Source organism: Macrosteles quadrilineatus, unplaced genomic scaffold (assembly GCF_028750875.1).
Source record: "Macrosteles quadrilineatus isolate MER2022 unplaced genomic scaffold, UCM_ALF_1.0 Scaffold_6__1_contigs__length_79288215, whole genome shotgun sequence".
In the NCBI taxonomy this organism is placed as follows: Eukaryota; Metazoa; Arthropoda; class Insecta; order Hemiptera; family Cicadellidae; genus Macrosteles; species Macrosteles quadrilineatus.
This window is the reverse complement of record NW_026542599.1, coordinates 39,114,737-39,560,584: the sequence shown is the minus strand read 5'-3', so window position 1 is coordinate 39,560,584 and position 445,848 is coordinate 39,114,737. Positions and strand designations below refer to the sequence as shown.

The following is a 445,848-nucleotide window of genomic DNA, read 5'->3' as shown; positions in this document are numbered from 1 at the left end:
ATAATTTTTATATTAGAGCATTTTAAAATATATCCATACCTTTCACATCATGTGATTTCCTAACCAAAATAATTATGAAACAGTCCTATGACAATTGTTACTCTACATTTTAATTTAACAGTTTCTCAAGGTGAAGTACTGTAGATATAAAATAATCACACAATCATTAATTAAAACATATTAACATCAATTAGCATAGCTTGAATCATACTAATTAAATTTCAATATTTGTGAAAACATGCGCTTTTTATACAATCTGAAACATTAAATTGACTTTGCATTTACATTACAATATTACACTTTGTGATGACTTGCAAAATATAAATTAATATTTTTGACGATATAAGAGTATGATACCTAAAATACAATACATATATACAGTTGTTCAACTTAATAATACAATTAAATAATGTTTAACTTACATGACAACATGTGTGTGTTTGCTATGGGCCCAGATATGAACTACAACTAAACTATTGACTTTACCATTAATTTCATCTTTGACCAAGGATGATAACAGCTGATTTGCAGGATTGCCAACAGGTTAGAGTGATTTGCTTTTCTTAACCAAACAACAAATTATTTCATACACTGTATTTGATACTAAGTGGTAATTTAATTTATTCTGTTTTAAAATAATGAAAATTAAAAATATTACATAGTAGTATAATATGAAAGTATGAATGTTGGAATAGTCAATGAATTATCAAACGACTAACAACACATAAACACGTTTACAAATATACAAAAGCTGCGTAAAGAGAATATTTTCCGTTGGATTATTTACCATATAATGGACAACGATAGTAATTAGTCAAGGTTCATTGTAAATTTAAACTATCTTAACATCTTGTGATGATGTGGTGTAGTATGAGTGTAAATGAAGATACCTGGGCCCTATATATCTTCCTCTAACCACTGCCAAATCACGCACATTTCCTGTCGAAACCCAACTCTATTGCAAGGAATTAATTTAGCTCGTCAAAGTGCACAATATTACCTTAGCTGCCTATCACAGCCAGCTTTTATGTTCTTAATGTATCTAATTATAATATAGTGAACAGAGAAATATATATATATGGACTTATTCTAATTCGTGAAAAAGGTTACTAGACTTGAAAAAGGTTACTAGACTTAGCAAATGTGAATTCTAATTTATGATATTAATTGCCAGACCACGACCCTTCGAGAACCTAATAAACTACATGATTGAATTACTTTTTGCCCCAACCTACACCCTTTCCCCAACCCCTACTTCTATTAGCTAGACATCTTAGGCTACAGTTACTTATCCAGTTAGATGTACAGCTCCAGGCGCTCGACACTACACTGTACTGCTCTTGGTTCGCTGCGCGTGCCTACCCGGGTGACTGCGCGCGCATCGTAGTCATGTGACTTGCGCTATTGTAGCGATCCGCTACATCCTCCACCCGGTGGGGTTGTTTTTTTTTTTTCTTTTCCTAGTTTTGGGTGATTTTGGGGTTTGGGAAAGATGAAGGACGAAGAATTTTTTTTTTTTTTTTTTTTTTTTTTTTTTTTTTTTTTTTTTTTTTTTTAATTGTGCTCGCCGTGAGATTGTGTCGTTGTGACATCGATGTCGGTGTGGAAATGTTCCAACAGTTTTCTGCACTCCTTTTGGTTTGACTCATTTGAGGTTATAATGTGTGTCGGTCTTGCTTATAAACTATTAACTATTTTTTTTTTTTTTTTATAAACTAAAGGTAACTATGGTTTTGAATGAATTTCTTATAACTATGTTTGGTGGGATTGCTTAATCTAAACCTGCTCTAAGAAATGTGGGCGGGCGTATATCAGTGATAGATTTAATTAAGTTGGGTTGAGAAGATCTGTTGGCTGATGAAGTTGGATATATGATTGATGATGAATTTGGGAATGTTGTTGAAATACTGAAGGTTGATGAAATTAGATGGATGTATTGAAGTCTGGTTATTGCTGGTAATTGCTGGTAAATATGGAAGGTTGCTGAAGTTTGATGAGTTTCTTGAAGTTGAGTAGTTGGAAGAATGAAGAATGAAGAATGAAGTTGTGTAAACTGATGAATGAAGCTGGAGTAGTGTTCTGAAGTTCTTGAAGGTATACTGTTGTGATGTGATGTGACGTAATTTCGTAATTAGCTCTTGAGCCCTTACTAAATTCGGGGCGCTAATTATATCGCTGGACGCCTCTTAATGATGGATGAAATGCGTTGGGTTTTAAAGTTGATATGAGGTTGATGATACGTTTACTCAGATGTGAATTTGGAGATTGTTCTGATTGATGATTAATTATTTTGATGTTAGTTATCACTGATATATTCCCTGGATATTCGGTAAAAATTGATCGCGACTACTCTACTTAAGTTTAGTATTGATACTTATGATCTAAATGAATTTACTAATAATAAGAAATTGTTCTACTTAATTTAAAAAAAAGAATTTAATTTACTGAGTATAAAAGGGAAAAAATCTAATGTTTATCTACTTAAATGTTATGGATTTGATTGACTGGGAGATATATTACTAAATTTCTGTTGATTTACTAATAATTAATTAATTAACTAGTGTGACACACATTATACACTCTTTCAGCTTGGATGCTATTCATGGTTGAATGGAGTTTCGAAAGTCTGTTGGTTGATGTAAGGAATGATAGTGTTATTGTAAGTGTAAATTCATTCGAAGCTCCTCTAGTGCCAATTACCAAGAATTATGCACAGAGGTATTAAATAATAATTTTATTTATTCCACCGACGGCTTAGCACAACTTAATTTTTTAAATAAATATTGTTTTTAATATGTTCCTTCAATGTGAAGGATTGATCAGTGCTTGGTTTGATTATTTAAATAGGGCGGAAGTAGAGGTTTGAATGGAACAGATGTTTGTACTGATAACGGCAGTGTTATCTCGTGGCTGGCGCTTGCTATTGTCTGTTTCCTACTAGTCCATTTCTTCTCTGTCGCTCAGCAACATAAATATATTTATATATTTTTGTATTTTATTTTAACGCATGCAAGTGTATAACACATAATAAACATTTAAATTACCCTTTACAAATATATAGTACATAACTCTTCTTCTACGCTCAGAATTCTGCCTTTTATTTACAAACATATGGATTGTATTGTGCGCTGTTATCTACTTTGATAACGATTGTATTACGCCTAAATACCATATATCTTATTTTAATATACGTGGATGACTTTACTTACTTAATACTTTTTATGAAATGTTGTATTTACCTTTGCGATTAAATTGCTTATATTAACACAGAAATACTTAATTTTACTTAATTCTACTTAGTTCTACTTAGCCTAATTACCATAGTTTAAAGTCTAGCTTGTTCTGTAGTCAGTTGTCTCGTTCATGTGTTGTCATTTTTCAGTCCAGTACTGTTAGTGAGTGTTTGTTGTCATAAGTAAGCTGTCGGCTGCACTATTCATATGACAGTTGCAATCTGTCATAAGAATGTGTTATGGCGAACGATTCCCGTCATAGCCAATTTGAGCAAATTAAAAATAAAAAATTTCTTAAAAAAAAATTAGTCTTTTGCTCAGATTGTAGGTTTTAAGGGGATTGAAAAGGTTGTTGATTACTGGGGTATTGAAATGCATATATTAATTACAAACACTATGACGTGTTTCGCTGCCAACTTGCCATGTATTGTTGTTGTTGGTTTCCCGGTTCCGGCCAAGTAGTGCGCCTAGAACTGTAAGCGTGCCCTCGGTAAAGACACGCCTTAGACTCAACTCTCGACACTCATATTAGCCGGTGCCGGGGTTGTATTGTGTACCGTATTGTTGAGAAGTATTGTTGCTAAGTATTGTTGTAGTCAGTCAAGTTACTCGAGATTTCTTGCTAGATGTTTACTTATAACTAATTAAACTAGGCTAAGGTTCTATTGTGCACTCTGACGACGTTTATTTAATAAATTGGTTGAAAAAATCGTTTCAATTGTGAAATGTGGGCTTTTGTCACAATCTTACCTGTTGAGGGGTTTACCAGCTTTACTGACACTGGTGATGAGAAACTGTCAATCACGCACGGTTTTGACCAGGCGTATTGGAGTTTATAATTGACGTTGTCTATTGCTTTGGACTGTGGGTGCATTTTATACATTACCCAATCGCCTACTTTGTAAGGATTGGGTTGACGACCGCTGTTATAATATTGTGTGCGTTTTTCTCTTGCCTTCCGTAGGTTATCAAGTGCATGTTGCCAGCGATTGTCTGTGGTTGGTTGAGGTTCTTCCCCAATTAATTTATTTAAATCCCAGGCTAATTGTAGTGGATGGTTAATTTCTCTCCCCAAAAATAAGCTTGCAGGTGTCGAACCGGTGCTTTCGTGTTGAGCGGAGTTAAATGCTATTTGAAACCAATGAATGTTTTGATCCCATGTTTGGTGGTCGGAATTGTGGTATATCCTCATAGCAACTTTAAGATTTTTGTTGACTCTCTCTACGTTGTTTGCGCTTGGGTTGTACGGTGACGTAAATATGTGTTTGATTCCGAAGTTTAAACACATTTCCTTCATTTGTTTTGATTTGAAAGATGGTGCGTTGTCTGATACTAAGTATTGCGGGAAACCGTAGTGTGAGAATATGTGTTTTGTGAGAAGTGTAGTTGTGGTGGCAGCTGTCGCGTTTCTAGCTGGTAAAAGAATTACAAACTTTGAAAATGCGTCCACCACAGATAGTAGGTATGAGTTGCCTGACTTTGTCCTAGGAAGTTTGCCTACGTAGTCAATGTACACTTTTTGGAATGGTTTTGTTGCTAGATCGGATGATAATTCGCCTACCCTGGTGTTCGGAGCTTGTTTGGATCTTTGGCAAGAGAGACATGTTCTGACTTTGTCGGCTATTATTTTGTTTAAATTTGGTGACCAAAAAAATTGATTTGTTTTATGTATAGTTTTCTTGATTCCTAGGTGTGCTGATGTAGGTGCTAAATGGTAGTATGTGAAAATCATGTCAATTAGTTTCGTGGGGAGTACTATTCGTGGTGTCTTTTGGCCGGGTGCTAAATGCATTAACACTCCGTCCTTTACTGTATATGCCTGGTTTCTATGTGGGTCCCTAATAATTTTGATCAACGTGGGGTCGTCTCTTTGATGTTCGTCGATGTTTTTGAAAGCTTCTGGAATTTTCATCAAAATGTTTACTGAATGTGTATTAGTGTCATCGTTTAGTGTTACTACTGTTGGTTGTGTGTCGGCGTCCTCGTATAACCTAGATAGACAGTCGGCGACTGGATTATCACTGCCTTTTATGTGCTCAGAATGAAATTGGAAAGAGTTAATGAATGTTATCCATCGCGCAATTTTACCTACTTGTCGTGGATGATTTAGAAGCCAAGTTAATGCTGAACAATCTGTTTGAAGTGTAAACTCCCTGTGTTCGAGGTATTGTTGGAATTTTGTCAATCCGAACACGACTGCTAAGCATTCTAATTCAACTGTGGATTTGTTTACTTCGTGTTTGCTTAGTGGTCTCGACGCGTAGGCTACTGGTAATAAACTACCTTCGTGTTCCTGTGCTAATTGCGCTCCTAGTCCTGTGCCTGAACCATCTGTTTGTAGGATGAATTTTTTATTGAAATCTGGGAGTCTTAAAACTGGTTGCGACGTTAGAGCTTTTTTAATACTTTGCAAGGCGGCTTCCTGTTCAGAGCCCCATTCAAATGGTGTATCTTTGCGTTTGAGTTTGTTTAATGGTGCCGAAATGTGTGAAAAATTCGGTATGAACCTAGCATAATACGCTGTCATCCCAATTAGCCTAGAAATCTGTTTGACATTTTTGGGGGTTGGGAAGTTAAGAATTGGTTGAATTTTTTGTGTGTCAAATGTAACTGTGCCGTTGCGAAAAATGTGGCCTAGGAATTCGATGTGATTAGATGCTACAGTCATTTTTTCTGGGTTGATCGTAAGACCTGCGTTTTGTAATCTAGTTATTACTTCCTTTATTTGATTGAGATGGTCTGAAAATGATCCATTTGAATAAATTACCAAGTCGTCGAAAAAATTGAAAATGTATTTGTATTTTATGTCTCCAAATATTTTATCTATTAACCTTGTCAAAACCTGTGATCCTGTGGCTAATCCAAATGGTACCACGTTGAACTCAAATTCCCCAAATGGGACGACGAATGCTGTGTATTTTTTGCTTTGTTCTGTCAACGGTATTTGCATGTATGCGCTGTTCAAATCCAATAATGTATACCACTTCGCTTGACCTAGATATTGAAATGCTGATTCGACGGTTGGCATTGGCGTAGACTCTAAATTAATCAAGTCGTTGAGCTTTTTGTAATTGACTACAAATCGCGTTTTGTTTCCTTTTTTGGGGACTACAAATCCTGGACTACTGTATTCGGAGGATGATGGTCTTATCACGCCCTTTTGTAATAGGTCGTCGATTTGTTTACGTAATGCTTCGAGTTTTGGCGGTGCGAATTGGTACGGCCTACTCCTTACAACCTGCTGAGATTTTAATTTTATGTCGTAGTGTATCAATTTTGTTTGCCCTAATCGTTTCGATACTGTGTTTGGAAATGACTGTAATAGTTTGTGTATTTGTTGTATCTGGTTTGGTGTCAAATTATCGCCCAAGGTGTAAGTTTTGTCTTCTTGTAGATTACTATCGTGTTGGTCTGTGTGTAATATGGCCATGACCGGTCTTGTCCCGTATGGAAATGTTACATTGTGATTCGCCACGTCTATGATTGCTTTTGTTTTGGTGAGGAAATCTAACCCTAATACAATGTTTATTGGCAATTTAGGTGCTATTAGGAAACTGAATGTCCAAGAGAAGTGTCTAATTTTAAAGTGTAGCTTTGCCATGTGTGAGAAAATTACCTTGTCGCCTGAGGCTGAAATAGCGAATTGATTGATCGGAGTGATTGATTTTGTAATTAAGTGATTATTTTTGATTGTATCAAAAAAGGATCGTGAGCAAATTGACGTCGTAGAACCTGTATCTATGAGTGCATTTGTTTCAATGTCGCCGAAAAAAATTGGTATTGTACATGTTTTTAATTTAGGAAAGTTTGGAGCATTTTTGTTTTTATGGCTATGTGTGTGTGTGTCTTGGTTGATTGTTGTGTGTGAATAGGCGCTATGACGTGTCGGAGGTGCGAGAGCGCCAATTATCGGCCTCCTCTGGAGTTTAACTGTGTATTGTGTGTAGGTGTGTGTTGGTTCGTAGTGTCGGTGGGCGGGCGGTAGTGTGTGGGGTCATTGACCTGCCTCGGTGCGCCGTGATATGCACTGTTATGCACTGGTGTCCTATAGTATGTACTTGGCTGCATGTGTGGTCGATGTGGGAATCTTGGTTGCCCATGTGGCTGTTGCATGTATTGTGGTGTGTATTGCCTATGTTGAGGTGTGAATTGCCTATTTTGAGGTGTGAATTGTCTATTTTGAGGTGTGAATTGCCTATTATTTTCTGTTCTGGTTTCCCATCGGCGTGATTGCGAGTTGTTACCCTCCTCTAACTGTCTCACAACTTCTAATTTTGGGATAAGCGCTATTAAATCATCAAGTTTGGTCGGCGGCGGGAATCCCGCAAGACGTGCCCTATTTGTCGCGTTTATACCTGTCAATATTACCTCCAGTAAGTCGTATTCTGTTGGTATTAGGATTTCTGCTGATTCTTTCACCTGGATAATGAAATCTGAAAGTGACTCGAATTGACCCTGTACCCTATAGACTGTTTGAGTCAGGAGCTGTTGTTTTGCCCTTTCTGGCAGAAAGGTACTAATTATAGTAGGAATTGTTTTACCCTTGACCTCCCAGTTCTCCTGTAATGCCATGGTCCAAATATCCCTTAATTGCCCTGCTGTTTTGTGTAACAATGCTATTGTGATTGATTTGTCGTCGGCTAACTTTAATTTCTCAATTTGAATGGCCGTTTTCAAGAAGGCTAACAATTTGCTTGTGTCAGTGCCGTCGCAATTGGGAGCTTTCGACGCTAGGTCGTCAACTAATTTCGGGTTTGTGTGGGCGTGTGTTGATTGTGTTACAGGTTTGTTTTGTGATAAAGCTTGAGCGATTGAATTGCCTATGGCTTGGGCTGTGATTCTGATCATTTCCGCCGTCTGATCCGCTAAGATGGGTGCGTTTTGTTCCGTGGGCTTTGGTGTGTTTGGTACCGTTGGCACCTGCGCTGTCACCGCGTTCTTTAAGATGACCCTATTTTCTTCCAGTGTCTTGGCTGCTACTAAGCCCCACTTCTCACACTGCTGAATTGCGCTTTGCGCGTTTAATTCCTGTATCCATGATACTCCTGTGGGTTTTGTTTCCCACTCGTAAATCTTGGACATCTTGCCTTGATCTACTATTATTTGAATAGTAAAAAAAAATCAATACCTAACAACTTCTTTAATATCAACTATTTTACCAAACAGGTGGGAAGAGTTTGGGCCGGGCAAATTGTAATTTAATAAGAAAAAGAGAGGAATTATTTAAAAAAAAGGTGTGAATTTTGCCTAATGATTGTATTTTACTGCAATTGGTGTGTCAAATGTTTGACTAAGATCTGATTCCCTATATTGTTCAAATGTATGTCATCCCTACGATTTGAGTGCCTATATGTGTGTAAATAATACTTATTTGAATTTAATACATGTGTTAGAAAAATTGGTTGGGTATTTTGATTTGACAATGTGTGTAAAAATGTGTTGAATTGAGTAATTTTATCTATTGTGTGTGGTGTATATTCTGACCTAGGGAAATATGGTAATCCTAACAGTATCAACCTGCTGCCTAGATAACGTTTCCTGATTACCCTGAGCAATGATACATATTGCTGTGTCACCATTGTTATTGATGTATTGCTGAATATGTCATTGGTTCCTATCCACAACAATAATGGTATTTCACTGTTGAAATATGGATTTGTGATTTTAATTTGTTTCTTTAATTGTCCAATTGTTGCGCCTGAAATCCCCATACTGTATTCTAATTTTAATTTACTACCTTCTCGGTTAACAAAATATTCCAGACGTTTAGTCAGTGAATCGCCGAGTATTCGAATTTGTATCATATTACGGTATCAAGGTGGTCGAAAGAGTGTAGCAGGGTAATGGCATGTCGGTATGTCGGAATTCTTTTGTTTGGTTGTAGTGTCGGGCCTGCATGTTCAAGGTCGCTGCGAGTGAATGAAATTTTGTGGACTGCAAAATATAAACCTGTAATGCATTTTATGTCTGACATCTATTGCTGTACTGATTGTTGTGTTATTGTTGTACTAAATTACATGAAATTTTATGTAAGATAATAATTTGTTAATGTGAACAATGAATTGACTCTGTGGTTTTGGCTCGATTCAGAAGGAATCAACACTGTCAATTAACGGCCTAAATTGACTGAAATGTTGCGAAGTGACGATTTACTCAAGCAAATGTTGTTAACAGGCTCTTGGCTTTCTTTTGATTATGTAGTACATTTTTTTTTACATTTATTATTATTATATATTTTTTTTTTTTACGTTTTAAATGTTTTTCTGTTTTTATATTTATTTTATATATTTATTTGTATTTTTGTTTAAGATGATCCTGTAATAACTGTGTGTAATGTATATTTAAATCGTGTATGTTTGCTTAGAAATAACAAATCTGGCCTTAAATCGTCGCTTTATCTGTGAACTTCTGTTATCTAACATTCCAGTTATCTTCTAAGTCTGTCTGGCCTATTAATGACATGGACTCTCAACTTTCACTAGCCCACCTCAAATATCAAAACTTTGCTGTACAACTTAAATTCTAAACACAACTTAAATTAAGGTGATGAGTTACAACTAAAATATGTCAGACTACGCCTTAAATTCACAAATTCATTCACTGCTGTACCCTTACCAATTAGCTGTAAAATTGTGAAATAAAAATTTTGGGATATTTATGACTTTTTGGGGTTGGGGAGGTGACATACAAATGAATTTAAAATTCCCCCCAATTTTGAATTTTGATTTTTTTGGTCGTGGCCTGTAAACTACACTGATGTGCACTTTGACTCTTAATTTTTTGCTTTCCGTAATAAAAATATTCATCAAACACTCATTCGGCCTGTCGTCGAGGTATATTTAGTTTAATTACTGCCTTTCAGACTTGATGTCGAACTCGTGAGTGATTACATAAATGCATTTAAATATATTCATCAACTTGGTTTAGTAAAATATTAATAAAAAACACCAAAGTTCTCCTAATTCTACTTTGAAATTAAAACATCCTCATTAAAATTGATTTTTAAATTTTCCTTGGAAATAAAATAAACTGAATGATATTGATTCACATTTCATGACGTGCCTAGCTATGCATGCTCGTGCATTCCAGGTCGCCACGTGGTGCCGACCTGCAGCCTGTCGATTTCCTGTCTGAACAAAGCACTTGGCTGGTCTGAGACACGTTTTAATCTATTCTATTTCTGTTAAAATTGCATTTTTGGCCGGATCTTGACGCTCTGCTACCAATATGTGATGATGTGGTGTAGTATGAGTGTAAATGAAGATACCTGGGCCCTATATATCTTCCTCTAACCACTGCCAAATCACGCACATTTCCTGTCGAAACCCAACTCTATTGCAAGGAATTAATTTAGCTCGTCAAAGTGCACAATATTACCTTAGCTGCCTATCACAGCCAGCTTTTATGTTCTTAATGTATCTAATTATAATATAGTGAACAGAGAAATATATATATATGGACTTATTCTAATTCGTGAAAAAGGTTACTAGACTTGAAAAAGGTTACTAGACTTAGCAAATGTGAATTCTAATTTATGATATTAATTGCCAGACCACGACCCTTCGAGAACCTAATAAACTACATGATTGAATTACTTTTTGCCCCAACCTACACCCTTTCCCCAACCCCTACTTCTATTAGCTAGACATCTTAGGCTACAGTTACTTATCCAGTTAGATGTACAGCTCCAGGCGCTCGACACTACACTGTACTGCTCTTGGTTCGCTGCGCGTGCCTACCCGGGTGACTGCGCGCGCATCGTAGTCATGTGACTTGCGCTATTGTAGCGATCCGCTACAATCTGTATATTATGAGGTTTGAAAATGGTCTGAAATAGTTTTTGGCTGTTTTGTTATTTTCTTAGACATCAATATTTTTTACTTCACTACAAATATTTCCCGTTAAGATTTTGTTAGTATAAAAAATATATGTATATAAATTAAAACAAAAAAAGTTTTTTCTAAACTATGTGAAGCATCAAATAAATTGTCAAAACGAAGAAAGTTTATACTCCCGAAAAATGTGATAAAAGTAATGCATCTTCGTAACAAGGCTATTTGAGTTTGGTCGAGCAAAGTTAATTATACCCAGGGGCTTCAAACACTGCCGCAAACAACAGTGCCATTTGTAAATTAATTTCTCGCCAAATTGGCTTTCATAAGTTTATTATTTTGATATTGCCATTGAGACTTAAGCGTTAAATTTAGCTCAAACTACAAAATACTACAAACACAGCGTAAATGTGTGACGAATTAATTAATTATTATGTAAATAAACCATATTCAATATTAATTTTAAAATTGGTAATTCTTTTTCAGATTATATTGCATGGTGACGAGTGTAAAGTACCTACCTTATATATATTGTTATCTGTTTAGATTTTCACTCGCTGATCTCTCAATGTGTACAGAATATTTTATTTCCTTCATATTGTTTAATGATCTGTATTTAACCTGGTAAAAAACAGTACTATGCAATTTAAGCAAAAAAAAAAAACATTTTACATAGTTGATGTAGAACACTTATAAAACATTCGTTAAATGTTGCAACCAATAATGGATTGCGCAGATACAAAAATTATAAAATAAAAGGTTTATCTAGTAAATAGGAAACACAAATAATAAAAATATAAAATGTAGGTACCTTCATTAAGCACTTGTAAGCATAAACAAATTTGGGGTTTTCATTCAAACCAAATAAGGTTTAATAAATACGTCTGCCTAATAAATGTTCGCCTCCAGACGAACAACTAATGGAAACATGTCCCCCGTAGTGACAGTGCGAGTGGTCACCCCATATCTCTAAATAAAATGTGAAAGGCCGTTTGTGAACTACAAGAAAAACAACGTGTGAAAAAATCCTATACCGGTAATCTTTCAAGAAAATCTACAAATAACAACAAAATTTCAGCCATCCAAAGAATTTCTTAAATCAATCTTTTCGCTTTTAGCTTATATTCAAAAAATTTACCCTCCTGAACTTACAAAATGGTAACTGGAAAAAGTTAGGCCTAACTAATTAAATAGATGGTACGGTAACTGGAAAACGTTAAACTTTAAATAAATTAACATTAAATAATTTATAATTAATATAAAATTAAATAACTGATAATAAATAATTTTGGGACCCTTTAAATATAAAATCTTCCAAAAAATGTTTATAATTTCAAAAAACAGCTTACGGTATAGGTGGTACTTGTCATATCACACTAGTGGTGGGAAACGGTGGTCCATCTTGATGGTGATGGTGGAGGGCGGCTCAATGGTCCCCGGGGCAACAGGATGGTTGGCAGCCCGAAGAAGGAGGACCACCTCGGACGACTCTCTCCAAGGACAGCAGCTGATGAGAGCCTCCCATCCGGGACCTCATCTGACGTCTGGGCAAAACACCTAATCCATATTACTGAATGAATGAAATGAAATGAAAGAAGTGCTTTATTGACCAAAAGATTTTCCTTACAAACCTAGGCTCCTCGCAGGAAGCCACAATGACTTACACTAAAACCGTAATGGTTCATAGAACCGTCTACATGGTTGGCATACACTATTTTTACACTTTTAATTTAAAACTATAAATTAAATTCTGGACTAAAATCAAAAGTAAAAAGTCTGAAATACAAATTTTTAATTAAAGCGAATGAAACTAAAAGTAAAATAGCTGGCTCACAACCCAATATATGTTATAGATCCATATATACACACACAAATACATACACATATTAAAACCAATACCCCCACCATAAAAAAAAAAAAAAAAAAAAAAACTTGTCTTAAAGTCAGTGAATTTTACCTTGAATCTAATTCTGGAGTATGGCAATTTCAAATAATTTGTATACGTTAAATTCGATTATCAATCCACACCTAAAATGCCAAGCTTCTTTTAAATAACCACCCAACGAATCCCGCCAATCACTCCCATTCATAAAACTCAAAAAAATCTTCCCACTCCAATACGTGATTAGAAAAATACTTCTTTCTTATATGAGACAAAACCGGGCATCCACCTACAAAATGGAAAATGTTTTCGTCCTCTTGAAAATTACAAAGAGAGCAATGGAAATTTTGTTCTAAAATCCAAGGCTTATAATTCAGATGTATTGACTCAGCTCTTGCCTTGAAAATCCAACGTTGTAAATTCATACTAATATTATCTGAAAGATAAGACCGATGGCAGAGATTTAAGTCAAGTGGTCAAACTAATAATAGAATAATAGATTATTTCACATTAATTATATGAAACATTATAAATGTGGTGATAACGACATTCCAGCGCGGCTTGATTCCAGGCCTGTTTGGTCGCCGTCCTAACTGACTCTACAACTCTTATCAGCTGATCATGCATTGATCCTAAACATTCAATATTAAAGTCTATGTTAATACCATGCATTTGACCTAAATTCCTCCATTCTCTACCCCAGGCTACGTTTTTAAAAATAACTTGCTTGGCAAAAAAGTTTGTAAGTCTGTTCGCTGGGAGCGACAAAGATTGTATTAAATAACTGACATTTGACATTAAGGTATAACATTACATATTTTCTATTCCTGTCTCTAAATGCAAAATATAATTTGGCACATTCTTTGGAAGGCAAAATATTTTCTTAATAAATAATTTCAAAATTCCCTCAACCTATTGACTCTCTTTAAAACCCCAAACTTGGCTTCCGTAACACATTATTGATCTAATCAATGAATTAAAAGCGAAAACCTTGCAGCTCAACGGGACATTTCCATTGTTAAAAAAATTTCTCCACAACGAATTCATTGCAAATTTTGCAGCTACAGATTTTTCTCGCAAATGACTTTCCCACGACAGTTTTGTAGTTAATAATATTCCCAAATACTTATATTGATTTACAACCTCTATTCGTTTCCCTTTATAAAACCACTTATCTCTGCCACGTAACCTCCCTCCTTTTCTGAATACCATAATTTTAGATTTATTCAAATTCACTCTTAGGTTCCAAAGATCACAATAACGCTCTAGATTTGCGATCATTTTTTGTAGGACTGTTGCGGTAGGAGCTAACAATACAAGGTCATCTGCATACAACAATACATTTACATTCAAACCTCCAAACTTACAACCCCCCTCTAACTCGTCTGGTATGTCTTTAATAAAAAGTGAGAATAACAAAGGAGATCCAACACATCCCCGTTTCAAACCTATATTAGTATCAAAAAATCCTGTAACTCCGTGTTCACATTTAATTCCAGCTGAAGTACCTGTATACAAATCTTTAATTACACTTAAACATTTAGTCGAAATACCAAAACAAGATAACTTGTAGAATAAAGCAGTCCTGTCAATTGTATCAAATGCTGACTCAAAATCTACAAAAAATGCAAACAGTTTTTCTTTTCGCGCTTCAGTTTGTAGAGACACAATGTTTATTAGATAAAAAATATTGTCCACTGTCGAGTAACCTTTCCGAAACCCTGCTTGACACTCAGTCAGAGTTTGCCGTTCATTGACCCAACTATTTATTCTATTAAAAACAATACCTGCGTATATTTTTGCTACACAATCAATAAAAGAAAGTCCTCTATAATTCTGAACATTATTTAAATCGCCCTTTTTATGCAGTGGAAAGATAATAGATTTTTTGAAACTGTTTGGAACACTTTTTGAGCTAAACATTAAGTTATAAACTTTACACAATTTTTGTAAAAAAGTATCTGAACTGTTTTTATAAAATTCGTACGGAATACCATCGCTTCCGGGTGCTTTGCATTTTTTCGCTGTTTTCAGAACTGCTTTAATTTCACACACACTTATATCGCTATCTAGATAAGGATCTTCAATGTACGGTTCAGCATAAACTACGCTCAATATACATATTTTTGGATTCAACAAATTCCGGAAATGCCTCTCCCATTCATCAGCTCCAATTAAACCTACTACTACGTCCTTCTTTCTCTTAAACCGGTTAATAGCTTCCCATGTCTATTTTGTATTTTTATGGTTGCCGAGATTGTTTATTAAATCGTTTTGAGATTGTGCCTTTTTCTGTTTGCAAAGTAATTTAAACTCTTTGTTTTTCTCCAAATACAAACTTTTTGCCCCTACGGAGTTCGTTTATCTAAAAATATTTAAAAATTTAAATACTTTTTTCCTCATTAAAAAACATTCCCAATCAAACCATGATTGTTTGCCTTGAAATCCATACTTGTCATAGTTTGTTTTACTGCTAAGCTTACTGTGTTTCACATGTGCCGATACCTTAATACAATTGATTAAATTGTTAACATCTTCTTGACAATCGCCTACAATATTTAAATTATTAACCACAGAACTTAACTTATTTTTATAATTTATCTCATCGCTATCAGTCCATTTAAGCCTTGGTAATATTGGAAGCACAGTGCCAGCATTATTTAAATTTACAGTGAAATTCATTTTAAGATGCAATGTTATCGGCATGTGATCAGAACCTATTTGTTTCATTACACTAAAATCCCTTATCACATCCAGACAATCTAATGAGACCAAAGCGTAATCTATAACAGATGTCCCTTTTGCACTAATAAAAGTATACTCCCCTTGACTGTCATTTTTTGTCCTACCATTAATTATAACAAACCCATAATTTTCGCAAATTTCTAAAATCAGTTTACCTTTACTGTTTACTACAAAATCCTTTGACTTTCTGACCTTTAGAACAGTATTCTTCAATATATCTAACTGATTAGGAATTTGTTGTAAACTAGCTGTTCTTCCATTTAGATCACCCATAATAACAAAACTTTTTTGTTAATCCATATTACTGAAGATTTGGTTGGGACGAAAAAACTTAGAAATACGAAACGATGGTGACGGAAACAAATATAACATTACAAATGCAAATCTTGACATGTATGGATGACAGACACAAACCTTCAGTCCAACATGTGACACACAGCGTACATTGACTCCGGGTCTGCAGGTCTGCTGCCAAACCCAAACAAAATAAGTTGCGGCGAAAACCAGCACTCACACTATAACAAAAACTGAGGCGTGACATCGTTGGAACGTGTGGAAGTGTCAACCTGGATTATAATACCCATCATTAAATTTGGTAATGGTATCAATGTCTATAGCTTAGCCACAATGTTTGATTAAACTGTAATTAATATTGATGTTTGCTTCGTACCAGATTATCCTTAGCCCACATCGATACACTACCCTGTAGGGTTAAATTATGTATTTGTCATTCATAATGGAAAAATATATTGACATTTTGTAACATTTTGACCAACACTGAAATTATGATTAAAGATAATCCGTGCAATAAAGCTGCAGTATTAATAATAATAAACAGTGCATCTCTTTACTTGATATACTAACAATTTTAATAAAAAATTAATCAATGAAAGCACCAAAACTAACTATCTAGTTTTTACGCTTACTTGAAAGTGTTAATATGTTATAATAAAGTGTTAATATGTTTACTTTTATATTGGGAACCTTCTTACTGCATAGATGTACAGTACTAATGTGCTACAGTTGCAATACGGAACAGTACTATAATATGGCACAGTACACAGTACCACACGTACATTACTGTGCAGTTGTACAGTATAATATGGTGTAATATCAAATAAAACGTTGACTGCAGGGAAAAGAGTTAACGCAGTCACCATTTTACTTACAAAGTAACTAAGACGTTACTTTGAAGAAAAAAACGATACACTAAAACGTACATAAACAGGTCAGTAATAATGTTCATTTTGAACGTTTTAAAACATTTGACTTGTACGCGAATTAATTACAAAGAAATAAAAAAGTAAAATCTTAGTAAGTTATACTATTTTTCCATTTTATTTGCAACAATATTTTTCTGTATCAAATGTAAATGTATATATTAAAACAAACTGCGTACAAAATATTTATGAATCCGGTAATAAGTAATGATATTGTAGCATATTCGCATATTTTGGTTTCTTATTTTTAAAACATGACATGGTGTATTAGGGATTAGGACTAAACAAAACAAATCAGCCAACAAATTAAACATAATGTCACAATAACATATATTAATCGATGGTGGTTATTTTTAAAACATTCATTAATAAATGAGAGTACATTATAATTATATTTAGAAAGTTAATAACAATGGTAAACATTTGTTGCACGTATTCGGAAAATTATTATTTGACGATCCTATAGGCTAAAGAATTATAGTAAAGCAAATAACATTGGAGTTTTGCATATGTAGCCAAATTGTGTTTTGAATGCTGACCTCAAATGCACTCTAGACACCTATTGTGGCAGGCTCTATCTGACATAGAGCCAAACGATGAAACTCGCATTGGGTTTTTAAAATGAGAATTTCTCATAGACATGTTTTGCATTATTGTAAATATAATAAACAAGAAAACTAATTGGTAATAAAAAATGTTATGACTTAAGAGATTTCATTGGGATATAATTAGCCTCCGTATTGCGAATAAAAACTAATAATAATGGTTTAAATACTTGATTCTGGCATTCAGTACTCCATATTTAGTTTCAACCTGCTAAGAGGTCTTCGTCAGGTGAGTAGAAGGAGAAATTAATAAAGGAAGCTATGTTTTAATACTGACGACCTTCATGTTCAGTTATTATAACATATTTTTTGGCTATAAAAAGTTACCCCCTACCCAAAACCCTGATAGGGGGTGCTAATAAATATTATTGATCTACAAGATTGCGAAACCTAGGATATTTTAAACTATTTCAAAAAAAAAAAAATATGGATTGGGGTCCATACTTAATTTACACACTGTATGAAAATGAAATGAAATGAAATAATATTTTATTTCCCATAAATTATATACATATGATTACATTGTATTTTTTTACTTAAATATAATACAGCAAACATTACTAACTTGATAACAAAACAAAAATTACATTCTGTAGAAATATAATATTTGTTTTAATATATTCATAACATTGTGAAATATATTCATAGTTAGAGCCACCTTTTATGGCACAATGGATTAACCCTCAGCTTAGCTTTAAATAAATAACCTGTCTTAGGAAATTCTCAAAGTTATTTCCAGAGTTTTCAACGCAGTAACGTAGGTTGTGAAATGTTCACCAAAGGAATGTCAAGAGGAATTTATGTTCACACCTGACAATTAATGTCTCAGAAACGTATTTTAAGGGAAATATGATATATAATATTGTTATATGCTACAATACACCTTTCATCTATCATAAGCTTTGTCAAAAAAGTTGACTACAATTAATTAAGTGTATATACTTCGATAATTGGTACTATTTATTTCCCTTAATAGGCTACTTACTTATGTCTGTTTTCAATGATATTGTGTGCTAATAAATAACCTAAACCAGTTTTAATCAGTCTTTTTTATAATTTATACATTCAACTGTCATTTCAATTACCTTATTTTATTAAAATAATCCTCTTAATATTTGTCATAAACGCTTATAATAAACACCCAATTAATTGCAATAAAAACGTAGGAAAAATTTGATTTTATATTGTACATCACAAGACACGGAAATATTTTAAGATTCCATCGCTACTTTCGTTTTCATCATGAAAATATTCTAGGATGTTCCAATACGGACTCGTTTAGTAAGAAGACGGCTCTTCTACGAAAAACAATAAGAGAAAATGACACTTGTCAAGTAAACAAGCTATTGTAATACGGGTAAGGGTTATAACATTCCCCTTGGATTATTACAATGTTAGGATAATAAGGTTTATAGTCACTTTTGAGTTTAAGGAAACTCTGCTACTATTATTTCTTATATAAACAGGTTGAGTAATTATTATGTAAGAAATTTTGATTATTTTACGCAATGAATACAATTTAATTCCAGTTTTCTCATTTATTTTATTTTATTGTGACACAAAAAGTATATTCTAAAAGAACAGTTAAGGGTCAATCTTTTTTTAATTACCTCAAATTTTTATCTAAATGAAATTATTTAAATGTATTTAAATGCATTAAAAACTCGTAGTATAATAATTCTACTTTATTTGTTTTTTGTTTCTTAACACACATGTTTTCATTAAATAATTTTCACTTTTTTTAACTAACTAAGAATATTGTTTATACATTCTTTAGTTTAATCTTTTTATTTTGTATTTTTAATTAGATTTTCTACGAAAGCTTGTCGTATTTATCCTTAAACATTGAAACACGTAATCAATGACTACATACTAATTTTAATTACATGGCTGGTATGAGCGAATCTCTCTACGGGAAGGTAGCTATTACCGTATGGGGCAAGTTGAGCCCTAGACACAGGAACGATACTCATTGTTTTCTTTTTAGTGTCCTTAGAGGTCAAAACACTATTTATGAAATGTCAAAAAATCCTATCTTATTATTATTATTATTATTATTATTATTATTATTGGGAGAAAACGATAACTGTTATAGTTTACTTATTTGTTGATGTGTGTTAGCCAATTTTGGAAAATGTATTCCTATACTTTTAAAAATAAACCTCTACCTTTCTTGTAGGGTATACCTAATTACTCGATAACTCTCATGTTACTGGATTAATATGACTTTTTAAGGAAATAATTTTGTAAAAATCCACTCAAACAAATTACAATTTTCTTATTGATATTCTATAATTGGTTTTGCTGCGGCGGGGTTATAACTGTCAGACTTGTGGGTTTCAAAACAACATTTATAAGAGAAATCTGTGTATACATATATTGTTTATCTGTTATGATTAATTTTATAGGACATAACATCAGATGTGACAACCTGATATACACAGAATGGTGATCGAAAGGCCAGTAAACCAGAGTTATGTTTACCTGTTACTGACGTCACAGAGAATGTATCAACGTGAATTATGACGTCATGAGTGATATCCTGGTGGGCTGATTACGTAGTTTATGTAACTGAGTGTCTATGACGTCACACAGGGAATGATAAATGTGAATGATGACGTTACTAAACCCGGTGGGCTTTTACGGGGATTAAGTAACTAAGTGTGAGTGTCGTCTCTCAGGAAATTTATCATATTAGATTGATGACGTCATGAGTGAAATCTCAAATGCTATTATACGTAGTTTAAGTAACTGAGTGTCAATGACGCCACACAAGGAACGATAAGTGAGAGTGATGACGTAATAAGTGATACCCTGGTGGGATAATTACGTAGCTTAGGTAACTAAATGTGAGTGACGTCTACTGAAAATCGCTTGCAGTCAATCCTTCCTGAATTTAGCATGTTTTTGTCAATTATTGTATACTAACGTATTTGAAAATATGATACAGACTTATTCAGAGGAATTATAAACTTAGAAATATATCTTTATTAGTCGCCAACGTGACCCAGGAAACCTATCATAAAAAACGATTACATCATGTTTAATACATATTTATTATATAAATATTTGTTATTATTCGTCAATCTAGATTCATACGATTTATAAAATCTAAGCCATTACACAACTTATTATTTTCATCATGACGATACACTGTGGAATCAAAACCATTGAAGAGATAATTTTGTATGTAAATGTAACGAATGATTTTTTTATTAAGGTGCTTGATTATAGTTTACATGAACAAATTAGCAGGTTTAACATTGTACTTTTAAACAGTAAAGGTAAAGGGAATCTGTTGAAAATAAACTTTAAAACAACAGCTTGATTATCAAATTAATGGCTCACATATAAATTTACAGTTATCTAATCTGTTTAGTTAAGTCATAATAGAAACACTGTTTCATTGAATTTAATACATATTTTTTATAAGGTATATCTAGCAAGGTAAACGCTACCAGAAATTGACTAAGTGTAAAGTGCAATATGAGAAAATATTGTAGATAAAGTAATAAGGAGGATATGAGGAAAGTAGAATGACACATCACAGCGCGAGTCTGCACAATATAAGGTGTAAACACAATAGTGTTAGAACACAGCTGTCTTATGTAAAGGAACTGGTTTAGTGTAAAATTGTAAAACGAGACAGACAGTTTGTGTATTTATTTTTACAATAGGGTATGTTTTTTTTCTTAACACAGATAGGCAAAATACATCCTAAGCAACATCATCACAGTGACGTGGCTATAAATCTATATTGTAGTTAAAACAAAAAAATATACATTTGTCAATGCATTACAATATAATTTGTATCGTGTTGTATTATTAACTAAATACAAGCTTAAAACAATTTATGATTATATAATATAGTTAACAATTTGCGAAGAAGTGTGAAACTGTTGATGACAAAATTTTTAAATATGTTTATTAATTATCATATTATTTACCAATGAGGCGATTTCAAGTAAAAGTAGAAGTTTTAGATAGTACAAACAAGTCATTGTACTATGGAGCTATGGAGTTGAGAACTTAGCTAAGTAGTGTAAAATGAATTTGTCCTCAATTCTCTAAAGGTAAACTTCATCAGTGGTAACAGTATTTAGGTCTGGCGTTCCCTTTCAATGCTTTAATGATACTAAGCAGTATATCCTTATACAATCAGGCCTACACCTCACCTGTTTAACAAGTAATTTGTACGAAGTGTATTTGCAGAATTAATTTTACGTAGCCACTTATTTTTTTTATTAAATAACAACAAGAGTTAACTTAAATTTGTAATTAGATGTACCCGTACATGATTATGCTATACAATGTCCACATTAAAGTATTTATGACATTTTAAAGTAAACAGAAATAATTTCAAAGGTTTAATCATATTTAAATTATTATGAATTATCTTTTTACCTGGTCTACAAAATCGCGTTTTAAATTAAATATTTTTTGTTGTGGATGTGGTTTTTACCAACTGTCTTGAAAACCACAGCCTTTTGTTTATATTTTTATGATACTTTACATCATTTATTTGCTGGTTCTCACTATTAGATAAGTTTTACTCAACATATTTATTATAAAATAGTTTTAATTGTTAATGTTTTTTTACCTAAAATATTTAGGTAACAAATTTAGCTTTTGTATTAGAAGTGTAAATGGAATATTGTTTATTATATACAGGGTGATCAACTCAAGGAGGCCACCATTAGGATATCGGGAACGGTATTAATTAGAAAAAAAACTTTAAATAGGGGACATTCCTATTTTTGTGGCAGTTAAGAATATGAAACTCAGCCATCAGTTTCCAATATGGCGGCCAACTTTGAAGTTTCTTATAGAAAACCCTATATTTTATCATGTTTTCAGATAGAACATGCAATTAAAAAACTTTGTATTCTTAACATTTGTTCTATTAGGCTACTCGTTTAGGAGTTACAGCCTATGAAAACATTACTTCCGGTGTACATTCTGCATAGTGTAGCTCCTAAACTTCATTTATTTATTTATAAGGATATTTAGAGCAAATATGCGAAAAGTAAATAAGTCTTAAAATTGCGAAAAGTAAATAAGTCTTAAAATTGCATCTACAATCCAAAAATACTGTAAAATAAACACTTTTCCACTTTTCAAGTTTGCTGCAATTTTGGAAAATGGCCGCAATTTTTTTAATAATAGAATCAATATTTTTACGTAGGCTATTTTATGGTCTACTAGCAGAGTACCCGTCCTTCGTACGGGGTTGGCATATAAGTATCAAATGCTTATAGCAGTTATGAGTGAGGACATGGTTTAAGAAATTTCGGTTCTTTTTGAAGTTCGTTCGCTACGCTCACTCACCTTTAGGTTGGAGCTCGTTCGCTGCGCTCACTTTCCTTCAGGTTAGCTCGTTCGCTACGCTCACTTGCCTTCAGGTTAGCTCGTTCGCTACGCTCACTCGCCTCCAGGTTGAAGTTCGTTCGCTACGCTCACTCACCTTTTGCTGTTGTCATAAATGTAAAAGAAATAATAGTGCTAGTGCTGCACCCTGTTGGTAATCCTTGTAACTTTTAATGCTATTGAACATCATAGAACATAACCAACTTGTTTAATTGAAACAGCTGTTAAGATTCATTAATTCCATTTCTCATAAGGTTAACATGGGAAACTCCAGAGCCACTGGGGCGGAGCCCCGAAGGATTTTTTGGGATAAAAATATGCCTATATGTTAATCAGGAATGTGAGCTATCATCATGCCAAATTTCAGCCCGATCCGACCAGTAGTTTTTGAGATTAGCTCATACAAACACACACACAGACACCACCTCTTCTTTATAATAGTATATAGATATAGATTTAAAGTGTGGATGCATTTTTAAGACTTATTTACTTTCGCATTTTTGCTCTAAATATAGTTATAAATAAATAAATAAAGTTCAGGAGCTACATTATGCAGAATGAACACCGTACGTAATTCTTTCATAGACTGTCTCTCCTAAATGAGTGTAGAACAAAATGTCAGGTTAAAAAAAGGTTTTTGATTGCATGTCCTAACCGAAAACATTATAAAATATTGAGTGTTCTATAAGAAATTTTAAACTTGGCTGCCTCGTTGGAAAATGGCAGGTGATTTTGGAGTAAAATAAATTTATGGGTTTAACTGCCACAAAAAATTATTGAATGTCCCCCATTTAAAGTTTTCTCTAATTCTTACCGTTCTCGATATCCAATTGGTGGCCTCCTTGAGTTGATTACCCTGTATATTCAAATTTATTAAAGTATATGAAATATTTTAAAATACATAATCAAAGTTATAATGAATTCGTGTAATTTTTGAAGAGCTACCACATTTCAAAAGCTTACGATGCATTGGAAATCACTAGACACACACAAAAAAGCCAAGGGCAAACTGGGATTCTTTCAACATTAAATCACAACTTCTTCTACATTATTCAACGGTTAAACTGAACTCGGTTTTTACAACCACCATTACACTTCTCTGGCCCAAGAACACATGTACATTTTCACCTCTTATACTTCTACAATGATTGAATAAAACAGCTGTAATCACTTGCATTAATACATTGAACTTTTTATACAACAAAAAACTAATTATACTTTAAGATTACAATTAGTCATTATAAATCAATTTAACTCTTTGTGTTTGCGTGATATTAGAATAGTAACAATGTCTCAAAGATTCTGCATCTTTGTATAAACTTTTTGCTTTCTTCAAGTGAGCCTTTTTGGATTATATGTATGAATAAATCATTTACTTAAATCATTTAATATTGATAGAAAAACATTCTATCAATATTTTGGAAGAAATACACCCATATTAATACCGATATTTACCAAACCACATACTTATATTAGTATATTATATATTTTTTTCCCTATAATTTTTTAAGGAGAGTAGTCTGATTAATATTTTACGTCACATAATAAGAGTTCCGACATAAAAGTTTATACATTGAATAAATTCAAATACGAGAATCAAATGAAAAAATGCGCAATTTTATTTACACATTAATGACAAACCCTTTCTGTGTATGACGCATGAAACATAAAACATAAGTTATCGATTGAAAATAATTCAAATATAGACGAATGCAATAATTCAGATTCAACTATTAAACATAAAGTAGATTTCATAACTCAGTTGAAGAAGGTGGAAACATAATTGCGTTCAAAGCTTCAGAGAGGCGGGATTATTGAGTTCTTCAGTAATTTGGTACATCGTATCCCATGAATGGATGTTTGCTTCAATGTTAATTTAAACATAACAAAACAGTTATTTGAAATTTCATTTGAAACTATAGGAATGACGTGACACCATATTATGCGTATCAATTAATGTGTTTTACCATTGAGTATAAACCTAATGGGGCATAGCATTACCCGTGCAGCGCCAGGCTGAGCAGCGTCGGCGGCCCGAACTACGCGACCTTCGGTAATGCAGTACATCAAGTTGCTAGTGCGCTCTACCGGTAACCATGCAAGACGCAACAATGACGCAAGTCATCCCGCTGCTGCGAGCTCGCTGTCGGCTTTGCTAATAATTCAAGCGTGCTCCTTGCGAAACCAATATGGTTTAAAAAAATATTTCTATATATGATGGTAAACATTTTATTCTGAACTACTCGTATAGAGTAATTTATTTTATAATGCGTATGATTTTTACACTTTACATGAATGTACCTATGTTGTAAGATTGGACATTACTTATTTACGCCTCTGAGAAAGTCTGTAAGCATGCTATTGCTGTAAAATTCCATAATAAACCTTTTTGAAAATACATGAACATTTTTGAACATTTTGAACATTTCCCTTAGAGTTAGCGAATCAAACCAATTAAAATATAATATATAGTTAATATTTCTATTTGATTGATATATGTTATGAAATTATTTATTTCCGCCATGTTTCAAAGTTCAAATAAAGCTTTCACACTTTTCATGTGTCATTTCAAATTCGAATATCTGTATTCTGCTTAGAAACAAATTTAGATAGTTACAATATCCTAACTTTACTCTTTTACCCTTTTACTATAATCGACGACAATGTATTAATTTACTGAAAATATTTATTGTCAATGTCATGTAAAATAGAATCAACAAACGTAGGCATAATAAAAAAAATACCCCTCAATAATAACTAACCAACAGTGTATTTAATCCATGTCGTAAATTTTCCTTTATACTGTTCATACACATGTATGTATTTTTAAACTACTAATTTAAAATGTGTATGGACCAATGACATTTTTCCAACATGTACTTTTTGTTACCGTGCTACTTTTTGATACACACTTAATACTTAAACTACACTTTCTCCAAACGTCACAGGTCGCAGGCAGTGTGGCACTACTTGACAACTTAACACACCCTCTTGGATGGTTTTTGTGTCATAAAATGGTTTTTCTGCCTATGGGTGCGCCTTTTATAACCCTAAGCCCTCCCTCCGAACTAGGAACTAGTCAACTAGTCAGTATTTTGAGAAGTGGCATTGAGAACAGTCGTTGTCTTTAATCAGTGTATACGTTAACTGTGATATAGGTGAACGTTATTATTTATTTATTAGCTCTTTAAGTTAGTTCCCGTTATTAGTGACTTCCTGAGTACTATTTGTTATCGAAAATGAAATTTTTATAACGGTCTGTAAGATTTTCTACAATGACCTCGCAAAAAAAACAGGGTGATAAGTGTTTTTTTCTAGATGCAATGCTACTAAAAGAGACAACCCAGACCGAGTATTTTTTAAGTTTCCAGTAGGTAATCCGGAAGTGTGCAGTCAATGGATTTTAAACTGCGGAAATGAGAGTTTGTCTGAGTTACCGGAATCTCTGTTAAGACGCCGAACAGTGTGCGATCGTCACTTCGAACGTTCGTGTTTCACTAGTGACATGAGAACACGCCTGGAAAAACACGCGATTCCGACGTTAAGTGGCGATGGGAATACCAGCGATGTCTCAGCACCCGTGTCGTCCACACCGACGCCAGCAGCAGCCCTCCAAGACACAATGGACATATCGACGACGTCGTCTCCACCTCCACCAGAAACTTCAACAACAGGTAGGCAGGCATATATGAATATGTAATTTTATAGTTAGTTGGGGAAGCCTCTGATAAATAGTTAACATTGTTATGCTCCTTACCCGGCGAAAATGAATCGTAACGTATGATTAGAAACTTATACAGTGAAACCTCAACGAGACCTCCGAAACAAGTCGCCATTGACAAGTGTCATTTTCAAAGCTTCTAATATTTATTTGACCCCTAATCACATGTTACTGCAAACCTCGATAAGAACCTCCATAATAAGATTTATTTAACAATCCGTATGAGAGTCTTGTTATTGAGTTTTTACTGTAATACTATAACATACTTTGCTGAAATGCCGAAGTGGGTTTATACATAGGTACCTGTATAATGTATCCACTACAGTAGGCCACTAGAGTAGAGTTATAATTACATTAGTGTACCTGTTGCTCGAAATCGAGCAATAGCAAAGAAGTACATGAGTTATTTATAAACAAATAACTTGTTTAAAAACTAATAACAGTAATAATTTCCGATGATTTTAAAAGAGTCAATTAAAAGATTATTAACTAATTGAAATACTCACAATTTACACAACAGTCCTATTCCAGTTTAAAGGGTAAATTTATAACAATCAAACTGCCCATGGATGGGAAAAGGTAAGATTACAATATAAGTCAACGTAAAAAGGCTGTCAGCTTTTATAAAGTGCCGTACCTAAATTATTTAGCCAATTTGTAGACAATAAAGTGTAGAATACTTTAAACTCTACAGAATAGAGTTAGGCAAAAACTGGCAGAACTCTGAAATGGTGTTATTTATCATAGGCTTACTCATATGCCAAATCCTTAAAATAAAAATTCTATAATTATATAACATCATTAAATACGAACCAACATCCAAAACTATACACATTTTTAATACAACATAGATAATTTACACATTGACTGTTTACAATTAACATATGTTCTTCTTCTTTTTACTTTGAATGTTTGCTTCGGAACGGGAAAAATCTGTTTCATAATCATTGAAATAGATTTGTAATAAATAATCTATCATAAAGTCTAAGATTAAATAACCCTACCACATTGTTGTTTTATTTTTTTGGATCAGCTGTCTGAAATTGTGAAATAGACATTTGACAGTTCTGGTTGTTTACATTTAAATGTTAAAGCAACAGCTGGAGTTTCAAAACAATGTTTGTTTCCCATGTTAATCTTATGGAGGAATACGAAACTTTAAAGGGCCCCAGGGCCTCACTCTCTTATTATTTACCTAAAAAGAAAGTTTCCTGCACAACTTCACGTTACGCTCTTTCCAATGACACCAAAAACATGTCAATCGGTTAAGTAGTTTCGGAGGAGTAATTGTCACAAAAATACCAAGAATTGAATTTTTTAATGCCAAATTTCATGAAAACCCGTACCTAAATCAAAATTTTGTATGACACAAGAGTTTTAGTATTTATTATGACAAATCCAACAAAACAAAAATGAATAAAATCGGTTCATAAATAAAGAAGCTGTGTTTATTTTAGTAATTTAGACTGAAATTACTTAATACGTTACATAAATTATTACATTACATTTAATACATTTTAATATTAATAATTTCAGTAAAATTAGTATATTTTAATATGCAACCTAAATACGCAATTATAAAATAGTTTCTTTAACGTTTACCTATTAATAATGTAAATGTAAACAAAGACTCTTTGCGTAGTAAGTGTATACAGTAAACCATCTAATATATAACCTAAATACAGTATAAAGTAAAACACTCTAGAATTATGATTAAAAACTATGTGTAAACAATTTCTTTGAACGAGCAAACTGTAAGGTTAACGTTTATCAAAATCAGATATAAAACATACAGATATCACTTATAAAATTAAGTATTGTCTGTGGAATACACGGACTAACGAAATATTATATGCTGTAGATATGCTACCAAGGGTGTAATATCAAATTCTATTTTTTATTGTGTATTTTCAGGACCTGTGGCTGGGACGTCATCGAGTGGCCAAGAACTACCCCTGCTATCTACAACTTCTCACACATCTCTTCATTACACCGGTCCTTCTTGTTCCTCCACTCCCTATGCTAGTTACTCTGTTCAACATACGCGGACATCTGAACAAAGTAAACCAATGGATCAGTCGCCTAAGTACGTTAAACACGTTGGAAGAGCAATAACCAAAAGGAAATTAATGATGGGCGAAGATACCCCGAGAAAAGTAAAACTACGTAAGCGTCTTACCAAAGTAAAAACAACCCTTCGTCAACGATCTGCGCAGCTCAAACGGATTAAATCCAGACATACGACCATAAGTAAACATACTGTTTACAAGGCTGCATGTAAGGAGATTAAAAGCAATGCATTTAAAACACTTTTGAAGATGCAAATGATGCACACGAAACGAAGCAACTGGTCAGATGATGAAAAACAATTGGCCATGGAAATGTTTTACAGATCGCCGACCTTATACAACAACATGCGTGACCAAAAAAACTTCAACTTGCCATCACGCTCAACCATTTCAAGGTGGCTTAATGTAATGGAATTGAAACCAGGGATTAGTGAAGAACTACTTAAGTTATTGAAGATCAAAGTAAATAACATGTCTCCTCTGGAAAAACAAGTGACATTGATGTTCGACGAAATGGCTATTAAAAAAAATTTACAGTTCAATGAAAAAAGAGATGTCATCGAAGGTTTTGAAGACTTGGGCGCCTATGGAAGGACGCCAAGAGTAGGAGACCACGTTTTAATGTTCTTGATCAGGGGCCTGGCGTATAAATGGAAGATGCCAGTAGCCTATTATGTCACTAGCCGTACAATGTCAGGAGACATGATTGCCACTGTGTTGAAAGACTGCATAACGTCACTGAGCAACATTGGTCTCAACATACGAACAGTTACTTGTGATCAGGGGACCAACAACCAAAAGGCTGCAGCCATTCTAAAGGTTACCGAATCATCACCATATTTCACCGTACAGGAAAAGAAGATTTTTTTTATTTTTGATGCTCCACACTTGTTCAAGTCGATAAGAAATGCTCTTCTGAAAACAAACATCCAACATGGTGATGGAGTTTGGGCCAAATGGGACCACTTTGTGACCTTGTACAACTTAGACAGCAAATCAGATTTATTATGCCAGATCATTATGCAAAATTACTGAAAAACATGTCGCGCCAAACGCTTTTGACAGAATGAAAGTGAAATTGGCGACACAGGTATTCAGCCATTCTGTCACTGCCGCCATGCAAACCGCTGTGGGCACTGGCCAGCTACCAGCTGATTCAGTAAACACGGCAACCTTCATCGGGAGACTTAACGACATTTTTGATTGCTTGAATAGCAAAGTTCAGTTTGACGCTAATCCACTGAAATGTGCAATCTCTTCTACCGACGCTGGCCTTCGTGTAGGAGAAACATTAAAAAATGCATTACCGTGGATACAGACCTGGCAGTGCGATAAAAAAACAAGCAGATCACTCAGCCGACCTCCTTGTTTTTCAGGGTTGTACCAAACAGTGTCGTCAGTCCTTCAACTTTGGAATGACATCAAGGAAGAGGACACCAAGTATCTCCTGACGAATCGTTTGACACAAGACGCCTTGGAGAATGAGTTTGGAATTGCAAGGCAAAGGTGTGGTTATGAAAAAAACCCATCTGCCATGCAGTTCCGTCAAAATCTGCGTCACAGAATCCAAGTGACACTAATGAAACCACCGGAGTCTGCTAATTGTGAAATAGACGATGACGTCATCCTCACTGCGTCCGATCTGGATAAAATCAGCGACACCGAAGATGAAGAAGGAGATGGTGATGGTGATGGCGAAGACCAAGTGAGAAACGTCGATGTGTCTATGTCAACTACAGAAGGAAGTGGACTTGAAGACATGGAAGTTGACGACCCAGACGACATAGTCCAATCTGACGACTCGGATATTGACCTTGACGCCGAACATATACAGCCACCTCAAATTGCCCCAGATCAACAACCAACGCTGGAAAGCTGTTCTGTTCAGTAAGTAAATATCAGCTCAAGTACGCCTTTAAATTTCTCACTTTATTAGGTAACTAACGTAAAGTAATGTCATAAACACTCAATTCATAACAAATTTTCACAACTAAAGAATTATTTTTTATGGAATTTTTAAACTCTAACAGTTTTTTCACTAAAATAAACAATGCAATTATTATAAAATCAGTAAATTCAACGTATCACCATAGTTTGCTTCCTACTGGTAATACAGTTCACAGGCATATTAAATACGGAAAAAGAGCAAGAGTTGAAAATACTTTTTTGCTCGTTTAGTTAACTATATTGTTCGTCATATTGCGCAATTGCTTAAGCAAACTAAGTTATAAAACGGCAACACTTTTAAGATAAAGATAACCTCTCAAAATGATTAATGCTGTTAGTATAGGATTCAGACAAACTACGTCATTTGTTTAGGTTTATGATCCATACCAGCCTTTCTAATATTCGTGGTGTAGGCCTACATTATACTATCGGCATGTCGAACTGTTAACAAGAATGCAACAATAAGCTAAATCAGATTAAAACCAGCGAAACATACTTTAGATACGTGCGATTGCTTATTATCGAAGCTTACACCAACTGTGTTTACAGTTTACAACAACTGATTTTAACTATCTAGGGACTAAAAATGGTATTTACTCCCTAGGGAGTGAATGAGCTACTTAAGACTAGCATGAAAAAGTTGAATATAGGTTTGAAGGGAATACCCCTAAAAACGGTTCTATAAAACAAAAACAAATCAAAATCAAATGTCTTGTGTTACAATTTCAATGTATTTCAGGTATGTTGCTGGATATTTAGCGAAGATTTGCTTGAAGAAATTCTCATGTGAAGAATGCAGCCGAGAGCTTACAACAGGTGCCCAGCTCAGTGACGAAAATGAGCTGCTGATTCTTCACAGGAGTTATTCCACAAAAGATGGAACGAGCCATCTGACTGCTCCATCCAAGGAAATGGCATCCGTAACAGACGTCATGCTTTTTTCTTTTAAAGAAAACTTTCAAAAAATGAAGCATATAGTAGGGGTCAAGTCATCCTTGATGTCTTCAATCAAAAAGGACATTATGAAGAAACATAGAGAATGGCTAAAACTAGAGTCTACTTGCAGGGAGCATCGCGACTTCGTAGTCAACTTCCTTGTGCGTTTGAAAATTATAAAAACTGTGCTGTGGACGTCCCGTAGCTTAAGAATGGCCCGCTACGGAAAATCTACTACAAAATCAGTACCACATCAACGTAAACTAAAAAATTTGCAACACTTGTAAACTTTGTTCAAGAGCTTCTTGTCATACACGCATATCTCAAAACTACGTAACCATAGATCAATGAATGAAGGCCAATAACTATTTTGTATTATTTATTACTTGAGTATCTTTTGCACATTGGTGCATCTTGTAAACTATTTTTAATTCACGACATTCGTTTATTTAATCATTCAGCTGGTTTCATTATTTCTTTAATATCGCGATTATTCTATGGTGTAAATTGTAGTATTTTTCCCATGACATATGTTTAGTAAGCTGTTTCGTTTTCCTTATTTAGTTTACTGTATACCTTATAAACTCTAGTATTTTAACATTACATACGTTTCGTAAGCAGGTTCGTTGCGTTTTAATATCGTGGTTATTGTATAGTGTAATTTGTTTTATTAAGTTCATGAAAAACGTTTAGTGAGTCTTTTCGTGGATTGTTTAGTATCGTGATTATCCTATGGTGTAAATTTTAGTATTTTGTGCATAACTTGTGCTTAGTTAGCTGTTTGTATTTTTTTTGTTTTTTTTTGTTACTGTTTCTCTAGTAAACTGTAAGTTGTTGTATATATATATATATATACACGTTTCGTTATTAGCTTTTTCTTTGAGATTCGGTATCACGGTTAATCTATTGTGTAAATTGTAGTATTTTTTACAAGATATACGTTTAGTTAGCAATTTCGTTGTTTTGCTATATTTTTTCGTTTAATGTATGACTTGTAAATTCTTTGTAGAATAATTGTAGTTTTTGGTCCATGACGTACGTTTAGTAAGCGGATATGTTTCTTTTTTTGGTATTTCGTTTACTGTATAAGTTACCCTGTAAACTGTATTTTTTGTACAATACGTATTCCTTTGGTTACCCGTTGTTCTTTAAATACGTATTCAGATTATTCAGGAGTGTATTTTTTTTCAATGGCATACGTAGAGTTACCGGTTTGATTTATATTGCCTTTTTTTTACATTACTATTTCCATATGATTAGTCAGCTGTTCGTTTTTGTGCATTACCATTTCCATATGTTTAGTCTGCTGTTCCGTTGTTTTTTAAAGCGATTATTCTAGGCCTAGGGTGTAAACTGTAGTATTTTGTTCATGTAATACTTTGAGTTAGATATTTGATTTTTTCATTGCGTTGTGCTAGGTTAAAAACGTCGTATTTGTTGATGAATTTGTTTGTTTAGCCGTAGTTTCCTTCTTCCTTGTTTCATAACGCATTTTAATACTAAATTATTAATAGTAAGTAATTATTTGATGTAATAGGAAAATTGTTTTTACAAGATTTGTTCGTATTTTTCTTTTCGTCATTATTCTATTATGCCTTTAAAGTATTTATGGTAAAATTCTTATTGCAATATGTATTTTTCAATTCATAACTTTGTATTGAGCCTCGATTTTGTTTGATTTATAATGTATTTATTTATTGGTATACTTGATTAGCAAATTTATTATATCAAGCCAATTTTACAAAGATTTTTAAAGATAAGGCTCTGTAAATACCTTTGTAGTTGTACACTCGTACTGTCAACCAGTTCATATGAAGTAATGGTATAAAGATTTTTAAAAATTAAAGTGTCTGTCGATACCCTTGTACTTGTACTCTTCTAGTTACAACCAGTTTATATGAAGTTAATGGTATAAAGATAAAAAAAAATAAACTGCCTGTACATACTCTTTTACTTGTACTCTTGTAGGCCTAGTGTAAAGCCGAATCATAACTATTCATATTTTTAAAACGTTCTTCTCTCGTAGAATAAAGTGAAAGTAGCGCGTGTTATGTCACCGAGGAAGAATATGTAGCCTACAGTGGTTTGGGAATCAGGGGTGTACGACTTAACCGATGGTACCAGACAAATAATAAGGCGTAAAAATAAACACTGAAATAATTTTATAACACTTACCATATTAAAATTCTAGTAAATATTTTCAGTTAAAACTTAAAGTAATAAAGAAATTTAGGATTTATGTTATAGAATTTTGTTAAATAAGCAGTGCATATGCATTATCGTACGTGTTCTTAGTTTTAAGTTTATTATATTATGTAGAGAATATGTAAACCCACAACAGAAATAAAACAAACTTAGTTGTAATATCAATATAATAAACTATCGGTTAAACGATAAAAATGGTTTGCTATAAAGTCGATCAGTATTGAACGTAAAAAGAAAGGCAAAATTTTTTTACAAACCTTTGTAATTTGATGTGAGTTTAAAATTATGATAGACCTTCAAGTAAGTGAATCATATACAGAAAAAATAAATAAAATTGGGATTCCTGTATAGCCTACAATTAATTGTAGCATTACAATATTGACAAATAACTTTTTAATTGAGTAATGTATGGATAAAATTATGTTATATGTGTTAGAGGCAGTTGATGCAGTTCGTGTTCATTGCATTCGCTTTGTAGAGACAGCTCGAACTGTGAGGGAGAGGCAGGTTGCTGTGGGAAGTGACGATGAGTAGGGGGGGGGGGGAGACTGACGCGCGAGCGCGGTGCAGGCTACCTTAACGCAGCGTGTCTCAACGCAGACTGAGCTCAGCGGCGTACTGCATTACCATTGACTACCACGACCCAAGCGTCAGCGGCCCGAACTACGTCGTCAAAAGCGGTACCGACTAACAGTATAGCGGTGGGCTCTCTAGGTTAGGTTTATACTCAATGGTTTTACGTTGTTAAAATGTCTACAGTGACAATAGCAGTTTGTTATTAATTTAAAACAAATTAAGTGTTACCAGAAATAATCAAATGTAAAATAAATATAAAAAAAGTATATTACAAATCATTGCAGCAAATTCTGTATACATCTTAAAAAAATTTAGTCGGGCCCTTTAAAGCTAAGCCATCCCGTAGCAATGTAATTATAGAAAACATATGGTTTTATTTACCTAAAGTTGTATGTCGCTTAACTATAACATTGTTTCATACTATACAATATCAAAACGGAATATCAAATTCATACAGTTTCCGATGTTTTAACATCATATTAGTCTAAACGTTTCATGTAGAAAACACTTAGACTACTTGATACGTGAGACAAAAAGTGTATTTATATTTTTTTTTTCATCATGGTATTTTCTTTTTATAATGAAATTATAATTTATATTCACTAATTAAGGGTGTTTATATTTTTTTATTTAACTGGCGTTTAAAATACTTTAAAAATATTATTTATAAAGAGGCACTTTCCTCACAAATGAATAGAGAGAGAAATGACGCTTAAAATTAACAAAGAATGATTGATGGCTTTCCGATATTGCTTCATAAACTTTTACTTTCACCGATAACTTTGAGTAATACACTTTTGCAATACACGCGTTTATATGTTTTTTTTTTCATTCTCAAACCAATCAGTAATTATCTCTTTTACCTTTTTATTATTTAAGTGCTGAAAAAAAATAATTTACATAATAAAGTGTATATGTAAGTAATTTTGTAAAAGGTTAATATAACCATTAAGTGTACGGAATTGAAAAAAAAACTTGTTTTACCTTGAGACTATATTGAAAATTAGGTTAATTATGTTGATACCTGTTATAACATTTACAACGCTATTGTATCTCCTATGTCTTTTAAATCATATGATTTTAACTTTTATGAGTATAAAGCAAGTTGCGTGGACACAGCTTTTGTACAAAGCCACTAAGATATAATAGGCTATCCCTTATACTCTCAAAGCTAAGTTCAAACAAGAGAATTACTAAGTAGAGCAAGAATTTAAACATGTTAGACCATCAAGAACTAACAAAAGACCAACCTATGCTACTATAGATATTTAAATTAATAACTTTAAAAAATCCTTGATACTTGTTTAATGAAGTCTCGTTTTTCATTCTCGTTCATAATATGTACCTTACAAAGGAATCATGCATTAATCATTACTTTCCTTTAAACTTATCTCTCTAATAAACCATTCAGCCGGCACAATGATTTAGAAAAATACTAAAACTAAACTATGAAATTTATAAAATAAAAAAAATATGTTTGTAAACTTCCTATATGATTAAGTTTTCAAAATAAAATCTTTTCAGGAGCAAGTCCTTATGGACGCTAGAATGCAACTAGTACATGGTATATTTATCTTTTTTTTATTTTGTAGTATAATAGTTTTTCTGTCTGTGTGTATTAGATAATCTAAAAGATAAAGACTTCAGTGATTGTTAATAAACAAATTACAGTATTGCTACCAAATAGTGATGCCATTTCCGACATGGGCGTAATGCACTAGTAACTGCGGATTAAGATATCTCCTAGATTTGACTGCAATCTGTCCTGCCAACTACAAAGTGGAGGTTAATTACAAACAATCTGCACAGAACTATATATGCGTTAAGTTATATACGTTATATAAAATAATACATTTATCAATTTAAAAGTACGAACGTATTTCTGCCAAATTGTTTATATGGAAACCTCTATCTTGAAAGCGTATGCATATTTCAAAGGGAATAAAAGCTGCTACTTAAGGTACCGGTAACAAACGACCACTTTTGAGTTTAATATTTTACAATTTATTGGATCAGGGGTTTTTACCTGTGAACTGCTTAAAATAAGTGGTCAACTCAAATAAAAATATGTATTTATATCATAACAGCACCTCGGCCTTCTCTAGTTTACAAGCCTTGTCAGTGGGGTCCAATATATCCTCAAAAAACTAGTATTTTTTAAATTTTAGAATAACTACATGTTATTTCACGTCTGTAGCAGTTAAAGAAGAATATAAGAAAATGTTTATTAAAAGAAAAGACATTAAACTAAAACTCTTAGAGAATTAAATTAGTATATAATTATTCAACATCTAAAGTAAACTACTAAAGTAATCTGATATCTCACAATTCCTTTAAAAATGCCAAGTTTTAACAATGGGCAACTGTTTACCTTTTCTATTTTAGTAAGGACCATGACTTTAAAAACCATACCTCACTTGTCAAAACATCGAATTTATTTTTAATTTTTAATTTTTTATATTAAAATTACTTCAATAAACATAATAGATTTTTAGTTCTGCTTTCGCCAACAACTTGTAACAATTGTAATCTCCATAAAATTACTCAAACATACCTTTGGGATATTTTGTTGTTGTATGAAGGAGATGTTACAGGTAGTAATATTGCTTATTGTGATGTAACTATATCCTTAAGAAATTATGATTTTAAAACAATTTTGAAACATTGATACATTTAAAACTTAACTTTAATGGTAAATGAAAGTCTATTTTATCACAAATGTATTTATAATATTTTACAACTGTAAGAAAAACATTAATTCCTTATAAATTCACAATAAATATCTGTTTGGTTATTGTTGAGTGTTTCAATGGTGTCTTGAAATACGTGGTTAATGGTAACGTATTTCTGAAGTAGTGATATTGGTTTGGACAGGACATCAATTATAAATTGGGGATACTGACGTAAATAGATTTATTTATAATGCTATTTATTATATGATATATTTTGTATTGAGAAAATAACTATAAGGACGTTTAATTTTTGGGAATATAAATAGCCTATTTCCAATATCGTGACAAAATGAAGTTTAGTGCGTGGGCATCAAGACAATATGTTTGATCTATGTGAGGCATGCGGCATCACATCCGTGACTGGTGGAGTTATTGACTAAACTCCTTTCATCTGGGTTGTGGTATTTCTTAGGTCCTTTAAATCAAATGTATGTCTAAGTACAGTTTTAAGTTCCCTACTTAAAGTCAAGCATGAGCGTTTAAGCTATGGCATTATATATGATATATCGATGCCAAGTTACTATCACTGAAGTCTACAATGTATCTAGGTTTTAAACCAATTGTTTTGTTTTATTAAATTAACTATATATTTTCTTATTACACTGTGTACATATATGGATATATTACTTTGTCAATGAACAAACAGACTGCAGATTTGTAGTTTGTACTAATGCTATTTCGAAGTGTCTTGAGTCTTGGTTACCTTGATTAGTTTGACTTAGTTTGGAAGTGAACTGTCACTCAAATGCATCTAACCCTAACTCTGGTTGTTTCGTTTTAGCTAACTCTAAGTTCCTAAAATAGCTGAATATAGTGCATATTACACTAAGGTTTCAACTGTGGGGATAATCGTATGCTACAAACTTGTAACACGGACAACATGTTTTATAAACTGTATTGAGCTATACATTTCAGTAGGTACTACTACTATGTTCCATGCATTATAACCAGATATGAGCTTAACATTATAAATTCATGTATTGAATCCAAGCAAGCTATTTACCATTAAGCTTAGAGTAACTATTCTTGGAGAAAAACACTGAATACAGCTGAATCAGATTGGTTCCGTCGTAAAGCAAGGGCGTGGTCCGGACGGTAAGGACTCCTTTGACTGCGTTCTTCTGTTCTCAGTGAAAATGCCCAATATTTTTTTTGTTTCTTTGGTCTTTTGTTAGTTTTGTGATGTGTCTGATGATGCCAGCACAGCTGGCAAAAGGTCTCATAAAATAAAAAATTCATAAAATATTGGTAATGTTTTTATTATAAATTATAATGCCCAGTATTATTTTAGCCTATATTAAAAAATAGCTAAACTAAATTATCTTGATTAAAAATTGAAAAATTTATTTTTTACCGTAACCTGTAATGTGGACTCATAAAATACAATTGATATACCGATTCTATACTGTTGAATCGGTAAATCCCTTCAGCAGCTTTTGTCTACCATAAAATGAACTTATTTGTTAAAGATATAATCGCCTTTCATAAAATAATAACAAAAAGTTAAATATATAAAATTTTACTTGTTTTATATTTTATCTGAAATTGTACATGCATAATTATGCATGAATCATTCGCAACATAATTGACACAATTATGGCGATGTTTGATGGTGCAAATATCCTTCAAAACGTCATATAAATAATCAGAGACATTGTGTAAATTAATTCATCTTATCGTGAGTATGGTTTATGACGGATAAAACATGTTACTCACTGTGTAAGAATAATTTATTAACGAAACCTAACAATAAGTTTATAATGGTGATCAAGGCAAGGATGATCAAGCTTAGATCATGTGACGATTCAAGATATATAGTTATAACACCAATGTCTAAAGCTTTTCCACTATCTTAGATTAAACTGTAATTTATATGGATGTCTAGTTAATTCCATATCATCTCCTCATGACATTACTGTTCTATTTTTTAAAGCATAGTGAAAAATGCTGCACGTTGATAGTAGGTGAAACGAATTAAGGCCGTTAATGAACTTTAGTCCATTATCATATTTTTTTAGTTGGTGTTTGTGATGTTCAATGAACTGTGGGAACTTGGATTGCAAAAAGGTGAGTGACGCCCAATTTTTTTTCTAACAGGATTGCTGTATTACTCACGTGGCTTAGTAATATAATTTTAAAAAATATATAATATCACACCTAAATAAAAATAAAAATTTTATTAATTCATGATTTTACAAAAAACAAATATTTCATGTTGGATACTTATATTTTTTCGTACTTATGTTTGTAAATTTTTTTTGCAAAATAATTTGTTAACGCAAAGCTACATTTGGTTAAGAATTTGCAATTTAAAAGCGAAAAATGTTTGAACTTTCCCAGCAGACCGTTTGCAGTGAATAAAACATCAACAACAAACGTTTCTAAAATGGAAGATGTTTCTTGTGTTCGACGTGTAAGACATACTATATTATTAGTACAAATCTTTATCTCAATTATAGGCATAAAGATTACGATACAAATAAATTGTAATGTAATAATTTTATAGAAAAATAACATAAATATTTAATGTCTATCCTTTTTCAAAATCAACCTAGACAAATCAGTACTGTCATAAATACAACAAACGGGTTTGAGGTAAAATAATTGTAAACATGTTTACAAATATTTACATATTTTATTGACTATAACAATATAATTTTTACACTTTATACATAAAATCAAAATACTCAACAACCGTATAGGGGTTTCTATTTTCATATAAATTCGTTTTACATATTTCATTTAGAATAACTCTCTAGTATAATATATATATATATATATATATATATATATATATATATATATATATAATGCATTCTTTAGAAACATATCAGAGCTATATACAATATGAATATAATTAAAGCGAAATAAACATAAAAATTAAACAATTTAATGTGTAACATTTTTTACTACATTCACATATTAACATGAATAATTGTTTTTGCAACTTGTATGGACAGTGTACAAAAGTGGAAGATACATGAACCTCACATACTAAACTTTCTTTAACGTCACGAAAATGAGTTAACTTTTTTTGAAAATCAATAATACAACAGCAACTTTGTAATAAATATCATATCTTGCAGTAAAAGAAAATATATTTCTTGTATTAAGACGTAATTTTCTTAGTTAAACTTGATCAATTTATTTACAATTAGCTCTACTTAAGTCTTTATCACTATAATATTTTGTTCACTATTTTTGTTCCACTTTGTTTCCTCAGTTCTTTACATCATGTACTGCACACTTAGAGCTGCATTGGTCAGATGATTTATCTGAAATCATATACAAAAATAATAATTATTAATCTTTCACTTGAATAAATATTAATTTTAGGCGAGGACATCTGATTACATAAATAGTATACATTTTATAGAGACAATATACATTTAAAATATGAAAAATACGATTAAAATGTATAAAACCTTGCCTAATAATAACATAATTAAGCGGGACTAGTGAAGCTCCTTGAGCTCGGACTTTATGCAAACTTTTAGTTGAATAACTCAATAACGGCTGATCATACTCAAGCCAAGTTTACCAGGGTAACTGTAAGAAACTGTGAACGTATAATTTAACAAACAAATGTGTGTTTATGCATATTAAAAATTTTTTATTAGCATAGCAAATAATATTGATATAAATGGGAGTTATAAAGAGAGTTTTGATTCAGTTGTTTAAACTAAATAGCAATTAATTGTGAAATCAAAATTATATATTTAAAGCTATTAGTAACATGAGGTTTCGTTATTGACTTTAATCAGTGCATAAATAGACTTTTTCTCCCTACTGTAAAGTCTAAATCTGAAGATGCGTGTGTGGAAACAATTGAGTGTATCGATGTTGAGTAAATTCAATTAATACTTTGTTAGGTAAAATAGTAATTATCTTATGCAACTAGAAATTAAAAATGCAATTTAAATCAATAGTTGTATAACTAATTACCCACATTGTCAATTCAATGTTTATCATGAACGGCTATTAGAATCATAAGGTTTACAATTGAATCTAAACAGTCTAATAAAGGGTTTAATCTAATACAGGGTTGCATTCTCAGCAAGTAGAACCGTTATATATATATATCTAACGGTATATATATATGCCTAAATATATATATGCCTTTAAAGAAATAATAGAAGCAATAATGCTAGTATAATGGATGTTTGTCCTGATTATCGTATATGTACTTCTGCATCATCTGCTTAACAAATCAATTTGGTATACAATGATATGTGTATACAAAGCCTGAACAATTTTTGTAACCTTGAATATATCCGTACATATGTTTCTATTTGCGTAAAACGTATTAATCATACCAAGAATGAACAACACTTGTAAATTTTACTCCGACATGCCAATCAAAGTTTTTTTACATTTCACAATTTTCCTTACTAACTTAAAAATTTCCGACCAACCGAAAATAAATTGTATCGGTAAAATAACACTGTAATAGACCTATGACTATGATTAACTTTTTTGGTACTTGTATCAATTATTGAGATGTTTTGTATAGTATGCCACTTAAATTTTGCAGTCCTTACCATAGAACTCGGACACGATGTCACCTACATGTGACGAAGACACAACACAACGTCAACAGCCACAAGGACCAGCATGACGTCACTGTGCCAGAACTGCCGTCATGGACCGCCGCAGGGAGCTCTCCTACAATGTAATGACATGTAGTTATAAAATATATATTTCGTAAAGTATCTAGAAAATGCATAAAGTGATTTTGGCTAACTTCTTTGGTAATACTACAACCATATTGATTTGTAATAAAATAAGTTAAACAATTGTTTAGCTATACGTATTAGTAAAGTAGGAGTATTATAAATCAATTACATTACTTTTTTTGTAATTTTACGATTGTCTATATTATTGTTTATGTGGAGATAGTTTAAACTTGGACTTGTTTTCTTTTTTACGTTTACCTTTTGTTTGATAACATAATTAATTGACAACTCAATGATAAATGTAATCTTGGTTTGGATTATTCAGTAAATAATAATATATATTTAGATTATTTATATTATTTGGTGATTTTAGGCTTATTTCAATCACGTCCTCAATATGCTCTACTATTACTCTTTTTAAATATAAGTAAAGGAAAAGTGTTATATCACTCCATCTTATTCGGTAATAAAAGCCAAGTTAATAACAAGAGCAATGGTATTTTAACCAAATGTAATTTATGTTGGCATAACCCACTTGTACTATTGAAATACTTACCATTAAGTATATGCACCGACACAGAAGCGGCCGCTAAGTTGCCCACACTACAAGTGTAGTTGCCCGAGTGTCTCTTCTGTGCATGCCTCAAGACTAGAGTCGCTGCCACGCTGCCAGCGCCCACAGAGTTGTTGAAGCTACAAACAACACAATGATATACAACACAAGTTAAGAATAAATATGGGTTTTGTTATACAGAGTGTCCATAAAAACGTTTCAGGACTTTAGGAAATGAATCCCCATACTAGAAGGAAGAAAAAGGTTTATGGGAAGGTATGTCCGAAAATGCATATTTACCCAGATATCCGCCATTTTGTTTTTTATACAAAAATATTTTTATCTGTGAAGTTTTTTATTCGATGATTATGCAATTTGGTTAACATATACACATATACACATACACAATACCTATAATAGAAAAAATAATAAAGTTGTTCCGATTGTAAATTTCAAAATGGCGGCCGCTTGAATTTTTCTAACTTGAATAACTCAAAAAAATTCAAGAATAATTTTGTTAGCATTTTTTATTCCCTATCAAACAATTACAAACAAAACATTTAGGTTTCCCCATGCAAACTTTGCCTTATTTTTACAGAAAACCCGTTAGTCTATATTTCAGTTATCTTTTGTCCGATCTTTTTGATCTTGGTATTGTTTGATAGGACATTAAAAATTTAAAAAAAAGTATTCTTGACATTTATTTGTCATAGAATTAGGCGTTTTTGAATTATTTAATTTAGACAGATTCAAACGGACGCCATTTTGAAATTTACAATCGGAACAACTTTATTATTTTTTCTATTATAGGTATTGTGTATGATAACATGTTTACCAAAAGCCATAATCATCGAATAAAAAACTTCACAGATAAAAATATTTTTGTATAAAAAATAAAATGGCGGAAATCTGGTTAAATATGCATTTTCGGACATACCGTCCCATAAACTTTTTTTCTTCCTTTTAGAATGGGGATTTATTTCCTTAAGTCCTGAAACGTTTTTATGGACACCCTGTATGTCATAGCGTAGTGTTATTTTTCGAAGTATTTACAACAATAATACATGCAGTTTATACTTTATAAATGTTTTATTAAATATTTATAAAAACTAATTTGTTCATTCATACCGCTCTATTGGTTAGTGAATGTGTAGGTGTAATGCACATCACTTCACAGTATTCCGTATTTAATTTCTTTAACCAGTATAAAAACGAGTCTAGTGATAGAAAGCGATGGTTCGTTCCTTGAGGTCCAAAGTTCAAATCCTGACAAACACCAATAGATTTTAGCCACGCGATAATGAAAGAACCTTAGGAATAGAATGAATTAATTTTTAAAACTACCCCAGGCTATATTCTATCGTCTTAGGCTGTAAAATGGAACACAAAACAAACAGCTGCAAACAAAAAACTGAAGAGAACTATGGATTTCACTTTTCACTCCCTTTTATCCAGAAGATGAACATTGTTCTTGTATCGCCAGAAAGCTTTGATATTCCTATGAAGATGTAATCTTACTGACCTAACTCCCTTATCCACGGGTCGATCTTCCCTTCTCCACGTGACGTTGTCCCCTGGAGTCTCCACATGGCTGGCCAGACAAGTCAGTTCTACAGCACTGCCAGCCTTGTAGTAACGTTCTGTGACAGCGTGCTGCTTGTCGTCTGTTATGGTCACCTCTGGAGCTGACATAGTATAATATTAACTATGTTTTGTGCGACACTTCATAAGATACATTGATTGATCAAAAGTAACATGTGATATTCTTGATATTTCAAAATCCACAATAACATTTTTTAAGGATGTATATATAACATGTTTGATGTATAAGGTGGGTCACGTTTATGCATTGTAAAACCATCCCTTGAGAAAAATGTAAAAAGCTTATTAATACAATTTGGTTTTAGCCTACATACACGAATCATATGTAGAGGGAAAGGCCTGCCACAAGAAACGTCTTCAAAAAACTTGTTGGTTAATGTAAATTCCAAATTAATCAATTCTCCTCGTTTATAAAGATTAAATATTTTATTATGTACTGTATATTTGACAAGATACTCAAACTGAATGAAAGATGTAACTTTTTTACTTGAAGATTGTTTAATTTTTGGAAACCAATGTATACATCAATGGGAAGAGCCAGGTAAAAATACAGGTCAGTAGATAAGTCAATATTACAGTTCTGTTTTACAATAGTTTTATGGTGTATTCTTAATCCAATGTCAAATAAAATTATATTTTTTATAATTCTGGATCCAATATCCGTTTCAAACCAGTCTGTTCTTCCCTAACCTATATTTTAGATCCAAGTTAAAACCAAATGAAAAGGAAACAACGTAAAACCATTTTAAAGCTACAATGTAATCAAACTTACCGGTAACTTTGAGGTAGACCTGTCTAACTTTGAGCGGGAACGTCGCCACCTGACACTCGTAGAGTCCCTCGTCTCTGCGCGTGACAAACACTATCTCCAACCTCCAGTTGTTGGGGTAGCGAAAACTAAGAGTAACTCTTTGGTCGTTGCTGTAGGCCTGACGTCCAACAGTCAGTAAATGGATGGACTCTGTCTTGCGATGCAGCCAAGTCACCTAGAAAGGGAAAGTGAAATACAATGTTAGGGAAGAGGTAAGAGTATGGACCAGCTTTTGGGGCGTGCACAGTAAAAATGTCTGTGTTTAATCGAAGCAGTTTGATAGGGTACGAGTATACGTTAATTGGCAAAATTTAAAAGACTCAAAATAGGTTAACATTAAGAAACACTGGATACTCCAAAGCACTAAATAGTAGTTTTAAAAAGTACTTGTTTTAGTTATTTATCACTTTTCAATGTCTACCTCTCGTCTACTTCTAAAGTTATATTTCCTAAAACCAAACTCCCTCCTTGATTCTAATATTAACATGAATCTAAATTTGTAAACAAGTTGATCCTAGTAAAGTTATTGCATTAAAACATATCTGGTTTATAAGTTCTAGTATAGTAATAATATTAGTTTGAGAAGGGGAAGTACAATTTTTGTTACCAAAAGGGATTATAATAACTCGTCGTCCTGTAATCCAGCTACTAGGAGGTCACAAATTGTGCATATTTATAGGCATACACTGTGGATGCGATACTCCCTAGTGTGGATTCAAGTTCACACTAGTGAGTACTACGACTATTCACAGTACTGTCTTGATAATTAGACCAATTTGTTAATACCAAGGCAAAAATGTGGTTCGGATTCCACTATAAACTGTAGGTCCCTTAGCTGCCATTAGCTGTATGGGCTATTAATTAACAGCTGTGTCTAAGGAATATACGTCGGCCTTAGTCAATGGATCACAGACAGAAACAGGTAATCTTATACCATTTTAATATTTCGATGCTAGGTTTTTTTCAATGCCGCTTTAATTGTAAAACAAATTTCTTTTTGCATGATAAATCTATTATCAAAACTTATTGATAAGGAAGTAGCATATTGTGTGCCATTAAAATAAATAACTTCCGGAGCTATAAAATGATCGTGCCACTCATCCTACACTTATCTACACTTATTTCCACTTAAACTAAAATACCTACTTTGTATGGTCACCATTTCAATGCAAAGTATTAAAAGTACTAAAATTACATAATTTTAACTAGCTTGATCGTCAAAAAATTGAATGTCTCAATCTCTTACAAAAAATCTAAACTTTACCTACAGGACTTATTTGAGATGTCAACATGTAGTGTGTAAAGTCAATGGTACATTTAGATTACATAAATGGGGTGTCTATTTGCAGCATTCAAAGTCAATGATGCATAGGCTCAAATTGGTTACTCTAGTATACTCTAGAGCTCTGTTGGCTCATTATATTCTAGTATATTATGCTCAACAGCTTACTGCATACAGCTACTTAACAGTATCAATCCGATTGATCTTTCCTTTATATCTGCATTTGGAATATGCGTCTAATGTCACACAACTCTTTGTAAAGCTTTTACTGTTATTTTCCAATCGGTAATCATGGAATTTGGGTTTTGTGGCTAATCAACACCCCCCCCCCAACCCCACATAGCCCATGTTAAATTTTTAAAAGTTTATATATTCACTTAGGAAATTATCCCTGTATTACAATCTTTATATTTCAGATTACCATAATATAGCTGGATACTAGGTATGCTGAATTTTGCGCAGACCCTAGAAAAGGATAACAAAAGCAGAAGTGTAGTAGCTTCAATTAATTCTACTAATAGTGAATACAAAGTACGCAATATCCATTTGGTAACACGTACACGAATGTACACAAAATCTTCGTTCAACAAATAATAATTCTTACAAACGCACCTATTCAAATAATTTTTTTATGAAACCAAATCAATTTAAAAAGGTCCTAATGTTTTGTTTTGAAACACCGGAGTCACGATGTTCGCAATTTGTAAAAGGTTTCCCGCAAAACATGCAGTGTGAAGCAATCAGCCTGGGCTTGAGTAGTGAATGAATAATGCAGCAGACGCTGATGGGCGGTGAACCATCTGATGACGTCACCAACTACGATATTGGAAACTCGAGTTTGGGGATTGTGGGACTTCCGCAACTTAGGTGATGGGAAACCTGTGCTGATTGATGAATAGTATTGTACTAGCTGGCAAAAATACACATTGTGGTTTAAGGATGTGTTGGAAACATACTCTACCCTATTGCTTTTTAATTTGTAGGTCATCAAGAAGAATTTCCTTCGGTTTGAAAGCAGAGTATTTCGTATTACTCAAAATTCAACCTAATAATATAGACAAAAATAATTTTTCTACACTAAGAGCTTTTGAGATTAGCAAGAGTATTGTAGCATGAGAATTTGTCTTGAAAGAGTATTGTAATATAAACATTATTTTGGAAAAGCAAAAATGATTTCGATGCTAGGGTTTTTTATTCAATGGGCAGTTAAATTGTATCTTATACAATTTAAACCACGTTTCTTTTAAATGTATAAGATACCTATTATCCAAACGGATTAATAGAGAAGTATTGTGGGCCATTAGCCTAGATACCTTACATTTTTGTTTTGTTAAAAAGTCAGTAAGTTATAAACATGCCGGAAAGGAATAGGGGCTAATGAGAATCCCTTATACAGGGTGTCACACATGAAGTGAACCAATATCTAACTTTTCCATTATAAGAAATACAGTTAATTTCTAATGGGGATGTTTCCCCTTCATTTTTAAGATGAATTTTGGTAAGGTATTGCATTTAAAAAATTCCACCATTTTAGCAGCCAACACATTGGGTCCAATATCGTAAAACCACATCTTGCTTACTGTTTTGTCATGCAGCATGCCTATCTTGCAGTCCAGTTGCACTGTGGACCCGACCCTAGCAGTGACATTGACTGGCCCTGGGCCATCCTCAAAGTACGGACCCCATCTAGACCCCTGGTGATTGTGGGGCAGCGGAGGTAAGAAGAAGGTTGGTCTGGGAGGCGCTGTAGTGACTGGCCACTCCTCTGAGGTCGAGTCAGAGTAGAGAGGCGTAGAGTCGTTGCCGCCGTAGAACCAGAGAGTGTCGTTGTTCTCTGAATACCAATTCAGAAAAGAGTTAAATAAAATAGAATATATGTCAGTTGTATTTTGATATAATCGGAAGGGTTGCCAAATAATGTCATTATGGAATGACTTCTTAACGGTCTATAAGAACTTAATATATTTAGATTAACTGTTTTGCTGACAAAACGATCCTTGGTTGATGCAGCTATTTTTCTGAATGCAGGACACAGCTGTTCCTTGTACTAACAAGAATCTTGTTGACAGCAAACAGGTAATCTAAACCTATATTAGTCAGCCTAGCACAGCTTGGTTTCACGTAAACTGGTTCACCCATGATAGTATATTCAGTGTGATTAACGAATGTAATTGTATTTTAGTGGAAGTCTAAATAATATAAGCATATTTCATTATTCGAACTAAATCTACAAATAATTATCCTAACTTAATTTTAAATTAAAAATCAATGTTAGTATTATCGCATAATACCATAATTTGCGTAACATCCATACAATACACTTTACCAATCGTGTGTTTGGTGGCATATACCTTCAAACCGAACACAAGTTATTAATATGTATTACAAAAATGCGAAGAGCAATACAGAGTGGCCGACAGGAAATCGTTTTTTTTTTACGGATAGTATATGCGTCGGAGTTACTGTCGCGAGGGCTAACCGTATGTTGGCATATGATACGTATGTGTAATGGCCCGTAAAGACAGCACAGCGATTTTGCTTTACTAACTTTCATTTTGGACGGCACGATATCATTTCGAGCCATTAAAACTAAATTAATCCCCGGGTTGTAAGAGAAAATCATCTTAATAAAAATTAAGCCACTGTGTGAAAAAAAATTGATGACGCATCAGATGTTAAAATGCTTAAGCAAGCTTTAATTCGTAAGTGTTGATATGGTCAAGATCTTTTTTGAGGTCACATGAGATAAAGCAACGTTTTAAAAACACATCTTATGTTAATTTTTTACAATATTAACCGTGGTGTTTATAATATTGCTAGAATGGAGTGTTTAACCTTTTGATACAATTTTTTGGGAAAAAAATTACCATACTTGTGTTTGTGTCATTTTTTGAGGGTTTTTTAAATTCCGCATCCACACCTACAAACCCCGATCCCTGGAGGATTTAGACCTATGTTAACGAGTAAGTAGTTACAAATTAATGGTTACCATGAAATTCTGGGACGCGTAATGGAAAATGATTTAATCATGCATAAGTGAAAGTAAACACCACCTAAATTGGATTGCTTTCCATAAGTAAAGAGCATCTCACAAATTAATCCAACTATGTTCAGTAAATGGTGAATGTAATAAATAATGAGAGTTAGCTAATATTTAAATTTAGGCCTAATAAAAGTTATGGTTTTAGCAAAAACGATTAAGTAAATTAAGTAATGCATATTTTAAAATGTTCAGTTTATTCGGCCACCCTTAATAACATCCTTTTCGAATACGAAACCACGATTACTAAAGCATTTATATAATAAAGACAATTTTTCTCAATCCTTTTATAACATAAAAACCGTGTTCAAATTTACAAGCGTATCAAAAATATTACATTTGTTTGAAATATATGTTTATTAATCTATAGCTGTTTAAGGGTAAAAAAGGATGTATACTGACCAGCGGAAACGAGCGAAATAGTGATGAGCCACAGAGTGGCCGCCATTTTGTCCGACGTCATCATCCCGCTTCACTAGACTTCATTGTATATCTGAAACAAAAAATATTATTTCAACACATGGAGCATCCCATTTTGTTGTATAACATTTTCAATATGGCAGGGACAAAGTCGATTCCTGGCCTATCGACAATGCTTTTAGACGGTTATTGGTAGAAATTGTAGCTCCTTAGAACAACTTTAAATAATCATGGTAATGCACTTTCTGTGACGGGGTTTTCCTAAACTGGTATATTTTTGCCTGTGAAATTTAAAGGAAGTATAATTCTGAATCCTTGTGTAAACTGACTTTTGTAAATAGTTTAAGGAGTCGTGCTAATCTAATCCCAAAGGACTGGAAAGACGAGCGATTTATAAGTTTGATGAGTTGTTGGACTTAAATTGAACAGTGGACAACTTTATATCTCTTGTTAAGCAAGTTGTTCATTTAAATACCTCATTTTACCTGTCCATCTGTAAAAATACTGTCGCCTATGGTGACCGGTTTCAAGCCTAAAATCTCATCATAAGACAGATACATAATAAAATCATATTGAGGTTGTCGGTGGGAACAGAACAAGTACATAAAACATAACACATAAGACGGAAGGATAATGCACGAATATTTTCAATTGACCAGTACACGACCACGGCCGCCTTAAACTACAGGCCGCGGCCTGGTAGAATTGGCATCATCGCAAGTGGTGTTGTTCAGTGACAGACTTCCCATAAGATAAAATGGCAGACAGGTGACATCAGCTCATTAATTCGCACTTTGTTGATTTAGTTTTTAATTTATGAACATAAATTTATTAAAATATTAAAAATAAAATATACATAATTGAAAATTGAAACAATATGAATTAAAATCTATATCTGTCCCTTTTTAAGCGGAGTCAATATTGTCATAGTCCAGTAACCAATCTTTCGTAAATACACATATACCATTAGTTGCTTCCAAACAAAAACAGCTGTTACAACACCACTTGCGACGTTGCCAGTTCGAAGGCCGAGGCCTGGAGTTTTTTAAGGCGGCCGTGACATGACACTACGACGCGGCACTGGTAGATGCTTGGTCGTGATATCCTAATTGTAGTCATTACATCATAACATGACGTAAACTATTAATCATTCAAAATGGAACGTAAAAGTTAATCCGTCTGGAATGATGAGTTAATTATAGTGGTAGGAAAATCTGGATTGTGTTATGAACACAAACAGTCATTCCCGCTCTCGAAATTTATGGCCGCACTCAGACTAAGCTTCGTGCGGCCATCTACAGTTCTGGAGTGGCAATAACCTACTTTGCGCTCTTAATACACAAAAGTGGCTATTAACCCCCCTCGTAGTATCAAACCGAAGTACTAAGAAAGTCTAATGTTATTTCAATAAGGAATAACAATTACTTATTTATGGAAATTTTTAGTAAAAATCCAATCGGACTGATTTCAAATTTCTGAGTATGCAGGTTTGTTGTGACGAAAGTGTTTGTTTTAGTTTATGTAATCTTTGAGTTTACTATTGAAAGCATAGAAAACAAATAACCTCACTTTCATGGTAAATAATAATTACAAAATGTGAATCCCTAATGTAGATGAAATTATGTAATATTTGGGCTTCACATTACCTACTTTACGTAAACTTTGAAACTTAAATGACGTACCTATTATACGTTATTTTCAATTATAACCCAATTTAGTTGCCTTCAATCACATGATAAAATAATAATAATAATAAAAAAAAACTAGTCCAAGTAAATTTACTGTCAGCGCTTATTAAGGCTTGTCTACTATTATAGCCTTTTTAAGAACTGTATGCCGAATAAATTATATTCATTTTACATATTAAATCAAGTCCATACCTAAGATATAAATGTGCTTTGTAACAGTTGCGTCTAAAAACATAAATATCTATGTTTAATACCTTTTGATAGTGTATTCCTTTTAATTTTGCAATGGATCACTATAAAATATTCACTAATTCCTTTGGAAACGCAGTTTTAACCTGTCAGTTATGATTTATTCATCGGCTTTCACAAGCTATTGACTGACAAGTAGACATTCAAAACTTGATTTCGTCATTTTAGCATATTTCAGTTTTATATAATTGAATTTATTTTCTTAATGCATATATAGGATAATTATAACATTTCGTTCTAAAGAACTAGGTACGATACTTTTAAAACTAAGCTTTTATATTGAGTTAAACACATTCCATCTATATTTATCTCTTATTTTTTGGCTAGGTAAAAATTATAATTCATAAACAATAATGTGTAAAGAAAAAAAATACAAAATCCGATGTGACGATAATTACATAGTTTCCACATCGTTTACATAGTTTACATAGTTAATTAGGTAATTAGTTGAGTTATTTTTATGCATTTTCATTCCTTTACACGATTATTAAATTTGTCAATGCTTTAGTTTGGGTCAACAGTTGTTGGTAAAAAAATATATCTAAACAAACATATACTATAATGGGAAACAACCCATTATAATCGTTTCTTTTCCCGAGTATTCGTTAATAAATAACAACATTTGTTATCTATGTTATTGTAAAAAATGTGTAATGTTTTGTAAGTTATATTTTTGTCATACATTTCTTAAATAAAATAAACGAAAGAAACTATGCTTAATATTAAATTTTAAGTATTTTACTACCTAAACTTTTATATATTTTATACACAAATTGTGAGTTCCTTCACCTAAAGACAATTATCAGAATAATATATTTTGACCCTTACTTATTAAAGGACATTTGACACGGGCTCTATAATGTGTTTTGTTTATAAATGGGAATAAATACAAATTAAACAAATGTGCTATGTTTGTTTGGTAATAATGTAAAATATATTTTTTCCTGAATCTAGTTAACCTGTATTTTTCGTATATGTTATTTATCATGCAAATCCACACTATTGCTTGGTGCTCATAATGACAAGCAAAAGTTTTAGAGAGTTAAAATTTATCCTTATAATATGATTTGTAAAATAAAAGATATTTGCAGTTGAGATGTTTCTTCTCCCATAATCAGCTATTGAGGTCCTAATGAAGTAAATATAAACATAAAAGACTTTGCTTATAAAAGATTCTTTAAAATTGCAAGCTAAAACTCTTCACTACTTAAACCACTCATGTCTTCCCGCTCCTTCAAACTTCAACCTGAACTGAAGTCTCTTGACTCCATTAAAGTTTAACTGCTTGTAAATAGGATGTTAAACAGCTCAGGATTCGTTCCAGTTTGTCTTGAGTTGTTAGCTCAAGAAGTTATTACGATTTCATTCATTTGACTACAAACTGGATTGAAATGTAAAAATGCATTTAAAAGCTGTAATACGAAAGTAGAAATACTTTTTAAAGGTTACTTAATAATGTTATGGTTACAAATTAAAATATTATTTGTAATATATTTTTAATGTAAAACTTTAATAAATATATTAATTTCTGTTATCAAATAAAATAAAAAAATCTGGTATGAATAAAATTGTTTGGATTAAAAGCAATATCATCCACAAAATAAAATCAACAACCCTATAAAAATAATATTTAGCCAGTAACATAGTTGGTGCCGGTTATGTAGCCTGTACGTGTATTGCAGGCACCACTAAAAGTACTCTAGACACCTATTGTGGCACGTATTAACTGACGTAAGGCAAAACTACCCTAATACTGTTCTCTATTGTTTTCTATATTTTATTTTATCCTTCATGCTAACTAAGCATCCAAATTTTAAGTTTACAACACAATATATTGATGCTAGACAAGTTTACAAATTTCAAAAGAAACAATGAAAAAGCAGACCCAAATCTTGGAATTATATTAGGCGGAATAAATATTACAATTAAACATTGTCCGGAGATTTGTAAACAAGAATGTAGATTGTAATACGTGTGAACCATTGGAATGCCTAGAGGAATGCACCCTCGTATCTGACACGGTTTATAATTAATGTATTCTGAAGGGAAAATAAGGAAGTGCACAATTAATTAGTATACAACTATCTTGTACGAGTATATTAAATTAATTTTATCAATACAATTTCAAAATGTTTCACCACCACATAAAAATATAATTTCGTATTAAATTCCTTTCATTTAACAAGTTTCAGTTATAGTTCATGTTGTAATAATATTGTCAAAATTTTAATAAAACAACAATTTCAGTAAGAAGATGATTGTTTTACGAAAAAAGTATGGGAAAATGACATTTTCCAAGTAAACAAGATATTGTAATGCGGGAAAGCGCTCCTTGGATTATAACATTGTTTAATATAAAAGATTGCGTTCCTTGAGACTATAAAAACACAGTATATGTTTCTTTATATTATTTTTTTTTTTATTTAAGGTATTCATTAATTGTCTGTATTTAAACTCTAATGAAATTAACAAACGGTTACCTTATAATCATACTTCGTATTATAAATGGTAACATTGTTTCAATTACGTAATTTACGAAAGTTTATGACGGAGTATTGCATGGAAAAGTTGTATGTTTACCATGTGAATAAATAAATTAAAAGCAAAATTTAATTTTTATCGATTTGATTTAATTAGGTAATGATACATTTTTATTTTTACACTTATATTCTACAATAGTATCTTCCGTAAGGTTAAATAAAAAGGAATTAGAGCCATATATATTAGTTACAGTGAATGTGCTTTGAGGTGTTGAACGCAAGGTTTATGATATTGTCAGTAATCTTAGTGCGAACGTTGTCAGCGCCAGCCTCGTTCATATCTCCATAATAAATTTCTCTCTGCAATGTATGCATGATGTAACGATTGAGCCTACACTATGTTTTATATAATGTTCTTGGAAATGCGCAGTTTTCTAAAAGTTGTTGTAAAATTAATGAAATTTTAATAGTTTTATGTGTTAAAGTCGCGCATTGATCAACAACATATATATTTTTTTTTTCAGTTTCTATATCAAAATTTCAACTTATGCATTTAAATCGCATAAGATAAGGAGTGTAGCTAATTTTAACTCACACACATATTGATTCATATTAATATAATTAATGAATTATCCACCTTGGGTGCTCTGCTATATGCACGAGTATCCAGTAGATGTAGTTATAGCAAACAAGATAATAATTAATTCTATCATCCATGGATTTAGGTAGTTATCTACGAGGTATATCTAGATAAATTCAATTATAACTTCAAACAAGGTAACAAGATTTAGTTCTGGTGTTTCCCTTGCAGACATCTTAAGACTAATTAGGCGTTGAACACTCGGTACAAGTTTGCATCTAGGTTCTCATGTAGGTCTGACTCTATTATATTATATTATGTTAAAAATGTATTTTACACATCACAACTAGAATTGCTTTTTAGTTTTAAAATACTAATATTTCTTTGCAAATAGAATACAAAGCTTGATCAATGACATTGATTTAAATGTTATATCCAAAACTTATTTTATAATAAAATAGTTTATATAGTGATTATACATATACTTAAAATGTTTTTGCTTTGAACGATTTTAAGAGTCCATGTAGCTTAACTGTGCCAAACTGATTATACAATTAAAAAACATTTTTTTTTTTATACCGTCTCAGTGCCCTAATATTTCAATTGAAATCTTTACGGCGTGTGAAAAATATATTGTGATGTTAAATAACCCTTCATCGGCTGTTTGAATTAACATTGATCTTATTGCAGGCAAATCAAAGATGGTCATTTGCCTCTAAGGACTCCCTTGGAAATTATTACAAAATCAAAAAAACATTTATAATCTCATGATGGGCTATATATTATGATTATAATCACTTTGTTATTAGAAGAAATATTTTGGGATGGCAAATAACTCTTTAGCAACTGTTTGGAATTAATCTAAGAGAGTTCTAAGTCTTTAAGGACTATTTACAGCCTAAATTCCCAGATTACTTTACAAATAGTCTCTGTTATTCTTACCTATATACGGGTAAATTATTTTATTTATTATTATTTCAGATTACATAAAAAGAATTCTCATCGTACATCTTAACAGTCGATTTATCAACATAATTGTAGGTCTTTTGTATTTAGGGTTTAAAAGAAGCTGACTTCAAGTCAATATCTATTTTTGAATCTATAATCAATCATTTTTATTAAAAATACAGTGGAATATTTTATTAATAACCTGTTGGGTACCGAACGATACAGTTTCTATCAATCCCCCCCCCCCCAAGTTGTAAACAATCAACTGTCAACAAAATCAATCAAATGTATCAATCATAATCACTCACAAGTTATTTAACGAAAATATGGATGGTTTTGAATAAAAAAAAAAAATGTTAGTGGATAAAAAATTACTAGCAAAAAGATTTGTTGACCAAAACCTGAAATAGTCTTTTGGGAAACTTCAATAAGTATACTTTAAAACGATATTTTGATGACCATTTACTATTTATCTTTATTTAAACAAATTTACGTCATGACACAAAAGACAAAAAAAGTCAGAGCAGTCTGGGATTCTTCCAACATTAAATCACAACTTCTTCTACATTATTCAACGGTTAAACTGAACTCGGTTTTTACAACCCCCTTAACAATAGCCTGGTCCAACGAAAAGTCTTCCTTTCTTCATGTTTTACACATACATTTATAAATATATACCTAATATAAAATATATATGTTCAAAGAATATTATTTTAAAACTTAATACTATTATAAGGATTAATCTTCAATTAAAGCGTAATTGCATTAAATTGAGCGATAACCTTTGTAAAACACCTATAGTTTTCAGACTTACAATATCAATCATGTATGTATCTCATCAATCATGCAAGAAAAATGCTCCTCCAGCATTGGTAAAAAGCACTTTCCTTTATTACTTAAATAACTTGAATGTAACGCAGATGCCGTTTTTTAGATGCATTATTTACGAATAGTTTATACACAATCAATAAATACATATATGCTGCCAGACCAAATGGTTTTACAGTAATTCTCTAAATAGGACCCTGAAAAGGGGTTTTATTTAAAAGTTTCGTAGCCGACTATTTTATATATACACATATTTACAATAGCAACACTGTTATATGAAATGTATTAATACAGGGTGTTTCACGAGAGGTGTCTCAAATTGATTACGGAAAAACGGCTTAACGTACAGGGATGATATAAAACTATTTCCCGCTAAATCGACCCCAAGGAATAACGTAAAAATATTTTTAACTTTTTCCCAATACAGGGTGTGCCAAAAACTGAGGGTTACTAGTTCGAATCTCGGAATTTTCTAATGTAAACATATGTCATGTTATACATCAATTTAAAGGTATTTGATATTCAAACATTTTGGCGGAAACAGAAATTAGTTATCTCTTTCCGTTTCAAAATGGCGGCAGTTATTTTTGGAAAAAATCTATATCTTTTTAATACTCTGTGTTTCCTATACCAATGCCTTTATCCCTTCTCCAGTTATATTTTATTACTCGTTATGAAATTAGCTTTACTTTGATATGCTACGAGTAACGGTTTTTTTAAATTATAAAAATAAAAAAAAATTATTTTTGAAAATTTTCAAATGGTCATTTTTCAAAAATTTCAAATAGCAACATATGTCAAGTGGCACATCATTTTATAGGTTTTTTAATTCCTAACAACTTTGTATTTTACACTTACTTCGTATCTATTTTAGTTTTTGCGTAAATAACAAAAAAAACTAATTTTCCTATATCAAATGCATGTTATTTGGATTTAACACTAAAGGCCCAATTTGATGAAGTGTTAAACCACGTCAATCCCAAATTACATGAATTTGATATAGGAAAATTAGGTTTTTTGTTATTTACGCAAAAACTAAAAGAGATACGAAGTAAGTGTAAATTATAAAGTTGTTAGGAATTTAAAACCCTATAAAATGATGTGCCACTTGACATATGTTGTTAATTAAAATTTTTGAAAAATGAGCATTTGCAAATTTTCAAAAATAATTTTTTGGGGAATTTTTATAATTTCAAAAAACAATTACTTGTAGCATATTAAAGTAAAGCTAATTTCATAACGAGTAAGAAACTTCAACCGGAGAAGGGATAAAGGCATTGGTATAGGAAACACAGAGTATTAAAAAAATATAGATTTTTTCCAAAAAAACTGCCGCCATTTTGAAACGGAAAGAGATAACTAATTTCTGTTTCACCAAAATGTTTGTCTATCAAATACCTTTAAATTGATGTATAACATGACATATGTTTACTTTTGAAAATTCCGAGAATCGAACTAGCGACCCTCAGTTTTTGGCACACCCTGTATTGGGAAAAAGTTAAAAATATTTTTACATTATTCCTTGGCGTCGCTTTAGCGGGAAATAGTTTTATTTCATCCTTGTACGTTAAGCCGTTTTTCCATAATCAAGTTGAGACACCTCTCGTGAAACACCCTGTATAGTCTCGTGCAAATGTTTCACAGTGATTACTGGTTACCCTTCCTTGGGTTTAACAATATTTATTCCTGTTTATGAAAAAAATCGAAAGGAAATATAATATCTATTTTACTTCTCGGGAAACAGGATGGATTTAAAAATACTACTGCTTTTTAAGTTTTAAACATGAAGAAGTTTTATCAACAGAGAAATTAAGGTAAAGTTATGAAATAAAAAAAAAACAATTTTTATGTTTTTAAAATTACATCACTCAAATTACGGCCATTGAACCTGACAAATATTTTCAAGCCTTGCTCGAAAATTGTCCACGTTGTTCATTTACTATGCATTGATTAGTTCAATTTGGCTCCTGATTGCGGCATCCAACTCTTCGAGAGTACGTGGTTTTTCTTTATAAACACGTTTCTCCAGACTCCACAGGTCACATATTGAATTGAAAAGTCCGGTGAACGCGGTATCCACACATCATTACCAACACGCGAGAACACACGCTAAGGAAATAACACTCAAACTGTTGCCGTAAAGGCATTGGCCGTTTAAGCAGTAGTCCCATCTTGTTGAAACCATTGTTTGATAACAATTCTCCACCCTTTAGGTTCTGGAATGAAAAAGTATCTTATCATAGTCACGTATTGTGCAGAGTAATTAAATTTGACAGGAACTCCGTTTCTTCAAAGAAAGATGGTCCAAAAATCCCACATTTTCCTACAGCACACTTAACCGTGTTCCAGGTGTTTTTGTTTTCATAACTGATCCTTTAGTTCTATATAATGCCACGATTAGATTTGTGGTGACCAGGGGCGTAACCGAAATCGAGTTAAATAATAAAAATACTTTGGTGAGAGGTAAAACAACTTTTAATCATTATTCAAATACCTATTGGCTATGTTAACGAATTGAGTAACCCAAACATTATACATACAAAGAATAATAAATTGAGATATAAAATGGATAATAAAATGATTACAGGCTCCCTTCGCATAAGTAAGCAAATTAAATTTATGAAAAGCTCTAATAATTATAATTCTTGCTGACACGTTCTAATATCAAACCAGGAACTTAATAGTAACTATTTTTATTCAAATAACAATGATAAACGAAATAAATTATGTCAAAAATTATTAGGATTAACATCAATCAATCACACACTTGAAAACGTTAGCTAACCTGGACAGTAAAAAAATTGTAAATTTGAATATTAATATAGCAGTCGTTTTACCAAAAAACATTGACATGTGAACAGTCCCCCTGGAACAGTCCGGGGCCAAGTCTTTCTTTCGGTAACTCCAACCTCAGTCTCTCCAAGGTTAAATTTCTGAATCTGCGGGTATAATGGATCGATTGAATGAGTAGGGTATATGTCATCAAGAATTCTGTCTAATAGATGTCATTGTTCTGATACATGAATTGTGAAATCCATTTACCAGGTCTTTTACTTTTGAAATTCTATGCCAAAATTAAAAAATAATTTTTGGTGACTACTCGTCACAATGAGAAGCCCACCTTAAAACTGTTTTCTTACACAGAGGTTTACCATGATGACCAATACGTCTAAAACATCGCTGAGTTTCCTCTCTTGGCCCACCACGTTTCACAATTGACTCACCCTATTTTACAAAATCATCGTATGCCAATATGCAATGATCTTTCGTCCACAGGGGCATGATAGCAACTCAATGAAATTATGTGGAGAGCTGAATGACCGTAATCCCGAATTTCTTTCACTATCATTCACCGAGAAATATGCGATTTAAAGTGTCCGTTTGAAAAATAACCTATTTCCGTTTTAAATGTGACTCGACCCCATTTTACCACGGCCTCTCAAATATTATAAACACAATATACCAGGTGATTTAATAATAGATTAATTGAACGAGGAATATCACAGAAAATTACCAAAGCATGATTGATTGCCTTCTGATGTTGATTTATAAACTGTTATCTTTATCGATAAGTTTTATAATAGACCGTACCGTCAAGCCGCTATTAAAAGATAACTTTTCCATTGATGTTTTACTTCTATAAACTTTTTTTAACGAAATTTCATTACATATACAAACGAGTTTAACGTTAGTATAAGTAAGTATAATGTATATAAATTATAATGAAACTGGTGTCAGTTTATGTACTTTGTGTGTTAAATAAGTAACAAAACCATAAGTGCTAGCATATTGAAGGTTTTTTACTGTGCCTCTTGTTAGAACAGTTTTCAAAGTGCTATAACAAAGTGGTTTATATTTACAGGTTAAATAAAAAAGGAGATATTTTAAATATAATTACAGTTTTTTACTAAATTGAATCTTTAATTTCCTTTTTGGTTTTGGGGTTTATGATTATAATTTTTATGTAACATGATAATAATAGTACTATAAAATCTAGAAGGCTTGCACTGTTTGTATAAAAAGTATCTACTTGGTTACTGCCTTGGAAAATATATATTTATATTTCCAATATCGAAACAATATAAAGTTTAGTGCGTGTACAACGAGCAATATCCTTGATATATGAGAGACATGCGGCATCTCATCCATGCCTGGCAAAGTTATTGACCCAACTCCTTTCATCTAGATTGTGGTATTTGTTGGCATATGTAAATATTCCTTTTGTCTCAGTTCAGTGGTTTGCTATCTGCAAAGATGTTTTTGTAGATAATTATATACTCTTAAAACTATAATAAAGTTCTTATAGTGGAAGCAATAATTGTTATACTCATCGATTTAGTATTTTGGTTCAACTTCAGCCAGAGAATAATATTAAATGTAAATATTCATATGACCTTCATCGGAAGTAGTATAAAAGAATCACACTGAGTATTTTATTTAAAATGTTTCATAACAAGTATTTGAGAGTGCATGAGAGTGCCTTGAGTGGTAATAGTCTGAAATATAACAGTGACGCCACGTGCTGCCTATAGCTTTTGTTGATACGAAAGGGTTTTCCTTTCATGTTCAAACCAGCTGTTTAATGAATCCGTAATTTACTCTATGTAGGTATTTATGCTTTCGAATGTCCTGTCCATAAATTCAACAACTCCAACTAAAACTAGATATGAAAATAAAAATCATCTGTTTCAAGAATTGTGTTAGTCATCAAAATGTTTCCCAGTAATAATATTGTGCTATGTTTTTGATTCTCTAAAATCCTTTTAGTTTAAGCCTTACATCAAACCGAATCTACAATAACTTTGCTTTATTAATATTACAAGTTTTAATATGCAGCTATTCTGCTTCTACTTATTTAAGATGTTGCCAAGGCCATTTAATATATTACAACTTACATACATTAAGGCAGTGTTTTATTTATGAAGCTCAGTAACATAACGACAATAATTATAATCAGACACATTGTGCAAAACATGACCTAATCTGTAATCTCTCTGATCAAGACTACTTAAGGATCGTTATTAAGGCTAATACTTTGGAAGTGTCCTGAGTCTTGTAGTTAACTCAGATTAGTTTGACTTAGTTTGGAAGCGAACTGTCAAACCACTAAATCTAACTCTTGTTACCTCGTTTTAGCAAACTGAGTTCCTGAATTAATCGAATACACGAGATCTTAGGAAAATGATTAACTTTACCGATAAGCAACGCATTCCCTTACGACGGCAAAAGCTCATCTACACTCTGATGAACTTCTTACACAAGTGGTTGTAGTTCATGAAACATTTCTGTTATAACATTTCTTAATACAATGATTCAGTATAATTATTTTATGCAGTGTACGTATTTTGAAGAACAAATTTTCAAACAATATGTTTCATAATTTTTTATCGTATATTGTATTATTGTTACATCAATATAAATTATTAACGAGTGGGTAATATTTTTTAATTATAATTCTTTGTAGGCTACACGTATGATTAGGGTGATAAATGATAATTTGTGTAAATAAACAATCCGTTAATCGTTTTTATGATGTGAACATACACACTTGCCAATAGTTTGTATTAGTGACACAACCTTATACGATAGTAATCATGTCTACCCAAAGGATAAATATTTATTAACCCTTAGGCTACAGCGATAAAAAATAATTGTACACAAAAAGCCACTTCATGTTAATTGAAATGTAAAACTTTTCTATTAAATACATTCGTTGAATATTCTTCCAAACATAAATGAAACAATTCAATAAATTGCGCTAGTAGGTTTAACTCTTAACTATAATTAAAATAAAACATAGGCATAGTTCGTTATTTTAATATACTAAAGAGTCTTTCAACGACCAAAATAATCGTCGTAAGCATATTTGACGATAATGGAACCAATAAGACAGAGATGTTTATTTTACGTTCAATTGAACAAACGGTTGCTAATAAAATTACTCCTTTTATCTCCCTAATGGATTTTAAGTTTTAAAAGTATTTGTTTTAAAAAAAATATATACGTCTAATAATACAAGTAATAATATATTTAAATTCATGCTGTTGACTCACAAGACGGTAAATACATATGAAAGATGGTAAGTGATGATCAATTTCGATTGGACACTCCAATCATCATCAGACCCAATAAGTGATTGACATGAATCAAAATTGAATGTGTGGAGAATTTGAAAATTTGTATTTAAATCTGAATAGTTATGGCTCAAATTGATCAATGATTGGTACAGGCTGAGGGAGACTGTTTTTCCGGAAAATTTTCTTTAAAACGTTTTGCAAATCATCTTGAAGCCTATGTAGAAGTAGGAACAATCCATACACGTGTTTTTTTTTTTTTTTTTTTTATACCAGTCTTACCGGCTTTAACAATAATACGGTCATTGTTGCGGCTACCTAATAAATTAGAAAGTTTTTTAGAGGTTTGTATGAAACTTTTACATTGTTTTTTGACATCTCTGAATGCACAACATTGTTTAGTGAAACAACATATTTGGTAAAGATATATTTCTTATCCCTTACTGGATCTTTTAAAGTTTCATTTTTTTGTCAATAAATGAGTAATTGTATCCATTTGGGACTGCAATGAATTTGAAGATTTTCATTTCGTTTTCATAGTTATCTTGGTTTAGTGGAATGGAAAGTAATCCATTGTATGTGGCAAGTCTTTGGCTGTAAAGATTATGAGTCATTTTCTCGCATACGTAAGTTATCCCACATACCTTCACACATGTAAAGGTCTTGTGTGTCTGGTTAATTTAAAATTATATAAGATGACATTCACGTTGGAAATGATGGCAAGGACATTGGGATTATCGACTTCATACACGTTTTCATCACACACACACAAACAAACACAAGGTCAATATTGACATGTCAACAGTCGAGATCATTGATTCTCTCTGGTAAGCGTATTGACACTAGATCCTAGTTATTATCCTTGTCACTCTAAGCCTATAAACCCATTGTACAATAGAGTTTACCAAACCATTAGTTACAATAAAAATAAAATAAATAAAAATAAAAAAATAATAACACCTTTAGTCCTATTCACAAAGAAATATGCTTTGTTTATAATAATGTTAATAATGTTTTGCTATATAAGAGACTATATGGAAATAAACCCATTATAATCGTTCCTTTTCCCGAGTATTCGTTAATAAATAACAACATTCGTTATCCATGTTATTGTAAAAAATGCGTAATGTTTTGTAAGTTATATTTTTATCATAAATTTCTTAAATATAATAAACGAAAAAAACTATGCTTAATATTAGGTTTTAAGTATTTTACTACGTAAACTATTATATATTTTATACACAAATTGTGAGTGGTGTCTTCATCTGAAGAAAATTATCAGAATAATATATTTTGACCCTTACTTATTTAAAGGACATTGGACACGGACTCTCTTATGTGTTTTGTTTATAAATGGGAATAAATACAAATAAAACAAATGCGCTATGTTTGTTTAGTAATCATATAAAATATATTTTTTTCTGAATCTAGTCAACCTGTATTTTTCGTGTATGTTATTTATCATGCAAATCCTGACTATAGCTTGGTGCTCATAATGTCAAGAAAAAGTTCTATAGAATTAAAATTTATCCATAAAACATGATAAAATATATCCTTATAATATGATTTATAAAATAAAATATATTTGCAGTTGAGATCTTTTTTCTCCCATAATCAGCTATTGAGTTCCTAATGAAGGAAATATAAACATAAAAGACTTTGCTTATAAAAGATTCTTTAAAATTGCAAGCTAAAACTCTTCACTTAAACCACTCATGTCTTCCCGCTCCTTCAAACTTCAACCAGAACTGAAGTCTCTTGACTCCATTAAAGTTAAACTGCTTGTAAATAGGATGTTAAACAGCTCAGGATTCGTTCCAGTTTGTCTTGAGTTGTTAGCTCAAGAAGTCATTACGATTTCATTCATTTGACTACGAACTGAATTGAAATGTAAATATGTATTTAAAAGTTGTAATATTTTCTACTTTTTAAAGGTTACTTAATAACGTTATGGTTCAAAATTAAAATATTTTTTTTAATGTAAAACTTAAAAATATTACAGTTTTTGGATTAAAAGCAATATCATCTAAAAAATAAAATCAACAATACTATAAAAATAATATTTAGCCAGTGACATAGTTGTTGCCGGTTATGTATTCTGTATGTGTATTAGAGGCACCATCAAAAGTACTCTAGACGCCTATTGTGGCAGGTATTAACTGACGAAAGGCAAAACTACCCTCATACTGATCTCTATTGTTTTCTATATTTTATTTTCTCCTTCATGCTAACAAAGCATCCGAATTTTTAATTTACTACACAATATATTAATGCTAGACAAGTTTACAAAAGAAACAATGAATAAGTAGACCCAAATCTTATAATAATATTAGGCGGAATAAATATTACAATTAAACATTGTCCGGAGATTTATAAACAAGAATGTAGATTGTAATACGTGTGTACCATTGGAATGTCTAGAGGAATGCACCCTCGTATCTGACACGGTTTATAGTTAACGTATTCTGAAGGGAAAATAAGGAAGTACACAATTAATAGTTATAAAACTATCTTGTACGAGTATATTAAATTAATTTTAACAATACAATAACAATTTTTTAATGTTGCACTACCACATAAAAATATCACTTTGAATAAACTTCCTTTTATTTAAAAAGTTTCGATTATAGTTTATGTTGTAATAATATTGTCAAAATTTTAATAAAACAACAATTTCAGTAAGAAGATGATTGTTCTACAAAAACAATATGAGAAAATGACACTTTGCAGGTAAACCAGATATTGTAATGCGGGAAAGCGCTCCTTGGATTATAACATTGTTTAATATAAATCATTGCGTTCCTTCAAGACTATAAAAACACAGTATGCTTCTTTATTGTAATATTTTCTTCATGTAAAGCATTCAATAATTTCCTGTATATAAACTGTAATAATATTAACAAATAACTTATTTTGTTAAAAACGAATTTTATATCGTACTAAAAGATTATGTTTTGGAAAAACCCCTTAACCAGAATATAATTTAATTTAAAGTTTAAATTGAAAATCTACTTGGTTATTTATTTATTTAATCTTAAAGTTCTGTCCATAATTTAGGACCACCCTGTATCATTTACTTGACCTGTATCTATTGTAAAACTCAGTCGTACAACTACAAATGGTTGAAGTATAAACGTTAAAATTGTATTTGTTCTTAACGTTAATTTAATTAATCAAACTTTGCCATACACTGATATATAAACAATTAAGCTTAAAATATAAGAAATGTTGTTTACATTGTGTTACCTTCTTATCAATTTGAGCAATTTAACATTTGATGTACCTTTAGTGTATTTGTTTAGTATTTCAACACATAAACATTTTACAATTCGTCTTGATAATAGGAGACTCTTTTATTCGAATCAGCTATATTTCTACAGTTAAAATATACTGTTTATATAGGTAAAGACAACTATTGATATCAATTTGTACTTACAATATTATATCTTTTAAATATGGATCTTTCAATTTGACGTGTAAAGCTTATCTCAAATGCAGTCAAGGAATATATATCGAATTCAATTACGATATTATATTGATATTCCAAAGGTTGATATCTTGTCAAAGCTGTATAACATTGCTTATCATATAAACCAACGTTGTTTTAATATTATATTAGTCTCATCCATAAATACACATATTCTTGGTGTTGCCTTGTTGAACAAGGAATTTCAAAATGGTTGAGTAAGAATTTTAAAAATTCGATCCTTAGAAGATCACAATTAAAAAACCTGGGAAATTGTTTAATTTGGTATTTAGAATTGTTGGTACTAAGAAGGAGCTGATATAAATGAAATTCGGCATTTGCGTCCACCTCTACCTTATACTTCGTACTTTAGGAACCTTGTTTCAATTATGCAATCTATGAAAGTTTAATACGGAGTATTGCATGTAAAAGTTGTGTGTTTACCGGGTGAATACAGTACATAAATCAAAATTTAAATTTTTATTTTATCGGTTGGATTTAATTAAGTAATGATACGTTTTTATTTTTACACTTATATTCTACAATTGTATCTTCCGTAAGGTAAAACAAAAAGGAATTAGAGCAATGTATATTAGTTACAGTGAATGTGCTTTGAGGTGTTGAACGCAAGGTTCAAGATATTGTCAGTAAACTTAGTGTGAACGTTGTCAGCTCCAGCCTCGTTCATATCTCCATAATACATTTCTCTCTGCAATGTATGTATGATGTAACAAACGAGCCTACACTATGTTTTATATAATGTTCTTGAAAATGTGCAGTTTTCTAAAACGTTTTTGTAAAATTAATGAAATTTTAAAAGTTTAATGTCTTCAAGTCGCGCATTGTTCAACAACATATTTATTTTTGTTTGTCAGTTTCTATATTAAAATTTCTACTTATGCATTTAAATCGCTTAAGATAAGGAGTGTACCTAATTTTTACTCACACACATAATGATTCATATTTATATATTTAATAATTTATCCACCTTGGGTGCTCTGCTGTATGTACGAGTATACAGTGGATGTAATTATAGCAAACAAGGGAATAATTAATTCTATCATCCATGGATTTAGGTAGTTATCTACGAGGTATATCCTAGATAAATTCAATTATAACTTCAAACAAGGTAACAAGATTTAGTTCTGGTGTTTCCCTTGCAGACATCTTAAGACTAATTAAGCGTTGAACACTCGGTGCAAGTTTGCATCTAGGTTCTCATGTAGGTCTGACTCTATCATAGTATATTATGTTAAAAATGTATTTTACACATCACAACTAGAATTGCTTTTTAGTTTTAAATGAGTGATGTTTCTTTTTTAATGGTATACAAAGCTTGTTCAATGACATTGATTTTATTGTAATATCCAAAACTTATTTTATAATAAAATCGTTTTTTATGGTGATTATACGTAAAATGTTTTTGATTTAAACGATTTTAAGAGTCCATGGAGCCTAACTGTGTTTTGTTTTATTAATACCGTCTCAGTGCCCTAATATTTCAATTAAAATCCTTTCGGCGTGTGAAAAAAATTTAGTGATGTCAAATAACCCATCATCAGCTGTTTGAATTAACATTGATCTTATTGCAGGCAAATCCAAGATGGTCATTTGCCTCCTAGGACTCCCTTGGAAATAATTACAAAACCACAAAAACATTAATAATCTCATAATGGCCTAAATTCTAACACTATTTGATTTTTCGAAAGCTTTCGACTGCGTAAATCATAATCTTCTTCTGGAAAAGTTAAGGGCCATAGGGTTTTCAAATGGTGTATTGGACTGGCTGGGATCTTATCTGTCAGGCAGGCGGCAATGTGTTGAGGTTGATGACGTACGATCTGACTGGGAGACAGTTACTTGTGGTGTGCCTCAGGGGTCAACCCTTGGCCCTCTACTGTTTGTACTATACATAAATGACCTGAGCTCAGTCCTCACACACTGTAAATACCATATGTATGCCGACGACTTACAGATTTATACGCATTTCTCAGCAAAATATATCAATGACAGTGTTCTAAAAATCAACGAAGACATCGAGAAAATCATTACCTGGACTGAAAAACATGGACTTAGACTAAACCATACAAAAACAAGACCAATAATAATTTGTCATTCACGTTTACGAAACTCAATTGACTTTGACACAGTGAACTCAGTAACTATAAATGGGACAGCTTTACTTTACTATGACAAAGTGAAAAATCTAGGACTTACTATAAACTCGACGCTTACCTGGGGAGATGCAGTAGTAGACATACGTAAAAAGGTGTTTGCATCAATCCACTCACTGAAGAAGTTACAGAATTTTTTACCTTTACACATAAAGTTACACCTAGTAAAATCACTTGTCTTCCCTCACTTCACTTACTGTAACTCTGTGATCAATGACATGACTGTAAATCTTGCTGATGCTCTCCAACGCACTCAGAACTACTGTATAAGATTTGTTTATGATCTGAGACGTAATGAGCGCATCACTCCTTTTTATGTTGATTCTAAATTACTAAAACTATGTGACCTAAGATCAATAAAAATTCTTATGATAACCTATTCAATATTAAAAACAAAATTTCCAAAATATTTTTTAAACGACTTCAAATTTGTAGCTGAAGAAAGTGTAAGAAACTCACGTTCTGCTTCAGTAACTTTGCATATGCCTCATCATAGAACAGCAGTTTATGACAGAGCGTTTGTTGTTTCTGCTTGTCGCCTTTGGAATGATCTCCCTCTAGCCATAAAAACCCTTGATAGCCGTCCTCGGTTTGTGACAGCACTAAAAAATCTGTTTTCTGGACGTATGGCCATGGTTGGTATATCCTAGGCGTGCGCTTGGTTGATCACTGACAGGTGTGCGTGTGTGTGTGCTAGTTCTTGCGAGTGTGTGTTGTGTGTGTGCGTGTACGTGTGTAGGTGTGTGTGTGTGTGTGTGTGTGGGTGTTTATGTAAGGTGGTATGTTTTAAAAGTGTATTGTTTCTTTTTACATTATATATTGTAAATAGATTATAGTATTTTATTTGTATTGTACATTGTTTTGTTTTATTTGTATGTTTAGATTTGTATAAACAGGTTAAGTGTAAGAGAGGGCCATGTGGCCCTAACTTTGCCTGACTAAATAAATCATTTTCATTTCATTTCATTTTAAATTCACTTGATATTTTAATTACAATCACTTTGGTATCCGTACAAATGGCAAGTAACTCTTTAGCAGCTGTTTAAAACTCATCTAAAATAGCTGCTAGCCCCTAAGGACTCTTATCAGCCTAAATTCCCAGATTACTGTACAAATAGTCCCTGTTCTGCTTACTTATATAAAAGCAAATTTTAATTTTATTTATTGTTATTTTACACAAAATTTAAAAAACCTTTTCATCGTACTTCTTAAAAATAAAAATATCTAAATAACTTTATGTCTTTTGTATCCTGGGTTCAAAAGAATCTGACCTAAATTCAATATTAGTTTTTTTATCTATTAATAAATTAATACTATTTAAAATACGGTGGATTATTTTATTTATAACCTGTTGATTTCAAAACGGTAAAATTGTTCAAAGTTCTATACGAGTAATTTTTGTAATCATTCCCAAAATTGAAAAAAATCAACCGTCAATCAAACGTATCAATCAACCACTCACAAGTTTGCAACGAAAATATGAAAGGTTATGAATTTCATCAAAAATAAATGTTTTGGTCCTTTAGGAAAACGGTTTTTGCTTCGTTGATTAAAATTGATACCGACAAAGATTTTTTTTTGGGGGGGGGATTCAATAAATTATGTTTTGAAACAATATTTTTACGACCATTTACAATTAATTTTTATTTAAATAGATTTACGTCATGACACAAAAGACGAAAAAAGTCAGAGCAGACTGAGATTCTTCCAACATTAAATCACAACTTCTTCTACACTATTCAACAGTTAAACTGAACTTGGTTCTTACAACCCCCTTAACAATAGCCTGGTCCAACGAAAAGTTTTCCTTTCGTTCTATTATATACATATATATATATATATACATTCATAAATATATACCTTATATGAAATATATATGTTCAAAGCATTTTATTTGGAACCTTTATACTATTATAAGGATTAATTTTCAATAAAAGCGTACTTGCATTAAATTGAGCAATAACCTTTTTAAAACACATCTAGTTTTCAGCCTTACAATATCAATCATGTATGTATTTCATCAATCACGCGAAAAATGCTCCTCAGCATTGGTAAAAAGCACTTTCCTTTATTACTTAAATAACTTGAATGTAACACAGATGCCATATTTTAGAGGCATTATTTACAAGTATTTAATCCACAATCAATAAATACACATATCCTGCCAGACCAAATGGTTTTATTTCCTAAAAAAATACCACAAAAGCAGGTTATATGTAAAACTACGTTAGTCTACTATTATATGTATATACACAGGGTGAAAAACGTAACCGTGCCACCATTGGTGTCTAAGAAACAATTAGATATAGCGAGAACAGTAAATGGGGAACTTTAATATTTGTTACTGTCATTCAATTAATTATTAGATCAATTTGGCTCCTGATTGCGGCCTCCAATTCTTCGAGAGTACGTGGTGACCTGAGTTTCTTCCATTCGACCTATAACCTATTTTCTTTTTAAATGTGACTCGACGCCATATTACCAAAGCCCCTCAAATATTAAAAACACAAGGTGATTTCATAATGCATTAATAGAGCGAGGAACGTCACAGAAAATTAACAAAGCATTATTAATTGCCTTCTGATGTTGCTTTATAAACTGTCATCTTTATCGATAAGTTGTATAATAGACTGTACCGTCAAGCCGCTATTAAAAGAAACATTTTCTATGGATGTTTTACTTTTATAACAAATCTTGTTACGAATTTATATTACATGTACAAAAGAGTTTAACGTAAGTATAAGTATAAAGTATATAAATTATAATAAAAAAAGGTTTCAGTTTATGTACTTTGTGTGTTAAATAAGTAATAATACCATAAGTGCTAGCATATTGTTAAGTTTTTTTACAGTGCCTCTTGTAAGAACAGTTTTGAAAGTGCAATTAATAAGTGGTTTATATTTACACGTTAAATAAAACATGAAATATTTTAATATAATTACAGTGTTTTACCAAATTGAATCTTTAATTGCCTTTTTGGTTTGCTGGTTTATGATTATTATTTTTTATGTAACATAATAATAATATGTAGTACTATAAAATCTAGAAGGCTTGCACTGTTTGTATAAAAAGTATCTACTTGGTTACTGCCTTGGAAAATATATATTTATATTTCCAATATCGAAACAATATAAAGTTTAGTGCGTGTACGACGAGCAATATCCTTGATATGAGAGACATGCGGCATCTCATCCGTGCCTGGCAAAGTTATTGACCCAACTCCTTTCATCTAGCTTGTGGTATTTGTTGGCATATGTAAATATTCCTTTTGTCTAAGCTCAGTGGTTTGTTATCTGCAAAGACTTTTTAGTTAGATAATTGTTTTTTCATTCAACTATAATCAAGTTCTTATAGTGGAAGCAATAATTATTATACTCATTAATTGAGTATTTCGGTTCAACTTCAGCCAGAGAATAATATTAAATGTAAATCTTCATATGACCTTCATCGGAAGTAGTATAAAAGAATCACACTGAGTATTATATTAAAAATTGTTCATAACAAGTATTTGAACTCTCATGCACTCTCATGCGCCTTAAAAGGTAATAGTCTGAAATATAACAGTGACGCCACGTGCTGCCTATAGCTTTTATTGATACGAATGACTTTTCCTTTCATGTTCATACCAGCTGTTTTATAAATTCGTAATTTACTCTATGAACACATGTATCGATGAACATTTTCGAATATCCTTACCAAATCTCCAGAAACTCCTCCTAAAACTACATGTGAAAATAAAAATTATCTGTTTCCAGAATTGTGTTAGTTATCAAATTTTTTCAAAGTAATATTATTGTGCTATTTTGTTGATTCTCTAAAATCCTTTTAGTTTAAGCCTTACATCAAACCGAATCTACAATAAATTTGCTTTATTAATTTTACAAGTTTTAATATGCAGCTATTCTTCTATTTCATTTAATATATTACAACTTACATTTATTAAGGCAGTTTTTTGTTTATAATGCTCAGTAAAATAACGAAAAATTGTAATCAAAAACATTATGCAAAACATGACCTAAACTGTAATATCTCTGATCAAGATTACTTAAGGATCGTTATTAAGGCTAATACTCTGGAAGGGTCCTGAGTTTTGTAGTTAACTCAGATTAGTTTGACTTAGTTTAGAAGCGAACTGTCAAACCACTAAATCTAACTCTTGTTACCTCGTTTTAGCAAACTGAGTTCCTGAATTTATCGAATACACAAGATCTTAGGAAAATGATTAACTTTACCGATTAGCAACGCATTCTCTTACGACGGCAAATGCTCATCTTCACTCTGATGAACTTCTTACAAAAGTGGTTGTAGTTCATGAAACATTTCTGTTATAACATTTCTTAATACAATAATTAAGTATAATTATTTTATGCAATGTAAATATTTTGAAGAACAAATTTTCAAACAATATGTTTCATAATTTTGTATCGTATATTGTATTATTGTTACATCCATATAAATTATTAACGAGTGGGTAATATTTTTTATTTAATAATTCTTTGTAGGCTGCACGTATGATTAGGGTGATAAATGATAATTTGTGTAAATAAACACTCCGTTAATCGTTTTATAATGTGAAAATACACAGTTTAATTACCAATAGTTTCTATTAGTGACACAACCTTATACGGTAATAATCATGTCCACCCAAAGGATAAACATTTAATTACCCTAAGGCTACAACGATAAAAAATAATTGTACACACAAGGAGCCACTTCATGTTTATAATTCAAATCTAAACCCTTCTATTAAAGAAAATCGTTGAATATTCTTCCAAACATAAAGGAAACGATTTAAGAAATTGCGATAGTTGGTTATTGTTAATTATAATTAAAATAAAAATTTGCATAATATATTATTCTAGTATATTAAAGAGGCTGTCAACAACCAAAATAATCGTCGTAAGCAAATTTGACGATAATGGAACCAATAAGACAGAGATGTTTATTTTACGTTCAATTGAACAAACGGTTGCTAATAAAATTACTCCTTTTATCTCCTTAATGGATTTTCACTGAGTGTCGTTACGGAATGATCGAGGTCAAGGTTTTATAAGTATTTGTTTTAAGCTTTGAAACTGAAAATATGGTACTTAATGATTTATTTTATTTGGTGTTGTATCCGATTACCAAATAAACAGCCAGTTGGTTAATCTTTAAAATATTTCGTATGCGTATTTTCTTAAAATGTATATACTATAAAGTCAGTATACCGTTTTTTGGCAGTTAATTCGTCCAGCTGGAAGGTTCAACGCAAAAAAGAAAGTTCTGATTTTTTTCTGCGTTTTAACGAGTTTCTCAAAGCATTTTACGACAGGTGAGCTTATTTCTAGTAGCTCTTTTAACTTTTTTTATGAATTGTAGGATAAAGACATGAAACATACAAGCAGTTTCTGAGATGGCATTGTACGACACTCTAAATTAGAATTATTACTATAATTTACTGGTAAGGTAGCCTCTGGATCACTACATTAAAACTAAATGGTTAATGTAATCTGGAATCGTTAAGTAATTATGTTTTTAGTAGTTCACTGCGGTGAAACAAAAACATCGTTTAAATCATCTAAACTATTTGGTTAAATCCGTCGTTGACACGAAGAAAACATACACAAACACGAACACAACTGGCTCTAGTAATCACGGCGGCGACGCCAGAAGATGAGTCATGACCGCATGCCAAAGCCCGGTGGATGTTGTCATGTCACTCTACTGACCTTCCTTAACCTTGGTCCGTGTTGTCGCTATTGTCTCCGTCTGCTGATAGCTTCAAAGCATTATTCTCGATTATATTTGACACGAATTATTTTAACTTCTCATTAAATAAAAATGTGGGATTTGGTTTGGTCAATTTGTATATTTCATGATCTTCGATTGTGTTCATGACACTTATTGCACGTGTGGAGAATTTTGCCATTTGTATATAAATCTGCATGGCTCAAATCGATCAAATGATTGGCACAGGCTGAGAGAGACTGTTTTTCATGCACATTTCCCTTAAAACTTTTTGGAAATGATCTTGAAGTTTGGCCAATGTAGAAAGAGGGACAATCATTGCACGTGATTTTTTTATACCAATCTTATCGGCCTTAACAATACGGTCATTGTTGCGGCTACATAATAAATTAGACAGATTATTTAGAGGTTTGAATAAAACTTTTTACATTGTTTTTTTGACATCTCTGAATGCACAACATTGTTTAATGAAACACCGTATTTGGCATAGATGTATTTCTTATCACTTACTGGATCTTTTAACGTTTTATTTGCCTTTTGTCAATAAATGAGTAATGGTATACATTTGAGAGTACAATGATTTTTAAGATTTTTATTTTGTTGTCGTAGTTATCTTGGCTTAGTGGAATAGAAAGTAATCCACTGTATGTATAAAACTAGTGTATGCGGTAAGTCTTTGGCTGTGAGGATTATGAGTCATTAACAGCATACGTAAGTCATCAGACATACCTTCATACATGTAAAGGTCTTGTGTGTTTCGGTAATTTAAAATTATATAAGATTACATTCACGGAGGAAATGTTGGCAAGGAAATTGGGATTATCGACTTCATACACGTTTTCATCACACACACACAAACAAACACAAGGTCAATATTGACATGTCAACAGTCGAGATCATTGATTCTCTCTGGTAAGCGTATTGACCCTAGATCCTAGTTATTATCCTTGTCACTCTAAGCCTATAAACCCATTGTACAATAGAGTTTACCAAACCGTTATGTATAATAAAAATAGAATAAATAAAAATAAATAAAAATTAAAACACCTTTAGTCCTATCCACAAAGAAATATGCTTTGTAACCAATGTTTTGCTATATGAGAGACTATATGGAAACAACCCGTTATAATCGTTTCTTTTCCCGAGTATTCGTTAATAAATAACAACATTTGTTATCCATGTTATTGTAACAAATGTGTAATGTTTTTAAGTAATATTTTTTTAATAAATTTCTTAAATATATTAAACGAAATAAACTATGCTTAATATTAGGTTTTAAGTATGTTACTACGTAAACTATTATATATTTAATACACAAATTGTGAGTGGTTTCTTCATATGAAGACAATTATCAGAATAATATATTTTGACCCTTGCTTATTAAAGGACATTTGACGCGGGTTCTCTTATGTGTTTGGTTTGTAAATGGGAATAAATACAAATGAAAAAAATGTAATATGTTTGTTTGGTAATAATGTAAAATATATTTTCTTCTGAATCTAGTCAACATGTATTTTTTGTGTATATTATTTATCATGCAAATCCTGACTATTGCTTGGTGCTCATAATATCAAGCAAAAGTTTTAGAGAGTTAAAAAATATCCTTATAATATGATTTGTAAAATAAAATATACTTTGCAGTTGCGATGTTTCTTCTTCCATAATCAGCTATTGAGGTCCTAATGAAGGAAATATAATCATAAAAGACTTTGCTTAAAAAAGATTCTTTAAAATTGCAAGCTAAAACTCTTCACTACTTAAACCACTCATGTCTTCCCGCTCCTTCAAACTTCAACCAGAACTGAAGTCTCTTGACTCCATTAAAGTTAAACTGCCTGTAAATAGGATGTTAAACAGCTCAGGATTCGTTCCAGTTTGTCTTGAGTTGTTAGCTCAAGAAGTCATTACGATTCCATTCATTTGACTACAAACTGGTTTGAAATGTGAAAATGTATTTAAAGGTTGTAATATTTTCTACTTTTTAAAGGTTAATTAATAATGTTATGGCTCAAAATTAAAATATTATTTTTAATGTAAAACTTTAATAAAAATATAAATTTCTGGTATCAAATATATTGTATGAATAAAAATTTTTGGATTAAAACCAATATAATCTAGAAAATAAAATCAACAATACTATAAAAAATAATATTTTACCAGTAACAAAGTTGTTGCCGGTTATGTAGCCTGTATGTGTATTGGAGGCACCACCAAAAGTACTCTAAACACCTATTGTGGCACGCATTTACTGACGTAAGGAAAAACTACCCTCATACTGATCTCTATTGTTTTATTTATTTTATTTTCTACTTCATGCTAACAAAGTATCTAAATTTTTAATTTACTACACAATATATTAATGCTAGGCAAGTTTACAAAAAAAAAAAAAAAAACAATAAAAAAACAGACCCAAATCTTGAAATAATATTAGGCTGAATAAATATTACAATTCAACATTGTCCAGAAATTTGTAAACAAGAATGTAGATTGTAATACGTGTGTACCATTGGAATGTCTAGAGGAATGCACCCTCGTATCCGACACGGTTTATTATTAACGTATTCTGAAGGGAAAATAGCGTATCTGACACGGTTTATAATTAACGTATTCTGAAGGGAAAATAGCGTATCTGACACGGTTTATAATTAACGTATTCTGAAGGGACAATAGCGTATCTGACACGGTTTATAATTAACGTATTCTGAAGGGAAAATAGCGTATCTGACACGGTTTATAATTAACGTATTCTGAAGGGACAATAGCGTATCTGACACGGTTTATAATTAACGTATTCTGAAGGGAAAATAAGGAAGTACACAACTAATTGGTATAAAACTATCTTGTACGAGTTAATTAAATTAATTTTAACAATACAATAAAATTTTTAAAATGTTTCACTACCACATAAAAATATCACTTCGAATAACATTCATTTAATTTAAAAAGTTCTAGTTCATAATGTAATAATATTGTCAAAAGTTTAATAAAACAACAATTTCAGTAAGAAGATGATTGTTCTACAAAAACAATATGAGAAAATGACACTTTCCAGGTAAACAAGATATTGTAATGCGGGAAAGTGCTCCTTGGATTATAACATTGTTTAATATAAAACATTGCGTTCCTTGAGACTATAAAAACGCAGAATATGTTTCTTTATTTGATTTTTTTATTTAAGGTATTCATTAATTGCCTGTATATAAACTCTAATGAAATTAACAAATAACCAGTTTTGTTAAAAACGCATGTTATATTCTACTAAAAGATTATGTTTTGGAAAAGCCCCTTAACCAGAATATAATTAAACTTAAAGTTTAAAAATTGAAAATCCACTTGGTTATTTATTTACTTAATCTTAAAGTTCTGTCCAATTATTTAGGACCACCATGTATCATTTACTTGACCTGTATCTATTATAAAACTCAGTCGTACAACTACAAATGGATGAAGTATAAACGTTAAAATTTTATTTGTTCTTAACTTTAATTTAGTTAATCAAACTTTGCCATACTCTGATATATAAACAATTAATGATTAAAATATAAGAAATGTAGTTTACATTGTGTTACTTTTCATCAACTTGAGTAATTTAACATTTTATGTACCTTTAGTGTATTCGTACGGTATTTCAACACGTTGACATTTCACAATTCGTCTTGATAATATCAAAGACTCTTTTATTCCTATCGAATCAGCTAGATTTCTACAGTTAAAACGTACAAAGTTATATAGGCAAAGACAACTATTGATATCAATTTGTACTTATAATATTATATCGTTTTAAATATGGATCTTTCAATTTGACGTGTAAAGCTTATCTCAAATGCAGTCAAGGGATATATATCGAATTCAATTACGATATTATATTGATATTCCAAAGGTTGATATCTTGTCAAAGCTGTATAACATTGCTTATCATATAAACCAACGTCGTTTTAATATTATATTAGTCTCATCCATAAATCCACATATTCTTGGTGTTGCCTTGTTGAACAAGGAATTTCAAAATGGTTGAGTAAGAATTTGAAAAATTCGATCCTTAGAAGATCACAATAAAAAAACCTGAGAAATTGTTTGATTTGGTATTTCGAATTGTTGGTACTAAGAAGGAGCTGATAAAAATGAAATTCTACATTTGCGTCTACCTTATAATCATACTTCGTATTTTAAATAGTAATCTTGTTTTAATTACGTAATTTACGAAAGGTTATGACGGAGTATTGCATGGAAAAGTTGTGTGTTTTCCGTGTGAATAAATAAATTACAAGTAAAATTTGTATTTTACTGGTTGGATTTAATTAAGTAATGATACGTTTTTTTACACTTATATCATACAATAATATCTTCCGTAAGGTTAAACAAAACTGAATTAGAGCCATGTATATAAGTTACAGTGAATGTGCTTTGAGGTGTTGAACGCAAGGTTTATGATATTGTCAGTAATCTTAGTGCGAACGTTGTCAACTCCAGCCTCGTTCATATCTCCATAATACATTTCTCTCTGCAATGTATGTATGATGTAACAAACGAGCCTACACTATGTTTTATATCATGTTCTTGGAAATGCACAGTTTTCTGTTAAAGTTATTGTAAAATTAATGAAATTTTAAAAGTTTTATGTCTTTACAATGCGCATTGTTTAACAACATATTAATTTTTGTTTTGCAAGTTTATATATTAAAATTTTAACTTATAAATTTAAATCGCATAAGTTAAGGAGTGGTTTTTACTCACACACGTAATGATTCATATTAATATATTTAATAATTTGTCCACCTTGGGTGCTCTGCTATATGTACGAGTATACAGTGGATGTAGTTATAGCAAACAATGGAATAATTAATTCTATCATCTATGGATTTAGGTAGTTATCTACGAGGTATATCTAGATAAATTTAATTATAACTTCAAACAAGGTAACAAGATTTAGTTCTGGTGTTTCCCTTGCAGACATCTTAAGACTAATTGAGCGTTGAACACTAGCTGGTACAAGTTTGCATCTAGGTTCTCATGTATATCTGACTCTATTATATTATATTATGTTAAAAATGTATTTTACACATCACAACTAGAATTGCTTTTTAGTTTTAAAATACTTATATAACCTTATAGTAACCTTTTGGTTTCAAAACGATACCATTTTCACAGTTTCTATACGAATTATTTTTTCTATTATTCCTAAAATTGTAAACAATAAACTGTCGATCAAATGAATCAATTGTATCAATCATAACCACTCACAAGTTATTAAACGAAAATTTGGATGGTTTTAAATTTTATTAAAAATAAATGTTTTGGTCCTTTAGTAAAACTCGTTTTTGCTTAGTTGATTAAAAATTACTAAAGACAAAGATTTTTTCGACCAAAACCTGAAATAGTCTTTTGGGAAACTTCAATAAGTTTACTTTATTACGATACTTTTATGACCGTTTACAATTTATTTTTATTTTAACAAATTTACGTCATGACACAAAAAACAAAAAGAAGTCAGAGCAGTCTGGAATTCGTCTAACATTAAATCACAACTTCTCCTACATTATTCAACAGTTAAACTGAACTCGGTTTTTACAAGCGCCTTAACAATAGCCTGGTCCAACGAAAAGTGTTCCTTTCTTCCTGTTTTACATATATATTCATGAATATATACCTAATATGAAATACATATGTTCAAGGAATATTATTTTAAACCTTTATACTATTATAAGGATTAATCTTCAATAAAAGCGTACTTGTATAAAATTGAGCAATAAACTTTTTAAAAAAACATCTAGTTTTCAGACTTACGATATCAATCATGTATGTATCTCATCAATCATGCAAGAAAAATGCTCCCCAGCATTGGTAAAAAGCACTTTCCTTTATTACTTAAGTAACTTGAATGTGACGCAGATGCCGTGTTTTAGATGCATTATTTACAAATAGTTTATACACAATCAATAAATACACATATGCTGCCAGGACCAAATGGTTTAAATTCTCTAAATAGGACCCTGAAAATAGGAAATAGGACCCTGTCACAAATTTCTTAAATATAATAAACGAAAGAAACTATGCTTAATATTAGGTTTTAAGTATTTTACTACGCAAACTATTATATATTTTACACACAAATTGTGAGTGGTTTCTTAATCTGAAGACAATTATCAGAATAATATATTTTGATTCTTACTTATTAAAGGACATTGGACACGGGCTCGCTTATGTGTTTTGTGTATAAATGGGAATAAATACAAATGAAACAAAAGTACTATGTTTGTTTTTGGTAATCATGTAAAATATATTTTTTTCTGAATCTAGTCAACCTGTTTTTTTTTGTGTATGTTATTTATCACGCTAATCCACACTATAGCTTGGTGCTCATAATGTCAAGCAAAAGTTTTAGAGAGTTAAAATATATCCTTATAATATGATTTGTAAAAAAAATATATATTTGCAGTTGGAGATGTTTCTTCCCCTATAATCAGCTATTGAGGTATAATGAAGGAAATATAAACATAAAAGGCTTTGCTTATAAAAGATTCTTTAAAATTGCAAGCTAAAACTCTTCACTACTTAAACCACTCATGTCTTCCCGCTCCTTCAAACTTCAACCAGAACTGAAGTCTCTTGACTCCATTAAAGTTAAACTGCTTGTAAATAGGATGTTACAGCTCAGGATTCGTTCCAGTTTATCTTGAGTTGTTAGCTCAAGTAGTCATTACGATTTCATTCATTTGACTACGAACTGGATTGAAATGTAAAAATGTTTTAAAAGCTGTAATACTTTCTACTTTTTAAAGGTTACTGAATAATGTTATAGCTCAAAATTAAAATATTATTTTTAATGTAAAACTTTAATAAAATATTAATTTCTGGTATCAAATATATTGTATGAATAACAATTTTTGGATTAAAAGCAATATCATCTACAAAATAAAATCAACAATACTATGAAAAATAATATTTAGCCAGTAACATAGTTGTTTCCGGTTATGTAGCCTGTATGTGTATTGGAGGCACCACCAAAAGTACTCTAGACACCTATTATGGCACGTATTAACTGACGTAAGGCAAAACTACCCTCATACTGATCTCTTTATTTTTTTATATTTTATTTTCTCCTTCATGCTAACAAAGCATCTAAATTTTAAGTTTACTACACAATATATTAATGCTAGACAAGTTTACAAAATAAACGATGAAAAAGCAGACCCAAATCTTGAAATTATATTAGGCGGAATAAATATTACAATTCAACATTGTCCGGAGATTTGTAAACAAGAATGTAGATTGTAATACGTGTTTATCATTGGAATGCCTAGAGGAATGCACCCTCGTATCTGACACGGTTTATAATTAACGTATTCTGAAGGGAATATAAGGAATTACACAATTAATTGGTATAAAAACATCTTGTACGAGTATATTAAATTAATTTTAACAATACAATAACAATTTTAAAATGTTTCACTACCACATAAAAATATCACATTGTATGTAATTGCTTTTATTTAAAATGTGTTTCGATTATATTTTATGTTGTAATAATATTGTCAAAATTTTAATAAAACGACAATTTCAGTAAGAAGATGATTGTTCTACAAAAACAATATGAGAAAATTACACTTTCCAGGTAAACAAGATATTGTAATGCGGGAAAGCGCTCCTTGGATTAAAACATTGTTCAATATAAAACATTGCGTTCCTTCGAGACTATAAAAACACAGTATGCTTCTTTATTGTAATATTTTCTTCATGTAAGGCATTCAATAATTGTCTGTATATAAACTGTAATAATATTAACAAATAAATTATTTTGTTAAAAACGAATTTTATATCCTACTAAAAGATTATGTTTTGGAAAAACCCCTTAACCAGAATATAATTTAATTTAATGTTTAAATTGAAAATCTACTTGGTTATTTATTTATTTAATCTTAAAGTTCTGTCCATAGTTTAGGACCCCCCTGTATTATTTACTTGACCTGTATCTATTATAAAACTCAGTCGTACAACTACAAATGGTTGAAGTATAAACGTTAAAATTGTATTTGTTCTTAACGTTAATTTAATTAATCAAACTTTGCCATACACTGATATATAAACAATTAATGATTAGAATATAAGACATGTTGTTTACATTGTGTTACCTTTTTATCAATTTGAGCAATTTAACATTTGATGTACCTTTAGTGTATTTGTTTGGTATTTCAACACATAAACATTTTACAATTCGTCTTGATAATATCAAACTCTTTTATTTCTATCAAATCAGCTAGATTTCTACAGTTAAAACATACAAAGTTATATAGGCAAAGACAACTATTGATATCAATTTGTACTTACAATATTATATCGTTTTAAATATGGATCTTTCAATTTGGTGTGTAAAGCTTATCTCAAAATGCAGTCAAGGGATATATGTAAGTGATTGATTTAAATTACAACATTATATTAATATTCCAAAGGTTGATATCTTGTCAAAGCTGTCTAACATTGCATATCATATAAACCAACGTTGTTCTTCCTCTGTGATGTGATACAGATACGTTTTAGAGAATTTCCCCATAGAGAAGTAGCTATTACCGTAGGTGGCACGGTAAGACCTAGACCCGGGGCCGATTAACTTTTTCATTTTGATGTCCCCAGAGGCCAAAAACACCATTCGTTCAAATTTTTATATATGTATATATATATATATATATATATATATATATATATATATACGTCCGTGAACGCGATAACTTGAGTAATTTTGGTCCGATTTTGATGAAATTTGGTTTAAAGGTGTAAAGCGAGATAAACTTGAATGAGTTCGCGAACCAGCATGATCGGACCATGGGAACGGGGCTTTAGGGGGGGTTTTATGGGGTAAAAATTTGTTTTTCTCACTTTTGACCCTCAAAACACAAAATTTCCCAATTTCTCTTTAGACCTTTTTAAAGACCTTAAAAAACTAATAATTTAGTATATAAAAGTATTTTTGTTCGATTATTAGTAGGTCTAACGGAGAAAATTTAAAAAATTGTAAATTTAAAATTCCAATGTTATTCTTATGGAGAATATTGTCAAATGTTGTAATTTGCTTGTATATGGATATATTTTGATCAAACTTGGCAAATTTATTTATTTTGTACTAAGCTATCAATATTTTACTCAAAAACACACTTTATTAGGTTCCTTGTAGCAGCAAACCTAGGTACTCATTAAACCTAATGTTATTAAAATATATTTGATTGAAAATCAATTCAGACAAATGGAAATTCGCTTAGTCGGCAGGTTTGCTGCGGCGGGAGTATTTAAGTAAGTGTAGATTTGAGCTATGTACTCACATTATTTTTAGAGCAATGATAAATGTATATAGCTTAGAGTAATCACTGGTGGAAAGGGTGAAATTTGTATTTTATGAGGAGATAAGTCAAAACCGTTTATGGGATTTAAATGAATCAATAATAATAGTTGACTTACGAACTATACGTGTAACTTAAAATTAAATATAAGTGTTTGCACGAGTTCTTTACAAAATTGATATTGTGAGAAAAAACATGTGTATTTGGATACCTTTGGTAATATTTTAAATAAAATTACCTAAATCTCATATACAGGAAAATTGATAGGAACATATCTAACTACTTTTGTCTGGTTATATATTTAACAATATTCGTTCTACGTGAAAAAAAATTTAATCGTTAAAATTACTTTTTACAAACTAATGACTTAAGTTCCTTAAATTTATATTCATATATAAGTATAATGATTTATATATTGAGTAGAACAGGTTTCAATATTATATTAGTCTTATCCATAAGTCCACATAGTCTTGGTGTTGCCTTGTTGAACAAGGAATTTCAAAATGGTTGAGTAAGAATTTGAACATTTCGATCCTTAGAAGATCACAATTAAAACCTGAGAAATTGTTTGATTTGGTATTTAGAATTGTTGGTACTAAAAAAGGAGCTGATAACAATGAAATTCGACATTTGCGTCCACCTTATAATCATACTTCGTACTTTATATAGGAACCTTGTTAAATTCTGCAATAATTTTCGAAAGGTTAATACGAAGTATTGCATATAAAAGTTGTGTGTTTACCGTGTGATTACAGTACATAAATAAAAAGTAAAATTTTATTTTTATCGATTGGATTTAATTAGGTAATGATACGTTTTGATTTTTACACTTATATTCTACAATAATATCTTCCGTAAGGTTAATTAAAACTGAATTAGAGCCATGTATATTAGTTACAGTGAATGTGCTTTGAGGTGTTGAACGCAAGGTTTATGATATTGTCAGTAAACTTAGTGCGAACGTTGTCAGCTCCAGCCTCGTTCATATCTCCATAATACATTTCTCTCTGCAATGTATGTATGATGTAACAAACGAGCCTACACTATGTTTTATATAATGCTCTTGGAAATGTGCAGTTTTCTGTTAACGTGTTCATACAATTAATCAAATTTTAATAGTTTTATGTGTTAAAATCGCGCATTGTTGAACAACATATTTATTTTTGTTTGTCAGTTTCTATATTAAAATTTCAACTTATGCATTTAAATTGCATAAGATAAGGAGTGTAGCTAATTTTTACTCACACACATATTGATTCATATTAATATGTTTAATAATTTATCCACCTAGGGTGATCTGCTATATGTACGAGTATACAGTGGATGTAATTATAGCAAACAAGGGAATAATTAATTCTATTATCTATGGATTTAGGTAGTTATCAACGAGGTATACCTAATAAATTAAATTATAACTTCAAACAAGGTATAACAAGATTTAGTTCTGGTGTTTCCCTTGCAGACATCTTAAGAGTAATTAAGCGTTGAACACTAGGTACAAGTTTGCATCTAGGTTCTCATGTAGGTCTGCCTCTATTATAATATATTATGTTAAAAATGTATTTTACACATCACACCTAGAATTGCTTTTTAGTTTTAAAATACTTATATTTATTTGAAAATATAATACAAAGCATATTCGATGACATTGATTTCAATGCTATATCCAAAACTTATTTTATAGTAAAATAGTTTTCTATGGTGATTATACTTAAAATGTTAATTACTTAAAATGTTTTTGCTTTGAACGAAAAGTCCATGGAGCCTAACTGTGCCAAACTAATTACAAAAAATATTTTTTTTATACCGTCTCAGTGCCCCAATATTTCAATTAAAATCCTTTCGGCGTGTGAAATATATATTGTGATGTTGAATAACCCTTCATCGGCTGTCTGAATTAACATCGATCTTATTGCAGGCAAATCCAAGATGGTCATTTGCCTCTAAGGACTCCCTTGGAAATAATTACAAAACCACAAAACATTTATGATTTCATAATGGCCTAAATTGCCTTGATATTTTAATTACAATAACTTTGGTATCCATACAAATATCTTAGGATGGCAAGTAACTCTTTGGCAGCTGTTTAAAATTCATCTAAAATAGCTGCTAGCCCCTAAGGACTCTTAACAGCCTAAATTCCAAGATTACTTTGCAAATAGTCCCTGTTCTGCTTACTTATATAAAAGGTAATTTTAATTTTATTTATTGTTATTTTAGATAACCTTTTAAAAAAAAAACTTCTCATCGTACTTCTTAACAATCAATATATCTAAATATCTGTACAGTATGTATTTTGTATCCTGGGTTTGAAAGAATCTGACCTAAAGTCAATGTTAGTTTTTTTTTTATTAATAAATCATTAGTATTTAAAATACAATGGATTATTTTATTTAAAACCTGTTGATTTCAAAACTATACAATTTTTAGAAGTTATATACGAGTATTTTTTTTTATCATACCCAAAATTAAAAACAATCAACTGTCGATCAAATGTATCAATCATAACCACTCACAAGTTTTTAACGAAAATATGAAAGGTTTAGAATTTCATCAAAAATAAAAGTTTTTCCTTTAGGAAATCTGTTTTTGCTTCGTTGATAAAAATTACCACCGACAAGGGTTTTTTTTTTTTTTTTTGGGGGGGGGGAATTCAATAAAGTATGTTTTGAAACAATATTTTTACTACCATTTACAATTTATTTTTATTTCAACAAATTTACGTCATGACAAAAAAGTCAGAGCAGTCTTAGATTCTTCCAACATTAAATCACAACTTCTTCTACATTATTCAACAGTTAAACTGAACTCGGTTTTTACAACCCCCTTAACAATAGCCTGGTCCAACGAAAAGTCTTCCTTTCTTCCTGTTTTACACATACATTTATAAATATATAACTAATATAAAATATATATGTTTAAAGAATTTTATTGTAAACCTTAATACTATTATAAGGATTAATGTACAATATAAGCGTACTTGCAGAAAATTGAGCAATAACCTTTTTAAAACTCATCTATATATATATTAATTTCTGTAGGAAATTGAGAAATATTATAAAAAATGACGTCAGTTGAACATTAACAGTGAGCAACATGTTGACGTGCGCCATTCTCGCATTGCTCGAGACAACGAAATTGATGAAAGATTAACTATACGTTGGCATGTAAACCAGAAACCTACATATATTAAAACGAGTTCGCGAAGCATGATCAGGCAATGGGAACGGTTGCTTTATAGGGTCTTGTGTTAAGAACGGGTTTTAATAAATAGTGGTTTCATCAACACACACCATTCAATATAAATGATATGCTGATTATTAGCAAATTTCCCTTATAGGGAATACGCCATTACAGTAGGTCTCATGGTAAGACCTAGACCCGGGACTGATTTACTTTTTCATTTTGGTATTCCTAGAGACCAAAAATACTGTTGGTTCTAATTGTTCTAACATATATAAATATATATGTATATATATGTATATAGGCCTATACCGGGTGTCCGAAAAAGACTCCATAGTTTTAAAAATACCTCACGATACTATTTTTCAAATGGATGAGTATTGATCATTTCGTGCTGTGTAGAGTATACTTACTTCAAAGTTTTAGTTTTGTATGTTGGCAATAAGTTGCGTTCACCTATTTGACCTTGAACATAGTTTCGGTAATAAATTATAATACAAATAATATAATATTAATGATCAAAATGAGTAAAAATAGCTTGCATGTCTCCATGGCTACAAATGGTTCGCATATTGAGGTTTGATAGTGTTAAAATAACTTTTATTTTATTACCTTTCATTTAATGTATCAGCATAGCCTTCTCTATGGTATCAGTCGTTGAACAGTAGTTTGTATCTAGTACAATAAATAAATAAATTTTCAAACTAGGTAGGTGAGTTTTTAGAGACCCTGTACCCCAAAAAAAAAAAAAAAAAAAAAAAAAAAAAAAAAACTTAAGATTTTACTAAACTGTATTCAAAAAAGTTATTATCGTCCGTTAGCACGATGATTCCCAAAAATCCTCCGATTTAGTGGAATTTGGTACAAACATTACTTTTATTTTTGAATCAAGAGATGGACTATTTATCATTTACTTTGTATTGTATGTGACTTAGCCTATTGCTTTTGCTTAATGGCCTGAATAAATTATTGAATCATTGAATCATGTAAACGTACATTTATTTATTAAAACGAGTTCGCAAAGCATGATCGGCATGATACGGCCATAGGAACGGTTGCATTATAGGTATTTTGCCGGTAAGAATATTTTTTTTTATTTTTAACCCTCAAAAACTGCAATTTTACAATTGTATCATTAAAGAATTTTGTAGAGCTACTAAAAACAAATAATTTAGTACATTAAAATGGTTTTTTACTGTTATTGGTTACGGAGAAAATTAAAAAATGTAAATTAAAAAACCTCAAGTTATTCCAATAGCAAAGATTTTTAATTATTGTTTTTTCATTGTAGTTGTTAGCCTCCGGATTGCCAAATAATATTAGAAAGGGTTTAAATACCTGCTATAAAGCAATCCAATTTTGTTGTTATCACAACTAGTTTCGGTGTCTGTGTGACACCATCATCAGGCTGCACAAGGACAGTTTTCTTTCTTCATACGAAGAGCGTCATATTTACACGAAAATAAATAAACATTTAAACACGACACAAACACGAATACGAGACATTTATGTTTATTTATTTACGTGTAAATATGACGCTCTTCGTATGAAGGAAGAAAACTGTCCTTGTGCAGCCTGATGATGGTGTCACACAGACACCGAAACTAGTTGTGATAACAACAAAATTGGATTGCTTTATAGCAGGTATTTAAACCTTTTCTAATATTGTTTTTTCCTTATTCATAGACACATTTTTATAAAATTGGGTAAATTTATTTGTTTCTTATCATACTATTATTATTTTATATACTATATAACCCTCCCTGTAGCAGCAAATGTAGGTACCAGTTAAACCTAATGGTATTTAAATAGGTTTGTGAAAATCAAATCAAGCAAATGGAAATTCGCTTAGTCTGCAGATTTGCTGAGGTGGGAGTATTTTTATTCATACTTTCATTTATTTTCTATTAATAGGAAATAAACTGACATACACTCTAAATCAATACGGTGTTTGCTTCAAACAACTATATTGTGGAAATATTGAAAAAACCACAATTTTTATACGTTTTTGGAAAATTTATTTATTTTGATGGTCTGTATTTAGACTATTATTTACGCTACATACTTGCTGTTGAGCTTAAACTGTCACAAATTTATTCTTCTTTAATGTAATAGTATAAAATTTTCGGTAAAATCAACGGTTCGCGAGATTGAGTGAAAAACAATAGGAATTGCCATATTTTTATATTTCGATAACAAGTGGCGCGCCCCGCGGCGAGCGGCAGCATCTCGAGGTGGATAACTTGGATTTTATGTTATGGGCCCAATACTAACAACATATCCAAAAATCAGAACTACCCGACCTTTTGCATACCAAAATGTCTTATTTTACTGGACTAATATGCTGCCAGACCAAATGGTTTTATTTATCTAAAAAAAAGACCACAAAAGCAGGCTATATGTAAAATTACGTTAGTCTACTATTTTATGTATATACACAGGGTGAAAAACGTAACCGTGTCACAATTGGTGGCTAAGAAACAATTAGATATAACGAGAACAGTAAATGGGGAACTTCAATATTTTTTACTGTCATTCAATGATTAGTTCAATTTGGCTCCTGATTGCGGTCTCCAATTCTTCGAGAGTACGTGGTTTTTCTTTGTGAACACGTTTCTTCAGACTCCACAGGTCACACATTGAATTAAAAAGTCCGGTGAACATGGTATCCACACAACATCGCTAAAGCGTGAGAACACACGCTAAGGAAGTAACATTTAAACTGTTGCCATAAATGTATTGGCCGTTTAAGCAGTAGTCCTATCTTGTTGAAACCATTGCTTGATATCAATTTTCCACCCTTTAGGTTCTGGAATGAAAAAGTCTCTTATCATTGTCACGTATCGTGCAGAATAATTTAATTTGACAGGAGCTCCTTTTCTTCAAAGACAGATGGTCCAAAAATCCCACATTTTCCTACAGCACACGAAACCGTGTTCCAGGTGTTTTTGTTTTCATAACTGATCCTTTAGTTCTAAATAATGCCACGATTATATTTGTGGTGACCAGGGGCGAAACCGAAATCGAGTTAAAAAATAAATATACTTTGGTGAGAAGTAAAAAAAACTTTTAATCGTTATTCAAATACCTATTGGCTATGTTAACGAATTGAGTAACACAAACATTATACATACAAAGAATAATAAATTGAGATACAAAATGGATAATAAAATGATTACAGGCTCCTTTAGCATAAGTAAGCAAATAAAAATTATGAAAAGCTCTAGTAATTATAATTCTTGCTGACACGTTCTAATATCAAAACAGGAATTTAATAGTAACTATTTTTATTCAAATAACAAGGATAAACGAAATAAATTATATTAAAAATTATTAGGATTAACATCAAATCAATCACACACTTGAAAACGTTAGTTAACCTGGACAATAAAAAATTTGTAAGTTTGAATATTAATATAGCAGTCGTTTTACAAAAAAAAGGTGTGCATTGTTTGTATAAAAAGTATCTACTTGGTTACTGCCTTGGAAAATATATATTTATATTTCCAATATCGAAACAATATAAAGTTTAGTGCGTGTACGACGAGCAATATCCTTGATGTATGAGAGTCATGCGGCATCTCATCCGTGCCTGGCAAAGTTATTGACCCAACTCCTTTCATCTAGATTGTGGTATTTGTTGGCATATGTAAATAATCCTTTTGTCTAAGCTCAGTGGTTTGTTATTTGCAAAGATTTTTTTGGTAGATAATTATATACTCTTACAACAATAATAAAGTTATTATAGTGGAAGCAATAATTATTATACTCATCAATTGAGTATTTCGGTTTAACTTCAGCCAGAGAATAATATTAAATGTAAATCTTCATATGACCTTCATCGGAAGTAGTATAAAAGAATCACACTGAGTATTTTATTAAAAATTGTTCATAACAAGCATGAGAGTGCCTTGAGTGGTGATAGTCTGAAATATAACAGTGACGCCACGTGCTGCCTATATCTTTTGTTGATACGAATGGCTTTTCCTTTCATGTTCATACCAGCTGTTTAATAAATTCGTAATTTACTCTATCTACACATGTATCGATTAACACTTTCAAATATCCTTACCAAATATCCAGCAACTCCTACTAAAACTGGATGTAAAAAAAATCATCTGTTTCCAGAATTGTGTTAGTCATTAAAATTTTTCTCAGTAATATTATTGTGCTATATTGTTGATTCTCTAAAAACCTTTTAGTTTAAACCTTACATCAAACCGAATCTACAATAACTTTGCTTTATTTTACAAGTTTTAATATGCAGCTATTCTGCTTCCACCTTTTTAAGTTAATCTACAATAACATTTAATATATTACAACTTACATACATTAAGGCAGTTTTTTGTTTATAAAGCTCAGTAAAATAACGAATAATTGTAATCATACACATTATGCAAAAAAGGACCTAAACTGTAATCTATCTGATCGAGATTACTTAAGGATCGTTATTAAGGTTAATACTTTGGAAGTGTCCTGAGTCTTGTAGTTAACTCAGATTAGTTTGACTTAGTTTGGAAGCGAACTGTCAAACCACTAAATCTAACTCTTGTTACCTCGTTTTAGCAAACTCAGTTCCTGAATTAATCGAATACACAAGATCTTAGGAAAATGATTAACTTCACCGATAAGCAACGCATTCCCTTACGACGGCAAATGCTCATCTACACTCTGATGAACTTCTTACACAAGTGGTTGTAGTGCATGAAACATTTCTGTTATAACATTTCTTAATACAATAATTAAGTATAATTATTTTATGCAGTGTACGTATTTTGAAGAACAAATTTTCAAACAATATGTTTCATAATGTTTTATCGCATTTTGAATTATTGTTACGTCCACATAAATTATTAACGAGTGGGTAATATTTTTTAAATATAATTCCTTGTAGGCTGCACGTATGATTAGGGTGATAAATGATGATTTGTGTAAATAAACAATCAGATAATCGTTTTTATGATGTGAACATACACACTTGCCAATAGTTTCTATTAGTGACACAACCTTATACGATAGTAATCATGTCTACCCAAAGGATAAACATTTATTAACCCTTAGGCTACAACGATAAAAAATAATTGTACACACAAGGAGCCACTTCATGTTCATAATTAAAATGTAAAACTCTTCTATTAAATAAATTCGTATTCTTCGAAACATAAATGAAACGATTTAATAAATTGCACTAGTAAGTATTACTGATAATTATAATTAAAATAAAACCTCGCATTGTTTATTATTCTAGTATATTAAAGAGGCTGTCAACGACCAAAATAATCGTCGTAAGCAAATTTGACGATAATGGAACCAATAAGACAGAGATGTTTATTTTACGTTCAATTGAACAAACGGTTGCTAATAAAATTACTCCTTTTATCTCCCTAATGGATTCTCACTGAGGTTCGTTACGGTTTGATCGAGGTCAAGGTTTTAAAAGTATTTGTTTTAAGCCTTGAAACTGAAAATATGGTACTTAATGATTTACTTTATTTGGCGTTGTATCCGATTACCAAATAAACAGCCAGTTGGTTAATCTTTAAAATAGTTTGTATCAGTAATTTCAATTTCTTAAAATGTATATACTATAAAGTCAGTATACGGTTTTTGGCATTTAATTCATCCAGCTGGAAGGTTCAAAGCAAAAAAGAATGTTCTGAATTTCATTCCGGCGTTTTAACTAGTTTCTCAAAGCATTTTACGACAGGTGAGCTTATTTCTAGTAGCTCTTGTAGCTTTTTTCTATGAATTGTAGGATAAAGACATGAAACATGCAAACAGTTTCTGAGATGGCATTGTATGACACTCCAAATTAGAATTATTACTATAATTTACTGGTAAGGTATCACTACATTGGTTATAACACTAAATGGTTTATGTAATCTGAAATCGTCAAGTAATTCTTTTTTTAGTAGTTCACTGCGGTGAAACAAAAACATCGTTAAAGTCATCTAAACTATTTGGTTGAATCCGTCATTGACACCAAGAAAACATACACAAACACGAACACAACTGGCTAGTGTAATCACGGGATACAAGTGCGGCAACGCCGGAAGATGAGTCATGACCGCATGTCAAAGCCCGGTGGATGACGTCATGTCACTCTACTGACCTTCCTTGACCTTGGTCTGTGTTGTCGCTATTGTCTCCGTCAGCTGATAGCTTCAAAGCATTATTCTCGATTATATTTGACACGAATTATTTTAACTTCTCATTAAATGAAAATGTGGGATTTGGTTTGGTCAATTTGTATATTTCATGATCTTCGATTGTGTTCATGACACTTATTGCACGTGTGGAGAATTTTACCATTTTTATATAAATCTGCATGGCTCAAATCGATCAAATGATTGGCACAGGCTGAGAGAGACTTTTTCATGCACATTTTCCTTAAGACTTTTTGGAAATGATCTTGAAGTTTGGCCAATGTAGAAAGGGGGACAATCACTGCACATGATTTTTTATGCCAATCTTATCGGCCTTAACAATACGGTCATTGTTGCGGCTACTTAATAAATTAGACAGATTTTTAGAGGTTTGTATGAAACTTTTTACATTGTTTTTTTGACATCTCTGAATGCACAACATTGTTTAGTGAAACACCATATTTGTCATAGACGTATATCTTAGCACGTACTGGATCTTTTCTTTATTTTTCTTTTGTCAATAAATGAGTAAATGTATCCATTTAAGACTGCAATGAATTTGAAGATTTTCATTTCTTTTTCGTAGTTATCTTGGTTTAGTGGAATGGAAAGTAATCCACTGTATGTATTAAACTAGTGTATGCAGCAAGCCCCTGCAAGTCTTTGGCTGTAAGGATTATGAGTCATTAACTAGCATACATAAGTCATCCCTCATACCTTCACACATGTAAAGGTCTTGTGTGTTTGGGTAGTTTAAAATTTTATGAGATGACATTCACGGAGGAAATGATGGCAAGGAAATTGGGATTATCGACTTCATACACGTTTTCATCACACACACACACAAACAAACACAAGGTCAATATTGACATGTCAACAGTCGAGATCATTGATTCTCTCTGGTAAGCGTATTGACACTAGATCCTAGTTATTATCCTTGTCACTATAAGGCTAGAAATCCACTGTACAATAGAGTTTACCAAACAATTATATATAATACACATATAATAAATATAAATAAAACAAATAAAACACCTTTAGTCCTATCCACACATAAATATGCTTTGTAACCAATGTTTTGCTATATGAGAGACTATATGGAAACGACCCATTATAATCGTTTCTTTTCCCCAGTATTTGTTAATATATAACAACATTTGTTATCCATGCTATTTAAAAAAAAATGTTTTGTAACTTATATTTTTGTCATAAATTTCTTAAATATTATAAACGAAAGAAACTATGCTTAATATTAGGTTTTAAGTATTTTACTACGTAAACTGTTATATGTTTTATACACAAATTGTGAGTGGTTTCTTCATCTGAAGACAGTTATCATAAATATATTTTGACCCTTACTTATTTAAGGACATTTGACACGGGCTCTCTTATGTGTTTTGTTTATAAATGGGATTAAATACAAATGAAACAAACGTGCTATGTTTGTTTGGTAATCATATAAAATATTTTTTTTCTGAACCTAGTCAACCTGTATTTTTCGTGTATGTTATTTATCATGCAAATCCACACTATTGCTTGGTGCTCATAATGTCAAGCAAAAGTTTTAAAGAGTTAAAATATATCCTTATAATATGATTTGTAAAATTAAAATATATTTGCATTTGAAATGTTTCTTCTCCTATAATCAGCTATTGAGGTCCTAATGAAGGAAATATAAACATAAAAGACTTTGCTTATAAAAGATTCTTTAAAATTGCAAGCTAAAACTCTTCACTATTTAAACCACTCGTGCCTTCCCGCTCCTTCAAACTTCAACCAGAACTGAAGTCTCTTGACTCCATTAAAGTTAAACTGCTTGTAAATAGGATGTTAAACAGCTCAGGACTCATTCCAGTTTGTCTTGAGTTGTTAGCTCAAGAAGTCATTACGATTTCATTCATTTGACTACGAACTGGATTGAAATGTGAAAATGTATTTAAAAGCTGTAATATTTTCTACTTTTAAAATGTTACTTATAATGTTACGGTTAAAAATAAAAATATTATTTTAAATATATTTTTAATGTACAACTTTAATAAAAATATTAATTTCTAGTATCAAATAAAATAAAAAAATCTGGTATGAATAAACATTTTTTAAATAAAAGCAATATCATCCAAAAAATAAAATCAACAATACTATAAAAAATATTATTTAGCCAGTAACATAGTTGTTGCCGGTTATGTAGCATGTATGTGTATTGCAGGCACCACTAAAAGTACTCTAGACACCCTATTGTGGCACGTAATAACTGACGTAAGGCAAAACTACCCTAATACTGATCTCTATTGTTTTCTATATATTATTTTCTCCTTCAAGCTAACAAAGGATCCAAGTTTTAAGTTTACTACACAATATATTAATGATAGACATGTTTACAAAAGAAACAATGAAAAAGCAGACCAAAATCTTGAAATAATATGAGGCGGAATAAATATTATAATTCAACTCTGTCCGGATATTTATAAACAAGAATGTAGATTGTAATACGTGTTTACCATTGGAATGCCTAGAGGAATGCACCCTCGTATCTGACACGGTTTATAATTAACGTATTCTGAGGGGAAAATAAGGAAGTACGCAATCAATTGGTATAAACCCATCTTGTACGAGTATTTTAAATTAATTTTAACAATACAATAAAAATTTCAAAATGTTTCACTACCACATAAAAATATCACTTCGTATAAAATTCCTTTTATTTAAAAAGTTTCGTATTATAGTTCATGTTGTAATAATATTGTAAAATTTTTAATAAAACAACAATTTCAGTAAGAAGATGATTGTTCGACAAAAACAATATGAGAAAACGACACTTTCTAAGTAAACAAGATATTGTAATGCGGGTAAGCGCTCCTTGGATTATAACATTGTTTAATATAAAACATTGCGTTCCTTGGTACTATAAAAACACAGTATATGTTTCATTATTAAAATTTTTGTTATTTATGGTATTCATTAATTGTCTGTATGTGATACAGATACGTTTTTAAGTAAGTGTAGATTTGAACTATGTACTCACATTATTTTTAGTGCAATGATAAATTTTTATAGCTTAGGGGAATCACTGGTGGAAAGGAAGAAATTTGTATTTTATGAGGAGAAAAGTCAAAACCGTTTATGGGGTTTTAAATGAATCAATAATATTAGTTGACTTACGAATTATAGGTCTAACTTAAAATTAAATTAAATTGTTTGCAGGAATTCTTTACAAAATTGATATTGTGATAAGGCACACGTGTATTTGGATATTTTTGGTAACATTTTAAATAAAATTACCTAAATCTCATATACAGGAAAATTCATAGGAGCATCTCCAACAAATTTTGTCTGGTTATATATTTAACAATATTCGTTCCACGTGAAAAATAAATTTAATTGTTAAAATAACTTTTTACAAACTAATGACTTAAGATCCTTACATGTATATTCACGTATAAGCATAATGATTTATGTATTTAGTAGAACAGGTTTCAATATTATATTAGTCTTATCCATAAGTCCAATGAAAAAGAATTAAACAAAACAATCAGATAGTTAGGTTAGTCTTGGTTTTGCCTTGTTGAACAAGGAATTTCAAAATGATTGAGTAAGAATTTGAAAACTTCGATCCTTAGAAGACAACAATTAAGAAACCGGAGAAATTATTTAATTTGGTATTTGGAATGGTTGGTACTAAGAAGGAGCTGATAAAAATGAAATTCGACATTTGCGTCTACCTTATAATCATACTTCGTACTTTAGGGACCTTGTTTCAATTATGCAATTTACGAAAGGTTATTACGGAGTATTGCATGTAAAACTTGTGTGATTACCGTGTGAAAAAATAAATTAAAAGTAAAATTTTTATTTTATCAAATAGTTTCAATTAGGTAATAATACTTTTTATATTTTTGCACTTATATTCTACAATAACATTCTCCGTAAGGGTAAATAAAACTGAATTAGAGCCATGTATATTAGTTACAGTGAATGTGCTTTGAGGTGTTGAACGCAAGGTTTATGATATTGTCAGTAATCTTAGTGCGAACGTTGTCAGCGCCAGCCTCGTTCTTATCTCCATAATACATTTCTCTCTGCAATGTATGCATGATGTAACAAACGAGCCTACACTATGTTTATATAAAGTTCTTGGAAATGCACAGTTTTCTGTTAACGTTTTCATAAAAATTATAAAATTTTAATAGTTTTATGTGTTAAAGTCGCGCATTGTTCAACAACATATTTATTTTTGTTTTGTCAGTTTATATATTAAAATTTCAACTTATACATTTAAATCGCATAAGATAAGGAGTGTAGCAAATTTTTACTCACACAAATATTGATTCATATTCATATATTTAATAATTTATCCACCTTGGGTGCTCTGCTATATGTACGAGTATACAGTGGATGTAATTATAGCAAACAAGGGAATAATTAATTCTATTATCTATGGATTTAGGTAGTTATCTACGAGGTATATCTAGATAAATTCAATTATAACTTCAAACAAGGTAACAAGATTTAGTTGTGGTGTTTCCCTTGCAGACATCTTAAGACAATTAGGCGTTGAACTCTCAGTACAAGTTTGCATCTAGGTTCTCATGTATATCTGACTCTTTTATATTATATTATGTTAAAAATGTATTTAAAACATCACAACTAGAATTGCTTTTTAGTTTTAAAAACTGATATTTCTTTGCAAATGGAATACAAAGCTTGATCAATGAAATTGATTTTAATGTTATATCCAAAACTTATTTTATAATAAAATTATTTTCTATGGTACATACATTTACATAAATTTTTTTGCTTTGAACGAGCTTAAGAGTCCATGGAGCATAACTGTGCCAAACTGATTACACAATTTCAAAACATTTTTTTATTTATACCATCTCAGTGCCCAAATATTTCAATTAAAATCTTTTCGGCGTGTGAAAAATATATTGTGATGTTGAATAACCCTTCATCGCCTGTTTGAATTAACATTGATATTATTACAGGCAAATCAAAGATGGCCATTTGCCTCTAAGGACTCCCTTGGAAATAATTACAAAACCACAAAAACATTTATAATCTCATAATGACCTAAATTGCTTTAATATTTTAATTACAATCACTTTGGTATCCGTACAAATATCTTAGGATGGCAAGTAACTCTTTAGCAGCTATTTAAAATTCTTCTAAAATAGCTGCTAGCCCCTAAGGACTCTTAACAGCCTAAATTCCCAGATTACTTTACAAATAGTCCCTGTTCTGCTTACTTATATAAAAGAAAATTTTACTTTTTGTTTTTTGTTATTTTAGATAACCTTAAAAAAACCTTCTCATCGTCCTTCTTGACAATCAATATATCAAAATAAATGTATGTCTTTTGTATCCTGGGTTCGAAATAATCTGACCTAAAGTCAATATTATTTTTTTTTATCTATTAATAAATCATTAGTATTTAAAATACGGTGTGTTATTTTATTTTTAACCTGTTGATTTCAAATTTATACCATTTTTCAAAGCTATATACGAGTATTTTTTTTTATCATTCCCAAAATAGAAAACAATCAACTGTCTATTAAATGTATCAATCATAACCACTCACAAGTTTGCAACGAAGATATGAAAGTTTTGAATTTCATCAAAAATAAATGTTTTGGTCCTTTAGGAAAACTGTTTTCGCTTCGTAGATTAAAATTACTACAGAAAAAGTTTTTTTTGGGGGGGGGGGAATTCAATAAAATATGTTTTAAAAACAATTTATTTTTATTTCAACAAATTTACGTCATGACATAAAAGACAAAAAAAGTCAGAGCAGACTGGGATCCTTCCAACATTAAATCACAACTTCTTCTACATTATTCAACAGTTAAACTGAACTCGGTTCTTACAACCACCTTAACAATAGCCTGGTCCAACGAAAAGTTTTCCTTTCTTCCTGCTTTACATATACATTTATAACTATATACCTAATATGAAATATATATGTTTAAAGAATTTTATTTCGAACCTTTATACTATTATAAGGATTAATCTTCAATAAAAGCGTACTTGCATTAAATTGAGCAATAACCTTTTAAAAACACATTTAGTTTACAGACTTGCAATATCAATCATATATGTATCTCATCAATCATGCGAGAAAAATGCTCCTCAGCATTGGTAAAAATCACTTTCCTTTATTACTTAAATAACTCGATTGTAACGCAGATGCCTTGTTTTAGAAGCATTATTTACAAATAGTTTATGCACAATCAATAAATACAAATATGCTGCAAGACGAAATGGTTTTATTTCTCTAAAAAAAGACCCTAAAAGCAGGCTATATGTAAAATTACGTTAGTCTACTATTATATGTATGTACACAGGTGAAAAACGTAACCGTGTCACCATTGGTGTCTAAGAAACAATTAGATATAGCGAGAACAGTAAATGGGAAACTTTAAATTTTTACTGTCATTCAAAGATTAGTTCAATTTGGCTCCTGATTGCGGTATCCAATTCTTCGAGGGTATGTGGTTTTTCTTTGTAAACACGTTTCTTCTGACTCCACAGGTCACACATTGAATTGAAAAGTCCGTTGAACGCTGTAGCCACACATTACCAAAGCGTGAGAACACACGCTAATGAAGTAACACTCAAACTGCTGCCATAGAGGCATTGGCCGTTTAAGTAGTAGTCCCATCTTGTTGAAACTATTGTTTGTTAACAATTTTCCACCCTTTAGGTTCTGGAATAAAAAAGTATCTTATCACGGTCACGTATCGTGCAGAATAATTAAATTTGACAGGAGCTCCTTTTCTTCAAAGAAAGATGGTCCAAAATCCCACATTTTCCTGCAGCACACTGAACCATGTTCCAGGTGTTTTTGTTTTTTTATAACTGATTCTTTAGTTCTAAATGAGATGCCCACCTTAAACTTTTATTCTTACACGGAGGATTACCATGATGACCAACACGAAAGTGACGTCTAACACATCGCTGAGCTTCCACTCTTGGCCCACCACGTTGAGGCTCAAAAAACGTTTTACAAAATCATCGTATGCCAACATGCAATGATCTTTCGTCCACGGGGGCATGATGATGACTAAATGACATTGGATGGGGAGCTGAATGACCTTAAACCTGAATTTCTTCCACTATCATTCACCGAGAAATATGCCATTCAAAAATGTCCGTTTGAAATATAACCTATTTTCGTTTTAAATATTACTCGACCCCATTTTTTCACGGCCTCTCAAATATTATAAACACAATATACCAGTTGATTTAATAGTAGATTAATAGAACGAGGAATATCACAGAAAATTACCAAAGCATGATTGATTACCTTCCGATCTTGCTTTCTGAACTGTTATCTTTATCGACAAGTTTTATAATAGACCGTACCGTCAAGCCACTATTAACACGTTGGGTGCTGATGACGGGAATTCCCGCAATTGCTTAACATTGAAATAAATGCAACTTTTATGTTCAAACATGTCGACAGCACGAATAGTGTTAAAAGATAAATTTCTTATTGATGTTTTACTTCTATAACCATTTTTTTTTTACGAATTTACATTACATGTACAAACTAGTTTAACGTAAGTATAAGTAAGTATAATGCATATAAATTATAATGAAACTGGTTTCAGTTTATGTACTTTGTGTGTTAAATAAGTAAAATACCATAAGTGCTAGCATATTTGAGGTTTTTTACTGTGCCTCTTGTTAAAACAGTTTACCAAGTGCAATTACTAAGTGGTTTATATTTACACGTTCAATAAAACATGAAATATTTTACTATAATTACAGTTTTTTACCTAATTGAATCTGTAAGTGTCTTTTTATGGTTCGGGGGTTTATGATTATCATTTTTATGTAACATAATAATAATATGTAGTACTATAAAATCTATAAGGCTTGCACTGTTTGTATAGAAAGTATCTACTTGGTGACTGCATTGGAAAATATATATTTATATTTCCAATATCGAAACAATATAAAGTTTAGTGCGTGTACAACGAGCAATATCCTTGATATGAGAGACATGCGGCATCTTATCCGTGCCTGGCAAAGTTATTGACCCAACTCCTTTCATCTAGATTGTGGTATTTGTTGGCATGTGTAAATATTCCTTTTGTCTCAGCTCAGTGGTTTGTTATCTGCAAAGATTTTTTTTTGTAGATAATTTTATACTCTTACAACTATAAAGTTCTTTTAGTAGAAGCAATAATATTATTATACTCATCAATTTGGTATTTCGGTTTAACTTCAGCCAGAGAATAATATTAAATGTAAATCTTCATATGACCTTCATCGGAAGTAGAATAAAAGAATCACACTGAGTATATTATTAAAAATTGTTCATAACAAGTATTTAAAAGTGCCTTGAGTGTTAATAGACTGAAATATAACAGTGACGCCACGTGCTGCCTATATCTTTTGTTGATACGAATGGCTTTTCCTTTCATGTTCAAACCAGCTGTTTAATAAATTCGTAATTTACTCTATGAACATATGTATGCTTTCGAATGTCCTTACCATAAATCCCACAACTCCAACTAAAACTAGATGTGAAAATAAAAATCATCTGTTTCCAGAATTGTGTTAGTTATCAAAATTTTCCCCAGTAATATTATTTGCTATATTGTTGATTCTCTAAAATCCTATTAGTTTAAACCTTACATCAAACCGAATCTACAATAACTTTGCTTTATTAATTTTACAAGTTTTAATATGCAGGCTATTCCGCTTCCACCTATGATGTTCCTAAAGCCATTTAATATATTACAACTTACATACATTAAAGCAGTTTTTTTGTTTATAAAATTCAGTAAAATAACGAAAAATTGTAATCAGACACATTATGCTAAACAGTACCTAAACTGTAATCTCACTAATCGAAATTACTTAAGGATCGTTATTAAGGCTAATACTTTGGAAGTGTCCTGAGTCTTGTAGTTAACTAAGATTAGTTTGACTTAGTTTGGAAGCGAACTGTCAAACCACTAAATCTAACTCTTGTTACCTCGTTTTAGCAAATTGAGTTCCTGAATTAATCGAATACACAAGATCTTAGGAAATGATTAACTTTACCGATAAGCAACGCATTGCCTTACGACGGCAAAAGCTCATCTACACTCTGATGAACTTCTTACACAAGTGGTTGTAGTTTATGAAGCATTTCTGTTATAACATTTCTTAAAAAATATTTAAGTATAATTATTTTATGCAGTGTACGTATTTTGAAAAACAAATTTTCAAACAATATGTTCCATAATTTTTTTATCGTATATTGTATTATTGTTACATCCATATAAATTATTAACGAGTGGGTAATATTTTTTAATTATAATTTTTGTAGGCTGCACGTATGATTAGGGTGATAAATGATGATTTGTGTAAATAAACAATCAGATAATCGTTTTTATGATGTGAACATACACACTTGCAAATAGTTTCTATTAGTGACACAACCTTATATGATAGTAATCATGTCTACCCAAAGGATAAACATTTATTAACCCTTAGGCTACAGCGATAAAAATAATTGTACACACAAAGCCACTTCATGTTCATAATTTAAATGTAAAACTCTTCTATTAAATACATTCGTATTCTTCCAAACATAAATGAAACTACTTAAGAAATTGCGATAGTGGGTTATTGTTAATTATAATTAAAATAAAACCTTGCATTGTTTATTATTATAGTATATTAAAGAGGCTGTCAACAACCAAAATAATCGTCGTAAGCAAATTTGACGATAGTGGAACCAATAAGACAGAGATGTTTATTTTACGTTCAATTGAACAAACGGTTGCTAATAAAATTACTCCTTTTATCTCCCTAATGGATGTTCACTGAGTGTCGTTACGGAATGATCGAGGTCAAGTTTTTAAAGTATTTGTTTTAAGCCTTGAAACTGAAAATATGGTACTTAATGATTTAATTTATTTGGCGTTGAATCCGATTACCAAATAAACAGCCAGTTGGTTAATCTTTAAAATAGTTTGTATTAGTAATTTCTTAAACTGTATATACTATAAAGTCAGTATACCGTTTTTGGCAGTTAATTCGTCCAGCTGAAAGGTTCAACGCAAAAAAGAATGTTCTGAATTTCATTCCGGCGTTTTAACTAGTTTCTCAAAGCATTTTACGACAGGTGAGCTTATTTCTAGTTGCTCTCTTAATTTTTTCTATGAATTGTAGGATAAAGACATGAAACATACAAGCAGTTTCTGAGATGGCATTGTATGACACTCTAAATTAGAATTATTACTATAATTTACTGGTGAGGTAGCCTCTGGATCACTACATTTAAGCTAAATAGTTTATGTAATCTGAAATCGTCAAGTAATTCTGTTTTCAGTAGTTCACTGCTATAGTTCCAGACTTAATTAAAATTGTTGTAAGATTAAGAGATTTTAAGATCAAAGACACACACACAAAAGTCCATCAACAGGTGAAATAAAACATCGTTAAAATCATCTAAACTATTTGGTTAAATCCGTCGTTGACACCAAGAAAACATACACAAACACGAACACAACTGGCTAGTGTAATCACGGGATACAAGTGCGGCGACGCCGGAAGATGAGTCATGACCGCATGTCAAAGCCCGGTGGATGACGTCATGTCCCTCTCCTGACCTTCCTTAACCTCGGTCCGTGTTGTCGCTATTGGCTCCGTCTGCTGATAGCTTCAAAGCATTATTCTCGATTATATTTGACACGAATTATTTTAACTTCTCATTAATAAAAATGTGGGATTTGGTTTGGTCAATTTGTATATTTCATGATCTTCGATTGTGTTCATGACACTTATTGCACGTGTGGAGAATTTTACCATTTTTATATAAATCTGCATGGCTCAAATCGATCAAATGATTGGCACAGGCTGAGAGAGACTTTTTCATGCACATTTTCCTTAAGACTTTTTGGAAATGATCTTGAAGTTTGGCCAATGTAGAAACGGGGACAATCATTGCACGTGATTTTTTATACCAATCTTATCGGCCTTAACGATACGGTCATTGTTGCGGCTACATAATAAATTAGACAGATTTTTTAGAGGTTTGAATGAAACTTTTTACATTGTTTTTTTGACATCTCTGAATGCACAACATTGTTTAGTGAAACACCATATTTGGCATAGACGTATTTCTTATCACTTACTGGATCTTTTGACGTTTTATTTGCCTTTTGTCAATAAACGAGTAATTGTATACATTTGAGAGTACAATGATTTTTAAGATTTTTATTTCGTTGTCGTAGTTATCTTGGCTTAGTGGAATGGAAAGTAATCCATTGTAGGTATAAAACTAGTGTATGTGGCAAGTCTTTGGCTGTGAAGATTATGAGTCATTAACTAGCATACGTAAGTTATCCCACATACCTTCACACATGTAAAGGTCTTGTGTGTTTGGGAATTTAAAAATTATATAAGATTACATTCATGGAGGAAATGTTGGCAAGGAAATTGGGATTATCGACTTCATACACGTTTTCATAACACACACACACAAACAAACACAAGGTCAATATTGACATGTCAACAGTCGAGATCATTGATTCTCTCTGGTAAGCATATTGACACTAGATCCTAGTTATTATCCTTGTCACTCTAAGCCTATAAACCCATTGTACAATAGAGTTTACCAAACCATTAGTTGCAATAAAAATAAAAACACCTTTAGTCCTATCTACAAAGAAATATGCTTTGTAACCAATGTTTTGCTATATGAGAGAACAGTATAAGTGAGATAGTACATGATGTAAAAAATAATAAAAAAATCTGTATAAATAAACGGTGTACAGTTCTTTTATAGTTTAATTGTAATTACTAAATCAAAAGTAATACATGTATGAAAAATAAATATGAATATTATTACATAGTACGATAAAAGGACAGGTATGGAAATATTTGTTAGATAAGATATCGCAACATATGAAATATTTTTAAGTAGTTTTTAGTTTTTCTAATCTTTTTGAATTTAAACTTGGAATTATTTTACTTATATCGCTAGTACTAAATTTACAAAACATAAAAACCCTTTTAAACTCTATTATGCAAAGGTAAAATTTAAAATAGTCTAAAATATACTCAAAGTAACGAAATTAAAACATATATTTTACTACAATCTCTAAACATCTTCTAACATATCTAACATTATTGTCGTTTATTTGGGGAACTTCTCTTAAAAAAAATATATGGGGCATTTTTGTACACTTAAGAAATGCTTTCATCCAATCTTATGTAAATAATGTGAATAATTATAAATACAAACAAATTTTGTTATACTATAACACTATACGATATTTTTCACCAATAACAATTATAAGAAGTAGAGTATGTATCAGAGATACGTTTAAAATGGCAATAAATCTTGAAATCGGGTCACAGGTACAAGAGGCGGTGAAATATTAGGCTTTGCAGCCTTTAGATCCAACTTTTTTATACTTCACAAAGGAAAATATAGTAGGTTTCCTGGTTTTTCTCTGTAATAATAATATATATATATATATATATATATATTCAAACACTTTCATAAATATGATATACAGTATATGTTTATATCTCTCTAGAGATTAAACTCGTTTGTTATATTTATCTAATATTTAAAATTGTATATTTTAAATAAAAAATAAGAGATTGGTTTAGAAATTCTTTTAAAGTTGTCGCATCTTTCAATCATGTTTACATAACAGTTGAAAGTGTTCACTAATATATTGCGTTTTTGTTTCTGAATTATCAAAAATTAATTCAAGAATTAAGTAATTTGTGTGAATTTATTCTTTGCTGAATTATAGTTGCATTTAACTTTTTCTTAAGACATATTTCTTAAGAAATACAAAATCATAGTTCAATACAAAATCCAGTTTCATGTAAAATATAAATTTGACAAACTAGTAAATGTGAGATTATGTTTTTAATGTGTAAAAAGCTAGACTTGTATTAGTGAGCAAAGGGATGGGAGACACAGTCATGCTGACCTATTAAATACCTCTCGACACGATTCGGAAAGCGCTCGATAAAATGTGCACAACCAAAACATTCGATGTGCGAAACCTATTTTACTCCATGAGGTGGTGTGATATGGTGATTAGGGAATGCTAACAACATCTAAGTCCTGACATATCTCATATGAATCATTAAGGACAATCTCAGGTTCGATCTCCTCATTTGTGACACTAGGGAAGTCCCGTTGACGATAAGTGTCACTAGTGCTGCTTAAAGATCAATAATTGGCCAGGATTTCTAAAACGTCACCATAGACAGCTGCATGCAGTCTAAAATTCCTAATAAAAACTTTTTTTTTAAGAGGTTGGCGGCCTCTTTTAACCTTGCATTTGCCCGTCCACATAGACTACAGATCTGTGCGTAGAACGTATCCAGCAAAGCAAGGGGTGAGCCAGTACAGTACAAAGGTGAACTGTACTGATAAAATTTTATCGGCAGTGACCAGGATCCGAACCCACGACACTACTGCCTTGGGCCCGAAGTCCGCGACGCTACCGACTGAGCCACTGACTCACCAATAATAGTTAGTTTGTTTAGTTGGGTATGTATATTACGTTGTTGTTTTATAAGCTGCACGTAGCGTTAAGCTGGCCCAGCTGAAACTGAATCAAACCGTGTGCATTATCAACACATGGATAGCAGACCACGTCTGCTCACTCTTTCTGAGCAAAATAGGGATGGTTATTCTGAACTAAAAGCGGATTGACACGAAAATGCCGTTTAGGGCGAAGAACATGGAAGCTTAAACCATCTGTGCCACTTTTAATAGTCCTTTTTATGAGGAATAGGAAGGTGATAGGGTAGGACCAGATTTTTATATGGCTAACAGGGCTACTATGATTACCTTAACTGCGATGGGTTCTAGGTCGTGAAATAACTCAATGACAGAAACGCCCAAGCCCGGCGGGCTTAGGTCACTCTTTGACCTGACCTGAAGTAATGTGACAAACAATCCCAGGGCTGTGTCCGAATGAGTAGAGGAGGATTAGACGTATTGAGTAGTCTGGTCAATTCAGAAGTATCACACAACATTCCACAACATCAGATATTACGTGATTATGACAAACAATGTGGTAACTGTATTACTGTAGTGACGAAAGTGCCTCACCACAGACAGTTTATCTGATCAATATCAACGGATGAATGTTGTCACACATTTGCTTACATGTGAATAAAACGCCGACAACACCTGTTAGTGACAAAATTGACTTTGAACTATATGTTAAAGGACATTATGGATGTTCTTTGCCATTGCAACCCAAATATAACCTCTATAATATCGTATATTTTGTTCTCGTGCTCCCAACTATTGCACACTAGAATCTAGATTGCTGATAAATTAACAAATTTTAAAGTTTAAAGTTACGGTAATTATTGATCCTAACAGTTCAATTTGTTTTATAAAGTAAACCAAATAACGAACAAAAGGTTTAGTGGTAATTATTTTCCATCAATAATTTTGCTAACATTAATACTATGCATCGAATACAGTTAAATTCAATGTGTATATACTGCAGTTGTTATTTTCCATTTATTATTAATTTGTGAAGGTACGATTTCAAGGACTTAATCAGGTATGTGAAAAAATTGTATATACTTTTTTGGAACTGTTATAGTATTTATTATTTTTACATGTAACTATGAATAACGCGTTTTCTTTAAATAAACAGATACACATGGTCGAGGTTACTGTTTTTTTCTTCATCAAATTGTATGCACATATACCGGGTGTTTCAAAATGAATGACCCGGTTTTAACGCTTTATAACTTTTATATTATTAAAGCTACCGCTATAAAATACACATCAGACAAAAAAGCAACTCAAAGAGTTTATGCCTTCCAAAGAAACATTACTTAACAAAATCGATCCAGCAGAACTAAAGATTTAATTGTACAAAGTTAAAAAGTAATATCCAACTTTTTTTACCACTATAAATTTGGAGGTTTCTTTACGTTTTTGCAAATAACATTTAAATGGTGAGGAAATCGAGTAAAGCCGAAGGTAATATCCCGAAAGAGAATACAATTTCCTACAATATACGATTGTGCATTTCTTAAAAATACTCAAGACAGGCACCATAAATTGCCTCAAAATGGAAAAAAATTGAAAATCCCCGTCTTCAATGTAGACAATAGACAAAGCAAACATTAAATTTCACACTTTTTTATTTTAAGTCAAATTTAGGCTACATTTATTGAGTATTTTAAAGAAATGTACAATAGTATAATGTAGGACATTTTCTTTTCTTTCGGAATATTACCTTCCACTTTGGTCGATTTCCTCGCCATTTATTTATAAATGTTATTTGCAAAAACGTCAAGCAACCTCCAAATTTATAGTGGTATAAACAAGTTGGATATTACTTTTTAACTTTGTACAATTAAATCTACAGTTCTGCTGGATCAATTTTGTTAAATAATGTGACTTTGGAAGGCATAAACTCGTTGAGTTGCTTTTTCGTTTGATGTGTATTTTATAGCAGTAAGTTTAATAGTATAAGAGTTATAATGGGTAAATCTGGGTCATTAATTTTGAAACACCCGGTATAATGTAAGATTGTTAAATTAGTGATTGTTTCCTCTTTCATCTAAACATTTTTCTTTTAAGCGGAAATTTGTTATTTTTTTATATATAACGCCCCTATTTAAGAACTGATACACTCTGAACCTCATGCATGAGCAAGCAGAGAAGATAGTATTAGCCAGCCATGTTGTTTTTTAAAGTGACACCTTAAAAGCTTTCCACTGCTGAAGGATTAATTCCCAGCTTTGAGTAAGAAATCAATGTTTCTGATATCTTCCAGGTTATACTAACAGGATTTTAAGCATAAGTTGTTAATAAAAAGGGTTATTTATACAAGGAAAGTCTACGAAAGCCAATACAAATGTAATACGAATCTAAATTTTACTTCAATTAAACTGTATCTTCTGACACACCCAAATTCGTATATGACAGCTAATAACTCCTCGATATAAAGAATGTTTAGAATAATATCTGAATTGATGTTCTGGTATTTAGAATTATTAATAAATTATATATTGTTTCGTAATTTAACGTTCATTTTATTAATTATAATTACTGTTGAGTTACTCGCATATGTGTTTGTTATTTATAAAATTTAAAACAAACGATTGTATTAAAAATACGAAAAAGACTTTGAGATTTAAAATTCCAAAATATATATGATTCAGAATATGAATACATCGGTTTGTGTTTTCATCTAATTGTATGACGATTTTACTAAAACGTATAATTTTGTTTTTTATACTAAACTATATTTGTAAAATCTATTGAAACAGAGTAACTATATGAAACACATAACACTGTATATAGTTCGTACAAAATTACGTTTTGAAAATGTATACAGAAGATCATTGTACCTACTAATGGTTTATACTTCGTTACAAGAACAATATTGATCCGGAAAACTTTGGTTCGACAGCTTCATCGGAAAACCAACTTTACCCATCAGTCAGGTTTATGTGAAATCCTACTGTAATAGTTTTAGAAGTTAATCGTCCCTAACATTATAACCTATTCGTTATCTTGAGCTGATAACGACTTCCGAATCATCATCATTATCGGTAGTCTGAATAATTGACTTCAAATAAAATAAAAATCGTTATAATGTATGTTTAAGATGTATGTGTATGATCTTCCTAGATATATGTTTCTGTAAACCATAGAATGCCTTTATTACACTCTATCATAATAATAATTATTTTAATATATTCTAAATTTAACTATAGTATAATTGAAACTTAATTAGATTTTTCATCATATTCTCCGGAAAGCAGCAGATTTTAATTCCCTAAATTGTCCGTAAATTAATAGTTTTTGGGTAACATGAAATTGAGAACAGAAAAAAAAACGTAGGGTAAATTTTTCGGTTCGCTAACGTCATAATGTTATCAGTGCATTATTAAATCTCTGCTAATCACACGATGTTTAAATTTATGTTTGTAAACAACAGAAATCTAAACGTTGATGAGTACTTTGTATAACCTCCGATTATAAGGTCTAATTTTGTAACGACTAGAAAGTAATGTCCTTAGTATGATGAAAACAGTTGTTCATCACAGGGAGAAAAGGTGTATTTGTAGTACTCAAAAGTATTTCCAAGCTCGGCCACTTTTACATCGAATTATGAAAACTACTATTTCATAATACATACAAACCAGTCTTATTAAAATATGTAGAGAGGCTCTAAGCGAAGTTAAGATTTTGCACAAAATGCAATATGACTAATTGTAATAGACAATCAATTAGGTTTGTATGTTACTTAATTTTTTTCTTTTTCGAATATTCGTTAGCAACATATCAGTTATTAACACGAAATATTTTCTGCTGCATTACGACGGATAATATTAAGCCACAAAGGTTTTAATGTTTAAAATTTACAAGCTGTTATCAAATGTCCCTCACATCCCTCAAATATCAAATGTCTTCAAAAGGTATTTAAGATTTGTGTTGTAAAACAGTTTCTTTTCAATACAGAAAACCCAGGACTTCATTACGATTTGTGTAGTTGGAGCTCAGCTTTGATCTAACTACCGAAATGCGTGACAGTTTAGTCCAGATGTTAGGTTCCCACATTGCTGATATTGATTAAGGTTAGATTATACAGATATAAAACCTAAGTCATTATATGCAAATAATCAATTATTTACGTGCGTAGCATATTGATATTAAAAAAATGGAACTACTGATTCTTAACTAAGTTACAGAAAGGTATTTTAAGTCACTTAAAATTAAATCTTATTCAACGGTTGGTAGAAACTGGAATAATTAGTTTCTACGAATACTTTTAAAGGAATAATCGAAGCATTTAAAACTTTTATCAATTTTTACATAATAATTTCAGGAGTTCTATTCAGTTGCTCTCAAATGTATCGTGCGAGTCATAAAATGCCTCAAAGATGATTATTTAGTTCTACCTTAACTATGATTGTATTTGATTTTAATGCATAATTAAAGTCATTCATCTAGAAGCTTGAATGAGTATTTCAGTATTAAATCAATAATGTTTTATGAAAAAGCAGCTTATACCTACCTTATGTTTTAACTACTCCTAAATATTAGTGTCATAGTTTGGGAATCTTAATACTAACGCATGTTTATGATTGTCTGCGTATAATTACATTTAAAAACAAATTATACATATATGAGTCCGTTCAATGTTACCTAAGCCTTAAGTAGCTGTTGAAACTGGGTCTACATTTTAGAATATTTTCTAAAATTAAAATATAATGTTATGCAAAGTATAGTAAAGATGTAACGGACAATCAAAGAACATAAATCATCTTACAATATTTGATTGAAACAGTGCCATGGCTGTTAATCGTATTATTTGGTCTTAAGAAAATGCTTAAGAAGCTTGTGAAAGCAAATAGTCGTCGTAATCAAATTACAGATTAATGAAATTAACGACAGAATGAAGTAAATTTGTCTCTCAATTGGACAAACAATTGCTAATAGACTTATTTCTTTTTCCTACAGTTACCTAACAATGTACATGTTCTCTCACTGATTTGAGAAAGCAAATGGGCAATTCGCTCATCAGTGAGACAATGTTAACATTGTCTCACCCTAATTACTTTGTCTCACTCCAGATTTGCAACGTGAAGGCACGAAATAGTGAGCGCGTAACATGCAGGCAACGTCGTATGCGCGCGAAATACGTTGGCAGCACTGGCTGTAAATCAGCTGGTCAGCTGTTGTACTGTTGTATTTGTCACTTCACATTAAATGTTATATTAAAAGTTCACTTCTGTGTAAAAGTAGGTTATGTTTCTTCACAAATTTATTTGTTTTATGGTAACTGTAGGAAAGTATAATGTGCAACTCGAGTTCAAAGTACAATTGCCTCACTCGAGAAACCATTCCTCACTCGCCTACGGCTCGTGAGTAAGGATTTCTCTCGGGTGAGTCAATTGCTCACTTTTCTCACTAGTTGCACAAATAACTATTGTCACTTGATATATTTTTATTAATTTTTCCCTTCGATTATTTTGTTAGCTTATTTTGTATATCTCAGAAAGGTATTTGTTATAATTAACACAAATTATATTGATGTTTTGTTATTCTATTTTAATTAACACTTTTTTCTTTTTTCTTTCTTCTTCTTGTTATAATTAACACAAGGCTAAAGTTTTATTATTAGAGAAGATTCTAGGAACATGGGTATGTCCAGTGTCCTACCCTGCTTTGAACGTAATCTTTTTTAGAAAACATTCAGTAAACATAGTTACATTAACGTCAAAAAGGATGATGCGGCCGTCTAAGTTTAAGTGTTTTGGTATAAAAAGTTGTGAGAATAGAATTAGCAATATATCGTTGTATCTCACCACAAAGTGGATAAAATAAAATAATTGATTTATAGATTTATTGATAGCCTAATATTTTAACAAGATATGTTTAACAAGACACTACATAAGAAACCCCAAGCTTTTCTTTGGACGATACTGTGACCATTTTGCTGAAAAACAAATCTTTTGAAGAAGTAATTGCAATATCTTTAATTGCCCTATTTTATGGGTTTATAGAAAATATATACCATAAAATACTTTAATATATTTTCTTAATGATCCCTTTACTTTTGCAATAAATTTTAATCTTCACTTGAGAATGAAAGAAGTGGAAAGCTTACCAGTATTGTAATAAAAAAAATTTAAAACCAATTGTTTCTGGTACGTAAAGTATAATATAAGGTGACTGAATACACTAAAGACATAATATTCCATGAGGATAACTATATAATAACGTGTGCTCCTGCTATCTCCCTGTCCCGCCACCTCCGAACCCAAATCTGTCCCGCCACCTCCGAACCCAAATCGGTCTCACCACCTCCGAACCCAAATCTGTCCCGCCACCTCCGAACCCAAATCTGTCCCACCACCTCCGAACCCAAATCTGTCCCGCCACCTCCGAATTTTTGAGTGACACTTGTCCTGTATCTGCCTTGGTTGATAAATATCGTTGCATCCACGGCTGCGAAGCCCCACCTACTTATTACTTCCCCTCCCTAGTATAAATAAATCAACCCTAGTATGTCATTTAATTTTTATCAAAATGCTAAATTTTTGTCACAAACGCTGGATGTTTACAGCTGTTACGTTAAGCAAATGAAATTCTAGCAAAAGCTTTAGTCTAGAATGTTAGCGTCAGCTGCTAGACTTAAAAAAATAAAACTTAATTTCTAAAAAACCTGAATCCTAAACTAAAAATATGGCTTTGACAAATATAAATAAATAAATATTAAATATAAATATAAATAAATAATAAATAAGGTCTTTATTCATGAGCGAATTTCAGTTGTCTTTCTTTCAACACAAAAATCGTGAAAATCCGTTAAGTGGTTGATTTAGAATCGTAAATAAAAAAACCCTGTCACGTTTTAATATATACCAGCTGTTGGCCCGTCTTAGGTACGAGAATCAAGTGGTCAGTTAAAATTGTGTTTAATTCAGAACAGCTAGTTATGTATTTTAAATCCGATAATTTTAAACCCCTGAAACAGTTCTCGGGAGCAGAGCATTCGATTTGTATATACAGCAATGGTCCTACTTAGCTCTGTGGTCTACTAATATTTACTAATCTTTCCTATTATCTATGACAAAATCATAGACTAAATCAAATAACCTCATAGTTCTATAGAATATTTTACCATACAAATATTTTTTTAATAAAGAAATGATACCCACTGGATATTTTACTATCAATTCTTAAACAAAATATTCAATATTGATTTTGAATTGAGTTTTGAAGATAAAAATTATTACAGTAATTTGTTATGCATCTTTAAAAAAAATCATTCAGAATCCCTGACATGGGTACCTACCTTTAAAACGGTTCCAGGTCTAAGTGAAGTTATCACGAAATCAATGGTGTATAAACCTACTCCATACACGAAAATACAGTGATCAAACTTTTCTGGTATATGATACCATAGTTAAGTAATTGTAATCAAACCAATTACTCAATAACTCAAGTATTTAAACAAATTGGCAATATGCATTACATTTTTGAGTAAAAATCTGATAACCAATTGTTGACACACATTGATTAAACATTAAATAAGAAATTAGTAAGTTTGTTCTGTTAGCGAAAAATGAACGGGCACTCTTTTAAAATTCACCCTCGAGAAATGACTTAAAGTATCTCTTGAATAGTTTCGGGGCTGATGTTGGCTTGATTTGGATGGTTGACTTTTCGGGAATAGTTTAATAAGCTAGATGGCATTATAAGCGAGATTGATTTCAAAGACAGTATTTTCAAAGGTATTTATAGATCAGAGTTATTACAAAGCACATATGCGTTATCGGTATAAAAGTTAGAATAATTTGTATTTAGAAAAGTGAGTTCTCTAAAATATTAATTAAATTGAATTTAAAATTTGCCGGTGCTTTGAATTACGCCTCTACAAGTGAGTTTTTAGGAAGGCCGTGGATGGTTCTAATAGCTAGTCTGCGAATGCCCAACTTTTGTACCATAGTACAATTATTTTGATACCAAATTGACACTTTTTATTCATTTCAAATTTTTTTGTGGCTGCAGGTATATAGCCTGAAACAAAAAAAAATAAAATAAATAATTGGTTTGTATTTTGAGATACGACACAACTCAAAAAGATATTAATTATTAATTATAGTTCAGACGAATGGTCGTATCTTGAGATACGACACTTGGCCTGACTGGGTCTCCGTTTGAATGTATCAGGCAAAGAGTCGTATCATTTGATACGACCATTCGTCTGATTCAAATTTACAATTTGTTGAAATATGACTCATATGACATAGCCTGTATCTTCTAAACTAGGAGGGATAGAGATACGACGATTCGTGTGATGTGTAGAGGCTGTCTGGGAGATTCAGAAACTGTCGTAACCTAAAAATCGATTTTTTTTAGATACGACCATATGCCTGGAAGGCGACGAATTGCATATCATGTGTGGGTAAATAGAAACTAAATAAGCAGAAAGGAGTAGGCCTACTTCTTGTTTGAATAATTTGCTAATTGACGCAAAAGAAAAATTCCTGAACCGATATTTCTGTAGTATATTTATTGCTGAATTTGAAACGTAAGTTATTGTCCAATAGCAAACTTAATATTTTAAATCAAGCAGTGCTGTCAGTTTTATAATCGTTTTAGATAAATATTCTTTGTTTTTGGTTTTGTTATTAAAAAATCTACAAGCTGTGTTATATTTATAAACTTATAGCATCGAAAACGGACTAGACATGAAGGAATGGCAACTTTGGAAGGTTTCAAAAAAATTGTTTAGAATGATCAAGATATATTAATTACATCATATACTGTACATATTTACTTATGTGTACTGTATTATACACATATATTTTCGTTTGTTTTTGTCTTTGGGTTTCACCAACATAATCTATGATGCAATCACTTTTCGGCCTTTAGTCATAAGAAATGGAACAATAATGCATTCTTTGTACAAGTATTGAACTTTTACTTTCGTGTGCTGCCAATTCCGAGTTAGGAGTTTTTGAATCAAACAGCTACTATTTAGGGATTTTTTAATTAAACTTCTCACCAAGAAAGAAGTCTTATTGTGTGTTTTCCACCTATATTTTATTTCATTTTATTTCTTATAGCTTCAGATTTTATTATTTGCCTGATTTATTTTACATGGCCAGTATATAAAGATATGTTTAAATATTCCTACAAAAATGGATTTTATTCCTTGATCGTATGTTTATGGCCTCATTTAATTATGGAAAATGATTTGATAATTGGCATTGGTTAATTATATCCTATTTTTTATTATTTTTATCAGCTTGTCAAATATCGCTTGACCTGTGTTTTTATTTCCACTTGAGTACTGATAGGAGGGATTTATCATTTAGATTAAAGTCCCTTGGGCATGTAAAGGATTATACAGTACGGGCAGTCGATCTCACATCAGCAATATCTTGCTTATCGACCTAAGACACTATAGAGGTATCATGTATCATGCTTAGGGGTACATTATATTATTCATGCCGAAACTATACCAACACAATATCAATAATCCATTATTGCTTTAACACATATAACTACTACATTGGGCCTTGATATTATTGTAATAATTAGCAAATATAGCAAATAACTTACATTGCCAAAAAATGTACGAAATGATCATCGAAAGCTTCCTATGCGTAGCCATTTTTTTTTTGTTTTTTTCAGATACTGTTCTATTGAGTAAAAAAGTGATACCAGGGACATATTTAGAAAAAAAAATAGCATTTTATAAAACCTTTATTTATAATTTTAACTAAATTTTTTTACATGACGTTTTTGTGTTACTTCAGTCACTACTTCAAATTTATAATAATACATTTGAGTTATATCTCGTATTATCCAGAATAGTAAATGATCATAATTACATTTTAGTCAGTAGTTTATATTTTTAAATCACTTCACTATAAGTAAGTAATGCCCCCTTACCTTGCAACTGTGTTTCAGACGCAGAGAAAAATAGCTCCGGAGATAAATCCAGACACTCGATTCATCTTACAATACAGTTACAGGGTCCAGGTAAGGTGGCAAAGGATTAGCTGTTGTAGTGCCATACCTTACCATGTCTACGGAAAGATAGGTGAATTTACTGTGCCAATCAGTTTATTAATAAAAGTACTAATAAATATACGATTACGTTAACTAAATTGTTATTTGTCAAATTAGAAACTCGTTAAAATGCAAAAGGATTTTACTCTCAGGCCTATGGTGTTAACAATACCAATATGAATATGAATGTTAACAATAAATAAATAAATGAATAAATAAAATAAAATACCAACTAAATATTATAAATGGAATAATTATAATAAATATACAGATTTAGAAATTCTTTACCTTAAAAATATTATAGCTGTCACATAGAAACTTAATTAGATTTACTAATTTACTAAATTTAATAAAAAAAGTATTTTACTAAGTTATATTGCATACTATTCATAATAAATATGACTGTGAAATATTATTTCTAGTTGACAGTTCAACTAGATGCGTAAAATGATTGTAATAAATAAAATAGAACTAACTCAACAGATATGTATAAAACAACAAGAAGTGATTAAACGTATAAAACATATCATAGATGAGGCTTCTGAACTGGTGTTGGTGAGACGGTTTGTCAACAAACGTTAAAGATTTATTCTACCACCCTGGTATATTCTTTTCGGTGTTTTCTTTTTATTTGATACAGTTTTTATATTAAAGTGCATTTTAAAAGTTTTCGATACACTCTTATTACAATCAACTTAAATCGTTTAATGAAGTTGGTTTCAATCGAAAATTCCTATAAAATGATTATCAAACTTTATTTAAAATTTAAAAATGTCGAAAGAGTTTTAAACTTCAAGCAGCAGATATGTGACATACTTTTGATGTACTTCCCATGTATACTTATGACCTACATGCCATAAAACACATGTGAGTTGTGTGGGTTTAGTTATATATGAGAGTTTTTACTGAGATGGAGTTTCCTTGTTATAATTCATAGCGATAATGACAAGGACTTGCTTCGTTTTATAATAGAATAGATTCTTACCTTTTATGTTTCCCATTATTTGCAACTACTAATATTCAAAGTTTTTTTTATAAACTAATCACACTTAACTCGTTTTTTACAACCCCCTTAAAAACCTTGGTTTCAAAAAAATGTTTCCCTTTCACTCATCTCATTTTGGATGTTTAATTTGCACGATTGTTTTTTCTCTGTTTTCCTCGTTAATATGATGATAAATATTGACTATACACATTTCATTATCATGGTGAATTTAATCTGCTCGTTTTTAAATATTTATACAATATCGAATTAAAATAATTTTTATTGCGTACACGGAGGCAATATCCTTGATATATGAGAGACATCCGGCATCTTATCCGTGCCTGGTGGAGTTATTGTACCAACTCTTTAATCTAAAATGTGCTAGGCTATTTACTAATCGTTTATAGCCTATGAATAATAATCTGGCAATACTAGCACTTGCTATTATTGACCTTTACATATGTATTCAATTGATTAACATACAGATTGTTCATTTATGCCCGTCAGATAAAACGAAACGTGAAATGGGCATTGGTGGGATGGCTCACCAATAAATCATGTTAGACTGGGGGAAGTGACGTCATTTCCGGGAATAAAGATAATCTGGTCTGGTAACGACACTAGGGCGGTTACATCATCGATAAGGGAAAAGAGTAATATTTTGTGATACAAGTCAACTGCCAAAATCGGCCTAAGCGTCTATTATAATTATATTCTATGCATTGGGTACTAAAATTATTATTTAGAATCTGTTAAAATAGCATACCTCAACAACTACAGTATAACACCATAGATTAATGGTAGATTACCTTAATGCATCATATGATATGCTAGACATTTGTGTAATTTTACCTACCATTCCAATAATGTTTTCAAGGGGTTTTGTGTTTGTATGTAACACTTCATCACAAGTCAAGATTTTCTTTCATTTACGCTGGTAACAGTCAAAATAATTCTGACATCAAGAGCTGTGGAGTTGCCCCTGAATTGGTAAGGAGCTAATATATTGATTTAAATTCCTTCAATATTTTGAATTGGAGACTGGAGGTATTTAAACCATTATATTAGAAAAACATTTCTATGGTTTTCCTTCATCTATACTCAAGAACTCATAAGGGTTTTCAACAAAAGTGATGATAGGTTTTGTGGTTTTGTTTGAATACTCCAAAAATTTATTTTACATATTATTTTTAAATTCCATTAGTTTTCAACTATAAACGGTAAATATTTTTTCTTGATATTAAATAATTTTAAATAATATAAATAGTGTTATGTATTACAGCAAATTCTGAACAATTCTAGTTTTACTTTAAAGCTCCCCGACATCCAGTTTGTATAATTTATGATTATGGATCTCCATTATCTACAGCTGAGAGAGGAATTGAGCTAACGTCACTTTCAAGTGTCTTGGGTCTTGTAGTTAGCCCAGATTGGTCTGACAGAGTTTGGAAGGGAAATGTCAAACCTAAATCTAACTCTTGTTACCTCGTTTAGGCTATTTCTGATGTATAAAAGTATAACGGATCTTTAAGAATTACCTTTGAGAAATGATAGTATTATTATGATTTTAAAAGTTAAAAGAAATCATATATGTATATAAGCTAAATAAAATTCAATTATATTTGATTTTCAATATAAGTTTGAATAAATATGAAGTTTTGAGGTAAGACGACTGATCATAACAACATTTTTGCTAAAGATACGTAAATTGTGACTTGAAATAACAACCCTAGAAAATTTAATTTGTCGATCTATTTTTTGACTTTCTAGAAACTATTTTATTAAATTATCATTAACTTTATTATTTCAATTGAATATATAAATTATACTCATTAATTATTTAGTATTATTTTACCATAGAATACATCGAATTATGGTGTTAAAATAATTTAAATAACATAAAGAAATATTATTTTCATATAAACTCATAAATTTGTGTTATTTGTTATGTATTTTAAAATTATTATTCCTATTCAATCGTGATTGCCCTATTGGTTGCACCCGAACATGCAGCCTATCATCAATATTTCATTTTATACTTTTTTTACAAAAGTAAACGAATATAAAATAAATGTAGATAGGTATATTAAGTGTATCAAGGTGAGCCATTTTAAGTAAATATGTGACTGGAATTGTGATGTTTCATTCTACAGGAGGAGCTGAGAGCATAAGGTATATTGAATAATAAATGTGTATTCGTAAACATAAACACTCTGTCATCGTATAAAGTTTGTCAGTTTACTTCAACATTTAAGTACTCTCACGAGAATGTGAGTGCAGCTCTGCCTGTTCTATTACTCAAAGTAAATTATAATAAATTTAGCTTGATGAATCCGTAATTATAAAAAAATTCCATTGATAATTAAATTTTGAATAAGACTCAAGGTTTAAGAATTGTTGGTTGTATTTATGAATTGAAATATCACATTTTATTTATGTAGTAATTGAAAAAAAAAATAAGAATACGACAAAGGAAAACATCCATTTGAGCTTTAAAATCCTGTAAACTTTGTCAAACGCAATGAAATAGCTTAAGTAAAGGATACAGGATTAATAACGAAGTGTAGTTTTGAATATTTCATTTCTCAAGCTCTTAAAAGAACTTATCAACTTTTCACATTTACCGAAAGGGTTAAAATCATAATTATGAATTTAAAAAATAGGAATTTGAAGGCTGATAAAAGGTGCTTAATTCTGTAGGGTGCTTTATTATATTTGTTTAAGGGAAATAACTTAAATTAAATGTGTATACACTTTGCAATTAGTAATAATATGTTTATGCAGATTGACCTTAATGAAAATCAACAGCAAAAATGCGTGACAGTTTTGTCCAGATATTAGTTTCCCAATAATAATGACAACATGTAAAATCTTAGGTGAAATGATTGTCCATCAGGATATTTTATAAGTCATTTGCAAGTATGATGCCTACCGAAACTAAATATGAAAAATTATGAAACGGCTTGTGTTAACAAGAGGAGCGGCTGGAAACAAACTCAAAGATAATGAAATCAATAGCTAAATGTGTTTATTTTACATTCCATTTAACAAAGCTGATCAGATTACTTTTTCATTTCCTAATGGACTTTCACTGGTTCTAATCACTTGTTGATCAGAAAGTGGTTTCAATTTACTAACTTTATAATTTACACTTTGGAAATATTTCAGTTTTATCTAGCCTCCTTATAAACACAATTAGCTTCTTAATGATACATCTTTTATTTAGTACAGTACTATTTATAACTAGGCCTACTACGCTTGATTATGAAAATAATAATTTAGTTCCAAAAACCCTCAGTGAACTCAATCTTCTTTACCATACTCTGGGTTTATACTACAATGAAAAATTAGACACCTCATGGTTGACAAAGTTTTAAAATTTAACACCAACTATCACATGTAGCCCAGTCACTTTAGGTAAGAACCTAGACATGAAAGATGTAAAGCTGATTTTTTGCATGGTGATAGTATATAATAGGAAAGGTGTTTTCTGAAAGTTCCCTGAATTTCCCCCCCTTGCTTCCCCTTAAACCCCCCCCTCCCCCGAAACACCAGGTTGAAAGTGTAGTGTTTAACTAAATCACCTATATCTTTTGATGTAAACGAGCTATCAGCATAATTGTTTTTTCTTTGAACTCCCCGTTAAATTTACTTTAATAAAATAACCTTACACGTAGCATTATCTCTATTGGGTGGGATTTTATATGTGATACAAAATAAATATTATTTTATTTAAAACGTGAAATTGTAGATTAAGCCAAACGTCGGTTTTGCAGAAGGTAGTACGTCAATGTAACAACACTTTTTACCTGTTTGATGAGCTTTCCAAAAATGTATAACAATATATATTTTAATTTAAATTGTTACCGAATGAAGCCATTTAAATCCATGCTTCAAACAGCCACAAAGCGCATTTAGCGTACCATTCCAACTTGTCCAGTAAATATCTATTCTATATACAGGGTTAGTAAAAAGTGTGGAGACCCCCTGTAAATTTTTTTAACGGCCCATACTAAAAAAACTAAACTCGGCACACCTTTATGGCATGTTATGAAGTACTTTTTGGGAATAACCGCCACTTGATGATCATCCCCAAAATGGGGGATTTTAGGGGAAACTCTAAAATTTCAAATTTTAAGCTCCATTGAGTGGCCCCTCATTTTGAAGGTCCTGGTAAAAGAAAGCCAACAACGCAAATTAGAGGTATCTACCTCAATCCAGTAAAAAATGGCAGCCAATTGAAATTCTCAGAAGTTAAATTTAACTTACAGCTTTTCAAGTCTGGAGACCCCCTGTAAATTTTGTAACGGCTCACACTAGGAAAACTAAACTCTACACACCTTTTTGGCATGTTATGAAGTACTTTTGAAGCCTAATAGCCACTTGGTTACCAAACCCAAAATGGGGGATTTTTGGGGGAAACTCAAAAACTTTAAATGATAAGCCCCATCGAGTGACCCCTCATTTTGAAGATCATAATAAAAGAAAACTAGCAAACTAGAGGTCTCTATCTTAACACAGTAAAATATGGCAGCCAATTTAATATTAAATTGCAAGTTATTTCTGATTTCTAAAGATTTCAATCAGCTTCCATTTTTTACTGGATTGAGATAGAAACCTCTAGTTTGCGTTGTTAGTTTTCTTTGACCAGGACCTTCAAAATGAGGGGCCACTCAATGGGGCTTAACATTTAAAATGTGGTTTTTAAAGGGTTGTTTGAGTTTCCCCCAAAATCCCCCATTTTGGGGATGTACACCAAGTGGTGGTTATGCCCAAAAAGTACTTCATAACATGCCATAAAGGTGTGCCCAGTTTATTTTTTCTAGTATGGGCCGTTAAAAAAATAACAGGGGGTCTCCACACTTTTTACTAACCCTGTATAATTCAGTTTTAAAAATATTTGTACAACTAAATCTAGAGTTCTACTGGACCTATTTTATAATTATTGTGTCGTTGCAAAGCTTAATTCATGTAAAGTTGCAAATAATTATGAAAGTTTGTTTTTGTTATGATTTATGGTGAAAAAAAATGTTTTCCATAAGAAATACATTGAAAACTGTGTTTTTCACACGTTTTATTTGGGTGCGACTTTTGGCTACTTATTTTGAGTATTTCCAAAAAGTGCATGGTACCAATTTGTAGGAAATGTTATTCTCTTTCAGAATATCACCTTCCACTCTGGTGGATTTCCTCACCATTTAAAAGTTATTTGCTAAAAGGCTAAGCAACATCTGAATTTATAGTAATGATAAAATACTGAGTAAGGGATATTTTCGTTAAACTTTGTACAACTAAATCTAGACTTCTACTAGACCGATTTTGTTAATTAATGGGTCATTGGAAAGCCTAATTCATGTAGATTTGCAAATAATTATGAAAATGTGATTTTATCAAATATTTGTGGATGAAAGTTTCTTTTTTCAAGTTTCTGTTTTCAAGTTTCTATTTGTAGCCAGCTTTTGCCTGCCTTTATTAAGAATTTTAAAAAAATGCATGGTAGTTATTTGTAGTAAATTGTATTCTCTTTCAGAATATTACATCCACTTTGGTAGATTTTCCCTCCATTTAAAAGTTATTGGTAATAAGCTAAGTGATCTACAAATTTTAAGTGGTGAGAAAATACTAATTTTTTTTTTTAAGTTTGTACAACTAAATTGATTGTATAAATGATTGTATAAAGCATTGATTGTATAAATTCACTCCCACCCTTCATTGACGAAGGAACTGACGATGATGAGGGAAAAGAAAGTTGATATGTACTGTATTGTTTATGCCTTACTTAAGTGTTTTTTAACTGTAGGCTAATTAAACCTGTTGAGCATATATTTGCCTTTTCTTATAACTACCGATTACTTAATTTTTAATCCTTGTGAGTACTTATTTTCTTACTATTTTTGTAATTCAGTGTTCTTATTTTGCTTGTTAAACATTCACACAGGGTGTGTAAACAATAAATAAATAAAAAGTAATCATTTAGTAATATTCACTGAACAATTTGGAATGATGTGCTAAGTGAAGCATGGATTTAAATAGCTTCATTCGGTAACAAATTAAATTAAAATATATATTGTTATACATTTTTGGAAAGCTCATAAAATGGGTAAAAAGTTTTGTTTCAAACACATTGACGTACGACCTACTGCAAAAACCAGGGTTTGACCTAATCTACAATTTTATGTAAAAAAAATAATATTTTTTGTTATATCACAGATATAAACCCACCCAATAGAGATAATGCTACATGTAAGGTTATTTTATTAAAGTAAATTTTACGGGGAGTTCAAAGAAAAAATAATTATGCTGATAGCTCGTTTACATAAAAAGATATAGGTGATTTAGTAAAACACTACACTTTCAACCTGGTGTTTTGGGGGAGGGGGGGTTTTAAGGGGAAGCAAGGGGGGGAAATTCGGGGAACTTTCAGAAAACACCCTTCCTATCATACACTATCACCATGCAAAAAATCAGCTTTACATCTTTCATGTCTTTGTTGGCCTTGATTTTTAACTTAAGTTACTGGGCTAATGGTTTTAGTCAAGTATTTTCTTAGACTTAGGCAAATTTGATTTGTGCATTTACGAAATTTGTTTTCAAATACATTCTATAGTTAAAAGGCAATATTTTACCGGTTAATATGTATTTGTTTTTAATTACTAAAGGTTTTTTACGGAGTTTACCAAGAGCCACGTTTTAGGAGGTGTTATATATTTGAAAATAAAAAAAAAATCATACAGGGTGACAATTGTGTCTGTAACCTCTTTTTTTAATAAAAAAAAAAAAAAAATAGAAAAATATTTAAGTTTACATGTGCTTACTGGTGATAGTAAAGCAAACATCTGCTCAACAACCGAAAAGATAACCCCTTTGGAGGACGGTCCACAATAAGTCAGACAAAATTCTTAAATAGCAGCATAGGTCGAGTTTGGTAAAGGTCTCTGTTATTAAAATATAATTTCACAAATCCGAACTCAAACAGACTACCAAGTCAAAAATGGCAGCCGTTCAAATATTTCTTAAATCCGCCTTTTTGAATCTTTGACTGGTTGCAATTTTTTAAATCAGCTTATATTTCGAGCTGAAATTTGTGGCATTGTATCCCACTAATAAACCTTTAATCTGATGTTCATATCGACATATTCTTACGTTTATGATTTTCATCCAAGTTCTAGTGGGCACGTTGCAGTATGTCAGTTTTGCAAAGTTTTGCAAATTCCATGAATATTTGAACAGCTGTCATTTTTTTTAAATTCTTGTCTGTTTGATTTTGGGTTTTATGGCACTGTATTTGACTAAGGGAGATTTTTTATTTGATATCAAACTCAACATATGCTGCTATTTCAGGACGTTTTCTGACTCCTTGTGGATCGTTTCTCAAAGGTTATCCGGTTGGTAATTGGGCCGATGTGTGTGTTACTATCACCAGTAACCACGTGTAAACTTTGGTATTTTTTTTTCTATCGTGATTTAAAAATTAAATACCCCAACTGAAGCAACCCTGCAGACTTAGCGAATTTCCATTTGCCTGATTGGATTTACACTCAACTGTGTCCTTAAAAATATCACATTTATTCCCTATTTAAATATAATTAGCTTAACGAATACTTAGGTTTTCTGCAACAAGGAGGATGTAATGACTTTTTTGTCGTAAAATGTAACAATTGTAATACATTTTTAGCTTAGTAAGAAATGAATGTATTTTTCAAATTTGATCCAAATATGTTTATAAACAAGCAAACTGCAACAGTTGATGTATTCTCCGTAAGGAGAACATAGGAATTTTAAATTTACAATTTTTCGGAATTTTCTCCGTAACCATTAGGCGCATAATAACACTTAAATATAGTAAATTATTTGTTTTTTAGGCTCTAAAAAATTTTTTGGAAATAAATTATGAAATTTTCTATTTAGGGTCAAAAACGGGAAAAACCTATTTTTTATAAGACACCCATAAACCCTCGTTCTCATAGTCCGATCATGCTGGTTTGTGAACTCGTTCGAATAAATGTAGGTTTACACGTTTGTGCCAAATTTAATCAAAATATCATAATTTTTTCTCGAGTTATCGTGCTAATGGTTACACACACACACCTACACACACACACATATATATATATATATATATTTTTTTTTTTTTTTGCATGTTTAGGACTACTTATATCATAAAAATCAAAAACATTTATATTATATTAGCACATTATATTATATAATTATCATACATTATATTATATTATTACATTAGTAGTAAATTAGTAAATTGAAAGGGTGGCAAAACAGTTTGCCTAAATACATTTACTTATCGTACGTTAGTGATGCGTTATTTGACCCTTTAATGCAGACCGCCTTCCACCTTTTAGGCAAACATGATGTTGACAGGTGTTTATTGACGTGTCAATATTGATCCTTGTCCTTTTAATTTACTGATATGTCTTTATATATTTTTATATCAAAAACTATTGTTTAGGTTAGGTTTTTGCAATCAAACATAGCGTTTAAGAAACTGTACCAATACATTCCTTACATAATAAAAGTCATCACCCGATATAGGAAAATTAGTGTCCCATAATACTATTTCAAGCCCCAGTACTAGTAGTATTTTTATAATAAAAGGTAAATGTTTTAATTCATACTACCAGATCGTCCTAGGAAATTAAATATCGGGAAATTACTAAATGTATATGCTGTAAACAAAATTGTAATAATTTTCTATATTTTGTATTGTTTTTACTTAAAGTTATTTCATTTAGAGAAATGAAGTATATATTTAAGAAAAAAGCTATAAATGACGATAAATCCCATGATCTGGTCAGAGGCCTTAGAATTGGTGAAATATGAAGATAAGGATTCTCTTTTCCATCGGATTTTATATCTTCTATAAAAAGGTTTCATAGAACAATCATTTGTATTATTTCACATATTTTATTATTATTTTTTTATGAATATAGAGTTTTTACAATAATAATAAGAAGAAAATCTACTATTATACGTATGGGGAAACCTATTGAGTAGTATATTTTTATCATTTTTAAAGAGTTTTAAAATTGAATTGATATATAGTCTGTTCACATTTCTAGTATTGCGTGTTTGAGTTCAATCGTAGGCTCAGTTTATTTTTACAGTGTGTTATTTTTCACCAAATATTTTCAGAAGACATAGTCCATAATGAATGATGCAATAGTTATTTATTAAAATACCATTTCATCCCATCAGCGTGGTTTCTTTTTATAATGACCATATGTTTACATTATTGATAATGCAATTAATATAAAAAGTCATAGTCAATCAGTGTCTCTCCAATAATGTTTTGGTATTGCAATTAGTTTATATAAAACTATAAATATATATACACTATGCTTGAACAATTTAGGAATCTAATTAAATGTTTATAGTTTGTTTTTTGCCTCCCTTGACACTACTTATTTTGTCAAATAAATTATTACATCAACCTAGAGTTAGTTGCACAACAAAATAAGTTAAATTGAAACATTAATTATATTTAGTATCATATAAATGATACAAAAAGTAAATTTGATTCAACAAATTACTAAATTTACTATACAAATATAGGAGTTTTATTATTTTTTTACTATACAATAATAATAATTAATACCTTTCTATATCGTTTAGTTAACTTTGTTCCAATTTCTTTACTAGTATTTATCGTTTTAGTATCTTAATTTGCAGCAATTATACACTATATTTATTTCATTAAACATTTTTATATTTTGGTTGTATACGATTCAATTGTTCACCTTATAAACTGTACAAAGAGGTTTCTAGGGCTATAAATAAGACAAAGTGTTGCTGTAGAATGTTATCGGGTGTGTTTTGGTTTTTAGCCAATGTGGTCATTGTAAATTAACATGAACAACTCGCAGTGTTAACCATAAAATCTCAAGCTTGGTTAGAAAAACATCCGATAGTTAAATATATTTACTGAAACATATTTTTACAGAATTACAAAATTAGTTAAGCAAAATAATAAGTTATTTTAAGGTTATTGATTTTTACCCTTTCGATATGTAGTTCATATTACAGTCAGGTCATTTTAACTTCTTACGTATAATCGTTCTACAAACAATGTGGTACCTGTTTCTAATTTTTTTTTAATCCCTAAGTTTAACCACGAATCTTACTAAAAGAATACCAAAATTATTTTTCAAAAAATTCAAATAAAAAAAAGATTATCTTGATTAAACATTGATCATCTCAAAAGACTGTAATAGGCAATACTTTTCCGGAGCGCAAACCTATGTGATTTAGTTGTACGATTTATTCTATACCTTAATGTATCTTTTTTAGTTGAAGTGTCTCAGTCTATAAACAAAACAACAAAAGTATGGTAATAGTTTAAAATATTTTGGTTTCCAGTATTACATTGAATCATAAGATGTAAACATATATATCAGGTTTCATAAAATGTAATACTGTCTGGTTAAGAGAATTAAGGTATTTTTTATGCTTCAGAGCTTAAATAAATCATAATTATAAAAATAAAAAAAACTAAAGGTTTAAGCTCCACCGTATCTAAGAATTTATGTTATTTTCTATCGTTAGAATTTAAAATAACGTACCTGTTTCGGGAAATAAATAATTATCAAAATTTAGTTGTTTAGTTTTATGCATGTCATAAGGTTATTTTGTATTACAATATATTAGCTATTTGAAGTTTTAAAGGCATGAATAAAATGGAATACGCCTTTCCCAATAACCACTCTACACAAACACGTTTATACCCGTACCAGTATTGAAAAAACCTCATATAAGTTTAATAAATAGAAATAACTAATCGCTGTATTATATGAGCTACATGATAGGTTTTTAGGTTTAGGGTGACAAAGAGAATAACTAATATCGCTTGTCAATAGTCTTATCCGAGAGAATCAATGATCTCAACTGTTGATGTCAATATTGACGTTGTGTGGGTATTGCAAACACATCTGACAGTCTATATGCCAAAATAAAAACCGAGTCATTTTATCACGTTTAGCTTACGTCACTCACAGCAATGCAAAAATCCACTTGTAAAGAAGCGTATCATTTAGTTTGTTTGCCAAACAATCTTTATTCTATCAGTCTATCATATAAGTTTTGTTTACTTTAAAATTAAGTGTCTATATTCAACGTGAAATTCTTTGTAGCACACCACTCTTTTACAATTTCTTGGACACATACGAATAATCACTATTGTTATGAGTATCAAAAGTTTATCAAAAAAATTAAAATCTAAGTGTTTAAACTTTTTTATAATTTAATATAATTATTCAGTACTTGCAATAACAAAGACCTATCCCAAACAATAATTTCATTGGCTCTTTTATTTTTTATATAACAAGATGAAATTTTTCTATTGCTGTACTGTTTTAGTGAAACGTATCTCAACAATAGCGTGTCAATAAAGTTGTACTGAGATGGATTGATGGGTTTCCAATATAACTAAATGTTGTGTAGTGACTACTGACTAGGCAACCCATACAACAGATTATGTATTAATCTGAGTAAATCAACATTATTATGTATATAGTTTTATCAATAAACTATTTAATAAAAAGAATGAATTAATTATAAATATATTTTAACATAAAAATTATGCAATTAGTGTTCAATGCATTTTTGATCTTTTAATAATGATTTACTTTTTTCAAGACATACCAGTGAATAAAGACTTCATGAACATAAAACCATGTTTAATAAAGCATTTATATTATTTATTAATTGCCCATATCATTGTGCAAATCCTGTTTTACGAGCCTTTTTGCTGACAAACATTTGTAGTGAGCTACAGTATGAAATAAATACACTAGCCAACTTTGATCATCTTACTTTCATAAATGAGCGAACAACATTAGTTTTCATTTTCTCAATAGAATAACACGGTAATCTTAAATGGACATAACATTTAGGCTTAGTCAACTATTAAAATACTGCACTTAATTGTATGAACTTCAATTTAAAACCTATAAAAAGGCCAAGAGACTATAAATGTTACTTACAAATGATAGCTCTGTTCAAGGTTAAAGGTTACCATGAAACCTTGGAGATAAATCCTAAACGGCTGCTGTGAAATCGATGTTGCTCCGACTCTAGCAAATCACCTTACAGCTAGCTAACTCAGATTACCGAATATATTTGATATTTTACTCGAACTATTATCAAGGCTTTTTCATTATTCAGAAATGTACGAAAAAGCAAAAAAAAAAATATAAACAAAATAACAAATCTTTAAAATGTGACTTTTAATTCTAATTGACGGAATTTCCAAGCTGTAATATTTAAAATATATATTTTGGTCCAGTTTCCTATGTTTATAGTATTTAGGTTTCGAATATAATTTTTTGTTAGGAACCTAAGCGTGCTAGTTATATATTTCTTTTAAGAAGTGATATTTTGATTTCAATTGCTCGAAAATGGGTCGCTATTTAAAATATACGAATTTTGTTGTTCAAACGTCTTAGCGAGTTATTTTTAAACCTAACATTTTGGCTTAGCAAAACCAACCCTTATATAAGTGAGTTTCTCACGAAAGCCTCGTTGAGAGGAACTGCAATTTCATATTAATGAATCTAATTTAATTTACGAAATTACTACAACCAAATAATTAGTTTAACTAGTAAAATGTTATTGGTCATTTTTATATCTATACTGGTTTTTTTAAAGGGTTCCGAGATTTAATAGTTTTTTGTTGTTGTATGATTTTGTTTTTAGGCATTTGTGCGTAAGATTCATCATTACAAAAACAAATTTTAGTCAGTTATTTGACTCGTTTTAAAACAGTGTAATACGACTGGGAAATAATCACTTAGGGCAATTTAAATTGTGTTATATTTATTAAAAATAATTATCAACACAAAATATCAAGTAATTTCTTTCTTCGGTGTAGAAATCATTTTCAAATTAGAAATCAAAGAACTGATATAAATTAACTAATATAATATATTAACCTAAAATTTACCTAAAATTCCTCATCATTAAGATAACTGTCCATAATATTAGTACACTTAAAGTATAAAAAAATTATTAAAAGAAAATTTGTTTGACTAAACAAAAGTGTTTGAGTTTTTTCAGCTTTAGTTCAAGTATTTTTTAACTAAATCTAAAATACGATGAAATTGTTTGCAAGCTGAAAAAATACACAATTCAACAAAAGGGACAAAAGAAGTATCCACACGTAAACATTTGGAGTATAAAATGCTGGGTTTACAACTATGATCTGAGCAAAGTTGGCAGCTTGGTTCTTCAACTTGCGGGTTTTGTATGACAAGGACAACCTTATAATACATTTAAATTCTAAAATGTTACTTGTAATTCCTAATTATTGCATCACCTGTTTCTTATCATCTGTTCAACATTTTCTCCTTCTTGAAAAGCAATACACTATTTACAGTAAGGTGAACCATCTTATTGCAGTATTTTAAGTCAATAGTGTCTCACAATATAAGTCAAATATAATAAGAAAATAATTATTAAGAAAGTTGCATTTACAATTATATCTCACAGGTGTTTATATACAATATGTTTTTACATATAATTACTAATAAAGAAAAGAAACCATTTTTTTCGTACATCGGAAAAATCGGAAAAGAAATTCACTGAATGAGAGGTTTAGCTGTAAAACGACTTGCTAAAAGGAACAGAGCACTAGTCTCAATAATTCAGGTTAAGATTACACAGAGCCTTCCATTTTCTGTCAACCCCTTACCTTTCATTATTAATACAAAAGACACGGTCTTGTCTTGGAATAATAGTATTCTATAAAAAGAAAAAGACTTGTTATGGTTATAAGGTTTCTTCCAAACGTTTACTTAAAAACTTCTCTAATATTCTTAACACATAACAGTAGTTAAAACATCGAGTAAAAGAAAACAATAAAAATCAAATAATATATTTTATAAATGGTTGAACTTTATGTTGAATTATTTATATTATCTAAATATATAAAAGGCAAAGCTCTCAAGACTCACTGAGTTAGTGACTCACTCACTCACTCACTCTTCACCAATTCTCCCCCTTTCCCGTTTACCTAGGAGACTGAAATTCGGTACACCGATTCTTTGGGCATTAAATAGGAAAACTAAGTAGTTTTTATTCTGAGCCCGATGGCGTTCGGGCTCCGCCCCAGTGGCTCTGGAGTTTCCCGTGTTAACCTTATGATTTTTCATATTTAAAAGGAATTAATGAATCTTAACAGCTGTTTCAATTAAACAAGTTGGTCCTGTTCTATGATGTTCAATAGCATTAAAGTTACAAGGATTACCAACATGGTGCGGCACTATTTCTTTTTTTTTATTTATAACGACAACAAATTTACAACCAAAAAGTGAGTGAGCGTAGCGAACGAACTTCAACCTGGAGGTGATTGAGCCATGCGAATACTTATGAAGTTAAACGGGACAAAGCTACGGCAAGTCATATGTATAAAACAAATGTTAAAATGTTACATTTATACAAAAATATATTTACTTATGAGTCGTGTTTCTTTAATCATACTAGTAATTCTTAGATACATTCACCAAAATAAAGGGTTTTTATGCTTTAAATTGCGTACTAAATTATTGGGTCGTGTAGTTTGGTTTATGAAGTTTGTCACTTTTAAATAACACTACACCAAACATGTAAATATCCAGGTATTTTTATGTATCTGGCAGATAAAGTTTAGACGGAATATTATAACAAAATTAATTCTTGATAAGAATCGTACATGTTCATTACCCGAAAGTACTAAAAATACGTGATTAAATTCTTGATCAGCATCGCAATTGTTATTAAATTATCTGAAAAAACAAACCAATTATACGTCTAATAACACTAGTTATAATATATTTACACTTATACTGTTGACAAGACGGTAAATATATCTTTCATAATGTTACTAATAATAATAATAATACTACAATAGTACTAATAATAATAATACCACCTTTCATATTATGTATTCACCGTCTTGTGATTCAATAGTATAAGGGTAATTAAATTATTACAAGTGTTAATAAACGTATAATTTGTTTTTTTTTTTTTTTTTTTTTGAAAAAAATACGTCAAATAACACTTGTAAAATTATATTAACATTTATACTGTTTACTCACAAGATAGCCAATACATATTAAAGATGGTAAGTGGTGATCGATTTCGATGGACACTCCAATCATCAGACCCAATAGGATTTTTTTTTAGAATTTCAACGGCATCCTTTATATGCTATTGGCTACAAAAGTATTAGTTATATGTTTTCGTTCTTTTTCATTATTGTGAAATTGTTCTTCATTCCATATTTTCATAGTTACGCCGTAGTTAGGTATTGTCAAGTAGGACGTAGTTCATACCGTAGTCTTAATTGTAGAGAATAATAAATTTCCAGAACAATTTTCAGAAGAGTCACCAACCTAACGAATCTAATTAACCTATTCAGCTAAAAAAACAACATATTCAACAAAGGAATGAAGCAAAATTTCACAATATAGAAAAAGGACGAAAACAAATATCTAATACACTCAGGAGCCAATAGTATTAAAAGGACGCCATTGATATTCTTGTCATTTGCCTATTGGGTGCTGGATGCAAGAAAGACTATGCAGGAAAAAACCACGATGCTGGATGGAGTGACCAATAGCAATCGATCATCACTTACCATCTTGTATATGCATTTAACGTTTTAGGATAAAACAGTAAAAGTGTAAATACACCATAGCAAGTGTTATTTGATGTATTTTTTTACTTCCAGGATCTTTAAAACAACAACATTTTTTTTTTTGAAGAAAATAATATTTTTATTTCTTATGAAGCACATTCAGTACAAAGTAGAACTGTATTGTGCGTTATTAGGTGCTATTCTATACTGTAATAGTATATGAAAGTAGTTATATAAACAATAAAGTAACATATAAAGATATATTAATCCGGTGGTAAAGGTTTTAACGGGATATTTCAGAGACAACGACACGTGTAATATCACTAATATCCGCTCTATGATCACGATAATACTCTGGTGCAACGTACGGCAAATCCCCTCAGTATTGACCCTGTATACAGCTAACACATCTGATGCATAATTTTTATAAAACTACCGTATTTAAATATAATAAAAGGAACTTATTATTCTATTTGGATTCAAACAAAATCTTTGGTTGCCGACGCAATCGTCGTTAAAGAAACCATTTATTATCCCTGGAAATGGTTATGAGTTCGGGTATTTGTTTGAATATTTGTTAAATAGTCAGTACTAAGTGCACAGTATTGGTATAAAGTAAAATACCCCGACTTAATATTTGTCTAGTTAAAGCCAGCAACTGCAAACCTACCCGCTGACGATAAGGGTTTGAGGTCTTAAGTGTATTGGTGAAAGGGTGTCAGTAGGGTAGGGGGGGGGGGGTGGGGTTCTAGGAAGTTTGTGGGTAGAAAGAATTAGATAAAGTAGTTTGAAATGTTACATTGTTAAATTCAATACATTATAGTATATTATATTTTTATTTAAAAAGTTGTTTTCTTTGGAAAAGTAAATGGAATTGACTTGCAGTTTACAATTTAATATTAGTACTTAAATTCTATATTTTTATGTCAAGCATGATACGAATATTTGTAAATAACTAGTCTTCCTAAATGTGGTAGAATATAAAGTGAGAGTAGCAATGCTGTTGATAAACTTGTGCAACTAGTTGTTAGTACCCCCTAAATAATCTTTCTTTGTACATATGATTCTTATTTTAAACGTGTAATATTTCCAATGTTTGTTTCAAGTTTAAAATTATCAAAGACAAAATATAAGTCAAACAAATTCCAATTATGTTACTCTTATAGTCTTTTTTAATTTGTTTTTGGAAAATACAATAAAACTTTCAATGAATTGAATATAATAATGTAATTTAACGGAAATATATATATATATTATTAAAATTTTTTGACTCTAAAGTTATACATAAATAAAATAATATCAATCTATCTGTTTGAACTTTAGTCTTAAAATGTTAATTTGTTCTCATAAATAAATATTATTAATGTACAAAGGAGTTACATCAATATAAAAATCTAATCAAATCATTTTATTGGGCCAAAGTAACAATGATACAGTTTGCATTAGCCTGGTCATAACAGTACAAAAATATACTGAAAAAAATCAATTGTATAAAAAATGTTTTGCCACTCGTATGTTGGTAAGCATTAATAAAAGCGCAGGAAGTGGTAATGGAAACACAAACGGTTAAACAGGGAAACATTTGGGTCACCTCATAAGGTAAATACTTTATCACAGAGGTTTCGTTTTTACTTTGTTGTGAACCTTCCAATATTTTTTTCTTGTTTTTGCATCATTCAAATATGTTGATAATGTATGAAAATTATGGTACTTTCCTGTTAAAGGGTTCATTATTATCGATCATTTTTTTCTCGATATATCGCTACTAACAAATTGAAACATATCAGCTAACAACTACAAAAAATATTGTTCAGTATCAACAAACATTAATGAAATGAAACTGTAAAAAAAAATAACCTAAAATAACTAACCAAACTTGCTGTTACATTTAAAAAATCCATGTTTATAACTTGCCTTTTATATTCAAACCCAAACGAATTTTTTTTAAATGGTACAGCAAGTTTTGTTGGTTATGTTAGGTTAGCTTAGAACAGTTTCATTTCTTAACCCATATAATAGTATATAGACTATTTTAGCCTAAACAAGATCAGTTAGTTGTTGTCAATTAGTAATGGATCGGAAAACAAAAACATCGATATATCGAGAAAAAAATCATCGATAATAGTGAATGTCACCTTTAACAGGAAAGTACCAAAACTATTTTATAACTATCATATTTTTAAGTATTACAATATGTTAAAAGTGTTTGGGATTAACCTATACAGTATTACAAACCGATTATTTATATTTATACAGGGTGAATACAAACTGTTTTGTGTTTTGTAAATTAGGTAGAAACAGTAAAAGAAATATCCTGTATGGCTCTTGATTTTCTGTCTCTGCCTGTATGTGAGTATCGCTAACGTATATCCATAGCCTTTGAACACCGTAAGGCATTGACTTTAAACTTAGTATGGTATAAATATACCAAAAGGCGTATAACACGCTAGCAAGTCATTTTTGTTATGTTTATGTTAGTTTTTCAAATTTAATATTCAAAGACATGAACAAATAATTAAAGGTTACAAGTAAATGTGTACTTAATTCTTCGATAAGTCATGATATATATTATCATTGCTGCTAGTTGAGGTCTAAAAGAATTTAATATTAATAAAACAATTTATTCTTATTAATTTTTTAATTCATTCTCTCCTAAAGTTTAGTTGTTTAAAACATATAGGTTTAAAACATTTCTAGGGATAAATAATGATATCAATAATCATAGGATATGTATGTACAATTTTAATTTAACGACAATTCTAAACATAATATTTATGAAGAATTGCATTTTAGTAGTTTACAAATATATGCATCTCCAGAAGTGCATTCATATTCCTAGGGATTTTAGTGAATAACACTTTATATTCATCACATGGTGCAGATATTACCAATGTTATAACAGCCATTGTAGTTAAGCCCTCCATTTGTGTATTATCTACTCTAGATAAACGTTGTTGGAACACTCTAGTACACACTCAAGCATACCTAAGTGTACCCGATGTTAGGTATAAGCTTAAACACTCATTGCTGACAAAAGTTAACTCATAAAATAACTAATAAAATTATCTAATCTAGATGTTTCTAGTGAAATTAGTAATTTTTAAGATACCATAAAGAGTGTTTGTCGTATTTTATGCCAAATAATGGTAGAAAAATTACGAAAACAAATTTAGTAGTGTATTGTCTGTCAAAAAATCAGAAATAAATTACCTCTTCTAAACTATACACATTTTAAAATTCAATATGGAAAGTAATAATTTTTTATAAGCTTAAAAAAGGTGGATTTATTGATAAAATGGTTTACCCAAATGTTATTATGAGGCATATAAATGAAATAGGTTGATGTCTTACAAAATCATGTATATTTAATATTGTTCGCCGTTATTTTGACGTATACACGTCTTTAGTTTTAAAATTAGATTCTGTTATTTAGAAACATAAAAAAACTTCAACCTTGAATATTGATAACACATCAAATACCGTATAGTAAATAATAATTAATAACTATACGTCATTTGATGTGTACAAAGTATTTGAGGTTGAAATGTTTTAGGTAATTAAAATTGTATGGACTAACTTTAAAACTATAGATTATTATACGTTGATAAAACGACGAGCAATATAAAATATACATGATTTTGTAAGACATCAATATATTTCGACTACATGCCTTATAAAATAAATAAATTTATGTAATCCAATTTTTATTAATACCTTTGTTAAAAATACGTTTCAGCAAGCTTATGAAAAATGTATACTTTACATATTTAGCTAAAAATTTTGATTATAATTTCCACAATTGGATTATCTATCCAATTGGATAGATTTATGTAGTATTACTCATTTTTTAATTGATTGAAAATAAAAAACCCGTTGGTGTTTGTTCTTTGAAAAAGGATGTGATAAGAATTTACGTACAATCAAAGACCCATTATACACTCACTAGGGCTAAACTTCCGTGGGGTTGTACCATAATTACGACATAACACCATTGAACTCTACTCGTTACGGAGAGAAACATGGTATTTTTCTACTAATTACTCGAATTTTCCTGACACCAGAGATCGGTGGGAAATTTGGGGGAAATTGTGGGAAACAGACTAACCGTTGCCACACCTTATCGCTACAAGATCCTGACAAAGTCATAGACCCGACTTAGTAAACTAACTCTGTTCTACAATAATCAAAAAACTATTTAGCCATAAAATCCAAGAAAATATTAACCTAAACCTATTATTGCTACGTTGACAAGTGCAATGTACTTAGTCGAAGTGGAACACATGTAATTACATCGAATCCAATTAACTAGAAAGCCATTACAATAAGCACCATAGAGATTGTCCAAATAAATCGTCATCCGTTGTAATTGAATTAGTAATTTCTCAATTGTGGCTTAACCAGTATAATTTATATTACAGCACGGAAATCACATTTTCCAATAAAAACTGTATGCATTATATTAGTTTATTTATTTTAAATCGATTAACATGACGGATAGAAACCCGCAGATTTTTTAACTCTCTTGTGTTTGATGAAACACAAGAATTGTAAAAAAACGGCAAAACCTAAAATAATATTAATCTCGTTGCACACAGTGTTTGTAATCTATACTATTATATAAAAATCTAATGGTGTCTGTATGTGTATTACTAATAGGCTCAAAAACTACTGAATCGACTGGGCTTAAATTTTACAATAATATAGCTACCATACCAAGGACCATTATAGGACTATTCACACTTTGATACTGACCGTGGGCTTTGCCCCTTTGGCTTTAAAACTTCTGAGGTGAGGATTGTAAAAGTAAATATTGATTTGTCTCCATGGCTGCGATGAGAACACTAATAATGTTTGTTTACATTTGCTTTGACATTTCAATTTAAACAAGAAGAACTGCTAAATTGCATAATTCACAATTTCAGACAGCTGATACAAAGAAATTAAATATAATATTTTCCATTACTATATATGAGGTACCTTTATTTTAATCTTAAGTTTTATCATGGATTATTTATTCTAAAACTATGTCAATGATTATAAAAAAAGATTCTATAACCGTTGCTGTATGAACTCCGGCTCTGCTTTGGATTTTTTAAAGCGTCTTAAGTTATGAAAATAATGTTATTGGTATGTTTTCATGGAAACAGTATGAAAATTACAGTGTATAGATGGTTTGTATGAGTTTGGAGGATTTTTTTTTATAAACTCAAACTGCCTAAAGTGTGTTGGATAAACAACTTGCACTTCACATAGATTTTTTTTATATTTAGGTAAATTTAGTAGTTGTGTTTTACTACACTACTGATTAAATCAAACTAAGGAAAATATCATAAAACTTAGCTGTACACGGTGTTCTTTTGTTTCTAAAATCAATGAAATATTTGTTATTATGTTTACTTAATGGTAAGTGTGAAAATGTAAAGACAGTAGACTATGGAACTAAATAAAAGAACTGGTTTCTATATTATGTTGTTCGTTGAATTTTTTTAGAGTAAAATAATAGATGCAATGAAACATATACCTAATGCCTATTACTATTAATTTTTTTGTCCTCCGATGTTTTGATAATAATTAGTTTTGTCTGCCATCTTAAATGCTCAATTTCGTTTGTAAATTAAATAATATGTACTAAAGATATAAAACAAATGTGTTAAGAGTGTGGATAGGTTTGTTTACTTTGGCGCAGAGCTGAATAGCAAAATCACTGTTGCACACAAAAAATCACAAACTGAATCATGGCTGGTAACAGAGCATATTACGCTAACCTCAAATCCAATCTGATGACCCCCAAGACAAAGATGAAGGTATTCATAACTCTAATTAGGTCTGTTGTTACATACAGTGCCGAAACCTGGTCCCTTTCCACATTGAGCACAAAGGCCATTAGGGTTGAATTTTGTTTGTAAAAGCGTTGGTGGATGTGTATATTTTATACAACAGATTTTAAGACCAAAATGTTTCTATTTCAGGTTCTCTTCCCGTTGCAAAGCACGGGTACAAAAGCTAGTATTAAATAAAAGAGAAAAAACATTATCCATCCAAGATCGTTGCTAAGATTTTTTAAAATTATAATCAAAAATTTTGAACAACGCTTTGCACAGCAAAACTTATTTCACATAATAATTTAATGTGTCCTAATAGAAAAAATATATTGAACACGCTAATTAAAGTATACAAAATCAAAAAAAATATTATTCACATTGGTTATGTGGAGGATTGCACTTTGCGTCAAGTTGGCTTTGGTGAAACTAGCATGATAAAGGCATAGTAACATTATTTTAACCACGTTAGAGTAGTTTGTAAATAAATTACAAATAAAGATGAATAAACAAATTTACAATCATCTCCCGATTGACGATGTAAAAATACTTGACATTTAATGAAGCAAACTAAAAATATAGATTTTGAAAGTTCCAAAACGTTAATGCCAATACAAATTTGTTTCGTATATATATTTTTTCCAACAAAAGCATTTACGTGAATTTTGTTTCTTAAGGTTTTTAGGTAAAATAAGCTTTTTAAATAAAGGTGGTGGCTTGTAACAACCACAATAGAATAGGGTTGGGTAAGTAAAAGTTTGGCTCCTCATAAGATGAATCTTTTATTCGAGAAGGTCCGTGTTTGCTTAGTTCTGTGTCGTTGACTTTGCTATTCATGTTTTCCCTTTTTGTAGAATAACAGGAGCAACTGCTATCTATAAATACTTTGCTAATCTTTTAGTTTATAACGAATTTTATTTTTATTTTTAGAAAATAAACATCCTAAAGGGTTTTAATATTTTATGACCCTGAGAGTCAGGTAGGTTTACTATTATTTTGTAAAATACTATACACATTAAAAGGTAGTTCATAAGCATTATGAGTTTTAAAAGTTATACGTAAACAATAAACGATTGACGATTAAATACATATAATGGATACTATAATGCCGTATGTGTTTAATAAACCTAAAAAATGACAATTTTTTGTAATATATCTAAAATCCTACAAGCGTAGCATCCGAGTTTGACCACATGAAAAATATAAGTTGTGAATATGTTTTGTGTTAAAATAAAAACACTGTTTAAACAACTCCTTAAAAAATTTTAATATAAATTAATTGTTAATATTAGGTTAAATCAAAAGGCGAGGCGTTCTTAGCACTTGTACAAGCTCCGTAAAAAAATCTAGGACCAAACATAATATCAATAAAACCAATTTTGAATCCATAATGGTAGAAAATAAATTACTTCGGGAAAATAAACTTTCGGGACTTTTAAATCACAATGTATCTCTTATATTAATACGTGAGGGCTATATTATTTGAAATTGCAAAATAGAATGGTTTACCAATGCTAAACGTATGTTAGGAATGTACGTATGTATTGTATACTTACAAATAATGTACCAACAAATTTTACAATACTCTCTTTAAAGGATTCAGGAGGATTTCATACGTTGTATTTGAAGGGAAATTATTGGGATCAGACGACAGAGTCTAGGTTTCCCATTGATTGTCTGTCAAAACGCCAGGAATAAATTACTTTTGCTCGACCCGATTCATGACCAGAATACTTATGAATACGAAAATTCAGAATAAGATATTTCGATTGATTATGAGATGAAAATAAATAATATGATTTTTGTCATGTATTGCACTAAATTACCATTGTGTCTGTATACTTATAGTGAATTATTTAAAACTCTGTTTATAATATAATTAATATTTAACAACGTTATGTGTTAATTTCGAATACATTAAACTACGTTTATTTGTATATATCATTATAAAATTCTGCCTAGAAACACAAATATTTTCTACAGTGTATTCTGTATTTTAAATACATGTGCATAAAGAAATTTGACAACGGATTAGTCCCAACTTTGAATCATTATGTAGGATGAGTTAAAATATTTTTTTTGTTATTCATATCCTCTAATTAAAGAAAAAATGCTTTCTAAGCACTCAACAAGCTACAAATATTTATTAATAACTTCTAACGATACATTAAAATACATAGATACGTATCTAAGGGTGACAATCTCAAGGTAAATAACTATAACTTATGGGCTGAAACTTGTAAATTTGAATGTGAAAAAGATAAACAAAAGGTATCCAACCAAGGCCTCGAAATGTATACATAAAATCCCTTAGGACGAGAGTGACTAATGCTGTGATGTAAGCTTAGACTAAGTGGAACACATGTAATTACAATCTAATGGTCTGAAAATCCATTAAGACAACGAGCAATGCAAACAGGTCACATAAATCATTGTCTGTTATAGATCAATCTAAATTAATTCATTGATGGCGTTGAACATGAAAATGCGGTACAGCACTGGTTTATATTTAAAACAAATATACGAGTATACATAAAAAATATATTTTTTTATAATACTTTAAACGTAAACAACTATGTGATTTCCCAAACAAAAGTTAAAGCAAATCAACAAAAACTAAATAAACCGTACTATGTCCTAAACTTGGTTCAAAATGTAATACAAATGTAGGTTATACGTAATAACATCAAATTCTCATCCCTGATTATATAAGTAGGTATACTTATATTTTATTAAATAATTAAATTAGACACTAACCAATGACTGATTATTCTGTGTAAAGGTTAAATTATTGAAAAACTGTTACAGTAACAACGGTATAGGTCATTTACGTGTTTTAGATTACGTTAACGAAGTCGTTCTTAGAAAAACGTATGTTTTTCGTCAATTTATTTTATCATTTATTGTCGTAATTTGTAACATAAAGTCACAATACAGTAGAATACAGAAATAATATTTTTTGGAAAATGTATAAAGTACTTTACCTAGTGTTATATTTCTTCTTATCATACCTGAAACAGAATATTGAAAGTTTTGAACAACAATTTGATTAAATAAAGTTAACAGATTAGTACAATATATACCTTTTTCATCTTATTATTTTTAGTATTACTCTCTCATCTACCCTTTAAACATGATTTGAGCCAATATGTTTCATACCAAAGCCATTCGAATAATCGTTTTAGGCAACATCGAAAATAAACCAAAAACCAAAATTGAAAAATATGTTTTTATAATACGGTATCAAAATTATGATAAATAGAACCTAACTTTAAATGTACATACAAGTTAGTTTTTTAAACCTTTTAATGACTTACCACACAACCTATTGTTTTTAAATCTATTTACTTGTAATCTCTTAAATGTTCTTAAAGTTTGGTGTATTTTTATAATTAGTAAACTTCGGCGTAGTCATACATTTAAGGGTATATTTAGAAAAGACGCCTTGTTATTTTTTTGCGATAACGATTTAGTTGCCTTACATAATGTAGAGGGGTTGCAATAAAACTAACTGGATCATTATATCAGTCATAAAACTTCACAACTTTTTATCAACCTGTTAGTATTTAGTATAATAAATACTCTTAATGATATTTGAGATAAATAATGTACAATAGCCACCGTTTTAAATAAGACAAATTTATTAATCTGATACCTTGTTTAAATATTGGTTATATCTGTTACTACTTATGTGATAGGTTTGCAGTAAATTGCTAAAGGGTTTGGAACGAAATGGATACATTTTTGTGGAATTCTTATTAAGACAGATAGAAAACGGGCATTTTCGGCCCATGTTTATATGATGTTTTTCGTTGTTTTAACCTAAGGAACAAATATGTTGAACTTGAAACCATTATATAACTGTTATATATATTATACACACACACATAACTAAGATTGACGTAGAGATACGATGCCAGATAGGGCTAAAGTCGGTTTACGCTTGGTTTACTGACAATATCATAAACTTGGCGTTCAACACCTCTAAGTCGTAATGTTTGGTGACATGTGACATCCACTTGAAATATATACTCTTGTACATCCAAACAAGACAGGGTACCGTAATATTCAAACAGTTAAGTTTTAATTGTTAAAATATTCTTTTATTCCTTAGGATTTGTTTTTATATGTAAGATGTTTAAATAAATACTTAGTATACTTAAATTTTCAATTTTTCCAATACGAAAATACAAAATACAAAAATAATATCCCATCAAATGAAGTTTAAAATAAATACAATTATAAATTAGGTTTTCACACTTGATATCCAATTTAAATTGCGACTTTTAGGTAGAAAATATGAAAAAAACTATTCCAATAAACGATATTGTTCAGACATTATGTTATTTTACCAACTGAGTGTATTCTGATGAAAGGAAACATCCTATTGGTTTCCGATTGTGGTTCTTTTGTACGTCTAGGTGGGTTGATTCCTTCACGTTCTCAATTTACATACTCGACGTTTCAAAGAGTAAACAATATTAAACTGAAATACACGATTTTCTAAGATAACCCCTGATTAACATGGTTTGTTTAAAGATGTTTAAAATTTTGTTATTAATCAGCATCATGTCTTATAAAAATACATATAAAAGTACAAAATACTTTTAATAGCGCTTGTAAGTATATAGTTACCCTAATACTGTTGACCTTAAAAATGGTAAAAACATTTAGAAGATGGAAAGGGTAGTATATTTCGATTTGACCACCCAATTGCCGAATGACGTCATAGTTTTTTGTCTGCAAGAATAATTAACTATTTATTAGGCCTATGTAAATATCTTCCATACGGAAAATGCAAAATAAATTGATGATGAATTAATATTGAAGTGTACAATATGCTCGAGATGCGCGAAGTTACGGTAAAAGGTTTTGTTAAAGTTACGTTATTGTGTTTGTTGTTGCTATAAAAATGACATTATATTAATTGAAAATGTTCACTGAATTTAAATATTACTCCGTGTTCTACTTGCATACATAATTAATTAACAGTGCTGTTCTATTTTATGTTAATTAGTAAATAAAAAAAAAATAGGTTCCTGTATATTTTAATATGCAGTACTCTTGGTGCTGCATATAAATTCATTGGATAATGTTTTCAGTTTTATTTTTATTTATTCTTTTCAGAAACTACTATTTAAGCATATAACTAATATTTCATCTCATAGTCTTAACGTTTGAGTTCTTCCTTTAATCTTATTCCAAATATAAAATCATAGGTAAGACATTTTCTTCATGTTTCTATTAATTGGTTATGCAATACCAAATGAGGCCATTTAAATGTGAACATTTAAAAGCAAGGCTGTTAAAAATAATTATACGAGTATATATATACAAGGATCTGGATTGGTCGAATCTAGATTCTTGTCTCCTCTAAGGTAATTTTTTAAATTATATAGTTTGCCTATCAAATATAGAATAAGTTCATCAGGGATTCATGCTATATTTTTGATAGCTAACAAGACAGCGTACACAGTTTCACCAATAAAAAAATACAATAACTAATACAAATTGAAAGTTACATACCTAACTGTTTTCTAATTTACTTAAAATACATGATACTTTTAATTTCAATTTTTTTATCTAGGTAATGTTATAAAAAGCGCTAAACAAAGTATTGTTTGACTAAGAAAAATAATGTAAAAAAGGTGAAGGATATACTTAAACATGAGAAAGCCCTTTTAAATATATAATTTAACGAAAATAGCTAGTTTAGAAACAATAACATAGGAAACACAGGACTTGAATTATTTTGATAACAGAGGCATGGTAGAATATTTAAAAACCACATTATGAATCAACAATGTGCAATTTAATTAAAAGAGCTAGATAAAAATGTTTATAATGCTTTGACCAGTTCAGAGGTGGTATTTATCATACGTAGTTTTAATTTAGTTAACATTCCACTGCTTTTAATTTAGTTAACTTATGTTAACTAAGTTCTGGTCATTGGCTTTATCATTGGATTTATTTTGTCTAAGACGATGTTTCTTAGTAGATAAGTATATAAAACCGTTAGTAGAATATGATTTTAACTACATAATTTTGTATTTAAATATCACTATAAACGTGTGAATGTGGTATTATTAATATTTAAATGTGCTTACACTACGTTCGGTGAAACTCAACAAAAGATGTGATTTTTTTTTCTGATATGTTTTAATTTAAGTTTTATATACAACTATAATTTAATCCTCCCTGGTTTGAAACTTATTAGAATGCTCATTCAATAGGCCAATTATTACTAACTGCCATTTTCGTTTATAGCTTAGGCATAAACAAAAAAGGTTTTTTATTATTAATTTAAAAAAGTTGAATGCGCAATTTATGTAAATATTCTGTGTTTTATGTATTAACTGGGTCTCTTTTTTTACAAATTATATTTTGTATATACATGTGTGAAAATGTATCTTCATAGTTAAAATATTTTACCTGTTTTGTGTGTTACTTCGACACAAACAGTACTTGTAAAATGTCATTATATTTTATATATTTATGTTTTAGTTCCATGTCTCTCACAACATTTTCCTGGTGTTTTCACAGTGTTAACATGCTTGCAAAAGCCATTGGAGGATATTGCTAATGTTATAACAGACATTATTGTTGAGCACATCATTTCAGTATTATCTACTCCATGTAACTGTTAATAGTACATTTGAGTATAGCTTACTGACGGTGTTAGTGAGTATGTATTGTTTGTATAATATGAGATCATAATTTGTTATATAACTACTATAAAGTATTACCTTTTGAACTGTGTATCGCCCAAAACTATAAAGATTATTCTCTAAAAATCGCTCGAGAAGCATTTCTATATTATTAACATAAAGAGTCTACTCTAAATCTCTTCTTTATCCTAAGACTATCTGGAATAATATAAATGAAATTAATGCAATTATTAACTGTTGCAAGTACTACAAGGACTGTTGTGCTTCAACACAAGTTGTGTATTATATAGATTATTTTAAATTTTTTAATACTATTTAATAATTGAGCCATGTTTTATTTAAAAAAAGGAAAAAATATGGATTAATGTTCTTTAAAAAACAGCAAAAACAAACATGTGGTGTGAAAAGAGGTACGTAATCGTATTTAATTACAACATTTAAAATTATTTTTGTTAAAACACATACAAATCCTTGAAACGTCTACTCATTACCCAAAAAGGAATGCATATAAATCCTTCTTAATCTTTACAGATTCTTTATTTATCAGCTCTTTTCATCCCATTTTATGATAAAAATAAACATATTAAACATGTTTATATTTTTATACATTTCTAAAGAAACTGCAAGATTAGGGTTCTGATTCAATTCCTGATTGAAACAAACCACTAACGTAGGTTTATATTGTTACAAACGATATCTTAAATATAGATTTTGTGGAAATATATACTTTATCAAACACAGATAAAATGTCTTGCAAATTTATTTTTGTACGTTATATGAGTAAATTAATTATTACAAACGATTGTTCCTGAACATAAAATCCCAGAGTTCTGGCGGCTAAACGAAGGCGTTGTTCAACAAGTTTTTCAGTCGTGACCATTTTGTATTTTAAATATGTATTTATGTTTTTATGTTTTTGAGTGTTTTGTTATATTTATTGTACGGCGAACCTTTAAGACCTTTAGTTTGAAGACAATTAGACGGATTAACTTGATGTAAACCTGAAAATAAGTTCACTAAAGTCTTTGGATTCCTGTTATTTTAAGTACACGAAAGGTATCCCTCTTCAATATCCAAGGAAATATTATAAGTCTATTTTATATTCCATAATCCTTAATATTAAGCTTAGATTATTGATTAAAATGGGAATAGTGGAGAATAATAAAACAATTATTAAAGTGAATTATTTACTATAAAACATTTCTACCACAAAACAGACAGCAAAATAAAATTTAATATGTTATTGATCTCGAAAGAACAAAAATACATAAATATTTTTAATTAAAAGTTAAAAATAAAGTTAACTGATCTTTACTTTACTTTTCTCAACGTCAATTCCATAATAACTTTTTTACAGAAGAATAGTGTGATAAATGGAGAAACTCTTTTATACGACCTCATCAATGCCAAACTTTTCTTTATGTCCTGACAAAATTTGTACACCATCCTTCATCTCCTAGCGATTTATGAAAGCCTTTCCTCATTAGTTTTTTTTTTTTTTTTTTTTTTTTTTTTTTTTTTTACCAAAAATGAATTTTAAATTGCAATAAATAAAAACATCTTGCTCGTGTTTTTTTATTTAATTTAATAAGCCGCTACAGCTCTTGATAATTTTAATAGTAATATATAACTCAACAAAATCAAACACACTTAAAATAGAGATTTTATAAATTTCGTAATAATATATTATTAATATTCAAATAATTATTACATAATCAATAGTCAACCTGTTTGACACAATTATTTAACAATATTTGTCCTATAAAAGATATGAGTAATTTAATTTACGATTTAAAATCACATAACAATTTCTTATGTCAAGCGATATAAATCATTCCTTATAAATTACCAAAACCTGTCGATTTATTTCAGGCTAAGAGAAGAAAAGAAGGAAGAATAGGTCAAACCTGATGTTTAAAATTTACCTTTTGAATTGTTTTCAATTAAACATACGTACTTACTGTAGGTAAATAAGTTTGAAAATTGTATGTCTAAAAATTAGGGTATACTTTCCATATAATATAAGTGATCGTTAATTTGTATTTTTATGTCCTAAGATAATTTATTTATAGCTACATTAAATAAGTCCTTTACATTATTTTAAGAGAGATATTAATTTAACATTAACAGTCCTGTTAGTATAGATTGGTTTGGAGTTACAATTAATATAGCACGTTGCATATATCGTAATTACGCATTAAAACAATATTTGTTGACATTGCGGAAAAAACGATCGTAATGTATTTATTTTCTGCAACTCAATAACCATTTTGTCACTGTAATTCTATTACTTGGCTAATGCAGAGTATATAAGCAAAATAGTTCAAAATTTGAGTAAAACACATAAGATGTTAATTAGTTAAGTATTATTTATGATTGGGGGGAATTCATACTAAAAATGAGTAACTATAATTTAAATCATCAAGAATAATGTTTTCCTACAGTTACCTAACAATGTACATGTTCTCTCACTAATTTGAGAAAGCAAAGTGGCCAATTCGCTCATCAGTGAGACAATGTTAACATTGTCTCACTCTAATTACTTTGTCTCACTCCAGATTTGCAACGTGAAGGCACGAAATAGTGAGCGCGTAACATGCAGGCAACGTCGTATGCGCGCGAAATACGTTGGCAGCACTGGCTGTAAATCAGCTGGTCAGCTGTTGTACTGTTGTATTTGTCACTTCACATTAAATGTTATATTAAAAGTTCACTTCTGTGTAAAAATAGGTTATGTTTCTTCACAAATTTATTTGTTTTATGGTAACTGTAGGAAAAGTATAATGTACAACTCGAGTTCAAAGTACAATTGCCTCACTCGAGAAACCATTCCTCACTCGCCTACGGCTCGTGAGTAAGGATTTCTCTCGAGTGAGTCAATTGCTCACTTTTCTCACTAGTAGCACAAATAACTATTTTAAGCTGTTTCTGATAAATGGGATACATATTATCCATATAAGTATTTTGAATGCTTTAAATACAATTGCAATGTTAAACAATACATTTTTAATTACATAAAAATGTGTACTTCAAATACAAATTGCTCTAGTTAAATAAATCAATTATTTAATAACAAAGAATTATAAAAAAATATATATTTTAGGATTATTTACCGTGTGATAGCAATATAATGCAACATTGAAATATATTAAATAGTTGGTTTGCGATTTAACAACATATTTGATGACAAAGGTTACGATGGATATAATACCACTAATATACTCCATGAACGCTGCAATAGGCCAGTGGAATGTCCAATAAATTTAAATACCACCTGTGAAATGGCCAAAGCATTATAAACATTTTTATCTAGCTCTTTTAATTAAATTGCATATTTTTGATTTATAATGTAGTTTTAAAATATTCTACCATGCAACCGTTATCAAAATAATTAAAGTGCTGTGTTTCCTATGTTATTGTTTCTAAACTAGCTATTTTCGTTAAATTATATATTTAAAAGGGCTTTCTCACGTTTAAGTATATCCTTCACCTTTTTTACATTATTTTTCTTAGTCAAACAAGACTTTGTTTAGCGCTTTTTATAACATTACCTAGATTTACAAAAAAAAAATTGAAATTAAAAGTATCATGTATTTTACGTAAATGAGGAAACAGTTAGGTATGTAACTTTCAATTTGTATTAGTTATTGTATTTTTTTATTGGTGAAGATAAACTGTGTAAGTTGTCGAGTTAGCTATCAGAAATGTAGCATGAATCCCTGATGAACTTATTCTATTTTTGAGAGCCGATAAAGGAAAAAAAAATTATAAATGTAGGTCTTGGTATTAGAAACATATGCTGCAAAAATGTTTATGATCAATGTAGGCACTTGAATTAATGGTTAAATTCATGAATAACGTTATTTTCTACTGTAATTTTGAAAACATGATTGATGTTGCAAGTAATTACTATCAAAGATATTTTTTCAGGAATAGCGTATGGATTGTATGAGAAAAAAGAAAAAAAGAAAAAAAGAAGAAAAATTTAAGATATGTTACGAAATAATTTAAGTATATTAACTATATTAGGTTTTTTTAGAATACTTTTCAAAGGTATATAAATCATTATGAAATCTCACAGATGCAGCAAAATCAGGTCGATGACAAAATGTTGATACTAGGAGAGCTTTGTTTTGCAGGATTGGTGTAAAATGGGTCAACCGGGTTATAACGTAAGGTTTTTCTTTTTTCTCATTCAACAGATAAAATCATACACCTTCATCTTAAGCGTATAAGTTCCTGTAACCTTTTGAAGATAACATTTTCTCATCTTGTAGTTAGTTTTTAGTTCCTGTATTTTAAAATTTAAACGATTAAAATATTGTCCTGCTTATGATGATTAGAAACTGCAAAAAAAAAACTCGTTTTGCGAATTGAATACTAAAAAAAACCTAAAACATCGCTCGTGTAACCATTCTACTAGTTCAGAGTTAGCCATAATCGTTTTACAAAGTGCATCTTGTTGTATTTGGATGTTAACTGATACAAATATGTGATCATCTTGACATTTTGGATCCTCTTCATACTACAACAAACACTACTACAAACTACTAAAATGCTTGCTAAATATTCAGTCCAAGTGAAACACTAGTAATTTTATTCAACCCAATGAACAGAAATGAAATCATAAAGACACAAAAGTTTTCCCAAATTAACTAATTTTTATCTTAGGATAATTGCTAATATTTCCCTCCTCTATTGTCACTTGTTAAAACTGGCTTGAAATTGTACGCTTAATATTTGTTTCTGCTCCACAATTCCACTATAATTTTTTAGATCTAGCATTGCGTCTTTTAGCCGTGTTTTAATAACTTACTTATTTCAGTATATCATTATTCAAAGAACTTTTTTGATCATGAGTAACTTTTCACATCCATGATTAACTAATAAGTTAAATTTTTCTTATTAACGAACCAAAGGTTTTGATGAAACTTTGTTTAAAAGGCCCATTCATTAATGCTTACTAATGGTCAAGTTGGTAAGCTGAAATCTCAACGACATTCAATTAAAGTGTTGTAAGTAAAAATCAATATAATAACTCACTTTGAGATACGACCTTGTCACTTATAACAGTTTTACTTTAAATTTGCTAAACATTACGTCAACGAAAAGTAAAGTAATTACAACGTAATCAAAGATTTCCCAAACAATAAATCGTTATTTATCGTTAGAGTTATACAGGGTGATTCAAAAGAATCATCCGATTTTGGAGGTTTCTAATTTGAAAACTAATAAATATATGAACAAGAGGTTAATTTTATATTTAAGAGTAACTAATCAAGTTCTTTTACATACCATTTACAGGTGCTCAATATAGCCCCATTTAGATGCAGAGCATATGTGCTTTTTGCGTAAAAAAATTACTTATTTATGAAAAAGTTGTGAAAACAATAGGAAATTTGGAAATAAATGCAATATTATTGAAAGTAGAGCATTTTTTGGGCTGAAGGGTTGTAATTTTCGGAAAACGCCTAAGAGTATAGAAAATCTACTCCTGACCATGATAATGTTTTCAAATATCTGCTAAATCTTACCGCGTTCTAGTAAAAGACGTAAAAAAGTGTTTTGTAAATTGCAGAAGTCCACCATTTTTGGATTTTTTTTGGGGGGTTACAATCTGAAAATGGGACTTTTGTAGATTTTCTGTGATATTTGTGAACTTCCTCTTTCTAACAATATATTGTTCAATCAAATCGGATTCATAGTTGAGTATGTATGATTTATCCAAATCGGATGATTCTTTTTGAAACACCCAGTATATTAGAATTAATTGTAGATACCTTTTTATTTGTATTTGCCTTTATATAAAATAGGACTAACAATTTAAACTGTACATGTTAAGATAGGTTTATAAAGATTAACTATGATTCTTAACTATGAAATGTAAAGTGCTTACTACGGTATATTTTCATAATCTTGTAAACCCTTACAGGGTAATTCACGAGATAACGTATACATAATACATGTGAAATTTACTGTAATTTGAGTCACAGACCCCATCTGTAAAATATTACCCCTTACATGACATGAAAAAAATTGCTATTTGAAAAGAAAAATCTGAATAAGACATGTGTTGTTAAGGTTTGACATAATACACTATCATACTTAAAGTCGTTCTAATCGTTTGGACGAAAAAACGGAAATGATTTGATACGAATAGCTTAATATTAACGATTATTTTAACACATTGTGTAACCTGAAGAGAGTATGACCTAATGATTCCCTTGAAAGATGGTTAAATTATAATGTGTCTCTTTGAATGTTCACGTAATTAATATATGCAAGATTAAAATAGCTTGCTTTGTTTTCATTATTATTATTATAAAGCCGTACTTTAAACAAAAGACACCCTTTATTCAACACAAGCATTTACTTGGATTGCAGTAGGATGTAAGACAATAGGGTAATGCCTGAAGTTTGCTTTAGTGAGGAAATAATTTATTACCATTTCAAATCTGAACCACTAAAGCTGTAACGCAGGCTTTTGCTCTTGTATTGTCAATCCTACGCTGACAAATCTAGTTTAATAAGAATATTTTTTTAGTTAAAATCACAAAACTAAACAATAGATTACGAAAATATAAATGTTATTTATAAAAAAATCCCCCAAACATTTATACAGGTCTGAGGATTATCCCTTGCTGTATATGAACCGCCTAAAGCGTTCACGTTGCATAATGACTATTATGTACGTAATTTCAATTGTAAAAAAAAATACTTTCTTACATTTCCTATATGCGTCTTTTATAGACAGGTTATTCTAATTAACATGATTTTCTGTATACGAAATTTCAAATTAAGAAAATCAACAAATACTTTTCAACAAAAGTATTGTAGTATGGTATTGTGTAGATAAAAAATATGTTACTTTATGAAGTATTTCAAGAGAAAAGAACATTTTCAGGTCACGTTCGGCGGTTGTTGTGTCTTTATTTATCAAAAGCTGCCGTCACTTTGCTTTAGAAATGCTCCACCTCATGTTTTGAAACTATAAAATACATATTTCGTCCTGAAAATATAGTCCTGATAACGTTATAAGGGGTAGGGTAGAAGTATTGAACATTGATACTTGACCTTTGACTTTGATCAATATTGCTCGTAGAGTACATAACATTTAACTTCCTTTGTAAACTATTTATGCAGGTTGTTATATCTTTTAAGAACTCAATATCTTAAATTTGTTCCGTAAATTTGCAGAACTGTCATACACACAACCGTGTAATATTAACAATTCCATTTTAGAAACTACGATACAACTTAAATAATTTGAGGTCAGGAGTGGAAGCAATATTGGTTATATCAGAAGTAATATAAAATAAAATCTTAAATGTATTTCGTAAAGAAAATGATTGAACGTAACCGATCATTAATCGTTTGATGTTCGTTGATAACGTAATTTTCCTTATAATATATCTTAAATATAATTAACACAAATTCCGTAACGGCTATAAAAATATCTTTGCCTTATAATATATTACCATAGTTACAGAAAAATAATAATTTGATTCAAAATTCATGTGAAACCCCAATAATCTACTTTCGAAAATAGTTTTCATCTTTTATATATTACAAAAATATGTGTAATAATTACTTCGTGATTATAGATTGTTGCTAAGAAATGAGTTCATAAATAAATTTATTTTAACACCTATCACATATTACTTTTTAATTTTCTTTTTTCGTGTAAAACTTTAAGATAAATAACGAACAACCTTTAAACTAACCTAAATTAAGATTTTAAATTTTAGAAGGTTGTTTTATTTGATACACTCGATCAATGAGAGACATACAAAGTATCATATTATTCTAAACGTATATAATTCTGAATACAATATTTTTTACTATATACTTATTTAATAACTTTAAAATAGAGATTTATAATCTATTGCACAATGGCTTTAAATTACTATTACTGATTGATTGTGTGGTTCCATTAATTGATGTTTGCCAACTACGGGATTGATTGTGAACGATGGACTCTATTATCCTAAATAATTGTCTTGGTTTAGCACAACGGCTGTCGATGCTAAATGTTACATTTTGTTTAATATTTCTATTTGCACGCTTATGTACCATGGTGTTTGACAAAATGACGAATTAATCAATATATTGATTAACATAACAATTATAATGTATACACTACAGTTAGGCTAGCATTGTAAATAATTAAATATTATTTTGACCTTTCTAAATCTAACGTTCTAAACTATTTATCATCATTTTATGTGGAATTCAATAATTTATTTCTCTTAATTTTTTTTGTTACTAAAAAAATCTCATTAATGCAATATCATTAAGTTTATCAATAAATAAACACTCATTTAATGCAACGGCATGAACTTCATGTTTTATTTTACATTAAATGATTTTTTACGTAATTTGCACTGCGATCTTCATTAATTGAAATCAAATTTTACCCAAGTTTCTTGCTATATATCAGGTCATAGATAATCATAATATTATCTATGACCTGATATATGGCAAGAAACTTGGTTAAAATTTGATTTAAATTAATGAAGATCGCAGTGCAAATTACTTAAAAAAATCATTTATTGTAAAATAAAACATGAAATTCATACCGTTGCATTAAATTAATATGCACTGTTTTATGTTTTTTTTTCTTTTATAGATCAAACAATTTTTATCTCATCCGTGTTAATTATATAAGTTCTGTATATAATTATAAATTCTGTATATAATTAGATAAATTTTTTTCAATTTAAGCGTACGCAATTATTTTAATAGATAGGGTTATCGGAAAATTGTAATATTTAGAACGGTTATTATGAATTAACGTAACACATTAAAGATTTGGTAAAAGATTGTCTGTTGTAATCGTTTGGAAGTTTCTTGTTCCGAAAAGGTTCTATTTGCGGCTAATCGAACGAAAAGCAATCTGTCGATCTGATTTGTATTCTTCTAAAAACAAGACTCGTTACTGTATTTCTGATTTATCTACCTCAGAAATATTAAATTGACATCTTAAAGATAACCCGTAAATTACGGACGTATTTTATTTATACGTGATTAATAAAAATAAAAACAAGATGTGTAAGTAGTAAATCTAACTACTTAAAATGTAATTACAATTTAATGTCATCTACTCTTGATCAAGTTATATAACACCTTGCTTATAATATGAGTTTATATAATTTAATTCCATATATCTTCGGTTTTTAATGTGTTTAACAATGGCAGTTTACTTTGTTTATATTACTATTATATCAACAAAATTATTTTTATGACCTGTAAATACGTTTTTTTAATAATCTAAACGACGTTATTTATTAATGTCAGCGGAAAATTATAGCTTACATGATTAAAAATTAAAACTATTTAACTATAATGATAAGGGTTTTTTTTTCTAACAAATATCATTCACCCTGTATTTAGCTGTATTTTTGAGTAGCTGCTAGGTTAACCGTTCTTAAGTAGTTCTCGGACGGCTATTACAAACGTGCCACACAGAAGTAAGTATTTACAATTTTTGGTTCAAAGCTATTTGGATCTGACAAATCTCTAACCAAACTAGTTGAGATTGAATATCAGAATACGAAATATAAACTTCATAGCTATTGCTATAATAATCATTAACAATCATTAATAATCGATAATAATCCTATAGTCAATGTTATGCAATAAAAAAAGTAAAAACAGCCATTACCTTTCTTAAAGTAGAAAAGTCCATTTTCATTAGTTCCTCCTCTAAAGAATTATGTTCATATTATCTGGCATGTAAACAAATATAGCTTGTAGAATATTTGCAATTTGTAGCTTATCATTAATTAGTTTATTTATTTTTTTTTTTGTAAGACGTACATGTTTACCAGTACCTAAATATTCAGTTCAGTTCCTTAAAGGTGGAGTTTAAATGTGTATAAGTGAATTGTTTTGAATGAGAAAACGTATCTAGAAAATCTTTAAAACACGTCAAACATTTAGAACCGATGTTAGCGGAGCATGTTCAAGACGTTTGGTTGGCAACGTTTGCAGTATCTCTGATGTCTTCAAAGCTCAGAAGCGTGTATGATGATAATGCACGGTACACGATCAAAGCATCATATTTACATCTTTGGAATGAGAATTCGTTATAGACTATCTATACGTTTAGTAACAGTGAGTATGGTACAATGTAAAAGAGTTTTGAATGACTATTGAATACTTTCATGACGATGAATGAACAAAACAAATGCCTTCTAAAGCACAACGAATACAATTGCCTTTCAATTTATACACACATACAGATAGATTCTTTAACGACCGAATAAAGCTTTTAGGAAATTTATTTAATAATAATTAGTTTCTTATGGTATTATAATAACACACATTGAATACGGGTACATAAGATGCTCGATTTCTCTTAAATGTCTTATGGAAAAAACTGCTTGGAATATGTACTAATATGGAATATGAATACTGATAATTAGGATTAAAAATCACTTACAACAATTCGTAATCATTATACTTTTTATATCCTGGAGTGTTACACTAATATATTGGACTTGGTAGTAAGTATGTGTTAAATACCATGACGTGTTTTAAGCAGCCTCAGCAAAACAAACAATAGCAGATACTGCAACATTGTTTCATGAACTAAACGTAGCCAACTTTCTCTGTTCTGCTTGGCTTTGTGTTTCATTGCAATTTCTCATGTATTAACGCCTTTCTCATGGGGTGTATAAATACAATAAATAGTGCATGTTTCCAAAAACATTTTAGTTATTTAAGCAAAGTTTTTCTGCATCATATGATATGCTAGACATTTGTGTAATTTTACCTACCATTCCAATAATGTTTTCAAGGGGTTTTGTGTTTGTATGTATGTAACACTTCATCACAATTCAAGAATTTTTCGTTCATTTACGCTGGTAACAGTCAAAATAATTCTTACATCAAGAGCTGTGGAGCTGCCCCTGAATTGGCAAGGAGCTAATATATTGATTTAAATTCCTTCAATACTTTTAATTAGAGACTGGAGGTATTTAAACCATTATATTAGAAAAATATTTCTATGATTGTCCTTCATCTATACTCAAGAACTCTTCAACGAATGTCATGATAGGTTTAGTAGTTTTGTTTGATTTACTTTAAAATTTTGTTACATATTTAGTTTTAAATTGCATCATCTTCCTTTACTGTTCAACTATGAACGGTAAATATTTTTTCTTAATATTAAATAATTTTAATTAACAAAAACTGTGTTATGTATTACAGCAAATTCTGAACAGTTCTAGTTTTACTTTAAAGCTCCCCGATATCCAGTTTGTATAATTTATGATTATGGATCTCCATTATCTACAACTGAGAGAGGAATTGAGCTAACGTCACTTTCAAGTGTCTTGGGTCTTGTAGTTAGCCCAGATTGGCCTGACAGAGTTTGGAAGGGAAATGTCAAACCTAAATCTAACTCTTGTTAACTCGTTCGGGCTATTTCTGATGTATGAAAATATAACGGATATTTAAGAATTACCTTTGAGAGATGATAGTATCATTATGATTTTACAAGTTAAAAGAAATCATATATGTATATAAGCTAAATAAAATCAAATTATATTTGATTTTCAATATAAGTTTGAATAAATATGAAGTGTCCATGTAAAGCGGCTGATCATAAAAACAATTTTGCTAGAAATACGTAAATTGTGACCCAAAATAACAACTCTAGAAAATGTAATTTGTATATCTATATTTTGACTTTCTAGAAGCTATGTTATTAATTTATCATTAACTTTATTATTTCAATTGAATATATAATTGATACTTATTAATTATTTAGTAATATTTTACCATAGAATACATTGAATTATGGTGTTAAAATAATTTAAATAACATAAAGAAATAATATTTTCATATAAACTCATAAATTTGTGTTATTTGTTATGTAATTTAAAATTATTATTCCTATTCAATCGTGATTGCCCTATTGGTTGCACCCAAACATGCAGCCTATCATCAATATTTCATTTTATACTTTTTTTTACAAAAGTAAACGAATATAAAATAAATGTAGATAGGTATATGAAGTGTATCAAGGTTAGCCATTTTAAGTAAATATGTGACTGGAATTGTGATGTTTTATTCTACAGGAGGAGCTGAGAGCATAAGGTATATTGAATAATAAATGTGTATTCGTAAACGTAAACACTCTGTCATCGTATAAAGTTTGTCAGTTTACTTCAACATATAAGTACTCTCAAGAGAATGTGAGTGCAGCTCTACCTCTTCTATTACTTAAATTAAATTATAATAAATTTAGCTGGATGAAACCACAATTAGAAAACATTTCATTGATAATTAAATTTGGAATATGACTCAAGGTTTAAGCATTGTTGGTTGTAAGGTGAATTGAAATATCGCATTTTCTTATGTAGTAATTGATTTATAAAACAATAAGAATACGACAAAGGAAAATATCCATTTGAGCTTTAAAATCCTGTAAACTTCGTCAAACCCAATGAAATAGCTTAGGTAAAGGATTCAGGATTAATAACGAAGTGTTTTTTTTTTATATTTCACTTCTTAATCTCTTAAAAGAACTTATCAACTTTTCACATTCACGGACAGGGTTAAAATCATCATTATGAATGTAAAAAAATAGGAATTTAAAGATTGATAAAAGGTGCTTAATTACGAAGGGCGCTTTATTATATTCGTTTAAGGTATATAACTTAAATGTATTTAAATTAAATGTGTACACACTTTGCAATTAGTAATACTATGTGTATACAGATCGACCTTAATAAACATCAACTGCAAAAATGCGGTCCAGTTTTGTTTCCAAATAATAATGACACCATGTAAAATCTTAGGTAAATGATTGTCCATCATGATATTTTATAAGTCATTTGCAAGTATGATGCCTACCGAAAATAAATATGAAAAATGATGAAGTGGCTTTTGTTAACAAGAGGAGCGGCTGGAAACAAACTCAAAGATAGTTAAATCAATAGCTAAATGTGTTTATTTTACATTCCATTTAACAAAGCTGATCAGATTACTTTTTCATTTCCTAATGGACTTTCACTGGTTCTAATCACTTGTTGATCAGAAAGGGGTTTCAATTTACTAACTTTATAATTTACACTTTGGAAATATTTAAGTTTTATCTAGCCTCCTTATAAACACAATTAGCTTCTCAATGATACATCTTGTATTTAGTACAGTATTATTCATAACGACTAAGCTTGATTATGAAAATATTTAATTTCCAAAAACCCTAGTCCAATGCTTTACTGAAACAATGTTTGAAGTAAAAATATTAAATAAGGCTATATTAACATTTGTTTTGTTATAGAGGCTGAATTATTAACCTTTACATAAACATGTTGCATTAGCTGTACAGCTCTTAAGCTAATAATGGACTCATATTTAAATGGATTTCGTATCCAACCCCCCCCCCCTCCCCAGTGAACTCAATCTTCTTGACCATAATCTGGATTTATACTACAACGGAAACCTATACACCTCATGGTTGACAAAGTTTTAGAATTTAACACGCAATTATCACATGATTTGATCAAATATTTTCTTGGATTTAAACAAATTTGATCAGTGCATTTACGAAATATGTTTTCAAATTCATTAACACTGGGCTATGTTTTACTGGTTTATATGTATTTTTAAAATTCTACTAGAAATTGTTTACGTATTTTACCAAGACCCACTTTGTAGAAGGTGCTATATATTTAAAAATTAAAAAGAATTTTATACCGGGCGACAATTAGTTATGGAACCTCTTTTTCTAAATTTTTAAAATACAATCGAAAAAAGAATTACAAGAGTTTACACGTGCTTACTGGTGACAGTAAAGCAAAAATCTGCTCAACAACCGACAAGATAACCCCTTTAAGGGATGGTCCACAATGTCTAAGACAAAATTCTTAAAAAGCAGCATTGGTCGACTTTGGTATAAAATTAAAGGTCTCCGTTAGTAAAATACAATTTCACAAATCTGAACTCAAACGGACAACCAAGTTAAAAATGGCAGCCGTTCAAATATTTCTTTAATCCGCCTTTTTGAATCTTTGACTGGCTGCAATTTTTTAAATCAGCTTATATTTCGAGCTGAAATTTGTGGCATTGTATCCCACTAATAAACCTTTAATCTGATGTTCATATCAAAATATTCTTACGTTTATGATTTTCATCCAACTTCTAGTGGACACGTCACAGTATGTCAGTATTGCAAAGTTTTGCAAATTCCATGAACATTTGAACAGCTGTCATTTTTTACACCCTTGTCTGTTTGAGTTTGGGTTTGTGACATTGTATTTGACTAATGGAGATTTTTAATTTGATACCAAACTCAACATATGCTGCTATTTCAGAACGTTTTCTGACCCCTTGTGGATCGTTTCTCAAAGGTTATCCGATTGGTATTTGGGCTGATGTGTGCGTTACTATCGCTATTAAGCACGTGTGAACTTGGTATTTTTTTATATCATGATTTAAAAATTAAATACCCCCGCCGAAGCAAACTTGCAGACTTAGCGAATTTCCATTTGCCTGATTGGATTTACACTCAACTGTCTCCTTAAAAATATCACATTTATTCCCTATTTAAATATAATTAGTTTTACGAGTACTTAGGTTCCCTGCAACAGGGAGGATGTAAAGAGTTTTTTGTTGTAAAATGTAACAATTTTAATACATTTGTAGCTTAGTAAGAAATGAATGTATTTTCCAAATTTGATCCAAATATGTTTATAAACAAGCAAACTACAACAATTGATGTATTCTCCGTAAGTATAACATGGGAATTTTAAATTTACAATTTTTCAGAATTTTCTCCGTAACCATTAGGCGCATAATAACACTTTATTATAGTATTTTTTTTTGTTTTTTAAACTCTAAAAATGGTTTGGAAATAAATAATGAATTTTTGCGTTTTTAAGGTTAAAATGGGAAAAACCTATCTTACCCCATAAGACCGGATAAACCCTCGTTCCCATAGTCCGATCATGCTGGTTCGTGAACTCGTTCGAATAAATGTAGGTTTACACGTTTGTACCGAATTTCATCAAAATCGGATCATTTTTGCTCGAGTTGTCGTGCTAACGGACACACATATAAATTTGAACGGATGGTGTTTTCAAGTTTATGTTTTAACAAGAGTTCAGTTTAACCAAAAAGGTTATATTAAAATAAAATATTATTCATCGATGTATTTTTCTCTACGGGAATTTATTATGCAAATCGATGGTTTTATATTTAGTAAAAAAATTCTGCAATTTATTTGCAAGTTTTTATCATGAATCCAACAACGTTTTGAGTAGTAAAGGAGTATATTAAAAGGGTGGCAAAACAGTTTGCCTAAATACATTTATTTATCGTACGGTAGTGATGCGTTATTTGTCCCTTTAATGCAGACCGCCTTCCACCTTTTAGGCAAACACGGTGTTGACAGGTCTTTATTGACATGTCAATATTAATCCTTGTCCTTTTAATATACTGATATGTCTTTATATATTTTTATATGAAAAACGATTGTTTAGGTTAGGTTTTTGCAATCAAACATAGCGTTAAAGCATCTGTAGGATTACATTCCTTATATAATAAAAGTCTTCACCCGATTTAGGAAAATTAGTGTCCCATAATACTATTTCAAGCCCCAGTACTAGTAGTATTTTTATAATATAAGGTTAATGTTTTATTTCATACTACCAGATTTTCCTAGGAAATTAAATATCGGGAAATTACTAAATGTATATGCTGTAAATCAAATTGTAATATTTTTTTTTATTTTGTATTGTTTTTACATTTAGAGAAATGAAGTATGTATTTAAGATGAAAACTATAATTGGCGACAAATCTCACGATCTGGTCAGAGGCCTTAAAATTGGTGAAATATGAAGATAAGGATTCTCTTTTCCATCGCGATTCTTATCTCATCCATAAAAAGGTTTCATAGAACAATCCTTTGTATTATTTCACGTATTTTATAACTGTTTTCTTATGAATATGGAGTTTTTACAATATTAATAATAATAAAATCTACTATTATAGGTACCGGGAAACCTATTGACTAGTATTTTTTTATGTAGGTTAAAGAGTAAGTTTTAAAATTAAAGTGATACATAGCTGTCTGTTCACATTTCTAGTATTACGTGTTTGAGTTCAATAGTAGGCTCACAATTTACTGACACGACTTTATGTTTTTTAGATTTATCTCAGTTTATTTTTACAGTGTGTTATTTTTTTTTACTAAATATTTATAGAAGGCATAGTCCATAATGAATGATGCAATAGTTATTTATTGAAATAACTTTTTATACCATCAGCTTGGTTTTTTTTTTATAATGACCATATGTTTACATTATTGATAATGCAATAAATTCAAAGAGTCATACTCAATCAGTGTCTCTCCAATAATGTTTTGGTATTGCGATTAGTTTATGTAAAACTTTGAATATATTTACACTATGCTCGAATGATTTAGGAATCTAATTATATGTTTATAGTTTGTTTTTTGCCTCGCTTGATACTACTTGTTTTGTCAAATAATAAATTATTACATCGACCTAGAGTTAGTTGCACAGCAAAATAAGTTAAATTGAACATTAATAGTATCGTGTGTTATATAAATGATACAAAAAGTAACTTTGATTCGACAAACTACAAAACTTATAATACAAATATAGGAGTTTTATTATTTTTTTTATAGAATAATAACAATGAATACCTTTCAATATTTTGTAGTTAACTTTTGTTTCAATTATTATCGTTTTAGTATCTTAGTTTGTAGCAATTATACACTATATTAATTTCTTTACAACATTTGTATACTGTGGCTGTATAAAATTTAATTGTTTACCTTAAACACTGTACAAAGAGGTTTCTAGGGCTATAAATAAGACAAAGTGTTGTTGTAGGATGTTATCGGGTGTGTTTTGGTTTTTAGCCAATGTGGCCATTGTACATTAACATGAACAACTCGCAGTGTTAACCATAAAGTCTCAAGCGTGGTTAAAAAAACATCCGATGGTTAAATATATATACTGAAACATATTTTTACAGAATTACAAAATTAGTTATGCAAAATAATAAGATATTTTAAGGTTATTGATTTTTACCCTTTTGATATGTAGTTCATATTATTGTCATATCATTTAATCTTCTTACGTATAATTGTTCTACAAACAATGTGTTACCTGTTTCAATTTTTTTGGAAACCCTAAGTTTAACCACAAATCTTACTAAAAGAATACCAAAATTATTTTTCAAAATTTTCAAATAAAAAAAATATTACCTTGATTAAACATTGATCATCTCAAAAGACTGCAATAGGCAATACTTTTTCGGAGTGCTAACCTATGTGATTTAGTTGTACGATTTATTTTATACCCTAATGTATCTTTTTTAGTTGAAGTGTCTCAGTCTATAAACAAAACAACAAAAGTATGGTAATAGTTTTAACATATTTTGGTTTCCAGTATTACATTGAAGCATAAGATGTAAAAAATATGTATCAGGTTTAACAAAATTAAGGTATATTTTATGCCTCAGAGATTCAATAAGTCATAATAATAAAAAAATATATAAAGGTTTAAACTCCACCGTATCTAAGAATTTCTGATATTTTTATCATTAGAGTTTAAAATAACGTACATGTTTTGGGAAATAGCTAATTATCGAAATTTAATTCTTAGTTTTATGCATGTTATAAGGTTATTTCATATTACAATATATTAGCTATTTGAAGTTTTAAAGGCATGAATAAAATGGAATACGCCTTTCCCAATAACCACTCTACACAAACGCGTTTATACCCGTACCAGTATTTAAAAAAACCTCATATAAATTTAATAAATAGAAATAACTAATCGCTGTATTATATGAGCTACATGATTGGTTTATAGGTTTAGGGTGACAAAGAGAATAACTAATATCGCGTGTCAATACTCTTACCCGAGAGAATCAATGATCTCAACTGTTGATGTCAATATTGACGTTGTGTGGGTATTGCAAACACATTTGCCAGTCTATATGCCAAAATAAAACCCGAGTCATTTTATCACGTTTAGCTTATGTCACTTACAGCAATGCAAAACTCTACTTTCAAAGAAGTGTATCATTTAGTTTGTTTGCCAAACAATCTTTATTCTACCAGTCTACCATATAGGTTTTGTTTACTTTAAAATTAAGTTTCTATATTCACCATGAAATTCGTTGTAGCACACCACTATTTTACAATTGCTTGGACAGATACGTAAAACAACTATTTATATGAGTATCAAAAGTTTATTAAAAACTAAAAGTTCTTAGTGTTTAAACTTTTTTACAATTTAATATAATTATTTAGTACTTGAAATAACAAAGACCTATCCCAAACAATAATTTCATTGGCTCTTTTATTTTTTATACCACAAGATGAAATTTTTCTATTGCTGTACTGTTTTAGTGAAACGTAACCATAGCGTGTCAATAAAGTTGTACTGAGATGGATTGATGGGTTTCCAATATAACTAAATGTTGTGTAGTGACTACTGACTAGGGAATTTATACAACAGATTATGTATTAATCTGAGTAAACCAACATTAATATATATAGTTTTATCAACAAACTGTTTATTAAAAAGAATTAATTAATTATAAATATATTTTACCATAAAAATAATGCAATTAGGGTAGTGTTCAATGTATTTTTGATCTTTTAATAATGATTTACTTTTTTCAAGAAATACCAGTAAATAAGACTTTATGAACATAAAACTATGTTTAATAAAGCATTTATATTATTTATTAATTGCCCATAATATTGTGCAAATCCTGTTTTACGATACATTAAACATTACATAACCTAGCGTAGTCTAAACACTCTCAATATAATACCTCCACTACAGAAAAACTGCAGGCTAAGTGAATTTAAATTTTTCCAAATAGGTTTTTATTAACATATTTCAATAAACATGACATGCTTATTTCCTCATCAATTAAATAACATTAGATAGGATGAGTGCTTAGGTTTGCCGCTACAGCGAAGGTAAAAGTCTTTTTGTTGACAAACATTTGTAGTAAGCTACAGTATGAAATAAATACACTAGCCAACTTTGACCAAAATACTTTTATAAAAGAGCGAACTGCATTAGTTTTTTTTCATAGAATATTATAGGAATCTTAAATGTACATAACATGTAGTCCTAGTTCAAGTTCAACTATTAAAATACTCCACTTAATAGTATGAACTTCAATTTAAAACCTATAAAAGGCCAAGAGACTATAAATGTTAGTTACAAATGATAGATTTGATCAAGGTTAAAGGTTACCATGAAACCTTGGAGATAAATCCTAAACGGCTGCTTTGAAATCGATGTTGCTCCGACTCTAGCAAATCACCTTACAGCTAGCTAACTCAGATTACCGAATATATTTGATATATTACTCGAACTATTATCAAGGCTTTTTCATTATTCAGAAATGTACGAAAAAGCAAAAAAAAAATATAAACAAAATAACAAATCTTTAAAATGTGACTTTTAATTCTAATTGACGGAATTTCCAAGTTGTAATATTTAAAATATTTATTTTGGTCCAGTTTTCTATGTTCATAGTATTCTGGTTTCTAATATAATTTTTTGTTAGGAACCTAAGCGTGCTAGTTATATATTTCTTTTAAGAAGTGATATTTTGAATTTTAATTGCTCAAAAATGGGTAGCTATTTTGAAACGAATTTTGTTGTTCAAACGTCTTAGCGAGTTATTTTTAAACCTAACATTTTGGCTTACCAAAACCAACCCTTAGATAAGTGAGTTTCTCACGAAAGCCTCGTTAAGAGGAACTACAGTTTAAAATGAACGCATCTAATTTAATATGTGTAGTTGCCTTAACCAAATAGTTAGTTTAACTAGTAAAATTTAATTGGTTATTTCTATCTATACTGGCTTATTTAAGTCGTTCCGAGATTTAATAGTTTTTTGTTGTTGTATGATTTTGTTTTTAGGCAATTGTGCGTAAGATTCACGATTACATAAACAAATTTTAGTCAGCTATTTAAATCGTTTTAAAACAGTGTCATAAGACTGGGAAATAATCACTTAATAAATTTAAATTGTGTTATATTTATTAAAAATAATTATCAACACAAAATATCAAGTAATTTCTTTCTTCGGTGTAGAAATCATTTTCAAATTAGAAATCAAAGAACTGATATAAATTAACTAATATAATATATTAACTAATACAATTTACCTAAAATTTCTCATCATTAAGATAACTGTCCATAATATTAGTACACTTAAATTATAAAAAAATTATTAAAAAAGTAGTTAAAGAAAATTTGTTTGACTAAACAAAAGTGTTTGAGTTTTTTCAGCTTTAGTTCAAGTATTTTTTAACTAAATCTAAAATACGATGAAATTGTTAGCAAGCTGAAAAAATACACAATTCAATAAAAGGGACTAAAGAAGTATCCACACGTAGACATTTGGAGTATAAAATGCTGCGTTTACAACTATGAACTGAGCAAAGTTGGCAGCTTGGTTCTTCAACTTGCGGGTTTTGTATGACAAGGACAGCCTTATAATAGATTTAAATTATAAAATGTTACTTGTAATTCCTAATTATTGCATCACCTGTTTCTTATCATCTGTTCAACATTTTCTCCTTCTTGAAAAGCAATACACTATTTACAGTAAGGTGAAGCATCTTATTGCAGTATTTTAAGTCAATAGTGTCTCACAATATAAGTCAAATATAATAAGAAAATAATTATTAAGAAAGTTGCATTTACAATTATATCACACAGGTGTTTATATACAATATGTTTTACATATAATTACTAATAAAGAAAAAAAAACATTTTTTTCGTACATCGGAAAAATCGGAAAAGAAATCCACTGAATGAGAGGTTTAGCTGTAAAACGACTTGCTAAAAGGAACAGCACTAGTCTCAATAATTCAGGTTAAGATTACACAGAGCCTTCCATTTTCTGTCAACCCCTTACCTTTCATTATTAATACAAAAGACACGTTCTTGTCTTCGAATAATAGTTTTTTTTTTTTTTTTTTTTTTAAAGAAAAAAGGCTTGTTATGGTTATAAGGTTTCTTCCAAACGTTTACTTAAAAACTTCTCTAATATTCTTAACACATAACAGTAGTTAAAACAACGAGTAAAAGAAAACAATGAAAATCAAATAATATATTTTATAAATGGTTGAACTTTATGTTGAATTATTTATATTATCTAAATATATAAAAGGCAAAGCTCTTAAGACTCACTGAGTTAGTGACTTACTCACTCACTCACTCTTCACCAATTCTCCCACTTCCCGTTTACCTAGGAGACTGAAATTCGGTACACCGATTCTTTGGGCATTAAATAGGAAAACTAAGTAGTTTTTATTCTGAGCCCGATGGCGTTCGGGCTCCGCCCCAGTGGCTCTGGAGTTTCCCGTGTTAACATTATGATTTTTCATATTTAAAAGGAATTAATGAATCTTAACAGCTGTTTCAATTAAACAAGTTGGTCCTGTTCTATGATGTTCCATAGCATTAAAGTTACAAGGATTACCAACATGGTGCGGCACTATTTCTTTTTTTTTTATTTATAACAACAACAAATTTGCAACCAAAAGGTGAGTGAGCGTAGCGAACGAACTTCAACCTGGAGGTGATTGAGCCATGCGAATACTTATGAAGTTAAACGGGGCAAAGCTACGGCAAGGCATATGTATAAAACTAATGTTAACATTTTACATTTATACAAAAATATATTTACTTATGAGTCGTGTTTCTTTAATCATACTAGTAATTCTTAGATACATTCACAAAAATAAAGGGTTTTTATGCTTTAAATTGCGTACTAAATTATTGGGTCTTGTAGTTTGGTTTATGAAGTTTGTCACTTTTAAATAACACTACACCAAACATGTAAATATCCAGCTATTTTTATGTATCTGGCAGATATAGTTTAGACGGAATATTATAACAAAATCAATTCTTGATAAGAATCGTACGTGTTCATTACCCGAAAGTACTAAAAATACGTGATTAAATTCTTGATCAGCATCGCAATCGTTATTAAATTACCTGAAAAAACAAACCAATTATACGTCTAATAACACTAGTTATAATATATTTACACTTATACTGTTGACAAGACGGTAAATATATCTTTCATAATGTTACTAATAATAATAATACTACAATAATACTAATATTAATAATACCATCTTTCATATTATGTATTTACCGTCTTGTGATTCAACAGTATAAGGGTAATTAAATTATTACTAGTGTTAATAAACGTATAATTTGTTAGTTTTTTTTTTTTTAATATACGTCAAATAACACTTGTTATATTATATTAACATTTATACTGTTTACTCACAAGACGGCCAATACATATTAAAGATGGTAAGTGGTGATCGATTTCGATGGACATTCAAATCATCAGACCCAATAGGCATTTTTTTAGAATCTCAATGGTATCCTATACGTATACAATTAGCTAAAATAAGTATTAGCTATTCGTGTTCGTCCGTTTTCTTTATTGTGAAATTGTTCTTCATTCCCTATTTTCTTAGATAGGCCGTAGTTAGGTATTGTCAGGTAGGCCGTAGGTCATTCCGTAGTCTTTATTGTAGAGAAGAATAGATTTTCAGAACAATTTTCGGAAGAGTGTTATCAACCTTACGAACCTAAATAACCCATTTAGCTAAGAAGAAACCAAAATATTAAACAACGGAATGAAGCAAAATCTCACAATATAGAAGAAGGACGAAAACAAATACCTAATACATCCGGGAGCTAATAGTATTTAAAGGACGCCATTGAAATTCTTGTCATTTGCCTATTAGGTGTGATGCTGGTTAGAGTGTCCAATCGCAACCGATCATCACTTATCATTTTTTTATATGTATTTTACGTCTTTGTATAAGACAGTAAAAGTGTAAATACACAATAGCAAGTGTTCTTTGATGTATTTTTTACTTTCAGGGTCTTAAAACAACAACAAAAATGGTTTTTTTTATGAAGAACATTATATTATTATTACTTATGAAGCACATTCAGTACAAAACCAACAAAAATGGTGTTAAAAATGGAGTTTGCCGTAAAATAAATATATAAATAAAGTAGAACCGTATTATTAAGTGCTATTCTGTACTGTAATAGTATATGAAAGTAGTTATATAAACAATAAAGTAACATATAAAAATATATTAACCGGGTGGGGAAGGTTTTAACGGGATATTTCAGAGGCAACGACACGTGTAATATCACTAATATCCGCTCTATGATCACGATAATACTCTGGTGCAACGTACGGTAATCCCCTCAGTATGACCCTGTACACAGCTAACACATCTGATGCATTTATTTTTTTTAAACTACCGTATTTAAATATGATAAAAGTAACTTATTATTCTATTAGAATTCAAACAAAATCTTTTGTTGCCGACGCAATCGTGGTTAAAGAAACCATTTATTATCCCTGGAAATGGTTATGAGTTCGGGTATTTGTTTGAATATTTGTTAAATAGTCAGTACTAAGTGCAAAGTATTGGTATAGTATAAGTATTGGTATAAAGTAAAATATCCTGACTCAATATTTGTCTAGTTAAGGCCAGCAACTGCAAACCTAGTGCTGACGATAAAGGTTTGAGGTCTTAAGTGTGTTGTTAAATGGTGAAAGGGTGTCAGAGAGAGGTCAGAAGGGGGGGGGGGATTCTAGGAAGTTTGTGGGTAGAGAGAGGTTTCAGGGTGTTCAGAAGGTAAGTGTGGAGACGTTGATCTAGCCAAGATTATATTCCATACCAAAAGATAACTTCCAATCTCTCATTATAAATCAAATAAAGTAGTCTGAAATGTTAAATTGTTAAATTAAAAACATTATAGTATATTATATTTTTATTATAAAAAACTTTTTCTTTAGAGAAGTAAATGACATCGACTTCCAGTTTCAAATTTTGTATAAGTAATAAATACAATATTTTTATGTCATGCAACAACACATAACAACTACGAATAAATTGTAATAGTTAGTCTTTTTAAATGAGGTAGAATATAAAGTGAGAGTAGTAGTGGTGTTCATAAACTTGTGCAACTAGTTATTAATACCCACATACTAATCTTTCTTTGTACATATGATTCTTATTTTAAACATGTAAAGCTTGCGATGTATGTTTCAAGTTTAAAATTACCAACGACACATTTTAAGTCAAACAAAATCTAACTATGCTACTCTTATGGTTTTTTTTTGTTTTTTTTTTTTTAGGGAAAACAATTATTTTTTTAATGCGTGAAATATAATGATGTAATTTAACGGATATATATATATATATATATATATATGTATCATAAATATATATTATTAACAATCGAGTTACATCAATATAAAAATCAAATTAAATCAAATCATATTATTGGACCAAAGTAACAATGATAACTGATTAACTTTCATGTCCCAGTCTCGACCCGGAGATCTCGACCCTTCTTCAAGCATCACCAGCGAACTGCCTACGCTTACCATAGCACAGTTCCCTGTTTACTTCGTCTGGGGAATGCAGTACAACTTGAGTTCTTCGGGTCTTCCTTGCCACTCTTTAGGAGATTAGTGTTTAAGTGGGCTGCTGACCAGATCCAGCTTTAGTCGTTGTGCTTTTGGTGGTGCCTCTACTAGAAAGCCACACTTCGAGTGCCATATTTGCAGTGAAGTAAGTGTGTTTTTGGTGATGCCTCTAAAGGGCTACACAATCAGTGAGAGGAAGTGCCAACTGCCAAGCAATATTATTCCGTCAATTTTTTTTCTTTTTGTCTAGAGTATTTATCACTGTATCGTTTTCATTTTAAAATATTTTTTATTCTTGTTATTAATTTATAAAATCTTTTTCAATTGTTTTTACTCTTTCTTGTTGTTTTTGTATAGTTTTTTAATTATATATTTCTTTCAATTAATTGTGTTCTTTGCTATTGATTATCTTAATATTGATTGATTATCTTCTTGAATATTAATTGTCTTTTTAAAACTCAATTGTTAAATGGTGTTTGCCGTTCATGTTCAAAAATAAAATAGAAATAAAATAAAATAAAATAAAAATGATACAGTTTGCATTAACCAGGTCATAACAGTAAAAACATACTGAAAAAATCAATTGTATAATAAATGTTTTGCCACTCATATGTTGGTAAGCATTAATAAAAGCGCAGGAAGTGGTAATGGAAACACAAACGGTTAAACAGGGAAACATTTGGGTCACCTCATAAGGTAAATACTTTATCACAGAGGTTTAGTTTTTACTTTGTTTTGAACATTCCAAAATTTTTTCTTGTTTTTGAATTTTGAAAATATGTTGATCATGTATGCAACATATTTATACAACCATAATAGTTTTAAGTATTACAATATGTTAAAAGTGTTTTGGATTAACCTATACAGTATTGAAAACCGATGATTTATATGTATACAGGGTGAATACAAACTGTCTGGGACACTTTTGTGTGTTTGTACATTAGGTAATAAAAGAAATATCGTGTATGGTTCTAAAATGCCTGATTTTCTGTATGTCTGCCTGTATGTGATAATCTAAAAAGTATATCCATAGCCTTTGAACACCGTAAGGCATTGACTTTAAACTTAGTATGGTATAAATATACCAAAAGGCGTATAACACGCTAGCAAGTCATTTTTGTTATGTTTATGTTAGTTTTTCAAATTTAATATTCAAAGACATGAACAAATAATTAAAGGTTACAAGTAAATGTGTACATAATTCTTCGATAAGTCATGATATATATTATCATTGCTGCTAGTTTAAGTCTAAAAGAATTTAATATTAATAAAACAATTTATTCTTATTAATTTTTTAATTCATTCTCTCCTAAAGTTTAGTAGAGTTTAGTATAGGCTTAAAACATTTCTAGGGATAAATAATGATATCAATAATCATAGGTTATGTATGTACAATTTTAATTTAACGACAATTCTAAACATAATATTTATGAAGAATTGCATTTTAGTAGTTTACAAATATATGCATCTCCAGAAGTGCATTCATATTCCTAGGGATTTTAGTGAATAACACTTTATATTCGTCACATGGAGCAGATATTACCAATGTTATAACAGCCATTGTAGTTAAGCCCTCCATTTGTGTATTATCTACTCTAGATAAACGTTGTTGGAACACTCTAGTACACACTCAAGCATGCCTAAGTGTACCCGATGTTAGGTATAAGCTTAAACACTCGTTGCTGACAAAAGTTAACTCATAAAATAACTAATAAAATTCTCTAATCTAGATGTTTTTAGTGAAATTAGTAACTTTTAAGATACCATAAAGAGTGTTTGTCGTATTTTATACCAGAATAATGGTAGAAAAATTACGAAAACAAATTTAGTAGTGTATTGTCTGTCAAAAAATCAGAAATAAATTACCTCTTGCAAACTATACACGTTTTAAAATTCAATATGGAGAGTAATAATTGTTTATAAGCTTGATAAAAAGTGTATTTATTGATAAAAAGTGGTTTACCCAAATGTTATTATAAGGCACATAAACGAAATAGGTTGATGGCTTACAAAATAATGTATATTTAATATTCCTCACCGTTATTTTAAAGTATAGTCTTTCTTAGTTTTAAAATTAGTCCCTGCAATTTTAATTTTTCTCTCGAATTCATACTTTTAACCCAACAAATACCGTATAGTAATTAATAATTGGATAGATGTATGTAGTATTACTTATTTTTACTTTCTCCCCCTATACCATAGTCTATGGAGAAAGTATTGTTTTCGTCAAAATTTTCGAGTTTGAGTTTTGAGTGGATATATTCGTTTTGGGTCCCCCTGGACCCAAAAAAGTGGTTTTCGAAGTGATGTCTGTGTGTGTGTGTGTGTGTGTGTGTGTGTGTGTGTGTGTGTGTGTGTGTGTGTGTGTGTGTCTGGATGTGTACAGAGCTAGAGACCACACCTGTGGTCCGATTTCGATGAAATTTGGTATGTAGGTTCTAACCCATAGTATCTCCAGGCGTTTTTTTTATTTTTTTGAAATTTTTATTTTTAATGGGGATTTTTCCATAAAAACCCATAAAAAACCGGAAAAATCGGATTTTCTCGAAAATGGCTTGAACGATTTTGATAAAAATTTAGTATGTTGTAGCCCTTTAAATTCTGAATGAAATGGTACAAATCCCATATATGTAAAAATTACGGTTCAAAAGTTATGGTCAAATATGTTATTTTCCCATAAAAACCCCATAAAATAACGAAAAATAGGATTTTTGAAAAAAATCCGGTTTTGATTTAACATAGTATGTTATAGTCTTTACGTTTTGATAGTTTTTTAATTTTTTAGAAATTTTGTATAATGAAGATATTCCTATAAAACCCAATAAAATAACGGAAAAATATGATTTTCCCAAAAATGGCCCAAACGAATTTGATAAAAAATTAGTATGTTATAGTCCTTTATACTCTGAACAAAATAGTACAAATCCCATTTCTGTAAAAATTACGGTTCAAAAGTTATTGTAAATTATGTCATTTCCCCATAAAACCCCCATAAAATAACAGAAAATCGGATTTTCACAAAAATGGCCCAAACGATTTTGATAAAAATTTAGCATGTTATAGTCCTTTAAATTGTGAACAAAATTATACAAATCCCATTTGCGTATATTTACTCTCACCACTTACATATGAAAAAGGTTTTTGACAAACTTATGGGAGAAAGTATGTGTCAGAATGCTGATACCGTTTATTTTATTACTTGAAAATAAAAACCTGTTGGTATTTGTTCTTTTAAACAGAATGTGATAAGAATTTACGTAAAATCAAATACCAATTACACAAAACTCACTCAGTTGGCTAAACTTCAGTGGGCTTGTACCATAATGCCAACATAACGCCATTGAAATCTACTCGTTACGGAGACGAACCTGATGTTGTTCTACTAATTACTCGAATATTACGTTACGACACAAGGGATCGGTGGGAAATTTTGTGGGAAATGTGGGAAACAGACTAACCGTGGCCACACCTTTTCGTTAGAAGATCCTGACAAAGTGATAGACACACCCGACTTAGTAAACCAACCCTGTTCCTTAATAATTAAGAAACGATTTAACCATAAATTCCAAGGAAATATTCACCTCAGCCTATTTGCTACGTTGACAAGTGCAATGTACTTAGTCGAAGTGGAACACATGTAATTACATCGAATCCAATTAACTAGAAGGTCATTACAATAAGCACCATAGAGATTGTCCAAATAAATCGTCATCCGTTGTAATTGAATTAGTAATTTCTCAATTGCGGCTTTAATCAGTATAATTTATATTACCGCACGGAAATCAAATTTTTCAATAAAAACGAAAAACTATATGCGTTATATTGATTAATTTATTTTAAATCACTTAACATGACGGATAGAAACCCGCAAATTTTTTACTCTCTTGTGTTTGATGAAACACAAGAATTTAAAACACGTGTTGCAACCAGTGTTTAAATTATTAAAAAAGATAAACATTATCTATCCAAGATTATTGCAATTTTTTCTTATCTAATATTTTTGTAAAGCGAAAGTAATTTCAGGTGCTACAAGTACAAATAATATAATCATTAAATATGTCCTATTAAAAAAACTATATTGATCATGCAAATGAAACTAAGATAAAATATCAAAAACAATTTTCACAATGGTTATGTGAAAGGTTGCACTTTTTATAACTAACATGATAAAGGAACAGTAAAATTATTTTAAACCACGTTAGAATGTGTTGTAAATAAATAACACAGAAATGTGAAGAAGCACATTTACGATAATTTCCCTACCGATCATGTAAAAATATTTGACATGTTATGAAGCAAACTATACAAACATAATTTTTAAAAGTTCCAAAATTCCAACGCCAATACAAATTTGTTTCGTATAAATATTTTTTCCAACAAAGATATTTGTGTGCATTTTGTTTCTTAAGGTTTTTATGTAAAATAAGCTTTTTAAATAAAGGTGGTGGCTTGTAACAACCACAACAGAATAGGGTTGGTAAGTAAAAGTTTGGCTCCTCATAAGATGAATTTTTTATTCGAGAAAGTCCGTGTTTGCTTAGTTCTGTGTCGTTGACTTTGCTATTCATGTTTTTCTCTTTTGTAGAATAACAGGAGCAACTGCTATCTATAAATTCTTTGTTAATCTTTTAGTTTCTTACGAATTTTATTTTTATTTTTTGAAAATAAACATTCTAAAGGGTTTTTTATATTTTATGACCCTTGAGAGTCAGTTAGGTTTTATATTATATTGTAAAATATTATACAAATTTAATGGTAGTTTATAAGCATTATGAGTCTTAAAAGCTATACGTAAACAATAAAAGATTGACGATTAAATATGTATAATGGGTATCAAAATGCCTTATGTGTTTACTAAACCTACAAAATGATAAAGCATTTCTAAAATATATCTAAAATACTACAAGCGTACCTTTAGCATCCGAGTTTGACCACATGAAAAATATAAGTTGTGAATATGTTTTGTGTTAAATTAAAATAGTAGTTTACGCAACGATTGCGTTAAGTGAGTCTTTACGACACGAGTAGAAAATTTAAGGCACGAGCCTTGGCGAGTGCCTTAAAAACTTCTACGAGTGTCGTAAAGACTATTAACGCGAGTTGCGTACACTACTTTACCTACGACCGTTTTTTAATTACTATCAATATGGATTTAATTACTAACAATCACTAATGATAACTTTTTAGAGAGGTTATGTTTTCGTGTATTGTCATTGCCACTGAAAGTGATGCAACGACTTGTTGTATAATCAGCTGATTTCCTGTAATTACGTGTTTGTTAAACTTCGTTAAATATTACTTTGCTAGCAGCATTCTTACCATAAATAATATTGTATCAGGTACAATTCGGCAAATATTTATTTTATTTTTGGACTTCCACCAACTTAATTAAGAATACGCGAGGATCAACATGAACAAGTCGGATCAACAATTAAATTGGTCAACTGATCAGCTGATTAGTTGATGTTCGAAGTATTACAATTTTAATTCTTTTCTCTCAATACTTGAACCTCATTGGTCCGTTACCTGTGTGGATATGAGAAAACTATGCGGATATGAAATGAAACTATGCGGATATGAAAGTAAACAGCTGTAAAGTGAAACTTTTCAATTCTAAGAACTGGACTGAAATGGCTACTTTAAAAAACGGTCGTAGGTAAACATTGTTTAAACAACTCCATATCAAATTTTTATATAAATGAGTTGTTCATATTAGGTTAAATCAAAAGGCGAGGCGTTCTCATCACATGTACTAGCTCTGTAAAAAAAATCTATAACCAAACATAATATCAATAAAACCATTTTTTTTATCCATAATGGTAGAAAATAAATTACTCCAGGAAAATAAACTTTCGGGACTTTTAAATCACACTGTATATTATTTGAAATTGCAAAATAGAATGGATTACCAATTCTAAACGTATGTTACGTATGTACGTATGTATTGTATACTCACAAATAATGTACAAACAAATTTTACAATACTCTCTTTAAAGGATTCAGGAAGATTTCATACGTTGTATTTGAAGGGAAATTATTGGGATCAGACGACAGAGTCTAGGTTTTCCATTGATTGTCTGTCAAAACGCCAGGAATAAATTACTTTTGCTCGACCCGATTCATGACCAGAATACTTATGAATACGAAAATTCAGAATAAGATATTTCGATTGATTATGACATGAGTGAATTGGAGAATAAGTCATATGATTTTTGTCGTGTATTGCACTAAATTATTATCGTGTCTGTATACATTATACTGATAGTGAATTATTTAAACCTGTGTTTATAATTAATATTTAACAACGTTATGTGTTAATTTCGAATACATTAAACTACGTTCAATTGTATATATGATTATAAATTTCAGCCTAAAAACACAAATATTTCCTACAGTGTATTCTGTATTTTAAATACATGTGTATAAAGAAATTTGAAAATGGATTAGTCCCAATTTCGAATCGTTATGTAGGGTGAGTTACAATATTTTTTTAATTCATATCCTCTAATTAAAGAAAAACAAAAATGCTTCCAAGCACTCAACAAGCTACAATATTTATTAACAACTTTTAACGATACATTAAAATACATAGATATGTATCTAAGGATGACAGTCTCAAAGGTAAATAACTATAACTTATGGGCTGAAACGTGTTAATTTGAATGTGAAAAAGATAAACAAAAAGTATCCAACCAAGGCCTAGAAATGTATACATAAAATCCCTTAGGACGAGAGTGACTAATGCTGTGATGTAAGCTTAGACTAAGTGGAACACATGTAATTACTATCTACCCAATGGTCTGAAAATCCATTAAGACAACGAGCAATGCAAACAGGTCACATAATTCATTGTCTGTTATAGATCAATCTAAATTAATTCATTTATGGCGTTGAACATAAATATGTGGTACACCTGCCTACTTGTAGCATCCTACTTTTATACTAGTTTCTATTTAATTTTTTTCGAATAATACTTTAAACATAAACAACTATGTGATTTCCCAAACAAAGGTTAAAGCAAATTAACAAAAGACTAAATAAACCATACTATATCCTGAGCTTGATTCCAATTGTAATTCAAATGTATATGTAATAACAATGAATTCCTATCAGTATATGCATACTTATATTTTATTAAATAATTAAATTAGGCACTAACTGACGACTGATTGTTCTGTGTAAAGGTTAAATTGTTGAAAAACTGTTATTGTAAAAACGGTATATGGGGTTACGTGTTTTAGATTACGTTAACGAAGTCGTTCTTAGAACAACGAACGTTTTTCATTAATTTATTTCATTAGTTATCGTAAATTGTAACATAAAGTGACAATATAGTAAAATACGGAAATAATACTTTTTGGAAAATGTATAAAGTACTTTACCTAGTGTTATATTTCTTCTCATCGTACCTGAAACAGAGTATTGAAAATTTAGAACAACAATTAGATTAAATCAAGTTAACAGCTTAGTACAGTATATACCATTTTCATTAGATTATTAATAGTATTACTGTCACATCTACCATTTAAACATAACATCAGCCAGTTTCATATCGTAGCCAAAAGATGAAATCTCAAAAAGATAACCAAAAATTGTATATAAAACCCTTGAATCGACCTATGCCTGTTTAATACCCTTGTAATCAGTTTCATATCAAAACTATTCGAATAAACATTATTTAGGCAACATAAAAATTAACCAAAAAACTAAAATTGAAAAATATGTTTTTATAATACGGTATCGAAACCATGATAAATAGAACCTAACTTCAAACGTACAAATAAATTAGTTTTTTAAACCTTTTAATGGCTTACCTATTGTTTTTAAATCCATTTATTTGTAATCTCTTACATTTTCTAAAGTTTGGAGTATTTTTATTATTAGTAAAACTTTGGCGTAGTCATACATTTAAGGATATTTTTAGAAAGGACGCCTTGTATTTTTTTTTTTTTTTTTTTTATAAAACGATTTTGTTTTCTTACATAATATAGAGGGGTTTCAATAAAACTAACTGGATTTTTATATCAGTCATTAAACTCCACAACTTTTTATCAACCTGTTAGTATTTAGTATAATAAATATTTTTTAAAGATATTTTAAATAAAAAATGTACAACAGCCACCATTTTAAATAAGAAAAAAATTATTAATCTGATACCTTGTTTAAATATTGGTTCTATCTGTCACTACTTATGTGATAGGTTTGCATTAATTTGCTAAAGGTTTGGAAAGTAATGGATACATTTGTGGAATTCTTATAAAGACAGATAGAAAACAGGTATTTTTGACCCATGTTTATATGAAATTTTTGGTTGTTTTAACCTAAGGAACAAATATGTTGAACTTAAAACCATTATATAACTGTTACTATACACACACACACATAACTAAGATTGACGTAGAGATACGATGGCAGATAGGGCTAAAGTCGGTTTACGCGCAGTTTACTGACAATATCATAAACTTGGCGTTCAACACCTCAAAGTCGTAATGTTTGGTAATATGTGACATCTGCTTGAAATATATACCCTTGTACATCCAAACAAGACAGGGTACCTTAATATTCATACAGTTAAGTTTCATTATTAACATATTTTTTTATTTCTTAGGATTTTTTTATGATGTTTAAATAAATACTTAGTATACTTAAATTTACAATTTTTCCAATACAAAAATACAAAATACAAAATAATATCCCATTAAATGAAGTTTAAAATAAAAAATAAAATTATAATAAGGTTTTCACGCTTAATATCCAATTTAAATTGCGACTTTTAGGTAGAAAATATGTCAAAAACTATTCAAATAAACGATATTGTTCAGACATTATGTTATTTTACCAACTGAGTGTATTCTGATGAAAGGAAACATCCTATTGGTTTCCGACTGTGGTTCTTTTGTACGTCTAGGTGGTTTGATTCCTTCACGTTCTCAATTTACATACTCGACATTTCACAGAGTAAACAATGTTAAATTGAAATACACGATTTGCTAAGATAACCCCTGATTTACAGGGTTTTTAACATGTTTTAAAATATTTTATTTATTAGCATCATACGTCTTATTAAAATACATCTGAATGTACAAATAATACGTCTGTCTAATAACGCTTTTAAACATATATTTACACTTTATTGTTGACCCAAAAGTTGTAAAAACATTTAGAAGATTGAAAGTGGAAGTATATTTCAATTAAAAAACCCAATTGGTGAATGACGTCATAATCGTTCGTCTGAAGGTATAATTATTTAATAGGCCTATGTAAATATCTTCCATACGGAAAATGCAAAAGAGTTGATGATGTATTAATATTGAAGTGTACAATCTGTTCGAGATGCGTGAAGTTACATTAAAAGGTCTTTTTAAAGCTACGTTATTGTGTTTGGTGTTGCTGTAAAAAAAAAAACAAAAAAAACATTATATTCCAGTGAAAATGTTCACTGAATTTGAATACTACTCAGTTTTCTACATGCATATATAATTAATTAACAGTGCTGATCTATTTTATGTTAATTAGTAAATAACAATTAGTTCATTGGACGATGATTTTAGTTTTTTTCATAAACTATTATTTAAGATTATAGCTACTATTTCATCTTATAGCTTTAACGTTTAAGATTTCGATCTAAAATATCATAGGTAATAAATTTTCTTCATGTTTCTATAAATTCTTTATGAAATAAAACATTGTGACCGTTTAAAAGCATTGCTGTAAATAGAAATATGTAAGGATCTTGATGGATGGAATCTACATTCTTGCCTCCGCGTTAGTTCATTTTTTATACTATAGAGTTTGTGTTGTATAAAATCTAGCCATTGGCTTTCAGATTTTTATTCTTTCTAATACAATGTTTCTTAGTAGAACAGTATATAAAATCGTTAGTAGAATATAATTTTAACTACACATTTTATTTAAATATCACTGTAAACGTGTGAAAGTGGTATATTTTAACTTAAGTTTTACATACAACTATAATTTAATCCTCCCTAGTTTGAAACTTATTAGAATACTCATTCAACAGGCCAATTATTACTAACTGTCATTTTTGTTTGTAGATTAGGCATAAACAAAAAGTGTTTTATTATTATTTACAAAAGTTGTATGCGCAATTTATTTAAATATTCTGTGTCTTATGTATTAACTGAGTCTCTTTTCTTTACAAATTACATTTTGGATATACATATGAAAAAATGTATTTTTATGGTTGAAATCTTGTACCTGTTTTGTTTGTTACTTCGACACAAACAGTACTTGTAAAATGTCATTATATTTTATATATTTATGTTTTAGTTCCATGTCTCTCACAACATTTTCCTGGTGTTTTCACAGTGTTAACATGCTTGCAAAAGCCATTGGAGGATATTGTTAATGTTATAACAGACGTTATCGTTGAGCACATCATTTCAGTATTATGTACTCCAGGTAACTGTTATTAGTACATTCGAGTATAGCGTACTGAAGGTGTTAGTGAGTATGTATTGTTTATATAATATGATATCATAATTTGTTATTTAAATGTCTAAAAAGTATTACTTTTTGAACTGTGTTTCACCCTAAACGATAGATAATTATTCTCTAAAAATCGCTCGAGAAGCATTTCTATATTATTCACATAAGTCGTCTACTCTAAATCTATTCTTTATCCTAAGACTATCTGAAATAATATAAATGAAATTAATGCAATTATTAACTGTTAAGCAATTGCAGTACTACAAGGACTGTTGTACTTAAACACTAGTTGTGTATTATATAGATAATTTGAATATATTTTCCATTCAATTTATTAATTAATTGAGCCTTGTTTTATTAAAAAAAAAACTAAAATTATGGATTAATTTACTTTAAAAAACAAAAACAATCTTGTAGTGTGACAAAAGGTACGTAATTGGATTTATTTACATAATTTAAAAATGATATTTGTTAAAATAAATATAAATCCTTGAAACTTCTACTTATTACCCAAAAAAGTATGCATATAAATCCTTCTTTATCTTTACAGATATCTTATTTATCAGCTCTTTTCATCCCATTTTATGATAAAAAGAAACATATTAAATATGTATATATTTTTTACATTTCTATAGTAACTGCAAGATTAGGGTTCTAATTCAATTCCTGATTTTGATTTCTGCTAGAAACAGACCACTAACTCTAAAATACGTGTATATCGTTACAAACGACATCTTAAATATAGATTTTGTGGAAATATATACTTGATCACACACAGATAAAATGTCTTGCAAATTTCTTTTTGTACGTCGTATGAGTAAATTAATTATTACAAACGGTTGGTCCTGAAAATAAAATCCCAGAGTTCTGGCGGCTACACGAAGGCGTTGTCCAACAAGTTTTTCAGTCGTGACCATTTTGTATTCGAAATATTTATTATTGTTTTAGAGTGTTTTGTTTCATTTGTTGTACGACAAACCTTCAAGATGTTTAGTTTGAAGACAGGTTAACTTGAAAATAAAGTCCTTGGTCCCTTGTTGTCCTAGTTGTTGACTTTGGATCCCTGTTAGTTTAACTACACGAAAGATATCCCTCTTTAATACCCAAGGAAATATAATTAGTCTATTTGATATTCCAAAATCCTTAATATTCTGCTTGAATTATTTATAAAAATTGCAATAGTGGAGGCTTAATAAAAAAAATAAACTAAATATTAAAGTCAATTATTTACTATAAAACATTTCTACCACAAAACAGAGAGCAAAATAAAATACAATATGTTATTATTCTCGAAAGAACAAAAATACATATTATTTTTAATCAAAAGTTAAAAATAAAGTTAACTGATCTTTACTTTACTATTCTCAACGTCAATTCCATAATAAATTTCTTACAGAAAAATAGTGTGATAAATGGAGAAACTCTTTTATACGACCTCATCAATGCCGAACTTTTCTTTATGTCCTGACAAAATGTGTACACCATCCTTCATCTCCTAGCGATTTATGAAAGCCGTTTCCTCATTAGTTTTTACTAAAAATGAATTTTATATTGCAATAAATAAAAACATCTTGTCTGTTTTTTTTTTTATTTATTCAATAAGCCACTACAGTTCTTGCTAATTTTAATAGTAATATATAACTTAACAAATTCAAACAAACTTAAAATAGAGGTTTAATAAATTAAATAATAATATACTATTAATATTCAAATAATTATTACATAATCAATAGTCAATCTGTTTGACACAAATATTTAACAATATTTTTCCTATAACAGACATGAGTAATTTTATTTACGATTTTAAATCCCAGAAAAATCTCCCATGTTGATATAAATCATTCCTTATAAATTACCAAAACCTGTCCATTTATTTCAGGCTAAGAGAAAAAAGATGGAAGAATAGGTCAAACCTGATGTTTAATATTGAACTTTGGAATCGTTTTCAATTAAACATACGTAGGCTACTTACTGTAGGTAAATAAGCAGGGAAAATGTTTGTCTAAAAATTAGCGTTAAACTTTGCATAATATAATATAAGCGATCGTTAGTTTGTATTTTACTGTCCTACAGTAATATAATTTATTTATAGCTACATTAAATAAGTCTTATACATTATTTCAAGAGAGTTATTAATTTAACATTAACAGTGCTGTTAGTTTAAATTGGGTTGGAGTTACAACTAATATAGCACGTTGCATAAATCGTAATTACGCATTAAAACAATATTTGTTGAAATTGCGAAATAACGATCGTAATGTATTTATTTTATGCAATTCAATAACCAATTTTTTCACTGTAATTCTATTACTTTGCTAAGGCAGAATATAAAAGCAAAATAGTTCAAAATTTGAGTTAAACACATAATATTTTAATTTGTTATTATTTAAGTATTATTTATGAGTGGGGGGGGGGACTTCATACTAAAAATGAGTAACTCTAATTTAAATCACCAAGAATAATGTTTTTAAGCTGTTTCTGATAAAGGGGATACATATTATCCATATAAGTATTTTGAATGCTTTAAATACTATTGCAATGTTAAAGAATACATTTTCAATTACATAAAAATGTGTACTTCAAATACAAATTACTCTAGTTAAATAAATCAATTATTTAATAAAAAAAAAAAAACTTTATTACAAAAAAATATATATTTTAGGATTAATTACCGTGAAATTGCAATTTAATGTAGCATTCAAATATATTAAATAAATGGTTTGCGTTTTACCAAGATATTTGATGACAAAGCTAACGATGGATATAATACCACTAATATACTCCATGAACGCTGCAATAGGCCAGTGGAATGGTAACTAAATTTAAACTACGTATGATAAATACCACCTCTGAACTGGCCAAAGCAGAAAATTATATATATATGTAATTATATATATGTAATTATATATATATGTAGTATATATGTGTCTGATATTGACACATTTTTATCTAGCTCTTTTAATTAAATTGCACATTGTTGATTTATAATGTGGTTTTTAAATATTCTACCATGCTACCGTTATCAAAATAGTTAAAGTCCTTTGTTTCCTATGTTATTGTTCCTAAACTAGCTATTTTCGTTAAATTATATATTTAAAAAAGCTTTCTCACGTTTAAGTATATCCTTCACCTTTTTTACATTATTTTTCTAAGTCAAACAAGACTTTGTTTAGCGCTTTTTACCTTACCTAGATAAAAAAAAAATTAAATTAAAAGTATCATGTATTTTAAGTAAATAAGAAAACAGTTAGGTATGTAAATTTCAATTTGTATTAGTTATTGTATTTTTTTATTCGTGAAGATAAACTGTGTACGCTGTCGAGTTAACAATCAAAAATGTAGCATGAATCCCTGATGAACTTATTCTATATTTGAGAGTTAATAAAGGGAAAAATAATAAATGTAGGTCTTGGTATTAGAAACATATGCTGCAAAAAATGGATATGATCAATGTAGGTACTTGAATTAATGGTTAAATTCATAAACGTAATTTTATACCATCATTTTAAAAATAAGACTGATGCTGCAATTAATTACTATTAAAGAGATTTTTTTCAGGATTAGCGTATGCATTGTATGATTAAAAAAAGGATAAAAGAGAAAAAATACAAAAAAAAAATAAAGATATGTTTCGAAATAATTTATGTATATTAACTATATTAGGTTTTTTTGGAATACTTATCAAATGTATATAAATCATAATGAAATCTCAGAGATGCAGCAAAATCAGGTCGATGACAAAATGTTGATACTAGGAGAGCTTTGTTTTGCAGGATTGGTGTAAAATGGGTCAACCGGGTTATAACGTAAGGTCTTTCTTTTTTCTTATTCAACAGATAAAATCATACACCTTCATCTTAAGCGTATAACTCATGTAACCTTTTGAAGATAACATTTTCTCATCTCGTAGTTAGTTTTTAGTTCCTGTATTTTAAAATTTAAACGATTAAAATATTGTCCTGCTTATGGTGATTAGAAACTGCCAAAAAAAAAAAAAAAACTCGTTTTGCGAATTGAATACAAAAAAAAAACCTAAAACATCGCTCGTGTGACCATTCTGCTAGTTCAGAGTTAGCCATAATCGTTTTCCAAAGTGCATGCGGTAAATCTTGTTGTATTTGGATTTTAACTGATACAAATATGTGATCATCTTGACATTTTGGATCCTCTTCATACTTCAACAAACACTACTACAAACTACTACAAACTATGCATATACGTACCGGAGCTCAAAAAATTCTAATTCATTATTTTATAGAGAACTGTTTAACGCTTGCTAAATATTCAGTCCAAGTGAAACACGAGTAATTATATTCAACCCAATGAACGGAAAAGCAATCACAAAGACGCTAAAGTTTTCCCAAATTAACAAATTTTTATCTCGCTATAGTATAATATTTAGGATAATTGCTAATATTTCCTTTCTCTATTGACACTTGTTAAAACTGGCTTGAAATTGTACGCTTAATATTTGTTTCTGCTCCACAATTCTATTATAATTTTATAGATCTAGCATTGAGTCTTTTAGCCGTGCCTTAATAACTTACTTATTTCAGTATATCATTATTCAAAGAACTTTTTTGAACGTGAGTAACTTTTCACATCTATGATATACTAATAAGTTAAATTTACCTTATTAATGAACCAAAGGTTTTGATGAAACTTTGTTTAAAAGGCCCATTCATTAAAGCTTACTAATGGTCAAGTTGGCAAGCTGATATCTCAACGACATTCAATTAAAGTGTTGTAAGTAAAAATCAATATAATAACTCACTTTGAGATACGACCTTGTCACTTATAACAGTTTTACTTTAAATTAGCAAAGCATTACGTCAACGAAAAGTAAAGTAATTACAACGTAATCAAAGATTTCCCAAACAATAAATCGTTATTTATCGTTAGAGTTATACAGGGTGTTTCAAAAGAATCAGCCGATTTTGGAGGTTTATAATTTGAAAACTAATAAATATATGCACATGAGGTTAATTTTATACTAGTGTTCATGTTGCTCGAATTCGAGCAATTGTAAAGTATTACAGGATTTGCAAACAAATAACAATCATACTAAGCTATCAACATTTCAACAAAAACACACCTACCTTCCCTATAGTAGCAAACCTAGGTACTCATATTAAAATTAACTTAATGTTATTTAAATAGGAAAAAATTACAATTTTCAGGGAATATTTTTGTAGAAATTAAGCCAGGTAAATGGAAATTCGCTTAGTCTGAAGGTTTGCTGCGGATACACAATTTTAATAACAGCAATGATTGTAGAATCTAAATTATTACTTATATCCATAAATTTATATAACAATTATTTCCTGTAAAATATTATTACAGCAGCTCAAAAATATTGGACAGACTCGGTCAACAAATGACGTAACTGAAAGAATCCAATACTAATGACATTAACATATAGTTTTATAGTTCCATTTAATCAATGTTAAATGTTTAAACATTCGGGCGAGTGACATATTTTATTTATGTTTATGATCCATACCATTCCTGTTCTAATAATCATGCAGTATTTAATATATTTGGACCAGCTGTGAGGAATTGTGAAATCAAAATTATTTTGACAGTTAGTTCTGCTTGTTTACATTTTTAAATTTTGTGGGTTTGTTCTTTGTTACTATGGATACCATCAATAAATATTTCACTTTTAATTTCTGACAACAGCTGAAGTTCCATAACAAATTTTGTTTCCCATGTTAATCTTATGGATAAATACGAAAGTTTAAAGGGCCCCAGGGCCTCACTCTCTAACTATTTCCCTAAAAAGAAAGTTTCCTGCACAACTTCACGTTACGCTCTTTCCAATGACACCAAAAACATGTCAATCAGTTCAGTAGTTTCGGAGGAGTAATTGTCACAAAAAACCTGCTTGCGTATTAAATAAGTATAGATATAGATTAAAGAGTAACTAATTAAGTTCTTTTACATACCATTTACAGGTGCTCAATATAGCCCCCTTTAGATGCAGAGTATAAGTGCTTTTTGCATAAAAACTTTACTTAGTTATGAAAAAGTTGTGAAAACAAAAGAAAATTCGGAAATAAATGCAATATTATTGAAAGTAGAGCATTTTTTGGGCTGAAGGGTTGTAATTTTCGGAAAACGCCTAAGAGTATAGAAAATCTACTCCTGACCATGATAATGTTTTCAAATATCTGCTAAATCTTACCGCGTTCTAGTAAAAGTCGTAAAAAAAGTGTTTTGTAATTTTCAGACGTCTACAATTTTTGGATTTTTTTTGGGGGGTTACAATCTGAAAATGGGACTTTTGGATATTTTCCGTGATACTTGTGAACTTCCTCTTTCTAACAATATATTGTTAAATCAAATCGGATTCATAGTTGAGTAGCTATGATTTATCCAAATCGGATGATTCATTTTGAAACACCCAGTGTATTAGAATTAATTGTAGATACCTTTTTATTTGTATTTGCGTTTATTTAAATAAACAATAGGACTAACAATTTAAACTGTACATGTTAAGATAGGTTTATGAAGATTAACTATGATTCTTAACTATGAAATGTAAAGTGCTTACTACGGTATATTTTAATAATCTTGTAAACCCTTACAGGGTAATTAACGTGATAACGTATACAAAATAGATCTGTAATTTACTGTAATTTGAGTCACAGACTCCACCCGTAAAATATTACCTCCTCACATGACAAGAAAAAAAATTGCTATTTGAAAAGTAAAATCTGAATAAGATATAAACGTGTTATTAAGGTGTGACATAATACACTAGCATAACTTTAAGTCGTTGTAATCGTTTGCACGAAACAACGGAAATGATTTGATACTATTAGCTTATTAAAGATTTTTTTTTACAAATTGTGTAGCCTGAAGAGAGTACGACCAAATGATTCCCTTGAAATATGGTTCAATTATAATGTGTCTCTTTGAATGTTAACGTACAGTAAATAATATATACAAGATTAAAATAGTTGGTTATCATTATTATTATTATAAAGCCTTACATTAAACAAAAGACACCCTTTAGACACCCTTTATTCAACACAAGCATTTACTTGGATTGCAGTAGGATGTAAGACAATAGGGTAATGCCTGAAGTTTGCTTTAGTGAGGAAATAATTTATTACCACTTCAAATCTGAACCACTAAAGCTGTAACGCAGGCTTTGCTCTTGTTGTGTCAATCCTACGCTGAAAAATCTAGCTTTATAAGAATATTTTTTATTTCCAATGACAAAACTTAACAATAGATTACGAAAATTCCCCAAACATTTATACAGGTCTGAGGATTATCCCTTGTTGTATATGAAACGCCTAAAGCGTTCACGTTGCTTAATGACTATTATGTACACAATTTCAATTGTAAAAAAAACTTTCTCATATTTCCTATATGCCTCTTTTATAGACAGGTTATTCTAATTAACATGATCTTCTGTATACAAAATTTCAACTTATGAAAATCAACAAATCTTTTTCAACAAAAGTATTGTGGTATGGTATTGTGTAGATAAAAAATATGTTACTTGATGAAGTATTTCAAGAGAAAAGAACATTTTCAGGTCACGTTCGACGGTTGTTGTGTCTTTATTTATCAAAAGCTGCCGTCACTTTGCTTTAGAAATGCTCCACCTCATGTTTTCAAACTATAAAATACATGTTTCGTCCAGAAAATATAGTCCTGATAACGTTTTAAGGGGAACGTTGTAGAAGTATTGAACATTGATACTTGACCTTTGACTTTGATCAATATTGCTCGTAGAGTTTATAACATTTAACTTCCTTTGTAAACTATTTATGCAGGTTTTTATATCTTTAAAGAACTCAATATCTTAAATTTGTTCCGCAAATTTGCAAAACTGTCATACACACAATCATGTAATATTAACAATCCCATTTTAGAAACTACGATACAACTTAAATAATTTGAGGTCAAGAGTGGACGCAATATTGGTTAAATCACAAGTAATATTAAAATAAAATCTTAAATGTATTACGTAAAGAAAATGATTTTACGTAACCGATCATTAATCGTTTGATGTTCGTTGATAACGTAATTTTCCTTATAATGTATCTTAAATATGATTAACACAAATTCCGTAACGACCAAATAAAAATATCGTTGCCTTATAATATCTTGCCATAGTTACAAAAAAATAATAATTTGATACAAAGTTCATGTGAAACCCCAATAATCTGCTTTTGAAAATAATTTTTCATCCTTTACATATTACAAAAATATGTGTAATAATTACTTCGTGATTATAGATTTTTGCTAATAAATGAGTTCATTAATGATTTTATTTTAACACCTATCAAATATTACTTTTTAATGTTCTCTTTTCATGTAAAACTTTTATATAAATAACGATCAACCTTTAAACTAGCCTAAAATAAGATTTTAAATTCTAGAAGGTTGTTTTATTTGATACACTCGATCAATGAGAGACAATATTAAAACGTTTCTTAGTTACATACTCACATCAAAAAATGGCGTATTAAAAACTACTAATAATACAACAATTATGTGATCCGGCGTAAAAACAATACTGATCAAACAGTTGAATTAAATAAGTTCCTTTTACACACGATTTCCGTGATTTGCATGTTCATAAAACCCATTTTGGAGTGTTGAAAATAAAATAATCAAACAAAAGCTCCGGTGGCTGATATAATGCCCATCTAACAGATGGGGATTTTTAACACAAAGTTATTCACATTTTTCGTTTACTCTTTTCATAAAGAACACTAGTTCTCAAATAAAAAACTTAAGGTAATTAAGCTTTTACTCAAAGTTGTAAAACGAACTTTTTCAAAAATCATTACCAATCCTTCTTTAGTTCATACAAAGTATCATCACGTATATAATTCTAAATACAATATTTTTTACTAAATACTTATTTAATAACTTTAAAATAGAGATGTGTAATCTATTGCACAATGACTTTAAATTACTATTACTGATTGATTGTGTGGTTCCATTAATTGATGTTTGCCAACTACGGGATTGATTGTGAACGATGGACTCTATTATCCTAAATAATTGTCTTGGTTTAGCACAACGGCTGTCAATGCTAAATGTTACATTTTGTTTCATAATTCTATTTGCACGCCTAATGTACCGTGGTGTTTGACGAAATGACGAATTAATTTCTATATTAATTAACATAATAGCTATAATGTATACACTAACAGTTAGGCTAGCATTGTAACTCATTTAATATTATTTGGAACTTTATAAATCTAACGTTCTAACTTATTTATCATCAATTTATGTGTAATTCAATAATTTATTTCTCTTTATTTTTGTGTTACTTAAAATATATGTTTCTAATCATTAATGCAATATCATTAAGTCTATCAATAAATAAACACTCATTTAATGCAACGGCATGAACTTCATGTTTTATTTTACATTAAATGATTTTTATATAATTTGCACTGCGATCTTCATTAAATTAAAACAAATGTTAACCAAGTTTCTTGCATTAAATCTGGTCATAGATAATATTACATTACATGATAAATAGTTTAGAACGTTAGATTTAGAAGGGTTAATATGCACTGTTTTATGTTTTTTTTTCTTTTATAGAATAAATAATTTTGATCTCATCCGTGTTAATGATATAAATTCTGTATATAATTAGATAAATTTCCTTTCAATTTAAGGGTACGCAATTTTTTTAATAAATTGGGTTATTGTACAATTGAAATATTTAGAATGGTTATTATGAGTTAACGTAACACATTAAAGATTAGGTAAAAGATTGACTGTTGTAGTCGTGTGGAAGTTTCTTATTCCGAAAAGGTTCTATTTGCGGCTAATCGAACGAAAAGCAATCCGTCGATCTGATTTGTATTCTTCTGAAAACAAGACTCGTTACTGTATTTCTGATTTATCTACCTCAGAAATATTAAATTGATGTCTTAAAGATAACCCGTAAATTATAGACGTATTTTATTTATACGTGATTAATTAAAAAAAAAACAAGGTGTGTAGTAAATCTAACTACTTAAAATGTAAGTACAATTTAATGTCATGGATCAACTCTTGATCAAGGTATATAACACCTTGCTTATAATATGAGTTTACATAATTTAATTCCATATCTATTTGGTTTTTAATGTTTTCATCAATGGCAGTTTACTTTGTTTATATTACTATTATCTCAAAATATTCATTTTATTACCTGTAAATACGTTGTTTTAATAATCCATCTAAACGACGTTATTTATCAATGTCATCCAAAAATTATAGCTTACATGATTACAATTTTAAAACTATTTAACTATTATGATAAGGTTTTTTTTTCTAATAAATATTATTCACCCTGTATTTAGCTGCTAGGTTAACCATGCTTAAGTAGTTCTTGAACGGCTACTACAAACGTGCCACACAAAAGTAAGTATTTAGAATTGTTGGTTCAAAGCTATTTGGGGATCTGACAAATATCTTTAACCAAACTAGTTGAGATGTAATATCGGAACACAAAATATAAACTTTATAGCTATTGCTATAATAATCAATAACAATCGATAACAATCGATAATAATCTATAGTAATCGATCAATAATAATCGTATAATCAATGTTATAATCAAAACAGGCATTACCTTTCTTAAAGTAGAAGAGTCCGTTTTCATTAGTTCCTCAGCTAAAGAATTGTGTTCCTATTATCAGACATGTAAACAAATATAGCTTTTAGAATATTTGCAATTTGTAGCTTATCATTACTGATTAGTTTATTACACATCTTTTTTTGTTAGACGTACATGTTTACCAGTATCTAAAGATTCAGTTCAGTTCCTTATAGGTGGACTTAAAATGTATATAAGTGAATTGTTATGAATGAAAAAACATATCTAGAAAATTTTAAAAACACATGAAACACTTAGAACCGATGTTAGCGGAGCATGTTGAAGACGTTTGGTTGGCAACGTTTGCAGTATCTGATGTCTTCAAAGCTCAGAAGCGTGTATGATGATAATGCACGGTACACGATCAAAGCATCATATTTACATCTTTGGAATGAGAATTCGTTATCTATATATATAAAATCCAAAAGATGTAATTTATTCATATTATAATGTCCATTAATAGTTATGTTAGAAAAGAACATATGATGTTTCCTTGGCAACAGAGTTTAGTTGTTTGTTATATTTTGATGAAGTAAGATGTATACACAAATCTAAGTTTTTCATTCTATCAGTTTTACTATTAAATTAACTTAATTTTTGATCCACAAGACGACTTGTTATTTTAGACGATATTTCCAACAGTTTAGTGTACTTGTAATAGTGGGTATGGTACAATGTAAAATAGTTTTGAATGACTATTGAATACTTTCATGACGATGAATGAACAAAACAAATGCCTTCTACTGCACAACTTTAAATACAATTGCCTTTCAATTTATACATATGTACACAGATAGATTATTTAACGAACGAATAAAGCTTTTAGGAAATTTATTTAATAATAATTTGTTTCTTACGGTATTACAATAACAAACATTGAATATAGGAACATAAGAAGATGGATTTCTCTTAAATGTCTTATGGACAAAAAACTGCTTGGAATATGTACTAAAATATGAATACTGCTAATTAGGATTAAAAATTACTTACAACAATTCATAGTTAATATTTTTTTTTCCTGGAGTGTCACACTAAAATATTGGACTTGATAGTAAGTATGTGTTAAATACCATGACGCGTTTTAAGCAGCCTCAGCAAAGCAAACAATAGCAGATACTGGAGCATTGTTTCATGAACTGGTCGTAGCCAACTTTCTCTGTTTCTGCTTGGGTTTGTATTCGATTGCAATTTCTCATGTGTTAACGCCTTTCTCGTGGGGTGTATTATTATAATAAATGATGCATGTTTCCAAAACATTTTAGTCATTTAAGCAAAGATTTTCTTGTGAAACCTCAAATCAATAGTGTTTGATTTCAAAAGTATAAGTTTACTGCAGATTGGAACAAAAATGTTATAAACTAACTGTGGATGATACATAACTCAACACTCTCATTGTAAAGTTTTCAAATATCTTGGAATATTTTTTGTCTAAATGTTATTTTGTTTGTTTTAGGTAACTTCATAAAAATACCTGTATTTTTACTGCAAAATACAATTACCTTGATCCCTGAGGATACATATTTGAGTTGATAGTCTATATTTAATAAAAATAAATATAATATAATATTATTATAATTATTATAAATATTATTTTCAAGAATTTAATGACACTTGAAGTAATATTAAACAAGTTACAAACTAAGTAATATTCAATTTTTACTGAAGTTATATTAAATTATTAGAATTAAAATTATTAGAAGTATTATTAAATTATTATTGTCATTTTGATTAGTTATAAAAATAAATTGTTGTTTAGATCAGGTGGGTGCTAAATAGTATATTTCGTACCTAGGGCCGAAAATGAGGTTTTCCCGGCTCGAGATATTTTTATTCTTAGACGAAGTCGAGAACTTAAAAACGATCGAGAGCTGCAAAACCATTTCGGTCCGTGGTACGAACGCTATTTTTCACCACACTATTCCTTATTACCACTATTAACCACAATAAAAATGCACTCTGATAGTCAACACAACGAAAAATGTAAGGTTATGTGAAGCAATAATTAGAGGAATCAGCGAAAAAATTTAGTTGCTAGGCAATGGTGGCAATAATACAATTCTATTGCAATGCTATGGATACTGATTGTGTATTCAATATGAATTCATGTTTTAAGAAAGTAAGCGGACAGCTGATTTTGCGGCCCTAGTGATGTAAAAACCTGCTCGTTCCCCAAATGACGATGACAGCTGGCATGGTCAGGAAAACGTAACTTTCAGCCACCAATTAACTTATTATAGCTAAAAACATCATAGTGTGGCGAAAAAACTATTTCTATATATCTCTATGGTCATAAGACGCTTATATTCAGTACAAATAATACAGCTCATTTTTTATTATTCATAATTCTATATTTGGTTTTTAATATTTTAAGGAATACGTCATTACTACTCATTTCTTTAAGGGGGAAAATGTTTTTTTTTTCAAACCACAATTGGTCCATTATACAAGGGTTGTCGTAAGTATATACAAATAGATTATTCTCGATTCACGTTTGACTTAGACCTATAAAACCTATTCCAATGTTGTTCATTGCTTTAGGGACAGCCTTTATCTAGCAATACACCGATATCAAGACCAGTTCAGGTATGTAGCCTATCAGTAAGGCTGAGATACTAAATCGATGAAAACTACAAAACACATTAAAACATGTATTGGGTCGGTGAATATTCCAACAGATATTACTGCTGCAACTCGCAATATTCCTGTGTTGAGATTGAGTTTTTATTCATTACAAGTTCACCATGTACCTTTATTGCTAATAGTGAAAACAAACTTAATTGATTCCAGCTTCAGCCTTATTAACTGTATGGTGATACAACTAAAGTGAGAAAGATAAAAAAGAAACATGTTGAAGTAATAGGGAAACATTTAGGTGCGTTAAATTTGTATATAAAAATATTTACAGATACATTTATATAACTGCTGTTTTCTTCTAAGCATATATCCCAGGACTGCTATTAATTATGATTTTCACTAAAGGCTAGCCCTTTCCTTATAGTGCTTCCACTAACATTGTTTTAAACAACAACTATTATGAAAGATTTACAAAGAGTTATACTAATTATAAACTATCAGACACACACATTCGATTTATTTTCAATTTGCTTAAAATAATTTGTAATTAACACCTAGCCATTGGTCGATTATGTGACATCTGTATTTCACAACTAAAATCACAGGTCATAAACAGTTCTATATTCTGACATTTCTGAGGCCTTGGTATTGGATGTTAATCAGTGTGGTAACAGCTTTATCTTTGTGTATGTGACGACGTAATATCACTACTAGGATCCTTTGTTTGAAGTTCATTGTTGGTGATGGTGAGTTAATGTTGTTCAAAGGTTGATTGCGGACATTTTCCATCACGATTGTAAAAAAAAAACAATACAAGACGTTTCGGGAGTCTCATTGGTGGAGTCATTGCAAACGGTGCTATTAGTGTTCTATTCTGTGAGCTTTTTACGTTACACCTTTTATAGATTATAGTGTTTTTTGATTGGTTATTACTTGCATGTTGAATCATGACTTGACTGCTATAAAGTGCATATTTTTTGACTGCTACCCTCTGTAGTGTATTCCGACTTAGGTTGGGCGTTTGTGTATTGTTAGTTGCAATGTGTTAGTTAAGTTTTTTTCACCTGAGGCCGGGATCAGATTCCAGATCCCGAAACGTTGTGTATTGTTTTTTTACAACCGTGATGGAAAATGTCAGCAATAAACCTTTGAACAACGCTACTAGGATATAAGAATACTCCCTGTGAAAAGTCATAGGGAAATTCAAATGCGATTACCATCATTAATTTTGCATTAAGTTGTCAATTAACTATGCAATTTAAGGTCCTAAAATATAGAAAGGATGAGCTAGAGCTATGTATATGTCTTTTCCAAAAATCTTTTTTTTATCATGATGAAAGGACGAATGCAATCATATATTTTTCTCTAATATTTTCAGCAATAAGTTTAATTAATAAAACAATACTATAAATTATGTTTCTGTAATAATTAATTTTTTAAATTAAATCTAGTCTTTGATTTTTCAATTTGACTAATACACTGTGATGTGTGATTTGTCCTTTTACTTTTTAATAAAAACACTTTTAATTAGTTATTACCTAACCTAATTTTTAATGCATAGCTTACTTAGCTTAAAGCTAATGAAGTTATTTCACTTTAGAGTATATACACTGTTTCAGTTTGCTAAGCCTATTGCATGTAGAGGTTCCATCGTAAGCGATGAGATCATCGTCGGGATGTTATGGATCAAATCGAGCTATTTATTTAATAAAGTAGAATGATATGAGACCACGTAAATCTTGTATACCATAATAGCAATATAACTGTACTGTGTAATTAATATACAGTATATTTCTGGCATACTGCTAACATTATAAATATTAAATGTATGACAGGTATGTTTGTAAAAGTTGAGTAAAATTAAAAACAGTAAAAGAAAATTATTCTATGCATTAAACCGTAAAATATTTAAGCAATTAGAATGTTGCGCAAATCAATTACACTTTTAATTACACCTACTTAATTAAAGTGTTAACGTTTATGACATCAACGTTTAAATCCATAGCGCATTCGTCTCTAAAGCATTTAATGTTGAAAAGCCTCAAATATACTGAGTAGTGTTATCTGAGTCATAAAAACGTTTACATAGAATAGCTTTGAAAAGTATTATGACGTTTATAGCTTATATTTGAACCTATGGACTTAAAATCTTTCTGTATCATTAATTTCAACCCTTTATATTAAAAGTATGTGTACATTACATTGCAATAGTTGCTCTGCTATGCAAGGGGGACATTTTTTAGCTATAGTGAGAGACAAGAGTTTTAAACTTAGACTATTTAATATTCTATAACATAAGATATAGCATGTATGACAAATCAAAACATAGTTTTCCTTAGTCCAAAAATATTTTGTTATAGAATTAATGGTGCCAGCTTTTAAATTAAACATACAAATAAAGTTGTACTTCATGAAAAGTTTATATTTATGCCTGAATATAGAAGGGACAGTATTTAAAAATATCCAAATAATAATCTTTTTGAAAACACGTGATTATATGTGATTGTTTTTTTTTTTGTCATATAGGACACATCTTTTTTGTGAGCGCTAAGGAAGAGTAGAGTCTTAAAATCGGTGTGTAGAAGGGGGTTGGAGAGTAGATAATATTTCTGAAAATAAGATGAACGTAATGGTGATGTTACTTGTATTTTTCATTCAGATATAATTGTGAAAATGTATGTTTTGTTATTTCATTAAAGTTGTTCACCTAAAATGTTTACACACTAGGGTTATTGGTTAAGGGTAAACTGAGGAATAGTAATTAATGATAAATACATTTTAAACTACACTATAATATACTCATCTTTCACTGTAGTCTGAATATTTTATTTTATTCCCTTTATCGCATCGTGAAATTTATCACTGGAAAATCTTAATATTATTTTTTCAAACCCTGCATGGAAATTATCCCATTGCCACTCCTGTAAAAAGTACTCAAAAAGCTTATTTCCATCACTCTAAATCAGCTTATTTCAATGTTGGCGTTTTTGTAAAACACTAACATTAGGTAAGCAGGGTAGGGCAGCTATTAAATTACCTATATTAAAAGCTTTTGAGAATTCACTTACAGCGAAAAATGAACAACATTCAGTGATAAATTGTTTATGGCCTCTTTGTGAGTCAACTTTGTGATTAAATTCAATACCTTCTTGATATTGTGCGAAATAAACAGATTTTTTGCTTTATAATGTGATCATTTAACTACATTGGCGAATTAATTGATTTATCATACAAATTTTAAGTATATTCTTTTTTTTATTTACTTAATGAAACACTTTAATTGGAATAAATACTAAATTAGATTTTATACATATTTAAGTGTGATGAAGTACCTTTACTTACACAAGTTTTTTATATACCGTACGCTGTAAAACAGTTATGGTTAATAATTTCTAAATAAATTAACGTGGTTGGGTAGGGTAATCAATTTCTATGTGCCTGATAGTTAATACTTTACAGTGCTTATTTTTTTTTGATGTAAGAAAACCCGTATACATTAAAATTAAGTAAACAAACATATAGTAACTTACATACAGTGATTGTGGTCATATCATGTGAACCATAGTTAGAAAAACCGTGCATATAGCAGAATTTATAAATTATATGTATATTTATACAAATTAATACCGGTATACCAACAATGTTACGGTTTTCGTTTAAAGATTATTCAAACTGTATACAATGAACACACACAAGTTTAGACAAAAACACAAATATTATACTGATTTATTTTTAATTGATAAGAAGAAAATATGTGATTTATAAGTTGAGTAGTTTTTTTTGTTAGTTTTTAAAATGTGTTTATGTTTCCAAATCTCATTTAGTATTTTGTATTGTGTTTTACATTCTACCACTAAAATAAAGAACAACCATTAGGTACAATTGGGATCAAATAAAAGCTTTCTATTTTTGAAAAATTTTAGACTTTTATCAACGGTTTAAAACTCTTAGTTTAATACTGTATTGGTATTTAGATAAGTTTTTGACAAATGTGGATACAATTTAAAACAGACACGACTTAACACAGGTTTAACATAAAAGTTTTTGATCAAGAAATTGGTTTTGAAAAAGTATTTTCTTTGGTAGATAGGTGGTTCATTTATTACGATCAAGTAGTTTGTTAACTAAGCGTTGTCAACATTTGAGTTAGATTTCTTTTACTTTAAAAATTCAATACCTGATATATCGGACAAAACTTTTACTTAAGACAGTAAACATACCATAGTTTCGATATTTTTTTAAACTTAAAAAAGTCAAATATATAAAATATCCTATCAATAAAACATAACGCATTACGTTTAAAACTTTATTTAGACTTTTCAGGCTTCTAGATATATCCTAATCGCATAGCTCATAAATATACACCATATACAAAATAACATCTTATCATCAATAAATTACTTGCTAATTACTTTTTAAACATTTTAATAGTAAATTGAATGTTTTCCCCCATTTTTTACCGTGTTTTGTATGTTAAATCGGCTGGTACAAAGTATATGATATTCACTCAAGGATTTCAGATATAAGGAATGTTTTGGCAAGGGTAGGCCCATCGATTTCACATAAGTGTGGTTGAATTTATAGCGAGCCTTAATCCTTATGTTTCCAGATAAGCTTTAGTGTACCTCTAAGCCATAGCTTTTGTGGTGGAAACAATATCGCCTTGCAAACTTATTAAGTATTTTGAAATGTACTCAAATTTTTACTTTATTTCTTTTATTTTCATAAGAGATTAAAAATGCACAAATCTTAATGTAATTTGAGCAAGAAATTAATGTGTTCCCTATCTTTGTGTCATGCTTTGAGAGTTTGAAAAATTTGTAATTGCTATTTCTAAGCAATAATGATAGTAATCTCTTAACACCAAAATTTAGGCTCAATGGTAATACTACACTCATGTAAAACTCATATGAGTTAATCAAATTTACAACTAATAGAATCTGAAGTGTTTTTTGTTCATCATGAGAAAATTCATTACTTGAAGTTGACAGTAACAGTACAAGTAATACTCAGGCTGACATACTAATCCTATTTGTAAAGACAAAAGCCATTAAAACTTGTATTGAATCTGTGACCAATCCTGTAGTTGTTTGTCAGGCGAAACTTCACACTCTATTGTGTTTTACAAATCAAGCTTATATTACAAGCCATAGTGCACATTCAATGGATGGTACAAAAATAAAACTTAAGTGGTGTGTAGCTCACGTTCTTATAAATGTATTCAATATGTAAAAAAAAATGTCATATATATAAATGATCTCTTAAAAGGTGTGAAATATCTAAAACAATTTTAAGATCTGGACATAACCAGTTAAGTGGTGATTAAATCTTATTTTATATCATCTTAGTTTAACACAAGCAAAAATGTTTTTTTTATTACAATCGTTTTAGTATGAGTAAGATAGTAATTTCGAGACGCAATATCATTTTTACGTGACTTTTTTGTGCCTCTAATAGCTTGTGTGGATTGAGTGTTAAGTATATATAACTATTGACAATTTGTTGTTAAACATTTATTATAACTATAAGTTTTACGTTTAGTAATTGATAACTTAGCCTAATATATTTTTTAATTTTTGTGTCAGTTGTATTGAAAATAATAATATAATATTATTTTCAATACTAATTTTTATTATTCAAGTTATTGAGGTATCTTTAGAAAAAATTTAAGTTTTTACGCATTTGAGATGGCATACAAAGTCTGAAGACAATTTATTTTTTAATATAATCAGCAGTTTCTCTGTTGGATTTAAGACCATCCTACCAAGACAAGTTTTGAAATGACACCTGAAAATAAATGAGATTTTGTTGTGTCAGCTACAGAAGCAATTTTCTTCAACAGATGTATTCTTCTTCACTTTGCCGCGTTATTTCGGTAACAATTCTTGTGTATAAACAAAGACAATTATAAATGTGTTTATCTCATCTTAACAAAAGGAATCGACATTATATGTCTACGAATTTATAATAAATTCTATAGTAAAAAGGTAAACTGTTATCACAAATAAAAAATTACCAAATATAGGTTTAAACTGTCAACATAAAAATCGTTCTAAATTAGTAAATATAAATTGACAGGACAATACTAGATCTTTTAAGTTATACTATCTCAAACTATATGAGTAGCTCTTAACAAGAAAAAAAAAACTATAAGACAACATATTTTTCTGGTAATTTAAAATATGGTTTTATTGTGGTTGTCTTAGAAGCTTTTGTAGATTTTAAACTTTTTTATGGATCCAACTTATTTCCTTTAATATAAATGTGAAGACCTCCCAGGCTATTGTCAATTACATCTAAGGTGTGTTTTTATCCAAGAAATATTAGGCGAAGGTTGACTTTTGTTTGTCTGATTTGGGGTCGGGCAAATGATCTTTGTGCTGTTGGGTAAGGGCCCTGCCCGGTTGTCCAATATAAAAATATGGACAATCCATACATTTTAATTTACAAACTCCAGCCCTTTCGAGTTTATTTTCATCAACATTATTATGTGTTATGGGTTTTTACATAATAAATTATAATAAAATGTTTTCGATTAACGATACGTACTTAAGTCAAACTCTTTACATATAAAACATAAAAATATTCAATCATTATAATAGAAATAAAGAAAAAGGGAATGGTAGACAACTTAGAGTTAAGGAAAAAATCCCTCGGGAAGGTTTACAAAGAAACTTTGTCTTTGGTAACCTTAGCTAGAGTGTGAAACGGGTGGGTGAGGTTAAACGTTTTTACTTCTGATTCGACGACATTTTATAATCAGACTTGACACCTTTAATATTTTTACTATATGTTATATTATACTTACTTTTTCCTTAAGGTGTTAATGTAATATGGGTCACAAAATTGATTTAAAAAATCACTAAGTGTTTTGACAAGTTGTAGCCGAAAAAACAAAGCAAAAGTATGGGAGGAACTATTTATTTTCCAACATATGAAAGGACACGGCAATGATACTGTGTAAATGAAATAGAGACATGATTAGGACAAGATCACCTATCAGCCGTGTTTTGATAAAGATAACAAAAATGGAAATAAGAACCGCCTGTCAGCTGATACTGTGACGTCACTCTCCCGTGTTCAAGTATGCCTACAAAGTCACCTGGTCAAGGTTATCGAACCGTGCGTACGCAAATATTATTAAATACCTGCAATTTCAAAACCGCGTTCTATGTTTATTTCGACGCACGCGTGTGTGTATGTAAACTGTAAATAGCCAACAAACATCGTTCTTTTTGATATTTTAAGTACAGGAATGCTGCTGAAGATGAGCTGTAAGTATCTCGAAACATGTACAACAAGAACATATTTGAGACCTTCATGCAAAATTATTTAAACTCTTACCTACAGTAAAAAAGGTAAAGGTGTCAAGGCTGGTTATAAGATTAATTAACTATTTGAGTTAAAGTTTTATAGCTATATATAAGCCTTACCTTTTTTTATGGGATGTAGCTTATGAGACATAAGGATTTCTCAAAATGTATCTCTTATTTCAAAACCTTCTGCCAAGTAAGTCGAAGTGATCTCTAATACAATCATGAAGTCCTATTAGTAAATCCTTAAACATTTTAAACAGTCTATATTCAATATTTTCCTTTATTAGCTATTGCAGAAATATTCAATGACAAAGGCAAATTACAAAAATTAAACAAATTAGACACATATTACGACTAGCCATTGGTAATAAATGAGTATTTGCTGGAGCGATGATTTACTCAATAGAGGCCTCCACATTGCAAACGTAAGTTGTGTCGAATAATAAATGTGTATTCGTAAACATAAACACTCTGTCATCGTATAAAGTTTGTCAATTTTCAGTTAACATTTGAACACTCGACAGAAAATGCACATTTCTACCTGTTCCGTAACTTTAAGTTTTGATTATGAATTTAGCTATACTTATCCGTAATCATAAAAGATTTTTAATGATATGGTCATGGTAAAATCCAAATAGTACTCAAGTATTAAATTATTTGTAAATAAGACTTGGAAATCTACTTAATGTTTGTTGCCGCCTTATCTAAAAAGGTCCGAATACATTTAAGAAAAAGTCAAACATTTTGTGCTTGCTTATCCATTAATTAAATTAAGCTGAATGATATCGACACAAATATATGTATATGTGTATTTATATGTATATATATATGTATATATCTATCTATATATATATGTGTATATGTACAAATATATATGAAAATAAATAAACTGTTGGGTTTGCAGGAAAAACATTTATGACGTATTCACATTCATATGGTGGCCGATTTTAAATACAATAATCAAAGCTTAAGTCCTGAGTAAAATTGAGATTTAAATCCACAATAACAATCCCAACTTTAGAGTTTTGTCATCGCATTTATTGCTTCAGTTGAGGATTATTGGTAACTTTAAGTTGGTTCATTTAGATTTCTTTTTACAATTTCAAAGAGATCGTCATCTAAATAACGTGCACAAAACGGTAATGAATAATTTTTAGAAGCACTACGAAGACTAAATTATATTGGAGATTGGAATATTTTACATGCTTGCTACTAAACAAATTGCGGTGCAATACTTTTGTCACGGCTAATCTACAAAAGTGGAGTGTAACTGGATGGTGTGAACTAATCCAGCAGCAGAAAAAAGGTTTTGAGGTGTCGCTTTGAAATCGTGGTATTTCGATTTTACTATTTGTTCTATACATGGGCTGCAGAATGTATTGCATATTGACTAAACCTATATACTGTAATATATCAAGTGAAACAGAAATAGGCTTTGGACTGCATGCCATAATGTCGATTTAATATGGTCCAGATACAATACAAGCTCCGAAAACGATGACTGACATTAATAACAATAGCAATATAGCAAGGAAAGGGATGCATGTTTTTTATATTTTATACATAATTAAAACTACATTTGACATATAATGATTATACAACTTAATTACTAAACCTATTCAAACCGATTATTTAAACTTAAATGTGTAAGTTTTTAAATTATTTTGAAACCAAACACTTTTACCTTAAATTACTATGTATATGTGACAAAATATCAATCACAGACTTACGATTATTATAAGATAAATTAAAAACAAGATTCAGATCTATTTTTACCTGCAAACATGTTAATGAATGTGTTTACTCAGTAAAAAAGAACTATCAATGTGTTTAATGGTAATAACAATTTAGCTTACTTTATATTAATAGTCTTCAGATACCGAGCGTAATATTGTAACTGAAAAAAATACTATAGATAGTTAAGCTATTATTCTCACCATCCAGCTTTTATTTTCGACCGGTGTTCTAACAGCAAGAGAGCTAACACAACACTAAATTTGACTCTGTTTATGGTATACACGAAACACCGAACAACATACTAAGTTTCCAGCGACCTATATTGATTATGTTGAACAGTTTTCTCACAGTAGATATTTCGTCACTTGATCGTTGTTGTCACAGCTCTAACAGTTAAGAGTCCTACTGCTGTAGTTTACTATGGAAAACTATTCGGCATAATGATAACCCTCAGATTTACTTCTGGCGTTGCATATTGCAGTAACAAAACTTGTCATTTTTGGACAGTAAGATAACATAGGTTGTACACATAATTTAGTGAAAGATTTGCAGCTTAAAATATTAACTTTTACCATTAGTCAGTATTTATAAAAATAGTCTGTAGTTTTAAAGCAGCCCATTTTGGTTTGTCATACATCAAAATGAAGTGACATTAATTAAAGTCCATTTTTAGCCCCTGAGCTGTGATATTAATTAAAAATAGGTATTTACCTTCGTCTACAGCTCAATCTGTTGTAACTTGGGTTACGGCCGTTTATAATGCCATCGTCAGACGTTGAACATTCAGCTGAAGTAGCGTCGTCATAGTTGAAACACATAACACGGACACGAATAACATTTTACAATTACTAACGAAGACACAACGAACAGGCCTGTCGCACACACGGTACCGGTTGACATTGCCACGATCTGAACTGGAAGCCGACTGGAGGTTAATCCTGCATCGTTCTTTGCGTAGTGGTGTTATCAGCTGACCTTTGTACTCCTGCCTTTTGTCTCTTGTCCTGGTCTAAAATACTATTGAAAATGATGTGTGATTTATATTGTAGTTTGTCTGATGACACAATATTAAATGACAAACTACAATATAAATCACACATCATTTTCAATAGTATTTTAGACCAGGACAAGAGACAAAAGGCAGGAGTACAAAGGTCAGCTGATAACACCACTACGCAAAGAACGATGCAGGATTAACCTCCAGTCGGCTTCCAGTTCAGATCGTGGCAATGTCAACCGGTACCGTGTGTGCGACAGGCCTGTTCGTTGTGTCTTCGTTAGTAATTGTAAAATGTTATTCGTGTCCGTGTTATGTGTTTCAACTATGACGACGCTACTTCAGCTGAATGTTCAACGTCTGACGATGGCATTATAATGCCGAAACGGCCGTAACCCAAGTTACAACAGATTGAGCTGTAGACGAAGGTAAATACCTATTTTTAATTAATTAAAGATTTAGTAATGTTTGTATCAAACGTAAACTGTAATAGATTATTAAAATGTAGCGGTTGAAAATATCCATAAAGCCTGTTGGTTCACGCTCAAAAGGAGTCAAAAGCTGCCCTTTTAGGTTTCAAAGTTTGATTTATTCGTCCTCAATCACTTCGCAGTAATTATATTGGGGAAAAAATCTAACACTAGTCATTAATGATGTTTTACATAGAATATCATTTTATTCAGCAAACTTTTTTTTGTTTTATTATATACATTACATTACGCCCAGCTGCAAACCATCTTTACCAGATAGTTTTCGGATCAACCAAAACTAAATCCAAAACAACCATTATAACAGGTGCTTGAGTATATTCTTCTATTCCTTTTACATATTTGACTTTAAGGAGGAAACTATTTAGAATTTATAAGGGAAACGGTTGTTCAAAGTTTGATAATTTGAACTTTTATAACTCTAACCACCTCAAAAATATGTCAAACAATTATGAGTATACATAAAAGAGGTTGAGTCTTTTTCAAATTAGGTCCACCATTTTTTAAGCTGTAGAAAAACCAGAGTATAGGTTTAGGTGAGTATTAGGTTTTTGTGATTATGTATTTCATCAAAAAAAAGCTAAACGTTTGAGCTGTAAAATAACCAAACCTAAACTGTGGGTTAGGTTTTAAAAGTGGCAGCCCTCTTCTGAAAAAGATACGAAACATTTTTTGATTCCATTTTAACAATATTTAAATAAAAAGATTAATATATATACAGGGTATCTCACGAGAGGCGTCTCAAATTTATTACGGAATGCATGTTATTTGGGTTTGACGTGGTTTAACACTTCATGAAATGAGGCCTTTAGTGTTAAACCCAAATAACATGCATTTGATAAAGGAAAATTAGGTTTTTTGTTATTTACGCAAAAACTAAAAGAGATACGAAGTAAGTGTAAATTATAAAGTTGTTATGAAATAAAAAACCTATAAAATGTTGTGCCACTTGACATATGTTGCTATTTGAAATTTTTAAAAAATTAGCATTCGCAAATTTCCAAAAATAAATTTTGTTGGAATTTTTATAATTTCAAAAAACCGTTACTTGTAGCATATCAAAGTAAAGCTAATTTCATAACGAGTAAGAAAATTCAACCGGAGAAGGGCTAAATGCATTGGTATAGGAATCACAGAGTATTAAAAAATACACTTTTTTTTCAAAAAAACTGCCGCCATTTTAAAACGGAAAAAGATAAATAATTTATGTTTTCGCCAAAATGTTTGTCTATCAAATACCTTTAAAATAATGTATAACATGACATACGTTTAAATTTAAAAATTCCGAGATTCGAACTAGTGACCCTCAGTTTTTGGCACACCCTGTATTGGGAAAAGGTTAAAAATATTTTAACGTTTTTCCTTGGAAACGATTTAGCGGGAAATAATTTTATTTCATTCTTGTATGTTAAGCCGTTTTCCGTAATAAATTTGAGACACCTCTTGTGAGACACCCTGTATATATATTTTCGTTGCATCCTAAGAAAAAGATTTGAATATTTGTTAGCATGTATACGCTTTGACTTGACTTCGGAAACGCGTGCAAGTTTTGTCCAGATATTAGATTCTAAGTGTCAACAGGATTGTAGTATAGCAAAATACTGACTGAGTATATGTACTGTGAACATCGTTTACAAACATGTTGTCTAGTCAGCTAAATATATTAAAATCTTGTTAAAGAGGCCATTGAAAGCAACAGGAATTTACGGAAAGAAATGCGAAGATAATGGAATAAATACGATGAAGGTATTTTTTTACACTCCATTAAACAAAAAAACTTCTAATAAGGTTTTAAAATCTGCTAATGGACTTTTACTGGCTGTTTTCACTTGTCGGCCAGCATTAGTGGTTTATATTTTAAGTTTTTAACCTCTTCGCTTTGTTGTTCAAAGGTTTATTGCGGACATTTTCCATCACGAATGTAAAAAACAATACACAACATTCGTGATGGAAAATGTCCGCAATAAACCTTTGAACAACATTAACTCACCGTCACCAACAATGAACTTCAAACTCTTCGCTTTGGTAGTAAGTTTAATTTCAATAGGTTTCCCTTAGTGATCATAAGATAGCTAGCTCTCTTTCTATAAATATTTTTATTTATTATTATAAAAACCAAACTTGAAAGGTAAAATAAAATTGTCGAATAAAAAAAATGTATCAAATTTAAAAAGTTGGAATTTTAAAATTAAATAGAATTAATAGAAGCTCTCGTACTTTTATTTGGCAAATATTATTTTTTACGTTGTTCACGACTAAAACATATTATACGTAGTAGAAGATGAGTCAATTCAAATTTTGGTTTTGGTACAGCATTCTTCTATTGTATAAAGTACGGCTGAAAAAAATCACTTAATTGCGCTTATTATGTACCTAGGTGCACCGCTTTAAAGCTAATAACACTAGCTAATAATACGCCTAATGATAAAGCTAATAATATGTGTCTATGTGAGACCGTTTTACAACCCATCCCTATCACCCACATCTGACCCTTCTATACAATTGTCGGTACTTTCCTGTTAAAGGGAACATTCATAAATATCGATTATTTCTTTTCGATATATCAATATTTTTGTTTTCCATCCGATATATTGATAGTAACAAATTGAAACATATCAGCTGACAAGTACGATATAGGATAGAGTAAATAAATATCGTTCAGTATCAACAAAAAAAAAAAAAAAAATATATTGAAATGGAACTGTTCTAAACTAACCTAACCAACCAAACTTGCTGTAACATTTCAAAATTCCGTTTGATAGCCTATTCCCCATATGCCTTTTCTGTTATCAAATGGAATTTTGAAACGGTAACTTAGCCTATACAGCAAGTTTGGTTAATTATGCTAGGTTAGTTTAGAATAGTTTCATGTCCTAATCCAATATAGGTTATTATTTTTGCCTAAACAAGGTTAGTTCTTAATTTGTAATTTAAATGCATTTGAAGATATTAAAACAGAAGGAATACCAATCGTGAAGTAAAACGAAAATATCGATATATCGAAAATAAATCATCGATAATAATGAATTTTTCTTTTAACCGGAAAGTACCCTATTGTCTGGTACGTAAATCTGGTCTATAAAACGATCTTAATACATAATAATCACAGGAATACTATGAGAATAGCTTTATAATCTTGCTGCTAATGAAATAACTCTTTTCAAAGGGAAATACTTCAATATACTTTAAAGGGATATATTCTCGGAGGAAGGAATAGTGTTCAGCCAAATATCTTACATTAGATTGAATTTATACACGTCCTTTTTATCATACTATTACATTCAGGTTGAAAAATATTTTTAATTGAAGATATTCCTCAAACCTTCATAAGATTCATAATCCACGAATTCCTGATTCATACAATCTAAGTTACTTAAATGGTATTTGTAACAGTTAATTATACGTGTTAATGCTAGATATAAGTTCGGTCTAACTAAAAACTTTATATTAACGTAGTGTTTTTCCTTATACAAATATTGTCACAAGTTATTAATTTATTTATTGATTTTCATAAACAATCGATTCATCTATAGTATAGTAAAATAATAAAGTAAATTGATATGATTCAATGTAATGAACTTTAAAAGTCGGTCGTACCTGCACAGCCCTTTTCGATTTCAAAATCTTAATCCAAAATTGAACTTACTAGGATTGAGGATTATAAAATTAACCAGTGGCAAAAAATCTATGTTTCACCGAAATTCACCTTATGTTTTTTTATTGTTCTATATTTTCTACTTTATTCATGTTTCATAGAATGATATACTATATCAATATTATTTGACATATAATTGTGATCTATGATGCATGAATTTACATTTAATTAAATACGATCGATTTTCGTTGATTCAATAATAAAGTAAACATATCAACGTAGCTTTTATATTATTGCCCTTGTGTAATATTATGATAGATGGCCCAGAGAAATCTAAAATTGCAATCATTAAGTTAACTCATTTGTAAATATTTTTCAAAAATATATCTTCCTTATTTTTATTTCTTTTCGAATGCAACTTATTGTAAGAAATAAAGTGTAATGTTTCAGAGGCAAGTTCAAAAGGTGATAAATATCCCGATCGGGCCCAGAGGCCTGAGAAGTGTTGAAATATAAGGCTTCATACTATCTCCGGTAATAAACATTTTATCTCAGCCATAACATATTTCCATTACACAGTAGTTTCTAGTTCTAGCAAGCTTCAGAATTTGTTCACAGAAAAACTGGACTAATTATTGAAACATCAAACATAAAAAAGTGTGATTATGTTATTTATCATAGTTTTTATCTATACTTTATAGCTTTGTTGATCCACAAATATATTCTTCCAAGCTCACATTTTAAATACACAATAATTGCCTAAAAACATATAGATAGGTATACAAGTATTACATAATCACAAAACGTTCCTAGAAAGAGCTCTAGTTGTATTTTGCTCCTGAAATCAGAATAAAAATGAACATGCATCACTACTTATAAACAGCAATAACTTTCACAACTTGCAACTTTCCTTACTGATTTTCACAGTTTTATTGTTTAATCCTGCAAATATGTTGCACTATTCCAATTTTTCATTGAAATGATTGTGTTATATTTATAAGTAACATAGTAAAATATTTACCTCAAATGCCGAAGGAATTTATGGCAACATCCATAAACAAGACACTTGTTGTGGTAGATTTTCATCGAGTGGGTTTTGGTTGAAAGCCAAACTGGCCATAGTAAATTAACACGAACAACTCGCAGTGTTGATTGTAGGTCACAACATTTAGTAAAAAAAAGAATGTCGTAAAAAGTGAATTTCCTTTTTAAGAAATGTTTACACATATTTTGTCACATACGTATGGCATAACGGTAATTATAAGTAACATTCTTAACTATCTAAAAATGACCATAAAATACTTTTAATTTATCTCATTTAAATATTTGAACAGTTTGGGAAGTATCTTTTTACTTCAACATACCTGAATTTTAAATGATACTCCAGTTATTCCTAATCCATCCATATACATAGGTACCTGAAAATTTGAACCATAATTAGCACTAAATATTTTTAATAAATTTAAAGTGATGCAATATAAGCCCAAAACATGTAATTTGACGATTACTATAACGTATTCGAAATATTTCGGATTATTTTTTTTAACTAATGTGCCATATTATTTGAGCTGCTAACTAAACAATTCGTCTACAATTAAAGTGGGTGTTATTTTGACATTTGCTTCAACCATTATTTTGAACAATAAATCATATGTAATAGTTTATAAAAGTTAACATAAAAAAACTGCCTTGATTCATATATATCACACCTTAATGTAAGAGTGTAGTAGCCAATACTTTACTGGAGTGGAAACCCGTGACTTTGTTACAAGATTTATTGTATGGCTTAATTTATCTTGGTAGCTGACCTCTCTTTGTCTATAAAAAGGTAAGAAGGAAAACGCTTGCATTTGGTTTTTTTTTTATTTTGTATATATAACAGTAATTAAAACGTCAAACAACTTTTTGAAATGCAGTATAAAATAAGGATTTGATTGTAAATGCAACGAATACTATTTAAACCATCTATATAAATAGAGTGAAATTTAAAAGAATATCCTAAAAATAATTACACATATTTTCTTTAACATTAGTCTACAAAGATTCATGGCAGGGGTTAATACAGTTAATTTTCTTGATATCAAAGCTCAACATTTCCTTCTTCACGTTGTAAAATTGTAGAACTAATTTTTATTGCATTAAAAATCATCATTGTGTGTGTGTCGAGAAGTATTTTTTAGCAAAACTTTGATATAATCTGCTTGTTAAAAATACTATCTAATAGAAAAAAAAAACTATCAAGCCCTACCAGTATTAATAAATCCTTGAATCTTTTTATCAATAAAAACTAAATGGTTATCATTTTATTAGTAATACACAATGAGTTTATAGGTTTAGGGTGACAAAGAGAATAACTAATATCGCGTGTCAATACTCTTACCCGAGAGAATCAATGATCTCAACTGTTGATGTCAATATTGACGTTGTGTGGGTATTTCAAACACATCTGCTAGTCTATAATCCTGAATAAAAACCGAGTAGTTTCATCTGGTTTAGATTATGTCAAAAACAATAATACTATTAAATAGTTTAATCTCACATGCAAAAAAGTCAAAGATTTTATGTGTTTGTAATTAATTGAGTTTAACAGTTGTCTCCTTTTTTGTTTTACAATTGAGTTGTTATTTAATGATTGTCTGAAGTTTACTATTAGCCCGTCAGCAACAAACCACTACATCTAGATACTCAATATTTGTAGTATTATTCGTATTCATAATGTAGCGATGGACCTATTTGATGATTCAATTATAATCATGTATAATATTGGCAATACGGAAGATATCCTTTTTATGGAGATTTTCTTGCACAGGTAGCAATTACGAAGGAATAACATTTAATATCACTTAAGAGCTCATGTATTTTTTTTATGTTGTCTTTATTATACAAAGCATACTTTGATTCTGTATTTCTCATTGAGAATTAGCTTCCTAGATTACCAATTCATTTTACATTGTCATTCAAAGATCAATATTAAGCTATTTACAGTATTTTCAAACAATTATTACCTATTTCTTCAAAAATTATTCTTTGTATCAATCAACTTTGTATTATTCTTGTATCAAATATACAAACAAACCCAAAAATGTTATCACAATTTTTTATAGTTTCATAGAGAAGGACTGATTAATTTATAAATATTAGAGGCACCAACCAGTATTTTTTTGATCCTTGATTACCAATGTTTGTTATGTTTATAAACATTTTCTTTCCGAACTTGTGTTAATCTACCATGAGCGCACTAAGCTAAAACCAGTGACATTAAAACCAATTTTATTTTATAACACAATTTGAAACAAAAATGTTCATTACTGTTTCAGCGAAACGCTACTCGACAATAGCCTGTCAATAAAGTTGTTCTGAGATGGATTGATGGATTTCCAATATAACTCTATACTGCGAAGTGACTACTGACTAGGCTATAAAAATCATCCATACAACAAGTTATGTTTAGAACCTGTCCAAAATGAGGCATTTATTCTCTTAGTGTAAGCTTAAAACTGTTTATCTAATTGTGTTCAATAATTATAAAATAAGTTCTCACCAATGTATTTGTTTTATTGTGTACACCTGTTTAGATTGTTTTTTTGTTTTTTTTGGAATTAAGAGTCGATATATTGATCACAAACGTAAATTTACGTATGATAGACCGTCTATATTACTGATTTATTGGGCTTGGTATTATTAAATTCCCTTATTGTAAAACCTTACATAGCGTAGATGTTATCTATGCTGAATATATGCGTTTTAATAGTAAAAAAATAATAATTTGAAGTTAAATAATGTTTAAAAAAAACTTTTTTCTCCTTTCAATTGTTTTGCCGTGTTGTAGAATTTCTTGAATTTCAAATGTGTAATAGTTTTAAAAAACTAAAGCAATTTAAATACATTTATTTGTAGAATACAAAGTTATATTTGGTGTTTCAAACCCAATAAGTAATAACGTGTCATGATGTACAAAATTCTCATAGATTATTAGATTAACAATATTACATATTATTATATAGGTATTGGGCAATTTTAATTCTAAATTAGTAATATAAAAAAAACAGTTAAATACGAGTTGTTTAAATTCTTGAGGATATTTAAATAAGACAATCTATTAAATTGTAGGCAGCAAACTTTTGGTTTTGTATTCATTACTGTTAGTAACTTGTTGAATTAAATGCAATAAAATCCAAACATTTAATGACATCATCAGGCTGATAGGTATACGTAAATAATTTCAAGAAAATCCAATCAGTAGCTGGATATTTAGTTAGTCTGTAGGTTTACTGAAGCTGGGTTATTTATAGAATTTTTTTTATATTAAATAATTCCACTAATCCAAAAACACTCTGGTGATCATTTTTTATTTTTCATTTTATGGAATAACATTTTTACTCATAAAGTATATATGTTTTTAATAAAAAGGAAAAAAAAACATACATACATACAAATCGTAATGGTTCTTTTGGTCTCTGGAGACATCAAAATGAAAAAGTGCATCGATTCCAGGCCTAAGTCTTACCATGCCACCTACGGTAATAGCTACTTCCCTATAAGGAAATTATCTGAAAGAACCATAAACCAAACAGCATCTAGAGACCATCTTGGTTACTAATGTTAGCTCTAGATCAAGGTTAAGGGTTTCCATGATACCTAGGTGATAAATCTCAAATGTCTGCTGTAAAATCGATGTTGCCCGACCATAGACAAACCACTCCACAGCTTGTTATTTCATATTGACTTTTATAGTTAAACTTTTACTAAATTATACTATCTAGATATGTCAAACCTAATAAATAAAAAGTATAAAACATAAAAACAAATTCTCGGTCATTACAGATGGTTTTAAATCACATTAATATTTTTTTACGATAAAAAAAAACTATTTTTGGGAAAAATATGAGTTATAGTATATTTATTTAAATTGACTTCCAAACAATGGTTGGTTAATATTATACCCTTCTAGTTTGCTAAGCAATATGATGCGTTTTTATATTTCTGAGAAGAATTTATGTTCCAAAACGAATGCTGTATTTTAAACATATTGCAAAATGTCCTGTTTAAGACCAATCAATTTGGCTTACGACCATAACACACCCTGATAAAAGTCCGTTGTCAGCCCAGGCAATCCAATAAATATTACATTAGAAAAACAGTTTTCATCTAGTGCGATAGTGATTAATTATGTAACAGAATAGCAATGAACTAAACGGCCTAATATAAGTAACTTGGTTAATTTTATAAAAATTGCCTGGTTATTTAAACATTTATGCAAAGTTGATAGGGAGTATGGTTTTAAGTGTTTGGACAGTACGTCAATATTCAAATAACTGTAAGTAAATTAGGGATTAGTTAAATATTTCATACAACATTTTATTGCTAAATAAACTGTTAAATTGAATTTATAAAACAAACAAACACTTTATTGATTTCATAAAAATTGTCAAGAAACATGTATCACTTAACTTTTTAAACTGATTCTAAATATTTTTATTATAAAAGTAAATGTACATTTATCTTTTACAGAATAAAAAACATGTATAAGTGAGTAGATACTACAAATATTTTCTGTATTTTAAGAAATCATGATATTTTAAATCATCTTTTGTAGAGATATAAGACATGTGTTAAAAGGAACATTCGGAATATCCACACGTAAAGGCGTGGAGTATAAAAAGCTGGGTTTACAACTCTCAACTGAGCAAGGTTGGCAGCTTGGTTTCTTCAGCTTGGGGATTTCTAAATTACAAGGATGTTGATAAAAAAGATTTAGGCTGTACACATTTACCATTTCATTTCTTCATAGTGAATTCATTTAAAGAAAAATATTATCAAAAATTACGAAGAATATCAATATTTATTAGATTGTCTAGGAGTGAAACGATAATCTTACGTTTAGCTCAACAATTATTAGGATTCTATTATTATTATTAGTAAAACAGATTGCAGAAATAAAAATAATTTTATCTTGAACAAAGATTTTAAATTTCACCCACTCGTCTAGTATTATTACAATCATGTAATGATAATACTACAACCAACGAAACAAAAATGCGTTATACAATTAATTAATTCTCTTATGATTGAAAAAAAAATTATAAGCCACCAACAGACATTTTGCTTATATCATTTCAGTTTTATAAATCAATAGAATCTTAAAATATTAATAAAATTCTATATTATCAATTCCGTTAACAAGAAAACAACACTCAATTCCTTTTTTTCTTGTGCAAACAAATTCGTTGATATAATTAATTTCCAGAGTGAGAGGTTATGATGGGACTAATCACTAAAAGAATAAAAAAAAACAGTTTCAATAATTTAGATTAGTTTGACAAAAAAACCTTCCTTTTATTTTTACCCTTCGGCTTCTATTATTAAAGATAAATGCTCATGTGTACCGTTATTACTTATCACCGTACCGTAATACATATACCATTATTAAACCATCCATAATTTGGTAAATTTGATTGTGGAGTCATCTATTTCTAATCGTTAATGTTATCTAGGATAGTTAATTTTTTTAACTTCAAAATACATACCAGGATTAATAAAAATCTGTTGGAATTTTTTAGGTAAAAAGATCAAGTATAATAAACAATATGGCAGATATCTGAGTAAAATATGAATTTTTAAATTACCTTTTATATATATCGTTCTCTTTTTTTGTATGAGACCATAATTCGGACACGATGTTTATTAATTTAATTAAATAAAATAATATAAAATATTATTTCACTTTTTATTGAAAAAGTAGCACTAAAAAGTGAAAATTTAACACAAACATTTTAAGACCCTTCATGTCAAAATGCATACAGCCAATAGAGTTCGAATGCATAGAATAACAAATGTTAAAATCCATGCTTTGTTAAACACTAAAGAACAGATCCCAACAACCATTATAACACGTTTTAAACGTTTATAACTTTTATTTGCATACAATAAAGTAACATATAAAAATATATTAATCTGGTAGTGGAGGTTTTAACGGGATATTTCAGAGGCAACGACATGTGTAAGATTTTTTAAGATATTTATTTGTACGTTATTTATTGCTATTAGTTCGTTTTTGTCACATATTGTATTGTTGTGAGTGATTACACTAAAAATTATAATTTATTCAGCAAGATGAACTTTTACCATATTTATTATTTATAATGCATGTCAAGATTTTGTTGTTAGAATATTAATGCTACAATGTAACTGGGTTTATCCTGTTTTGCAGCATTGTAATAAAAGAAATAAATAAATGTGTAATATCACTAATATCCGCTCTATGATCACGATAATACTCTGGTGGAACGTACGGTAATCCCCTCACTATTGGCCCTGTACACAACTAACAATTCCAGCTATATTTTTATTTCGTATGAGGATACAGCATTTACAAATGCATTACATGTATCTATTTCATTTAAATTAAAATGTAGGTTTAATTAGTATTCTAAATTTTACTGACTTTAAGATTTAAAAAATAGTTTAAAAGAAAATTGTCTTGCCTATACAGGGTGATCATCTCAAGGAGGCCACCATTGGGATATCGGAAACGGTAAGAATGAGAGAAAACTTTAAATGGGGGACATTCCTTTATTTTTTGTGGCAGTTAAAAATATGAGTTTATTTTTTTCGAAATTCAGCCGCCATTTTCCAAAATGGCGGCCAACTTTGAAATTTCTTATGGAACAACCTATATTTTATCATGTTTTCGGATAGAACAGGCAATTTAAAAACTTTTTTATTCATGAAATTTTTTCGATTTACCCACTCGTTTAGGAGTTACATCCTATGAAAAAATGACTTCCGGTGTACATTTTACATCATGTAGCTCCTAAACAAGTAGGTTTATAGCGAAAATGTGAAAAGTAAATAAGTCAAAGAAGTCTTAATATTGCATCCACATTCCATAAAGGCCATAAAATACACCGTTTTCCACTTTTCAAGTTTGCCGCCATTTTGGAAAATGGCCGCCATTTTTGAAATAATAGAATTAATAGTTTTAAAGAATTTTATGGTCTTTTTGGAATGTGGATGGAATTTTAAGACTTATTTGACTTATTTACTTTTCGCATTTTCGCTATAAACCTACTTGTTTAGGAGCTACATGATGTAAAATGTATACCGGAAGTCATTTTTCCATAGGCTGTAACTCCTAAACGAGTGGGTTTATCAAAAAAATGTCATGAATAAAAAAGTTTTTAAATTGCCTGTTCTATCCGAAAACATGATAAAATATAGGTTGTTCCATAAGAAATTTCAAAGTTGGCCGCCATTTTGGAAAATGGCGGCTGAATTTCGAAAAAATAAACTCATATTTTTAACTGCCACAAAAAATAAAGGAATGTCCCCCATTTAAAGTTTTCTCTAATTCTTACCGTTTCCGATATCCCAATGGTGGCCTCCTTGAGTTGATCACCCTGTATATCCCACCCACATATCTTAGGGCTAAGATTTTCATGGCATTTTAACATTGTTAAAAGACATTAATTACCTGCGGGATTTGACTATAGGACACCGAAGTAAGGGTTCCTTGGTCAATTAAAAGATCTAAAAATATAGAACTTCATGATTGAAGTTTTACTTGTGTTAAGTAAACTTGTGTTAAGTAATTTAAATGTTAACAATTTTGTAACATGGACGATACCAATGTGACGTTGTATAATAAAAGTAAAACGCAATTACACCTCATTGTATTAATCACAGCAAAAGCCCGTAACTGCAACAAAAGTAGTGTTAATAACAAAATGTTGAGGTCTGAAGGTTTTAGTTGATCGGAGAAAGGGTGTCACGGGAAATTGTATGGAGTTTGGAGTAAGGGGGAGAATTGAAGAGGCCAAAAAGTGTAGGGGTGAGGATTCAATTGAGCTGATGTTAATAAAGCTATTTTCCCCCTTTTCCCATACAAAAAATTTTGTTTATACAAATGGTTTAAGTATTCTCCTGAAGCGTACTCTTCTTGCTATGTAGGTTTTTCATTTAAATCCTCCCTAAATTGAGAATTTTCACCAATGGTATTCTTACGGGAAATAACATTGACAATTTGTTACTTTGGGATGGGTCTTTTCTATACCTAGTTCCTATCACGTATTTTAGTATCTCTACCCATTCATCCATGAAAAAATATATCAGATTTAAAAACATCAGCCAAGGTTTTTTCTAACTTTTTTCATTTCATACAATTGTTATAGCTCAACCACCATAAGCTAGATGTTTGCCTATCTTAGGGCTGTCCTATACAGTAATAGGCATTTTTATTAAATTGGCTAAGGACTTATGTTGGGAAAAGCGGTACGTATTTTAATTGACCAAGGATTGATGTCAAAGCAGTACCTATTTTCCGGTAATGCAAAATTATGTTTTGGTTCTCGCTCTAACATTTTTTCTGTGATTTGACTACCCCCACTGAATATTCACCTAGACTTACAACATTTTGCTGTGTCTGGAATATCCACATTTTGCACGGTTTTTAGTGGTGCGTTTAAAACTAAGACATTATTAGAAAACGAGAGCTCGCCACGTGTCGAAAAACCTGACCAAAAATATGTATTTTGCAAACTTTTTTATTTTCACCCTACGCTGTAAATAAAACATGTGATTGGAATTTCATCAATTTGTTTTGATTTTCTGTTTATATTTTGTTGTTATTTCGTGAACAACATAGCAACCTATAAGGTCCATGTTAGTTATTTTGAATTCATTTGTTGTACTTATTGTTTAGCCTTTTTTAATTTATAAAGGAATCCTACACATCAACCACCGGGCAATGCATCTTTGCCCATCTCTGGGTATTTTCTTTTTTGTTCACCACCGGGTAATGCGTCTTTGCCCATCTCTGGGTATTTTCTTTTTTGTTCACCACCGGGTAATGCGTCTTTGCCCATCTTTGGGTATTTTCTTTTTTCTTCACCACCGAGTATTGCGTATTTACCCATCTCTGGGTATTTTCTTTTTTCTTCACCACCGGGTAATGCGTCTTTGCCCATCTCTGGGTATTTTCTTTTTTCTTCACCACCAGGTAATGCGTATTTGCCCATCTCTGGGTATTTTCTTTTTTCTTCACCATCGGGTAATGCGTATTTGCCCATCTCTGGGTATTTTCTTTTTTCCCACCACCGGGTTATGCGTCTTCACCCATCCCTGGTTATTTTATCTTTGTCCACCACCGGGTTGTGCGTCTTCACCCATCTCTGGTTATTTTATCTTTGTCCACCACCGGGTTATGCGACTTCACCCATCTCTGGTTATTTTATCTTTGTCCACCACCTGGTTAGCGTCTTCACCCATCTCTGGGTATTTTGTTTTTATCCACCATCGGATAATGTGTCTTTGCCCATCTCTGGTTATTTTGTCTTTGTCCCCCTTCGGGTAATGCAACTTTGCCCATCTCTGGGTATTTTGTCTTTACTTGCCACCGGGTAATGCGGCTTTGTCCATTTCTAGGTATATTGTCTATGCCAACTACTGGGTATTTTGTCTTTGTCCACGTCTGGATATTGTGTTTTTCACAATGTCCGGGTATTGTGTCTTTTTCCACCTCATTTCTTGTTTGGGCACCTTTCTTGTCCTTTTTCCTGCCCTGACCTATCTGGAATCTGGACCCACTGTCTTAGTTCTCTCTCTGTGGCGGGGCTTGGTGGTGGGGAAGGATTATGTCCTCGATAAGTTAACCGCTAAACCGTCATTGTTGCCACAGTACAAGCTAAGCCCTTCTTAAACATTACTAAACAAAATAATCAACTTTTCAACTACAGTATAGGTTTTTGGGAGGGAATGATTCTCTTGCAAGGATTCAGTATTAATTGATTTCTTTATATCCGTGATACATAAACTATAGTGTGTAGAAGGCTTACACAAAGACCTTACAGGCTTAAAGGCTCTCATACATGCTTACGACCATAAAATATTTATTAAAATGCCATAACTGAATTTTGTAGTTTTTTAGTCGTTTAGGATTTCAAAGGCACAGCCTTTATATTTTTTTTACATATATTTTTTTTAACCAACTTCTAAATTCTACAAGAAATACTACCAATGAGAATTATAGAGCCGAGAAAGCAAAATTTGATTTGAGCAAGATTTTATCCTAATATTGTATTCTACATAATACATATAAATGGTATCATCAATATGACACATACTTTCTCCCATTAGCTTGTCAATAACCTTTATAATGGCTAAGCGGTGGGAGTAACTATGATAATTTATAGGCAAAATAACAAAAGTTTTATAATTTTTTGAACCGTTACTTTTACAGCAATGGGGGGTGCACTATTTTTGTTTTTAATTATAAGGACCATAACACATTCATTTTAATAAAAAATTGCTTTTTCAAACCCCAAAAGGGGTTTCTTATAAAGAAATACTCTTTATTGACTGTTTTATTTGTGACCTTCTACACACTTCAATCGTTGGATTATAAGCATTATAATAGGATCTGGACGACAAAAGCTGGACCTTATTGATTGTCTGTCAAAACGCCAGGAATAATTGACTTTTGCTTAGCTCAGTACATGTCTGGACCAATTCTCGTAATTTTAATATAAAGAGTATAATACGTTTTATAGCCTTGACAAAAGTGGATGAATTGAGCAAATAAATAGTCCATGTTTTATTTGACGCGAATCTGAATAGTTCATAGAATACGTTGGTTATATAACTACAGGCAATAAATTATTGGTTAATTATTCCTTGTTCATTGCCTATTGCAATATTAGATGTATAATTTGCCTTGTTTAAAGGGCCTTATGTACAATTCAACTATTTAACTTAAATACTTTTATCAGGTAGAACATCTTGTGGTTATTATTTGATGCATATGTGTATGTAAATATAATTTTTATGTTGACCCTTCCTATATAAGGGATAAGGTTATTACCGTAGGTCTCATGGTTAGATATGGAACCAAGACCGATTTACTTTTTCGTTTTGTTGTTCCGAGAGGCCAAAAACACGATCTGTTTAAGTTTATACATAAATGTGTTTGTCCCTATTGTCCTCAATTGCTCAAAATAATTCAATTTTATATAAATTTCGTAAATAACATGGAAACCTAAGTATGTTTGAATGAGTTAACGAACCAGTATGATTAAACTATGGGAATGGGGTGGGGGGTCTAATGGGGTAAAATCTTTTTTTACCCTTAAAACACTGAATTTCCCAATTTCTCTCCGAACTATTTTTAGAGCTAAAAATACAACTGATTTAGTATCTTAAAATGTTTTGTTGCGGATATTAGCTATGAAAAAATCTAAATTGTATATTTAAAATGTCAATTTTAATGTAGAATAGATACCACTATGGATTTTCTCTTGACTGTGATTAAGGCCTACGTATACTCAAAGGCGTGTATTCTCTACCTATAGGTGAAATTCCGTAAGCCTTCATAATTAGTCCCCGCACAATACCACCTTAACCTAATCGTTACCGTTTACACTAGCTTGGCATTATTGTTCCCACAATAGAATTGCATTTAACATAACCAGGTATTTTCTAGGGGGGGGGGACGCTTTAGGAGAATAAGAATCTAGATTAGACCTTTTTTCCGAAACAGTTTTAGATGTTCTTTCCTCCTTAACAAGTCGACACCAGTCTAATAGGGCCAAGGATTTCTTCTATTACAATATCACAAGCGGAAATATAATACGATTATTTTTCATTGTCTAGTTTAATAAGTGTGATTTGCTTAGTTAAAGTCGGACACATTATTGAATTGGAACCAATTAGCTTTCAATCCATTACAATAAGTATTATTGCGATTGTTCTAATAAATACGTGACTATTGTAATGCAAATGGTAATACGTAAACTATGGCTTTCATCAATTTAATATATGCAAATCCTTGGAAAAACTGTTAACTGCAAAAAACATGTTTCTACATAAAAAATTACTTTAGGTTAGCCCATATTTGAATAAATGTTATTTATATGTCCTTTAATTTTGTAAGGACAAATAATTGCACATTTTTTATCTTTTAACTTTTTTATAAACACTTTACTGTTAAGGGTGTACAGGTTATAGTAGGCCTACTTAATGTTCAAATGTATTTATTTGCGTTATTTTTGTTGAATAGGATTAGCTCTAGATTTAACGACGTCAATAATAAGTTATTATACGGTGATTTCAACGTTTATTTGAATGTATACTTTTATCACAAATATTATACAGTAGTACCTAACGATTGTATAAAGGTTTATTATTTTTTTATTTTTTATTGCATGACTTCAAATTAATACCAAAAATCTATGGTATTGAGACTTATAGTAAGTATAAAAAACATTGGGATTTTATTTTAATTTTAAAAGATGTTACTTTACTTTGGCACATGGGCCAAGCTATACAGTATATTTTGTTTCCCTAAAAGATTAGGGCCTTTAAAAACTATCTATACAAACCTTGCCTTGCTTATGTTTTAACACTAATACTATCCTTGGTTTTACTAGAATCTTATGTAAATTAAACAGCCTGTTAACTTTTCCAATTTAATTACGATTCCCTATCGTCGCGGTTTGATTATTTAGGCTCCTCTGGAAGAAAACCATTGTCACTACATAACTCACATCACAATCGAGAAACGTGGCTGTAGTAGATAGTAGATTTTCTAAAACCAATATGTTTATTTTGTAGAATATACTGGGTAAATTATTTTTCCGTTTAAATGTTGTCCATTCAGGGTTGCCACCAGCCATGAAAACCTTGAAAAGCTTGAATTATGCATGAATTCTTGTGACCATTAAAAAAGGCATGGATTATGCATGAATTTCTCCATTGGACCCTGAATTTTAAAGATCAGGATTAATTATTCAATTAGTACAATTAAATTGGCCAAATATTTTTTTTTTTTTTATTTAAAAACGGTTCAGAGAAACCAACACCAAGAGAATACTGTCTGGAAATGATTATTTAACATGTTCCACGATCAGAAACAATTGCTTAGTTAGTTCATTCCAAGTCATTCGAGGTTAGATGCTGATGTGAGCTGAGTCTTTCTGAAGACTTAATATGGTTTGAAAAATCATTAGTAGGCCAACTAGTAGGAAACGGGGTGTGCAATAAAACAAAATTTCCGACTCTTGACGCCTGATTTTAATAGCTTTGTGGATAAACCAATCATATCTTAGTACGTTGAGTAATAAGATAAACCAGTATAAACATAAAGGATATTTTATGACATTCATGTGGAGGGATAAAAAAGGACTTTTTGGCCAGGTGTGCGGGATCTTTGTTTTATTCCGGTGGAAAGACTGAATTAGATCTATACTTATATATAGATATTTTACAATTCTTCTCCAATGTGTCATATAGAATAGCTGGACCCATTTTGTTTTCATCTTTGTTTTGAATGTATATTTATGAATTACTCTGAAATAGTTGAATTTCATGTATGGAAAGCTTATTCAATAGTAACACGCAAAGAAACTGCCCCTTTGTTTGAAGGAAAACAACTACCAAACAGGAATACTTTGAGTTAGGAATAGTTTTCCAGAAACATTGATAAACTGGCCTACCTGATTCTAAAATATTTCTAGGAATTTAAAAATGAGCTAAACAACGTACAGAGACGTAACATAATATCATTATGAGTAACGCATTTATTTACTCCATAAAATAATATGGTGATTAATTTTTTTTTAATTTGTATTTTTTTATGTCTTCTATTTCGTATCTTCCAACTCCATGTCTTCTATTCCACATCTTCCAACTCCATGTCTTCAAATTCCATATCTTCCAATTACGTGTCTTACAGGTTGATCACGTAAACAAATGTCACGTTAGTTTATACCAGGTACCTATAGTCAATTCTTTTAACAAAGTCTGCAGTTGAAATAACGGTTTTCAAAGTTTAAATGAATTTATTATTTTAAATATCCATGGCAACATAAATCAATAATAGTTTAAATAAGATAAAACACAAAGGCAAAAGCTATAACAAATGTTATAAAAGATTAATTTGTTGACCTTTAATAATCTGTGTTAAAAATTCTTTTTCTAGACTAGCTGTGGTCCCGTTCTACGCACGGATAGTGTAGTCAGTCTCTTGGTGTTGGTTTCTCTGAACCGTTTTTAAATATGAAAAAACAAATATTTGGCCAATTTAATTGTACTAATTGAATAATTAATCCTGATCTTTAAAATTCATGGTCCAATGGAGAAATTCATGCATAATCCATGCCTTTTTTCATGGTCACAAAAATGCATGCATAATTCAAACTTTTCAAGGGTTTCATGGCTGGTGGCAACCCTGAATGCTATGATTATTTCCAGGAATTCATTTTTGTAACTAATCTAAGTATTTTTATTGCTATTTGTATGCAGAATAATGTCTTTAAATCTTTGACAACGACTATCAAACATATGAATGTAAACATATCCAGTTTGCAGTTTTTTTTTCAACTTATCAAGTGGCTAATAAATTAATTAAACTATGACAAAGATTAGGGCTAAAATATCTAAGAGGTGAATAAAAAGGGATTTTTGATCTACTTAATATTAGATATCACAATTGTAAAAAGACAAATTAGACAATTAAATAATATGCAAAAGCATAGCAAAATGAAGCAATTCCAGTTTTCCGTTTTCAACCTACCCAGCAGTACTGTACGTAAAGGAACCATTATATTGGTTTCCGATTGTGTTTCCTTTGTCCGTCGTGGTTATTTGATTGTTTGTGCCTAACGATTTGCAAACAAATCGTTATCAACGTTGAAATGTTCCGGGGAGTAAATATCGCTTACATACCAATACCAACATAATTTAAAATAAACAGTTACACCAATGTATGTTTTATACTAGAGTTTTGGGAAAACAATTTGCACTGAATCATGGCACAGTAATATAATTTTAAATTTTATCTCAAATTTCAAATTAAAAAATAATATTAGTAAAATCACTTTTTACTACGTTTTAAAGCACAACTTGCACAAATGTTACTAAGATTTCCAGTCGTCTACCCAATTTTTGCAGTGATAATGTTCGTTTAGTTAGTCGTCATTTTTTTGCCGACTTGCCTAATGTTTTCATGTAGTGTCCGTGTTGTGTGTTGTATGTATTAATTATTAAACTTTAACGCAATGGAAATGAAGAAACCACATTAAAAATGTAAATATGTAAATAGTGGCTCAGTTTAGTTTATGATGACTACGCACTTGATGATGGAGTTATCTCCGAAACGAACGTAGGTAGTGCTCAACTAATCAGGTTTGAGAAGACTGTGTAGCTTTTATATATTTATTAAACGTAATGTGCCACACTGAATAAGCTAACTAATTAACTTTAGACGAATTACTTAAGATGGCTTCATCAAACAAAATATAGGTCTGCTTATCCACTCAAGTGTTCTATTATTACCGTTTGCACGTACGTCGTATTAATTGAACGCGTGAACTGTAACGTAGGGCCTATATTTTGTCTAAACACATTTATAAATATTTTATTGATATTGTTACGAAAAACAAATGTAACACTATTGTGTAAAAATAGTCTCAAACAAAATAACTAATCTTCACTCAACTTTACTGGATGTGAAAGCCATAATAAAGTAGTTACGGAAGAATAGTGTGATAAATGGAGAAACTCTTTTATACGACCTCATCAATGCCGAACTTTCTTTACTTCCTAACAAAATATGTACGCCATTCTTTATATCGTACCAATTTGAAAATTGTTCGATTTCTTCCTCTTAACTGATAATAAGTTTAATATTAGTGCATTAAAAATAAACGGCTTACTTTTATGGCCGTGTTTTTTTCGTTTCTATTTTGCAGTAGCGCTGTTGAATTAAAGCATACCATGTACGTTTAGGCAGCTTGTGTGACATCTTCATGGAGTCTTTTATCCTTATTTGACCAAAACTAACACTATTATTGTCTATTCATTGTCTGCTATACTATTGACAAAATAATTTAAACTTGTCACTGGTATTGCAATCGGGATGTGGGCGATTTTGAGACAAACATACGGTGAAGTCATAAGTCTTCCTCTTCTGTTTCATTTATCATAATGGGGTTGTTGGAATTTGAGTTATTAGGACGGTAGTAAGAGTAGGGGTTTTCCAGAGTCATGGCTGGGAGTATGTTTTGGTTGCTCCGATAAGTAAAAAAAGGAAACAAAAGTTAATTAATAGTTAAAGTAAAAAAGTCTTTTACATATGACAACAAGGAGGTGCATTATAGTTTTAGTGTATTCTGGTTTTAATACTAAAGTATATGAAGGAAGAAAAACTTACACAAAAGATATAAAAAAAAATTGCATGATTTATTAATAATGGAATTTTTATCAAAACTAATGCTATGGAACTAATGCTATGGAAGTATAAATAATAAGGTATTAATATTATTTCACAATACAACTACTTATCGATAACATGAAAGTAACAGTCGTAACGTAATAATATTTTGCAATCCAATAATATTTCGATTTCACAGAAATTTGATTAACCCGGGATTAATTTGGAATATGCTTCACCGTTCGGGTCAAAAGCCCAGTAAACTTTCAACTTTTTTCCATTTACCTTTTGTTGTAGACCATAACAAATTTAAATATTATAATTTAAATGTACTAACCCTATTATTTTATCATGAATACGATATTTAATTAATAGATTTTAAATGTACTTCACGATACTACTGTATCTATAAATAATGGCCTATATTTATTCTATATTTTAAAATACATTTCAAAATGTTTTGAACTCTTATTACATAGTATTAACATAAATAGATGCAGTAAAATATTAAGGTGTTTCGGAAAGGAAATTTGGAAAATAAAATTGTTAACACATTGCAGTTACTCCATTAGATTACATGTAATATTAAAACGATACCAAATGTTAATGTATTGATGGCGTGGTATGTGTTGTAACGAGATATTTGATGACAAAGACAACGACAGATATAATACTACTAATATACTCCAGAAACGCTTTAATATCCTGTGGAATGCTCGCTGAATTTTAACTGCTTATGATCAATACCCCCTCTGGGCTGGCTAGAGCTTGCCCAACCTTTTATCTAACTCATTTTATTAATCTCTACACTGTATGTACAATGCATTGTTAAACAATATAGTTTAGTAATTTACTGTAACTGTTATCAATATTATTAAAGTTCCATATCTAAAATATTTAGTTTTTTAAATAGCATTATATAATACAGAGTGTATACAAACTTCTTCAAAATCTTTTCAGGGAGTTTGTATACATCCTGTAAATTGTTTGAAGGTTTTTCGTAACGTTTAAGTATTACCTTTTTAAATTGATCCAAACAATTAATGTCCTACTAATAAAACTGTATAATAGTATAATAATTTTACCAACACTAACGTTTGATAAATCCGCATGTTTTTTTATGAAATATAATGTTCCATACGTAATACTTACTTATATTAGCCAATATAATTTTTTCACCGGACAAAATATACTTCTTCTGCTGTCGGTTTACCGTTCATACACAACTAAATAAACTTCAGATAAACCTTTGGAAATACAATACAATACACTAGGTTTGTAACTACCCACCTACCTTTTCAGGTATTAATTGTAAGTTCATAACAAATTAAAATATTACATTTATAACGTCTGTAAACCTATGGGCAGCCACCATTAACAATTGTTTAACAATAATTTTCTCGATAACGGCTATACTTAGAACCTTGAAATATTGCATGAACCAGTGTCTCTAACCTATGAAAGCTGCTGCTCTGTTTGGTTGATGACAAAGTGTTGAGGGTCGGTGAGGGTTGTATGGCGAGATCGGTGTAAATGGGGTCAACTGGGTCATGAAATAAGGTCTTTCTTTTTAGACTCAACGTATAATATGTTCATTTCTGTATCGTATGTAACATATGTTTTATATATCTTGCAGTTTTTGTTTTGCGTTTAAAAATACCATTGCTTATGTGTTAAACTTAGTATTGATAATAATAATTGATGAACTGCACCACATAAATATGACTTATTAGGAACGTTAAAAACATCTGAAAAGTATCTAGAACATTTGTGAGCTTACCGTGTGGCCTATTCCTTGTGTATAACTGCATCAGCATATTATAAATAGTCTTAAATTTTACTCAACACATCCTTACTCACATTTAGGGTCATCTTTATACTTAAATGCAATGATGTTCTGTACTGTGAGTTTTGCAGATTTGAAAGTATTGGTTATTTATTAGAGAGTCTAACAATTGATAAATATTCAGTCTAAGTGAAGCACTAGTAATTACATCAACCCAATGAACCGGTAAGCAATTACAACAAGGACACTAGTGTTTGCCCAAATTAACCAATCTCTATTGTGCGATAATTACTAATATTTCATTTCTCTGTTTTAATATGTTGATAGCTGTGTTAGCCGCTAATGACTTATATGGATTATTATCACCATTAATGTTGCCACAGTGTATTACGATGTTTAACTGTGATATAAGAAGCAGTTTTATTTTATGTGTCATTAAATAAAATCCATTTTCCAATGTGAGTTTTTTTACACTAATAATAAGCTATTCAGCAAAATTTTCCTCATTGAATAATTGAAGAATCTTTTTAAAGTTTGTTTACAAGGGTCATACCTACATTAAAGTTGGAACATTTATTTATCATGCTAACATATTTACGATATTTAATTAAATTCTTACTATTAAAACACAATATAACAGCATATTATAAGCTAAATAAGTGATTTAAGTTTTAATTTTGGCCACCTAGTTCCTATGGTTGCTATAACTGTTTAATTTAATTAATTTATATTTTACTTGTTTTGAATGTTAAAATAAACAAAAAAAGATATCGAATTTATATATAGTCCATAATTATTCGTTGATGGAGCCACAATCCTTATTATTTAAACTACCTTATTATTTTTGTTTTAACTTTTTAATTGCAATTAGCATGAAAAGTTATTAAATACACGTCTACTAGGATATGTTGTTTATGCTACTTCAGGTAAATTCTCACTTGAATTATAACATACCATGCTTTAATCCCCAGACCCTCCCTTTAAAAAATTTACAAATTCTCAATCAAACAAACAAACACAATACATTATATACATTAAATAAAAATACACAAAAATAAAACCTAGCCTAGTGAAAAATCCAATTCATTGTATTCCGTAAAATAAAAGTAGGAATGTAGTGTAATGTTATTAACCACTCTTAAAGTTTTATTTTTGAAAAGTTTCCAAATTTGGAAGTGACGGATAGTTTTTTACATCAAAATATCGAATTAGATGTTCTCAACGATTAAAATCATTGAAATAATCAGTTTTTAGCGAATTTCCCTATAGGGAAGTAGCTATTACCGTAGGTGGCACGGTAAGACCTACACCCAGGACCGATTTACTTTTTCATTTTGATGTCCCCAGAGGCCAAAAACACCATTCGTTCAAATTTTTATATATGTATATATATATAGACTAGTAGATATATTCATGTCACTTCTGGGCCAAAAAAGGAGCCACTCAAAAATTAAATGAATTTTCCTATTTTTTTATACAATATGCTATATTTTTTACCCTTTTAGGTCAATTTCTAACATATTCATATTTTTCTAGAAAAAGTATATAATTTTGATGAAATTTTCATGAATATGTCTATATTTTACATAAAATTGACTACAAAACAAAAACTAGTGAACAATGTTTTATAAGAGTAAATAAAATGTGAGTATCTGCTGTTATCATATCTGCTTTTAGATAATGGTGCACTGAAAATAATATTTCCGCTGTTCAATTATTGAAAACTTTTAACAAGTACTATTTTCTTATTAATAATCTAATCATAATTCTGAAAACTTATTTGAATTTAGAAAAAAATCTATTTAATCTAATACTTTACAATATATGGTTTGAGCTTATATTTACTTATATCATGACTTAAAATAAAAATAAAAATGAACTCTAAATATTTAATAATACATAACCCATTTTATTTTGATGCACTAAGGTGGACTAAAGGTGTAAATAAAAAATCTAATATAATAAATATATGTTTATTTATTATTATATTTATAAATGTATATTGTAAGTAATATTTTCTTTTGTTTCTTGATGAATTTCTTTAAATATAATAACTATATTTGTAATTTTCTTTTTGTACTTTGAATTAAGATGATCATTGTTTGATATATATGAATCAATTTTACTTGAATAAGTTATTAGATCATAAGTAGAAATTTTACATTTTAATAATAATGGGTACTTTACAATGATATTATATAACTGTATATATCGTTCAATGGTTTTTCTATTAAGAAAAAACTTTTCTGAAATTTGCACATTTGTTAAAGAAAATTTTTTCTTTAATGTATTATAATAACAACCTCTATAATATGAAGAAAGTAATGATAATGCATGAAAGTTTGTTTCAAAATAGTTTAGATATTGAAGATTTTTTTTAGTTTCATTTATATCTAGTGTTATGTTTCCATTTTTTATTTTATGAGTAAACATTTCAAAGTCTCTAAAATTCAGAATTACATTGTCAAGTTTTTCATATATAATTCCACATTCAGCCATTGCTTCACACCAATTTATTGTTTTATCAATTTCAATCATAATATTAATAAACTTAGAATCTTTTATATATTTTTGTTTTTCTATGTCAACTTTTTTTATTTCATTAATATATAGTTTTTTTAAGTTTAATATTATTGGTGCTAAGTCACATAAATTGTTATAACTTAACTTATGTAATGAATCTTGAATAGCTCCAATATTTTTCATAAAAGCAATATCTTTAGCTAAGTTTGCATAGCTAAAGTCTTTTGATATTTCTTCACTAGTATAGTTATTTATATCACTTAACAACACATCACTGTTTAATTCAATATCCTCATCACAATTCACTTCACTATTCATGTTTTAATATTAATATAATAATAGTTTAATAACAACACTACTAGTGAATAACAACTCACTGAACAGTCTAAAATGACACAACAGTTTGTGTTTGATCTTGATAAATGGTACTATGATCGTCGCATTACGCAAGGTCATCCCGCTAGGTTCGCTAGTGTCAAATGCAAGCAAGTTAGCCAACACCATGAAATGAGATTTCTCTATTATTTCTTTGAATTAAAATGTTGCTATGGTAAAAATATGGTATTAAAACTTATAAGTGTTATATTTCATGTGTTTTTCAACCAATTTTGATCAATTTTGGTATACAGATATATTGAATATTAAATAATTTTTTGACTTATGTTAAGGGTAGTTTTATCCCTTATTTTTTATTTTATTTTTAAAAAATTGAAAAAATTATCAAAAGATTCTGAAACTTAAAAATTATGAATAATTATGTTAAAAATTAATGTTTTTACTAAAATTTTCCAATTTAGGGTGAACTACCCTTAAACTAAAAACCTTAATAACTTCTTTGTTTTTAAAGATATTTTCATGAAATTTGGTATGATATATCTATAAGGTAAGTACAAATTTATTAAATAATAAATTTAAAATATTTATTTCCTGTGACCTTGAAAATCAAAAATTTTTATTTATTAATATTTTTTTATGAAACAAATTTTAAATTAACAATAGTAGTCTCATTATTCATAAAATATAATAATATTTTGAAAAATATGTCAAAAAGTAGTAAATAAATGGTGGTTTTATAATAATTTTATTTGATTTCAGTTATATCATTTTTAATCACATTATACTCTAATAATCTTTCAGACACAACAACCACATAGCAATTAGTTTTACTAGCAACAGTTATATCATAATCAAAATCCATATTTATAATAATATCATTCTTTGAACCAGAAATATTAACAGGAGTTTTTGTTGTATCAATCACATACAATGGTCTATTTTCAATGAATTCTGTTGGATCATAATACATTTCACTATTGTTATAATAAACCTTTTTATAATCTTGATACATTTGATATAAAATTCTAAATTTTCCATTATTTATATCTAGATTTATTAATTCATCAGGATAATAGTGACCATTTAATTTTACTCTAATATTTTGAATGTACATACTATCAAATTTTGAAGTGTCATATAATTGATCATTAGTTCTACCTTTTTGAAAACCAATTATTATAAATTTTGGATTATAGATGTTTCGATAAATATTTGTTATATCAAAACTAACTGTTTTTCCAGTTATTGTCTTTTGTTCAATACATTGCCAATGATTAAAGTGAAATAGTATTTTTTCTTTTTTAGTTATTTCATTAATATATTGAATTTTACTTGTAGTTTTATACTCAATTATTGGAACTCTAATGAAAAAGTCATCAATAATTACTTTTCCAACACCTGGTAATGTAGTATCATCAAAAGTTCCATCAACTTTTTTAGTTTTCCATCTAAAAATAGCATCATTATCTTCAGATCTAACAAAACATATATTGAATCCTCCTTTGTATATTGGAACATTAACATTTTCAAAGAAACCTAATCCAAAATGTGATAGATTACCCACAGCTTCAAATGTTTTTTTGAAATCCGATTGAAATCCATTACAAATGTTGGATACTGCTTCTGTTTTTGAATAAGTAACAGTACCTTTTATTGTACTCAATTGTCCAGGATATTCAATTTCCTCAATTAATTTATTATGTTTTCTAATTTCAATTTTTGAAAATAAGAATGGTATAAAATTATTAATCAACTTTACATTATCTGTAGCACTATAGTCTTTATCATCAGATTTTTTTAATGATCCTGAAATATAAAATTGAAACTTAGATGAACAAAATCCATCACCAAAATCAATATTAAATTCAGTTTTTTTGTTTGGTTCATTCAAATGTAGTTTAGATAAAGGATAAAAATTTTTATATTCAGCTCTTTCAATTTCATAAGTATTAGCCATTTATTAAGGAAAAATTTATGAAAAAATATGGAAAGAAAAAGGTTTTTTAAAACAAGTAAAATTTTATTAATTTTGAATTTTAATCAACTGAAATCTATTTAATCAACTGAAAAATGTTTAATCAACAGTATCATAATCATTTTTATCTTTAAAATATTGAATTTCTTTAACATTATCAACAATAAATTTAGCAGATAAGTTTTGGTTTTCAATAAGTAATTCCCAATCCAACATATATTTGTATTCTTCAATAAAGTTTTGAGATAATGTTTGGTATTTACAAATCAAATCAATATGATCTTTTAACTGATAATTTATGTATTCAGTAATAATCTTTTCATTCAAAATTTGATATTTAGCAATTTTTTCCCAATTCAATTTATTTTGAAACAATCTAATCATCTCATCATTCAATTCATATTTTTCTGAAATAATATCCCAATCTTCATTGGTTAATAGAAATTGGTTTCTGATAATGAAATAATCAAATGAATTATATAGAGCCATTTATTAGGAGGAAATTTTTGTAAAACTACTTTTCTTTGAATTACATATACAACATTTTGCTTTAACCATATTTTTATTTTTTAATTTTATTGTTTGAATGTCTTTAGAATTGGTTTTTTGTTTACATTTAAGACAGTTAATAAACTCCATTTATATAGTAAAAATTATTGATCTTCTTGGTTTTCTGTATTAAGTTTATCTTCTAATATTTGTGCTAATCCAGCAGTTACTAATCTTATTTTTTCAGCAAGTTTATCTTCAAGTTGTTTTTCTAAATCTTCAACATACATTTTTAGATTAAATAATGAATTAACTAATTCATTTAAATCCTGTTTAGTTTTTGAATGATCATTACCAACCTTAATAATAGAATTTAAAACTTCATTTAACTCAGATTTTATGACAACATCATAGTCGTTAATGCTTGGTTTTACATTAACAATCCTTCTAGAATTAATAATTAAATAATTTTTGGATAGACTAATAGCATTAACCAAATTATTAGTTTTCTTAATATGGTTTTTTAAATCCTTATTAATATCATTAAAAATGGAATTTAATTTTGAATTAATATAATCATTTTTTACTTCAATTAAATCTTTTTTCTGTCTACCAAATAGATCAAATATATTTAATGAATCCATATTTATTAAGAATTAATTTATTGATTATGTTATCAAATCTTATATTTTTATTCAACTCATTTAATACAAAAACACACAAATGACCACATATAGGTGGATCATTATAATTTTGAATTTGTGAATCATTAAAAAATATATTGTCTTTTCCTAAATATTTAACAATTTCCTTAAAAGGTTTATTAACAATTTTTCCATAAGAATCAAAGTAATATTTAATTTTATCTTTTTTATAATAACATATCCAATGAGTTCCATTACCAGAAAGAGAATCTAAATTGACTACACCACATTCAAATTTATTAACAGTTTTTGGAAGCATATCTCTCATAAAAACACCTCTAAAATTCTTAATATTTTGACATAATTTTTCTAAATCAGCTAAAGTCAATGGGTTGAAATTTTTTTCTTAACATATTTTAATGTTTTTTCATCTAATCCAGATCCTTTTACATTAGCTAATTCTTGATCTAACCAATTTATAAATTCTCTAAATTTTGGAATAACATTGTCTTTTACTACTTTAGCTCCTCTTCTAACTTTTGGTGTTAAACTATTTATGCCAGGAATATAATCAGCAACATTTAATATTTCATTTATTAAACCACCATCTTTTATTTGTTTAAGTTGATTATAAGAAAATTCAAGTCTTAATCCAGTATTTAATTTTTTATGTTTTTCTAATTTATTCAATTGTCTTTTAGTTAATAATAATACACCATTACCATTTTTAAATTGATCTATTTCAAATTGTATAGTCAAATTTTTATTTTTCTTAAAAGCAGATTTAATTTTAGATTTTTGATAATCAGTTAAATTTACCTTAACTTTCTCCATTTATATAGGTTAAAATTTTAATCCTATTTCTAATCCCATTCCAAATTTTCTTTTTAACCACATAGCACCTGATGTTGGTAAAGCAACTAATCTTTCACCTATATCATGATCACTAGATGTTGCTATATCCCATGCTTTATCTTGTAATATTTTATCAGCAATATCATTTCTAGATTCTGTATCTTTATGATCTCTATAAAATAGATCATGTTCTTTAGCAGCTTTATCTAAATCATTTATTCCAGGATCACCTCTTTTTAATCTTTTTTGTAGCTTAGTTCCAGGTCCTAGATATTGAAAACCAGGTACATGCAATTCAAATGGTAAATTATTTATAAAATCATTTAATAATCCTGAACCTATAATTGGTGATGTTATAGTTGGTAATATTCTTTTTAAATATTTTATACCATCAGGTTTTTCAATTAATTCATCTAATTTGTTTGAAATAAAATCCTTAATAGCCCTTTTTTCATTGATAAAGTTATTATTTCCAGCTTTTTCTTGAGCATATATATAATTGATTATACTTTCCAATTTGTTTAAATCATCAATATATCTGTATTCAATTTTATTTTCTGTATATTTTCTAATACCAGATCCTTCAATATTTCCTTTAGAATCCCAAATAAATTTAATCAAATTCATATATTTATTACCTTTACTTGATTTTGGTTTTCTAGTACTTGGATCATTATTTTTATAAATTGAATCTGTTTCCCATAAAATTTTTGAGTAATTATTTAAATCATCTTGACTATATAAATTATCATCTGGTTTGTCTTTATATGTCAATAATCTCCATAAACCTTGAGTGCCAGTATATGTTTTACCATTAACAAGTAAATCATCATTATCAATTACTGTTGTTTTATCACCAATCATAAATGATTTTTTATGTTTATCCCAATACAAACCAAATTTATCATCTTTTGCTCTAGGTAAATATTTTTGTGCAATTGGACCAATGATTTTATTTAATATTTGAGGTGAAACAATATTTGGATCTATAAATGTTGATTCTTCTTCAATAATTTGTTCTCTTATTGGTCTAAATGGAGTACTTGAAGGTAACATAAATTCTTCTTCAGATTGTGGTATTGACATATTAGCAAATTGATTAACAATAGGTACTAAATCCATTAAATTTTTATTTTCATTTAAAACATCACCAATTTTATTTTCTACTTTACCAATTGCAGATGTTATTGGTTCATATGCTTTTTGTTTAATTTGTTCATAATTTTCATCAATTTTAATTTGATTTTTAAATTCTTTTATTAATTTTTTTTCAATTTCATCTAACTTCTTAGCCTTGTCGACAGTTATGTTATCCATTTATTAAAAGAAAAAATATGTTAACATAAACATAAATGATGTTAACATAAACATAAACCATGTTAACATAAACATAAACTATGTCGATTAAGCACAATCAACACTACACTAATGATTAATATAAATAAAACAAAAATAATAAGTAAATCTAAAAATAAACACAAACACATCATTTTTTATTTTCTGTAAATTTAATAAAAAAAATAAACACTAAAGATAAGGCAAATATTATTATAACAAATATTTTATCAACAATTAAATCAAGCATACACCACATTTATTTAGAAGAAAATTTTATATTAGAAAACTTATTCATATATTTTCCTTCATTTGTTTTTAATATCAAATTCATAGTTAAAAATCCATAATTTTCTTTCCAACAATCATTACAAATATCCTTAAATTCATTAAATGACATATCAGAACCTACAAAATGATCAAAAATTTGTTTTACATAATGATTATTTTGCTTAAAAATACATAACATATTTAAATTATTCCTTATTAATTTAATGTCAACTTTTGAATAACATTGTGAAAGATAAATACATGATATGTTTTTATGTCTACCCATTACAAAATACTCTTTTATTTTATCTTGATTTTCTAAAATACAATCATCAAAAACAATTAATGAATTTGGTTTACAATCATTTAATGAAATTATATCTTCACATGAACCAAAGAAATTTGCAACTTTTTTGTTAATGTTCATTTCAATATTTTTAAATCTATGTTGTAGTTTTATATATGCAGGCTGCTCTAATGATTTACTAAAAATATATAAATTTGTGTATGGTATCAATCTTTTATAGATAAAATTTAATAGTAATGTTGTTTTACCAGAACCACTTGATCCTATTATTAACAATCTAATTGGTTGATTATTCTTGATTTTTTCATCATATGTATCAAATTTTATCTTATTTTTTTCCTTTACAAATTTTTCCATTTAAATAAGATGAAATTATTTAAAATTATAGGCAATTCTTCAAAGATTGAACTAAGATTAGAACATCCAATTCATTTAGATGGAAATTATAGTATTGGTCTTTGTGGATTTTATTCAGATAATTTTATATTAAATGTACCAAATGATTATAAAAATATATATGGTTTTAGTATTATTGATCAAAACAAAACAATTGATCAATATTTTAATATAAAAAAAGGATATTACACCTTAGAAGACATAAAAAAATTATTTACAAAAAGTTTAACAGAATTTAAAAATAAATATGATAAATTTAATGAAAATGAATTTTTATTAGAAAACAATGGTCCTTTTATTGTAATAAAATCACCTGTTAAAATTATAGTCACAGCTTTCATAATTGATCTATTAGGGTTAAAAGATGAAATGATTGAACCAAATGTATTAATAAAAGGAATAAAATTACCAAAATTAAGACCTTTTGATGTTATTGAAATCCATTGTAATTTAGTTGAACCTAGCATTGAAAATCATAAAGATCATTTACATTTACATAGAGAATCTGAAATTTTATATTCTTTCTTTCCAAATATTGAATATGGTTTAAAGATTAGTGAAAAGCCAAATGAAATTAATTATGTTCCTTTAAAAAATATAAATAAAATTCAAAATATTAAAATTACTATTCAAGATAATGAAGGAAATTTATTGAATAATGAAAATGTAAGATCGATTGTGTATTTAAAATTAAAAAAAGAATCTTCTATATAAAATTAGATTTAAATGATTAAAAATATAAGTTTATAAAGGTTTATTTATCAAATAAACTATTGAATTTATGAAATTTATTAAGATGTAAGTCACTAAAATTGCAACCAGTTTATTTGATTAAAAAAACAAGTTTATAAAGGTTTATTTAAGGTTTAATTATCAAATAAATGATTAAATTTATGGAATTTATTAAATATTTGACGCGTCGCAAAAATCGCGACGCGTGAATAAATGATAAAAAATGAGTTTATAAAGGTTTAATTATCAAATAAACTATTAAAAAACATGAAATTTATTAAAATTATTAAAGTTTTTTATATCATAAAAATCTTGAAGTAGATTAATTGATTAAAAAAACAAGTTTGTAAAGGTTTATTTAAGGTTTAATTATCAAATAAATGATTAAATTTATGGAATTTATTAAATATTTGACGCGTCGCAAAAATCGCGACGCGTGAATAAATGATAAAAAATGAGTTTATAAAGGTTTAATTATCAAATAAACTATTAAAAAACATGAAATTTATTAAAATTATTAAAGTTTTTTATATCATAAAAATCTTGAAGTAGATTAATTGATTAAAAAAACAAGTTTGTAAAGGTTTATTTAAGGTTTAATTATCAAATAAATGATAAAATTTATGGAATTTATTAAGAAGTAATCAAGTCACTAATATTGTGACTCGTTTAAATAATTAAAAATATAAGTTTATAAAAGTTTTAAAACTAAATAATATAGAGTTTGAAGAAATAAATTATAAAAATGATAAATGTAAATTATATAGTTCTATTAAAAATGATATAAAACAACTTAATAAAAGAGAAAGAATTTAATAAATTGGAAAAAAGTTATATACCTATAAATTGTAATAATTCAACTATAAATATTACATATTAGTTATATTTTGATCATTTTCTTTAAAACTATCTTTAACATATTTTAAAACTATATGTAAAAATGGCATAATACAAAAATTAAATGTTAAGTGATAAACATAATATTGGTTGTACTTAAAAAGATAAACTAAATGTTTATTTGATATTTTTGTTTTATATAAATATAATTTTTGATCATTTTTACTATTTATTAATTCTTTTGGTATAATTATTATTTCCATTTATTAAAAATATTTTTTAATAAATTCTTTAATTTTAGTTCTATATGGTTTTAAATTTATATCTTCTTTATTCTGATATATATTATAATTTTTATATCTAAATAAAAATATTTTACCATAAGTCATATTTGGATATAAATATATTATTTGGTTATCATTTATATTTAAAACTTCTTTTGGTATAATTAATGCATGTGGTTGATCGCTCATTTAGTAATATTTTTATGTCCCCAAGGTAATGTATCTACTCTATTTTCACATACAAATCTTTTATTATCTTTATTACTTAAAGCTAATTTGTTAATTCTCACTGTGTATAATTCATGTTTAAAACTTCTAATACATGTCATCTCTCTATATTGTTCCACATCATCAAACAAACATTTCTTAAAATCATTCATATTAATTGACTTATTTACAACACTTTTCTTGATTCCTTTACATTTAACTGGATTTTTCTTATCAAACTCATAACTGTATAGCTTTGATCTTAATCCACAATATTCTTCTAAAATTTCACCATTTAATTCATCTTTAAATTTTCCAATTACTTTTTTATTCTTTTCATTAAAACATTCATGATCTTTCTTATAATCACTTGTATCAAAATCATTTATATTTTCTTTAATAATTTTATAAGGATCTTTCTTTAATTCCACAAAGTAACTATCAGTGTCCATATATAATAGTTTTATATTTGGATCAAATTTCTTCAATTTTTCATAATAAAATTCATACATCAATAGCTTTGATAATTCTAAAACTGAAAATCCTATATAAATTGGTTTATCAAATTTTACTTTTTCTTTAATCATGTGAGAAGCAATACAATCGGTATCAAATATCTTAAATGTTTTAAAGTTTGGTTTTTTAGCTAGTTTTAATGAATATTCTTCATTACCTAATTTTATATCACATCTATTTCTAACATTTTCCATTGTCTTACCAAATACGGAATTATTCATTAATTTGAAGAAGTCTTTTTCAAAATCTGACTTTGATTGAGCTCTTAATTTTGTATTCAATTGAATATATTTTTTCATATAATTGTCTTGATCAAATGCAATCACTCTATTGACTCTTTTTAATTTTAATCCTTTTTTTAAGTAATATTTTAAGTTTCTTGAATGAACCACATAGTCTTTTTTATTAAATAATGTAGTACAAAGCTTATTATTATAATGTTCAGGAGCTAATGGTAAATCCTTGTGATTATCATGTAATTCCTTTGGATATTCTAAATCAACATCTAAAATATAACCATAATCAGCATTTTCATCTAATTCTAATATAGTTTCTTTCCATTCATCAGTTGTATATACATTTGGATTCATCCATTTAATATCTTTATATGGTAGTTTTTGACTTAAGGCCCATCCATATAAATTGTTTGCATCTACATATAACATGTAATTTTCAGGTTTATTAGGATCATAATTTTTGGTATATTTGTTATTTGCTTTACAATACCTTGTAACACATTGAGAAATTCCACCTCTTATACCTTTTTCAATCATCAAATACATATCATAATCGCTTATTAATTCTAATTCTATTTTTGTTAATTTTAACATAGAGTCCCATGCTAATGATGGTGATGTTAAATAATGTGCAGGATCTAATTGATAGTTCTTTAAACAAACTGATCTAAAATTTTCAAATATATCAGCTAATAGCATCACATCTTGAATATTGTATAAATCAGAATAATTTCCTAATGTTTTAACTTTTAATTTATTCCAAACTTTTAGATAGTATTTATAATCATCATCACTAATATTTTCATCAGTTAAAGAACTATAAAACTGTGCTTTATCTAATATTTTATCATAATTTAATTTTTCAATATCATCTATAAACTCATAAGGAAATATACCTTTAGAAGATAATATTTCAAATGTTTCATCATCTTTTTCAATTATATCAATGTTTTTTATAAATTTAGTCAAGTGTTTAAATTCTTTCAGATTTTTAGCTAACTTATCAATTGATGAGGCCATAAATCTAAAAGTATCTACAAATGAGAATTTTACAAATTTTCTAGGTTTATCATCTTCAATTTCATAACCATATCCTGAATTTACTGAATAATTTATATATTTTTCATCAGTATTTGCTATTAAATCAATTTTACCATATTTTTTAGCTAATTCTTTGATAAACAAATGTGTATCATAGTTTGAACTATTATGACAAAACACAGGTATATTTTGTGGAAATTTTAGATTTAAATTACAACTTGAATGTGCTGCACCTCTAAATTTTCCTGTTAAATGACAGTGATCTCTTACCTTTCGTCTTGTGTCATTATCAAAACCACTAGTTTCACAAATATGACAAACACTTGCTTTATGATATTCAAATTCTTCATTTTTAGTTAAACTCATAGGCTTTTTGTTTTTCGAATTATATTTTTTAGCTATATACTTTGAAATCTCATCTAAGTATTCAAATAATTTATTTGGTACATTTTTCAACTCTTCATCTGTTTTTGCTCTATAACAAATTGGTTTATATATTTTATTAGTCACTCTAGAAACTAAATAAATTGTGAATCCATAAGGTATATGTTTCTGAATTTTATTTGTATATGAGTTATTTGGATTATTTTCACAAGTATTAATCTTTTTCAGAATGCTTTCAAAATCCATATAAATTACAAAAGGATGTTCAAGTTTTTTATAATAATTTTCAAATTTAACAGTTTCACCAGAAAATGGCATAATTGGTCGACAAGGTTCAAGAGATTTACAAATTATTAAATGTTCACTTAAATCTTTGTTTTTGTAAAAATGTGTTAAACATCTTCTACAAATGAATTTCTTATGTCTATTACTTTTTGTTAATTGAGTAGAAACAAATTTACTTAAATCTGTTATTAAAACATAATGTGAATTATTATCATTTTTTATATACAATAGATCAATATCTAATCTCGCATTGTAATTTTCAGATATTTGTAATGGAACAATCTTTTTATCTTCATCAAATCTGTATACATTAATTGACATGGATGGATAATTATATTTAGAATCAAATGATCTTTTTTCAAATAATTTTATATCTTTTAAACTCATTGGATAATCAAATTCTTTAAAAATTTCATCATTCAAGTAATTTTTATATTGTTTTACTCTATGTGGATGATCAAACTTTTTATCTTCATATTTATCAATAGCACATCTAATTGCATAAATAAAACAATATTCATCTTTATTTTTGAAATTTATACAACACTTTTTATTTTTTATTTCAATTGGTAATTCAACATATGAACCACCATTTAATGAATTATGTTTACTTATTTTTAAATTTAAATCTAAACATCTTTTTAATGACCAACCAGATCCTTTTGATGGTTGATTTAAATTTTCTCTTAATATTAATTTTTTAAATTGATCATCAATAAATTCATCAGTGTTTAATATATCTGAACTTCTTAAAGGATAATACATTTGGGTTTTTTGATTATCACCATTTACTAATTGTCTTTCATATTCACAAGATAATGATAACTGACCTCTTTTATTTTTTAATTCTTGTTTTTCAATCAATTTTTTAATTTCATTTCTTTGTGATTCTAAATATTCAGATATATCTAAATCATCATTTGAATTTGTTAAATAATACTCTTGAAAATAACCTTTTAATGATGACACTTCCTGAATATTTATTACATTTTCCTTTGGAATTGGTTTATTTTTTAAATGATCAGTTAATAATCCAATCAATTCTTTTCTAGTTTTATCTTTTATTTTAATACCATTTTTAATTGATAGATTTTGAATAAATTGTAATGATCTATATTTTAGATTATTAGGATTTTGTTTGATATTATTTAATCTTTTAATTAGTTCATCTCTATTTAAATTGTCAACATTTCTAACAGATAATTTGTTAGCAATTTCTTTTAATTTTTCACTGTTAAATAGTGAATAATTTGTTGGATCATATGACTTCTTTAATTCTTTTAATTGATCTAAATTTTCGTTTTGATAATCAACTATTTTATTTTGTTTACACCAAAGTTTTAAGTTATTAACTTCAGTTTCATATTTAGTTTTATTTTCAAAATGTTTCTTTGAATTATAATGTCTATTATAATTTTTAGATAATATATTCTTATTACAATAAGGGCATAATATATTTTTATTTGTACGCTCCATTTATTAGGAGAAAAATTTGCACGATTTATTAAAAATAATTTTATTTGAAAATAATTATTGTTGTAAAATATAAATATTAAGATAAATATTTATGTGTTAATTTAAAAATTATAAAGTATTTTAAATAAAACTTAAACTTTTTTAAAACCAGTAATTTTTTTAAATAATACTTTCAAAAATTAATATTATTTTTATGAATTTTCTAATTTATTTATGTTTTTATTATGAATTTTAGTTTGTAAATGTTTTTGAAGATAACTAAGCCATTTTAAATCTCTACCACATTCACAATGGGTTGTGACTCTCATCATTTTTCTAACACATTCAATACAAATTGCAAATTTTTTATCTTTACTATAATAATGTTTATGAAAATTTTCCATATCTTTTGTTTCCTTACAATTCAAACATACTTTTTCACTTTTTTCTTCTACTATAATATTATCATATAACTTTTTTCTATAAATTAAATCACATTCTTTACAATATGAAAGTAATCCATCTTTATATTTTTTATTTTTATAAAAATTATTAATATTTTTTAATTGTTTACACTTTGAACATTCCTTCTCCATTTATATAGTATAAAATTTTACAAATTAGTTTTCTTCAATTCGTAATCATAAAAACTACCAAGTATATCTTCATCATTCAAGTCTTTAATACTATATGTAACAGGATTTGTGTTATTAATTCTGGAAACAACAAATATTTCTCTTGACCAATTGTTTTTATATTTATTTGAAAAAGTTGATTTTTTGTTTCCTATTCTAACTCTATAATTAATTTTAAATTTAGATTTTGTAATTATTTTTGGTGGGATATATTTAAACACTGTATTTAATAAATCATTTTCATTTTCTTTATTTACCTCAATTGGTTTCATTTTAATTGTTGAATGATATGAATTATTATATTCTTTAACTATTTCTTTAAGAATATCAATCCATCTAAAATTTTTATTAATTTCAAATAAAACTTTCATTTTTTCATTTTGAGTCCTATTATATCTTTCAATAATACTTGATTTTTCTTCATTTTCTGTATGATACATTTTAATATTATATTTCTTTAAAATTCCATTAAATTCTTTATTTATAAATAATTCTAATCCTTTGTCTGTATGTAATAAGTTTGGTGGTTTATGGCCAATTTTTATTGAATCTTTAATTATTTGTTCAAATGCTATAGATACATGTTTTCCATCTTTTTTCTTCAATGGTTTTGACCAAACATATTTAGAAAATGTATCAATAACATTCAACATATATTTATAACCATCATTTTCTTTTTCATAATTTTTCATAATGATTAAATCAGCTGCCCATAAATCATCAATACCTAATGTAACTATCTTTCTTTTTGGAAATTTTTTTCTTATTAGAGCATGAATTTCTTTAGCTTCAATTATTTGATCTTTTTTATTTAATTCCTTTTTTATTATTGGTTTAATTTCCTTTTTAATTATTTTACTTTTATTTGTTTTACAAATTGAACATTTAGTAGCAATTCTAAACAAACCATTCTTCATTTCAACAATTTCTGGATTAATATTTTTAGTTTTCTTCTTACATTTATGACACTGAATAAGTTCTTCCATTTAGATATAAACATTTTATATATAAATGGATATATGTTATAAATGTCGTAATTTTAATAACTTTACAATTACTAAAAATTATATAGGATGTAATATATGTAAAAAAATTATTTTTGAAAAAAAGATTAATAAACGAAAAAATAAAAACAAACATCTTATAAATATTTTAAGAGAATTTAATCATTTTCAACCATATCGCACACAACAATTAATCAATGAAATCTATACGTTATGTATTTTAGACAATAGTTTTGAAATAACACCTAAAAATATAAAATTATTCTTAAAACAAAGAAATTATACAAACTGGATATTTTACTATCAATTCTTAAACAAAATATTCAATATTGATTTTGAATTAAATTTTGAAGATAAAAAAAATATTACAGTAATTTTTAATGCATATTTTAGTTTTACAAAAAGAAATATATCATTTAAAAAACTATTACCAATGATTTTTAAACTTTTAGAATTAAATTTTTATATAAAACCAGAATTTGATAATATTTTTTTAAAATTCTTAAAACATCTATCAACTTTAAATGATCCATGCATAATATATCAACATAATGGTTTTTCTGATAACATAAGTGATACATCAGATATTATTTAAAAAAATAGAATTTTAAATATCACACAACAGTTCTAACAAACTGTTGTGTGATATTTAAAATTCTTTTCATATATTTCAATTATTAACTGTTTAAAATTTCTATAATTATTTTTTGTAATAAATGGATCTATTAGAAGAGATTAATAATATTGGAGAATGTAAATTCAAAGAATATAAACCAATAAAAAGTTTAGAATTGAATACAAAATATAAAATAGAAAAATTTGAAAAAGTTAAAGATAAATATGGACCAACAATTATTGTTGAATTAGAAAAATGTAAAGTTCATTTACCTCATAGATTTATTGGTATATTTGATGAAAAAACAATTAAAGAATTAAATAAAAAAGATTTAAACTTAATTATTACTGAAATTAAAACATTCAAAGATAAAGAAACTGTTTTAGTTAAATTTGTATAAACAATTTTAAAATTTTACTTGTTTTTAAAAACATTTCAGTTTGTAGTCAATTTTATGGAAAATATAGACATATTCATGAAAATTTCATCAAAATTGTATACTTTTTCTAGAAAAATATGAAAATGTTAGAAATTGACCTAAAAGGGTAAAAATATAGCATATTGTATAAAAAAATAGGAAAATTCATTTAATTTTTGAGTGGCTCCTTTTTTGGCCCAGAAGTGACATGAATATATCTACTTAGACTTATATATATATATATATACGTCCGTGAACGCGATAACTTGAGTAATTTTTGTCCGATTTTGATGAAATTTGGTTTAAAGGTGTAAAGCGGGATAAACTTGAATGAGTTCGCGAACCAGCAAAATCGGACCATGGAAACGGGGCTTTACGGGGGTTTTATGGGGCAAAAATTGGTTTTCCTCACTTTTGACCCTCAAAACACAAAATTTCCCTATTTCTCTTTAGACCTTTTTAAAGAGCTTAAAAAAACAAATAATTTAGTATATAAAAGTATTTTTGTTCGATTATTAGTAACGGAGAAAATTCAAAAAATTGTAAATTAAAAATTCCCATGTTATTCTTATGGAGAATATTGTCAAATGTTGTAGTTCGCTAGTTTATGGATATATTTTGATCAAACTTGGCAAATTTATTTATTTTGTACTAAGCTATCAATATTTTATTCAAAAACACACTTTATTAGTTTCCTTGTAACAGCAAACCTAGGTACTCGTTAAACCTAATGTTATTAAAATATATTTAACTGAAAATCAATTCAGACAAATGGAAATTCGCTTAGTCGGCAGGTTTGCTGCGGCGGGGGTATTTATTTAGTAAATCGTTTGTTAATTGTTACATCAATTTATTACCATATTATTCGCAATGACCAAATGATAAAATTTATATACCTAGAGTAACTGTCATAAACACCTAAAAATGTTTAGACCGATGGGAAAGGTTTCTCAATAAAAATTAAAAGTGTTATTTAACTTTAATAATGTAAAGGATTAAAACGAGTTGTTGAAACATCTGTTACTATCACATAGAGAAACTTTAAATATGGCATATTAATATAAATAATATGATAAAACAAATTGTGTTTAAAATAACGTATTTCAGTTGGAAGTAAGACGATAGAGTAATGCCTGAAGTTTGTTCAGCGGGGAAATAATGTATTACCACTTCAAATCGAAACCACTAACGCTACAACCACAGGATTATGGCTCTTACATTGCGGCACCCAACATTGTGGTGCTTTATCAAAAATATGTTTTATATATATATAACACATTGTATATATCTATAACGTATAATGTTATACTGTAACAGTCAAATTAAAAATTTTATTCAAAGTACAACACCACAGGAAAATTCTTGGTGAGGATTCAGAAAAGGGTATTTTATTAATGATCTCTTTTGCATATTTTCGACAATCGAAGACGGATAAATCGTGTTTTAAAGGGACAAACAAATCAGTATATAGTGTAGAAAATGAATAAATGTGGAATTTAATTTTACACTGTAGATAACAAATATATCACATAAAAAGTTACGAAAGAGAAGAACATTTTCACATCCCGCTTGGCGGTTGTTGTGTCTTCATTTATCAAAAGCCGTCATTTTGCTTCAGAAATTCTCGACGCAATGCTTCTCAAACATGAAAGTACATGTTTCGTCTGGATAAAATGTATAACAACGTTTAAAAAAAACAACAGTTATTAACAATTTATTGTAAAAATGATTCGTATAATAAAACATTTTGAATGCGTTTGTTATATTTGATTGTATTTATTACACGAATTAAGGCATCCACATTAACATAATAACAATATCATCCTCGGGCAAAATATGAATTTGTTTAATGTTTAATACTACAATATAGCCTAAAGTAACGTATGTAAAGAATGTATTTACATTCAGTAAATAAGTACAATGAAAATACAAAATTCTTTATATCTTAAACCAATATCGTCTTATGTTAAAGGTTAAAACCTTTGCCAAAGCTACGTTTATCGATTCCCCACACAATAATTTGAAATTTATGGACCACCATAATCGTTATGTTGGCAGATAAGCTTTTGTCGACCTATAACCTGTCCAGCCATTCAATCAATATAACCAATAAATATGGCATTGTACATGAATTGGTTTTCTGAAAACGTAAATAAAAGTATAATTGATAATAAAAAATACAATTTATGTTATGCACTGTTTTAATTTCAAGTATTGTAATTTTTTATGTGTACATGTGGCTTAAACTTTCAGTTATATACAACTTAAAAACCAATAGTCGAGATATTTATTTTTGACAGAAGCAAAATAAATGATTATATGAATAATATTACAGAGTGAGGTCACTCTAATTAATTGGTAACTTGAAGTTTATGTGACAAATTTCTTACTGGAATAGTTTATAACTGTTTAATACTTATGTGCAATTTAAATATGTAGTATACGAGGTGTTAAAAATGTTATAACTAACATATTAAATGTAATTATTTAATGTCAGATCAATTAAAACAATTCCTTAGGCCTTCTACAATAGTAATTTTCTTACCTCTTGCAGTCCAGTTAATTCAAATTATCGTACATTTTCATTGTCTTTGGATTTTGTTTGATACAGTCTATAAAGCAATAAGGTATATGCTTAATGGACAAAATTTTTTACTAAATATTATATGTAGTAGGGATATTAATCCAAATATTTCTTACCAATTGTTTTGTAACAACCTAATCTTTCTTACCGATGTATAATAAAAAAATATAATAAAACCACAGTTAATATTTTTACAACAATATCCTTAGAAATAGAGATATAGACCTACATCATATGTTAGTGGTTTTAACACATTTATTTCTAATACATAGTATATTTTACGTTGCATAAATATTATTCAGACATATTTCCAACCGTACATATTCGGATACATAGCCTTTATACAGGGTTTTTGTGATTTTCAGATTCATAAAACCTTTTTGTAACACTTTCAAATTGAAATTATTAATCAAAAACAACCTTTGCTGAAATAATGCACCACTGACGTGCTAGGCATGTTTTAACACAGAGGGAATTCACATTCTTTGAAGTCTTTGTTTAGTAATGAACACCAGTTCATCAAATGAATAACTTAAGTTAATTACGTAAAAATCTCTATCTTTATTGTTTGTAAAAGTGCAAGGTTTATATTTCTAAAAGTAAATATTGTTTATTGAATAAATTATCAAACAGCTTTTTGATCCCTTTATAAATGTTACTTGTAATTCACTCTTTTATCCCGTTTATTTCATACTGACTGCACTGTATTAAAATGTAGGAGCTTGTTTAGCTTAGTCCCTATGTGTAGATGTTCAAGTGATTTTGGGTGACATTGACTTTGAAATATTTCTACTCTCTCACTACGTGGTTGTGGTGTTTACCAACTACAGGATCAATTGTAAAAAATAGACTCCATTATCCTACAAATTGTCTTGGTATCATTTAAACGCAGTTCTTGCAAATGTAAACATTTCTTATGTAAAGTTGTAGCACTCATAGTGTATTGTTTTGTTTGTCTGTATAATAAAGGAGATAATTGATTAAGTTAATTATTGAAACTGATTTTACTTTTGCTAAAGTATAGCTTGTGTAAATCACATAGCTTGAATTATACAATTCATGTAAATTATTTCACTACCAAGAGTTTTTTGAACACTTTTATACTCTATTAAGGAACAATTGTTTTTGAAATAATAATAATATAATATTTTGTTATCAGTCGATTCATTGTTATCAAAATATTATATTATTATTATTTCAAAAACAATTGTTCCTATGGTATTTGAGACGATTATTAGTTTGATGAAAATGGATTTAAGTGAACAAAAGGCAACAAGTTTGTATTTAATACATATACAAGTACCAAAGTCTATAGTTTTGTGTTCAATACCTACATTACATACTTTGAATAAATTTATGTAAATATTAGGATCGATAAGAAAAAAATTTAAAGAAAATGTTATAAACACATCAAAGACTCTGAATGGATGATAAACGGAGCATGTTGAAGACGTTCGGTTGGGAACGTATGCAGTTTAGCAGGTGTTTTCAAAGATCAGTGGGGTATATGATGATTATGTACTTCAAACGATAAAAGTATCATGTTTAGAATGAAAATTCACCATCGACTATTTATACGTTGAGTGTACTAAATGTTGGTTGTGGTAATACTCATTGTTGGAATTCACTTCAATATTAGGTTGAATTCTATTTATGTTGGTAAAAGCTTAAATAACGTTAAAACAGAGAGCTATTACTTTCAACACCTTTATTTTCAATTGAACTCATAACAATAAGCATTTAAATCATAATTGAATCTTAGCAAGGAAAAGTACAAAGAATAAAATATATAACAGCTGTTAGCTGATTCAAACTATATCACTTGCTGTATATAATACCATTGACTATATAACTGACAACTTCTAACATCCTCCCACCAAGTTCATGGAACATTTACAAGTGAAATGAACTTCAATTAATTATTGATCAACAATTTTTGTTTAAAAGAGAAGTTAAGTTGCCTTGTTTCTTTCATTTGTTAGTAATGTTCTCAAGTTTAGTTTCTATATCTCTTCGGAACACATATGACTCTTCCTCGTCTGGTTTCTTTTGTGATTGACACAGGTTCTACATTTGACACATCTTCTTCAGGGGGTATTTCCCTTATTGTAGTCGATCTTGAGTTTTCCTCATTTGCAACTTGTCGAAGATGTTCCTGTGTAATATTATCTTCTTGTGAGTTGATTTCTAGTGGAAATATTCTTTGAACTGGTCTCATGAGTTCGCCATTTTGCGTACGAAGCCTCACAAGTCGAACATTTCCATCCTTTCCTTTGATTAATTCAACAACACGCGCCAATGGCCAATTTAATCTCTTTACTCCGTCACCTCCAATTAGAACAATTTCACCAACTTTCAATTCATAAGGTTTTTTCTTGTTGCCATGTAGTTGTAGTTGTCCCAAATATTCTGAGTGAAAACGTTCCCTGAGATTTTGCTTCAATTTTTGACGATATCTCAGTCGTTGATTGAGATCAGTTGCTTCTATTAAGTCGAGATCTGGTACTCCAACTTCTTCCACATCATGTAAGAATAAACTTGGTGTTAAAGGTGTCAAGTCTGAAGGATTCTCTGAGACATATGTTAATGGTCTCATATTCATAATTGCTTCACAATCGCAAAGTATGGTTTCCATTTCTTCTCGAGTGACGCAAGAATTTCCCAAAACTCTTCGTAACAGTTTCTTTAAAATACCAATTAGTCTTTCCCACCAACCTCCCCACCAGGGTCCAGTAGGTGGTGAATGTTTCCACTGGATTTTCTTAGCAGTGCTATATCGCTCGATGGAACGCCAATCTAGATCTCTCAAAGTGTTGTTAGCTCCTGTAAAGTTTGTGCCTTGGTCACAGTAGATGATACTAGGACGTCCTCGTCGGCTGATGAATCGCCTTAGGCCCATGAGAAAGGTATCGGTAGAAAGGTAGTTGATAAGGACGATAATAGTTCAAGGTGAACTGCCCTGTAGACGCCGCAGGTAAATATACACACCCATGCTTTGGAAGATCCTTTCTCAATCTTCAAATATAGTGGACCAGCCAGATCAACACCAGTCACTTCATACACTTTAGCACTTCGTACTCTGTCTTGTGGCAATGGGGTTGGTAGAGATTGAACATGTTTTGATGTGTGTCTTTTACAAATTACACATGTTTTCAAGACGGATTTTATACTTCGCCTTCCGCCAAGTATCCAAAATCGTTCTCTAATTATTGTCAAAATCATTTGACTACCACCGTGGCAGTTGTCTACGTGTATGTCCATGATTAAATTGAAAACGATTTGATTCTTAGAACTTGGTAAAACGATAGGATAACAAAAGTCATTTGTGTCCTCTCTATTGCTAACCTTTGTTTTCACTCTCAAAAGTCCTTTGCTGTCTTCATATGGAATCAAAGTCTTAAGTTTTTCATCTGTCACTCCTTCAAAGGATTCTGATTGAATAATTGATATCAATTTTTCTTCTGCCAATGTGTATTCTTCTAAAGTTAAGTCACAGTTTTTGGTAGTCTTGTTCTTCATTAAAGTATTGTTTTTGAACCGATAAATCCATCCTATTGTTCTAACAGCTTTCTTGTATGTCGAACAATTCATGTACAACCACTCATTGTCTGTGACATTGTTAACAGCAGAAATAACAGTCCTTTTCTTTTCACTGTTAATATCATCCTCATTGTATGGAGTTTCTTCTTGATGAGGCCAATTTTCTGGAGATTCTGTAATCCAACTTGGGCCCTCCCACCATCTTGACTCAAGTAGTTTCTGAGCAGAGCATCCTCTTGAGGGAAGATCAGCTGGATTCTTGTTACCGGGAACAAATCTCCATTCATGCTGTGAAGTTAATCTCTTGATTTCTGACACTCGGTTGTTGACAAATACATTCCAATTATCTTCCCGTTTAATCCATGCTAAAACTGTTGTTGCGTCAGTCCAGAAATATGTTACTACATCATGTAACTTGTAGTCATCAACGATGGTCGAATACAACCTAGCAGATATAGAAGCCGCTAACAATTCAAGTCTAGGAATTGTCATCTTCTTAGACGATTTGGTAACTGGTGCTACCCTAGATTTTGCTGCAACTAGTTGTACCCTGACATAATCTTCCAACTCAATACGCAAAAAAGCGACTGAAGCGTATGAATTCTGGCTGGCGTCTGAAAATATGTGGAGTGTCCAATTTGTCATGGTGTTTGTACCAGGTAACCATCTAGGTATCTTGATTTCACTGAGGAAGTGGATGTCTTTTAACCATTCCATGAAACCATCTTTTGTCTTTGGATCAACTTCTTCATCCCAACTTGTGCCTTTTTCCCATGTGTGTTGAAGTAGTAACTTTGGTATCAAGGTAACACAGCATGTAAAGCCGATTGGGTCAAAGATGCGATGTGCCGTACTCAAAATAATTCTCTTTGTGATCTTTTCAGTGTCAATATCTTGTAGGCTGGCAATATTAACTTCTAGTGTATCTGATTCTCTATCCCAGACCAGACCTAGAACGTTTGACTTTTGTTGAGACGATGAAAATGAGTTATTGTCAACAGTCAGCTCCCACCCTCGAAGTTCAAACTTTCTCTCGTACATAATCTTAGTTGCTACTTCAACAAACTGCTGCGCTTCTTCCCAGTTGTCTACGCTGCACACACAGTTGTCAACATAAAAGCTGGAAGCTAGGGTTTCAACTAACTTCAAAGGCCAGTTGCGCTTGCCTTGCTTAGTTTCCAGTAGTATTTCTTCCATTAGAAGTCTGATTGAAGCTTCCAATAAAAAAGGGCTCGAGGAAACTCCAAAAACAACTCGACAATGTCTGTAAACTATAAGTTGTCCTTCCTTCGTAGTCCACAAGAATCGCAAAAAGTCTCTGTCGGCTTGGTTCAAAGCAATTTGTAAAAATGCCTTTCGAATATCAGCTATTACACCAATTTTCTTCAGTCGAAATCGAGCCATTACTGAAGGAATTTTCTCGATAAGATTGGGTCCTTTTTCCAAACACTGATTTAAAGAAGGACCTTTATGTTCATGCGCACTGGCATCGAACACAGGACGAATCGGCGTAGTACTGCCAACTTTTAAGACAGGGTGATGTGGTAGATAATGAGCAGGTCGGTGCATTTCTTCAGCTGGAACTTCTTCTATAATCTTTTCATTCAACCACCCATCAAATACTTCTTGGTATTTGTCGTATAGGTCTTCTTTCTTAAGTTTTTTCACTGTTGAAGATAGTCTTTTCTTAGCCAAGTCATAGTTGTCTGATAGCGGAGAGTGATCTGCCATCCAAGGGAGACGAACTTCAAAACGTCCTTCTTTGGTGATTTTTACTGTTTCAAGAAAGGTTTTCTGAGTTTCGGCTTCTAATTCCTGTCTTGAACATTTCTCGTAAGGATCTAGAATTCCTAAGGTATCTAAAGTCCAAAGGTCACTAATTTTACCTGTAGTCAGCATAGAAGTTACTAAACTCGTTGCATCTTGCTTGCTACGCTGCTTGTTTGGGATTTTCCCCATCAATGTCCATCCGAGCTTTGTTTCTACTGCAACCAATTTACAGTCTAGAGCCTTGTGACCACCTGTCCATAAGTTTCCTGCTACATCTGCTCCTATTAGTACATCTATAGGACCATAAGAGTCAATGTCACTGAAGGTGATGTTCTGCAAGGCTAGCTCTTCGATCCAGGGTCCTCGTACGACTGGTGAGATGTTTCCGCAGATCTTCTTCTGGTCTAGAACTTCGAAGTGGCATCTATACTTGTCATCTAATGAAGAAAGATGTAGTACATACACATTATGATGAATTACTCCTGTACTGTTGCCCCCAAAAAGAGAATGTTGAATCTTTTCATTTTTGGTGGAAACATAACCTACTTTGGCTGCTAAGCTGGATGAAATATATGATCTTTGAGATGCAGAATCAATCAGAGCTCTTGCACAGTAAATACCTTTGGGTCCCGTTACATTGACACGTAAAGTTTGCATCAACACATTACAGGTATTTAAGTTTGCAAGTGTTTCGTCTCTTTTAGGTTGAACACTGACATTTTCATGTTCCGTTAACTCTCTACTAGGATTTGATTCATTAGACTGCTTTTTAATTTGATCAATCTCATCACACATGATGACAAAGTGAGACTTTTTACAAACTATACACTTAGGCTTAGTCCTACATTTGTTTGCAGTATGTCCAGGTTTTAAGCAACAAAAACATGCTTTCTTACTATTTACAGATGCTTTTCTTTCTGACAAAGGCATTGATTGGGCTTTGATACAATCTTGACTTTTGTGAGAAAATGTACAAAATATACAACCTTGGCTATTTGATTTGTCACATTTTTCAGAAGTAAATAGCTCTGTAGCAGTAGCTGTATTAGGCCAACTTGATTTATTTACAAAGGGAGGAGTTGCCTTACTTTGCCTACTGTCATTCTTTTCTTTACTTGGGGTCGATGAGAAACCAAAACCAGACATTGCTAACTTGACCTTTTGCTCCCCTTCAATTTCCCCTTTTAGAAAATTAAGAAGATTTTCTAACAAGTCTTTAGACGTATTTTTCTCGTCCTTATGCCTACTGAAGGTATTAGAACTAGATCTCTCCCACAATTTCAAAACATCTTCTGGCAAACAAGATGAAACTAGAGGTAAGAGGATAGGTGCACACGTGTCTGAGGACACCCCTAGTGTTTCTTAGATGACACTGCAGTTTGTCATATAATTCAGAAATGGAAAGCTTCTTGGTTGACGAAGCATGGTAAACTACAATTTTCAACATTTCCCTAATGTAATATTCAGTTAGCAAGTCATCCCGACCAAAACGACTTTTGAGACTCTTAATTACTTCGGGATACATTTCTCCAGTGGCTGGGTAACTTTCAACCACTTCTCTGGCTGCAGAGTTTGGAATTGTTGCCATAACTAAATACTGGATTTTGTCATTAGGGTTTATTGATTCATCAGAATCTATTTTAGAAAACTGAGCCCAAAATGGTAACCAATCTTTAAGATCGCCCCCAAACTCTTTGAATTTGATCAAGGGAAGCTTGTATCCACTGTTGTTATGCATAGGGTAACCTAGGCCTACCTGAATTGATGAAGGCTGTGATTGACCACTTACAGAAACCTTATCTTCCTCCAGGCTTATCTGTAGGAGTTTCTCTACAGATTTCTTAGCTAGTTGAAAAGCTAATGCATAGTCCTTTTGGCTTTCCATCTCCTTGTCCATGTCATTGTCATTTACTTCAGTTGACAACATGAGTTCAAACACTTCTGAGTCATGTTTTGCTATGGATTCATATTGAGTAGCTAAAACATCCATTAAAGCTTCAATCTTAGTTAAATCCCGATCTTCACTACTAATCAAACCTTCAAGTTCTGTCCTTGTTTTAGTGAAGGTTCTTCTGATGACTCCTCTACTTCGATTTAGTTTTGATATATCCATTTTTGCACTGGTTTTAATCCTGTCACGGTCGCCAATAATGTTGGAATTCACTTCAATATTAGGTTGAATTCTATTTATGTTGGTAAAAGCTTAAATAACGTTAAAACAGAGAGCTATTACTTTCAACACCTTTATTTTCAATTGAACTCATAACAATAAGCATTTAAATCATAATTGAATCTTAGCAAGGAAAAGTACAAAGAATAAAATATATAACAGCTGTTAGCTGATTCAAACTATATCACTTGCTGTATATAATACCATTGACTATATAACTGACAACTTCTAACACTCATAATAATTACTTAAGATCTGTGGTACAATAGTATATTTCGTACCTAGGGCCGAAAATGAGGTTTTGCCGGCTCGAGATAGTTTTTATGTTCGAGACGAAGTCGAGAACTTAAATCGATCGAGAGCTGCAAAACCATTTCGGTCCGTGGTACGAACGCTATTTTTCACCACACTATACCCTATTACCACTATTCACCACTATAATAATGTACACTGATCGTCAACACAACTACAACTTTAAGGTTATGTGAGAAATAATTTGAGGAATCAGCAAAAATATAAATAAATAGTTGCTAGGCAACGGTGACAATAAAACAATTCTATATTGCAATGCTATGGAATTTGATTGTGTATTTAAAACGCATTCATGTTTTAAGTAAGTAAGCGGACAGCTGATTTTGCGGCCCCGGCCTGTAAAAACCTGCTCGGTCCCCAAATTGGCGACAGCTGGCATGGCCAGCAAAACGTAACTTTCAGCCACCAATAAACGTATGTAATACAGCCAAAAACGTCATAGTGTGGTGAAAATGAATAAATAACTATATTTTGCGTTGGATAATAGAATATATGTCTTATATCTATATTAAGGATTGTGAAAATGGATTATCTATATAAACTGACTATGTTACAACTGAATACTATTACGACATTTAATAAATTATACAAGGTCCTTCAAGCTATATGAAAATAAACTTCGTTAATATTAAACCAGGTATGGCAGAATTTTGTATTACGTAAATTACGTACATACTTATCAATACTGAATATTTCTATAAAATTATTGTATAATCTAAATCGCTATAATATAAACTCTTATTTCTTGTAATAACAAACTTTGTGTATTGTAAAGTGTTAAGATGGAAAATCATTGAAAATCATCGATGGAAGCAGCAAGAGTAAATAATTATTATTAACAGAACTAAACAGTAATGTGTAGTTAAATTTAGAGAGCTTTTCGCTTATTTTAAATATAGAGTAAGTTAATGTTATAGAATATTTTGCTGGCCTCTTTTAACCTTGCATTTGACCGTCCACATAGTCATAATTATCTCTAATAACGTTACGTAGCAACTTTATTATAAGGTAAAACAGAGAAAGTTAACACACATTCCCCAGAACAATGCCACAACAGCAGATGCTGCAGCATTGTTCTACAAACTGATCGTAACAAACTTTCTCTGTTACTGCTTGGCTTTGTGTTGGGTTGTAATTGGTTCTTTAGTAACACCTTTACTGGGACCCAGGATACCAGGATTTTGTAATTTCCTGTAAAACATGGCATAAGTGATTCACGCTTAACTACAAGTTAACGCAATTTATAATTTATGACATAAATGCCAAGGTATTGACAAATGATAACAGTTACCCACCATAGGCTATGTAGATGAACAATTACTAGACATAAACATATTTTATTCAGGAAAGAGTACTTTTGCAAAGAACATGCCAATCGTGTAAAAAAGTACGGAGAATATTTAAAATCATGACAAAAACAAGTAATTAACTTAATTAGCCTTAAATGTCTATAAAATATGAGACGTTGAATAGCAAACTCACTGTTATCATCTTCTCAATATTCTGTTATCGTAGGTATTCGTTTTTAAATGCATCAATATCGTTTAATGCAACGTGAAAGTGTACAAATTGATTAAAATGCTTGCTTTTTTTTAATGATATCTTTACGATGTTAAAATGCCTTCTGATGACACCTGTACTTTTGACAGCTAATTATATATAAATTGACTACTTAGTTGATATATCTGTCCCCACAGGCATCATGTAACAAATTGTTCTACACATCTGACATTGCTTAGGCTGGGGTATTAGTTACTCATCAGACATGATAACAGCTTTATCTCTGTATGTCACCACCACCATCATGTGTCACAGACAGTACTACACATCTGACATTGCTGAGGCCGTGAATAAAGGATACATTACGCGTTAGTTATTGTTAATCTTCAAGAAGAACTGTTTATATTGGAATTAATACTAATTTGAAATAATAACTTCGCCAATATATCTGAATTTTTAATTTTTATGAGGCCTTTCGCCAGCTATGCTGGCATCATCAGACACATCACAAAACTGAAGGTTATGTTTATGTTTACAATTATAAATTTTAAAGAATATAAAATATGGGTAGTTAAAAATAAATACTATTCTGTTAAATACATTTAGTTAAAGTTACAAAAATAAATCATATATGTATAAAAATGAAATATCAAGTAGAATTAACTTATAACTTTGTAAATTTAGAATTTAGTAATGTAACATTTTGAATTGGACCGTTATCATTATTTACCAAATTGTTCATTTTATTTATAAATAATGATTCCCATGCATTTAGTTAATTGGATTTTGTTATATTTTTTAGTAATTTAGTATTATTGATTGATATTGTGTGGTCCGTTTCTAACCTCTTATTGCCCATTGTGTAATTTTTTACACGTTCTACAATTGTATTTACTACATTGTTTTTTAATTTTGTATCTCTATGGAAACAGTTTTTTCATGTTTCTACACTACTGGTGAAAAAGTTTTGTTGAGTTGGCAGCACTGGAGCTTTTTTCAGTGATCAAGCTCACTTCCACATTTGGTGCATCCCATTATTGACGCTTTTTGGAGGTTATGTTGTTTACAACATATAAAAGACCATAAAAACAGGTGAGTCTAGCCAAATAAAAATTTAATTTAGTCATTATAGTGTTTGTAGATCATACCTAGCATATAACTTTGATCTAATATATTCTAATTTACATAATATCGACCAAAATTGGTTTGTGTAATTTTTTACACATTGGGCAGCAATGGATATTCTGACTGACAGAAGGTTTGTGTAGTTTATTACACTATGGGCAACTACAGAACATATGTATAAGGTTTATTGAAACGCAAACTTATACCATCTTATCTTTTCTAGATGGATCGGCCAAGAAGACTTGTGCGGAATGCACCAGGAAGATTGAAGGAAGCCTTCCTTATTCCAGAAGACAGCGATGAGAGTGCCATGGATGACAGCGACGCTGATCCCGATTATGAGCCCATTGAACATGCAAATACAGATCGTCTACAGCGAATAGTTGGTGGTCTAAGTAGTAGGCGTTTCATAGATGATGATGATGGCGACAATCCGGACGATCCAGCCGAATTTGATCCAGACATGCCCACGACATCTGGCGCTACATGTAATACTACTGGACTCCGGCGTATCACCAGTATGCCTGGAGCTACTGAGCATGACTATTGCCAGAGAAACACTTCAGGTAATATTTTATTTTAATCATTACTAAATTGTCTCGTTGATCGGTTATCTCTCATGAAAACTTGTTTACGATAGTTATACATACTGTATTACTATGTACATAATAGGCCTATTCAGTTTTATTATATTCCCATGAATGAATTTCAGGTGCTGGTGTGAATCTAAATCGGGAAAATGGATCAAATACAAATGAAGATCTAATACATCAAATACAAACAAGCAAAGGAGGTGCAAGAGGTTCGAAGGGAAAAACGAAAAAAAAGGATCTTCCAAAATGGATTGAAGTTGACGCAGACTCAAGTGAAAAACCACCGGTAATATGGGATGACGTCGAAACTGAACTAGGGGAAATTCAAACCCCAATAGATTATTTTAGATATTTTTTTGACACAGACATTTTGGACAGTATGGTAAATCAGTCCAACCTTTACAGTGTCCAGAAAGACCCAAACAAGCCACTAAACATGTCAAAGAATGAACTAGAGCAGTTTTTGGGGATTTGCGTTGGAATGTCTATTTACCGCTTACCACGATCAAGAATGTTTTGGGCTAAAAATACGAATGTGGAAAAAGTCAGCTCAGTAATGTCACGAAACAGATGGGAAGAAATAAAAAGAAACATTCATTGTAACGACAACGCCAACATTCTACCAGTTGGACATCCAGACAGAGACAAATTATTCAAAGTAAGACCACTTATCGATCATTTTCAAGCAAAGTTTCAAGCCTTACCAAAGCCATAGATGCTATGTGTGGATGAACAGATTGTGCCATTCAAAGGAAAATCGGGACTGAAACAATACAACCCTAAGAAGCCTTATAAGTGGGGTTATAAACTGTTTATACTTTGTGATACCACAGGTTTGGTTCACAATTTCGAAGTATACACTGGACACATTGAACCTGTGACAGGAGCTCCTGATCTGGGTGCGAGTTCGAATGTTGTTTTGAGAATGACACAAGTTGTCCCAAAGCATAAAGGATATTTAGTATATTTCGACAACTGGTTTGCCTCACTTCGGTTATTTACTACTTTGGCACAAGATGGAATCGGAGCTTTAGGAACAATCCAGAAGGAAAGGTTTCCTGGGCTAACTTTTCCCTAAGACAGTGAAATGAAACAGAATGGAAGAGGTTCTCTGGTGGAAGTTGAAGTAAATTTCGAAGGTGTGGATGTGCGAGCTTTGAAGTGGTTGGACAACCGAGGTGTAACAATCGCCAGTACTTTTGAGAGTGCAATGCCTGTCTCTCAAATTACAAGATTTGACAGATCATCAAAAAGAAATGTAGACGTGCCTTGTCCTAGAATGATAAAGACATACAACAAATTCATGGGAGGAGTGGATCTTCTAAATGGGCTGATAGCGTACTACAGGATAAAAATAAGATCAAAAAAGTACTACCTGAGACTTATTTTTCATTTTGTTGACATGGCTATTGTGAATGGGTGGTTGAGGTACAGAAATGATTGTCACAGGAGAAACCTTCCAAAGAAGTATATTGTGGACCTGCTTGAGTTCAAAAGTGAAATCTTCAGTGCTTTATGCAGGGAAGGAAAGGATAGTGAGAGAAAAAGAGGACGCCCTTCGTATGACAGAGTGGATGCTGATTATGAACAAAAGAAGCATCGAGGCCCAGCAAAACCTATTCCATGCTTCAACGAGAGAAGAGATGGCATTGGTCACTGGCCAATCGCCACTGGAGATAGGCAGAGGTGCAAGAAACCTGGATGTAAAGGACAGAGTACAATTAAGTGTGGAAAATGTCAAGTACATCTTTGCCTAACTAAGGAAAGAAACTGCTTCACTTCAACTTTTCATATATAATAGAGTTTGTGGTCTTTGGTACATGAAGGAAGCTGTTTTTACAAGTTATCTTTATAGTCATAAGCTTTCTTGCATTGTATTTTTACAAATAGTCACAAGTAAAACACATTTTATAACCTGAAAAAAAATCATTTTATTTATAATGCGATAACTCCCTAACTGCCCGATGTGTAAAATTTTACACGTACCCAAAAAAGGTATACAACGTGTAATAAAAAATTTGAAAAAAATTACTAGTTAATATTAAACCTTATTAAACATAAAAACGATAGGAAATAACTTTTAACTCATTTGTATAATAATTTGGGCAATAAGAGGCTAAGCAATGTTTTGCTATTGCTGATTTTTCAGGTCTGTTGTGTGTTATGTGAGAAGTTTTTTCTTTGAATCTAGTTTTAATATTTCTTTTTGTTTGTCCAACATACTTTATCTCACAACTGTCACACTAAATTTGATAAATGCCAGATTTTGATGTATTTTCTAATTTACTTTTTGGATTTCCAAGAATGTTTTTAATTTGGTATGTTGCTTTTTAGAAAATATGTTGACAAAAGTTTTAAAAAGAAATGAGAAAAAGAAAAGAACTAAACTGGAACCAATCAAAGTAAAGAAGAAATGGGTAAGCGCTACCCATACTAAGCGATATAAAGACGTCAAGAAAACGTTTCAGAAAAATGCTGAATTAATGGTTTCATTTAAAGCGAAAAACATAAATTATAAACATTCTTGGAAATCCAAAAAGTAAATTAGAAAATACATCAAAATCTGGCATTTATCAAATTCAGTGTGACAGTTGTGAGATGAAGTATGTTGGACAAACAAAAAGAAATATTAAAACTAGATTCAAAGAACACACAACAGACCTAAAAAATCAGCAATAGCAAAACATTGCTTAGAAACGGACCACACAATATCAATCAATAATACTAAATCACAAAAAAATATAACAAAATCCAATGAACTAAATGCATGGGAATCATTATGTATAAATAAAATTACAATTTGGTAAATAATGATAACGGTCCAATTCAAAATATTACATTACTAAATTCTAAATTTACAAGGTTATAAGCTAATTCTACTAGATATTTCATTTTTATACATATATGATTTATTTTTGTAACTTTAGCTAAATGTATTTAACATAATAGTATTTATTTTTAACTACACATATGTTATATTCTTTAAAATTTATAATTGTAAACACAAACATAACCTTCAGTTTTGTGATGTGTCTGATGATGCCAGCATAGCTGGCGAAAGGCCTCATAAAAATTAAAAATTCGGATATATTGGCGAAGTTATTATTTCAAATTAGTAGTTATTGTTAAGCTCATCAGAGCTATTCCGTTTGTTCTTAATGCGTTTTCAAAGTTGGTTTATATGTAATAGCAAGGATGATTTTAATATACACAGCTTTGACAATTTTTACTTTAAACTAATAACCTTAAATTGTTACTATTCAAACCTTGCAAATTTAATCAACAGTAAAAATATACTACAAACTAATAAAAATATACTTTATCTAAATATAAACGAGAAAAAAAACTATAAATTTTCAATAATTTTAAATTCATCGTTTTATTTGTTTATACGGATATGTATTATGTATTTCTTTTTATTTATCAGATTATATGAAGTCCTCATGCTATGAATGTTAGTATTAAATACAAGATGAATGTAGTCCAAGGAATCTAGGACAAAGATATTGCACGTTTAAGTACATCCATAACAATAAGGCTTAACATTATTTTATGACCCATTGTTTCCACTACTGTGCTATCATTACAAAACCACTTGACGTTGAAAGGTTTAAGATACATTGAGAAAATATAACCTGCAAAACATAAAAGTTTAAATGGAATCACTATTAATATTTGTACGGTATATATAAATCACTCGTAGATCAATCAAAATTCCGACGATGCCACAATATTGATTCAAACCCTTTGAAAAGGATTGAAAATACATCTTTGCAATACATATGTAATATTGTAATGGAAAAAAAACTAAATAGATTTAAAAAGGATAATAAAACTCATAAAAATTAAAACTTTTCGTTAGGTCTTATTAGTGAAACAGGGAAGTTTTAGTGAAGAACAAGTGATTCTAGCGTATTGTTTTCGGTAATAAAATAACAAGCACATGTATTGTGAGCTCTATGAATCAGTGAACTCTTGGGATATGTAAGTGGGTGGGGTTGAAAAATGAGAAATATAGCTGACATTAAAAAAAGGTGTATTATATTATTTTTACTTTTTTAATTATTTATAATCATGCAAATGGTAGCTTAAAATATTTTTTTTGCTGCCCATGTGTTGAAACAATGGAGTTCTTAATTTAAGATTGAAAAAGTGTTAAATTCCATAAAATAAAAGTTTAATCAGATTTTGCTCAAAATCATCGATGGAAACAGCAAGCGTGGATAATTATTATTAACAGAACCAAACAGTAATATGTAGTTAAATTTAAAGAGTTTATAGAGTGCTTCAATGTTTGTACATGCACATACAATTTATATGTAATCATAAGAAACCTATGTAAATGGATACAGTTTAAACACTTAAGACAATATAAAACGGTAAATGTTATCAGTATGGGCCTAATAATAAATTTATGAGCGTGTAACAATATATGGGTCTCAAATTATTTGCTGTACCTATAAAGTATAGTTTTCTAATAAATAAATCAATGGGGGTGTGGAGTGTTTGTTTAAGTATTTAAGTATTGAGCTTAATATTGTTGTTGTTTAAGTATTAATGAAATATTAAGGGAGAAAAAATAGTAAACCATGATTACAAGAAGAACAGAAAGGAATATTTATTTTTAGAATATTATGAACCATTTTAAAATTATCAGCTGTTCTAAACAGGCTAAAGAAAACTTAGGTGAAAGAACTGAACAGGGGGAGCGAGCTGGCGGAGTGGTTAGAGCGCGGGACTTCAGTCCCTGAGGTCCCGGGTTCGATCCCCGCCAAGTCATTAATGGATTTTATGGATTAATGGATTTTGTATTTTTTAAGTGATAATGCCGCAACCCCTAGGTCTAGCCTGAAGTAATGTGAAAAACAATCCCAGGCTCGTGCCTAGCGTCCTAGGACAAAAAAAATAAATAAATAAATCAATCAAGATTCAGTTAAAACTCGCGTCGCAGATTCATTTTAAAACATTTATCGTGCTGGCTAAACATTTTGCTTTTTAACACTATTATTAAATCTCCCTGAACCATTCACCACTCCTTTTTGTGATTTAATTTTGCTTATGAATTATAAATACCCATACAATTAAAGATATCAATTTACATGTATATTGTAGATAGATGCAATTATAACACATTACACAATGTTATAACATTATAACTCACTAACGGCTTAACATATTTAGCCAATTTTGCCAAGGTTGTTTCAACAAATAATGGGAGGGTTAGAGAAAAACCAATTCAATAATACCAATTCAACCTATAAGTAACTTACCATTTTAAATCTTCGAATGATCAAAAATTATTTTGAACTAAGTCATTCTAGATTTCAAAATATAAAACCAGAAACTGATCAAAAAATGCAGCTATATTATACGATATAATATTGAGATATTTGGCTTACAGCAGAAAGTGAACATCATTCAGAGGTATATTGCTCATGGCCTCTTTGTAAGTGAACTTCGTGAGTTGAATGTTCTAATTAAATGAAATTCCTGCTTGGTACGCAATACACCCTGGTGCGTTGAATGGATTTGTTGTTCTCTATTGTAGGAAAGCCTATGTGCTTGAATCGAAATATATTAACAAATAACTTTAATTAAACACATACAAACAAAATGATTATATTTTTTGTCACGTTGTAACATAATAAAGGTCATTGATAGTAATAAAATTATAATTGAACTATCAGACAATTATTATGACAACCTTTAGCTTATAACGTTTTTGTAAAAATATGCTTTCGTAAAACTTGTATATGTGTTCTAAGGGGGGAAGAATAAATATATTTGATTTTTAATGTATCATAAAAACTAAAAGTGTTAAGTGTCTTACGTACTCGCCAAGACTTTTTTCCTAAAAATGAACAAAAACATAATAAGAACGTCTAATACAGATTTATACTCTATCATAAAAAAAAAATTAAAAACATTCGACACAATACATCTAATCAGGTTTAAGAAAGGCTTTAATAAACAAAATATAAATCTGAATTTAAAAATTTATTTTTGGACTTTGAATGCACTTTGCCATAAAAGTATTTAAATAATAGAAATCAAATGCACTGGACTACGTTGTTTTTACATCAAATATTACTTTGATTACAAGGACTGTCAATAGTTTGAAAGTTTAGTTCTCACCTTAAAACCTGAGGTTTGCTAGTTTGATCCCAGTAGGGCGCAGTCATTTAATTACCAATCAAACACAAGTTTGACGTTACACAAAAAAAAACGGTTTTAGCCATTCTTACAGTAAGCATAACTTAACCGAAAAAGGAAAACACTTATTATAAGGTCTAGCTAGATTTTCACTCATACATCTTTTACCTACGACCGTTATTTAAAGTAGACGTTTCAGTACAGTTTTTAGAATTGAAAAGTATCTCATAACAGCATTGTTTAGCTTTATAACAGCATAGTTTTACTCATAACAACACCTGTAACAGACCAATGAGGTTCAAGGATTGAGAGGGGAGAAGCAAAATTGTCATGATTCGAAATTCAACTAATCAGCTGTTCAGGCCAATTTAATTGTTGATTGGTGCAATTGGTATTTGATAGAATGTTTCCTTGCATCACTGTCAGTGGCAATTAGAGGTTATAAACAAAAACATAACCTCTCTTAGAAGTTATGAGTAGTGATTTTTAGTAATTAAAACCCCGTCGTAAGTAAAGTAGTGTACGTAACTCGCGTAAATAGTGTTAACGACACTCGTAGAAGTTTTTCAGGCACTCGCCAAGGCTCGTACCTTAGATTTTCTACTCGTAACTTCAAATTTTTAAAAAGCAACATCTATCAAGTAGCATATCATTTTAAAGGCCATTAATTAAAAAGAATATTGGCGAAAACCAAAGGTCTCTATCTCAACTTTACAATAAAACAACCGCAAAATTCCGTTATGTATTCCTACCGACTAACGGACTTCACAATCACTATTCTTAACTTCTAGGTTTGGTTATGTTTTTGTTTATAAGCTTTCATTCTCCACTAATTGGGAAGCATCGACTAATTGCTCCAAATACTCATTGCACCACTCACCTTATAATCAGCTGGTTTTTTGGTAAATATTTCTTACAGTAGTACGTAAAACAATCCTCATTTGATCTAGCAGGCGGCAAACAGCTGCTTTCCAGACTAATTTCATGCATGGAGAGTCTATAAAATAGTGTAGTGAGGCAAAAACCATTGGTTGTAAGTTGTACAAGAAACCTGTTTTATATTTACTAAAAGGTGCTTTACTTTGGCCCTCGTAAGAACCGATAACTTGTATACGAAAAAAATAGTTTTTATCTCTCTAAACTCTACGCTGTGAGCCTAGTTTCACATCTGTAATTTAACTGCTATTGCTTGGTTAAGACCAAAATATATTAATACAAATTTAAAATTAGTTTACGTATGAATATTTGCATCATCGTACTGTTTTATCTACCGTTAATTATTTACTATTCAACAAAAAGGAAAAAAAAAAACTTTTAGCACGATGAGTTTTGAACATACGCAGCTAAGTGTTATAAAACCTATTACATATGCTTCGAGTCCGCGGATATTACAAAAGTTTATATGAGTTTCACACTTTACCTAGTTGTTTGTTATTGCATCGCGAACATAAGTGTTATCGCCGACGATTCTATTAAAACCTTTTAGCTTTACTAACATTTAGAGCGTTTTAAAAATCTTTTTACTAGCCATTTTGTGTCCATAACTCTTGGTAAATGGACAAAAAAGTAATAATTAGTCCGGCGTCACCTTTGTATTTATCTATACAATAGTTATTTATGGGTCCCTTAAACGGAACAGATGATTACTATGATGGTCAATTATTTGCGTACCCAGCCGTCTAGTAATTATATTGTAACCAAATAGTTCATTGTATTCTTTTTTATTGATATAAATAAAATTTAGTGTGTTTAATCTCAATACAAATCATGGGTCAATATAATATTTTTAATCAGAAGAGTAGTTAATTGTATACAATTACTATTGCATTTACAACAGCTTTTAAAACTCATTGTAATTGTGCGCAATTGCTATTGCATGAAACAAATTATTTACAAATTATGATTATATTTAAATATAGAAAAAAAATGTAATGTTTTGTTATAAGAAGTATATTATAACATTTCGGAAATTCAGACTTATTTTTCCGGCTCACTTTTATGTTTTTTGTACGACTATGTAAATCGTATTAACAATTTACCTGTTAACTTACAAACCATAATTTACATTTAAGTTCTCTATACCAATGCAATATGATTTTGTTTACTTGATATATAATTATCCTAAATTGATTACAGTAAATATAAAACTTATTAATGTTTAACTTCGTTCACAAAAGTCCGGCGGTTTGGGGGGAAGCCATTTTATTCCCTCCACTTTACCCTAACTATGAAACAACAGCTGACAGATGATCAGTTGATGTGTACATTTATAAGAATTGTGGTAGGCTAACCCAAGAAACCTTATCCTTAAACAACCAATTTTTTTTTTAACAGAATATAGTATGCGTTTACTTAATGAGCCTGAGACAGTAATCCTATTTGTAAAGACAAAATACATTAAAACTTGTATTGAATCTGTGAACAATCCTGCAGTTGTTTGATAGGTGAAACTTCACACTCTATTGTATGTAAAAGAGTAAGGACTATTTTACAAGATAACAATGTACTTGTATTTCTACATTGAACAGTATAAAAAATATATTCGTACACACGTTTATTTATTTACTAGGATGGATTTAGTAAAACTACTGTACCTAAAATTAAAAATATAAATAAATGGTTCTAATCTTAAATAATTCTTCAAGACACAATAGTTGTTTAAAATATGGTATATTTACACGTTATGCATTATTGTATTGTTATTGGTTCTGAGTTTTAAATTGGTTACTATGAAATTTTTTTATGTAAATAATTAGTGGTCAGTATTGTTATATTATTATACCACTCTAAAGTTGGGCTTTAGAATGGTATATGCAATTTTACGTAGGATATATTTAGTGTTATACATTTAGTCTGAAAACTATTTATTTTTTTAACTAGCAGACATATATAATTTTCTGTTGAAGACAAGTGTTTAAAAAATCCTATCTGGAAAATAGCGAAACATTTATTTTGTCAGCTGCAGACATTTTGCCTAACAAGTGTATTCCTCTTGGCTTTCCCACGTAAAAAAAAAACTACTGCACTTTTTACAGATAATAAAGAACCCTTAAACGGCGTTACGAGAAATATCGTTAAGATTTGTTTAAGCATCCTAAGGGTGTGGGAACATAAATAGGTAACATAATGATAACTCTAACGATAATAATTCAACACAATTTATTATAAACTATACGTTAACTATATGTTGTATAACACTTAATGCATCTTCATTATAATTATAAGCTTTGCATTTTGAAAAGAGACTAGAGATGTTTAGTGATACTGTTATGAACGCTATAAATGTATGCAAATATTATTCAAAGGTAAACAAGGAACCAGTATTTGGATTTATATTGAAAACTCGTCAGATTAGGGTTTTAAATTAATTTAGATACTTTCGTAGGTATAAGTATTTCTTAAAAAAACCAAAACTATTTTTTTGCCACGATACAAACATCCTCTATCCTCAATAAATTAAAACCAAATAAAACTACAAATATTTTGAAATATAAAGGAAAGTTGAAAGAAAGAACACTTTGAGTTAAGGGAAAAATCTCTTGGGAAGGTTTACAAAGAAACTTCGTTTTTGGTAACCTTAGCTAAGGGTTGAGAACGGTGGGGGAGATTAAGCGTTCTTACTTCTGTGATAGATATGGAGGCCTTTATATGTGATTGGTTAAATATAAACTGAGGTAACTCTAACAGCAATGCATGTTATAGCACAATTTTCTTTTATTTATAGTGTTTATCGTTTATAGTCTTACGATACATAAGTATGTTAAAATAAAAATGGTTTAAGCTAAATGGTTGCTGTTTTGAGTAGTTTAGTTAGTTTTATTAAAGCTACAAGTGATCACTTTGATAGTAATTCGGTAATTTGAAGCTTCATTAGTTATTTCATTAAATAAAGTTAGGTTCAGCTAATCAACCAATAAACAAGAGTATTGTTTTGTTTTGTAAATCAGATACAATTCTGTATATCGCATAGCTCTTTATAAATTTGCTAGATTGTACATATTTAATCTAACGATACATAATTATACTGGGTGGCGCATAAAGAACGCATGGATTTGAGTTGAGTGATGAGAGCAATAAGAGCGTCCGTGGAGGGACAGGGCCTGGTTGTTTTGTAGGTTAGGGCGTCCAGTTTTAGTAGTAATGGTGCAATCAACCTGGCGCATCGCGTTTTTGCTGTAGAACGTTTATTAAAAAATAATGAATCTGATATAACAGTTCAATGGTTCAAAACGAAACCCGATCGCAACACAATACTTTGTTGGGTAGCTTCTTTTCGCACAACTGAATCAGCTATGAAGCAGAAGTGGTTTGGTCGTCCTTGCATGGCGCGAACTCCACAAAATGTCGACAGAGTAAGGGCGTCTGTTATTCAAAGCCCTCCCGCTACACTAGGCGATGCGCTCCAACTGTGTGCTTGTCTTGACGCTCGTTGCAGGGCAACCTGAAAGATGAGTTAAAATTTCATCCTTAACAATTATGATCGTACAGAAGGTTTATGAACGTGATTACGAAAAATGGAAACTGTTTTGAAAGAATGGCTGATGTTCTTGCCACTGATGGCGTTTTGTTTATGATGTTAATGATGGAGCGCAGTTTCATTTGGATAGTTATGTTAATAAGCAAAACTGGCGCTATTTGGCAGCAGAAGACCCAAAAGAATTGCATCAAAAACCACTGCATAGTTTGAAACTTAAAGTTTGGTGTAACTTTCGAAAGTGGGAATTCTTGGGCCTTACCGTACATTTTTTAGGACTCGCGGAACATTGAACTTTGTGCAGAAAAGCTGTTGAACAGTTTTAACAGATTTAATTACTTTTGAATAAATGTTCTACCGCAAAAATGTGATGTACCACGGACCACTGCACCATTGCTACTAAAACTGGACACCCTAACCTACAAAACAACCAGGCCCAGTCCCTCCACTACGCTCCTATTACTCTCACCACTCAACTCAAATCCATGCGTTCTTTATGCGCCACCCTGTATAAGGTAACATGCAAAAAGGATTTGAAAAGTTCCTTTTATAAACAAGTCCACAACTCCTATATGCTAATAAAACTCATTTGTTTTATTATTAACAAATTTTCATAGTTCGTCAAATTAGGTGAAATATGTGATAGGAACAGACTTTATAGGTAAACGAATTTAACTATAAGTCAACTACATCAGCTAAAATTGTATATCATGTGGTATATCATTTATGAGTGATAATCTGTTTATACATTATCATTGCAAAATATACCTTATACCTTGTTATAAAACTATCATTCAATATTTATAACATGAGATGGTATTAAGTTTTAAATATCCTGTACCATATCTTCGTTCCTCTACTTTGTTCATCAGTCGGGCTACAGCTGTGTCGCAAATTGTGACGCTGATTCATTATGCAAATTACCATCGTTTATCTTTTCATTTGAAAGTGTTTTTCTTTGCAACAGTAAGGCTAAATATTTGGCTTAGTTTTTGAACAAAATGATAATATTTTTATTACCTAAATTTATTATAAATGGGGGAAATCGTCAAATGGAAATACAAATGTAAAATTGATGTCTCTAGTCTTACTATTTATCTTATGGTTAAAATTGCTTTCAAGAGTACACCCATTGCATAAACTGTCATCGAAATTAAACAAATATGTATACAGAGTTCACATATTGTCCTTGAATATAAAGTTTACTAAACTAATAATATAGTTAAAAATATAAGTAATATAAAGTTAGCAATTTAGGTCAGATGCAAGGGGATATTTCTGTATTATTCTTTTACGTAACATGATGTAACGAATACATATTTGTATTATTTTAAATATATTTTAAGAATCCAAAATAGTATTTAATTTAATTTAAAATGTTATTTTTCTAATATTAAATCAATATACAGTTTCAATAATCAACTAAGGCTTATTTTAAATGAGACAGTTTGCTCATTACAAGGTGAAAATATAACAGAATGGCGAGAAGACTGATCTAAGTATAGTAAGAGGGTTTAATTTTAATCGCTAGTAAACAATTACACATAAATGTTTTAAATTTGATATGTGTTGTTAAATTTTTTTATAAAAATGAATTTAGCTAACACAAATTGGGTGTAAAGCCATGCATGAATAATTCCATCGAAATGAAACAGTAATCTCATGAACAAGATTGAAAATGGGGCTAAGAAAAGTTTTCATTCTGGTGGTATTACTTCTTTGAGAATAGTAATAATATTATTTATTTTACGATGTGTATATGATTATTTATGTTTCACAAACTATTCTCCTACGTGGATGGGAAAGGTCTACTTGTGGTACTGAAGCAGTTGGGTAAAATATATCTTTCAGACATAGAACCATAGAACCATAGAACATAGAATCAAACTTAACCTAACTTAACCTCCGAGCCATGATTTAATCATTAAAATAAATTATATAAGTGTGTTTTTAGAGGAGTTTGGAATTTATATTGACGTGTATATAGTATACTGCATCATATTTCTTCAATAAAAAAAAATCTAGTTAGGTTACTTTTCAAGATACAGGAACTCATTGTATTTGCAATTTACATACTTAAACAAACTTGAGGTTTGTATAAAGAAACGGATATAACAGACCAGCTGTCAAACTAACCATCATTTAGCTATGAACAAAAAAATTTCAAAGAACTTGGTTTCACAATACAAAACAACCAATAAACTTTACTTAAGTGTTTAACTTATATCCTGCAGGGAAGCTATCACTAATAATTTTCTTTAGGATAATCGACACATGAGTATGATTTAAATACATACATGAGATTTGAAAAAAAATCTAAAAAATATATGTAAAGTAAGATTAAAACCTTATTTTGAAAATAAGAAACAAAAACAGGAAAATGAATAAGTTTTGTCAATTGTAACATCACTAGTTTCAACAATTCTGCTACGATCAGACAAAGCTTTCCGTTTATTTAGACCCTTGTCTTTACATTATTAATAGGGAAAGACTGCTTTTGTTTGTAAATGCTTGAATTCCCAACAGGAAATTTCATTCTGACAAGATGTCTTTCAATATAATTTGATCTTCCAACAGACAAACAATGTAATTCCTTCAGTGCTTTTTTTGCGACGTTTTATAACTTTTACAAATGACTGGCTTAAAACTGGATCATTACAACTAGTTTCGTTCGCAAAAAAATCCTTTATCTCCTTTTGACCTTGTGTTTAATAACTATTATGTATTTTATATTGATATTATGTACACCTTGTAATATCTTAACGCAATAGCATCTGTATGGTAATATTTTATATATAACGTATTAATTTCGCCAAAATTGGTGATGACGCGGTTAAATTATTAAGTGTAAATTACCTACTGTCTTGGATTCTAAATAAACATTGAGAGGTTCAGTGGTAGAGAGGACTTGATAGTCCTAACTTTGCGTCTTAAATAAAGACAATTTTCACTTCATTTCATTTTATAAAAAATAAAAATAAACAGTTTTGTTTTAATGAAACCATTTTTATCATTATAATTTAGAAAACCAAACTGCTACAACCTAATTAGTAATGCTTATCAATATATCAAACAATATGTATAAGCTATAAGTATACTTACCGAATGAATATGCAAATTTAAAGTACGATTATTAAATGAATATGTTTTTTTTCTTTTTTTTCTATTTGAAGTAAGCAGAACAAAGTTGGTCTATAAAAAAACTACCTATAAATCTATTGCGAAACAAAATCCATTAGGCTATATGTTTAATTCAATAAAGGACTTTCGTAATAACGATATATAAATTAACTAATTAGGTTGACATAACGATGAAAATATGTATATTATAACTAATTATATTTCCTGGGAAGAACTAGTATTAAAGAGATATTTAATACTAGATGTAACGACAGGTTTAATATACTGTAGGTGATATTCGCACTATTATTACGCCATCATCGGGTTGAATATCAGCTGCACTTAATTATTATAAAATCAGTATGAGCTAACAAATCTTTAGTTATAAACCTAACATAAATGAAGTTATTTTTAGCATGTTTACATAAAACGTATCTTTCTGTTTATAAATGTTTATAAGTTATGTCTTGGTTGTGAGGTAAATGACTATGGAATGAGGTTTGGATTGTGGAACGTTACAACATTATTTACTTTTTGGAATTTAACGAAACATTGGATTTGATTTGTTTTACTGTATTTCTCAATATAAGTTTTTACCTTTAAATGTTATGCTGTTTTGATAAAAGAATCCTACTATGTATGAAAATGTGTATAAATGTAAAAATCCAAATGGAATAAATGTCTAGCAGCACTATGTGTTAACTTTAATACGTGGTAAGGCGGGAAAATATACACTTAAATTTTCTAATTAATTTTCACCTAATAATTGCAGCGTTTCTGTCTTCGTGTCTATATTTAAAGGTTAAAGTAAATAAATAATAGGTTAGCTTATAGCGATATGCATTGAACTACTATGAAACTGCGCTACATGCGCTTATAAGCCTAATGTTCAATTCACTGTAGAGGTAATTGATAAACTTGTTAAATATGTTTGTTTTTTGTATAGTTATTCGTTTTACACTTGTAATTAATTGTTTGCACGTTTAATTGCACATTACTAATTAAATATAATTGATGTAAATTGGTTAGTTAAGCTTCACTCAACTTACCATTTTACCATCATTTTTACAAATATCTATTTCATATGTTTATGTTTACATTTGTTTATTATGTACATTATGCTTGTTGAGCTTTATAATAAGAAATTGATACAAAAATTAATTAACACTTTTATTTGTTGACTGCTATTGTGTACAAATGTTTAAAATGCCAAACGTCATTCATAATATTATTAATTATTTTGTATATACTACATGATTCACACGGTGTGTTCTGAACATTATAAAAACTAACTTTATAAAAAAATATACATATAAAAATTACGACTATTGTTTGGGCTGCAGTATATCGAGATGTTAAGATTGCGGTTAAACAAAAAAAAAACTGTAATCCTATTTATTATTTAATGTATGAAATCAGTAGATTTAATAATTTTCGTTCCAATCATATTTAAATAAATATTAGCTTAAAAGGGGTTTTCTCATAAAAAATATTATTAAAATATTTGTGTATAAGAAAATATATAGTTAGTTTTATGTCAGTTATTCTTGGCAATGTTTTGCAGTGGGAAATGTTCCTATTTAGAGTTTATCGAACGTAAGACAATTTAGTCTCCTGATTTATATTCTGCTGACAATAAAGATCGTGACCATATTTCAGATTTATAATACCCCAGGATGATTTATTCGAAAAATATTCAAAAGAATTAAAGTAAAGATAACTATATAGGTTTTATAAATGGTATTTCCTACAGTTACCTGACAAAGCAGGCTTCCTTGCGCTGATAATAACAAATAGCTAATTGCTGCTTTTACTTACTTTTACCGCACTCATTTTACTTTGCTGCACTACAGTATTCCAACCAAACAACACAAATCAGTGAGCTTTTATAAGGCACGTAATACATGTAGGCTTGAAAGTAAATTGGTAACACTAAAATATATAATATGGAATTGGCATTGTACGAAATTAACAAATATATTAACGTGTTTATTTTTAAAACTTAGGTACATATTCCATTTTGCTCTAACATGAACCAACAATTAGTTGAAAATATTTAAAATTATAATTTCGGTTTGTGGGACACTCCTACTATATACTATGTTCCTAACATGTCAGTTTCTATCTGATCTAACCAGGTTGGTCAATGGTCAAGGTCAAGGACATTAATCTTGTCATAAACGGTATTGAACACGTGGTATTAGCCAGTTTTAGTTGTTCAAGGCATATCAATTTAAGCTATCCTATCAGTTATTTAATTGTACCTTCAAATAAAAACACGAAGACAGAAACGCTGCATTTATTAGGTGAAAATTAATTAGAAAAGCAAATTTAAGTGTATATTTTCTCGCTATAATTATGTCACCACGTATTAAATTTAACACATAAACTAAACTTTAAAGCCAGGGGTGAGTATATTTTCACAACTGTTTGATATATTGACGTGTTAAAAGCCTAGTGAGGTTCACAATACTTTCGTAGTTAGTTAAAGTTAATAGTTTATAATAAAACTGTTGCGGAAACCCAACTTATTTTTAATTTATTTTGGGGACTTCACACATTTTAAATTGATGGAATCCCTTGAAATAAAGGTGTTCGGACATATATATATAGTATTAATAAACAAATTTTTAAAGGTTTGTTTTGTGATTGATTTAAAGTAATACAAATTGTTTATTTTTTGTCATTTGCAATTGAAGTGGTTAAATATTTGATAACGATTTTGGAGTAAATATTTTGGAGTCTGTCTTTAGAATTATAACCATATAAGTAATTAAATTTTAGAGGCTGGTTATAATTTAAGAATCTCCCACTTTAAAAAAACAAAACAACAGAAAAGTTAAAACTCATCAAGCATTTGATACATTTGACCACTATTAATGAAATTCGATTCTTCCAAATATGTGTTGGCTTTTAAAAGTGGTTTATATCATAGATTAAACATACTCCCTTAGTAGATTCCCCGCCGGCATGTTATAAGGTGAGGACGGCTAAAACGGGGCAAACTTCAGTGCGATCTATCCGGGATTTCTAGTACTAGCGCTCTAGGCGGCATCAGTGCAATGGCGCAACCTCGTGGCGATGAGAGGAACAACGCAACGACAGCATTCGTCTGCGAGGGTGAATGGCCCAAGCCAGAGCCAAACACACGGCCGGCGCCGTTGTTGCCGTACAGCTAATCAGCCAGCACAGCGAAGCACTAGCAGCTAATCCCTTACATTTTACAATCATACGCGAATATAGTTCTTCTGTTATTTTATACGAAGTACAAAAGAAGCTCATAGTCATGGAGTAAAAGGTGTATAGTGTAGGCCTACTATAAATAACCGATCATTCATTCATTAGTCATTACCAACGAATCATTTTTAAATAAATAATAAAAAGTAAACCCTTATTTCCTAATTGAAATCCCATAATTCATACTTTTCCCAAATTACACGTTTTTCTTTTAATTTTGTCGGGCGGAGATGAAATCCTCATGGATACTCAAAAATCCGTATTCGAGAGTAGTGTACGGTGACTGTTACTGGCAAAAAACTTCGCAAAGTTTTGTTTAAAATAAATGAAGTAATGTCTGTGATTTGAGAATTAAATTTTGAAACGCTTTATGAACTGGAAATACAATTAATTATTATTTGTATTAGAAAGTAATTGCTAAACATTAGGTAAGTATTTATAAACAATTTAAATTTAAGGATCCAAAGTAAATAATTATGAAATGTTTAACTCATCAATGTATTTAATTTGACGTTTTGTATTTAATCACTTGACTCTAATGTTTACATAATAACATTGTAATACTATGTTTTAATAACATTAATCATCGTACAGCATTTTAGGTTACTTAATCTACTTACACCCAAACACCCAAGTTTTCGTAGAGTGCATTGTATAATGAACTTATTTAAAGCACTTGTGTGTTATTTTTAGTGCCTTCGACCTTTGTTTAGCCATTACCAGCAATTTTGCGGCTTATCCACGAAATTAGATTAGGCTATCCTCAGTTTTCTCGCCAGTCAATCCCGCGGATAGTCGGGAGTATACTGTAGTAGATTAGTTTATTTAATCCAAATGACATATTCTAACGATCCCTACCAATATTCCCTCTGAATTCAAACGTTTACAGTTTCCTGCACGTCTCATCTGCGATAACTATAAACAAAACTCAAGGTAAATCACTGCGAGTGTACTAGGTGGCGTTCGCAGAGGCATCCACAAAATTGAGCGGAGTCATCAAGGGTTTGTATTATATTGTTTTGGTCATACTGCAGTAATACCAGTCGTTTTTAATGCAAGCATTGCGGGTCTAAAGTAGCAATTTTACTCTTTAGGAAGTAAAAAAAGTTTTTATCCTCTTTGGAGTAAAAATAGTTTTTATCCTCTATGGGGTAAAAATCAGCTGTTGTCAACTCAGTTGTAAATTTCTATTATAAACGATTGCATGTATCGAAATATGTATCGATTCGTGCTTCGAAATTATTTTAACCTACAGTCTACAGTCTCTTCCTAAAGCGTTTTAGCTTTGCAGATACATTAATCCATTCCCACACTCAACACGCTCACCTTTACTACTTCCTTCACCACCCCCTACGTCGTGGACCTATTTCCCTCTCTTCCCATAACATTTTAGGATTGCAGATATATTAATGTAATTGCCAAAGACAGTTCCCACACTCTGCACTGCAAGCCTTACCACTTCCTTCATCACTTCCTACGTCGCGGACCCGTTATCCTCCCTTCCCATAGTATTTTATAATTGCAGATATCTTCATCTAATCGTCATAAACAGTACCCACACTCCGGACTGCTCGCCTTTACTACTTCCTTCACCACTTCCTACGTGACGGACCGGTTTCCCTCCCTTCCCATAGCATCATAGGATTGCAAATACCTTATTATAATGGTCATAAGCAGTTCCCACACTCCGGACAGCTTGCCTTGACTACTTCCTTCATCACTTCCTACGTCGCGGACCCGTTTTCCTCCCTTCCCATAGCATTTTATGATTGCAGATACCTTAATCTTGTCGTCATAAACAGTTCCAACACTCCGGACTGCTCCCCTTTACTACTTCCTTCGCCCCTTCCTACGCCACGAAACTGTTTCTCTCCCTTCCCATAGCATTTTATGATTGCAGATACCTCAATGTAATCGTCATAAACAGTTCCTACACTCCGGACAGCTCGCCTTTACTACTTCCTTCGCCCCTTCCTACGCCACGAAACTGTTTCTCTCCCTTCCCATAGCATTTTATGATTGCAGATACCTCGATGTAATCGTCATAAACAGTTCCAACACTCCAGACAGCTCGCCTTTACTACTTCCTTCGCCCCTTCCTACGCCACGAAACTGTTTCTCTCCCTTCCCATAGCATTTTATGATTGCAGATACCTTAATCTTATCGTCATAAACAGTTCCAACACTCCGGACTGCTCGCCTTTACTACTTCCTTCGCCCCTTCCTACGCCACGAAACTGTTTCTCTCCCTTCCCATAGCATTTTATGATTGCAGATACCTCAATGTAATCGTCATAAACAGTTCCAACACTCCAGACAGCTCGCCTTTACTACTTCCTTCGCCACTTCCTACGTCGCGGAACTGTTTCCCTCCCTTCCCATAGCATCATAGGATTGCAAATACCTTAATATAATGGTCATAAGCAGTTCCCACACTCCGGACAGCTTGCCTTGACTACTTCCTTCATCACTTCCTACGTCGCGGACCCGTTTTGCTCCCTTCCCATAGAATTGTATGATTGCAGATACCTCAATGTAATCGTCATAAACAGTACCCACACTCCGGACCGCTCGCCTTTACTACTTCCTTCACCACTTCCTACGTGACGGACCTGTTTCCCTCCCTTCCCATAGCATCATAGGATTGCAAATACCTTATTATAATGGTCATAAGCAGTTACCACACTCCGGACAGCTTGCCTTGTTTACTTCCTTCATCACTTCCTACGTCGCGGACCCGTTTTGCTCCCTTCCCATAGCATTTTATGATTGCAGATACCTTAATCTAAGCGTCATAAATAGTTCCAACACTCCGGACTGCTCGCCTTACTACTTCCTTCGCCTCTTCCTACGCCACGGACCTGTTTCTCTCCCTTCCATAGCATTTTATGATTGCAGATACCTTAATATAATGGTCATAAACAGTTCCCACACTCCGGACAGCTTGCCTTGACTACTTCCTTCATCACTTCCTACGTCGCGGACCCGTTTTCCTCCCTTCCCTTATAATTTTTGGAATGCAGATACCTAAATCTAATCGTCATAAACAGTTTCCACACTCCAGACTGTTCACCTTTAGTACTTCCTTTAACACTTCCTACGTCGCGGACCTCAAGCTTGTGTCGTCATTTGATTATTTTATGATCCATACCACCGTTTATGTTCTAATATCTGTGGAATAATGCTATCAGCTATTTATTTATCTACTGCATTCAAAAGTCAACAGCTGATCATATGTCTTTGTTTATGTGTCAAATACTGCTTCCTTAAGGATTACATTGAAACTTTGAAACCCAGTGGGGCGGATTCCTGAGAGTTATTTTTAACGCCATATAGATGTTGGCACTCACCGATATGGTCTTTATCATCATCCAAAATTTGAAAACGATTGATTCAGCCGTCTAGGAGGAGTTTGCGTATTACGAAATGCATAAAAGTCGACGTATAAGAGCTTCGCTCGCTTCGCTCGCTCCGCTCAATTAATTAGATAGATTTAACATATACAGTATACACGTTTGTGTGTTTTTTTATAATCCACACTGGTTCTGTTTAGTATTAGTGTGTTTGATGACGTTTTACTGTTTACTGTTTTACTAATCCAAAAGTTTTCTAAATTACTGTCAATTTGAATTGATTTGGTTGATTGATTGACATTTACTTGTTTGTTAGTTTCATAACTTTTTCCCACTTTTCACCATATTTACCACCGGGCTGACGCAGACCCTCGGACATAGCCTGCAGGCTTCTTTTAATTTTTACTACTAGAACCTTGTTCAGGATGAAATACAGTATTGGTGTTTGTAACAGTCGGTGTAACATTTCATCCAAATTGGATGCATCCGGAAAATACGTCGCTTTGCAGCGCCAAATCTAGGGTTAAGGCGTGCGCTCTGCCTGTCCGCCGCACGTTAAATGCAATGGCTTAGGCTCTCCGTTAATGTCAGCTTGGTACTTAACCAATTAAAAATATATTTATGTTAATGTATTCCTTTCTTATGTCTGTAGGCTTGATCTTTTTCAATTTTTTGGTACTACTGTAGTAGAATTTTAAGTGGGAAGTAACTGGTAAATAAATACTGCTATATAAGCGTTTTTCTAACGCATTTTACACATACAAATACATTTTTTGAAGAAAATCAAAAAAGCTAGAGTCATAAATTTTAATCTAAGGAGTAAGGAACAATCTTCAGATGAAAAATATTTCAAAAGTTAAGTGAGTTATTTAAGAGGACTTAAAACGTCTACAAGCGCTTCTCGTGGCGCTGTTCAATGGCGCAACATATCTACTGGCCCGAGTTGAGATTTCTGAGCTGAGGCAGAGCGCATCCTTAACAGTACCGTGTTTTTGAGCATAAAAACATGGATGCTTTTCTTTAAAACGACATCAAAACTGAACTCCGCTAGTGTCAGAAGTCCATAGTGGCTTCATCAAGTCCCTCCTGCAGTCCGCGCAATTAAAGAGCCTCAAGCAGGTTCGGTTTAAAGTAGGTGTACGGTTTTGTAATATAATATTGTAAGACAATGCTTAGAGTGTTAATAATATGAGTTGTTTGTCAATTTTTAAATTGAAATAATAAAAAAACAACTGCAATGCAAAGTAAAAAAAATAATCGAATTAAGAATAGTATTCTTCACCTGGTCCGCGGTGACGGTGGTGCGTGGGTGCGTACACTTTAGTGTGACCTTGGGTTAGCCCAGTCCTTTGAAGTGAACGCGTGTCGCCTGATGCTGCCCTTCCAACCCCGCCACCATGTGACGTTGCTTTAGAAGCTACCGCCAGACACTGCCGTTGTTAACACGTGCATTTACACTCACTGTTTTCTTTAGTTTATAACGTTTTTTACATAGAAATGTTGTACTAAATTTCATAAAAATCGGACCATTTTTGCTCGAGTTATCGCGCTAACGGACATATATATATATATATACGCGATTTGCGCGATGAATTTCAACGGATGGTGTTTTACGGCCTCTAGGGACCTCAAAGCAAAATAATTAAATCGGCCCCGGGTCCAGGTTTTACCATGAGTACTACGGTAATAGCTTATTCCCTATATGGGAAATTCGCATATGTTTGGAAATAGTTTCAAGAATGTTTTAACATGTTGGGCTGCAGGGTATTGATTACATGGTTATTGTACAACCTATTTGTGGCGTAGACTAGGATAACTAACCTCCCTGATTCCGTGCACGACTCATCACAGTTCACAATCTCTTTTTGAGCACTATTTCCTAACCACTGAGAGTCCGGACTGTCTTGAGATCCTGCATGGAGGACAAGAAAATCGGAAAAGAAATACCAAATTTAACTCCTAAAAGAAATGTACATGGAGGAAGTTTCGTTTGTGCATAACTTGAATTAGACGCTAGATAAACGAATGCCGATGCTTGATGGCAAATCTGTGCGTGTATACCTTGAATTTCGACTCGTATAACTAAGAAGAGAAAACCTAAGAATTTTGTATAGGCCTATATATATCACAATAATAAATTCCTTAACTAACAGTTGTAAACTTCTAAAAATGTATCTTTGTAAAAAAAAATCAACCTACTTTAAACACTCTAAAAATAATTAAATAAATCTTTCAAAGTAAACTTTTGTAATGTTCAAGTTCACGTATTTGAAGTCTATGATGATGTTTGACACAACATACTGAAAATTTAAAGAGGATGTCCACATTGCAGGTGGTTATCTATAACTAATGATGTTAATCTTCATGTTTTTCAGAGTTTTGCGTTTTGAGTTATTTTATTATTGTAACCCATCATTGGCAGATACCTTTTTAAAGTTTTTTTTTTTTTTTATAAGATAATAAATTATAATCCTATAGTGATATTAACTAGTATCTTTTAAGCAATGATAATGCATTTAAATATTTTTAATTTGGATAAGTAACGTTTTAATATTGACCTAGCCTCTTTTCCCTAGCACAATATCAACATAATTTGTTTCTTATTCATATATACAATTAGTGTGTCATAGTTGCATATTGCATTCATTCAGAAGTAAATATAAAATACAAGTAAATACTTCCTTGGTATAAAAAACAGTGCTTATGTTTGTTATATATTTATGTTACCTATCCTGTTATGATTTTATCGTTTTTATTATTTTAGAGGGTTTGAAATCGGTTATTTTTCACAAAGATAAATTATTTCATCTTATTAGTGACTTAATTCTAATTTGTAACATATTTATTACTTAAAGGGTTTTTAAAAGCAAAATTGTTTGGACCGATCAAGAAAGTTACTGAACAGTTATTATTTTAAAACTGCTTGAGTCACCTGTTCAGGTTACATTATTCCTGGTTATAAAAATTTAATAAACCAGGTGATGAATTGGGATTGCCAGAAATTAAATCGATCGAGAGCTGCAAAACCATTTCTGTCCGTGGTACGAACTCTATTTTTCACCACACTATACCCTATTACCTACCTTTTGCAGCCAAACATGTTTTTTGTAAACCGACGTAGCCTAAAAGTTTTATGTCTTAAAAATCAATAGGAAATAAGTGTATTGTTCGATTGGAATAATGTTTCCAATGATATACTATAATTTTATTGTTATGATGTTTATTTTATGGTGTTGATAACAGAATACAATTTCAATACTCAAAACGGAGTTATACAAAATGCAGGTCAAATGTTGAAATACCTTTTTCATAGTAACTAAAACAAAACTCATATTAAACTCAAAGTCAGTTATTTAGGCTCCATGGCATGAAACATATTAAGCAACTTTTTCATGAAGATCTGTCTCTGTACCTTCATCGTTTTAACTAACAGTTGTAAGAATATTATTATTATTTATTGCTTTCTCTGTAAAAATATTAACAAAATAAATATTTTATAAAGGTTATCAGCATTTTTTAACTGGAACCAATATTTAGGCCTACACTTAAACATAATGTTATATATGGTACCAAAGGGAAACCATGGTTATTTTGGGAGTGGAACCACGCTGATTGGTATAAAAATCCCAGAGAAATTGATGAACATCTATAGAAAAAAATACATTGGCACAAACGAATTGGGAACCTCATTCTTTTGTTGGTAGTGGGGAAGTCGGTTAAAAATACTCACACGTAACAAATACAATAGATGGCTATTCAAATAAAAGAACAATTAATTTAATTATCAACATCACATTAACTAAACTAGAACAATCGCAATAAAACACTGGTGTTAAAGGCCTTTTCACACCGGCGTACTGGACGTACTGTAAGTTTGGTACGTTTTTTTCAACAAATCGCTGCCCATGTTATCATATGAGCTCGTTCACACCGCGCGTACAGAACGTACTGTACGTACAGTACGTACGCGATGGTTTTGTGTGAATCTCTCGGAGAGCGATTTTTCTAAGGAAGTATGTTTAATCTATGTTTATATACTATTCGGGGACTCTAATATGTATCAGAAAATAAAATATTTTCTCATTCTGTGATTGCGTTTTGCATTGGGCAACTCCGTTAACGAAATTAATAGCTGGACAGTATAAACAGTAGGCAATAGTGTCGAATAATAATAAATTAACGTAAAAAAAGTTAAAACAGAATCCGAAAAACAATATAACAATAGCAGAAGTTGGACTATTAATCCACAAACTGATAGAACAAATTTTATCAGTTACTCTAAGTAGTGTTTAGTTTGTAATAAGGTAACATGTTTACATAGGGCTTTTAAAACGGAAATTAATTGTATATTTTAAAACTAAAGAAAAAATTTCTCTTATGAATTATGTTTAAGTAATATTTAACTTTTTATCAAGAAATATAGCTACTTATATGATTGTAGACATCCTCTAGTAATTTAATATATCTCAACATGCTCATTTATTAGCAAAATATATTTTTCTGACAACGCAATGATTTCCCTCGTTGAAATATTGTTATAAGAAGTATCGTTTTAACTTAAGTTGAGTTCAGTCACATGTTAGTCTTAAGAAGTATGATTTGTCATAATATAGCTTTAACTAGAAAAAGTAAATTGTCAGGAAATTCCAATACGAATAAAAGAAGCAATTATTTTTTAATGAGGTCTTCGAACATCAAAGAAAAACTTTGACGGTAAAAAAAATAAAATGTTTCAATTAATTCAAGTAGTTTTTTCTGCATTCTTAGAGGTTATCTCTCTCCGATGTTAGAAACGTTTTAATATTAGACTGCAGTTATCTAGCAATTTTCTTTTGATAAACTAAAAAAAATACTAGTAAGCTTTAAAAGAAATTCAGAGTATAGCTAGGACTATATCTCATCAGTTTAACTCTTTATATGTATAATAATGTATGGTTATCTCGTATTGTTACGATGCAAAATGACTTCATCAATCCCTTATATTAAGTTTGAATGTTAAAATTGAAACAACAGTTCTTTTTGTAATCACATTAATTTAATACATGTATTTTAATCCCGTAATTGGTATAAATAGCCATATTTCTTTTATAAAAATATATACAAAAATATTTAGCATACAATGTCCAACAAAACATTATTTAACATTTCTATTTTATTAATAAGATAACAATAGTAGACAGGAAAAGTTGTATATTTTAGCATCTTAATGAGAATCTCGTATTAAAATAAGCTGTACAAACAACTGATTTTAAGTGGTGTGCTTGTGTAAGTTATTCTGTACTTTACCTTCATTGGGTCATCATCGTCTGTTCCTGAGATTAGTTACCATAAATATATTGTGCTTTTGTCACCCTTCAAAATGTTTACGTTTCTGCAATTAAAATGCGATGATCTTTATTACAATTTTTTTTACTTTATCTTACCAGATAAAGTAAAAACGTTCTTACCCACTTGACCAAGGCTCTATATAGGAGCTTAAACTAGTCACGTTTGCAATTTGAATGGTTCGCCTCATTAACATAAAACATGTCATATAAATATTTCTTTGCAAAACTACAAAACTACTTTTTTTTGTTTTTGAAGATTTGATTTAATTTCATCTGATTCTCTAGATTTAACAACTTATATTCCTAGACGATGCCTTTGGTTGGTTAACCAAGGAATCAAAGGCGCCGAGAGAACGAAAGTGCAAAGTGAGAATTTGGTGCCGTTAGTTGATTAATGTTTCACTCCAGTTGAACCACTTACCAGGCGTAGTATATAATAAATAAATAAATGTGTATTATGTATTTATTTACTAAAGATAATAATAACGGGTTTGATGAGATACAAAAATACGAAAAAGTAAGGATACCTATTTAAATGAGTTTTACCGGGGAAGTTTAGATCTGTTAACCTTTCAAGCAGCTTAAAAAAATTAATTGAAAGACCCGTTGAGTGGCACTTATTTTTTAAAGGCTTTCATTATTAAAGAACAATAGTGAAACCGGAAATCTCCATTCCTTATCTCAACCTAGTACCAAATGAGCTTGAACAGAAAGGGGTAATGTCTTTTATACCTGTCTTTAGAATAATGCTCAGCCACCTCTAATACATGTATTAGAGGTGGCTGTGAATAATGTCACTTGAGGAGGCTTTACTACTAATAATCTTAAGCTGCCTCTATTCTAGCGTCCTGGGTAATTCTGACAGTTTAACCAAAAAATAAATTTTCATGCCAAAACAATAATGGCATACAAAGATTAGTTTTTCCAGTTTTACACGTTCAACATTTAAAAGGGTGTACCTTTATCTGATCCAGGCTTTGGAAATCTGTGAGTTCAATATTGGTACTTACGTTACATTATTAGTATTAAAACCTTTTACCTTAGATAATGCAATCTACTTGTCGGATGAACATATAAGCAAACAATATTAAGGTGTTACCCAGTCAGTAAGTTTATATAACCATTAATAATTACAAACATAATTAAAACTCGTATATAATCATTCAACACTACTTAAATACTTGAGGGTCACATTATTTACTTAGGTTAAGAAGTTAGATTTCAGTTGTAAGGTAATATCACACATTTTTGGGAAATGTCAATTGAATACTAATAATTTATCTTAGGTTCAGCGATGTAATCGCAAGGCGTTGAAAAAAATGTTAACAAAGAAAATGGGTCGTAAAGACAGAAAGGCTAAAGACATGGTTAAAAGAAATCCTTCTGGGAGATCACACAAAAGAACTTCGTCATTAGTTCTTAGCCTGCGTGTGACAAGCGAAGCAGACGGGGAAGATTCTAATTTCTTTGAATAATTTATAGTCATAAATGTGTACAAATAAAATTAACAACCTAATTAATTCTCAATAACTTATCTTTAAGCATTTGGTAAATACAGGCTTGGAATAAGTATTACAAATCAAACTAGTAAATGGAATATATTAGAAATGAACAATTATACAGCAGCTAGTATATAATATTACTACGTTGCATATTGAGTATGTAAAAACCGTTAAAAACTACGTTTAATGTGGAAGGATATAGAAAATCTTGATTCAGAAAGTAAAAATAACAAAATCTCTATCGATCATTTTCGGGTCCATCATTTGAATTTCCATCAACGCTACGTAAGCATGGATAATTGTTTTCGCTGTAAAAATAGATAAGTAAAATATCTTCCTCGGATAAAATATCAGACATATAGCAAATTAAAAGGTTTCTTTTAAACACATTCAATCTAATAAGGTACCTAGATTATATAGTTATCGTCTATTTAGCTTGAACATTAAGATTCGCAAATTGAAAGAATAAAAACAATGATATCTTAGAATAACGCTTCAATTTTACATTTACTTAAATACAAACTTTGCTTTTAGGTCTTTAAAATCATTTGTATTGTTCCAAATCTCCGTTTCTCTAGTAGGAACATCAGTCAGGCTAACGCTGAAGTCACAAATTGTGACACAGATTCATTTACCAAACAACCATCATTTGTCTTCGGCTTGCCATCTTTGCTTCTGAACACAAAGGTTAAATCTTTTGTGATCATTTACCTTTTTTTTACTTACTGCAAAGGTTCTCAAACGGCCATTAAGAATAAAAAAGTAAACTGTGTAGATTGTAAATTGTGGGTTAGCTGTAAATTGTCATTAGGTTTTTTTATAAGCAAAGCAATAGTTTAGACAATCGTACACCAAAGAGGTATACGGTAAATTGCTATAACTTAGTTAATTGGATATCAGTAGCCTAAATAGGAGAAAAAACCAAGATAAATAACAGAAAACATGTTAAGGATATTTTCACTCATCTTTAATAACCATGCTAAAAGCAATTTGAATGTGATCAAATACCTAAGCCTTAATTTGTATAGTGCATAGCTGGCCCGACAGACGTCGTCCTGTCCTAATGTGGTTTCATGTAAAATGCTCGTTCATTTTCAAGATGAGCTCGTTCGCATGGCTCAATCACGTCCTGGTTGAAGTTCGTTCGCTACGCTCACTCACCTTTAGGTTGGAGCTCGTTCGCTGCGATCACTTGCATTCAGGTTTAGCTCGTTCGCTACGCTAACTCGCCTCCAGTTGGAGTTCGTTCGCTACGCTCACTCACCTTATGGTTGCAAATTGGCTGTTGTCATAAATTTAAAAAATAGTAGTGCTGCACCCTGTTGGTGAACCTATTACCTTTTTAATGCTATTGAACATCACATAATCAAACTATTTAGTTGAACCAGCTGTTTAGATTCTTTAATTACATTTAAATATGAGTAGTCCTAAGGTTAACATGGGAAACTCCAGAGCCCCTCGGGCGGAGCCCTTTTGACGGATCTGCACCAAACTTCACACAAACCATTCTTGAATAATTATTAATAATGCCTGAAAGTTTCATTACAATCTGTCGAGCGGTTTCGGAGTCCATAAAGGACAAACAAACAAACATACATACTTTGGATTTTATATATTTAGATTTCTTCTACAAAATATAAGAAAATGTTGTATGTAATCACAGGTATTGAAAATTTAAAAGGTGGATCTATTTAATCCACTACTAATGCGTCATTCACCTTTCTATCGCACACAGTTTTTTTTTTTTTTTTCACCTACCCTTTCATTTTCACCCAATTGGAAAAAAAAATTTGGTGTTTATTATAAAAATTTTGTTTGTAAATTAAAATTAACATAGTAGTGTTTACATCTATTTTTAAAATGTTGATAGAAGCAGCTTTGCATATATTTGGCCAACATTTCTAGTCGTTTTAATTTTGTTGTTTTTATCACTATTAACATATGGCAACCATTGATGTTGAAACTATTCCTAATTACATTTCTTTTCCAAATAGTTTCACTTATAAATTATGACCAAATAAATTAGTGTTTCATACGCCCATATAAAGTTTAATATTAATTTCTACGATTATTTTCTACTATAAGTATTACTTTTGGCACTCAGCCGAGGAGGCGAGAAGACAATTGAGCTAAGCGACAAGTCCTCCTTTGTTACTTGGAGGTAATTAATCTTCTATTTCAGCCAACCCAAAAGCCTTCATCCATTTATAATTAATAAATACATATTGGACTCGGACTTATTTCTTTCTTTGGGAAAAAAGGTCCTGGAAATCTTGCTTGTAGTTCTGGTAAACATAATAGTTTGGATGTAATCATAGTAAATAGTTACTTTGTAAACATCTTTATTTTATAGAGTTAAATACTATTTGTAATTTAAATCCCCTTGAAGATTATTTAGATAAAAATTTCAAAGATAAAGAACTAGAATTTTTTTTTTTAGTTAAAATTTAAGTTAGTAAATTCTACACATTTTTAATGTATAATACAGCAAACTTGCATAAAATAAATTCTGAACAAGATTTCAAGATTACATTTTTCTAAATAATTTGTCCTATAAGTTACACTGAATTACTTACTTTTACTTTTAAATAGTCAAAGCTTTTACAAAGAACTTTGTTAAGAAAATTTGGTCTACATAAGTCCATACAGATTAAAAACCAATTTAAAATATATTATTCAATTTATATTATATTTTGATAATACAAATATATATTTAATTATGCTCTGATTACACTAGATGATATTTTTATTTAGAATTATTAATAAATGTATTAGTTAAAGAATAAGAAATTAATTTGCAAACTTTGGTGCAAACAGACAAATAACTAGTTGAATGCTAACCATTATAAGTTGAGTGGAACTATAAATTTATGATTCGTTCGGATATTGCAAAAGATTATATAAGTTTCTCATTTGCGCATCCATGTGTATATTGCCCAGGGAAGTCCTAATGTCAACAACTTAAGCTATTTATATGCGTCCTACTACTTTTAAATATACAGGGCGTGCAAAAAAGGTGGGGGAAAAGTTTACGTAGTGGTTCCTTTGGACAAATAAAGATAAAATCAAGAATAATTTTTTTTTCCAAAATTGCTTATTAAACTAGATAGCCATCATTTTTATTTATACATAAACATTTTTATCGTTGATTTTTTTCAACCGGTCTTTATGAAACTTGGTATGTATGTTAAGCTAGAAGATAACCATGTTATAAAAAATTCCATCTTGATTCAACTTCAAATTTCAAAATGGTGGCCATTTTAATTATTAAATCTTAAATTAATAAAGAATGGCTGATTTATGATAAATGTCTTAACACTTTTATTACGTATATAAACTATTACGAATTAAATATTACGATATTTTGTTGTCAAATGGGGTAGAATAAGAATAATCAGCTCCAATTTACAACTAAAAATCTTTAAAACTTTTATTAAAATCAAATAAAATTTGTATGAAGTTGAATCAGGATTGATTTTTCCCAACATGTGTCTCCTATACTTTAATATACTTACAAAATTTCACCGGTTGAAAAAATATAAGATTAAAATGTTAATTAAAAAATATATAAAGGTCGATATCTGGGTAACAAAGCCAGGAGTCACTACCTATTTTACGGAAGGAGTCGCTACACAAATTATGTCCATACCCTTTTTGAACACCCTGTATAAATAGTTATTGAAAATATTATTTTATTGCAACAATTTAATCATTGTTTTGGAAATTGATGTTAAAAGTGCATCAATATCTCAATAACATGGAAGGAATTTCAAATGGCCAATACTAAGTAAGCATTACAACATCAGACAGCTGATAAATTCAATCCTATTATTATCGTTGGAAATTAATTACACTGATACATTTTTACACAATTCAGTCATTTGTTTATTTGTGAAGTAGGGATCACTCTTTCACTTGAGCAGCTACACTCATCTTATTGTTGCTAACTGTGGTCATTGGTCTTCAAATAATTTAAAGCTGTATAACAAAACAATCTTTACTAGTTGCTTATTATAGTTTAATTTTTGTTTATTTTGCATCGATCGTAAAAAGTTACACACTCTTTGATAAGTGTTTGTTGCTATTCCTTATATTTCCAGGTTTAATTGCAATTAAAATTACAGATATACTGATTTCCGAATTTGTTTACTTGTCTGCCTTTATGACTCCTTTACCTTTGCACCTCACTCATAATGACACTTCATGTACAGTTTTTACATATATGACGTCGCTGAGTCACTAGTGTCAATTACCAAATGGTTAATTATAGCTTCATCAAACTTACACAAAATATAAATGAGACAATGATTTTAAATACCATTATAAAATTAAACAAGTGCAACTGAATTTAAATCCTTCCACACGATTCGTAACATTATAATATTGTCTTTTATATATAAAACCCGAAATAGGAAGATATATAACTAAGGATGAAAGAACAAACAAGCATGTTAAAAGTAACATCACCATCGGCTTAACAATTCACAACAGTAACAATTCAGCTTAAAGTCATAAAAAATGGTATAATTATTAAATCCATTGAGTTTCCAAAACGAATAATTAAAGATCACGCTCTCGTTTTAAAATAATTGAACTCCATGTTTAGGGAATTTAATTCTGATATGTGTTGACTTAATATTTAACTGAAAAGTTTCAAAGACTGGCAATTGTTCTCCATTAACTAGGTTTATTTCTATTGTGTTTTTCACAACTACTCTATTTTATCAACGAGTTTTAATAAATGGGTAATAAATACGCCAAACTGATCAAGTATCAGTCTTAGTCTTATAAAAAAGTAAAAAAAAAAATAAATGCTGAGACTTGAATTCAGCCTGATCACTTTATCTGTTTGACTTATAGTAAATTTAGTGCTTTTAATTGATAAAATCAGCTTACCTGAGTGTCTTTAATAATAATTACGTAAACTCGTAATTTCAACAATTTCACATGTCCTTATGATGGGAGATATTATACTAACGTATTAATTAATATTTACATACAAAAATATTTTATGCATTTAATAGACATCAAAGTATTTAAACTACAATATGATAAAACAAAAAAAAATTTTATAAAGCGCTTAATGAGAAGTACAAAACGCAATAGAACTGTTGCAGAATTTTTTTATAAAGCCCGCAGCTGCTACAAAAGTGCTGTTGATGACACGATGTCGAGGTTTAAAGGGTGTTGTTCGTGGGATTGGTTGGGTGGGGGAGAATGGGGGGGGGATTTGGGGTGGGAGTGGTGAGTTGGAGGTCTAGCATATCCAACTGAACTAGTCACCACTCTATTTTAAAGCCACTTAGCCTAAATTTTAAAGCAAATTATAATAGTTATTCTTTCCTGGCATTATTTTTATCACACTGCTTAGACTGCGGTTTATTTTATATATTCCCAATACACATTTTAGATTTTATTTTAGCTTTACCTGTTCCTGATAAATGTCGTTAGTATGGTTACGTTGAGCTACATTTATAAACATTAAACTAATCATTTATTAGGTAAAACAATAGGCCTATACTCGAGAAATTTTTAATGGAAAATATAATTTGACTTCAAGTAAAATCCGGAATTTAATAATGAATAATTTTATGAAACAAAAAACATATTGAATCTAAAATTAGGTGAATATAATTTATTAATTTAAATAGGTAAACGAGTTATATATTAAATTTAGTATAATATATTTACATATCTTTAGTAATTCAATAATTTGAGGCCTATGGCTTAGCACTTTATAATTTTAACTTATTCGTCATTTTGCCGATAAGAAGGCCTAGATAATAGGTTTGTAGATTAATGGCTTTTACTTGGTTGATTGTAGTATACCATACAGGGTGTTTCGTAACGCTCTACCAACCTCTTAAAGCATTATTTCTGGGATCCTAAAATTTAATCGGTACATTTGATCCTTCTGTAGGTCATAGAGCCACATTTTTTTACGAATATCAAAAATTATTTTCTCCAATAACCATAACTATTACGAACCTTCAAATTGTGCATTGATATAATTCTTGGTGTCACTTCAAAAAAATATTTAAAATAGTCCAAAAAAATTAAAATAGCAGCGACTCAAAATGTTACTAATAACACGTTTAACACCATGAGTTGTATGAAAATGACCCAATAATACTGTTTTTATTATTTTTTATTTAAAGACAAAACCGTAATGCAACCTCAACACTGAAATTCAATAACAAATAACCGAGATTGGATTTTTTAGCGCGCTATTATTGGGTCAATGTGTGCTTGCAATGGCAAATGTTAACATTGTTTTTATACTTTCATGAAAAGAGTAATAATATTTCACAACATTCCACAGTTTAAGGTATCACGGAAAAAATCATGTTAAAAATGTAAAATGGTAACTCTATGAGTACCCATTTACTTAGAAATGATTTAAATGTAATGTTCAAAATTGTTGTGGATCCAGAAAGAATAACTTAAAAGGTTGGCAGAGAGTTATAAAACCTCCTGTATATTGTTATTCAAGAATTTAAGAATCAAGGGTTCGTTAAAACAATAATTATAAAACTAAAACTGTATTATTGGAAATTAGTTTTACTTGAATAAAAGTCCATATGACAATGACGCATCAGCTTAGGTAAGCAAACATTTAAAATGTTTAAAAAATCTCAAGAAATACCAAGAAAAGCGAGCACAAAAGCTAGGTCCTTTATTGATCGGTTGTCAAAACGCCAGGAATAAATTATCTTCTGTGACTTATGAGTAAAAAGAATCACCGTGTTATTTTATAAAATCTACGAAAAGAATCAAGCGAAAAACTAGGCCAAGCTGCATTATAATGAAATACTAAGATAGGTAATATTTCTAAATGAGACATATAAACTTTTGTATAGTACTTCCTCGGGCTTATGTAAATATTATTCTACATACATATTGATGTATAGTGGTATATAGGTCAGAACTTAGTCATAATAGTTAGTTCATATGCATGTCATATTATGTAGACAACACTTGAAAAGCTTTCGGTAAATACATTTTAGATTTGAAAAAATAAAAATACCGATCTTCAGTGAAAATAATTTATTGAGAACACTATAATGGTTTTTACTAAACAAAGAGTACTTTTGTATAAGAACGTGATAAACTGTAATTTGTCTACTTTATAAAACGTTTTAAATCGTTAAAACGTAGTTCTAGAACAATAGTTTGACAAATGGACTAACTCTTTTACAAGATCTTGTTAATGCCAAATTTTCTTTACGTCCTATCAAAGCAGAACATTTCCATTATCCAATTTCCACTAAATAAAAAACGCCTTATTTGTATTAATTATTACTATAATATAATATTTTAACTAGTTGGTAATTTTTATCAAACAAATTATTTATGTTATTAAGAAAGTGTTATTTACATAAACTTCTTTTGTTATTTTTGTGTTTGTTATGTTAAAATAGTGTCATGTCCGTTTTATAAATTACATTATTGTTTATTTATTTTCAAATTCAAAAATTATACTATACTAGTTTCTCTTTAATATCATCTATGTTCTGTATATAGAACACTACTTCGTATATAGCGTATGACAAATTGGCAAAGCGTATATAATTAATGTAAATATTAAATCATGCTTTATAATACTTAAATAATAACATATTATAATTTGAAATTCATTACCAAATACTCAAACCAACTGCATTAAGTAATTAAAACATAATTCTTATCAGCTTATACCTAGTGTAACCTTAAAAACAAGCAACCATAAGGTAAGTAATATATTTACCTTCAGCAACGAAACATCTCCTCTAACCTATAACATATATTTTGTATTAGTATCTAAGATTGATGTTTTATCACTTATATTTTAAATGAATTACTGTACACTCATGCGTAGCTAGACCTAAATGTATGCATATAGTACCATTTGTATTAAATATGTACATCAGTACAATTCTACATCATCCATTTGCTTGCCTGTAAGCATTGTGGCTTGAAGACTTACTTAATTATCTCTTGAATTGGCCCAATGATTGTTCGCAATTTGTAAAATATAATTAATTATGAATATTATTTTTAATGCAATATTTGACGTTAAATTAAACATTACTATCTATAAAAAGACATGTAAATGTTCTCCCTAACCCACCTCTATCAAAGTTTGTTAATAAAAGCTACAAAAATGGTCAACGTTTTTTTTCTTTAGTATTGTTTCTATCAGTCAGTAAAACAATTAACTGTATAACAAATAAAACAAGATATTATCGTTTCTTTTGGGATGGTTTTGTGAATATTTGGCAGATCTTTGAATTTATAAAAATGCCAATTTGTTAACCAAAATAGCAGAAAACCAATAAGTTTAATAATTTACAAACAAGTTTTAAATTCCAGATAGGCTTTTCTCACTTGCTAGAATAGAAGTTGTACAAATCTGAAAATGGGTAAAAATAAATTGTATTAGCTTCAGAACTGCAACATTAGCTAATAGTTTTTAACAATACCCGACATCAGTTCCAAAATGTAACCACAGACAAGTAATATAACATTTAAAGTGCTAAACGTTTCAGGGTACTTGTTTACTCCTGGACTGTAGTATTTGAAAATAGCAGCTAGTCGAACCATGAAGCAATTTGAATGTTACCATTTTTAAACTGATTTCAGGTAATATAAAACCAATTAGTGAAAAAACATCATAATTTGTTCATGAATGTTACAGAATGTGTTAAAAGTGGCTTTATAAATAAACTACTCTAATATTTTGCTAACAACCATTGCAATTAATATTTCAATAATCGAAACGGATATTAACTATCCTTTAGGGGACAACCTAAAGGGGGTCATTCTCATACATTAATTATGGATTTTTGCCTCTGGATAGATACATAATATTAAAACTAGTACTTTAGGCCATACAATCACAAATATGAAAAGAGTATATAGTTTTATTCGGATTTCCTAAAAACAGGTATTCAAACATTTGTATAGCCTCGCACATTACTATGGAATATTTATGAGTTGTACAATACAATTAAAAGACCATTTTAAAGGCATTAGTATTAATTTTATTCAATCAGGACTCCTTTTTTACCAATCTAAAATACTTTCGTTATTTATAATTTATTATTCGTTTATTTTATTATCTTCTAAAATACTTTCGTATGATCGATTAGCTGAAGACAGATAAATCGGACTCTAGCGCCTATTGTTTGCTGTAAAGATTATTTTAAGATATAAAAATATTTAATACAATACTAACTCAACTGAACCATATCCCATGTTATGTAAACTATAAAACAGAGTGCTTAAATTGTTTTAAAATACACCCTTTAATAAGAGTAAAACATTGAGTTTACTAAAACGTCATCAACTTGAAACACTCATCAACACTTGCTCTATATTTGTTAACAATACAAGATGTTTATTTACACTACTTAAAGCCTATGCTACAATTACACGTGCGTAAAAGTTTATCTTTAGATAAACGTAGTTTTGAAGGATAATTAAGAATAGCTGATTGAAAATGTTGAAAGTATTTTTTTATATTTATGTCACTGCTAAGCCAAAGTAAGCATACAATAAATTACCTTAGTTCTTTGGAGATTACGTTTTTGATGGCTAGGGCTAAGTAAAATCATCAGTAGCCTATTTAATCGGAACTATTTTCCCTTACATCGAGTACTTATCAGTGTAATCTTCGCTCAATAGGTTTTAAGACTGATGTTTTTGTCTTTGTACTATATTCTGTAATTTTTTTGTGCACTGCGGATGGCTTGTTTTTTAAACAAGTATTTTGTTTACTTTTTTCTTGTTATTTTGTTCAACCAACATAGTTCCTTGGCAACCCATAAGGCCAATATTAAATTTTCAAGTTTTCAAATGAGTTGTGTAGCTAAATACGAATTTCCCTGAGGTAGTGGATGTCACCAATCAAGTTTTAGGGCTATAAGTCACTAATTAAGAAATTTAGTCAAAATCCTTCCGCTGGATTTTGAGATATATTTACAGACACACAGACATAGCTCGTAGTAGAGTATAGACTATGCGTTGTAAATAATCTAATACATTCATTGATTTACGAGCAATGTTATTGAGTTAATATTATGAAAGCTGTATTTATAATTCTGTACATTACACAAACATTTGCTAGGATTGCAGTGGAAAGTAAGACAATGGAGTATGCCTGAAGTTTGTTTTAGCGGGAAAATAATTCATTGCCCCTCCAAACATAAGCCACCACCAAAGCTGTGCGCCCAGGCTTATTGCTCTTTATATAGTGTCCCGTCTCTTAGTTCAACGTTTACAACAACAACCAGGGTTTTTGATAAAATATATAATATTTATCAATTAACAAATAATTGTTACAGTGTTTGCAAACGATTGATAATTAGCTCCTGCAGAGACAGAGAAAAGCATTTACAACGGATGACAGTTCTCAATAGTATTTCATGATTTCATTTGCCATAAGATTTGAAATTCAAGATAGATCTATGCCTGAAATTGAAAAGTCAGAGGTCTTAAACAAACAAAAATATGTATTAATATTTTAGATATCTTAATTTATAAATTATAACTATACACATATTTATAGTTAGTCTGAGAAGAATGTATTTTCTTTTTTACTACAATATTATTTTTTTAAAGTTATTTTCCGTTAAAATATATTCAGAATTTGTTTCTACTTTGCAAGCTTAAAAATTTAACTTTTTAAAATCACCTGAACTAGTATTATGATTATTTAAAATTATTTAAAAGAAGAATATTACTAAAAGCTATTACTGTTTTGTAATATTTTTTCCCAAATAATACTTTATTACTTTTATCAAACTCTATGTTTTATGTAAAGTGCTATCGATAAATCGTTAACTGAATATTCTGTACTCTTTGTTTACAACGGTCTTATATTTACGTTATACTAATCACGGTAGGGGGGATAGACTGTTTACATTATAGAACGACACTAAATGTATATTAGTTTTACCCTCAGCGGATTTTTCTGTTGATTGATTTAGTTAACGTGAGTGAAGAATATAAATATTAGCTATCTATTATATTGTAATACTTTCATGTTGAGTGAAAATACCCATATTCCATTTACATTATAATTTTTTTATATATTGTTTTAGCAAAGCTAGTCATTTAAATTATTCTAAATTGTATTAATCATTTATCAAAACAATTTATACTATAATAAATTTTTTCGGTGAAAAAGCAAATTAAAAGGGCATTTATCGGCTATACTCATTTATAATCATAAATAAATCTAAAACAGAATTGACTTTACTGGTATTAATATAACTAATACGATATCATTTACTTTCAAAATATATAAAATAATTTTGTTACTACCAGCCTATAAAAACAAATATAAAATTCTTCTAAGTAATTACAGGAAATATCAAGGAACGATGTACTGTCACAACTTTTGAGATTTTATAACAAGGGATTGCTAACTCTACAAGAACAAATGTTGCTAATGGCAAGACATATTTCCTTGTTAGCGAATACAAAATCGTTAGGAGTTTGTAACGAGAACGAGCTAAAATTTGTCTGCTAGAGCGAGATTTGCTTACAAGAAGAAAAATGTTTAATTGTTGCACTTATTTTTTATATAACAAACAATGAATTACACAACATAATTAATAATTATAGGTTTTAGATTGGTTTCAGTCAAAAAAAGATTTATGATGAAGTTCAAATAAAAGTATTTTATTAAGTACATAAATTTATCTTAAAAAAAGGTAAAGAATTAGACAAATTTATGTCTACTGACTTTTATCAGCTAAAATGTTTCAATACAAAAATTAATAAAAGATTAAAATCTAACTTTAAAATTAGAGAAGAGATAATCAAGCGCTTATGTTTTCCCTGACTTGGATTTTGAGAAGAAATGTATTTTTTAATACCTTTCTAGGCCAAAATGAAGATAGGTTGTTAGTGCATATTCTATGTATAGTAATTTAAAATCGCCATTATTAACGAAACCATTATTACACAATTATTTCTAAAACTAGGTCATTGATTATGGAAAAAAATTAAGATTCTATAACCGTAAGTTATAAGAATTGTGTTATTGATACATTTTAATGATAAGAGTAAGACAATGTAGGTCATGCTTTTTTGTATACATTTGGTGGCTTTTTGTTTATAAATTCAAACTACTGAACATGTGTTTGGATTATGCGGTATAGTCCATCTTCGCGTTGCGAAGAACGGGTACAGAAGCTAGTCAATTATAAAAACAAGCTATAAACCAAATTGTTTCACAAATTGAATACGTCTAAACAGGGTTTGAAACTATAATGTTCATGTTAAAATTAAAATCTTTATATTTACTAAGACAAGTGTTAAACTTACCGTTGCCAAGTCAAGGATTTATTTTTTTAAAGACAGTTTAAAGTTTACCTCTATTATACTAAAACTATATGTAAATATTGTTTTCCTTTCCGATTGAACATATTATAGACGACGTTTTGCTGAGAAACTATTAGGGTTGTTGGGTTAAGTAACAGACTATTGTGGTGTCCCATAACCACAAAATGTTCTGTTAGTCGCATTGTAGACCTCAGACACCCACATTTAGAAGCATTCTACACCTATGGCTGACCTATTTTGGGAACTAGATTAGTATTTCTGTGTAGCTTGGAGTTAGTTTTAGATTTGATACTTTAATCTATAACTGTTAGTTTTATATCCCTGTAATTAATTATTGTTATGGAATCAATTCAAGGCCATTGCCGTAAATGTAAAACAGATCTTTGATTAATAAATTGTTTTTAATATTCTTAGTTTTATTTTATTGTGCATATAAAGAATTTACATTATTGCCAAACGGGTTTAATATGTTCTGAACGATAACAGATACATCAGGTACATTTGGTACATCAACACAACACCTGAAAATCTACTTTTTAAAGGAACTGTAAGTTTTCATTCACATCAAGACACGCAAGGATTCGTAAGGAAATCTTGAAGTATACATAGGTCGATATGCACTTAAAATAAAGATCTTTAGTAGTAAAATACAATGCTTATATTAAAGCTCAAGAGAAAAATTGAGTCAAAAATAGCAACTGAGACTGTTTGAATCTGTCTTTTAGGATATTTGAATGGCTGCCATTTTTATCTCAGTTGTTCTTTTGAGCTCAAATTCAAACATTGTATTTTACTAATAAGGATCTTTATTCTGACATGAATATCGACCTATGCTTACGTGATTTTCTTTAAACTTCTAGCGGGCTGAGGAGGTAGCTTGTAGTAAGTACGTTTCATGTAGCATTGAATGTTGCATTGAATTTCAAAGGGTCTTTCAACATATGTCATTTTTGAATAGGTTTTCTGTTTTAATTCGAAATTGTGGTATTGTATTTTACCAACAAAGACCTTTAATTTGATTTTCATATAAACTTATGCTTAGATTTACGATTTCCTTCTGACTCATCCCAGTAAGTCCCCATGAAATGACGAAGAAGGGATAGTTCCTTCAAAAATTTTATTTTTAGGTATCGTGTGGGTGTACCAAATCTTATTGATTGATCTGTTATAGTTCTGAACATTTTAAAAACGTGCAGAACTTCATATAGCCTGTATATTTTAGTTTCGTTCGCTATTTAGGGCCACGTTATCAATACCATAGTGTCCTCAAATTGGCTTTAATTTACTAATACTCATTTTCGATAATCAATTTTCGACAATTTTCGACATGATCACAGTATAGTGAATTAAATATGTAAAAACACTTAAGAGTCAATAATAACAAACATTTGAGGAAACCTAATTAAAAAAAACTCCATCGCAGCAAATCTGCAGACTAAGCAAATGTCCATTTGCCTGATTTGATTTTCGTTTAAATCTTCAGAATTAAGTTTTCCTTAAATTTAGATTCAGTTATATTCTAACTCTTTGAAATAAGTGATACGCCTTGTTGTGTCTTATTTACAATAAATGCCTAAACCTATGCTCTCATATGAGCAATGTTTGCTTGTATTTCTGCTTGCACAACTATCTCAAACAGCTTCGACGACTCACTTCGAATGTTGTAAAGAATTATTTTTCTTCCAAAAACATGTTTCACGCAAAGAAGTACTACCAACGAAAATCGAATTACGTAAAAAAATCAAATTGAACGTCTAAAAAGCTTTAACAGTGAGCCTTATAGGCTACCTTGGCAAAGAAATAACAATGAAAATCATAAACATCCACAGAAGAAAAGTAATAAATATAACAGCTGATACCTTAAACAAAACCTTAACAACAACAACAAACAAAGCTTAAACCAAAGAGGTTTTTAATCTACGGCTGGAGGACAGTGAGATGCAATCCTTACAACTGGAGTTAGCACGTAATAATTGTAAACCGTCGGGGCAGCGTTGAAAGTTTGCTTCGTGATATTTTTATTTTGGGGTTGCGCGTAAAAAAAAAACACCCTGTCCATGAGCGTGACAACAGTCTTAAATGAAAGATCTTGTCATTTTTTTTAGTTTTAAGTGTAAGGAATTTGTTATTACTTTACATATTAGTAGACTACAGTTAAAACTAACTAGAACGAGATAGTATCATTAAAAGCAAAATGTACCAGCTTTGACTATCAATAAGTCAATAATAAGTCAATAAGTAATTTATTTAACCAAAATAACATATAAATGCTTTGGTCATGTCATTTAACAAAACATACAGTTTCTTGACTTCAATAAGAAATAATAACAGTTTTTTTTTTTTTTTTTTTACTTACACTAAGAATACCTATGATCAAACAAGTTTGATAGTTTTTTAGCCGCCAGCCAGGAACTTACGGACGCTGTAATAAGTTTTTTTTATAAAAGAAAAGATTTTAGGGTTTTTTTAATTTTAGATGGTTCGACACTGCTTTTAGGTGAGAGGGAAGATGGTTGAACATTTTTATTGCATTATATCGGAGATGTTTTTGAAAGAAGGAAGTGTGGTGTCTAGGAACTGGGAGGGTATTTGTGGATCTCAAACTATAATGATGGTTTGTTGGAGTGTTAAACTTGCCAGTGTTTTGGTGCAGAAAGGATAATGTCTTGTAGATGTAGAGACAATACAACTAGACATTCCATCACCATGTTAAATTTTTAGCCAGTTTTTTTTTTAAATCTTCGTAGTTGATGTGAGCCACCTACAAATTGCGCTGATCTAAATTACTAAATTCTGCCGAATACACAATCATTTTAACCAAGTCAAACATAGGGAATGGCTGATGATGAGTTATAGCAACTGTTATGACCCATCAACCTGGTCAGCAACAAAAAATAAGGTATAGAATAGAATTTTAGACACTAGCGCATTCTGTGCCTGGCTCACACAACTAAATTCTTAAAACAAAATTGGCTACAGATGGTCCATATGGGAAGTCTACTTCAGTATCCAGTAGTACCAGTAATCAACATAGGCCTACCACACCTTACACAGTTATGAAGATTTTGTGAACATTAGACATTAGATAACAGCTTTAAAATTGGGAATAATTTCCTCTAGAACAGTAATATGGTTACGGAGTTAACCTATCAAGGAAAGATTTGTAGTTGAAATTGTGCATTAAGAAAAAAACGTGACTGTTTTACAAACTAAGGATGGGTTTTCTGAGTAACGAGTATAAATTCAAGTCACAGTTGAGCTGCCATAGCACGATATACCAGCTGTAGCAATATACCAGTCTAGCATGCAAGGATTTGTTGTTTTATCTTTTTTTTACACACTAATCACACACATTGATGTATTAGGTTATGTATTAGGTTTGTATGTTATTTTACACTATAACCATTACTTTACATGTTTGCGTGTACAATGACATAACACCCTAGGAATGTATGCTTTACCATTGACCATACACAGAATAAACTATCATATTTAAAAATATATCATATTTAACTATCTATTGTAAAAAGTTTAAGCCAAGAAGGTAAATGAAGTTCAGGACCATCTCACCAGAGAGTACTTGTGTATTGGATTGAGTATTAATTAAAATCCATGCAATATCATACACATATAAATGCCATTAGTTGGTAATCCATCTCAACAGATTTCACCACGTTGCTTGGCATCACATTTTACATTACATGGGAAGTCTTTGTATAGTCAATGGGTTAACCAAATCTGTGGTAGCTGTCATTCGTGATCATGTGTGGTCAGAGCAACTACAGCTAACTTGATCCTAATATAAGTATCAACAAACATTTTCTCTGTAGAGAAAACTGCCTACCTCCATGTATTTGTCAAGCCTATTCGATAGTTAGCCTAGTGAAATAACGACACTTTTCTGTTTGATCATATTTACGTAATGCCCTGAAGGCAAAATACACTAAGGTCCAGGACCTACATGAGATTAATTTAACAACCTTTCGATTTAAAATCAAGCCGTACAACCACTTGCACACCGAAATAATTATGCCTTACTGTTAAATATCCGACGAATATATTTTTCTATAAAATTTTATAATGCCGTTCCCCCCTTATTTGTTTATAGAATTACTAATCGAATAATATTAATAATAAAATAATAATCGAATAATAAATAATATAACTAGTATTGTTATTTTTTCCTCGAATACTCAAAAACTGAGTTATTTGTGACTGTGGTTCTTTGTACTCTGGTTCATAAATCTGTTTTTGTGTCATGATAAACAAATTGATAAATGCATCCTGATTTGTTGCTACAGGAGATGTTCGGTACTGAATCAAAAAACTTTGTAAAGTTTTTTTTTAATGTTTCACTGCAGTAAACACTGATAAATATACACAAATTCTAAAGAGGTAAAAATAGTATAACTTTTGCAGTACGACCATCAACTTGCAAATGCCGAGTCGTTCTGCATACACTTAACCAAAAAGTCCGTTGTCTTTCGCTTTGTAATCTTAGCACATAAACAGGGTTAAGCATTATTTACACTGTTACTTTTGCAAGTAAAATTAGCATTTTAAGATACGTCTGATTATTATTATTAATTGGAATGAGAATAAAGCATTTATTGTTCAATTAGAACAATCTTATCAACGGCTTAATGTTCGAAAACATTATCAGCGAAAGCGTCAGCAGAGTGTATGAGGATGCCTGTAAACTGTTGTTAAAGGTAAGCAGCTTAAACCAAAGTTAAATGATATGTAAGACTAAATTATTTACGTAATCCCGTCACAGCTCAATAAAATATGTCAATTCAGGACATGTTTCGGTGTTAAAGCACCGTTGTCAGCTTCAGGTGCATATTTATTCGTAATATAGTTCGTGCTGTTTCGTGCTGTGTTTATCTTCTGACGATGTTGGTTACTGATCAACTCTACATATGAACCTGAAGCTGACGATGGTGTTTTAACACCGAAAAATGTCCTGAATTGACTGAGCTGTGATGGGATTACGTAAGTCTTACATTATGTCCAACAGCTCAGGGGCTACACATATGGATTTTAATTATATTGCATTTAAAAAGGCTAGGGACTGACTTAGGCTTTAAGAATGAGCCAAGAACAGAGAGGGTCAAAGCCAATTCTGAAGCTGGATACCATCATAAACCTATTGCCACTAACCAGAAGATATAATGAACGTTAGACAATACAAGTATAGTCGGTGTAAACGGAGTCAAGCTGTGAATCCATAAATTTAACTACATATCGTTACCCTGTAGAATTTCTAGAGTGTCAATTTTGTATCGTCGAGTAGACATAGTGAAGCCGTATGACTTCCAGCACTAGGCAGATTTAAGTTGCTAACACAGAGGTTTGATTCTCAACTACGATGTAAATAAGGGTGTTCAAAAAAGTTTCAAAAGGGTGTACACAATGAATTATTTATACAGAGAGCTGGTTGAATATGCATTGAACAAAAAACAAGTAGACAAAGGACAAATTTAACCCTAACAGCCAAGGCTCTTCACTCGACAGATCAACAGAAGACACATTAAAACAATATATATATATATCATAGTAAGTGTTGCATATATTTAGTTGTAGTTACAAAAAAGTGCTATTATAAGTAACATAATTCAAGTATACAAGTGTATTATCGAGGAAATTTATAGTAGATTTGTATCAAAGCAAAATCAATAAGATATTTATGCATTTAAAAAGCAGGAAATCATTGCTCAAGTTGTATTAACGAATAAAACACTATGAATGGCTCTGCATGATAAACGATGTATGTTTAATATGCTTGAGTGGGAATATTAGATAGTAAGCAGATTTGCTTGAAGCTCAATGTGGTATGATGGTTATGTATCACATAATTCTAAAATTCTATCATACATATCTCTCTTTCTTAAATAGTTACCCAGCGAACTATTTATCCTTACATATCTCTTACATATTACATATGTAGCATTTGATATACATGTTGTTAAATACAAACAACCGTATGGTGATTTTTTGTTCAAAGATTCTGAACACAACGTGTAGGTTTTTACGATTCTTCTGTTGAAAGAAAGATTGTTGATTGTGGAAGCCACAATTTATTTTTTAAGTACTGGTTCCTTTTTTTGCAATTTTAATTTTGGTTTCTGATTCTTAGAAACTGAATTCTAATTTAGAAAAGTCCTAGTATCCTATAACTGTATGTTAGGTTTTTTTTGGTGTAGTATTATTTATTTTACCTACAGATGGTTTTCCTTCTGCAAACGTAGCTAAAATGTTTACGTTTGAAGTAGTGTAAACTCTTGGTGGTTTTGACTCTACTTTAAATGTTAAAATTAATAGAAAAGACAACTAAAGTGAATTTGCTCATATTTACTTGGCAATGTGAGAATTCTCAGGAACTGATTAAACTGACACCATTGTGTATTTTACTAAGTTTTATTTCACTACTCACTCTAATCTATAGCCCTTTAAAACACAATATATATATAATGTGTTATCAATAAATATTTTTGGGGCCCCAGTTTAAAAGAGAATTTAACACAAATATAAGTTTAAAAGTGATTGATGTAGTACGAACGTAAAACGAGTTGATGTTAATTAATTAAACCCTTTTACGTAAAATATAAGAAATCTATAAAATGTTACTATTCTACATCTTTGCCGTTTGGCAAAAGTCCAGTTCACAAAAATTAAAACAGAATACTAATATGTTATTCTATAAAATTAATACACTTTACAAACAAAGACTATTCATATTCAACAAACTAATAAAATACACGTTTGAAAATAAATTACTAAATGAGAACTTACTTATATCAAGATTATTATTTTACAGGCTTATCCTTTTAGGCTATATTGTTAATGTTTTTACTTAGCAGACATTTATTTATTTATAATTATTTATGATTTATATAATCGATTATTTAGGATTATTTGTTTTTAAGATAGACTTGAATTGGTATATTTAAAGTTATAATCTAGCCCCTTTTTTATTTTAATTTCTCTTCTCTCTTCTAACCATTGGTCCTGGGTATTAGGCTATAATTGAATTTTGACATACCGAGGAGAAGATCTTGAGGGTAGACGATTGCCCGAGATGACGTCGTCGTGATGTCCAGGCCTCCCCTTGTTTCCGTTGTCGGATGACTCGGTGGTTGATCCTGGTTCTCGGCGTGGGCTGAGTTGGCGAAGTCGTTTGTCCTAGGACGGATTCTTAGGAGGCAAATTTTACCTATCCTAAGATATTAAGTAGGGCCTACTCGGTCCGACCCAGACCTAGTAGATAATATATTCTACAATGGGTTTTTTTCGTTTACAATGTCAGGAATTCCCCTAATGTAGGTTAATGTGTGCAGTGATGTCTGCAGCGATCCAAACCTAACTTTATTTTCTAGGAAACTAAGTTATAGTGAACACCTTTATGGCACACTAGGCCACCATGGAGGTGCTTTTATAGTCATATATATAGCGATATCATTAAGAAAACAAATCAAAACTACCTGTTCCGAACTAAAAACAGTTTTAACTGAAAACTTGATTCCCTGTCTAGGAGGACGGGCCTACAACTGCTAGTTTTATACTTCAAATGTGAATGTACTTAACGAAGACATTATTAAGTTAGAAATTTAGTAAATATTCACTATTTGATTATATAAAATCCCCCTATGGTATTATCCTAAAATACTATATTACGGTATTTTTCTGAAAACACAATAGGAGAATTTTAAACACCTACATAGTTCTGTAAGTGTTTCTTATATTTCACAATTCAACCATTTACGTGTAGTTTTTTTTTTTTTTTTTTTTTTTGGTATAATACGGTTTCTGTTAACATATATTTGTCAGAAAATAGACTGCTTTGGACTAGAATGTTTTAAGGACCAAAAAAGACCGAAATTCTCATAATGCGTTCATTAAATATTTAAAAAGAAACAAAAAAAGAAACAAGAATGAAAGGGAACTGAGGGTTAAAGTTTTTTATATTTTACCTCATTTTACAAATTATATATATGCCAATATACAAAAACAAAAATCGGTGTTGTCTATATTAGTAAAAGTTAATAAAATAAAGGATTTTTTATTCCGTTAAAAGCTGATTTACAAAAGTCAGCACTAGTGTTTCTTGTACAGTGTTTCTTGTTGCTTTAAAAAGTATCTGATAAGATTTGTTACATATATTGATGGCAGTTAGGGAGGTGAAGTGTAGTGGAAAGAAATGTTTGTGTTGTATCACGTGTTTGCTGAAATGTAGAGTCATTTGTCTTGACGTCTGTCAGTGTCAGGCCACAGCTCTATGTGTTGTACCAAGTATAAGACTTGTTACATATATTGAATATTGATGGCAGTTGGAGAGGTGAAGTGTAATGGAAGTAAATGTTTGTGTTGTATCACGTGTTAGCTGAAATGTGAAGTCATTTGTCTTGACGTCTGTCAGTGCCAGGCTACAGCTCTATGTGTTGTACCAAGTATTTGATAAGATTTGTTACATCTTTTGATGGCAGTTAGTGAGGTGAAGTGTAGTGGAAGTAAATGTTTGTGTTGTATCACGTGTTTGCTGAAATGTGAAGTCATTTGTCTTGACGTCTGTCAGTGCCAGGCTACAGCTCTATGTGTTGTACCAAGTATTTTATAAGACTTGTTACATATATTGATGGCAGTTAGGGAGGTGAAGTGTAGTGGAAGGAAAGGTTTGTGTTGTATCACGTGTTTGCTGAAATGTGGAGTCATTTGTCTTGACGTCTGTCAGTGCCAGGCTACAGCTCTATGTGTTATACCTAGTATTTTATAAGACTTGTTACATATATTGATGGCAGTTAGGGAGGTGAAGTGTAGTGGAAGGAAAGGTTTGTGTTGTATCACGTGTTTGCTGAAATGTGGAGTCATTTGTCTTGACGTCTGTCAGTGCCAGGCTACAGCTCTATGTGTTGTACCTAGTATTTTATAAGACTTGTTACATATATTGATGACAGTTAGGGAGGTGAAGTGTATTGGAAGGAAACGTTTGTGTTGTATCACGTGTTTGCTGAAATGTGGAGTCATTTGTCTTGACGTCTGTCAGTGTCAGGCCACAGCTCTATGTGTTGTACCTAGTATTTTATAAGACTTGTTACATATATTGATGGCAGTTAGAGAGGTGAAGTGTAGTGGAAGGAAAGGTTTGTGTTGTATCACGTGTTTGCTGAAATGTGGAGTCATTTGTCTTGACGTCTGTCAGTGCCAGGCTACAGTTCTATGTGTTGTACCTAGTATTTTATAAGATTTGTTACATATATTGATGACAGTTCGAGAGGTGAAGTGTAGTGGAAGGAAAGGTTTCTGTTGTATCACGTGTTTGCTGAAATGTGGAGTCATTTGTCTTGACGTCTGTCAGTGCCAGGCTACAGCTCTATGTGTTGTACCTAGTATTTTATTAGACTTGTTATATATATTGATGGCAGTTAGAGAGGTGAAGTGTAGTGGAAGGAAAGGTTTGTGTTGTATCACGTGTTTGCTGAAATGTGGAGTCATTTGTCTTGACGTCTGTCAGTGCCAGGCTACAGCTCCATGTGTTGTACCTAGTATTTTATAAGACTAGTCACATATATTGATGGCAGTTAGGGAGGTGAAGTGTAGTGGAAGGAAAGGTTTGTGTTGTATCACGTGTTTGCTGAAATGTGGAGCCGTTTGTCTTGACGTCTGTCAGTGTCAGGCTACAGTGCTTCGTATATGTTTTACCTTACCAACCACGATCCTCAAATATCATTATTATTTCCTTAATAATATTAGAAAAAAAATATTGCCTGAATGGTAAAGTAAGGTGAAATAGCTCTAAACCTAATGCATGGAAAAACTAATTTTAATATTCAAAAAATTTTAATGATAAAAAATTTCTATATGTATGCTAAATAAATATGTAAACAGATTTAAATCCTGTTTACTAATTTCCTATTAGAGTTGCAATATAACAGTGCATTTATTTTTGTGTATTAAATGTTTTTTCTTAAGTTTTACAGTATTTTAGAATAGTTCTATATCTTAATCTTATAAAAAGGTTCTTTAGGCCAACAAGTAGTTGAATGTGTTGGTTAAATTCTCAATATGCCAGTTATAACGTATAAACTAGTTATAACTTATTTGAACATCTGATAAGCTCACAAGGTGATTTAGCTTTACATAATATATTTAGTGGATGGTTAAAAAAAAAATTAAAAAAACTTTAAAGGGATTAAGCACTATTTAGATAACGAATCAGCGTAAGGCCTCTTTTATGCACGACGTTTTCGGTCGGGTGAAATCATCGGGAGGAATCGATGTCCCTTTTATGCAGTTTCTCCACCAAACGCCAGTTCTTTATGATGCCCGCGGTGGGGGTGGTAATTGCTGCCAACTTTGTTTATGTTTTCATCGCCAGTGACCCAAGATGGATCCAGTTGCATAAAAGGGTTCCATTTCAACCTATCTAAAAAAAATTCTCCAACGGAACGCTGAAACGCGACGGAGATTCTGTCTTGCATAAAAGAGTCCAATTTTACCAATGTTAAAACACTCACCGACGGAATACCCAATAGATTCCGCTCGACGGAGAACGTCGTGTGTAAAAGAGGCCTAATAGATAGTAGTTCTACAAAAAATCTATCAAGATAAATGACAGTTATATTAAGATGGATTCTAATTATTAATAATTGTACATAATGGATAACTTGTTGAATATCCGTTCTACTATTTTATTCAAAATTACTTTTCCTCCCGGAGGTTTGGAGCCAAAATTTTAACTGCGTAACTTAAAAAATAAAAATGTAAGTTGTACTGGTGTGAGAGGAGAGGAGCTTCATAGGAAGAGGTAAAGCTGACTCGACAAAAACAATGCCACAATAGCAGATGTTTGAGCATTGTTTTGCAAACCGATCACTGCCAACTTTCTCTATCACTGCTGGGCTTTGTACAAATCCTCAGAGCTGTAGCCTTATTTGTGTAACATTTAAGTCCATTTAGTTTATTTGTCTTTGTGATTAAATAATACAAACATACATAGAGACATACACGGACACAGACAAACTTCTTTAAAATACTATAGATTTGCTTCAAAACAATGGTCCTTCGTATTGAAAATTGATAAATGCATTTATAGGAAGTACACCTGTAGACACGTTGAGGGGTTTTTACAGGAATTGAATATTGATGTAAACTAATTCGCTATAAGCAAAGGTTTGCGCATTTTCGGAGATATTTTACCACTACATGAAAGGTTTTATATATTCACATTGATTCCAGTATTCATATTATAAGGTGATACATTATGCTTGGTTATAAGTTCACGTATCGTTTACAAGTACGTCGTGTCCTCTTACAAAAATACAAGTTTAATTAAGTTTTCATAAAAGAGTAAATAAAATAATGGATTTAAGGCCTTTAAAAACCTATAATGAAATGTATAACCTTTAAAATGCTGGCATAAAAATATATTTAATGCATATGATATAGTTTAGTACTGATTTAAACTTAGCTATTTCAATACAAAACGTATTATAAACTAACCGGAATTTCAGCTTTACCTACTGTTAAATACAAAAAGCTGAGTAAAAAAAAAAAATAAAACTTTAAAAATTATTGTGTTTTCTATCAAGGTAAAGATATAAAACTCATTACAAAACCCGTAAACCAATGATGACAAGTTTGTCTGTTCCTAACAGCAAAGGTTTAAACAAACTCACATGCTGTTTGTATAAAATGCAGAGACTCATTTAAACTTTTGCAATCCCTGCGGAAAACTACAACCTTGCCAAACGCTGTCTAAATCCCTTTAAAACCAACCCAATACTTTAAGTTGTGGATTCCTTTTTGTTAAACCATTGATTAAAGTATTTAAGTTTATCATAGATATGTAATCTTATATATAAAAAAATAAAGGTTTTATTTGAGATAATCGTGAGTAATCGTTTGATTCAGTTCAAGATACTGTATAACTCAATAAAAAACTAAATAACTTCTTGATCAGCATTGTACGTGTTATTAAATTTACGGAAAGTAAATTAAAGAAACGTCTTATAACACTTTAAACATATATTTACGCTTATACTGCTACTCACAAGACGGTAAATATACAAAACAGATGGTAAGTGGTGATCGATTTCGATTGGAAACTCCAATCATCATCAGACCCAATAGGCGAATGTTGGGTTTCGCCTATTGGGTCTGATGATGATTGGAGTGTCCAATCAAAATCGATCACCACTTACCATCTGTTTTGTATACTTACCGTCTTGTGCGTAGCAGTATAAGCGTAAATATATATGTTTTAAGTGTTATAAAGACGTTTCTTTTATTTACTTTCCGTAATAAAAAAACCTCTTTATTACCATTATTGTAAATTTTATTTTGACCCGAGCAACGCCGGGTTTTTCTGTTAGTCTATATATTAAAAGTTATTGGGTTTTATTTAAAAAGTCGGTTTGGCTCTTATACCCGACCGATTTTCATAATTTTGGTCTTAAATTAAAGGTATGAACGCACATATTTTGCCATCAATCTTTGGCATTCGTTTATCTGACTTATATTTCAAGTTATGCAGAAAAGCTACTTCCTACATGTATATGTGTCAAATAGTTAGTTGTTCAAGTTTAAAGTTAGTTAGTTTTATAAGATTAAAAGTTAGATAAAACTGAAATAAGTTGAGAGTTTGGTTCACAGTTTTTGTATTTTCATAGTAACAATTATAAGTTCAAAACAATAACAAATGAATTATAACCAGCTGGCATTTAATATATTAATGTAATCCATGCCTTTGGCACACTCCGGGCGAAGGACAAACACTAATAATTCTTCACTTCTAATGGATATAAGAGATTTAAGGGACGTACAACTTTCTTCTTCGAGCTGAGAATTACTGTAGCACTTCTTATTTTTCCGTCTCGACTTGAGTGAAGTTCTACGATCTTTCGCTTCTTCCATCTCCCACAAGGTGGGATTTTCTTCCAAACGTCCCAAGGTCCTTTCATAGGTGAACTCTCACTTTTAAAAGTAGTGTAAGGTCTTTTCTCTGCAATCATCTTCTTTAAGGCTCCACCTTTTTTGTCGAAATCAAAAAAGTGGCTTGTAGTAATCATGTCGTCTGTTACACATGATTCACTGAAGGATGTGTCAACAAGTGGTCTTGAGTTTATAACTGCCTCAGACTTCACGAGAACAGTTTCCGATTGTAAGTAGTTTATTCCAAAGTCTTTTTTCAAATGGGGTTCCTACGATCTTGTTTATGGAGGCATCAGTTAGAATACCTATTTCTTCAGTTCCATTCTCCTCAGTCGGCTCTGCAGGGTTACATTTCCACTCTGGACATTTCATTTTAGGCCTAACATTTTCCATTTTTACCTTATCATTAAATCCACACAAAGCTATGGCGTCATCATTCTGATAGGGATAGTCGTGGATTTCTAAATTCTCTATGCTCCGCAAGTTCCTTACATTCAAACCCTTTACTGTCTGAGAGTCAGGCGTTTCAAAGTTCTTCTTCATTTCAAAATGGTTAGTGGGTTGAATTATAGTGTGAAAGGAGGATGAATATCCAAGGTGATGATGAATGTCCGTTTTCTCACTTAATGCTTGTCTACCGCTTACAATCCAACCAACTTTGGAACCGATCAGATAAAGACCAGACTTTAACTCTATTCTTTCATATGTCATAATATCTAGGTAATAATCATTCCCAATTAAAAGATCGACTTCAGAATCTTCATTCTGGTTTTTGGCAAAGTTCAATGAGGGGTAGAGTTTCTTGATTTTACTGACATCAATTGTAGTGCAAGCATGAAGTTTTCCGGTAATTTTTGGTACGACATTACAGTTAACCTTAAGTAAGTTACCATCAAGTAGTTTAATACCGGCAGTAACAGTTTGGGTTTCAATGGTCTTAGCTTCTGTATTACCAAAGGAAAAAACTGATAAATATTGTGTATTATTGCACTCAAGTTTAAGTTTTTTAGCAAGATCCTTTGAAATATACGACCTCTGACTTCCAGTGTCAAACAGAACTCGAGCAGGTTCGGACAAGTCATCATTCACAACATATACTTTTGCAGTTTGTAAAATTGCATTTTCGTTTGCCGAAATCAGGGAAGTTTCTTTAGAAAAAATAGAGTTAGCAGAAGAGGATTCAGTACTTTTAGTGTTTTGAAGGAATCGTTTGGGACAGAGACTCCTATGATGGTTTGTCCTCTGTTTACAATATACACAAGGTTTGCTTACCTTACAATCTTTTAAGTTGTGGCCACTCTTCAGGCAAATAAAACAGAAACCTTTAACATTACTTTTTCTTTCTTCTACAGTTTTATACTTCTGGCATTGGTCGTTCCAGTGGGCGTCTTTGCAGAAAATACAGGTTGCAGTTCTGTTTTCGGTCGATGGAAGGGCCTGTGTAGTTGAAAAATTATCTTTTTCTGAGGTACGAAAGTAGTTTCCGTTTTCTGATGGTAAGATGGAAGTTTTTGTTGATCCTAAACCTAATAACAGTTGTGACTTTTCTCTAGCTACGATTATATTTCTTACTATACTACATAATTTAGTGGCATCAAGAGTATTATCTACGTTGTTTTCTTCTACTTTTATAACTATATCCAGAGGAAGTTTCCTCATAATCAGAGAAAAAAAGAAATTCGAGTTGGTATCTTCGCCTAAGTTTTGTAGACACCTGATGTGTCTGTCAATAACATCGAATAAGTTCCTAAGTTTTCCAGTGTCGTTCGATTTTAAGGGACTTAAGTCCATCAAGGCTTTGTAATGCGAATTGATTATGAGTTGTTTGTTAGCAAATCTTTCTTGGAGTAAAGAAATGGCAACGTCATAATTGTCAGCAGTTAATTGTAGACCAGCAATGCATAGTTTGGCCTCTCCATGCAAAAGGGAGTTAAGGTAATTGAATTTATCTACTTTATTTAAACATTGCTGACTGTGAATGGCAGAGTTGTACGAGTCCCAGAACTCTTGCCATTTAAGAATGTTACCTTCAAACATGGGAAGGATTAGTTTAGGCAGTTGTACTAAACTGCGTGGATTTTCCAACACTCGCTCGGACGAAAGACCATTTGAATTATTGGCATGATCATTGATAGCTTTCGTGTTGAAGGCTTCTAGTCTTACCTTCAAGGTTGATATCACTTGCTCACTGTCAAGTACGATACCAAAAAGGTCCTCGGCGTCGTCGGTACCCTCCACAGTTGCCGACCCGTTGGCTGTGTCTAGGTCAATCTGTTCCATCAAGGCTTCTAGGCGAGCTGAATAGCCTTGCAGAGTTGCCAGCGTCGCTAGTAGCGCGTTCCTTGAAGGGTCCTCGGCGTTAAGCAGTGTAGTCGCCTCTGCAAGGGTAGACTTCACACGTGCCGTGAGAGTGGCAGCCTTCTTCCTCAGTCGAGTAGGTAGTCATGTTCAAAGTTCAGTTGAAGTTAGACAGTACAAATAAGTGAAATAAAGATCAGTTACGTGTGGATCGTTGCAGCTTTGCTACCATGTCAAATAGTTAGTTGTTCAAGTTTAAAGTTAGTTAGTTTTATAAGATTAAAAGTTAGATAAAACTGAAATAAGTTGAGAGTTTGGTTCACAGTTTTTGTATTTTCATAGTAACAATTATAAGTTCAAAACAATAACAAATGAATTATAACCAGCTGGCATTTAATATATTAATGTAATCCATGCCTTTGGCACAATATGTCTGATGGAAAATTAATTTCTTTTTTATTTCCGAACACGTTTGGCTCTTCTACTCGACCAATTTTCATAATGTTTATCTTAAACTAGCTGGTCCGACAGACGTCATCCTGTCCTAATGCGGTTTTTTGTTAATGCTCGTTCATTTTCAAGATGAGCTCGTTCGCATGGCTCAATCACGTTCTGGTTGAAGTTCGTTTGCTACACTTACTCACCTTAGGTTGGAGCTTGTTCGCTGCGCTCACTCGCCTCCAGGTTGAAGTTCATTCGCTACGCTCACTCACCTTTTGTTTGCAATGTACGTTTCAATGTAAATTCGTTTAGAGGAAAATTCTAAGACAAATACTTTTAATACTGTAAAGTTATCTAGGCTTAACTGAATAATCTTAAAACCGTGTTTGAATTCTTATTTGTTAAAATTTTTTGTCATAAAAGATTGTACGTATATACTTGGCGTTGCTTGATGTCTTTGTAATATATTAAGTTTAGACGTTGAGATTTATTTAGGTCTGAATTGATATATATTTTCTATTATTTGAATTGTTTTACTTCATTTAGATTTATATTAAACTATGTTAAAATGTATTGTATAATTCATTTGTAAACTGGTTGTCCCCCCTTCAAACTGTTACTAAATTGTCTTTTTCATTTGTTTGACTAATGTTGTCAACCAGCTCATATATGCCGAGGTATGTAATCACTTAACGTTATTTGTAAGGAATATACAATCCTGTAAGTCGATAATTACAATTACTATTCCAGCTTACTTTAATAAGTTGAATGTATTTTATGAAACGTGACTGGCAAGTGTATTACTGTAAACATATTGCAAAACCCTAAAAGTAGATTCGTCTGTAAGTTCTTTAAATATTTAAGCACTTATTTATATTGATTCTTACATTTATCATTTATAGATCAAAGCAAATTCTAACGGCTTATATTTTATAGGATTATCCTATTGCTATGTATAGTCATCGACTTAGGCTTTATATATTTTAAATAAAAATAAATTCCAAATTAATGTACCATTAATAATAACACAATAACAGTGTGGTTTTGATTGTATCTATATAAACCTATACACCGTGAAACCAGACAAATATATTTTCTACGGTTAAGTTTAAAAAATAAATGTAAAAAAATCGAAAAAGTAAAGTAAAAATAAATGGTTGGCTTTTTTGAGTGTATAAAAATGTTGAAATATTCACAATGAACTGGAAAACCATTAACAACATATAAAATGCTAGAGCAAGTTTAATTTTAAACTTAAACAATAAAGTTGAATTACCAAACGTATTAGACACGCTACAAGTCTTCTACAGCCATTACAAACGGTTATGCAAGTTTTCTCATTTAGAGAGTATTACCGTATTACTTCATTAGCTGTTTGTCGCATAACTTTTAAATACAAATAATACTTATTAAATTATTTACAAACACATTTAAATGTAGTGTTAATATAAGTAAATCATACATTATTCTTAGCGCGTTTGGCTAGAAGGGCATAACAAACGTCTAACAAATCATTACTTATCAGTATAAACTATTACAGGTTCATTTTTAATAAATTACCTCCCCACCTAATAGTAAGATATCTTTGAATTTAGTATCCCATTTCTTTGACGTTGGCCTGACGCTCGAAATTACAAATTCATTTGTATAAAGTCTTTGAGTAGTAAAAACAAATGATTTCACATTACTCTTTCCTTATAATGATACTATGTGAATGAAAGATTTTTTTTTATTATTTAAACCAACCGTATTAGTAAGTTAACTACGAATATCCTATAGTATTTCATACCGATTTTAGGGAAAGAATTAAATTTTTCTTAGTTTCGTCGTAAAATATTTACAAATGAAATGATTTACAATGTGACTTTTCCATTTTTTTACTATGGAAATTGACTTTTTACCTAATTCTTGTAAGAATTTTTAAATAATTGTTCGTTTAATATGTGACTAAGATGTGTTTGAATAAATAAACATTCTTTATCAAAATATGAATGACCAATACTTTTTTCAAGTTTATTTCTAGCTAAATACTTTTATTGAATTGATTTATCCTCTCTAGTATGACTACTATGGATTAAACAGCATGTAACTCCTTATTTTTAATTTGTTTAACTATTGTGGCTTCTTTTGGCCGTGCATATGCCCGTCCAAAAAGACTAACTGCCCGTGCGTGGAACGTATCCAGCAAAGCAAGGGGTGAGCTGGTACAGTACAAAGGTGAACCGTACTGATTCAAATTTTCGGCAGTAACCAGGATCCGAACCCACGACATCGCTACCTTGGGTCCAAAGTCCGTGACGCTACCAACTGAGCCACCGGCCAAGGCCCCACTAGAAAAAAACAGGCCATGCTGCAGGATCCATGACGTCACACTAGTGGATGGATGTCATTGATAAATTCATTTCCATCGCCATTTCCATACGTTTTAGGTAAATAAACAAGATGGCTGTTTGTAAGATTTTAATGGTAAGAGTTTAGTACAACTATCCACCACTGTGACGTAGTGTTGCACTTCCCGTGTTGCATCATGGCCTGTTTTTCTAGTGGGGCCTTGCACCGGCTCACCATGTCACTAAATTTTAGGGATTATTTGTATCCGAAATATATTATTTATATGATGAAAATAAAAATAAATAACTTAATAAATAATAGCTTTAATGTATAAATTTAAAGTTTACACGGTATTTAGCTGTACTGTTTATACACTACTTTGTTTAACAAAACAATGAAGATTTAGCTGTATTCACAAATCATGTCACTGATTCATTTATTAAACGACAAACATTTATCTTGCAGGCTGAACATCTTTGCTGCTTAACACTAAGGGCAATATTGTCTTTTCGTCAATATGCAGAGTGTTTAGCTTCCCATTAATCTACGACCAGTTATTAGCAACAAGAAACTAACATACTTGTTATTATAAAAAAAATACTACAATACCAATAAGTCCATTGGGGGGTTTTTGTCCAAATTCAGAAAAAATAAATCTAAATATAAATTTTATTTAACTAATCTGTTACCCTTTTTAATTTGTTGTCTTGTTTCTCGTAAAAGTACCAATAAAAACCAATTTGAATTATAAAAGTTTTCCTTTTGATTGCACTATACTAGTGTGTATTAGGAAAATGTGATTACGTTTTTCATTCAGGTTAATGTTATTCGGTTTTGTTTTAGAACTTGGCTGGATTTAACTATTGGATATTTAAAAACCAAACGATAACATTGGCCTTGTGATTATATGCAGTAAATCTATATAAGTTAGAGAGTTTAAAATGAGGATCATTATATGTTTAATGACTTCTATTCCTTAAACTGGGGCTTTAATCGGCTTGGATTTCCTCGATAAATCAGGGTATGAATGAACTTTTATTTCTTTAGTCTCGGTCGTAAAATAGAATTCGATTTTAGAAACGTATATAATTTTATGTGAAATTATGAATGCTTTGAAACATGTTCAAGGAAATTACATCAATTATGAACGCGATAAAAAAAACAACTTACCCTCATAGCTGGGCTTGTAGTAAATAAATGAAAAATCTGATTGTACTTTAAACTTCTTGTATAATTCTACTAAGATAACATTTTAGTGAATATAAGGTCCTCGAGCGTTTTTATAAAATGTCACAAAGAAAAAGTAGAAACAATAACACGTAACTAGTTTGGCTAGTGAAAACTACGTTAACTAACCAAAATTAATTGCTAAACGAATTATTAAGTTCAAGACTCTTTCTTACCAGAGATATCCATGTTGGTGTTAGTAACAACAGTCCAAATCCGCGGTATAACTCTATTCACCCTATTTTATGTCATTTTAGATACTGATTAAAATTGTTTACTGCCCTAAATAGGGATAAAGGGTATTTTCTCTACTCAAGAGCTACTTAAGCAACGAAATCTGAGCATAATTGAAATTTGTGTTTTATGAATAATCGGCCAAACACTTTATAAAAATATCTTTACGTAAGGCTTATAGCTATGAACTATAATTGTGGTTTAAAATATGACAGGTTAGAATACTGCCCTTTAAACCAAATATCTTGTCTATTTAGACAATTGGACATATGTCAAAACATCCATTATACTATTCTTCTGACTCAAAGAAAAATGTTTGTACACATATTCAAGTGTGGCTTGTTATTATATTATTATTGTTACGAATTTCAACTGAAGGTAGGTTTGAAAGCTATCAATCACTGGCAGTTTTTGCTTTTGGCGGGTCAATTATTCTTCAGCTGAGCGAGAGGGATTTATATTCTACTTTACTTGACACGGGAGTATATGGTTTTCGGCCAACTCCAATTGATGAAATATATAGGTTTTTTTACGTCAAGGCAAAACAGTATGTGTTTAAGTATTATATATAAATAAAAATTCAATTTTCAATTTTTTTTCATCTGATTTAACAGGAATCTATATCAAATACCCCTTGTTCGGTAGGATGAGTATTAAAAAATATACCTTTATTGCAGTGCCTTATATAAAGCTATTTATGTTATGTGTACATATACACTCTTTTTGATTATGTATATGCTTACGCGAAAACTAAATATTTTACATTTGTATGGTTTCAGATAATATTTTTTTTATTTAACTATACTAAATGACACATCATAAAAAAGTAAAGAAAATCCAAATACGAAGTCGTAATATTGCCAAGGAAATGGCATTGAAAGCTTAAGGGGACTGTGACTGAAAAATGGTCGAAAATTGTAAAATTATTTCCCATTCATTTGAAGTATTTTTTTACGTTATATCGTGTTATTGCTGTTAACAGATATGTATTGAAACACGATATGCCCATTTTTAACCGAAATAAAGCAAACAAAGCATGTCCTTCTCCTCTTTAGGAAAAAGTACCTAGAGTCGGGACCACATAAGTTTGCAGTTGAGGTAGGAGCCTATTTACCATATGGTTTTGAATGAACCAATGAGAACCGTGCGGTGTTGCCAAATCTAATAATACCACCTGATTTGAAAATATTGCTTAGTATATTTTCATTAGTGCGATGTGGCAACGTTGCACTAGCCTTGTCTTGTGATTGGCTGCCACCAACTGCAAACTTGCGTGGTCCCGACTCTGAACAAAAATATTTTGGTTGTATACAAAATGTTATTTAGGTATTGTTTGCTTTTTATGCTATGTTAATTGCTTATTAAATGTTAGTTTAGTTTCTTTATAGAAACTGTACCAGTAATATCAGCTGATTTGGTGAATTAGAGCGGAACTAAGTCAACTTGCGTACTGTTTACAGGAGTAGCAATGCGATAATTTCCATGCAGTGGTATGAAAACTAACTGGAGTGAAATGAGAAACGCAAAATAAGGAATAAGATACGAATTCGTCTGTAATTTTGTATTGTTACGTGAATTTATAGTGGATAAGTTAGGGCTTATAAGATTAATAAAATGTATCGGAGCAATCCCATTTAATTCATTAAAATACTTGCTATTTTAAAATTACCAATATTTTATAATATCATGCAATTATAGATAACTAAATAGACTTTTAATCCTAAAAGGGTTAGTCTTATCGTAATACTATCAAATTAAAATTATTTAACTTCAAAGATTACGTCTTCAGAGTTTTTAATTCACACCATAACTAATGTTTTGCTACTTTATGAAAGCTAATATTGTTTCCAATACATAACAGGTGGTATAGGAGCAAGCTAAATCTTATCTCGGACCATAACGATTACGGTTCGCCATAAATTTAAACACATTTATGTGAAATCGATGACCCTAGCCTTACCTCAAACATTTCTTAATAAATGTTCAAGATAATACGAACCACTTGTTTAAGCTTGTTTTGAAATGATTTACCGGATCTCCATTGTAACAGTATAAAAATATTGACGGTAACAATGCAAAGTATTGGACAATTGTTTTTACGATTTCTTAAAGATACGGCAGGATGAACTAACCCTCTTTGAAGTATTCTTTTATCAAAGTATTTCTTTGATCTTGGCAGACCTCATTAGGAATGGTTTCTTTTATTTGTGTTATTTTGCTATCCATCGTTGATCATAAGAATATATCAAGAGTTAAAACTCCACTTGGATTCGAGATATGTTATAAGCGTTTAATTGTGGTTATTTACTAATTTATTTTTAAGCCAACTATTACTTTACCACAATTGATACGCACGTAAACCTGACACTCGTCTTGAAAAAAAAACTGTCTGGACCTGCAGTAAGGATGAAAAATATGTGACACATCTTAGGTTTTTAAATTTATAACACTCAGTTTTTAATCAGAATAGAACAAAGGCTAATAATCGATACAGCAACGTAGACAGCAAAGTTTATATGCAAACATCAATAAACATTCGAAGCATCAATCACTTAACTATTTTGGGCCTAAGCACTATTAATGTTAATTAGTTTATGAATAATGAGAGCTTAAAAAGTTAATCAAAGTTTTTTGAGAATACAAATGACTACGGACAAATTGATTTTCAGATTGAAATTAATTACATTGGCTCAACTATCGTAGGTTATTAAACATGATTTGAAAAGCACTACAATATAAATTTGTAGTATCAAAATTATAAAACCACGGGCATTTTTGTTTGAATAAGAAACAAATATTATCTGCGTTTCATCGTTATGCAGTGCTTTTTATCACGTTGTGTAACTATTATACCTTTAGATTTTTCGTTTAAATTAGTACATAATTATCATAACTCAATAAATTATATCTTATGTGTGATCCATAAAAAAAATAATAATAATAAAATAATTTTTATTTAATGTTATCTAGCAAAAGTATTTAGTGATCATGTTAAAATTTTACTAATAAATCAAAAGATGGATATTAAAAAGTATCATTAAAGCATGATTACGTTTTTGAAATATAACTTTTAAATGACAGTAATTTTTATGGGAAAAAATTTTTATTTCATAAACATCAATCATGACAAGTAATGTATTTTCATAAAAAAATGTAAAGTAATTTTTGAATCAACAACAAAAAACACAACGTTACACTAACCAATTGAATAACAATTTTCAAAAATAAATCCTCTGCGAGTGTTTCTGCCGTGAATTGGTCAGCTAAGTGAGTTGTTCATTGACAGAAACAGTGAACTGTGGAGTTGTTGAGTTTAAACAATATGTGTTGACTGACACAGCCACGTTACGGATTTATTTAGAATGTTTACAGTGGATAAATATTTATAGAGGTTTGGAGTCATTTTATAGAGCTTATTTTTATTGAGTAATACTTTAAAGATTAGTTAACAGAAAAAAAAAACTTAGGGATTACACAAGGCAATAGCTTACTGAAATATCATACATATTACACTTCTAATTAAAGCGAATGTTTTCAAACATTTCGATTTCGTACAATGTTTAAATATCTATTAAAGTGCTAATCAGATGAAAACAAAATGTAAATTTCTGATATTTAATGTAAACATATATAAACTAAATATCCTCATGTTTAATCAAAGCACAGTTCGGTTGTGGATTGTTATGTTCTTAACTTTAAAATGTATGCCGTATGTAATGGGATGAAAATCCAACTGAATGTGCCCTATGTATCTTTCAAAGTATCTTAGAAGTATGCACATTTACGTTGCCTGGTGCTCTAATAATAAAAATCTGAGATAGAAGACTACATCGCTTATAGACCATGAGCCACCAATATGAAACCCTCCCCCCCCCCCGTGGGAATTTATGACTTATACTTTTTTTTTTGTATTACCTACCAGATTAAGAATTCAGTTGTTTGCCTCTTTTAAATTACAGCGTATTCCGGAAAATAAAGAAAAACTGTTAAATTTAAAAACTGTTTTATTTAAATTTCATAAGGGTAGCCTGCGTTATTTACTGGTGAAATATTTTTTTATTGACTTCTTCAGTATGTATTCAAAGGCTTCAAATGAAAATAAAAAAAGTTAATAAAATACCCCCACTGCAGCAAACCTGCAGGCAATGCGGATTTCAAATTGGCCTGAATTGATTTTCAATTAAATCTATTTAAATAACATTAGATTTAACGAGTACCTCTAGGAAAGAGATTTTAAGAGATTCGATTTAAATTAAATAAATTTTATTGAGAAATTGTTTACGTAAATTTTACTGGAATGTAAGGTTCCAGTAAAATTAACGTATAACACTTCGATTTCCTCATATCAAAATCGGATTTGCGACAGTAATTTTCTTTTTAAATTTCTTTAAAATAATGTGCTGATTGATATGGGTTGCCTTTACAAACATTTAAGTTACTCTTAGCAACCCTGTTTGTAGGTGGGGGTGAATTTCAAAATATCACCAAAAAGAACCTTACATTACCCTAGAAACGTGTATTGAAGCTTGTTTGAATTTATGCATATTTGTGCTGAGACCATTCATTATTAGCAGGTTAACCCGTTGTTCCTTATTTTTACCATTAGCTAGGATATTTTTCCAATCCCGTGGAATCTTGATTTTGGACCTCTCATTAAAAACGTGTCTCCAAATACCCCTTCTCCCTTTCAATGTTTTTAATAGATACGTCTAAATAGGTATCCGTAATAAAGTATATCCTTCTGAATTTCGGAAAACGGCTGAAGGCAATCTGTGCTAGTTCACCAGAGGTTTCTGGAATATTAGTACCACCTAAAAGTAAGCCATACCGTCAATTACATACATACATTCTTCAATCTTGGAAGGTTCGTCTACTATATACCCTTGTTCTCCAAAGCATGGAGCAGTTTGGCCTTTTCTGTTTTTGTTGGGCATCCATCGGTAGTGGCTAATGCCCATAGTCCTGGATCTAATGGGTATGTCATCAGCTTCTCAAGGTTAATATCACATTCCTGGGACAGCAGTAAAACTCCAGAAAAATATTTCTTTTAGCTCATATCTCAACTAATCTGTTTGCAATCAGCTTTCCCTAGATTATCTACATTGAGTAAATTGTCTTCCACCGATTCAGTTACAGGTCTTCCAGCTGATAAACAGACCATCTAGGAATTCTGATCTCGGTTTTCAACTTCAAGCAGAATAATGCATTGTTCAAAAGCATCAAGTATAGTACTTGCAAAATACTTTGCTCACTTCATTCATTTTATTTGCTTGCATGTTACTGTGAGAACAATCTGATGACTTCACCATACTTGCATTTTCAAATCCTAACTAGCTGTGGGCCCGTCCTACGTCAGGAATCAACTAATCAAATCAAATCAAACTAAAAAATCTATACTAAAGGACCCATGCTGCGCTGCAGCGTTAAAATAAATATCATATCTGAGAAATAATCAAATTGATTATTTTTGATTGTGTAATACAGTATCTTAAACTTAACTGATTCAAACGATCAATAGCTCAAATTAAAGCCTATAATTGACTGATTATTTTGAGTCTAAAACATATAAAAAAACGTAAACAATACTGGAGCTGTTGATATTCAATCATAGAAAAACCTTATAATTTTTTTTATGTTAGATGTTCACCTTGCGTTTGCTTGAAAACCGTCCGATTTGAATAACTAATATCTTAAATGCAAGCCGGTATTTCACTGAAGGTTCTTAGACCAAAATATATAGGGTTATATAATTACAAATGGTAAAATACTGTACAATTTAAATTGAAATACGAATTAAAAAATATATCAAACCTATGTTTTTCGGTCGAGTAATAAAGTAGATAAATATACGATGATGCTTGATGTGAAATATATGTGTGCATACTACCAATTTAAGACCTCAATCATGAAGATCGGACGTGTAGAAGAGCCAAAGAAACTTGGAAAAGAAAAAGAAACAAATTTAACTCCCTTAAGAAATACATGGGGGGTAAATTTAATTTACGTATAAGCCGAGTGGGACTGTCGATAAATATATACTGATGCTTGATGTGAAATCTGTGCATGCATACCTTCAATTTGAGACCTCAATAATGAAAATCAGGTGGGTAGAAGCGCCAAACTAACTCGGAAAAGAAAAACCAAATTTAACTCCCATAAGAAATACATGGGAAAAAATGTTGTTTACGTATAAGCCGAGTGGGACTGTAGGAAACTATATGCCGATGCTTGATGTGAAATCTGTGCGTTAATACCTTCAATTTGAGACCTCAATCATGAAAATCGGTCGGTTGTAGAGCCAAACGAACTCGCTAAAGAAAAACCATTTTTTTTAAATATATATATATTCATGATATTTTCGTGTTTTCCGGAACATGCTGTAATTTACAAGTGGCAAACACCTAAAACCTTAAAGTACATGTCAATACAAACCAAAAAATGTATATGTCGAAAATTCCCACCGGGGGGGGGGGAGGGGGGGTAAACGCCAGCCTCCGCTCTATTATTATGGCTGTCGACAGTCTAATAGTTTACAAAAATACATATTTATACAAACATAAATATTACTAAACCATAATTGTGGTATAGTAAAAATTATTTCTTTAGAAAAATATTTAATGTTTTACAGTATTGGACGAGTTCAATTTAATTACCTATGCAAATTTAATGCAGCCAAAATTTGTAAACAAATTATGAGGATATATCTCACCAACATTTGAAGTATATTATAAAACATTTTTGTTTAAAACTCTATCCCTAAAGGATGGCTCTTTTATATCCCAACAATGGCGATCCCTAAGCGGACCTTTATACCGAGCGATATTCAAATACACTTGAGCTACCCTGCCTCTTGAACACTTCGAGGGTTGGATTTCAAAGCTTTGGGATATCCCATAGTATAAAAATTGCCATGGCGAATTAGTGATGAAAGTTAAAAATATACAATAATTTGTTTTGGATTAATCGTCTTCTGTTAGGTAAGATACTTACTATTTAAACTATATTGTAATCAAATTAAAATAAAATAAATAAAAATATTAGTTAAAACCATAGAGTGAATATTTAACTCATAAGGTTGGTAAAATAGGACTAGATAATTTAATAAACGGAAATATTTGAACGTCTGTCATTATTTTTATGCTCTTCTTATTAATCACTTATTTGTACTGGAAAGAATAATAGAAATAATAAATTGAGATAAAACTACATTAGGAGGTAGTTAACAAATACAGTAATGTGCGATTATATCAAATTATATCATTATATCAAATGCCAATAATCTGTTTAGAGAAAACGCCATCTTTGAAATAAAAAACAACCTTTTGGATACATATTCTTTCTTCATCTGTCACTGACACAACAAAAATATGTTTATGAATAGTTCAATCATTTAATAATGAGACTGGGGTTTAAATTAGAATATGCAGGGGATAGAAAAGAGTAGAGACTATTGGCGATTCCAAAAACCTCTCAAGGTTTCATTGAACACGGAGGTAAAGTAAGGGAAATGACAGTATGCAATGAAAGTTGATGACCCGTCACATTGACGATTTTGTTGTTTATGTACAATTTCCGGATTTAAAATACAATCATAATAATTTAAAAAGATAAAACGTCGTTTTCCAACCTCTGGACTGGCCCACTAGCTAGTATTAACTGTATTACTACCTTATTAGTAAAATAAAACTCTTTAAAAGGCTAAGAATGATTTTTGATGTTAAACATTTCTGATATTATATGTGATAATTGTTTCAAGTAACCACACTAAGTTTGAAGGGAACAATTAAATAAATTTAGATAGGATATACAGCTATATCAGGGGGTTTTAAAGTTTTAAAAACCCAAACAACCATTTACGTTAAATTAATAATTATTATAACCATATAACTGCTACCAAAATATAAAATCAGATACAGTTGCACTAGATTTTATTTTTGTAAAGTCAGCAAGTTTTATTTTTTATTTTTTGTGATATAAAGTTTTTTATATAAAAAAAATTGAACTCTTTTACCATATGTTTCAAAATAATATGATATGTTATTCTGTAGTAGGAAGATGTAAGAATACGAATAATTCTATTTCAAGCGAAGTGTAATAAATAATAATTCATACATTAATTTATAATTAATAATAATACGTAGGGTTGATACGCATTATGTTGCAAAATCATCCCACAGTACCTAAGTAATAATAACGCTAAGATATTATTTTTTAATACGTATACCAAGGGATGGTTCTGCTATCAAGCAGCGCTCAGCACTTTATCAACCTTTCCTTTGTTTGAGGCTTTATTAAAACTTAAATGTTTGTATTACGCTGCAGCTTAAATCGTAAATAACAAAGTTTCCACAAACAATCAACTTTCCCTGAGAACAATAAATAAGAAGCTTACTTCTTATTACGTTGTTTGTGTTTGTATAAAACTTTTTCTGTTAAAAATTTTTACAGAACTCAATGAGTTAAATGCAAGTAGGCCTATTTTATCTTGCCTTATGTGATACAATAATTAAGTAAAATGTATTTAGTAGGATTATGGTTTGGTAATAATACTATGGTATCTGCTGTCATCATAACTAAGGTATAAAATGTATGAAATAAGTTATATATCCATAAGCCCGTTCTAAAATTCTTAAATGTTTAAAACTACTGTTTACAAGATAAAAAGAAATAGTACGTCATAGTTACAAAACATATAAGGAATAATTGCCCTTCTTGATAAGTTATACGGATATAAATTACACAAACAATATTCCCAGCATTTCGGAAATAAATTTTGTAATGAAGTTTAGATTAGTTCGTTACAATATGGTTTAATCTTTGGGTGGAATTAACCCATAAATTATATGCATAATTACACATAAACCATTTATATAATGATTGTGTTTGTATAACCTCCAGCGTAATTTTATTTTCTGTCAAGATGCAAGTTTGTTTATACTTTCGTGTATATTTCTCAGTACTCTTACCAAACAAGAAGCCATTTTCAGCTAGTGAATGAGCACTCAAGAAGCAAGGAAAGAAGGGCGATACATCATAACTTGGATATAACGTCTCCCAGCCTGTAAAAATGGAAGCAATACGAAACAAAAGCTTCCGGTATTATCACTCTATCAAAACAGTATTGTTAGTCATTTTTAATAATACCACTTATAGTACTACTTGTTTTCAACTTTCGTGTTAGTACTATAAGTATATGTTATATGGTTTAAGACGTAGCGTTATTTCACATACAATACCTCACAGATTTATTCAACTTTGAGGACACAATGACCTAATAATTAAATAAAAATTTAACTTTAACAATAAATTCTCCATAAAATATTTATGTTCCAAAGTTAAGTTAATTGTTTTAAGTTACAGTCTTATAAATCCTTTTACAAAAATAAAGCTTATATTATAGATGTATAAAATACCGGAGTTATCGCAACGTGTCTACTTTTCCCAAGTTTGAAGTTTTTAAAACGTAGTTCAGGATCAACAGTTTGATAAATTGATAAAATATCTTTAACTACCTTAATAATACTAGTTGTCTTCAAATACTGTCAAATAGATTTTTTTCCATCTTCTTTTCTAATAAGTAACTTAAATATGTAAATAATTTGGAGAATACAATACAACTAACCATGGTAATTTAATGAACGAACATCATGTTCTAAAACATGTTCTTTATGTCTGTTTTTGATTGAAATGTCGCTTTAACTAATACATAAACCTTAAAAGTTAAATTTATCTCATGTTTATATCTTATATATCGCGAGTTCACCGAACTAATTTGACTAAGGATAAGTTTTAAATGTGATTTAGTATTCTTACTTAATTATATAATTTTATCTATAATGTTATGCACGCAATTAATATATTATAATAATAAATCCATATCACAACAAACCAAAGTGAATATTACTTGTCCGTATGTAGGAGTATACACCCTGTAAAAACAGATACAACAACAATAACAATATAACAAACAGATAAACTGCGTACATGTTAAATAATAAATATTTACCTTTTAAATATTTTTTTCTCATCGTACCTGCAACGAAACATTTGTGTTAGTGGCTAGTATGGGAGAAGTTTTAACTTAACCAATTTCAATCAGAATACACTCCGACAGAGCTAGACTTAAATTTTAGTACTGAACATTAAAACATTTTTGTTTTTTGAAAGTGGACATACAATACTCCAAATGTTAAGGCTAGCGAAGGTGATTGGTGACAATATTACATCATCCATTTGCTTAACCTGTACGTAATCACTATTAATAACCAAACCATCATGGGTTTTGCAAAAAACAGACGATGGAAAATTTAGAGTTACGTTAAAATTGCTACAATTTTTTTTTTTTAAGTTTATATAGTGTTTTATAATGTGATTGAATTTAAAAATATGTCAATTTTGTCAAACCCTTTAAAAAGTTAAGCTTAATAATTAAAGAAATATGGAGGCACAAAAAAAACAACCTTGATTTTGCTGAACCATGAGTTAATATAAATAAATGCAAGGGTCTAACTCCTGGCGACGTTTAAGATTTTCATACAATCTGTTGTGGCCCTTAAATTCAAAGCTTTAATCTAGGAGAACTAAACGATTGCATATTAAAATATTTATATCCTTCCAATTTACATATAGACCACATTTAACTTGGAATTTTAAGGTTATTGAGGTATATTAGTCCTGACTATTACGGTGTCCCAAAACCACGAAGTGTTCTGTTGGTTGGCGTTGAATACTTGACACAACCACATTAGTTGCATTCTACTCGGATTGCTGATCGATTCTGGGAATCAGATAGGCATTTATCTGTTACCAGGTGTTTGGTTTAACTTTGAACTTATATTGAGTAGGTTGGAATAAAATCGTTATTTACCAATATTGTTACGTAGTTTTAAAACCTATGACGGTTTATTGCTATCCTGACTAGTGAATATTAAAACAAATTAGGACAGACTGTCACTAACATTAATGTATGACTCGTTGCAAAAGTTTAAATCTGTTTTTTTATAATTAAAAAAAAAAATTTAGTGTTTACAAAACATGTTAATTTTAATTTAAATTATATCAACTCTTTGCGGCGTCAATTTACTTGCGATACAAAGTTAAAATAATAGTTTTTTTTACAATCGCTTATCTCATTTATTTTTAACAAAACAAAAACATAGTTAAACGAAATAGAATATATATTATTCGTGCTCTTATACCTTTTACATTGTTCCTAAGAAGGTACATATAATGACAATCAATAAAATGGACATAACAAACATATTGGGTTAATTTTAGCATTAAAGAAAGATATTGATAAAATTATATTCTATAAGTTATAAAGGCAAGGAGTTTGTTCCATTAATTCTTTTGGTTGAAAACTGCAAACATAACTAAGGTTGGATATAGTTTAAGGGCAATACAGTTAGTTGTATTCAAAGCAAAATTGGTCAGTTACCAACATACACAATATTGATAGCATGAACATATATTTTACCTTGGAATCTAACTAAGTAATTGCTTTAAATTAGGAATACTCTTTTTTCTAGAGCTGTAATACGCTTAAGAAGTTAATCTATCCAGGAAAGATTTGTAGTTGAGATTGTGTATCTAGAAACAAACGTGACTGTTTTACGAACTAAGGATGGTTTTGTCTGAGAAACGAATGTATACTCTAGTCACACTCATGCTGCCGTGGCAAAATCTAACAAATCGTTCAGCAAGTTTGCCATCTCTTTTTATATTTATTCGCCATTTTAATAAATATAATAATTTTATTAATTAATTTTATGTTTACGTATATAACACGTAAGTGTGCTCTTGGAAAACTTTCCATAGGTTGTTGAACTGATTCCTCTTTATTTGTCAAATTTGTATTATTATTTTCTTTATATTATTGGTACATTTACACGCTTTTGCAAAGTGGCGGTTCAAATCCCATTGTTCTTAATTTTCCAGGTTCAACATTTTTTCGATAGTGTTAATGATTGCTAGCCATATTAAAATAGCATCCAGATATCAATTATTTAACCTTGGGTAGAATTGACCCAGCATCATTCAAATGTTAAAGCAATCCTTAATGGCTAATAAGATTAACAAAAATATTCAAGTATACTGTTCTAGGGAATAAGTCTGCAATTAAAATCCTCATGTTTCTTTTTGTTATTTCTTATAGATACACAACTTTGTATGACGTTTAATAGCTTTATTAGTTATCTCTGCATTACAAACCTAGGTAAATGTAAACCTTTGTTGTAGGTATAACTATATTTATGTTATTTTCATTAACATCTAATATTTGCTTATATTGAACAATTTTTGTAGAAGTATATATTATATAAATTATATTATATATGTACCTACTACTTTAAAGTTGAATTGTTGCAGTATAATATAAAATGTACTGTTTCATTATTTTACGTTATAAACAACACAGTTTACTGCGCTGAAACAAGCAGAAGATTAAAATAATCTCATTTCCTTGGAACGACCGTCAACTACAAACAACATAGCCTTCCACAAACATTAAACCAGATGATCCTGTGTTTCCATACTTTCATTTGAATAACTGGCTTATAAAACCATATGTTCTAATAAAACCGGATTTTATTTCTAATGCCAAAGTTTAACATGCACGAACAAAATTGTCAACTTCACTTATAATCTAACAAAAATATTTTGCCCTAGTTACTAAACCTTATGCGTATGCATATTAAACATTAACAATTATTATTAATAATCTAAAAAAGCTTCAATATTATCTGTGTGTTAATAAGGAAGAAAATTTAACGTATGCAGTGGCTAAAAATTAGTGATTTAATTTGGAATAATTGGATAAACCTCACATATTTGATAAAAACTAGACATTATAATATCACATTTATTTCTCTCTCGTTCATCAGTTATCGTTCTTCTCATATTTTGCTCATTATGCTAGTTATATTTGATATTATTAATCAATTGAATTTATTGTTACTATTATTTACTGTTGTTATTACTTGTAGTCTATGAATGTTTCACTTTATATTTGATTTCTTAAATTCTTAGCATATTCCTTATTGTGTATAAATGTTAAATATAAATAGTGCTGCGATGTTAAAGGATTTTTTATGTTTTGAAGCATGCAAAATAAATAGAATAATAAAATAAATAAATTGATATTTCTGCATGTCTCTTAAACTTCTCTTCTTGCACTGGCATCCCTTAGTAAAAATAGTTTTAATTGAATAAGTCGTTTCTTTTTATCATATCAAGTAGTATTATTTACTTTCAATCTACCGTATGATGTTGTATAATAATCTTATAGTGTCAGTCTGAGTTTACTTGTTCTCCAATCAGTTAAAACCTCCTGAACCAACTCTGGCTTACATAAAAAAATACTTTATTGAAGGATAGCGTAGGATTATTTCTGGTTCGTTACTGATAAGGGACTGTAAAACATTGGCTTTTAAGTTTTTTTCTGTGAGGCTTTCAAAAGTAAATATTGTTTGATTTCCATAACAGCAATGAGGTAACTCACAATGTTTACTTTTGCTTTGACATTGTAATGTAAACAAACAGAACTGGCAAATGAATGTTATTTCAAAAGTCCACTCAACTTTGGAACAAAATGGAATATAGCATTTTGCACTTTGAGGCATGTTTATTTATCCTATAGTTGTAAACATCAGACATAATAATAAAAAAGTATTTTTTTTAAACGAATCCTGCATCAACCTAGGCTCTGCCCCCAAACATTCAATGTAAACAATTTGTGAACTAATTTATTGATGATATTTTCGGGGCAGCAATAGGAAAATTGTGATTTTTGTATGATTTTAAATATGTTATTGTTTTGTGTTAACAATCTCAAACTACCTAGCATTGTTTCGGTTTTGACATTAAGTAATGATGTTTTCAAAGAGCTTAATGTATAATTTACAAATTCAGGAGAACTAAGGTTTGCACTATGTGTTATGCTATACAATATAGCGTATTGCGTTCAAATGCTAAGTCAACGATGAAGTGGTTAATATTTATATGTTCTGATTAAAAAACTCACAGATGTATAAATTAAATATATTTACTATAAGTAATTGCCACAGTAAAACATTCTTGTTTATATTGTTCTTGTAATATTTATCGAGTTAAAATCTGAAATTGTCTTTCCATTTTTTTAAATAAATGTAGGTTACGATTTCCAGATACTATGTACGTTATTTGTAAAAAATAAATTGGGATTGCATTATAATACTCGATATTATTTTAAGATTTTACTGTATTTAAAGTACATAAGACGTTTGGTGTTAGGGTGTCAACTAAAATTTGGATTGAAATTGTTAAAGCACTCGTAAAAAAGTACTTAAATCGTCTTTATGCTGATTTATTAGTAAACCTATAATTAATAACGTTGTTACATATTAAATAAAAGATGTGTAAAATAAAATAGGTGTATTCTGAATTGAATCCTAAATAACAATGATTGTAAACAAAAACAAAGTTAACTTATTAAACATAACATATGGTATTTTGTTAAACATACAGTATGTTAGAAAAGACACATCAATTTCCCCCTTTAAAGTCTTGATCGCAGCATTTGATCTACATGTCGTCTGCATGTTACTCCGTTCTCCAGTTCAACGTTGTAATGTAGATTTCCATCTCTTGATGTAACTTTCCCGAAACTCCATTTTGTCTGACCCTTGTAGTAGTTTCTCACTTGAACACGGTCTCCCACCTTAAATATGCGTGTTATACCTTTAGGTTTGTCTTTTGAGTCCTCGATTCTAGAAGGTATCATAACACTGAGGTATGTTCTTACTTGTCTGTTGAACATGAGATAGTATGCCGAGTTTCCTGTTGAGTTTGGTACTTGACGGAGTTGAATTAACGCCTTGTGAATTTTACTGTCAAGTGTTCCTGGTTCATCTAATATCGACTTCAACATCTTCTTCACTGTTTGTACAAAGCGTTCAGCTTGTCCATTAGATGATGGGTGGAACGGAGCAGTCGTTTTGTGTTGAGTTCCACATGACTTAAGAAACTCTTGAAAAGTAAGAGAAGTGAAACTTCGTCCATTGTCTGAAATTAGGAGGCTTGGAAGACCAAAAGTACTAAAAAGTTTCTTCAACTCCTTAATAGTCCAATCGGTAGTTGCTGTTTTTGTGGGTATTACCTCTACCCATTTGGAGAAGGCATCAACAACAATGAAAAATTGTTGTCCATTTGTTGGGCCCATGAAGTCTATATGTATTCTCTCCCATGGCTGAGTTGCTGGTTCCCAAGGATGGTTGATCTCTTTCGTTGGAGAATTTTGTTTCTCACGACAAGGCTTGCAAACAGCAATCATGTTTTCAATGTCTTTATCCATTCCTCTCCAAAAGCAGTAACTTCTTGCCAAAGCTTTGGTTTTTACTATACCAATGTGCCCGTAGTGTAGTTCATTGAGAATTCTTTTCTTGAGGGAATTTGGGATGATTACTTTCCACCCTTTGAAGAGGCATCCTTCATGTAATGTAACTTCATTATCGTGAAATCCCAATGGCTCTAATGATTGACCCTCCTCAAGAGCCTCAAGAATTTGTTTTAGATATGCGTCCTTCTTAGTTTCTTCGGCTAGTTCTTTGGGATTGATAGTTATGGTGTTCAATTGGTTTGTTTGAAAATGTCCAAACTGGTCAATGCTTGTAAATTTTGAATCTTCCACAGGAAATCTTGAGAGGAAATCTGCATTGCCATGGTCACCAGTTCTCTTGAATTCAATTGTGTAGTTAAATCCTGATAAAAAATGGGAGTAGTTGAATAGTCGCGTAGCTGACATTGACGGTAGGCTCTTGTTGGGATTGAAGATTGACACTAATGGTTTATGGTCCGTGATGAGTGTGAAATGACGTCTGTAGCAATAAGAAAAAAATTTCTTCAACCCCCAGTATATACCTGTGGCTTCTTTATCGATTTGACTGTAATGTTTTTCAGCATTGGTCAATGATCTTGAAGCAAAAGCTATAGGCTTTTCACTTCCATCTGGGAAACGATGTGATATCACTGCTCCAAGTCCCACTGGTGAAGCGTCAGTTGCAAGGATCAATGGCAGTCTGGGTTAAAGTGACAAAGAACTGTGTCACTTGTTATTCTTTTCTTGATGTTTTGGAAACTTTCTTCACACTTACTGTCCCATATGAATGACTGCCCTTTTTTTAGAAGTCTATGTAAAGGATTTAAAACAGTGGACAAATTCTTTACAAACCGGTTGTAGTAATTAACAAGCCCTAGGAAAGATCGGAGTTCCTGTATGTTTTGAGGCCTTCGTGCATTTGTAATTGCTGTGATTTTATCCTTACTTTTGTGGATTCCAGTGGCGTCAATAACATGTCCTAAGTATTCAATTTTCTTTTGAAAAAAATTGCACTTGTCACGGTTCAACTTCAAATTTTGACTCCTTAAACGCTCAAACACTTGCTTTAGTCTTTCTAGTAGTTCTTTTGATGACGTTCCTTGAATTATTATATCGTCGAAGAAGCACTGAACACCTTGAAGGTCTTGAAGGATTCCGTCCATCACCTTTTGCCAAACTCCTGGAGCAACTTTTACACCAAACATCAGTCTGTTAACTATGTATTGTCCTTTATGAGTGCTCAAAGTTTGAATTTCTGCACTCTCAGCATCCATTTCCAAGTGGAGATAAGCGTTACTTAAATCCAAAGTACAGAACAACTGTCCTCCATTCATTTGAGCAAAAATGTCTTCGATCCGAGGTATTGGATGATGTTCTTCTTTGATTTGTTTATTTACTGTAACCTTGTAATCAGCGCATATTCGTATGTTACCATTAGGCTTTACTACAGGTACAATTGGAGTACCCCAATCGGACTTGTCTGTTTTGGAAATGATTCCAGCTTCTTCCAGACGATTCAACTCGAGTTCTACTTTTTCAGTTAGTGCATATGGGACTGGACGAGCCTTCACAAAAATAGGTCTTGCCCCTTCAACAAGCTGTAAGTGTGCTTTTTTGTGAGGTATGAGTCCTACTCCTGGTTCAAATAATTCCTTGAATTCATCCAAAAGATCTTCGAGTGCAGTAGATGTAGTATTGTTACTAACTGTTTTAAGTTCTGCCCAATCCAGTTTGACCTCTCTAATCCATTCTCTTCCGAAAATGGCATCGAAATTTTGGTTCACTATGTAGAGTTTCCCAACAAACACCTGATCATTGTAAGTGCATTCTACAAAGACGACACCCCGGGGTTTGATTATTTCGCTTGAGTATGTCCTTAGTTCTATGTTTGTGTGGAAAATCTTTTCATTTATGTTGAGACTTTTGAAAGTAGAGTATGGTAGAATACTTATTGCTGCTCCAGTATCTAACTCCATCCGCACAGGTTTACCTTCAATAAGTATCTCAACCATAAACTTGTCATTACCGGCACTCTGGTTGTGTATCTTAAAAACCTCTTGTTTCTCTTCCTTATAATAGTCTATAGTATTGTCAGTTTCGGTACAATGAATTTCTGTTTGTTTTGTGCCTAAACATACGCTAGCAATATGCCCTTGTTTGTTGCATTTCTTACATATTTCTCCGATAAATTTACACTGATGTGCCCTGTGTCTAGGTGATCCACAACGATAGCATTTACCTTTGAGGCGTTCAAATGGAGACTTTAACTTTTTGTTCCAAGTAGGAGAAAAATGGGGTGGTTTTGTTCCTGTACCTGCTATCTTGTTGATTTTCTCATTTGAATGAATGTTTTCTTCTACCATATAGCTTTCGTTCTTTGCCAATTCCATAATGGAGGCAAGTTTCACTACATCTTGAAACGATGAAGCAGATCTTTCTTGTAATAATTTTGTTCTTATGTCTGAATTGCTAATACCTCTTATAAACTGCATGCGTAGTAATGTGTTTGCAATTGATTTCCCACAATTATTACAGTTGAAGTCACAGTCTGAAGATAACTTTTGAAGCTCAACGGAATATATTTTTACAGTTTCTTCAGATTCTTGTGTTCTTGTCATAAATTTGTGTTGTAAGGCCCAAGTACTAGGTTTAGGGTCAACATAATCAGCCAAAAGACTTACTAATTCAGCATATGTTTTATCCAAAGGACTTTCAGGAGCGCACAAATCATACAGTTTCTGATGTAAATGTGGCGTTAAGGCATGTAGCATTGTGTACACTTGATCCTTTGGTTCCAATTCTTGGCTATGTAGATATAGAAATATCTCAAATCGACGAATGAAGTTCTTGAATGATTCATTTTCCTGATATGGTGTGAAAATCATTGAGGAAGTAGTGGATCGACGTTGTGGAGTAGACAAATTTGATGTACTAGGCACAATATTTTGAGTGTTCACTTGTAGTTCTGCAAGCTGTCCCATACGTTTTTGTAACTCATCCATTACCTTGTAATATTTGTCCTCCATTTCTACTCTGTAATCTATTTCTTTCTCAATTTCAGCTTCTTCAGTTTTCTCTTCTATTAATTGTTGTACAGAATTAAATCTTTCCCAATAATCTTCAATTGTTGTTATCCTGGTTTTGATTACTTCTTTTGACATGTTTTGTAGGTTTGCTAGCCATCTTTCAGCCTTAGACAACTGACCCTTCACTACTACTCTAATCTTCTTTAAATCAGTCAAACTTTCAGTGTAACTTAGGTCACTCATATAAAAAAATAAATTGTAATAAATAGAATGTAAAAAAAATTAAAAACTGGTTTTCCTCGTCGCCAAACTGTTACATATTAAATAAAAGATGTGTAAAATAAAATAGGTGTATTCTGAATTGAATCCTAAATAACAATGATTGTAAACAAAAACAAAGTTAACTTATTAAACATAACATATGGTATTTTGTTAAACATACAGTATGTTAGAAAAGACACATCAAACGTAGACAATTTATCGCCTTTAAATGATTAAAAAAATAAATAAAATTGTTATTGAGCCAGCGTACATCCGATACAAAGTTCTGTCTTACATGCAAACTGTTACTAAATACAAGTAAATTAAAACTTCAAGTTTTGGACCTAACTGATTACATTAATTAACGTTATGTCGTTTAAAATATTTTCCTGATTCGTGAAATTTTGTTTTTTACCCTATCTTATTTGCCACGCCTTTGTTTTTTTTTTACACGGTGTTAAAATTATTATGGGCTTAACTGTTAACATGTATATGAAATCTAGAGTATAGGTTCAATTATCTATACTTGCCAAACAAGATAGTTCCTATAACGATACGGTGAAGGGTTCATATTTTAAAGCTCTGAACACGTTACGTGTGGATAACTAGACTAGTTTTGCTACAACAATTATTGATTTTTATGTTTATACGTAGTGACTGTAAAATGTAATTCACGATAAGCTAGTGACATATTCAGTTAAAGATTATGACACAAACCATAGCAATAAATGTCTAATACTTTTAAAGTGTAAAAAAATAGCATAAATAAAGAAACGAAGGATATTTCTTAGTTTTATTAGAATATGTTGTTATAAAAAAGGAAATCATAGAGGATGCGTCACACATTATTTTTCTATAGGTGATATAAAATTGCAAATACTTTTGGTTTACTTCAAAGTAAGATTAATAATACATGTTTTCTAATCTGGCCGGATAAAAGATATAATCCCATTTTTCTCAATTTCTAAATTCTTTTTCGACTACGTAAAAATTTCCCTACCTTGATAATATAGCCAGTCAAAATAGGTTGGTCTCTTTGGGAGAGGAGAGAAAATTTATTGAGTAAGGTAAAGCTGACTCCACAAAACCCATGCCACAAAAGCAAGCAGATGTAGCATCATTGTTTTGCAAACCGATCACTGCAAACTTTTCTGCCACTGCTTGGCGTTGTGTCTGTGTATAATTGGATGTTAGTGGTATGGCTGGAAAAAGTAAAATTTTTTGACATGGTATTTGGTTTTCCAATGCTAAAAATTTACTTTAAGTCTACTGAAAGTAAGGAAATAAGATACAGATAAACTATTTAGAGTAAGTAGATAATGTGATGTTAAAATTGAGGATTTTCAAAAATTTTTTTGCATAAGTTTAAAACTAATTACAAATAAACGATGGTTTATCTTTTTATCGGTAATCATTTTTATTTATTGTCATAAGACTTGATAATATTTTTAAAGGTTTAGAGTTTTAAAGTTTTAAAAATCGTGGCGAAGATTTATTTTATTAGATTTATTTTTTCGTTAAAGGATTCATTTTCAAATATTTTAAAAGGTTATAGTCAATCTTAGCTGCATTAATGCGTACATTTTTTAGCCATTTAGCTTGGGTGGCATATATTTTTAATGTATCATCCTTATTACACGTTAACCCTTATTTAAATTAAGTGGCATTTACAAGTATAAATAGCACATAAACCTATAAACAATAAACATAAGAATTGAATTAACCTTTAGCGATGGAGTATACAGTTTAAATATAATATACTTATATACACAGTCTACTATGAAGCATTCATTGTTATTTTCCAATTTTAAAGGTGGAAAGTGTTAGGTAATAAGAATATTTCAGACTGCTATTTATACCTAACTCTTCATATAAATTATTTTAAGTTTGACGATTTTAACTCACTAACTATAACTATTAGAGAGTAATTATTGTCATACTCAAGGATCAATGGAGCTAATAAATTATTGATTTTAACATCATCAACCAATCCATAAACTAACAATAACCATTTCGTCTGTTTTAACCGCTAAGCTTTTAACATGCTCACATGTCTTTCGTATAAAATGCAAAGACTCATTTAAACTTTTGCAATCCCCGCAGAAAACTACAACCTTGTCTAACACTGAGAAGACCTTTTTAAAGCCAACCTAATACTCAAGGTTGTAAATTCTCTTTTGTTAAAACCTAATTCAAATATATAAATCTATCATGGACATCTATAATGTGATCCGAAAGTATAATTTTACTATACATTCTGTTTATAAGCCCTCAACTGTTTCAACTACATGAGAGCAGCCTTTTTTTCTAGGATGCTAGGCACGAGCCTGGGATTGTTTTTCACATTACTTCAGGCTAGACCTAGGGGTTGTGGCATTATCACTTGGATAAAATTCATTGGTGACTTGGCGGGGATCGAACCCGGGACCTCAGGGACTGAAGTCCCGCGCTCTAACCACTACCCCATTGGAAGCAGACTTGAGAGTCATTTATTTTAATCAATGTGTGTATTTGTTAATGCCATTTCAACGTAACTTTGTTTTGAGGCTGAAGTTTAATGCCACCAATGATTTGTAAAATACCTTAATTGGATTAAACAAACTTAAAATAGTTTTTGGATTAAGATTCTCGAACGGCTTCTTTAGTGTTTAGACTTTATAACAGCTGTTTAGAAGTTGAAAAAAAATCCTCGCTACACTAAATTGTTTTAACGAACGTTCCACGCAAGGATCTAGTCCGGAAAATAGCTGTTTGCCTCCTGCTTACTCAAATTAGGTTACATTAAATACTATTTTACGGTAGTGAGTTTTTACCGAACACCAGCTGATTATATAATTTAACAATGAGTGGTTGAAAAAAAAACTCTCTGAGGATTATGAGTATTGATTGTTATTAGTTTAGTCTGTTTAGGAAAGTTTTTTTATTATTAGGTTATAGATTAGTATAGCTAAACGCTTCGTACGAAACTCGACCAAAAAGCGTGGTCGTTCCCGTGCGAAGAAATCAAGTACGGAATTAAAATACACTTGTCCGGTAAACACATTTTGGAAATAGTATAGCATTACATGAATAATTTTATCTAGTATTTTCCCCGTTGTTATTTTCTTTCAGATTAATATTTTCTAAAATGTTTGTATTATTGGCAGGTTCAGTTTATAAATATGTTTCAGCCATTGTTAAAATGTTCCAAACTTGCCAACAACTATAATCTAAATGTTAGAGAAAGTTAGACTTTCAACTGAAACAATGCTACAAGTCTTTCATTGGTATTTATAAAGTTTATAGAATTTCCTTGTTTAAGAAGGTCCAAACCATTAACGACGTCTAACCTTATTTCCTAATTTTAGCGTATGGATAATTTGAATACAATAAAATAATAATAATATTAATAATAATAGTAAATAATGATTAAATAATATTTAATAATAAACAATACTGTGTGCAGTACTGTTAATTTAATTTTTTTTTGTTTATTTGCTTATAATATTAATAATTAACAACGAGGGTATTTTGACTATGTTTAATCTATGGTTTAATTTGACAACAATGGACAACAAATCCCAATAAAAATTTGTATTAAGTTACGTAGTGTACTATAATAATGTAATAATAGATAATAGATAATATAATAATAAATATGGATCCAACTCGTGAAATTAAATTATTTTGCATAATAAACCGGTTAAATAGTTTTGAAACAAGTTTAGAGTTCACATTCTTTTTTTTACTTACATTTAAGGCATCGATAATTTTCTTTGCTATTTGAATTACGTTCTTTATCATAATCATTGTTTCTGGTCCCTGGACTATATTGTTATGACAATAATAGGTTTTACTTTCCTCCGTCAAATTGTCCAAAGATTAATTGCTCATCAGCTGATGTGGTAAAATATAAAAACCTATTATTGAACGTACAATTATAAGGATGGGTAATATAAACCTTCCTTAAGTGTTTTGGTAAAAAACCTTTTGGTCCACTTCTGTTCACTTTTGTGAACGGATACATTTGTCTTTTTAAAGAAAAATGAATCAATTGCACAAGGTAAGGAAATGAGATATCGGACAACGTTTTTTGTTAAAACTAAAGTAGTAAAATGCTAGGTGGATAAATTATAGAGATTATATCTTCATATACTTCTCGTAATTTAATTACATTTATAATCTTCATGTACAATATTTAGGGAGTCAAAATCATTGAAGCCGTAGGACCAATAACCTATAACGGGTTCGTCTGATGAAAACCATCCCATCTAACCAAAGGAATGTGTTGATCCGAGTAATTGAATTAAAAACAATTTCTAACCAAGAGTATTGATGTTGACGTTGTTAACAAAATTGTGTCTAGGATTGCGGTTTAAACTGTATTAATATTAGTTTATGTTATTAACGCGGATATGCTTTCTATACCATCAAATATCACATGTGCCAATAATCTGTCCTAAGACATGAAAATACCAACACTGTAAAATATAATATACCACTAAATTATGATCAATAATTGAATGTTTTTAAATAAGTCTCATAATGATTGCATTTGTATTTCGACAGTTTCGAATTTCTACTAGAGGTAGGTTTGAAAGCTATCACTCACACAGTGTTTTTGCTTTTGGCGGGTCAATTATTCTTCAGCTGAGCGAGAGGGATTTATATTCTACTTAACTTGAAACATAAATAAGTTTCTTGGTTTATTCGTATCAGTTGGAACAAAATAAAATATTTATATTTAACACTATAAAATTATAAAAGTACATAATAATAAATTAATAATGCCACTTTTTATAGACTTCTCGAAAATGAATTGAGTTCAATTAAAAATGGATTTCTTTAAGACGTTTCATTATACAATTGTTGCCAAAAACAAACCGATATTGCAATGACTTTTAATAAATAACTTCTTGATCAGCATTGTACGTGTTATTAAATTTACGGAAAGTAAATAAAAGAAACGTCTTATAACACTTAAAACATATATTTACGCTTATACTGTTACTCACAAGACGGTAAATACACAAAAAAGGTGGTAAGTGGTGATCGATTTCGATTGGACACTCCAATCATCATCAGACCCAATAGGCGAATGACAAGAATCTTGAATGGCGTCCCTACTTATACCCTATTGGCTACCGGAAGCACCGGCCAATACATTTTTATAAGTACAACTGGAATCAAAATGTATTTGTTCATTAATCAACTTATTTCTATCTTTACATTTTTCCTTATAAATATACAATTCTTCCCAAGCATTCATTACATATCCTTTCTTACAATTCTTTAAATATTTAGTCTATTATATTATATCTAGATAGTCTAGATATTGTTACCACCTTTTTTGTATATTTACCGTCTTGTGATTAACAGTATAAGCGTAAATATATGTTATAAGTGTATAAGACGTTTCTTTTATTTACTTTCCGTAATGACTTTTACTAAACCTTCAGTTGTATATACATGTCATTGTGTATAAGTCCCTGCTTTAACATAAGCGATAATAATTACTGTATACAGTACCAATATTTTAAGCATAAAACTGATATTTAAAAATATGTTTGAGTTAAATTATTATTTTACAAAGTTTTATTTGTGTTTTTACATTTTCAATTCCTATACAGCTATTACTTAGGCATTGGCAATATTCCTGTTTACAGTACGCATTGATTAAGGATACTGTATAACCTATATTACTCTGTGAAAAAAACTGTTTAAAATTGAGATTCCTCAATTTTACCTCATTACAAATATGTTTTTTTCCAAATGGTTATTTATGATTATAATTAAATATTTATATTATTCTAAGATACCAGATTTTCAACACAAATGGTAAAATATAATTTCGAAAACATAATATTGCACAATTTGAACCATCACGCGATTGCAATATTCTAATTATTTCGTACTTTTAAATAAATAAAATATCTGCAACGTGGTTGTGTCATTTATAAACTATTGTTTAAAACACAACTCCACAGTTCGGTGCAGCTGTCAATGAACAAGTCGCTGCTCAGACCAATTTACGTCGAAAACAATGGGAAAGGCCTTTTTATTTTCTAGCCAAACAGTTGTCATGTTATGTTGCGTTTTATGAGGTCATTTTAATCGCTGTACTTTGTTTTTTCCTTTCCTGAAATCTATTTGAGTACGTTATTATTTTTTATAATACAAATGATGACAGGGCTTGGGCATAGTGTAAATATTTGCAAATCTTTAGTTAATTTTATATTTATTTTTTACGGTTTATGGTCCAATTCTGTCAGTACTATTGAAACAAAATATTATTATTATTTTATGCTATTATCTGTTAAATATTTAAAAAAAAATATTTATGAAGTTTAAAACATAAACATAATTGTAATCAATTATACTTTAGCAGTTCTCATTGTCTATTACAGCTTTTGCTGCTTAGTTTATACCATCCGTCTTTATAACAAAAATGGTATTAGTGCTGCACTATGCTTTTAACCTTAAAACATTGTAATGCTATTGAAGATGGAGCCAACTTTAGTTGAAACTTCTGTCAATATTATTTAACTCCTTTTACATATGAATACCATTAGGCAAACATGGGAATTTCCATAGACATAGGCGGAGCCCAAAAGGATTTTTGAGATAAGAATTTCTTATATTTTAATTGAAAATTTGAGCTCGGGAATCGTCATGCCAAATTTCAGCCCCATCCGACCAGTAGTAGGCCCCCTATGCGTGATTGAGCCCCAAACAAACAAACTGATTCTATTAAACAATACATTGTTAGTATATTCAATAAACTATTATATGCACCCTGAAAAAAGTACATAAAATATTATGTTAGCTTATGTAAAACCTTGGCTGGAATGTAACGTCGTGTAAACGGCACCACGTGATTTCCTACAAATCGTACAAACTCGTTTAAACTTTTGTAATTTCCGCAAACACTTCCAGTTTACCGAATACTACAGCAGTAAAACGATTTAAACCGGGAAAAATAATTTGTCTTTGCAGACAAGAATTTTATGTTATTTACAAAAAATGAAATATCTGCACTGTTACAAATATTGTAAAACTATTAACTGGTGAATATTGCACTTGTGTTGTGATATGTTTATAATACATTAAGTGAAAAGAATATGAACTATTTCATATTTTATAGTGTTGTTTATTCCATAAAACAGTTTCTACATGATTTATAACATTCAGCAGTATAAGCCAATAATTTAATAATTCATATAAAAAAATAGTTGTCAACATAAAATAACTATCCCAAACCTTATTATATAAGGTTAGGTTAGGTATGTTAGTGTTAGTTTGATCTATTTCAGTTGCATTCATAATATAAATTTAACTTTTATAAGTTATCATCAATTTTATATTGAAACAATTTCAACAGTGTACAGTAGCTATATTATGTAGTGTTAATGCTTATGCTCCAAATAACTGATAATTGTTTGATGGCACGAAAGTTTGTAGAAGTTTGTACATAAAATTTGCTGAAACATTACTGTATCGGTTGATAGGCCTTTACTTAAATTGCGATATCATAAAACTAATTGTTTTATGACTCTTCCATACTCATAGCAGATTTAGAGTGAGTCATTATGATAAGTTCTGTGTCGGTACAGTACTTTGTTTATTATCTTAATACAGCTACTATAATGTCTCAATTTTATATTTCATAGTCAATTTGAACATTTTCCTTTGGTATATATTTGAATTTTTTATGATAACTAAAGGTTAGAAAATTGCATGAATAAAACAAATGATTCTTAATGAGGTCTTTCGAGATCAAAGTACTTTGATAAAATAATATTCAGCTGGAACGTTGGTTGTACTGCCAGGTTCAGAATTAAGTCTTAAAACAATTGTGAAATTTTCTTACTAATTTTTTTGAAGTATTAATATTTCAATTTATATATTGGAGTATATATATTCTTTAAAAATACACAATTTTTACGAATTGACACGTCCTTAAATTGTATTAAATAAGACAATAAAAGATGCATAACTCACTTTATTAAACCATTATCTTCACTGAATGTAAATGCGTTTGGGCATGACAACAGAACTATTGTAGAACAATAACAGAAATCATATGGTTTTGAGAAATCATAATGTGGTAACAACTCCTTTTTACGAATGGTTGCTTTTCATTTCATTATGTAGGAATGCTTAGGTTAGGCTGAGATTATTAAATTCATTTAAGTGTGTTAAGATTTATGGCAAACTGTAATAACTATGTTTCCAGAAAAAGTTTAGTCTACTCTTAACCATCACCTATTTATATTTTTGGCTGATTGATATTGTGGAATAACTCTAATATTATAGTAACATGTAAACAGGTAAAATGTATCTAGGGTTTCTTTCATAGCAGTGAAAGCCATTAAAGTGGGCGAATACGTTTCATTGTTTTCAATATAGCAATAAGTTTAAACAATGTTTAATGTTATAATACAACTATTTTATCAAATTACTTATCAGTTTGTTTCTAACAGTTCTTTAACCTTGCCTTAAACCTTCGGATAGGCAAATCGATACAGACGTCTTTGTTTTGCCTCTGCCTATATGCTGGAACATTTAAATAGTTATGTACGTATCTGTATCTTAAAATATGGAATAAATTTTTAGAAAACAATGGAAAATATATCAATTAATAACAATGAAGATGCGGGTTTGTCTAAACAAAGGCCAGCAGTAATCTCGGGACCATCACAATAACATGGGCATGAAGTAATTAGTTTATTTCCCAATCAGATGTAATTCAAGAAGTTACAAGTATTTTTCTGATAATAAGCACATGCAAGTTGATGGTTTAGGACTGATTAATCGTCCAATACAAATTACGCATTTGTATGTTTATAATTCAATTCAATTTAATTTATTCAGGAAAATAAACATAAAATTTAATTTTTTACATAAATTACAATACAATTAGGTCCCTGCGAAGCGAAGCTTGTGTGTTGTGACCGAGTGGAAAAAATCAAGTGAAAATACTATACAATAACAAATACTTGGATATATCAATTAAATTAAATTGTGACATAATTGTTATTGCTATTAACTACATTACTTTTGTGTTATCAATATTCCAATTTTATAGATAAATTACTACATCTATATAATAAAATAGCAAGGTTATGTAATTTCGAGATTCAATTATCATGATGAACAAAACTTTTAATCTTAATAGGCCTAATAAAAGGAAATTATATCCGACCCCATATACAAAAGGACAATAGTGCACATCTAAAAAAAGGTCGAGCCTTGGGAAAATATGTAGATTTATGTTATTGAAATAATTAGCAACAGAAAACTGGCGTTCGTGCATACACATACACACGCATTCCGTAATACTCGCACGTACACAGACATACTCATACCTTATCACTCTATTCCCTTTCATTCAGACTGACCGGCTTACATTATTGGGCATAGTTAGAAGCGATGAAAGATTCTATCTCGTTCTGATCAATACTAACTAACCAACTATTTACAGTCATTTTTTACGAGCCAATACTATAGTTAATTGGAAATTTTAACCCATCAGGTGACATGGGAAATTAACATATTTAGTCAATATGTGTTATAATCTGGATAAGTTACAGTGCAAAGGTGGTTATCTAATGTTTAAACACAACTATGCCCGTGATAAATTAAAAAAAAGTAAATCAACAAAAAACTCTTTCTGAGTAAGAAAAAATCTAAATTACTGTAGCCCTAGTGTTACAATAACAAGCAGCTTTACATTTTGTAACAGGAATATTTCACAGTATTACCATGAATGAATGTCAAAAGCGTACCACGTTAGTTTTAACGATGTTAGTAACAATAGACTGAACTCAATCACTCGACAGGGAGAAACAATATAACTTTAGACAACCAGATATTTAATCACTTTTGAAGTTTGTTTCCGATAATTTCATCATTAGTTTGACTCTTGGAAGCGTAGCTTTTGTTTCTGATAAAAGTTCAAAACTAACTACATTTTTCAGTAATAGTATTTGTGTAAAGAGAAAATCTGTGTCCCCTTGTGGCATGCTTTACTTAATTCCTAACAATTAAATCAAATCAAAACCTTTGCGAAAAAGAGAAAATACTCTAAATTATTTAGGAATTAAAATAATTTATATATGTATATGTATATATATATATATATATATATATATATATATATATATATATATATATATATATATATTATTTAAATATTGAAATAAGTTATCATTATATGCAAAACACTGGACTAAGATCGATTCTAAGTAAGGTATTGACTAAGCAGCCTTGTTTAAAACGTAATCAATGAAATTTTCTGTTTAATATATTATTAATATTATGAAATACATGACACTGTATGCACATGAAGGAATCCAATGTACAATTACTATCTTAACTCGACTGACCAATGCCACACCCATACCCCCGCCGCAGCAAATCTGCAGTGTACGCAAATTTCCATTTACTTGGTTGGATTTTCACAAAAATATTCCCCTAAAATAGGATAGTCAGGTTTATGTTTTTTTACTTACATTTATTTTAATGAGTACTTAGATTGCTGCTTCTTGGGAAGGACATAAGGTGTATTTTTTAAGAAATAATAAATATAAATTTCAATTTAAAGTTAAACTTGAAAATTTTACTAAAGTAAGAGTTGAAACATAAATTCTATTTTATTAGTAAGTCTTTTTAATCCTTATCAGATGAAATATTTAAATTATAACACTTGACTTGACATCACCAGCACTTCACTACAGATTTGAGTTCATTATTAAAAACTTTCAACAATCAACAGTACAAATAATTCTCTTAGTAAGTCCCCTTTTTTGAGAGTAAACTAGTAAGCCATGAGTCACATTCGTCCGGTTTTGGTAGGTGTGGGTGTATGGATCGCAGTAGGCTGGGTATTGGGTCAGGTGTTCAAAGGGCCACCTCCGCCACCTCTTGGAGGTGCCGGGGTGTTGGTTTCGCGAGTACTTGAACCAATATCTTCCAACAGTTTCCCTACTCTTGCACCTCCAGCATCCTGGCAGTTGGGCTTGTGGTAGGGAGTAAAGGAAAGTGCTACACCAGGATAAATGGCATTGAAAATCGTAGTCGTACAGCACCGGAGCGATGAAAAGCCCTGAAAGTAAAGATTGGAACCTCAAGAGTGGAAAACAAATCAGCCCTGGACCATCTGCTGTGAAGCCACTAGGAGTTGGAATAGTGGAAGAGAAGTGTGATGATGTGGAACAGCCGGTTGTATTGAATCAAGGAAATGAAAAACAGTAGAAGACTAACAAACATCCAAAGGCAAGCCTAAGATACAACCCTGAGGTGCCCATTATACAGATTGTATTGAATCAAGGAAATGAAAACGGAAGAGGGTTGCAAACATCCAAAGGAAATCCTACGATACATACAATTCTGAGCCCATTAAAAGCTCTCAAAATTACAGGATGCAATTCTAATGATGGCTGAGGGTAATTACAAACACCCTCAACGGACAACCTCTATGAGTTGAAACCAAAGAGGAGATAGGCTAGCGGCAAACAATACCAGGGTGGGATCAAAGTAGGCTGCCTTTACTAAGGACTGGTCAAGAATCAGTTAGGGAAATCAAATGCAGTATGCTGCACAAACAGAGGAAGCCTAAGTATTATGAGGATGGAATTGAAAGGTCCAGAGGAATGTCTGGCGGAGGTTCTTTACTTTAAAATATAAAAACAAACAAATACTCCTTTCACCTCCTCACACCTCATAATAAGTAGGTATTTTCCTCACACCTACTTTATACTACATTAATTTCCTTACAACTACCTTATAGTATTTTTTTCAAGTAGACTTATAAGTAGTTTGTAATAATCGCCAGCGGTTGATTAGCAATCTAGTGGGACCAACTTCTTTAACAACGACTTAAAAACTCTACTTTACTGCAGGAAAGGTAATAAATTTGACACTTAAGGAGTATTAGATAATACAAAATGAACGAAGACTAAGAAAGCAAAGAAAAGGTCCTCAATGATAAATAACACTTCAAGTCCCACTCTCTTCAACACATCTTATCTAGAACAGCTGACCACCGAGATGATAACAGAAAAGGACGGTACGAAATTACATACATAAACCCTGTTCAGTATACCTACAACCACCGCCATGTACTGATAGTGCTACTGTGTTTCGTGTATGTAAATGTCTTGTGTGTAATGTTCTGTTTCGTACGAAATTTTTATGTTTTTGACGTGTTGCAAGCTCCAAAGATGTTGCATTGTAAGGAAACATATCATTTCTAAATAATTGAAATAATGACGTAGTTTAAACTACATATGGAGGTAAGTCTGAAATGTCATACGTATATACATATATACATATACGTATATGCATTTATATACATATTCCAGGGGCTAAAAATGAATATCATTATAAAATAAACCCACCACAACAAACCTGCAAATTAAGCTAATTCCCACTTACCGGGCTGGAATTCCACTAAATTATTCCCTTAAAATGTTTAGGTCTATTTCCTACATGCGTAATTATCAATTATTTTTATGATAACTTAGGTAGTTTATTTAAAATAACATAGTAGTTTTAATCTTGCCCTTCTTTGGGATTTTTTCCATAACCGTTAGACATGCAACACTTACAATGTATACTAAATTATTTGTTTTCTAGCTCTACAAAATGGGTTAGGAAGAAATTAAAAAGTTCATGTTTTTAGGTTGAATATGGAAAAACCACAGTTTTACCCCATAAAACTTGCCATGAACCCCCGTTTCCATAGTCCGTGCATGCTGGTTCGCGAACTCGTTCGAATAAATGTAGGTTTACACGTTTATACCAAATGTCATTACGATCTGATAATTTTTGTTAGAGTTATCATGCTAACGGACACAAATAAAATATAAACATTTTTATTTTTATTTTAATTTATTATTTAATTTCTAAACTCATTTATAAATAAATCCATATACAGTATATAGATTTGAACGGATGGTGTTTTTGGCCTCTGGGTACCTCAAAACGAAAAAGTAAATCGGTTCCAGGTTGAGATCTTACCATGAGACCAACGGTAATAGTTTGTTCCTATATGGGAAATTCGCTAAAAGTACCTTGTAGTACCCAATTTCGTGTGGGGCGAAAAACACTGCAGACTCACTCATTATATTAATATAACAACTAATCGCTTACAATTCTCGTCACGGTAGACGAACATCATTCAAAGGTAAATTGGTTGGCTCCTTTGAATGGAATGCATAAGGTAAATGCATTAATTAAATTAAATTTATGCCTGGCTTCGCATCAAACGCTCAGATTTGTTGCATAGCTTTGTTGGGATTCTTTCATTAAACATTGTATTGTATGCGTTATGAAATTGTACAATAAATATGAATTAATGAATAATTGAATAGATGTTTTATTCATCAATAGATATGATCTAGCCCCTGAGCTTAATTGATGACTATAATATAATTGTACAATTACCTCGTCACAGCTCCGTAGTTTTCGTATATATTACGGACGTTTCGGCATCAAAATGTCATCCTCAGATACATTCATCCACCGGATTTGGCGTCGTCAAACTTGATACACACACGTAACACGATAACAACATAAAAACATAAAAAAAACGAAATACAGGTCTGTCACGCACATGATGAGTACGAGTACGGAAGCTGACTGGACAACTGCTAGTTCGTTGCAGCCGTTGTGGTATTATCTCTTGGACTTTGGTCTCTTGACAGAATACTTCATGAAGTTCACTTAAGAGCAATCATTACTGATTATTCGAATACTTTTGGTGTATTCATTCCTTTTTTAAGCAATTGTATGTAGAAAATATAAAATGGGATAAAAGTTCAATATGTTACTTATTACATTTATTGGAAGATATAAAAAGGGAGAATTAAGTTATGTTGTTTCAAGCCTAGAGGCCAGCGTGGCCTGCATTTATAGTTTATGGGAAGTGAACGTTAAGAATTAAGATAGGATTGGATCATCAACTAAGTGATTATCATGTTAATGCATTTAAATTTAAGAACCATAGATTATAGCAAACGTCTCTGTTATAAAATTTGATTTTTTTTTAAGTAACTACTCTTAATTTTAAAGTAATAATTCACAAAATAAATTAATGCTAAATAAATTTTAGATAACAGATCATTTAACACTCAATTATTATATCTGTTAAGTTATACATTGAATGGATAATATGAAGGCTCATCAGCTGACGAAAAATATTTAAATGCATTTTATTTCAATAGTTTCTAATAGTTTAATAGTCTAGTAGTAATGATTGTTGATATGGTAAATTTGTAAGTTCAAAACACTTCGAACAGTATAGGTAAAAATAATTACGATTCTTATTTACTAATACAATGTTTCGAAATCAAAATATGATTAGCTTGTTTAAGCAAGAAGGAGACATATTAATCTGTTTCCTGCTAAGGGTGAGAAATAATTTACGCAAAAATTGTACCCCTTTAAAATTATAAATCATATTTATGTTTTATATGAATTATGTTGCAAAATCGTAACCGGGTAATAACATACCTTATCCAAGCGTTAATAACGTTAAGATATTATTTTTAATACCTATACCAAGGGATGGTTCTGCTATCGAACAGCGCTCAGCACTTTATCAACCTTTCCTTTGTTTGAGGCTTTATTAAAACTTTAATGTTTGTATTACGCTGCGGCTTAAACCGTAAATAACAAAGTTTCTACAAACAATAAACTTTGCCTGAGAACAATAAATAAGAAGCTTTCTTCTTATTACGTCGTCTTTATTATATCAAAATACTTCAGACATAAACTTTAAAGGAGCTCAGCAGTTTGTAAAGTTACACGTAGTAATTTAATTTCCCCCTTTTTTATTTATTGCAGTAACTAAGTAGATGTATGGCTAAGTATATTTTTAAGGTTTGGTAACAGTTCTAGTTAATCATTTGTCGTCGTATGAAGTGTCATGATCACTGTTTGGAGTTATTGATGGCAAGTATATTTATAACACAGTTTTAAAACAATAAAAATGCTTAAATTATACTATGCTAAGGAATAGCATATATACAAATTTACTTCAAACGGACATTAACTTGCTGGGTTAGATCAAGAATAAAAACCCGCCTTAACAATTCGGATGATTATTATATTAGAAAAAAGACAAGCCGGAATTTTGAATACCAATAAACTATGAAATTAAGGTTTATATTATTCAATACACTCAATACTGGGATCTACAAAAACCATTACATAGTCTAAAGTATATGCTCATATTATTTGTTAATATATATTAACCCCTGAAAATCTAAGTTTATTTATGGTTTTTTATTTTATAAAACTTTTATAAAAACAAAGAGATACACTCTAACTAATGAATGAGTGCAGAAGAAGTAGGAGAAGACGGGTGATACATCATAACATGGATATAACGTCTCTTGAGTTATAAAAATGCGAGCAACACAAAACAAGGGTATCGGGTCTTCTTTATCCATCAAAACAGTATTGCTATTCTTTCGTTAAGAAAATAATTAGTATGGCTGTTACATTTTAATGTCCCTTTTAATGTCCCAACAAGTTAATAAAACCTCGAGTTTCCCATTACATTAGATTTAATTATTCTACTAGGTGAAACCCATCGAATTCTACAGTTCCTCTTGAGTTTTCAAGCTAAATCATTAAACTATAAATCGATGGTAAATAACTCCTTTTTCGGAACAATTTGAACTGTTTTTGATTTAGCAGCGCGTATAAGTTAAGTAACTCCGATCATAATAATAAATTATTCAAATGAAAGCTGGAATTACACTAAAGGTTCTTTTTTAAGCTAAACTTATAGGATAATGTGATAACAATTGAGTAATTATATATACATTTAAATTCCATAACCATGTAACAATCGAAATCATGCTTTTTGATTAAGTAATACAATAGCTCTGAACTTAAATTGTTGAAACAGTCAATATCTCAAGTAAAAGCCTTTATTTCTAGGAGTATTTTAAGACAAAGACATATAAAATAACTGAAATAAAAATATATTTACGTATCATTGATTGCAGATAAGTCATAAAACAATATTTATTGTTGTCGATTCGCGATTTACCAGCGTGCTTCAGGTACGTCTAATCTTAATAATAAATAGCTAAAATAAAAGGTATTTCTTATAAGGTTCTTGGACCAAAATATATAGTATAATGTGTATGGGACAATAATCATGTTTAACAGCACATTGAAAGTTCACAACAGCTTAAATATATTCCTTAACAATTTAAAAAAATATAACCATAATAACAAATTGAGGAAGTAGTATTTGTAAAATAGGAACTTCCCCAGTTAGTCCCGCAAAATACTTCTTTACTAAGATAAATTAAACAGTAAAGTTGTTCCTATTTCAACTTGCCACTCTCATCATAGAGATACAAGAGTCGCAAAAGACCTTTGTTCCTTTGTAAAACCTCTGGGATCAACTGTTGCATTCCGTTACTTCCGGTAGACTTCTTCTACTCAGCAAAATCTATTTAAAACAAACTAGGTTATAAAAGTATAAGGTTTTTAATTTTACTCGTATGTAATTCGATTTTGCCAACTAAATCCTAACTATTTGCCCCTTAGGCCTATTTCTACAACAAAAATTCATAAACATACCGATCTTACAGCTATGAAAATGAACGCAGAATATGGTGATACAAGTTATAAAATTATACCGAATTAACTAGTTATATTAGGAAGACATACGTTATATTAGAGGACTATATTTTTCGTGTATAGTCAATTTTTTTCTTACTTGTCTTAACATTTCATTAGTTTCTCTGTTTCAAATATCACCGATTTCACATAGAAATATTGTACTGTCGCTACTTAGAGGGTATAGTAATTATAATTACGCATATGTTATAATAAATTATAGAGATTGTGATGTTAGTCAATAAATATTTGTTATGTATGTCTTTTTACTTTCAAACAATTTTACTAATACCGTGGGTAATTTAGAGCGCGGCTTATTCAAAGATACGATAGATGGTAGCAACAAACGACATAAGTTGGGTAATGTAATTTTACTATATACTTTTAACTTATAGGGGTCGATGGATTGTGCATTTTTATGAGTGTCTGGAAGTTTCAAAATGTATTGTGTAATAAAAATAGAAAAAAGACCATATAAATAGGGAGGATTATGACAGCAGAAATTAAAAGGAATTTGGTTATAATTAACTAATTAAGTTAACTACACTTTTGTTTACCTCTTAACCAAAACCATCAGTTTATAATTTGTTAGACTAACAAGAATAGTGAATTAAAATAAGGACTACTTATCACTTAATTAAAGTACCAGACTAGTGCCTTAACATAGTATGGTAATTATTTACAAACTAAATAGATGAACTTATACGATATGGAAATTAAGACTTTATATTTCGATAAATATAATTTCAACACGCATCTATATTTTAAAACTTTATAAGGTATTGAGGTATGTCTCATGAAACATAATATATATTTCAGCACAATTTGGGAATTCCTCATATAGGGAATAAGCTACTACCGTAGGTCTCATTCGAACGAGTTTTGAACGATCATGATCGATCAATGGGAAAAGGGTTTATAGGGAGTTTTATGGGGTTTAAAATCGGGTTTTCTAAATTTTTACCCTTAAACATAAGATTTCCTAATTTCTCTATCCCTACTTTGAACTTTTTGAAGAGATTTTAAAACTATTTTAGTACATTGGAATTTTTTGTACGATTATTGGATACAGGCCACAGGGGAAATTTTAAAAAAACCTTGAAATTACCCTACTATTCTTGTAAGTAAACTGTTGTAGTTTACTGGTTTATCGATACATTTGGATCAAACGTAAATATCATTATTTTATAATAGGATATTAATATTTTACTAATAAAACACACTTTATTACCCTTTCCGTGTCAGCAAACCTATTACTAGTTAAACCTAGTCATTTAAATAGATCTAATTCAAAATCAAATCAGGCGAATGAAATGCTTAGTCTGCAGGTTTGCTGTGGCTAGGGTATTTAAGATTCTAAGAAGCATTATAAGCCCCTACATTACGAATAAAATCCATTGCTAATACGTTTCTATAATACGTTTAAGAATCTACATATAATTTAATGATATATAAATTGTACATTTTTGGCAACTGAATGAGTACACAAAATATTTTGCATTTGAAATAAATGTATGTACTGTGGTTAACATTAATTGTATTGAATAATATGAAATGATTTTTTACTATAAGGTACATACGGGCTACGATGATTGATATAGCATAGTATAGGACGGATTCTCTTTTTTATATTTTCATATTTCAAAAAAATTATATTTTTATCAAAATAAAAAATGTACATTGTAAAAATACTTTTTTTATAAAGTTATAAGTTATTCTAATAAATCTTTATTTTTCTAGGACTATGATATACATTTTAGCGAATTTCCCTATAGGGAAGTAGCTATTACCGTAGGTGGCATGGTAAGACCTAAGCCCGGGACCGATTTACTTTTTCATTTTGATGTCCCCAGAGGCCAAAAACACCATTCGTTCAAATTTTTATATATGTATATATATATATATATGTCCGTGAACACGATAACTTGAGTAATTTTTATCCGATTTTGATAAAATTTGGTTTAAAGGTGTAAAGCGGGATAAACTTGAATGAGTTCGCGAACCAGCATGATCGGACCATGGGAACGGGGTTTTACGGGGGGTTTTATGGGGTAAAAATAGGTTTTTCTCATTTTTGACCCTCAAAACACAAAATTTTCCAATTTCTCTCTAGATCTTTTTAAAGAGCTTAAAAAAACAAATAATTTAGTATATAAAAGTATTTTTGTACAATTATTGGTAACGGAGAAAATTAAAAAAAAAATAAATTTGTAATTCCCATGTTATTCTTATGGAGAATATTGTAAAATGTTGTAGTTTGCTTGTTTATGGATATATTTTGATAAAACTTGGCAAATTTATTTATTTTATACTAAGCTATTAATATTTTACTAAAACACATTATTAGTTTCAGTTTCCTTGTAGCAGCAAACCTAGGTACTTGTTAAACCTAATGTTATTTAAATAGTTTTAATTGAAAATCAATTCAGATAAATGGAAATTCGCTTAGTCGGCAGGTTTGCTGCGGCGGGGGTATTATACCTATGCTGTGATTTCACATTATAGGCACTTTAGACTAATTAAAAATTACAAAGGGAATTTTTTGCAAATTGTTGCAAATTATTCTTAGTAAGAATATAATGATAAAGTAGAAATACTTGTAGTGCATTATAAAACAGTCTACATGAAGCTATACGTATTGCGTCTACATAAATTATTTCTTGAGCTGTACTATTATTTCAAGATTCTACCATCAAACTGTTTAACTATTTACATGATACATTATTATAATTTTGTAAGTATTTAATATTATAGATGTAAACACGGTACATATCAACTGTTTTACACTATATTGTGATACATTATTATAATATATTACTGTATTATAGATGTAATCAATGTAAACAATGAATGACCCATCCACATATTTGTAGTTATTTGATTTTTACCTCGTTGTATAATTGTAAAACCAATTTTTGTCAGTACACAGCTACTGCTGGGAATGTAATTTTGCAACGCAGACCTTTTTGTTATTAACGCTAACAATTCTATAGAACAGTGTTAATTTTATTTTCACCTAACAGACAAAAATACTTAGGTATTTTATTTTATTATTTAGTAAACATATACCTTGAACGAAGTAAACATATACCTTGAACGAATAATCCAAAACAAAAGATGTAAACGTTCTTATCGCTGTACACTGGGTTTAAACTCACAGTGTCACATTGAAGTACACTTTGACACACTAATGTGACGTTACAGGCCGGACAAGCGGCTGGCACCACCGCGGAACACAGACTGACTGTGGCCACCGACAGCGCTCCTAGCGGCGCAACCGGCAACCTACTTCATCCGCCCTGTGTCAGTCGATAAGTTGAATCGCTTTAAAACCACATTTTCGGTTTTGCACGTTGTCAAATTACTTAGGGTTTTAATGGTTTAATGTGTTTTTTAGTTAAGAGTTCTTATTGAAACAGAAATTTCTGTAATTAATTGTTGAAAAGTACCAACAGACTTTGGAAACCAGTTACCGATAGTACAGCTAATACAGTAAAACTACTAGTTTACATTGCTACTATTAAATATCCTAATTTCTTTTAGTATTTAATGTTATGTCTGGGTTAAATGCTGTTAATAAAATACGATAATTCGCATTTCTTTTGATATTTTAAATAAAATAAAGTTTTAAATCTATGTTTGATAGTACATATATTAGTATTGTTTATTAACACTTTATAAAAAGTAAGATATTTGATTGAGGATCCGGCTTTAAATAAAAATAAAATAAAAACAAACGAATCGTATGTTGTTTTTAATACACCACCACCTGTTTGTAACTGCTTCTTACAGGTTAGGTGCTGTTAAATAATTCTCAATACTATACTGTTTGTCATAAAAGATTTGTTAACTCTTTTTTAAGTATTATAGTATGTACGTAACTACACAAACCATCAGCACCTAAACATTTAACAAAATTAAAAAATGGTGTATTTAAAATGTAGATAAAGTTATATATTCAAATGTTGTGAAACTGTCGCATGTAACCCATCGTATGATTTTTAACCCATTTTAACCCATAGACATATTTTTCATTAAGTAATCTATTCGTTTTCTTTCAAAATAAATGGCAATTTAAAATCGTAGTTTATTGGGCTAGAACATTGAACACTAATCTAACGAGACGTTTTTGGAATGAATAACAGTAATGCCTGATTGTATCCAGAATCCCGTGTTTGAGGTTGTGAATCACGTAACATAAACAGCTAACCCCGTCTACGTGACTACTGTGCCATTTTTTCGCTACAATTCCATTAACATTAACCAGTCTTAATACAGAGGCCTATTTGTTCAACCTAATGTGTAAGGAATCGTCATAAAAGAATATCATAGGCAAATTATTTGGTGATAGTTTGCTAAAAACGTATTTCTTATTAACTTACTTTGTTATTAGTATAAAATAATAAACAATATAATGTTCTCTTGTTCCCAATAATGTAGTTCAAGGTTTAGTGTACAAACATTGTATCATATCAAATAATCATCAATCTATCGTTTGCAAACGTACTTTGAATAAAGAAATATTATAGAAACAAACATATTACAAATACAGTATTTTGAACGGATGCAGTATGAGCCATTCATGTGATGGGATAAGAGTTTTTTTTTTTTGTTAAATAGCAAAAAATTAAAAATTGTTAGAAAAAATTATGGTTGCAAGAAATGGTTTAAAATAATTGTTGAGTCTTTTCAGCTAATTTTTTTTCTGAGGAATTTTTTTAAAGAGTAAAAATCTCAATTTAGACTATAATATTTAAAATAAATGTCATACTAATATTATACAGGAATATACAATAGTTAACCATAAAACAACAATCTTACATTTAAACAGTAAAACACCAAAGTAAAAAATCAACTACACCCTGTACCTGTTGTTACCTGTTCACGAAAAGTGTTCTTAGATTATTTAAATTGCTTAAACGAAGTACTGGTACTTAGACGCGAGTTACCTCAGAGTCTTCGCACTAATTGTGAATAACACTTCTAGAAACTCGTAAGTCAGATACTCGTGGATGAATCTTTTGTTTACAACTCATTTTCGTTGCCAAAACGGCTCGTTGGGCGGTTAATTAATAAAAGAGTACCCATGTAGACTACTAATTAAGTTTTTCATAAGAGCAACTAGTATTTCTTCATTGTGTACAAAGTCGTTTTATTTACTATATGACTCAAATAATTTAACAATAATTAAAACAATAATACTATATGTACTGCCCGTTTATGAAAAGTGTACTCTTATAGTACATTTCTATGTATATGCATGCATGTGTTTTTAAATGTTTAAATTCATACACTAACAATATAAAATGTATAATGTAAATTGTACAATAACTTCCCCTCTGACCTCAAAAATATTTCTTGCCATATTTCTGGAGTAAATATTAAAGGATTGTTCACTGATAATTAGTTGTTATTAAATTTTCTTGTTTCTGTCTCTAGTTATTTGTTTGTTAGTTAAGTTATTGTTACTTATATGCCAAGAGATATTCTGAAAAGCAGTTTTACTGAGACTCGCTTGATCAAAACAGACATTTTTATTTATTATTTATTTATTATTAAATATAAGTCGTAATAACTCCGCATTTTTTTGGTTCCAGAAATTTTTTTACAAGGATGATTTGTATAATAAGTTAGTTATAAAACTTGATAATTACTATATAAGTCATCTTCAAATACCTCATGCATACAGGATCCTTAAGATAAAAGTTTTTTTTCGAAAGGCTTCTATTACGTTATTATTTTATTTCAATAAGTAACATTTGTCTTTTATTTCTAACATTAAATTTACTAGGATGTAACATTTCTCAGGATTTCGTTTGAATGAAAGAATATCAAGGGAATTGTTAGAAATACCACTAATTTTGTTTGTAATATATTTATAAGAAGTTAAGGGGTTATGATGGTAGGGAGTTAGACGTTAGTAAACATAAATCTAAGGTCATATTGAACAATACTTAGTTTGAATTGAAGTGGTTGCTAAAAAACCAATTATAACTGCAAAGTAATTACAACTAGGAGTCAGAGCTTTTCAAATTCATCTTTGCATGTGGGTCTTTGAATATGTTGATGCAGATATCTACGTTGACCTTCTACAAGAAATTTATGATAAGGGACAACTTATAACAAATAACTTAAACATTTTTAACGTTCAATGTGCAAATGTACTGTTTGCACACAATAAAAGGGAACCCAAACATTTCGCTATGTGACGTTTAGTAAAGAAAATACAGTATGACTATTTCATATTTTACGTCTAAATGATAAGTGTTTGCAATCTGTTTTCTAAAATGTAGCATTTTAACAAGATATTTAAAATACATGGTGTCCATAAAACAATCATCTAGTTTTGGTTACGTATATAACAGTTAATGTTTGTTCCACGACACTATGACTCACGCGTGGTTGAAGATAATTTCTTTAGAGTTTTATATTGATAAGTTCATTGTTTATCGTTTCCTTTTTTGTTGACTTTCTTCAGTTGTTTTTAAAATGCATAACATAGAAGAAAAACCTTATATGTGTTGAGATATGGTTAATGTTTCTAACTAACTGTAACTGTTGTTGCATATCTGTACATGATGGAACAAGGGTTGATTCCCCAACTTGACAAAGACATGGAAGACTTCGTGTTCCAGAAAAGAAGGGGCTACACCTTATTGGCCTGTGGTGGCTAAAGTGTTTAATAAAGAGACTCCCTGATGGTTAGAGTGGCCTCTGTGCTAAAGATGACTTAGCTCTCCTCATGTGGCCACTCTCCTTACTGTGTGTGTAGCTTCCTGGGACCTTAATGTATGTGACTTGGTTCTCTGGGGCTATTTGAAGGACAGGAACCTGTCATTAGCTCAGCCTCTGCCAGAATGTCGAGAAAAGGATTCGTGTTGCAGTGCCAGGAGTAAGCCAGGATATGCATACCAACGTTTAGGCAGAGTTGCAACATATTCTGGAAACATGTTTCGCTACAAACGGACAGCATATTGAGCAGCTTGAGTGATATCAAACAAAACCTTAGAGCTTTCTCTTTTAATCCATGCAGTTTATAGTAGCATTCATGTATCTAAAAGTCCAATAAAGTAGTTTAAAACCTGATGAATATTTTATGGATACCCTGTATAAGACAATATTTTGAAAAAATACCTAGGAAACCCGTAGAAAAATAAAATAATCATCTGACTTAGTATGATGCCCAAAATACTGAAAGATTTTAATTTTCCTAACTTAAAATTTTTCCTTCGTAGTTATAAAGGTAAGATGCTAAAAAAAATGTACCCATAGTTAATACTTAGTTTTCATAGTTCGCGTCCAAAAAATTCACATTGTAAGTCAAATATATACTGGATTTAATTAATTTGCTTGGGAATACATAACTACAATATACTAAGTAATCTGTTACAAAGGCTTTTTGATCTTTCATAAAAAAGCCAGCAATGTCTAGAAGGATAAAAGAACATTAATTATGTCTAACAACACAAAAATTCATAGTAAATAGTACTTTTACATTAGTACTTGAATTACTAAACTAATACTGCAGTGTAAAAAAATTATGTACATATTTGGCTGATTAAAATCCTAGTATGAAGCCAGTTCGTTATATTTACTGGGGTATTTATTTTTTAATTATATAAATTGTATCGGACCTATACAAATATGTTAGTACCTACACTATTCTTTTAATACATATTTCGTAACGTGATCTATTTTGGGTTTTATTATACTTTTCACCTATTTTACGTAATTCTAAACTATCACCCTAAATCATATATATTTTCCTAAAGTCATGTTGGAGTATAGTGCACTGTTTTGCATGTCACATGAAAAATAGAGTTACTAGGGAAAAGCTTTTACATCAAGTCTGATTTCAGTCAGAAGAGACATCAGACAACACGGATTTGTACTGATGGTTGCTGCATCAAACAACTATTTTATATTTATTTTATATGATTCAGCTGCGAACTAAATAGAAGAAAACTAATCTTGCACAGTTCTAACATGGTTTGAAGGATTTTATTTTTGCTTTATGAGTAATTAATTATCCTGCCAGTTTAAACCACTGTAAGTTACTCCAAAATTTGACATCGGCATGGTAATGTATGTAAAAAAAGAGGAAATGAAAGCTTTCTGCTAAAAGAAATAAAAAACGAAGGCATTTTGATTTAGATTTTAAATTTATTCAGAAAATAAGTCATTTGCTATTACTCATGTTTCGAATTCAAAAGATCATATTTTTAATATATAAACTAGATAAATCCATATTTTATTGCAGTTTTATATGTTTATGAAATGCGAAACTAATCTTACCGCTAAAACACATTGAAAAACTATGAAAGTATGTTTATAGGAAATGTGTTGTTATTTTGTCTATGAAAAAGAAGGGATTTTGAAGAATTTATCGGGAAAATGTCTTTTTATAATTTATTTCTACCTCTGCCTTTATTACTCGTAGGTTTCTTTATTACCTTTTATGAAATTGCATACTTGTGCTATGAAAATGATTTCAAATTAAACGCAGTTAACTGAAAAACTAAAATAATATACTACCATATTGGCTGCTCTTAAATAATTTATACGTGATTTAAATTACATATTTTGTATAATCAAATTTAACTCTTTTATCAATGCGATATCCAAATATTTTTGCAATTTGTAATAAGGATTTGACAAACTAGGTAAAAATATAAAGACAAATCGGTTTATTATATTACAGTTATTCTCTTTAACTAATATAGTTTTGGAGTAAATCTTTAAATAGCTTCAGCTTGTTATAAATTACTTTCAGCTTTCAAAGAATGTCTCGCAGATTATACAAATTGGATGAAAGATCAATGAAAAGCCTCTTAGCATTACAAAGGTTATCCCTAGAATAAGGTTCCAGTAACATTTCAAATCTAAATTGCAACTGAACAAGTTATATTTTTACAAAGTAATTGCAACATTTTTTTCAAGCCACATTATTATTTTTATAACTTCAAGAGGATATTTCATTTAATTATAAAACTGCATTTTTCAATTGTTACTTTGCTTTTCTGAGGTGTACATTGTTGAAACAACGTAAAAAACCCTCAGACTGTATTGTATCTGATTAACGTAAAGGTATTGTTGATTAAGGGAAATTTGACCCAGTACGTACAAAAATGGTTACAGATAAGAGCAACTTTTTAAGACATTAATCATTAACATAAGTCTTTGAAAGTTGTTTTAAACGTTTAGGACAGGTCAATACATTTTCTATTCGTTAATATACACCAATCAATCGGTTACTTTTAAGCGATAGTTTTTTTTACAGCAGTCAAAGTCAATGTCAATGTCAATTTAATCTTTTTGACTCAGTTTACGGTCAATAGTGTGATTGGTTGGTAAAGTTAAATTTACTGAAATGATTAATCTAATTTCAACAGTGATACCTTTGTACGAGGCATGATATCTGTTTAGTTGTTTTAAAGCAACATTTTCCAAAGTATCTACCGAGTCATATATTCAAAAATTTTCCCGTTTAAACACAACTACCAACAGACAAACAGGACAGGACAAACGTTTGTTTTGCCTTTTTATACATCATATACTCGAAGTATCAATTTAAATAAGTGCTCTTACTACTATTTTCCCAAATAAGTTATTAGTTAAAATGTGTTGATTTGGCAAATCTTTTCAAATAAAAATAGTATTAACAAGTATATTTGTAACACATAAATACTAATATGCTCTTCCGTACCACCCTAGAAATAAGTGGCTTGAATAATTTGAGGTGGGAAATTAAATAGATTGTATCTCAATGCAAGTTTAACAATCATGAATTTTTTTTCTAAAAATGTAAGAGTTGTACCTTCCTAGATTTTATCAACGATATCCACAGACTAAAGATGTCTGCAAGATATATATTTTCAACCAGTCTATCACTGAAGTTAATGTTGTACTTCGTAGCAGTCCATCATTTTATCACAGAGGACATTGTTGACAGAGATTCTCATTTTGTCACAAACAACAAGATGATAGATGATCAAGCAATGCTACACTAAAACACAATCAGTCTTGACATGTTGGGCTACTGTCTCATTTTAGATAGTATAATACAAAATAACTTCAAGCAATTTACAACCAATAGAAGTATATTTAAAATTAGAATTGTTAAAATACTGTAAACGACAAACAGTCATAATCTGTTTATTATTAATGATTATTGTGGTTCCCACAATACCATACGGTTTATTAAAATGTATATAAATTCCATTTAAACCAGGATATATATATTTTTTCAATAAGAGTTCTTGTATTCCAATAATGTGTAAGCCACCAGGAAACTTCCAATATTTAGGGCATTCCTTATAGGTGAACTTGTTATCACACAAGAAATATGATACTTGCAAATAACTTTACAATTTTAAAGATGAACTTAGTATTAGGCGGGAGTAACACAACAGTATGTTTAATTAATATAAACTTTTTGATTTAATATAATAAGAAAACATGTTGTAATACTGAGAATAATATTTATAAAAAATTTACGATTACAAAATTTCAAGTATAACTAACTATATAAACTGCTGAGCATACGGTTGCTACAATAAGTGTTTAATACAGCTGTAGTAATACTTATTCCTAAACTAGTAATTACTCAACACATACAGGAAAGGAAAGACCATTACTAGTAATAAAAAAGTTACTTAAAGGGACATAATACACTTCAAAGAACCCTTTACAGTACATTCCTTCCTAGAGTAAAGGGTTATTGGAGATTCTTGACACCTTTGACCGTTTTCACATTACACAAAGAGTTGCTTTGTTAAATGAAAGTTATTACATGTTTAAAATGGTGAAATATTTACAACTTCAAGTAATAGTAGAAATACTAATAGTACAGTAATAACCTTTTTTTAAGTTCCCACATGCTTTGTCAACATACTTATACTTAATAAGCAATTTAAGCACAAGAGCATAATGCGTGCATTATTTTACTCCTTTATCCGAAAAGCATTCATAAATATTGGTATTACAATGAAAAATACCAAATAATAACTTGATTTTTGTTGTAATCTAAAAAAATATCCACTTAGTTTCATCGTTAAGGCACCGTAGTATTGTTTTAATCGTTATTTAGAGAGAAAATAACTTTGTATTATGCCCAGTTATGAAATAGTTATTAGTCAAAGATATATCTGAGTTACAGGATAAATATATTTTGGAACAATATATTCAATGATTAATCTTTACCTTTTAGTATGCAATATGCTATTAACCTTGTAAACAATGATGGAATACCTGATAATGATTCCATTGCAAGTTACAAATAATAATATTATTTTATAAGTGAATATAAGGTAAAGGGGTGTGTTTTGTGACAAACATTTACCGAGTGGCAAAGTCATATTTATACGTGGATGTAACATAATGTAGTATATTATGATCTAATATATGATAATACCATATTACATACAATGGAACAACAACTTGTCAGTGCAAATAAAACGACTTGACCAATACGTTATTTTATATAAGCCACACTAACAAACTATCAATTGCACTTTTAAAATTTCCTTTACAATTATAGCTTGATCAAAAATATCAATGCATTAAACAAACAAACAAAATGTTGAAAAACTCACATTGAAGTAGTTTGACGCATCAATTTAATATAAACGATTGCCTTTTAATACATTACATTTTTAAATATTAATTTTTGGTCCAATTTCGTTATTACTGTATATACCAAACGGTCTGTAAGAAATACCCTTCCCTACATGAAACATCTGTTCCTAAGATAAGTTTCTACCTCATTTGCTGCTTGATCGAAGATGCCCGGGAATTTCACCAGATGCCAATGTAGAACAAATCACGATTTTATAAACATGTGTAAACTGCTTTTTTTTAGCTACTAAACTAAACTATATCATTACTATTTTCCCAAAACCTATAGAATATTCGATGGAATTCCAAGCACGTTAATAAAATAAATTATTAAATAAATCATAGTATGATTTTAGTTCAAAATTATTATTTTAGTAAAAATGTTACCTTAGTTCTAGAAACCTTGTTAAATAATTCACATATTATGCGTATTTTTTCACTTGTTCTGTGATATAATGAACATTTGCTTGGTTGGAAATAAAATAAGTCTACATGATTTAGGACAAAGTTTCCCATTACTTGATACAACGCAGCAGAGTCAGGGTGAATCCTCCTTTGTTTATTCATTTGAGAGCCCTTTACCAGGTTGTCTAAATGTAAATTTATATCCTATTGTAACATAACAAAAATGTTTTTCTCCATTGCTTGTATCTAGATGTTTATTATTTATAAAGCCACTTTTTTCAATGTCATTTATATTTTATGAAAACACGACTTCCCTTTTTAATTTACTTATTTAAAGCCGTTGTAGCTTAAGCTTATTTATGCATTACATAACTCGCTCATTTTTAAATTTTCCTGTTGTTTTCAGATGTTGCGAAGACAGAGTCATATTCTTCTTTTCATCTAGACACAGTTGTATATAATGATTTAAATTTGTTTTCCAAAAAGGTAACCCAATAAGACTAATACAAGATGTCCACAACTAGAATTTTCTAGAAGTATAACCAAGAATAATTAGCCCCTAACGTTTATTTTTCTGTTTAAATACTATTTAATCAGTGTTTTAACGTACGGCTTCTGTAACAAAGTCAATAACATCCCTGTTCTTGTTACAATCTATTATTAGCCTTTTCTTTTACTATAATATTAAACTGCAAGCTCAGTTACAACATCTAAGTTCAGAAACTATATCGCTTGCTTGGATTCAAACCATTGACCTAACGATTTCAAGGTGCACATTAAAACCACTCAACTACTAGACTATTACAGTTACTTATACACAACTGAAGGATTAATAGTGCCAGAAAAGATTACACAAATGCAAAAATGGTGTTTCAAATTACAACACATGTCTGTAATCAAGTGGCAGTCTTGAAAATTATAGAAAATACCGGTTAAGATGAAACATTATAATACCATTCATGCTGACTTTGGCATAAAACTCAGTGCGAGCTGTAACTAGGGCAATGTGATGTTTCAGTTTTTCTGAAGGTTTCTTTATTTACGACCCAGATGTACAGTTTTATTGCTCTCTTGGTTGTAAATGAATAAATTAAATTTGTTGCACCTTCATACATCTGATTGGAATATCTTGAAAACACTATAAATCTGTAATTTTATGTGTATGCATCTATGACTTCACTGGGTCATAAACTGTGTACGTAATTAAAATGTACGATTTCAACATGTGATAGATTTTTTGCTATAAAGGTTATTGGGAGTGTAAAAGAATCGATTGCAGAATTAAACTTATATTACAGAATATACAGTCTTAGGAACAAATAGCTGATATGAATATGATTGAATAGGCTATGCACTTGTTTAGGTACATTAGATGTAATATTTGGCAAAACTTATAACCTTCCCGACTTTCTACCCCAAATTCAGCTCCAAATAAATACTTTTTCCCCTAAATAAGTTTGCTGTGCGCTTTTGCACTGTACATTGTTTACCTAATATCTGCATAAATCTTTCTTTGCTTGAAACGTATTTCAATTATCCCCTTGTTGTGATAAATATAAAACTATTTTAATTTTTTTCTCGTTGTTCAAAATACTTTTAATCCTTAGATGACGTTTCCAAGTAACGCCAAAGACGATTACGAGGATTAAAGAGGGGAAGGCTAATCGTCTTAACCTTTTAACCAGACTTAGTTACTTCACCAAACCAATTTATTTTCCAAACGGTAGGCGACACACTTTTGAAAACCGTCTAGCACATTTAAATGCAAAATGAATTGAGTAAAATCATTTCTAAACTGAATATTTAGCTTACATCCAAGTACATGTACAATTATCATTGAAAGAAAATGACTAGTATATTTATTAACTTAATTTTTATTACACACTTAATACAACGAGGGAGGGGTACTAAAAGGGTTATTAAAAGGTGAATTTGTCATTGCTAGATTACGTTTCATCATGCACTTTCTAATGCTTATGTAATAGAGGAAAATTTGTTGCTGTAGCTAATGTAACATTAAGAAATGAATGTTAGGTCAGTATACTGACCTGAATATTAGCTGAATATTAGGTGTAAAACACATTTTTTGTTTTCACCTACTAGAGTATTACACGAAAACTAAATTAAGACGTATTAAAACCTAAAAACTATATGTCTTGCAATTTTACGAAATTATTTATATCAAAAAAGTCTGGTAATAATGTATTGAAACTCAAAAGGTAATCAAGCATAGAAGCTTAACAAGTATTGTTATACAATGTCAATCCTATGTAATTAGTATTAACTTTGATTCACTGTTCCATGTGATTATTTACTTTGCAAACGTATTCTATTTTCAAAAAGGTCGATGTTGGCTAAAAAAGCTAACAGGAAGGACATATAAATTAGAAATCCTTTTTTTGATTTGTTCCAGTAACGATTGTGACTTTTTTTATATAATATTGAATTAGAATTATTATTTTATAGGAATTTAAATAGTTTTAGTAAACGCTAAATCGAGCAAGGATTCTTTTAATGACAAAATCACCCCTTTATACATTGTATACTTTATTTATACATATTCACTATTTTCCTTATTTATTAAACACTTCATAATTATGCAGTAGAATACAATTCACTAGATCAAAGCACGCTCTTGGGTAGTTTGCTTGTATCACTCTGAATGAAAATACTTTTATTATGATGTTACTGTAGAATGATGGTTTCTAACTGACATCACGTTAAATATGAATATTCGATACTCTGATATATAGTAAGTGTTTATATAAGGTAGTTTATTCTTAGCGTCTAAAGTGGTAGCCTATGTAGGGATATAAGAGTGGCTCGACTGAGAAATGTACATGTTTTTTTTTTTTTATTTTAAACTCTTATCATTATTTTGGCTGGTACAAACGATCTGCATTACAAAGAACCATCCCAGCTTACTATTTCACAGGGAATACGATCACTCCTTTCACTTAAACTCAAAACCAACATCCTCATCAACAGTGTGCCTTATCGTTACGATGACTCCTCACTCAATAACAACATATACTTCAGTAACCACACTCTGGCAAATGCAATAAAAACCTATACTGGAAACCTCAAACTGTATTATCATGATGTCAACACCGTCCTTACGAGACAGGATTTTACAAGACATGGACTCCACTACAGCCGGCGTGGTAAACAGAGTTTAGCTAGTCACCTCACCAAGTTCATCAGGCGAGCCAAGAGTCAGTCATCTACCCCAGCTCCGGTTTTAACAGATGGTCTCCTTACACCTTCGTGTGAAGCTGGAAGAGGTGGTCCATCTGCTGAGAGAAGTGCCCCTACTGCCGTAGACGCCTTATTCAACACAACCTCTCTTATTGAACCTTACCCTGATGTGACATCTCAAACTTCACCACAGCCTTCACCTTCCTCCCCATCATCAGCAGAGCCATTCGGAGAAAGCCAGACCCCTAACATCAATAGTTCCTTCAGAGAGTCCACATTCTCTTCCAATGATGACTTCCCACCGTTACCAGCAATTGCAAAATCTCCGTTTGAAAATCATTTTTTAGAAAGGGAACTCGACCCAGACTTGAACCCGACAAATTAACGTCAACTGATTTTTGTATTTAACATCTCAACATAAGAAGTGCACGACACAAAATAGATGAGCTTTGCGCCTCCTGGAGCCAGCCTCCAGACATACTGTGTCTCTCGGAACACTGGCTGCATGAGGACGAGCCTCTTATTGTTCCTAATTTTACTTGTGTCTCTAAATTTTGTCGAGGTTCAGGTGTGGGTGGTGGTGTTTGTATCTACTATAACAACCATAGTATGTTTAATCTTAAAGTGTCAAATTATAGAAATAACATGGTTCAGAGGCTATGTAAAGCCAATTCCTTCGAGTTTTGCGTTGTAAATATTAAAATTGTAAATAGTATTGTTTTTAATGATGACTTGAATTTTTTAATTGTTTGTTTGTACAGACCTCCACACAATAATGAACAAGAATTTATTAACTCATTTGAAAAGTTAATTCATCATCTATTGAAAAATAATATGTTAATTGTACTGTGTGGAGATTGGAATATTGATTTTCTTAATTCTGTTAATCCAAGCATTGAGAAGCTAAGAAATATCTTTTTATCTTTCAATTTACGTGAATTAGTTAATCATGCCACTAGAATCACTGACACCAGTGAAACCCTCCTTGACAATGTTGTTACCAATTTAAACAATGAAATAGTTTCATGTCGTTCATTTATAAACACATTATCTGATCATGATTCTCAGCTAGTATCAATAAGAACCAATTGCAAACCAACAGAATTATTTGTTAAGAAACGATCCTTCTGTAAACGTAATATTTCTAATTTTAAGGAAATTTTGTCTCAGGTAGATTGGAGTAGATTACACCAGGTCAATGAAGTGAACAGTAAATTCGAATTTTTTCATGGTATTGTCCAAACATGTTTTAATAGATCATTTCCTTTAAAGAAAATTAAGAATAAAAGGGGGAGAAACAAAAAACCATTGAGTAAGGAGTTGAAAGATTTCGCCAATAGTAATGTCGATTTGGGTATTCTCGTGCGAAATACTAAGGATCCAGCCTTGAAAGCACTTTTGAAAGAGAGAAAAAAACTGTTCAGGAGGCTTTTGATTCAGGAAAAACGTACAGATATCTCATGTGAATTAGAGAAAGCTGACTGCATGCAAAAGGCCCTTTGGCATATTGTTCGTAGAGAGACCTGTGAGTTGAAACCTTCTTCTTTTCCCATCTTAAAATCCCAGGATTCATTGGTTCAGTCACCTTCTGAAGTAGTAAATCTTTTTTCGAAACATTTCTCAGGTTCTTTTGTTGGATCTACATTTGGTGAATCGTCTACTGCAGTCAATCTTGTCCAGCAGACCCCTCCAATGCATTCTTTGTTTTTGTCTCCAGTTACTTCCAGAGAGATAGAGCAAGCAATTCAATCGCTTAAATCAAAAACATCTACAGGCTCTGACGAAATATCCAGCTCTCTTTTAAAGCAAATGTACACATCCATTTTAGACCCTTTAGTTTATCTGTTTAATGCTTCCATGTCATCAGGTATTTTCCCCGATATTTACAAAACAGCAAAGATTGTTCCGGTCTTCAAGAAAGGTGACAAATGTGATGTTAACAACTATAGGCCGGTTGCTCTTCTTTGCACTTTATCAAAGGTAATGGAGAAGGTTATGTATTCCAGGTTAATGAATCATCTAGACATGAATAACATTCTCATACAAAACCAATATGGCTTCAGAGCGGGTCGCTCAACCACTCAAGCAATTGTTGAGTTTGTTCAGGATGTATTATCCAACCTTGAACAGCGCAAACCAGCCCTGAGTGTATTCTGTGATCTTTCGAAAGCTTTCGATACAGTTAATCACAATATTCTTTGTGAGAAACTGGAAAAATATGGTGTTCGAGGAGTTCCACTAGCTTGGTTCCGATCGTATCTTTCAAATAGAATGCAATTTGTTGAGATTTCAGGATTTCGGTCGCATCTCGCTGAATGCAAGTTCGGGGTTCCTCAGGGTAGTATTCTCGGACCATTGCTTTTTATCGTGTATATTAATGATCTATCAGCACATCTTCATTCAGCTAAATCAATATTCTATGCGGATGATACAACCTTACTGTTTGGAGGTCCATGTTCCAATTTGCAATCTCGAGTTGAAGAGTCAGTTAGTTCACTTTTAAGTTGGTTATCGCTGAACAATCTTAGACTTAACTCCGATAAGTCCGTTTTCATGCAATTCCTAACTCTCAATAAGATTCCTGAATCCGTCTCGTTGAATAAGTTCGAGATAGAAGAGTGCTCTGTTGTGAAATTTTTAGGTCTAACTGTGGATAAAATGTTGTCATGGTCCAATCATGTATCACAGCTTTGTTGCAAGTTGAACCGCATCTGTCATGCACTTAGGACGTTGCAACCTCTTCTTGACTGGGAAATGTTAGTTTCAGTCTACTATGGTTGTTTTTTCTCAGTCATGACTTATGGTATTGAAGTCTGGGGTGGTTCTTCCCATGGTGATAAGGTCTTTACCGTACAAAAAAGGGCAGTGCGTATCCTCAATTGCTTACCACCACTCCATTCATGCAGAGGAGTCTTCCGGGAGAACAACATTTTAACTTTGCCTTCTATATTCATCTACAGAGCAATAATGTCTGCAGTAAATCATCTGAAGGATATTCCATCGGTTGGTCAATGTCATAGATACCCCACTAGGCATGGAGAAGATCTTCGTACTCCATGTCATCGTCTGACCCTTTCTGAAAGGAATGCAAATTTTTCGGGCCCATTTTTCTTTAATAGGCTTCCTGAAGAAGTAAAGCAGTGCAGTTCAAGGTTGGGTTCTAATGGTTTTGGGAAACTGCTGAAAAATTATTTGGTGGAAGGTGAGTTTTACAGTACCGAAGAATTCCTGTCTGCCTGATCTCATTCAACATGGCATTTTTATTTGACTTATTTGTTTAAATCTTTAGAATAAAATAGATTTAACTATTTAAATAATAGTTTGTTTTGATTTAAATGCTACTATACCATATAATGTATTTGACGATTGAGATGTACATTGTATAATTTGTACCTAATTCATGAATAAAATATGTCTATGTCTATGTCTATGTCTATGACTCTTTAGTTATAGATTTTTATATAATTTACTGACCTTAATTTACTGAATTTACTGACAGGCTGTATGTATGTTTAAAAAAGGTACATACCTAAAACAAATAAAGGAAAACCCTTTCAAACATATTTTCCTGCCAGCCATTAGTCATTTATATCAACTTACACAGACATACTATATAATAATACATAAAGATAAGAAAGCTCATAATCAAAGGTTTATAATATATTACATTAAATAATTACACCAATTTCTACCACCGCACCAGTTTCTTTAGTTACCAGTTTAATATGAGAAGACTTGTAATTAATTAAGTATGTCGTTTTAAACTACGGATAACATCTTATAAATAGTTGTAATGAGCTCATTAAATGTAATTTAAAAGAGGCGGTAGTAAAATTAATATCATGGTTTTACATTTGTCTTGCTTGATATCAAGTTAGGGAAACTTAAAAACACACTAACCATGGTATCGTTCTTTTTCATTCCATAAATAACTGGTATCGATGGAATAAATATTTATAGAATTTTTGAGTTATATGCCCTATTAATGCGCAAATCCACGTTCCGCTTTGCTTTAGGATATAGTTAATCACTTAATAAGCAGAACCTTAATGCTAAGGTGGTGAAACCGTCTTTGACAAGAAATAATCCCCTTGCTACCAGCAGCCTCATCATTACTCATGTTGGACCAAACTTTGACTCTTGGGATGTAATAGTAAATAAATCATAGCAATTAAGTATACGAGTGTACATTAAGACTTAGAAATATACCATTACTGGAGACTATTCAATTTTTGTTTACGTCCTTTTAGTATTTCCTACCATAACTATGCCTTAAACCATTCTTTAAAAGAAGACTTCTTACCCAAATAGGGTGCAGGATGATATACAACAATCCCCATTAATAACTTTAATAAGCCTGTCATATGATTTTGGTTAAAAACTAGCCCAGCTTAGCTGAGTAAAACGATGCAGCTACATCGTTTAAAATTTTACATATTTGTCATCTTTAATGAAAACGCAATAATTTTTGGTGTCCCACCATTTTCGTTTTTTCTTTAAGAAACATTTGGAATTGGGCTCAAGACTCTGGGATACTTATCTAAACATTGATTTAACTAATAAAGTACTAATTAATAATCTACAGTTATTTTAAGACACTTATAGCCTATGAAACACAGAAATGAAACACAGAATGTAAAGGAACAATTTATTTCTGTGGTGGTAGTCGTCCAATATCTTCTACTTCCTCAGCTGTTTCCTCCGTAGCTCAACACGTGGGCCAAATTCGACATCGTTCGATCTATTTAGGGGGTAAAAGAGAACGAACGACGACACAACAAAAATAAATTTTTCCTTTATTTTTTGTTTGAATTAATCTTAACAATGAATCTGTGACAAAAAAACCTTCTCACGTTTTAATATACATAAATAAGATAACTGATAGGCCTACTTATTTGTATAACAAAAATATACTATTACCTATAATTATCTCGTCTTGTCACTTGTCTCTTGTCTTGTTTGCAGCCTTGGAAAAACATTATCTTGGTCCTATTAGCTAGCATTGTTACAGATGGATAATAAACTATAGTGTTTCTTAGTTAGGTAATATTTTCACATATTTTTGGGAATAGACAAAACTAAAAAAATTTTGTTCTAGCTACAGTTAAATCATATCAATACACGCCTTTAACTTTGGATAACAATACTTAGCTTCATTAAAAATGTATAATAAATTATAGCTTCTAGATGGTTTAGCAGCATTGAAGCTCAGCAACATGAAGACATAACAATAAATGTTTATTTCTGCCCAGTAAACTGGAGATCTGTCAGAAACGCGGTGGTATGTTCTGTTGTGTCAAGACTCTCACTGAGGTTTATTGCAGGGTGTGCCATACAAATAAAAACATAAACTTTACTCCAGAAAACGTGTTTCCCATTGACATGTATTTTGAACCTATAATCTTCAATATTGTTACTATGATGAATGCTCCCAATTCCTTGTTATCCAACGGTTAATAATGTTCAGTCTATTCCAATGTTACGTTTTAATTGCAGAAAAAAAGACACAAACCAACTGAAAACATCGTTTGATCACGTTTGAAAGCCTGAGGCTGTCAGTTCAAAGTAGGCTTTGCAGGTGGTTTGTAGATGATTTACATTTAAATGACCAACATGGACTATTTGTCGCTTTTTGTTCTACCTTGGTTTCCCTAAGTAGATTAAAAATGCAGCAAAAATATTTCTTAAAATTGCGTATATATCGCAAACTGAAGTTTAAATTTTAGTTTAGGTATGATTTATATCCGGTATTGGTTTTAAAATTTAAATTTCATAGCTTAATTAAACCTAAGCTAACGTCTAAAACGTTTTTACGCGCTTATAAAAGCGTTTTTACTTGTGTATGTCAAAGATTTACCTTAATGGGTTATTCATCAAAATATCTGCATTAGGCTACGATTGCCGATGTGTTTTACACATTTTTTTTCATTGAAAGAACCTTATTGAGAATAGCATATACTAAAAATATTTTTGACACTATTCTTAGTTATGAGACGACCAATAAAATGGAATATAACAAATTATTCCACCCCGCATCTACCAACGGTTTTACTTAATTTGATCTCATTTACATACAAATTAATATTGTATTATTTTGGCAATTAACTTTTTCTAAAAAAAAATTCATTTATGTCTCTTGATTTGTATTTTGATAACATGGTTGCACACTTTTATAAATATTTCTTGTAATGACCTTATGAAATGCTAAGATTAAATTTAATGCCGTTAGTTTGGGTTACATTTTATATAGCTAATTCTATATAATTGCTAACAACCAATATTATATCCATACATTTAAAGTTAAATGACATGACAATAACACTTTTATACGGGTTTGAAATCATAAAATAACTTGTATATATATATGGGTGTATATAACTTAAAGTTTTTGTTTGAACGAGGATAATCTCTTTTTTGTTTTAATATTAATTATATAATTCAACATACAAAATACTCTTTAAGGTTATTTTAAAATAAGAACTTAATTCCACCCACTCAACAATCACAATGAGGAATTGCAAGATAATCTTTCCCTGCTCAAACATGAACGCAAAATTTGTGTACGATTTTTATTTTGAATATAACGCAAACATTTATAGGCTTTGCAGGTGGTTTGTAGATGATTTACATTTAAATGACCAACATGGACTATTTGTCGCTTTTTGTTCTACCTTGGTTTCCCTAAGTAGATTAAAAATGCACAAAAAAATATTTCTTAAAATAGCGTATATCGCAAACTGAAGTTTGAATGTTAGTTTGGGTACGATTGATACCTGTATTTTCATTGAAAGAACCTAATTGAGAATAGCATATACTAAAAATTTTGTTGAAACTATTCTCAGTGATGAGACTACCAATAAAATGGAACATAACAAATTATTCTACCCCGTATCTACCAGAGGTTTTACTTAATTTGATCTAACTTCCATATAAATTAATATTGTTATACTTTGGCAATTAACTTTTTATAAACAATTGATTTATCTCTCGTGATTTGTATTTTAATAAAACGGTTGCACACTTTTATAAAAAATTCTTGTAATAACCTTATGAAATGCTAAGAGTAAATTTAATGCCGATAGTTTTGGTTACATTTTATATAGCTTTTATATAATTGCTAACATCAAATATTATATCCATACATTTAAATTTAAATGACATGACAATAACACTTATATATGGGTTTGAAATCATAAAATATTTTGTCTATATATATGGGTGAATATAACCTAGAATTGTTGTTTGAAAAAGGATAATCTCCTTTTTGTTTTAATATTAATTACATAATTCAACATACAAAATACTCTTCAAGGTCATTTTAAAATATGAATATAATTCCACCCACTCAACAATCTCAGTGATGAATTACATGATAGTCTTTCCCTGCTCAAACATAAACGCCACATTTGTGTACTATTTTTATTTTAAATACAACGCAAACATTAATTGCAAATCGCAATATAAAAGTAATTAATATTTTCTATCATGCATACTCTTCATGGTAATGCTCTACAGTTTGATGAAAGTAAGATTTCATAATAAATTGACTAATAATGTTTAACGCACAAACAAACTTTAGAGCTCAAGTTTAAATGAGTTTCAAAGTAACTAACGGCAGGTGCAGAGTTGACTCCGAGTCAAAAGATTTACTCTTCGCATTGCAAAAAAGCTTTGCAAAATGTTTTATGAAAAAAATACACTTATACAAAGAAAAGTGTGATTAATTAAATATCTTAGTTTTTTTCGTTTATAAAACAACTGCTTGATTTAAAATATAAGTTCATACCTCATGAACTAAATAAAAAATAAATAAAATATCAAATTTATTACACAAAGGGGGAGCCAAATGTAAATTATATGGAAACCATTATCCAGTCGGATGGACAAGCTGTAATTAAATTACGATTAATCCGCTCGCTCAACTCCATTTACGATTGGACAACAAGACTAACTGGTAGCCAAATAGTCAACATAAAAAATATTATTTAATAAATTATTGGCTTTCTATATTTAAGAGTAACTAACATTTTTATATTTAGAATTATAAATTATGCAGTTAAAATAAAGACTTTAACTTATACCTATTATAGCTACAAAGGAGAATAGTTTGATATTTGCTTTTCTTATGCAAGACTTAAAGTTTGTAGAGAAGCGAAATATTATTTACATACTACTTTTTAAAATTTTTTTTTATAGGTTTTAATTTATATTTATCTGCATACTATTTAATCAACTGAGGGGTTGGTTAGGGATACATTTTCTATGAAATACTACAAAAACCATTCTCTTGAAAAGATTATTTAAAGCAGGATTGTACAGGATTATAACTTCACTATATTGAACAAATGGCAAGTGTTCACTTATATTAATACTGTTTATCTTCATAAGGGTTTTCATCCATACATAAACATTTTGGATAATTTAGGACTTGCATTCCATGGAAATTGAAATTGTGAACCTATAGAAAATATTGTGAACCATACCACTTTTATTAAATTACAGTTTTATAAACTTTTGTGAATTTATGAATATATTAACCAACACGTTGTTTTTTTTTCATAAAAGGTTTGCTAAAGCTTAAGGTAAATGCGTTTAATCATGTAAGACATTATGATGTACACTTTTTCTAACATCTTTACTTAAGGGACAATTAAATTTTAAATATGTTTTACCAAAATAAAACGACACCGTTAAAAGTTAATATATTCAGCGAAACAAAGTAACAAAATAACAAGTGCCGCTGCCTCTGACGTATTTGGAAATAATTAAACAAGCAATGATCGAACTCCAATTAATAACACAATTATTGGTTTTCCAATTTCCATTAACACGTTACATATATCCACACCTTCCATTCAGTTCACTGTATATGACTAAAGTTATTTTCGTTGTTTCTTTATAATATTGTCAAACGGCTAAATCATTTTCCAATATAAACTTATCACACACTTAAAAAAAAAGTTCCATATTTCGGCATTAGACTTCTTCAGGAACAAACAAACAATAACAAATAGAAGTGTTTACCACTCTGAATCAGATGGTCTTAGCAAAAATCCAAAATACATAATAATTTATGAAGAAGTCCAAATTTCTTCCAATAAACTTCTTCTGAAATATAGAGCTTTTTTTAAAGTGTGTGATAAGTTTATTTTGGAAAATTAAGTTATTTTCGATCATTTTTAAAGTACAATACAGTCTAGGTTTTAGTTTAAAATATTGTAATTGATTCTGCAATTTGATATTTTAAAATTAAAATTAGATACTTAGTATAACAATATAAGTATTTGTTCGTAGCCTATCTTTTTTGGATTCATGCTTGTTCTTTTGATACATTTGTCATTGCAAATGAAACTTTAATTGGGTTAGGCATTACATTTTGAAATTATCCCCCCCCCATTATTTCCCTAGGGTTATAAGCCCAGGTATAATAGTTCACTATAGTAAGCTATTATACCGGGAGTTATTACCCTAAGGATATTGTTGAGATATTACAGTCGTGTCATAGCCAACGTAATACAAACAGTGCAGCCTTTTACTGAACATACATAAACCTTAAGATGTATGTCCTGTATATGGATGCGGGCTTACAGAGCTCGGGGTAGCTGTCTCTAATGTTCTAAGTACAAATCCTGCCAATCATTGTCGACTTTAGATGTGTGATAATTCCACGGGCCTCTAAACCAATCCTAAAGTGTAGTGTAAAACAGTTACGTTCTGTAGCCGTAGTAATGTAATGATTGGATAAAAATAACTCACATTGCACTCACCGAATTCTTGCCTCGTAAAGAAACTAAAAAAAAACTTACAGTGGACTTGATTTGTCTTTGCTTAGTATTGGGTTACAACATTCCCAAGCAACCTACTTAGCGATCCAGTACCCTCTCAATTGCACGTCCTACCATCGGAGTATTTAATTTTGTTTACCAAACTCGAAATAAGTTTTAATATCAGTGCTAACATTATTATATACCAAATTGATATGGGAATACTACCTAGCTCCGTATTTCAACCAAGATATGAGTAAAGAATGAGTGTAGAACGATGTGACGATGTGAAATGCCTTGTGTAGCTTTTTCTAGTAGCTAAGTCAAGTTTAAAGCATCAAAAAGAACTACTAACCTTTCGGTGTATAAAGTGAAATTTCAATAATTATGTTAGCTTCAAGTTTCAATCACTCAGCTGTTTAGCTCACTTCGTTTCCGAGCATTATATTTGGGCCCAAATTATAGGTTTTTTTATTATCTTTTCTACGACGACGCTTGGCTCAAACCCTGGGATAATTTTTCAAATTACTTCATTATACACCTAATAATTGCGGCAATATCTTTTGATTAAAATCCATTGGTAATTTGGTGGAATTTGAACCAGAGACCTCTAGAACTGAACTCTCTAACCACTAGACAAGCTCGCTCGCTAACGTATGTGTTACACAAAATAAATATTATAATCATACACGTGTACAGGTATCCATTATTTTAGAATTATTTGTAATCATAATCTTTATCGTTGCAGCAGAAGCACTCGTCAAATGGCAATTTCTGTCAAAACGCATGCTGAAGTATATAGATGAATGCCACACTATCCATTTTATGTTCCATTAAAATAGCGTTTCTAGTTAAGTGCTTTAACATTCAGTCTGATTACATTCACCAAAATCTATCAGACGACACTGATTTCTACTTATAGTCTGCATCAGGTATGTATGTATAGTTTTATACGTATATCACTGTACAGGTTGAAGTATTATACTAATATAGTTATACTCATATAGTTAGTTTCACAGTGAAGTGCAAAATGAAATACTTCACAGAATATTGTTAAGAATAATACGCAGACTACAGTTTAAACAGAATCAAACTCATTCCCATTATTTACTTTAATTTTGAATAAATATACGAATTGTGGTTGAAAGAAACCGTACAGAAATTTCATTAAAAGTAAATCCAGAAAAATCAGATTTTTAGGGTTTAACTTAGCCGTAGAACTTCAGCCAATAATGTTGTTTGCATAAATAAATTAAATGTTTTGCGTTATATTAATTTAACGTAACCATGGCCCGTAAAACGCATATATTGATATAAAAAAGATAGTCAAATAAATCTCGTGGTGATGTTAAATCTGATAAAATAATGGCACTAAACAGCTTACACATATTGGTCACATGGAAAAAATTCAGCAGCTTTAAATTATAAGTCTGATTAATCTAATTTGTGAAGTAAAGTTAGGTAATATTACCTGGTTTGTGATATCTTATAGGTATTTTTATCCTTCATGACGGATATTATACAAAAAAATAATAAAATACCCAATGTGTTCAATAGTCTTCCAATTGCAATAAATTTAATACAGTATTCAGACAACTTAATTATAGGGAAAGATTTCAGCACTGAATTTATCTGCAAATAAAAAAGGAGCAAGGTATTCGTATGAAAACGTTATTGAATTCTCGGAATAAACCGTAATTACAAAGGTAAATTCTTAATGTTGTATTTGTATATATTTTATCCACCCGTTGGTAAAAGTAAGTTCAAAATACCGTTTTAGAATCATAACGACATACATTTGTGCTATTAATCACATTCAGTAATTTAAAATTAAATTTCTTCAAAAAGTCCTATTCCATAAACTAATGGTAATTAACTGATAAAGGAGCTTAAAATAACTTAAATATGGTATCTTTAAAATGCGATGTCTTTTGATTCCAGCTGATTAAGAACACTTTACAACTTCTATTGGTTCAGTGAGTCACCAAGTGTTTTATGCATTCGGATATTTAAAAGGAATTATTGATAATCCATACAACTTAATTGTCCAGTTTAATACACTAACCATCAGATAAATGGTAAATTTGACCTTTCATTGATTATTTATTATTATTTGGGAGGGATTTTTCAAATAAATATTGCATAAACAGTGTCAAACTTGGATTGCAAATCTGCTTCATTATGAACAAAATCCCAGTTTTCTTAAGAAATAAAGTATGCGATTTAGTTTATGTTTGTGTTAGAAAACTATTTTTCATACTTAAAACAGGGTTTGGAACTAGTAAGGTAAGTGAGCAGTATTAAAATGCAAAATCACCGTTTGAGAGCTGTGATCTGTGGTTATGACAGAGTTCTCAAAGTAGCTCATGTTTGTAAACACGTGGTCCATGAAATTTCGAGGCCCATTAACTTCTCCAGTGCAAGTTGTTTTAAATTATGCAAATCAAATGAGGCCATGATTGATGTAAATCATGCACTAATAAGCTTTTGGGCAAGAAGTGTATTAAAAGCGAGATTCGTGTCAATGTACCTATAACTACAATAGCGTTGTGGTAAATAAAATGCATATTGATACGTTCAATTATTATATTTTAAAATATCCGTATGCATGTTTGAAGGGTGTTTATGTAGCAATTAGTGACATTAATATTCATTAAATATTATGAAAAATCAATCAATTATGAAAAATTATATTTTAATTACTAATTATATTTAACCATGGATTTATGTTTCAAGCACCTAAAACTGCTACCCCTTTAGTAATTTGAAATAAATAGTATATATTAATGAGGTAAAGACTTACCTCTAACAGGTATAAGACCACTATTAATGACCAGCATATTTTAACAGGATATTCAAAATAAAGGAATTAGGGGACCATGAAAACTAAAAACAACACTTTTTTATACACATGTACTTATTAATTATTTACACGTTAGTGTTTACAGTTACAGTGTTTACAGTAGTTTTACAGGTTGGTGAAAGAAAATAAATTATATCTCATCTCTTTTCTCTACGATGTGTAACTTGATCATTTGAACAAGGAGATTTAATCATTTGATCTAATGTCTTATTAATTCTAAAATAGGTAAAGAAATTAGTATATAATCTATGATTCACAAGGATGAGCTAACAGTAATGAAAAAATTAAAAATTGAAAACATAATTTAAATAGGTGTTAAAAACTTTAATTCGTACAAATTAAATTGCTAGGACATCTTGTGTCTGCAGATGCCATGTGACGAAGTAGATAATAAACTTCTGTGATGGACTGATCAGTTGATCAAGGAAGATATTGTGGACCGAGATTCACATTTGTCACACAAGAAAATTGATAGATGACTAAACAAAGATAATCAAGACGCAATCAGTCTTTACATGTTGGTGCCAGTCTCATTAAAATTTAGCAACATTCAGGGGTTCACCCTTTTTGTAGTTTATGTTTAAGTTTAGTAAGGAACGTTAGGTTAAATAATCCACCCATCACAAACAAATACCAATCAATAAAGGGGGGGAAGAGATATTTAAATTAGCTGAAAAGCGTTATTTGATATATTTCAAAATAAAGTAAAAGAACCGTTACAGATTTAATGAATTTGTTATGATCTTACAAGCAATGTTTATTGTTAAGAACAGATACTTGTTAAAAAAATGTAAGTCTAATATTGTGATGATGGAATAATATAGTGTTCTCCAAAAACAAATTGGCGTTATGAGCGACACCTATTACTTGTCAAAACATTTCCATCTTTGATATAGTCAGTCAAATAACTTTAGTATTCTTTTTTAATGTAATGGATTTTTTCCTTAGTAGAGTCCTTTTATTACAATGTTTTTTTCTTATATTCATATTTTAATTAGTAATATACTAAACGCAATACACTCCTCAATTAAGTTGTTTCAAGAATACGTTTTTTACATATTTCTTTCAATATTATTTATTAGTTTTCTATCAATGGCAGTTAGTTATATTACAGTAAAATTCTAAGTTTTAATGATATAACTTTAAAAAATTTTATGCATAAAACATTGTTATTTTCTTAATAAAGAGTTCTCTTCTTCCAATATTCCTACAACCCCCCTGAGGCAGTCGAACAAAGTATGCTTAAAGTTTCAATTGATATAAAGTTGGTATATAGTGGTTGGGGTATAACTCTTTTATAAAAAAAAAATTGTGTAAATATTGATTTATTTGTAAAAAGGATATTGCAAATGTGAATATCAAGGCCCTTACATACAGTTTTTAAATAAATCTTATTCGTACAAAGGCACGTAAGAGAAAGTAAGACAACATTGAAACTATGGTATACACTTAAATAAAAAAAAACTTTTTTTACAATACCTACATGTTATAAATGCGAATACTAAAAGGCCATATTAGTTAAAAACTAAATTACCCAATAACAAATTTATATGCATTTTTTTATCGTAGCATTTACGATTATCTATCTGTTACCCACGGGCTTCACCCTATTTGACTTCATGAGTATTAATAAAACTGTCCATTGGTTAAATTAAGCTGAAATAAACAAAGCATAATATAGTAGTACAAACAAATAATCACACCTGATTTTAAAACGGTAATAAATTGAAAGCATAACATATAAATAAGGTAACTAAAGTACAGCTGAGGTATTTTTAACAATAAGGAAAGTTCCCTTTAGAAAGGAGGTACGACCATAAAGGGCAATTTATGAAATAATGGATAGTTTTGCGCAAGGTTTCTCGTCATGAAGAACATTTTCAGTATATGGTTTAGGGGGCTGTGAATTGTAGTTTCTCAAAAGTTTATGGGTACTTTGGGCTTTATATATGGATATAAAATTCATTTAGTACACATTATATGTAATCTTACTTAAAAAATTTAAAGGTTTGTGTGTTTGTTTGTTTGAAGTTCAATCACGCATAAACTACTGGTCGGATTGGGCTAAAATTTGGTTTGGCCATAGCTCATATTACAGATGAACATATATATTCTTATCTCAAAAACATTTCGGGCTCTGGAGTTTCCCATGCTAACCTTATGAGTATTCATATTTAAAATAAATTAATCAATTAATCTTGTCTATTGTTTCAACTAAAAAATTGGTTTTATGATATTAAATAGCATTAAAAGTTATCAAGTTTACCAACACGGAGAAGGACTATTATTGTTTGCATTTATGACAACAGCTAATTTGAACCAACTACCAAAAAACATCTGTGATATACAATGAAAACTGTACTTTGTTTCTATTGTTTATGGGCAGTGGTAGAATATTATGACAATGATATATGCGCTATACTATAGCATACCGTAAATGTTAAGGACCAACATTTCTTAAACCGTGTCCTCTCCCATTCCCTCGGTGGCTCAGTCGGTAGCGTCGCGGACTTCGGGCCCAAGGCAGTAGTGTCGTGGGTTTGGATCCTGGTCACTGCCACTAATTTTTATCAGTACAGTTCACCTTTTAGTACAGGTAAAATAATACAAAAAAAGGCACCAATAACAAAAAAATTTGTCCGTTGATGAAACTTGGTGAAAACTTTCCTTTTGTCATAAGAATTAAGAATCTAAAGAGTCCATAAAAAAATCATAGGTGGAAGGGTGTTTTTCGGGGGGGGGGGGAGAAATATCACTTTAAAAAACAGAAAATTGAATTTTGACGAAATATAGGCTTGTGACACATGTTTTTCGGGCTATTTTTTATGCAGAATCGAATAAAAATAAGAGTCAGACGATATAACCTCCATATAAAGAGTTTTTGTCTTGATTACCTCTAATATTCGATAATTTTCGCAATTAGTACAGGTAAGATAGTATAAAAAACACCAAAAACACCATGGTATAAAAAATTTGTCCGTTAATAAATCAGTGTGAAAACCTTTCTTTTGTCACAAGAATAAAGAATCAAAATATAAAAATACCCCCACCGCAGCAATCCTGCAGACTAAGCAAATTTCCAACTACCTGATTGGAGTTTCAATTAGATATATTTTATTTTTAAATAACACTAGGTTTAACAAGTACCTAGGGTTGCTGTTACATGGAGGGTAATATAGTGTTTTTAGTAAAGTGTGAATAGCTTAGTTTAAAGTAAATACATTTGCCAAGTTTGATGGAAATCTATATCTATAAACAAGCAAACTACAACAAATTGACTTATTCTCCTTAAGAATAACATAGGAATTTTAAATTAATAATTTATTGAATCTTCTCCGTAACCAATAATTTTAAACACAAACTTAAATATACTACATTATTTTTATTAAAATGTTTAAACAGTAATTGAGGGCTTATGTTAAGAGGGCCAAAAATGAGAAACCCTAATTTTTTTCAATAAAAGTCCCCATAACACCCTGTTCCCTCGGTCAGATCATGCTGGTTCTTATACTCATTCAAGTTTATTCCGCCCTACACCTTCAAGCCAATTTTTTTCAAAATCTGATATAAATCACTTAAGTTATCGCGTTCACGAACGTGAACCCTTTTCATCGACTTCTCTTTAACAGCAGTCTTCAAACATTCACAACTACGTATTTGCTGAGCCATTCATTTAGTGGTTGTGACATCACTAGTGTTGTATTTGGGAAAGGTAAAAAACAAAAAACATATCCTTAAAATACTGGAATCTGAGGCTGCTATGTACAAAGTCATATCAACTTTCAACTCAAAAGGTTCAACACAAATTGAAGTGAAAGAAGCTGGAGAAACTTTATTTTTGTCCATGTATGGCGAGAAAAAGGGTAAATATTCCGTAGGTGAATGGGGATACAGACTATTCCAAAATATTTGAAAAAGGCTAGTGCAAATCTGGAATCACCGCTACCCTCGGCAGATAGTGCTGCTCAGCACTCATACAGATGTTATTACCAAGTTCAGCTATGGTTTGGCAATAAATTAGTGCCTGAACAGTGGGGTTAGACCATGGTTGGACACGACAGGATGGGAATTTGTTGCTACCAACTAAAATGACATTGGATGTAACCCCAGAAACTATTCTGAAGTTGGTGTCATGTAGATGGAAAAGCAAAATTGTTTAACAAAACACTGCAGCTGCAAGAAGAGTGGAATCGCTTGCACGCAAGGTGTGTGAAGGAAGACCTTACTTGTCTGTATACGGAAGTAGAGGAGAAAGGACCAACACTCATTGAACAAAAATACTTGAAAGAAGCATACCATTTTTGTGTAGAAGAAAATTAGTATAAACCACTTGTTTTAATGCTCATAGTCAAATAATGATTTAACATAAGTTTGTTCTTTAATCCTTTTCTCGCCAATCCAGTGAATACATTAAAATGATTTGGATCTTGATAGTTACTCTTGTTTGTCAGGAGAAGGCCGCGTAAAATGGCTCGTGGGCCGTAACAGACAGACAGACAGATAGAAGTTGAGATGAGACTTGTTTCGGCTTCTTTAATCTATGAAACGTAAAAATAACCTAAAAGTTTATGATTCTGCTCAATGTACAGAGAAAACTCGAATTTTATTTATACAGATATATTCTTAATCACCTAAACTGTTTATTAATTTCATATGGTAGTTACCCATTATGCATAATGTACTTACATTAATACTTCTAAGTATTATGTAAGTATATGCACACTAAGTGGGCATACTTAGTGTAGTACATTTTACCATCACCATTTTTTATGGTCAAAATCTAGAAATAGCACAGGAAGACCCAATATTTTTATGACATACTAGCTGTGTACCCGTTCTACGTACGGGAGGAATACAATATACAGTACAAACAATTCAATGAGGAATCATATAACGTCAAGTATAAATTTGAGCATTTAATTTACAGTAATAATAAAATGAAAGAGTTATTACTAATACAATAGTAAGTATGGTGTATTAAAAAGCAATACTATATGGAAACAATTACAGTTAAACTATTAAAAATAATGATAATAATATGGTTTACAGTATCTTTATTCTTAAATACTTTCTTTTACATCTGTAGGTTTCGGAGAATAAGGGTAGGTATACAAGTTTCCCAGGTGTAATTCTAATGGTAAAAACACAAAACAACACCCTTCCACCCAAAATATTACTGAATTTCCCTATGGAAGTAGCTATGAAAGTAGCTTACCGTTTGGGGCACGGTGAGACTTAGAGCCGTGACCGATATACTTTTTTAATTTGATGTCCCTAGAGACCAAAAACACTATTCATAAAATTTATATTAATATATATACACATCCGTGAACGCGATGAATTGAGTAATTTGGTTCCGATTTAGATGAAATTTAGCTTGAAGGTGTAGGGCGGAATAAACTTGAATGAGTTCGTGAACAAGCATGATCGGACAATGGGAACTGGGTGTTATGGGGGATTTTATGAGGTAAAAATTAGTTTTTCTCTTTTTTGGCCCTCAAAACATAAGCCCTCAATTTCTCTTTAAAGCTTTTAATATAGTGATAAAACAAATAATGTAGTATATTTATGTTTGTTTTTACGATTATTGGTTACGGAGAAGATTCAATAAATTGTTCATTTAAAATTCCAATTGAATAAATTAAACAACAATTGAACATCCAACAATTGAATAAATTGTTCATTTAAAATGTTCATTTTAAATTAAAATGTTATTCTTAAGGAGAATAAGTCAATTTATTGTAGTTTGCTTGTTTATAGATATATTTCCATCAAACTTGGCAAATGTATTTACTTTAAACTAAGCTATTCACACTTTACTGAAAAACACAATATTACCCTCCCTGTAGCCGCAACCCTAGGTACTTGTTAAACCTAGTGTTATTTAAAAATAAAATATATTTAATTGAAACTCCAATCAGGTAATTATAAATTCCCTTAGTCTGCAGGTTTGCTGCGGCGGGGGTATTTTTATGCACTATTTTTATTCTTTATTCTTATGGCAAAAGAAAGGTTTTCACACTGATTCATCAACGGAAAAAATTTTTTATACTATGGTGTTTTTGGTGTTTTTTATACTATCTTACCTGTACTAATTGCGAAAATTATCGAATATTAGAGGTAATCAAGACAAAAACACTTTATATGGAGGTTATATCGTCTGACTCTTATTTTTATTCGATTCTGCATCAAAAATAGCCCGAAAAACATGTGTCACAAGCCTATATTTCGTCAAAATGAAATGTTCAGTTTTTCAAAGTGATATTTCTCCCCCCCCCCGAAAAACACCCTTCCACCTAAAATTTTTTTATGGACTCTTTAGATTCTTAATTCTTATGCCAAAGGAAAGTTTTCACCAAGTTTCATCAACGGACCAATTTTTTTGTTATTACATGCCTATTTTACCTGTACTACTTTGTACTGTACCGGCTCACCCCTTGCTTTGCTGTATACGTTCCACGCACAGATCTGTAGTCTATGTGGACGGGCAAATGCAAGGTTAAAAGAGTCCGCCAACCTTAAAAAAAAAGAAACTGCAATAACCATTTTATTCTTATACGCCAGCCCCGTATGAAGCTCGGGTACTTGGCTAGTTTAAAATAATGTTGTTATTATTATTTCTTATTGCTTGAACACTTATTTTTTAGTTCTTTTATAAAAATATTTAATATTATAATTTGTTTAAGTATATTTTTTTATTCTTTAGTAAGACAAGAACTGTTACCAATCAGATACTGATTATTAGCAAAATAGTGTTAGTCGTAAAGAATATATACTCATTATGTATTAGACAAATTACCTTTCACGAGTAATACGATGCGTGTTTAGAAATACAAAATACACATCAATGAGCTAATTACTGGTCTTGCCTTTTGTTTGACTACCTAGGTGTTTTTTTAATCCTTTTAAAAAGACTTTGACCTTACAATGAAGTTATTTTACCGTGAATTTAATATTATTGATGTTTCCGATCGTCTCCACATCGTATTGTAAGCGTAAAATTAAAATGTCAAAGGAATTATTTTTTGTTTTTTAATATTAATACTTTGTAGCCTATAAAGCTGATTTATGGGCCAGGAGTAAAATACAATGAAAGATTTTTGTTGCTTTTGATAACTAAACTTCAATAATCAGCCATTCTAATTGAGAATGATGAGAGAAATCGTGATTACCTAATCCGATATCATTTGCTTTCATTGGTCAGAAAAAATAAAATTATAATTTTAGATTCATCAATGTTTATTAATGAAGTTTCTTCTTAAAATCTTCCAAACTGTATTGTTTTAATAATATTTTAATTCAAATAAGAGTATGAAGTACATAATTAAACATTTTAAACTGAATAACTTAAGACCAATAATCACAGTCTGATAATAAAATGATAGGCTTGGATAGTGTTAAAAGGTAAATAATAACATAGTCACCCTCAACACTTTTAAACACGTATTAGAATATTTCCACAGTACTACACAAGTCAAGACAACAAGCCGTAAAAGCTGTTTACGTAAACAATTATTTAACATAAACCTCAACCACAGCTTTGGCCTATCGTTATTTTTTGGATGGAGAAAACTCGGAATATATTATAATAAAAGGAGCATCTTACCAGCTGTATCAAGTATCTCAGTCTTACTGATAGAATGACTAAGTGGTTATAGTGCTCACCTAATAATCGAAGGTTATCGGTTCGATCCTGAGAAAAGTCAAAAACCTTTGACAGTTAAAAACCGGGCCCAGCTTGTTTTGATCATTGGGTCTTATAAGATAAATTATCTTGCCTAATGACAGCTTTTTTAGTCAGTAACAAAGCTAATTGGGTCTTTACACTCCATTCTACACTTATACTTCAATTATATATGAGTTTAATACTCACCTAAGTAGCGTACCCATCTCAGTTGGTAATTGGTCAAGAATTTGGTCCTTCCAACAGGCTGAGCCTACTCATTTGGCAGAACGAACGGTTTCGACTTAAGAAACCCTAAACGAAAAACCTATTTTATTTCATTCTTAATCCGCTAGGTTGTCAAACACAGTAATAATTATTTAAAGTAAAATGTTTTAGTTCATAACAAAATAATATTGTTTGTGCCATGTTCATTATTTATTATGTTAAAAATAAGAAAAGTAATGAAACAAATAGGTATATAAGTCATCATATCAGTCTATAGGTTGTCACTTTGACATGCAACTAATGATTACTAGCGTAATTAGTTAGGCCACACTAGGTGTCAGCCATATTTGGAAATGTCCAATGTAAAGTTGCCTATTCGACACATAGCTTATTTAGCTTGTCAATGTTTATCAATACCAAACAGAATGGACTAATGAGGTGTTAAAACAGCTAGACATTTGTGTAATATTTTAAGCTATATAACTTCTACAGATGAGAATATCTACTTCCATAAACATTTGCAATTGTGTTATGCAGTTTATAGAAACACATGTTGTTGGTAGCCGTATATGACTTTGGTTGTAAGATTTAGAATTAATTTAGTAACGAGTAGAATGAGAAAATTACAAGACAACTAGTTCATTGATTGTAACACAATTGTGATTATTTATTTAAACAACAATTTCAGATTCCTTATTTTAATAACTGTGTCCTTATAACGATTTAGAATATAACTCAGATACAAATATTTTCTCTCAGAACAGGTGTATTTTTATGGCCCTTAAGACTAAATAGAATCAAAGAGTGAATTCTAGTAAGCTAAACCATATTAGTTAAATGACAAACATTTATCAAACTGTATAACTATCATAATGTTCTCACTCATTAAATGCGTTAAATATATATGATTTTAAGTAAAAAAAGGGTTGTATGTTTAATTTTTTTAGGTTTAAAGAGTTTTTTTATACTGACATACAACATGTTTATCAGTGGTATACTGACTCAAAAAGTCCTTAATTGCAAGATTGTTGACTAAACATAAAAGAACAAAAGTAATTTTAAGTCCTTAACAATTATTCAACCTAAACATGATAGAAATGCCTGCGGGTGACATTTATTTGTCGAGTGTTTAAAAACACGATCCTTTGTTGTGTACGACTCCTTTGTCTTAATTATTGCACAACATTGTCATGACATTTAACTCACAAAGACAAGATATTAAATTCCCAGCAGTATTATCCAAATAATGAAAATACTGCAAAACCTTTTGGTGACATGGATTATTGTTTCCGTTATACAGTATTTTATTTCCATAATTTTTATTTATGCTATTTGAAATTATGTGTTTATTTTATCGCACAAAAAATTCCAGTCTAGGACAATATTGCCCTTTACCGGGGAAAAATGTGTGGGCTACTTGTATCGTGTTTCGTTGTGGTTTGCTTAATTGATTGTTATTGCCTTAATCATTACCTTATATAGAAATTATAAAATAATCTTTTGTTCTTCACAAAAATAATGACTTCACCAAAATAAATATAAGATATAAGGTTTTACTATTAAATAAACTAATAATGTATAGTTACTAACAACTTAGATTGTAAAACTAAATAACAACTATCCTAAAAAGAATCTCATCCTAAACAAGTCATAGAGCACGGCCAGCCTGAGTACCTGTGTGAGAAACTTCTCTCTCGTCGAGATGTCTCTGTCCGCAGCACGAGACAGGACAAGTTGTTGCACTTTCCTAGAGTCAGGCATGAAGTGGGGAGGCGCGCCTTCTCATACTTCGGCCCTACCATGTATAATGCTCTCCCCGATCAAGTAATAATGGCCAACTCTTTGAATACTTTTAAAAAAAGGTTAAAGGAATATTTGTTTGCTAAAAGTAATTGTCTAAAGTAAATGTATGTTTTTATTGTTAATTGGTCTAGTCCTAGTATTGCAGATTCTAGTTATTTTAAGTAATGTTTGTTATAGATTTTTTTTTTTATATTTTAAGATTGTTTAATAGATTGTTGGTATGGATTGTTTTACATTGTTTTCATAGATTTTTTATACATTGTTTTATAGTAAGTTTTTATGAATTGTTTATTAGTATTAAGGACAAGAGTTGTTTTGAAAAGCAGAAATATTGTATCTGAAAAACGCTTGCTAAATAAAGACATTATTATTATTATTATTATTATTATTATTATTATTATGAGCAAACACACATGGATGAAATATAATCAAGTTCCTGCCATAAATCTAATAAGTGAACAACTAATAAATAATAATATTGAGAACGAGTAAGAAAGTTAAGTGGTATAAATTACCAGTACTTTGCTTTAACTTGTCTGGATGCGTAAAACATTAGGTAAGCCACTGATGCATTAGGAGTAGTTTGTTGTCTGTAATCAACTGGTATGGAATCCATCGGATCTTTTTGGACCTAACAAGAAAATTACTTGCATTAAGAGGTTCACATGATTAAATATGATAAAATGATTATTACCTTTACTTTTTTTTAAATTCTTTTAAATATTTTATTGAATTTCGACCTATTTTTTGGCCACTGATTATTATTATACTACTTAAAATAATAATTTATGAAATCAACAATGGCTCAGTACAACATTCAGATAAACATTTATATTTTAATTAATTGAATAGATGATGTTGTATATTTCACTTCTGTACCTACTAGGTTTAATTCAAATGTTAATTATTTACATTTTCGTGTCAAAGAACTTTTACTTTCATTTTTGAATAAATAGATATGTACGTTTAAAGCGCATTGTAAAAAATTTGAAAACCAAGACTTAATTGCCTTAAATAATATTGAGAACGAGTAAGAAAGTTAAGTGGTATAAATTACCAGTACTTTGCTTTAACTTGTCTGGATGCATAAAACATTAGGTAAGCCACTGATGCATTGGGAGTAGTTTGGTGTCTGTAATCAACCGGTTTCAGAAGAACCCTACAACAACCTTATCAGGCGCCTAGAGATTTTTATGCATTTATATGGACATGGACTGCAGTCCAAGAATAATGTATATACCCTTCTTTACGCCTTGACTCCTACACTAAATTAGAATTTTTATAACTTGGTGTGCGCCTGAAGACCCGTTTGGTAAGACCTACTCAGATCTAGTAGAGCTACTATCAGGTTAAGATTACCCTTAGCCGAGTACATGGGCACTGCAACATACATTTTATCAAAAGTACAGGGCCCATCGGAAACGGTGTAAATATATTCTTACCAAATCCAAAAAGTAGCAACTGATTTCGGTTTTTATTTTAATTTCTTATATCTTCATTAGCCCACTACGAAATGGAAATATTTCAAAACATTGCTACGATAGCAGAATGAAAAAAAGAACAAGCTATTGTAAGAGGCCATATTAAGAAAGCAGACAACATACTATTATATGATATATCCGCTACACTTAAAGACCTTTTACAAAACAGAGTAAATGTTTTGGAAGATAACTGAAAAATATTTGAGTTTAATCAACTGAAGATAGATTTAAATCACATAAGAATAACTTGATGAAGAAGTTAGATACATAAGTGACATGGAATAACTAAGTAAAAGGTTAGTTACGAATTAGAAAAAAATATAGTTGATCTAGATAAACATCTGTAACAAGGCAGTACGACCAACAGAGTTTATCAGGTGTACCATTCACTTACTTCAGCTTTGTCAGTCACCCCTTTCCAAGATGACTAAACCCAACAAGAATCTTATCAGGTGCCTAGAGATGTTTATGCATTTATATGGACATGGACTGCAGTTTAAGGATAACGTATATACCCTTCTTTACGCCTTGACTCCTACAATAAATTAGAATTTTTATAATTTGGTGTGCACCTGAAGACCCGTTTGGTAAGACCTACTCAGATCTAGTGGAGCTACTATCAGGTTAAGTTTACTCTTTGCCGAGTACATGGGCACTGCACCAAAGACCCATCGGAAACGGTGTAAATATATTCTATCAAATCCAAAAAGTAACAACTGATTTTGGTTTTTCTGTTGAGAGTTGTAGTAAAACTATATCCAACACACTTTGACGCATACAGTTCATCGACGAATCAATGATGATGATTTTTGAGCAAGGATACAACTGTAAAAAAAAACAAGTGAATCATTCCATGACGTTGTTCTAAAACCAAAATTGATGCCAATTATAGAGATGAAAGATTTCTGGTCAAAACAAACATAGAATTTACAAAAGGTTACTGTTCACAAGATTTTAAAATAATTATTTGTATACCAAATAAAACTAATCCTTCACCTTTTGACTGACCGAGACGAAGATTCTACCGCTGCGGCACACAACTATAGCAACAAACGTAAACAAACGTAAGTTTGCTTCAGAAAAATGTTACACATGCAAAACACCGGGTCACATAGGTTCATAACAAAGGTTTGTCGAAGAGAATAGGATGGGTCGTAGCCAAGAAGAAACTCATTTAATTTACTAGTTGAAAAAAAAAACAATAAAGCAAAAAAAACTTATTTATGTTTTTTTTAGTTAAATCCAGTCCAAATGGAGTTGGATACAGGTTAAGCCATTTATGCATCACCGTATGGCATTGTCGAGAAACCGAATACACATGGAAGGATTTTCAATACACAGCTACAAACTTAAAACATATATAGGTGAAGTACGTGCCCAAGAGCGTTTGTCTATTCTTCATACACAAAAACCAACGATTTACTATACTTTTTAAGGGTAATTAATTGTAGACAATGTCTAGGATACTATTTTCGGGTGAGACTGGCTACAAGCGGGTTGGACTGGAAAGAAGTAAACATAAAGTAACAACAGACCAGATAACGTACGGATAAACCTCCAAATACAAGAATATTTTTAGCCATATATAGGTAAAATGCATCCACTTACAATTGGCACAGGAAGCTCGACCAATTTACGATATCAAGACTAATTACCTCACTCAAAAATAGGAAAACAATGCAGGTATGGTATTAGAGCGCTTAAAATCAGCAGGAATGATTACAAATCCTGAACATTCTGAATTACTGAAACTAAATTACCGTTAAGGTAAACATGTGGAATGTTTATCCCCTATGTAAAGTAAAAAAATATTTAGTTACGTGAGATAACACAAACAGTTTTTTGGGCCACCGTTAAAACAATAACAGTAAGTTATTGTGTTCATTATTATGACAGTAACGGCAAAAGCAGTTCAGTTTTAATTGTTTTGTAACAGTTGTTTTTCAGTGTTTCTGACGTGAAAAAATGTGCTAAAATAATCCTGTAACGTTTGGTTATTTAATTAAACCAATTAATTTCGTTTTGATTAGCAAAACTATGATAACGAATATTTTAGAAATACTGAGTAATTTAAGCCTCTACATTCTAAATTATTCAATACAAAACTCAACGCAAAATTTGTAATTAAAAAAACATTTCTACTATATAGATATATACCTATAACTTACCAAACATGGGCCTACTAATGCTTTCTGCTCGTTAACGTAACATGTCATATTTAACCATGCAACAGGGTAAAAACCTGATATAATGAAAAATAAGTATTTGTAAAACTTTTACAAACTTGTTAACAGCTATACATACGATTGTTTGAAACCTCTACTACTGGGTGTCAGGGTCCAATATTAATAATATATAAAGGGGTGTGATGGATGGTAGTGAACCTGTTAAATGTACATACACCGTGTATTGCAACGTACATTTCACCGTCTCTCAAGACTCTGCTTCACTGACAATGTCCATGACTGCCTGGAAGGTCCAGGATACCCGAGATCCAGGATAGCGCCACTGATAAGCCGACTAGTTTAGTTGCGCTGGCTCATTCCGCCACTGCCGCTTGCTCACCTCAGCACCACAAGTGGTGAGAGATAACAAGATCCAACCCCCCTAAACAAAGGGGTGTTCACGATGTATTATTAAAAATAAGTCACAAACAATTCAAATAAGGAATTACCAAACAACTAGAAAGTCTAAAACTAAAGTCTAAACTAGTCTAAGCAACTTAGAAATGAAAGATACTGTTTTGAATAGTTTTTATATTTTTATAACAATTATTCTGTCGAAGGTCAATTTTAGGGATTGTTTTACATAATATTTTATGTAAACGCAAGGTAATTCAGAAAGAATGAGCTTTTGAAGGTTACAATTGCTATGGTAACCATATGATCTTTAATTTTGTAATATAATTATTAAGCTCACAGATTAGATATTTGAATTAAGTTTTAATAGAGTCCTAGGTATTCAATTTAAAGAGGTAACAGCTTATATTAATTTGAGTTTTTTTATTCTTTATAAGTTTTTGTTAACTAACTGTATAACTGTTGTACAAATAGAATTTTAAAAAATGTACGTATCATGCATTCAAACAAAATTTTCATAAATCATATAACTATATGATTTACACATGTTGACATAAGACAATTGACACATATGTATTTATAGTTTCTTCAAGAAATTCATTAGCTTCAACTACAATAAAAATACACATAGAAAAGAAAGTAAGAACGAATATCTGAATGATAAATATTGCAAGAAAATATACATTTAATTGCCAAATTGCACCCAAGGGTATACTTAATGAGATTTCATTTCAGTAAGTAAATGTTGTAATTCTGATAAATAGGTCTCCTGTGGAATATAATTTATCTCTTGCGGTTGGTATTTCAAGGAAAATAATGCTGTAACGGATCCAATCTTTGATGGTCAAGTTTATTTAATTAGTTTATTATTCAGTTGATTAAAATATATAGTTTAGAAATAATTTTTAAATAGATTTGAGAGTAATGAATGACTCTTTATTTTCTTTAACTATGTAAGAACACCTCCTGTATTAAATACTTATTGATGCCAATAAAATTATTTAACACAGAAATTGATTTACAGTATAAACATCGTTTTGATATTAGTAAATTGTTTCTAGCAATATCATTAGATTTTTCCAACAACCAGTAGTTTTTCTTTTTACTCTATAAATGCTACGTATATACCAATATACATACATATACAGTATTGCGATTTTTTTGTTAGGACGGTATTTGGGAATTAATAAAATTATAATTTATACCTGACTTACTTTATAATTACGAAAAACAAAAACATAGAAACATACAAATCGTCTTTGCATAATCCTAATCGCTTTAGGTTGACACGGTAAAACGTCAGCTTTACATCTGCTCAAGACTGATCTACATATAAATTACCTAGGAAAATCAAACATACTACATCCAATAAGCAAAGCTTTTCAAAAAACTTTTTCTAGTCTTTTTAGTTTAACTATGTACATAAAATAACATATAATGATCAAATACCTCAAGAAGTATATTCTTGTTAATAGAATCACTTTTAGTTTTGGAGGTTCTCTAATTAATCACTCAAAATAAATATGGTTAGTTTTGTAAAAAAACAAGTAATGTTAAGTAAAGACTCTGTCTGAAATTTCTGTCTCTGTTTGAAAATTTGTATTCAATTATTGTTTGGTGTTTGTATGGTTGATTTTATGATCTCAAATTTCTTTAGGAGAGCCTTATCCACTTGAACGTTAAATATGCTAAAATAGAAGTTAAGAATTTTTTTGTATTTTTTTATATTTGTATGATAGATCGCAGAGTGTGTGTCACATAACGGTGATTTAACTCGATAGGCAATATGTAAGTTGGAAGGTTTCAATTAAGTTCTTTTCTAGTCGGTATTTTATAAAATCTTTACGTTTTGCAGGTATTTTAGTTTATTTATTAGACGTCATCAAATAATAATAATTGTTCGAGCCTTCCAATTATCAAGATACAATATTATTTAGGTTGTTTGAATGGGTCTAAATTTGATAATTAAAATGGTTGCGTTATACAGGCATGTTAACCACATTAATTAATACGAGTCCCATTTAATTAAAATGTCCAATTTGTATCTAGGACATTTTGATAGGTGTGGGAATTTAATAGACTCATTTCCCCACTATAATGAGATCATATGTTTGGCTAAGTCACATTATTCTCATAATTCTGGGAGTTGAGACAAGAAAGTCACCTAGTAATGCATAACTTGCATAACGTGTTGTGAATATTTACTCGTCTCTGAGTGTCAGATTCATAAAAAGTGATTACTGAAGTAGTAGAAATTTAAATAAAGGTGATATAGGTAATGTTTATTTGCTTCATACACTAAATACAGAAAAAACCACAAGTTACAATAGTAAATAATAAAACAATAATTAAAAACAATAACCTTTAAAAGGTTTAAAAAGTTGTTTAAACCTCTACTAATTATACATTTCAGTTATAAGATAGTGTATTTTTACTTTAAACGATTATTCTGTGTTTATCAAAAAGTAGTAAAATTCTTAATTTCATACAAATATTACAAAATATTTGTATCCTTTATTTATGGCAAAAGACTACAGTCATAAATATTTTGTAAGGTTACATTTGTATTTCACACAGTTTTTTGTACACTTGAAATATAAATATTTGTTTAAGAAGTATCAGCTTACATTTAGGTACCTTCAACATTATTTTTAAGCACCGTATAACATAATAAGCATATTAATATATATATTTTTTTTTTATTATTGGTACTCTTTGCGTATTGAACACTATCACAAAATAGCTCAATGAAGCTAGATCATTCTGTTTTACATCCATTGTATGTTAAAACACAGGTTGTAAACTAAAATTTTCCCCGAATGGCCAACAATGGAAACAAAAAAAGGTTTTTACAGGAAGATTTATTGTATTAGTCAATAGGGGGTTTAATTGGCCAATGCGGTTATAATATTTTTTTACAATTCAAATTCATCATTGGATTTAAGCTTTAAGCAAGATTTCGTTTATTGAAACGGTGCATTTGTTTTTCCGTGCCTGATTACTAGAATGTTTAGTACGTGCGTATTGATATTTTTAATTTAATAATACGTATTAAGTTGTGTATATACTACTGGTTTTACAGGCTAAAAGCTAGTTTACTTGGCCAAACGTAATTCGCACTATATGGATAATTAAGCTGCTTTTGTTTATATTTATTCCGCCCTAATAAATATAAAACGGGCTTTTCCCTAGTTGAGCCTAGCTATCAATTATTAAGTCTCGTGAAAATATTGTGTAATGGATATATAAATACTAAAATGTGACAGACAAATTAAGAAATATTAGTCAAGTCATTGTTTGTTTGATTTCAAATATAGTATATTTCGTCACTAGGATCAAAAGTGAATCTTTTTAATACGGGCTCCAGTTTAACTGCCGAGGCGAAGCCAAGGTTGGGAATTGAGCGAGTATTAAAAGGGCACTTTTTTCCAGTGCCTAACTATATTTTTCGTCATACAGCAAAAAAACTTAGATTCAAATAAAAAGAAAAGTAATATTTACGTACTGTGTCTTCATAACCTCAAATATTTCTTTCGGCTTGTTTCTTTAAACAACATGCATAACTTCGGTTCATTCATAACTATCGGTTGTTAAGTTGCTCACTTCAACCAATCATAGTGGTTCGAATCAATCGGTTGTTCTACAAAACAAACATTCGGTTTGGGCACGGTTGTCGTACAAATATGATGACCCTAAATTTGCATTTAATCCCCTTTATATATATACACTACTCAATAAAAACCCATCTGTTCTCTTAACTAATTTGATAAAAATACAAAACGCACTGAACAATAGAAACATACGCCGGTACTGTAAACTGTTATTTTCGGCTTTTTCTATTACATTTCGATACAAATCGTTATGCCTACTAACTAACTACGTCCATCGTGTCACTCACACTTGTCACGCACCAGTGGTGTACGAGAAACTAAGGCAAAAATAATAACAATACAACAATGAATATTTCGATTATTTACAACCGAATGCATTTTAATTGATTTATGACGACCTCGAATCAGTAAGACAGTAGCCAGAATCTCAATTATCATAAACTATTATGTTCCTTGAAGCAGTTTACTGTCAGTTGTCTGAGTGGGAAGCCCATTGTGACATTTATTTGTCGAGAGTTTAAAAAACACGATCCTTTGTTGTGTACGGCTCCTTTGTCTTAATTATTGCACAACATTGTCATGACATTTTACTCACAAAGACAAGATATTAAATTCCCAGCAGTTTTATCCAAATAATGAAAATACTGCAAAACCTTTTGGTGACATGGATTATTGTTTCCATTATATTTTATTTCCATAATTTGTTTGGGCTATTTAAAATAATAAGTTCATTTTATCGCACAAAAAATACCAGTCTAGGACAATATTCCCCTTTACCAGGGTAAATATTGTATGCTATTTGTACCGTGTTTCGTTATGGTTTAGTTAATTCATTGTTATTGCCTTAATCACCTTATATAGAAATTCTAAAATAATCTATTGTTCTTCACCAAAATAATGACTTCATCAAAATAAATATAAAATATAAAGTCTTACTATTAAATAAACTAATAATGTATAGTTACTAACATCTTAGATTGTAAAACTAAATAACTACTATCCTAAAAAGAATCTCATCCTAAACAAGTCATGAGCAACACACATGGATGAAATATTATCAAATTCCTGCCATAAATCTAATACGTGAACAACTAATAAATAATAATATTGAGAACGAGTAAGAAAGTTAAGTGGTATAAATTACCAGTACTTTGCTTTAACTTGTCTGGATGCATAAAACATTAGGTAAGCCACTGATGCATTAGGAGTAGTTCGGTGTCTGTAATCAACCGGGATAGAATCTATCAGATCTTTTTGGACCTAACAAGAAAATTACTTGCATTAAGAGGTTCACATGATTAAAAACGATCAAATGATTATTTCCTTTACTTTTTTATATGCTTTTAAATCGTTTATTGAACTTCGACTTATTTTTTTGGCCACTGATTATTGTTATACTACTCCAAATAATAATTTATGAAATCAACAATGGCTTAGTACAACCATCAGATAAACATTTCTATCTCAATTAATTGAATAGATGATGTTGCATATTTCACTTCTGTACTTACTACGTTTATTTCAAATGTTAATTATTTACATTTTCGTGTCAAAGAACTTTTACTTTCATTTTTGAATAAATAGATATGTACGTTTCAAGCGCATTGTAAAAAATTGGAAAAACTAGACTTAATTGCCTTAAATTTATCATCGGTTTTTATATGTTCTTATAATCTTCTTTTATAATTTCATTATATGTTCACTAGCCCACTACAAAATGGAAATATTTCAAAACATTGCTACGATGGCAGAATGAAAAAAGTACAAGCCATTGTAAGAGGCCATATTAAGAACGCAGACAACAGACTATTATATGATATAACCGCTACACTTAAAGACCTTTTACAAAACAGAGTAAATGTTTTGGAAGATAACTGGAAAATATTTGAGTTTAATCAACTGAAGATAGATTTAAATCACATAAGAATTACTTGATGAAGAAGTTGGATACAGAAGTGACATGGAATAACTAAGTAAAAGATTAGTTACGAATTAGAAAAAAAACTGTAGTTGATCTAGATAAACATCTGTAACAAGGCAGTACGACCAACAGAGTCTATCAGGTGTACCATTCACTTACTTCAGCTTTGTCAGTCACCCCTTCCCAAGTCTTCTTTACGCCTTGACTCCTACACTAAATTAGAATTTTTATAATTTGGTGTGCACCTGAAGACCCGTTTGGTAAGACCTACTCAGATCTAGTAGAGCTACTATCAGGTTAAGTTTACCCTTAGCCGAGTACATGGACACTGCACCATGGATTTTTATCAAGAGTACAGGACCCATTGGAAACGGTGTAAATATATTCTTATCAACTCCAAAAAGTAACAACAGATTTTGGTTTTTCTTTTTACAGTTGTGGTAAAGCTATATCTAACACACCTTTACGCATACAGTTAATCGAGGAATCAATGATGATGATTTTAGAGCAAGGATACAACTGTAAAAAAAAAACAAGTGAATCATTCCATGACGTTGTTCTAAAACCAAAATTGATGCCAATGATAGAGATTTAATATTTCTGGTCAAAACAAACAAAACCGGGTCACATAGGTTCATAACAATGGTTTACCGAAGAGAATAGGATGGGTCATAGCCAAGAAGAAAGTCAGTTAAGTTACTAGTTGAAAAAAGCAATAAAGCAAAACAACTTATATATGTTTTTTTAGAGTTAAATCCAGTCCAAATGGAGTTGGATACAGGTTAAGTCATTTATACATCGCCGTATGGCATTGTCGAGAAACCGAATACACATGGAAGGATTTTCAATACACAGCTACAACATTATATAGGTGAAATATGTGCCCAAGAGCGTTTGTCTAGTCTTCCTACGCAAACACCAACGATTTACTATACTTTTTAAGGGTACTTAATTGTAGACAATGTTTTGGATACTATTTTTGGGTGACACTGGCTACAAGCAGTGGGGTTGGACAGGAAATAAGAAAACACAAAATAACAACAGACCAGATGACGTATGGGTCAACCTCCAGATACAAGAGTATTTTTAGCCATATATAGGTAAAATGCGTCTACTTACAATTGAAACAGGAAGCTCGACCAACGTACGATATCAAGGCTAATTACCTTACTCAAAAAAAAAAAAAAAAAAAAAAAAATGCAAGTATGGTATTAAAGCGCTTAGAAACAGCAGGAATGGTAACAAAGCCTGAACAATCTGGATTAATGAAACTAAATTACCGGTAAGGTAAACATGTGGAATTTTATCCCCGATGTAAAGTAAAAAAATATTTAGTTACGTGAGATAACACAAACAGTTTTTAGGGCGACCGTTAAAACAATAACAGTACGTTATTATGTTCATTATTATGACAGTAACGGCTAAAGCAGTTCAGTTTTAATTGTTTTGTAACAGTTGTTTTTCAGTGTTTCCGACGTGAAAAAATGTGCTAAAGTAATCCTGTAACGTTTGGTTATTCAATTAAACCAATTATTTTCGTTTTGATTAACAAAACTATGTTAACGAATATTTTAGAAATACTGAGTAATTTAAGCCTCTAAATTCTAAATTATTCAATACAAAACTCAATGCAAATTTGTAATTAATATTTCTGGTAACCTAAATATTAAATAACTATATAGATACATACCCATACCAAACATGGGCCTACTAATGCTTTATGCTCGTCACCGTAACATGTCATATTTAACCATGGAAAAGGGTAAAAACTGATATAGTAAAAATAATGTTTTGTAAAACTTTTACCAACCTGTTAACAGCTATAATTACGATTGTTTGAAACCTCTAATACTGGGTGTCAGGGTCCAATATTAATAATATACAAAGGGGTGTGATGGATGGTAGTGAACCTGTTAAATGTACATACACCGTGCATTGCAACGTATATCTCACCGTCTCTCAAATATCTGTTTCACTGACAATGTCCATGACTGCCTGGAAGGTCCAGGATACCCGAGATCCAGGATAGCGCCACTAATAAGCCGACTAGTTGCGCTAGCTCACTCCGCCTCTGCCGCTTGCTCACCTCAGCACCACAAGTAGTGAGAGATAACAAGATCCTACCCCCCTAAACAAAGGGGTGCTCACAATGTATTATTAAAAATAAGTCACAACCAATTCAAATAAGGAATTACCAAACAACTAGAAAGTCTGAAACTAGAGTCTAAACAATTCTAAACAACTAAGAAATTAAAGATACTGTTTTGAATGGTTTTTATATTTTTATAACAATTATGCTGTTGGAGGTCAATGTTAGGGATTGTTTTACATAATATTTTATGTAAACGCAACGTAATTCAGAAGGCATGAGCTTTTTGAGGTTACAATTGCTATGGTAATCATGTAATCTTTACTTTTTTATGTAATTATTAAGATCACAGATTAGGTATGTGAATTAAGTTCTTATTAGAGTCCTAGGTATTCAATTTAAAGAGGCAACAGCTTATATTAAATTTAGGTTTTTTTTATTATAATTTTTGGATTAAGATAACTGTTGTACAAATAGATTTAAACGTTTTACGTATCATGCATTCAAACACAATTTTTATAAATCATATAATTATAGATAATTAAGATTCTTAATCACTAATCAATTTTAATTGGTCCCTATCACATGTTGACATTAGACAATCGACACACATATGTATTTATAGTTTCTTCAAGAAATACATTAGCTTCAAATACAATAAAAATACACATACAAAAGAAAGTAAGAACGAATATCGGAATGATAAATATTGCAAGGAAATATACATTTAATTGCCGAATTGCACCCAAGGGTATACGTAATGAGATTTCATTTCAGTAAGTAAATGTTGTAATTCTGATAAATAGGTCTCCGGTGGAATATAATTTATCTCTTGCGGTTGGTATTTCAAGGTAAATAATGCTGTAACGGATTCAATCTTTGATGGTCAAGTTTATTTAATTAACTTTATTATTCAGTTGATTAAAATATATAGTTTAGAATTAATTTTTCAAAAGATTTAAGAGTAATGAATGACTCTTTATTTTCTTTAACTATGTAAGAACAACTCCTGATTTAAATACCTATTTATACCAATAAAGTTATTTAACACAGAAATTGATTTACAGTATAAACATAGTTTTGATAGGAGTAAATTGTTTCTAGCAACATCATTAGATTTTTCCTAACAACCAGTAGATTTTTTTTATAACAATATAAATGCCACGTATATACCAATATACATACATATAAAGTATTGCGATATTTTTATTAGGACGGTATTTGTGATTTAAATAAAATTATAATTGATAGCTGACTTACTTTACAATCAAGAAAAACAAAAACATAAAAACCTACAAATTGTCTTTGCATAATCCTAATCGCTTTAGGTTGACACGATAAAACGTCAGCTTTACATCTGCTCAAGACTGATCTACAAATAAATTACCTAGGAAAAGCAAACATACTATATCCAATAAGCAAAGCATTTCAAAAAAATGGTTCTAGTCTTTTAAGTTAAACTATGTACATAACCTAACATATAATGATCAAAAGCCTCAAGAAGTATATTCTTGTCAATAGAATCACTTTTGGTTCTGGAGGTTCTCTAATTAATCACTCAATATAAATATGGTTAGTTTTGTAAAAAAAACAAGTAATGTATTTATATTTTTAGTAGTAAAGACTGACAAGTAAAGACTGATAGATGTTTCTATACACAAAAACTGTTAAACCTGCTTAGTCGTAAAAGCATTGGTTCTTTTCATTGAAGTAAGATCAGGATAAAAACATTAACTTATATTATATGTAAAATATTGAATGAAAATTGATTAAACTATATAAATCTATTTGTAAATGTTTAAGATAATAGACAATTTTGCATATAACCATTGACTATAGTCAATTATAAAATCCTGATTTAAACCTAAGATCAAAAAATAAATATAAACTAATAAAGTACAACACCAGATTGTCTCTGTTTGAAAATTTTTATTCAATTATTGTTTGGTATTTGTATGGTGATTTTATGATCTTAAATTTCTTCAGGAGAGCCTTATCCACTTGAAGGTTAAATATGCTAAAATAGAAGTTAAGAATATTTTTATTATTTTTTTTAGATTTCTATGATAGATCGCAGAGTGTGTGTCACATAACGGTGATTTGACTCGATAGGCAATGTGTAAGTTGGAAGTTTTCAATTAAGTTCTTTTCTAGTTGGTATTTTATAGAATCTTTACGTTTTGCAAGTATTTTAGTTTATTTATTAGACGTAATCAAATAATAATGATTTTTCGAACGGGTAGCCTTTCAATTATCAAGATAAAATATTATTTAGGTTGTTTAAATGGGTCTGAATTTGATAATTATAATGGTTGCGTTATACCAGTTTGTAACGAAACCATTTGTATTATCAACATTAGAGGAATTTTAACCACATTAATTATTAAGAGTCCCATTTAATTAACATTTTAAATTTGTATCTAGAACATTCTAATAGGTGTGGGAACTGAAGAGACCCATTTTCCCACTATAATGTGATCATACGTTTGGCTAAGTCACATTATTCCCATAATTCTAGGAGTTGAGACAAGAAAGTCATCTAGTGATGCATAACTTTCATAACGTGTTGTGAATATTAACTTGTCTCTGATGCGTCAGATTTATAGGAAGTGATTACCAGGGAAGTGGGAATTTAAATAATGGTAATGCTTATTTGCAAATATATTAAATACCGTACGTAAAAGCTACGTGTTAAAATAGTACATAGTAAAATAAAAAGTAATAACCTTAAAATTATACAAAGAATTTTCTAAACATCCACTTATTATACATTTCGGTTACAATAAAGTGTATTTTTATTTTAAACGATTATTCTGTGTTTATGTAAAAATAGTAAAATTCATAATTTCATGAAAGATATTTGTATCCTTTAGTTATAGCAAAAAACTACAGTCATAAATAGTTTGTAACGTTACATTTGTATTTCACACAGTTTTTGTACACTTGAAATATAAATATTTGTTACAAAATATCAGCTTACATTTTGGTACCTTCAACATTATTTTTAAGCACCGTATAACATAATAAGCGTATTATATTTTTTTGTTTTTTTCATTATAGGTACTTTTTTCGTATTAAACATTATCACAAAATAGCTCATTGAAGCTAATATTTCTGTTTTACATCCATTGTATGTTAAAACACAGGTTGTAAACTTAAATTTTCCCCGAATGACCAACAATGGAAACAAAAAAAAAGTTTTTACAGGAAGATTTATTGATTTAAGACAATTGGGCTTTCAATTGGCCAATGCGGTTATGATATTTTTTTACGATTTTAGCAATATTTCATTGTATTCTATATATAGCTATATTTCGTGCATTCAAACAGTTCATTTGTTATTACGTGCCTTGTTACTAAAATATATAGTACGTGCTTATTGATATTTTTAAGTTATTAATATATACTATTAGTTTTACAGGCTAAAGGGTGTTTTACATGGACAAACATAATTCACACTATATGGATACTTAAGCAGCTTTTGTTAATATTTTTTCCGCTTTAATAACTGTAAAAACGTTTTTTAGTTTAGTTGAGCCTAGTTATCAACGATTAAGTCTCATGAAAAGGTTGTGTAATGAATATATAAATACTAAAATGTGAAAGACAAATTACAAAATATTAGTCAAGTTATTATTAGTTTGATTTCAAATATTGTATATTTCGTCACTAGGATCAAAAGTGAATCTTTTTTATACGGGCTCCAGTTTAACTGCCGAGGCGAAGCCGAATTGAGCGACAATTAAAAAGACACTTTTGTTTCGAGTGACGAACCATATTTTTCGTTATACTGTCAAAAAAACTTAGATTTATATAAAAAGAAAAGTAACATTTACGTACTGTGTCTTCATAACCTCAAATGTTTCTTCCAGCTTGACTCTTGAAACAATCAGCTGTTGCACATTCACAACTTCGGTTCATTCACAACTTCGGTTCATTCATAACTATCCATTGTTAAGTTAATCACTTCAACCAATCATTGTGGTTTGAATCAATCGGTTGTTCTACAAAACAAACATTCGGTTTGGGCACGGTTGTCGTAGAAATATGATGACCCTAAATTCGCCTTCAATTCCCTTTATACAGGGTGTTGAAAATGTCTGGAACCAACATTATATCTGGTGAGTGGTTAAAGAAAAACAACTGATATTTTGTGCACGGATATACTATGGTTATACCTATCTTTTAGTGCCTTATGACATTTTTTACCACTTATAGGGAACGTCCTGTGGAGGATGCAGTAAAAAGTTTTAATGGAAGCCTATGGTAAATGATACATCATTTTAAAGGCCATTCTTTTCTGAGTAAGGAGCCACAAGTTTCATCTCAAGAGGACCACCCTAGCAAAAATGGCGACTGTTTTAAATTTAAAAAACATTGCTATTTAAATAGTCCGTATTTGTTTCCTTTAAATGCTTATACAAGCCAGTTACGAAGTACAGTAGTTTATCACGTGTTGAACTGAAAAATGACTGAAAAAAAAACATTTAACTAAATTTTTTGTGTTGTTTTACTAAACTTATTTCTAACAGAAATACCAATTAAGCTTTCAATTATTTTCAAAAACTTCAAACAGTCGCCATTTTCGCTAGGGTGGTCCTTTTGAGACGAAACTTGTGGCTCCTTACTCAGAAAAAAATGGCCTTTAAAATGATGTATCATTTACCATAGGCTTCTATTAAAAACATTTTACTGCATCCTCCACAGGACGTTCCCTATAAGTGGTAAAAAATGTCATAAGGCACCAAAGATAGGTAAAACCATAGTATATCCGTACACAAAATATCAGTTGTTTTTCTTTAACCACTCACCAGATATAATGTTGGTTCCGGACATTTTCAACACCCTAAAATACAAAACGCACTTAATATTAGAAACATACGCCGGTACTGTAAACTGTTATTTTGGGCTTTTTCTATTACATTTCGATATGGATCGTTATGCCTACTATCTAACTTCGTCCATCGTGTCACTCACACTTGTCACTCACCAGTGGTGTACGAGAAACTAAGGCAAAAATAATAATAACAATACAACAATGAATGTTTCGATAACAACAATGTTTCGATTATTTACAACCGAATGAATTTTAATTGATGTATGACTACCTCGAATCAAAGTATTATCAACACTGATCTTATTAGTACTAGTACGATAATAATAATCAAAACAGATAATAATTATCCAAAGACTAAAAAGAAGAACTTTTGAATCTCAACGCATGTGTCAAAAACAGTTGTTTTAAAGCAGTATGACGAAAAAGCAGTAAGACAGTAGACAGAATGCCAATCATACCTGACTGTTATGTTCCTTGAAGCAGTTTACTGTCAGTTGTCTGAGTGGGAAGCCCATTAAGACTGTCAGGACGTCTGTAACTTGATATCTAATCAACCTGTAATGGACAATTTGGGTTTCTCAGACAACTAAACTAACCACGACTGATGTATTAATTATAAACCGTTTTATCTAAATGCAATTTAAATATTTCAAAAAATAAAAGACGTATGTCAAGCTACACATGGAAATAGTGTTTTTATAATCTAAATTAAAATATTTGATGGAATTACTGAACATAGTAAACTATTTTACTAAAATGTGTTTAGTACAGTAAGGTATTGAGATCTTTCTTCATAATTCAAGACTCGCTAAAGATGACAAATTTAATATTTTGGGGTTTTAAAATACGTGATAACAGTCAAAGTAATAACACAAATAAGTCTCTTAGCAAATGTATCTAGGCGAATGATTCACCTACTGGTCTGATCATGATTTAGTGTTCAATAGAAATTTATCCCCTTTTACCATCTTTTATGTAGATATACAGTCTTGTGAGTTAACAGTATTAGGTTAAATACATGTTTTAAGTGTTATTTGACGTCCCTTTAATTACCTTCCGTAAATTTGGGAAAATACTCTACATGCACTAGGCTAAGGCATACGGGCATACGCTTACCCAGACTTACAAAGATATTTTCTACAACTAATTGCTACTATGCTGCACACATCGTTTACTCTAACCTTCCACTAGACTTACGATACTACGACAGACACTCAATTACAACGCATGGTGGAAGTAAATATTTACTTCCACCATGTTACAACGTACCAAAAACACATTGTTCACTGGCTCAAACTCATTGGTAGGGATGGAGCTACTAGATTATTAGTTGCCATATACAGACAATAGGTGACAGCGGATACAGCGTGTGCATGCGTGTACCCGCGTATGTGTGTGCGTGCGTGAGTTGGTGTGTGTGTGTGTGTGTGTGCTTGTGTGTGTATGCGGGAGGGATGTTTCATGCCAGGGATGTTTCGCTATGAATCATGCCAGTAATTAGATGTTTTTTTTTCTTTTTACTATGATCAAAGTTTCTATTCTTTCTTATTACAATATAAAACGACTAACTCCCACGCACGGGTTCTCCCATGTGGGTTTAATTTCGTATATTTTTAAGATATTCAGTTATACTTCTATTGTAATATGATATTTTGTAAAAAATGCAAAATATGATTATTTTATACGAAATAAAAGAAAATTTTGATTTGATTTGATTTAATAACACGTACCTTAAATCTAAAGTTATAATTTATTGTCTGGCATGTAATATAGCTATGCTTATGATAAGTAGATCTAATAATTAGCCTAGACTGATTGGCCTGTACATGAGTCCAGTCGTGTGATACTTCGAAGTAATCTTAAGACTTCTGCAGGCCTACGTAATGGTGGCATAGGTACTGTGGCTGCCATTATAGACAAATTTACCGCTTAAGAAATTACCTAAAATGTTTCCCAATTTGACTTTTACTACAGTAATAATTTATTGACCCTACATTGTAAAATATGCCTATGCCTTTAAAGTAAACGTAACGACGTTTATTCTTAATTATTTCCAAAATTTTACTGGAATTTCTTAAACTCTTGATTTAGATACTTTTACTTAAATTTTACAAATCAGGATAAGTAGGGAGACAATCTTAGATATCAAAGGAGATATTGTTGAAAAGCACGATAAGGAATGTGGATATTAGTAGTAAGCTTTTTTTCTGTCTGGTCTATTTTATCTATAAGATGGATTGAAATCTATATTGTATTGTATTAAACAATCTTCACAGCTATAACCCGTTGTTGATAGATTTAGTACAGTACTATTATTTATCATTGTTTGTTTTGTAAATTTGAAACGTAGCCAAATGTACACATAGAGATATACGGTTTCAGTATTTCATCTCACAATCGATGGATCTATTAGGCAAATGGCCATGACCATACACTCAGTCTGATGAGTTTCAGATCGAGTTATTTGTCACAGGACAAACACTTTGTATCGAACATCGATACCCATAAGTATTTTTTGTATTGTAATCGGTAGAGCCTTTGAAAGGTTTAAATTGTAATTTGGGTTTGAAAATAATGGAATACTTATTAAAACTAGATCAGGTTTGTTCTATGACAATTACAGAGAATTTTCATATTTATAGATGACTGTTAAATTTAAAACGAGGAAAACACGTTTTAGTTCGTTATGATTTCTTAATCGCTTCATATTTTATGAACTATGTTTAAATAATTAAAAACCATGACGGTACAGTTTATCTAAACATAGTCACGAGTCATTATCAATTCTAAGACATGACCTAGGGCAGACCAATTGAGCCTAAATTTACAAACGTGACTTTTTTAAATGGATAGCCATTGTGAAAAATCTTATATTTATTGTCTGGTAAAGGTTAAACTACTAGTATCTATACATTTATATTGAGTCGTTTAAAATAAAATTTTATATTTATTGAATAATATTCACACGAACAAATAAGTAATTTAAAAGTATATCTAGCAATATAATATGAACAAAGACTAAAATTTACATATAAATAACATTGCTGTGAAGTCAGTAAATTAATGCACGAAGGGTTTTACACCAGTGTCCTTGATTAAGTGGCCTGTTGCTATTGTATTTTACTTGATTGTTTGCACAGATAGCGCTACAGATTTATTACACAACAATGTTTTGTATGAACTATTTTACTGTTGCTTTGATAAATTATTGATTAATATAAGCTGCCATTAGCCTTACTATATGAACAGAATGGTAAAGTATGTTATAAAAGGCCAGATTGGCAAAGATTATGCAGAAACGTCATTGGTTCCCATTGAATGTTTGAGATACCTATTTTTCAAACACTGTAGCTCATTCTTGAGACATGATGTTTGCATTTAGTTTTCAAAAATATTGTTGCTCCCAAATACCTAGAAGGACCAACGACGACACTTATACGGTAGGAACTGTTATCCAAGTTATCTTGTCTGGTATCAAAAGTTTACTTGTTATAAAAAGTACAGATATTTCCACTACTACATTTTTTGGACACAGTAACCGTCGATTTCGACTGGTTTTACCAAGTATGGGTGATTTAACGAAATGTGTTTTAAAAGTAAACCTTTAGTTATAATTTAGTTTAACTGTTGTTCACTAACTTTAAGTTGTTAACAATATGTGTTTAAAATGTTATTAAAATAAAATTGTATTAGGTTAGTGTTAAACGACTAGCACAAAAGCACGATTCCAAATCACCAATCCGTAACCACATGTCTTTGTCACCAAGGTAGCAAACGGTGTAGATTTGTCTAGCGTAACGTGAATATGAGTAAGTTATGTTACAAGGCGTGGCTGTTCCATGTACTTGGGTCGACTTGATCAGATATTGCCTTGTTGAGTTCATATTATAAACTTTACCATTACGTATATTGACAACTGAAATACGGTCGGATCTTAACGTATTTCAACCAAAACCTGAATTAACCACGAGTATAGAATGGAGTGAGATGCCTTATTTTAGCTTTGTATCTAAGGTCAGTAACAAAGTTACTTTAATGAGAACTATTTATAAAACACCCAACGATAAAGGAGAGCAGAGTCCAGTTTTTATTAACAATCTAAATATAGACTTATTAAAAAATAATGGTACAAAACTTAACGGTTGGTACGTCTGTCACCATGATTTCAAATAGCTGATTGTGGAAAGCATAGCATGTTTATAAGTTTGAAAATGTTTTGTCTCAGTTGACTGGCCTGAGTTACTATAAAAAAAACAGTTCTTATACTGAAAAACGCTCAGAAATAAAGGCATTTATTTATTTATTGGTTGAATAAAACGAAGAATATTAACATGAATTAAAGCTATTATGGCAAAATGCTGTACGTTTTAACTTCTTGGTGAGCTTCATTGCTCGACGCTTGTTTTTCTCGAGTTTTTTCGACGCTTGTTTTTCTCGTTTTTCTCGACGCTTGTGTAATCCCGTGGACTGCGGTATGGGAAGATCCTGCCAGCTTTGACTGTCGAGGTATTTAGACAACGCGCAAACTTAACTTTGATTCTCTACTCAGTCCAACGTCTGGTTTAGTCTGGGGACGGCGCGAACTCTTTCAGGCAGACACATGTCCACTGTCCAGTTGTCTTGAATTACCTCATCCAACGCGCAATGTAGATGGTCCGAAAGTTTCGTTGAGTACTAGCATTAGTACAACCGAATTCTAAAACATAAAATGCGTTTATTTGTTTTGTTCCATTTGTTGGCAGTTTTTGTGGCACTAAACTGAGACAAAAGATAACCTAGTTAAAACAAAGTTATAAACACACACTTTGCGATGGAACAATAAGCTGTTTTAAACCAACCGTTTAGTTTTGCATCATTGTTTTTAATACCCCTGTATTTCTGACATTTTTCAGGATCAAACTGATAACTTTGTTATTGTCATTTGTGTGTTAGACTGAGGAGAAACTATAGGAACTGTTGATGTTAAGGCTTATCTAGGGTTATAGGAGCAAGCTGGTCTATAGTAGAGTTCGAGGTTTTAGAGCTCGAGGTATTTTTCGCTAATTATGTCTCGCCCATTAATTTAGGACTAGTCTGAAATAATGTGTAAAACTGTCCCGGGCTAAAACCTTGTGTTATAGAAAGTGATGGTAGGAAATTAGAAACTGATTGTATTTTTTTTTTTATAGAAGATATACATGACATGTAAACAGAACTGGTTTTCGATCCGTATTGTATATAAAAAGTATGATAGTTAAGTAAAGGCAAGTTATCACGTCCTGAAAAACTTCTCACCGATCCTATCTTGGTAAGATTAAACAATATCCTGGCAAACATTTCCTCGCAAACATTTCCTCGCAAACTGCGTTGTGTGGTGGTCTTGTGATATGATTCTTAGCAATTCTGATTGTAAGTATTTGTTTGGATTATTGGAAATGTGTGATGGGGCCAGAGAACCGGACCTTTTACCCAGACCAGCAATACAGCCCAAGCCAGCTTTGATTACACTTATTTAACTAATCACTTATTTACCCTAATTTTGATTGACACCTTCCAAACTAATATATAAATTATATATGAAAAACCTGATTGGAGCACGAATTGATTGAATTGTAACTGGTATATGAACTAAGAAATCCCTTTTACCAGTATCTTAATCTCTTGGAACATGACACTTCGAAACATGAGACAGATTGTTTGATTCCGTTAGGTGGAATCAAACTTGATAATTAATTACTACATTTTCCAGCGTAGAAGCGAAGACAGTCGGCCCCCCCTGACATTTACTGCTAGCCTAACATATTTTTAAAGTTTACTTAAAAGTAATAAGTTAAACTTAGCTTTGATAATTATTCATTCTGTACTAAGTTTGAAGTCTTGAAGCTCGCGTATTCATTCACGGCCTATGGAAGACAGGGGCGAGAGAACAGGCGAGCCGGCTGAATTTAGAAAAAGATTTAGCCAAGAAAAAACCCCGGTTGAATGGCATGCTCGCGCGTACCCACATAAAAGAATTATTCATGAAAATATATTAAGAATATATTTCAATATATAAAAATTTCTCAAAATATAGTTAATATATATAGTTGTACAAATATATAATTCCATTCTATATTCCTAATATAGTATAAATATACAAAGAAAATAGTTGGCATTATGTATAAATTTTATACTTTAGAACATATATTATAATGTATTTTAAATATAAATCGAATATATATATACCGATATATATATATACCGAGAGGAACACGATCTTCGGATACATTTGCTCACCTGTACTTACCAACTAACTACTTTCTCAATTGTGGATTGGCCAGATTGCAGCGTCTTGGAAACGAAGTCGGGTCACAAGTTGACTTCTTCAATGAACAGTTGTCTTCCTTCAGAAGAAAATGCTCCAACATGATCTTTGTTATGCCTGTTTTGTAGCTGCATGATGTTTGTTTGTTTTTCCTAAATCTCTTTCATTCTTGTTATTCATTCATAGATTTATTGTTGTTTGTTGTTATTTTTTCACGTTGAACTTAATGTCATCATAGTTTATATTTTGTTAAATCTTGAGGAGATATTTGTTGTTGTTGCTTTCAAAATCATATGCTTTTTCTGAAGTCCAAATTAATATTAATTTTTTTTTTGTTATTATCTGTACAATACTTTGTTAATGTTATTATCTGTAATTTTTGCCACGTTGTTGTTTTCTTGTTATAATTTTGTTGCAAAGCTGCTTATTTGTTTCATGGTCATTATGTTACTTATCTTGTATTTTTTGTTGTTATCTTTTCATTCTGCTCATGTGCTTAAAACACATATTTTGTAAATGGTGTATCCGTTGATATGAATAAATAAATAAATAAATAAATAAATAAATAAATAAATAAATAAATAAGTTTATTATAAATTAATCGTATTTCTCATAATACATTTTGAATATATTTATTAAAATATATTTAAAGTGTATATTGTATGTTATATTTATAATATATCTTTGTAAATATATTTCATATAATATTTTAAATATATTTTAAATATAGTTTAAGAGTATTCAACGTTTTACATTTATATTTTAAATGTATTTGTTCAATATATTAAAAATATATTTTAACATTTACATTTCTAATACAAAATAGATTTATATTATAAATATATTCCACATATATATGCGGCCATATTGTTTTAATTATGTTCAGTTGAGCAGTGTTGTGCCAGCGATAGGTGGGTGTAGGACTGCGTCCGTAGGTTATATGTTGTGGACTTAACAGATATATGCGTATCTACAGGATTTTCGCTGGAGAAATAAGAAAGAGTATGCATGAAAGTGTCTTGTGTTTAAATGTGTGTGTGATTATTAGGCCAGGCAACAAAAATTAGTGCTAATTTGGACCTAACCTCAAAAAATGAGTGTTAGTCATTTAGGTTACGGCCTAGTTGCACGATTCTAGCTCAGGGCAATATGCCTAATATGCGTATCTGTAGAATGTTTGCTGAAGAAACAAGAAAGAGTATAAGTGAAATCGTCTAGTATTTAAATATGTGTAATTATTAGGCAAGTCAATAAAAATGAGTGCTAATTTGGACCTAACCTCAAAACATGAGTGTTAGTAATTTGGATACGGCCTAGTTGCACGATTTTACGGTAAGTGGATCAACTGTGTATAAATTAGAATATATACGGTACATTTACCAATAAAAAATAATTATTCAATCTATTTTTACAAACAGCATTCTAGCCTATTTTGTAAATATGTGCGCGAGTCTGAATTTTTACTACTATAGTAACGATATCAGGCCGGCCTACATCCCGAATGAAGCAAATCTGTGTAATTAGTAAACCTAAAATACTACGATAATACATTTGGATAAAGCTTCTCTCAATTAAAAGCATAACATTTGTCCATAAAAGAGCTGTCTAAGTAGTCCTAAATTATAGGCCTGGTTTTGTTCAACCCGCCGAATGTTAAGCGTCGTAAAAGCGACTCATAACACACCACCGCGGTGTTATGCGTCGCTTTTGCGACTCACAAACACTGTTTAAAAAGCTTTATATATTATTAATATATTTGAAATACATTATATTGAATATATTTTTAATATACTAGCCCTTTTCCATATTTAAAATATATTATAAAAACACATTTGAAATATATAATTTATATATAAATACCACAAATGAAATATAACTGAATATATTACTCGGTCCCATAATTTGCATATTTAAAATATATTGACAATATATATTAGCAAATATATAGCTTTATATTTCAAATATATTTTTTTTTATATATTTTCAATATAAATTTTCTATGTGGGTAACGCCATGAAGCTGTGGTGCTTGCGTCACAAAACATTTCCTCGCAAACATATCCTTGCAAACATTTCCTTGCAAACATTTCCTTGCAAACATTTCCTCGCAAACATATCCTCGCAAAAATTTACTCAAAAACATTTCCTTGCAAACATTTCCTCACAAACATTTCCTCACAAACAGCAGCTTACCGCAGTCACCTAGAATTATTGTTTTTATTATTGTAATAATCACACATTATTCAGTTTTATGAAACATTTTAGACATTAATTTTCACGTTGGTTGTTTTTATTTTGTTCAAAAATATATAAAAATTGCAATTTAAGTCAACTACTTAAAATTCCAATGTTGTATCGGCATTTTTTTTGTTCATTTCAGATTGAATATTACTAAAAGTGAACAAATGTGTATGAATCAAATATCCAATATCATAAAAACAGTTGAACTTATTTAGATAAAGAGCTCCATAAATGATATTAATAAAACGTTGTATAGCGAAGTATGATAAAATGTAGTGGTAGAATACATTTTATTTTGAATTTGAGTATAGAGGTTGAATAAATATGGAGTTTCACAATTTAAGAAACGATTTTTGCCTGACATTTCCCTTAAGAATAGTTACTATCACTATTAAAACGAGTTATAAATAGAATTCAAAGATAAACTAAACCAGGTTTAAGTTTAATTCTCTATTATAAAATGTGCCCCTAGATTGCATGAGGCAAGTAGGAATTGTGTAGATTCCTTCACAAGTTCTCCTTTCCAGATTGAAGTGCGGCTGGTATGCGCTGCAGATTGAGGTCAGTTAATCCCATCAACGAAACAATTACGATTTAACTCATAAAATTATGGTTTTAAGAGCTTCTTTCCGTAAAAATTATAAGATTTATAAGAATTATAAGATTTTTATATTCTTGAATGGTTTAAGTGTTGTATTTAATTTTATTTTAGTAAATTTACCATACTGTATATCGTAATATGTTAAGTATCAAAATAGCCCTAGATTAAAGCAGTGATTCTAGTAAAATAGAATCACATAAAATGAAATAGTTTTTGACACACTCCTGGTATTAACTACGTTGATTTAATGATTACTTGTTACTAAAATAATGAGAAAAAAACTTTGTGCCAACAATTTTGATAAAATCGCAATTTTAATTAACCAAAGTGTACTGATTTCAGTGATATTTTTTTTCTTTTTTCCAAACATGGTTTATAAGAGTTAGGCAACGTTTGGTACATAAAATCGCAAGAAACTCAAGGGTAGGGGAATTTAAATGTAGTAGGCCTATTACTAAATTGTGTGTTTATATTCAAAGGTTTCAACTATGAACTACATAAGCCTAGGTTGTACCACTGATTACTCTAAAATTAATTATTACAAAATAAAAAAAATACATGGTGAAAATTTAGTCTTAGGACGACTTTATAACTTCATAACTAAAAGAAATGTCACAAATTAATTCAGAATATCATTGCTGGTAATAGTAAGCTACTTTTTGTGTACACGGCGATCAGATGTCAACTATGAGGAACCCATGGAGTTAAAAAGGTAAGCATGGGATGATATTTAGATTACATCAAAGCTCTTGTTGAACTAAAAACAATGCCGCAAACCGGACAGTCAGAGGGTTTACTGTTATTTTTGTTAAGTCTTAAACATGTATTAATACGACATTTTACTAAAGAATAACAAGTTTTCTGTTAAAAGGCAGGACTTTCTGATCTTCATTCAAAGTAGGTGTTCAACATTTTCTTCATTGGTCTCCTTGCTAATGTCCTAACCAGTTATAAAGACTGCGTACTGCATTGTCTATGTATCCACGTTGAATATCTTGAGTTTCCTGAGATATCTTGTGTCTATTCAGATCTCTAGGCGGCTGAGTCTTATAATCTAAGTCTTTTCGAGTTAGCCCCATAAAAATACCAGGTCCAGTGAATTCAAGTCAGGAGAATGGACCGACCATTTAGAACACATACTTTGAAAGAATATCAGTAAGTATTGCCTTCAACCTGTAAATTATTGTTATTCATAAGTGCAATGTCGTAATAAGCTTTTTTACTTTGAACAGCAATAGCTTCCCTATTATAAATTTATTTTAGCAGTTAAGTTATTTAATGTATGAGACAATGCCTATTGTACATTTTGTATTGAACGGCAAATAAAGCTTTTGAATCTTTTGAATCTTTTGAATCTTTTCCCACTGACCTTTTTAGGCCCGTTTTACGGCATTGTTTTAATTTTGACAAGACCTTTAGTTTGACATATCAACCTATGCTTACCTATAAGATTTTTACTTACTCCCCTTGGGTTGTCCCCCATATATAAAGTGTGATATCCGATCACTATGTAAACAAAAAAGTAGTTATTTGTCACCCTGTATAATAATCCTTTATTATACCAAAAACAAGCAAAATATAACAAAAACCAAAAAAACACGGAAAACAAATCGAAACTAGAGGACCCATGCTGCTCCGCAGCGTTACAATAAATATAATATCAAATAAAGAAATCGAATATATGATTTTTGATTGAGTAATATAGTATCTTAATTGCTTAAATAAAAACCGATAGGCTATTTCACTGAAAGGTCTTAGACCAAAATATATAGGATTATATAATTGTACCTGGTGAAATGCATCTTAAAATGATGTAAGAATTCGAAAATTAATCAAATCATTTTTTTTGTCTATAGGTAAGTAAGTATATGCCGATGCTTGATGTAAAATATTTTCGTGCATGACTTCAGTTTGAGACCTCAATCATGAAAACGATCAGGTAGAAGAGCCAAACGAACTCGGAAAAGAAAAACCAAATTTAACTCCCATAAGAAATGCATGTGGAGCAAATTTCGTTTACGTTTATGCCGAATGGGTTTTATATAAATATATACCGACGCTTGATGTGAAATCTGTGCGTGCATACCTTCAGTTTAAGACCTAAATCATGCAAATCGGTCAAGTAGAAGGTCCAAACAAACTTGGAAAAGAACAACCAAATTTAACTCCCATAAGAAATACGTGAGGATCAATTTCCGTTTACATATAAGCCGAGTGTGGGATTTAAGATAGATGGCAAACCTGTGTGTGCATACCTTCAATTTGATACCTCAATCATGAAAATCGGTCGGGTAGAAGAACTAATCGAAATTGGCAAAGAAAACCCAAATTTAACTCCCATAAGAGCAAACTCCCATGGGAAGCAAATTTCGTTTACGTATAAGCCAAGTGGGATCATAGATAAATATTATGCCAATGATTGCTGGCAAACCTGGGCGAGCATACTTTTAATTTAAGACCTCAATTTGAGACCTCAATCATGAAAATCGGTCGGGTAACAGAGTCTAACGAAATCGGAAAAGAGGAACAAAATTTAACTCCCATAAGAAATATATGGGGAGCAAATTTCGTTTACATATAACCTGAGTGGTATTATAGATAAATATAGGCCGATGCTTGATGGCTAATCTATGCGTTCAGACCATCAATTTGAGACCTCAATTATGTTATTGGGTCGGGTAGAAGAGCCAAACGAACTCGGCAAAGAGAAACCAAATTTAACTCCCATAAGAAATACATGGGGAGCAAATTTCGTTTACGTATGAACCGAGTGATACTATAGATAATTATATGCCGATGCTTGATGGCAAATCTGTGACTACATACCTTCAGTTTGAGACCTCAATCATGAAAATCGGTGTGGTAGAAGAACCAAACGTAGTCGGAAAAGAAAACCCAAGTTTCTTTTCATATATAAGATACTTATTAAAATGAAATAAATTACTTAGTTTCATATTATTTGGTATTATTTGGTAATATTATTTGGTTGATTAAGGTAATTTAATGTCCAGTATACGTCTGACGGCCAACACATAATCGATCTTAACATTTTAAGACTGACTATAACAACTGTTACTTTTCATATCAGTTATCGTTTTTGTGTCAGTTAAATGTTGATTTCAAGGCTATCAACATTACAACACATTTTATTCTGTTCAAGTATTCAAAATTGAGATGGGAATTATCTAGAGTCGGGACCACATAAGTTTGCAGTTGAGGGAGGAGCCTATTTGCCATATGGGTTTGAATGAACCAATGAGAACCGTGCGGTGTTGCCAAATCTAATAATACCAGCTGATTTGAAAATATTGCTTAGTATATTTTATTAGTGCGATGTGGCAACGTTGCACTAGCCTTGTCTTGTGATTGGCTGTCACCAACTGCAAACTTACGTGGCCCGGGCTCTAGTTAGTCATTGGTTTGTTTCCTTATTATTACCTTATTACCATGTCTTCATCTTTTACCCAATAAGGGATTGATGGCGTCAGAATTTCAATATATACAAAAATACATAATAACAAACTGAATTTGAGTAGATACAAACATATATTTACAATAACTTTGGCATGTGGATATGCGGTTTAGCCAGACAATTCAGGAAAACTATCCTCAAAAAAATCCTTTAGAGAGTAGTACGCTCTTGACTTAAGGAGAGGGACGAGCTTCTTCATGAAAAGTTTACGCCCAAGACGCTTGATCGAGTGAGGCAGCTTATTAAAAATTTGAATTGCCACTGTATTATAGCTCCTTTGCGATCTTGCAAGCCTAACCCTAGGCACATCCAGTAGCTCGTGCTGCCTTGTATGGTGGTTATGAAATGCTGAACGGAGTTGGAGATTGTCGTAATTGTCATATACCAGTAGTGAGCAAGCCAGGATATAATGGCTGTAGACTGTGAGGATTCCCAATCTTGCGAAGATGGGTTTACAGTGGGCAATGCGGTCACTAAAAGTAATGAGTCTTACAGCACGTTTTTGCAGCACTAAGATGTCCTCAACATCCGCAGCATGGCCCCATAGCAGTAGGCCATAGCTCACATGGCAGTGGAACATAGCATGGTAGATGTTCAGCAGGTATGGCTGAGTGATGAAATTTCGTAGCTTGAGCAGCAGGCAACATACCCTAAAAAGTTTGCTACTAACTTTGCTGATGTGATCGTTCCACGCCAACTTCCTATCCAGATGAAATCCAAGGAGCTTCACTGGCTCGTCCCGTGGGGCATTTCTCGCCAGACTGCAGACCAGTGCCTGGGTTTTATCCTGGTTGAGCTGGAAACCATTTCCTTCAAACCAGCGGGATGCTTCAGTGAGATGCCGGTTTGCATCTGCTGTGGACAGCTCAACTTGGGGTCCCCGTGATATCAGGGTTGTATCGTCGGCAAAGAGCACCACCCCTCCATCTCTATCAAGGTCGTTGATCATTACAAGGAATAGTAACGGGCCTACTATCAATCCCTGAGGAACACCGTACCTGACACTTTTGGGCTTAGATGTTGCACCCTCAACGGAGACCACCTACTGTCTTCCCGCCTAATAGGAGTCGATCATCCTCAGTGCCACGCTACCTACTCCTAAACTCCTCAACTTTCCATTCAGAAGATCATGATTGACACAGTCAAAAGCACGACTCAAGTCACACATTGTGAGAGTCACTGTATCGCCAGCCTCGAAGGCTTCACCAACCAAGTCAGCCAACCTCTTAATTGCTCCAGTGGTGGACCTACCTTTCCTGAAGCCGTACTGCCTATCTGAAATTAAACTGTTTGTCTCCAAGTACTGTGTCAGTTGTGATGATATTACGGCTTCAATGACTTTGCCCAGAACCGGCACTATGGAGACAGGCCTGTAACTAGTAAGGACGTCTCGATCTCCCTTTTTGTACACTGGCACAGTCCTAGAGGTCTTGAGGCATTGGGGAAAAACACCATTTTTCAGGGAACTATTTATAACAATGGCCAGAGGAGCAGATATAACATCTATAACCTTCTTCAACCAGGATGCCGACATTCCATAAAAATCTGGACTATTTGAGTTCTTAAATTTAGCGACAATACACAAAATCTCTGCTGAAGAGGTAGGTTGCCAGTGATGCAGGGCAGAAGTGTGCAATCCCCCCCGGACCACCTGCTGGATGTCACTGACAGGCCCAAGGTTAGTGAAAATGTCGTTCACTGACTCAATAAAATAATCATTGAAGTCATCAGGGCTAGAAGGTAATCTGTGGGGCGCATAACTACTGGTAGCTGACTTCACCACATTCCATGCGGCCTTGCATTGATTTTTGGCCGATTTTATTTTATTTACATTCGCTTCTTTTTTAGCCTCTATAATACGTAACTTATAGGCTCGCTTTAGGTTAAGGTAGCTTTCTCTGTCCCTATCAGATTTAGACACTAAATACCTATCCTTCAAGGCAAGCATGTCACACTTAACCTTAGCTAGCTCTGGCGTAAACCAATCGCAACCATTGTTCAGCCTACCCTGACTGGTTTTTTTTTGTTCTCGACATAGGCTTAGCTGACCTGACAGTGGAAGGGAAAAACACGTCAAAAACTGACCTTAACTTGACAAAAAATGTTTCAAAGCTGCATGAGTCACCATATTGAGTATCTGACCATGATATGTTACCAAGAGCTGCTCTAAATAAATCCATCTTATCTAAATCTATCTTTCTAACTATAAATGTATAATTAGCACGCCAAGAAATGGAGGGACTTACCCGTGTCTCAGAAGTGGACCACCTCATAAGTACTGCTGAGTGGTCTGCAACAAATGGCTCAACAACCGTACTGTTGTATTCCCAGGTGTTGAGGTTGACTGCGATGTTGTCCAGACAGGAGCTCTATCTTGTGGGCTGGGATGTTGTAGGATAGAGACCATATGCCTTTAACAAGTTCAGTAGGACGGAACGCTCCGGAGTTTCACCAATGAAATTGACATTGAAGTCTCCCAATAAAATTTGCTTGGCGGCCTTCCCTTCCAAAAAGGCAAGGCAGTTGTCAAGTTGTTCACAGAAAGCCTTAAAGTTTCCACTTGGAGAGAAGTACACACAAATGACAATTACATCGAGACTTGGAACAAGGATAGCCGCGAGTTCACAGTTAAAATCGGAGCAATATGCATCCACATTCAATACAATAAAATCCAATCTGGGGTCAACATATATAGCGGCTCCGCCACATTTTTCAGTGTCTGGTGGCAATAAAAGCCAGACAGGACTCTCTTCATGTAAATAGCGATGTACATAGTTATGATACTAGAAATAAGTTTGATATCTTTGTACCTAGAAATAGGCTTCAAAAATCATTGTGTTCTTTTCCTGTTTCAGGCATTAAACTTTTCAACAAATTGCCCCAAAGTACAAGAAATTTACACACAAAAAAATTCTCCACTTTTGTAAAAAATTGGCTCACTCTAAATCCCTTTTACCACATATCCGAATTTTTCAACTGTGACAAAAGCAATCTGGTGGTAACCATTTGAGTCATTTTCAGGTACACCTGCATGGTTTGTGCATGTTTTCTTGTTTTGTTTTTTGACTAGAGCTTATTTATTTGAATTGTTTGTTGATGAATTTGATTTTGCATGTTTTGTTTATTTAAATGACGAGCCTATTGTACTTGTTGTATTTAATGGCAATAAAGACTTTGACTTTGACTTTGATTTAGCATTTTTCCTACAATAGGCGCTTGCTAAGAAGAGGTTGGCTACTGAACTGTAAAAATCTACCTCATCCGGGACGAGCCAATGTTCACAAATGCCAAGAATATCAATTTTTTCCTCCTCAACAAAAACTGATAATAGAGATTCCTTGCCCCGAATGCTTTGAACATTCAACACACCAACAAAACACAGACAATTATTTACAGATGTATTCAAGTCATTTTCAGGCCTAGTCGTTTCCTTAGGATGTTCATTAGGCCTAGTTAAACTTATGTCTTCATTGAGTTGCAGACAGTCCGGCCTAAAAAAGAGGCAGGAGTACCCTTGTCGCTTGATCCTCGCTTGAAAGGAACAAAAGGCCTCACCAGGACACCATTTGGCCAAAAATCTGGTTTCAGCAATGTGTCAGCACATTGCTGAAACAGAAAAAAAGACATTATTGCTTAATTGAAATCACACGCTATACGGGGTTCTTTTACGCAACCCAAATAATCAGTACCACTGTGAGACACTTTTTAGTAAAAATAACTTCTCATATAAAGTTATTATCCATGTTTTCTTTACTTCATTGCAAATCAGATATTTATCATTGGTTGAGTTATCTATTGTGTTTAGTGTTATTGATGGTTGTAAATAAGACGTCATGTGTTTTTTGTTGCATGCTTTAATAGAGCTTTCAAAAAGCTATAAGAATTATTCAAATACATTCCTAACAAACTCATACATTACTATATCAGCTGATTGCCAATGAAGTAAAGAATACAGGGATACCTAAATGTGAGCTTGTTTTGTCGTTAAACATGTCATTTGTCATTGGTAATTATTTGTCCTGCGTAAAAAAAAACTACCCCTTATATTTTCTTCAAAGGGTCATTTACGAAATATTTATATTATAAAATCGTACAATACTTTTATTTATATAATAACTAACATGCATTTACGTTTCAGTTAATAAAATATTTAACTTACTTGATATTGTTTGTTGTTTGTTGATGCCAATTACAGTTTGTTTGTTGTTGATACTATACACGTGGAACTGAACTTGATAATTGACTGTTGTGTTATTGTGGTGTTTTGTGTTTTCGTGGGTAGAATCGAAACATTAATTGTTTAGCCAAACACAATTTTACCATGGTAAAAGTGGAAGTGTGTTTGTTTGACTTCCGATTCACACACATCATTGATTGAAGTTACAGTCTGACTATCTCTGGCTGAAAAATATCTTAGTTGTAATTACTATTAAAATAAATTTCGAATGATTTCCAAAGCACAGGATTAGAATGTTGTTATAATAATCAACAACAATGTAAATTATTAAAACTTTTTGCTAGAAATAGTATAATATTGAAAAAGCCTTATAATTGAATTAAATAACTAATTTATAGGCCATGATTTTATCTATAATAATTATCACTAATCTTATAGCAAGATTTAATGTATCTTCAAAAAAATATGAAAGCCTAAACTAAGATTTTTGAAAATATATTGCTAAAAAAGTATAATGTGTGCACGGTAAGCCATTAATTTTAAAATATAATTTGATGAAAATGTAATTTACGCTAAACCATTTGAGAAACTAATAATATATTTCGTATTTGTTGAATTTCGTGGGAAGATATTTAAAAAAATATCTTGATAAAAGCTTTATTTTGGTTTTTAAAATAATGAAGAAACTCATTTGAAAAATCCTTATGTACATTCACAATTTTCACCACACAAGATATAGTTCTATTTACTTTGTGTTTTATTGTTTGTTGAGGAATTCGCTAGTATTAAAATATAAAGTACGCGATACCATACAAAGAGAAAATGCATTAGATGAATTTACTTACAGTGAAATCTTTTTTTTAATATAATCTACAACGAGTATTGGTTGTCTAACCTTCAAATTTGTCTTAGTTTGTTGAATATACAGTTAAAATCAACCTCTCGATGGCAACTTCTGTTTGGCTAACTGATTGGCAGATGTTTACCTTGTAGCTAAAAGCTGACTGACAATTTCTGATATTGGACTAGACTGAGCTGAACTAGTATTAGCCTAGTATCTCGAAACAATGTATTGTATTTGTTAGGGACGAAAAGTAATATGAAAATTCTAGTGCTGCCTTTAGTTAACAGTGTTTCGTTTGTTGTTTAAGTGAAAAATTATTGCTTATGATTTTAGTTACATACAGTAATCCATTTTGGCTTTACGAAAAATATCACATAAAACAACTATTCACAATGCGTATGATATTGACTACTTTTACCGTAAATTATCTCTCCCATTATTGCTATATTCTTTTTATAACTTTTTAGATTTTTCTTTACAACTCTAACTGATTTGACTATTTAATAGTCCTTTTTTATGTTACGATGAAAAAAAAATTATATTTGATGATTAAGTATCTGTTTTTGTAATAAAACCAAGCTTAATTGTTAAATATGCCAAGAGCATTTTTGTCTTTAAAATCATACAAAATAGCTGTATGATAGTTGTCAAGGATAGTTTACTTAATATAAATATACAGTATAATAAAGTAATATTAACCTGAGCAAATAAAATGTAGGATTTAACATCCAACTTAAACAGCGAGAGAAAATATAATAATCTCCTAACCAAGAATTATAAATAATAAAAAAACAACGGAATTTTTTCTATAATGAAATATGCATTTAAATACAATTAAACATTTTTTTGCAGTGTAATAATATTATCATATTCATACCGTATAATTAATGTAATTCCTGCATACCATGGGGGCCGAAATGTACGAATTCCTTTGCAAGTTCTGGTTTTCAGATTGGAGTTTAAACGGTATGCCGAAGTTTTAGATAGGGATTGAACAGCCTTATTCAACCGAAACCCAGGTATTAATATGCAGTATATTTTCGCTTGAAGAGAATAAAAGTTCTACATTTTATTTTACTACAAATTTTATTTGAATGATACTTAAAAGCACACTCGTTACTTGAAAATTCAAATGAGTAACGTTTAGTTAGAAACAAAAGGAAGTTTGGAGGAAAACAGTATGTGTACATCTCTCACAAGTTGATAGTTATTTATGTTTCATGTTCGTCCGCAAATATCTGTTAATCGTCAAGAGAGCCTTTTTGCGGTTGTTGATGTTTGATAACATATTTGTTGTGCTTACTAGTCGTATACCTGTTATATGGCAGTTTAAATAGTCATTAACGTTGACTGTACATATATCTTTGTAATGATCAATTTATAATATAATTATAGTTCGATGACGAACTGCAATTTGGCATGAAAAAGTAACATATAACCGAAAAACTCGGTTTTAACCCAGATACTTTGACGATTCATTAATATTTTTTAAAGGAATTAACCGATGAGCATACTTTTTATGAGTTATCTAAACAATATTGATAAACCTATATATGTAGATTGTACTGTAACTGAAAACCATTTAATATCTGGATTTCCGATTTGTACCATAAATAAACAAGCAAAATAAACAAAAATTTCAAGAAATTTGGCATCAACAGGAAATGCAAAGCGATTTAGTATAACCGAAAAATACAACATTAGGACTACGAATGGTGGTCGATCTTTATAAGTATCTCGTGCATACACCAGTTAATTTCTCTCTATAGCCCATCTAATATGTAGGTCTACGTACTCATCCGACAAACATCGTGTGGTTTGATTTGCAGCGAATAGTCACTGCTGAAGATTAACTATCATCAGTTTAAATAACCAATTAACAATACGTCTATCATGAAATACCAACATTTGATACCTTATGGGGTAACTACGTAATTAGATCTTTGTCTTTTAATTATTTGTGATTGACTCCAATGATTGCTGCATAATATGTTATGAAAGACAGTGATTTGCAGAGTTATTATTAGAGAAACACGTAATCAATTTAATACCTGTAATACAACACTGCACAGAAATAGCAGAATTATTTAATTTTTTCTATTGTTCTATTTTCATAATGCATTTATGTTTTGCATTCGAGTTCAAAATCAAAATAATAATAAAATCAACTGATTGTATAATTTTTGTCTTGGAAATCGTATAAAAAAATTGTTATAATAGTTTTCAGTAATAGTTGACTTATTACAAAATGTAGAATAAAGTAATATTAATCTAAGCAAATAAAATGTAGGATTTAACGTCCAACTTAAACAGAGAGATAAAAAAATAATCTCGTTACCAATAATTATACATTCAAAACAATTTAGGTAAACGATGCATTTTTCCAAAATGAAATATGCATTCAAATAAAATTAATTAATTTTTGGCAGTGTAATAACATTTTCGTATTCATAAAGTATAATTAATGTTATTCCTGTATAGCATGGAGCCCGATATATGCGAATTCCTTTACATGGTCTGGTTTTCAGATTGAAATTCTAATGGTGTTCTGAAGTTTTAGATATACAATCGAAACTCACATAACAATAAGCCGTACCTTTTTGCCTGAGGAGAATAGAAAAGTCAATAGTTTCACAATTTATATAAAAAATTTATAGAAGTAATATTAAAAAGCATACTCGTTACTATATAATTAAAATGAATAACAAATTAGTTGGCAACACAACTAAGTTTAGAGGTAAACAGTATGTTTACTCCACTCACAAGTTGATGGTTATTTATGTTTTATGTTTGTCCGCAAATCTCTGTATATCGTCAAGACAATCTTTTTGCGGTTGTTGATGTTTGAAAAAATATTTGTTGTACTTACTAGTCGTATGTTATGTGGCAGTATTAATAGCAGTTCACGATTTTTCTACTTACAATTATCATTTAAGTTGACTGTATATCTTTGTTATGTCCAGTTTATATTATATTTATAGTTTGATTACGAATCGCAATTAGGCACAAAAAAGTGCCAATGACAGTAATTTAGCTACGTTTAAAGTTTCTTTAAGGATGTGTGTTTAACAAAAACTATACACAATTTTAATATTTTATCGTACAGATAATTACTCTATGCCATGTATCTACTTAACTTTATGACCCTCTCTGTCATAAAAATGCCTCTTACTGTTATTTATACTTATTTTTCAATTTGAATTTCTTTTTTATCCAATGTAAACAAGTCTGTAGCAAATTTCACTATAGGAAGGTTCCTAATCGCAGGTGGCAGAGTAAGACACAGACCCGGGACCAATCTGCTTTTTAATTTTGGTGCCCTCAGAGGCCAATAAACTACACGTTAAATTTTTATGTAAGTGTATAATATAAGTGAATGTGTGTCCGTGAACGTGATAACTCGAGTAAATTCAATCCGTTATTAACAAAATTAAGCTTGAAGGTGTAAGTTAGGATAAACTTGAACGAGTTTACAAACCGAGATTATAGGTGATGGGAGCGGTTTTTTATCGGCTATGTTATTTTAAGTTTTCTTTGTTTGGCCTTAGAACATAGAAATGCCCAACCTTCATTACGACCTTCCTATCAACCTTCAAATCGTGTTGATCTTACAAAAAATAACAATTTTGTACATGTAGCGTCGTTGTGCAAATTAGAGGTTACATACAAATGCTAATAAAACTGTGCAGTTAAAAATTGCATGGTATTATTATAGAGATAAAAACAACTGTTTTAGTTTGAGTATTTATGGATAGATGTTAAACAAAATTAGACTAATTTGTTAATTTCATCCTATATCAGTAAAATTTGGACAAAACAACTGTTTTCCTTTCGCGAAGCATATTACCTAAGTTCTTCATAAAATAAATCTAATGTTTTTAAAACGGGAAATTAATACGGATTGTTTATGGAAATAAAAAAAAATATATCCAATTCAAAAAATTTCAATTGACTTAGTCTGCAGGTATACCGTGGCAGGGGTATTCTTTTTTTACGTTGAGAGCTTTTACGTTTAAAATCTGAAGCTACTTAATAAAAAAAAATAATTATGTAGTCTTTTTTGGCTTCTGTGTTATCCTATTTAATGTTTTCAACAATCATATTTTCTGATACTCTGAGGATTTAATCGGAAATCTCAATTTTTTTAGAAAACGTGTATTCCAAGTGTATATTTATTGGTTATAAATTATTTTATTTTTACTCACGGTGCAAAGAAAATATTCAATGATTGTGCTGATTTGTTTATTCTTTTATGGCACTCCATCGTGGCTCACCCATTTACATCTGGACATTAAGTAGATATATTGATAAACCATGGATCTGTTAGGATTGCCGGATTGGTTATATTTCGTCTGACGGTACGAAAGATGTTAAAAACGTATTTCAAGGTATAAGATGCAATACATGGATGAGGCCTGCTACTTTCATCGAGGATTAAACAGGATTATCGTAATTCCACCGAAGATAGAGTTTACAACAACAAGATTAAATATAATATTAGCTAAGAAGTTTTCATAGAATATACTATTTAAATATTCATTTAGATATTAGATGATGTATGAAATTACACCACGCAAGAGTGAATAAGTTTTATAAATATTCACGTATTTAAATAAAAATACAATCAGTTTTAAAATGTTTAGGCCTACATACCGTTATAAATCTTTTAGGTAAACTATATTAACGTCTGGAACCACTAACGTTCCATTATCACTAACACTTGGCAAATTTACATTATACTTAATCCTACTAGCTTGATTCTATTATTTAAAGAATACATAACATGAAATTGTATTCATTTTTGTTGAGTATAGTTACCAAGAAAAGTATAATTACTTGTTTACTTACTTAAAAATGATTTTTAAACTTAAACAATTAATATGATAGCTATAATAGTTAATAGTAAAATGTTCGGTACTGTCGACTTAACTTCGGTTGTTTATACTCACATTTTAGTAATTTATTTATTGTAGTTATTATAGTTTTTACGAACAAAAAGGACAGATGATCTCCAAAATTAACAGGTCTTCTTAATATCTTCACATACATGAGCAATGGTGATATATAATAGCAATTTTTAGATTTTATGGGTGTATCGTCTAAGCAAAAGTGCCGCATGCAAGTTAATCATAGACGTACTGATTTTTAGGCCAGTAAAACAAATTTGAATGGGAATAGCTTTGAAATATAAAACTTATATTTTATTTACCAAAATACTATATTTAACAAATATGATGCAGGTTTAAAACACTTATAAAACCCTACCATTATCACTACAGCAATAGTCAATGCGGACTAATATCGTTAATCTTTTCGTAAACAAAGCTTGTTTGTATCCTCCACAACTGCAGAGGAGAATAATGGTTCAATTTGCAAGGGAAATTACAAAGAGCAATATTTCCATCCTCAGTCCCCATACTGTGTACAGATTATAGCTCAGTCATCATTTACTTTGTTTAGTTAAACTAAATGTTAAAAACCATAAACATGAATTAGTTAATATTACAAGTAAAACACTAACTTATATAATAAAGATATATGAATTCACTCTCGAGCATGATTTTGTTAAATATTTATGTGTTTTGACTAATCTTTAAGTTTGTAAAAAAAATTAGTTCATTGGTGTGTTCATTTTGTTTTTCTCATACTTTTAATCAGACTTTCTCGGACTTTCTTTTAAGAAATAAATGCTGGAGCAAAATAATCGATCTTGAGAGAGGTTTATATGATAAAAAAACTAAACACGTAAAGAAAAAAAAACTGTAACATAAATTTTTAAAGATCCGATTAGAAATTAAGAATATAACCATGGACTCAATACTTAACTTTAATAAATATATAAACACAACGAATGTCTTTAAGTGATTAGGTACACGTAGCTTCGATCAACGGTTTTTTAATTAATTATTTCCATGTAGGTTTACTTTAAAAATCTTAATACGTACCGAAACCTACTGTCTGCTGGTATTCTGCTTTGTTTTTTCTTCATTCGCTAGTTATTTGCAACAAAGACAAATATATTTAGATTTTAGTGAATTTCCCATATTAGGAATAAGCTATTACCGTAGGTCTCATGGTAAGACCTAGACCCGGGACCAATTTACTTTTTCGTGTTGGGGTCCCCAGAGGCCAAAAACACCCTCCGTTCAAATGCATGTATATATACATATTTATGTATGTGTCCGTTAGCGTGATAACTCAAGCAAAAATTATCCGATCATGATGAAATTTGGTACAAACGTGTAAAATTACGTTTATTCGAACGACCAGCATGATCGGACTATGGAGACCGGGGTTTATGGGGTGTTTTGTGGAGTAAAAATAGGCTTTTCCTATTTTCGACCCTAAAAAAACAAAATTTCACAATTTATTTCAAAATCATTTTGTAGAGCTTAAAAAAAAATATTTCGTTATATTAAAGCATTTTTATATGCCTAACGGATGTGGAGATAATAAAAAAAAATTAAATTTAAAATTCACGTGTTATTCTTATGGAGAATAAATTAACTTTGGTAGTCGTAGTAGTGCTTGTTTATGTATATATTTAATCAAATTCAGCAATTTTGGTTATTTCATACTAAGCTATAAACATTTCAATAAAAAAACACATCTCTGTAGCAGCAAACCTAGGTGCTCATTAAAACTTATGTTATTTAAATAGTTCTTCAGTAGAAATCCAGCCAGGGAAATGGAAATTCGCTTAGTCTGCAGGTTTGCTTCGGCGGGGGTATTTATTTTATTCTTTTAGTACATGAGTGGTCTGAGTATGATTATAATTAACCCACCTACAATCCAATTACTTTAGAAACTACAACGTTAAATGGATTTTGACAACAGTACAGCTCCTTACATACATATTTTGTAAGTTAGTTACGAAGTTTCAACCGTCCACAATGTAGAAGGTCCAACTTCTTAACAAGATCAGGTCGAGGACGGCTGAAATACAACTTTTACATCAGCTACAATTCAACACTAACACATGGTTTCATGTTTGATGCGCCCACATAAATTAAAAATATCCTGTCAATGCTAGTTTCATTCAGTTTTTACAAATTTAAATACTTCAAAAATGTTATGGTAAAAAATGTTTTGGTAAACAATGGTAAAACAATGTTACTTCTATACATAAAAAAGATGTAATGGTAAACAAATTTTTAAAAGTTTTTTTAAGTGTGATTTGGAAACTTATTATCCAGATTATAGAAGAAAATGTGTAAGGTTTAAATAATTATACAGGTTTTCTTATGGGAAGTGGTTTTTAGGACCAGAACCCTTAGTTGGTTGACCTGCAGTAAGCTCTAAGAAAGAACGACGAAGATCCATCAAAAGCTCATCTCAACTCTGTGTTATATGCTGAGATTTTTGGAGGAAACCGGAAAAATCTTCCTCAGTAGTAGGCCTATATACTGTTACTTTCTCAAATGTTCATAGGTCTTAAAATATTAAAATGTCAAACATGTGTTAAAATTATCGCAAGCAAATTATTCTTAGAATGCATTTAATATAAGGTAAACGAAATAAATGTTAAAAAACATACCCCCGCCACAGCAAACCTGCCAACAAAGCGAATTTCCATTTGTCTGAATTGATTTTCAAATAAATTTAAATAACATTAGGTTTAACGAGTACCTAGGATTGCTGCTGCAGAGAAACAAAAATTTTTTTTTGTTTTTTTTTTATAAATACTATACCATCCAAATCGAAAATGTGATCAAATTCGATCCATAAACAAGTAAACTACAACATTTTACAATATTCTCTATAAGAATAAACAGGAATGTAAAATTTAATTTTTTTGAATTCTCTCCATTACCAATAACCGCACAAAAACTTTTTGATATACTAAATTATTTGTTATTTTAATCTCTTTAAAAAGGTCTAGAGAAAAATTTGTAAATTCTGTGTTTTTATGGTCAAAAATGAGAAAACCCATATTTAACCCATAAAAACCCCCTTAAAACCTGTTCCCATGGTACGATCATTCTGGTTCACGAGCTCATTCAAGTTCATCCCACCTCACACCTTTAAACCAAATATCATCAAAATCGGACAAATTTTACTCAATGTATCACGTTCCCGGACGTATATAGTATATTAGTACATACATATATACAAATTTAAGTGAATGGTGCTTTTTTGCCTCTGGGGACATCAAAATGAAAAAGTAAATTGGTCCCAGGCCTAGATCTTACCATGCCACCTACGGTAATAGCTACCTCCCTATAGAGAAATTCGCTAAGAAGAATAAGAAAGGTTGGATGAATTAATTGCAATGACCCTAGTACAAGTATATAGTAGAAGTATGTTTAAAACATATAATACAACATTAGGCATTTAATGTTCACAACACCATAAATCTATCTAAAATGCATTGAAAAGGCCATTCTTAGGATAAGGTTACTTTTTAATAGTCTTATTACAAGTTTAATGTATTCATACTTCGACACCATTTTATCATCCAGAACTCTTTTTTTACTTAAAATAGTCAAAGGAACAGTATTTACCTGATCTAAACTGTTAGCATTCAATTAAGTTATTAGGCCTACGCACTCACAGAGAGAAATTCTCTTACTTATTCTGAATAGAGGTGTGTCTGACTATTATACAGACAGGATATTCTCAAGCAACCAGAGACAATAGCTAAGGTCTGCAGTATCAACCAAGGATTACATCGGATTACTTGTAATCTTATCCACGGTATAATCTGCAACAAGAAGATTGGAGAAAGATCGATGAAAGTTTCTTCATACGTATATAGTTTTTCTATAAGAAGTAAAATTGCCAGAAAGAACCAAAATCTAGGTAAGGACAGTTATAAGTTTATAAGGAAGTGGATAGGTATAAATTATGAAAGCACTCGTTATTACATAGTAAATCTTTTACAACATCATAAATTCTGGAATACGTACTTTAGGTTGAAATTCGTAACATGCCCAGCCCACAACTCTAAAACTTGTTAATATGAACATTTAAGTTTACAAAACGTAGTTTTTCTATGACAGAGTACTTTGTTTCGTTGAATAGAATCATTTCCAGGTATTTATGACCGCATAGTTGTAGGTCTTATCTTATCTTACTATTTCGTCTGTTTTCTCCAAATTTGTATCGCGTTTAGTAAAAAAAATATATATATTGTATTTTTCATTTTGTATTACCCATAAAAGGTTTCAATAAGTAATTGAACAAATAGAGTTGTGGGCACTTAACGCATTTTGACCTGTACTTTATACTGTATCTATTTAACAACACGCTTAAATGCTAGTTAAGAATTAGCTAATATTAGTATGCCCTGTAACTTAAAAATATTAGTTAGGCTTATTGTTAAGCCAACAATAAGGTATATGGTTATTTTATTTTTTTATTTCCTGTTTCACTCAACCACAATCCAGCGATTTATAGCTACATAACGTAACAAGAGATTCTACCCGCGAATTCACGGGTGTACACAAGCCACCATTAAATTAATTTAATCAACTTTGCTATATATTTCATTTAAAGGGCCCAAGTTCGAGAAATTGTCATCTGAAAGGATGTTTAAAGCAGTGGAACCTTCATACCTTACGTCCTAAGGCGGCCGAGGTGGGTAGGTTGCACCTGAACTCGCCACTCTCTTTCACGACGTCTTTATTACTTTAAAACTTTTCAATGAACTGGTGACCTATTAATGATGCGTGACAACCTCTTAACACCAACAACATGTATGGTTTGTTAATCTCATATTCATCGTGTTTCGATTACCTATATTCACTCACTTGTAACAAACAGCTAGAAATAGCTTCACCTCTTTTAAGAACATAAAAGTAAATAATAAAATAAGTAAACAAAAATTTAAAGAAACAAACTATATTGTCAATTGCATTGACCAGCTGTTGTTCACTAAATTAATCGAATAACGTTAACTTCCAAAACATGCAAGGCGTGGCCCTTTGGAAATACGCCTGTGGGGCAGATCCCTTAGGGAGTTCGTCCATATCAATACTTTTGCAAATCTACACACTCCAAACTTCATTCTGGTATGCCATATGCCTATATTTTTATTTGGAAAATAGCCTTAACCGTTTACATAAAATTTGATTGTATCACTTTAATAATATAATAGATTGACACAAAATATACCATACAGCATTTAAAAATGTTATGAACTTAAAACATAGTCATTTCTACGAGTTCAAGAAAAGACATTTGTGGTCACTTTTATGACATGGATCGCAATTATAATGAATACTTCACAATATAAGTTGTTGCTTTTTTTAAATATGATATTGCCAGCTAACAACCAGCAGTTATTGTGTTATCATGTTACACCATCAAATCAAGTTTATTTTATTAGATATTAATTAATCATCAATATAGTTTCATATTTCACTCTTTTACGAACGTCAATGAATCACTTTTATAAACAATAAACTCTCTTAGTAGTCTAATGTTTTTGACGTAAAATATTGTTTACGAATACGTTGACTGTATTCATTAAATTAATCAACCAAAGCCTTTTGAGATGATAACTGCAAATTAGATAATACATTTAACTGACATTTTATGAAACATTTGTGTAAAATCGTAATAGTTTCATAAAAAAATCTGAACCGAAACAAACACAAAAAAAATTATATTCTTTGAGGCTTGGTTAATGTACAGCATCCTTAATATATGAAATGTATTCAAACGGGAAAATGACAGGGTACATTGTATGCTCAGCTTACTATCTACTAATTAGCAATACCCGTCTCTAGTATACTAGAGACTAATATATTTGGGACGGCTATGAATTCACCCATTGCGTAACCTCATTTCCTGTTTTGTAATATTTTAACAATGGTGGTTAGGCAATCGTTTACCATAAAACAGTTAATATTTGTCGTATTCACAGATAAATTAAACCCTCCATGTCTGGTTTTGTTTGATCACCTGATTGGCGGATGTTTACCATGAAGTCTAAAGCTGTCTGCCGATTTCTGACATCTGACGAGACTAAGGTAAACCTGCAATATTGATTATTACGCATAATACTGAGCAGTGAGCACATCATGTTGTAAATATTAAATAACTAAATACATAACCGTTGGTTTGTTGTACGAAAGATAATTCTTAGATTTATCTTCAATGTAAAATATTGACTTTATCTCAATTGTAATATTCCAGCCCTATGTTTTGTCGCAGAGGCCGAAAGCAATGAATAAAACACCCTTTTGGCCTAAAGTAAGTCGTCGCATGCCAGGTTTGATTTGTAAGCCGCCGGATTAATAATTGATTGAACATGAATACTTTTATATTTTCCATCACATAACAGAATTTCCGTATCAGCTCTGACTCGTCTTTTGTATTGATAACCCGAGTTTTGGCTTCTATATTGAACCGAACTCTCTGTTGCCAACCATCGCAGTACGTTCCTATTGCCCATGAACTCTTCGCAGTATTAAATTATATCCCTTGTTAATATTAAGTTGTGTTTTGAGTGTTTATGTTGTATTTGTAAGTGTGATAACATAAAAATCTACTTTTAAATGTTTTATAGCATCAAAGGATAGAAAAGTTTTAACCTTTGAACAAAAACCAAAACCCAAGTCATCTGTTGCAAAATTAGAGCTGAGATGGAAAATCTGGAATGTATAATACATCAAACAGATCTGTTGACCAATGTATCACAGGCCCCTCTCTTTTTAAGTCTTGGATCCATACTTTTTGACCTACAGGCAGCGATGGAAGTTCTCTTGTAGCGTAGCGTCTATCGTAGTTTCTCTCGTAAGATTATCTTTAAGTATCTTCTTTTTATTTTAGTTGAGAGAGATCAGGTTTGATTTCAAGTTGTTGGGTAAAACAGGTAGTTTATCTCGTAATGATCTATTGTATATTAGTTGAGCACGACTGTATCCATTTGAGGATAAAGGTGTATTGCGATAACTAAATACGGATCTGCTTTGTTTCTCTTTAGTACACTATTTGCTATTTTAACTGCAGCTTCAGCTGTACCGTTACTTTGGTGGTAAGTTGGGCTGCTAGTCACAAGTCTGAAAATGTAGTTTTGAGCGAACTTTTTGAATTCAGTGTTTTCAAGACCAGTGTATCTGCAATCTGTGTCCCCCAGTCTGACCGCAGCTCAATTGGTATACTGTGACAACAAAAAACAGATTTGCATTTCTCGATTATTTTAGCACTTGACAGGTTCTTTAATGTAGCTATTTCGAAATACCAGGAAAACAGTCAGTGATTACTACGAACCATGTCCCTTCGAGTTTGAAGAGATCGATCGCTGCCTTTTCCCAAGGACGAGATAGAAGCTAACTCGATGAAAGGGGTTCATAATGTTGCGTTCTATGTTCTGAACATTTAGAACAATCTTTAACATATTTCTCAATATCAAGTGACATTCCCGGCCACCACACACTATTGTTGGCTATAAGTCGACGTTAGTCTGCTCCTTTCCTAAAAAAATATAAAAACAAATCACACCAAAATGAACATTTTGAACTGTTATAAGTTAGAATCGTTGAAGGATTCTGTATTTGCATATTACAAGCCTAGTCATAAAAATAGAAGAAACACATATTTTCATTTGTATCTTAATTATTTTACAAAATGAAGTCTAAATATATGTATTACTCTTCATACTAACATCACTTTATCTTGTTAGCAATTATTTAACTGTAAAATAGCATATTGTGAAGAAACTATATGGTTATGCAAGATATCTTATAGCGTAGCTTAAAAAAAAACATTCGATTATTCCTAATGCGCTATTGTTATTTTAACTATTGCTAAATCTTAGAAAATTTCCCGTTAGGGAAGTAGCTATTACGGTAGCTGGTATGGTAAGACCTACTCCGGTCCTTGGTTTACTATTTCATTTCAATGTATACACTAGCATATTTAGTCCGATTGTGATGAAGTTTTCCTCGAAGTTTCAAGCTGGAAAAACTTGAATGAGCTTTTGAACTAGCAAGATTAGGTTATATAAACGGCATAATAGGCTTTTGCAGTTTTCAATTTTGTTTTAATTTTTTTCCTCTTAAAACATGAAAATACCAAATTTTTATTACAACCATTGTAGAGCTTACAAAGACAAATTATTTTGTAATGGAAACGTTATTGTAAGTTAAACGTTACGGAGGAAATTTCCAGAAAGAGTACATATTTACATAGTATTTATAAAGATTTACATAGCATTCTTATAAAAAAAAAGAAAACATTTGTTGTTTGCTTATTTACGAATGTATATGCTGATCAAATTTGGCAAAATTTATTTTTTAAATCCAAATTTGGTAAACAATCCCTTTTTAAAATCCCCGTGGCAGCTAGACTAGGTAGCCCACTAGTTAAATCTACAACTGTTTAAAAGGAAATAAATATGTTTGCTTTATGGACATGTTTTAGTAAAGAACCAATAATAGAAATTGAATTTCACCTACTGTAGAATGTAGGTTTGCTGTTGTTTGGGCATTGTATATTCTCTAGTGCAAATCCTTTTTAAACTTTACCATTTTATATTTTAATATTATGTTTAATATTATTTCACAGTTAAATCATTTCAAAGCAAACGCTCATAAAACTTACCAAGCAGACTTAAAGATGATAGTTTATTACGATTAATTTGAAAAGCAAATAATGATTTATAAAGCTAAAATCTTGCAAGAGGAAGATACAAATTACAACATTGTGTCCCAGCGGAGAAGTTTATTTAGTTAATTATTTAAGTAGCGAAAGATTCGTTTGATGAACATCTCTCTAGAGAGTGATAGCTTATTTATAATTTCCAGTAAACATCATTCTGCATTTGCCTTTAATCAACTAATTTATAGTAAGCTTAGTTAACCTCCATGAGGCATTTTATTATATTAAGTAAATTAGACATGCTTGTGCATATCGTAAAGTGTATGTTTTCATGAAATTGTTTAGGTAATAGTTTAATAGAAGCCCATTAATAACACATATTATTTCATACCTTAATTTGTTCGTAATATTGGACATTTCTTACAGCTGTTACTCACAGCAGCTAAGAGTGTCACTGTAGACTCTGTGGACCGTGCTCCATGGGTGGTATTTATACCCTTTTGTTTGCAATGGACACCAATGATACATTTAATAATAACAAAACAATCTAAACAAAACAACAACAATGAACAATTAATAAATATTAATAAATTATAACAAACTTGTTAAAATGTATTCTGCAACTTTCAAGGCAAATCCAGACGTTTCCTCCAAAAGTTAACTTCCTTTTCCGGTGACACTTACCACTTGATTGTAGTTGATCATTCTCTTGACCATTCCATCAGCTGATAGAGAAGCTATTGCAAACCAATAAACAATAATTCAATCTTATGATAAATGTTTTTCTTACTAAATAAATATGTCTTAATGTTTTTGTTTGATTACTTTCGTTTTATATTTACATGTTTATCCTATTAAAAAAATAAAATTAAAAAAATTGAAATTAAACTTTATAATTGTTATTGTTTCTGATTTACGTAAGATTGATAGGCTAACCTAGATACGGTAAGTATATATTCTTACTTACCATCTTCATTAATTCAAGTATTAAAACTATGTATGACATCATTCTTATATATGCACCTCTCTAAAATATAAAATTTGATCAGACATCTTAAAACGGTTTCCAACTATCAGAGAAAAGGTGCCAGGTAATTGATATATAATGTATCCATAAAAAAAACTTTGGTAAACAAAACCAAAACACATACGCTAAAAAAGAATATGTTTAAAATAATGTATAACAAACTTTTTGCTTTCCACTGTAACAAAACTATAGCATAGAATATACAAATCCAAATTGAATACAGTAAATGCATATTTTATTATTCTTAATTTTGATAATATATTTTTTTTCAATTTATGAAAACGTACTGGTCATTCTATTTACTTTGGTTCCAATTTGGGATGCAGTTTTAGTAAAAAGAATAAGATTAAAGAATGTTCCCAAAATCTTCAAAATCCACAAATAACAGAATGTTTTGAGTAACTAAAACATGTTGGCAGATTTGCAAATATTTTTTAAACGCTCCATTTTTCATATCATTCTCACTATTCAAACACAATAACTGTATTACGAGTTTCTGAAAGAGTTCTATTTCAATTTAAGGTCTTATTTTATTAAGGGTAACACATTTTATTTTATGTACATAAATTCTTTTTTTATGTGCATCGATAAATATATGATCACAATCGTTGGCTTTCATATATCTTGTTGATACTCAATATACATTTGTATCTTAGAATGCTATTTAAAAAGTAAAAGCTGCTGTACCCGTGCTTTGCAACGGAGAGGACACTGAAGCGAAAAATTTGATCTTTAATTCTGTTCTATAAAATAGTTTAGACATTCCCCTTTGGTTTCAGGAAAAACTCAATTGAAACTCTTAGTTTGAAAAAAGAGGAGTGAGGTGTTCTATGGAGATGGAATGTTACAGAATTGCATGTTTTGCTACCGGACCTTTATGAATGAATGAATGAATATCGTTTATTAAAAAAAAAAACATAGGCTACAAGCTGTGGTTATAAACTAAATAAATTATAATAGACAGATAATATATTATACGAGTTTTAATAAAGCCAAAAATTATAACAATAACATAAAAGAACTAGCAGACATAGGCAGTGCTACCTGTGCGTCTGCTAAGTTGCTGTCAAAAAGAAAAAAAGAAAAAATATTGAATTTTGGAATGGCAATTAAAAAAAGACAATAGGTCGTTATTATTTTTAGTTAAATAAGTGAATATATTTCCATGAACAGAGTGCTGGTAAGATAGCGCTTTATAGATTTTCTTGGTGGCAGGAGAGAGAGAGAGAGGGTGTGTGTGTATGTGAGTTTCGTGTGTAATGGTGGTAGTGTTATAGGTAGACTATTCGTTTTTCTGTTCTAATATTCGTGATTGAACATTAATTAATTTGTAGTCCGATGTCAGCTGCGTTTCATTAAACAGTATACTAATACGTCTCACCATTGTTGAAGCAGGTTTCAATAAGTAATTTCTAAACTCTGGCCTAGTGAAAAAGCAATATAATGAAGCAATAAACTCTTTGTCTTGAATGATAGAATAACCAATTGGCACACTTGCTTGACTAAGTTCTCACCTCCAGGCTCCATATCCATGTCTATAACATTTAAGGTTAGGCTAACTTATAATGCTACCTAGTGCGAATGTTTACGTCATAATTTAAAACATTGAGTAAAGAAACATAGTTACGTTACAGATATTTAATTGATTTTAGAAACAAAAGTGAATTGCGTGCAGCATAGTTTTGTGATTTTCTCCATAGTTATATTGAAAAGCAGTGTTGTAAAAAAACAACAACTAAGGAGGTTCCTGTAAATGTAAAAAAGCAAATGTGAAGTAATTCATAGAAGAAAATATAAGTAGTAGCTATCTCTTGACAGAATAAAAGTATGTATAGTTGGAATTTAGTTTTTAAATCGAATTAAAACACAAAAGAAAGTGTAAACATTGAGTCAGTTAAATTTTAAAACTGTACCAGTACATATATCTCTATATAAGTTTTTAAAACCTATACAAATTCTGATCCAAACATTTTTTTTTACAGTTCTAATTTGTAAACAATATAGCTACCATTTAAAAATTATTCGAAATCATTTAGGCTATACATTGTAATGATTCTTCTGTTTCCATGAAAATAAGTATATTTTCATAAATATTTTTAATAAGTTAGAATCTTGGGAGCAGAACCTGAACCTCTTAACCTCTGCTGTTTGAACTGTCAAACTTTAGTATTTACAAAATGGAAATATTGAAACTTTTGAAGCCCATGGGACGTAGCCCAAGGGAAATATGATAACAGGAATATGCCTATATGTTAACCAGGTATATAAGCTACCTTCATACAAAATTTTATTTTAATCGGTTCAGTGGTTCTTGGGTTATTAAGTAGCAGACAGACACACAAACACACGATCTCACTTTTATATATTAGTATAGATTTTACTATCGATATGTCGCACTATTTACTGTAAGGCAACAACTAACTACAATTGATTAAACAATCGCTACACCCTTTCGATTCGTGCAATTTTGTTTATAATCGAAGTTTACAACTGAGGTAATAACATCAGACTTTATTCCCCGGGGACTAAATGGTATATTTTTTACTTAGGGCCGAAAATGAGTTTTTGCCGGCTCAATATAGTTTTTAGAAACGTTCGAGAGCTGCAAAACCATTTCGGTAAACAATTCTATTGCAATACTATGAAAATTGACTGTGTATTTAATATGCATTCATGTTTTAAGAAAGTAAGTGTGCAGCTGATTTTGCGGCCCTAGCAAAACGTAACTTTCAGCCACCAATTGTTGTATGTAAAACAGCTAAAAACGTCATAGTGTTGTGAAATAGTTATTTGTGCAACTAGTGAGAAAAGTGAGCAATTGACTCACTCGAGAGAAATCCTTACTCACGAGCCGTAGGCGAGTGAGGAATGGTTTCTCGAGTGAGGCAATTGTACTTTGAACTCGAGTTGCACATTATACTTTTCCTACAGTTACCATAAAAACAAATAAATTGGTGAAGAAACATAACCTATTTTTACACAGAAGTGAACTTTTTTAATATTACATTTAATGTGAAGTGACAAATACAACGGTACAACAGCTGACCAGCTGATTTATAGTCAGTGCTGCCAACGTATTTCGTGCGCATACGACGTTGCCTGCATGTTACGCGCTCACTATTTCGTGCCTTCACGTTGCAAATCTGGAGTGAGACAAAGTAATTAGAGTGAGACAATGTTAACATTGTCTCACTGATGAGCGAATTGGCCACTTTGCTTTCTCAAATCAGTGAGAGAACATGTACATTGTTAGGTAACTGTAGGAAAAACTATTTGTACTCCCTACGGACTAAAAATGCTACTTTTGGACCCGTAACGCATGCATTAAAAAATGGCTGTTCATGTTGCAGTATGTCGAACAGTGTCTTACAACAAATCTTTTTCATCAAATGTAAATTGTTAATGCTTAAATATTTTTATCAAAAACATATTCAAATAATAAACACCCAAAAATCAATTAACTTTAAAAGGCTGATTTGTATAAAAAAAATCAACCTTTATTTTGAAAAATGAAAGTCTCATTACAACTATGCATATAAGATAATAACATGGGCTTTTGCCTGTGCGTGTGCGTGATCGAAATAAAAAAACAGAAAAACACACGTTTACACTTGTTTTAGTCTACTGTTATTATAAGATTATAAGTTAGATGAATTCCAAGTAATCTCATTAAAGAGTCATCAAGACTTTACATGTCTCAGCCACAAAACGTGTTGATCGTGACGTCACGTAGATTTCTTATCTCATTACTACTTTTTGATCACGCCTGGTTTGTAATATGTTTACAATTCACTTTAATACTAACTAAGAAGTCATAGCTTCCTGATAGCTATATAGTTTATGGATAAGAGAAAAACTATGCATTACTCAATCAATGTATACAACATATTTGAATGATAAAATTGTAAATATGATTATTATTAACGCTTGTTGGATTGGGAAAAGTAAAGATATTCAAATTATAAAAAAAGAAACCATGTTAACATGAGCAATAAAAACAATGCAATGCAAAAGTAAATAGAAAGAAAAAAAATACATATGACAAATACACACACACACATGATAGAGACAGTTCAAGGGGAAAGTCTTCAACAACGCTATTTTGTTATACATTTCGTATAACTAGTATGACTTGTCATCAGACGAGTAAAAACTTCAGGGATTTTTTATTATTTTGTCATAATGAAATGTATCGTATACATTAAAGTAAATACAATGATTTTTATGTAATGATAGTCTACAGATTAGTGTTCCTACTCTAGGTTCTGTAGTTGTTAGCGTTACGTATTTCTTTGCAATGAGGACAATGTTGGCCGTCCCGGTTGTTGGTCTCCAGCAAAGAACAAAAACTAGAGAGTTGGACCATCAAAATGTTAAGGAATTTTTGTTAAAACACCACTGCAGTAGAAAATCCCGTTTTTAATAAATTACAGGGAAAGTTTTGGGTCAGTTGTATTAGAAGTTGTATACACGAACATACCAGTTACTAAATCCTTTTGGCCAGAATTATTTAATGAGTTATAAATATCTAATGTTGTATGATCCGTGAAAAGTAAGATAAATGAAGAGTAAGCAAGTAATAATATTTAATAATTATAATTGTTGTACCAGCTTTAAGCATGAAAGTATATATTTATATCCAAATGTTTCCATGTAAAATCAGTGACTGGGACGGGTGGCGTCGTCCTGTAATCTAGCTACTAGGAGGTCACGAACTGTGGATATTTATAGGGATGCACTGTGGATGCGATACTCCCTGGTGTGGATTAACGTCCGCACGAGTGAGTACTACGACTATCCGCAGTACTATCCTATTAATTAGACCAATTCGTATATACCAAGGCAAACAATTTAGTTCGGATTCCACTATAACTGTAGGTCCCTTAGTTGCCATTGGCTGTATGGGCTATTAATTAACAACTGTGTCCAAGGAATGTAAGCCTTCGTCACAAGACTACAAGATCGCGCCACTCATCGCCATTCATACTTGGCTTAAAATACCCACTTTGTATGGTTGCCATTTAATAAGAAAGAATCAATAAGATAGTATTAAAGTAAACGTAAGTCCCCTATTTTAAAGATTGAGATATCATTAAAAAGCCTAACCAAATATGTTTGATCTATAAACTGATATGACGATGCATACAATAAAACTATATCATTCGGGTAGTTATACATCGATGTTCGGGACAGAGTCTTTACCATTACTGTGTTGTGTTTCATACTACACTGCAGGGGATGTAAAGATAAGTTTTTTGGTTGTTTATTAATTTTACCTAAGACGGTAAAACGGCCTTTACGGCCGGACGGTTTTTTAAAGTAGCCGTTTCAGTTCAGTTCTAAATTAAAAAGGTTCACATAACAGCATTGTTTACTTTCATAACAGCATAGTTTTACTCATAACAACACGGTAACGAACCAATGAGGCTCAAATATTGAGAGTGAAGAAGTAAAATTGTAACGATTCGAACTTCAACTAATCAGCTGTTCAGGCCAATTTAATTGTTAAGTGGTGCAATTAGTGTTTGGTACGATGTTTCGTTACATCACTGTCATTGGCAATGAAAGGTTATAAACGAAAACATAACCTCTCATAGTAGTGAGTTTTAGTAATGTCGTAGGTAAAGTAGTGTACGTAACTCACGTAAAAAATAGTGTTATCGACACTCGTAGAAGTTTTTTAGGCACTCGCCAAGCAAGTTCCTTAAATTTTCTACTCGTGTCGTTATCACTATCTTTACGCAATCGTTGCTTATACTACTATTACACGGTTGTCTTTGTGTTACTTTATATATGTATTATGATTATTGTTTTAGTTGTTTAATATGCTATATTTTGTAATTTATGATTCATACAAATTACAGTTCAATCACGGTTAATCAACTATCAAGATAAAGTTGACTCGTTAAGAACCTTTTTAAGTTTGTATCCATTACCTTATATGTATTAAAGTTGTTACAACTGATGAATTAGTTTTCTTAAGGGATAGATTGTTGGGTCGTGGAAAACTTAAACAAAATTTTCTATTGATGACTGGACCATAAAAAAGATTAATAAATGTTCTGACGACGTCATCCGTTATACTTATATCAACAAGTTACATATACTAACAAACTCGATACATTTTAAACATCCTAAAACGTATACAAATGTTTGAAAAATCAAATACAATAGGCGATTTAAAAAAATGTGTTACTCAATAAAAAGTTTAGAAAATAATTTTTATTTAAAATCTAACGTTTAGTAGAATATACCTAGATAATAACATTAGCCTCTTTATTACTTTTATGATTCATTGTTATAATTTTAATTTATAGAATTAAAACGGTATTAATAATAATAAAAAATCAGTTGAAGATCAATACGGCTGACAAAATCTTTTAGATTTAGTTTCCATATAACAGCTTGGTTAAGTGGTGGTTAAATGGGTTGCTTTAACCTCCACAGTAAAATATAAGCTTAAGTAGATTCTTAATCAGGATGAAATCTTATAATATGATTAACACGTATAATCAGTTAACACTGTTTAAACTTCTAAACATTCTTTAGCAGCTTTCTGTATCAAACAGTTTGCAAACGTCATTTTTATTTATTGAAAAATCGTATGGAGTAACGGTCCATGCATAGCTCCAAATATTTAAAATTATAACTTTAAAACATTACAACTTTAAAACAATTGTAGGATGTGGTATTCAGGTTTAGCTTTTATACGACGCCAAAGACGATTACGAAGATTTAAGAAATAAGAGATGATAATCTTCTTAAACTTTTAACCGGTTTAGTTACTTCATCGAACAAATATTTTATAGGTAAGTAAGATGCAGGAATTTAACTACTAAATAAGCTCTTAGAATTGTGCAGATTTATCCCTGATGGGATATTAAACGGTTAAACAACTCTTTTTACTATTCATAAAAAATATCAATATTTTTCAGTGTTACTGAAAAGTCCCGGAACAGTGTAATATATTAATTTCTTACCATTTTATATAAACTATTAAAACTTAGTATATCAATAATAACCATAAATGTCTACTCATTCAGCTATTATTACCTTCCTACTTTTTTGAGGGGGTGGCCCATGAAAAGTAAGACAAAATTCTCACATACTGTAGCAGCATAAGTCAAAGTTTGATATAAAATGAAAGGTCTTTTTATTAAAACACAATGCCGCAAACTCGAACTCAAACGGATAACCGAGTCAAAAAAATATGACAACATTTGACACATTTCTTGAACCTGCCATTTTCTATCTTTGATCGTCTACCATTTTTTATCCAGCTGTTATTTTTAGCTTAAATGTTCGGGATTGTATTCCACTAACAAATACATTATTATTTGCATATTATTGACCTATGCTTTCGTTTATGTTTTTCTTTCGACTTTCTAGTGTACAGTAGAAATAAGTAATGCAAATTTAAGGAATCGTTGAACGGCTGTCATTTTTGACTCTATTGTCCGTTTGAGTTCGGGTTTGTGGCATTGTATTATACTAACAGATATTTTGAATTTGATACCAAACTTGACCTACGCTGCTATTTATGAATCTAGTCTGACTCCTCGTAAGCCATCCCCCTTATGCTATAAAAAAGTAATAATAGCTTAAAAGAGTATATATTTATAGCTTTAATTGATTTACCAAGCTGCATTCTATTATCTATAACAGTATACAAATATGTTACACCGTTCTGGCACTTTCAATTTAATTTACACTATGTGCCCTTAATATTAAAGTTGCTAAAAT

At 30.5% G+C, this 445,848-nt stretch overlaps 6 protein-coding genes across 7 annotated transcripts; 2 read left to right on the top strand and 4 right to left on the bottom strand.

The window, feature by feature from the left end:
• The first annotated feature begins 21,827 nt into the window (after positions 1-21,827).
• On the top strand, positions 21,828-26,638 carry LOC128997475 (THAP domain-containing protein 3-like). Its single transcript, XM_054423114.1, is given in 3 exon segments — positions 21,828-21,841; positions 22,447-22,485; positions 26,203-26,638. Coding segments are annotated over 3 exon segments (435 nt in total). The 3' UTR covers positions 26,585-26,638.
• Positions 26,639-30,127: 3,489 nt separating this feature from the next.
• Positions 30,128-31,852, top strand: LOC128997699 (uncharacterized). Its single transcript, XM_054423357.1, has 2 exons — positions 30,128-30,561; positions 31,361-31,852. Exons 1-2 carry the CDS (start codon positions 30,209-30,211, stop codon positions 31,842-31,844), a joined length of 837 nt encoding a protein of 278 aa, XP_054279332.1. The 5' UTR covers positions 30,128-30,208; the 3' UTR covers positions 31,845-31,852.
• An 8,059-nt stretch (positions 31,853-39,911) lies between these two features.
• Positions 39,912-355,043, bottom strand: LOC128996846 (zwei Ig domain protein zig-8-like). 2 transcript variants are annotated; one of them, XM_054422352.1, is made up of 9 exons: positions 354,947-355,043; positions 292,544-292,570; positions 49,437-49,527; positions 47,575-47,828; positions 44,674-44,887; positions 43,822-43,984; positions 42,303-42,439; positions 41,612-41,735; positions 39,912-40,345 (listed from the first exon to the last, which is right to left on the bottom strand). In XM_054422352.1, the coding sequence occupies exons 3-8, from the start codon at positions 49,498-49,500 to the stop codon at positions 41,632-41,634; spliced, it is 936 nt and encodes a 311-aa protein (XP_054278327.1). In that variant the 5' UTR covers positions 49,501-49,527; positions 292,544-292,570; positions 354,947-355,043; the 3' UTR covers positions 39,912-40,345; positions 41,612-41,631. The 2 variants fall into 2 exon arrangements, with proteins under 2 accessions (XP_054278327.1, XP_054278326.1); XM_054422351.1 differs by lacking the exons at positions 292,544-292,570; positions 354,947-355,043 and adding an exon at positions 208,632-208,687.
• On the bottom strand, positions 216,999-217,334 carry LOC128997474 (dermorphin peptides-like). The gene has a single exon (XM_054423113.1). It carries the CDS (start codon positions 217,332-217,334, stop codon positions 216,999-217,001), a length of 336 nt encoding a protein of 111 aa, XP_054279088.1.
• LOC128997473 (uncharacterized) lies at positions 248,617-253,857 on the bottom strand. Its single transcript, XM_054423112.1, has 4 exons — positions 253,720-253,857; positions 253,454-253,493; positions 249,966-252,367; positions 248,617-248,775 (listed from the first exon to the last, which is right to left on the bottom strand). Exons 1-4 carry the CDS (start codon positions 253,855-253,857, stop codon positions 248,617-248,619), a joined length of 2,739 nt encoding a protein of 912 aa, XP_054279087.1.
• Positions 331,124-331,918, bottom strand: LOC128997472 (uncharacterized protein K02A2.6-like). Its single transcript, XM_054423111.1, has one exon. It carries the CDS (start codon positions 331,916-331,918, stop codon positions 331,124-331,126), a length of 795 nt encoding a protein of 264 aa, XP_054279086.1.
• Positions 355,044-445,848: the final 90,805 nt, after the last annotated feature.

Coding starts and splice junctions, on each gene's coding strand:
- LOC128997699 (XM_054423357.1), top strand. CDS start 30,209: ATGCAGTTCCGTCAAAATCTGCGTCACAGAATCCAAGTGACACTAATG. Junction 30,562..31,360: donor CTGGAAAGCTGTTCTGTTCA/GTAAGTAAATAT, acceptor AATGTATTTCAG/GTATGTTGCTGGATATTTAG.
- LOC128996846 (XM_054422352.1), bottom strand. CDS start 49,500: ATGATGACGTCGGACAAAATGGCGGCCACTCTGTGGCTCATCACTATT. Junction 47,829..49,436: donor TATTTCGCTCGTTTCCGCTG/GTCAGTATACAT, acceptor ATTGGTATTCAG/AGAACAACGACACTCTCTGG. Junction 44,888..47,574: donor GCATGCTGCATGACAAAACA/GTAAGCAAGATG, acceptor TTCCCTTTCTAG/GTGACTTGGCTGCATCGCAA.
- LOC128997474 (XM_054423113.1), bottom strand. CDS start 217,334: ATGGGCAAATACGCATTACCCGATGGTGAAGAAAAAAGAAAATACCCA.
- LOC128997473 (XM_054423112.1), bottom strand. CDS start 253,857: ATGTTGTCAACTGAAGTAAATGACAATGACATGGACAAGGAGATGGAA. Junction 253,494..253,719: donor TGGAGGAAGATAAGGTTTCT/GTAAGTGGTCAA, acceptor CAAACTCTGCAG/CCAGAGAAGTGGTTGAAAGT. Junction 248,776..249,965: donor TTTTGAGAGTGAAAACAAAG/GTTAGCAATAGA, acceptor AATATTACACAG/GAACATCTTCGACAAGTTGC.
- LOC128997472 (XM_054423111.1), bottom strand. CDS start 331,918: ATGGATAAAGACATTGAAAACATGATTGCTGTTTGCAAGCCTTGTCGT.